This window comes from Pseudonaja textilis, chromosome 2, assembly GCF_049901715.1.
Source record: "Pseudonaja textilis isolate UNSWEBS1 chromosome 2, rPseTex1.2, whole genome shotgun sequence".
NCBI classification, from domain to species: Eukaryota; Metazoa; Chordata; class Lepidosauria; order Squamata; family Elapidae; genus Pseudonaja; species Pseudonaja textilis.
Genome location: NC_141991.1, coordinates 20,552,685 through 21,069,621, shown reverse-complemented (window position 1 = coordinate 21,069,621; position 516,937 = coordinate 20,552,685). Strand labels below are relative to the sequence as shown.

The 516,937-nt window shown below is 42.6% G+C and overlaps 15 protein-coding genes and 1 long non-coding RNA gene across 34 annotated transcripts; 5 read left to right on the top strand and 11 right to left on the bottom strand.

The window, feature by feature from the left end:
- Window positions 1–16,967: 16,967 nt before the first annotated feature.
- Window positions 16,968–31,900, top strand: LOC113447635 (uncharacterized). 2 transcript variants are annotated; one of them, XM_087923458.1, is made up of 5 exons: window positions 16,968–17,265; window positions 20,932–20,995; window positions 22,087–22,168; window positions 24,749–24,943; window positions 27,732–31,900. In XM_087923458.1, exons 2-5 carry the CDS (start codon window positions 20,972–20,974, stop codon window positions 30,581–30,583), a joined length of 3,153 nt encoding a protein of 1,050 aa, XP_087779584.1. In that variant the 5' UTR covers window positions 16,968–17,265; window positions 20,932–20,971; the 3' UTR covers window positions 30,584–31,900. The 2 variants fall into 2 exon arrangements, with proteins under 2 accessions (XP_087779584.1, XP_087779585.1); XM_087923459.1 differs by lacking the exon at window positions 24,749–24,943.
- A 13,000-nt stretch (window positions 31,901–44,900) lies between these two features.
- LOC113447648 (uncharacterized) lies at window positions 44,901–53,364 on the top strand. Its single transcript, XM_026717948.2, has 4 exons — window positions 44,901–44,909; window positions 45,852–45,975; window positions 47,768–47,971; window positions 49,667–53,364. The coding sequence occupies exons 1-4, from the start codon at window positions 44,901–44,903 to the stop codon at window positions 53,140–53,142; spliced, it is 3,813 nt and encodes a 1,270-aa protein (XP_026573733.2). The 3' UTR covers window positions 53,143–53,364.
- A 9,118-nt stretch (window positions 53,365–62,482) lies between these two features.
- LOC113447603 (uncharacterized) lies at window positions 62,483–69,780 on the bottom strand. 6 transcript variants are annotated; one of them, XM_026717882.2, is made up of 2 exons: window positions 69,626–69,780; window positions 62,483–64,991 (listed from the first exon to the last, which is right to left on the bottom strand). In XM_026717882.2, the coding sequence occupies exon 2, from the start codon at window positions 64,978–64,980 to the stop codon at window positions 63,400–63,402; it is 1,581 nt and encodes a 526-aa protein (XP_026573667.1). In that variant the 5' UTR covers window positions 64,981–64,991; window positions 69,626–69,780; the 3' UTR covers window positions 62,483–63,399. The 6 variants fall into 6 exon arrangements, with proteins under 6 accessions (XP_026573667.1, XP_026573668.1, XP_087779568.1 ...); XM_026717883.2 differs by having other exon boundaries at window positions 62,483–64,994; window positions 69,563–69,762; XM_087923442.1 differs by having other exon boundaries at window positions 62,483–64,994; window positions 69,626–69,756.
- Window positions 69,781–96,945: 27,165 nt separating this feature from the next.
- Window positions 96,946–103,604, bottom strand: LOC113447597 (52 kDa repressor of the inhibitor of the protein kinase-like). The gene is made up of 3 exons (XM_087923441.1): window positions 103,461–103,604; window positions 101,324–101,401; window positions 96,946–99,767 (listed from the first exon to the last, which is right to left on the bottom strand). Exon 3 carries the CDS (start codon window positions 99,763–99,765, stop codon window positions 97,468–97,470), a length of 2,298 nt encoding a protein of 765 aa, XP_087779567.1. The 5' UTR covers window positions 99,766–99,767; window positions 101,324–101,401; window positions 103,461–103,604; the 3' UTR covers window positions 96,946–97,467.
- A 102-nt stretch (window positions 103,605–103,706) lies between these two features.
- Window positions 103,707–109,961, top strand: LOC148126803 (uncharacterized). Its single transcript, XR_015741391.1, has 3 exons — window positions 103,707–103,810; window positions 106,340–106,466; window positions 108,482–109,961. It is a non-coding gene; the product is annotated as an uncharacterized LOC148126803 (long non-coding RNA).
- Window positions 109,962–116,591: 6,630 nt separating this feature from the next.
- GABBR1 (gamma-aminobutyric acid type B receptor subunit 1) lies at window positions 116,592–329,513 on the top strand. Of its 4 annotated transcripts, none has more exons than XM_087923438.1 (24): window positions 116,592–116,669; window positions 192,883–192,960; window positions 232,645–232,723; window positions 269,893–270,096; window positions 272,262–272,450; window positions 275,040–275,069; window positions 285,009–285,169; window positions 292,188–292,322; window positions 292,971–293,141; window positions 298,064–298,165; window positions 304,185–304,250; window positions 304,607–304,798; window positions 305,957–306,199; window positions 308,172–308,235; window positions 309,704–309,781; window positions 310,945–311,095; window positions 312,040–312,172; window positions 314,116–314,232; window positions 315,497–315,604; window positions 322,581–322,674; window positions 323,535–323,662; window positions 324,966–325,094; window positions 325,538–325,681; window positions 327,590–329,513. In XM_087923438.1, exons 2-24 carry the CDS (start codon window positions 192,943–192,945, stop codon window positions 327,833–327,835), a joined length of 2,982 nt encoding a protein of 993 aa, XP_087779564.1. In that variant the 5' UTR covers window positions 116,592–116,669; window positions 192,883–192,942; the 3' UTR covers window positions 327,836–329,513. The 4 variants fall into 4 exon arrangements, with proteins under 4 accessions (XP_087779564.1, XP_087779563.1, XP_087779565.1 ...); XM_087923437.1 differs by lacking the exon at window positions 116,592–116,669 and adding an exon at window positions 145,624–146,016; XM_087923439.1 differs by lacking the exons at window positions 116,592–116,669; window positions 232,645–232,723 and adding an exon at window positions 145,687–146,016.
- A 2,721-nt stretch (window positions 329,514–332,234) lies between these two features.
- RNF225 (ring finger protein 225) lies at window positions 332,235–344,615 on the bottom strand. Of its 2 annotated transcripts, none has more exons than XM_026717898.2 (2): window positions 344,399–344,615; window positions 332,235–334,888 (listed from the first exon to the last, which is right to left on the bottom strand). In XM_026717898.2, the coding sequence occupies exon 2, from the start codon at window positions 334,752–334,754 to the stop codon at window positions 334,044–334,046; it is 711 nt and encodes a 236-aa protein (XP_026573683.1). In that variant the 5' UTR covers window positions 334,755–334,888; window positions 344,399–344,615; the 3' UTR covers window positions 332,235–334,043. The 2 variants fall into 2 exon arrangements, with proteins under 2 accessions (XP_026573683.1, XP_087779566.1); XM_087923440.1 differs by lacking the exon at window positions 344,399–344,615 and adding an exon at window positions 335,936–336,170.
- A 17,295-nt stretch (window positions 344,616–361,910) lies between these two features.
- RPS5 (ribosomal protein S5) lies at window positions 361,911–370,175 on the bottom strand. The gene is made up of 6 exons (XM_026717899.2): window positions 370,037–370,175; window positions 368,670–368,775; window positions 368,341–368,550; window positions 363,320–363,448; window positions 363,138–363,236; window positions 361,911–362,031 (listed from the first exon to the last, which is right to left on the bottom strand). The coding sequence occupies exons 2-6, from the start codon at window positions 368,772–368,774 to the stop codon at window positions 361,963–361,965; spliced, it is 612 nt and encodes a 203-aa protein (XP_026573684.1). The 5' UTR covers window position 368,775; window positions 370,037–370,175; the 3' UTR covers window positions 361,911–361,962.
- Window positions 370,176–371,895: 1,720 nt separating this feature from the next.
- On the bottom strand, window positions 371,896–390,637 carry TEKTL1 (tektin like 1). The gene is made up of 8 exons (XM_026717885.2): window positions 390,567–390,637; window positions 386,039–386,615; window positions 383,867–383,971; window positions 379,629–379,827; window positions 377,264–377,430; window positions 375,204–375,299; window positions 374,464–374,577; window positions 371,896–373,619 (listed from the first exon to the last, which is right to left on the bottom strand). The coding sequence occupies exons 2-8, from the start codon at window positions 386,591–386,593 to the stop codon at window positions 373,419–373,421; spliced, it is 1,437 nt and encodes a 478-aa protein (XP_026573670.1). The 5' UTR covers window positions 386,594–386,615; window positions 390,567–390,637; the 3' UTR covers window positions 371,896–373,418.
- Window positions 390,638–391,155: 518 nt separating this feature from the next.
- LOC113447613 (1-acyl-sn-glycerol-3-phosphate acyltransferase alpha-like) lies at window positions 391,156–403,532 on the bottom strand. The gene is made up of 6 exons (XM_026717896.2): window positions 403,265–403,532; window positions 399,421–399,554; window positions 397,416–397,591; window positions 394,319–394,414; window positions 392,545–392,617; window positions 391,156–391,337 (listed from the first exon to the last, which is right to left on the bottom strand). Exons 1-6 carry the CDS (start codon window positions 403,447–403,449, stop codon window positions 391,156–391,158), a joined length of 846 nt encoding a protein of 281 aa, XP_026573681.1. The 5' UTR covers window positions 403,450–403,532.
- Window positions 403,533–407,656: 4,124 nt separating this feature from the next.
- On the bottom strand, window positions 407,657–423,292 carry LOC113447598 (uncharacterized). Of its 3 annotated transcripts, XM_026717871.2 has the most exons (8): window positions 422,196–423,292; window positions 420,743–420,815; window positions 419,591–419,665; window positions 417,168–417,395; window positions 411,240–413,488; window positions 410,289–410,446; window positions 409,219–409,352; window positions 407,657–407,789 (listed from the first exon to the last, which is right to left on the bottom strand). In XM_026717871.2, the coding sequence occupies exons 2-5, from the start codon at window positions 420,774–420,776 to the stop codon at window positions 411,624–411,626; spliced, it is 2,202 nt and encodes a 733-aa protein (XP_026573656.1). In that variant the 5' UTR covers window positions 420,777–420,815; window positions 422,196–423,292; the 3' UTR covers window positions 407,657–407,789; window positions 409,219–409,352; window positions 410,289–410,446; window positions 411,240–411,623. The 3 variants fall into 3 exon arrangements, with proteins under 3 accessions (XP_026573656.1, XP_026573657.1, XP_087779558.1); XM_026717872.2 differs by lacking the exons at window positions 407,657–407,789; window positions 410,289–410,446 and having other exon boundaries at window positions 407,799–409,352; XM_087923432.1 differs by lacking the exons at window positions 407,657–407,789; window positions 420,743–420,815 and having other exon boundaries at window positions 407,799–409,352.
- A 3,296-nt stretch (window positions 423,293–426,588) lies between these two features.
- On the bottom strand, window positions 426,589–441,724 carry LOC113447599 (uncharacterized). 5 transcript variants are annotated; one of them, XM_026717873.2, is made up of 5 exons: window positions 441,345–441,724; window positions 436,996–437,122; window positions 436,419–436,526; window positions 431,763–433,248; window positions 426,589–427,966 (listed from the first exon to the last, which is right to left on the bottom strand). In XM_026717873.2, exons 2-5 carry the CDS (start codon window positions 437,084–437,086, stop codon window positions 427,861–427,863), a joined length of 1,791 nt encoding a protein of 596 aa, XP_026573658.2. In that variant the 5' UTR covers window positions 437,087–437,122; window positions 441,345–441,724; the 3' UTR covers window positions 426,589–427,860. The 5 variants fall into 5 exon arrangements, with proteins under 5 accessions (XP_026573658.2, XP_087779560.1, XP_087779559.1 ...); XM_087923434.1 differs by having other exon boundaries at window positions 436,419–436,523; XM_087923433.1 differs by lacking the exon at window positions 441,345–441,724 and adding an exon at window positions 441,137–441,269.
- Window positions 441,725–453,282: 11,558 nt separating this feature from the next.
- On the bottom strand, window positions 453,283–472,492 carry SH3BP5L (SH3 binding domain protein 5 like). 2 transcript variants are annotated; one of them, XM_026717890.2, is made up of 7 exons: window positions 472,425–472,492; window positions 467,826–468,486; window positions 466,495–466,557; window positions 464,186–464,314; window positions 461,633–461,794; window positions 460,759–460,932; window positions 453,283–455,055 (listed from the first exon to the last, which is right to left on the bottom strand). In XM_026717890.2, exons 2-7 carry the CDS (start codon window positions 468,039–468,041, stop codon window positions 454,654–454,656), a joined length of 1,146 nt encoding a protein of 381 aa, XP_026573675.1. In that variant the 5' UTR covers window positions 468,042–468,486; window positions 472,425–472,492; the 3' UTR covers window positions 453,283–454,653. The 2 variants fall into 2 exon arrangements, with proteins under 2 accessions (XP_026573675.1, XP_026573676.1); XM_026717891.2 differs by having other exon boundaries at window positions 472,291–472,425.
- Window positions 472,493–482,165: 9,673 nt separating this feature from the next.
- LOC113447647 (uncharacterized) lies at window positions 482,166–487,374 on the top strand. Its single transcript, XM_026717947.2, has 2 exons — window positions 482,166–484,313; window positions 486,325–487,374. The coding sequence occupies exon 1, from the start codon at window positions 483,295–483,297 to the stop codon at window positions 484,285–484,287; it is 993 nt and encodes a 330-aa protein (XP_026573732.1). The 5' UTR covers window positions 482,166–483,294; the 3' UTR covers window positions 484,288–484,313; window positions 486,325–487,374.
- Window positions 487,375–492,546: 5,172 nt separating this feature from the next.
- Window positions 492,547–500,625, bottom strand: LOC113447604 (uncharacterized). Its single transcript, XM_026717884.2, has 2 exons — window positions 500,337–500,625; window positions 492,547–497,870 (listed from the first exon to the last, which is right to left on the bottom strand). The coding sequence occupies exon 2, from the start codon at window positions 497,857–497,859 to the stop codon at window positions 496,417–496,419; it is 1,443 nt and encodes a 480-aa protein (XP_026573669.1). The 5' UTR covers window positions 497,860–497,870; window positions 500,337–500,625; the 3' UTR covers window positions 492,547–496,416.
- Window positions 500,626–513,028: 12,403 nt separating this feature from the next.
- Window positions 513,029–516,918, bottom strand: LOC113447606 (uncharacterized). Of its 2 annotated transcripts, none has more exons than XM_087928626.1 (3): window positions 515,708–516,918; window positions 514,432–515,249; window positions 513,029–513,950 (listed from the first exon to the last, which is right to left on the bottom strand). In XM_087928626.1, the coding sequence occupies exons 2-3, from the start codon at window positions 515,120–515,122 to the stop codon at window positions 513,409–513,411; spliced, it is 1,233 nt and encodes a 410-aa protein (XP_087784752.1). In that variant the 5' UTR covers window positions 515,123–515,249; window positions 515,708–516,918; the 3' UTR covers window positions 513,029–513,408. The 2 variants fall into 2 exon arrangements, with proteins under 2 accessions (XP_087784752.1, XP_087784753.1); XM_087928627.1 differs by having other exon boundaries at window positions 514,432–515,100; window positions 515,708–516,916.
- Between the last annotated feature and the right edge of the window lie 19 nt (window positions 516,919–516,937).

Sequence of the window (516,937 nt, the reverse complement as noted above, 5' to 3'; positions counted from 1 at the left end):
TGCCAAGTTTGGGGACCCCCTTGTGATGACCCAGGTCATGGCAGAAAAGCAACAAAGTCACAAAAGTAGGTAAAGTCCCTTTAATACTTCTAACTTGGCCCCCATTGTCCAGTTATCATCGGCTGGAGAAAAAAGTCTCCCAAGAACAGTTTTTAAAGGGAAGAAATTCAGTCCAAACCCAAAGTACATATAAATTATAAATAAAAACCAACACAAACCACGCTGTAGTAATTAATGAGACAGGGCAGGATAAGGAATTAAAGACTTCACAAGATAACGAAACACACACAGTTGGAAGGACGCTAAAACCCAGATAAGACTTAACAAAGTCTTATCATGCTTTGCTTCTAGCAAGATGCTGTGTGCAAACGTGCTTTTTAAATCCTGTTTTCCCAGCTGCAGCTAATGAAGGGAATCAGGGCCCTTTTCTCCCCTGCAACCCACGTAACTCACGTTGCTCCCTTCTCCGTTCCTCCCTGTGTGCCCGAGGATGAAAAGGCCCTGGGTCTTTTTCTGAATGCCCAGCCAGACTGTGCCCTTCCCCAGTTTCTTCCACAGCCACTGGAGCCACACTCCCACCCCCTGTCAGCTGCTCAATCTCCCCCTCAGAATCAGATTCCAACAGGGGCATGACACCCCTGGTCTAGCCAATCTCCAGGAGTCAACAATGACTCAAAGGCATGCACACTTACACACACGCACATACACAGAGAACCTGAGTAGGCAAACCGCCTCTTGTTCTGGTGAATGTATTAACAGTGGGATCCTTGCTTGCCTTCCTCCCAAGCTTCTTTAGGATTTGTTGTCTGCTCTTAGAAGATGCTCCTGCAAATTGGTTGACTGAATGTTTTTAGCCTGTCAAATTATAAGGGGGGGAGAGAAGGCTCTGTTTTTTCTGGCAGCCAAAGGGAAAGTTTTCCAATAGGCATGGATCTCCATGATAGGACAGGAAGGATCAATAGCATTTAAGCAGCTGGAATTGTCCAAGTTGCTTAATTTGGTTCATCCATTCCAGAGACTGCAATTGTCCCAAAATGAAAGTCTTTGATTTCCTGAAACTGCAGAAATACAGGTAGTCTTGATTTACAACCACAATTGAGCCTAAAATCTTTGCTGCTAAGTGAAGTACGTGTTAAATGAGTTTTGCCTCCTTTCACTTTTTTTTTTTGCCACTGTTGTTAAGTGAATCCCTGCAGTTGTTAGTAACAGGGTTGTTAAGCGAATCCAGCCCTGCACACTGCAACCATCATAAATAGGAGTCCGTTGCCAAGCATCCAAAATTTTGATCATGTGGCCAGGGGACTGGTGCAATGGTTGTGGGAAAAACAATCCGGATTCACTTTTTTCAGTGCCCTTGTAATTTTGAATGGTCAATAAATGAACTGTTGTAAGTCAAAGACTATATATGTAGATTTGGTGCATTTGCAAGCTCTAAATCAGTGGTCGCCAACTGGTGGGCCATGGACCACTGGTGGTCCGCGAGAAAATTTTGGTGGTCCGCAAGGAAATGTCCTCTCCAAAGCACACACACGCCCAAAGCAATTAATCCAGGCTGCGTGGGAACGCAAGGCTGCGCCGCCCACAGGGCCCACCCACCCGCTGGCCCTCACCCTTTGACCGAGCGCAAACCTTACCTTGAGTAGAGCCAGGCGAGCTGGAACTGGAAGGTAAGACCAACAGCGGGGAAGGGAAATCTGCCCTGGGATGGCTTCCTGATATTGGTGGGAAAAGTCTGTCCCATATTCCAGAGCTGCAGTTGTCACAGGACTGGTCCTTTGGTCATCCCGGAGCAGCTGCTACTCCACCTGGGCGCACCGGCCTGCCATGGATTGGAGGAGCTGCTCTGGTATGACCAAAGGGCCAGTCCTGTGACTACTCCAGCTCTGGAATATGGGACAGGCCCACGGTGGGGTTGGAAATCTCCGCCGTAGGGGGTGGCATGTGTAATGTGCAAATTTGCAGGTGGCGCAACTACAAATAGCAGCGCAGCCCTCGCCGGCCAGGATGAGGTAATGGTGCTGTTGTGGCATCTGGGGATTCATCTGGTACCACAACGGAGCTGCACCTTCATCCAGCACAGTGTTTCTCGACATTGGCAACTTTAAGATGTGTGACCTTCAACAAGCTGGCTGTGGAAATTCTGGTATTTCAGACGCACGCCATCTTAAAATTGCCAGTGTTGAGAAACTCTCCAACATATCTTTCCTGCCATCATAGAAACTTGTACAAATAGTCCTTGGCTCATGACCATTCGTTTAACAACCGGTTAGCCGGCAGCAGGTGCGGACGGCTGAGGAGAGTGAAAATTCAGATGAGGGGCCGGGATCATTAGGGATTGGACTAATGCTTTTGGAGATTGTGGGGGCTGGCAGCAGTGATGAGGAGGTTCCCGAGAAGCCTGTGCTAAGTGCGTGTGAGCTCAGGATTTCTCCTTTGGAAAGAGCAGTTACAACAGCATGGGCAACTCAGGAGTAAGGCTGCAAGGTAACGGCCCCTCCTTCAAGCAGATAAAAGCCAGATATGAAACTAACCTTCTTTGCAGAAGGCAAAAATATTTTGAAACCCCAGCCTCACGGACATTCCAGTATCCTGAGTTTGTATTTGAAGATTCATATTTTGCAAATTATTTCTTGTCTATTCTCTTTTGGCAAGTCTCGCACAGTTTGGCAAGGCTTGTGCTTATCACAGCTAATTATTTTGTAAAAGCATTACAAGGTTCTGTTCCTTTTGGATTGTGTTTGATTTGTTGAAAAAGGGCATGGGTCAAAACACAACCCAAGTTATGACAGCATTGAAAAAAGTAGCTAACGACATGTCCTTGTACCATCACAGCATCCGTGTGGTCCTATGTTTGTGATTTGAGTGCTTGGCAACCAGCACGTATGTATAATAATTGTAGCATCTACCCTCTTTCCAGATGCCCTTTGGCAAGCAAAGTCAGGGTGTGTGTGATTTGCTTAATGATCATGGTGATTCACTTAATGACCACATCAGCATTCCAGAAAAACTCAGCTCCAAACAAAAACTCCATGACTGGCATTTTCTCAAAAGTTCTTTTTATTAGAGTAGGTATACTGGCACATCTGGGGAAAACACGGACCTGAGAGTTTCAGGTTTTCCCTCAGTCATTCAAAAAGACAAACGCAACCCTTGCACCCATCAATCCATCACATGATCCAATCACCTTCCGTTCCAACCTGAGACGTCCCTTCAACTACGCCTCTTCCAGGTGCAGGAACAACATGACCTTGACCAATAAGAAGAATGATATTATATCTAAAACTATGCTCTAACGCTCTCTTAAATCCCTAATTCCCAAGCTCAAGAATGTGGCAGCGTGGAAGCTTCTGATTCTAATATGGCTTCCAAAGCTGACAGGCCACGGCAAAAGATTGTAAAATCAGGTGCAACTCACTTAACAGCCATTAATGATGGAAGTTCCAGTCCCAATTATTGTTGTAAGTTGAGGTCTACCTACAACGCTGAATAGGTCAAGAGTCTGGGAGGAGCTTTTGTTGACGAACAAATTTTATCAAGTGACATTAGCTTTTGTGAACTTACAGCTTTTAATAAAATTTGTTAACCAAATTTTATTAGCACATGTAGTCCTCGATTTAACAATTGAGCCTCAAATTTATGTTGCTATAAGTGAAACATTTGTTAAGTGAATTTTGCCCCATTTTACGATTTTTCTTGCCACAGTTGTTCAGTTGAATCTCTGCACCTTTTAAGTTAATAACACGGTTGTTAAGGAATCTGGCTTCCCCGGTGACTTTGCCCGTCAGAAGGTTGTCAAACGTGATCACATGACTGCAGGAGGCTGCAACCGTCATAAATATGAGTCAGTTCCCAAGCATCTGAATTTTGATCACATGACCATGGGGGATGCTACAATGATCCTGTGCAAAAAATGATCCTAAGTCTTTTTTTTTTCAAGCTGTTGTAACTTCAAATGGTTATTAAATGATTGCAAGTTGAGGACTACCCGTGCTTATTGCAACAATTTGTATGCTGTTCGTTCATTAGATTGTGGCTTTTGAAGGCAGCCACCCCTGTAATGTCCAGTCGCTTTTTAAGTGGTCTTTTGAGTCACACACGCTTATTTCTCACGTAAAAGAGCATGGAAGCTCTCTTTTCTATCAAGTAAAATATTTAGAAAACAGGAGTAAAGGAGCCATGACAGCAAGAAGATCAACAGCAGAGCAATGGGGGAGTTGGCCCAGGATATTTATTTTATTTTCAGTATGATTGTTAAACTGTCAACGGGGCTATAAGAGCTTCTGGTGAAGAAACAGCGCCTGATTCAACACAAAAGTGTTGGCTGCCAAGCCTTATCTTACCGCTTTAACAGGAGGTGCTGTTTGGGAATAAGAAACATCCCAAAGATGTTTTTTCAAGAGGCAGTTGGAATTTCTGGTTTTTCTTTGAAGATGTTTTGCTTCTCATCCAAGAAGCTTCTTCGGCTCTGACTGGACAGTGGGGAATGGAAGGATCCAGTCAGAGCCGAAGAAGCTTCTTGGATGAGAAGTGAAACATTTTCAAAGAAAAACCAGAAAGTCCAGTTGCCTCTTGAAAATCACCTTTGGGACAACCATGGCCTGGATGATTGACTGAGAATCTCCATAGTCAAGGGACTGTGCACAGAAAACCTAAGTACTGCAATGGGCTGGTCTGTGTTGTGCTGGGCCCTCCTTTGTCTATAGACTCTCACCAATCCCAAGCATAAATGAAGACCATAATTGAAGGTCTGCTAAAGAAATCCACTTACTTTCCCTGCAGGAATTCTGGATCCAATAGCATTATGAAGCCATCAAAGAGGTTAGGATGTTTTTTTTTTAAGAAAGCTTTTTTTGCCATTTTTGAAAATATTGGTGGATTTTGTAGGGCAAAACAGAATAGGGAGCTAAGGAGCATGATAGGTTATAATTTTTAATAACTAAATGAATAAGTGTCGACCCTTAAAATGACCTTAAGGCTCAAACACAGATATAGGCAGGTAAAAAAGTAAAAAAAAAAAGCTCTGTTCATTCCAGGTGACTTAAGGAAGGCACAAGTAGAGCGGTGCAAAGCCGAAAGAAACCACTGCAGCTTCTGGGTTCTCCACTCCTGCTTTAGATCAAGAAACCCAGCATAATTTACATTTCATGGAGCAAACTCTAGCTAAAGGTGTCCCTAGTGCCAAATTATTTGCTATTGAGCTAAGAGACGAATTTCATACTGAATAAACAAATGATATGGGTAGACTAAGTTCAGGAGAACAATAAGAACACCTACATGAAAATAGTAAGATCCTTGTCCAAAGATGCCTCTACGGATCTGGAGGCAATTTGCAGCAAGTTCATGGTTCTTTCATCTTGCCTCCTTGTTCTTCCTCCTCCTGCCCCCTCCCGCAACACTTCTTCTGAATGTAAGGATTGAAGAACAGAGAATCTCCCCTCTTCTTAGGCTTGGTCTGGACCTGCTGATGACCCAGGAAGTTAATCTCCTAATATCCTGGTCAAAGGACAGAGAGAGATGGGGAGGGGTATAAATCACCTTTTTTTCTTTCCAGCAGTAATAATAGTCAGAGCCCCCTGGTGGTCACAGCTCCCCCTTTGTCGAGGTCCACACATCCTTCCTAAGTAAAGACTCTTCCCCTAATTTGAATGGGGATGCCTTAACCCCCAACATGATGCTGGTCCCTGCTTGAGTTTCCAGTGCTGCTGCCAGAAGGAGAAAAATGCCTCTTGACCACACATTTTCTGGCCAATACCAGGATTTGTGACAAAAAAGCATCTAGGTCTAGATCAGGGCTCCCCAAACTTGGCAACTTTAAGACTTGTGGACTTCAACTCCCAGAATTCTCCAGCCACCTATGTTGGCTGGAGAATTCTGGGAGTTGAAGTCCACAAGTCTTAAAATTGCCAAGTTTGGAGACCTCTGGTCTAGACCAGCGGTTGCCAACCAGTGGGCCAGGGCACAACATGAGGTAGTGAGGGGAGGGGGGGAAAGGGCAGAGAGGGGGAACTTGCCCCATGCGCCCCATGTGCCTGGCCTGGCCACCGGGCTGCTTCTTTCCGCTTCTTCCTTCTGCTTTTGGCTGCACACAAGGAAAGCAGCAAAAGTCTTTCTTTCTTTCCCCCAAACTCCGCCAGGAGAGAAAGGAGGACTTTTGCTGCTTCTGCTGCTTTCCTTGCATGAAGCCAAAAGTCTCTCTCTCTCTCTCTCTCTCTGTCTCTCTTTCTCTTCCCCTGAGAATGGGTCTGGAGATGATATCCTTGATCCCAAATAAAGAATGATTGATCGGTAGGAAAATGGGTGGGGAATTTTCCCAGGGTCTCTGGTAGGCTGGATTTAAAATTATGACCTTGGTGGTCCCTGAGGTCCAAAAAGTTGGTGACCCCTGGTGTGGACAGACTTATTTAATTCAAAATAAGGTCGCCTCCCCCCCATTCCAATTCCTGCATGTTGCACCTTTCCCTGCTTTCACACAATTGAACACAACTGCTTGTGGGCAAAGAGAGCCAGTTTAGCAGTTAAGGCACTAGGCTACAAACCAGGAGACCATGAGTTCAAGTCTGAAAGCCTGCTGGGTGATTTGGGGCCAGTCACTTTCTTCTTGCCCAACCCACCTCACAGGGTTGTTGTTATGGGAATGAGAGGAAGAAGGTGTGTGGGATATGTTCACTGCCTCGAGTTATTTGTAAAAATAATAAAGGCGGGAAGCAAACAAAGAAACAAATAGTGTAATTTATACTTGACCTTCTAAAAATGGCTTAACAGAATTAGAAAGTTGGAATGGACTGTTGGAAGAAAAATCCTTCTGGGTTCAGTTCCAAGTGGGGAAAAAGACACTGGAAACATGGAGGCTGCTTGGAAGGTTTAATGGTGGACAGGAGGACCCCATGGCTTGGAGCTCCAAAGTGAAATGGATGATCGCATGCTTCAAGGTGAAAGAAGAGATCAAGAAAGGGCTGAGGGGTTGAGAGTGCCTGGGTTTTATAACCTTTGTTGGGATTTGAATTGGAGCTTGTATTCTGATTGGTTGTCAGACTCCCATGGGGCCATGCAGGGGCAACTCTGTAGGCTGTCCTGAGTTCCAGGCTTGGTTGAGCCTTGCTGGATGATGCACTGAAAAGGGCTTTTGGCAATTGCCATAGCTTTACCTGGAGATCTTTGTTATGTAAAGTATTCTGGCCCAGACCTTAATGGCCCACCCATTAACAAAGGTGGGGGTGAGTTTCTGCTTCTGAGGTGAGTTTCTGCTCTTGAGTTTCTACTCTTTTTAGGGGAAATATTCTGCCTTTTTAATATTTCCCAGGATATTTCATTTTTCTAGGAGAGGGGTGGGTGCTAACTTCCTACAGGAACTTGGAGTTCTCCTAGATCTAGAATCTAGCCCAACCCCCTGCTCAGACAGGAGACCCTATAAATGATTGTCTAAATTTCCAATCTCTTCTTTAAAATCTCCAGCGTTGGAGCACCCACAACTTCTGGGGGCAACTTGATTAATTGTTCTGTCAGGGAATTTCTTCTTAGTATAGGTTACTTCTCTCCTTGATTAGTTTCCACCCATTGCTTCTTGTCCTGCCCTCAGGTGTTTTGGAGAATAGTTTGGCTCCCTCTTCTCTGTGGCAACCCCTGAGATATTGGAAGACCGCTATCATGTCACTGATGGTCCTTCTTTTCATCAAACTAGACCTACCCAATTCCAGCAACTGTTCTTCATATGTTTTAGCCTCCAGTCCCCTAAACATCTTTGTTGCTCTTCTCTGCACTCTTTCTAAAGTCTCAAGATCTTTTTCATATCATGATGACCAAAACTAGATGCAATATTCCAAGTGTGGTCTTAGCCAAAGCATTATAAAGTGGTACTAACACTTCATGTGATCTTGATTCTATCCCCCTGTTAATGCAGCCTAGGACTGTGTTGGCTTGCGCTGTGCCTGTTCCCTTCCTGTCTCCATCAGCATCTTTACAGCTGGGATGGGCCACACCAGATTTCTGCAGCCATGGCGGCCTTAGGGTCATTACAGTCAACAGCAGAATGCAACTGTAAGAAAATACAAGCCAAATCCAACCCCCTCCCTCTCAACCCCCTGCAATCACATCTATGGATTTCTCCTTGTATCGTAATATTTTTCTGTCCATGTGATTTTGGGTAAGCTAAATTTTTATATTATTTTACATTTATTGAAACCGGATTATTGGGGGAAGGGACTCACTTCATTGGCATTTGGAGCAAAGGAGCTGTCTTACTGTAGTGTACCAACCAGAGAAACTAAACCCTTCCCCCACAACCCAAGTCAGGTGGGTTATCCCGGATAGTGGCTAATAACCATTGAACAGGCCTATTTAGCATGTGAAAAGCTTCTGCTGTAAAATGCATCTCTCTCTCCTAAAATCTACTTATGGAGCTGTGAGGAGGTTAGCTGGAGGCCACAAACTTCTCTTCAAAGGAGGGGTTGTTGAAATTTTGGCAAAGATTTCTTGTCTGAGAGCCAAGCATGGCTTTTGTCAAACTTTTACCCTATGCCTTGTTTGTGCTATAGGCTTGCCAATGCATGTATTGGTTTGCCAATACATGCATTATTTATCTGTCTGTCTCTGTCTGTCTGTCTGTCTATCTGTCTATCTATCTGTCTATCTATCTATCATCTATCTATCTATCTATCTATCTATCTATCTATCTATCTATCTATCTATCAGATGTAGGTACTGCACATCTCATTCTTAGAGAGGACACTGGGTGGTTTACAGGAGAAATTTTTTTTACGCTCAAAACCGTAGAAATGGTGGTAGACTTTAGAAGAAACCCACCCATACTACCACCTCTTACAATACTAGACAACACAGTATCAACAGTAGAGACCTTCATATTTCTAGGTTCTACTATATCACATGACCTAAAATGGACACCTAACATCAAAAACATCATCAAAAAAGCACAACAAAGAATGTTCTTTCTGCGCCAACTCAGCTCAAACTGCCCAAGGAGCTGCTGATCCAGTTCTACAGAGGATTATTGAGTCTATCATCTGCACCTCTATAACTGTCTGGTTTGGTTCTGCAACCCAACAGGACAGACACAGACTTCAGAGGATAATTAGGACTGCAGAAAAAACAATTACTACCCACCTGCCTTCAATTGAGGACCTGTATATTGCACAAGTCAAAAAGACAGTTGTGAAAATATTTACAGACCCCTCACACCCCGGACACAAACTGTTTCAACTCCTTCCCTCAAAACAACGCTATAAAGCACTGCACACCAGAACAACTAGACACAAGAACAGCTTTTTCCCGAAAGCCATCACTCTGCTAAACAAATAATTTCTTCAACACTGTTCAACTATTTACAAAGTGTACACTACTATTACTGTTAATCTTCTCACCACTCCTTATCACCCATCCCCTCCCACTTGACTGTTTCCTAGTATGATTTGATTGTTGATTGTACCCTATGACTATCATTAAGTGTTGTACGTTATGATTCTTGATTCTTAACGAATGTACCTTTTCTTTATGTATTTACACCAAGACAAATTCCTTGTGTGTCCAATCACACCTGGCCAAGAAATTATCCTATTCTAAAGTGTAAAAGCCATATAAAAATACATCAGTTAAATGGGAGTCAAGCTGAAAAAGGAAGGTAGAATAAGTTAAATCTTAAAGATGGAGGGAGTGCCTTTAAGATACTAACCATCCCCATGGTTGCATGCCATTCGTTGAGTCCCAGAGCCAGGTCTTTATGCTCTTCTTGAAAAGCCAGGAAAGTCAGAGGCTCGCATCACCTCTGGAGGTTGGTGGGCAGGGGAAGAGTATTCCAGAAAGTAGGGGCAATGGCACATACAGGTGAAACTTGAAAAATTAGAATATCGTGCAAAAGTTCATTTATTTCAGTAATGCAACTTAAAAGGTGAAACTAATATATGAGATAGACTCAGGGGTGGGATTCAAATTTTTTAACAACCAGTTCTGTGGGTGTGGCTTAGTTGGTGGGCATGGCTTGGTGGTCATGTTATTGGCTGGGCGTGGCCAACGTAATATCACTCACATTGAGGCACACTTCTCCTCGCCTGGTCTCTCATGACTGTGGGGATGCTGCAACAGTCATAAGTGTGAAAATGGTCATAAGTCACTTTTTTCAGTGCCATTGTAACTTTGAATGGTCACTCCACACAAGCAAAATACCAGCAAAGGAGGGGAAAAAAACTCCAGAGAAGTTCCAGAGATAGGAAGTCTAGTCCTGCCAAGAATGTAATAAGGGTTAACGGAGAGGCAGTTTCCGTAAGCAACACCAGAATGTTTCCTTCCTGCCTTCCTTACAGGATTAGGCCAGTAATTTCTTCTAACAACCAGTTCTCCAAACTGCTTAGAATGTTAACAACCGGTTCTAGCGAATAGGTGCGAACTGGTAGAATTCCACCCCTGGATAGACTCATTACATGCAAAGCAAGATAGTTCAAGCCGTGATTTGTCATAATTGTGATGATGATGGCTTACAGATCATGAAAACCCCAAATCTACCATCTCAGAAAATTAGAATATTACATGCAACCAATAAAACAACGATTGTACATAGAACAATATCGGACCTCTGAAAAGTATAAGCATGCATATGTACCCAGTACTTGGTTTGGGCCCCTTTCGCAGCAATTATAACATTAAACAAGAGGAAAACCTTCTATGCACCAATTCCACCTGCGCTTTTACAATTTTGTAAATAACAAACTAAAAGACTCAAGGTCCATCCCACCCAATAGGACCTAATGGTAAAGACTGCAACGACGACACCATCACATGACACCACAACTGTTATAAATATCTCCCAGTTGCCAAGCATTCAGATTTTGATCACGTAACCATGGGAATGCTGCAATGATTTTAAATATGAAAACTGGTCATCAGTCCCTTTTTTCAGTGCCTTTTTAACTTTGAAGTCACTAAATGAATGGTCATATGCCAAGGACCACCTGTACTACTTCTTCGTTGTCCACATACATTGCTTATGCTTACCTGAGGAGAGAACAATGTGAAAATCAAGTGTATGCACCAAAGAAATATACTTTATTTTGCTCCTTAAAGTCCTCACCTCCCTCCTTTTCAGAATGCCATTCAAGTCTCCAATTCCAACTGCAATGAAAATTCTTTATGCCAAAAATGGAAAGATATTAACAATCCCCATAATGGAAGAATGGATGGAAAAAATTGATGGAGTGAGCAGAGATGGCCAAATTAACTGCTTTCAGTAAATAAAAGAATATATCCAGTTTTTTTTCCACTTGGAAACCACGTCTAAACTTTGTGCCTGAGACAGAAAAAAAAATCAAAATTCTAACTTTTGTAAACAACAAACTAAAAGACTCAAAGTCCATCCCACCCCAATAGGACCTAATGGTAAAGACTGCAAGGACGACACCATTTAAAGCCAACATCTTTAACACATTCTTTGGTTCAGTAATGTAAACAGCAATGGATCATGCCCAGCATTTCCTAGCTGAACCACAGACAACTACAATGATCTAATACATATCGATTTTACAGAACACTATGTTGCACTATGCAATCTAAAACCATCTCTATCTATTGGACCAGATGGAATACGTGCCTACTTCTTAAAAAAGCTATCCACTGTCATAGCAGAACCTCTAAGCATAATCTTTGAAAAATCTCTCAGAACCAGCTCCTTGCCTAACCTATGGTCACAAGCCACGGTCATCCCCATCTTCAAAAAAGGAGACCCCAGCCTAGTTGAAAATTACAGACCAATCTCCTTATGCTGCGTCACCTGTAAAGTCATGGAATCAATTATTAACCAATCCATTATCCTCCACTTAGAGACAAACAACCTACTCTCTAATAAACAATTTGGTTTCAGAAAAAAAACTATCCTGTAATCTGCAACTCTTACACTGCAAAAACATATGGACTACACAACTCGATCAGGGCAAAACAATAGATGCAATCTACATAGACTACATAGACAAAATTGGGAGTGTCCTATCAAATTCTGTACCTGTCAATAGTGGTGTCCCCCAAGGCAGTGTTCTAGGACCAAGTCTCTTCATATTCTACATAAATGACCTCTGTGATCATATTAAGAGCAACTGCGTTCTCTTCGCTGATGATGTAAAGCTGTTCAATACCACAGACAATACTGCTACCCTTCAAAAAGATATTGACTATATATCAGAATGGTCAAACAAATGGCAACTTCACATCTCAACAAATAAATGCTCTGTCTTACATATTGGCAAAATAAATCAGAAAATAAAATACAAGCTGAATAGTCAAGACCTTGTTGATGATCCAAGCTCTGTAAATGACCTTGGAATACTCATCTCTAATGATCTAAGTGCTAGAGCCCACTGTAACTACATAGCCAAAAAGGCATTAAGAGTTGTTAACTAATCCTACGTAGCTTTTTCTCTGGTAATATCACGCTACTAACCAGAGCATACAAAACATTTGCTAGACCAATACTTGAATACAGCTCATCAGTCTGGAACCGACATTATGTATATGATATTAGCACAGTTGAGAAAGTCCAGAAATATTTCACAAGAAGTGTTCTCCACTCCTCTACTCGTTGACCTTATGCCACCAGACTTGAAATTCTTCACCTAGAAAACCTAGGACTATGCCGCCTTCGGTCCGATCTAAGTATAGTATATAAAACCATACATTGCAATGTCCTACCTGTCAATGAATACTTCAGCTTCAACCATAACAACACTAGAGCAAACAATAGATACAAACTCAAGGTTAACCGCACCAAACTTGATTGCAGGAAATACGAGTTCAGCAACAGAGTGGTCAATGTCTGGAATACTCTACCTGACTCTGTGGTTTCTTCCCCAAACCCCAAAAATTTTAACCTTAGACCAGGGCTCTCAAACACAATTTACCTGGGGGCTGCTGGAGGCAGAGTCTGGGTGAGGCTGGGCCGCACATAGAAGTGTTTAGCCAGCTAGCGACACATGGAGAACGCACTAATATTATACTTTCATATCATGGTGGGGGCCACAGGATATTGTCCTGAGGGCCGCAATTGGCCCGTGGGCCGCGAGAATGAGACCTCTGCCTTAAACTGTCTACTATTGACCTCACCCCCTTCCTAAGAGGTCTTTAGGGGGTGTGCATAAGCGCACCAATGTGCCTACTGTCCCTGTCCTATTGTTTCTTTTATTTTTCTTATACGTATCCATTTCATGTATTCATAACTATGTATATACTTATACCTATTATTTTGTTAGCGATTGACAAATCAAAATAAATAAAATAAAAATAAATAAAATAAAATGTTGAGTGGGCAACTCAAACACAATTCTTATTTCTAACTCCCTTGCTCAGTGTCAGTTCAAACACCTTTGCGAGAGTTATTCCTTGCTTCCCTGCATTTGGGAGTGTCAGAGAAGGAGACGCAGAGAAAAAGAGCTCTTACCAAAAGAATGGCACCCTTATCAACTCCTGATTCTTACCTTTTCAATTCCAAAGCTTTAATCTTTGTGAAAAGAAAGCAAATAACTAGCAATTACAGAATTACTATTCTCTCCAGGGTTTTAAACACACACACACATACATATATGGCAGCCATGTAGTGAACACGCAAGCCCAACCTCTGGGAAATGATTTTGTGAAAGCACTGTAACATATTTCCCAAATTTTGAAAGCATCCTGTCCATAAAAGGCTGTTTTCCCTGAGTGTGTGCACTTTTTGCACCTCTTCATTATAACAGAATAATAGTTAGAAGGGACCTTGGAGGTCTTCTAGACCAACCCCATTCAAGCAAGGAACCGTATACTATTTCAGATAAATAATTGTCCAATCTCTTTTTATAAACATCCAGTATTGGAGCATTCACAACTTCTGGAGGCAAGTTGTTCCACTGATTAATGGTTTTAACTATCTGGAAATTTTTCCTTAATTCTAGGTTGCTTTTCTCCTTGATTAGTTTTCATCCATCCATAAGCTGTGCTGACGGCTTTGCATAAATTCTCCTAAATTCAGTTTTTCTTGGAAGCCAATTGTTCAGCCGCTTCTCAAAAGTTCAGAATGTGATGTGACAAAATTGCTGTAACATATGATAATAAATCTAACATGCATGAAGAGAAGGATGGCTGCAGGGGTGGGATACAAAAGGGTTAACTACTATTTACCAGCTTCCCTGCCTGCTGCCGCTAGCCTCATAAATAATCATTAGCACCTGCTGAGAAGCAGCCTTTGAAACAGCCCTCTTTCCTTGTTTTTTTTAACTGCAGGTTTGGCAGCTGAAGTTGAAAAATCAGAAAATAAAGATCAGGTAAGAGCCCGGGCAGGCAGGTGGGCAAAAACATCAGCAGACATAGAACCGGTTCTATGTCTGCTGCTCTTCAGAGCTACCGGTTCTACAGAGGTGGACAGAACCGGTAGAAACCCACCCCTGGATGCCTGCCTTTTATAGGTATTTTAAAGAATACTGTACTTAAGATATGCTTTTAATATATAATATCAGGATTGCCAAAATCCAGAGGACTTTTTTTTTTAGGTTTTGCCTTTGAGTCAGTTTTGACTCCTGACTGGGCAAGTCCCTGCAGTTTTCTTGGCTGGATGCAGAAATGGTTTTCCCTTGCCGCATTTTTCCTAGGGCTGAGAGAGAGATTGGTCCAAGGTCATCCAGCTGGCTTTGTGCTTAAGGCAGGACTACAACTCAAATCCCCCCACACACACACAATGCAATGAAACAAAACAAAACAACTGGAATGCATTGGGGTTTTTTTTTTTTTTCTACTAAGGAGTCACCCAGCCATGTTTCTGGAAAATAGTTTAAGTTCGCCTCTTGATAGTATCAAAGGTGTCTCCGTGTAATTTGATTGCCAACATTTATGGAAGTGATTAACTACCGTATGGCTGCCTTCCAGGGGATTGTTCAACTTGCTGGTCTAGCCTACAGCCCTGGCTTTTATTGGTGGTTGTCCCATTCAAATGATATTAAATTATTTAAATAAAGCAATAAAACAAATATAGGCAGTCCTCGGTTAATGATCACACATTCAACAACCATTCAACGGGATTGAACAAGTGGCCCTCAAAGCGGCTGCTGTAGCAGCACCTCCACTGTCACCTGGCCTGCTAGCTTCCCGCAAGTACAGGCAGTCGACTTACGGCCACAATTGAGCCCAAAATTTATGTTGCTAAGCGAGACAGTCTTTAAATAAGTTTGGCCCCACTTGTGACCTTTCTTGCCACAGTGGTTAAGTGAATCACTGAAGTAAGCACAAAAAAATTGTACCAACCGACACACTGTATGCAATTGAAAGAGGGTTTTATAATGTAATGTTTATGTCTGTGTAAAAAATAAAAAAAAAGTTTATATAAAAAAAACTGAAGAAGCGTCTTGGATGAGAAGCGAAACGTCTTCAAGCAAAACAAAGAGAGTGCAATTGCTTTTTTCAGAAAACACCTTTGGGACAATCATGAGCTATAGGGTTGAGAATTTCCATAGACAGAGTGACAGATTTTCTAATTTTTCAGTATAGCAGACCAGCTTGCTTGGGGTTACAATTAAAATCAACCTTAAAGGAAAATCCAAGCTACAACTAAGAATGAAACACTACTGATGTGGAGAGCAAATAAGGAAGATGTGCAGTGGGCATTCATGTGTTCCCTGGAGTTGAAAATGGATAGTCTTTGACTTACAACAAACAGTTCATTTAGTGACCGTTCAGTTACAACAGCACTGAAAAAAGTGACTTATGACCATTTTTCACACTTATATCCATTGTGGCATCCCCATGGTCATGTGATCAAAATTCAGGTGCTTGGCAACTGGCATGCATTTATGACAGTTGGCGTGTCCTGGGGCCAAGCCCCCCCCACAAGGTCAAACAACCCTGATGCAGCCCTCTGAAATTGCGACCTTCCGACAAGCAAGTCAATGGGAAAGGCAGATTCACGTAACAACTGGACTTCTAGCTGAATAAATGCAACACTTCACTTAACAAGGATGGCAAGAAAAGCCATAAAATGGGGGCAAAGTTCACTTAACAAATGTTTCACTTAGCAACATAACTTTCAGGCTCAATTGTGGTTGTAAGTTGAGGACTGAGAAGTCCCCATTGAATATGGCAAGTCCCCATTTTCCAGCATAAAGGTAGCTTCCACTGGAGCTGCCTTCCCAGGTGCCAAACTTAGATGTTGAGAGTTTGCAACACATCTGGGTCAGCCAGACATCCTTCTCTTTCTCAATCAAATCTATGCCTCTAAAACCAAGACAAGGCTGAGCGATCATTCAGCCTTTCTTCCTGCCCAACCTACCTCGCAGGGCCGTTGTGAGGGTCCAAAGGATGCCACAGATCCTTGGAAGGCAACTTATATGTGGAATAAATACAATTGTACCCATTCATACATCGATAAATGAGCTTTAATCTGTTCCAATGGAAGCAACCCTTATATCTCCATTCATTTGGTTATGCACTGCAGTTCCTTCCCTTCCCTCTTCCCTTCCTACTTTTCTTTCTCTCCTCCATTTTTCCTTTCCTTTTCCTCCTTTCCCTTCCCTCTTTCCTTTCCTTTCCTTCCTACTTTCCTTTCTCTCCTCCATTTTTCCTTTCCTTTTCCTCCTTTCCCTTTCCCCTTTCCTTTCTCTCCTCCATTTTTTCTTTCCTTTTCCCCCTTTCCCTTCATTTCCTTTCCTTCTTTCTTTCCCTTCCCTCTTTCCTTCCTACTTTCTTTTCTCTCCTCCATTTTTCCTTTCCTTTTCCTCCTTTCCCTTCCCTCTTTCCTTTCCTTCCTATTTTCCTTTCTCTCCTCCATTTTTCCTTTCCTTTCCCCGCTTTCCCTTCGTTCCCTTTCCCGCCGCGTCTTCGTCAGCTCCGCGCCCTTCGCGCCACGCCAAGTTCACCCGGCAGCCACGCCGGAGGCCGGCGCCCGCATGGGCGTGAAAGGCGTGAGAGAGCTGGCGAGGGGCTCGCCTCGTTCCCGGCGCCGGCCAGCAGAGGTCTCTGCCTCTCTCCGGAGGAGGAGCCGCTGCTTAGCGGCTTTCTCCCTCCGCGCGTTGGGGGCTGCGCTTTTAACTTCAGATGCTTCCGACTCCATTGTGGTTTGCGATCCGGTCGCCGCCGCCGCTCCTCCGAGTTGGATCTCCCTTTCTCGCCTTGCAAGGGATATAAGAGCGGCCGTCTCTTCTTTGTCTTTCCCGGCTGCCCTGGGCGTTGGGCGGCACCAGCTGGGGGCCTCCCCCCTGAAGCCCCGAGGACGGACCCCGCGGCTGCCCCGGGGTGCATATAAGCGGGAGCTTCCAGGTAAAAATGAATGGAGCGATCCCGGGGGGGCGCACGAGGAAGCCAGCGGAGGAAAGCTCCGAGGGGGAGGCGGTGCGGTGCGGGCTCCGCTCCGCAGGGTCGTCGAGGGGGCGGCAGGTTTTTCCGAGAAAAAGCCTTTGCAAAAGCGGGCGGCAGAGCCGCGGGGGATCCATTTTCTGCCTCAGCTTCCCAGTCCTCTCTCGGTTTACCCTTCCGGCGCCCCCCCCCCCTCCCCAAAGGCGGTGCAACTTTTCTGGACCCCCCCAAATAGACGGCCTTAGAGGGTGGGGTTCAACCTAAGGATTCGTTCATATTTGGGGGGGTGGCGGAGGATATGCCTCCCTCTCCCGCTTGGCCCTGGGGGTGGGTTGTTGTGTGTGGAATGATTGTCCCGGGTATCAATTAGGCGTGTTGCCCCCCGCCGCCCCCCAAAAGGAAAATGGCTTGGTTCCCTTTTTTTTAAAAAAAAAAATTGCATTGGCTTCGATGGAGGCCTGGGCTCTCCGTTTGAAATTCTATCCCCCGCCTCCCCCAGCATTCAGATCTGGGTTGTGGTTGCGGATTGGCGGGGGGGGGAGGGGGGGGAGACGGAATGCTTTGCACACGCTCAGAGGAACTCTCCGGGTTCCAGCCAGGCTCTCATTTGAATTTTAATAGCTTTCTTTGGGATTCAGAGGTGGAGGTGTGGGGGAGGGCTTAAAGGGGTTTGATTGTTTAATTTTTATGAATCGCTCGCTGTCTGCATCCGCCTACGTTTTTAGACAGTCCTTGTTAAAGCTCTGCTAATGGAGTAAGAAGGAGAAGGCCACAAATAAAAAGGAGGAAGGGAGGAAAACGAGAGAGCCGGTAAATACCCACACTTATTCCAAAACGAAAACAAAAACCAACGTTATGAATGGCCAAGTCTGCTTTTTATTCAGACTAATTTTGAAGTCTTAAAATTTGGAGTCCTTCAGGACTTCCCTGGGGGGGTGGGGGTGGGGGTAAAATCTGGCTTGCTGCTGAAATCGGGAAGCCTCTTATCTGGTTGCAGCCTTGAGAATAGAGGTGTTGGAGGAAATTATAAATATAATTGGATAAAGGGCCCGTTTAGTATCATGCAGTTTGCCCCAAGGAATGCTGGGATAGAAAGAATGAATGGCTGTTCCCTTTTAAAGAAAATCCAGCAAATTTACCTCCATATTGAAGTGAAATCTTAATTGATCACTGTAGACAAGACTCCTGCTTGCTTTTGAGCTAAATAAATGTCTCTTATTCTTACTGCATCTTGCCTGCAAGAATTTAAGGGTGTGAATTGGATTAAAAAGGGTGCTGTAGTTTTCTTTGCAACAGTCCTGTGAGGTAGGTGAGTGCAGGGGGCAGTGTTCAATCCAAGATTATGACCTGCTAAGGTAGCCTCTACCTGCAGAAATTTCCCAAGGCCCTCTGAATGAAAGCAATTTCCTCAGAGGATGTCCATTTCTTCCAAGCAGAGGGCTTTATGAGGAACAGCTGCCTTTGTGGCTTCAGTAATGAGAAAATTTTTTTCCTCCCCTTTACTGAGCATCCAGATTAAGTCAAAAGCTTACCTATTTATGATGGTTGCAATGTCCTAGGATCATATGATCTTTTTTTTTGACCTTCTGAGAAGCAAAGTCAATGAGGAAGCTAGATTCGCTTAATAACCATGTTACTAACTTAACAACTGCAGTGATTCACTTAACTGTGGAAAGAAAAGTGATAAAATGGGGCAAAGCGCACTTAATGACTATCTCACTTAAGAACACAAATTTGGGGCCCAATAGTGCTTGTAAGTCGAGGACTACTTACATAGATTTTCCCCAATAAAAAGGCTGGAAAATAACAGGGTTGTGCCTTGTTCTCTGCCCCGGATCATCTCCAGATGATAGGTAGAACCACAAGACCCATCTTCATTGAACAATCTCTACAAGCCTTGATTAAACCAGGTTTAATGGTAGAAGTGGCCTTTGAGAAAGATCTGAAAGAAGAATGAGTTTGAACTCAGCCTGACATCTATTTTATATATCAAATTTGGAGATGGCCCATTAATTAATGTAGAGGTAGTCCTTAATTTACGATCACAATTCAGCCCATCATTTCTGTTGCTAAGCAAGGCAGTTGCGCCCCATTTTGCAAACCTATTTGCCACTGATGTAAAGCAAATCACTGCGGTTGTTTAGTGAATCACGCAGTCATTAAGTGAATCTGGCTTCCCCCATTGACTTTGCTTGCCGGAACCCGGCTGGGAAGGTTACAAATAGTGATTAAGTGACCTTGGGATAGTACAACGGTCATAAATACATGTCAGTTGCCAAGGGACTGAATTTTGAACAAGTGACTATGGGGATGCTGCAATGGTGGTAAGTGAAAACTAATAAGTCACTGTTTTCAGTGCTGTTGTAACTTCAGGTGGTCACTAAACAAATAGTTCTAGGTCAAGGACTATCAGTATTTTCATGTGTGTTTCACAGATTTTCTCATTTTTCAAATAGAAGAGAATATCTGTAGCTCGGGGTTGACATGAGAGTTCCTTGTTGCTGTCTGAGCTTGGTGGTTTTCTTGCAGATGTTTCATTACCCAACTAGGTAACATCATCAGTGCTGGAAGGGAGTAGGGCCTATGTTTTTACACAGTGGTTTACCCTGCCAGTTTCATTTTTGCCTCTCATTTTTTCCTGCAGGGCTGGTGGTCCATTGGTGGGATAGTTGTAGTCCAAAATAGGTGGAGGTCACAATATAATCAGATTATTGTCCTTTTGAGGAAGAAAGGTGAATTTCCTGAGAGGATCCAGATATGGAGTTAGAGTGGTGCGGTGGCCTAGAGGTGGAGCTCTTGCCTCACAATCAGGAGGCTGTGAGTTCAATCCTAGGTGGAGGCAGATATTTCTCTGGGCATGTTGAGAATATATCTACTATAACTCTGCATTGGTGACAGGAAGGGCATCTGGCTAGTAAACACTCAGCTCCCTTCAATTGCCCAGACCAGTGGCCCCCAACCTTTTTTGTGCCACGGCCCGGTACCGGCATCACAAAATGATCCGCGGCCCGGTACCGGCAGCAGCACGCATGGCAAGGCGAGCCGAGCGACCGGCCAGCCAGCCGTCCCCCGCTTCTACCTGCCACCTTCAACTCCTCCTTTGTACCTTTGTCGATGGGCTTCGGGACGGTCGCTCGGCTCGCCTTGCCTTGGGTGCTGAAAAAATCCTCGTGCCTTAGTTTTGTTTGAAGCCACCCCCCCTTCGATGAAACTAAGGCGCAAGGATTCCTTCAGGACCCAAACGCCGCTTTCCAACCAGAAAAGCTCACCGGAAGCACTTTCTCATCAAAACAAGATGGCGGCGCCCAGCAAACCGGTGGCCTGGTAGAAAATGTTCCACAGACAGGTACCGATCCGGGGCCCGGTGGTTGGGGACCCCTGGCCCAGACTTCACCCCGCAAGGGATTATGGGGTCATAAAAAGGAGATGATGATTCAGATGTAGATTGAGGCATCTGGAGCAACATAATGCCTCTCTTATCTAAGTTTTTTTTTTTTTAATGTAACAAGCAGGATAAGGACTGGCCCTACTGTATAAAGAGCGTGTGTGTGTGTGTGTGCGGGGGGGGGAGTTTGGTGTCTAGAAGGCCATTTTTATGAAAGCTCTGCACTATTTTCCCCCAACATCCAGATATTTTTCCTGCAAAGACAACCAGCTACTTCAGAAGGAAATGGCCCAGGCACATTCTGCACAGGTAAATCCGTGACAAATATAGACAGATGGAGAGAGAACTTTATTTTGGTCACTGACCAATAAAAATACAGTCAATAAAATGAACAACACAAAACTATCCCCTAACAACAAGAACTGTTAGCAACCATTTTGAGGCATGTATCCAAATTGTGATACTTTTAGAGAAATGAAATATATCTTGATTATTTAACACATAGTGCAAATAAAAGCTATCGGAGTACAAATAGTAGTGAATGTCCCTATAGAACTTTTGCAGTACATAGACTGTGTTTTTTTTATTAAATTTGTATACTACCCACCTCACTATTAGAGTTAACCTTGGGTGGCCTATAGAATGATTACAAACCAGTTTGATCTAATGGTTAATGCACCAGGTTAGAAATTGGAGATCATGAGTTCAATTCCCACCTTAGCCATGAAAGCCAGCTGGCTGACCCCAGGCCAGTCACACAACTCTCAGCCCAATTCACCTCACAGGGTTGTTGTTGAGGGGAAAATAGGATTTGGTATGTTCACTCCTTGAGTTATTTGTAAAAAAAACAAAAGATATGAATGGATGAATGAATTACATAATACAAAATGATTGTTTTTTCTATGGAGGTCATATCACTGGGATTTTAGTAGGTTTATATGGGGTTTTCCTATATTTCTTTTCATTAAATCAAACTGAAAATAAGGCTCTTCTAAATTTGGGGATTGTGATATGACATAATTATGCAGCTGGTTTTGATACTAAGATCTGATTATTTACAATTATATTGTGAGAGGAAGCAGCAATTTCTGTTTGACCTATATCTAAAATCCTTTAATAGTGAACTAGCTTGATCTAAGATTAAAATGGCATCACTGGAAAAACCATAGATGCTTATTTTTTTTATTTTTTGGTTTTTTTTTTGCTATTTCTCAGGAAGATTAGTTGTCTTTCAATACTCTATTAGATGGGTTAGTTTGCTAGGGTTGTGATGTATTTTTAACCAATAGATGAAGATATATGTTCACTGGAGCGCTGTTGGGTGAATGGCTAGAGGGAAGATGACTTTCCCTTGCTCTAGACCTTTGCAAACTGCTATTTTTCCCCTTTCCTTTATTTAGATCCAGCAGGATCTCTTAGGCTCTGATCAAGAAAGACTCTACAGAGAAGTGATGAAAGAGAGTTATAACACCATCTTCAGAGGTGAGATGGCTCTTACCTGTTCTTTTTGTTGTTTGTAGCACCATAAACTGGCTTTGCATTTGAATATCTTAGCAAAGAAAACCAGAGAGGTTGCTCATGAGACCATCAGAGTTAAATTTAATTGGGGAATGTGTTTACCTCCTTAAGTAATTTGACCAAAAAATAAAATTTATGACATTCAATTAATCTAACTCTCAGGGTTTGTAGAAGAGTTAATAATCATTGGGTAGGTTCAGATATTGAGATAAATCACATTTATTTAATAAACTATAACTGAACCGCTGTTACCATTAAGCCTAAGGCATGGTATTCAAGCTATAATTGCCAGGTTGTCATAAAATACCAATGCCAGAATAAAATACATTTTAAGAAATCATTTTGATTTGATCGTTGTGCAAACTCAATTACTTTGTCTTCCTAAGAAATAGCCTTACGCCTGTTTGAAAAATGTGGTTTCAGATTTAAGAACTTAATCTAAGTGGATTTTTTTAGCCTCGATTTAGGATTTTTTTAGATCTCGGAGGTTCTTGGCAAATCATATATTGCTATATGCCAAAAAATTTGAATTATCAGCAGCCAAATACATGCTAGCCAAGTTAGTTTCATTGCCTGGAATGTGTAATGCAGCTCAGTGCATTCAGATAGTCCAGGGGTGTCAAATTTAAGCCAGTGGGGTGCTTATATCTGGCCTGTGGGACCACCCAGGAAACAGTGAAGTACTGGACCCAAGGTGCCTCTGCCAGTGAAAATGGAGCCCAGGAAGGCAGCCCTCCCAAGCTCTGTTTTCGCCGGCAGAGGGTTTCAGGAGGCTGTCACAGCCGAAAACGGAGCTCGGGAGCCTGTTTTCACTGGCAGAGTGCTTGGGCCACCACCGGCGCCCCTGACACAAGTGACGTTGAGCTGGCCGGCCCCCCCGCCTCGCCAAGCCCCCCCCTCCCCCCCCAGGTCAAACAACCCTGATGCGGCCCTCTGAAATTGAATTTGACACCCCTGAGATAGTCCTTGACTTACAACAGTTTGTGTAGTGACTAAAGTAACTTATGACCATTTCCACACAACTGTTGTCAGCATTCCAGCAAACCTCCACTCCAACCAATAACTCCGAGACAGACATCTTCTCAAAAGTTCCTTTTATTTTGGATAGTAACTGGCACAACTGAGGAATCCCGAATCTGAAAATTCCGGGCTTCCTTGCAATAAGTAACTACAAATGCATCCCCATCATCACATTACATGTCCCAATCACCATCCATCCCAACTTAAGACTTCCCCATACTTATGTGCAAAATAACATGACCTTGAATTAGAAAAAGGATGTTGTTATGTCTAACTACATAAACTCCAAGAAATTTCCCCCTCCCACTTTCCCAGGCTCAAAATGTGGCAGCATGGGGGCATCTGGTCTCAGTATGGCTGCCAAAGCTGACAACCTATGGTCACATGATCAAAATTCGGATGCTTGACAACTGGTTCATACTTATGACGGTTGCGATGTCCCGAGGCCATGTTACTACCTTTAACAACTGCAGTGATTCACTTAATAACTTTGCAACAAAGGTCGTAACATGGGGTAAAACTCATTTGGGCTCAGTTGTGGCCAAAAGGCAAGGACTACCTATATTTGAGGGTGGGGGGAGTAATTGTCATTCCAATATAATTGAGGGCCTTCTGTCAGTTGATTGGGTGAGTTTTGAAAATATGCAGTCATTTGCATATAAGAAAATACTAGAAAGGGAAAATTTACATTCTTAAACTTGTTTTGCTGAGTAACAACATTTAATGGAGTCATTCTTTCTGATGTCTATAGAACTGCATGTATGTACAGTATATCTTTCCGCATTTGTCGTCTTCCATGTTGGCCAGAGAGAAATAGAAGCATTCTTTTGCCCCTACCTTGGATTGGTAGGAGACTGAAAGCCAGTACATTGTGGGAAGTGCAGGCAGCTGGCCTGGGTTGCGGGAGAGCCAGGTTCAAGTTTTTATTTTCCCATGGAAGTTCACTGAGATAGTGACACTTTCTCAATCTAGGATTGTTGTAGAGATGAAAATGAAGTGCTGTGTGATGCGTATTGCCTTGAACTCTTTAGAGGTGGAGAAAAGGTGGGATATAAAGCAAAGGTGTAAAAGTTTCCCTATCAGTCATTTCCGTTTCTTGATTGTGAGAGAACCAGCGTTGTCTGAAGACATTTTCTGTGGTCAGCATGGCTATATGCCAAATGCACATACATGGAACACTGTCAACCTTCCCGCCAAAGTGGTACCTATTTATCTACTCGCATTTGCATGATTTTGAACTGCTAGATGGGCAGGAGCTGGAACAAGGAACGGGAACTCTCACCTCATCACGTGGTGCTCGGGTCTCAAACCCAGGCTGTCAGCTTTCCAGCTGACAAGCTCAATGTCTTCAACTGTTGAGCCGCCGCGCCCCCCTGATATGAAGCAAATAATGTAAAAAATGATGCTTCTATTGCCATCTTTTCGTCTTGCTTGCATGGATGCCCCTGTTTGTTTATACCTTTTCTGCAGCAGAAAAATATATACTTCACTCACCTGCTTCTTCGCTTTCCCTCTCTCTTCCAGCTTCTCCTCTTCAGCTTCAAAAATCTGAACTCCTGGCGCATCTGAAACGAGGACAGGAAGGTCTTCAGAGCTCCAGCAATGGTGCTGATCAAAAACTGGTTAAAGAAGCCCTTAAGAAATGGCCAGAAGCAGGAAACTGGTGGAATTCCTACCGGAGTCCCGTGAGCGTGCCCACTTCAGATTCATCGAGTTCAGGTCGGGGTTACCCCTAAATCAGAGGTCTCCAAACTTGGCAACTTTAAGACTTGTGGACTTCAACTCCTAGAATTCTGGGAGTTGAAGTCCACAAGGTTTAAAATTGCCAAGTTTGGAGACCCCGTCCTAAAATCTTGGCATCCACATGGGGGCACCTTTATAGCTTCAGACATATTCTGTCCTTAAAAATAGCTTCATCTACAGATCCCTACCTACTACATGAAAGTGGTGATAGATATTGCAGAAAGGTTAATCCTTAACTTCCAACCACAATTGAATTGAAAATTTCTACCACTGAGCAAAACAGTTGTTATTTTCCCATTTTACGATATTTCTTGCCACAGTTGTTACATGAATCACTGCAGTTAATGACATCATTAAGTGAATCTGGCTGTCCCATTGACCTTGTTTGTTAGGACATCACAAAATTGACATTGAGGATCCTGCAACGAACATGAATGTGAAAAACGGCCGTGAGTCACTTTTCAGTGGTGCTGTTGTTACTTTGAATGGGTCACTAAAATGAATGGTTGTATGTCAAGGATTATTGTACAGTAGTTAAGGTAGCGGCCTAGAAACTAGAAGATGGTTTAAATTCTGGTCATGACTTAGCTGTGAAAACTGGCTTGGTGACTTTGGGCTGTGACTTTCAGTCCAACTCACCTCACAAGGTTGTTGTGGGTAAAAGAGGAGGAGGAGGAGGAGGAGGAAAGAGTGTTAGCTATATTCTCTGCCTTGAATTATTTATAAAAATAATAAAGACTGGATAAAAATATAATAAATACTACTTAACTTTAGAATAGAATAGAATACTTTATTGGCCAAGTGTGATTGGACACACAAGGAATTTGTTTTGGTGTAAATACGCTCAGTATACATAAAGAAAAGATACATTTGTTAAGAATCAAGAATCATAACGTTCAACACTTAATGATAGTCATAGGGTACAATCAACAATCAAATCATACTAGGAAACAGTCCATATAAATCGTAAGGATACAAGCAACAAAGTTACAGTCCTACAATCACAAGTGGGAGGGGATGGGTGATAAGGAGTGATGAGAAGATTAACAGTAATAGTAGCGCACACTACTAAATGCACTGGAACTAAGGTCCAGTTCATTTGTTTTCTCTTTTGGTTTTTGGAAACTAGACATCTATTAAATTAATCTAAAATTCCTGTCTTTAAGCGACAGGATTGATATGGCTGAATAACCTGGAATGTGGCTGTTAAAAGATAAGAAAAATTCTCATAGCAGGAATCTTAATTTTGTCTAGCTCAGGGGTGTCAAACTCAGTTTCATTGAGGGCCGCATCAGGGTTGTGTTGGACCTTGGGGGGCCGGGGGGGGCATGGCCAGCTCGATGTCACTCATGTCGGGGGGGTGCCTGTGGTAGCCCGAGCGCTTTGCTAGCGAAAATGGGCTCCCAAACTCTGTTTTCGGCTTTGGTGACCACCTGCAACCCACTGGCACGGAAAATGGAACTTGGGAGAGTTGCACACAGCCCTCCCAAGCTCTGTTCTTGCTTGCAGAGGCATTCTGGGCAGGTCCTTCGCTGTTTCCAGGACGACCCCACAGGCCAGATCTAAGCACCCCGTGGGCCGGATCTGCCCACCCCCGCTCCGGGCTTGAGTTTGACACCCCTGGTTTAATGGCTCTTTTTTTTTTCTAAATTCAAAGCTGAAGCCTGATTTCATTTTACAATCTGGAACGTGTCCCAATCCATGGTTTTGGTGGTGTGGTGAAATCTCCAGAATGGGGTGTGGTGGTGCTTGAAGTTGAGAGGCTGATTAGCTTGGTATCCCTGCAGGGAAGGCAGAAAGGAGGAATTCCTTATTTGGTTGTTCCCAAGAGCATGCAGGTAGTCTGGTGAGATTTTTGTACAGGTAGTTCTGAACAACAGTTCGTTTAGTGACCGTTCAAAGTTACAATGGCACTAAAAAAAGGTAACTTATGACCGTTTTTCACACAACTGTTGCAGCATCCCCAGAGTCACATGTTCAAAATTCGGATGGTTGGCAACTGGCATGTACTTACGACTGTTGCAGTGTCCCAGGGTCATGTGATACCCTTTTGTGACCTCCTGTCAAGCGAAGTCAGTAGGGAAGGCAAATTCACTTTACAACCTGTGTTACTAACTTAATGACTGTGGTGATTCACTTAACAACTGTGGCAAGAAAGGTGGCAAAGTGAGGCAAACACTCATTTTAACAAGAGAAATTTTGGGCTCAAATGTGCTTGTAAGCCGAGGATCACTTGTAAATAGGGAAGTAGCAGTAAAAGAACAGATCGGCTCGCCATGTCGTTCTGGTTCCTTGCACCGGACATTAATTTCGTCAGACTAATCGCGCTCTCTTGGAAACAGCCAGATATGACCTCCAGAGATTTTGCAAGTGGGGGTCGGGGAGACTGTCAGGTCTCCGTTGCTTCCTCCCCTGCAAGGATTCCAATAGCAACAGCACTTAGACTTATATACTGCTTCACGGTGCTTTTACAGCCCTCTCTAAGCAGTTTACAGAGTCAGCCTATTGCCCCCAACAATCTGGCTCCTCATTTTACCCACCTCGGAAGGAGGGAAGGCTGAGTCAGCCTTGAGCCTGGCGAAATTCGAACTGCTTGGCAGTCAGCAGAATGAGCCTGCAATACTGCATTGTAACCACCGCGCCACCAAGCGAGCCAACCAAACTCAACTCTACTCTCCGCCTTAAATGGAGATCAGGTGACATCTCTACTTGGCCTGTCTGGAAACATCCTTTTTCTGTTTTCTTTTTTTTTTTCTCCCAGCAGACGACGACGTTGCAAGCGAGAAGGAAGAGGAGGAGAGCATTCCATGGGAGAACCAGCGGATTGCGAAACCTCGTGCTGCGTTGCTAGGCCAATGGGAGAATGTCCAGCGGCAGGGGAAAGCTTGCAAGATTCAGCACGGCCGCCTGCAGGACTCTCGCCCCAGAGTTAATTGCGCTGGTGGGAAAAAGAAAGGCAGCAATAGCCAGCAAGGCATGAATACCGAAGAGAGCCAGAACGAATGCACCGTGTGTGGGAAAAGCTTTGGGAGGAGATCGTCCCTCCTCAGACATTTCAAAGTCCACAGCGGAGACAAGCCTTTTCGGTGCTCCATCTGTGGCAAGTGCTTCCTGGCGAAAACCAGCCTGGTTTTACATAAGGAGAGCATGCATAAAAAACGGCCCCGTTCAGGAAAGAAAAACTGGGAGTGTCGCGAGTGCGGGCAAAACTTCGCCCGGAAAGCCTTTCTGACGGAGCATCACAAGATGCACAGCAGTGAAAAGACGCACCCGTGCCCTGCCTGTGAGGAAAGCTTCGCAGAAACCAGGAACCTTGTGAAGCATCTTATGGCCGCTCACTCGGGGGACCATGTCTTCAAGTGCCCTGTCTGTGGAAAAGGCTTTATGAAGGAGAAGGACCTCGCGAAGCACCAAGCAAAGAACCACGGCAACAGCCTTTGCCTTCCCGGTCTGGGCAGCGAAAACAGCTGCAAGGAAAAACCCTCCTCGATCAAACACAAGAGACTTCATCTGAACCCCGAAACTCTGCCTTGCGCAACGTACGAAGGAAACGGTGGGGTGGAACGTCCCCTTACCTGCGGTCACTGTGGGAAGTCTTACAAGCAGGAGAAGGCTTTCCTTAACCATCAGAGTGTGTGCGTCAGGCCGCAACCAAGCGGCGAAGGAAAAGCCCCCAAGGAAGACGGCCCGCTCACTAAAAACCAGATCACCTACGTGGAAATGAAAGATAACACTTGCTTCGACTGCGGGAAGCCTGTTTGCAAAAGTTCGCTGCTGGCCTCTCAGCCCAAAGGGGACCAGGAAAAGAGGCTTCAGGTGTGCCCTGAATGTGGGGAAAGCTTTAGAGACAGCCAAGGTTTTGCCGACCACCTGAGAAGCCACCCAAAGGCGCCGTCTTCTCAAAACGCCTTGGATTGGGAGGGCCTTGGGGAAAAAACGCCGCCCGTTGTCCAGCCGGCAATGCTGGAGAAGAAAAGCCGCTACGAGTGCCGAGGCTGCAGGCGAGACTACTCGACTCATTATAACCTCAGGAGGCACCAGCGCATCCACGTGGAATGCCGGGTCAGGAGGAACGCCCGCAAGGGGAAGGATGCCGCCCACAGCTGGTTCTACATGGACTTCCCGAAAGCCCGTAGCAGAGAACAGACCCTTCAGCACAAATGCACCTTCTGCGGGAAAGCCTTCAAAACGAAAAGCACCCTCGGCCGACACCACCAGATCCACATCAAAGGCAAGCCTTACAAATGCACCATCTGCGGGAAGGCCTTCGTCTACCGGTACACCCTCGCTCATCATCAAGAAATCCACCTGGAAGACCAGCTCTACCAGCACAAGTGCTCTTTCTGCACGAAAGCCTTCAGGACGCCATCGGCCCTCCGCCGACATCAGCAACTGCACAAGGAAGGCAAGCCGTACATCTGCAACATCTGCGGGAAAGCTTTCGCCTACAGGTACAACCTCACCCACCACCGGGAAATACACGTTGAAGGGCAGATTTACAAGTGCTCTTTCTGCTGGAAAGCCTTCCGAACCAGCTACTCCCTCAGCCGGCACAAGCGCATCCACACCGAGACCAGATCCTATCAATGCCCTACTTGCAGGAAAGCCTTTGGAACAAAATATTCCCTTTGGCGGCATCAGGAGATGCACGTGAAAGAGGATCCGGATAGCTTGCTTGGCGGGAAAGAGACCGGGGATGACTTAGTCAAAGATCAAGCGAGTGGTAGCGACGACAGCGTGGACAAACAGGTGGCCCATTCGGACCACGCTCAACGCCAGGAGGTCCTCCAGGAACGAAAACCTCCGGAAGGCTCTGAGAATACGAGCTGCTCGCTCCTCCCCGATCATCAAAGCAGCCGTGTAGAAGAAAGCGCTATTAAACAGTCAGACAGTCAGACTTTCAGGAGTGTTGGATTGGGGGTTAAAGGTCAAGACAGGCCTATAAAAGTAGAGCCCCAGCAGTGGACCAATGGTTCGGTGTACCCAGGACAGGGAATCCCAACGGAGGAAGGTCCCCTGGGGTCCCCTGAAAATGGGGACACCTCCTTAGGCCACTCGGGAAACCGTGCCATTAAAGACCCTGATTGGTGTTTCCTGGGTAAGTTGCCCGGGGTTGGTCCACAAGGGATGGTGGTCCCGCAGGAAAAGAAATATAGCTGCCCTAATTGTGGGAAGTCCTTTAGAGATAAATATTCCCTGACAAGACATCAGAAAGTCCACTTTCCCGAGAGGCCCTATCCGTGTCCAAGGTGTGAGAAAAGTTTCCGCACTACTAAAGACCTGGAGAAACATCAGGTGACCCATTCGGATCAGAGGCCTCACCAGTGTGGCGAATGTGGGAAATACTTTAAGACGAAATGCTCGCTCGATAAGCATCAGAAGACCCACAAAGGGGAAAAGCCATTCTGCTGTTCTTATTGCGGCCGAAGGGTGACCACCAGCACCATCCTTCGGTACCATCAGAGAACCCACACCGGGGAGAGGCCGTATAAATGTGCCGTGTGCGATAAAAGTTACATCAGCAAGTGGTCCCTTAAAAAACATTTGGAGTTGCATTACAAAAAGAATCCGCCAAAGGACCTTAAGGAAGCAAATCCGCTCGACCAGAAATGTTAAGGTGTCTTTGTCACTTGTGGGTGAAGAAACGGGGACGAGGGTTTTGGAGGTCTTTTGGAACAGGTCTGGGTTGAAATATCCACCTTTAAGATTCCCAGGTTCTTTCTATACCCGGTGACTATAGCTACCTCAGAAACAGATTTTTGAATGTACTCTGCCTTTCCAATCTCGAATCATTCAGATAACTTCACTCCAGAAATGAACATCCGTGCCACAAAGAGCCTGTAATAAAGAGGCTCCGTTTATTTTGAATGAGTGGACTTGACTGAGAACTTGGATGCTGGAAAAAGTGATAAAAGAGCGTCCATGGCCCTACAGTTTGGAGTGATGGCAACGATAAATGCGAGCTGTCTTACGTTTCTTAACATTGTTTTCACATTGTAAAAAGCAGATTTTTGTGTTGAAATAATTTCTCTTCTGCAGTGTACGTATATAAAGAAAGAAAAAAAAAAAAGACACGGGACAATTATTTTAAGAAGTGTGGGTGAGAAGGTTATATAGTCTTGTTTTTCATAATGAAAATACTACTGGTTTGTGCAGTGAATGAAAAACGGATGAAATACATGTTGTTTTTCCAATGCACTTTGCATCGCCAAGAAGACATTCAAGGGGCAGATCTATTCTAAATCTTCCAAATATTAGGAATTCGCGTTTTGGGATCTGTAGTCAATAATACAAAAACAGTTTTCTGTACGTTTTAGAACATGTTTTAAATTGAAAGCCATTGTTTTGCCGTTGGTGAAAGTAATTCAGAAGGTCATTGACACCCTCTGTCTCTTGCCTCCTGGTACCACTGCCACGTTACACTGTATAGGGAAGAAGGAATCTCAAGTTATTGGAGCTGCAAGGAAGATGCAGGCCTTGTCTTAAACAGGAGAGATCTTGGTTGCAAGTAGAAGTTTTGCAGACAAACGCGAAAAGTTAACTTCCTTGGACGATGTCCCTACCATTATCAGTTATGCTTGCTTGAGGAGCTGTGAAGATTTGAAGCCCCAAGAAGTGGGAAGTCACAGTGTTATACCAAATACCGAAATGCAAAAAGCAGAATTCTCTTATTAAGTTTTTTTTTTTTTAAATAAAGTGGAAAATCCCGGTGGTAACGGTGAATAAGAAATGCTGAGTATAAAGTCAGAAAAGTTTGGATTTTTTTTTTTTAAATAATATGTAAGGACCCTAAAATAATAGATTGTATGAAGTCTGTTTAAATGAAAACTTTGTCAGTCGGGAATCTTGCATGGACATTTTATTATGACTAGCTGTTTTATTGGGAGCATTGCAATTTGCTACAGGTTATCAAGTAAAGCGTGAGTTGCATCATTTCCAGTGTCAGTTCATTATAAAAGGTTTGTTTTCTGCAGCCGTTTTCTGGATTTTGTTTGGGGCGAGATGGGTAATTAGAGTCAATAAGCCGGGTTTCATTGAGACGTTAGCATATTCACACCCGCAGAAAAGTATCTTTTCCATGTGCTGTCGTCACTCAACAGAGCTGAAGAAAAAAGTGCCTGCAAAAAGGTGATCTGTTTTCACTGGCAATCCAGAGGCAGCTGCATTTCTAGCTGAAATAATGGAAGAATTAAGAGGGGCATACAGTTAGTCCTTGACTTACAACAGTTCATTGAGTGACCATTCAAAGTTACAGTGGCACTGAAAAAAGTGACATGCCCGTTTTTCACACAACCGTTGCAGCATCCCCGTGGACACGTGATTTATAGTCGATGCTTGACAGCGGATTTATATTAATGGCGGTTGCAAGGTTCTGGGGTCATGTGATCGCCTTTTGTGAACTTCTGACAAGCAAAGTCAGTGGGGAAGCCAGATTCACTTAACAACGATATTGCTAATTTAACAACTGCAGTGATTCACTTAGTAAATGTGGCAAGAAGAAAATTGTACAATGGGACAAAACTCACCTATCAAATTTCCCACTTAGCAATATAAATTTTGGGCTCAGTTGTCATATGTTGAGGACTACCTGTACTGTATTGCGGTGTTTCTCAACTTTTAAAATGCTTTTAAAACTTTTAACTCCCAGAATTCCCCAAGCAGCCCACTGGTTGGTATGGAATTCTGAGAGTCGAGGCATCTTAAAAGTTGCCACGATTGAGAACAGCTGCTGTATTGCTTGCTGTCTTCCTGAGCCAATCCAGGTTCACACTGAGTTTTCTCCAGAGCTGTAACTGTAACAGTACTTAGGTAGTTTGAATGTAGCTTCTCACTTCAGATCAGTTTTTTTTTTCAAACTTGGCAAGTTTAGGGTATGTAGGCTTCAACGCTGCAGTATTCCCCAGCCAGCATGGTGACATGAGGTATCAAGGTGTCAAGGATTGGGTGGAAGTAAGATTCTGATTTTCTCTGCAATACAGAATTGAGTTTGGTTTGTGTGGAGGAGCACGTGCCCACGTGTTGTGGGATTCAGTATTGTACAGCACCTGGACTGGAATTTCATTTGTTTTGGGTAAGCATTAACTAGTGAACGCAACCCATGCTGTCTGGGGCCAGGAAAACTCACCCTGTTTCTGCCTTATTTTGGTCATCCTAGTTTCATTAGCCAGGTGAGTTGATTCTGGTTGGAAATTACATCTGAAGGTCACCATGCTGGGAAGGATAACATTTGGGTGGTCCTCTTTCCATTTTGCATTGGAAAATCCTGCAGGAGTCCAGGAAATTATCCTGCAGATAAATGCAGAAGCTAGCTTATTTTATTTTATTTTTTGCACATTTCAAAAGCATCTTTTTTAGTGAACAGCATGATTCCAGGTTTTCACATTTTCATACAAACATGACCTTGGTCACATATTCATTCACATTTAATTTGATATCCTATCATATATTTTCTATAAATTTTCTCAAATGTTTTTCTCAAACATATTTTCTGATTTCTTGACCTATTTCTTTTAACTTTAAATAATTCTTACATCTTCGTGTTCTTTATACTTTTATCTGTCAGGTTTGTAATTTCATCGCATATTATTTCATTTCAAAAATTCCATCCCAGTTCAAAAATTTTCCCCCACAATGAGTATACCACCCCTTTTTCCTTCATTTAATTAACTCTTTAATTCCCAATGATTTGACTTTAATTATCACCTTAAAAATTAATAATCTAACAACTATGTAACATGAATTTTAGGCCAGATTCTGCATGGCTAGCTTTGACCCTTAAAATCCCCTCAATTTTCTTAGCCAACTTATTAACCTGAAACAGCAAAGTCCACATTTTGGACAGATAGGACTGCTGGTTTGAAGGGGGTTAAAGAAGCCACCAATGTCAAAATTGAACAGCCCTTTCTCAACAGAGGGGGATGGATATGACATCTCCATTGTACAACACAATCCTTCCAGCAGTTCCCAGAAGTCTCCACACCAATTTGCACCACTTGGGTGACCCCCAGGATCCAGATAAACCTCCAGGTGGCCTTAATGTCTTGCTAAAAGAATGCAAATGACCAGCTGTCTGCAAGGAATATAAATCCTTCCATTCCCCACCATCCAGTCAGAGCTGAAGAAGCTTCTTGTATGAGAAGCAAAACATCTTCAAAGAAAAACCAGACAGTCCAGTTGCCCCTTGAAAAAAAAACACCTTTGAGATTGTTACCCTAGATTTACCCTTCCCTCACTGATGTACTACGGGTCTACAAGTAGGCAACTTACAACCATTTAGTGACCGTTTGAAATTACAATGGCATTGCAAAAAGTGACCCGTTTCCAAACTTAACTGCCATTGTAATATCGCCATGGTCCCATAATCCAAAACTTCAGGTTCTTGGCAACTGGCATTTATGACAGTTGCATTGTCCCAGAGTCAGGCGATCACCATTTGTAACCATCCCAACTGTGACAAAAAAAGATAAAATGGGGCAAAACTCACTTAACTGCCTTGCTTAGGAACAAAAAATTTGGCCTCAATTGTGGTCGTAAGTCAAGGACTGCCGGTCTAAGCCATGTTGGTTGCCAGTCTAGGAAATGTCATTTCAAACTACCTGCAGGACATTAAGGCAATCTATTTCAAAGCTTTTAAGGGAAGAGGGACAAACCTGATAGCAAAGGGGGTGCAGTTAGTGAGTAAAAGTGTGGTTTAAGTGGGAAGTATTTTTTCCCTTTATTCCTTATGCTAAGCCTATTTTGAGGTTTATCTGAAGCTCTTTAAATCAGTTACAAAGCGATAACGCATTAATATTTTAACCAGTTAAACCAGTGTTTCCCAATCAGTCATTTTAAGAAGCATGGACTTCAACTCCCAGAATACCTCAGCTGGGGTATTCTGGGAATTGAGGTTCACACATCTTAAAATGGCTGAGGTTAGAAAACACTTGAGTTAAAGGAACTGCTGCTTCAGATTGGTCAGCCCTGATGTGGAGGGTCACATGATGGCCACAACCATGTGATTAAAGCCCTACCTCCTTTTGAACATGCAAAAGGGGTGGGGCTTAGATTGTATGGATCATGGTCACCATCTTCACCTTTTTTGGCCCTTCCCACAGATGCCTGATTTATCTCCCAGCCAATTTTGAGGCCAACTTCAAGAAGGGTGCTATGTTCAAGAGTCCAAATTCTGATAGACATGTCTCTGCTCTTCTAGCCCGAGCTGGCTGGCTATTCTTTAAAAGAAAGTGGGAAGGGGGTGTCTCTCCTGCCATATTTTCGGCCGGGTTCTACTTTGCCATGTTGGAAGTTAGAACCCACCCCTCTCCTAGAAAAATGAAATATTTTAGGATATATTAAAACGGCAGAATATTTCCCCTAAAAGAGAAGTAGAAACTCAACCCCGCACCTTTGTTAATGGGACATTAAGGCCTGGGCCAGTTTATTCTACATAACAAAGATCTACCTCCTTCAAGCAGACCCATAATAGCCCAAAGCCCTTTCATTACATCATCACCCAGCAAGAGTCAACCAAGCCTGGGACTCAAAAGACAACCTACCAAGTTACCCCCACATGGCCCCATGGGAGTCTGGCAACCAATCAGAACATAAGCTCAAATTCAAAGCCCAGAGGGGGCATAAAACCCAGGGACTCTCAGCATCCCTTCCCTTTCTCTTCACCCAAGAGCTCCAACACGTGTGACTCTGTTCATCAATAAACCTTTCCAAGCAACTTCCATGATTCCAGTGTCTTTTTCCACACTTGGAACCGAATCTAGAAGAATATTTCTTCCAACAGCTAATAAGAGAAAGATGGATTATTCCAACCTCGTGTCTTCGCAGCCAGAGGCTTTTGTGGAGATGAATCATTCCAGGTCCAGATGTAAAGTGTTAAGTTTCTCAATGCAAACCTGACATGGGTTCAAACTTGGGCAAATACAGACATGGGCAAATAGAAGCATATCTAATCAGAGTAAAGCCATAAGCAGCTCTTGTGACATCACATTTCATTGTGGAGTTATAAAATAATGACTGAAACACAGTTTGAGAGAAAATGATGTATCGTTTGTGCAAGAGCTTTGACACTACTAGAAAATATCTTTGTCGCACTTTTCCACTATTACAATGCATTTCACAAATGAAGCAGGAACCGTGGGCACCTACTGGGCAAACAACATTGCAAAAAGTTGTACAGAGAGCTCCAGAGCAGAGGTGTCCAACCAGAGGTGGTATTCAGCAGGTTCTGACCAGTTCTGGAGAACCGGTAGTGGAAATTTTGAGCAGTTCGGAGAACCGGCAAATCCCATCTCTGACTGGAGATTTTACAGTCTCCTTCCCCTGCCACGCCCACCAAGCCACGCCCGCAGAACCAGTAGTAATTTTTTTTGAATCCCATCACTGTCTCCAACCCCCCCACCCATCTGTGGACCGGAACCAGTCTGTGGAATGCCAGAAGCTGGCCCACACAAATAAGCGAAGCCCCATCCATGGGATGCCAGCAGCATAGGAAACCACACCCTTACTGGTCCGCAGAAAAACCTCTCCATGGAACTGGTCCCTGGTGCCCAAATAGTTGGAGGCTGCTGCTTCAGAGAATGTTCAGATGCAAAATATTGCTACAATTAAAAATTGATTGAAAGGTGGCATAATCAGTTTAGTTGTGAGTGCTCCGTTGCTAGATGTTCTCAAGAAAAGATCAGACAACAATTTGCCCAGAAGGATATCCTGCCCATGACAGGAGTCCTCCAAGCCCTATATTCTATGATTCTATAATGCATAGGATTTTTAGTGTGCATTTAGACAATTAAGTCTGAGAAATACCTGTTAAGATTATCAGAAGATGATGCCACCCTTTTTTTCAGTTGGTTCTCCATGTTTTATCATTTGACAGCAGGCTAATGCGGATGCCTACAAACGCAGATGCATAAAATGTAAATCCAATTTCCCACACACATGGAGGTCCATTCCCCCAGGTTTCAATTTTTGATTATAAGACTCAAGGTTCATTTGATTTGTAAACTGTGATCAGTAGTATATGTATGGTATGTTTATGAAAAACTGCCTATTCCCTTCTGGACTTGTTCCAGTGGTGGTATTCAATTTTTTTTTACTACTAGTTCTGTGGGCCTGGTGTGGCTTGGTGGGCGTGGCAGGGGAAGGATACTATAAAATCTCTATTCCCTCCCCACCCCACTAACCTGCTTTCCAGCTCTGTTCTCCTGTGCAGGACAATAAAAGAAGACTCAGCCAATCCGCTGGGACTCCAGTCAGCTGGAACTCGGGAGGCAGCGAATAAATGGGGGTGGGGCCAGAGGTATTTATCAGTTCTCTGAACTACTCAAAATTTCCACTACTGGTTCTCCAGAACCTGTCAGAACAGGCTGAATACCACCTCTGCTCTGTTCCCTGTACAAACAATTGGAGCCTGTGACAGTGGAAGGAGAGACCTTTTCCAGAGATGGAACATCACTGCAGAATCATTTCTTCACATATCATACTTCTCTTACTTTACTGCCAAGGAAAGTCCAGCCTGACCATTTTTTGACCATTCTTGTAGGGTTTAATAAATTATTTTATTTCTGCTTTTCTTGATTTATTGAAGGTTTTCCTTTGCTTTTATGGGCTAATGTCAGGGGTGTCAAACTCGTGTTGTCACGGCATGTGACTTATCGTGGCTTTCCCCCCCTTCACTAAACCAAGCGTGAGCATGGCCAGTGTGTGACACATCCAGCCCATGGCCCAGGAGTTTGACACCCCTGGTCTATGTTACGCTTTGCCGAACAAGAACTCTCAAAGGTGCTTTTTCAAAAAGGCAATCGGACTTTCTTTGTTTTTTCTTTGAAAATGTTTCATTTCCCATCCAAGAAGCTTCTTCAGTTCTGAACTGAAGTTTGGATGAGAAGCAAAATGTTATTTCAAAGAAAAAAATGAAGAAAGTCCAGTTGCCTTTTTGAAAAAGCATATTCGGGACAGCCACGACCTAGGTGATTTTCCATAGGCATTTAACAGGAACTGTTTTATTCTTCTTCCAGAAGCTTAGAAATTTCAGCTGAAATGTACTAAAAAGACATCTTTAACATATTTGGAAGTCAAGCTGAAAGACTGTAAAGCAAAGAATACACTAGTACCTTGGTATTCAACTGCTTTGAAACTCATTAAATTTGCTACTCAACACATTTTAACATGAAAATTTTGTCCTGGTACTCATTGTTTGTTTGGAACTCAACACACAAGCTAGAACTTGTCGTTGTTGGCTGCCTTGTGACTACATTATTCCGTATGGGAAAAATGTGTTTGGTACTCATCATTTTTGGTGTTCGTTGCACCTCCCAGAGCCAATTAATGATGAATACTGAGATACCACTGTACAGTAAGCATTCCGGCAATACCTATAAAACATGCATAAATTCTGTGGGGATTCTGCAGTCTTTCTAAAATTACTATGGTGAACACTTCAGGTATCCACTGTATCAATATGATTCTTCTCTTGTTCCTTTCTATGCATGCTCACATTTCTGAAAGAATTGGAGTTAGCCTTGTTTAGCCCTACCAGCTTTGACACTGAAAGGACTTGTCCGTGGCAGTACAGAAATCAAGAATTGTGGAATGGAGACACTAAAATAAAGCAGTAAACATCCTTTGGGGGAGTCAGGTGTTATGATGTTTCCTTGTTTTCTCTTGTTCCAAAAACAGATAGAATCTTGCCTTCAACATTGTCCATCCATCCATCCACATTTGCTACTTGCTGTACTATAGCAAATACTGTAATTTGAATCAAAATGAAAGAACAACAACCCCTACCAGAAATGGGACATGGTAAGGAGACATTTGAGTTTTCCACAAAACTTTTTACCTTTTAAAGAAAAACAAAATCAGTTCCAGTACAGTGAGTTTTGTTGACTATTTGCTTCTTCATCTAACTGCGATAGAAGAAAATCCATTAAGGATGGGACAGAGTTCTTCCACGCACAGTAGTCTTTTTTTACAGGATATTACAAGAAACCTCATGCATACTCCAATTAAGAACATTTTGATTTGGGTTCTGGAGGTCAGCCTAATATCATATCAAATAGGAAGACAGTGGGATGAGTTTAATGACCCTTGCACGGAAGCTGGAATTCAAGGCCCAAGCTTATAGAAGAAAACCCCTTGTAATTTATCACAGGCCACAATAATATGTACATCATATTAGAAAAACTGTTTGGGAAATGACCCTGTGCAACAGGATCTATGCTGGGTTGCACTTGAAGACTATCTGGAAATTTAAAGAGCTTGAAAGCAAAATTGACTAATTGGGTTTGTCATGCTGGGTTAAAATTTGACCTGCCTACTTGTGCTTGGATTGGATTGTGTTAATTCAGTAAGCCTGCATTCACTTAGCCAAAGATTAGCTGGCAAACTGCCTGAAATAAATCTAGCCTTGCAATCAGTATGTAAACTGAGCCTTCCAGGTGGCCTTTTAGAAACTTCCTAATTCTAGGAGATTAATAGCAAATTAGCAACCTAATAAAATCTCAGGAGCTACTTGTACACTCCAATATTATGTACAGGTAATCCTTGACTTACTGCCACAATCAAGCCCAAAATTTCTGTTGTTAAGTGAAACATTTGTTAAGTGAGTTTTGTCCCATACTTGTCACAGTCTTTAAGTGAATCCCTGCAGTTGATAAGTTAGTAACATGGTTGTTAAATGAATCGGGCTTCCCCATTGATTTTGCTTGTCAAAACTTGCAAACGGTGATCACATGACCAGCAACACAGTAACAGTCATAAATACGAACCAGTTGCCAAGCATTTGAATTTTGATCAGATAACAGAAAATCAGAGTTAGAAGGGACCTTGTAGGTCATCTAGTCCAACCCCCACACCCAAGCAGGAGACCCTACACCATTTCTGACAAATGGCAGTCCAATCTCTTCTTGAAAGTCTCAAGTGATGGCGCTCTCACAACTTCCGAGGCTAAGCTGTTCAACATGATCACGAGGACGCTACAAAGTGGTAAGTGTGAAAAATGGTCATAAGTCACTTTTTTCAGTGCTGCTGTAACTTGGAACGGTCACTAAATGAACTGTTGTAAGTCAAGCACTACCTATATTACTAGAAATACCAAGTTCTCTTTCTGAGCTTATTGAATCCGAATTAGTAGCCTGGAACAGAAGAGACGGGGTAAACAAAAAGGGAGCCATGCCCACCTTCCTAGAAAACGCTTTCCTGGCTTCTCAGGTGGAGCAAAAGGGCAGGGATTTTGTCAGCCATGAAGAGATGAACTGGAAGGGGTGGGGGGAAAGAACTTAACCAGACATGTTTCTTATTCCCACAGGAGATCCACACGCTAGATTTTAATGGCCCGCTGCAGTCGGAGACGCTGGTGTCTGAAAAATTGGAGAGGAATCGAGGGCAAACAAGGAGCGAAGGAAACATTTTCACAAGACTGGGATATTCCGCACCTGTTGATATTCCACCTGCCGCCCCGTCAGGCTCGCTGGAAGCCAAGGGGGCCATCTTGGCTCACCGCCAGAGGGCTCCGGCTCCAGCGTTTTCCCCGCCGCCCGAGGCTATTGGCCGGTTAGCTGCTTACTGGCCCAGACGAGGGCTTAGCGGGGCGGGAAGAGTGGCATGAGGCTGCCCGGAGACGGGGCAAGCTCGCCCAGACAAACGCGGCTCGGAGGGAAAGGGGGCCCCTTGCGCCTCTTTTGGGGAGCGGCGCCAGGCCGGCTCCTGGATTTGGCGCCTTCGAGGTCCCAGGTGAGTGAAGCGAGGGAGACCCGCGCAGACACCAAGTCCAGCGGGCCGAAGGGGGGACGTATCCCCCCCCCGAGCCCTTCTCCAAAAACGCCCGACTGAGAAAAGAAGGGGGCTTGAGGAAGCGGGGTGGGGGCATATTTTGGACGCCACCGCTGCTTGAAGGGGTTGCGCTTGGAAACGACCGGGACTGGTTGGACGGGAGTGGAGGAGCTCTTTCCCGTCGTTAAAAGGCTTTCTGAGGGGGCCACTATGCGCGCAATGGCCTCGTGGCAGCAAAAAAAATCGGGTTTTTAAAGATCTTTTTGCCGCAGTTCCCTTTTCCTCCCGGATTGTAGCCCTGGATAGGATAACTTTAATCCCAACGCGAGACCCAATTTGGTGTAGTGGTGAAGCATCCCGTAGAAACCGGGAGAGAAAGTTAAGCTGGTGAGGCTGGGCCAGTCCCTCTCCCTCAGCCCTTGGAAGGTTGGAATGGCAAATAACTTCTGAAAAAGTTTGCCAAACAAATTTACAGGGAGTCCTGATCCCATCCAGGACAAATGGTTGTACGATCTCTTCTTGAAGACCTCCAGGAGCACTCACAATGGAACTGAACCAGTTGAGTTCATAGAATACTAACCTTTTGCACAGCCTATAAAGTCACAAGTGGCATACAGATTGAGCAGTATAATGACCACAATTGGGTTGGACTAGAAGACCTCCAAGGTCCCTTTTCACCCTGTGATTCTGTGCTTTCTATAGAGTAGAATAGAATTCTTTGTTGGCCAAGTGTAGTTGGACGCACAAGGAATTTGTCTTGGTGCAAATACTCTCAGCATACAGGCAGCCTCTGAGAATCAGACACTTAGAACTTAGACTAACTTTATTGTCATTTTGAATGTACATTAATCAGCATACGTTTGGCAAACAATGCATGGGTTAGTAGAAAACAGCTGGAAAAAAATAAAAATCCTGAATGTTTTCCTTTTTATGTTCAACAGGCTTTAAAATATAGGACCGGTTGGCTTCGAGATCAGTCCAAATTCGTGGAGGAAAGATGGCTGTTGCAGATGTGGCTCTAGTAAGAGATGCATAGATGGAGAAAAGGGAGCTTCTTGTGGGGTGGGGGAGGAAAAGGGCCTGGAGCTGGGAGTTGAGCTGTTCAGGGGTTCAATTGGGCTACTAGATCTGGGAGTGAAAATCTTGACAAACAGATTCATGAAAAAATAGTTATTTGTGTATATTAAAAATTACGTGGATTGGGTACGTTCATTTTGATTAGTTTTAGGCTTCCTGTGTTCCTCTTTCCAAGAAGTGTTAAGAGTTGTATCTATCGTAGTGTGATAGTGCCTAAAAATCACCTACTGAAGTTTATCTTTTTTCCTTGAAAGAGGAAGGCGCTAAAACAAAATCAGTATTTGTGTTTGTTGCAGGTATTTGGATTTCCAGTAATGTTTGGATTCTCTGCAATAAGTATATGCCTTGTTTGTGACAGATTGTGTAAATTGGCCCTTGTGACTACTGTAACATAGTTAAACTGTAGTCAAGCTATTTGTGGCTTATTCAGACAACTACGGTGAAGAAAATCTTGTTTAATCTGCTCCATGGAAATAGTCAACACTGAAGTAATGTTCTTTGCAGGGTTCTGTGCATGTATTTATTATGTAGTAAAGCTTGAGGAAAACTTCTTAACAAATGGTGACTTATTGATCAACTCTAGCTAAAAATATCATAAGTTAGTACAAATTCTGTTGAGCAAGCCATAAACACTCAGAAAATTAGTTCTATCTGTTTACCTATCAAATAGGTGAGGAAAATTTTAAAGAATGAAGGGAACTGTTCTATCCCCCAAGGTGCCATAACAGGTATTTTCCACTTGATTTAAGGACATAGATATTAAAATGGAATGTGGCCTACCTGGAATAAACTACCACAAATCTGAAAAAACCCTGATGTTAATTTCTTGCAACCTGATACCATTCGAATGGATTTGACTACAATTTCATAATCAAGCCAATTTGCAATAGGTTATTGAGCACAAACTTCTACAGTTCTAAATGGTCTAATTCTTATATAGTTCTACTGGTCCAATTCCTACAAACTGAATGGGCCTTAGATAGTATTCGTATTTGTTAAAAAGAAGTGATACAGGATATTTCCTGGGTTGGTAGGAGTTAACCTTTGAGATTTTCTTCTATCTTACTGTAATTTTATGATGCTATTTCCCCTTTGTAAATGTGAGTTTTCCTAGTGATGTTCCTTTACTTTGTTTTTAATACAGAGCATTATATTTTTATAATTTATATTCTTCTTCTTCTTTTTCTTCAGCGTTTGTCTCGCGCTCGGGCGAGGTCCGCTAATGTCCTAAAACACAGAAGATACCACTAAGGATGTTTATTTATTATTTACCATTTATATCTTTATAAATTATATTACATTTAATATAAATTATAAAAATTATATATTTTTATAATTTATATTAAATGTAATATAATTTATAAAGATATAAATGGTAAATAATAAATAAACATCCTTAGTGGTATCTTCTGTGTTTTAGGCATTGTAGAAGGACAGCTGATTTTTTAAGCCAAAAATCAGGACTTTGACAGCATCTTTTCCAATCAAACATTTTGTTAAAAGTCATAAGCTTTTGTGAACTGTATCTTACTTCATCAGATCTATCTAATATCTTTTAATATTAGTATTATATTAATTACTCCGAAAAGATATTCTGGATTCCTGATTTTCTTCTACCATTTAGAGTAGGTGTGATTTTAAAAGAGTTATCAAGTACTGAGTAGAAATTCTGCTTATATGCATTGATGTAGGTGCAGGAATTATTCAAGAAAAGATCCCTGGAAGGAACACATCACGTTTGCTGGTTTGTTAGTTTAATTTTTCATTTTTTGTGTGTGGAAATCCACTGGGAGGTCATATTTCTAAAAATGCACACAAACACACCTAGTGCAGAAAGTACTATGCAGCTGCCTTGGACACTTTAAAAGCATTTTTAAAAGATATGTCCATTTCTATTGTATTTTTAGTGAAACTAATCATTGTTAGGGAAATTTTATATAGAATGAAGGCATAATTTCTTGTTTACACCTTAAAGAAGAATAGAAGTAATCTGCAATCTGGATCACAACATTGTCACATCTACACATTCTTTAAATTAGATGCTGCTTTATATTGGGCTAAAATCCAGTCGGTTGTAGCTTTTCATATTTAGATATAATTGGGAAACCCCCCTTTTCGATTTCTGCCTTTTATGCACTCCTTAGCATGCACCATTTAAGAGTCTGTGCATAAAAAAGGAGAGGATTATCAGCAAGGTTTGCTTCCTGGGTGATTTCCTTTTAGCCCCAGGATATGTTGAGATTGCTGCTATTGCTCTGGAAGTCACTTAAATCACTATTTTCCCCCTTTAAAGATTGTCAGGTTCTGTCTATGCAAGGTGGCATTATTTCCATTCTCTCCTAGAGGAGAACAAAGGCTTTTCTAAACATACTTACCTGAATTGGTTGTTTGTGGTTGTTTTCTTGCAGACCTTTCATTACCCAAACTAGGTAATAGCAGCAGTGCTAATATTGTGCTGAGGACTAACACTGATGATGTTCTCTAATTTGGGAAATGAAATGTCTGCAAAAAACAACAACAACCAAGTTCAGAGAGCACCAAGGACCCTGTGCTTGAACTGAGCCTTTTGTATTCAGGGAGGTTTACTCACAAGTATAGCTATGATTACATCCTTAGTGTATTTTCCGTTCAGATGGGCAGTTAAGCATCCTATGAATGCTTGCCAAGCTGACTATCTACCTGACCTTTAAAACACACACAATAAACAAGGAGGAAATTGTCACATGGCAATGAATGCCCCAACTTTTCAGCTCATATTTATTTGCAACAAAATGCCCCGTAGGAATAGTACAGATATAGAGAATTGGTGAAGAGAATTTAGACCTTCTGGTGAGGGGGGTCCATGTCCATTTTGTGAGAAGAAAAATCTTTCAGGAGCTATTGCTACCTATCGCATCCTCTCAAAATCACAAACTAGTTTCCATCCTCCAAAAGTTTGCTTAGCCTTCCTTAAGTCATATGATGCTTTTTTCATTTGGCTATTGCCTTTTAATTACCTAAATACATACAGGACATGCTTATTTCATTCTACAAATTAATGTTGATATGGTAATTTATTGGTGAATATAAAACTAATGAGAGCCAGTTTGGTCTAATGATTAAGGTATCCAGGCAACTCTGAGCTTCTAGTCCCGCTTTAGGCATGAAACTGGGCAGGAGGAGTTTAAGATAATCATACTCTCTCAGTCCAACCTACCTCACAGGGTTGTTGTTGCAATTAAAATAGTAGGAAGTATGAATATTAAGCATGAATATTAAATATTGAGTTGTATATAAAATCAATAAGCCAGCATGTGCATAAATAAAAGGCTTGTAATAATAGTGTGTGACCCCACTCATACTTTGGTTTATAGTTTGAGGTGAAGCTTATTCAACAAACCATGATTTAGAACCCACTAAATTGAGTTTAAACCAGAAACGTGCCTTTTAGGTATACTATCAGAGGATTTTGAGAAAGCGACCACCTATTTAGTGTTACACATATTGACAGTAGTGAGGATTACATATGTTAAATACTGGAAAAATATGAATACTCCATTGGACAAGATTATAATTAGGAAAATTTGGGACTGTGCTGAAAGGGATAGATTAACTTTAAAAATTAAAGACAAAGATGATTCGGAATACTTTCAGACATGGAATAAATTCTATGAATGGATAGAGAAAAGAGGTAGAAATTAGAGAAAGTAAGATTATGAAGGTTAATATTGAAAGTAAAGAAGTAGATAAATATGAATGTACTAATTGATAAAAATGTAATTAATCTAACATAAGAAGAAATCTAGATCAACTTTTTTGGTTATACTATTAGTGATGTTATTATACCATTACTATTGCTTTTAGTTTGTATGTTGAGATTTATTACAAATAATGCTCTGCCAATGCACTGTTGTTCAAGAATGTTTATGAATGAAAATTTATAAAAATAAATATAAAAAATATAGAACCCACTGCATAGTGAGATGTGTGACACCTGCACCAGCCTTCTGCTGGCTGACATTTACAGTTTCCTAAAAATTAACTGATGTTCTTCCTTTGGTTCAAGGTTCCGGAAGCCTTTATGGAGGTGACTGTGCATTCAAGTGATGTGCAGCGCACACATCCAGGTCGCCGACAGAAAACCTTCAAGAATAGCGTGCAGGGGAACTACTGGGCCCCAGCTGCCATAGGTAAGGTCTACAGAATGATAAATAGATGTGGTTGAAATCAATGAACCATTAGTACCAGCAGTGTTCTTTGCCATGTCCTCATGGAAAACTTTAAATGGTTATTCTTTTCAAAGCTAGGGAGTCCTTGACGTACAACAGTTCATTTAGTGACCATTCAAAGTTATAAGCATTGAAAAAAGTAACTTATGACCGTTTTTCACACTTGGGACCGTTGCAGCGTCCTCATGTTCACATGATCCAAATTCAGGTGCTTGACAACTGAATCATATTTATGACAGTTGCAGTGTCAAATGGGAATGTAGCAATAGCAAGAGCACTTAGACTTATATAGAATGGAATGGAATAGAATAGAATAGAATAGAATAGAATAGAATAGAATAGAATTCTTTATTGGCCAAGTGTGATTGGACACACAAGGAATTTGTCTTGGTGCAAATGCTCTCAGTGTACATGAAAGAAAAGATACATTCATCAAGAGTCAAGAGTCATCAGATACAACACTTAATAATAGTCTTAGGGTACAATTAGCAATCAAATCATACTAGGAAACAGTCAATATAAATCATAAGGATACAAGCCACAAAGTTAAAGTCATACAGTCACAAGTAGGAGAGGATGGGCGATAAGGAGTGATGAGAAGATTAATAGTAATGCAGACTTTGTAATTGGTTGGACAGTGTTGAGGGAATTATTTGTTTAGCAGAGTGATGGCTTTCGGGGAAAAACCTGTCCTTGTGTCTAGTTGTTCTGGTGTGCAGTGCTCTATAGCGTTGTTTTGAGGGAAGGAGTTGAAACAGTTTATGTCTGGGATGTGTGGGGTCTGTAAATATTTTCACAGCCCTCTTTTTTTTACTCGTGCAGTGTACAGGTCTTCGATTGAAGGCAGGTTGGTAGTAATTGTTTTTTCTGCATGCTTTTACAGCCCTCTCTAAGCGTTTTACAGAATCAGCCTATTGCCTCCAACAGTCTGGGTCCTCATTTTACCGACTTTGGAAGGTTGGAAGGCTGAGTCAACCTTGAACCTGGTGGGATTCGCTCTGTCAAATTGCAGGCAACTGACAGGCAGCAGAAGTAGCCTGCAATACTGCACTCTAACCACTGCTCCAACGAGGCTCTTAAATATGGGAAGCTGACATATATTAAACAATCCTCAATCTGGCTAGCTCACATAATTTGTTCTACCAGCCATCAGCAGTTCTCAAGGATTTCAGTTAGGATTCGGAGTAAAAAAAAAAAATCACCTGGAGAAGCCAGGTACTGGGATCATTTGTGTAAGTCTTTGACTTATGACAATTGAGCCCGAAGTTTCTGTTGTTAGCGAGACAGTTGTTCAGTGAATTTTGTCCCATTTTACGATTTTTCTTTCCACCGTTGTTAAGTGAATCACCGCAGTTGTCAAGTTAGTAACAGGGCCATTAAGTGAATCTGACTTTCTCATTGACTTTGCTTGTCAGAAGGCCACAAAAGGGAACCCCGAGATTCTGCAACAGTCAGAAGTACATGCCAGTTGCCAAGCCTCTGAATTTTCATCACATGACCACGTGGATATTGCAATTGTCATCCGTGTGAAAAGTGGTCATAAGTCACTTTTTCAGTGCTGTTGTAACAGGAATGGTCACTAAATGAATTGTTGCAAGTCAAAAACTATTTGTACCAATACTCCATACGGAGTGTCGGAGATTAAGTCTCATGCCAAAGGTCATTCGCAGAGTACATGAATCACAACTTGGTCCCTGTTGTCGTGTTGTACCAGCTCTCAGCCAACCCACCTGCTGTTTTTAAACCCCTGCAGGCCAAGTTCATTGCCACTCCTCTGAGCTGCTCTCCCGCTTGGATCGTGGAGAAGAAGCCTGGGTCCCACAAATCCAGAGCTCCGATGAAAGCGCAGATGAAGGCCCAATTAAGCCAACACTGAAGCAGATACCGACAGGAGGGATCTGGTGGGATCGATACCGGAGTCCTGTGACCTACCCCAGTTCAGAGTCTGCAAACTCAGGTTAGAACCGCTGCGGAAGGCCTCTGGCTTAAAGGGCTACGGTAGTTCTAAGACAGGGGTCGCCAACCTTTTGGACCTGGGGGACCACCAAACCCATAATTTTAAATCCCACTAACCAGTTCTGTGGGTGTGGTCTAATATCTAGGTGTGGCTTGGTGGTCATGTGACTGACTGGGCATGGCTTGTATGTAAATATTATAAACATTTATATAAATATTGAATTTTTTATATAAAAAAATGCAACTTCTACCCAAAATCAGGCAAAGTAGACAGGCAGGTTGAGTTGCTGAACGAATCATTCAGAGATCTATCTATCTGCCATTAGCTACCTGAGTCTGTCACATAAAATTTGCTTGCAGTGAGTCTGCACTGAATAATAGAAGCTTCAGTCCTAAGGGAGGTTCGGCTCTGCTTAAAAGCATAATAGAAGATCTAAAGACTAGCTAGAAAGTAAGAAATAAAACGATTTCCTGCTTCCTAGCTAATCTAAATCTCCCGGCACAACAGAACAGCTGATGGTCGGAAAAAGGAAAAATTGCAATTTAGCAGGCAAATTTGCTGGGCAAGGAGTGAGTGGGAGGGGAGAGTTCCCACAGGCCATGTGGGCAGCACAGCCTTGTGTTTCTGTGCAGCCTGGATTAATTGCTTTGGGGGGGTGCTCTGGGGGGTGAGATTTCTCTGCGGCCCACCGGTTGGCAACCACTGTTCTAAGATATCTTGAAAAGCTTGCCATTTTAAAAGAGTTGTAGAAAAGCAATCCAATTCTAGCAGTGGGATTGGATCCAGCTCATTGTCTGGGTTCATATATTATGTTAAGTGACAGTGACACTTGGTTTGCTGTTCTGGCTTGGTGGGATGTGTTAAACCAGCTATTGTGGTTTGTGGGAATATGGCAGGGGTCTCCAAACCTGGCAACTTTTAAGACTTGTGGACTTCAACTCCCAGAATTCCTCAGCCATGCTAGCTCATGAATTCTGGAAGTTGAAGTCCACGTGTAAAGTTGCCAAGGTTGGCAATCCTTGGTGTAGACCAGAGGTGTCAAACTCAATCTCACTGAAGGTTACATCAGGGCTGTGGTTGAGCTTGGGCTGGGTGGGTGTGGCCAACTGGATGGGCATGGCTAACTGGGTGGGCGTGGCCAGTTTGACACCACTCCCCAAACTGCTGGCATGTTTCCTCTTTGCACTGGGTAGACAGGGCCAAAGTCAGGTTGGGTCGATCTTTCTTCTTCGCATTGAGTTGATAAGGATGGCCTCACGAGCAGGATCTGCCCCGTGGACCTTGAGTTTGACAACCCTGGTGTAGACTCTAATAGTTGGGAGAATACCATTCCAGGGTGCAGGAGTGGCAATAGAGGAGGCACACTTCTGGAATTCCATAATATATGTCAAAGGGGGTATATGTGAGATCCTGAGTGTACCAACCCATTATGGGATGGTAAAAGACATAATGGTACCAACCCATTATGGGATGGTAAAAGACATAATGGTACCAACCCATTAATGGATGGTAAAAGACAATTGGAGGGATGTATCCTCCCCCCAAAACAATAGGTCTTAATTGAAAGATAACCATCAACACCCTGAATTGTATCTAAATGCCAAGTGGCACTAGTGCAACTTGTGCACTAACCATATAATCCCCCTGCACTGTCACTTTCTCTCCCCCCCTTTGTTGTTGTTTTTTGGGCTGTAGATAATGATCAAGAAAGTGAAGAAGAAAAGCCTCATCGTGGAGGTTTTCGACCGATGATCCTTCGCCGAAACTTATTTAATACTTCCAAAGGGAGTGGATCACAGAGTCTGAAGCCTAGAGAGGCCTATAAACATGGGTCCCAGTTGAAGAAGCCTTCACAGAGTCAGCTAGGAAAGACAAAGGCAGAAACGGGCAATGCCAATGAAAGCTCCCAGGCCAAAGAAAGAGCTGCAGGAAGGGACCATCCGGTCCCGTGCCCTGATTGCGGACAGATCTTCAAATCCAAAATATCTCTTGCCAATCACCAGAGGATACACAGTACGACAAAAGCCTATAACTGCCCTGACTGCGAAGAAAGGTTTTCATCCAAAAAAGTCTTTGACCGCCACCAGAAGGGCCACAGAGCAAAAGCAGGCAACAGACCTTCCTATAGTGTTGTGAAGCCTCAAAACATGAAGCTTTATGAATGTTTCACCTGCAAGAAGTCTTTTGAGCTCAAAGAACAATTCCTCCTACATCAAAAGAGCCACACAAGCCAGCAGTCCTATAAGTGTCATGAATGTGGGGAAATCTTTGTTCAGAAGGAATGTCTGGACAAACATCAAAATTGCCACACAGCACCCAAAAATAACAGAAAGAAGGATAAGAAGGAAGAAAAGATAGAAAGTATGCCTGAAACTGAAAAAAAGAAAGTCAGTACAGCCCCTGTCTCTGGGAGTACAAAATCACTGAAGATTGGCCTCACTAGACAACAGCAAGACCAAGTCAATCTCCATAAATGTAAGTTTTGTGGGAAATGTCTAAGGTTCAAAAGTTTGCTTGTGGACCATGAGAGAATGCACAGGGAATCAAGGCCATATAAATGTTCCCAGTGTAGTAAAAGCTTTCTTCATAAGGCTATTTTGATGTCACACATGATGACCCATATGAAACAGGCATCCAGGAAGCATCCAAAAAAAGGTAAAAGCTTGGCTGTGAAAAGTGCCTTGGTTGATTCGGAAATCTCTCACGAAAGAGGAAATCCCTCTAAACGCTCAGTTTCCAGAAAAATCTTCACTCGTAGCTCTTACCGCATTTGGTGCCCAAGAAAATGGGCACAGAAAACACCCCATCAGTGTCAATATTGTGGGAAATGTTTAAGTACACGTATCATACTTGCTGACCATGAGAAACTCCACACAGGTGAGAGACCCTATAAATGCCACAAATGTACAGAAAGTTTCATTCGAAAACCCCACCTTTTCCGACATCTAGAGATTCACCTCAGAGAACTCTCCAATGAAGATGTCAAAAGTTTGAGGATCATCAAAAGCCACCACTATGGACAGAAGGCTTCTGAAGGTCTTCTCCCTGCAAGTGATGTCAACCATCGCTCAGAACTTGCCAAGCACCCCAAAATCCCCATTCAAGAGAATTATGTTTGTCAGCATTGTGGAAAATGCATGAGAACCAAAAGCGCCTTTGTCAATCATGGAAAAATCCATAGGAGAAAGCAACAGCCATATCCCCACTTGGAACATGAGGGAAACACCTCCCAAGAAGAATCTCTGGTTCCCCACCAAGAAACCCACACGGGGGAAAAACTCTCTCTGTGCTCAGACTCCAAAGACAAAATGGCCGCAAAAGATCCCCCCACCTCCTCCCTCAGGGTTCCCCACAGAAGGAAACAGCCCTGCCTCTGTCAAAAATGTGGGAAAACCTTTGATGATAACTATTCCTACACCAGGCATCAATGGATCCACTCTGGGCAAAAGCCTTTCAGATGTGCTGCCTGTGGGAAAGCCTTCATCCAGATGTGGCACCTGAAGAGACACGAGAAGACCCACCTGAAAGGAAAATTCCCTGAACAGCCCGTCGTGAGGGAGGTCATCCATGAAAACAGACACCTGGACCGAAAGCTCTTCAAATGCTCTCTGTGCGGGAAAGGTTTCTTTCAGCCGTGGCATCTGAAAAGACACAAGAGAATTCACCTGAATGAAGAATGCCGCAAACTATCCGCAATCATGCAGGCTACACGGGCGTTTTCTAATTTCCCAAGTAGCACAGCTTCTATGGAGGAACATCAGGGAAATCCTATTGGACAAGCATTATTGCAGCTACCACTTCACACAGATAAGGTTATCAGCTTGCCACATGCCCAGGAAGAAGAAAGAGATCTGCCGGTGCCCTTAGAAGAAAGATCAAACACAGGAGCTCCTGAAAAGTATATTACGATGCCAATGCAATTATCTAGAAAATTCAAAGAAAATAGTTTGCTGGGCTATGGGGAAGTCAGCCAGGCAGTGAAATTGGAAAGGAAACCAAAAAGAAAGGACATATTCTTTATCCATCAGCCTGGGACCTGCTCCAAAAATACCCATTCCCAAAGTCATAAGAAGGGAAAAAACCACGATGGCTGGCAATTGAGGTCACAGGCTTCCTCCATAAGAAAAGCTAAGAGAGAAACGCAGCTTGTGGGGGGAAGGTCCAAACGTTGCTTTTGTCAGCGAGAAGAACGAGAAATGGTCCGCCCAAATGCACCCAGCTCCCCCAGGAAAGCAAAGTACCACGATGGTCCTGAAAGCGACCCCTCTATAAGTGTTTCCTCCAGTTTGTTTCAAGGTGCATCCAAGAACCACAAGGATCTTTGCCTCGAACTGCCCTGCCAGAAAACATTCTCCAGAGAAGCCCAAATGAAAGTTACCGAAAGTGTTGTGCAAAGGAACACAGCCGTCTCTGTGGCACAGGAGTGGGAATCCCTTGAGGCCAATTCTGGCTCTCAGAGTTGTGAAAAAGAAAAATGCAAGCCATCCGACGTCGGGGATCCGGCAGAGACCCGGCCTATGCCATGGTTGTCCAAAAGCAAGACCCAGCAGGATCATGACCGATTCTGCCCTCTAAATGGGCGCTCAAATGCTACTGCCCAGAATTTGGGGAGAGCACCTTTGGCTCAGCAGCTGGGAGAGATCCAAAATCCACTAAGGACACGGAAGAGAGCAAAGGGTAGACGCAGTGTTGAACTGCAAACAGCGATGTTGAGGAAGCTTCAGAGTTCACCTTCTAAGGGGAAAACCATATGTGATCAGCAGATGAAACATGTCTGCTCTCGGTGCAAGAAATCCTTCCGTAGTCGGACCAATCTCTTGATTCATGAGAAGAACCACACTGAGAACAGACCGTTCCCCTGCACCCAGTGTAAGAAAAGTTTCTTTTCTGTGACAGCCCTTAAGGTCCACCTACGAATCCACTCTGGAGAGAAGCCTTTCAAGTGCTCCGAATGTGACTTTCGCTGCAACGCGTTGTGTAATCTCAACAGGCACAAGGCCACCCACAGCGAGAAAAGGCTCCACCCTTGCATGCATTGCGGGAAAAGCTTCTGGCTGAATCCTAAACATATGACCCACTTAAAATTTAGTGGCAAGGAGAAGGCTTATGCCTGCCCTGGTTGCGAGCAAGCATCTGTGCACACGGACCTTCTAAAGCGGAAGAAGTTCTGATGTGATTCAGAAGCTGAATCCTATTGTGAGAAAATGAGAGGCCACATTACTCTTCTGACATTCCAGCACCTTATCTCTTTACACTCAAAATTGGGAACATATTTTAGCAGTCTCTCTTGGCTTTCTTTCCCCATGGAGCATTAGAGGAGGCCCCCTAGCCAGCACATTTATTCTAGAGTGTCTCACCCCTTTGGTTTTGTCCCAACAGTATCCTTTTTAAGTTGGGTCCGAAGATCCCTTGTATAACCCCTTCTTCCATTTCTCCAATGGAAGAAGTTGCTAGAAAGATGTGAAGTTGCTAGAAAGATGCCCCAGTTTGGTGAAAATAGAGATTTTTTTCAATCAGAAAGATGATTAAAATATTGCGCTTGGAACTTGAGGTGATGGAGGAGAGGAAAGTGACCTAATTTCTATTCTGTGCATTTTTAAATTACCTCTAACAAATGCATGGACATCAGTCTAGGTTTGTGGTTTTCCTGTAAAGTGATATGTGCCACTGATTATTTTGTTAGTTTTTCTGCAGGTTCTCTATCTAGGACCAGTCACACAGAATGTTGCATTTTGAGAGAGAGGCCAAAGACATGCATAATTTGAACAAAGATATTGGAATGAGGCCTCCTGAGGTCCTATTTTGGCCATAACATTTTGAGTCTGTCTTGCAAGTTTAATTTTTGTTTGGGGAGGATGGTTGTGAGTTGGAATTGTTGTCTTTGAATTCAAGACCCAAACCGGGGCCAAATTGACTCAAATGTTCTCCTGAAAATTCAGTAGATCCAATTATCAATGAGTCTCCTTGTAGATAATACTGTCTGTAGAAGATATTGTTTGAGGTATTGTACCTTCTAATTTTTTGCTCATTTTTGCTATGTTGATCTTACCTCATTCTCCATCCCTTGTCTGAATTCCTATTTTCTTATGTAAAGTAGCACTCGCAACACAAATGGCTGTTTATCTTTGGTTGTTTAATTCAAAGTGGGTTCTAGTCACCTTGGGCTTAAAGCTTTGAATCTATCAACATCTGACTTTTATATCTTGCTTATACAGTGCATGTATGTATATGTCTTTTAATATTAATTTTCTTAAAATACACATTGTTTTGTGTCTGATCATCCTGTGTTTTTCTTTCATCCAATAAAGAGTGGATTCTTTCTGATAGAATGTAATTTGTGATGAAATTCTTTTTATATAATAAGTGCATATTGTAAACAGCCAAGTGTTTCAGCCCAAATTTCTTTATTTATCAAATTTATATGCCACCCTTTTCGTAGTTTGAGGTGCCTGAGTTTCACATAGGAGTTTTATCTCATGGGTTCTGACATTTTCCTTTTGCAGTGACAAGTTCACAGCCTGGGTGTTAGGAGGTGATAACTCAGTAGCTAAAAATTATTATTCTAGAGCATTTGTTGACTTCCATTCTTACAGAGCTGTGAAGAAGACCTTCCACAGATGCAAATCAAAAGATTTATTTCTTGCGGCTGTCATGATTTTTCACTTTTCAGCCATTTGGCAGAGTTCAGAGTATAGAATAACAGAGTTGGAAGGGACCTTGGAGGTCATCTAGTCCAACCTCTTGCTTAAGCAGGAGACCCTATATATCATTCTGGACGCATGGCTGTCCAATCTCTTCTTAAAAGCCTTCATTGATGGAGCTCCTACAAGTTCTGAGGAGAACATGGATCAATTGTTAGATGATTTTAGAATGAGGTGAAGACAGATTCTTTTTTCTTTTTTGCCACCAACATTCAGGGTAAAACACAATGATTAAAGGCAGCTGTTTCTGGACTAAATCATGGCAAACACAGATACATTCCAGTGATGGAAGTTGATGATTCGAACATATCACTGAATTTGTATTCTCAAAATTCTAGGTTGGATCCCTTCATATACCAAACAAAAGGTGGTAGTTTGAAGACAGAATAGGCTGTGCTTTACGTTAAGCCATAAACAGTAGTTTGCCAACCACAATGACAGGGTTTAAAGAATATAGGCTTAAGGTGATGTGCAAAAGGTTTATTATGATTAATTCAACAAACTAGTTTTAAGTGTTAAGCTTTTAGCAGCAGGATAGTTTGGCTTTTCTCCATATATATTCATACACAGGTTTTGGAATTTGCTTTATAAATGAGAGCCTGCTTGAGCTAGGCCAGTTATTGCAATATGTGAACCTGATCAAAGTTTGATTAAAGGGTGACTTTTATTTTTATAAGTGTGTTCCATCGGACTGTCTCATGGTTTGGATTAAGGAATCCTTTGATTTACAGTAAAGGAAATATGGTGCAAAACGCAGGCTGCAGGTTTTTGAGATACACTGAACATGTGATCAGGTAGATGTCATAGAATCAGAGTTGGAAGGTAAGTAAGAAGTCATCACATCCAACCTCTTGTCCTGGCTAGGGAATTCTGGGAGTTGAAGTCCTCATATCTATTTTAAAAGTAAGTTTTATTTAGTTTTTCAACATAATGCATATTCGCAGTAGCGATCAGAGGTATAAGAATAGTCTCCTATTGCTCTTTTCTATTTGCCCAATAATCCCAGCAACAATGATTCTGGTTTCAGTTAAATATTAATTTTTTAAAATTATTTGCATAATTCTATTTGAACCCAACATTTCAGGCTTTTAAACAAGTCTACCAGTCCATCAGGAATAATAAAACGATTCTTCATGTTGTCCACATTTCCAGTGTAAATTTGAAATACTTGTATACATTCTAGACAATTTTTCTGGAGTAATAAACCAATACATTTCATAATCTAAATTTTAATATGAATTTCAATACTTTTAACCATATATTTCTGCACTGTTCCAGCAATAAGGTATCATTTTGTCCAAACATGGTATCGTTTTATCATACAGTTGATTCAGTTTAGCAGTTACATGTTCATCATTTGTACATAATTCAAGACCAAATTCTGTCTTCTGCTCAGTTTCAAATGTTTTATTACTATACCTACTGTAAATCTTTCTCTTAATTGAAGTCCAGGTGTCTAAAAGCTGTTGAGTTTGAGAAACACTAACTTAGACTTACTTAATCTTAAGTATTATTGTATTTTTTTATTTAATTGATTCACCTATCTTGCAGTCCTGCGACTCTGGATAGCGGATAATACATCTGCAGCTCATTGTCTCCTAGTCAATAAACTGCATCTTACTTCAAGGTTATTTCCATTTTTCATATTTATTTCCTAAATGTGGCTCCTAACATATTGCCTTATGTAGCCTGCTAAACAAATTCTTATCAAGAGGATAAGTTCCTTATTATTAGAAGATAAAATTGATAGAGAACTATTTTATAGAACCTTGTGCAGGTATTCATGTAGGCTACATAGGGTGAGCAATTAGCTAATGAGATACTGGCAATTTCTTTCCCTTGTTCCTCAGGACCACCTAGAACACACCCAACCTTCCTCAATCTGGTTTAATGCTCTCAATTTGCTTCCCAAAAGCCGTAGTTGCAGGGAACAATCTCAGAAATGGATGGATGCAGTCACTTTAAAGAGCTGCAGACAGAAGGTTGATTTGCACTGCTGCTGCTGGGGCTTCAAAGCAGCATTTCAAAATTACTTCCAGGGAGCTGCATAGTCCACATGTAAAGATCCAATACATCTGATTGGTTCCAGATTGGAAAAGGCTATTCTATCCCCATTGTTGTCCAGCTGCTAAGCCCCCCTTTGTTCTTTCCTCCAGCTGCAAATTACTGTAGACTTGGTTCTTTTTCTCATTATTTTAATCTTCAACATTCTAAGCATAAATCCCACCACCACAGTTCCTTACAACTGTCCCTGATTATCAAGCTGCTCCTTTCATTAACTTCTTTATTATTGGCAATTAGCACATTGAAGCATCAGAAGGCACGTACACTAATAAAATGCAGCCTGCACTAATGCAATCCATTTCATTTCCAAATTAAACATGACATTGATATTACATGCTTTCTACATTGGGAAAGTAGAAAAATGGGCTGGATATCGCTAAATATAAACAGGACAATTTTTTAAAAAAAAAAACCAACAATGACATAGTTCTACATCAAAGGGTCTTCAAACTTGGCAAGTTTAAGACTTGTGGATTTCGACTCCCAGAATTCCTGAGCTAACATGACTGGAGGAGGAATTCTGGGAGTTGAAGGTCCACAAGCCTTAAAGCTGTCAAGTTTGAAGACCCCTGTTCTATAGTATAGTAACTGTATTAAATTATAAAATACAATAGATGAAGTTTGGATAACTTATGATGGTGTCATATAATAACCATGAAGATTGGTCTTGATGAAGGCTTTGTAAGAGAAAGTTGTATAATTTTCTGAAAGCCCCCAAATCAGAAGGCGTTTCGGAGGCTATTTTCAGACTTAGAGTTATGAAGAGGTGGTGGCCTTAACTGTGGCCTTGATAACAGTCTGAAAAGGTGCTCCCAGGTTCCTTATGGAAGGTTGTCACACAGTTTAGACAGATACCAGATTTTATCAATTCATGTGTCAGGGTTCCAAGTAATACACCCATAATGAACAGAACTCTGAGGCAGGCAGATTCCTTACAGAAAAGTTTTATTGGATATATCATATTGGCACAGGCTGGTGAAAATTGACTGAATGTTCCCATGGTTTTTACCTAATTAAAAGTTTTCTCCCTTCCTCAAACAGTCACATGGTTCAATCAAGTTGCCGTCTGGTTGCCTGGTAACTTCACTCCTCTCTCCGACCACCTGTGGGAACATCCTTAGTTCCCAGGAGAAACTATTTTGTTTTGGCTACGAAGTCCCAGTTATCTCTATTCCCCCCTCCCTTTCCCTCAGCTCAGCTCCAGTGTGGCAACACGGAAGCCTCAAAATGGCCTCAGTCAAGTCAGCTTCAGGGTTGATATCATGTTTGTTTGCAAGTTTCACATTCCCTCCCACCCTCCCCCACCTGCAGATGCTGTCCACTTTTCTTTCGGCTTAGGAAAGAAACAGCTTTGTTTCTAAACCAGTTTTTTTTCTCAATCTCAGCATTTTTTTCAAGAAGTGGATTGCGACTCTTAAATTTCCCATCAGCATCTATGGTTAACATCCATCGATTGCTCTATCCAGTATTCTGGATTAATGCATGATGCACTGAAATATCTAATCCCATGGGCTGTTATTTATTCTTTTATTTAATTACATTTATTTCCCACCTGTATTATACAATAATGCAAGACAGGTCAACACATCCAACACACCTTCCTCCTCCTTTCTTCCCCAATCACCCTGTCAGGTGGGGGTTGGGTTGAGTCTCATCCAGCTGGCTTTCATGGACTTGAACTCAAGGTTTTGTTTCTAGTCTGATACCTTAATCCAGAGGTCCCCAATTAAGACTTGTGGATTTCAACTCCCAGAATTCTGGGAGTTGAAGTCCACAAGCCTTAAAGTTGCCAAGTTTGGGGACCTCTGCCTTAATCAGTAGCCCAAACAGGGTGGTGTGCACCATGTACAATTATATATATATTCCACCAAATGTCTTGTAGAGCAAGCATAAAAAACATGGGGATTGCTTTGAATAGATGAGATCATTTGAGTATTTAGTATACTTTTGTAAAACTTTCATTTTGATATTTTTAAAAAACAACGTCCAACTTTTTTGGCAGCATGAAAAAAAAAGAACATCCCCCAAAACTCCTTCCAAAGATCACTTTTCAAATTTACTAACTGCGTTTTCTTCCTGGGAACCCGCAAGAACTGTAATTCCTTTTGCCCTTCCTGGCTGTGTTGTATTGTTGTATTGTGTTTCAGATTGTAGGGCTCATTGTATTGTATTTCAGACTGTATTGCTGAAAATCCTTCCAGCTCCCTTTGTCATTCAAGTAAGCCTTGCAACCTAGATGGTCCAGAATGACTTTCCTTGAGTTTTTGCTTGGGGCTTTCACAAAGTCCATTTCATAGTCATTCTTTTCATTGTGGCGACAACTTAACGCCCAGGCCCCCCACACAGCAGATTCCATACTCATCAGAATAGTTTAGAGAAGAATAAAAATTGAAATTTGCCCCCAGAGACAAATCTCTACAGGGGGCTGTTATTGCTTTGAATAAATCATTAGCTTTGATTTGGTCAATAACCAGTCAGATCGTTAATTCAATAAGAGTTCCTTTCAAGTCGAACTGCTGCAGTTTTCTTGGCCATAAGACTGAAGTACACTAGATGGTCTGGTCTTTTCCCAGAATGTTTTCCACTATGGTCTACTGCTCTGAAGTTTAACTATAATCTCAACCAGCCCTGATTAGATTTCTTGCCCTACTGGACAAGGTCAGCAGCTGCTGCCACCTGTTGAACCCTCTCTGGATTACAGGGAATGAATTATGCTTCTGAAAGCTCATCCACCCAACCTTCTCCATGTAGGAACTTGGCCTAAGTTGTCAGCCAATGAAACGGTTTTAGGTTTCCATCGTAGAGATATTTGTGGGGTCCTTGGTTGTTCTCTGAGGTTGGTAGTTTTCTTGCAGACATTTTATTACCAAACTAGATAACATCATCAGTGCTAGTAAAACCACCAAGCTCACAGAACACCAAGGACCCACAATTCAACCCCAAACTAGAAATATTGTATCAGTAGAGAGATGTTTACTTCAATTCTCCACCCACACAAACACAAGTGCTGTTTTGTGCTCATTCCCTGTCCAAATTATTAGGACCAAAGTCCACTGGGTTGATAGGAGGGTTGTGTGTGCCATCAAGTCAGTATCATCATCAAACCTTGGTGGCACAGGGGTTAGAATCCAGTACTCACTGCTCATCCCAGGAATTCCATTCTGAATGGCTCAAGGTTGACTCAGCCTTCCCGCCTTCCGAGATGGGTAAAACGAGGACCCAGATTGTTGGGGGCAATAGGCGGACTCTGTAAACCATTTAAAGAGGCTGTAAAGCACTGTGAAGCGGTATATAAGTCTAAGGGCTATTGCTATCTTTTAGCAATCATCTACCCTGTCTGGCCCTTCAAATCTTCTAACAATCGACCTACCATGTGGCTGGTCATCCACTTCTGCTCTTTTATACCACCTTTCCCAGCACTATGGATTTCTAAGTCCCTAAGGGAGATGACAGAATATCTTCAAATCATATGGGACTCCTGGTGACTTCAGTTCACACAACTTTATAGGGTTTGGGGTGGGGGGAACTAAAGTTGCTCCTGACTTCTTTCAGCATAGTTTGGGTTTCTTAAAATTCCAATCTAGTCTATCGTCCTGATTTTCCTCACGCTCTCCCATCTACAGTATGCTTAGTTAGGATCAGCTAGGTGCCCATAGAAACGAAAATCCTTATAAATCCTTAACTGCTAAGGCAGCCTTGCTGGACTTTAGAGGCATTTGCAAGGGGATGCCAGAAAAGTCAGGATGGTGGTCATAGATTTGCCATTGAAGTCCTGCTCTTTTTTATGTATGCCAATATTTGTAAAAATAAAAGGTGTAAAAATAATCATGCAATCATTTGCATGATTATGGCCACCACTTTTTGCCTCGTGGAAGGCCTCTCCACTCAACCTACTGCCTTCCAGGGGTGTTGGAACTTTTCATCTCAAAACACTGGAAGTTAGAAAGTTGTGAAAAACGTTTCTCCTGGTATCAATTATTTAGAAACACAAGAAATTCAAAAAAGGAACCCCCAACTTCCCTTCTAACCCTATTATTTTATGTTCTAAATGCGCATCTGCTGATAGTTGGGCAGTAACTAACATAAAATCTAATTCGAAACAATTAGCTCACTTTATACAAGAAAGATCACAAAGAGTTTGAATCAATCCTTTGAGCACAGCAGCTATGAGATTAGAAATTTTGTTAATATTGGGAAGATGAACCACTATTTTTACAAAGCTGTCATTTCTCCTTAGTTCTTCAGAAGGACTTTGGGAATATAGATTGGCTTCGTTATTTTTGGATTGCCTAAAGACAGATGATAAAAACATGTTTTTTAGCTCTGTGGGGAGATTTCAAAGGCAAGGACAACATTTCTTCCATCAGTGGATTGCAATTTCCTTCAGACTTTGTTCCATTTTTAGAAACAGGAGGGAAACACAGCCAATACTCCAGAACTGGCTCAGGAGAGCAAACCTGAAACTCAGCAATACCTGTAGCTTCTGAGTCCCAGGTGAAGGAAGAGGGCAAGAGAAGTTAGATTGCCTCTGAACCCCTTTGGTATATCTTGGTTCCTTTCATGGTATGCTTGCAAAGTGCCTCATGCCAATGCAGAGCATTGCTGGACAGCCTGGAGAAGAACTTGTGCTACCTATACGATGATCTCTTCTCCTTGCAACTGTTTCCACCCCACAATTTGGAACTGTGCCTGGTCTTGAAAAGATGCAGGTCACCAGGGATTGGGGAGAGCAGGAAATGTATCCGAATTCACTGATACTTTGCAACCCACTTTGGGGATGAAACCCGAGGTTGATTTGGCAGGAGTTGATACATTCCAACAACATACCTTGTTGGAGTTGAGGAATACTGCCATAGACCAGGGTCTCCAAACATGGCGACTTTTAAGACTTGTGGACATCAACTCCCAGAATTCCTCAACCAACCATGCCACTGGATTAAACTTTGTTGAGATGTTTCGCCTGCTTTGACTGATGAAGCTGCTTGGATGAGCAGCGAAACATCTCAAACAACAAAGTTTAATCCAGTGGCATGGTTGGTTGAGGAATTCTGGGTGTTGAAGTCCACAAGCCTTAAAAGTCGCCACGTTTGGAGAGCCTGGTCTATGGCAGCATTCCTCAACTCCAACAAGGTATTGTTAAGATTCCTCAACTGCAGTGAGATGTGTGGACTTCAACTTCCCAAAACTCTTCTCCTGAGAAAACATTGGTCTGTGGTAGTCAAAAATCACACGGAGTCTGGTAGCACCTTGTCCGACTCACAGATTTTATTAAAAGGCAGAGTCCTTTGTTTGTTTGTGTTTTAATCACGTCAAGCATCTGATAAAGTGACACAGGGCTCTATCTGTCTTTCGGTCCAATGTGATAGTCGAACAAGGTGCTTCAGACTCTGCCTGGAGTTTCCAGAGTTTTAGGCAATAGGCATTACCCCCACCTCCCTAATATGGGAATTAAATTATATGGTGAAAGAAGACTATATATAAAAGGCAAGGCAACCCTTTTTGGAACAACATTTATGTTCTGTTATTTTACAAGCATGCACAATTTGTCTATTTCTGGGTGGGTGGATGGGTGGGTGGAGTAATGGAGCCGGGATGTAGGCCTAGAATGAGCAAGAGGCCCTTGGACTCTGTTGTTTTTCTTGAAACTTGCAAATCTTAAAGCTGCACTAGTGATAGTCCACCAGCTCAGATGACAACGGGAAAATTTGGAGAATAGGAAAACAAAATAGAAAATAAGAATTCTGTATCATCATATTCCTGTATTTATTTCTTCAAAATATTTATATTCTGCCTAGATCTTAGACATTTCTTACAGGACATCTGGTTTGTGCATCAAATAATAGCCTTTAGATATGTTTTCTCTGTTTCTATATTTTACTCATTTCTCTTAAAAGTTCATCCATTACACCCCCCTCCCCCCAAAAGAAGTAAAACAAGGCAGAGGCTTCCTTTAAGGGAAAAAAAATCCCCATCCTTACTACAGTCAGAACCGAAGAAGCTTCTTGGATAAGAAGGGAAATGAAAGGAAAAACTAAGTCCAGTTGCCTTTTCCAAAAAGCACCTTTGGGATAACCATGACAGGGATGGTTGAGAATCTCCACAGACATCCTTATTACACACAAAAATGGTTTCAGATGAATTTCCAAGCTCCCACATGTCACCTACAACTAGATATCTTGCTACAGGCTGGACTATTCCCTTTCCCCGTGAAGATTTGCATCAAGAGATAATACAGGTGTTCTTTGAGCCCAGAACTATGGCACACAGCTTCTGTTCTGTTCACCAGTTAAGAGAAATTTGTATGAGCAGGTTCCGCCTGGAAGGAAGGGTGCTGATTGCCCATCTCTTATTCTTTGCTGACTCTGCCTCCTACAAGTACTTGGATACTGGCACCATCTGTAGCGGACTGCAAGGGACCATAACAATGGCATATCTTCTGGAGATGTGGATGTGGCATATGGGCATGAGGAGTAACAAGGCAGGACAAGGGTCTTGGCACAAAGAGGGTCCACAACAAAACCAAGTTGGTTTATTTGATTTTCTACCATAAAAATCCACTTCGTGTCGCCAAACAGTGAGATCAGAAGCATCCCAGTGCATGGAGATTTAAGAAGACAAGGTTCTCTCTGGAGAACGGGGAATTCCAGACTAGGATTAAGTCCTTCAGCAATCTGCTCCAGAATAGATCAATTGAGTTGGGACAGGCTCTGGGGTAGTGTCTATATCCTCATCCCCCCAGAAATAGGTGATTAAGTTGTCAGAATCCAGAATGGTGGCAGGCATAGTGTTCGCTTTAACTGGGTTAAAGGGGACCCCAGGATGTGCCTTGTGGTGGTGCCTGGCCAGGTGACTCCGTTGAACGTAGCCCTTCTCACAGTGGGAACACATGTAGGGCCTCTCTGCCTGGTGGAGCATCTGGTGCCGGGTCAGCGTTGACTTGACGGCAAAGCTCTTCCCGCAGATTTCACAGTGGTAGGGCTTGTCCACCATGTGGATTCTCTCGTGCCGGTAAAGCTTTGACATAGAACAGAAACCTTCCCCACAGACCATGCACTTATAAGGCCTCTCCACCCCATGTGTTCGCAAGTGCCTATTCAGGCTCCCACCGTGAGTAAAGGCCTCCCCACAAATGGGGCACACGAAGGACTTCTCCTCCACCGGAAGAGGCATCGGGTAAGTGAAGGGAACCGGGACCGGGTACGGGAAAGCATCCTCCCACAAGTCATTTTTGAAAAGGCCTTCCTCTCTGTGGCTTCTCTGGTGCCTGGTGACACTTGTGCTACGGGTGAAGCTTTGCCCACAGTCTGGACATTTGTAGGGTTTCTCTCCCGTGTGGGTCATCTGATGGGTATGAAGATTGAGATTCAGGCTGAAACTCCGCCCGCAATAGAGGCATGAGTACGGCTTCTCACCAGTGTGGGTCCGCCAGTGTCGGGTCAGGGTTGACTTCCGGTTAAAAACTCGGCCGCATTCGGTACAGGGGTGTAGCCTTCCTTCGGAGTAGAATTGCTGCTGGAAAGATGCTTCAAAGACATCTCCAAGACTATCAATGGATGCATCCCAAATTTCTTTGGGATAGTCACCTTGATAAAGCGCTGGTTTAAATGGGCTTTCCCAGACCGGATAGTCCTCTGGTCCCTGAGAAAGTCTCCTTTCCTCAGGATCATTGAAAATGGTAAAATGGAGCTCTACCTGCTGGTCAGAGCTCTCTGGCTGGAGGACGGGCCTTTTAGCCTCAGCTTCTGGTCTGTCCTCAGCTGGGAGAGATTCCTTCACACCAGATGGCTGACCGGCTTTCTCACTCCACTGAACAGACCTGTCCCACTGCCGTTCTGGGGAGCTCACCTCCGGCGACTCATCCCGCCCTATCTCACTTGCACAGAGTTTACCTTCCGAAATGCCCCCTTCGGATTCCTCCAGGATTGTAAAATGAAGCTCGACCTGCTGCTTAGAACCGGGCTGAGGGTACATTTCCACTCCTCTCTCCTGGGCACTCCTGTCAGGTTCTGGCTGTAGCCTCTGTACTTTCGGCAAGGACCGTGACTGATCAGAATAAAGTAATTCATCATCGGGATCAGGCTGACAGGAGCTGTCGGGTCGTAGCCCTGCATCAATCTCGCAGGGCCAGAGTTTCCCCTGAGAAATGCCTCCTTCGGATTCTTCCAATATGGTGAAATGCAGCTCAACTTGAGGTTCAAAGCCCTTCTCCTTCTCTTGCAAAGTCTTCCCTTTGGTGTCCTTCATTGTTCCATTACCTGCTGAGAAAAAAAAGAAGAGGAGGAGTCCAGATACGTCAGCCTTTCGAGATAGCCTAGATCAGGAAACTAAAGTTAGGAACAGGTAAGTCCTTAGCTAATTTTTTTTTCCATTTTCAACATTCACTCTCTCTCTCTTTTAAATTAATTTTATTAATTTATGATATAATTTACAAAAAAAAAAAATACAAAAGCAAATAGTAGGAAAAATAGGGAAGGGAAAAGTGTGGAAAAGGAGGGAGAAAAAAAAGAAAGGAAAGGCATTGACTTCCAACTCCCTTTGGTGTAGTACGATAGTAACATCAAACCACGTTTTACTTTTACATAGTAGTTTAAACTAGCCATCTCTACAAACAACCAATCTATGTAATAGGTAAAACCCAAAATCAAAGTTTCCTTTTTTTTTCTACCTCAAGCACAAAGTCCAGAAACAGTTTCCAGGTAGAAACAAAAGTATTTGTGTTTTTTTTTTCCTTGATCAAAGCACTCAATTTAGCCATCTGATAACTCCATCGAAACTAGCAAGGTAGTCCTTGACTTATGACCATCTTTGGCACCAAAATTTCTGATGATAAGCAAGGTGGTTCTTAAGGGAATAGCGCTTAAATGTAGGACATATTTGCTATGGTTGTTAAGTAAATCACTGCAATTGTTAAGTGAATCATGTCGCTGTTAAGGGAATCTGCCTTCCCTCACTGGCTGTCATATATTTTTTTTTGGGGGGGGGGGGGGAGGAGGGAGAATGTATAGTTTAAAATTAAATCCAGATTATTACAGAATAGCCTGGAGCCACTGAATTTATTCCAAATGTCTATTGTCACCTAAACAGTGAGGGATCATTTCTTTTATTCTTGAGCAAAGTAAATCTGTCATTCTCCATTCCTTTTCCCTCCTTCCACTCCAAGGACCCATTTTCATTAGCATCCCATTGTCTTTCCTTTCCAATATCATTCATTCATATATATCTATCTATCTGCCAGCCAATCAAGACACAAAAAAAGCCACAAAACAGACAGAAGATATTAGAAACACCAATCAAGCAGAACACAGCAAACTCCAAGACCAATAAACACAGACCAAGACTCCCAACCAATCAGGATGAAGAAAAAACCATTCTGGCACAGCAGTAGGCTAGCCCCAAATTTAAAACCGAAACAACTGTAAAAGTCTGACTCACAGCCGAACACAATACAGAAGCCTGATGATGGCAGATGAGATTCTGCCGAAACGTTGCCACACACACAAAAGAATCTACCCTTCTGGATTTCTTGAACTATTCACACACACACATACCCTTTTTTTAAATAAGTAGTTGTTCCTAATTTTACTGAACACAGGGCATAAATTTTGTAAGTACTTCTTGGAAAATGGCCTTCAATTTCTCCACAGTATACACTGTTACATATCTACATTTGAACAGCTGCTGTTCTGACACACAGGAAATAAATAAAAATGAAGCTGAATTATCGTGTTGCATAAGCTTGAAATGACAACTCAAATTCAAAAATAGTAAAAGATTTTTAAAAACACAAAAAATGGTCAAAGGCTATACCTTTATTTATATATATCCAACTTTTATTTTTTTTTATAAACAGCTCAAGGAAGCACACATATGCAACTTCTTCCTTCTCCTATTTTCCCCACAACAACAACTCTGTGCGGTGAGTTGGACTGAGAGTGACTAACTCAAAGTCTCCCAGCCAGCTTCCATGCCCAAGGCGAGAGTAGAATTCAGAGTTTCCCATTTTGTAGCCAGATGCCTTAATCACTATACCAAACGGAACGTATCAGATATTATACTGTTAAGATACTAGGCTTGATCATAGTCAAACTTGTGTAATTTATATAGCTGCCCATTTCACTCAAGAACTCTTGAGTAGAGAATGAGATTAAAATACATAAAATCACTAAAATAGCCCCTCCGCACCTACAGATAAATCACCCCACTCACCATTAATAATAGTAAAACTCATCTACCCGCTTGAGCAAAATGCCTGAGGAAGCTGCAGGACTTCATTTTGTTCATACATAACCTTGGAGGAGGAGCATGCCTGTGATAAGCATGGCTAAAACAAGTCTACCCTCTCTCCACCTTTCCCTTTTTATTTTATATATTTTTTAATCCTGCCTTTATTATTTATAAAGATAGGTATTAACATACATAATGCTCTTGCTGCCTCCTATTTTCTCCACAACAATAACCCTGAAGTGGGCCTAGAATTCGGTCTCCTGGTTTTTAGCCTGGTGCTTGAACCACTAGGCCAAACTGACTCTCTGCATAAGGCTCCAAGGATGGCAACACATTCCTTCTTTACAAGGATGTAAAACCTCTAGTCATCACAGTGATTTATAGCCTGATACTTCAAGAATTTAGGCAAATCCCTTTCAGGCCTCCTAGATTGATGGCTACCCCTTTATCTTCTACTAGCAAATTCCACAGCTCTCTCTTCTTGAGTCTTCCATCCCATTCCAATTTCAGCTTCTAATATTACGAGAGGAAAAAAGACCCCCTATTTCATACTGTATGATTTTTTTTTACATGCAGACCTTATTTTCTTCATGTATGCTGGGCTTTAATTTTTTCCAGCCCATTCATTCTACAGGGCTTTCATGAACCATGATATGTTGTAAAAGCAATACCACAATATTTGGAACTAAATTTTCTTATGCTGATTTGTAATATGTAAAGTGGCATAGATGTAATACAAAATGCTTCTATGTGCCCCAGCCTAAAACTTAACTCGCACATTTATATTCTTAATCCTATAGTACTATTGGCCAGGCAAGCGGTTTTGGATAGAATCCATTTTCTTTTATCCGACACAATACATCTGATTCCACAACTGTGGTCCATCTCATGCCCACCCATTCAAAACCCGAATGCCCCATCCTACATTAAACCATGTTAGTTAAGCAACAATGTCTCAAACAGCATAATACCAGAACGCAAATAACCTATTTTACATAACCACACAGACTTTACACATCTTCCAGGCATTCAGGGGGATGGAAGGGGATTAATTAAACCAGAAGGATCCAGACAATTTCCCCCTCCTCAGGTCAACATTTATAATAATAATAGCCTTCCAGGTCCTGGAATCTTCCAGGTGTATTATGTCACAATTTCCAGTTTGCTAAACTTATGACATTGGCTGGGGATATTTGGAGGTGACCCAAAACAGGGCACTAAACTTGGGAAAGCATTAACTTTTAAAGTTTTTTTCCCCATTATCCAGGGACTTTTTTTTCTTCTTGCAAAAAAACCAAACAGAACCAGATACCTGCAAAAAAGATTTTGCACAGAAAGAGAGCTCAGTTCTTACTTTTAAAACCATGCACACATATACAGTTGGATTTAAAAAAAAATATTTATAATAACCTCGGCCATCTAGCAAGATGAAACATCTAACTAGCTGTTTTAAGTTTTGCTTGTCTGTGAAATATGTCTTGTTTGCATTATACTCCTTATCTAACAAAAGTTACTCCAGTCCTCCTCACAAACCTACCTTCCTATTCACAGTACAGAGAAACTCAGCCATCCCCTAACAAGCTGATATGTTTGAGCAAAAAGCAGACAGGAACTTCATACTACTAAGGTATCAAATAATCCCACTTTCCTAGTTTGGACAATATTGCTTTCCAAGCGTCAAAGTTAAAGCTAACCCAACTGTTCATGTTTTCTAGTTGCAGCTTCAAGATCATTAATTGATCTAATTAAATTCACTGTGCAAAACAGCACCATCATCTGCTACACTTGCTGTTTACTGCTATCTATTTCTCTTCCCAGGGGATTTGGGTGGTGGAAAACAGAGAGGTTATCCCTCTCCAATGTGATGTCCCTAAGGATTTTTTGAGGCTGCAGCTAGGCCCATTTCTGAGATTCAAAGGGCCAAGACTCTGGGATGCCAAGCTGGAGGAAAGGGTGGGAAAGAGCAGGAAGGGAGGGAGGGGAGACCTGATACAGGTGGGCAGCTTTAAAAATCCTGAATAAAGTATCAGCCCTCCTTCTTTCCCCCACTCCTCTTACACAGCCTTTCCTGAGCTATGATCCCAGGGCATGTGAACAACAGAAACGTCCTCCCTGCTGATAAAATCGCTTGGTCTGTGGTGGAAAATCTGGCTGACAATTCTAAGCTTGTTCTTTCCAAGAGGCCTCGCTTGAGTCCATTACTTTTATTATTATTTTTTTAAAGAGAAGTCCCCAGGCTCTTTTCCTCCCAACCAGAAATTTGGAAGAGGGAGGAGGAGGAGGCGCTTCTGACTCTTTAGGAAAACACCACAAACGGGGAAGGAGGAAACCCCACTTTCTGCCCGCCAGAGCAACCGAAGCTGCAAGCGCAGTTCCCACGCGAGAACCTGCGCCTTCCGCGAATCGCCCACGGCGCCCCCCCCCATCTTCCTCCCGCGGGCCGGGCTGGACTAGCGGGCTGCACGCCCGCCTATCCCTTTCTCCCTGCATCCCCCGAGGGCATCTAGCTCGGCCAGGACGGAGGCGGCTGAATGGCCGCAGACCCTGGGCGGAGCCCCTGTTGGTGGATCGTGGTTTTTTTTGGCCGGAGGGGAGTTCCCACCTCGGTCGAGCAAAGAGAGACACAGACAGACAGAGAGAATAGCAAAGCAGGAGGCTGCAGGACCGAGATCGCTCCGCTGGTCGCCAGCGCCGCGCGGTGCCGGTCGGGGGTTCGGTGTAAAAGGAGGAGGCACAGCTGCTGCTACTACCGCGGTTCTCCGGGCGAGCTGACTCCCGCTGATCCGGATGCAGCAAGCGCCCGAGACAGGAAACTCATCCCGGCCCGACGCAGGGCGGAGAGAGACGAAGAGAAAGCGCAGCCCCTTCTCGCACGCCTGCAAGTCGCCGGAGCCCTCTGGTGGCAGCGGAGCACGGCCTGAGCCGGTTGGCGGGGGGAGACGCAGTTTAGAATCAGAATAGAGCTGGAAGGGACCTTAGAGGTCTTCTAGTCCAGCCCCCTGCTCAAGCAGGAGACGCTGTGCAGTTCGCTTTTCGGCGAAAACCGACAAGGAGGCACCCACCCCGCTCGCTTTCTGCCAGGGGTTGCTCTCGGGGATTGGCTGCAAAACGCTTTGTCTTCCAAGCGAATCGGATCTTGGACGGTTCTTCCTTCGAGGAAGGTCTTGCAAGACCCCTCAGACAAAATAGATGGAAGAGAAAGCCTAGTTAGTATCATGATTGCAACGGTAGGCATATAATCTCCACAGGGTAGTTAAGGTCCACATGCTGAGGGACTTTTGCGAGGGCGCCTTGCGTTTAGGATTGCAACATCAGAAAAGTGGGTTATTATTCCTGTCTTTATGTTTATCCTAAAAAAATAAATCAACTTCCTTTTCCCTCCAAATCTAGGTGATGTTCAGAATAACCCCGAGGTAGGCTAGACAGAGATGGGATTTTGACTTCATTCCCTGCATAAACCTATATACAGGTGAAACTCAAAAAATTAGAATATCGTGCAAAAGTTTATTTCAGTAATGCAACTTAAAAGGTGAACCTAATACATGAGATAGATTCATGACATGCAAAGCCAGATAGTTCAAGCCGATTTGTCATAATTGAGATGATCATGGCTTGAACTATCTTGCTTTGTGTGTAATGAGTCTATCTCATATATTAGGTTCACCTTTTAAGTTGCATTACTGAAATGAACTTTTGCACAATATTGCAATTTTTTGAGTTTCACCTGTACATGAACACCTAAAGCCACTTATTGTCTGAAATGTTGAAGGTACTATGATAACCTTTCTGGACTTCTAATTTGTATAAAAGTTAAATGTGGCATATGTAGGATTTATCTTAATAGAAATGTTTACAATCCATTTTTAAAAAGTGCACGAATAACAATATATCTACCTGATGTTTTAAAAGGTTGCAATGTAGACATCAGACAAATCACCTGGGAAGGTTGTACAAAAATGGCAAAGGAAGTGCTTAACAAGTCCATTGTTACATGACATGTGTGATGCAAACAAGGTATCTGGAAAAGGATTTTGCATTAGACACTTAAACCTAGCCAGACAAGGCACTTCTTCAGGTACTTAAATGTTCAAACAATTGAAGCATTTTAAAGAAAAGAACATCTGGAAAATAAGCAGGCAGCCACAAACTCACTTAATCTTGATGTGAACTTTCAGGAGACATTTTCTGCCCCACTTAAAAGGATCCAAGTCCAATGCAAAAGCGACCCTAGGTATATGGCATTGCAAACAACCACCTGGACAGTGCCAAAATGCTACCTGGCATGCATGCCTCCATTTTTAGTGTGGAAATGCCTTCTTTATAACTTTTAACTTATTACAGTATTGTATCTGCTGGTTTCAGTATTGCTAGGACCAGGGGTCACCTGACAAAGGCATGAAGCTGTATGTAAAAGGATGGTGTCCTTTCAAACAAGGGAAAGAGAAAAGCACCTGTGAAAAAGTGAATCAGAGATTGGATGCAAGGTCATGTACTTCCTAATCCCATATTGTATCACCTTGGGGCAGTCCAGAGCTGCCATGAGCCCACAGGCAGAGATTGAGAGCACCCAGGTGAGTGAAGCACATGTTGTGATTATTAACAAAGCAAACAAATTCATAAACGTTGCTTTTCAACAGCTATATTCAAATTCACAACTCTAGGCCATTTTTTTTCTGTTGTTTTTGTTTGAAAAATTGCAATTTTCTTGGCAAGTTTTTTCAGAAGTTTGCCATTGCCTCTTTCCCAGGGCTGCAAAAGATAGGGACTGGCCTAAGCTGGCTTTGTGCCTAAGAAGGGACCAGAGCTCACCAGGTAATGGTTTCTAGTCTGCTGCCTTAACCACTAGACCAAGCTGGCTCCCTTGATCATAGACTGAGTTCTTGCAAAATATAGGTTTATTTAAAATTACAATTCTAGGTCCATGTATTTTGAAGTGAATAATACTACACAAGATGACTGAAGGACACAGAAGTACTTTGCTGGATCCAATCAAAGGTCCATCCAGGACATCCTCCCCTGTCATTAACTGTAGCAATTAGCATTCAATATACGCTGTCTCTGGAAACAGGCCTCCATAAACCTTGGCTGCATGGACTAATTTTGAATAAACACATGGGGGATTTTGCTGTTTGGGGCACAAAACCCCCTATCAACCATGGTGGTGAAAGCAAAAACAATTATACCACAGAGATGAATACAGGTAGTCCTCAACTTACAACCACAATGGAGCTCAAGCTTTCTGTTCAGTTGTTAAGTGAATCGTGTCCCATTTTTATGATCTTTCTTACCACAGTTGTTAAGTGAATCAACCGCAGTTAAGTTGGTAACAAGGTTGTTAAGTGAATCTGCCTTCCTCATTGACTTTGCTGGCCAGGTCGCCAAAAGTGATTACAAGACACTGCACCCAGGGGTGGGATGCTACCGGTTCTGCCGGGCTCTATAGAACTGGTAGCTCTGAAGAGCAGCAGACACAGAACCGGTTCTGTGTTTGTTGTGTTTGGCCCACCTGGGCTCTTACCTGTCCTTTATTTCCTGCTTTTTCAACCTCAGCTGCTTTGCGCAGCACAGCTGAGGTTGAAAAGGCAGGAAAAAAGGGCTTTTTCAAATGCTACACCCACATGCTACACCCACTTGTCAGTTGTCCGGGAGGCACAGCTTTCGGTATACAACACATGCGCAGCAAAACCGGTAGTAACACCGGTTGAATCCCACCCGACTGCGCCTGTCATAAATATGAGTCAGTTGCCAAGTCTGAATTTTGATTACATGAACAAAGAGATGCTGCAGCAGTTGTAAGTGTGCAAATGGTCATAAGTCACTTTTTTCAGTGCCGTTGTAACTTCAGTCGCTAAATGAACTACCATAAATCGAGGACGAACTGTATACAGCCCAGAGACGACCTCCTTTGCAGTAGCATGACTGTGAAGATACTAACATAAACAGGTGCAGTAATTGGGTATTTTTAGGGTTAATGTAAATTACCGATGGATCAGATTACATATTGTTGGGGTGCAGTCCTCATCCTTCCCCATGGGTTGTGCAGATCAGGGCAAAATCGGAGGCAAAAATAGTGACAAAGAATAAAGATAGCAGAAGAGTGAAGGGAAGGAAAATATATTTATTTATCTATCTACCAGATTTCTAGGCTGCCTATCTTACCTACTTCTTTGGCAGCTAAGCTGCCTTCTAAACTTTGGCAGCCCACGATGTAGTCAAATCAGAGAGGAACAGCTGCTTGGGCCATGACAGTAAGGAGAGTGACCAGACACATCAATGTCCTAGTTTTGGGGGAAAGGCCCCCTGTTCTTCAAGAGAATTTTGATCAGGAAAGGAAGAGAAGGGAGAAATTTCTCCCAGAAATTCCTGGTCACTTCTGGGCAGGTGTAGAAGGAAGCAGCCCTTGTCTTTGGCCAAAGCAGCTGTCCTGTTTAGTCAGCCCCCTGGTGCTTCTGCTGCTCATGTCTCTTCAGATGGTATTTCTGCCCGTAGCTCTTATCACAGAGAAGGCACTTGAATGGCTGGTCACTCCCAGGGGGCTTCTGGCGCTTGATGACAATGGGCTTTATAGGGAACGAGGTCCCACAATCAGCACACGGGTCGGACGCCTGCTTCTCTGAATCGGGAGATGAGCTTTCTCTCTTGTGGAGCCTCCGGTGGCGTGGGATGCTGGATAGGTGAAGGAAGCCCTTCCCACAATCGGGGCAATGGAAGGGCTTCTCCACTACCTTACCAGCCTTTTCTTTAAAAGAAGAAGAGGCGAGTTGCATCCACTTGTTTGTGGCCGGGACGTCTTGTCCCACAAGATTTGCAGAACTGCACTCGAAAGGATGGCTACACTTGGAACATCTAAAGGTGGGGTTGCCTTGAAGGAAGACCTGTTGGTTGGTAACAGGGACGGGGCCAAGATGCTTCACTGCAGAATTAGAGCCTCCAAAGGATGCCTCTCTGTCCCATGTTCCTCTGTGGACTTCAGAAGTTGGTAACTGGTTGACATCTGCCTCGACGTTGTTCCCGGGATGCCCTTCCTTCTCCGGATGTGACCTCTCGCTGGGATGCCCTTCCTGTTGTGAACCGTCTCCTGCAACCACAGCACGCTGAGGGTTATTCTGCTCTCGACTCTGGGGAACAACCCCGCTGCCATCTTGCTTGAGCGAGACGTAGGTGACATGCAGAGAACCCCCCTGGTGTGCAATTGTGGTGCTGAAATCTTTCACGAGCCCCTTCGCGTATGGGTGGGCTTTGGGCCGCTCAGGAAACAGGCCGCCATTTTCACCAGTCAGGAAAAACTCGCTGCTTCTTGTTGGTAGATTAGCTTCTTGGACAAAGTTATACTGCAGCCTCGCAAGAGACGCAGCATTTTCTTGCTCTTTGGTTTGTACCACCCCTTCACCTGCTTGGATAACCAGCGATGGGGTCATGGTCAGTTCTGAAAATGAGCATATTTAGAGTTAAGCCCAGGGGTGGGATACAAATGTTTTAACAACTGGTTCTGTGGGTGTGGCTTAATTGGTGGGTGTGGCTTGGTGGTCATGTTATTGGCTGGGTGTAGCCAACTCCATATCACTCACATCAAGGCACGCATCTCCTCGCCTGGCCTCTCATGACTGTGGGGATGATGCAACAGTTGTAAGTGTGAAAAATAGTCATAAGTCACTTTTTTCAGTGCCAGTGTAACTTTGAATGGTCACTCCATGCAAGCAAAGTACCAGCAAAGGAGGGGGAAAATACTCCAGAGAAGTTCCAGAGACAGGAAGTCTAGTCCTGCCAAGAATGTAATAAGGGTTAACGGAGAGGCAGTTTCTGTAAGCAACACCAGAATGTTTCCTTCCTGCCTTCCTTACAGGATTAGGCCAGTAATTTCTTCCAACAACCAGTTCTCCAAACTGCTTAGAATGTTAACAACAGGTTCTAGCGAATAGGTGTGAACCTGTAGAATCCCACCCCTGGTTAAGCCTTTAGGCTTAGTTAAATCTTGCCTAACTTGGGGCTCTTCAGTAATTTCCATGCTGGCTAAGGAATTGGTTCACTGTATCCAGAGGGTGCCTGATTAAAAGGGAACTCGCATTAAATACAGATAGACCATGTTTAGTGACTGTCGTGTTTAGTGACCATTTGTAGTTTACGATAGTGGTGAGTATGTCACTTTGCAATCACAGTCCTCACATTTATGACCTTTGCAGGTTTGCAAAGCAAAAGAAAGGTGAGGTAAGATCATAAGCAGTCACGGTTTCACTTAATGGCTGCTTTGCTTAATGACCAAGTTACAGTTCCCAATTGTGGTTGCTACATGAGGACTACCTGTATGCAAAAAACGAACAGGCAGAGCAAGGGAGATTCAGAGGTGATGTGCTGTTTTATCCAAGGGCTGCAGAATGACCATCCATGAGGTCATTCAGAGGTGGGGAATGTGTGGCTCTCTAAAACTGATTGACCACAAGTTGCAAAACTGCCCATTATGCTGGCTGATGCTACTGGGACGTGTAATTTAAGAGTTCTGGAGGACTGCAAATCCCCTACTTCTAGTTTAGATAGAACTATTAGATAGCAAAGATGAAAGAAAATATATGCTGGGTATAGGAGTTGAGGGAATTTTTGTGTAAATATATAATATTTAATATATCCAAACTTATCCAAACTTAATCCACCCACTTCTATTCCTGTATAAGATAAATTGGAAAATTACTTTTGAAAAGATGCCTTAATTTTGAAGAGTGTTCTTTGGACTATAACTCAAATAAAATAAAATTTTAAAAATTGTCCAAGGAAAACTGGGCAGATTCTGCTATGAATTATTTCTTATACCTAGGAAAAAAATTTTTAATGCTGAACAATACAGGACCAGCAAAATAATAGCCATGTGAAGTGGGAACCTGAATTCTGGGAACTGTATTCCTTATTCCCGTGGAAAGCAATAGGATAGACAAAGTTGCACCCCACTGATTCACTGACAGTGTTAGCCAAGTTAATGTGTGGGGAAGGTGGGATGGACGACTTCAGAAAACGATGCATCAGCCTAGTGAATTGACTCCAAGAAGTTTACATTCAGCCCCAAATACACCAGTCCTGCTTAGCTATTGTGTGAACTGCTGACTGTAACCTAATCTTTCTAAGATGAAAATACATTTCTACCTGTCTTGTTTTTTTTAAATGGGGGAGCAGGGTAAAGACTACCCCCTCAATGTCTGTGATAAAGCAACCCATTTTTTTTTTTTGCTTAGCATTTTGCATTCCAACTTAGGGTCTGGGTGCAAGAAATGAGAACTCCTGAACTTCACTTAAGTTTGCTGGAAATCAGACCCCTCTGTCACCAACTGCTTTCCTGGCTTTTGGGGGAGTCTGCTGAGGGTTAATAGAAGGCCCTGCCAGATGCATTTATGGAGAAGACACAGACCTTATTTGTACCCTATGACTAACATTAAGTGTTGTACCTTATGATTCTTGATGAACGTATCTCTTCTTTTTATGCACACTGAGAGCATATGCACCAAGACAAATTCCTTGTGTGTCCAATCACACTTGGCCAATAAAGAATTCCTCTTTCTTTCTTTCTTTCTTTCTTTCTTTCTTTCTTTCTTTCTTTCTTTCTTTCTTTCTTTCTTTCTTTCTTTTTCTTTCTTTCTTTCTCTTTCTTTCTTTCTTTCTTTCTCTATTTATCTCTATCTATCTATCTATCTATCTATCTATCTATCTATCTATCTATCTATCTATCTATATCTTCCTTCTAGTTTATTTGCCTTCCGTGAGTAAAGAGTTCTTACAGTAAGAAAATGGGAAGCCCAACAGACTCCCACCACACTTGCAAAAAAAAAAGTAGTTTTACTTTAAGAGAGAGGTAGGTAATCAGAAGTCCAACACTGAATGAGGCTTTCATGTCTCTCTTTGGTGCTCCTAAGTCATCCCTGATTAGAGATGCTGGAAATCAGTGCTGCATTTTCCCATATCTGCAATGTGATACGTACAAAAAGTATAACACTCATCCAAAGAGGTGTAATAGTTTAAAAACAAAAGGCAACTAAGAAGCATCTTTCAAAATGATTTTTTGGGGGTGGGGAGCCATAATATGCTGACCAACTTTGTACCATCCTTTAGCCAACTATCCTTCTACGCATCTAAAGACTACCTATCTCTCTGCTTTGAGATAAATTGGAAGGGAGTCCTTGCGGGCAGGTTGATAAGATTTCCATTTTTCCCCTTGTGGGCCAATCAATAACTTCCTAGCTGATTTCACAAACTCCTTACCTTGGTATAAAGATGGAGATGTGTTAAATTCCTCCTCGATGTGGACCAACGAAAGGGGTGTGGCAACCCCTTCCTCTGTCTCCAGAAACAGTTGTGAGTTCTGCTTCCGCATCTCTGTCCAGCCAGATTGCAAAAGAGATTGAAACGATGGGCCAGTGGTTAGCGAAGAATAAGTGCTTCACGTGAAAAAGGCTTGAATCCCTGGCTTCTCTAATTACGCAGTTAACTAGGGTAGTCTTAAGTTAACCATTATAAAAACTGGCCCGGATCTGAAAGGCTCCATTGCAACCTGGTGAAAACATTCTCCCTGGTTTAAAGCTCAGGCAAGGTACCCTCCCAAGCCCTGTATTTGAGTTTAATACAGGCATTTTTGATCTTCCTGCCTTTCTGGGAAGTTCTCCCATGCTCTCCATCGTTGCTCAAAAGTGCAGGAATCGCCTAAGGATAGAAGCCGTACAATAGAAGGAGCTATCAAGGAAGACCCCCTGCTAATTTCAACCTGCAATGGTACACATACACTTAGGCACACATACAACCCTCCCCCACTTTGTAATTCTTCAAAGTTGAATCAAAGGGGAGAGGGTCTGGCTGAATCTCAGGTAGATCTGTCCTCCAATTAGCCATGTCCGCCTCTATTGATCACTTCGGAAAGATCTTTTCTTTAGGATAATCCCCTGAGGGGGTTTGCCTGTCACCAATCGTTAAGCTAAATCACAGTTAAGCTTTAATATAATGGATCTTTATATTGAAGAATTTCCTAAGCATGTCATCTATTATTAAAACAACTGAAGCTTTCACATTTCAAACAGAATAAACTGCTTTTGTAGAATATGAAAAACTGCTGCAAACATATCATTTATAAGATTTTCCTTTGTTTTGTTTCATATTGTTCACTATTCATTATATTCTCTTCATTGTTAAGAGTTTGTATTTGTTGTAGTTGGTTTCTTTTCATAGTATTGCACATTTCCCTCCCCAAATATATAGTAATAAATTTAAAAATTTTAAAAAAGAAAGTAATGTGGGTTTTTATATTTAAAAAATGTTAAGAGAATCTCCTCTTTCCCCCTCAAATCCCAGCTCAGGAAGGAAGGAAGGAAGGAAGGAATTTATCTGGTCTAAATAAAAATAGAATTTAGCAAATCCTGAAGTGAGAATTGTTTCATTTCTTCCAATTTGCAAAAGAAGAGTCTAAAAATGGCCTTGAACATATATTCCTATGAAATATACAACTTCTTTCTGCTTTTTATCCTCTGTTGAAGAATTCAACATTTCTTTTTCTCCTTGAACTGACCGTATTACATTCAGACTATTAACCTCTTAAGTTTGCTTCTTGGTTCATTGCTAATTGCAATTATTGAATGCCAAGTGGAGATCTGATTGCCTCTTATGCCATTAGCCGCAAATAATTTTTTAAAAATTGCATGGATGGGTTATCAAGAATAATGCTGTAACTCATAAACCTTTTAACTATCTTATTCTTTGAAAGGTCTCAGCTGAATCGGCTTTGTGGGTGGTTTCACTGGGCTAAAAGAAGGCAGACTCTACTTCCAGTGCCCAACCGCTTCAAAATTCCCTGGCGTGGTTTTTATTCTGTGGTTCTCTCTTAGCTAAACCTTTACAACAGGGGTGTCACAATCAAGGCCTGCGAGCTGGATCTGGCCTGCAGGGCTGCCCTGGATACGGTGAAAGACTGGCCCGCAGTGCCTCTGTCAGCGGCCCTCCCAGGCTCCGTTTTCGCTGGCAGAGGCACGGTGGGCTGGCCATGTTTCACTGGCAGCGGGCTAGCAAAACACACTAAAAACTAAACAAAGGAGAAATTTCCCCCCTTTTTCATCTGAGCATCCAAGAATGGACAGGAAAGGAGAAAGGGAAACAGGAAAGGGAAAGACAAAGAAGGAAAGATGAGAAGAGAGCAAGGAAGGAAAAAGGAAAGAGGGGAAGGAAGAAGAAAGGAGAATGAAGAGGAGGGGGAAGAACCGAAGGAAGGAAGGAAGGAAGGAAGGAAGGAAGGAAGGAAGGAGATTACAATGAGAGGAAGGGAGGGTCTGAGGGAAGTGCTGCCTTAGCACTTGGCCACCACAGGTGCCCCAACGTGAGTGATGTTGAGTTGTCCACACCCACCCTGGCCATCTCCCCCCCCCCAAAGATCAAACATTCTGCTGTACAAGATCATTGTTAAGATTAAAAGGGAAAAAGGAACTGATGTGGCCTGTTGGGACACAGACTTTGAAGAAAAAACAAATATGGATGTTAAGTAGAAATCAGGGCTGGGAAATTCTCCTTGGGTTGCACACTCATGATTTCAGGCTATTTTCTTTGGGGGGGGTCTATTTCCATCCTGATTGGGGAGGAGGAAGAGGAAAAAAATGCATGCCTAAAACTAACTACTTTGTAATCAACATTTTGAGCATGAACTCAACCTGCTAGGAGAAGCTACAAGCAGACTCTAGGTTGCCCACCTCTACAGTTACTAGTTCTATATAATGTGCATCCTCATTCTTTTTTTGGAAGCACAAACTTTCTCATCATCTCATTTTACAGGTACTCCTCAGCTTAGGACCACAATTGAGCCCAAAATTTCCATTGTAAAGGGAGTTTTGCCCTGTTTTACAACTGTTCTTGCCACAATTGTTAAGTGAATCTGCAGTTAAGTTGGTAACACCATTGTTCAACCATTGAACCACTGACTTTGGTTCTCAGAGGGTCACAAAAGGGGATCACACGACCCCATCATATATATGAACTGGTTGCCAAGCGTCCAAATTTTGATCATGTAGCCGTGGGGCTATTGCAATGGCCTTAAGTGTGAAAAAGTCGTTAAGTCACTTTTTTCAGTGCCATTGTAACTTTGATTGGTCACTAAATGGTTGTAAATTGAGGACCACCTCTATTTTGACAGAGCGTCAACCATGGGTAGAACATTTTACACAGGAATTGCTTTGACCATCTACTCTCAACTTGCTAAACGTTCCAGTCTACCATGATCCTCCACTATCACCAATTTTCTCTTAGAAGTGGAAAGGAGGAGTGTCATGAAGTCTGGCAACTATGTGATAAGGATTTCCAGCAAAAGATTAGGAAGAGAATTGTGCTCTTGTGACCCAGTCGCTCATTTTTGACCACCATACTTAAACCAAGAATCCGTTTTTTGGTTGGCACAACACACATCAAACTTCAATGTAACCACGTGGACAGAGTCCGTCCATGGTTATCTATCTTATTTCTAAAATGGGGAGAGGATTCCACCTTCCTTGAAGTCTACACACGAGCCAGAACTCCATTTTTGGGTGTGATCTTGTTTCTTTAACCATTAGGGTCTGCAACCATGGTTTTATAAGTCACAAGGATGAGATTCATACAGTTCACTTAAGTCCAAACCAAGTGAATGAACACTATTACGGCTGAATATAGGTCTGCCAAGGGAGTAATCCATCTATCATATGTAGGTTAACACAGCTTGCACCTAGGGCTACTATATCTGGGCTGCAAATATCTAGCTCAGAGGTGTCAAACTCAAGACTTGCGGGCCGGATCCTGGCCATGGGGTGCTTAGATCTGGCCTGTAAGGCCACCCTGAAAACAGCGAAGGATCAGCCCTTAAAAACGGAGCTTGGGAGGGCCACATGCGGCTCTCCAGAGCTCCGTTTTCAGTGGCAGAGGGTTGCAGGAGGCCGTTGCAGCCGAAAACGGAGGTTGGGAGCCTGTTTTTGCCGGCAGAGCACTTGGACTGCCACAGGCACCCCTGACACAAATGACGTCGAGCTAGCTATGCCCCCTGCCCCCCAGGTCAAAAACAACTCTGATGCGGCCCTCTGTGAAATCAAGTTGGACACCCCTGATCTAGATGGTAAAAAGATGTCAGCAATCAATGAGAGTCCCTAATGCTTCTTCCTTGCCATCTGGTGCTTTTGTGGATTTTTGTAAGCTGCCTAAGATGTCCTTAAGGCAGGTGTTGGGTAGAATAGGGAGACTGTCCTTTTAGCTGAATGGCCTGGCCTCTCTCCACTCCCTCTATGATGTGGCTGAAAAATAAGCGTGGCCCTCAGTCTATTGGCAATTGCACACTCCACTTTATGCATACAGACAGCCATATTACATCCTCCTTGCCTTTGGGATGATGATTTTCAACTCTACTGTTCTAAGCTACTATTCAGGGATCCTCTAAAAGATGCAAATGACCAGCTGTCTGCAAGATATATAAATCCTTCCTTTCCCCACCGTCCAATCAGAGCTGAAGAAGCTTCTTGGATGAAAAGTGAAATGTCTTCAAAGAAAACAAGAAAGTCCAGTTGCCTCCTGAAAAAGCATCTTTGGGACAACCATGACCTGGATGACTGAGAATCTCTACAGATTATTGTTCTATAATGACCAAATTGAGAGGGCCTGCACACGTTCTTAATCGGTGTCTAGATGTAGTATTAAGGGATAGTAAGGAATAACTGTGAGTGAAAAGATGGACAGTTGACTGCGTGGGCAGTTCCCACATTCAGGAATTCTATCTATTCCAAACAGTTTTGCAGTCCCACAGAAGAACCAAGGGGTTTGGGAGTGTTCCTACAGCCACAGTATCATTGGAGGCCCACAGGGTCTCTATGGAAAAGGGAGACATATCGCCAACTTTGTTTAATAGACCACTAGCCTTGTCTTTGACAGGAATTGACAATGGTCCCCATGTTGTAAATCTCCTTTTAGATGGTTTTAACATGGTCTATGTAGAATTCTGCGGATTGCACCCAGAAAGTGGGAATTAGTTTCCCCTGGTGACATATTTGGGACACCTCTCCTGGAGAGAGACCAGGGACAGCAGTGACTGAGCCCATCTTGAGGTTTTGATTAATACTGAAGACCTCCAGTGACTTGGCACTAGGATTCTTGACTGGGTGCTTTTGCTAGGGATTCGGTTGATTGACAAGATCCGGAGAAATCCACTGGTGAAAATGGTAGGATGTTATCTGTTTCTCCCTGACTTTCTAATGAAAATGTTATTTTTTTAATATATTACCTGGGTGGGGTTTCTTATATTTAATTGTCCTACTTTAAATTGTTTCAAGGGTTTCCCTGATGGAAAGCCATAAACCATATCAATAATAGAATGAGAAAGCACCTTTCCCTAATTTATTCTTTACCACGTGTTTTGGATTAAAATTCCCAACATCCTTAGGCAAAATCACCAGGGTGCAATGTAATTCAATGAAACGAAGAGTACTAAATTCAGGGTGGTAGTCCAAAGAGTTAGGCCAGAGAATGAGTTTGGACACCAAACCCCAAACCCGATTCTATCTACTTTACAAGGTCAGCAGGATGCATCATTAAAAGTTGTGGCTGAATAAAAAATATGTAAGAGTAACAACCTTACCTAACCAGGACAGCAAGGTGCAATACTGCTGGAGGTTATTTCCACTGAGGGCAAACAGGTAAGGATCAAAATCCAATGATATATCCTCTGTGAGGTACACAGTTACCTGCTCAAATGCAGCTGACTCCTAAAGCATCAAAAATGACACCCCCCCAAAAGAAATCAGTTTGTGCTCAGACATAGAAGATAGGGAAAAAATAGAAAACACCCAGCTTCCAGATCATTCACTGTTACCAATGAAAATAATGGTTACTCTAAGCTGGCCACCAATTCTCTATTTAATGGGCTCTAGATGCAGTGAGCTACCACCCCCATCCATGTGTTGTGGCCTGCCAGCAGCCAGCAGAGCTGGCAGCAGACTCGGACAGTGAGGAGGTTGGGGAGAAACACAGGCCAGTCCTGGAGTCTGGGGAAGGCTCTGACAAGTGCTCTGTATCAGAGACAGAGATGGGGCCAGGGCTGTCTGACAGTTATCAGCTGCCTTCGGAGTCGGACATCAATGAGGCAGAAGAACAGCTGGAGCCTGTTCCCAGTGTGCACATGCACAGAGCTGCCAGGAGAAGGGAACAGTTAAGGAACAAGGGTCGACTCAGGAATAAAGACTCAGGTGGACGGTAAATGGCCCCTCCCACAGGGGATAAAGAGGAGTGAAAGGGAAGTGGTGTTTGCAGGAGACAATTAGTTCAATTCATTAGAGTGAAGATCTGTTCCTGACTTCTTGCCAAGTAATTGCTGCTACAGTGTGGCGTTTGGAAGATATAGGCCTGGCAACTCTCCAAGCCTGATAAAGGTCTGTAGTTGTGAAATCTCATGAAAGACTGTTGGCCGTGACATTGCTGGAGAGGAATTCACTTTAACCTAAATTAAAGAGGTTTTATCAGGACGAGGAGTCTGCTTCATGATCTTGGGAAGCCTAGGTCAGAACACCATGACCCTAGTAGCCCAACTTCTAAAAACACGTACTTTGAGGGGAATTGCAATACTCGATGGAGTTTTGCAAGTGATTTGGTCTGTATTTAAGGACAGAACTAAACATCTCTTCTGTAACATGCAGGTGTCCAGAGCAGGAATACAGAACAGACTTCCTGTACACAATTCTTTATATGGAGAAGGGACGGAGTTATGTACAAAACTTCCCATTTTTCATGGTTGCTTGTTGTGGAGAAAAGCATTTAACTAAATGTGCCTAAGGCTGCCCTTAGATTAGTCTTCCGCAGTCTATGATCTTAAAATTGGGACTACAGGTAGTCCTCGAATTATGACCACAATTGAGCCCAAAACCTTTGTTGGTAACTGAGACATTTCTTAAGTGAGTTTTGCCCATTTTATGACCTTTCTTGCCACAGTTAAGTGAATTACTGCAGTTGTTAAGTTAGTAACCTGGTTGTTAAGTGAATCTGGCTTCTCCATTGGCTTTGCTTGCCAGACAGTCACAAAAGGGGATCATATGAGCCTGGGATAGTGCAACCATCATAAATATGTGTCAGTTGCCAGGTGTCTGAATTTTGATCACGTGACCATGGGAAAAAAGTTCATAAGTCACTTTTTTCAGTGCTGTTCTAACACCGAAGTCATTAAATGAACTGTTGTAAGTCGAGGACTACCTGTATAAAACTAAACATCTCTTTTGCAACATGCAGGAGGTATCCAAAGCAGGAATACAGGACAGACCTCCTATACATAATTCTTTATATGCAGAAGAGACAGAATTACGCATACAATTCCCTGTTGTGCAGGGTTGTTTGTTGTGGAGAGAAGCATTTAACTAAATGTGCCTAAGTCTGCCCTTAGATTAGTCTTCCACTGTCTATGACCTCAAAATTGGGACTACAGTTTCTAGGATTCCTCAACTAGCCCCAAAGGAGAGGATTCTTAATTACACTCTCAGCAGGTTATTAAAAAAACGCCAGTTGGAGAAAGCTGATCAAAAGCACCCTTGAATTACCTGGAGGTCCTGAGAGATTGAACATAGCCACTCACCGGACGACTGAAAAATGTAATTGATGATCCAACCTGGGAGATCGTTCTTAAAACTGAAATCCTACACTTGTCTAAGCAAAGGCTGATGCTCTCACGTTCGGTGGGATTCCTTCCCAGAGACGTTACAGTCTTAAGGATACAATCTGATACACGCACATCCCTTGGAATAAATGCCAATAAACTGAAGCAGGATTTATTTCTGTATAAAATGGTGTATTATTGCTTCTTTAAGGGTTTAGAGCAGGTTCAGTTCTTTGCCTGAATACCAATGTCAAGTTAGCTCCAAGATTCTTCACACATATGAAAGTAGTACAGGTAATCATCATCTTACAATAGTTCATCTAGCGACAAAGTTACAACAGCACTGATAAAAAAGGTGACTTATGTTTTTCACACTTACAACTGTTGTAGCATCCACACGGTCACAGATTAAAATTCAGAACCTTGGCAACAGATTCATATTTATGATGGTTGCAGTGCCCTGGGTCACGTGATCAACTTTTCTGACCTTCCACTAAGTGAAGTCAAAAAGGAGAAGCCATGTTCACTTAACAAACAAGTTACTAACTTAACAACTGCAGTGAGTCCCTTAAGAACTTTGGCAAGAAAAGTCGTAAAATGGGGCAAAATTCACTTAGCAAATGTTTTCACTCAGCAAGAGAAAATTTGGGCTCAATTGTGGTCTTAAGTCGAGGACCACCTGTATCAAGGATGCATGGGCAAGTGTCTGTCCTAGAAACCAGGAAACTGTGAGTTCTAGTCCTGCCCGAGGTATGAAAGCCAACAGGGTGACTTTGGGCCATTCTCCTTCTCTCAGCGCAAGCCACCTTCACAGGACTGTTGTTGTGGGGAAAATAAGAGGAGGGAGGAACATTGTATGTTTTGCTGCCTTGAAGCTACTTATAACGTAATAAAGACAGGATAAAAATCTAATATAGAAAATATCCGGTTTTGACCCACTTTCCTATGCGCAGAAGGAGAACTGATGAAAGGCTAAACCTTTCCGTCCTCAGCATAGTCTTACCTGAATGTCAGACTTTTCAACAGCCATAGCCATAGGCGGAGATAAATCCATCAACAGGGCTCTAGGGAAACAGACCATTAATTCTTCTTGTTGTTTATGTGGAGATCCCAGATCCCAGTATTATGACTATTTATTGCCCCACAATCCATGTATACTTGCTCAAGTTATATATTTGGAAATTACATTCATTATTATTAGTATTGTAGTGCCATCCAAATGTATGAATTTCACCCCCAAACTGTTTTTTAAAAAAACAACACATATGCACAGGAGGATTTTACAACTTTCTCACTCCTACACTTTTACTTTATAGTTTAGCTGCCCTTAATTCAATAGGGCTGATTTATAATTTGAACAATTTATCATATAAGGAAAAGGAAAGGAAAAGGAAAACAAGGAGTTTGAACTAGGCATGGGTCACTAGGCCTCACTGCAAGTGGGAAAGGTCTCAACATAAGTAAAATCCACAAAAGTTTAAGCTTTTATTTCAGGATATGATGAGGGGACTTATTTAGGTATAGACTTGAGTAGGGACTGGAAGCAGGTTTACTTCTGAATAGAGCAATTCATGCAGTTTGTTGTTCAGAGAGAGAAAAAAGATTTTTCAGATATTAATGGATTAAGACTTTTATCAGAGGCCTAGGACCAAAAATAGTAATTAAAAAAAAGGGTTTATTACTCTTTCTTTTACCTCATCAAAAGAAAGAAATCTAGAAACCTGCCTTTGGGAGCCCCCTACTCCGAATTCCACGAATTTCTAGCGATTTTCCCCCTCTCACGTGCGTGCCCCGTAAAGGACCCCCTCGGTTGTTCGTTAAGGAATTTGATTTCAAATCAATTGGCGACATAAAGTCAGATAGTTTTCCTGAAAAAAAGACCCCCGCCGTTTTGTCCGATTGAGCTTTCGCGCTCTTTTAGCATGAAGAGAGAAAGAAAACTCCCGCTTCTTGTGGCCGGGAGTTCCGCCGAGTCCAGCCACTCCTCCCCCTGTAGGAATAACAATCCTCACCCAAGAGGTCGAGGATGCCACTTCGGGGGCCTTTCGTAGCTCGTGGAGCCGATCCTACAGGTCTCTTGACCGCCGCCGTCGAGGCTCTCGCTGGGAAAGGAAAATCAAGGCTAAGCTGGAGCTCTCGGCCAGATCCTTTCCCGGAGTTTTCCCACGGGCTCCGGTCCCACCACCCACGTTTCCCAGCCCACCTGAGCAGGACCGCTTATAGCTCTCCCTGCCTCGGCAGCTTCCTCCTTGCAATCCTCCCGGTGCCGTCGGTCAAAAGCCAAGTCGCTCCGGGAATGTCCCCCGCTCAGGCCGGCTTTTCCCAGGCGATCGGGCTACCGGACGCCCCGAAAAAAAGGGAGCCGAGCGTAGACGATCCCAGCCCCACCACCGATTTCGGAAGCGGAGCAAGTCCTCTCAGGAAGGAAAGCGGGACACGTTCCTAGACCTCATGAAGGAAAAGGCGATAGGGCCCGTCCGCGGAAGCCCCTGGGCAAAGAGAGCGAGTCCAGAGGGAGAGCGGGGCACCCTGGCGAAGGCTAACGTATGTGGGGAGGCTGCGGCCCTGCGATTCAAGAAAGAGCCCCTCTCCTCCCTCCCTCTCCCCCTCCCTTACCGCCAGTTTGATCCCCCCCATTCGCCTGCCACGCTTCGTGTAAGACTTTAGGCGTAAATATGTCGCTGACGGGCCCCCTCCTTTTTCATTCAAAAGACTGGCCCGGGAGGGGGATAATAAATTTGAAATGCTGCTACTTGGAATTTGGGCATTTGGGGTTTTGTTTTTTGTTTTGTTTTGTCTTAGAGCTATTCACAGGAGGGGCCTGCTAACGACGAATAAACGGTCCCCGGAGTGCAGAGAAAAAACCCGAGAGAAGGTGTTGATTAAAGATTTAATCGATGGAGGAGTGTGAAGATGTGCAAATGAGTTGGAAAGATTGTGAGTAATCGGTGGCTTGCTTTAAGAGATGACTGCTAAAAGAAGCGAAGAAGTGAGTTCTTTAGGAAAAAGGGGAACTTTAGCTGTGAGGGAATGGGAAGTGTGCAAGGGGCAAGAGTCGAAAAGGCTACTAAGGTTGCTAACTAATTAAATTTTAGATTTAATTTTATATAAATCTCTCTCTTTCTCCTTCCCCACCTGAAATCTCTTCCAAATGCAAAACACAAGCAGAGGAGTTTCACTTTCACTTTCACAGCACCAAGCAGCACAGCACAATTGAGTGAAGCCATGCTCACACTTGCTCACACAGCAAATACTGCTTTCAGTTTCCAAACAGCCCTCAACTCTCTCACACTGACAGGATGCTAGCCAGAGGAATACCAATGGATGCTGGTAGGCAGAGGCATATTTTTCCCCCTTATTTTCCTCTCCCAAAACTAAGTTTTGTAGAAAACAGATAACAGGGAGGGGGGGTGGAGGGAGGAAAGAAATGTAGAGAAAGACAAACTCAACTTTTTACTTTTATGTATTTAGTATATACTAGCCATTTCTATAACAAGAAGTTTATCTAACCAGTAAATCCCAAAGTTAGAATTTTGATTTTTTTTTCTGTCTCAGGCACAAAGTTTAGATGTAGTTTCCAAGTGGGAAAAAAAACTGGATATTTTCTTTTATTTACTGAAAGCAGTTAATTTGGCCATCTCTGCTCACTCCATCAGTTTTTCCATCCATTCTTCCATTATGGGGATTGTTAATATCTTTCCATTTTTGGCATAAAGAATTTTCATTGCAGTTGGAATTGGAGACTTGAATGGCATTCTGAAAAGGAGGGAGGTGAGGACTTTAAGGAGCAAAAGGATTGTTTTCTCTTGGAGTCACCCTGTGAGATGAGCAGTCTCAAAAAATGATAAATAAAAATAAATCTGCACTACCCGGAGTCACTTTATGCAAGATGGGCTCCATATAAATTTGATTAAGAAATATAAATATTAATAAATAAATACCAATGAGTAGATAGACTGGTATGGATAGGAGAGGCCATGGGCTGTTTATATTGCCTTTTCTTTTTCTCATCCTTCTTTAGTACCTCCTTATAGTATAGCAAGTTCTTGACTTATGACATCAATTGAACCCAGAATTTATGTCCCTAATTAAGACAGTTTTAAAGTAGGACCTTTCTTGCTACAATTACATGAATCTCTGCAATTGTTAAGTGAATCCCTTGGTCATTAAGCAAATTTGGCTTCCTCCATTGACTTTGCTTGTTGGGAAGGATACAAGTGATCACATGACCCTGGGACACCGCAACTGTTATAAATATCTCCCAGTTGCCAAGCATTCAGATTTTGATCACGTAACCATGGGAATGCTGCAATGATTTCAAATATGAAAACTGGCCATCAGTCCCTTTTTTCAGTGCCTTTTTAACTTTGAAGTCACTAAATGAATGGTCATATGCCAAGGACCACCTGTACTACTTCTTCGTTGTCCACATACATTGCTTATGCTTACCTGAGGAGAGAACAATGTGAAAATCAAGTTTATGCACCAAAGAAATATACTTTATTTTATTCTGTAAAATCAGGAGGTATAGGATGGAATAGTCTACAATAATATACTGTTTGCTAGTATGATTTGATTGCTTATTGTACCCTATGACTATCATTAAGTGTTGTACCTGATGATTCTTGACTCTTGAAGAATGTATCTTCTTTTATGTACACTGAGAGCATTTGCACCAAAGACAAATTCCTTGTTGTCCAATCACACTTGGCCAATAAAAGAATTCTAATCTAATCTATAAAGCAACGGTTTAGTCATTTTAAGTCCCAGAAGTCCTGAACCAGAACATGACGCTGCTTTTTAATCACTCTCTGCTTCAGACGTCTTGACGGCTCTGACTCCCCAAATTCCAAGCCCTACAACAGAACATCCTCCCATTTTGGATCTATAAAAGAATAGAATTATAAAAGGTGGACTTTGAAGAGTAAATTGATTTCATACTGTGAACATGCTGACTAGTTGAACATTCTTTTTTTATTATTATTAAATATTTTTATTATTTTGTATCACAAATTCCATTTCTATAGTGAACAGTTTGTTTTCTAGGTGTCCAAAGTGTTAAAATATAAACATCATCACAATCATTATAATCATGTACAAACATATATAAGCAGGATGGGATCCGACCGGTATAACTACCGGTTCTGTCGCTCTGCATCGTGTGAGTGCAATTTATGACCTGCTGAGCTGCCCGGATAGCTAAGCAGCACTGCGTGCAGGAGCACAGCGGTTGGAAAAGCCCCCTTTTCCTGCTTTTTCAACTGCAGCAGTGCCAGGCAAAGCAGCTGCGATAGAAAAAGCAGGAAATAAAGGTCCGGTAAGAGCCCGGGCAGGCGGGTGGGCTAAAACAGCAGCAGACATAGAACTGATTCTATGTATGCTCTCTGTCTGCTGCTATTCAGAACTACCAGTTCTACAGAGGTGGACAGAACTGGTAGAATCCCACCCCTGTATATAAGATATATCAATCGTTATTAGAAAGTATACTATACTATTGAAAGTATATATTGACATCAGTTATATAACTATCAAAATATTTATTAGTCAGTTTTTCTTTCCCATGTAGTCCATATTTTCATATAAATCCACCCATCTAACCTCTATCTACTAACCATTTGTAGAAAAGTTCCCATGTTATAAAATATTCTGAATCTTTTCTTTAATTTTTAGAGTTAACCTATCCATTTCTGCACATTCCAGAATCTTTTTGATTATATTATCTGTATTATTATATTATTGTCTGTATACAATCTTGGCTGCTGTTAGAATATGTAAAATGTAATATGTATTACCTTTATTATACTTTTCTGGTAGCATGCCCAACAGGAATGTCTCAGGTTTCAAGTCTATGCATTGCTTTGTCATAGTTTCCAGCCATATGTGAATTTTCTTCCAATATTTTTTTGCTTTGGGACACCTCTACCACAAATGATATGAACCTGGTGTTTGGGTACAGGAAATAAACATTATCAGCAGTCCGGCAGGTACTAAAGCAGGCATGTCAAACTCCATTTCATTGAGGGCCATATCAGGGTTGTATCTGACCTTGAGGGCTGGGTGGGCGTGGCCAGGGGTGGGATTCTACCAGTTCGCGCCTATTCACTAGAACCGATTGTTAACATTCTAAGCAGTTCGGAGAACCAGTTGTTAGAAGAAATTACTGCCCTGATCCTGTAAGGAAGGCAGGAAGAAAACATTCTGGTGTTGCTTATAGAAACTGCCTCTTTGTTAACCCTTATTACATTCTTGGCAGGACTAGACTTCCTATCTTAGGAACATCCCTGGAGTTTTTTTCCCCTCCTTTGCTGGAGGGAAGTGTGGAGTGACCATTCAAAGTTACAGTGGCACTGAAAAAAGTGACTTATGACCGTTTTTCACACTTACGACTTTTGCAGCATCCCCAGTCACGAGGCCAGTTGAGGAGATGCGTGCCTCGATGTGAATGATGTTGAGTTGGCCATGCCCAGCCAATCACATGACTACCAAGCCACACCCACCAACTAAGCCACGCCCACAGAACCGGTTGTTAAAAAAATTGAATCCCACCCCTGGGCGTGGCCATTCAACATCACTCGTGTTGGGGGCACCTGTGGTGGCCTGAGTGCTGTCGGTGAAAACAGAACTCTATTTTTGCTGACAGAGGCACAGTAGGCTGGTCCTTTCCAGTTTCCAGGGTGGCCCTGTGGGCCATATCTGGCCTTGAGTTAGACACCCCTGTACTAAAGACTCTGGAGCCCTGCCAAGGAAAGGGGACAATTTCGTTATGTGACTGGAAACTGCCCCTTTCCTGAAGATGGGAGAGAGATGCTGAAAAGTAGGCGTGGTTTTACCTGGTGGCAGGTGGAGTCATTCCTTCTTGGAAGCTCTTGATTAGGAGGATGGCCCATTCTGGACTAAATCTGCAGGTCTGGGAGTGCTTTGGATGTGGAAGCTGCATCTTCAGGATGCCAGGGGGTGGGAGTGTGCTGCTGCAGCTCCCAGGCACGTCTGGCTGACTTTTAGACCAGGGCTCTCCAACCTTGACGACTTTTAAGACTTGTGGACTTCAACTCCCAGAATTCTGGGAGTTGAAGTCCACAGGTCTTAAAGTCGGCAAGGTCGGAGACTCCTGTTTTAGACAGCCCTCGAATGGACTTACGTGGAGATTACAGAAACCAATCCAGATGATCCTGGAACCTTATTTGTATTGATGTTACGTAGTTCACGAAATGTCTGCCACAAAACAACCGACCTCAGAGAGCAGGCAGGGACCCCACAGTTCAGTCCTGAGCTTCTTTTCTATTGAAATATTCCTTTGCAAACATGTATATAAAATTGTGAAACACGTTTCTTAACAACTCAGTAAAAAATTAAGTTGTAAATATTTTGTACCATTAATTCCCCACCCGAGTTGCAAGTGCTGCTAAACATGCAAATTAAAAACACACATCATGTTGGCCAATTCCAGGTCATTCTTTGCTGTTTGAAAGCTTGTTCTGGTATATAAATTACACTGTTACGTTCTAGTAGTATAAAAATTCCTGTTTTTGTAATTCTAGAGCAGGTCTAGAAATGGAAACGCGTGTGATGTTATCTTTGCACACGTTGACCAAAAGGTTTGTCTAAGACTTCACAATGTGATTCTTTGTCCAGAGCAGTATCTACACAGCCAAGATCAGGGGCTATTTTTCCCCCATCAACAAACAGGCAACAATGCAAGTGCAGAGGCTCAAAGGTCAACAGATCCAGAAAGTCATTCTCAAGACCTTCTTGATAGAAGGCTGGCTTCATTCTCACACTAACCACAATATGCTTTGCTTTGCTGTTGATTATGTTCTGTGAATGCAGTCACCATGGTTTATTTAGGTAAAGATATAAATTGTCTTCAAGTAGGAAAATTGATCCTGAATTTTCCACATCTCTTTTTCAACTGTTGTCTTTTCCTCTGGATTGTGCCGATGAAGCACTAATCAAACATATTTTACTTCAAGCAGAAACAAAAGACAAATCCCTCTGGGACTGGGTGGAAAACCCTGAGAGGTGGGAGGGCTTTAACCATTTGGATGCCTATGTCCCAACAAGGAAGCTTTCACACATGCCTTATAAAGCTGGCCTGAAGCTGAAAGGAAAGGCCCCATTCCAGCTTGGCAAAAGCATTTCCCCTGGTTGAAGCTGTGGCAAGACACTCTCAAGCCCCATATCTGGGTTTCTGCAGGCATCCTGATCCTACCCATTTGCTGAGAAGCTACTCTATTCTCTTCATTTTTACTTAAAAGAACAGCTATCACCTGAAGATGAAAGCCATACAGTATACAGTAGAGCAAGACATCAAGAAAGACTTCTGCTGATTTGGACCTGCAATGGCATACACCTGTAGGTGTATACTAGTAATTCTGCAATTTTGAATGGTATCTGTATGTTTCTGTGTGTGTGTGTGTGTGTGTGTGTGTGTGTGTGTGTGTGTGTGTGATAGATAGATAGATATAGAGAGATAGATATAGAAAGATAGGTAGACAGACAGACAGATGTTTTCTTAAGTTTTCGCGGGTACTTACATGTATGGTATTCAGCTTTGTTCGGGTATTTTCCCACGTCATTATAGTTGTGCTTTTAAAGTTGTAGCAACGTTTCGGCAGAATCTCATTTGCCATCATCAGGCTTCTGTATAGTATTCGTCTGTGAGTCAACAACTGTGAAAGTCTGACTTACGGACGAACACAATACAGAAGCCTGATGAAGGCAGATGAGATTCTGTCGAAACGTTGCTACAACTTTAAAAGCACAACTATAATGACGTGGGAAAATACCCAAACAGAATATATATATATATATATATATATATATATATATATATATATATATATATATATATATATATATATATACATATATACATATATATATATATATATATATATATATATATACACATATATATACATATACATACACACACACACACACACACACACACACACACACACACACACATATATATATATATATTTTGAGAGAGAGAGAGTGAGTGTCTCCTCAGGAAGATCTGTTGTTTAATTAGCCAAGTCTTCCTGCTGTTGACTTCACAGCAAGACTCCTCTTGTTTGGCATAATCCTTGACAATGTTTGCTTATCACCACTCATTAGGCTAAATCACTAATTTCCTCCTCTTTCCCAGATCACAGCATAGGAAGATTGCTTTGTCAGTTTTTATTCTGAAGTTTTCCAAAAACAATTAGAAGTAATAGTAATAATTCTGAAATTAGAATTTAATTTCTCCAGATTTCTTCAAAAATCCCAAAGTAGCCCTCAATCATCATTACAATTGATCTCTCTTCTGTGGCTTCTCCCTACACATTTATCCATGTTTCTCATTCCTGGCCATTTTAAAATGTGTGGATTCAACTCCCTCCTCCCCCAACCAACCTTGCTGGGGAATTCTGGGAGTTGAAGTCCACACATCTTAAAAGTGCCCAGATTGAGAGAAACAGATATTCAAAAGAAGTGGAGTCACCTTCAACCATACCAACTCAACAAATGAGCTCAGCTTTGCCTGGGAATTTGTAATTTAGTCATTTTGCCTGTATAATACAATTTTTAGGATTAAGGAGGAACATAACATTTTAGTCTCCTAGTTGGGTAGCCTTTAGAGGCAACCACACTGCCATCAAGGTTAACAACTAACAATGGGCTCTACTAACATTAAAATATCCATGGAACAAAACTACAGGGATTTCTTTAAGTGGTTGCCAGGAGTCAAGACTGGCTCCAAGGGACAAAAAAAAAGATAAAAGAAAAATAAATCTATACTAACACACTTCCCAAACCTAAAAACCCAGTACTATAATATACAATGCTCCATCTTCAACATTTTCTGAGAGTTTTTGAAGAGAGAAAATTGGTCTTTCACTTTTCAAAGAAAATCTTCTCTGTAGATTGTTAACTGCTTAAGATTTCTAGATGACTGCTTATTGCAGTTATTGAATGCTGATTAGTTAGCTTTCCAAAGAACCCATCTAAACAGAATCCACTTTTGTAGGAATTTCCATGGGGCTAAAAGAGGCAAACCCTGTTCCCATATTTAACAGGTTTGAGTCCTTAAACGGGTGAAGGAAGTGTCTCTTGGTTGTTTGTGTGACAGTGAATGTAGGTTTAAAAATACAATTGGCGTTCCCTTATGGGGAGGGAGAGCAAAGAAAAAAAATTACATGCAAAATCCACCCAATATACAGTATTTTGCCATACAGACTTAAGACTGCTGTAAAGGGTTATTAGGCAACCTACAGGTTGCCCATCTCTAAAATATAACAGAGTTGGAAGGGACCTTGTAGGTCATATAGTCTAACCCCTTGCTCAAGCAGGAGACCCTACACCAGTGATGGCTAACCTTTTTGTCACCGCGTGCCAAAAGAGTGCATGTTTGTGCACGTGCCTGCACCCATAATGCAATGCATGCACGAACCCTGCCGCATAACCTGTGCCCCCCTGCGCATGCACATATGACCCGCCCTTGCTTCCCTGCCCCCCTCCGCATGCGCACACATCTCCTCCAGGCACTCCACCCTCCACGCATGCGTGGCAGATATCCAAAAATCAGCTGGCTAGTGTGCATGCGCAGTAGAACTGACCTGAGGCGACAGCTCACGTGCTGGCAGAGATGGCTCTGTGTGCCACTTCTGGCACGCATGCCATAGGTTAGCCATCACAGCCCTACACCATTTCTGACAGATGGCAGTCCAATCTCTTCTTGAAAGTCTCAAGTGATGGCGCTCCCACAACTTCCGAGGGCAACTTCTGTTCCATTGGTTAATTGTTCTGTCAGAAAGTTTCTCCTTGTTTCCAGGTTAAATCTCTCCTTGTTCAGTTTCCATCCATTGTTCCTTGTCTGACCTTCAGGTGTTTTAGAAAATAGCTTGAACACCCCACCTCCCCCATTATTTTAATTCCTTATTCCTTTTAGTTGCAGAGCAGCTCAAACTCTCTTCCAATCAACCAAGAGAAAAGTTGATTCTGATAAATCAGCTGCAAAGGGCAGTACTTTTTATAAGGAAAATTATAGGGGCCTTCCCCCCCTCCCCTTAATCTTCTACTCCAGCTTTACCCCAAACAATCTCTTTTTGAAGGATGTGAAGTCTTGGCAATTTTGTAGGAGGAATCACACAAACTCATCCCAACTCAAATCACCTAGACTAGCAAAGCTGTCCAATAACTTTACAAAGGAGTGACAATTCTTGCCCGGTTTAAAAAAAGGTCGCTGAGTTTGGAGCTGCCATTCTCCAAGTTTCCCTATCTCAGCAGATTTGTTGCAGTGCAGATATAAAAGGGTCACCTCAGATAAGAAACAGGTAAGAAAAATGGGATAGACCTCAGGGTATTATCTGGTGGTATCCTCTTTTCATTTATGAATTATTGGCAAGCTGTTAGTAAGATAACTGTGATCCCGTGTCATAGTTACTCATGGGCAATCATATTTTAGCCAAGGAATCCCATTTTCCTCTTTACCACGACATACTAAAGTCTTAAGGAAACCACACGGGCTGGGTTAGTTCATGGTTTGTCAGGTTCTTTCTCTTAAAACTGTCATATTCTTTCGCTAATATTACTTTTCTTGAAGTCTACATGTTGGTTTGGAACCACATGAAGCTATGTTTGTATAACTTGTCTTACAGCGTTCCCCGTGATGAGTCACATAATCCACCACAGTAATATCCAAATAAAATGAATTGTATTTGGCTTACTGTAAGAAAGAAAAAGGGAGGAGCACATGCAGGCAGAAGTGGTTTCCTGTACATTTAAGGCTATGAGGTTGGTTGCAAAAGTCTGAATGGCCACCTCAATAATCAGACGAAGTTCTCCATAGCTTTCTTGCCATCTGTGGGTGGCCTGGATTTTTTTTTTTTTTTTTTGCAATCTGCATATGATATCCTCAGGGCACACATAAGAATATAGAATATTCATAATACAGGAAAAGAGTCTCTTTTTGTCTGAATGGCTTTCATTTTTTCACAAAGCTCTGTTTGAAAAGCCAAGGGTAGTTTTGGGCACTCCCGTTTGAAACCCTTTGCCTTTTAATTCGGAGAAAATGAGGTTGGATTAAAAAAAAGAGAAAAGGCTGCAATCCCAGTACTCAAAAGGATCTTGAACATGCTCAAACCCACTCCTTATGAACACAGATAATTTCAAAAAATACACCAGATATTGACCACTACATTTAAGTTATTTTAGCTAACATATGTTCCCGCCCCCAGCAAAACAGACACTAATCTGTTTAATCTATTGTTAAAAAGCAACTAATAGACGCATTCAAAGTTAATTCTCCTTAGAGCAGACTCACAGGAAAAATTCAAACTAAGTCATGAGACAGCCCAATCCTTTAGACAGCTATTGTAATCAGTTGGAAATAAATCCTATTGAATTCAATAGAGTTTATTTCTCAGGAAACATGGATGTAATTTCACTGCAGTACTCTAAAAAGGACATAAAAGTACAATCCATTAAAATGTGTTATGCTTATAGACCAGCATCAATCCAGCATAATTAGAATTAACACTAAATCAACACTTCCATTCCCAAATTAGAAAATGTATGAGTAGACAATATGGAAACATTAGATTTTCTTATATAGACACTTTATATGTTAATATTTGACGGAAAACTTTTGACTTAATGTTGTTTATACTTTTTCCTAATGATGTACACTCTATTAATCAAGCATTTTCAGTTTACACTTCAATACAGATATTACGTGTTTAGAAAATGGATGATATATTTTATATTGTAAGTCTCTAATTATATACTGGAACATAATCATCTTTATTATATTCTGGATTTGTTTAATTTCCTTCTGTAATTCTGCCACTTGCATTTTAGTCTTTTTATACCTCCTTATATTCATCCCTCTTTATAAAAATAATTAGAAAATAGTCAACCAGTTATTTTTCAAAGACAAATTGTAAATGTTTGTTATCTTCTCCAAATCTGTCAATCACTTTTTGGAGTAAGATGTCCTTATTTTCATTAATTTTTATCCGATGAGCACTTATCATGCAAAGTCCAGACAATTGGTCATCTACCAGTGTTGACTTCAACAATGTTTCTACCCTTCTCATTGTACTGAATGATTTTTCCATTGTACAAGTTGTTACTGGCAATGCCAGAGCAATGGAAATGGTTTGTTGAATTGAAGGATATTGGTCAACGTATTGCAGCAAATCCAGAAGTCCATTCTTCCCATTTTCAATCCTTTCTTCCTTCTTCCCCAACCATTTTTCATACCAGGTGATTGTTTCAGTTTCCAAATTTTCAATTTCACATAATTCACTTATTTTTTCCATCTTCGCTTTCAATGTCTCAAGGCCAATGTTAGCCATGTTTTTGGGATGAAGCGAAAAGATTCCAAAAACCACCTTGCTTTCTGGACCAAACCGGCTTTCCAGCCATGAGATTATCGAGTTCAAGTAGGGTATATAGAGTGACTGGCGGAAATATTCTTCCTCAGTTGGGACAATGGCATTTGAGTTCCTTTGCAAGTCGCTCCGTCTGGGAATATGTAAGTCAATATCCAACTTGTCCGCTAGTTCTTGAACTTCCGAAAAAATTCCCTTGAAGTGCTCCTCTGCTTTTTCTCTGTGGCCACGAAAGACGGTTAAGAGCTCCTGGATGTGTTCGTACACTTTCATCATGTCAAGCTGGACAGTCTGCAGAGCTTGGGTCACTGACTCTAACTTACTGCAATAGTTTGACATGATAACAAGGCAAACGAGAAAATTAGGTGTTCCTGAAGCACAGTATAATTGATACGCATCCTGGCAGATTTGACCTGAAGTAGCGGCCAGGTTTCTTAACTGATCAAAGATCTGTACAAAATTCTTGGAAAAAAATCTGACGTGCTTGTATTTTGCAGTCCGAAGTGCTTCATCCAGCGATAGAACTGCTGGACTAAGGTTTCCTCTCCTCAGATTCTCAAGGAAAAAGCAAAGGATAGCTTTGATTGTGCCCACCGCATTCCTTATCTCGGGTACAGCGTTTAAGTCATTCACAACCAGGTTGAGTGTGTGCGCCACGCAGTGGACAAAAGTAGCCTTGGGGTACCTGCTTTTTATTTTAGCCTGCACATCACCCTCTCTCCCGGCCAATTTAGAGCACCCGTCGTACCCTTGGCCACATAATTTTTCAAGATTTAAACCATACTTGGTGCACTCCTCAATGATGGTTTCAGCAGCGCAGGTAGCGTCCCATCCCTTCGGTGCTGCAAAACCAAGGAATTCCTCTCGAACTTGAGGTTTAGCGCCAGTCGTGTCCACAAAACGTATGCCGAGTGACAAATGGTCCTCCCCAGAAATCTTGGCGCTTTCGCCCACAAGAACTGAGAAACCAGCAGAGCCATTGGCGGCAGAAACTATCTCTTCTCTGATGGCATCCACACACAACTTAATCAATTCATTTTCTATCTGGATGGACGTGTCCTGAGCATTGCCAGTCTCATTTTCTAGATGTTCTCTTAGGGTCACATCTCCAGCCTCGACGCGAAACGCCAAGAGGCTCTGCATGTTCCCCGTTTTTCTTGTTTCCCCGTGTAAAGGAATGTCGTGGGTGCCACAAAATATGATGGTTGACAAGATCGACTGCAGTTTTTTGCGATTTTCATTGACTATCCGGTTAATGCTGCTGTCAAGCTGGCAAGCAAAGTTTGTTTCGAAGACGTTCATGCTGGTTAAGAAGTTAGTTGCATCGACTTCGGCACTCTTGTGCCATGCGCTGGACATGTGTTTTTTAGCGCAGACATGAAAATCGTTGTACCTCACAAAGGGCACCATGATGAAGCCTCCCTGCCTCCCACAAAGATCAGGCTGTGGGAAGACAATGCAGTATTTACAGAATGGTCCTTTCAAATAGGAAGAGTAGCACAGCCAGGGCGAGTATCTAATTAACCATATGTGGCGAAAGCTGCGTATTCCTGTTGAATCTCCCTTGAAATTATAGTCATGAGGTGGTGTGAAGGTATTCACAAGAAGGTTATACTTCAGTTCATCTGTGAGAGGAGTGGATGAGTTCACGTACAACCCAATATCATAAGAATGAATAACAAATTCCAAACCATTCATGATGCATTCATATTCTGCTGGTGAGTCTGAACAGGAGATACTATTTTCTTCCTCATTTCTTTTCTTCTTCTGCACTGTTTCTTTTTCAACTGTTTTGCGCTTCCTGTAAAGAGTTCCAATCTCCATTCCTATGGAGAGAAAAAGAATGATGAGAGACAATGAATGGAACAGAAGCAGATTCCAAAAAGAAGGAAGATAAAAATAGTAAATGTTATTTTCTTAGTAAAGCAGAAATTTTCTGCTGTCAATTGTTCCTTAATAATTTCTTGTGATTTTATTCATACACACTGAAATACAATTAGTGCTTGCTAGGATGCTTTAAGTAGTTTTCATCTCAGTACTGCAAAATGAACTTATTTTTCACTTTTTATATTTATTAAATGTACATGCCACTCTACTCCCCAATTAGTTTTATTCAGAAGTAATTTTCTACATGTTCCTTTTAATTCACAAGCACATGAGAATCAAACAAGCACCTTACAGTGGAAGAATGGAAAACTTGAGGGAGCTAGCAGAGATAGGCAAATTAAGTGCTTTAATTAAAGAAAAAAATATGCATCCAATTTTGTTTCTACTTGGAAATTGCTTCTAACTTTTATGTTCAAGACAGTTGGAAGTTAATGCTCTCCTTTTTATCCCACTCTCTTTTCCTTTTCCACCACTATCTTTATTTTCACTTGTATTTCATATTTTGGCAAGTTTAATAAAATAAAACATGAGAATCAAAAGAACAAAGGAGAGAAAAGGAGATGTGTACTTTACTTTTCCTGCCCCTCCTTTCCAAAATACATGAGAAATATTTAGTTGGTGAGGGCGACTGTATGTTTGTGTGTGCGTGCACGGCAAAAGTCGGAATGTGAAAAGAGGAGAGTATTTTACAGTCTGGAAAGGGAAAAGGGATCCAAAAGAACAAATGCCCTTTCAAAGAATCTGGTTTTGAGACGCTGTTAAGTCAGCTCAGCCAGGCAGCCCTTCTCTGCTTATTCTTGCCAAGTTTGCTTGTTTGGTTTGGTGTGGATCTGCAGAGGCCTGGAATTCCCCTGAGACTTCTTCTCCCTCGGTTTGACCTCCTTCAGCTTACCAGGAGCCTATCCAGAACAACAAATGCCTGGTGGGGGCAAGATGATGAGGGGAATGGATGGAAGGTAGTCTTCCATCCAGCAGAGAACAGAAGAGAGAGGGCCATGTGGGATAGACGTAGGATGCCCAGCAAGAAGAAATACAGGAAGACCTCTATTTACCATCACAACAGAGCCCAATATTTTTGTTGCTAAGAGAGACAGTTGTTAAGTGAATTTTGCCCCCATTTTACAACCTTTCTTGCCACGGTTGTTAAGTGAATCACTGCAGTTGTTCGGTTAGTAACATTGTTCTTAAGTGAATCTGGCTTCCCCGTTGACTCTGTTTGTCAGAAGGTGGCAAAAGGTGATCACATGACCCCAGGACATGGCAACTGTCCTAAAGGCACGTCGGTTGCCAAGCGCCTGAATTCTGATCGCTTGACCATGGGGATGCTGCAATGGTCTTAAGTGTGAAAAATGGTCATACCTCATTGTTTTCAATGCCGTAACTTTGTATGGTCACTAAACAAATTGTTGTACGTTGAGGACTACCAGTATGCCAGTCAGGTTATGGATAGGGAGAGAACATTTTTATTACTATGGGAGTGGGGAACCAACCTTACCAGGTAGCTGTGTTGCTCTGGAGTGGCTTTGCAGACCAGCCACTCTATGCAGGCAGGCCAAGAAGGGAAAACTTCACTCTGGAAAATAAAACAGAAAATAAGATTGTCAGCAGGCTCAGAAAGGAAGCTGTAAAATGCCAGGGAATAAACTCTTGGTGGATGAGGCTCAACCAAAGAGCTTCTTTTTTTGAAAAGCCATTCCTTCAAATGGCAACTGTCTTTTGGGTCAAAGGAAGAGATGTGACAATAAAGAAAACAATTCCATAGGAAAAAAACACAATGGAGGGAAGGGGGAAATGAAATAAAAAGTTTGACATCATTTCCAGGGAATAAAGAATCTTAGTTTTTAGATGCCTCATCGGAACCCAGATAGGAAATGCCTGAAGGGCCTTAAGCTAAGGACTCAAAACTCGGGGCTAATGTACCAAAACCCCACAAAACTGAAACTGACAGTTGCAGTTCCCAGTTAACCCTACAGTTAACATCCTCATCTGAAAAGAATTTTGAAGGCTGTTCAAGGCTACATACATGCAAACCTCTCAGGAATTGTGTCACAGGCTCTTTTTAAGTATATACTCATGTCAGGGAGCTCCAAAACTCAAGAAAACTAAAAAATACAGGTCCCTAAGCAACACCACAGAAGTACTCAAAGGCTAGTGCTCACTGCTTACAACTATTCCACTCTTCCCCACTGCTATTATGCCTCTTGCTACTGCTCCTCCCATTTCTATTGTACTTCTTGTGAGTCCTATTGGAGAACAGTATCCCTTTGCTGTTTTCTTTCTAGACACAAATACACACTACCTTCCCTCTCTCACACACACTAACACCCCCACACTTGTCCCTCCACACAGCTTTGATAGCCAACTTTGATGTGCTGGTTGAGGACAGGGCTTAGGTAGGATAACAGGTCCTGAACATTTTCTAGGCAGTTTGCCCTCTCATAAATTGCCAGTGAGGAAAAAAAGCAGCAAAACTCCAGGAAACTGGAAGTAGATGTTTCTTGTCATTTGAGAAGGCCAAGCCTTGGATCTGGGTCTGTCCAAACTCCAGGCCATATCTAACCTCTCAAGACCAAGGTGTGTGCAACATGCCAAACCGTAGCTATGAATAATGGGTTTAAAACTGTCAAAAAGAAAGGAATGCAACAAAACTAGTTTATCATATTTGAATTGGAGACTGAAGAGATTCTCTAATCCCAACCTACCTAACAGGATTGCTGTGCACAAGCTATCCCTAGGGTCTTCAAACTTGACAAGTTTAAGATTTGTGGACTTCAACTCCCAGAATTCCTGAACTAACACGACTGGAGGCGGAATTCTGGGAGTTGAAGTTCACAAGTCTTAAAGCTGTCAAGTTTGAAGACCCGTGATCTATCCAATGAAGGTGTGACACTTTATTATTACTTTAAAGGGAAAGGCAGGTAAAATCAATCTTAAGTCATTCCACTTAAGTCATCCACATACAAACGAATCGGTTCCATTTTCTTATACAATGAGAAAAATGGATTCTGGCTCGGAATGGAAGATGATTTGGTGAGAAAGCGGAATTCAGCGAGTGGAAAGTTGGCAGTCTCACACCTTCTTTCCCAGAATTTTTCTGAGTTTCCCCCAATTCTGATGCATTAAAAAGAGACCTCAAACTCTCTGCACGTTACAGACACTTTATAGGGAAACAATAGCTGATCAAAATAAAATCAAATTCTAATTAAAAAACAGAACTGCTAGTGTAGATTGGAAGAAACAGGTGAGGAGGCGGCTACGGCTTCCCACGTGCCCCGAGCCCGCAACCTCCACCGCTTAATCTCTCCCTCCTCTGGCCGTCGGACAAAGACCAATTCGCTCCGAGCAACCCTCCTGCAGGGCGGGCTTTCCCCAGGTATTCCGGGCGTCCCAAGAAGGGAGGCCGGGAACTGGTGACGTTGGCCTCGACACGGTGCCAAGAGGCGGAGCCCGCCCTCCCAGGAAGGAAAGCAAGACAGGTTCCTAGTCCTCATGAAGGAAAAAGGGCCCCTGGGCAAAAAGTGGGCGAGTTCCTGTTCGGGAAGCCCAGCAGGGAGAACAAAGGCATCGCCGGGTCTTTGGGGTCCCATTTAAGAAACGGCACCTACCCCTCCCCGGGCCTCGCCCCGACTCACCCCCACCGCCCCTGATATCCACGTGCACGTGTGAGCGCGGCAGCCCGGGAGGGTCCCGAGGCGGACAAAGTAGCGGCAACGCGGGACGCCCGCGGGTGGGGTCAAAAAAAGCAAAATGGCGGACGCGTCGTCGTCGTCGTCGTCGTCATGCAAGCCCCGCCCCTCTGGATGTGTGTTGTGTCGCGTTCCAAAGGGGCGGGGCTTGTTGCATCCTTCGCGGCCCCCCTCCCCTCGCGCACTAAGGAAGAGCGGCGCTCGGCTAACGGGAGAGCTGCGGCCGGCCGTTGTTTAAAGGGCCCTCCCGCTCCAGCTGTTGGAGCAGCCGCTTCACCGCCACCTTCCAAGAGCAGGTGCTGCCAAGGAAATGTGATTATTCCCCCCTCTTCAAATCAGGACGATGCTGTCTAATTTATTCCTCCGTCCCAAGGGAAGGGCGGCCGTACAAAGGGTGTCTTTTTTTTTTTTTTTTTTTTTGCAATCTGTGCACATTTGGCTCTGGGCTTCGCGGCAAACTCCTGTTAATTTTTATCTTCCTCTTTGCAGAATTTTCAATTGATTTATCCGGCTTTCTGCATTGCCCGCTCGGTCTCTAGCTGCATCCAAGACTACAGCGTGAATCCCTTCCCAGCCATTTCCTAATCTTTCTCTTGATACCCGGGATTATTTGCTAATCTCCCACAGATTAAGAGATGTTTTAGAATAGAATAACAGAGTTGGAATGGACCTTGGAGGTCTTCTAGTCAAACCCCCTGCTCAGGCAGGAAACCTGTAACTATTTCAGACATGATTGTCCATTCTCTTCTTAAAAACTTCCAGTGTTGGATAATTCACAACTTCTGGAGGCAAATTGTTCCACTGATTAATTGTTCTAACTGTCAGGAAATTCCTCCTTAGTTCTAAGTTGCTTCTCTCCTTGATTAGTTTTCCCCCATTGCTTCTTGTCCTGCCCTCAGATGCTTTGGGGAATAGCTTGACTCCCTCTTCTTTGTGGCAGCCCCTGAGATATTGGAACACTATCTAACACTATCATGTCACTCCTAGTCCTTCTTTCCATTAAACTAGACACTCAATTCCAGCACGTGTTCTTCATATGTTTTAGCCTCCAGTCCCCTTAATCTTTGTTTTGCTCTTCTCTGCACTTTTTCTAGATGCTTCTTCTTGGCCTGCCTTGGGTGCCAAATGCCTCAGTTATTCTTAGGGCTGATTTCTCCCAACATTGTCAGATTTCTAGGGTTGGCTTGTTTGATAATATTTAGGATTGGTATAAGGTGGGATACGGTCTCTGTGGTACCTATTTTTCTACTCACATTTGCATGCTAAGTGGGCAGGAACTGGGGCAAACAACAGAAGGTCACTCCGTTGCTCTCAGGTCTTGAACCCAGGATGTCAGTCCAGCAGACAAGCTCGGCATCTTTAACTACTGAACGAACCATCATGCCACGGCATTGAAAAAAGTGACTTATGACCGTTTTTCACACTTAAAATTGTTACAGCATCCCAATAGCCACATGATTAAAACTTGGCAACTGGCATGTCTTTATGATGGTTTTGGTGTCCATTCATGTGATCATCTATTATGACCTTTTGACAAGCAAAGTCAATGGGAAAGCTAGATTCACTTAACAAATGTGCTACTAACTTAACAGCTATGACAATTCCTTTAACAACAGTGGCAAGAAAGGTCGTAAAATAGGGCAAAATTCATTTAACAACTCTCTTGTTTAGCAATGGAAATTTTGGCTTCAATTGTGGTCATGAGTCAAGAACTGCCTGTACATAACTGGGAGCTTGTTGCTTATCAAAATGATATTGGATTATATATGAATGTGCCCACTTCCCCTCATAGATGATCTTTAAGTAAAATCTTCCTTTGAATACCTACCTACCTGCACAGGAGATTGTGACTTCGAGTATGTTTAAGTTAATATATGCACCATGACTTCAAGCAGCTAAGCTTAGTGATTCTTTGTATTTGAAAAAAGCATTTTGTAAATATTGCATTGTGTTTCTATAGCCTGATCTTTCTTATTAAAAATACTCTTTAAATTTGATTATTTTATTATTGATTTCTGACAAAAAATATTACATTGTAAAGTGGCAAGGTTCTACTGTTTGTATGAAATGTAAGTTAAAATGTATTAAAATAAATTGTATATTACTTGATTACTGTGCACCCTCATGAAACCATTAGTTTTATTCCTGGGAAATGGGCATCACCCAAATTTACTTACTGAAAGAGTTTTAGCAGAGTGTAACTTGGTCCTTTATGCTGGTTAAGTAGCCTAGAATTAATGTTAACCATTTTAAATTCATTTCAGAGAACCAACAAAAGCATTGGACTATTTTCCATTAGAATATTTCCTCTTTGTTTTTTCTTTATAACACTTTTAGTGCTCAGAAAAAGTTTTACTTTGGCACTATTTCATTTTAGAAGCTATTTATTTATTTAGTTTATTCTGTCAAGTGATTATTATATAATAGGTATAAGTATAAACATGGTTATGGAATATATGAAATGGATACGAATAAGGAAAGAAAAAGGAAACAATAGGACAGGGACAGTAGGCACGTTGGTGCGCTTATACACACCCCCTACAGACCTCCTAGGAGAGAGATGAGGTCAATATTCCTCATATCAATGTTTTTGCTTAAGATCAGATGGGGATTTTCAAAGAAGCAGTCCCTGAAAACATCTGGCACACACAAAAAAACAGTTCTGTATCCTCTGGAACCTTTAAGAAAGGATCGTTTCAGCTACTTCAAATATGCAGATGTTTTCAGCTTGGTTTGTATGGCATGTATAATGGATGGCTCTGATGGTTGCTCATCCAAGCACCAACTAGATTGAATCTTGTTTACTTTCCAATCCTAAACTACAGGAGCTACGGTGGTGCAGTGGTTAGAATGCAGTCCTGCGGGCTACTTCTGCTGACTACCGACTGCCTTCAATTTGGCACTTCGAATCTCACCAGGCTCAAGGTTGACTCAGCCTTCCATCCTTCTGAGGTTGGTAAAATGCGGACCCAGATTTTGGGGGGCAATATGCTGACTCTGTAAAACCACTTGGAGAGGGCTCTGAAGCACTGTGAAGTGGCATATAAGTGTAAGTGCTATTTCTAAACTAGACTAGTTAGGATCTATCATCTGCTGAGGATATTTGCTAAAACATAAAGATGCTATAGGATATCCTGCTGAGTGCCAGGACTTGGCTAGCTCCTAAAGCTAATGCACTCACTCCCCCCCATTCCTCCCTCTCTCTCTCTCTCTCTACATACATACATACAAACATACATATGTTCATCTGAAGTGCAAAGATCCATTAGTTCAATTCTTGGTAGAGAACTCAGACCCTTTTGAATAACATCTGCTTATCTGACTACCTGATTGGTCTCCAGTAGGACAAAGGTGGTTGTGTAGTAGGAACTGGTAGAGGATTTAAACCCTATAGAATAACACTTGGCTAACTATGTTTGAGAGGTCTCAAATAGGACAGAATTGATCATGTAGGGCAGGGGTCCACAATCCTTGGGGTTTGGCCTGGTACCGGGTGAAAGAGTGCGTGCCCAGCTCCATCTGTCTGAGTGGCATGTTTGCGCTCCCACCGCTCTCACAAATGGAGCAGCGCATGTGCTCATTCGTCGCTCAGGTAGAACCGTCTCCTCCCTTCCCTCCCCCGCACTCTCGTAGCCAGCACCAGTCCGCAAAGCCAGAAAATTTGGTTACTCTTGATGTAGGGTCTGCCTCCTGGAAGTTAATATAAGTGAAAAAACATGAAAATTGACACGATTGGATTAATTAATTCAATAGTGTTAGGCAGCATCACATAATGTTTGCATGATCAAATCGCTAATAGCATTTATATTTCAGTATGCTAAGGTTCTTCTGCTAAATTTATTCCAAGACACATAAACAAACGATACACTTCTTCGGAAAACAAAAATGCTTTTGTCAGCTCTTGCTTAACTTAATAATTGATGTTTTGTTCCCAGATAATAAAATCTTGTGAACACGTAATTTTGTAAGTTAGATTATTTTGAGTTAAACAATTCCCCTTCGTTGACTCGGTCTGTTTTTGTTTATCAACAATGCTCTGTACCCGCACCCAAAATCAATGTTTTGATTCCTCCAAGTTTTGTCAAAGTTCCCAAGGTTTTTAACTAAGTGGAAACCAAGTTTCAACCAAGCGTGGCACAAGAGTTGTTTGTGTCCCTATGTTGTCTTCCTGTCATAATTTATTATTATTATTATTTTTATTATTATCATTATCATCTTTAACAGAATAGTTTGTAACAAAAATTAGTATTTTCAAAGCAGCAAATCCTTACACTTCCTTAGTTATTCCTAATTATTTCCTTCCTATTTGAAAGATAGGAAGATGAGCCAATACCAAGACAAAGTTCAGAGAAGAGTGGGGTGGATCCTGGGACAAGAATATGAGAAACTCAAAGCAAGCCCTTCCCAAGTTCACAAGAAGATAAAGTAAGGGAGGTGAAGCACATTCAGACATCCAAGGTTCTGTTTTTCTAGCTGTTACAATAAAAGCAGCCATGACCTATATGGCAATAATAATTGAATTACAGAATAACAGAGTTGGAAAGGACCTTGGAGGTGTTCTAATCCAACCCCTTCCTCAAACATGAAACCTTACACAATTCTGGACAAATGGCTGTCCAATCTCTTCTTGAAAACCTCATGTGTTGGAGCACTCACAATTTCTGGAGGCAAGCTATGCCACTGATAAATTGTTCTTAGTGGCAGGAAATTTCTTCTTAATTCTAGGTTGGATCTCTCTTTGTTAAGCTTCCATCCATTACTTCTTGTCCCGTCCTCAGATTCTTTGGAGAAAAGGTTGACTCCCTCTTCTCCGTGACAGCTTCTCAAATATTGCTATCTTGTCACCTGTAGTCCGTCTCTATGTTAGATCAGACATAGCAAGGGATAATGATTTCCAAGATCCTTCGGAAGGATTTGATATGTGGATAAAAATGCCAAATCTAATCTAATTGGTGATTTTGATATAGACCCTGGGCTGGAATAACTGTGAATCTAGAAAACCCGAAGAAGAAAGAAGGCAAATAAAAGTTTTTGTGGATTACAAGGTATAAGAGTGTGCAATGATGATATCTCTTCGGGAACTAAAAATGGAACTTAAAAATATGAAAGAATTACTACAGGAAAGAGATGAATCACTTTGCTCTGTCTTAGAAGCTATAGAAATGACGACTGAAGAACAAGGAGAAAGAACTTCAGAAAAGGAGGAGTTAGTTCAAGGAGAAGCCATCTTAAAGAGACAATTAACACAAAGATCACCACAAAGAAAAGGGAAAAGAAGGGAGGTTAAAAATTTGAGATCTAAAAAGGTAATTAAAAAGGGGAATACCTGTGAAATTAGGAAAGGGAGAAAGGCGCAGCAGAAAAGGGGGAAAAAGCTATAAAGAGAGAGAGGAATACAAACTGGAAGGAGAAAAGATGGGAAAATGAAGGGGAAGAGCGGCAATAAGAAACGGGAGCAGGAATATGGGAATTATAAAATGATGAAAGGAAACTGCTTTCATAGAGATAATGGTTAATGAATTAAAAAAGGGGATTTCACATGGAGATGAGGGGTAATAAGAATATATTTGCAATCATAAAATACTAAGAAAATAGGGTAATATAGAATATTAAAGGAGGGATGGACACTGATATTTCTTATTAGAGGAATGTATATTTTTATCCTTATCCTTAAAATAAATGTTAATGTCTATTAAATAAATTGAATTAATTGAAATGAATTGTGAAGATGTTTAAGAATGAGATTAATATCAATGACCAGGATTAGTTATTTTTTATTCTTATCTTTGTTTTGAAATCATAAATAAATCTTATAATCAAAGGGGGAAAATACATTGCAGAATCCGACTGAAAAGATATATGATGTTACGTAGTTTTCTTTTTTCTTTTTCTTTAGGGAATGACTATTATTATTTTAACCACTGAGGTGACACACTCAAATTAGTAAAAGGGGGGAAACTTATGGTTTTTTTCTCTTGGGTGAAAGCTTGTATTAATCTAGAACTATGGAAAGAATATGCAATGAAATGGCAAATCTGACAGATAAAAGAACTATTTAAATGAGAAAAGAGTATTAATAAATTTAAGATAAATTATTACGAGGAAGGAAAGACATTGGTAATTTTTCTTATTAGGCAAACACATACTGTTATTTTTTTTCTTAAAAGAAATACTAATGTTTAAGAATTATATTTGAAATACTTGAAATGAGGATGTTTAGATTGAGATTAATATTAGAGATCAGGATTAATTTGTTCTTCTTTTCTGTAAAAGTTGGAATGGAAAAGGTAATAATAGAATTAAGTAAAAATTGGATAAGATAGGAAGTTGAATGTAAAAAATGAATATACAACTATTGTCATATTTGCATGTAAAAGTGATGACCCGGAAATATGTTGTCCATTGAAAAAAGCCTTTTAGTATTTGCAATGTGAAAAATTGAATAAAACTTGTTTTTTTTAAAAAAAAGCCAAATCTAGTCTAAACGTCTGTCAGACAGTGTGACCAATCATAATAAATTAAACTTGTGTGCCGCCTGATTCTCAGTGACTCTGGGAAGCTCACAACAGTCATACAAAGAAATAACAACCACATGATAAAAGATGGCACGCAGGAAAGGCAGGACGGAAGAAAGCAAGGAGTCTCAATCTCCTTCATCAAAGGTTGAGTGAGGTGCCAGGTTTTGAGGGCTCTTCTAAGCAAAGCAGAATGGGGAACTTCCAAAACTTGGAGGGAACCTCATTCTGGAGATCAGGCACCATTATGGACAAGGTGCACTTCTGAGGTCCCATTAGATGACACTGTATAATCGAAGGAACCTAGAGCATAAAGCAGCCAAACCCCTGGCCTGCAGGCCAGATGTGTCACATGCTGGACATGCCCACACCCAGTTTAATGAAGTGGAGGAGGGGAAGTCCCGATACATCACATGACCCTGCTGTGATGACATGAGTTTGACACCTCTGGCGTGAAGGAACCTAGAGCATGACAATCCTACAAGAGCTAACCGATGCTTTGGGAAACAGTCGGCCCTCTCAAGTAACCAGGCCCTAGGCCACACCAGGCTTTCTAGATAGCAACCATTACCTTGAATCACACCGAGAAGCAAATTGGCAACCAGTGCAGCTCATGAACCATGTTAGATGGCCTTCTGAGGAATGTCCATTACTGCTTGCAAAACCAATTGAAGCTTCTGGCATTGTCTTCTAGGGCAGACCCTAGGGGTAGGCTGCTGGGGGTTCTCGGGTTCGGGAGAGCCCCTAGCTAAGATTCTGTGCAGAACCCCCAAATACTACTCCTGGCTGGCCCCGCCCACCCTCCCTTCCCCTCCCAGGAGTCCCCACATGGCCTGCTTTGAATGCAGGTAAGTACAGGGCACGTGGGGAGCCTCAGGAAGGGTGAAAAATGGGCCTCGGAAGTTTGGGAAGGCCGGAAATGGGCCTGTTTCTTGCTTCCAGAGAGCCTTCAGAACATGGGGAGGCCGTTTTCATCCTCCTGGAGGCTCGAGGAAAGCCTCTGGAGCCCAGGGAGGGCAAAAATGTACCTCCCCCACGCAGTACAGGAGGCTGACTAGGCCACGCCCACTCAGCAACCTTTGCTAAAAATTTTGAAGCCCATCCCTGGAAGCCCCGTGTAGAAAGCTTTACAATAGTGAAACCATGATGACTAGGGCATGAGTGACTATCTGAATGGCCCTCTGACGTAGGAAAGGGGGCATCTTGCAGACCAGATGGAATGGTGCGAAGGCGTTTCTTGCCTACACCACAGCTGACACCTGCTTTCCAAATAAGAGTTGCAAATCCAGGAAGACACCCGGATTGTGTAATGGCACTGGTTTCTTAGCCTAGAATCTATCCTGTTGGGTTGATACCACACATTTTACACAGATGCTACTTAAAATCAGCTCTAGTCTCATGGGAAGCAGATGGGAACATGCTGAACTACAAATTGAAGCTAATATGAGAGAATACTTAGTGCATTAAATATAACTTTTCCACTGTATATGACGCATTGGTGTGAGTGCTTACATTTCCCATTTCTGAGGGTTCAAGCAGAAGATGGATAGCCATGTCGCTGGCAAGTCTGAATGATAAATGGAAGAGCTGGCAGGAGGAAGTTAAAGCCAAATGAAGAGAAGACAATGAGAAAAAGATGTTTCTTACTTTTGTAACCCCATTTCCATTTTTCATCAGACAAACAGATCGCAGAAATTTGGTTTCATTGAGGTAGGAATGAAGCCTGACATGTCTTGTTAAAAACAGTACAATAGAAGTAATCCTTGACTTATAACCATTTGTTTAGTGACCATTTCAAGTTACAACAGAGCATTTTTTTAAAAAGTTACAACCATTTCTCACACTTACAACTGTTGCAGCATTCCTCACAGTCACACAATCAAAATTTGGGCGCTTGGCAGCCCACATGTACTTATAGGGTCGCAGTGTCCTGGGGTCACATGATTGCCATATGCAACTTTCCCAGACAGGTTTGGACAAGCAAAGCCAACGAGGCAACCCAGATTTATTTAACAACTGTGTGATTTATGTAACAACGGCAGGTTAGCAACTGAAAAAAAAAGATATTGCAAAATTGGGCACCACTCACTTAATAAAGACCTTGCTTAGTGATGGAAACTGTTTTCAGTTGTGAAAACAATTTCCATAAGTCAAGAACTATCCGTAAATAAGACTTTAGTATTGAAACATGTGTTTTTAAAAAATTTATTCAAGCATGTAATCTGTGCTGCATATTGCAATTGGGAAAAATAAAGCCCGCACCATTGGAGCAGCAAATTATGAGAAAAGAGATATCCCCCTGGGAATTAATGTAAAAAAAGTGAAGTTGCCTGAGTGATGCAAATGAAAAAGGAGCAGAGCTTTGATCATGCAGTAACTGATTGTGACTTTTTCAACGTTCGTCTGTAGATGTCCCTTCATGATTTTCAAGGCAGAAGCTGGCTTTAAATGCTTATATTTGGAAAAGATAGAGGGAAGATGCTGTCTTGTTTTCTGGGCCTCTGGTTAGCTGTGTGGTGGGAAAACATATGCTGAAAGGGGAAGAGGGGGCTAGAATAGATAGCAATTAAGACCCTCCAGGTCTATAGCTTGCCCATTGTGGCTTGTTTAACCATGTTCTGTTGAATAAGCACGACTGATTAGGTTCACACAACCTGCCAAGCTAGAACCAAGTCTAGTGAAACCATTTAATGGCATAGTGAATGGGACTGGTGGAGCCAGGCTATAAATAACTTTGTGCTTTGTCTCCATATATAGCAGCATGAAGTGACAGAACCCTGAGGTTGCAAAAGCCATTATATTCTGTTTGTGCTGGAAGAGAAAGATGCTATTTTGGAATGCTTTCTTCCAGCAAAACAAGCCAGTCACAGCAAATTTAAAACAAAACAAACAACAAGTAACACACAACTTCCTTTTGCCTGCCCTAATGCAAGACTTACACATTCCATCACTTAAAGGCAGCAGATCTTAAAGGCAGGGGGTTGGACTAGAAGATCTCCAAGGTCCCTTCCAACTGTTGTTATTCTATTCTATTCTATTCTATTCTATTCTATTCTATTCTATTCTATTCTATTCTATTCTATTCTATCTGGGCTGCACAATTTTGGAGGATCACTAGGTGGTAGCAAAGAGATAGGTTTCCTGCAAATCTCTACTGCCATCTACTGTTTAACCCAGTTTTTATAACCCAGATCAGGTAGCCTTTCTTCAGCTAACCCGACAGCTATGTTGAATTGGCCGGTAATATCTCAAATAAAAGATTTTAAAACACCATTGAGAAATATACGTTTTTCTATTTGCAAAATAATTTTACCATATGTAAACTTTTATTCCAACAGTCTCATTCCCAGTCTATCCAGTAATTGGATCAGCTCTATCATTCCCTTCTGTATGCATAAAACAGGTGTATGGTAGAATCTGGAAGCAGAATTTAAACAATAAGCTGCAAAGAAGAGAACTCCCTACTTATTATTCATTACCACCAACCATACAGCTGAAAAAGAGGTAACTGCAACTTTTCCTGAAATAAAGAATATAATTAATATCTTCCTTATTAAACCTGCAAAAAAAGGAGCCTTTGAAAACAAAAGGATAGGTATCTAAGTAATAGAATGTTAGTAACTTTTAAATATATACAAATATCAATATATGGACCTTTTAATGACCTTTTTACCATGTTGTTAAGCAAATCACTTCAACTGTTAAGTGAAATGTGGTGGTTAAGTGAATCTGGCTTCCCCTATTGCAGGGGTCCCCAAACTTGGCAACTTTAAGACTTGTGAACTTCAACTCCCTGGCTGGAGAATTCTGGGAGTTGAAGTCCACAAGTCTTTTTTAAAATAAACTTTATTAGTCTTTTATGTCTTTTAAAAACAAGAAGATAATCATTACATTAACAGTTCTGTGACATCAATCTCATACATTTCTATCTTTTGTGCATATTTACAAATATATATAATTTATGCAAATATATACATTTAATCTATAAATTGCTTTTCTTAAATTCCTTCAGGACAAGACCACCACATATGATAGAAAGTACCCTCTTTCTTTCTACATTTCCAACATGCCGGACTCATGTTGGGGTATATCTTTGCCAATTTCATTGGGGGCAGATGCCGTCTATAGAAGAAGTCCACAAGTCTTAGAAGTTGCCAAGTTTGGAGACCTCTGCCCCATTGATTTTGCTTGTTGACAGCAGGCTGGGAATATTGCCTGGGACGCTGCAATCATGGTAAATACATGCTGGTTGCCATGCATCTGAATTTTGCTCATGTAACGCTGGGGATGCTGCACAATGTAGCACAATGGGTGAAACTCATCACTCCTTTGTGTATGTGTGTTAGAGTGAGAGGAATGGCTTCTAGATGGCCAAACTACTAACTCTAGTTCGGTTTCTCTGAGTATATGAAGAGATCAGATTATTATTATTATTTATTAAATTTATATGTTGCCTACCTCATTATCAAGCATCTCAGGGCAGCTTATAGATTGACAAGGCAGCAACCTGTAAACAATTTCCTAAATATAATCACTGGGTTAGGCTTTAAGATGCCATACTGAAAGCTCTTTGGTAGGCTGTGCTGTCAGGGACAGAATTCAACACATGAATTAGGTACTTAAGTGCTAATGGTTGCCAATGCTAATGTTAAGTGCTAATGTTCACCAAAGAACTGGAGCAGGAAGGTCTTGATAGGTTATTTGAAAAGAAGAGGGCCATTAATTTTAACATCTGCTTTCAGCAGGCCCCAGGAGGGCTGGAAATGGGCCATTTTTAAAAGATAGCCTTTTTTTAAGGAATATGGAGCAATAGAGAGAGCAATTCTCCGCAGAGAATAGGTAAGGGGCTCTGGGAGCCCATTTTGATCCATCCCCTGAAGCTCCTCTATTGTGACCAGCAGTAAGCATCCTGTGGGGTTGATCGCAAGATCTTTATGTGTGTTACAGAGAGAAGGTCCTCTCTCTCTCTTCCCTCCAGCTTTTACTGGGCCTGTGTTGAAGGGCGCCAAGGGGGTAGTACCCCCATTAAACATTAGGATAAAAATAATGCGGCCGTTTCCCCAGCAACCGTTTTGACTGTTGCCGGAGGATTCTGTGTATTTAGACCTGGAGGAGCCAGAGCCCAGGTGGAGGCAAGGCTGGGGGAGTGGAGCAGATGGTATGCAGGGCTAGCAGGAAACCAAAGGAGACAGAAATTGCTGGGAGGCAGTGTGGGCCATGTGCGAAGGGAAGAACAAGAGCGCAGGCAGGGAGAAACAAGGAAGCTTTGAGCAAGCAGAGCTGAGTCTCCTCCAGTTCAGATGCAATTCAGAGACCCTGGAGCAAGAAAGGCGGCTGGGTGGGGAATGCAAACACACAGCCTTGCCCATCCATTTATTTTCACACCAATGGAGAAAGGTTTCACCCGGGTTGGCCTAAATGTCAGGGAGACCATTTTGAAAGTTGAGAAGAAGAGGTGGCCCAAAAGGGATAGATTCCCTTTCTAAAGAAGAAAAAAAACCAAAACGCTTTTCTGCAATATTTATTCAGGTGTTGGAAGAAATATCCTTCTGGGTTTAGTTCCAAGTGGGACAAAAGACACTGAATTCATGGAGGTTGCTTGGAAAGATGGTTTATTGATGGACAGGATCACATGCCTTCAAGCTCTTGAAGAAACGGGAGGAGATGCTGAGAGTCCCTTGGTTTTATGCCGTCTGTTGGGATTTGAATTTGAGCTTGTATTCTGATTGGTTGTCAGACTCCCATGGGGCCATGCAGGCACAACTCTGTAGGCTGCCCTGAGTCCCAGGCTTGACTTGAGCCTTGCTGGATGGTGATGTAATGAAAGGGCTTTGGGCAATTCCTATTATGGGTCTGCCTGAAGGAGGTATATCTTTGTTATGTAGAATAGACTGGCCCAGGCCTTAATTGACAAAAATGGTAGTGGTGAATTTTTGCCTCTCTGGTTTCTACTTCTCTTTTAGGGGAAATATTCTGCCTTTTTTTTTTTTTTTAGCATATCCTAAAATATTTCATTTTCCTATGGGAGGGGTGGGTTTTAACTTCCAACACAGGAGACTGTGCATGCCACCGGTTCCAGAAAATGTGTTCAGTCCTTTTATGCTCATTTTTCTCCAGTGTGTGCCAGAAAGCAAAGGATTAGCACAGAAGTGCTGAATTCCAGCTTTTGTTACATCGCAAACAAATAACAGTTCTGAGAAGGAGCTGCCTCCAAAGTCAACCCAGGAATATCAAACAGTTCAAAATACACTGCCAACATCTTAGGAACTGAGGCTTTGTAGATCAAAGTGTTTGTTTTCAGGCAGACATCACTTAACTAATCACCCCCTTTGATATTGGGCTCTCTCAAAAAGTTGGTCTTAAATATAAATTGATGTAATAGTGATGTGGATCGCTTGAAAATAAGGTCCAGATTCTTGAGCTAGTGTCATAAATAGCAGCAGGGATATTATGTAATTGTATGAGGATTACAATAATCCTGCCCATTCTGACTTGTTTCTAAGGGAATTTCAAAGCTCTCTGTGGCTGGGCACTGGATGTCTGCTGGCATATTGGCAAGTCTGTTTCTTAAAGCAGCTTTCTCCAGTTGGGTGCCCCCCAGTGGGGTGACAATTTCTAGAATTTCCCACCAGCTGTGGAGGTAAGTTCCCCTCACCCCCTTGTTCAGAGAATTAACATGAGTATTAGAGTGATCCAGTAGGAGACACATGCAGTAGTGCTTTCCCTGCAGTGGGACATTTTCTAAAATGGAATAATTTAAATCAGGGGTTTCCAACCTTGGCAACTTTAAGACTTGTAGACTTCAACTCCCAGAGTTGAAATCCACAAGTCTTAAACCTGCCAAGGTTGGAGACCCCTGATTTAAAGGGATCTTGGCAGACTTTTAATTCAGCTCCTTGGTTTTGTTCCTCTTTCAGTGTGTGGATTCTCTGTTTCATCCAGCCTTAAATTTCCCAATGACTTGTAAGTGTAAATATAACTCTGCTAATTCACCAAAATGAAACTGTCACTTTCTCAAGCTTTTTTTCCCCTCTGCTAACTTTAACCATGTTTTCATTGAAAAAAAATGAATTAAATGCTGTCTGGCCAGGATTTCAACCCCGAACTAAGTTTTTTAAAATATAAATAAAAGCAGAGTGGAACTTCTGTCTCCTTTGTACACACATGGGCTGCTGCGCATTGCCTGAAATCACACAAGACACCGAAATGGGTCACTGAAAGACCGAGCAGCTGCCAAGTTTAATTAGCTTTAACTCAGGTTAGCTTTTTTGTTGTTGTTGAGTTAATATGCTGTGGAAACCCAGGCATTTCAGTCAATGTATAATTAATTATGTTGTGAGTGCTGGAAAATAGGTTAATTCAATACTCAACCTAACCATGGTTTGCAGACACAGCCACAGCATTTTAAACATGGGATTCTACCAGAGGTGGCATTCAGCAGGTTCTGACCAGTTCTGGAGAACTGGTTGTGGAAATTTTGAGTAGTTTGGAGAACCAGCAAATCCCACCTCTGACTGGTCTCATCTCCATCTATTCTCTGCCTCGCGAGTCCCAGCTGATTGGCTGGGTGTTCCTTAGTTGCTCTGCACAGGAGAACGGAGCTGGAAAGCAGGTTAGTGGGGTGGGGAGAGAGTGGGGATTTTTACAGTATCCTTCCCCTGCCACACCCACCAAGCCACACCCACGGAACTGGTAGTAAAAAATTTTGAATCCCACCACTGGATTCTACCTATTGCTGAAAATAGTAGAAGTATCAGGTAGTCCTCGAGTTACAACCACAATTCAGCCCAAAATGTATGTTGCTAAGTGAAACATTTGTTAAGCGGGTTTGCTCCATTTGACGACTTTCCTTGCCACAGTTGTAAAGTGAGTCATTCCATTGGTTAATTTAGTAGCATGGTTGTTAAGTGAATGTGGATTTCCCATTGATTTTGCTTGTGAGAGGGTCGCAAAAGGCTAATCGCAGGACCCCGGGACACTGTAACCGTCATAAATATGAATCAGTTGTCAAGCATCTGAATTTTGACCATGTGACCATGGGGATGCTGCAACATTACTTTTTGGTTACTTTTTTTCAGTGCCGTTGTAACTTTGAATGTTTACTAGATGAACTATTGCAAGTTGAGAACTACCTCTAGTTCTCCTAGTTTGGTGTGCAAAGGAAGAGAGCCAATCAAGTGCCTGAACAATGTTGCTCACCCTTTTGCGGGAGGCCAACTGGCCTAGAGAAGGAGTTGGAAAAGTTGAAAGTCATAGATTCATAGGGCTGGAAGGGAACTTGGAGACCTTCTAAGTCCAGTGGCGGCTAACCTTTTTGGGCTCCTGTGCCAAAAATTGCACTCACGCTCGTGCATGTGTGCTCGCATGCCAGCACCCAGAAGGCAATGTGCGTGCCCCCCCCCCCACAGCCCCTATCCATGCGTGCACAATCCCTCCCCGCCACCACCCCCTTACCTGCACTGTGCATGCGCGCGCCTCCCAGATGATTTTTGTTCTGTTTGAGGCCTTTTTTGGCCTCCCAAAGGCTCGAGGGAAGCCTCTGCAGCCTTTGGAGGCCAAAAAATGAGCCCGTTTTGTCACTTCCAGTATTTCAGGAAATACAGGAAGTGATGAACGGGCCTATTTTTCTGCCTCCAAAGGCTGTAGAGGCTTCCCTCGAGCCTCTGGGAGGCCAAAAAAGACCTCAAATGGGTCGAAAATCAGCTGGGAGACATAGGCATGCGCAGTGCAGGTAAGTTTGGCTGGGGCTCATGTGCCCACACAAATGGCTCTGCCTGCCACCTGTGCCACACGCATGCCATAGGTCCGCCATCATGGTTCTAGTCAAACACTTGCCCAACGCAAGAGTCCTTATACCACCCCAGACAGATTGTGTCTAACATTTCTTAAAATCCTCCACAATGGAGCACCTACAACTCTGGGAGGCAAGCTGTTCCATTGATTCATTGTTCTCAGTGTCAGGAAATTCCTCTTTATTTCAAGGTCGGATCTTTCTCTGACAAGCTTCCGCTCATTGCTTCTTGTCCTGCCTTCAGGTACTTTGGAGAGTAAATGGACGCCCTCTTCCCTGTGTAAGTATTCCCTCAAGTAAGTATCGCAAGACTATGATATCTCCCCAGAGCCTTCTCTTTATAAGGCTGCTGGAAGAATTATCCTTCTAGGTTCAGTTCCAAACGGGGAGAAAGACACTGGAAACATGGAGGCTGTTTGGAAAGATGGTTTAATGGTGGACAGGAGGATCATATGCCTTGGAGCTCTTGGGCGAAGAAAAAGGGAAGGAGTGCTGAGAGTCCCTGGGTTTTATGCCCTCTCTGGCTTTGAGCTTCCTGGGGCACAGGAAGAGTATTTTGATTGGTTGCTGTCAGAGGTCATAGCTAGTTTTGTAGGCTGTCTGTGAGCTATGTTTGGTTGAAACATAGTGGGTGGTGCAATGAAGGGCAATTCAATGGCTCTGCCAGAAGGAGGTAGATCTTTGTTATGTAGAATAGACTGGCCCAGGCCTTAATGGCCCATTAACAACGGTGGGGAGAGGGGGCAGAGGTTCTGTCTCCCTTTTAGGGAAAATATTCTGCCCTTTTAATATTTCCTAGATCAGGGGTAGGGAAACTTGGCTGTTTTATCACTTATGGACTTCAACTCCCAGAATTCCTGAGTGAGCCATAAAAGGCTGGCCAGTCCCTGGCCAACTGGTTTTTCAGTTGTGAGGGAAATCAATTTTTGACCTGAATGGGACTGTTTAATATACAAATGTGATAAAAGAGCCAAGTTTCCCTACCTCTGTCCTAGATTATTTCTCTTTTCTAGGAGAGGGGGTGGGTTTTAACTTCCCACACTACCTTAGAGGTAGAGTGGAGAGGAGGTAGAGAGGAGTAGCTGGACACATATGGGAGTCCCTTTCCCCTCAGTGGCTGGAGGAGAATTCCACAGGGCGACCCCTTTTTCTATTCTACATTAGGTGGATCTGCAGGAGATGCGGGAGTCAAAAAAGCCAAGATGGTGACCACAACTAAGCGGCTGCCTTTATGGGTTTTTGACCCCTGTGCCTGTGCCTGCTTTGGGTTTCTGGCACTGATCTTACGGGGCTTGTCCAGGATATGTATCTTCCCTTTGGGGGCATATGAGTGGCCTACAATGAGTTGCACTGACCCTAAAGAGTGAATTATAGTCTAGTCCAGAGGCCTCCAAACTTGGGAACTTTAAGACTTGTGGAGAATTCTGGGAGTTGGTCCAAAAGTCTTAAAGTTGCCAAGTTTGGGGACCCCCTGGTCTAGTCAATCTCATATTTCACCCAGCATGTTGTGCTGGGTTAATTCACAAAACCGTGATTAGTTCACAATGCAATGTGTCCTGTAGACTGAACAAGTTAGAATAACTGAGCAAACCATGAAATTACTTTAGGGTTATTGGATAAAATAGCCACAAGTATACTATTTTCTTATCTGGGGGGCTGCATCTTCTAATACATATAGATGTTATAGCATATCTCCAATTCCCAGAAGTCATGAAAATGTTTTTTTCCCTCAACAATCCTTCCTTCTATTGGAAGAAATAACCTTCTGGGTTCAGTTCCAAGTGGGGAAGAAAGACACTGGAAATATGGTTGACTGCTTGGAAAGATGGTTTAATGGTGGACAGGATCACATGCCTTGGGTGAAGAAAGAAGGGCTGATATATGCTGAAAGTGCGATTGTTTTATACCCTCTGTTGGGATTTGAATTTGAGCTTGTATTCTGATTGGTTGTCAGACTCCCATGGGGCCATGCAGGGGCAGCTCTGTAGGCTGTCCTGAGTCCCAGGCTTGGTTGAGCCTTACTGGATGATGATGTAATGAAAGGGCTTTGGGCAATTCCTATTATAGCTCTACCTGGAGCAGAACTTTGTTATGTAAAATAGACTGGCCCAGGCCAGAGTAATGGTCCATTAGCAAAGGTTGGGGTGGATGGGATGAGTTTCTGCCTCTCTGAGTTTCTACTTCTCTTTTTAAAGGAAATATTCTGCCTTTTTAATATATCCTAAAGTATTTCATTTTCCTAGGAGAGGAGTGGGTTTTAACTTTCAACATCTCCTTCCTTCCTTCCTTCCTTCCTTCCTTCCTTCCTTCCTTCCTTCCTTCCTTCCTTCCTTCCTTCCTTCCTTCCTTCCTTCCTTCCTTCCCTCCCCCCATCTCTTTCTTCCTTCCTCTTACTTTTCTCCACAATCACAACCCTGTGAGGTAGGCTGGACTAAGAAAGTCACTGGTCCAAAGTCACCCAGTGGGCTTCCACCGCTGGAGGGGAGGCAAAAACCACAAAATAGGTCTCCCCCTTCTTGTCCATTACTTCATCTGGTTTGTTGGCCTGGCCCTTTCAGGTTCTGGAGGCTCTTTGGCTCTGCATGTCATCAAGGGGTGGGGTGGGGTTGGGAAGCTACTATAGCTCCCCCTAAAGGAGATATTGTGCATCCCCGAATTACCTTGACAACAAGGGGGTCTGATGGTGCCCATCTTCAAGGTATACCTTTATGCACAGTCGTGTGCCACACACCCTTGTTCTACTTTTATAAATCTTCATCCCTGTTATTCCTCTGGCTCTGAAGTCTTGTGTGAAAAAGGGCCTTCAAGCCAGACTCTCTCTTGCCAAAGCTAGGTGGTGGTGAGCATGCTCAGATAGGTGTGCAATAGATATAATGTGCTATAGTAGCTGTCAGGTGAGAAAGACCAGGTCCACACGTGAAGGTTCAATTAAACTGATCTATTGCTAAAGAGCCCACCCACAGGTATCTTCTCAGGCCCTGCTTGGAGTTAAATAAAAGCCAATGGAATTCAAGGGAGTGGGGGGGTGGGACTTACTTTTCTTGTGGCTACCTGGGGTTCTAGGCTGATCTCCCCTTTTCACCCACCCCCCAGGCTCTGCCATCCCTTCTTCTACTGTAACTAGCCAGCCTCTGAAAAAGATTTAGTTGAGAGGAAGCACAAGGTTGGGAATATGGCATTCATGAATGGAGGGGAGGCATAAATAAGACGCTGAAATCTTGAAAAAAAATATATATATCCTGGATTTGCTGGGAAAAACCACATATGTTTCCTTCCCCATCTCCCACTTTGTTTCAATATCAACAGTGCATATCTTCGGATTCAAAGCTTTTTGCCGGTGGAAGGCATACTGTACTTAATACTGAATTTGGCAGGCTTATCAATGAGAGAATTCATCTTTATTGAAAGCACTGTTTTTTTAATCCAACTGTACAGTCACAAAAAAGAACGAATGTAGTGTAGTGGTTAACATACCAGGCTAGCGATCAGGAGATGGGAGTTCTAGTCCTGCCTTTGGCACCAAGTCAGCTGGGTGACTTTGGGCCAGTCATACTTTCCTAGCCCTAGGAAGCAGGTGAAGATTTCCCCGATCTGGTTGTGTCCAACTTTAGGGGTGGTGCTCATCTCCACTTCCCGAGGGAGCCAGTGTTGTCCAAAGATCCTTTCCATGTAGCCAATGTGAGTAGACACCAAGAGGCATAGAACGTTGTTACCTTCCCACCAAAGTGGTGCCTACACTACACGCATTTGCACGTTTTTGAATGGCAGGAGCTGGAGCAAGCAATGGGAGCTCACCCCATCTTGCAGCACTCAGGTCTCAAACCCTTTCCAGCTGACAAGCTCAGTGTCTTTAACCACTGAGCCAACATGCCCCCTCCCTAGGAAGCAGCCCGTGGCAAACAACTTCAGAAAATGTTGCCAGGAAAATGCAGGGACTAATCCAGACAGTCAACACTGAACTCCAAGTGAAAAGGAAGGAAACCCCAAACCAACTACAGGTATTTTTCGAGTATGCTGATTAGATGTTACAGACAGGGGTTGTAAGTAGGCAGGCATGTTTCATACCAAGTCATTAACATCTGAACCAATCCTCTACATTAATGGGTGACTGTGGGGTTCACATTTTGCACAGAATGTAGCTAGCGGAGGAAACTAATTTAAAGCTTTTTAGCAATTATAGTGCTTAAGAAAGCTTGAAAGCATGTTTGCAAGATACAATGACAGTTCAAAAACAAGGAGTAATTAACAAGGAGTAATTTATGCTAGGGGTGAACATGGTACCCTGCACTTTTCCTCTGTTCTTCCTCCGCAGTTTTCCTTCCAATCATAACAACTATTTATTAAAGGAGTTACAAACCGGAGGCAACGGCAGGGCTCCAAAGCCTCTTTTTGGAATTAAATGCAAAGTGCTTTACAGCTTTGGCATCGACCTCCCTGTTGTCCATTTCCTTAGCTTAGCCAAAAACAAACAGAAAAAAACAGAGAAGTCTGCCTATTTTAAAAGTGTAACTCTCAGGTATTTTAAGCTAGCTTAAGAAATGTAATTATTATAAATAGTCCATTTTGCTGGTGGAATTTGAAATTTTAGTGTGGTCTGTTCTACATATAATGTCCTTAAATAGTCCTGAAACTGACATTTTTAATAGAACCAAGAGCACTTGAGTTAGGCTGCCAGATCTGGGCTGCAATGTTGCTCTTAGGATCTTTGGCATGTGAGACCTGGTCTTTCACACTTGCGGAGTGTGCAAATTATGAGCCGTGAGACCTGCCTTCTTACATAAAAACTCACAAGTTGCATGTACAGAAAATTAACATTGTTCCATCCGCTTGTCCAAACACATGAAAAATCCATCAATTATCCTGAGGGAAATCTTATAAATTGGAATAAGCCTGGAGGGCATCTAGTTGTGTGTCTCTCACATCTGTAGAGTGTTCCTGAAAGATGGTGTCTGGATTACTTCCCTGTTAAGGAAATCCATAGCTTCCTGGATCTGTTGAAATATTCTTTCTATTATTCAGTTTCCATTCATAATACAGGTAATCCTCAACTTATAACCTTCACTTGGTGATCATTCAAAGTTACACTGAAAGAAGTAATTTACTCCTTACAACCATTGCAGCGTCCCACACTCAAAATGATCAATGTTTAGGTGCTTGACATCTGGCATATATTTATGATGTTTGCAGTATCCCAGGGTCTTGCAATCACCGATGGCAACCTTCCCAGCTGGCTTCTGACAAAATCAATGGGAAGCGGGATTCACTTAATGACTGATATGATTTGCTTAACAACAACTGCAAAAAGGGAAATAAATAGTGCCAGCAAGAAGTCATTGGATTGTTATTATTATTTCTCATGCACATGAGATTCCATCAGCCGAGGCACCTAAGGTAGTACTGCTATTGGCTTATGTTCTAACTGACCATCTAAGACACCTAAAATTATTTTTGAAGATATTGTTACCACCCAGCAACATTTCTGCTATCTTACATTTGTATATTTAAATGTTTCTGCATCGATGCTTTTGAACTTAGGTGTTGGAGAAGACTCTGGAGAATAGCAAGGGCAGAAAACAAACAAATGGATTATCGAACAAATCAACCCAGAGTTCTCACAAATGACAAGGCTCAAATTATCCTACCTCAGAGACATGCTGTGAAGACCCAGCTTTCTGAAAGAGGCTCTAACAATGGGAAAGGTAGAAGGAAAGAGAAGAGGGTGTCAGGAGCAAGGTGGATAGACTTAGCTTTTTACTGCTGATGAGGGCACCCTTGGAAGATTTGAAAGACCAACTTAGGAACAGATAGCCATGGAGAAAATTTATCTACGGCGTGTGGTTGCTGGGAGTGAAAAAGATGGTACTTGATAGAGTAGCCCTCAACTTATGGCCACAATTGATCTCAAAATTCCTGTTGCAAAGCAAGACAGTTTTTAAGTGAGTTTTGCCCCATTTTATAACCTCTCTTGCCACAGTTATTAAGTGAATCGCTGTAATTGTTAAGTGAATTGCTTGGTCATTAAGCAAATCTGGCTTCCCCACTGATATTACAACCAGGAAGGTTACAAAGGGTGAACTCATGACCATGAGACAGTGCAACTGTCATAAATACATACCAGTTGCCAAGCATTCACATTTTGATCATGTGACCATGTGGATGTTGCAATGGATATAACTGTGAAAATTGGTTCTAAGTCCCTTTTTTCAAAACTGTGTTGTAACTTCCAACAGTTACTAAATGAATGGTTGTCACTTGAGGATTACCTGTACTGTAACAATTCAGATTCAGTGTTTGTTTGGGTTTTTTTTTTTAATTTCTTTTCCCAGTCCCTAAAGTGCCTTAGTTTCAACTGCAGGAAGAGCAAGAAAAGGAGAATTCTGACCATTTTCTAAACGACCAGGTTTTCTATCGTTCTGATTCTCTAACTCCTCAAAAAGAAATTCTGACAAATCCTAATGTTGGTATGTGAGGTGTGCTCTCCAGAGGGCATTATTGAAAAAAAGCCCCATGCTGAAATAAAACTTAAATAACTTAAACAATTTTAAAAAATGTTCTGTTTGGTAGTAATTTTGCAGTGAGTTCAGGCAGGTAGCGTTTTTCTAATTTGTTGGGTACACCCATGGCCATCTTCTTCCTAGCATATGCCCTCAGGTCTTGGGTCTGCTTTTCGGATCATTGAATATCACTTTGCATGGTCAGCTGCATCTCCAGGGTGCAGGCCCACAGCTTGCATGTCTTTGTTGATGGTGTCTTGCCATCTCTTTTTTGGATGCCCGCAAGATCGCTGGCCATTAACTTCTAGTTGGTAGGCAGTCTTGCCCACAGAGGAAGCTGCTACTCTCTGGACATGTCCATACCAGTGGAGTCGGCCTTCTCTCATCTTCTCTATAATTGGTGCCACACCACAGTGTTGTTAATGGTGTCATTTGTGATGTGGTCAAGAAGGGAGATGCCCGATACCCAACAGAGCATTTGCATTTCCATGGCATGGAGACAGTTTTCGGTCCCTGTTGTTGCTGCCCATCATTCAGTGCCAAACAGTGCAATAGAGTGGATGGTTGTCTTGTAAATCTTAGATTTAAAATGGGTTGGCATTCGTCTGTCACATAACACACCAATGCATCCAGGCTGCATTCACCCTTGCTCGCACCTCACCAGTGATGCCGCCATTATGTTGGAGATGGGATCCCAGATACCGAAAAAAACGGTACACCCATGCCTTGATAGGTCAACATCAATATTCTGCAGGAGTCAGGCTTTCTGTTATTTGTGCATTTTTAAAAACTAGCACAGTTAAATCTTAGCTGCAAAAATCTAGATAACTATAAGACAGCAGCAAAGAAGTGCCAGAAAATGCCAACCCCAGCTGTTACCTAGAGGCATCTGTATTTTTACAGCCTTGATCTGATAGCCTTCCTTCAAACTGAGAAAAAAAACACCCATGAAATGAACATTGCCTATTCTGAAATTATTACTAGCAATCATATTTATATGTACTTATATTTAAACTTAATCCTTGTACTTAATCCAGAACAAGCAAAACTGAAAAAAATACAGCTGGTCATCAACAGTATAAAAACATTATGTAACACCAGTACTATCATAATTTAAATCTGTAAGAAGTTGTGCTACTGACAAGAACAGTTCTTCCAGCTTCATGAAGTTATATATAAAAAAAGTATTTTAAGCATTTTTGTTTAAAGCTAAGGGGATTAGTCTCCAGATGTGCACCCAAAAAGTAGGCGCTAGATGGAGAATGCCCTGAACTGGGAGGCAGTCATTCTGATGTGAAGAACAACCCTTGATTGCACAATCAACCTGAGCACACAGAAACATGAAATTGCAATCCAGATGTTCAAGTAATTGGGCCTCCATGTCAAACCTTACACAGCTGCGTAGGGTTGAGGAAGGAAGAATTTTATAGATTACAGCAAGGTAAAATTAACGTTACAGTATGTTAGTCTGGGATGAATACAGAATCTAGGAAAGAGGAATTCCTAGTGTCAGAGTGAGTTAATTTTAATTCAGGTGAAGTCTCTTGGGATGGTTTGAAACGCTTCTTCCCAGATTTCTTTTGACTTGGCTTAAGTTGTCATTTTTGAGATAAGCATTCAGCATTAACAACTCCCATGTGGCTGCGTGTGTGTGATGTGACTCTACCTCCCCCCATCCTATATGTGCTGCCTGGGAGGTCAATGCCAGCTGTTTGAACTGAAATGGTGCAATTATTTCAAATATCCATCTAATGTTAGAAATGGTGGAGAGAATTTATTTATATAGTATATTTATACCAATACTGGAATACAACTCATCAGTCTGGAACCCGCATTACATATCTGATATTAATACAATTGAGAAAGTCCAGAAATATTTCACAAGAAGAGTTCTCCACACCTCTACACATTGCAGAATACCTTATGCCACCAGATTTGAAATTCTAGACCTAGAAAACCTAGAACTACGCCTCCTTTGGTGCGATCTAACTATAGTACAGTATATAAAATCATACACTGCAATGTTCTACCTGTTAATGAATACTTTAACTTCAACCATAACAATACAAGAGCACACAATAGATACAAACTCAAGGTTAACTGCACCAAACTTGATTGCAAGAAATACGACTTCAGCAACAGAGTGGTCAATGTCTGGAATACTCTACCCGTCTCTGTGGTTTCTTCCCCAAACCCCAAAACTTTAATCTTAGACTGTCTACTATTGACCTCACCCCTTTCCTAAGAGGTCTGTAGGGAGCGTGCATAAGCGCACCGAAGTGCCTATCATCCCTGTCCTATTGTTCCTTTCTTTTTCTTATTCTTATCCATTTCATGTATTCATAACCATGTTTATATTTATACCTGTTATCTAATAATCACTTGACAAAATAAAATAAATAAATAGTGCCCCCAGATTGTTAGGGGCAATATGCAGACGCTGTAAACTGCTTAGACAGTGCTGTAAAGCACTGTGAAGCGGTACATACATTCTAGTGCTATTGCACATTTCTAAACTGCCCATCTCCCTTAAAAGAGGGACTCTGGAAAGTGTACAATAAAACATCAAAATGAGAATAGCTAATAGACTGATTATTTATTTTATTCAGAAGTCTTTTTCCCCTTCCTAGTATCGTGCCACAAATGCACAATCCCCCTTTTCCAGATCAACCAAGGGTTGATCCATTGATTGTGAAAGGAATTGACTGATTGGCTTGTTGCCCAAAACTGATGTCCTAAGCTGAGAGAGATGGACTGGTTCAAAACCATTCAGCTGGCTTTCATGCCTAAAATGGGACCAGAACTCATCATCTTCTGATTTTTCTAGCCTGGTGCCTTGATCATTGGACCAAGCTGGCTCTCTTCATTTGAAATTCTTTATTGTGCAAGATAATTGCTTTATATCACTATCCCTATTTCCCCTTTCCCCAGATCACTACTTTTCCTATAGAAAGGTATGATGGCATTGTTTTGAATAAGAATTGCTCCCGGAAGCCTCCCCTTAGATCAAGGTGGTGGGATTGCATAGCTCTTCTTTGTTTTTGGACACCATCACAAGTTTTTCCTACGTTCTACATCAGCCTTTTCCCATATTTTGGTGACTTTAAGATGAAAGGACTTGAATTCCAAGAATTCTTTGATAGGGAATTCTGGGAATTGAAGTGCATACATCTTAAAATTGCCACGTTCGAAAATAACACTGGATTTTGTCTTCCCCCCAATCAATGCACTTTCTTTCCTCTTTTTCCTACAGCTGAGTTGGTTTTTGGCAAAAAGAACTCATGCCTCACACTCCATGAACTGATCAGGATGTGTCAGATGGTTTGATTTGTTAGACTTTTTTTTTATACTGGGAAAAAAGTCTCCCTCAGGAACATGAAACCATATTCCTGCAGCATAATGCAGCTGTTTCGTGGAAGGGAATGAATACTCAAACCTTCTACAGCTGCTATCCTCCAGATGTGCAGGGGAGGTTATAGCCCCAACACATTTGGAAGGTAGCAGGTTGGATAGGATGATTTAACATTGCCGATGTCAGAAAGTCTAGCGGAGGCTACTCATCAGAATTGTTTGGGATGGTTATATCTTTTTCTGTGTATCTGCTCTTTTGTTTGTTTTTAACATTTATTTATTTGTCCTTGTGTAAGAAGAGGCTAGGTCAGGGGTGTCAAACTCAGTTTCATTGGGGACAGCATCAGGGTTGTGTTTGGCTTTGGGGATGGGGTAGGCATGGTCAAGGTGGGTGTGGCCAGCTTGACGTCACTCGTGTCTGGGGAGGGGTCTGTGGTGGCCCAAGTGTTCTGTCAGTGAAAACGAGCTCCAGAGCTCCATTTTCTGCTGCGACAGCCTCCTGCCGCCCTCTGCCAATGAAAATGAAGCTTGGGTGTGTGTGTGTGTGAGTGCAGCCCCCTGAGTTCCATTTTCACTGGCAGAGGGCAGCAGGAGGCCGTTGCAGCAGAAAACAGAGCCTAGGAGGGCCACCCTGGGCTCCATTTTTGCTGGTAGAGGCACCGTGGGCCAGTCTTTTGCTGTTTCTAGGGTGACCCTGCAAGCCAGATCTAAGCACCCCGTGGCCTGGATCCGCCCCCCTCCCCCAGGCCTTGAGTTTGACACGCCTAGGCTAGGTATGCAAAGTGCTCTTTTCAATCCAGACAGCTGTGTCAGTATTGGTAGAAATTTTGATTACCTTGCTGGAATTTTGTTTGGGACAATGTTTGCCAGCCTGCTTTATTTGCAATGTCCTCATGCAAGGTGATTACTTTTCTTACCTTCCCTAGTCAAAAAGAGCTGATGTGTGTGACTTTTTGGAAAACATACCATTACTGTGTACATTTAGTGAAGGTTCTCTGGCCTCTGGTGGCAAATTAGGATGGCTTTTAAAAGAAGCACATGCATACTTCCACAACCAAATATCATCAAATTCTTTGGTTAGAAACAGCAAACAAGCCAACACAGGTATCTGCACCTTCACCCAAGAAATTGAGAAGCTCAGACTTGTCAGAGGACAAGCTCCGAATTTGTTGAACCAAACTGGTTGAATTGGTCAAACCAAGAAGCTCAGAACTGAAGAACTTCTGTAGGACAGACAAGGAATAATGGGTGGAAACTGAACAAGGAGAGATTCAACCTGGAAATAAGGAGAAACTTTCTGACAGAACAATCAACCAATGGAACAGCTTTGCCTTCAGAAGTTGTGGGAGCGCCATCACTTGAGACCTTCAAGAAGAGATTGGACTGCCATCTGTCAGAAATGGTGTAGGGTCTCCCGCTTGGGCGGGGGGGGGGTTGGACTAGATGACCTACATGGTCCCTTCCAACTCTGATGATCTGTTATCTGTTAGGAGAAGTCTGTTTAGATCAGGGGTGTCACACTCAAGGCCCGTGGGCTGGATCCAGCTCACAGGGTGCTTAGATCTGGCCCGCGGTCAGATCTAACTGGTCCACGAAGCCTCTGCCAGAGAAAATGGAGTTCAGGCGGGCCACGTGCAGCTCTCCCAGCTTCCATTTTTAGCTGCAACAACAGCCTCCTGCAGCCCCCTGCCAGTGAAAATGGAGCTTGGGGGGAGGTGGTGCACTAGTGGGCTCCAAATTTCTGTCCCTAAGCCAGGTGGTTGTTCAGTGAATTTTGCCCCACCTTACGACTTTTCTTGCCACAGTTGTTAAGCGAATCACTGCAGTTGTTTAACTTAGTAATACAGTTGTTAAGTGAATCTGGCTTTTCCATTGTCTTTGCTTGTCAGAAGGCCACATCTGTCATAAATATGAACCAGTTGCCAAGCATCTGAATTTTGATCATGTGACCATGGGGTGGATGCTGCAGTGGTTGTAAGTGCGAAAAATGGTCATAAGTCACTTTTTTCAGTGCCCTTGTAACTTCAGTCATTAAATGAATGGCTGTAAGTCGAAGACTAGACTGTATAAAGAGAACGTGGATTAGGAAAAGATAAATATGGTTTTAAAACTGGAAGTAAACGTATTAATAGTGGGCAATATATTGATGATAGCACCCTAAGAACTAAAATTGGAAATGATTTCCCAGGTCTAGTAATAAAAATCAAGAAACACAGTACCAAATTGAACTAAGTTTGAATCCTTCCTCATAGAAATTACAGGCTCAAATTATCCTATCTGGGTTCACTGGAGAAGGTGGAAGAAAAGAGAAGAAGAGGATAGTCAGGAACAAAGTGAAGAGTCTCAGTTACAGTGGTGTTGAGTGCACTTTGGAAGACCTGACAAGGTGAGGGATAGATAGATCATTCTGGAGAAAAATCTATGTGGTAGCTAGGAGTCGAAAATGACTTGATGGCACATAATCAATCCAAATAATAGAATTTAACTTTGGAGCCTGTTAATCATCTTGTTGTTCTTCTCTGCATTCTTTCCAGTTCCTTAGCATCCTTATTACAGTATAATATGGTGCCTGGAACTGAGCACAAACTGCCCAGGTGCAATCTGACCCAGTACAGCATAAAATAATGCCATCATTTCTCATGGTCTTGACACTATTGTATACCTCTGTTGATGCAATCCAAACTTGCATTGATTCTTTTGGCAGCTGCAGTACATATTTTTTTCCCCCCTTGTTTTAATACCTTGGATTTTAGCTATATATCACACAGACCATGCTGTGAGCCAACGTTTGGGAAAAGATAATACTTTAAATCCTATTGAGTTTGGTCAGTTGCATTTCTGAGCCATTGGACTAAATGAATGAGCAATAAAAGAACTGAACGAAACAATGAAACCAACCAGCCTTATCATTTTGTAGATCTGAAGGTCACTGGGTTGGGGAAGGGGTTTCAAGATTGTCATTGCTTTATTGCCACCCCGCAACGTGGTCCTCCTACATACATCTGATGGATGGGTGTTTTTATTAGCAGACACCAACCAGAAAAAAGTTTGTCGACTCCTGTATTAATTAGGATGCAATATTTACCTATGGCAAAATAGAGGCTCTTATTAGCTCAAATCTTGGGCTTAACTAGCACCCTGATTTCCTAAGGAAGTCAGATGGCTGCTGCTGGGAAGCCTACCAACAGGGTGAGGTTAAGACTTCTTTTCACCTGGTCTTCCCCAGTCTACCTACTGCCCTTGAATATCGTGACATGGATGCCTATTCAAACAGATTAACAGAGTTGGAAGGGACCTGGTAGGTCATCTAGTCCAACCCCCACCCATCCATCCACCGAAGCAGGAGACCCTGCATCATTGCTAACAGATGGCTGTCCAGTCTCTTCTTGAAAGCTTCCAGGGACGAAGCTCCCACAACTTCTGAAGGCAAAAGCTGTTCCATGGGTTGATTGTTCTCACTGTCAGAAAATTTCTCCTTGTTTTTAGGTTGAATCTCTCCTTGATCAGTTTCCATCCATTATTCCTAGTCTGGCCTATTTTCTTAGGTGCCTTAGAAAATAGCTTGATCCCTTCCTCTCTGTGGCAGCCCCTCAAATATTGGATCACTGCTTTCCTGTCTCCCCTTTTTGTGTGCATTGCTCATGTCCCCATGACATTCTATTTGGCATCCAGACCCAAACTGAAGGAAGGAATGTCAACTCTACCAAGCTCTCCAGCAGGAAGGAAGAAATAGAGGAGCAATATTTTTTTGGGGGGGTGGGTGGGGGTTATTTTCCAAACCCAAGCTTGGTTTTGCAGGCAGCGCTATAGCCCAAGAGATGGGGGAGGTGGGAGGGAGAGCACGCCAGGGGAATGAATGCTCCTCTGGTTGTCCAGCCTACCTGGGTAATCAATGACCCTTAGTCTGCCCCTTGCCCTTGACTTTGTGTGGAATCATAGACTCCTGGCTGTTGTTGATCAAAGCACTCCTGGAGCTCTACATGCTGAATCAGGGCTCAGCAGGAGCTGGCAGTGAATGCCTTAACTCTTGCCTCACTTGAGCCAGCTGCTGTCTTCCTGGCAAGCAGAATGATAAATGAATATGTTGTTCCTAGCTTTCCTTGTGTTTGACAGAGACCCCTGAGCTGGGATTCCAATGAGGGCCCAGTCCAGGGGTGGGATTCAAATTTTTCAACAACCGGTTCTGTGGACGTGGCTTAGTTGGTGGATGTGGCTTGGTGGACTGGGTGGGCATGGCTTGTTGGTCATGTTATTGGCTGGGTGTGGCCAACTCAGTATCATTCACATGCACACATCTCTTCGCCTGGCCTCTCATGACTGTGGAGATGCTGCAACAGTCGTAAGTGTGAAAAACGGCCATAAGTCACTTTTTTCAGTGCCATTGTAACTTTAAATGGTCACTCCACACAAGCAAAGTACCAGCAAAGGAAGGGAAAAAAACTCCAGAGAAGTTCCAGAGACAGGAAGTCTATTCCTGCCAAGAATGTAATAAGGGTTAACGGAGAGGCAGTTTCTGTAAGCAACACCAGAATGTTTCCTTCCTGCCTTCCTTACAGGATTAGGCCAGTAATTTCTTCTTACAACCAGTTCTCCAAACTGCTTAGAATGTTAACAACCGGTTCTAGTGAATAGGTGCAAACTGGTAGAATCCCACCCCTGGTCCAGTCCCTTGATTCTCACCCAATGGTACACCAACCAAGGTTTTCAGTCCCTCGTCTTAAATTCTATAGCGCGGCCTTCCACAGCCTTCCTCCATAGCCAGAGTTCAATCCTGATGGGGCTCAAGGTTGATTCAGCCTTCTATCCTTCCAAAGTCGGTAAAATGAGGACCCAAATTGTTGGGGGCAATAGGCTGACATTGTAAACTGCACAGTAAGTGCTGTAAAGCACTATGGGGGTTATGTATGTATGTGGTGATTGGTCCCTGTTGTAACAGAGCACTCTAGAGCACCATTTGGAATAGCCCAATGGTGGAAAGTGAATTTCTGCAGTCCTAGAAATGGATAATTGTTATATATTTTTATATATATATAAGCCCTAGACCTATAATTTTTATATATATAAGCCCTAGCATGTAAATTATGTCTCATCATCCTTCATAAATTAGCTATACTTGTTTGGTCTCTGGGAATTCACTAGAGGCTCACCAATAGTTGTATATTCTCCACATATATATTATATGGTATTATCCACCAATACCATATTGGTGGTATTGACATTGGTGGAGAATATATACTGTATAATGGTATTGGTGGAGAATCTACGACCTTTGGTGAGCCTCTAAGTGAATTCCCAGAGACCAAACAAGCATAGCCAATTGTGAAGGATGATGGGACATAATTTACATGCTAGGACTGAATATTTTCCTCTCTCATACCATAGTGCTTAAGACATTTTACCATTCTCTTGCTCCATTCTCTATAACAGGGATTTCCAAATATGGCTTCTTTAAGACTTGTGGACTTCAACTCCCAGAGTTGAAGTCCACAAGTCTTAAAGGGCCAAGTTTGGAGATTCCTGCTTTATAACAACCTTTCATGAGAGGTCCGGATCATTATTTCCACAAGGCAGATGGAATACTAGGGGTTGAGAGAAAGTCAACAGTACAGACCCAGCTTGTCCACAACTAAGAAGTAAACCTTATTTGTTCAATGGTTCCTACTCTCAGATAAGCGTGGATTGGTTGAGTAGAAGCCTCTCTCTGTTTAGATTTACTGTAAGCCAAAGCATATAAACCATCCCAAGAGATATTTCTCTCTTGCGAAGTGCCTCTATGGATTTGTTCCAGAAAGCACCTTCTTCAAGGCTCAGAATGGGTACACGGTTCTCTTTAGAAGATAGGAAGAACGTGAGCCATTAAACATCTGGGTCTATTTTGTTCTTTGAGTTGTGGATCCAAAAGGGAAGCATATATGCCTCACAGAATAATGTGCATGTGTCTTGTTTATGGACCTTTCCCTATACAGCTATTCCTTGACTTACAACCATGTCAACCCTGAAGTTGACTGGACTGTGGCCATTTTCTTTTTTGTAGTTTCTCTACGGAAGTTTATCTTCTCACAGCTTCAGGGCTGACATAGCCTGGAGCGAAGGGGCCAGGGAGTCGGGGTATAGAGATAGCTGGGGTGTTGTAGCTTAAATAAAATTATTTCCCCTGGGAATCAAGGACATTGGTGCAGGTGTTCGAAAGGCGGAGACTGAGGTCACCTAGCAACTGGGCTGTATGATGATTGGACCATGTGACTGGAGACTCGGGGTGGGGGAGTGACAAAGTTTTACTTTTAATTGGGTGAAAAGCCGGTGGCAACTTAGAGAGGGTTTTCTACCAGGAAGGTGCCAATTTGATATGTCCTAGTAAAAATGTTCTTTGAGGAATTTATCTGCCTCAGAGTTCTTATTGAATGAGATGTATTACTTGGAACCTTGGCAACCATTTGTTTGGTGACTGGCGTCCCCATGGTCACATGATCAAAATTCAGATTCTTGGCAACTGGCTCGTATTTATGACGGTTGCAGTGTCCTGGGGTCATGTGATCCTCTTTTCTGAACTTCAGACAAGCAAAGTCAATGGGGAAGATTCACTTAACAACTGTGTTACTAACTTAACAACTGCAGGGATTCACTTAACGGTAGCAAAAAAGTTGTAAAATGGGGCAAAATTGACTTAACGACTGTATCGCTTAACGACACAAATTTGGGGCTCAATTGTGGTCATAAGTCAAGGACTACCTGTATACAGCACATCTGAACTATGGAACAAACCTCCCCTAGCAACAGCATTGTATTTCCTGCCTTCTTCCCATAAATTTTCTTTCCATTTCATCCTAAGCTCTTGGTGAGGCCGCTGCTCCAGATTTAAGCTTTGTGGCCCCAAGGTTACAACAATGCCCTGTTCCTTTTTCTAACCCCGTCATCTGCAGTGTGTGGTGTATAAAATTAGTTAGGCTTTGTCACCTATCACCTTGGTGGGAACACGGGGTGACTTCAGAGACCCAGGGACAGAGTTGGTATAGGCAGGATCTGAACTGGCAACAGGACAGCAGATTTCATAGCAGTGTAGTTTTCCACTGACAATTGAAGAGCAGCGCCAGGACTAAAAGTAGACCGGATGAGTCCTTAAGCTGTGAGAAGCCGCAGAGGCCCTGCTTAGCACCTGCTAAGGAAGAATAAGGCTGTGTGTCACAACTGAATTTGGCAGAAAGGCTGCCAAATATGCACAACAAACTCGTGATAGGCTGGGGAAGATCCTTCTTTGAACAGAAGGTGCAAATGCGTGCAGAAACAGCGCATATTTACATGAATGAGGGTCATGGGAACTAAACAGGAGGGCTTAACTTTGGGGACCTTCCAGGGTGAAATTATAATAAAATTGTAACACGTGGGGGATAAAAAAAAACTCTGAATGTTTGAGAGGTCCCAACACACTGAGCTCGTAAGCTGTAGTTTGCTTAGTTTATAATTGAATTCAGCACTGGTGGAGAGCACTTCAGCTCAACAGTGGGGAACAGCCCTTTCAAAGAAGTGAAATGCTGAATCTAGGACTTCTTCTGCTTCATGTGGCACAATCTGCCCTTAGGGAAGGTGGGCAGGCTCTAAATCTTAACAATAAAATCAGGGGAAAAGGCTCACAGTGTACTCTCTAGGGCCACTTTCACCAACAGGGACTTTCTAGATGCTTTGGGAACAGCTGTTCTAATCAATGTCTTTCGGACCACATCTCAAGCCATTTTGATATCCTGTAGCTCCAGGGTTTTTTCTGAGCTGTCAACGATGCTGTGGCTATGCCCCATTTCTGTTCACCCTAAATTCCAAATATCCGAATATTTGAATATCCAAAAAATACATATATTCGAAGGCGTGTCTATACCAACAAAGATCAGAATCTTTGGAAGCCATAGTATTCCCTAAGACACTCCATGGAAGCGAAAATTGGACTTTAAAGAAAGAATCAAAGAAGAGTATTGGTGGCTTTGAATTTTGGTGTTGGAGAAGACTCCTGAGGTTACCATGGGCATCCAAGTAAATAAACTGATGGATCAACAAACAAATCAACCCAGGTTCTCATTTGAAGCAGATAACAGAAAATCAGAGTTGGAAGGGACCTTGTAGGTCATCTATCCAACCCCCTGCCCAAGCAGGAGACCCTACACCATTTCTGACAGATGGGAGTCCAATCTCTTCTTGAAAGTCTCAAGTGATGAAGCTCCCACAACTTCTGAGGGCAAAGCTGTTCCATTGGTTGATTGTTCTCACTGTCAGAAAGTTTCTCCTTATTTCCAGGTTAAATCTCTCCTTGTTCAGTTTCTATCCATTATTCCTTGTCTGGCCTTCGGGTGTTTTAGAAAATAGCTTGATCCCCTTCCTCTCTGTGGCAGCCCCTGAAATATTGGAAGACTGCTATCCTGTCTCCCCCGGTCCTTCTCTTCACTAGACTATCCAAGCTCAGTTCCTGTAACCGTTCTTCATATGTTTTAGTCTCTAGTCCCCTAATCATCCTGGTTGCGCTTCTCTGTACTTTTTCTAGAGTCTCAACATCTTTTTTATAGTGTGGTAACCAAAACTGGATGCAGTACTCTAGGTGTGGTCTTACTAAGGCTTTACTAAGGCACATATTGACCAAGCTCAAATTATCCTATTTCAGGGCACATAACGGGAAGACTCATCTCTCTGAAAAAGTCTCTAATGCTGGAAAAGTTTGTAAGTCAAGCACCACCTAGAAGCCAGGGGTGGGATTCAAATTTTTTAACAGCCGGTTCTGTGGGCGTGGCTTGGGTGGTGGGCGTGGCTTGGTGGTCATGTGACTGGGTGGTCATGGCTTGGTGGTCATATTATTGGCTGGGTGTGGCCAACTCAACATCATTCACATCAAGGCACGCATCTCCTCGCCTGGCCTCTCATAACTGTGGGGATGTTGCAACAGTCGTAAGTGTGAAAAACGGTCATAAGTCACATTTTTCAGTGCCATTGTAACTTTGAATGGTCACTCCACACAAGCAAAGTACCAGCAAAGGAGTGGGAAAAAACTCCAGAGAAGTTCTTGAGACAAGAAGTCTAGTCCTGCCAAGAATGTAATAAGGGTTAATGGAGAGGCAGTTCCTGTAAGCAACACCAGAATGTTTCCTTCCTGCCTTCCTTACAGGACTAGGCCAGTAATTTCTTCTAACAACTGGTTCTCCGAACTGCTTAGAATGTTAACAACCGGTTCTAGAGAATAGGTGCAAACTGGTAGAATCCCACCCCTGCTAGAAGCACCCCCATTTGGCCTAGTGGTGGCTTTCCATCATAAGAATTCCTTCCAAGATTCTATATTTACCTCACATTAACAATAAAGATCTGTAATCTCAGCAATGTTGGCTTCTTTGAACTTGCTCAGTTGTGGATGGGTTGAGAGGTGGGGGAGAACAAACGAGGGGGTAAGAAATTAGCAGCTGTCATGAACACATTCAACTAGATTTCACTTTTTACGGAATTATAAGGCAACTGTGAGAGCCCAGGAAAAGTTGCTTTAAGGCAACCTTACTCAAACTTGACAGTTCCAAGATGTGTGGACTTCAAGTCCCAGAATTCCCCAGGCAGCATTTGCTGGGCGCTGAAGTCCGCACATCTTGAATTTGCTAAGTTTGAGGAACACTGCTTTAAGGTGTCCCTGACAGCTACCACATACGCTCCATGTGTTGCACGCACTCCAACTTATATTTAGCCTTTTGCATCTGAGGTGCTGCACAGCCCTAAAAATATCCCCCAGACAAGCTAAGTTCCTACATTATAGGAGGGGTGGGTGGAAGAAAGCCAGCAATGTTAAAGAGTCAGAAATATTAAGGCAGGGAAAAAGGAGATTTTGGCTCCTGTCCCTTACTCACATACAGACGAGGAAATATGAATTCTCTCCCCCGACCACCACCTCGAGTTTGAATAGAATAGACATGGGAGGAATAATTGGAGCTGCTCCTGTCAGAGTCAATTTTCTCTCCTCTTTCTCAGCAATTCGAACATAAATTATGTTGTAATGGACAGAGTGAATAATGTCAATCAGGACAGGGAAACATGTTCCTTGGGGAAATCACGGGCCTTCGGTGGGCTTTGGAGTGCGTAGGTGGGGAGCAATAGACGGGTTTCGCTGGACTGTTGAACTAATTGCAATTAGGCCAAGAGTGACTTACAACTTGCATTATGCTCCATCAAGGTTGCCACCCATCTGGGATATTTATGGTCAACAGGATAGTTGGAGAAGGGAATGAAATGGATGGAATTGCAGGCTGTTGTTTTTTTAATAAAACAACATAATGATATGAGCAGTTTGAAGGTGGGGGCCAGCTGCCTAGTAGTTTGGCCTTTGCTCAACGTGTTCAGTCTTGAAAGTGGATCTTGGCTCCTTCCTCAACAATTTGGATGCCTGCATAGCACTGTCACCATTCATTTGGTGATTGTTGAAAGTTATGACGGTGCTGAAAAAATGGACACGATTTTTTCACACTTACAACCGTTGCAGCATCCCCGTGGTCACGTGATCAAAATGAATGCACTTGGCAACTGGCAAGGACATGTGGTCCCCATTGGTTAACCTTCTCAGCGGGTTTTTAACAAGCAAAGTCGTGGAAAAGGAGGACTTTTCTGACCCAAATCTTGTTTCAAGGAAACAAACATGAAGCAGAGGTAACAGCGAAACCCTTTAATGATTCTTTATGAATTACGTTCCTTCCCAGTTAAAAGGCTGTTTCAAACTAATTGCCTCTGATAAGAACGAACCTTGACAAGATTGTGCAAGGCTGCCAAGAACACTAGATAAAGTTACTAAGAAATATTTCAAACACAAAGAGTCTCCAAATACCAACCAAGATACTTCGAACGTCCACAAGGCTTGAGTGCAAAAAACTTATTTCTTAAGGGAGGAGCCATTACCTTCCAGCCTTACTTCTGAGTCACCTGTACTGCTGCACTGCTCTTTCCTTCGAGCAGTCCTGCGCACACGCCCACTGGGCACAGGCTCCTCGGGGACCTCTTCATCACTGCTGCCAACCTCCACAATCTCCGAAGGCAGCATCCCACTCCCTGATGGTCCTGGCCCCATCCCTACATTACATGCAGGCCCCTCATCTGAGTCCTTGCTCTCCGAGACCTCAGTCGTCCACACCTGCTGCCAGCGAACCACAACAAGGCCAGATTTGCTTAACAACCGTATGATTCACTTAACAACTACAGTGATTCACTTAACAAGTGTGGCAAAAGTTCACAAAATGGGGCACAACTCACTTAACTGTCTTGCTTAGCAACATAAATTTTGGGCTCCATTAAGGTCATAAGGTGAGGACTACCTATATTTAGCCTAATTTTAAATTACAGGGCAGGGAAAACCAAATTTAGTTTTTATCCTGACCATTTCCCCCCCTGCTGGTCAAGCTCTCCACCCATGGCCCTTTCAGAGTCCTGTACTTACTGTGACTCATCAGCAAACCATACTCTGAAAGCAAAAAGACAACCAACCCCTAGATGGCAGCAGAGATACTGAAATCTCACAGCTCTTTGTTCCATTTAGTGGCTGTTTGTACATTTTGCAGCCCAGATATAATAAGCCTAACAATGGTATAATGGAAGCAGATTCCACCTGGCTGCACAAAAGTATGAAGCACACTGTTGTTTTCTAATATGTATGAAAACACGAAGCAGCAGAGATGCTTTCATATTCTTTTGCGACCCTATTCTTGCAAAGGGGGAGTTTGGTGCCTTCAGGCACAAATGTTTAGCAATTAATTGTGGCATTAACATGAGACTAAGCAATAACTATCTGCCACTACAGGTCTGGGATCTGCCTCCATCTGGGCATGCAATTAAAACTCTTTTTTTTTTTAAAGCTTTAAACCATTTATGTCAGTTTGTAACGCAATCCTTTTGGACTCACAGACATATTTGAAATTTTGTGAACATTATAAAGACTCTCATAGAATGGGACTTTTCCCATGGTGTGCCTAATTACCATGGCACAAAAGTCCCCTGGGAGCATTATTTTTCAACTGTGGCTATGAGGCTGCTTGCATTGTTATCTCCAGCCCATAAATGAGGTGGACTTGTGAGCTCCAGCAGGGTTAAAATAGTGTTTACTATTTTAACTATTATAAAATTACTATTAAAATATTATTAAAAATTACCATTAAAAATTACTGTTTTAGTGCCTCGAGCCATGGTGTCCATCAGGAGCCACAAGAGCTGTGGTGGCACAATGGTTAGAATGCAGTATTGCAGGCTAATTTTGCCGACTGCTAGCAGTTCAGTTCTCACCAGCTCAAGTTTGACTCAGTCTTCCCTCCTTCTGAGGTGAGTAAAATGAGGACCCAGATTGTTGAGGGCAAAATGCTGCCTCCGTAAACTGCTTAGAGAGGGTTGTAGAGCACTGTGTACTGGTATATAAGTCTAAGTGCTATTGCTATTGTTATTGACTCTGTTATGCATCAGCACCTGTTCTGTTGGATGCAAAGTCAGGCGACTAGTACCAAGTGGGAATAGGGCACTTCTCTTGGCACACTCTCCACTCCAGTTCCTGACCAGCTGCCTCTGCCAGCTGTTCAGAGAGCCAAGTTACACATTTATCCCAGGCTGTCTGGAAGTTGCATTGCAAATTCCCAATACTGGAAAGCTGTAAGTGTCTGGATGAGCAGAAACAGACTGAGATTTAATCTTAGCAAGATGGAGAGACTGTGGATTCAGAGCCCATCTGACTCTGGGATTACACCAGTTTTAAATTCTGGATGGACTTGTTACCTCAGATAGAAGTACTGGTGCTCCTGCTGCCAAAGCATGCAGAAGCTCTATCAAGTTTGATATTCATTCATTCATTCATTCATTCATTCATTCATTCATTCATTCATTCATTCATATCCTGCCTTTATTATTTTTGTAAATAGTTCAAGGCAGTGGAGATACCTAATACAGGTAGTCCTTGACTACAACTGTTTGTTTAGTGACCATTCAAAGTTATAACAACATTGAAAAAAGTACATTATGAATTTCGCACTTGTGACCATTGCAGCATCTCCCAGGTCACGTGATCAAAATTCAGACATTTGGCAACTGACTCACATTTATGACGATTGCAAGTCAAAGATTACCTATATCTCACATAAGATAACACAGGAACCTCTGGATGCAGTTCAAGGTATTGGTTATAAATCATCAATTAAAATCTCATATGGCTTAGGATCTCCGTATAGGACAGTAGTCAACAACCAGTGAGCCAGGGACAACTGGTGGTCCGCAAGAAAATTTTGGTGGTCCGCAGAGAAATGTCACCCCCAAAGCATCCCCCAAAGCAATTAATCCAGGCTGTGCGGAAACACAAGGCTGCTCCGCCCACATGGCCCATGGGAACACAAGGCTTGCGTCATTTGCATTGCGAACAACACGAGGTAGTGAGGGGAGGGGGGGAAAGGGTGGAGGGGAGGAACTTGCCCCACTTGCCCCACATGCCTTGCCTGGTCACCCAGCTGCTTTTTACCACTTCTTTCTTCTTCTGCTTTTGGCTACATGCAAGGAAAGCAGCAAAAGTCTTTCTTTCTCTCCCCCAAACTCTGCCAGAAATGAATCTTTGGGATCCTGCAAGGCATCCTGCTCCAAGAGGCTGCACCGGCACAACAAATCTCACAAAGACTCATTTCTGGTGGAGTTTGGGGGAGAGAAAGAAAGACTTCTGCTGCTTTCCTTGCATGAAGCCAAAAGTCTCTCTCTCTCTCTCTCCCTCTCCCCCTGAGAACAGAACTGGAGACGGTATCCTGCGATCCCAAATAAAGAATGATCGATTGGTAGGAAAATGGGGTGGGGAATTGTCCCGCAGACTGTTTTGGGGATTTTCCCAGGGTCTCTGGTCCATGGGATTTAAAATTATGATTTTGGTAGTCCCTGAGGTCCAAAAGGTTGGCGACCCCTGCTATAGGAGATACAGCTTCCTCCAAACATGACCTGCCTGCCAGAGGCATGTCTGCAGGGGAAGTTTGCTGAGGATCTCTGTGAAATACAGCAAGAGGTGACCCTTTTCAGCAGGAGCTCCTTTCCCATGTAAATCTCTTCTTCCAGATGAAGGATCTGGTAGGATCTGGCAGAGGTATAAGATCTCTGCACCCTCAGTCCTGGTGTTCAGACAGCTTTGACAACACACCTTCAGAGACTGACATGTGAGTAGTTAAAGAGATGCTTGAGATTTGATAAAAGGCACCAATGATATATGGTGCTAAGTTTAATGATCACAGGATGATGATTTACTACGCTCAAATTAGGTTATTATAGTTTGGTTGACTGATTTGGTTTGGGATGATTGAATACGATTATTAACACTGTATTTATATTTTGCTGCTCACGTATCGTGAAAAGGAATGGAAGAATTGAAAGAAACAAAGCATTGTGATGATTGCTCGCTGCCCAGAGTCACTTTGTCTGAGATGGGCAGCTGTAGAAATTAAATAGATGAACAAATAAAATAAATATAACGAAGTCCACATGCGGCCCTTGGTTTCATTTCACATGGCACTCGGCCGAATTTCAAACATCCTTTGCAAATCACTGGTGGAGATATCTAATTGTTGTTAATTGTGTTTTTTTTTTCCCCTGATGGCCAGCTGGATAAGCAAGAAAAGGGGGAAGACAGGGAGAAGGTTGCATCTAATAGACAAATAATGGTGCTTTTTTTTTTTTTTAACCAAACATCATCCTTGGTTTATTTAAATTGAACGAAGGAATGCTTCGCATTTACTGAAAGTGGCCCCAGAGGCAGAAGCACTTATAAGAGTCTGAAAGATGATTATCCACAATGATGGCCTGGAGAATCATTGTGGCCTTGAGTGGCTACCAGACAGCCACATATCGCAGGAAGAATACTTTCACAGTATGGCACTGATCAAGCGTAAGCACATCAATAGCTAAAACCTGGTCTCAGCATCCATTTGCATGCGCTGTTTTGAGACAATGTACATTGGTGGTGGGAACAGATCTGCAAGTTAAACTTCAATTTCCCAATGTACCTTTATAGTAGTCTTAGATTTATCTTGTGGTCTCTTATTCAAGAACCAACCAGGTCCAATCCTGCTTAGTATTCAACACCAGCCAAAGTTGAAAAAACATTTAACTTTAATGTTTCTTCTGGTTCCTTTCCTATATGAAAGTCGAAGTGTAGGTACAAACTTGACTGCGGAAAATACGACTTCAGCAACAGAGTGGTCAATGTTTGGAATACTCTACCTGACTCTGTGGTTTCTTCCCCAAACCCCAAAAACTTTAACCTTAGACTGTCTACTATTGACCTCACCCTCTTCCTAAGAGGCCTGTAGGCCGTCCATAAGCGCACCAATCATGCCTACAGTCCCTGTCCTATTGTTTTTTATTTTCTTATATGTATCTGTCTCATGTATTCAAAACTATATTTATTCTTATACCTGTATCTTGTAAGTGATTGACAAATCAAATAAATACTAAAATAGCTTTATAGTAGTCTTAGATTTATATTGTGGTCTCTCGTTCAAGAACCAACCATCCAATCCTGCTTAGTGTTCAACACCAGCCAAAGTTGGATAAACATTTAACTGTAATGTTTCCTCTGGTTCCTTTCCTATATGAAAATCGAAGTGTAGGTACAAAGAGTTCTTACGTCTCAGTCATCCAGGTCATAGTTCTCCCAAAGGAGCTTTTTGCAAGAGGCAACCGGACTTTTGGTTTTTCTTCGAAGAGGTTTCTGTTCTCTTTGAAGAGAAGAAAAACATCTTCAAAAAAGACTCCCCCCCCCCCAAAAAACAAAACCAAGGAAGTCCAATTGCCTCTTGAAAAAGCACCTTTGGGACAAGGAGTTCTTGCCCTAAATTAATCAGTGGGGCACTGGACGGGGGTGGAGAAAGGAAACCACGCTTTCCTATATGATGTCCTGATTCAACATTGTATTATGTGATCTTTGGATAGACCATGATTTGTTTAGGACAAAAGTGGTTGCTTTTTGGGGTGCCCTTTTAAGTCCGTTTTGGCCTCTGGTGACTCCCTGGACCCTGTAGTTTTTTTGGCAAGATTTCGGAAGTGACTTGCCCTTCCCTCCTCCTCCTCCTCCTCCTCCTCCTTTGGGTTTGTCCAAAGTCACCCAAGTGGCTTCTTGCCTAAGGCGCGCTAAACCCCATTCCACGTTTTCCAAAGCAGACCACCCAAGTGGCTTGAGGTGAGGTCACCGTAACCACGCCAAACAGCAGACACCGCTCCGTTTAGCAAGACGGACGGACTCCCCGACCGAGCCTCAAAACAACAATGCGGGGAGAGGCGTGGCTTCGGAAGGCAGCTGCAAGCGGCACCTCGGGCGCTTCCCCAGCAAGACACCGTCGCCGCGCCGCTCACGGGCAGTCCGGCGCGGCAGAGCTGTCCGCCCGCTCGGCCGGCTGTCAATCATTCTTCCCTCCCAACCACTCACTCACCCACCCACCCACCTCGCGACAGGACAGGCAGGCTGGAAGTCCCGCGCGCTCGCGGGTCCAACTCCGGGCACCTGGCCGCGCGCGTCTCCGCGCGCCGTGTCGGACAGCTCCTGGACGCCCGGCGCCGCGCGCTACTTGGACACTTTCCCGAGCCCTCTCTCCGCCTTCCCACCCCGGGCGCGCCGTCGCCCCCAAGAAGAAACGCCGCTTCCCCTTCCTCGCTCCGCTGATTGCGGGATATTCTCGCAGGCGATCGCGCGCACGCTCACTCACTCACACACACACACACACACACACACATACCGCACACACACACACACACACACACACACACACACACACACACACCTTCCTCTCTCTCTCTCTCCCTCTCTCTCTCATGCACGCACAGGCCCCTCCTCTACTTCATCACCAAAGCCCTCTTTCTTCGGAGAAAGCAGCAACAGCCGCCCAAGCGAGCGGGCGGGGGTGGCGGGCGGCGACGGACTGAGCCGCCCTCCTCTTCCTCCTCCTCCCCTCCCTCCCCTCCCCTCCCCTCCCTTGCCTTGCCTTTCCCGGCACCGCCCCACCTCGCTAGCCTCTAACCCCGCGCCCATCTGCCTCTCGGAGCGATCCCAGCCCGGACCTGCCGCCCCTCCTCCCTCCCTCCCTCCCTCCCTTTCCCCGCTGCCTGGTGGCGAGATCTCGTCCTCCTTCCGGCTGGGATCCCTTCCTCGCCTAGACGGCTGTCCCCTCTTACGTCGCTCCCGCAGCCTTTCCCGGGCGGCTCTTCCTAGCCTGGGCTTTGCCCCCGGGATGCCTCCGCTTTGGGGAAAGCCTCGCTGACCTGCAGCTCTGCCCAGCCCGGGCGCAGCCGCCTCTGGGGACGCCGACAAGGCGCCTCCCGCTCGCCTGGAAGATCCGGCACCTTGGACAGCGCCCCAGGTAGGGATCCCTCGTTTTCTGGCCTACCGTGGGAAGGAGCGGCGAGCGGCGCCAGAAAAAAAAAAAAAGCCTTTTGTCTGATTCCATCGCTTCGCCCTTTTGGTGGGACAGGAAAATTCGTAGCGCCGGGAGGGCGACCTGGGAAAAAGCTATTCCGGGTCAATAAATGGAGAGGGGATTGGGGCAACCCGGGGGGCATTGGGATGTGGGAAGGGTGACGGGACCACTGTAGCGTGCGACTCTAGCAGGGTATCCATCAGCGAGGTTCGCTCTGTGGCAAAGTGCCAACGCTATCCCTCGTGTCCAGGGCAGCAATTTACAGAGCGGGTGCTTTGCAGCAAGCCTTGGATTTACGCCTGGTGCCAACCGGGTTGATTTAATGCCTTGTCCCCAGAGCCAGGCCAGGGAGACAGCTCAATCCGGAACGAGGAGGAAGTCGGAGAGCTCTCGTTCTGTGCGTTTCCAGTGTCCTGAAGGCACTCGAGAGAAGGGAGGGCTAAAGAGGCACATTTTAAGCAAAGAGCCAGGCTCAGCTGACATCTAGGCCTTGCAACTTCCCATGTGCCATCTTGCCCCTTCTGATACTTAGACCTTCCACCCCCCTCCTCCTGTTTGGGGCACCAGCTTTGGCTCCCAGATGGCATGCTTGCCCAGCCAACTAGCATCCCAGAAAACTCACCTCTCCCCCTTTTAAAGCATGACCTTCCCCCCTCTCGTCACTAAACTTTTCCTAAGGCTTGGGTGAACATTCTGCCATAGGACAGTTTCTTAACTCCCCTCTTTCTGTCTCTCATCCAGGTAGGGCAGGCATCTGTGGGAATAGGGATGTGGTTCCATAGGCAGGGGAGTTTGCCTGCCTGCAAAAGCTCACCTGTAATTCCTTTGGACTTCTGGGATTCCACCACCCATACCCTGTATGGGGATGACCCCATCCGAAATCATGACCTCACCATGCCAGCTTTCTCCCTTGACCACCGCGGGCAACAGTTCTCCCCCGATTCAGTGGATGCTTAGGAAATTGGGTTAATGTGCACCTCAAGCCCTTGAGGCAGCTGCAAGCATGCCTCCAGGCAATGAATAGTCTGTCTTCAGCAGTGTGGAGCGAGGATTTGCTCAGGGGTAGCTGCAGCCTAAATCTAAATGTAACATAAAGAGAGGTGGCAAGCCCCCAGGCCCTCAGCTCCACGGAGGCGGTGGACGTCCAGCTGGGGGACCCACTCTGGCCAGGAGCTGATGACGGATGCCAAAAGGTTCTAAACCCGCTTTTATGCAGCAGGGATGGAACAGGAAGGTAAATACAGTATACAGGCACCGGTAGCAGGTGAAGATCAAAAGCAATCTCAAAGATGAGCAGGTTTTTCAGGGCATACAGGTAGTCCTCAACAATTCAGCCCCAAATTTATGCTGCTAGGGGAGACATTTGTTACGGGAGTTTTGTCCCATTGTACGACTTTTCTTGCCACGTTTTGTTATCTGAATCCTTGCAGTTGTTAAATGAGTAACACCGTTGTTAAGTGAATCTGGTTTCCCCCGTTGACTTTGCTTGTGAGAAGGTCACAAAAGGGGATCCCATGACCAACCTCCCCAGGATTCTGCAACCGTCATAAATGTGAGTCAGTTGTCAAGCATCTGAATATAAATCACGCGACCCCCCCCCCCGGGGATGCTGCAATGGTCGTAAGTGTGAAAAATGGTCACAAGTCACTGTTTTCAGTGCCAGGGTAACTTAAAACGGTCACAAATGAACTTGTTGTAAGTTGGGAACTCCCTGTGTTCTTTTAAAAATCTCTTCACTGGGATCAGGAACCATATTTCCAATACGACACGCGCTCATGCCTATGTCTACACACAGGGGTCTCATCCTAGCTAACTAGCTCTAATGAACGTCCTACAATGACCCCAGTTCCGAAATCCACATCCACATGGTATTTGCACGCCTGCACATGGAAAGTCCTAAGCGTTTGGGCAAGATTGACACCTTCTGTGTTCCCTGGGAAGCCAAAGCCTCGAAGTTTTCCTTACTAGTGTACCCTTCGCTCAGGGGGTGAGGTTGCTGGTCTCCATTCTAACATGGAGCTTTAGATGCCCCCATAGGCAGAGGGGAAGTCTACCTTTCTGCACTCAGCTGTCCAGCTTTAAAAACAAACAAACGAACAAACTAGCCACAGGCAGGGGCATTTCTTTGTTGATTTGTTTTAAAGGTTTTTTTTTCTTTCTTTCATGTAAAGAGGTCTGCAGTGTCACATAGCAGGTGACGACTGAAAAGTCCAGCTTCTGTTTGCTGCGCTTTGAGCAGTAACTGAGAAAGAGGATCATGTTGCGAGAAACAAAATACCGCGTGGAAAGTATGGCCAAGTGCATGCCATTTTGGAAGAGAACTCTGTGAATCAGGGGGTTTGGGCTGCAGCCCAGTCGGCCTGCATGCACACCCACGTTTCTTCCTTCCTTAATGCCGCTTTGTGTACAAATATGGGCTTGTTTACAAATTGCATATGATGAAATGGAGCCTAATCCACCGAACCGTATGCTGCAACACATTTCTTAGACTTTAAAGTACCACAATGCTCTTTTGATTTTGTTGTGATAGAGTGGCCCGGCTCTCTCTCTCCCTCTCCCTCTCTCTATCCCTCTCCTTCCCTACCTCTCTCTCTCTCTCTCTCTCCCCCTCCCTCTCTCCCTCCCCTTCCCTCCCTCTCTCTCTCTCTCTCCCTCCCTCTCTCTCTCTCTCCCTCCTTCTCTCTCCCTCCCTCCCCTTCCCTCTCTCTCCCTCCCCCTCTCCGTCTCCCTCCCCCTCTCTCTTTCCCCTCCCTCTCTCTCCTACCCCCTCCCTCCCTCCCCTTCCCTCTCTCTCCCTCTCCTCTCTCCTCCCTCTCCCTCTCTCCCTCCCTCTCCTTCCCTCCTCTCCCTCCCTCTCTCCCCCTCCCTCTCTCTCCTCTCTCCCTCTCTCCCTCCCCCTCTCTCTAAATGGCTGTGCCTACTCAGAGGTGAAGGAATAAATAATAAAGTGCATGATGTGAATATAAACCTCATGAAGATTTGCCTTACTGGTGCAAGCCTCACGTTGGAAGGATGAGAGGGCAGGATTACAGCAAAGCCTGAACTTTACTCAGGTGAATTGTCTACAACAAAAGGGGCCCAGGGTGGCCACTAGAGTGTGGCAAGTAATAGAGAGTAAAAAAAGAAAGAAAGAAAGAAAGAAGACTTGGCTTTCTCCGTGTCTCTTTTTAAATAACAATGCATCGAGGCTTATTCCCAAGGTAATGCATTTAGCATCGAAGTAGCAGGGAGGAAAGATACATTTCTATTCCTATCAGCATGATGGTGCCATAATTTTAAATGACTTTAAAATGCAAAACCGCATATGGCACGACTGAGGAGTTGCCTTTTGCTGGTTTGTGTAGAAGCCGTTGCAAAATATTGGCTGGCGGCAGAGGAAAACTGAGCTGTGTGCTTTGTACACTGAAGTTGTACATCAAAGCCTTTTATCTTGCAGACTCCAGCAACTCCATTAAGCTCCAGCTCCTTTGCCACCCTGCTGGCCCAGCAGACTAGTGCTCATCGGTGCGTGAGATCCAAGCCAAGGAGGCCCTGTGTTCAAATCTCTTCCCGACTGCAAGCAAATCCGATGGGTTTTAGGCAAATAAACTCACTTCTCAGTTTCACTTTGGTAAAATGGGGATCACAACGACAACTACAAGTACAACCACTTTATGGTGATGAATTAAAGTGCAAGTAGTCCCCGACTTACGACCACAATTGAGGGCCAGAATTTCTATTGTAAAGCAAGGCAGTTGTTAAGTGAGGTTTTACAACCTTTTCTGCCACCATTGTTGTTAAGCCAATCACTGCAGTTGTTAAGTGAATCCCATTGTTAAGTGAGTATGGCTCTTCCTCCTTGACTTTGCTTGTTGGATGCCGTCTGGGAAGGTACCAAGTGGAGATCACATGACTCCAGGATGCCACACGTATCTACATGCCACTTGCCGAGCATCTGAATTGTGATCACATGACCACGGAGAGGCTGTGACGGTCATAATGCGAGGATGAGTTGCAAGTCACTTTTTTAAAGTGCCACTGTAACTTCAAACAGTCACTAACTGAAAGGTTGTAAGTTGAAGACTAGCTGTGGATATATTTGGTCTGAAAGCCACCTCAACAAACTTTTGGATGATATAAGTATCCAAAGTCCGTGGACATGTCTGCATCCATCCAACCGGCATTCCTCAGATGTTGCAGACCTGAACTTTCCTGCAATCCCTGAGAACTCGGGTTAGCTATCCCTGATAGAAATGGATAAATAAATTGATGTCAATAAGCAGATAACAATGTCAAGATAGAATTCTTTGCAATACTGGCGAATATCTGTAGCTTGGGTGTAGGATGAGGGTGAAGGTTCGTTCCCAGAGATTGTGGGTTGGCTTCAGAACGTTTCATTACCAGGCCAGGTAACATCTTCAGCGGAGTTGAGGGCATTTCAGTCGGTGTTCCTCTGTTTATAAGGGCTTCAGGTATGGGGGTGTCAAGTGATGGCCTTGTGAAAGATGACCCATCACAACACCTGTCACAACACGTGACACCCTTACACCTGAAGCCCTTATAAACAGAACACTGACACTGACATGCCCTCAACTCCACTGAAGATGTTACTTAGCCAGGTAACGAAATGTTCAGAAACCAACCCACAAGCTCGGAGAATGAACATTTATCCTCATAGAATTCTTTGAAAGGTCCATGAACGACTAGGGATTATAAGATGCCCTAACTCCGTGATGGCGAATCTATGGCCCACATGCCACAAGTGGCACACAGAGCCATTTGTGCCAGTACGCGAGCTGCAGGCAAACTTACCTCACTGCGCATGCACACGCCTCCCAGCTGATTTTCAGCCCATTTGAGGCCTATTTCCAGAAATACCAGAAGTGATGAAACAGGCCTATTTTTCGGCCTGCAAAGGCTGCAGAAGCTTTCCTCAAGCCTCTGGGAGGCCGAAAAAGGCCTCAAATGGGCCAAAAATCAGCTGGGAAGCGCAGTGCAGGTAAGGGGATGGCAGGGGGCAGATTGTGCATGTATGCCCAGGGGGCGTGGGGGGGAGCATGCACATTGCCTTCTGGGTGCTGGCACGCTAGCGTGTGCACAATTTTTGGCACAGGAGCCCAAAAAGGTTAGCCACCACTGCCCTAATTCCATTTTGTCATCCTTGGAAGCCATATTTTACTCGGAAGCTTCAAGGCTGCCACATTTAGTGCCTGGGAATTTGGGAGGGGGAATTTCATCGAGGGTAGGTAATTAGATTCCACATCATTCTTTCTCGGAAAGTCAAGGACACGTTACCCTGCACCTGGACTGAGAGGAGTGTCTGTAGGAATGTCTCCAAGTGGGACGCCATTTTGATTGGGCCATGATGTGATGGACTGGTTGGGGTGCAGGGGATGGATCCTTGATTTTCTTTTGAGGAGGGAAATTCGGGTTTTCTCCAGATGTGCCAACATGACCAACTCTAATAAAGTGGAACTTTGAGGAAATGCTTGACTCAGAGTTTATCGGTTTGGAGTTTGTCAGTTGGGAGTCTGACAGTTTTGATGCACCCAACTTGGTACCCAGAACAGTTCTGAGGAAGGAATGAAGTATGGATCAAGAACTGCTCTGCATTCAGGAGAAGTGTGACAGCAGCCTGATTAATATTAATGGGCGAACGAACCAAGGTGGCACAAGTAATGGAGAAGCTGGCAGATTGCATTTATTTATTTTCTGCAAAATGCTGATTCCTTCTCTCTGTAAATAGATTCCAGAGCGGATGTTTCTGGGGCTCGGCCCCATTGTTTGCTGTCTCCTGGGGCTTCAAGTGGAAGAGACTGTCAGTGGCTGGGAGGCAGGAGGTGTCTGTGGGAGGGAGGAGGAGAGACGAAGGGTAGCTCCCCTCCATCAATCCTGCTTGGACCTTGGAGCAGTGAGCTTCCCTTTAGGTCTGGCTATGCTGATGCTGTGCTGGGCAGGAAAACCATTCTTGCAATGGCGTTGCAACTCCCGCCCATGGCAGAAACCTGTGTGTGGAAGTGGGGAGTGTGGGAGAATGGCAGGGGGCCTTGGAAGGTGATAGAAGAGAAGAAGGGACTGCCAGAAAGCTCTGGGTAGAATTCCTTCGCCTGGTGTCGCTCAGTGACAGACAACAGCTAGGCAATTGGCTTCGAAACTCTTTTTTTTATTTTTAAAAAAATATTTTTATTGTATTTCCATCATTACAACTCAAATCATCATGTTTTCAACAGCATTTTTGACATTATAAAAGTTTTTATCTTCTAAATCGTAATACATTACATATACATTTGTCAAATCACTAATTAATATCCTTATCAATAATTATATTCTTTTATATTCTACATATCTACAATTTGTTTCCTTGAGGTCTCTTACAAATTAATTTTCACATCTTATTTCTTATTTCTAGTTGTTATGCAATTGTACCATTTGTGCCAAATTCAGAATCTTCTTTCTCTTTCAATTTTAATGTGAGCATATTCGTTTCAGCGCTTTTCATTTTTTTTTTTTTTGCTGTACTAGTTCTTTGCTGGGGGTATTGAAAGTTTTTCACATTTGTGCATAAGCTATTCTGGCAGCTGTTAAAAATATGTCATGTTAAATATTTTACTTTTTTTGCATGTTGGTCTTTAATGATTCCTAAGAAAAAAGTTTCTGGTCTGAGTTCAATTTAATAATTTGACCGTACCTTCTACCATATGTGGTGACTATGCCCTGAGGCCAAGACATTCTGGAACAAAATCAAAAACTGCTACAGGAGATCACGGCTTCGAAACTCCTATTAACTTTAATTAGCCCTCAAACTCTTTACCCCATGGGGACCAGAAAAGAGAACATCTGGGGCAGGGGACAGAGGAGCCCTCACATCATTTTGATGATAGCAATAGCAATAGATTTATATCTCACTTCATAGTGCTTTACAGTGCTCTCTAAACAAAGGGTTCCCAACTGGGGGTGCGAGACAATATTCCAGGGGTGCGAAAACTTGGGTTTAGAAATTTCAAAATTATAGCGTATGTGCATAATTATATGCATTATTTACTTTTATAAGGGGTGTGAGAATATATCAGAAGCATTCTAGGGGGTGCAGGATATAGAAAAGGTTGGGAACCCCTGCTCTAAGTGGCTTACAAATATAGCATATTGCCCCCAACCATCTGGTTCTTCATTTTACCGAAGGATAGAAGGCTGATTCAACAAGTCTCATCAAAGGTACTTCACCATTGGCACTGCATCATGGGGCCATGAACGAACCTTGCACTTGAGCATTTCTAAGTCATGTTTTATGGTTGAGTGTGGTCGGGTAGCCCAGCCAGTATAGTTCACATCAAAGCCATAAATATACCATGTGTCAACTCATAAAGCCCTATAGCTCCACCTTGACCCTAAAATTATAGGAAAATCTCCACAAGAATATTAGAACCATCTAGCCCAGCAGCCTTTATCCCAGTGTTTCCTAACCTTGGTGGACTTCGACTCTCAGAATTCCCTGGCCAGCCTTGCAAGTCTTAAAGCTGCCTAGGTTGGGAAATACAGCTTTATCCAGACAGCCAAAACATAGGAGTATCTGCAGTGGGGGTGAGAGCTATCAAAACCTTAAGATTATGATTGCAACCATGTGATTCAAACTTTGAGCCTGGTTTCACCTATGTTTTTAGATGTGATGCATTTAGGGGTGGGGCATCCATCATGTATTTGGGGCATTGTTTTGACTTTTGGACATTCCTTCCCCCACCTAATCTCCTTGCAAATTCTGTCAGCAGGTCATGATGGCAACCTTGACTGTGCCAAGTTGATTTGCTAGTTATTGATATTTTAATATATGTTGCACTAAATTGGTGTTTGTTTAATGATGGCTTGTTGAACAAGACATACCTGGATGCATCTGTAACACAAAGCATAAGATCTTTTGTGTGTCAGGTGTGTCAGGTTCCGCTACCACAGTTGGAAAATAAACCACCACATTGTGTGGATTAATTAATAGCCAAAATTACTGGTGTGCATTCTCATCCTTTGAGGAGTGAAATATAAAAACTTTCTGCCATATAAGAGACTAGTTTCAGAAATGAAATGAAAATCTCCCTTCAAACCTCAGGAAAAAGAAAAATGCTTGCTTTGTCCCTTGATACTCATCTATCATCTATATCTGTCTGTCTGTCTGTCTAACTATTTATCATCTATCTATCATCTATCTATCTTCCTCTATCTATCTATCTATCTATCTATCTACCTATCTATCTATCTACCTCTATCTATCTATCTATCTATCCATCCATCCATCTATCCATCATCTACCTACCTATCATCTATCTACCTCTATCTATCTATCTGTCTGTCTATCTATCTATCTATCTATCTATCTATCTATCTATCTATCTATCTATCATCACTATTTTTGGTTTCTAAGACAGTACCTTCATCAATACATCAAGATGGTTCTCTAGTAGGCATCTTATAATGAGTCTGGACTACCATTTTAGGTAAATCTAACTCTAGAGTAATAAAAGTTTATCCATTTCTCCCATACCCTATTCTGGGTCCTGCAACCTTAACAGCTGAGAGGTGCTATCCAGTCATGCTTGTGAAATAAGGTGGCGATATAAATTTGATAAATAAATTAAGAAAAAAAAACTGTTCTGGTTAAGCTTGAAACAAACAAACCATTTTGTTAAGGGATAATGTGTAAACCCAACCTTTTCCCCTAAAACGGACAGTTTCATTTAGTTCCTATCACCAACATTTGGAGGCAATCCTGCTGTTCATAAATTTATCTGTCCTTCAGAGAAACCTAACTTTTTTTAATCATCAGGACTCTCATGTGGTTGTGAGTTCCATATATAAAATTTTGTGAGTACTTTTTTGGGGTGTGAGGTGAAGTCAGATATTCTCCATGTATAAGACTAGTGAGGATTAACTCCCGGGGTTTCCAAATAGGATTGCTAACAACCTTCGTTTGATACCTTGGAGAGTTGCAACCCTCAATTAGGAAAGATAATACTCAGCTAAATGGATGAAAAGTCTGACTGTGTAAGGCAGCTTCCTGTGTTCATAATCAATTTCATTAAGAGAGAGGGAGGAGGGGAGGGAAGGAGAATGGGGGAGAGAGAGAGACACACACAGAGAGAGACAGAGATCCTGTTGTGAAACCTATAAACAGGAAGATATGATTTGCTGAGTTTACAGCCTTGGTTAAAATCTGACGATCAAATTGTGTTCTTTTATGTACACCAACAGCATTTGCACCAAGACAAATTCCTTGTGTGTCCAATCACACTTGGCCAATAAAGAATTCTATTCTATTCTATTCTATTCTATTCTATTCTATTCTATTCTATTCTATTCTATTCTATTCTATTCTATTCTAATTCTAACGTTTGACTCATTCACTAGGTATAATGTAGATCTAAAGCATTTTAAAGTTTCAAATTGAAAATCCTTGTCCCAGCATCTCCAGGGTGAACACTGTATCCCCACCACCCTTTGTGTTAGCAGATCGAGACAGCGATAATAACATAATAATAAAGGTACAACTACACAACGCCCACCTCTGGTCTGATTGGAAACAGTGTTTGGGGATTTGTGGCAAAGGAAGTCAAAGGTTAAATCCATTTGATCCCCTTCGTAACCACAGGCAGGGAATGACAACTAAATGTAGTGACAATTGTGCTTCCACCTTCCAAATCGAGTTGGCACAAGGAAAGGAACTGAAGGTACCTTGTCAAACTCAATAGGACTCAGCCATGATTTTCTACAAAGGGATGTTCAACTAGAGCTGCAGCTCTAGTTTCAAAATATGCCTGCCCTGAAGATATCCACAATTCATACCTGAACATGGAGAAGCTTCATGTGTTGATACTCAGAAAATGCTATAAGTTCAGAATTCAGGATTTTCAAGTTCAAACCTGTTTTGCCAGGTATATGTGTGTCTGATTGTAGATATATGCTGCAATAAACAACACCACCCTGGGGTAGGGGTGGCCTGTGCGTGAGGCATCTGGCCTGCAGGCTGCCAGTTTGACACCCCTGGTCTAGATTGTAAGCCTGTGGTATGTTATTCCAAATTGGTTTCCTAGACTTGAGCTTGGTGAGAGATAGACAGTCTAATATTCTATGTATTGGAAGATCTCTAGGAGTCAATGGCATATCTATCTTATTCCATTCTTGGACTGTCTGTCGTTGTTGCATGAGATCAGGAGGGGCGATATTAGAAAGAACATGGAGTCACAAGAGCGGTGTGGATTTAAGGGTTATAGATATTATTCTCATTATGTCTTTAAGATGAACATCAATCTTGTTGGTATGACAACTTCTCCCTCCCTCCAAAGTGGGTATTTCTAAATGTTACAGAGTAGGAGGGGTACAGTTTAAAACCTCCAAGAGCCCTGCATTAATTGATAATAATGATTGATTGCTACCAAACACTGACTATCCTGATATATTCTAGTTTATCGAGCTGGAAAGCTCAGCACGCTTTCAAGATCTCCCTCTCCCTCCCTCTCTCTCTCTCTCTCTCCTTCTCTCCCTCCCCCCCTCTCTCCCTCCCCCCTTTCCCCCCTCCAGCCCAGCCTTGGGAAAATAGAAAAGAACATAGTTTGGATCTTCCTCCCCAAAGTCCTGAAGTGCGGTATTTAAATGTTGTGCAGTTCTAAAATATGAAAGAGTAATTGCACAAGAGGAAGGCTTTTACTGAGAAATCCCCTTGTTCATCTGTAATCATCCCGGGGAATTTTTTGAGAAAGGGGAAATTTGGAAAACAATAATAAGCGATGGTAGCAATCTGAAACGCAAAATCAAATTCGTACATTTTAGTTGAACTCTTCACTTGTTACCTGCTTGGATGTTGTCAGGTAGACCCCCCCTTTGTTTCTTCTTTTTCTCATCAGGAACAGACTCCATTTTAAAAAGGCGATGATGATGATGTTATCCATTTAGTCAGGTTCAACTTTTGGTGCTTCTATGGGCCAGGTATCGCCACATCTTCCAATCTTTTTTTAAACAATAGCTATGAATAATTGAAAGGCAAGCCCTTTGGGAAGAGAGCTGCTTTACCCAATCAGTTAAATTGTTCTGTGTCAAGACTCCTTTTGGGCCACCGAGAACACCCTAAATTATCTACCCTGTTTCTCCAACAATACGGCCTCCCCCAATAGGAAGTCCCAGCATGTTTTATAGGCATGAAATGAAATTAAGCCCCTCCCCCCCCAAATTAAGGCCTATATTAAAACATGCGAAATGGGGGGGAATGGTGGGGGGGGGGGTTGCCGTTAGGAAGTACTTTTGTTGCACACCCGGATTTGGTGCTGCCTGCATTGACCCCGATATGAAGTGCCCCACCAACGCCGAGGTCAACATCCAAGCCATTGCTGCCCCCCTGAAGATGCAAGGGGTGGAATTAAGTCACCCCCAAAAAGACGGCCTAGCCATTTTTGGGGGGCTCAAAAAAAAAATAAGACCCAGCCTTATTATATGAGAAACATGGTAGTAGCTAAAGCTATCCTCTTAATAACCCTTGCTGGAATGATACTTAGAGGAACAATACAGTCATACTTGAGTTTTCACTCACGAGGCTATTGTAGTAAAAGAATTACAAAGGAAAAGATATTCTTGGAAGATGAAAGATGAATTTTGTCACTTCACAGCTCTCAGCAAGGAATCAATTTACCAAATGGTGCAGGTGGCACTCTTGCGGATAGGAAAAAGATCAATTTGTTGTACTAATTCACAACGATACACAATCTCTATGGCAGACACTGGTTGCATCCCCATGCCTCCAGTACTCCCCTACCTGTCTAAAAAGCCTTTGGAAGTAATACTCCGTAATACTCTTCCCTGTTGGGTTGGCCTTCCAATCAATACTGTGACTGAGTGTAATGTTAAGGATTAGATCCTGACTTCATTGCTGCACGCACACCACAATTGCACTGAATGAAGACTTGGTGAGTTCCTTTTCCTAGTGTATGCCTCCAACAATGTGACTGCCATTTTATTTTATTAAATAAAAGTGTTGAGTGTTGGAAACATCTGCAGAGCTCAGATGGACAAACAATGTAGAGTACGCAGAGACATTTGGCGTGATTTCTTTTTTTCCCCAGCAATTGCTTAGAAGGAACTAAAACAAACAAACAAAAGGATCACAATTCTTCAGTGGCCTTGCAAGTACACATCTCATTCTCTTTGTGGCTGTTGCCATTTCCCTCTCTTGTCTGGAGGTCAACCCACCCAGCAGGCTGGAAAGAGGCAGCTGTGAACGGGAGGTTTCCTGCCTCTCTAACTGCTCACTTGGTCAGAGAGACAAATGTGCAATAGTAGGAAAGAAGAAAAGCAATGGGATCCCTGATCCCTGTATCCCTGAGCAGATCCCCACCAAGGTTGATCGGCAATGGGATCTCAATTCTCTCCCATGACGTTGAGCTCTATGCCTCTTGGGCAACAGGCAAAAGAGCTTTTCTGATTCTCGATATGAGAATCTTTCCTTGAGATCCTCGATATGTAGTCATCCCCCCCCCCGTACCCTCTTGCTGCACCTCCTACATTTTGGAAGAGCTTCTCAACACAAAATGTATCTCCATCATGTTCCTTGAGCAAAGTTGACATCTGGCCCCAAGAAAACACATGGAATTAGTTCTGAGGGGTTTCCTTTATTGTTCTTCACCTATGGACACAAATCTTGCCAAACTGAAGCAACTATTTGCATCGCCACAGATATACTCAGGGAACAGTTAGGAAGGATCCTCCTTTAGACCTCTTTTTCTAAGCTTTGCCGTCTTTCTGCCCCCTGGAATGCAGCCCCTCCCTCCTGGGAATCCAGACTACATTCCACCGCAGTTATTCAATGTTTATTGCAGGTCAGGCCAGAGAAGCCAATTTTGAACGCCAATTTGGATTGGTTGTGCATGTGGTGTTTCTGAAAGGAGAGGCTGATGACAGAATCTACAGGGGGATCTGTAAGATTGGCAAAAAAGTCAAGATGGTACCATCTTGTGATTGAAACTCTGCCTCTTTTTAATGTGCGTTGCATACATGATGCCCATCTAAAAAAAGCAGGTGGAGCTTTGATTACTCTCTCATGGCTGCTATCGATTTTTTTTTTTACTGTGCCCTGGATACCTCTGGGCTGAATACTTTAGAATATGAACATAATATTTACAAGGAACACCCATTCCACATCCCCGTTCCAGCAATCAATAATTGGAAGATGAAGAAAGTGGCCCCAGAAATTGCTATCATACTACATGAAGTGGAAGCAATATTATTAAATATATGTCTGGAGACCATGTCCAAAAGCAATCCAATTTTAGTTTTGTCTGGCCTTACTTTGTACAATAAACTTCATTTCTAGGTTTGGGAGAAGTAATGCATCTTTGTTCTTTTTCCTGGAATTTCGCTCCTTTAATTTCATTTGGCCAGAGTTGCAGAAGGCAGAAGGAATGGCCTTGAAGGAGAGGAAGAAGGCAAGGATCAGAGAAGAGAACCCAAGCATGGACAAGAAAATAGATTTCCAGAAGGAAAGATCAGGTCCATATGTGAAAGGTCCAATTAAACTGATTTATTGCTGAACATCCTTTGCACAGAATCTTCTCAGCTAATGATCAGCACCTGCTTGGAGTTACATAAGGGTCCATGGAATTCAAGTGGAGTCAGACTTAGTCTGCTTGTGACTATGTACGGATTCTAGGCTGGTCCCTCCTTTAACTCCATCTCAAGGTTCTGCCAGCCCTTCTCCTCCAACAACTTGAGAAAATTTCCATCTGAGCCCCTCCCTAGTTTACATGAAGATAAACTGAGGAAGGGGGAAGCACATTCTGATTTGCAGGGATTTGTTTCTACAGTTGTTGCTGTAAAAATAGTCTAAGCCTACATGTCATTGGCTTCCTAGTCTGATCCTTCTGGTATAGTGTGAACTTAGGGGTTATGCATGTGTATTCAATAACTCAAGATTCAAGAGCTCATGAACAATTAGATGCAATGCTCTGGAAATAGCTTCTTCTATTGTACATTTATTCAGAGGTTGTTCCTCTCAATCCTTAAACCCAATGCTAAGTCACATTCTATTCCTCTTCAATACGTTTTGTGTAAACAAGCTACAGAAACCTGTTTCCTTTTTGCTGTGACTTCTCTACTAGTGCCTAAACCAACAAATGAAGGCTGGAGTTTTGTGTAGATTTTTTAGGTTAAAATACAGAAAGTTTGCATTGTTTATCCTGCTTCAGGCAACAGAAGTCTGTCCTGAAATTGTTTTGACTTGTCCCTGACTTAGTTTATCCCTGAGTTGGAACAAAGCCCTATAAAGAATCCTTGAGAGATTTTTAAATAGCTAAATTTCAGAAATTTTAAAGAAAACTTTGCAAATTTGTCACTAAAACCACCTTATTGTGTCTCTAGACAGGGGGAAAAACATCCTTTTAAAAAGGAGTATCAGGGAATTAAGAACAAAATCAGAACATTAAGAGCCTCTTTAGTTCAATAGCTTTAAAGTGGTGGAAGGAAGTATTGCATCCAGAATGATTAAACAAACATTTTTAACAAAGTGGCTTGCTTATAATAGGATTAGCACTGTTCATATTGCTATCCTATATTCTCAATATTTTAATGGTGTTTTGAGGGTGACTGCAAAGCATGCAAGTCTGGAGGATCCAGTAAGAATATTATTGATGGATATCCCTCAACTTTATGATCTGATCTACTCACAAAGGTTTTTCATCATGCTATAATGGAATATCAATCAAGGAGACAATTTTTACCTCAGGGATAAAATTTTGAGGGGGTGCATGGTGCTCTCTGAACTTGGTTTTTTTTCGTAGATGTTTCATTAGCCAAACTAGGTAACTTCATCAGTGCTGATGATATTACCTCATTTGGGTAACGAAACATCGGCACGAAAAGAAACAAGTTCAGAGATCACCAAGAACCCCTCAATGGAATATCAGACATTTTCTGATTTTATTTTTTAAAAGTTCTGCTCCTTTCAACCTCTATTTTTAGCAATGTTGGAAGAAATGTCCATCTGGGTTCAATTCCAAGTGGGACGAAAGACACTGGAACCATGAGGATTGCTTGGAAAGATGGTTTAATGGTGGACAGGACTACATTGAGATATTGGGCAAAAAAGAGCACATGGGTGAGACACGGAGAGAGATTTATACCCGCTGTTGGGGTTTGAACTTGCTTCCTGTTCCCATGGCAAGAAATGCATTCTGATTGATTATCAGACTCATGGGGCCATGCAGGGGTAACTTTGTTAGGTTGTCTTGAGCCCCAGGTTTGGTTGAATCTTGCTGGGTGATGTAATGAAGGAGCTTTGGGCAATTCCTATTATGGCTTAATGGCTTTGTCCTTGTTTGGATCTGAGTGAGGGCTAAACCCATCACCCTGGAGCTAAAATCTTTTGTCTTATAGATAGGATGCCCCAGTCTTTCTGGGGATATTAAAAAGGTGGGGACTGCTTTCCAAGAGCATGTTTCTCCTTTTCTCATCCAGGAAGATATAATATTCTGCCTTTTTAATATTTCCTACAATATTTCATTCTTCTAGCAGAGGGGTGGGTGCTAACTTTTCTACAGTAACTCTCAGCATACTTCTCTTTCTCTCTCTCTCCCTCCCTCTCCCTCTCTCTCTGTATAGATAGATAAATAGATAGATACAGATATGTAGAGATAATAGATATAGATAGATAGATATAGATAGATATAGATATAGATTAGATAGAGAGATATAGACACACACACACACACATGCACAAATATATTAAAAAGAATCTAAAAACAAACTAATGTGAAGTAAGAAAAAGAAAGAAACCAAAGAGAAAGTTAAAAATGGCAAGAAAGGAAAACAGAAAGAAAAGAAAAATGGAAAAAGGGGGTTCCAATCAGCAATAAATGTAGATATTGTCTTTTCTCTAATTCAAGACAATTTGGCCATTTCAGCAAGCTCCATCATCTTCCTCAACAATTCCTCCATTGTGGAAAGTACTGAAGCTTTCATTTTTTGTGCATAAAATAATCTTGCTGCAGTGATCATATACAAAAACAAATTCCATGACTCACTCCCGTACTGTTTGTCCATCAATCCCAGAAGAAAACCCTCTGGATTCAATGGTATGTTAATATTTAAAAACCTCTGAATCAGTGTATGTTTCCGAATCCAGATTTTTTAAAAGCTTTTTTACATGTCCAGCAAACATGATAAAAAATCCCTTCTTGTGTTCCCTTTCCAACACAAATTAAAATGCCTTTATACATTCTAGACATTTTCACTGGCAACATATAGCAACTGTACATCATGTTACAAAAATTATCTTTAAGATTATAACATGTACATTTCAATCCTTTCAGCTGCTTATTTTCCCAGAATGTTACCAGCCATAAATTCTTTTGTCTACTTGAAATCTTTCCAATAATTGTAAATAGGAGAACCATTGATAATTATATTCCAGCCACCAGTTCTTCTCTAGATTTTATTTTATATTCCTCCCAACAAAATTTTACCACTTCACAATAAATTATCCAGTTTTTGTTTGCAATTATTTTTCATCTATAAAATACTTCGTGAGAGCCACGAAGGAATTTTCAGGCACAATTTGGGTCTGGGTTCATTTTATATTCTCATAATGATTTTTAAAATTTAAATTAATCTTGTCTTAACCGTGCCACAAATATCTACGCTACCCAAGTGCCAAGTTGTGTTCTTCTATCTCCAAAAGCCTTCTCTTTCTCAGCAACACCCTTTTTTTCACCCAAATGAAACAGCAAGCTGCAAAATACAATTTCAAATCACGTCTCCTCTTCTTCTTTCCCTTACATCTTGTAACACCTTTCCTTTGCATCTTGTAACACCTTATATTTAACTTGTGGGGTTTTTTTTTTCCCTCCCCCTCTGCCACACAAATTTAGATATGCCCTTCTGCCACTGTTTAAATGGTGCATCAGTTGTCAAAACAGCTATGGTCTGAAACAAAAACATCGTTCTAAGCAAGACAATCATTTTTATCACAGATCTTTCCCCCAGCAATGACAATTTCCATTAACATCTCCCCTTTGCCCCCTTCCCAAAAAACCCTGAGTAGATCAGAAAGAGATGCTGAAAAACACAGCCCAAAGAAGGAGTTAAAATGCTTTGCAATGAAAGGGAAGTATTTGGCCATGTTTAATCAAAAAAAGAGAAGGAGAAGGGGGGGAAGCAGCCATTGATGGAATGGTGTAACAGAAGAGAAAAAAAGAGATTTCTTACTCTTATTAATTCCTCTCTTATCATCCTTCCCCTCTCCTTCTCTAGAATTGTTTCTTTCCCTCTTTTATAACATATTTATTTCTAAAATTTCTATTCCAGTCAGGCGTTGAAAGGCATAACAAAATGGCGTTCCATCTTTCGGGGGAGTTTTTGCTTTGCACACTTATTTATTTAGTGTATGGCGATGTTACATTAGCCAGGAGACTACCGTGTTATTACAAAGTAGTTGTTTAGCTGCCAACAATTGGCCAGTCCATTCTGTTCATGCTCATGTGCTATCTGGAGTGCACCACAAGGGGCGGAATAACCCCACATTCATAAGACTTGACAGCTTTCTGCAGCAGCATCCGGGGCTTTTCCCACCACCAATGTCACCTCGCGTATGGGCATCACCTTCGGCCAGGTCTGGCACTTGGTTGAATTCATACTGCCACTCCAAATTTTTCCTCCCACCACAGTGGTACCCACATATCAACTTCAGTGGTGGGATTCAAATTTCTTTTACTACCGGTTCCGTGGATATGGCTTGGGGGTCGTGGCGTGGCTTGGTGGGCGTGGTTTGGTGGGCGTGGCAGGGGAAGGATACTGCAAAATCTCCATTCCATCCCTCCCCCACTAATCTGCTTTCCAGCTCCATTCTCCTCTACAGGGCAACAAGATCAGCTGGGACTCGGAGGGCAGAGAATAGATGGGGACGGGGCCAGTCAGAGGTGGCATTTGCCGGTTCTCCGAACTACTCAAAATTTCCGCTACCGGTTCTCCAGAACCTGCTGAATACCACCTCTGATCAACTTGCATATAGCATGCTTTCGAATTGCTAGGTTGGCAGAAGATGAGGCAAGTGACGGGAGCTCACGCCATCACTTTGGTGCTTGGACTCGAACCGCTGGAGCACAGACCTTCTCCAGTGTCATTAAGCTAATGAGCCACCGCGCCTCTTTTTGCCTTGCACAACTTAGCTTTAAGCCAAAGCAATGGCTGTGCTTCTTGGATTCGGGACCCTTAAGAGGCATCAGTTTGAAGAATGCTGGAGGTAGCAGCATCCATCTCTGATCATTGCAGCCCTTTGCCCATTTTAGTTCTACTTAACCCAATGCAAGGCTTATTTACTTATAGGTAGTCCTTGGCTTATGACCATTAGAAGGGGTCCTGGGTGTTCTCTGAGCTTGGTTGTTTTCTTGCAGATGTTTCAATACCCAAACTAGGTAATGTTACTTAATTTGGGTAATGAAACGTCTGCAAGAAAACAAGCAAATTTAAAAAACACCGAGGACCTCTCATTTCAACCCCAAGCTGCACATATTCTCCTTTATGGCTTACAACAATTATTTGTTTAGTGGCTGTTCAAAATTACAATGCCACTGAAAAAAGTGACTATGACTAGGTCTCACACTTATGACCCTCACAGCATCTCCACAGACATGCTATTGTTGTGGTTCGCCGGCCACAGATGCAGACGGCTGAGGTCTCGGAGAGGGAGGACTCAGATGAGGGCTTGTGTGTGATGCAGCGATGGGGCCAGGACTATCAGGGAGTGGAATGCTGCCTTTGGAGATTGTGGAGGGCTGCTTGAAGGAAAGAGCAGCTGCAGCAGCACGGGCGACTCGGGAGTAAGGCTGCAAGGTCCCTTAAGGGATAAAAGCCAGCCCTCAGAGGTGGGATTCTTTGCAGGAAGCAAAGAAGTTCTTGCACTTCAAGTCTTATGGAAGTTGGGACTATCCTGGTTTCTGTTTGGAGACTTTTGAATATTTCCTTGCAGTTTAATCTAATGTTCTTGGCAGCCTTGCACAATCTTGGCAAGGCTTGTTCTTATCTGGGACAATTAATTTTTAATTGCATTTTACTGTGAATGAACTGAATTCACAGAGAAGCATGAAAAAGGCTTTGCTTTTATCTCTGTTCGGTGTTTGTTTGCTTGGAACAAGGTTTGGGTCAGAACAACTATCAAAATTTGGATGCTTGGCAACCAGCGTGTATTTATGACAATTGCAGTGTTCTGGGATCACATGATCGCTATTTCCCAGTCGGATTCCAACAAGCCATGGGGGAAATGGAATCCACTCAACAATTAATGACCATGTGACTTAACAACCACAGTGATTCACTTAAAACCACGGCAAATTTTTTTTTGTAAAACTGGGCACGATTCAATTAGCAACTGCCTTGCTTAATGGTGGAAATTCTGATCTCAGTTGTCGTCATAAGTCAAGGACTTCTGAGCAATCTTAGGCTGAAACTGAACCAGCATATTCATTCCATAGAGGAGAGATTTGTATATTTGGTTATTTAGTGAAGATTTGTAGCAGTGGTGGCATTCAGCAGGTTCTGACTGGTTCCGGAGAACCGGTAGCGGAAATTTTGAGTAGTTTGGAGAACTGGCAAATATTTATTTATTTATTTATTTATTTGGTTTGTCAATTGCTTACAAGATAATAGGTATAAATACCACCTCTGACTGGCCCTGCCCCCATCTATTCTCTGCCTCCCGAGTCCCAGCTGATCGGCTGGGTTTCCTTTTGTTGCCCTGCAGAGGAGAACAGAGCTGGAAAGCAGGTTAGTGGGGGTGGGGAGGGAATGGGGATTTTGCAGTATCCTTCCCCTGCCACACCCACCAACCTGTGCCCACAGAACTGGTAGTATTTATTTTTTTTTGGAATCCCACCACTGATTTGTAGTCGTTCTACAAGGAACCCATTTTTTTCCCCTGCAGCCAAATGTGAGAAAAAAAGTTAAGAAAGGACAGATTCTACTGCCATAATTTTCAGAGTGCAATGTAGCACTGCTTCGCCAATAATATCAGTTTGAATTATAGTTTGAATAATATCATATTAAGGGCAGCTTTTGGATCTGGGGGAGTTACTACTGATTACAAATGTCTGATTAGTTTTATATATCCTGTGATAAGAACATCATTTTGGTTCTATTGTGTCATCTCCGGGATATAATATATGTTTGTACAGCTCCTGGCAGGAGCTTGGTATTTTTTTTTCCTTTTGCACAAAATATTTTTGACACATTTCTCTTTGTTTATAGTCATGGGGAAGAATAGAAGTTACAGCTGATCACTTTTCCCTAATAGCACTGGAAGATATTCTTCTTTTGAACTCCAAAACTGTTCCACATATACAAAACTAGACCCTCAAGGATAAGGTTCAGTGATAAAGAACTGATAGCCTATGTGAAAATATTTATGAGTTCATGTAATGCAGTTAGTTCTCCTTCTCCTTCTCCTCCCCTTCTTCTCCCCCTCGCCCTTCCTCTCCCCTTCTCCCCTTCTCCCCCTCCCCATCTTCTCTTCCTCCCCCTCCCCTCCCCTCTCTCCTCTCCTCCTCCTCCTTCCCTTTTCTTCTCCTCCCCTCCCTCTTTCCCTTCTCCCCTCCCCTTCTCCTCCTTCTCCTTCTCCCCTCTTCCCCCTCCCCTCCCCTTCTTCTACCTCTCTCCTCCTCCTTTTCTTTCTTCTTCTTCTCCTCCCCCGATCCCCTTCTCCTCCTGCTCCCCCTCCCCTTCCCCTTCTCCCCTCCTCCCCCTGCTCCTCCCCTCCCCTCCCCTCTTCCCCCCTCCTCCTCTTCCTTCTCCTTCTCCAAGGAATTCCACAGGATAATTAGGCACAGAGTAAGTGGAGCTGTTTCCAGCCTGGTTCCTGGATTCCCTGAATTGGCACAATGATAGGCCTCTTCCTTTGTCTGGTTGTCGGCATCCTTCCTTCCGTCTGAACCTGATTTTAAAATCCTCCTCCTTCCTTATGCCCATCCTGAGATCTGCTGTGCCAATTCCCTTGGATGCAGGGAGAAAAGTCTGTCCGCAATCTGTCCTTCCATCTTCTGCTAAGTGTGTTTGTGTGTGTGTGTGTGTGTGTGTGTGTGCGCGCGCACACGGGTGTGTGTGTGTGTGTGTTTTGTGCGACTTTGGGCCAGCTCCTCATGATCCCCAGATTAGGAGGTTCAGCCCCAGGGATTCCTTTGTTTGCGTGTTGCCCAGTCTCCAGCGGCATTGAATAAATGATGAATGACAGAAGTCAGGCAGCCTGTAATCCTCCACAGGGAAGGCAGCTCCTGCTGGCTGAACACGGCTTCCCACTTAGCGGGTAGTGTGTACAGATCTTTGCGCTGAGATTTCCCAAGGTTTTCCTCCTTCCCAGAGTTGCATCCACCTCCCTCCCTCCTTCCTTCCTTACTGCTTGGCTGGGCTTTTGAGAGGCGTCCTATTTCCTGGAGCAACTTTCAAAATGGCTAAGTTTACAGGAGCATCCGGCCAGGCCTCGGGAGAAGCCTTCCTCTGCTTGGGCAGTCAAGTGTATTTTCTCCACCTCGGAAGGAGCCACAACACTATGAGTCAATGCGCCAGCTTCTGAAATAATAATGAAGAAATGCTGGGGGCTTGAAAAGGACAGAAGCGAGGAACCGGGTTTTGGAGGTGGTGGGGGGTGGGGAGAAGAGGACACCAAGTCCCTTGCCTTCTGCAGAGGCCGTATCCTGTAAGCTGGGCCTCTAAGGACAACGGGTGGGTGGGATGAACATCCGGTGTGATTGGAAGGGTCTCTGATGTTGCCAGTTTTTCTTCCTTGTGATTGCCTAGAATAGAATAGAATAGACTTAGAAGAGAATTAGAAGATAATAGAATAGAATTAGAATAGAATACAATAGAATTAGAATTAGAATAGAATAGAATTAGAATTAGAATAAAATTAGAAGAGGAATAGAATAGAATAGAATAGAATAGAATAGGGAAAGAATAGGATAGAATAGGGAAAGAATAGAGTAGAGTAGAGTAGAGTAGAGTAGAACAGAGCAGAGCAGAATAGAATTAGAATAGAATAGAATAGAATAGAATAGAATAGAATAGAATAGAATAGAATAGGGAAAGAATAGGATAGAATAGGGAAAGAATAGAATAGAGTAGAGTAGAGTAGAATAGAATAGGGATAGAATAGAATAGAATAGAATAGAGCAGAGCAGAGCAGAACAGAACAGAACAGAATAGAATAGAATAGAGAAAGAATAGAATAGAATAGAATAGAATAGAATAGAATAGAATAGAATAGAATAGAATAGAATAGAATAGAATAGAATAGGGAAAGAATAGGATAGAATAGGGAAAGAATAGAATAGAGTAGAGTAGAGTAGAATAGAATAGGGATAGAATAGAATAGAATAGAATAGAGCAGAGCAGAGCAGAGCAGAGTAGAACAGAACAGAACAGAACAGAACAGAATAGAATAGAATAGAGAAAGAATAGAATAGAATAGAATAGAATAGAATAGAATAGAGCAGAGCAGAACAGAACAGAACAGAACAGAATAGAATTAGAACAGAACAGAACAGAACAGCACAGAATAGCACAGAACAGAACAGAACAGAACAGAACAGAATAGAATAGAATAGAACAGAATTCTTTTTTTTTGGCCAAGTGTGATTGGACACACAAGGAATTTGTCTTTGGTGCATATGCTTTCAGTGTACATAAAGAAAAAATAAAATACATTTATCAAGAATCATAAGGTACAACATTTAGTGGTAGTCATAGGTTACTAATAAGCAACCAAATCATACTAGGGAGAAATAAAACAATATAAATTGTAAAGATACAAGCAATACGGTTATAGTCATAAGTTGGAAGACATAGGTAATGGATGAGGAGAAGGATGGATGAGAAGAAGAACAATAATACAATCTTACTAAATAGTTTGACAGTATTATGGGAATTAGTTGTTTAGCAGAGTGATCGCATTCGGGGGAAAAACTGTCCTTGTGTCTAGTTGTTCAACTTAGTTCAACTTAGAATAGATACCCAAACTGGGTGTCCTTCCAATTACAACTTTAATAGACTTCAGCCACAGTCGGCATTTAACCTGATGGTTGGTAATTCTGGAAGGTTTGATAACAAAATGTTGGAGGGCTATTAGAATAACAATAAAAAAAATAACAATAAAAAACCTCCAGCGTAATCTAAAACACTTAAATTCAGAATGTAGAGGCTTCCCCGAATACATCTTGGTAAGTATATTATAAAGTCAATGCTCCTGCAGCAATCTATAATTTTCCCTCCATTGTGGTTATGTTGCTTTCGCTCAGACAGCCTATCTTATGAACAATTCCATCATGAGCGTATCAGACTTAATGCGTCTTTTTCAACCTAATTGTGTCTCAAATTTCCAACATGTATCCGCCCATTTTTGCCAATTTATTAGAATTGCTTTCATTTCTGTTTAAAATCATTTTGATGTGGCTAGTATTGTTGGGATTGTTAGTATATACTATTTATTTTGGGGTGGATGCTGGTTAAGAATACCTGGGATGGAAACTGTCAGTGGAGTTAATCACATTTCACCAGTGGGAGTTTAGGTCACAGATACATGTTTTCAAGAACTGGGATTTTCTTTCTGCTTTTGAGTGAGTGAGGTATTTATTCTTTTGTTAGATTTGTTATGCATCATACCTATCCATTCTTCTGCAGATTTTCCCAGGAACAGCATCCCTGTGAAGTAGACTGAAATAAATGAATATTTATTTGATAAATGGATAGATGGATGGATAGATAGATATACAGTAGATAGATGATGGATGGATGGATAGATAGATATACGGTTGATAGAAGATAGAAGATAGACAGACAGATAGATGATAGATGGATGGATATATAGATAGAATGGATAGGAAAGATAGATAGATAGATGATAGATAGATAGATAGATAGATAGATAGATAGATAGATAGATAGATAGATAGATAGATAGATAGATAGATAGATAGATAGATAGATAGATAGATGATAGATAGATAGATAGATAGATAGATAGATAGATAGATAGATGATAGATGTAGATGATAGATAGATGAGTGTCAAAGGACAAAGCAAGTATTTTTCCTTTTCCTGTGGTTTGAAGGGTGATCTTCATTTAATTTCTTAAAGATAGATATAATCAAGCAGAGAAACAGCTCAGAACTAAGGAGAAATTTCCTAACCCTGAGAACAATCAACCAGTGGAATGACTTGCTTTCAGTAGTTGTGGGTGCTCTATCACTGGAGGCTTTTCAGAAGAGATTGGATAGCCACTTCTCTGGAATGGAATAGGGTCTCCTGCTTGAAAGGGGGTTGGACTAGAAGACCTCCAAGGTCCCTTCCAGCCCTATGAGTCTACGAAAAGCCAGGAAGGATGAAGGAGGACAAGCATTAGTTGGGAGTGAACAGGGCAGGATGCACGTTTCAGCACTCATGAATATAGGGTGAATCATGACACAGGCCAGACTGGGAATGTCTGTATCTGTGGGGTTAGAGGAAGGAGGCTGAGCTTAACAGTAGTAGGGTTTTGTTTTGTTTTTTGCTAGCCTTCTGAGTGAAAATCTCATTGAATGAAGCAAATGGTCTCCACTTGGATCAAAGTGGATTGAGGATATACTGTATTTAAATATGAATGGGAACTGCAGAATGATAACAGTGCATCTGAAAATCATAAGAGAACTCATAACTACACTACATAGCCAAAAAGGCATTAAGAGTTGTTAACCTAATCCTGCGTATCACACTACTAACTAGAGCATACAAAACATTTGTTAGACCAATACCTCATCAGTCTGGAAGCCACATTACATATCAGATATTAATACAGTCAAGAAAGTCCAGAAATATTTCACAAGAAGAATTCTCCACTCCTCTACTCGTTGCAAAATACCTAATGCCACCAGACTTGAAATTTTAGACCTAGACAACCTAGAACTACACCACCTTTGGTCTGATCTAAGTATAGTATATAAAACCATACATTGCAATGTCCTACCTGTCAATGAATACTTCAGCTTTAACCATAACAATACAAGAGCAAACAATAGATTAATACTCAAGGTAAACCACACCAAACTTGATTGAAGGAAATATGACTTCAGCAACAGAGTGGTCAAGGTCTGGAATACTCTACCTGACTCTGTGGTTTCTTCCCCAAACCCCCAAAACTTTAACCTTAGACTGTCTACTATTGACTTCACCCCTTTCCTACGAGGTCTTTAGGGGGCGTGCATAAGTGCACCAACGTGTCTACCGTCTCTGTCCTATTGATTCTTCTTTATTTGTATCCATTTCATGTATTCATAACTATACTTTTACTTATACCTGTTATCTAATACTTGCTTGACAAATAAATAAATAAATAATGATAAGCCTTGCTAGATGCGTCCCTCTGAATGACCCTTTAGATAGATACCCACTTCCCAACTCTGCCTTGATTGTTCTTTGTAGAGATCCCCTGATGCTCTGCTTATGTGTGCAAGGAAGCCAATCTAGTACAATATTTCCAAAGTCCAGCTAATTTTCCTCCTTCACCCACAGGAAGCCTCATCAAGTAGCGATGCATCTGGAGCATGTCCTCAATGCTTCAGGAACCAAAGAGCATGTGCAGTTCACTTTTAAACCATTCCATTCCAAAGAGGAAGAGATCACACGTGTTGGGTGAGATCTGGGCAGGCACCTGCCAAAAGGCTTTTTCTGTGCGCCTTTGCTCATCAGTACAGGGTGATAAGGAACCCTTTTGCTTTTAGCACCGCTCCAGTGTGAGAAAGTTGCTAAAGGATGTCAAGAATCAAGCAACACTCATTCAAAATATACAGAATTACCCCAAGCTGATGTCTCAAAAAGTTGCCTCTGAAAAGCTAGCAAGTAGACTTTGTAAATGCTTATACCCCCACAAAAAAGTATCCGCAGGCTGCATTTACGTAAAATATTTTGGTCCGCAATTTTGTTTCAGTTGCTTCAACCCAGCTCACATGTGGAACAGACCCAAACCTGCCAATATTCAGATCGGTTTTCATGCAACAAAGAAGAGCTAACTATCTTTAGGATGTCTTTCCCAAGGTCTAATGATCTAAAGCTGTGTCCTACAGTGTCCAATTCCATAGTTCTAGTCTTATCATCTCCTTTTGGAGCAACAGAATCAAACCCACTCCTGTGATTTTGCCCTCCTATTTGAAATATTTGAAGTCTGCTGACAAGCCCATCTTCTCTTCTCTTCTCTTCTCTTCTCTTCTCTTCTCTTCTCTTCTCTTCTCTTCTCTTCTCTTCTCTTCTCTTCTCTTCTCTTCTCTTTCCTTCCCTCCCCCCTCCTCTCGCCCCCTTTTCCCTCCCTTCGCTTCCCTTCTTCTCTCCCTTCCCTTCCCCTCCTTTCCCCACCCCTCCTTTCTCCTCTTCTCCCCTCCCCCACTCCTCTACACCAAATAATCTAGAGCCACAGCTCTTAATTCTTGATGTCCAGTTCCTGCTCTGCCCTAGCTCTCCTGATATGAATATATTCCAATTTGTCCAGACGCATCTTCAAATGTGGTGCCCAAAACCAAGCACACGACCAGAAATTCACTGTATGGAGTAATTACATATGAAACCAAAAGCACCGTTGTTTAGCCTTGATGGCTTCTGACTAGTGACTAATTTTCTATGTGCAACTGTCAACCGTCCCAGTACCTCTATGCTAGAGTTGAGGGTCGTGTGAACCCATCTAACCATGAAGTGGTCCATTCCAAGCTGTAGTCTGAGACCAAGCATCAATGCCACCTTCAGAATCCAACAGCACTTGAGAGTTGAATCTTATTTCAACACTAAAAAACCCCTCCCTTTTTAGGACCCTGTAATCCCTTAATTTGGGGTAGAGTCAGGGGGACCAGATGGAACTGAATTAATCTCATAAATCTATTGGATTGAGGATTTTGTTTTCCAAAATAACCATCCTCTTTAAGTGGTTCAGAGGCAGGCCTGGAGGCAACTATCTTTTCCACCCTTCTCCATCACACTCTGAATTCAGAACATCATCTCCAAATGTGGTTCCATTTAGATTAAATTATTTCGTCATGGTTGATGGCTAGTGGCAGAACAATCATCTTTGAATTTGTTGGGACTGAGCCAGTGGTGATAATCACACCTTTTGGCAGGAAATTCCATAAGTTGTGTGTTGTGGGAAGAGGAATTTACATTAGTCTGTTCTGAATCTTCTATTTATCGCCCACCCCACCAACTTGGAGTCTTGTTATGAGAAAAAGGGGATGGGGAAGAGGGAGAGAGAGAAGAGTGTTGCATGTACATACATACATACATACATACATACATACATACATACATACGTGTGTGTGTGTGTGTGTGTGTGTATGTGTATGTATATGTATACGTATATGTACATACAATAAATCCATTCCATTTCACTTGCATGTTGATTAAGTACATATTTCATGTGCTTACAATTAATAATCAATACTCTTTTTATCAATATAACAATAATCACATTCCCACATAAGTAATATCCAATATATCTATTTCACTAGCTTCTCTTATTGCTTTGTAAATACATCTAGTCCATTTTAATTTGTTCTATTTTCTAATCATTGGTAAAACAAGTCTCATACCATGTAATATTCAGATTCTTCTTTTTTCTTTAATTTCCAATGTTAATCTATTCATTTCTGCACATTCAAATATTTTTTCAATTACTTTTCCCTCTATCGGTATCTTGTCACTTTTCCAATTCTGAGCAAACACAATTCTAGCTGCTGTTAATATACAGTATGTATGATTAAGTATGTTTTTTTTACTGTACCCTTCAGGTACCATTCCTAATAAAATATTTCTGAATCAACTATTTATTGTCCTCCTCCCAACTTGGAGTCTTGTTATGAGAAAGCGGGGGAGGAAAGGGAGAGAGAGAAGAGTGTTTTTCTTTGTCATCAAGAATTTCTATAAATAGGCCAGTTTTATCATTAGGCTAAATGAAGTGGCCCCTTTGATGTGATACGGGAGAATAACAGTAAATTATGAGTAAGCCTCAGTTGCTATCCCACCATTTGGAGAAGACTTTCCATTACAACTAGGAAGGGTCACTCCCAGAAGTGCCTGTCCCTGTGGTTGCCCAATGGGAGTTCCTTTGAGAGCCCTCGGGACAGCGTCTTACCAAAGGGGTCTATGACAACTGACTGGGGTCAAATTGCCAGAGACAACTCCTTAAGAATGGCAGTGATTCGCTTAACAGGAGTGAGAAAGGTTGAATGCAGCCTGGCTGCAGCATTGGCGAGAGCCACACCTAGAGTGCTGCATCCAGTTTTGGTCACCACATTATAAAAAAGATGTTGAGACTCTAGAAAAAGTACAGAGAAGAGCAACCAGGATGATTAGGGGACTGGAGACTAAAACATATGAAGAACGGTTACAGGAACTGGGCATGGCTAGTCTAGTGAAGAGAAGGACCAGGGGAGACAGGATAGCGGTCTTCCAATATTTAAGGGGCTGCCACAGAGACAAAGGGGTCAAGCTATTTTTAAAAGCACCCAAAGGCCAAACAAGGAATAATGGATGGAAACTGAACAAGATTTGACCTGGAAATAAGGAGAAACTTTCTGACAGTGAGAACAATCAACCAATGGAACAACTTTGCCTTCAGAAGTTGTGGGAGTGCCATCACTTGAGACTTTCAAGAAGAGATTGGACTCCCATCTGTCAGAAATGGTGTAGGGTCTCCCGCTTGGGTGGGTGGGTAGGACTAGATGACCTACAAGGTCCCTTCCAACTCTGATGATCTATTATCTGTTAACTCGCCATGGGGCAACTCACTGAGGGACAAGAGCTACATGGATATTGAAGAAATGGTGGAATAGAATCATTTAAGAAAGCATGCCCAAGAAGGGGCAAAATGAAATGTGAATAACAAAAATTAAAATAATTCTTAAATTATTTTAAATAATTAAAGGGAATGGTTGAATTGTCCCACGGCGAGTTGTTCTTCAGCGAACTGGCCGTGGCGAGTTGGCTGTGGAAAATTGTTCCATTCCGTTACAAAGGACTGTGCTAGATTTTCTGGTCTGTCCCTGTTTGAAGCCCGTTCTGTCTTCAAGTATACTTACAGTACCTTGTTCCATTTGATCCATACAAATGGAGCATTGAACAAATCAGCACAGAGTTCTCACCTGAGGCACCAATAGATAAAGAAAGTTAAAGGTTTCCCCTGTCCAATCATGCCTGACTTTAGGAGGCAATGCTCACCTCTGTATTTGCATTTCCATGCTTTCAAACTGCTAGGTTGGCAGGAGCTGGAGCAAATAACAGGAGCTCACCCCATCACATGGTGCTTGGGTCTTGAAACTGGTCTGTTAGCTTTCCAGATGACAAGCTCAGTATCTTTAATCGCTGAGCCATTGGCACAAATGACCAGCCTCAAATAGTCATTCTTTGGACACATTATGTAAAGATTTAGCTCTCTTGGGGAGTCTATAATGCTGAGAAAGGTGGAAGGAAGAAAAAGAAGAGGTTGATCAGCAGCAAGGTGGATTTATTATGTATTTACTTAATTTGTATCCCGCCTTTATTGTTTTTATATACAACTCAAAGTGGTGAACGTATCTAATATTTCTTTCTCCTCCTATTTTCATGGACTCTGTTACAATAGTGATGAGTGCACCATTCTCGGATTTGAAGAACCAGGTTGAGAACAAATCCTGTTGGAAAAGGTCTATGTGGCTACTAAAAGTCAGCACTAGATGGCCCATAGTCAAACAATCAATACTTGTTGGGCATCCACATTGTTACAGCACAGAGGACTGACTCCCCATCCTGATGTCCCCATCTGAATGAATATATTATCATGGTCCTAGTATAATCCTCATGCTTCTCCTCCCAGATGGAGCACATTCTATGTACAGCAATACAATTTCTGCATCACTGCCCAGCTTTGTAAAGAACTAATTGACTTTGGGGTTAGCATTATGGGATTTGTGCAGTTCCAGAAGTGCTGCACTTTATCAATCAATAACGCCTCATCAATCTTATTAATATATGATTGTTGTCCTCCTTCAATAATTGATGCACAATAAAATACACAGAGCTGTAAAGCGTTTTAGTAGCTTGAGCTCTTGAGCAAGTGGGAAATCTTACATTGGTAACATCGGTGTTGTGATGAATTTGTGTATAATTTTATTTCCCTTGCTCTGTTTCATCACGCTAGCTGCCCACAGCACCATCCATTGATTGGAATTATTCAGATTTCCTTGTCTGTCCTCCAAATTGTTTGCATTCTTTCCAACTGGGAACTCTTCCTTAGGCACTCTTTCTAAAAGTCATTTATGAGGTATTGAACAGCATGTGAATCAGGCCTGCTCCCTGTAGAATTCCACTCTCATTTAGAATAGATTGCTTCTTAGAAATCGGCATCTTGTGTGTCCTTTTGGGGAGTTGCTTCTTGCCCATGTATTGTGTTGAGCAAAGTCAAAAGCCTAGCAGTGTGTGTCCCCACCCACTCCCTCCCCTACTTTAAACTCGCTTTCAGGTGAAAAGTAGTTTAGTCTGGCGCGAATCATTTGTGCTTAATAAAGCTGTGAGGGCAGCTGGTAATTCCTCCATTTTCTCTAAGTGCTGATACATTAAGGTTGCAGCCCAACTTCATCAAAATCAATAGGAGTCTTGCCATTGACTCCAGTTGAATATGGATTGTACCCTAATTCTATTTTCAGTTCCACTAAATATATTTCCAAGTACAAAAGCTGAGCTAACAGAGCTATAATTTTCTAGGTTTCTGACCTTTTTATTTAAAGCTTCTGGCTCAGTATTTGTCCTCCAGTTTCCTAGGGATGTGCCAATTCCCCTAAATTTCCCAGTTTTCCTGCCTTCTCTTCCTCCCCTACCTTTTTTGGCCTCCCTTTAGCCTCTCGAGGTAGCTCAGCCACGAAACCAATACTATGAATTCTGGCTCTACTTTTATTGTATTACAGAATCGTGCAAGTCTGATAACAGTTTCCTCCCCCTTGCCGTCCCTTTCCAAAGAACCAAGAAAGCTCGTTTCTGAGATGCTTCCTATGTCCCATTTCTTCTGTGGGCTAAGATGTCTCTTATCTGTCATTGTCCTGGCTGTGGCTCTTTCTCTTGTCTCTCAAGGATAGCAATAAAGGAGAATGTTTGCAGTTCAGGGTTGAAACGAGGGGTCCTTGGTGCTTTCTGAGCTTGGATGTTTCCTTGCAGACGTTTCATTACCCTAACTAGGTGATATCAGAAGTGTGGTTTGCTCTCAATCTATACTCTGTCTAGTGCAGAGGTCTCCAAACTTGGCAACTTTAAGACTTGTGGACTTCAACTCCCAGAATTCTCCAGCAAGCATAGCTGGAAGTTGAAGTCCACAAGTCTTAAAGTTGCCAAGTTTGGGGACCCCTGGCCTGTCAGTATTGGTGGGAGTGGTCTTGGAGCTTCTTTGGTTGGGCTATTTACTGTCAACTTGCTTGGCAACAATATATAGATTGGGATATTGTTTACTTCTAGATTGTTGGTTTGATGTTGATTTTGGTGTTACTCTCTGCTCATCTGGGTGTTGATTGCTGATGGGGAAGGTGTTTTAGTCTTTTTGTGGCCTTTTTAGCTTGTTGGTTATATCTTTTGTATAGTCTGCACAGTCTCTTTTGCACAGAAGCGGAAGAGCCACCTATCGTTCATATTTATGTGTCCGTTGATGGCCGATTTGTCAGAGTGCCAGGCCACTGGACTTCTCTAGCATTTTTGACTAGGATGCTCATGACTTCTCATGGGTCAAGCATGTCCATGTGTTCTGAAATTAAGGAGTTTTCATCATGTCTTCTGACTCCTACTTGGTGTTCATGGACGCGCTCTGCCTGTTTGTCCTACCTAGTGGCTGTTTACACTAAAGGTTGTAGATGACTCCTGTTTTTTTCTTCTGGGGCTGCTGAGACTTTTGGTTCACTTAGGAGACAGTTTTATAACCATTGTGTATTGTGTTAAGGTACCATTTTAGTGGGGGAGGGTGGGGAAATCTCTTTGGAAAATGAAAGAAAATCACCAGATGCATAGTTCAATCCTGAGCTACATATATTCCCTTTTATTGGACAGTGAAATATACAAGTACTCTTAATCTCTCTTTTTACCACCGTAAGCAAGATATTATTTCCTGGATGCCATTTAAAAGACTCAGCTGGGAGCAGAGTCTCACATTTTATGAAAACCTACTTTCAATAAAACCCAGTCTTTTTTTTGTATTTTTTTTATTGATTTTTAAAGACAAACATAAACAAACAAAAAACCCAGTCTTAATGGACTACATTTCTGGTGTCCAGAGTCTAATTAGAAAATTAGCAAAGATCTGCCATACTTTCTTACTGATTTCAGATATCTCTCTCATTGCCAAGAGTTCCAACTAAAAAGCTATTTTGTGGAAGATAGATACTTGGGAACAAAAAGAAACTTCTGGTCTGTTTAGGAGAACCTCTTATCAAAATAATATTGGATTTGTCATACCTGAAAATACCAGAACCATGTTTATCTTTCATTTCCTTTTCCAACCATCCCTAAATATAATTTTAAAAATCATTATAATGCCTATGGAAAACCACAACTTTGGAAGCAGGAGAGCTGATCTCTTTGTTTATTTAGTACAAAAATGACAACATGACTCCGAATCTGAGGGAAAGATCTCTGAATAGAGACCGAGGAATGGACCATTCTGCCTGGTCGACTAGGCTCCTGCTGGGCCAGTCAGCCTGGGAGTTGTCGACCCCAGAGATGTGGTTCGCCGAGATCGATAACAGGTGTTTCTCTGCCCATAACCCCAGCCATAGAGCCTCTCTGATGAGGGCTTTGGACCTCGTCCCCCCCATTGCCGGTTGACATGAGCCTTTGCGGCCATGTTGTCCATAAGGACTAGAACATGAGAGCCGGTCACTGATTGCCTGAAATGCTTGAGAGCCAGAAAAATGGCTCTGAGCTCTAGCCAATTTATGGGAAGGGTCTGCTCTGATCTGGACCAAACACCCTGAGCTATCTGGCCCTGCATATGGGAACCCCAACCCAGGAGGCTGGCATCAGTGGTTATCACTAGCCTGTCTGGGTCCCTGAACAGGAGTCCTCTCCAGATTGACGGGGAATGCCACCAATTGAGAGATCTCTGGGTTTGTGGCGGGAGTGGGACCTAGATGGAGGAGTGGCTGGTTTCAGAGACACAGCTACTGACTGAAAGGAGCTGAGTCAAAAGCTGGGGTCTCTCCCGGGAGCCGGCTTTTATATCTTAGTACAGACTCAGCTAAATGACATCATAGGAAGGAGTCAACCCATCCTGGGCTCTCGATGCAGCATGGAGGAGAACCGGTAGTAAAAAATTTGAACCCCACCACTGGGGAGAACCATGATAAATGATCCCAACCACAGATCTGGCTGGAAACAGGACATTAATCACTGCAACTTCATTGATGTCTTTGTATATTTAAAAACAATTGTAACATTAAGTGCTGGTTGTTCAAGAAATACCTTATGACCATAATAAAGATTTTAGATACACACACACACACACACACACACACACACACACACACGGCTTTAAAAACATTAAGCAGGTTGTCTTCACTTATTTTTGTAATCATGATTTGGCTATGATTTAAATGAACTTTAAATTCAAAACAAAACATGATCAGTATATTGGGTCTTGCCTTGCTTAAATTGGGTTTAGCAAACAGGTGTTTTTTATGAGACTATTTGACTGTTTTATGTATATGAATATGAAAAGAAGGACTAGGGGTGACGTGATAGCAGTGTTCCAATATCTCAGAGGCTGCCACAAAGAAGAGGGGATCCACTTATTATCCAAAGCACCAGAGGGCGGGACAAGAAACAATGGATGGAAACTAATCAAGGAGAGAAGCCACCAAGATCCAAGCAACCAGGATAAATTTCATAACAGGTCGAACAATTAATCAGTGAAACAACTTGCCTCCAGAAGTTGCAAATGCTCCAACACTGGAAGTTTTTAAGAATAGATCGGGCAGCCATTTGTCTGAAATGGTTTCCTGCCTAAGCAGAGGTTGGACTAGAAAACTTCCAAAGGTCCCTTCCAACTCTGTTATTCTATTCTATTCTATTCTATTCTATTCTATTCTATTCTATTCTATTCTATTCTATTCTATTCTATTCTATAATATTTTATATACGTACATACACATATATGTATATGCACGTGTGTGTGTGTGTGTGTGTGTTTCTCAACCTTGGCAACTTCAGGATGTGTAGACTTCAACTGGCTGGCTAGGGAATTCTGCGGGGTTCAAATCCACACATCTTAAGGCTGCCAAGGTTGATAAACCTGCTCTATCACACGAGGAATGTAGAATTAGTTTGGCAGCAGGCAACAATGACGGGGAGTACATAAGGTTAGTATTCATTTCTCACCTGAAGTAATTCACCTGCCCATTTCAAGGACAGGCAGGAAATCATTAAGTGCTGGGACAAAAGTTATGCAGCTTTATTCCTAGCTGCAAATCACATGCTTCCCACCGCTTCATTCCGGTGGTTGTAAAGATGTATTTATAATGCCATGGATCATTGCACAGAGCAGTAGGTTTGTCCCTCTGCCATACATTAACTCTCACTCATTGCTCCTGCTGCAGGGAGGACTAGACAGCATTATGGCCAAGCGGTACGAAAGCTTACTCTCCTAATGGAGATTGTGCAGTAATTGTTATTCAATTCAGTTCCATCTTCTTGTTCGAGCCATTAGGCACAACAAGTGCTTGTTATGGAAGAGCTGCATGAACCTTCATAGGACTGCTGTACTCTATCATCTTACTGTTAAAAGTTGAAATAATCTACTGTAGAGTAGCTGGAAAACCTGTTGCTGTGGGGCAGGGGTGTCAAACTCGATTTCATTGGGGGATGCAGCAGGGGGGTGTTTGACCTTGCGGAGGAGGGGTGGGCTGGGGAGGGCATGGCCAGGGTGGGCGTGGCCAGCTTGATGTCACTCATGTCATGGCTGCCTGTGGTGGCCCGAGTACTCTGCCAGCAAAAACGGGCTCCTGAGCTCCATTTTTGGCTGTGACGGCTTCCTGCAACCCTCTGCCAGCAAAAATGGAGCTCAGGAAGGCCCTGCTTGGCCCTCACAAGTTCCGTTTTCTGCTGTGATGGCTTCCTGCAACCCTCTGTCAGTGAAAACGGAGCTCAGGAGGGCCATGCGACATGTTTTCTCTGGCAGAGGCATCACAGGCTGGTCCTTTACTGTTTCCAGGGCGGCTCTGAGGGCCAGATCTGAGCACCGCACAGGCCAGGTCCAGCTCATGGGCCTAAAGTTTGACATTCCTGGTGTAGGGCAAGATGTGGGGGATGGGCAATAATGGGTGGGAACAGCATAACCCAGTTCTTTACCTTTTTAAATTATACTTTTGGTCCTCTGGACTACAAATTTTTCAGGGTTGCAGAGAAGGAAATGATTTGGCAAAACACACTTATTTATTTAGCAAATTAATGCAGGCACACAATTCAAGCATAGGTGACTCTAGGTGGCCACAAAATTTTAAAATCCATCATATAATAAAAATCCACCACCATCCCACAGCAGCTATGTCTCCAGTGGACTTCATGTAGAAGACTCTTCTGCCATCTCCTGAAGAATCAATGCACAATCGCCAATGATTTTTTCCCCCTGCTAGTAGATAATCCAATGCATGTAAAACTGAGTCATTTAGTGAAACACCAGAACAGAGAGACTGATGTGTGTGTGATGTGACTTCAAGATTAGAGCATGGATCTGACGAAGGAGACTTCAGTCCCCCGAAGCATAAGCCAGAGTAAATTTGTTCTTGCAAAACGAGTTTTCGGCAACACAAACCAGTACAGGTAGTCCTTGAATTACAACCAGTGATGGGATTCAGCCAGTTCACCCCAGTTCGGGAGAATTGTTTACTTTCTGAGCAGTTTGATGAACTGGTTGTTGGAAGAAATCATTAGGGCAGAGAACCCGTTGTTAAAATTATTTGAATCCCACCACTGCTTACAACCGTAATGGACCCTGTCCATTCCAGTGGTCAGCTGTGATGGTCATAAAGCAGATCAACCACGTGACTGACCTGATTTTATGATCTTTTTGTGACTGTCATTAAGCAAATGTTGCAGTCATAGAGCCAGTGTCATGGTTGTAAAGCAAACCCATTGTTTGCTATGAGGCTCTTGTTTTTTGCCAAAAATCAGAAGTAAATGCTGATTTTGGGGAAAAACAATGTAAAATACTATCTCAAGACTGCAGGACGCTGCAAAATTCCATAAATGAAGGCCAATTGCTGAGCATCTGAATTGTAGTCACATGACTATGGGGAGGAAGGGCAGCCTTCAGAACTTTGGAACCAGGTTGTAAATACCTATGTGGGGGGCTCTGTTGTAAGTCCAAATGGTCACTAAGCAATTCGTCATAAGTCAAGGACTAGCTGATATGGAGGGATACAAGATGAACTTTCCCCACTCTCTTAAAAATAATTAAAATGATCAGATCCATGCAATGTAGTTTTGTTAGTGTGTTGTGTATCCTGGTGTTTTAGCTTGTTAACTTATGTAACATATGAACCTAGTCATTGTGGCTCCTCCAACCAACTATGGAAAAGATAGGCTATTCCTTAGAAAGTTGTACAAATTGAGTTCTGATTATGGTACCCAAGTAGTCCAGTGAAGTTTGGATATAGCCTTCTTTCCCCCGATGGTCTCCTATGTGTTGAATTACAACTCTGATCATTCATATTTACTATGTCTGGTGTCATGTTGGCAAGAAATACTAGCTTTATTTATTTATTTGTTTGTTTGTTTGTTTATTTATTTATTTTTTTCAATTGCTTACAAGATAATAGGTATAAGTAAAAACATAGTTATGAATACATGGATACATATAAGAAAAAAATATATAAAAGAAATAATAGGATAGGGACGGTAGACATGTTGGTGCACTTATGCACACCCCCTACAGACCTCTTAGGAACGGGGTGAGGTGAATACTAGACAGTCTAAGGTTAAAGTTATGTGTCTGCCATATCTAGAAGGAGCCTGGGTATGAAGTATGCTGTGTGTGTTAAAGCTTCTTAAAGCTTCTTAAAGAGGAAAGGATATTTCCTGTTTCATTTACAAACTCTTTAACTAGGGCAGAGATCAGAATTGAAAACCAAACACTTTCTGTATGCAGACTGAATGCTTGACCACTGAGCTATGACATTTCTAAAGTGCATTAGTTATTGGAAGAACAGAACTGGGGAGTTGATCTATACGTCTAAATTACTTCTGCTCTTAAAGAGACTTTTTCCTCACTGTCCCCGAGCAAGGTTGACTTAGAACACTAATATCAAGTAACCACATCCTGCATGACAAGAATCTAAACTGAATGTTATGTACACTTGCTTAAAAATACATTCCCTTGGTTTCAATAGATTGTTTTCCAAGTAAGTTTGGGAATCTTGATTCTTGGGAATCAATCCTGCTCATAGCTTCACTTCTGCCTAGGATTCCAGGGATGACCTTGGAAGGATTTTCAGAGCCATCTTGTTGCTAGGATGATTGTAGTATTCTTTGATAGACGGCTATTTCGCTTCTGCTGAAATACGACTAGTAACACATGCAGATCACATCCCAAGTGGTCTATTCTTCTAAGATAGGCATGTCCAAAGTCCAGCCCGTTTCCAAATTACGAGCAGTCCACAGCCACTTCTCCCTGCCGGCTCAGCCTGTCACTCATCCCCGCCGGCTGACGTTTTTCCTATTTAGTGTTAATGGTTCAAAGAATGTCAGGCCGAATGGTCGGCCCCCAAACATTTTCACCTCACCAAATCTGGCCCACCTTGCAAAAAGTTTGGACACCCCTGTTCTAAGAGAATATACGTTAAAAGAAAATTCTGAACCCTGCTTATTTCAAAGAAGCAATAATGAAAAATGTGCATCACCTCATTTTTACCCAAATCATCATCCTCATCACCTTTATTTAATGACCCCATAATCTCAGTGTGGAGTCTGGGCACACTGTGAATATATCTGCTGAACAAAACTCTGCATTGGTGACAGGGAGGGCATCTGGCCATTAAAACAGGGGTCCCAAACCACCGGTCCCCGGACCATGGATCATTTTTTACCAGGCCGCAAAGCTTGGGTGCCGCCATCTTGTTTCGACGGCGCTTCCGGGTTTTCGGTTGCTTCCGGGTTTTCGGTTGGAAAGTGCTTCCAGGTTTTCAAGTTGGAAAGCAGCGTTTGTGTGCTCACGCCTTAGTTTCGTTGAAGTGGGGGGCGGTTTCAAACAAAGAGCCGTCCCGATGGCGGTGGAGTCTCGCGTTACTCAGGTACCGATCCGTGGAAGAATAAATAATCGTGAAACCGGTCCGTGGTTCAAAAAAAGTTGGGGGCCACTGCATTAAAACACCCTGCTAGCTCCATTCAGTTACTCATTTTTACCTAAATGACGTTGCTAAAATCACACCAGGTGGAAACTGGGGTAGAGATTGCATTAAAAAGACAGAGCTCATATTGTTGTAAAGAAAACAAGTTCCAAGCTCAGGGTACTTCCACGCAGCCACTATTTCACTCCCCAGTAATAAAGAAACTGTCTTCGGAGAGTCTCAGTCATCCAGGTCATAGTTGTCTCAAAGGTGTTTTTTTTTTCCCCAAAAGGCAACTGGACTGTTTTTTGTTAAGGAAGAAGATGTTTCACTTCTTATCCAAGAAGCTTCATCAGACTCACAACTGAGGAAGCCTCTTGGACGAGAAGCGAACCAGTCTTTTTTCTTCCTTATGGAAAAAAAAACAGTACAGTTACCTTTTGAAAAAAAGCACCTTTGAGAGAGAAACCAATTCACACCGATTTGCAATTTTTCCCATATTTACCATGCTTGAAACGCTAAACTATGAATGAAGCAGCCATTTAATCAACAGAATAATGTTTCTGAAGCTTAAGAACTTTAAAATGTGTGGACTACTATTCTCAGAAATTTCCAGCTGGATGGGGAATTCTGGGAGTAAAAATCCATGCATTTTAAAGTTGCCAAGCTTGAGAAATACTGCACAGAGGGAACAACAAAAAATGGTGGGAAATCATAATAATAGTAACAATTTTTGAAAGAAATTTTAGTTCACATGAATGTTTCTGTTTCTGCCTTCATTGAGTATTCTTCTTAATTTTGCCTCCACAATTATCCATGAAGAGATTTGCACATTCAAATTCGCAGTATTTCATACTGAAGGCCAAATGTGGCCTTTTCAGGCTCTTTGCCTCGGTGTGCATATTTTCCAATGAGACAAACCGAGATAAGAAGATCGTTTTATTACAATTTATCAGAATATTCAGACAAAAGGGATTCCTCATTCAACAAGGAAATCACAATCTTTAGCTTACACCCCCCTTTTATAGTTAACACAACAAAAACAATCTGAAAGAGGAAAGTTGATTGGACAGGATAATAGCATACATGTTTATTAAAATGAGATCTGAAGGGGAATAAATTGTAAGGAGAAAGATTGTTTAGGGTTCACAAAAGAGATAAGCCAGACCCCAATTTGTACTAAAGAACTTTTCTTATCAGGAGCTAGTCTCCAGCTTGTTTATCAGTTTAGGAATGTTAAAAGCTAATAAATCTTGAGCATCACTTTAAAAGAAAGAATATAAATCAGATTAAAATAGAAAATAACTATGTTAGTTAACAAATTACAAAACCCATGTTATTTGCCCCTCAGGGCAGAGAGCAGGAAGCAAACCAAGGATGGAGCAATGTGAGATTCCCGATTCCACTCCAATTTTTCTTCCACAAAGTGATTCATATTTAGGGTGAATACAGAAGGAGAAGCACTGAGGCAAAATATTGGCAACAAGGATTTTAGTGTTCCAAAATGTGTTTGGTATTCTACTGTTGAGATTCAACATCCCTTCTCTGAAATTCAATATCCCCATATTACCCTTCCAATCTTTCAGAAGTATCACAAACACTTGCACGGCTTAAAACGCCTATGCAAACAGACAGCTCAGTAAAATGTCAACTCCCTTCCTGAACCCCAGTTATGTCATAGGTAGGGCTTCCCACATTTTGGATGGGGTTTGCAGGAGTAGTGGGAGAGGGAAAGACCACTTGAGGTTGGTAGGTTTCAATTTTTGCTAAAATCTGGATGTGCAGCAGTCATACAACAAGCTTTGGACATTAAGGTTCTCCTGGCTTACTAAGAATGCTGGAGCGTAAATGTTGGAATATTTTCCTGTAGTCACATGATCATGATTTATGACATTTTGGGTGTTGTTTATTTTGGGTTTCTGTCCAAAAAATGCCCATTGCAGATAATGGATTTGTTTAATAGCTGTTCTGACCCAGGCTTTGCAAACCACAGTTAGTCATAAACTTGTTTTAAAAACAAAATCTATTTTATTGCAATGCTGGGAATTGTTTTCATTCCCAGCCTGAGTTAATCTCACACAGTCCCCCAAGATAAGCACACACCTTTCAGTTCTGTGAAGTGCTGCCAAAAACAGATCAAATGAACTGGAAAAGAAACCAACCGAAGTACAAGAAAAACCAACTGAAGTGCAAAGAGCTTCAACGATGACTCTGAACTGATCAAACTACTTTGCTTCCTGCAAAGGTTTCATCATCTTGGCTTGACTTTTATCCCTTATGGGAAGGGCAATCACCTCCCAGCCTTACTCCAAAAGTCGCCCCTTTTGTTTCAGCTGCTCTCGCCTTCTAGAAGCTCTGCGCACACACGCACTGGGAACAGGCTTCCCTGGTTCCTCTGCCTCGCTGCTGCCAGACTCCGAAGGCTCCGAAGGCAGCACCCCACTCCCAGATGGTCCTGGTCCCATCTCTGCATTGGATGTAGGATCCTCATCCATGTCCTCTCCAGACTCCCTGACTGGTCCCCGTTCTTCCCCACTGTCCGATTCCACTGCCATCTGCACCAGTTGCCAGAGAAACACAATAATAGCTGTGGTGTTCACTTAATGACAATGCAGTTTGCTTTACTACTGCTAGATTTGTTTAATGAACACCACAAAAAAGGTCGTAGAATTGTGTACAGTCCACATGGTGACTTATTTAAAAACCAGCACAATTTGCCAATTCAAGGCTCAATTACAGTCATAAGTCGAGGATATCTGTATAGCTGTCATATATATGCATGCCAAATACATCTTTAATAACTCCCCTGATTTTTCTCCAGTTAATGACAGGAACTGGTCCCAAAAGATAGGGATTATCCCAGATAAACAGGAATAAAGACACTGCAGGTATTTAGAAAGTTTAGAAAGGCACTTAAGACCTGGCTGATTTCCCAGGTGCCTGAGTCAGAATGAGGAGAATTCGCAACTGGGTGATGTAGTTTATTTTGGTTCTGATTACCATTGAATTGTTTGAATTGGTTTTAATGGCACATGTTAACCTTTTTTAAAAAATTTTTTGCTTGATCATTCTTTGATATGCCTCCAGAGTCAGCTCATTTAAACTGGGTGGCTCTATAAATATTCCAAACAAATAAATTGAGTAGTTGTCTCTTCAGAGGACAGTCTTCTATTTAAAAGATATCAAATCCCAAGAAAGACTCTAAGAATGCAGAAGGAAGGCCTTGAAGTTGCTCATCGACAGAGGGTAACTACAGCTGGGATCTCTAGAGTAATGTCTTTAGACCCTCTTCTTGGCACCTATCAGGCATGTTGCCCCATTTAAAATGATACCAATAACAGCAAGTCCTTGGGAAGGACTCAATAGTTCGATAAAAATGCCAAATACAGACTAAACTTCTGGCTGTGTAACTAAGCATAGCAAAATTGACAGGCATCTGTGGCACAAGACCCCAGATTTAACAATTATCTATAAGAAAGGCAAAAACGCATCTATGAACACCTACTGGCAGTAGGAAGACATGATGAAAATTGTTTAATTTCATAACATAGAGACAGATTTAACCATAGTTTCAATTGGGAAAAGGCGACAATCCTAGACCAGGCCAAGTCCAAAAATGCCAAGGGATTTCTAGAAACCTGACACTCTGACAAATCAGTCATCAATAGGCACTAACAACATCTATAGACTATGCAAAAGAGATAATTAAGCAGCCCCAAAGAAAAAAAAGACTCCATTATCTCTCTACCAGTAATCAGCATGCAGGTCAGTATAGATTAACTCCAAGATTAACTTCCAACCAACAATAAAGTAAGTAATACCCCAATCAAGAAACTGCCGCAGAACCATCAGTAAACATCCCAACCAAACAATCTCTAAGACCGCCCACACCCAAACAGATAGGCAAGGCACCAGAATATAAACTGACAGCAAACAGCACTCTAGGTAATACTGATGGTGTTACCTTGTTAGGATAATGAACCGTCTTCAAGAAAACAAGCAAGTTCAGAGAGCACCAAGGACCCCTCACAAAAAAAACTCTGGATAGTGGACGTGGTGGTACCTGGAGACAGCAGAATAGAAGCAATGGAACTGGAGAAGATCACAAAATACAAAGATCTCCAAACAGAAATATGACAATTGTGGGCAAAAGAGAGCAAAGATAATACCAATAGTAATGTGCACCTTGGGTGCATCCCAAAACAATCGGACACACAGTTGTTTTGGGATGCACCCAAGGCATTGACAAAATCGCCATCAGTCAGTTGTGAAAGGCAGCTTTATTCAGAACAGCTTACAACCTGCAATGATACCTCTTAACACCATCCTATATCCACATCTGCCTATCCCAGGTCCTTGGGAAGGACTTAGTAGGTGGATAAAAATGCCAAATCCAGTCTGAACATTTGGCTGACCATGCAATGGACCATAAGAACGAGGGAGGAGCTTGTGACGCTCTGATGGGGTTGAAAGCTTATACTGGCAGTAGTGTATTCTACCAGAAACAGCACTTAGCAGAAGAGCCAGACTAAAGGTAGCCATCAACCAATTTTGAGAGAAATGGACAGTCCAGAAATGCAAAGAGTAAAATAAAATAAAACCATTTACTAGAGGGAGAAAACTGAAAAAGAATCCTATATCAAATGAGTCATAATCCAGATCAACAAGAACTGCATCAGATGTTAGAGTTTCTGGGCATCTGTTGACATATGCACAATGGGATTTAAGAACTACAGTTGGGTAATCAGGGCCAAGCCCTGAAGGATTACTGGAAGAACAGCAGCCACAGACAAGACAAAAGTAGACTGTGTTTGAAAATCACTATTATAAATTGGAAGCAACAAAGCAAGAATAGTTAAAGTGAATGCTTGAATATTGGAAAAGAATTTAACCAGGCTCAAATGTCACTGAACAACGATTAGTAGACCAAAGGAGATTTATTACCAGAAATAAAATATTCAGGGATACAGAACTGGAAGAGATTCAGAAAAATTGTAAAAATGGAAAACTCCCAAAACAATAAGACAAGAACAATTGCAAATATAGAATATAATATAAGAAGTAATAACAACAGAGCCAATACAGACTAGTACTGAAACAACCTATTGATGCCACCATCCTCCTCAAAAAGTGCTGAAGAACAAAAAGAGAACATTATGGCATATGCAGAATTACTAGTAGAAAGACAAACACTGCCAGCATTGAATAATACCCAAAACAGAGCTGGCAGCTATAATGAAGGATGTGAATAAAGCAATTGCAAGGATTAAAATAACGTCTATTGAACAGATCAATCAGCTTGCCTACAGTACAACAGTGGTAGTTAGAGAAAAACTGGTTATCAAAATTAGAAAAGACAATACTGATTTGGTAGAAACACCATGAAATCCATCCATACCTGGGCCATACCTGTGATATGATATATTGCTGAAATTATTAACTGGACACAACTGCATTGAAAGCAAGAAAGCTAATGACTATTCACTATGAATTACATCCTCATAATTACATGGTTAGATTATACCTGCCCCATAGAAATGGAAGCAAGGGTTAACTTTAAGTCAAACTAACTGTTGAATAAGAAAAGCATGCACTGGCTGATTACAAAAAAGAAAGCCAAGAACAAGCATTGATGCAAGTTAAAAAAAAGGAACTTATCGAACACGCAGGAAACAAAACATGAATATTGAAAATAATCTAATAAAAACAAGAACAGAATGCTGGCAAGGAAAAGCATTACATGGTCAATTTCTACAAAAGATTTGAGGGGAACGTCGATAAAGATAAAAGCTGGCAATGACTTACAATTGGAACATTAAAAAAAGAAGGTCAAGGTTTGATTTTGGCTGCTCAAGACCAAGCTATTTAAACTAATGCAATCAAGGCCTAAACTGAAAAATTGTCAAATGATTCAAAATGCAGACAGAAGAAACAGTGTATCATATATCCAGCTCATGCAAGAAGAGTGCACAAATTGATTATAAACAATGACAGAACACAGTTGCCAAAATCATTCACTGGAACATCTGTAAAAATGTCCATGTGCCAGTAATGAAAAACTGGTGGGAACATATTATTGAAAAATAGTCAAAAATGAACAGGTTAAAATAATGTGGGAGTTCAGAATACAAACTAGTAAAGTCTTGGCTGAAAATACATCAGTTTTAACTGTGGTTGAAAAGAAGACAGTGTGGATAATTGATGTGGTAATATCAGGGGACAGTAGAACAGAATTTATTTATTTTTTTGGAAAAGATCACAAAGTATCAAAAGCTGAAAATTGAAATTAAAAGATTATGGTATAAACCAGCCATGGTGGTCCCAGGGTTATCAACATACTGGATGCCATACCAAAAAAATCTTGGACAGCAGTTTGAAAATATGCACATTGACAAAAATTTCCATTTTAAAATTATAAAAAGGCCACCCTGCTTGGATTGGCAGATATACTATAATTCAATAAAGCAATTCCTTGAGAAAGCTAAAAGTCTCAGCGTTGCTGAATTGGTTGTGCTCATTACTTGGAACCTTGACATTATGCTGATACGTTATGACATCCTAAGTTCTTGGGAAGAACTCAATGCCAATTAAGGCCAACACCAATTAAAGAACTATAAAGCTATGATTTTGCATTTTTGTGTATATAACAATAGCTAAAAACAATGGCATGACAAAATAACAACCGTGTTGCATTGGGATATCTACAAGAAGTATCGTTTGCCTGAAACAAATAGATACCACAAAAAAAGGAAAGTAATACAAAATGAAGAAGCTAAAGTGATCTGCAACACAACATCCGAGATTTAACCACTCTTGGTCAGAAAGACAAAAAAGTGAATACTGTAGTAGTTGGAAAAAGGAGAAGAAAAGAGAAGAGAAGAGAAAGAACTGGAGAAGCTAACAAAATACAAAGACCTGCAAATAGAACAAAATGGCAAAAGAAAACGAAGATGATAGCAGTACTGATAGGTGCCTTGGGTGCAATTTCAAACATCTGAAGCAGCACTTGGATCCCATCAGCATTGACAAAATCACCATTGGTCAATTGCAAATGCAAACTTTATTTGGAACAGCTTACATCCTGCAAAAAATTATCTCTAACACCATGAAACATCCACATCTGAGCTGTGGTGGTACAGTGGTTTTAGAGTGCAGTACTGCTGGCTACTTCTGCTTGACTGCTGGCTGCCTGCAATTTGGCAGTTCAAATCTCACCAGGCTCAAGGTTGACTCAGCCTTCCATCCTTCCGAGGTGGGTAAAATGAGGACCCAGATTGCTGGGGGCAATAGGCTGACTGTAAACCGCTTAGAGAGGGCTGTAAAAGCATTGTGAAGCGGTATATAAGTCTAAGTATGATTGCTATTGCTAACTGTCCCAAGTACAAAGACTCACTAGGAAGACAAAAATCCTGTCTGAATATCTGGGTGACTGTGCGATGAACCCAATAATGCTGCAAATATGACAGAGAAATATCAGTCTCCAATTCCATCCTACAAAGTAAAAATGCCCTATAACTAAAGTGGAAATGCTCACATTTTGGGGGGAGATGGGAGGGCAGAAATATCTTAGGGGGAGGAAGGATGGCAAAAAACAACATCACCAGCTTTTCTAAATGCGGTCTTCATAGCCACCACGGCATCCATTTTGAAAAGAGGCAAGTCTTTCCCTCAGTCATCTGTGAAAGTCTCCACAATATGCCCACCTGCCCAGCCAGATGGTGGACCTCCGACCTCGAGAACAGACTGAACAGTCACGCAGCTCACTTAGTCACAGTTTCCCCGCCCCACCCCCCTCCTTGTTGTGAGATACAGTGTATTTTTACCTTTAAGTGCATAATGTTTACATAAACATCTCTATAAATTAGCACATGCAAATGTTATGCAAATGTTATGCAAATCTGTTGGCGTGAGTGATACATTTTTTGAATGCGTGAATGATATATTTCCTTTTTGGGAGGGTATGAAAATTTGCGCAGCATGAAGGTATCTAGATCTCCCAGAGAATAAGGCTGGGTTTTTTTTATTCTGTATTTCCCAAAATGGCAGCCTTTAGATCAGTAGGGAGTGCAGTTCTGAGACTTTTCAGTCTCTCTCTAGCTAAACATTTGGGGAGTTGAAATCCCAATGAAAAAGCAGCCCTCGATATCTTTGTATCTCATTATCGTACTCTTGATGATTACAAGCTGAAAGTGAGCTGTGGAGCTCAGTGAGCCCAAAATTTCGCTCTGATACATGGAAATATAATTCTTACAGGTGGCCAGGGAGGAGAATGACCAGATATATTTTGCAATGCACACTTATATGCAAGAGTGCAACATCAAAAGGCATACTTGAGGGTTGGGGTTTTTTTTATAACATCACTGCAGTTCTGAACCAACACCTAGAATAATCTGTGTTCTCCCTGCTGTGATTTGTGAATTGGAAAGAAGACTGGCTATAAAATGGAGTTGCAAATCTTTATTTCTCTCTTTTTCCTTTCCTCAATCAGGGCTGGAAATATAAACCAAGACCTGGATGCAGAAAGTCCCACGTGTGTGACTGGGGAAGTATGGTTCGAAGGAAAAAGGTAGGAAGTACGGCTGGAAAAGATTCTATCTATATCTATATCTATTTCTTTCTATCTATCTTTCTATCTATCTAACTTTGGGGTTCTGTGGCGCAGTGGTTAGAGTGTAGTACTGCAAGCTACTTCTGCAGCCAGCTGCCTACAATTTGGCAGATCATATCCCACCAGGCTCAAGGTTGACTTAGTCTTCCATCCTACTGAGGTGGGTAAAATGAGGACCCAGATTGTTGGGGATAATAGGCTGACTCTATAAACCACTTAGAGAGGGCTGGCTGTAAAGCACTATAAAATGGTATAGAAGTCTAAGTGCTAGTGCTAGTGCTGTCTGTCTGTCTCTCTGTCTGTCTAATAAATGCATATGCTGCCTATCTTGCTGTCCAAAGTGACTGTTAACCTGAGTGGGTGTGGGGGCTCACCAGTACTTTAAGGCAGTGGTGGGATTCAAATTTGTTTACCACCAGTTCTGTGGGCGTGGCTTGGTGGGCGCACTTTGCAGGTGCACAGAGGGTTTGCTACTGACCTTCTCCTGCAATCCTGCACTCTCCCTGCGTGTTAAACAGCTGACATGCAGCAATCTGCTGTGCTGTGCGAAGCAGCTAAGCTTCAAAACCAGGAAATAAAGGTCACAATAGAGCCAGGTTGGGCAGGTGAGCTCAGCAGCTGATCCTCGAAGCTACCAGTTTAACCAAACCAGGCCAAATGGGTAGACTACCACCCTTAAGGTCCCATGAAGCTCTTCTGAAAGCTCCCATTTTTTCCCCCCAGGCTTCAGGTCAAGCAGTGAGGCCCTGATTCTAAAAATCTGGTTCTAAAAAATAAGCAAACACACTTCCTTAAGATTTTATTTTCTAAACCATGGAAATGACACACAAGTAAAAGAGAGAGAAAAATACAGGAACCTAGCATCTGTATGGATGCAGAGTCTGGATGGCCAGTTACAACATTTGCTATAGCCTATTAAGAAAATGCTTTGAAGTTGACTGTATAAATTTAATAAGTATTAAAACTCCATATCTGTTCCTCTTTCATTTTAACTAATGGAAGTCAATGTTCCTACCACCAAGAAATTTGAAGCTATTTTTGAGATTGCAGATGGAACTTTCTGCTGTGTTCTTGGCTGCTCACAGTATTCTTAGAAATCTTCTCCAACATCAAAGTTCAAAAGCATCAACCCATCCTGCTCCTTCAGAGCCCAACTTTTGCTTCCATCAATTGTTGTGGCTTGCACAATTCTGATCTTTGTAGTTGTTCCATGGCCCCTGAATATCTTTTCCAAGTCCTTCACGGCTGCTTTATCAAGTGTGAGTCTGTGGCATATTTCTTGTTTACTTGTTCCAAATGACTCCTTCTGTTTATTTTGGCTGTCTCATCCTTCCCATTCTCCCCCTCCAAATGGGTTACGGTGGGGGTTATTGATTGATGCTTGGCAGTTACCTCTGTGAATTTATGTTTTTGTTTTTCCTTCCATTCAATCATGTCCGATTCTGGGAGACGGCCTAGACAAGTTTCTGCGGTTTTCTTGTCAAGGTTTTTCAGAAGAGATTTACCTTTGCTTCCTTCCTAGGGCTGAGGGAAAGTGACCGGCCCAAGGTCCCCCAGTTGGCTTTGTGCCAAAAATGGGCCTAGAACTCACAATCTCCTGGTTTCTAGCCTGGTGCCTTATAGCCACTACACCAAATTTGCTCTCACATTTATGTACCCCTAACATAAACTCTAAAAAAGTAGGGACGCGGTGGCTCAGTGGCTAAGATGCTGAGCTTGTCGATCAGAAAGATTGGCAGTTTGGCAGTTTGAATCCCTAGCACCAGGGGTGGGATTCAAATTTTTAAGAACTGGTTGTGTGGGCGTGGCTTAGTTGGTGGGCGTGGCTTGGTGGTCATCTTATTGGCCGGGCGTGGCCAACTCAACATCACTCACATCGAGGCACACATCTCCTTGCCTGGCCTCTCATGACTGTGTGGATGCCGCAACAGTCGTAAGTGTGAAAAATGGTCATAAGTCACTTTTTTCAGTGCCATTGTAACTTTGAATGGCCACTCCACACAAGAAAAGTACCAGCAAAGGAGGGGGGAAAAAACTCCAGAGAAGTTCCTGTGGCAGGAAGTCTAGTCTTACCAAGGATGTAGTAAGGGTTAACGGAGAGGCAGTTTCTGTAAGCAACACCAGAATGTTTCCTTCCTGCCTTCCTTACAGGATTAGGCCAGTAATTTCTTCTAACAACCGGTTCTCCGAACTGCTTAGAATATTAACAGCCGGTTCTAGCGAATAGGTGTGAACTAGTAGAATCCCACCCCTGCCTAGCACCCTGTACCAGAATGAGCTCCCATTACTTGTCCCAGGTTCTGCCAACCTAGCAGTTCGAAAGCATGTAAAAATGCAAGTAGAAAAATAGGGACCACTTTAGTGGGAAGGTAACAGTGTTCTGTGTGCCTTCGGTGTTTAGTCATGCCAGCCACATGACCACGGAGACCTCTTCGGACAGTGCTGGCTCTTCGGCTTTGTAATGGAGATGAGCACCGCCCCCTAGAGCCAGAAATGAGTAGCACGTATGTGCGAGGGGAATCTTTACCTTTACTTTTTACCATGAATCCCTTAATTTGGGCTAGAGTCAGAGCAACTGGATGGAGCTGAGTGTTTACTGGCCGGATGCCCTTCCCAATGCTTATGCAGAGTTCATAGCAGGTATTTTTTGCTTTGCGTCCTAGGAGAGAGATAAACATCTGCTGCTACCCAGGTTTGAATTCTCAACCTTCTAGGAGGGAGCGAGTGTTTTCACCACTGGGCCATTATGCGGCTCTATGTACCCCTACTGACAAAACACACCAATTTGCAACAGGCAAACATTTTTCAGGCATAAGATTTTAATATTAGCCGTGGGCCTATGTAGTTATCATTTAAAAAAAACACATCCTAATACCTTTGGTTACCTCAGTTCCCAAAAGGGAACTTATGCCCAGCCTGTGTTGAAAAGCTAAGATTAAGAGTGGTTTTTTTTTTTAAAGGCACAGTTCAATAAATTTATTTTGAACTTCAGAACCCTGAAGACTTCAGAGCTTGATTATCTAAGGCAGGGGTGTCAAACTTAGGGCCTGCAGGCCAAATCCAGCCCACAGGGTGCTTAGATTTGGCATGTGAAGCCGCCCTGGCAACAGCGAGGGAGCGGCCCGCGGTGCCTCTGCCACTGAAAATGGAGCTGGCGAGGGCCACGAACGGCCCTACTGAGCTCAGTTTTTTCTGACGGAGGGTTGCAGGAGGCCATTGCAGCCGAAAAAAAAGCTCTGGAGCGCTTGGGCCACCACAGGTGCCCCAGACACAAATGACGTTGAGCTGGCCATGCCCCCTGGCCACGCCGCACCCCGAGGTCAAACATAACTCTGATGCAGCCCTCAAATGAGATCGAGTTTACACCCCTGATCTAAGGCACTATATCCCCGCTTACATTGGTCCAAACACCAACATTTGCAGGACAAAGTCTCTTAAAGATGCCAGTGCTACTTTCAGAAGCCTGATTGTCAACTACCTTGTTCTGTGTTGTTCCCAACTTGAAAACCTTTCCCTAGGGAATTTTATTTGGTGGCCAGCCCATCCACCTTTAGAAAAAGAATTAAGGCACATATTTTTAACCTGGCCTAAATTGAGTACCTATGTGTTATTTTTAAATTATTTTGATTTATTGAATTCTTTTAAACTTAATAAGTTTTAATTGCATTTGTAGTTATGCTGTGCTGTAGCTGCATGGATTGTCCAGTAACAGCAGGATGATGAGTTTTAAAGGCAATGAACTGCAAATAAATACATTAAATTAGAGGTTCTTTACTTGTGATAAATTATATGATTCCAGAATTTACACCTGGTTTAGAGCTAATTAAAAAGAAAGCAAATTAGGCCAGGAGTGAGAAACTGTTGTTCATCATCAATTATCAATTATTTTGACCAGACTAGTGTCATCCAATTAAATAAACAAATACACTTGATCTGGGGAAGACCACTATTTCCATAGTCCTCCCTTTTAAACAATCACAAAGGAGAAAAGAAGACAAACAGGATTATCATTACAGAAAGGTTAGTCCATACTGGCTGGGAAATTCCATCCAGAGTTTTGCAGTGTTAATTCAGCGGCAGAAAAATAAACAAAGATGGCTGATGCTTCATTTAACGTCTTTATAAACATAATAAGTAGATTTTACAAACCAGTTGTAGATTTCTCCAACATGGAGCAAACTCAAACAGAAACAGTTACTTCAGTAGCTCAGAAACAGACATCAGTTTCACTTTAGTTCAGCAGACAAGCAAGAGGAGAGTAGCAGTTTCATTTTCAATAGACAGACTCAGAGCTTAACATAGCTTCAGAGCTGAAAAGCTTAATATAGACCCACACCTAGACTACTTCTAGTTTCAGTTTCCAGCCTAGGTTATATCTAGTTTCAGTTTCCAAACTGTCCTCATTGGATGACTTAGTTGCTATGCCTATTCATTAGATGACCTTGTTACCATGCTCTGTTCCCATTCATGAATATGACAAATTCTGGGAGTTGAAATCCATACGTCTTAAAGTTGTCCAGGCTGAGAAGCACTGGTTTGGATGCCGAGTTCGAAATAAATGGAGGACACCTGGACAAGGAAAGGAAAATAGGAAAAGGAAGTCCAAATGAAATACCCGTCTCTGGGGTGTAATGCAATTAATGTACTTACACCCTTCAGAATTTGGACTGCCTTAGCAATGGTTCCTGCTCTGTAATGGCAAATATGCATGGTTGGTATCCTATCCAGTAGGGCAGTATGTCTATAGAGATTCTCAGTCATCCAAGTTCTGGTTGTCCCAAAGGTGCTTTTTTTCTTTCCTAGAGGCAAACTGGACTTTCTGGTTTTTCTTTGAAGACGTTTTGCTTCTCATCCAAAAAGCTGCTTCAGCTTTGACTGGATAGTGGGGGAAGTCAGAGCTGAAGAAGCTTCCTGGATGAGAAGCAAAACGTCTTCAAAGAAAAACCAGAAAGTCCAGTTTGCCTCTTGGAAAAAAAGCACTTCGGGGCAGTATTACTCTCAGCAAAACTGTCCACCAATTATTTTTAAAGAAAGAGTTTTTCCCCCCCTCCAAACTTGGTCTAATTTCAGTGGTGGCCAGTGGATTGTTCCAAATGCTTAGTGCAGTAGTGGGATTCATTTTTTTTTACTACTGGTTCTGTGGGTGTGGCTTGGTGGGCGTGGCAAGGAAAGGATACTGTAAAATCTCCAGTCAGAGGTGGGATTTCCGGTTCTCCGAGCTACTCAAAATTTCCACTACTGGTACTCCAGAACTGGTCAGAACCAGCTGAATACCAACTCTGTTGCTGTTCCTTTCCTTTCTTTCTTGGTTCAAAAATCAAGAATTGATGCAATGCAGGTAGTCCTCGACTTACAACAGTCCGCTTAGTGACCATTCAAAGTTGCAACGGCACTGAATCATGCGACTTAGGACCATTTTTCACACTTACGACAGTTGGTCACGTGATGAAAATTCAGGCGCTTGGCAACTGGCTTGTATTTATGGCTGTTGCAGTGTCCCAGGGTCATACGATCACTCTTTGTGACCTTTTGACAAGCAGAGCCAACGGGGGAAGCCAGATTCACTTAACAACCGGGATACTAACTTAGCAACTGCAGTGACTCACTTAACAACTATGGCAAGAAAGGTCATAAAATGGGGCAAAAATCACTTAACAAATGTCTCAGTTAACAACGGAAATTTCGGGCTCAATGGGGTTATAGATTAAGAACTACCTGTGCCAGGCTGGTTTTTGTAACTATCTGGGATCACTTGGGCTTTGATGAAAGAAAAATTGAGTGTTTAATGAGCTTGTATACAGATGCACCAATCTACTTCTATTTGTTCATTTTAAATTAAAGGGCATTATATTATATTGGGGTAGCCATGCCACAGCCTGAAATGTATTTGCATTCTCATTTATTTTCTTCCCAATACTTGCATTTTCATTATTCTACAAAATCTGGACCTCAGCCTTACTGGCTTCAGCACTGCCATTCTCCAGCCTGGTGGATATCTAGGTAAAATGAAATATTCCGATTTTCCCTATTGGCTATGCTTGGAGATTCTGGAAGCTGTAGTATCCCCATATGGAGAATGCCAAACTGGGGACAGCTGGTTTATTTAAGTACAGGTAGTCCTCGACCACAAGTGAGGCCAAAAGTTCTGTCGCTAAATGAGACATTTGTTAAGGGAATTTTGCCTTATTTAATGACCTTCCTTGCCAAAGTTGTTAAGTGAGTCATGGCATTTGTTAAGTTAGTAAGACAGTTGCTTGGCTGGCTTTCCATTGACTTTGCTTTCAACTTAGTACAATTCAGATTATTACAGTCTTGGACCAGAGACCAGAATTTACACTCAGTAAATATGCAATTAAAAAATTCTAGTATAAAGTAATAAACAACAACTAAAATCTATGATAAAATCCAGTGTGTCAATTATACGTGGTCTAACTATGCTAAAATTACAATCCATTAACTGTGTGGCCTGCTGTCAGTTTAATACTAAAAGGGAAAGGAATAAGTAGTGCAGAGGGTTTGCCACATTTGTTGTATAAAATAACTATGGTGAATTAGACGAGTGTTTCTAACGAATCCCCAGTCTTTCTCACTCTGACCTTGTTTATCAGAAAAACCTAAAAGGTGACCCTGGGACACCGTAACCATCATACAGTTTTTTCCCAGATGCCAAACAAATAATTCCCTCAACACTGTCCAACTATTTACAAAGTCTGCACTACTATTACTATTAATCTTTTCATCACTCTTTATCACCCATCCCACTTGTGACCTTGTCGCTTGTATCCTTATGATCTATATTGACTGTTTCCTAGTATGATTTGATTGCTTATTATTATTATTATTACCTTTATTATCAGAGTACAATGTGTACAATGAGATTGGCTATTGTACCCTATGACTATTATTAAGTGCTGTACCTTATGATTCTTGACTCTTGACGAATGTATCTTTTCTTTAGGTGCACTGAGAGCATTTGCACTAAAGACAAATTTCTTGTGTGTCCAAACACACTTGTCCAATAACGGAGTCTATTCTATTTCTGTTATTTCTATTTCTATTATTTCTATTTCTATTTCTATTCTGTATATGAGTCAGTTGCGAAGCATCTTGGGTTGGGGCTGCTGTGATGGCCGTAAGCATGAAAAATGGTCATAAGTCACTTTTTTCAGCGCTATTGTAATTTTGAATGGTTACTAAATGAATTGTTGTAAGTCAAGGACTGCCTGCAATTTCATTAAAGGTTTGATTCAGTTTGACTGAAGCTTACAAAAAAACAAACATAAGGAGACTGGTAAATATGTTTTCCAACTAATTACTTTTATTGAAAAAGATAAGTTTTTGTGAGTTACAGCACACTTCAGATACATCAAGTGGCTTAATTCATATAGATTTAAACTGGAATGAGGAAAAAGAAGACAAGTTGGTTTGTAGGTGAAGGTTACAACCTGAGATAGATTGCAAAAATCTATTTATTTGTTGAAACCTATTGAGGCACCCTGAAACTTTTTGATGTATATGAGTTCAGCAAACTCTTGCACTTAAAAGTCTCTTAAAGGGGTGTTAAACTCTCATCTTTCCCAAAAAGGTTGTTTTGAAATCTGCAATAATGTCCTGGAAGATTGAAGGCTTCTGCTCTGGCTTTGTCCTTGTTTTGAGTGCTGATGCCAACAAAGTGGCATCCATTAATTCTTTTTGCCCAAGGACTGACTTGTTTACAAATTTCGTCCCATTTACAAAGTCACTGATCAAGCAACTGGCCCCTGATTTAAATCTTGGCCATGCTAAACAGTGTCATTCCCTGGCTGGAAGCAAGTTTTTTGTTTCCTCAGCTTCAGTTTTCTAATTTGCAAAATGGGAAGAGAGAGAGAGTGCCTTGCCTTAGTAGGCTTTTATTTCCACGGCCTGCAAATGCTGCAAAGCATTTCACACATGACAAATACTAACCCTGAGTGACTCCACTGGCTCTGCAGTCCTCGGGCACGTCAACCTGAATTATACTTAAAAATTATAGACATTCTCGCTGTCCCTTTCAAAACAAATAACTCGCTAGGATTTGGGGAGGGGAAGAGTTTAAGGTTGAAGACCTCTGTCAAATTGTCGGGAAGAGAGAGGGCTTAAGAAAGGGACTTGGGCGGGGCAACTTGGCAAAGTGTTAAAATGAAATTGGCGCACTGTCTGACAAGGTGGCAACACTAGAAGCTGATGACTTGTATTCGAAATAGCAAATGCTTGCCTGGAAATAAATAAGCCAAAGACCTAAAGTAAATTAGCCATTAGCAGCGATAGCAAAATGGCGAATCATTTTTTAGTCAGTGTATCAGCACCTCCTCCTTCCACTGAAACAATTAGGGAGTATGTGCAGTGCCCAGAAGATATGAGCTATGTAGTCCCAGGAGGGGCAATGTAATTTTAGCCGGGGGCTCACTCCTTCCTGCCTGCCTCCTGCCATCCCTATATCTTCTTTTCCTTCCTTCCTTCCTTCCTTCCTTCCTTCCTTCCTTCCTTCCTTCCTTCCTTCCTTCCTTCCTTCCTCCCTCCCTCCCTCCCTTCCTTCCTTCCTTCCTTCCTCCTTCCTTTCCTTTCTAGAACATTTTGGTGTGTGATTGCAGGAAAGCAGGAAAATAATAGAAGGGAGATTTATTTATTAATGGGTCCATTAATAGCTTGTCCGATAGATGGCAACTTAGCCCTGGTGCCAAGAAATCTGGGAAGAAGAAGCATTTGAAATTGTTCCAAGAGACTCCATCAAAACTCACTCACTAGAAACGAGTCTCGGAAACTGCTCCATCTGCTTTGCAAGGTTCTGAATTCAACTTCCTGAAGCCCAGATAGTTCTGGCTTCCTCAGTCTTCCCCAACTAGGGTTGTTGTAATAAAACCCATGGGCCCAATTTTTGTAAAAAGCTAAACCAGGAGTGGGATTCTACCGGTTTGCACCTATTCGCTAGAACCGGTTGCTAACATTCTAAGCAGTTCGGAGAACCAGTTGTTAGAAGAAATTACTGGCCTAATCCTGTATTGAAGGCAGGAAGGAAACATTCTGGTGTTGCTTACAGAAACTGCCTCTCCATTAACCCTTATTACATTCTTGGCAGGACTAGACTTCCTGTCTCTGGAGTTTTTTTCCCTTCCTTTACTGGTACTTTGCTTGTGTGGAGTGACCATTCAAAGTTACACTGGCACTGAAAAAAGTGACTTATGACCATTTTCCCACTTACGACTGTTGCAGCATCCCCACAGTCATGGGAGGCCAGGCGAGGAGATGCGTGCCTCAATGTGAGTGATATTGAGTTGACCATGCCCAGCCAATAACATGACCACCAAGCCATGCCCACCAACTAAGCCACGCCCACAGAACCAGTTGTTAAAAAAATTGAATCCCACCCCAAGCTAAACCACAATTTTTGATACATAAATCCACAAGCGGCCGGGATCATATATCAGTGTAAGTCAAAACAAATTGCATTTTGGCTTTGCAAGATGAAAGCAAATTAGATTAAACAGATTAAATAAATGCATCAGATAACATGTCTGCAATAGATTCCACTTTAAATCTTTATTTATTCTCCCACCTGTATTCTCTGCTGCTTTTATTTGATGTGCTTTTGTTGCTTATAAATTTATCAACAACCACTAACTGTCAGTTATTTCATTTCATAATATTGTAAGTCAGGGATAGGCAGAAAATTAAATGGGGTGTAAGAAATTAGGATAATTGAAGTAGCCTTGTATGTGTTCACAAATCTCAGCCATTTTGTTCTCTGTTGTGCAGCAAACTAGGTCGGGGTTACATTTGCATTCGAATCATCTTAGTATAAATAAGGTTGTGGTGTTCTTGATTAGCCAAGTTAACTAAGTCCAGTTTGGTTAACCAAGCAAGTTACCAAGCCAAACCAAGCTTGATTAACTAAGCTCAGAGAGCACCAAGGACTCTATAGCTCAACCCTGGGCAGCAGATATTATCTTCTATTAGTATAAATAAAGTTTTATAGACCAGAGTTTCTTTATCTATGGTGTCATGCCCCAGTTGGAACCTGATTCCGAGGGAGAGATGACAGCTGACAGGGAGTGGGAGTGTGGCTCCGGTGGCTGTGGAGAAAATTGGGGAAGGGCAGAGGCTGGGCAGGGCATTCAGAGGAAGACCCAGGCCCATTCCCTCTTCATTGTAGGACATGCAGGGAGGAATGGATAAGGGAGCAACATGGTTTATGGGGGAGGAAAGGGCTCTGATCCCCTTCATGGGCTGCAGCTGAGAAGACTGTTTAAAGGGCAAACTGCACATGGCAAAGTTGCTGGAAGCAAACCGTGAAAGTATTCTGGTTTGTCAAGTCTTATCTGAGTCCTCCCAAGTGTGTGTAATTCATTATCTTTTGACGTCTTCAATCCCTTTCCTGCTCTGTCTCGTTAATTGCTGCAGTTTGGTTTGTGTTGTTTTTTCTTTATAATTTATATGTACTTTGAGTTTGGATGGAATTTCTTTCTTTCTTGGGAGAGTTTTTTCCTCCAGCCGATGATAATTGGACATTGGAGGCCAAGTTGGAGGAATTAAAGGGACTTTACCTATTTTTGTGACTTTATTGTTTTTGTGCCACGCCCCTGGTCATCACATATGGTTTGTAGATTAAATTATATTGGTTAGGTTCCTACAGTATGCTAAGCTGGAGCCACATAATACTTTCCAATAAATTCTATTCATGAAATGCAGCAGGGAAGTGGTCCTTGTACTAATAAAATAATTATAACAAGATTTATTCAGGCCTTTTTATTTTAAAAAATGCTTTTGATAGTTTTAATATTTAACTCGGCAGAAGTATTTGGGAGTAGGTGGTGCATAAATGCGAAACATAATAACAAAACAAATGGGATATATTATTCTAGCACACACAGAGAGAGTTTATACAGGACTTCACCCTTTTGTGTTTGTGGTGGTAGCAGCCCAATGAAGCGTCCTGCCCATCTGGATAGAAAGACGTTCCAGGGAAGATTGGCTGCCTGCATCTTAGTTAGCAGAGCGATTTGTGGGTGGGAAAGACACCAGTGCCCTCTACTGAAGCACACACATGCTTCAGAGAATAGAATAGCATATGGCTGATGATGCAGAGGTGTGAATGCATTGGTTAAGGACACATCTCTCTAACACAAAACTGTGCCTCCACAGTTACTCATTCTGGAGTGTCAATTAAAACACGTCTTGGCAGCCAGTGTGGACCACAAATAATGAGTGATTGAAGAAAGAGATTGTGTAGCTGCTTCTTCCATCTACCATCTCTCTTCACACATTTTGCATCGGTTTCAAAGGTGCAAAATCTAATGAGCTGGAGTGGACAGCGGGTCATAAGAAATGAATGCAATAAATAACAATGGGGGAAGAACATGAGATTTCGTTGTAAATTGATATAGAGCTATGGCTCTCAACCTTGGCAACTTTAAGATATGTGGACGTCAACTTCCAATATTCGCATCTTCAAATTGCTAAGGTTAAGACACACTGACCTAGTGGTTCTCTGCTGCAGAAGTCCAGATGGGCACCAGATGACAGCAAAGAGATACAAAAAATTCGTAAAAAGCAATTTAGTAAGGACTAACCAAAAAAAGAGATGGAGACAGGTAGTTCAGTGAAATAGTCAGCAGCCTGGATCACATCTAGTCAGCCATAATGTACCTTGTTTGATTTTGGCTTAGTATGATGTGAAGCCAGCTATTGAGATTTGTAAACTGTGATTTATAGCTTAATATATTGTGTGAACCCAGCCAGTTGTGGCTCATTCAGTGAACCATGATTAAACAAACTATGGGTCCTACTAATCCATTATCCATCCATCCATCCATCCATCCATCCATCCATCCATCCATCTATTAGCTAGCTAGCTATCTCTAGTTAGCTAGCTAGCTCTCTAGCTATTTATTTGAAATAAAGCTCTTTGAATTTAGTATGGCTTGCTTCTAAGTAATCAGATATAAGATAGCAGCATCTTTCAGAAAAGAAAGGCAGTTCTACCTTCGAAGTCTATGCAACTGTGGTTACTGATATTTACTTCCAAGGAAGAATGTAGAGAATTTTAAGAGCTACAACCTACTTGTCACCACAAATGAAAAGCAGTCAACTGACTTTGGGTGCTCTTAGAAAAAGCTGATTGTGAGTGGCAATCACAAAAAAAGCTGAAGGGAGAGGATAGTTTGGAAAAATCACCAAATCTTTCAGAAAAAAAAGCAATGCAAAACCATGGATTGTTGCAAATTGATACCACAAATATCACCAAGGGTGGAACTCAGCTTTGATCTCTAAATTATTTATAACAGAAATACTAATTGTTCTGTGGTGAAATCAGCCTTTGTAATTCCTTTGTTCAAAGATAATAATCTTGAACAAAAAAAGCTAACCACCATATTTTAATTCAATTCAATGTGCTCAGCAGAGCTACCGTGTTTCTCATATAATAAGGCTGGGTCTTATTTTATTTTGAGCCCCGAAAAAACGGCTAGGTCATCTTTTCGGGGGTGACTTAATTCCCTCCTCTTGCATCCTCGGGCAGGCGGGCAGCGACGGCTTGGATGTTGACCTCGGCGTTGGTGGGGCACTTTGTATCGGGAGACCTTCTGCGAGTGTTGCTTTCCCTTCTCCCCGTGCTGCCGCGGCATTTGGAGCAACGCTGTGGTGTTTGGCGCAGCCACGCAGCATTTGGTGCAGCCATGCGGGGCCAGCCAGGGGTCCTTCCTGCAAATAGAGCCCAGCGGAGACACTCGGCTTCAGGAGCTCCTGTCGCCGCCTTCCCGGGCATCGTTCGAAGGCAAAGCCCATTCTTTTAAAAATGACACCCTACTACCGGTACGACAAAGCCTGCCCTGCCCAAGAGGGCAGCCCAACCCCACATGGGGAGGTGAATCTCCCGGGGCCACAGCACAGGATCAGCCCACCCCGGGAGAACCGCCCAGCCGCCATCCCTGCCTGGCACCAGGCAGAGCACGAAGAGCTTCGCCTGGGCCGCCCAGCGCAGCTGACAGACAAGCCCTCCTGCCTGGCAACGGAGCTCTGGCCAAAGCAGCAAGCGCCTCCCTGCCAGACCCTCCACTCATCCCGCCAGGGCCGCGCCAGAGCCAGGCGGGGTTGGCAGAGCCGGGAAAGTGAGCCGCTGGTGTGTACCCGCCTGCCAAGCAAAAAAACCGGGCTGACTCGAGCTTGGCTTCCTTCCCAAGTCCCTCCAGCCCGACCCGGAAGGGGCCACTGGGAGAGGCCGCCCGAGGCAGTGATAGCGCTCACCCATCTGTGGACAGGGAGACAAGGCGACAGCCTGCACCGCGTCCTCCTCCGAGCTAAGCCCCGCCGAGTGAGCGCCTCTGCCCGATGCCCATGCCGCTGCAGCATTTGGAGCTGCCAGTGAGTTTGGGGATGCGTGGGGACAGGGACGGGCTGGGTGAGGGGTGGAAAGGATGGGCGGCTTCGGGCTCTCTCCGCTGGACCTGCCAGCCAGGGAAGCCGCACCTGAAGCCGAGTGTCTCCACCAGGCTCCAGTTGCAGGGAGGAGCCCTGGCTGGCCGTGAGTGGCTGTGCCAAACACCGTGTGGCTGCGCCAAACACCACGGCGTTGCTCCAAACGCCGCAGCAAGCCCCCCCGCCATTCCCCCCGCATGTTTTAATATAGGCCTTAATTTGGGGGGAGGGGCTTAATTTCATTTCATGCCAAGAAAACATGCTGGGACTTCCTATTGGGGGAGGCCGTATTGTTGGAGAAACAGGGTAGAATTACCGATTAAACCACGGTCAGATGTTTTCTATCTTTGTCCATCTCACATGTATTACAAGAGGTGATGTAGTTCGGACACTCTTCTTTCCTTTTATCATTTGACTCCCTTGCACTACTCTAATATCTGCCTGTCTGTTTTATATTTCATTTATCTGCAGGAAAGCTTAGGCGATCAAATTGATACTGTTTTTAAGTTGCTGTGCTGAAAATGGTTGACAGGGACCACTTACACAATGATGGGTGTGTGGGGAAAAACATTTTGCAGAAGCAAATTGATTAAGACATGCAGCATGAAAAGGACTCTATTAAGGTCTAACTGTGTTTGGAACTAAAAGGTAAAAAGGGGCTTGAATGGGCTTCCACTGCAGCTCTTAGCAACTTTTTAAAGCAGCTGCATCTTTTCCTAGGATCGCACAGCCTGTCTCTGCAGCTGCTGTGCAGCCCCTGGAAAAGCTGTCACTGAATTCAAAGGGTTGTTGCATGAGTGTCCACAAGGACTCCCAATGTTTCATATTAGCAGGTTTGAAACTCTGCGTTCCTATTGGTCCAGAAAAGCCGGATCGTGATTGGCTGGCTTGAACATTCCTGATTGGCTCATACAGGGTTTGCCACGATTAGAAGAAACCAAGCGCGGCAAACTTAAAGAGTTGTCATTGGCTGCAGATCACAATTGTAAATTGTGACAGTCATAAATTGGATCATCCATGTAATCTACCCGATTTTATGCCCTTTTTGCAGTGGTCAGTAAGTGAACAACACAGTCATAAAGCAATCACCATGGCTGTTACACAAACGCTGCAGCCATTAAGTCAACCAATGGTTTTGTTGTGGTTCACCAACAGCGGGTGTGGACGGCTAAGGTCTCAGAGAGCGAGGACTCAGATGTGGGGCCTGTGTGTGATGCAGGGATGGGGCCAGGACCATCAGGGAGTGGAATGCTGCCTTCGGAGATTGTGGAGGCTGGCAGCAGTGATGAAGAGGTCCCCGAGGAGCCTGTGCCCTGTGCATGTGCGCTCAGGGCTGCTTGAAGGAAAGAGCAGCGGCAGCAGCACGGGCGAATCAGGAGTAAGTCTGCAAGGTAATGGCCCCTCCTTTAAGAGATAAAAGCCAGATGAGAAACCGGAGTTCTTTGCAGGAAGCAAATACGTTTTTGCACTCAAGCCTCATGGATGTTCGGAATATCTTGGTTGGTGTTTGGAGATGCTTTGTGTTTGAAATATTTCTTAGTAACTTTATCTAGCGATCTTGGCAGCCTTGCACAACCTTGGCAAGGCTCGTTCTTATCAGAGACAATTTGTTTGAAACAGCCTTTTAACCGTGTAGGAATGGAATTCGTAAAGAATCATGAAAAGGGTTTTCTGTTACCTCTGTTTCGTGTTTGCTTCCTTGGAACAAGCTTTGGGTCAGAACAGGTTTGTTATGAGCCGGTTTTGCTGAAAACCAGAAGTAAATAACAGCTTTGGAAAAATCATTGTAAAAAACAGTCACATGAGCACAGGCTGTTGCAAATGGCTGTAAATGTGGCTCAGTTTCCAAGTGCCCAACATGCAGCGATGTAACCACAAGGGGGGACGCATTGGAACTTCGGAACTGGGTTGTAAGTACCCCCAGGGAGATCTGTCACAACTTTGAATGGTTGTTATGTGACCAGTTGTAAATCGAGGACCTGCCTGTACAGGGCCTTTCTACAATTCTTGTATATGATAGCGGGAACCTTCTGATTTTAGCCAAGCTAGTCAACCCCGAGCTACATAACTTCTCTTCTATTGGTAAGAAAGAATTTCCTAATTGTGAGAGCTATTAAGCAGTGGAACAACCTGCCTCTTGAAACTGTGGTTGCTCCATCAGTGGAAGTTTATTTGGTCATGTTTATGGAGCATATATTGGAGGTGGTGACCCTGTGAGAGCTGCATGCAACGAACTTTCATGTACTAGTGTACATTCAAAGTGGCAATAAAGTTATTCTAAGTCTTCAAGAAAAGAGTGGAAAGCCCTTTGTTGAAAATGAGATGAAGATCCCTGTAATAGACAGGGGGTTGGACTAGATCAAGGGTCTTCCAACTTGGCAGGTTTAAGACTTGTGGACTTCAACTCCCAGAATTCCTGAGCTAACAGGAGGAATTCTGGGAGTTGAAGTCCACAAGTCTTAAAGCTGCCAAGTTTGAAGACCCCTGGACTAGACAATCTCCAACCTACAGGGTAGTTGGCCTATAGTTGTGCATTTTGTGAATCCAGGCTGGGTGTAAGAACATCTAGTTGTTACAAGCGCAGAGAACTCAAAACCTTGAGAACACTGATGGGATGAAAGGAAACTGATTGTTCCAGTTAAACTGTAGAATTTACTATTGAAAGATTTTGGACAAAAAAAAAGAGCTTTGTTCTCCTTGGAGTTGTAATGTCACATCTCTTTTTATAAGAAGAGACTGGACAGTCACTTGTCTGAAGTGATATTCTCCTGCTTGAGCAGGGGGCAGGGCTGGAAGACCTCCAAGGTCCCTTCCAGCTTCTATTCTATTCTATTCTATTCTATTCTATTCTATTCTATTCTATTCTATTCTATTCTATTCTATTCTATTCTGCATCCCTTCTTCCCTATCGCTGAGGAATGGAATCCTCCCTTTTGCTGCCAATGCATTCATTCAGGGCGTCAGCTTCCTCAGACCAAACAAGAAAGCTCATTTCATCCCTTTAGGCCATGGCAATTCATTTGGGGCTGGGGCCCGATGGCAATTTGGAAACCATAACAACTCAGCACGAGTTGCTAACAGAACCATAACTAAATCTCAAAAGCAGGAACTGGGGACCCAGAGGCATTGGGGTTGCTATGGATGAACAAGGAAACAGTTTTCTCTGCAGCATGCAAGTACACATGTTCAAGTAATCCTCATTTAGCGACTGCCCCATTTAATAATATTCACAATGTTGCTGCTAGTGGTGAACATGTTACTTTATAAATTGATCTTGCATTTACAACCTCTGCAGGTCTGTAAAGAAAGACAAATTAAGGTCACTAGCGCAGTTGCATTTAGTGGGCATTTCGCTTAGCAACTGAGTTGCTGATCCTGATTGTGGTTTCTAAATGAGGACCACCTGATTACACCCGTGTGTGCGTGTGTGTGTGTGTGTGTGTGCGTGTGTGTATTTACAAGATCCAAAGGGGGGAGGGGGAAATCACGTAGATCTAAGAATCTGAGCACCAAGTGAGGTGTTCAGTATCTAGAAGCACTTAAGTTGCCCACCTTGAATTAAGCTCCGCATTCCATTTGTAACCCTGTGCAGAGAAATCTGGGGTTATGGGAAACAAGACCAAGGCAGGGGCTGTGACATAGCTTCACCCACGTTTTATCTGTGCCACAGATGTGATGCACATCAAAACGGCTGCAGCTTCCATCACACCACCCGCTACTCTGGCTTTTAGAATATGATGTGACAAGCAGGCAATACCGGCCCTGATCCCACAGCAACACTTGCTCATCACGCATTTTGCAGCCCGGTTAGAAATGCTGCCTTTGAATATGACAGGGATCAGTGGTTTGGATTCCGATGTCTTCCTTGTCATCCTTTCAGCCCTTTAATGATAGCCACAGCGCTGCTTTTCTTTCATCTCCAGTTATGGGGAAAAAACCCAAGTGTGAATGTAAGAAGCTTTTTCTGCAATGAAATGAGCTGCATCATATTCAAACTTGGCAGATTCTTCAAGGAAGTCCATTCTCTTCCTTTGACGGGGTTTTCTTTGTTTTGCTCTTGAATTGTCTCTTTTCTTGGTGGATTCCAAGTAGTTCCAGAGGTGGTAAACCTATCGCACGCGGGCCAGAGGGGGCACACACAGCCCAGCTCTGTTGTTTTTCTCCGTCATGTTTCTCCGTCGTGTTTCTCCATCACATTTCTCGCCATCATTTGCAGGATGGAAAAAAATGTGTGAAAGGGCATTCCGTCTTCATGGCGGTGCATTGGCTGTTGCTGCCTCCATGGCCTGACCCTTGCGCAGCACAGTGAAATTTAGTGCACTTTCACAATGTGGGGGGAGGCAGGATTCCATCCTCCTCCTGGAATCCACTAGGACGGAGAGCCACAATGGGGCCCTGGCTCATTCCTGCCTCCCAGACGTCGGTTGCTTTTCCTGCAGAGCTGCCTCTGTTGAGATGCCCTGCCTTTCTGCTGGCCAGCTGAGCTTCAATGTGCTTCTCCTGGGCTCCTCGGCCTCCAGACGTCAGATTCCCACCACCCATCACCAGCTCAGGGGTTCCTCCCCTCCCCCTGAGGGGGAGGGGGAAAAAGAGGGAGGGAGGAAAAGAAAGAGAGAAAGAGAGGGGGAGAAAAAGGCAGAGGGACAGAGGAGAAGGGAATGAGACAAATAGAGAGGGGGGAGAGAGAGGGGGCAGGGAAACAGAGAGAAACAGAGAGAGGCAGAGAGAGAGAGATAGAAAGAGAGAAAGAGAAAGAGAGGGAGAGAAAGAGGGAGGGAAAGAGAGAGGGAGGGAGGGAAAGAGAGAAATAGAAAGAGGGAAATAGAAAGAGAGAAAGAGAGAGGGAAAGAGAGAGGAAAAGAGAGGGAGGGAGGGAAAGAGAGAAATAGAAAGAAGGAAATAGAAAGAAAGGGAGAGAAAGAGAGGGAAAGAGAGGAAAAGAGAGGGAGGGAGGGAAAGAGAAATAGACAGGCAGAGAGAGAGAGAAAGAGGGAGAGAAAGAATGAGAGAGAAACAGAAAGATAGAGAGAGGGGGGAAGGGAAAGAGAGAGAGAAAGAGGGAAAAGAGAAAGAGAGAGGGAAAGGGAGAGAGAGGGGAAAAAAGGGAAGAGAGAGGGAGAGAAAGAGAGAAATGATATTACAAAAGTTTTTCTTTTTTTATTGTTCCCAAACATAATATTTCAAAAGCAGAAAAAAAATGAAGGGGCATAAAAGTGCATTTATCACGTTTTTCTTACAACAATTAGCTGAACAGTATTCAGGTTAAATTGCTGTGTTGGCACTTTGAGATAAATAAATGGGGTTTGGGTTGCAGTTTGGGCACTCGATCTCTAAAAGGTTCGCCATCACTGGGTTAGTGGTTTATTATTCCATCTGAAGAAAATAGAGTAAAACTATTTTTTTTAAATATTTCTAGAAAATCTAGAAGATCATGCACATGGATGCAGGCTGAGCATAATTGTAGGAGTCTCCTGCCCTCTGCTGGTGACTTGCTGCAGTGCAGGCAAATTGAGGAAAAAAAGATGGCTGGAAAATTCAATCAACCTATTTTTGCTGGCTGTTGTTATGACCTCACTGCTTGATGACGTCATAATGAAAGAGGTTGCATTTGTTGCATGTCCATCTTACTGCCCACCTGCTGCCTTCAAATATGTATCTAATAAATACACAACAAGAACCCGTGACTTAGTTTTTCACAGGTCGATGCTGTGGACAGATCACCTGTCAAGCGCCAGGGAAATCAGGAGATTTAGGCAATTCAAATGAGTATAAAGATTTATTGCAAGCTTAAACTCTCTACACAGGGGCTCTCAACCCACAGGCCATGGCCCACTACTGGGCTACAACCTGTTTGAAACCGGGCCACGGAAGCGGTGAGCAACCATACATGTGCACTCAGCTCCACTCACACAAATGGAGTGTGCAGAAGTGGTATTCAGCAGGCTCTGACCAGTTCTGGAGAACTGGTAGCAGAAATTTTGAGTAGTTCGGAAAACCAGTGGTAACCTTCCCCCAGGAGTGGGGAGGGAATGGAGATTTTACAGTATCCTTCCCTGCCACACCCACCAATCCATGCCATGCCCACCAAGCCACGGCCACAGAACCCGTGGTAAATTTTTTTGAATCCCACCACTGGAGTGGTGGGTGCTTCCATGTACCCTACAGCTCAACAGATTCATCTCGTCTGATCTCTTGTGAACATGCAGTAACTCATGACTTATGACGCATTTGACCCCTCCCTCAGGCTCAGCCGGGTCATCTCTTACACTACCTTCCATTGTACCTCCTTCTCCCTCGTGGTCATGTTTAAAGAGATTAAATCTAGCACTCTTTAATGTTGGTTTATGAGAAATTACAATTTCCTGTTGTCTCTTGCTTTTGATTTTATTCTGATATATTGTGGTTGTACACTGACATTCTCCCATGTTAGCACAGCATGGGGATTCTTTGTATAAAGCACAGTGGATGATTTCACTTCACTTTTTCTATTAAGTTGAGGATGCTGTTAGAATATAGAAGAAGGAGGCGCTGTCTACATCAATAATTAACTGAAGCTCTCAGTTACTCCCTAAAAAGTTGTGTAGTTGTACAGCAGACTCCAAATCGGAGTTCCCTTGCTCTTGTAACTCTGTACTCTTCAATAGCTGAGTTAATATACTCTAATATGTATATTTTTTTGAAAATTATGTGTTGTTAAATTCTTTTAGAGCTAATTTAGAAATGCTGGCACATATCTAGACATCCATGTATTATAACATAAATTATTCCAATATTGCAGCTTTTAAACAAATTATACCTGTATTATAGCTCCTCAATCAGCAGAAATTCATAACCCTATTCCATTCATTATCAAATTTTCCTTTGTTCTGAATGCAAACTCTGCTTTCCTAGTTCTGTAAATCTTCAGGGCTACTTACAATTAATTGGAGGCATTTACAGGTAATCCTCGATTTACAACCACAACTGAGCTCATGATTTCTGCTGCTAAGCAAGGCAATTGTTAAGTGAGATTTGCCCCATCTTAGACTTCTTTTTGCCACAGTTGTTAAGTGAATCACTGCAGCTCTTAAGTGAATCATGCATTTGTTCTGCAAATTTGGCTTCCCCCATTGACTTTGCTTGTTGGAAGTCAGTTGGGAAGGTTACAAATTCAGTGATTCAACTGCAGCGATTGGCTTAACAACTGTCACAACAACTGCCTTGCTCAGCAACATAAGTTCTGGTTCCAGTTGTGGTTGTAAGTCAAGGACTGCCTATGCTCATACTCAGGGGTGGGATGCTACCGGTTCTGCCCGGTTCTGTAGAACTGGTAGCTCTGAAGATCAGCAGACACAGAACCGGTTTTGTGTCTGCTGCTGTTTGGCCCGCCAACCCACCCAGGCTCTTGCCTGACCTTTATTTCCTGCTTTTTCAACCTCAGCTGCTTCGCGCGACACAGCTGAGGCTGAAAAATCAGTAAAAAAGGCTTTTTTCAAACACGCATCCGCACGCAGCGCTTATCAGCTGTCTGGGAGGCACAGCTTTCGTTGTATTACACACACGCGCAAAACTTAAGTACCAAACCAGTAGTAACACCGGTTGAATCCCACCCCTGCTCATACTCTCCATCAATTTGAGTGTCAAATATATTGAATCCAAGACTGAATTCATTCACAGAAGGAAGAACATAACCTAGTGGTATACATTTATGTCTGGAAAATCAAAGCCTCTTGAAGCTTGCTTTCTCAGTAAAAAAGAAATGGGAGAGTGGCTTTCTCTTCCTTCCTTCCTTCCTTCCTTCCTTCCTTCCTTCCTTCCTTCCTTCCTTCCTTCTCTCTCTTTCTCTCTCTCTCCCTTCCTTCCTTCCCTCCCTCCCTCTTTCTCTCTCTCTCCCTTCCTTCCTCCCTTCCTTCCCTCCCTCTTTCTCTCTCTCTCTCTCTCCCTTCCTTCCTTCCCTCCTCCTCTCTCCCTCTCTCTCTATCCCTCCCTCCCTCCTCCTTCCTTCCTTCCTTCCTTCCTTCCTTTATAGGTTGCTCATCTCACCTAGGGGTGACTCAACAAACTTCAAACAAACTTCCCCAATAATGTATTGCATTTCTAAAAATACAGTTGGGAATATGCAAAAACATTGCTTTTGATTGATTTCTGGCACAGAAAAAGCCACACTGGTTGTCCTTAAAATCCTTGGTATAATTGGACATTAGCAGTGCCCACTGAAGTTCTCACTGCAGGTGTCTTCATCCAAGTATTTCCTCTGTAGCTGCAAATTTCAGCCAAGCCAGGAAAAGCTGCAGAGGCTGCCCTGTAGAATTCTTTCCAATTCCTTTTTAGCAGCCATGCCTGTATTTTCTCCCATGTGATCCCTTGTGGCTGTGTGTGAGTGTGTGTTTGCGTTTGCAATTTCCTCTGGTGTTGCATCTGGCTGTACATGCAGGTCTTGTGTGCACAGGGCAGAATCAGAATAGAGCTGGAAGGGACTTTGAAGGTCTTCTAGTCCAGCCCCCTGCTCAAGCAGGAGACCCTAAATCATTTCAGACAAACAGCTGTCCAGTCTCTTCTTAAAAAAAAAACCCAGTGTTGGAGCACCCACAATTTCTGGAGGCAAGCTGTTCCACTGGTTAATTATTCTCACCGTTAGGAAGTTTCTCCTTAATTGCTTCTCTCCTTGATTAGTTTCCATCCATTGTTTCTTGTCCTGCCCTCTGTTGCTTTGGAAAATAAACTGACACCACCACCACCACCCGCTCCTCTTTGTGGCAGCCCCTCAAATACTGGAATACTTGGGCATATATTCTGCCATCATAAAAGCAGGAAAAAGAAGGGAGGTGATTAAAATGAAATTGCTCCCCATTAGGGCGTTTTTTTTCCTGGAATAATTTTCTCTGCAGCTCTAAGCCTGATCTGGCTCCACACCCTACTTGTCCCATAAAAATCACTCCAGGATCCCCATTTGTTTTATTTCCTTCTATCATGATTATGTCGTTCATGCTAAGAATGAAATTTCTGTCTTTTATAGCTTATAGCTTAGACTCCTGTCATAATGAGATTTGATTAGTTTTATTCTTTAATATTAGGTTATGCTTTGGAACAGTTGCTTCCCAAACCTTTTCTTTCATTACCAAAAACCACCTATTATAATTTTTTTATTGCTTGTCAGAATATTCTTATTTAAATGTCCTTGCTTTGAAGGGTAATGGGTGTAAGTATTGTTCCCCAAAGAAAAAACACACTTACCCAATTTGGGGTAATTTACCCAGGTTTGGGAAGCATTGCTGTAAGAACAGGGGTCCCCAACCACTGGTCCCTGGACCGGTACCGGTCTGTGGATCATTTTTTACCGGGCTGCAAAGCTTGGGCACCGCCATCTTGTTTCGACGGTGCTTCCGGGTTTTCGGTTGGAAAGTGGCATTTGGGTGCTCGCGCCTTAGTTTCGTCGAAGAGGGGTCGGGGCGGCTTCAAATGAAGAGCCATCCCGATGGCAGTGGAGTCTCGCGTTACTCAGGTACCGGTCCGTGGAAGAATAAATAATTGTGAAACCGGTCCCTGGTTCCAAAAAGGTTGGGGGCCACTGCTGTCGAACACATACATGTCCCAACTCTGTATTGAGCACTGAATTATTTTGCAGGATGGTCCTACACCTCTCTCTTACCTTTCATAGCTTTTGTAGCTCAGACTGTCATCCAACATGCACCTTTTGTGACATTTGTGTAACAATGGTGGAATTTGCCTAGAAGCAGAAAGCTTACATTTAAATCATGTCTTAATTTAGGTTATTTGGACCACAAAATATCTGGATGAGTACAAGATAGCACCAAAGGAACGCTGCCTGTTTGATAACAACTAGGGGTTGTCTTGATATTGCAGCCTAGATATGATCATCCTAATAAACTATAATTTCATGGAAATCCCATTTTTTAAAAAGTAGGATCTGTAGAACATTTCAATCATTGTTCTCTTTTTTTCTTTTTCCTCTTTCCTTTCCTTTCCCTTTTCTTTCATTTCCTCTTTCTTCCCTTCCCTTCCCTTTCTCCTTTTTCCTTTTCCTGCCCACTCCTCTCCCTCTCCCTCTCCCCCTTCCTCTTTCTCTTCCTTCCCTGCACTTCCTTCCCTCCACTTTCTTTCTTTTCCTCTCCTTCTTTCCTTTCCTTTCCTTTCCTTTCATTTCCTCTTCCTTCCCTTTCTTTTCTTTCTCCTTTTCCTTTTTCCTGCCCACTCCTCTCCTCTCCCCTTCCTCTTCCTCTTCCTTCCTTCCCTCCACTTTCTTTCTTTTCCTCTCCTTCTTTCCTTTCCTTTCCTTTCCTTTCATTTCCTCTTCCTTCCCTTTCTTTTCCTTTCTCCTTTTCCTTTTTCCTGCCCACTCCTCTCCCTCTCCCCCTTCCTCTTCCTCTTCCTTCCTTCCCTGCACTTCCTTTCTTTTCCTTTCCTTTCCTTCTTTCCTTTCCCTTTTCTTTCATTTCCTCTTCCTTCCCTTTCTTTTCCTTTCTCCTTTTCCTTTTCCTGTCCACTCCTCTCCCTCTCCCCTTCCTCTTTCTTCTTTCCCTCCACTTCCTTTCTTTCCTTTCCTTCTTCTTTCCTTTCCTTTCCTTTCCTTTCCTTTCATTTCTCTTCCTTCCCTTTCTTTCCTTTCTCCTTTTCCTTTTTCCTGCCCACTCTCTCCCTCTCCCCTTCCTCTTCCTCTTCCTTCCTTCCCTGCACTTCCTTTCTTTTCCTTTCCTTTCCTTCTTTCCTTTCCCTTTTCTTTCATTTCCTCTTCCTTCCCTTTCTTTTCCTTTCTCCTTTTCCTTTTTCCTGTCCACTCCTCTCCCTCTCCCCCTTCCTCTTTCTCTTCTTTCCCTCCACTTCCTTTCTTTTCCTTTCCCTTTCCTTTGCTGCACCAGAGGTTCTGATTTCCGAGCTCTGTTGCCTTTTAAGAGACATGGGTCACGTCCCATCAGAGAAAATTTTAAGAGTGGTTCTCCTCCAGGCAGTGAGTGTATCAAACAGTTTGAGAACTGTCCTCTCTCTAGCTTAAAAACTCTTGAGTAGTAGAAAGCTTTCCTTACACAAGAGAGACCAAGTGTTTTACTTTCTACCCCTATTTCTAGAAAAGCAAAACATTAGCTCTCTCTTTAGGTGGAAGTTGGGACAGGAAGGGTTTATAGCATCCAGGGGACAATTGCCTCTCTTGGACCCTTGGCTGGCACCCATAACTGGGAGGGCCCCTCCGTGCCTACCGTCCCTGTCCTATTGTTTCTTTTATTTTCTTATATGTACCCATTTCATGTATTCATAACTATGTATATACTTATACCTATTGTCTTGTAAACGATTGACAAATCAAAATAAATAAATAAAAAATAAAATAAAATAAATGATGGCAACCCTTGACTAAACAACCACACGAGGGCAGCCGCACACCAGCTCTCCCTCTGTGGGAAGCGCTCCCTTTTTTCTTCATCTCCAGACTGGGTTTAATAACAAAATAACATAGCTGCGCCATCCTTGCTCCGCTTGTGCCTTTGGGTTGCTTCCCTGAATAGAGCAGAATAGAAGAATTGTGGCAAGGAAGGGGGAGATTTTGTCTGGTGGATGGAAGACTGTGTTTTATTCCTGAATTTTCCCCCCAACAGATGGCCCGTGTGGCCACCCCATTGTGAGTCTCTCTGCTTCTCCTTTTGTGTTCTTGATTGGCTGATATATAAATAGTCCTCGCCTGTGCAGGGCAGGCATTTGGAGCTGTCTTCTCCTAAAATGTTTGGAAAATGTGAAATAAACCATTTGGTTTTAGCATAGCCAAGAGAGAGAGGGAGGCAGGGAGGGAGGGAGAGAGGGATAGATAGATAGATAGATAGATAGATAGATAGATAGATAGATAGATAGATAGATAGATAGATAGATAGATATTTGGAAGGTCAAAGGTGAAGATGAACATATTCCCCACCTATCTTCTACAACAGGGGTGTCAAATTTAAGGCCTGCGGGCTGGATCTGGCTTGTGGGGTGCTTAGATCTGGCCACAGGGCCACCCTGGAAACAGCGAAGGACCGGTCCGCGGTGCCTCTGCCAGTGAAAAATAGAGCTCCGTTTTTTCTGGCAAATGGAGAAAAAAGGGAGGCCATCACAGGAGGCCATCACAGCTGAAGGAGGCCATCACAGCTGGAGGCCATCACAGCTGAAAATGGAGCTTGGGATCCTGTTTTCGCTGGCAGAGCGCTTGGGCCACCACAGGCACCCCCCAATATGAGTGACATCAAGCTGGCCACGCCCACCCTGGCCATGTCCAGCCCAGCCCCCCCCCCCCAAGGTCAAACACAACCCTAATATGGCTCTCAATGAAATCAAGTTTGACACCCTTGTTCTACAACAATAAGACCTTCAAGTCCATTTGTCTCTTTCTATCCCTTAAGAACATTAAAAAAATAAGCAAAGCTCTGCTGGATCAGACCCCTTGTATGAGGTGAGTTTTCTTGCTTACACAAGGAACTCTCTAGAACAGGGGTCTCCAATGGCAACTTTAAGCCTGGAGGACTTCAACTCCCAGAATTCCCCAGCCAGCTACTCTAGAACTCATTCAATCTATAGATGGGAATATTTTTAGAATTCGACTGTTTTTTTAAAAAAAAAACCCTAAATATAGATATAGGGAGAAGCTACTTCTAAGTGGCACTCGGGTGGTATCAGTTCTGTGGATATTTGAAAGAATAAGAATTACAGACCCAAATATTGAAATTGTAACAAAACAAATGAGAACATTTTGCACAAACACAGTCAGACACATATAGGACTAAACATGCATCCTGTCATTTATTGTACAGTACAGATTTCTTTCATTTATGACATATTTTTTCACTTACAGGAATGCACTTGGGAGGTGAGAAATTGCATTTAGGAATATGATCCAAATTAAGTTGTCAAATATTAATTATAAGAAAATAATGTTTAAGGTTTATATCAGGGGTGTCCAACCTTGGCAACTTTAAGACTTGTGGACTTCAACTCCCAGAATTCCTCAGCCAGCAAAGCTGGTTTAGATTAAAGGCAAATAACAGCCCCAGCAACAGCTGAGGGAACTGTGTGCATTGAATAATGAAAATGGATAAAACAGTCTAGCTATTAAGGAATAAATACTGTAAATAAAATACAGGATTACAGTTTTAGAGTGAAATTAACACATGATATTCAAAAGCAGTTTTGGGTTAATTGAAGGCAAACAGTCCCTTTGTAAAGGAAATGGGTGGTTCAAAAATCTGATACATAGATGAAATATAGATAAATAGATGATAGATAGATCGATAAATAGATGATAGATAGATAGATAGATAGATAGATAGATAGATAGATAGATAGATAGATAGATGATAGATAGGTGGATGATAGATAAATGATAGATGATAGCTAGATGATAGATAAATGATAGATAGATTGATAGATAGATAGATAGATAGATAGATAGATAGATAGATAGATAGATAGATAGATAGATGATAGAATCAAGGAGATAAAACAACCCAGAACTAAGGAGAAATTTCCTAATAGGAAATTTTGTTGTTGCTGCTTTATTTGCAAACCAAGGTAGATTATAAGAAACTCTGCATCCATGTGAGTGTTCTGAGTTCTTTCTTGTGTCTGCAGGAGTCAACCAACGGCAGTTGGAGAGAAAGCTAGTACAATCAACCAGGGGAATGGCTTGCCTTCAGAAGTTATGGCTTCTCTATCACTGGAAGTTAAAAAAAAATGATACGTAGGATAGATAGATAGATATAGATAGATAGATAGATAGATAGATAGATAGATAGATAGATAGATAGATAGACAGAAAGACAGAGAGATGTAGATGATTGATAGACAGATGATAGACAAATAAATAAAAGTAGGCTGAAATATAATGCAGGCAAAACAGAAATATGGTGGATTAGAAATGTAACCATGTTGTGACTCCGGAGAGACATAACGTAACCATATGGATGGAATTGTACAAGCTTGTATAAGAAGAGACAGTGCTTTGTATTTATTTATTTAATTTTTATTAATTTATTAAATTCATGTTTCTGGTCTCTGGAGAGCCTCCGGAGCCCAGGGAGACCACTTTTGCCCTCCTGGAGGCTTGAGGAAAGCCTCAGGAGCCCAGGGAGGATGAAAATGCCCCCCCCCAGTCCATTTTCACTCCCAGGCCATGGTGGTGCAAGAGGTTGACTAGACCATACCCACCATGGCCACGCTCACCCAGTAACCACGCAGAGAACTGCTTGCTAAATTTTTTGAAGCCCACCCTGGAGCTAATGTTGTTTTATATATATATTGTACTGTACTGATAAGCTATTTGAGCTGATGTGGTACAGTGGTTAGAATGTAGTACTGCAGGCTACTTCTGCTGACTACCGGCTACCAGCTGCTAGCAGTTTAGCAGTTCGATTCTCACCAGCTCAAGGTTGACTCAGCCTTCTGAGGTGGGTAAAATGAGAACCCAGATTGTTGGGGCCAATATGGTGGCTCTGTAAATCGCTTAGAGAGGGCTGTAAAGCACTGTGAAGCGGTATATAAGTCTAAGTGCTATTGCTACTTGAGGACAGCAGTCTATCACTGATCTCTAGATTGATATAAGCCAGGGGTGGGCAACTATTGTTAGGAATTGATAGTCACCTAACAGTTGGGTTGGAAATATATAAACCAGGATGAACATTTAATACTGTCTCTTTAAAGGAATGCTAAAATTGTAATTGGGTGTGGTTCCTCAAATGGCCATAAGATGGAGCCAGAAACCTGGGTTGTTAGTTCTGTTGTTGTTAGTCGCTAGTTCCTAGATGTTCTGATGGTCGGTGTTCTTGGTTCCTGCATTTTTCCCTATTGACTGTTGCTGATCGTCATTCTTCTTGGATTGCTGTTACTAGTCTGTATATGATACTGGACTTCGTTATTTTCAATTATCCCTGGACTGAATACTGACCGCTTTCACCAAGTATGACCTGGACTGTTTGTTGGACTTCGCTTAACCGTTTACTGGAAGTAAAACCTACATATTACTATTCAGTGTATCTGTGTGCTGGTTGTGTGTTATTCCTCACCACTCTCACCATGCTTCCCTGAGTGCACTCATTCTCCTAACGGGGAATTACCTCAACACTGATTATGGGCCCAGGCCATACCAGGTTCAGATAACTGAGAGTTAGTGTGAATACACAGTACCATATACAGACATGTTTACTGTTTAATTGTGGGTTACTGTCCTGGTAAAGATGGCATAAGACCCATCAACAAGTCTATCACTGATAACCCGGTTGGATGGAACAAACTATGTTTCCTGGTCTATGAAGTGCAGTCTACTTCTGCGTCGAGAAGGGTTATGGAATGCAGTTCAGGATCCACCAGATGTAAATGCTTGGGATCCAGATGATGAGAACAATGCCAAGAAGCTTGTTGACTTTAAACAGAACAATGAACGAGCTCTTTGTGTAATTGGACTAACACTGAGTGACCAGCAGCTAGTCCATATTTGTGGAGAAGAGTCTGCTGCTAGGTGTTGGGAGAATTTGAAGAGAAGTTATGTTCATGACAGTATAGGTGCACACATACATCTTACATGTAAACTGTTTAGAGCGCATCTTCTGAAAGATAGAGATATGGTAGCTCATTTGAACTTCATGAAAAGAACTTTTCAAGAGCTACATGAAAAGGAACTCATATTTTCAGAGCTGCATCAAGTTTACATCATTCTTTCCTCATTGGATGAAAGTTATGATGATTACGTATCTTCACTGGAAGTCCTGCCCAGAGATAAACTGACATTAACTGACATAACCGGAAGGTTGTTAGAAGAGGCAAGAAGACGGCTCGATAGGGACCAACTGAGGAAGAAACAACCACAAGAAAAGGATTTGTGTTCAACTGCCTATACTGTTAGGAGATGTTTTTCTTATGGGGCTAGGGGACATATAGCTAGATTCTATAAGAAGGGAAAATGACAGAATACTGGTAATCACCAAAAGGCTAAGAAGAATGTTAGTTTAGCTATGTCTAGCAATTCAATTGTAAACCATGATTTGTGGGTAGTTGATAGTGGAGCATCGCAGGTGCATTACTAAAAATAGAGAGAAGTTTGTAACGATGTCCACGAGTAAGCAACATGTATCATTGGTAAATGGATGGAAGATGAAAGCATCTGGTGAAAGTACTGCATATTGTTCATGTATAAATGAGCATTTAACTATGTTATATGTACCTAAACTGAAATTTAATTTGTTATCAGTGAAGACTTTAGTTAATATTGGTTATGTAGTAACCTTTAGGGGAGATAACTGTATAATAGAGAAAGAGGGAAAAAATGTTACTGCTAATTTAGAGAATGATTTATATGTTATACATCAGTGGTTCCCAAAGTGGGCAGTGGGATGCCTTAGAGGGGCACTAAGAGGCAAGCGGGCTGGCAGGAGGGTTCTAAGAGGTGGCAGGGGGGTGCTGGAGGTGGCCCCCTCGCAGGGCGCAATTCCGGGGTGGGATTTTGCAGGTAGCTTGGCCGAACTCCTGCCCCTGGGAGTCAAAGCACTGAAGCGTGAGCGGTGCTGAGTGTCAAGATGAGAGCGACTCTGGCTGCTTCTTTCCGCTAACAGGTGGCCAAGATATCTGCAAACTGTTAAGCGCTCAAGAAAGACAATTTTGCAGATAGCTGGCCGAACTCCTGTGCAAAGGGGAGCACAACATTGTTGCACCGTACTAACACAGGGGGTGGGGGGAGGTGGCTCATCCCCAAAGCGCCAGCATTGCTCAAGCGACGCAGCCCCAAAGACGCTACCTTTGCCTGCACCCGTCACTAAAGTGCGGCAGCCAGAGAAGCGCTCCATTCAGAAGTGCTGAACTTCCAATCGGCACTGGAGGCAGTGCTAGAAGGGAAGAGGCAGCACCCTAAGGGGCTTCCACAAAGGGGGAAGAAAACCCTCCCTCTGCTGCCGCCGCTGCCAGCTCCCGGGTGTCCTGTTTGCAGTCCCTCCCAAGGACATGCCCCCTGTCCCCCCATTACGTGTCTATTAGGAGCACCCGAGCCTGGTTTCTGGAGTCCTTCGGGGCACCAGGTGTAAAACCATATCCAGCCGGCCACTCCTTTGTTTGAAGGGGAGATTTCTGGTTCCTTGTGTTGCCGTGTTTTTTCTTCTCCCGTGGACGGTGGAGGAATCAAGAGTTTCACGTATTTGTGGTGTGGGTCCCTGTCACAAAATCGGAGCCTTTTGGCAAGGCTTCTTGTATTTTATGTTACTGGCCCATTGCAGAGAGGTTGTTGAGAGAAAGAGAAATCGTAATATAATGGCAAAATAGTTCCTTTTTATTATACTGGTTGGAGAGTGGCTTCTGATAATCATGAAATGCAAAACAGTAAATGTTTCCCCCCCCTAATCAAGGTGACAGTATTTAATACCTGAGGCAATTAGCAGTAGAAATTCAACAATACAGAATGAACCATTTTATGTGACACCTCACTGTCGATACTTAGAGACGGTTTTACCTGTTAGCAGAGAGAAGCAGCGGAGTCACTCTCATCTCTTGAGAGCCCGACCAAAGTTTCCTGTGCCACCATCATTCAATATTCAAACTAGTGGTCCACAAGATTTAAAATTATGAGTTTGGTGGTCCCTGAGGTCCAAAAGGTTGGTGGCCCCTGGATTAGGCCACACTTGCCTGGGCAGAAAAGAGATAGAGGTTAAGGAAGGGATAGAGAGAGAGGGAAAGAGAGAGAGGGAATGAGAGAGAAAAAGAAAGAAAGAGAGGGAGGAGAAAGTGAATGGGATAGGGAGGGAGGGAGAGAGAGGGAAAGAGAGAAAAAGAAGGAAGAGATAAGAAAGAAAAGAAAGGGAAAGGGAATGAGAGAAAGAAAGAGGGAGGGAGGGGGAGAAAGTGAATGGGATATGGAGGGAGGGAGAGAGAGGAAAGAAAGAAAGAGAAGGAAGAGATAAGAAAGAAAAGAAAGAGAAAGGGAAAGGGAAAGAAAAAGGGGAAAGGAAGAAAAAGGATAGACAAAGAAAGAGGGGAGGATGGAAGGAAGGGCTAGAAAGAAAGAGAAAGAAAAAAAAGAAGAAAGAAAGAAAAGGAGGGAGGAGAAAGTGAATAAGATATCTAGTCCAACCACCTGGTCCAGCAGGGTTAGAAGGGTGTGTGTGTGTGTGTGTGTGTGCGTGCGCGTGCGCACCTGTGTGTGTGCATGGCTGTCAAAACTCCACCAACAGGTCAAGTAGCTCTGGGGAGGTCAGTCTTAAATTAGAACACTTGCTAAGCAACCAGCCATTAAACGAGGACCACTTATATTTGGTTTGCCAGTCACATGGCCACCTGGCTATGCCCACCCAGTCACATGATCACCAAACCATGCCTATCTGGTCACATGACCACCAAGCCATGCCCAGCCAGCAAGCCACACCTAGCCAGTCACACACCCACAAATTAAGCCACGACCACAGAACCAGTCGTTAAGAAATTTTAATCCCACCCCTGGGTGGGGGGCATTGAGGATGAGTTTGTAGCACCAAGGGGGTGGTGGACTGAAAAAGTTGGGGAACCACTGTTATACATGATGGCCAGTTGCAGATGGCTAACTCAGTTTATAACAATGTTAAGCCACATGATGAATGTATACATTTACTGCATAGACGTCTAGGGCACATTAATTTCAAAATGTTTTGAATTGTCAAAGGGAGTAAAATTAAAACCCTGTAGTAAATACTTAAACTGTAATGCCTGTAACCAGGAGAAAGGCAAGGTTACTCCAGCAAACAGACTGAATGGGTTTAAGACCAAAGAACCTTTAGAGGTTGTGTTTGCAGACATAATTGGTCCTAAGAAACCCAGTTTGGGAGGTGCCTGCTATGTTTTGAGTATAATGGACCATTACTCACAGTACGGTTTCTGCTATCTCATGAAAAACAAAACAGAAACATTCCAACATTTCTTTAATTGGCTAGTGTTTGCAGAAAGAAAAATGAAACATAGGGTAATTAGTTACTGATAATGGGACTGAGTTTATTAACAATAGATTCTAAATGGTGCTGAAATTGGCTGGTGTCGAGCATAAACGTTCTGCACCTTACAGACCACAACATAAGTCGTTTGTAGAACGAAGAGGGCAAACTTTACAAGCCATGGCTCGCACTATGTTATCCAATTTGGAATTGCTTGAAACACTGTGGGGTGAGGCCATAATCTGTGGCAACCATGTGTTGAACAATGTAGTGAACACAACAACTGGTGAATTGCCATTCACTCGTTGGCATGGCAGAAAACCAAATTTAAATTATCTGCACACATTTGGAGCTCCAGCATGGGTGCATATTCCCTCACAAGTAAGACTGAAAGGGCAACATAGAGCTAGGAAATTATTTTTTGTAGGGTACGCAGCCAACCATAGATCATTTAGATTTTGGGATCCAGGCACAGCTCATGTTTACTATAGTGCTAGTGCTAAATTTCTTGAGCACATTGGGTGGAATAAAATGGAACAGGAATCCAGCAATGATGTTATTATTGACACCCAAGTAGTCCCTAAAGATGAAATAGTTAAACCATCAATAGCCATTAAAGAAGAAGAACAGCCACAGGAGGAAGTAGTAGAACAGGCACAGGAGGAGGTAGAAGAACAGGAGCAGGTGGAACAGGAGAGTCCACCAGTAAGCCCTGTATTTCCTAGACGTTCAACCCGAGTAACACGGCCATCTGATAGATATCAGGCTAGTATTGTATGCCAAGTAAATACAGTTCCTGTTAATTATAATGAACTGAAACTGTATCCTGCTAAGGATCAGGCTGCTTGGCAGGAAGCAATGGATAAGGAACTGAAATCCTTACAAAGGTTGGAGGTACATGAAAACGTTAGGTTACCACCTGGTAAACATGCCATAGGGTGTAAATGGATTTATAAACTTAAGACAGGTGTGAATGGGACTGTTACCCATAAAGCCAGGTTAGTAGCACAATGGTTCAATTCAGACAGCAAATGACTACGATGAGGTGTTTGCGCCTAGTCTGAAAGCCACTACATTACGAGCAGCATTAGTGTGGGCAGCTAAGGAGAAATACATTATAAATCATTTAGATGTAGAGTCGGCATATCTGCATGCACTGTTGCAACACACTATTTATTTAAAGAAACCTTTAGGTATAGAAATGATAATACAACTGATTGCTGGAGATTGAAAAAGAGTCTTTATGGCTTGAAGCAATCAGGATATGAGTGGAACCAGTGCATTGTTAAAGAATTAAAAAAGATAGGTTTGTAGCTGGCATGGCTGATCCATGTTTATTTAGAAAGGAAAGTGATGGTGTAGTTTCATTGTTGCTATTGTTTACTGATGACATAGCATTAATCACCAAAACTGAGCAAGAAGCTACTGAAATAATTTCATTGTTAGAAAGGAAATTTAAAATAAAACAGTTAGGTGAAATTAGATAATATCTTGGTTTAAAGATAGATAAAACCAGGGGAGGATACAAAATCTCACAGGCAGATAAAATTAACCAGTTACTAAAGAATTTTAAAATAGAACTTTGTAAGCCAGCAAAATCACCGATGAGCCAGGAGTTTAGTCACTGTGATGTACAAAGTCCTGTTTTTGATAAGAACATTTATCAATCCTTGATTGGTAGCTTATCTTATCTCAGTAATTGTTCGAGGCCAGATATAGCATACTGTGTTAACCAATTAGCCAGGTTTAATACTGATCCAACTGAAAGGCACTGGCAAGCTGCTAAGCGTGTATTAAGATATCTGAAACAAATGATGCATTATGCATTATATTTGGAGCCTAAGGATGAACTAAGTTTAACTGCATATGCCAATGCAAGTTTCATTACAGACGTAAACACACGTAAATCAATGTCAGGTACTGTAGTATTATTAGGAAAGGTGTTGATTGGATGGAGGTCTATTCGACAGAAACATCTAAGTTTATCAACAATGGAGGCTGAATTCTCATGTTTATCTCTATTTTGTACAGATTTAGTTTGTTATAAGCAACTATTGATTGACATGGGAATTGATGTAACAGATTCTATTGTTGTTTATGAAGACAACCAATCAGCAATACAGATGGCTTCCAATCTTGCTGTAAAGACAAGATCAAAACACACAGATTTAAGATATTTAAATGTGAGACAATGTATACAAAGTAAAATGATTAAACTAGAGTATGGCATGTCAGAGAATAACATTGCAGATCATTTTACAAAAGCCCAAGGCTCTGTAGAGCATAAGGCTTGCTGTGGGGATTATGAACTTAAACTGTAAAGTTTTATATATTGTCCTACCCAAAGGGGAGAATGTTAGGAATTGATAGTCACCTAACAGTTGGGTTGGAAATATATAAGCCAGGATAGGCATTTAATACTGTCACTTTAAGGAAATGCTAAAATTGTAATTGGGTGTGGTTCCTTAAATGGCCATAAGATGGAGCCAGAAACCTGGATTGTTAGTTCTGTTGTTGTTAGTTGCTAGTTGCTAGATGTTCTGATAGTCGATGTTGCTGTAAGTCTGTTACTGAACTGTGTATGATACTGGACTTTGTTATTTGGATTATCCCTGGACTGAATACTGACTGCTTTAACTGTGTATGACTTCGACTGTTTGTTGGACTTCACTTAACCATTTACTGGAAGTAAAACCTACATATTACTATTAAGTGTATCTGTGTGCTGGTTGTGTGTTATTCCTCATCACTCTTACTACGCTTCCCTGAGTGCACTCAACAACTCAATTACCTCAACAGCTGTGGCAAATTTGCAACCTGTGTACTTCAACTCCCAGAATTCCTTAGTCAGCCAGGAATTCTGGGAATTAAAGTTCACAGATCATAAGGTTGCCATAGTTGCCCATCTAAGCAGATCATGGATCTCATATGACACTTGATGGTTGTCTGCATGACGCATTTCAGAGGCTGCGATAGGCTTCACTCCTGATACTGCTAGGCAGTTGATTAGCATTTCCCTAGCATGATATTATGAATGCACGTCTCTGCAGATGAAACCAAATTGAGCTCTGTCCCGCCAGCTGGAAGCCTTTGAAGATGAAAAGATTGACTGCTCAGGCTCCAGATCCTTGTCTTTCTTCACTAATGAAATCTGTCAGGACTGGGCTCACAATATGTTGATCAGAGAAGAAATGTGTTAAAGGGCGATTCAACTGCTGAAGAAGCCAACATAGGTCTTCTGTTTTCAAGACTGATTGTCCAGTCTCTCTCACAAAATTCTTGGGTTTCAGTCAGAGCAGGTAACATCTTGTCAATTTCCAAGGGTTTTGGAGGACACAAATTATTTCAATCCCTTCTGGTCTGTTTTCTAGCCAGGATTTTGGGATGGAAACTATTCTGATCCGTGGTAGGATTCCATTTTTTTTACTACTGGTTCTGTGAGAATGGCTTGGTGGGCATGGCAGGGAAAGGATACTGTAAAATCTCCAGTCAGAGGTGGTATTTGCTGGTTCTTCAAACTATTCAAAATTTCCACTACTGGTTCTCCAGAAATGGTCAATCTGCTGAATACCACCTCCGATCCTGATCACCTTGGGGAGTGAGATAATACAAGTCTGTAGGTTCTCTGGACCTCTCTTGGTGATTCTTGAACACTTCCTCTGGAAAGGGACTTGGAGTATTGGTCTCAGGGTGACTTCATTTACTTCATGGCTGGGCACACACTCAGAAAGTGGATTCTCTCTTGCCGCCCATTTTTTAAAACTTTTACATGAAACTATCTAGAGAAATGAGCTTAAATGGAGTCCAGAAGATGGTAGAGGACAAAAAGGCCTGGAGGAACATTGTCTATGGGGTCACAAAGGGTCAGATACAACTTCGCAACTAACAAACAACAACAACTTAGAGAAATTGTCCGGAGCTGTGGACTGAGATGTCATCAGTGGGCTGAGGAAATTGTTATTTTAGCCAGAAAAGAATGATTAAAAAAGATGGAAATCTCAAGTAAAACATCTTCATAATTGGATAGAACTGCTTGCGGAGCTTCCTGGAGGTGTGGAGGAGGAGTGGACAATCTGGAGATATTTAAACACTGGCCTAGTTAGAACTAGCATGAGGATATTCATATGAAGCACTGGTTCAAACAACTATCCATCTTTTATAGTGCTCTCTGGGACTGATTTGCACACAGAATGACTTGTTAATCAGATGTATCTCTGCCGTTAATGTGGCCCAGTACTGGGATAGAACTATATGAAGCTTTTATCATAATATTTTTAAAACATTAAATTAATTAATTCCCATTTTTCTAATTCCTGCATTTCTGACACGAGATGAGAGGAATGTGCAAGTGACACTCTCTGTTTTTGATCATTTTATCCTATAAGGCAGGGGTTGCCAACCTTTTGGACCTTAGGAACCACCAAACTCATAATTTTAAATCCCGCGGACCAGAAACTCTAATAAAATCCCCCAAAAGTCTTCAGGACAATTCCCCACCCTGTTTTCCTACCGATCAATCATTCTTTATTTGGGATTGCAGGATACCGTCTCCAGCTCCTTTCTCAGGGGGAGAAAGAGAGAGAGAGAGAGAGACTTTTGGCTTCATGCAAGGAAACAGCAGAAGCAGCAGAAGTCTTTCTTTCTCTCCCCCAAACTTCGCCAGAAATGAGTCTTTGTGAGATTTGTCATGCCGATGCAGCCTCTTGGAACAGGATGCCTTTCAGGACACCAAAGACTTATTTCTGGCGAAGTTTGGGGGAGAGAAAGAGGTTTATTGCTTTCCTTGCATGCAGCGAAAAGCAGAAGAAGAAAGAAATGGAAAGAAGCAGCCGGGTGGCCAGGTGAGGTGCGTGGAGCGAGTGGGGTAAGTTCCCCACTCCACCCTTTCCCCTCTGCCCTCACTACCTCGTGTTGTTCGCAATGCAAGTGCTGCAAGCATTGTGTTCCCGCGGGCCATGTGGGTGGTGCAGCCTTGTGTTCCTGTGCAGCCTGGATTAATTGCTTTGGGGGGTGCTTTGGGGGTGACATTTCTCTGTGGACCACCAAAAATTTCTCACAGACCACCAGTGGTTCCCACTGGTTGGCAACCATTGTCCTGGGGAAATGGCTGAAACAATGAACAGGTTAAAACTTGGACTCAGGAAGAAAACCATGCTGCTGATCTGTAAAATCCTTTTACAGCACTTCATTTATAGAGTCATTTATGCAATGCATACCTTTTAAATTCAGCATGCTCCGGGGAGGTGCAGTTAGTGCCAATGGCTAGGCATGGTTTTATAACCAATTTAGGCCACTTCGTGTTAAAGTAAAACTCATTTACTGGGTAAGATGCAGGGTTGATGACTATGGTGTCCTTTTATGTGGAGCTCCCTTGAAGATGATTTAAAATTTGCAAGTAAAGCTGGCGTTGGTGGCCAGAACTTTTGCGATTGCTGTGTGACATTCAAACCAAATTCTTTATCAGTTGCATGGCTTCCTATTAATTTCCAAATCCATTTTATAATACTAATTTTAGCCTTTAAAGCCTTACAATGAACAAGAACTCTGTTCATCTGAGGAATTATTTTATTTCTATATATTCCTTTCTGGGAAATAAACACAGCCTGTTTGGTCCTGTATGGTGACCGACCATTCAGAATTATTCACATCGTGCATATTCAGGATCAAATAATCTCTTTGCTGGCCACATACTCCTAGAACGCTGCAGAATTTGGCAGTTTCAACCTGTTGCTTTATAAAACTTTCTGAAAAGGTGTTTATTCCTGCCCATATGTGCTTAATATACTTGGAGTACAAGAACATCTCATTTCATTTTGATTAAAATCATCTGTTGCATTTCTTGGTTCCTGGTGGTTTGTGGTGGTTCGTGGTGGTTCTTTGTGTCTTGAAGCCAATTTCACGTACAGCTCAAACTGCGATCACAAATGAGCCCAAAATTTACATTGCGAAGTAAGAAATTTGTTGAGTGAGTTTTGTTCCATTTTCTTGCCATATTTGTTAAGTGATTCGCTGCAGTTCTTAAGTTAGTAATATGGTCATTAAGTGAATCTGGTTACCCCATCGGCTTTGCTTGCCAGAAGATCTCAAAATTGATCACATGACCCTGGGACACTGCAAATGTTATACATGTGAGTCAGTTGTCAAGTATCCGAATGTAAATCACATGACCATGGGGATGCTGCAATGGTCATAAGTATGAAAAATGGTCATAGGCCACTTTTTTCAATGCTATTGTAACTTCAGATGGTCACGAAGCAAATTGCTGTAAGTCAAGGACTACTTGTACTGCCTTTCTGGCACATATATATGCTTTGAAAGGCCACTTTAAAATTGATTAAAAAGTAACCCCACTTGGCTACTTAACTATATGTGTGAATGAATGAATGAACGAATGAATGAATGAATGAATGAACGAATGAATGAATGAATGAGTTATTTATTGGCCAAGTGTGATTGGACACACAAGGAATTTGTCTTGGTGCAAATGCTCTCAGTATACATAGAAGAAAAGATACATTCATCAAGAATCATAAGGTACAATACTTAAAAATAGTCATAGGGTACAATAAGCAATCAAATCATACTAGGAAACAGTCAATATAGATCGTAAAGATACAAGCGACAAAGTTACAGTCATATAGTCACAAGTGGGAGGGGAAGGGTGATAGGAACGATGAGAAGATTAATAGTAATAGTAATGCAGACTTAGTAAACAATTGGACAGTGTTGAGAGAATTATTTGTTTAGCGGAGTGATGGCTTTTGTGAAAAACCTGTCCTTGTGTCCAGTTGTTCTGGTGTGCAGTGCTCTATAGCATTGTTTTGAGGGAAGGAGTTGAAACAGTTTATGTCCGGGATGTGAGGGGTCTGTAAATATTTTCACAACCCTCTTTTTGACTTGTGCAGTATACAGGTCCTCGATGGAAGGCAGGTTGGTAGTTGGTAGTGTGTTGGACACTGCTATTTGAGTGGAAGGCTATCAGAAAAGCAAGTGTTGTCAACTTTCATTGTGCATGACTAGTAGTAAAGGCCTCATTCCACCATCATGAGTTGCAAGATGTAGTGATACTGCATATAAGCAACACCCACTGGTGTTGAGTACGTAGATATAGTAATGGAATGCAAGACTACATGACCATCTTGAAGAGATCAACTTTCATCCCTGGAGGTTTTTAAGAAGAGAGTGGACATCCATTTGTCTGGAATGGTAGGGAGTCTCCTGCTTGAGCTTTTCATTCCTTCCCAACTTTGTTATTCTCTTCTTCTTTAGTCCTGCAGTGTAATCTTTGTATGGACATTGCCTTTCCTCTTATCCTCAGATGCCGCTTCTCCTTGTGCTGAGTTTGCTGGTGATATCACAACGTGGCCATGGAGCAGTCCATCTGAACATCACAGAAGGTAAGATTCCTCCTTTCTCTTCTATACTTCTGCCCTTGGGCCTCTTTTTTTCTGGGAGCTCCAGTTCCTTGTGTTGTGCATACCCCAAAGATAGTTCATTCTGGTCTAAGACAACACACTACCAGTGGTGGGCAGCTGCCAGTTCGAACCAGTTCTGATGAACTGGTACTTCTGACCATCAGCTGGTCCCACCCACCCGCCACCCGCCCTGTCCTATATTCCCTTCTTTTCTGGCTCAGCTGATTTGTGCGGCATAGCTGATTTCCGCACCTCACGGCTACTCTAGGGGCTACTCTAGAAGGTAAGCAGTCGAGCTTCAAATTGCTATATTCTGAACGCTGCATGTGCCTTTTCATTTGCAGAGAAGGTTGCACAGAACCTGTTGCTAAACCGGTTGCAGCCCACCGCTGCCCAGGACTATTTCTCTAGCGTGCAATACTTGTCTGAGCTCTGCTCGAAATAATATCTTTATATTTAAAATATCTAACCTTGGTTTTAAAAAAGACCCAATGAATCTTGTGTGATGGTCTGTGATGGAGGGAAGATGGAGAAAGGGGTCCTTCCTCTCCTTGTTCACCAACCTCGCTGCCCTCCAAGATAATGCAGGCAAAGAAATTCAGGCTGGGATTTTCTGCAGGCAAAACAGGGGCTCTAACAGAGGCTCAATCAGCCTCAACCCACCTGGTATTTTTGAAAGGTTAAACAAGAAACCAGCACACATTGTTAGAGATTGCCTCAGTCTTATATTTTGACCATTCCCCCAGCAGGCATGGGTTTCTTGCAAGTCGTCACTCATAGACCAGGAAAGTTCTAGTCATCTTCTTATTGTTGTTGTGAAGTAAATGCCTGTGCTGTGTTTCATGTAGAGATAACTCATGCAGAGACTGTGCCATAATGCTAAAAAAAGGGTTGAATTCACCTCAGACCTTGAAAGCTCATGATACTGCAACTGACCTACTTAATAGATCATTAACTTGTGGAATTTATTGCTACAAAACAAGGCGATGGCTTCTGACTTGGATGGACTTAAGAGGAGAAAGGAATGGAGAAATCACGGGTGAGATTCTGCAGGTTCGCACCTATTCGCTAGAACCGGTTGTTAACATTCTAAGCAGTTTGGAGTACCAGTTGTTAGAAGAAATTACTGGTCTAATCCTGTAAGGAAGGCAGGAAGGAAACATTCTGGTGTTGCTTACAGAAACTGCCTCTCCATTAACTCTTATTACATTCTTGACAGGACTAGACTGCCTGTCACAGGAACTTCTCTGGAGTTTTTTTACCTCCTTTGCTGGTAATTTGCTTGTGTGGAGTGACCATTCAAAGTTACAATGGCACTGAAAAAAGTGACTTATGACCATTTTTCACACTTACGACTGTTGCGGCATCCACACAGTCATGAGAGGCCAGGCTAGGAGATGCGTGCCTCAATGTGAGTGATGTTGAGTTGACCAAGCCCAGCCAGTCACATGACCACCAAGCCATGCCCACCAACTAAGCCACATCCACAGAACCAGTTGTTAAAAAATTTGAATCCCACCCCTGGGAGAAATTGTGTCTAGTCTGGGGAGGAGAGGGATTGGGATGGCATGGTGGCATCTTCTAATATTTGAAGGGCTGCCACAAAGAATTCCCCTGTAGAACTGTATCAGCAGCTCCTTGGGGGCCTTGGCTCATTCCAGCTCATTCAACCTATTCTCTAAAGCACCTGAAAGCAGGACAAGAAGCCACGAGTGGAAACTAATCAAGGAGAGAACCAACCTAGAACTAAGAAGAAATTTCCTGACAGTGAGAACAATTAACCAGTGGAGCAGCTTCCAGCTCCAATACTGGAAGTTTTCAAGAAGAGACTGGACAGTCATTTGACCAGGATGTGTAGAGTTTCCTGCATTGCGCAGGGGGCTGGACTAGAAGACCTCCAGGGTCCCTTCCAACTCTGTTATTCTGTTTAGTCTATGAAGGACTGGCCTGCCAAGGACTCCGTTCAAAGTTTGGGTCAGCCCGCTCCAAATACCAGTAGCCATGGAACAAGAACAGGAAGGGTCTTCTCTTCTTCCTTATGAACACTCTAGAGGAGGGGTTCCCCAAATTTGGCAACTTTGCTGGCTGGAGAATTCTGGGAGTTGAAGTCTACAAGTCTTAAAGTTGCCAAGTTTGGAGAGGCATATGACTGACTACTGTGGATGACAATAGAATAGAATTCTTTATTGGCCAAGTGTGGTTGGACACACAAGGAATTTGTCTTGGTGCAAATGCTCTCAATGTACATAAAAGAAAAGATACATTCATCAAGAGTCAAGAATCATCAGGTACAACACTTAATGATAGTCATAGGGTACAATAAGCAATCAAATCATACTAGGAAACAGTCAATATAAATCGTAAGGATACAAGTGACAAAGTTACAGTCATATAGTCACAAGTGGGAGGGGATGGGTGATAAGGAGTGATAAGAAGATTAACAGAAATAGTGCAGACTTTGTAATAGTTGAACAGTGTTGAGGAAATTATTTGTTTAGCAGAGTGATGGCTTTTGGGGGGAAAAACTGTTCTTGTGTCTAGTTGTTCTGGTGTGCAGTGCTCTATAGTGTTGTTTTGAGGGAAGGAGTTGAAACAGTGTATGTCCAGGATGTGAGGGGTCTGTAAATATTTTCACAGCTCTCTTTTTGATTCGTGCAATATACAGGTCCTTGATGGAAGCAGGTTGGTAGTAATTGTATTTTTTGCGGTCCTAATTACTCTCTGAAGTTTGTGTCTGTCTTGTTGGGTTGCAGAACCAAACCAGACAGTTATAGAGGTGCAGATGATAGACTCAATAATTCCTCTGTAGAACTGTATCAGCAGCTCCTTGGGGGCCTTGGCTCATTCCAATGTGGCCAGGCTTACATGCTTATGTAAATTATTTTATGTCTTTTTAATTATTGTATTTGGGTGCTTTTATATTATTCTATTTTGCTGCATTAAAACGAAGATTAAAATTTCTTGCAATACCTGGAGCACTGTAGTATAAGTATAAATAAATAGAATCAAGTTCAGAATACCAGAAAGTTAAATCTAATATTATATAAAATGAGATCCAGTCATAATAGAAAAAGATTCCATGAGCAGAAACACGGGCAAAATGATGTAGTTATGAATAATTGGCAAAGTTGTAAAATTGAAAATGTCAGATAGCAAGAACAGCAGTAGCAGTTAGACTTATATACCACTTCATAGTTCTTTACAGCCCTCCCTAAGCAGTTTACAATGTCAGTATATTGCTCCCAACAATCTCATTTTACCCACCTCTAAAGGATGGAAGGCTGAGTCAACTTTGAGCTGGTCAAGGTTGAACTTCTGGCAGTGGGCAGAATTTCCTGCAATATTGCATTCTAACCACTGTGTCCCTACAGGTCTAGTAGTCAGGGTTTCCAAAACAAGAATGACTTTGAGAGTCAAGCAACAAACAAGTTTAATATACTATGATTGGTCACACAGTCAGCCAGATGCTTAGATTCAATTTGGAATTTTTATCTATTCATTGAATACTCAAGGACTTTGGTCAGGCAGATGTTGTAGATATTATTGTTTAACAATATTAAATATATTGTTGCAAGATGTAAGCTGTTTCCAGTAAAGCCACAATTTTGCAATTGACCTAGTAGTAATTTTGTCAATGTTGATGATGTTCAAGTTCTGCTCCAGATGTTTTTGGGAACTGCGGGATTCAAAATTTTTTTACTACCTGTTCTGTGGGTGTGGCTTGGTGGGCGTGGCAGGGGAAGGTTACCGCAACATCTCCAGTCAGAGGTGGTATTTGCTGGTTCTCCATACAACTCAAAATTTCCGCTACCGGTTCTGCAGAACCGGTCAGAAACTGCTGAATACCACCTCTGAACTGCACCCAAGGTGCCTATTGCAATTAGTACTGTCTTTTTATTTTTTACCATCGTTATTCTACTTCTATTTGGTCTTCATATTTTGTGATTTTCTCCGGTATGTTGTCTTCTTTTCTGCTGTCTCCAGATACTGCAATGTCTACAATGCAGACTTTTTGTCTTTTTTAAAATCAACGATTGTTAAATCTGGGGTGTTATATGGTAGTTGATTGCCTAGTTTGAATCCTAAAGTCCAAGAGCACTTTAGTTTCTTCATTTTCCATTACTTGTCTGTTTTGTAACCCTACCAGTTCTTGCTTTCAGGCAAATGGTACTTTTTGCATTTATTTCAATGCATAAGGGTTGCTACTTGCTATTTTGTTATTCCATTGTTGGTAGTCAGTTTGTGCGATCTTCCTGCAGCAGCTAACTAAGCGATCCGCTGTTTTTTCAGTTTTTTCTAGGAGAGGCTGTTTTTGTTGTCTGTTGCTCTCTATTCTATTCTTATTATTCAGAATACATCTGGAAGAGAACTTTTGTGCCATGCCCTGGGTAATCACAGGTTCATTGTTTTCACCCACAACTTCTGTGATGAAGCTGTTCCACTAGTTATGCCCCAGTTGGAGTCTGATTCCGAGGGGGAGGTCGAGTAGCTGATAGGGAGTGGGAGTGTGGCTCCGGTGGCTGTGGAAGAAACTGGGGAAGGGCACAGTCCAGCTGGGCATTCAGAGGAAGACCCAGGCCCACTCCCTCTTCATCGTAGGGCATGCAGGGAGGAACGGATAAGGGAGCAACATGGTTTATGAGGGAGGAAAGGGCCCTGATCCCCTTCATGGGCTGCAGCTGGTAAGACTGTTTAAAAGGGCAAACTGCGCATGGCAAAGTTGCTGGAAGCAAAGTGTGCATTATCTTTGTTGAGGCTTATCTGGGTTTTGGCGTCCCCCCAACTGTGTGTGTCTTGTTATCTTTTGGAAGTCTGCAAGTTATTATCTTGTCTATCGTGTTAATTACTTCAGTGTAGTTTATGTTGGGTTTTTTATTTCTACTTTATCTGTATTTTAGGTTCAGACTGCATTTCTTCCCTTTGTAGACTGTTTTTGGAAGAGTTTGATCTCCCACTGAGGATAATTGGACATTGGGGGCCAAGCTGGAGGCATTAAAAGGAATTTATCTACTTCGATGACTTTGTTATTTTTATGCCATGTCCTGGGTCATCACAGGTTCATTGTTTTCACTGTGGGGAAGTTTCTCCTTAGTTCTAAGTTGCTTCTCTCCTTGATTAGTTTCCATCCATTGTTTCTTGTCCTGTCCTCAGGTGCTTTGGAAAATAAATCTTTTTGTTGCAGCCCTTCAAATACTGGAATAATGCTATCATGTCATTCCTAGTCTTTCTTTTCTCTAGACTTGCCATACCAATTCCTGCAACCATTCTTCATATGTTTTAGTCTCCAGGTTTTTAATTATCCTACTTGCTCTTCTCTGCACTTTTTCCAACGTCTCAATATTTTTTTTGTAAGGCTTGGTTCTTAAGGCTTGGTCTAGTGCAGCCACAATTAGCTCCTCTGCCTCTTTCTTTAACTTTCCTATTTTAGTCATTACCAAATCTTCTTGTTATCTGCTTTGCCTGCTAGTTGTATGTGTGCGCTGGCCATGTAAAATACTTTGCCTTGCCACATCTTCTTTCTGTTCTTCATTTGGTCTTTCTTGTACACCAGCTTGGTCTCTCTGGTATTCAGTAAGCCTTCATCCTTTACTACTTTGGATGCATCTTCTTCACTGTCCTTCAGATATTCTTCCATTGCCCCTTTTTTCTTCTTCAACTGTCTGATGTACTTGCAACATTCCACGCCCACCTATTTTCCTTGGTACGTAGCGTCTGTCAACATTGCTGAGTTGAATGACAGGCATGATTCATTGTCATTATTTTTCTGGTCTTCCTACCCAGGGCTTTTAGTTCTTTTTAAATCCAGTCCACTATTCCATTTGTGTATCTAATGACTGGAATTGTCCAGGTGTAAATTGCCTTGATATTATTTCCTCCACTGAGCTTGGACTGTAAGATCTTCTTTAACTCTCTCATGATGTATTCACCTCTAATCCTCTTCTTGACTTCAGTGTGCTTGATGTTGCTGACACCTTGAAGGATGCCCAGGTATTTGTCGTGCTCTTCCTCAACCAGACTTTTGATGTCATTTCCATAAAGCATCTTCAATGTTCATTATTTTTTTCCATGATGATGGTAAGGGTGTTTTTCCATACAGCTTCAGAACATCCATGTAAAGGAAGCGGGATAGCCTGGCAAATGTTTTTGATGTTTGATAACCATGAGCAAGTCTTCTTCAGTAGTGTTGACAGAGGAATCAATGCCCTGCTAACAATAGTTGTGATAGTGAGTTTCGTTGGAAGGTTCTCCTCTTGATATTAACCTCTCCTAGTCTCCCAGTCATCAAGTCTAGCACCACTCACCTCAGTCAACTCACCCTGACCTTCCCATTGTGTCTAACTCATCATGACCAACTCACTGAGGCCAACTTGCCATGGGACAATTCAGTGCAGGGGAACTCAAGAGAGGGACAAAAGAATTGCAGTGGGCCTGGTCTTGCTTTAGGTTTCAACATTCTCAAGTTAGAAGTCCTCGAACCTGGGGTGAGTTGCAACAACTCTCTCAAGTTATCCTGCATTGAATTGTCCCGTGGTGAATTGCCCAGTGGCTAGTTGGCCACGTTGTCCCATGGCTAGTTGGCTGTGGCAAGTCAGCTATGGCTAGTTCAGGTCAGCTATGGCTCTGGGGCAAGACAGCCAGGGTGAGTTTCCCCCTTCCACTGTTGGGTTAGGCAACAGTATTCTATTGTGCCATTTGTCTTTTCACAAAGCTTCTGAACTTTCTACCTAGTGGAGGAGTTGGTAGTGGAGGGTAAGAGGGAATGGTTTCACACTTGCACACCACTTTCACAAATGCAGCTTCATGTACACACAGGCATGTTGGCCACCACTTCCACGGCCTGGTTCCAAACAGGCTGCTGACCGCCACTGGGCCACAGACCAGGCACTGGGGACCCCTGGACTAGATGATTCTTACAGTTCTTTCTAACTCCACATTTCTGTGTTCGGAAGATTCTATAAATAATATCATTGCTTACTGTGGAAGAAGTCCCCACCACCACACACACAGACACACACACACACACAAACCAACCAACAATCATAGAAATAAATTTGACTTCTTTTCTGCTTCCTCCCTGCCTGCAGGAACTTTGACAAGGTCAGAACATTCTGCTGTAGAAGCATTTTGAGCAGAGCATAGGATTGCTCTGTTAAAGCATATTTTTAGGTATAGAATCAAGGTGTTTTTTTTTTAAATCTTAGGGAAGGTTTCAGCCTCAAAGAAAATACATAAGCCAAATAGTAGTACTTTTTCTTTTTCTGCTAATTTTGCACTACCTTTTATCTTCATAGAATCAAAGGCAGAGTATATCGGGATATCTCTTTTTAAAAGAACATGTTTATACTTAAGTGCAAGGAAATCAAGCCCAATTAACAATATTTTTAAAAATCAATATTTAAAGTGATATTGAATCAACCCTTGAAACAACCACACCAAGCAGGCACAGACTAAAAAAGAACCTTCATAATTCCTTAAAATGGTTTAGGAATGGTTATAAACAAAAGGTCAGGGTCAAGTTAAAATATAGACCACATGCTGAAATCGCCACCATTAAAGAAGTACCATGCAAGAAAGTCCTATTGTCACGTATAAACTATATTGCCTCTCTCCCTCCACCCCTTCTTCTCCTCGGTGTTTTCCCACAAGTGCAAGGTTGGCAAATCTTGATTCATTGGTTGCACTAGGAATTGATTGCCAGTGTGCAGCCGCCGCCAAAAAAGCTAATGCAATCCTAAGTTGCATTAACAGACGGATACAATCAAGATCAAGTGAGTTACTAATACCACTCTATAAAGCCTTAATAAGACCACACCTAGAGTACTGCATCCAATTTTGGTCACCACACTGTAAAAAAGATGTTGAGACTCTAGAAAGGCTGCAGAGAAGAACAACCAATATGATTAGGCAACTGGAGGCGAAAACATACAATGAATAGTTGCAGGAGCTGGGGTTGGCTAGTCTAGTGAAGAGAAGGACCAGGGGAGACATCATAGCAGTCTGCCACACAGAGGAGGGGGAGTTAAGCTATTTTCTAAAGCACCCAAAGGCCAGACACAGAATAATAGATGGAAACTGAACAAGGAGAGATTCAACCTGGAAATAAGGAGAAATTTTCTGACAGTGAGAACAATCAACCAAGGGAACAGCTTTGCCTTCAGAAGTTGTGGGAGTGCCATCACTTGAGACTTTCAAGAAGAGATTGGACTCCCATTTGTCAGAAATGGTGTAGGGTCACCTGCTTGGGTGGGGCGTTGGACTAGATGACCTACCAGGTCCCTTCTAACTCTGTTAATCTAAATCTAAACCTAAACGGCTGGCTTGTCACCAGAGCCTGGTGTTGGGCCTGAGAGAGAGTGACTAGCCCAAAATCACCTAGCTGGCTTTCAGGCCTAAAGTGGAAGTAGAACCCATAGTCTCCTGGTTTAACAGATTAACAGAGTTGTAAGGGATCTTGTAGGTCAGAGGTCTTCAAACTTGACAGTTTTGAGACTTGTGGACTTCAACTCCCAGAATTCCTCTTCCAGTCATGTTAGCTCAGGAATTCTGGGAGTTGAAGTCCACAAGTCTTAAACTTGCTAAGTTTTAAGACCCTTGTTGTCGGTCATCCAGTCCAACCCTTCACCCAAGCAGGAGACCCTACACCATTTCTGACAGATGGGAGTCCAATTTCTTCTTGAAAGTCTCAAGTGATGGCGCTCCTACAACTTCCGAGGGCAACCTGTTCCATTGGTTGATTGTTCTCATTGTCAGAAAATTTCTCATTTCCAGGTTAAATCTCTCCTTGTTCAGTTTCCAGCCATTGTTCCTTGTCTGGCCTTCGGGTGCCTTAGAAAATAGCTTGACCCCTTCCTCTCTGTGGCAGCCCCTCAAATATTGGAAGACTGCTATCATGTCTCCCCTGGTCCTTCTCTTCACTAGACTAGCCATGCCCAGTTCCTGCAACTGCTCATCGTAAGTTTCTAGGATGGTGCCTTAATCACTAGACCACATTAGTTTTCTATTTGTCTCTGATAATATGTTAAAGATATTTAAGTGACTATAATAATATTTACTCTATATCAAGAGTTTTTCAAACTCAGCAACTTGAAGATATGTGGATTCCCAGAATGCCCCAGCCAGCATGCTGGAATTGAAGTCTGCATACCTTCAAGTTGCTAAGATTGAGAAACACTGCTCAAATAGTGGTCGCCAACCAGTGGGCTGGGGACCACTGGTGTTCTGTGAGAAAATTTTGGTGGTCTGCAGAGAAATATCACCCCAAAGCAATTAATCCAGGCTGCATGGGAACACAAGGCTGTGCTGCCCACATGGCCTCTGGGAACACCAGGCTTGCATTGCTTGCATTGCGAACAACATGAGAGAGTGAGCGGAGGGGGGAAAGGGTAGAGGGGACACTTGCCACACTTGCTCCAAGCACCTGGCCTGGCCACCGGGCTGCTTCTTTCCACTTCTTTCTTCTGCTTTTGGCTGCACGCAAGGAAAGCAGCAAAAGTCTTTCTTTCTCTCCCCCAAACTCCACCAGAAATGAGTCTTTGGGACCCTGCAGGGCATCCTGCTCCAAGAGGCTGCACTGGCACGATAAGTCTCACCAAGACTCATTTCTGGCAAGTTTGGGGGAGAGAAAGAAAGACTTCTGCTGCTTCTGCTGCTTTCCTTGCATGAAGCCAAAAGTTCTCTCTCTCTCTCTCTCTCTCTCTCTCTCTCTCGAGAGAGAGAGAGAGAGAGAGAGACGGTATCCTGTGATCCCAAATAAAGAATGATTGATCGATAGAGGAATTTTCCTGCAGACTTTTTGGAGGATTTTCCCAGGGTCTCCGGTCCGCGGGATTTAAAATTATGAGTTTGGTGGTCCCTGAGGTCCAAAAGGTTGGCGACCCCTACTCTAAATGAATGATTCACAGTCTATAAAAATGTAGTTCCCAGAGGTTTTTTTCCCCCCAAGTTTTTTTATTTTTATTTTTTACACATCTCTTTGCGTGAGCAATGTGATTCCAGATTACAATATTTATACATAGTCATAGTTACACTTTCAACTTTCTTAATTAATATCACTTCAAATTATTATCCATTCGACTAATCTTGAGATAAATTTCCGTTTCATATTTCAATTCATTAATTCAATATCAAAATCATTTCATCCTCACATATATTTTCAATCCTTTATCCCCTATTATTTCCATTTTCAGCTTACCACCTATTTTATATTACCTTATGTATTGTTATCATCTATAATTTTCTCAAGACCAATATATAATTAGGCAGTCAATGAAAGAATCAGGGTCTTGTGATCACCATTTGTAACCTTCCCCTCCAGCTTACAACCAGCAAAGTCAACAGAGGAGGCCAGATTTGTTTAATGACCGCATGATTCTCTGAACAACCGGAGCGTCTTGCTTAACCATTTGCAGCAAAAAAAGGTTCTAAAATGGGGCAAAAGCTCACTTAACAACTGCCTTGCTTAGCCACACACAATGCGTGGTCGTAAGCCGAGGACCACTTGTGTGAAGTCACCGTGAGAATCAATGCGTCTTCCTTGAAACCAGCGCGGATTCTGGGAAGGGTTATCCCAGTCCATCCTGTTCACTTCTCTGCAGCCGAGCGCTCCACTCCATCTGCCCTTCCTTCCCAGCCAGAGTCATCTTCCGAATACTGATAGATGAGGTGACCCACATAAAAACTGGGTATGTCTGATGTGCTTTCTCAGAGTATAGAAAAGATGAGAGCGGCAGAGACAATTATCTACATATGCTGCTTCGGTTGCACAAATCTGTCATTTCTTCTTCTCCATCAGCGCTCCAGGGCCATTCACCCATTGAATAATAAGGAGGTATTCTGAATATGAAGCTATTTCCTTTCCTCGGTTGTTACCTGTTGAATATCTACCCATCTGTCCTTATAAGTGAGACAGGCTCACAAGGGATAAGGTGGGGGGGGAACCAGCTTGGCCTACTTTTTGTGCCTTTAATCAAAGTCTTGATTCAGGTCCAGGGACTGGTTTTTATTTTTATTTCATTGTTTTATTTTTATTGGCTAAATTTACAGGGCTGCCCATTTCACCTGAAGTGACACTGGGCACTGTTCAATAAAGCCGGTGATTAAAACATTTTGCGAACCCATCATTTTAATCCTTTACGGGGTGGAGTCTGGGCAACTGAATAGTGCTGAGTGTTTACTGGCCGAATGCCCTTCCTGTCACCAACGTGGAGTTTTATTCAGCAGATATATTCTCAGTCTGCCCAGAGGGAAAAATATCTGCCTCTACCTAGGATCAAACTCACAGCCTTCTGATTGTGAGGTAAGACCGCCACCTCTAAGCCCCCATGTCACTCATTTTGTGGACCCATGAAAAGAATAAAAGTAAAGGTAAAGGTTCCCCTCACACATATGCGCTAGTCGTTTCTGGCTCTAGGAGCAGTGCTTACCTCCGCTACAAAGCCAAAGAGCCAGCGCTGTCCGAAGACGTCTCTGTGGTCATGTGGCCAGCATGACTAAACACCGAAGGTGCATGGAACATTGTTACTTTCCCATCAAAGTGGTCCCTATTTTTCTACTTGCATTTTTTTACATGCTTTCGAACTGCTAGGTTGGCACAAGTAACGGGAGCTCATTCTGTTACATGGCGCTAGGGATTCGAACCGCCAAACTGCCGACTTTTCTGATCGACAAGCTCAGCGTCTTAGCCACTGAGCCACCACATCCCTATGAAAAGAATAAAAATGAATAAAACAAGATGGTGAGAGGGAAGATATATTGTACATATTGTACAAACAGCACACAGGCTCCCTATTACCAGGGGATACCCCGGCTTCCTGAAAAAGCACATTTTGACCCTAAGAGGCTAACTTTTATTTTTATTAATTTTATTTTTATTTTATTTGGTTTGTCAATTGCTTACAGGATAATAGGTATAAGTAAAAACATAGTTGTGAATACATGGATACATATAAGAAAAATAAAACAAACAATAGGACAGGGATGGTAGGCGCGTTGGTACGCTTATGCACGCCCCCTACAGGCCTCTTAGGAAAGGGGTGAGGTTTCTAGTTTCATCTCGAGTGGAATGATGATCCAGAGGGTGGGCGCCGTGGCAGAAAAGGTGACATCACATGGAACTCTTTGCAGATGGGACCCACAGCATGCCTCCCCTGCCAGACCTGATGGGACAGGTAGCTGAAGTAGAGATGAAGCCAGAGGTGGTATTCAGCAGGTTCTGACCAGTTCTGGAGAACCGGTAGTGGAAATTTTGAGTAGTTCGGAGAACCAGCAATACCACCTCTGACTGGAGATTTTACAGTCCCCTTCCCCTGTCACGCCCACCAAGCCACGCCCACAGAACCAGTAGTGAAATTAAGTTGAATCCCACCACCGGGTGAAGCAGTCCCTCAGATAACCTGGTGCTGTGCCATATAGGACTTTAAAGATAAAAAAAAAAAACATCACCTTGACTTGTGCCGGAAGCAAACTGGCAACCAATGCAGGTATAATATGTGCCTATCTAAGGATAGCCATAACTGCCCATGTTTGCTGCATTTTGTACCAGCTGAAGCTTTTCCGGACACTCTTCAAGGACAGCCCCATGTAGAGCAAGCTACAGTAGTCCATTCAGGAGGTGACCAGGGCATGGGTGACTGTGAGCAGATAACAGATAATGAGAGTTGGAAGAGACCTTGTAGGTCATCTATCCAACCCCCTGCCCAAGCGGAAGACCCTGCACCATTTCTGACAGATGGGAGTCCAATTTCTTCTTGAAAGTCTCAAGTGATGGCGCTCCCACAACTTCTGAGGGCAAGCTGTTCATTGGTTGATTGTTCTCACTGTCAGAAAGTTTCTCCTTATTTCCAGGTTAAATCTCTCCTTGTTCAGTTTCCATCCATTATTCCTTGTCTGGCCTTTGGGTGCTTTGGAAAATAGCTTGACCCCTTCCTCTCTTTGACAGCCCCTCAAGTATTGGAAGACTGTTATCATGTCTCCCCTGGTCCTTCTCTTCACTAGACTAGCCAAGCCCAGTTCCTGCGACTGTTCTTCATATGTTTTAGTCTCCAGTCCCTTAATCTTCCTGGTTGCTCTTCTCTGTACTTTTTCTAGAGTCTCAGCATCTTTTTTATAATGTGGTGACCAAAACTGGATGCAGTACTCTAGGTGTGGTCTTTTCCAAGGCTTTATAGAGTGGTATTAGTACCTCACTTGATTTCAAGTCACATGATCCAAGAATGGGCACAACTGGTGCACTTCACAAAATGGTGCGAAGATTCCCATGGCCACGATTGCTATTTGCTCCTCAGGCAGAGGTTGTGAGTCCAAAAGAAACCCCAGAGTGTGCACTAGGCCCATTTCAGGCAGTACCATCATCCCACCCAGAACCAAAGATGGCAAAGCCCCAGATTTGTTAGGCCCTAAAACTCAAACCATTCAATCTTGACAGGGTTCCTGTTGTTTTCCATCGGGACCCCTACAGCCACAGCCTCACTTACTTTGTTGGGGGCAAAGAGATATAACTGAGTGTCGTCAACATACAGATGATACCTCCTGTACACGGCAGTGGATGATCTACCACAGCAGCTCCATGGAGTTGTTAAACAGAAGCAGACGGAACCCTGCAGCATCCCGCATAGCAGCCAATAAAGATAGTCCCAGAGGTGCTTTTTCAAAAGGCAACTGGACTTTCTGGGTTTTCTTTGAAGACGTTTCACTTCTCATCTAAGAAGCTTCTTTGGAGTAGTGCAGTGGCCTAGAGGTGGAACTCTCACTTCACAATCAGGAGGCTGTGAGTTCGATCCTAGGTAGAAGCAGATAGTTTCTTTCTGGATATACTGAGAATATATCTGCTGAACAAAACTCTGCATTGGTGACAGGAAGGGCATCCGGCCATTAAAACACTGCTAGTTTCATTCAGTTGCCCAGACTCCACCCCACATGGGATTTTGGGGTCATTAAAAGACAATGATGATCCAAGAAGCTTCTTTAGCTCTGAAGAAGATTAAGAAGTTTCTTGGATGAGAAGCGAAATGCCTTCAAAGAAAAACCAGAAAGTCTGTTGCCTCTTTGAAAAAGCACCTTCGGTGCAACCATGACCTGGATGATTGAGAATCTCCACAGACATTTAGCCAATAAGAAAAGTGTTCAGTAAGATCTAAAACCCTGCATAGTCCTTTTTAAAGCCTTTGTTTTGGAAGTAACAGTAGTGGTAGTAGGCTGCCAAGAAACCTTAATGGTAGGAAAAAAAGAAATATATAAAGAAATATTAGTACAGGACACATAATAAGATACAAGTCATGAAAGATAACAGATTAAGGATAGTCCTTTTTTTTAAAAAAAAAATTTTTATTGGTTTTTAAAAACAAACATAAATAAACAAACAAAACATAAAAACATCAAGCTATCTTCCATAGGTATACATACAGTGTGCCGGTTGGTTTACAAATTGTTTTGTGCTTCCATTTCGTAGTCTTCAATTACAATTACATTACATATAATCTCATATTCTCAATCAAAAATTAAATACCTTAGTATCATTATTAATCAATCATTTGACTATACTTTTATTCATTCATGTTTTACAAGATAACCATAATTTACTTGATTTATTTTATAACAGTTCATATTATCACTCCAAATCTATCCTAAAATAATTGTGTAGCTATAATAAGAAAGAAGTACATCTTTATATATTTATTATTTTCTAAAAATCTACATATTTCATTACTGCACTTTGTTGTCTAACCATTGATAGAAAAGATCCCAAATTTTATAAAATTGTTTATCCTCTTGTTCTCTAATTTTAAATGTCAATCTACTCATTTCAGCACATTCCAATATTTTCTTAATGATTTCCTTTTGTGATGGTATTTTCTCATTTTTGCAGTTTTTAGCAAATACAATCCTAGCCGCTGTTAATACATTTACAATCAGGTATTTCAAGTCTTTACTATATATTTCAGGTAAAATTCCCAATAAAAATATCTCAGGTTTCAAGTCTATGTTTTTTCATCATTTTTTCCAACCATATGTGGATTTTAGTCCAGTATGTTTTAGCATCTGCACAAGTCCACCACATATGGTAATATGAGCCAGGTGTCTGATGACATTTCCAACATATTTTTGGATTTATTCTTGAACATTCTTGCTATTCTTGTCGGGGAAAATGCCACCTGTAAAACATCTTATACATGATTCTGACCATGATTTAGGTATCTTCTTCTTTAACATAACTTCATTCATAACTTCTAGCAATGGAAGATTCAACGATTCTTGTAATGTTTTATAAAATTCTACCGGAAGTCCATCTGGGCCTGGTGCCTTTCCATTATTTTGCTTCTTGAGTGCTTCAGTTAACTCCATCATCGTTATGTTGCTTTCTAACATTTTTTTCAGTCTCTTTAAGTATCTGAGGTAAATTAGCATTCTGTAAGTACTGCTTGACTCTTTCTTCATCAATATTCTCTTGCATATATAATTTCCCATAGAAGTCTCAAATGATTTCCTTCTTCTCTTTGCTACCATGGCAAACTTGGCCTTGGTCATCTATTAATTGCAATATTTTCCTTGATTCTTTCTCCTTTCTCAATTTGTATGCTAACCATCTACCTGGTTTATTTGCATCTTCAAAGTAGTTCTGTTTAGTACCTCTAATTTTCTGTGCTAATTCTTCTTTTTCTATTTGACCCTTTTTGTGTTTAATTATATCCATTTTTAGCTTGATGTCCTTTTTCTGTGGCATTTTCTGTAGCTCTTTTTCAAGTCTTTTATGCTCATCCTTTAGGGCCTTAGAGACTAGCCTTTTCATAGTATTCCTTTTCCTTGTATAGTCTATTATCAAGCCTCTAACATATGCCTTCATTGTATCCCATACATCCTGAATTGATGTATCTTCTTTTTTGTTTTCTCTAAAGAAAAAGGCCAGTTCTTTCTCCATCCACTGTGTGAAGTCTTTTTCCTTTAAAATAGTATTGTTTAACGTCCATCTAAATCTTCTTTTTTGTCCTTTCCATTTAATTGTCATTGGATTGTGATCTGCCCAAGTACTTGTTTCAATATTTATTTCTTGAATGTTAGGTATTAATTCTGTTGACATCCATATCATATCTATTCTGGACCATGATAAGTATCTATCTGAATAGAAGGTATATTGTTTAGTTTTAGCATTTCTTTCTCTCCATGTATCTTTTAAGTTTATTTCATCTATCATTTTTTAAAAAGATTTAGGGAGAGTCTTTCTGTTTTGCTTTGTTGTTTTCTGTGCTGTATAGTCCAATTTGTTGTGTACAATTCCATTAAAATCTCCCATCATAACTATATTAGCATAGTCCAGTTCAATTATTTTCATATGTAGTTTTTTATAGAATTCTTCTTGTTTGTCATTCGGCGCATATATTGCAATCAGGAGTGTTTTCATATTATTGTCCATTATTTCCACCATTAGTATTCTTCCATCATCATCAGTATAGATCAATTTTGCTGGGATGGTCTCTTTAATATATAAAACCACTCCTCTTTTCTTACATTGTGTCAAGGAAGTAAATATTTTCCCTAATTTTGGCTGTACCAACGATTGTTCATATAGTTTTTTAATATGTACTTCTTGTAGACAGATTATATCAAATTTTAATTTCTCCAATTTATGAAAGGTTTTCCTTCTTTTAACGGCTGAGTTAAGTCCATTTATATTAATTGTAATCATTTTTTCTCTTCCATGGTTATATTTTATAGTTAGGTTTAGCAGCTCTCGTAGATCTTAAGTCATGTTGTTCTTTGGCTTCCACCTTTCCACCTACTGCGCCTTCTTTTTCAGTCGCCATTTGGCAGTCCTCTTGGAATTCAATTAATGAGATCTCTTTTTCTGCCTCTTCCTCTTTCCTTCCAAAAAATTCTGTATAAAATAATTCGGCTTTCTCAATTGAGTCAATTCTGTGTCTCTGTTCTTGCCATGTGAACATTAAACCTTCTGGAATCAGCAATCTATAATTCACCTCTTTTTAAAGTAGCATTTTAATCAGGAATCGGTATTCTCTTCTCATCTCTCTCACTCTTCTGGGTATTTGTTTCAAGACCACAATCTCCTTGTCTTTGTATTTCAATGTTTTCTCTTTTGCCACTTGCAATATTTGCGTTTTAATGGCTTTCTTTGTAAATCTAATGTGAACTTCTCTTGGTAAGCTATTTCTCATCGCATATCTTGTGAAAACTCGATAAACCTCATCTATTCCATCCATCATCTTCTCTTGAGTTATTTCCAAAGCTTCAGCCAGTATTTCTATCATTATCTCAGCTAGGTTTTGTCCTTTTTCTTCCTCTACGTTTTGGAATCTAAGATAGAATTCTGATCTATCCATCTCCCATCTCAACATACCAATTTTATCTTGTTCAACCACCGTTAATCTATTATCAATATCTCCAATCTTCTTGTCTCTTTGTTTATCTTCTTCAATTTTTTGGAATCTCTCATCATACTTCAACATCATTTGTTGGATGTTCTCCACTTTTTCATCAGTTTTCCCTATTCTTTGTTCAATGTTCTAAGTTCTTTGTTCAATGTTCTCTGTTCTTTCTTCGATGTTTTCTATTCTCTTTTCAATATTCTCTGATCTTGCTTGAATATTTTGAATTCCTTGCATAATCATCTGCAGAGTCACTTTTTCTTGTTCTTTTTCTTGCTTTAACATTGTCTGTATTGAACGTTGTCCTCCAGATGGGGGAGAGGAAGAAGTAGAAGTTGAAGAACCAGGAGCTGTAAATTTCCTACTCATTTTAAGCAATTCAAAATCTTCAGGTTCTTCTAAACCTTAATCCAATTGTGAAGTAACCAATTATAGTTCAAAATAAAAATAGTAAAAAAAAGAAGCCCAATAATAATAATTAAAAAGGGGGGGGGAGGAAAAAAAGAGAGGACAACATTTCTTCAGGTTCTTGTATACCTTAATCCAATCAATAGTAGGATAAAGAAAAAGAGCTTAAAAAGAAAAAAAAGAAAAGGGAAAAATTCTTCAGGTTCTTCAACACCTTAATCCAATTGAAAGGTCTCAAATAGAAAAAAGTGCATAAGAATTAACCAAAAAGGTAGATGAAAAAAAAATACCAGGAAAGGGAAAACAAAGGCTTTTAAGGCTTTTCCTTTAAAATAAAAAGCAAACGTAGAGATTGGACTCCCCAAAAAAAAAAAAAGAAAAACAAAGACAAGCTCCAACAAGGCCAAAACTCATATAGTTATTACAAAAAAAATTAAATAAAAAGAAATACAATAAAGCTGGTGAGGAGGGATAGCACAACTTAGGAAAAGTAAAAAGGGCACACTGCACTTTATTTAATTATCCAAGGCTCTTATTATAGCTCTCTTCTCCAAAAACTTATCACCTTTTTTCCTCCTACATTTCAACACCAGACTCCAGCTGTTGATAGAAACCCAGAAGAGCACCTGCAATAATACTCTCTCGTGCTTTTCCCTCTATCTTATCAAATAGCAATGTCCTTGAAAAAGAGTCTCAGTTCTTTCTTTCTCAGCTTTGTCTGGTCACAGGGAAAAGAATATTTTCAAGCCTCTAGTTGGCGGTGTTACAAAGTTTCTTTGTCTCACTTTCCCCCTCCTTTTCCGAGCAGGATATAATGAGAATTAATTTTTTAAAAAGATATTTTTAAAAAATGAATTAATTAAAGGGAGCCTCTAGCCTAAAATATTGCAAAATCAAAAAGGATAAGAAAAAAATAGATATGAACGAAAAAACCAGTCCAGTTTCAAAATACAAGATCGTATATAGAAAATCCAGCAATGAGAAAAAAAAACAAAAAAAACCCATTACTTTGACTTTCCTGTTTAAAATCGCCACTTAATCACTTCTGTCAAAACTTTTACAGATTCTTTCTTTTCCTTAGGGTGTCCTTTCAGATCTTAGAGTAAAAAAAAGTTCTCACCAAACCAGCACACTCTCTCTTTCTGTTCTCTTCTGTTTCGGAGCTGTCCCAACTTCAGCAGCTTTAATGGATGCCTCTTTGCCACTAGCAAGAAGAGCTTCTCCTGGATCTACCAGGGACTTTGCGGTATCCCTGGGATCGACAGGATGCACTCTTCACTTTCACCGTCTCTTCGGGATGGTTTAGATCCGATAGGACCATCCAGGAGCAAAGATATCGGCAGCGATCTCAGACCTCCAAGATCGCATGCCATATCGTCACGACGCCAGCTCCGCCCCAGATTAAGGATAGTCCTTGATCTAAGGTAGCCCACTGAGTTACAGGTAGTCCTTGACTTATAGCTATTTGTTTAGTGACTGTGCTGGTTAGACAGTATATAGAGTGTGCTGTTGTATATAGTTAGTTTGAGAATGAGAGCTGTCCCCTTAAGGGAATGCCTCAAGGGAGATTTAGTTCATGTCATGTGGTCACATCTGTAATCCTGATTGGTCATTGAATTGACCACTGGTTGGGCTGGGGAGTTTTGGTCATTCTTACTTGGACCCCAGTAACGTGCTGGAGTCTTCCCTTGTTGTATCGTTATGGGATGAAGATAACTATTTTTTCACACTATGAAGACAACAATGCAAAGATTGGATATTAGATGAATCTCAGCATAACTGTGAGTTATACCTTGAGGATGCCTGATATAATCCAATAAAGTAACTTTGTATGGAAGCCTTTGTAGTATTGAGCTGCATATCCTAGGAATTTTGGGAATATAAGATTACCGGGGACAAGAAAGTGACTATTCAAAATTATCAACAGCACAGAAAAGTGTGACTGATAACTTATGACCATTTTCCACACTGATGATTATTGCAACATCCCCATGGTTGCATGGTTGGCTGATATTTATGGCGGTTGCAATGTCATGTGATCAATTTTGAGAACTTCTGACAAGCAAAGTCAACGGGGAATCCAGATTCACTTAACAACCATGTTACTAACTTAACAACTGCAGTGATTCACTTAACAACTGTGGCAAGAAATATTATGGGGCAAAACTCAGTTAACACCTGTCTCGCATAACAACAGAAATGTTGGGCTCAGTTGTGGTTGTAAGCCGAGGACTACCTGTACTCAGGAGATGGCATATATCTTCTATGAGCAAAATTCTCTTGATATGGAAGAAAACTTTCTCCCACTGATTAAATCGCATCAGATTGCTACTGCAGTCAGGATAAAAACAGTTTCAGCCTTGATGCTCTTTTGTCTTTGGAGTCCATTAGGACAAAACAATAATTAAATAGTAATAACTATAAGAAGACCCTTACAGATTGTTCTCAATTTAGGGCAGGTCACTTCCCACAAAGTTGGAAGAGATCTTGGAAGTCTTCTAATCTAATCCCCTGCTCAAACAGGAGACCCTATTCCATTAGAGACAAGTGGTTATCCAATCTCTTTTAAAAACTCGCTGTGTTAGAGCATTCACAACTTCTGGAGGCAAGCAGCTCCACCGATTAATTGTTCTCACTGTCCAGAAATTTCTCCTTAGTTCTAGGTTACTTCTCTCTATTGCTTCTTGTCCTGCCTTCAGGTGCTTTGGATAATAACCATGTTTCTCCAACAATATGGCCTCCACCAATAGGAAGGCCCAGCATGATTTCTAGGCATGAGGTGAAATTAAGCCCTGCCCCCAACATTTAGGCCCATTTAAACCATGCGTTTCCCCGCTATTTCTCACATCGTTCGTTAGAACTACACGAGGTGAAGAGAAATGGGGGGGAAAGGCGGGGGGAGAAAACTTGCCTTTTGGAGTGCCCTGCAGGTAGCCTAGGCTGGAATACCCCGATAACCGATAGAAGCTCCCCGAAGGCAGAGTCTCCAGCCGCTTCAGGGGGTGGCTGCCCATGTCCCCTCGCCTTTAGGCAGTCTCTTTCAGGCGATGGAAGCTCCCCAAGTGCAGTCACCAGCCACTTCGATCGGCCGGTAGAAGCGGCCTCAGGGCGACGGGAGTGTGTGTGTGTGCGCTTGCCCCGAGGCCACTTCTACTGACCGATCAAAGTGGCTGGTGACTGCATTTGGGGAGCTTCCATTGCCTGAAAGAGACTGCCTAAAGGAGAGGGGACATGGGCAGCCACGCCATGCCCTGAAGCGGCTGGGGACTCTGCCTTCAGGGAGCTTTCATTGGTTGATAGAAGCGGCCTCGTGGCGAGGTATGTGCGTATGGGCCACTCTAGGTGGGGGAAGAAATTAAGTCACCCTCGAAAAGACAGCCTAGCCGTTTCTTCAGGGGTCAAAAAAAAATAAGGCCCGGCCTTATTTTGTGAGAAACACAGTAGTTGACTCCCTTGTCCCTGTGACTTTTTCAGTGACCAGGCCTCCCAAAAGGTATGGTTCTGAAGTTCTGATGGCCACCTCTTCCCCTTCAATAGCATAACTGCATTTTGGGTGCTTGGTAATCAGCTTGCATTTATTGATGGTTGCAGCATCCCACTCACCTAGCATTACAGCGTTTTTTGCCCAAACCAGAATTTACTTTTGTTTTTGGCGAAAACTCCCATAGTGGGTTCGCTTAATGACCATCATGTTCGCTTAATGAGCACCGCAAAAAAAATATATTGTAAAATCAGATCAGTCACGCGATTGCCCACTTTACAACCATCATGACTTACAGGCTCCATTATGGCTGTAAGTCAAGGACTACCTGTACTACATGTTGAAGCATAGGCTGAAAATAGGCAGGAGCTTAATTGATATCAATCCACTGCCTCTGCTCGCCGGACAATTATTCTGTCTTGGTGCAAAATATCTGGATGTTTATCCTTTCATTGTAATATTGGATTTGGAGATTTTGGGCCAGTCCCTCTCCCTCAGCTCAACTCTACCTCACAGGGTTGCTGTTCTGAGGAAAATAAGAGGTAGGAGTATGAAGTATGTTCGCGATTATATATAACGCATTGTATTAAGTATTAAAATGGAAGAACAACAACATAATAATAACAATAACAATAAGCGTGTGTTTGCCTCTGGATCCACATCTTGCCAAGTTGTTTGGTTGAAAAAGTCAAATGGAATCAACCCTTTTCAAAACTCAGTGATAGCAACAGCGGCAGAAATTTCTGCTTCCCTTTTTAATGCCTTTGTGAGGGTAAATGCCTTCAATTAATGCAAAAAATAACAACCGCAGTTGGTGGTTGGCTGCTGCTTTGTCTAGAAGTGAAACCAACTTGAATGCCGGTTAATTACATAGCAATTTTCTTTGTGGAGGAAGCTGCTGAGTGGTTTGCCTTCATTACGGCTAACATAATTATCAGACGCTGGGGACAAACAACAGGGGACAACTATCTCGATCATGCCCTATTTTTCAACTTCCCAGGGGCATTTGGCAGCACACTGCTGGGGATGATGTGCTAAAACTTGGATGGGCCTGTGATTTGATTCAGCACAGCCATTTATTTATTCTGGATTGAAAATGCATTGAAAACGATCCTAGGCCTGTCTTGCATTCGTTCTGCGTATTCCAAGTCAAGTAAGATTAAATTTTAAGTGAGCCCTTGGAAAGCCTTTAGCTTCCAAGCTTAGACTTCCAAGTCGTCAAAAAAAAAAAAAAAAAAGGGCTTTTCCTTCATCCTTGCAGTGCAGAGTCACTTGTTGAGATGGACAACTATAGAAATCAAATAAATAAAAATAAATAAACTTGGAATATAAGATGTTAGAGACAGTGGTTGTCCTGGGCCTTGAAGTTTCCTCATGTAAGGAGTCCCAAGGCGGAGTTCTCAAACCTGCTGTTTGAATCTGCAATTGTCAGAATGCTTAGTTAATACTCTAATATTTTTTTATTCCCTGTGCAACTGAAAGATAATAGCTTGGAGAAAGCTGCTCCTCAGGGCAAGTATCTCCAATTCCCTCCCAAGTTCAAGTTCATTGGATTTGCCCTCAGGTGTTGCAACTAATCCCAGAATGTCTCCAGGGAGAATTCTCCTTCTGTTAAGTTCTCCTCCGTACCCCTCTGTACCTCATACTTTGGCTGCCCAGGTGGCATTTTTCCTTAGTGTTAAGGAATGTAGCATCCCCTCATCGGGGCCTCTTTCTAACTTCCGAGGATACAATTTTACAGATTCATCTTATACTATTATTTTTTCAAAGAGATTATTACAAACCCCCCCCCCAAAAAAAAAACATAAGAATAATATAAAAGGCATATTATACATAAGATAAAAATATAAAAAAGGCTTAACAATGGAGCATGTCAAAAGTACAAAAGCAAAGCATGTATGTACAGGGAGATATATTTCATTTGATAACAGATTAACAGAATTGGAAGGGACCCTGCAGGCCATCTAGTCCAACCCCTATTTGTGAGTAATCTTATTTAAGTAATCTTATTTACCATTTTATTTTTAAGTAATCTTATTTACCATTTTAATTTTGAATTTACTTATTTCTTACAACATGATAACAACGTTCCAATATCTAGGGGGCTGCCATAGAGAAGAGGGGATCAACTTGTTTTCCAAAGCAGCTGAAGGCAGGACAAAAAGCAATGGATGGAAATTAATCAAGGAGGGACGCAACCTGGAATTAAGGGGAAACTTCCTGACAGTTAGAAGAACCAGAACCAGAACCAGAACCAGATACAGATAATCAGAGTTGGAAGGGATCTTGTAGGTCATCTAGTCCAACCCCCCGCCCAAGCGGGAGACCCTACACCATTTCTGACAAATGGCAGTCCAGTAGAATGGCTTCCTTCCAGAAGTTGTGGGTGCTCCATCACTGGAAGTTTTAAAGAAGAGATTAGACAACCATTTGTCTGAAATGGTATTGGATCTCCTGCTTGAGCAGGAGTTGGACTAGAAGACCTCCAAGGTCCCTTCCAATAGTTATTCTGTTATTCTTACCTGCCCAAGTTGGGGAGAGGTGCCCTAGAACAACTTTATTCTAAGTATCTTCCCTGGCCCTCCTCAAAATCACATGACATCTGTCAGATCAGTTCCCACTGAAGGCTATATGCTGGGAGACCAGTGGGCTCCTATCGGCAGTTGCTTGGTTACTGCATGAACAGACTGCTGGACTAGACGGGGTCAGAGGTCCGATCCAGCAAGGTGCTATTTATGTGCTTTCTTAAATGACTGCAGCTAGGAGAGACCTCCAGCAAGATGGCAAAGTTAAGGCTTCGTCCTGACTTAGCACAGCAAGGACAAATGCATTCTGACACTCATTTAGTCACACTGCCATTATAGGCACAGCTTCAGGAGCTGTCTGAGGACTTGGCAGCCTCATGAAGAAAGCCGTTCTCCGTAAATCCGGCTCTATTGTGTGCACAAGAATAAACCTCAATGGAGGTATCGATGGTAATCAGGAGGGTATTGTTTCCCCCCCAGAATTATGCTTTATGAATCATGTAATGTTCCTGTGAAAAAAAGTCAACTCCCGATAGATGTTTTCGCAATTACATATTTTACAATAATTGCTTGATTTCCGTGCGTGGTTCAGGTTTTTGCCTGCATGATCATTAGCGCACCTGCTTTCTTTTCTTTGAAATCCGGATTTGCACAGTCAGAGCTCAAACAGAGGAAGGGACAGAGAAGAAGTCGTCTCTTCCTTAGCAACCATCAGAATGAAGACTGTGTAATATTTTAAAGCAGCCCCCTGGTGCTCCTCCTGGTATGCTGGACTAAAACTGAGGCTAAAACCTTATTTCTTTATCAGCTAAGATTAATGGGGTTCATAGTCTAACATAGCAGGAGGGGACAACAAATTGGAGGAGGTTTAATGCTAAGAATAGAATGGAATGGAGTGGAACAGAACAGAACAGAATACAGAGTTGGAAGGGACCTTGTAGGTCATCTATCCAACCCCCTGCCCAAGCAGGAGACCCTACACCATTTCTGACAGATGGGAGTCCAATCTCTTCTTGAAAGTCTCAAGTGATGGCACTCCCACAACTTCTGAAGGCAAAGCTGTTCCATTGGTTGATTGTTCTCACTGTCAGAAAGTTTCTCCTTATTTCCAGGTTAAATCTCTCCTCGTTCAGTTTCCATCCATTATTCCTTGTCTGGCCTTCGGGTGTCTTCAAAAATAGCTTGACCCCCCAATCCTCTCTGTGGCAGCCCCTCAAATATTGGAAGATTCTATCCTGTCTCCCCTGGTCTTTCTTTTCACTAGACTAGCCATGCCCAGTTCCTAGATGGCACTAGACTAGCCATGCCTGTTCTTCATACGTTTTAGCTCCCAGTCCCCTAATCATCTTTGTTGCTGTCTTTCTAGAGTCTCAACATCTTTTTTTGTAGTACGGTGACCAAAACTGGATGTAAGTCAGGGTTGGACTATGGAGTAATTGGGGTTCTCTGAGCTTGGTCGTTTGCTTGCAGACATTTCATTACTTCAGCTAGGTAACATCGTCACCTTCAAAGCCCTGCTACATGGTTTGGGATCAGCTTATTTGAGGGATCATCTTTTCCAAAGCAGACCTACCCAACCCTCCAGAACGGGAGTCAGGGAATGCTATGGGACCCCACTCCTAAAGAGGTCTGGCTGAAGGGACCAAGAAGAAAGGCCTTCTCTCTGGTGGCTCTCTCCCTGTGGAACATCATCCCTGCAGAGAAAAACAATTAGCCCACACTCTTTCACAAGCCTGAAAACGTGGTTCTGCCAATGAATGATATTGAGCCCATCAAGTGCCTTATTTGATTGTTGTTCTCAAAGGGGTGGGGGTGGGGGTAATAACTTTTGTTTTGTTTTTGTATTGGGGTTTTATTCTTGTAAGCCATGCAGAATCACTGAGAGCGAATTGGGTAGTTGTATAAATTTTCTTAAATAAATAAATCATTAGTGCATATCTGCAAGGTCAGAGAGCATCAAAGACCCCACAGATTTTATGGCATCTGTAGTCAATGCAATGATTTTGTTGCAGCTAATTTCCTAGGCTCTGTGGATAGATACACAATAAGAAAAGGGTAGACAGTTTCACTGGGGTTACCGGGTTGTGAGACTATATGAAACGAATATTAAAAATAGCTTCCATAGAAGCTCGTCTGTTCACAAAATGGTCACAGTGCTTGCTTGTGACAATAAAAAAAAACACCCATTTAAAAAAATGGCATGGATGAGCTAGTGACACGGGCTTTGTCTTGTCTCATCCTAGCTTTCTATTTTTGACTTTTAATTAGTATTTTTTTAAAAATCAGGTGGGGCCAGGAGCTAATATGGGGTGTATTGCTACCTTACCGTACTGTATTGCTACCATAAGAAGGATGATATGACATTCATTCTTCTGCAGTATAGATAAGATGTTTTGGAGAATTGCCAACTAAGCTGGAGGGAGGGATCAAGTAAGGGCCTAGCTTAGAGTTAGCGCACAGTTGCAAACAGCATAAGCACTATTTCTCTCCCAAATCCATGAAGCCTTGTCTAGGCATTCCAGGAGAAGGCAAGCGGTCTGAGATCCTTGTAGCATAGATGATAAACAATAGAGCTACAGTTTAAAACTATTCACGAATGGTTCTGATTGCTCGTGTCTGACAGGATACATGTATATGGATGCAAGCATTATCTTTCCTTCCACATATTCTGCCCAGTAGTTTCCAAACCTTGGAACAGGATTTCCATTCTGAGCTCAGAGGCCCGGTTTGCTAATTTTAAGTTCTGGGCATAATAGTTCTAAAGAAGGAAGTGTTTTGATCATGATTTATTTATTTATTTTTCAAATTTATTAGCCGCTTATCTCAGAAAACAAGTGATTCTGGGTGGCAGACAACTAGATTAAAAAAAAAACAATAACACACAAACAATTATTTTGGTTCATCATACTGTCAGCCAAAGGTTTAGACTGGATTTGATATTTTATCTGCCTGTTGAGTCCTTTCCAAGAACCTGGGATAAACAGACGGTATTAAAGGTATCATCTCAGGGTGTAAACTGTTCTAAGTAAAGCTGCCTTTTGGAATTGACCGATGGTCATTGTGTCAATGCCGATGGGATCCAAGTGGTGCTACCGATGTTTTGGATTTTTACCCAAGGCACATTCATATTATCTTTGCTTTCTTTTGCCACAAATAGTCTACTTCTGTTTGCAGGTCTTTATATTTTGTGAATTTCTCTGGTTCTTTTTCTTTTCTTCTGCTGCCTCCAGATACTGCAACATCCATTGTCTACTTTCTCATGCCATTCTTTGCAGTCTGTCTGTGTGATGTTCTTGCTGCAGCTAACTGGATGGTTCATTGTTTCTTCACAATATTTTTTATTATATTTATTAACTTTTCAAATATATATATATAAAACTGTCCTTCATAATGGGTATGGCTTCGTTTATTTTAAAATGTGCTGAGTATATCCATCTGGTGGAAACTTGATTGTTTTCCCCAAAATTCTTCGTCTGATGGCTTTGCTTGCTGATTAAGTTTCAGGCATTTTCAGAATACACAAACACACCACACACACACAGAGAGAGAGAGAGAGACAGAGACAGAGACAGAGAGAGTTTAGGTGATTTCATGAGGAAAGAGAGGAAGAAGGGTGAAAGAAAAGCTGAAAGGCACAGTTACCTAACAGTCAACCAAAATTAGACAGTAGTTAGATGTAACCCAGATATTCCTGCACTTAATTAGTAAATACATGGGTGATAAGAAATTGCAGCCTTTGTTTAATCTGTGAGAAATGGTGTTAAATCGTTGAACGAATTCCAGCTCCATTGTTTGCTGATGCACTCCTTTTTTCCCCCCTCATTAAGGTAACCATCGAGGTCAGAAATAGCCTGGGAAGTTGAAATGATTTTTCTCTTTTGGGATTGTTGCCATTTTTATATCAGATTTATGCTTACTTATTCTCCTGCGAGGCAATCAGGATCCAGTGTGGTGCACAATATGGTGCCCAGTGGTGATGGAGGGGGACAGGTACCTCCTAGAAGAGTGAAAATGTGTGTGTTTTCCCAATGTTGTATGTGATGTTATTATCCCTGCCCTGTTATTTAAATAGCTGGGAAGAGTCGTTGCAAATTTTAGTCCCTGCTGTGGCATGCATAGTGCATTATTGTATTAATTAAAATAATAATTCAAATCTATTAGTAATTCCTTTTGAAAATAATTAAAATTCAATTTATTTATTGAAGCTGGTTATTAATTGTTGCGGGGTTCAGCGGTTATCTGCAGCAAATCCGGGCCAAGCACCTAGGAGTTTGCGTGAAAGGAAGCAGCCTTTCTTTGATGATTAATTATACTGTTGAGCGGCTTCAGCTGAGAACAGTAGGTGACGAGTGGCATTTCGATTGGGTTTCTCCCCCTCTTCTGTGCCTCTCTTGTACCAGATTATCCCTAAGAACTAGTCGATCTGGTATTTAATTTCATTGGGTGGGTCTTATAGTTGGAGCGATGTGTGGGATGGATTCAGACAGATGCTGCTAACTTTATGTTTGGACAATTTGCTTTTCACCCTTTTCCATCTCCCCCCATCTCTCGGCATGCACACTTTCTCAGCAATCCATATTGTGTACATTGACAAAGCAAACTATGAAAGTTGATGCAATAATAAATGTGCTAGACTCTAAGTTGCTAGAAGACCCTTGATTATTATTATTTTTTTGCTTTGGTCTAATTCTTTGGCAACCAAAATAAGATTCCCATGATAGGAAGGCCTTGCTTTCCCCCCACTCCCCCGCATCCACACCCAACCCATCTGCTGCATTCTCATCCCTTCCTACTTCCAACCCTACGCTTGTTAGAGCAGAATTATAAAATCTTCTTTCCGAATGTGTTTGGTCGGTTGCTTCAGAGAAGAGGGGAATCAGCTCTAGGAAGTAATGAAAAAAGACACCAGTAGAATTTGCTATTCGTAGCATATTTTACAGCTGGCAGAATCCATTCTGATCTGCAGGAATTCTCTTCCCTGATCAGGGGGAAAAAAATCACAACAGACTTCACCAGAGATTATGCTCCTTCTTGCTGCTCCGGTACTCTTCAGACATAATCTCAAATCATGCTGGCCAGGGATAACAAGAGCTGAAGTCGAGCACCTTGTAAAAAAGTATCTCAATAATGGGCTTCTGCTATCTTAAATTAGCTTTCCCTTTCTTGAACCAATTAGCTTTATTAGATTAGCGGTGTGACTGTTGTCCAGTGTTTAATTATAGTTTTGCTTTTCTCCTGCCTGATGATAATGCCTGCTTCTTTGACACAACCTTTTGTGTGCCATCCAAATCCTTTGCTCCTCCCTACCCACCTGTGCTATTCACCGCAAGCCCTCGCCACTTCTCTTTCTTGCAATGTTCCCCCCATCTCTGGAACCAAGGAGAGTAAAGGAAAATTGCTTCTGGACAGACAGACTATCCAAGGTCTTAACAGCCTCAAGAAATATAAGGCAGCTGTATTCTCCAAAGCACCTGAGGGCAGGGCAAAAAACAACGTGTGGAAACTAATCAAGGAGAGCAGTAACTCAGAACTAAGGAAAATATCCTGACAGTTAGAACAATGAATCAGTGGAACAACCTGCCTCCAGAAGTTGCAAATGTTGCAACACTGGAAGTTTTTAAGAAGAGATTGGATAACCATTTGTCTGAAATGATATGGGCCAGGATCTCCTGCCTAAGCAGAGGGTTGGACTAGAAGACCTCCAAGGTCCCTTCCAACTCTGTTATTCTATTCTATTCTATTCTATTTTATTCTATTCTATTCTATTCTATTCTATTCTATTCTATTGAAGGCTCTCCTTTATCCTCATTGCAACACTGGCTGGGTTCACATATGATGCTAAGCCATAACATGGTTTGTTTAGTTTGGCTGGGCAGGACATGGTGCGTAAATGCAACTCTTACAATGTATGAAGGATGATTTGTTGCTTAGTGCATGATGTAAAGCTGCCGGTTGTAGTTCAGTCAGTGAAAGATGGCTAAAGAAACCATAGTATGATGCAATATGCAAAGCCAGACAGTAAATATCTAAGGGTCTGGCTCATTATAGTAAACCTTTCCCCTTTAAGTCAAGTGTGATATACATATTTTCTTGGCTCCCCTAGGATTTCAGGGCTGTCTCCCATTCTGTTGTTAAGTGGTTCTGATCCTGTTTGAGGCTAACCAGGTTCATCTAGGTGCAGCCAGGTGCTGGCTATATTCCCCCGCCCCCACTCCCTTTTATTCCTGTGTAAAAATTAAACACACCATTCCCTCCTGCACTTGAAAATATTTTTAATATGCAGAAATCCCACATCCTCTCCTCTCTTTAGGGAGCAAGAACAAGGGAGCTGAAGGCTAAACTAGAAATCCTCAGTGTGCCTCGCATCCCCCCATGCGATTTCACTGCTTTCAGGCACACACTCTTTTTCTGACTGCCCCAAGGGAGGGAAAGCTTCCATCCTGAGCTTCCATCACTTGGTTGCATTGCAATATCAGGGCAGGAACGTTGCTCAGTTCAGGGCCTTTCCAGAGTCCCCTGGCTAGAGGTATCCCTTTGAGACAACCCAGCAGGGCTGCCGTTTCATTCAGTGACTTGGTTTATAGAGTACATTAAGCCAATATGTGGTTTCTTGGGAGATGGGTTAGCACAACTTGGCAAATTTAAGACTTGTGGACTTCAGCTCCCAGAATTCCTGAGCTAGCATGACTGGAGGAGGAATTCTGGGAGTTGAAGTCCACAAGTCTTTAAAGCTGTCTAGTTTGAAGACCCTTGGGTTATCAACAGCACGTGGGAATTATGGTTTATGACTTACTGCATGAACTAGATTGTTATCTGTTTACAAATAAATTTTTTTTAGAAAAGCAAATCAGGTTGTTTATACAAGTTTGGATCACGCTTGAAGCCCAGAACACTGTAAACAGAGAGCAACCTTCTGGGAAGGGCAGATGTTTGTGACTCAGTTGCAATCGGATAAAGCCACTCCACTTGGAGATGGTCTAGAGGACTCAGAGGAAGACCTCCAGGTAATCGCATATTTCCTGGAATGACATCATCTGACATTACATCCTCCACTATGAGGTAACCCATGAATTGCTACATGAGGCTAAGTGACTGGCCTAACAGGGTTTGAGTCAATTTAGGTCAGATTACAGCAGAGGATCCCAAACTTGGCAACTGTAAGACTTGTGGAGTTCAACTCCCAGAATTCTCCACCCAGCTATGCCGACTTGGAAGTCCACAAGTCTTAAAGTTGCCAAATTTGGGGACTCCTGGATTACAGTATAGTCCTGGCTCAGATTACACTTAAACTAATATTCTGATCATGTTCTTCTCCTCTTCTCCTCCACCTGTTATTTCCATTCCTGGGGTGTGAGAATCCTATTCCTTATTGTTTAATTGGTTGGTTCAAAAGGGGAAGCTGCAATCACATTTTATCCCATGCTTATCAGATGCAGGTAACCAGAATTATTCATGGATAGGCTGAAACAAGTACTTTATTGCTGATCACCTATGATACAAGAATTTTACCAGTCTTTCCACCTGCCCTTGGAAAACAGTGGATATCAGTCTAAGCTCTAAGGCAATGATGGCTAACCTTTTTGTCATTGCATGCCGAAAGTACGTGCATATGTGTGCCTGCACCCATAATGCAATGCACATGGGACCCCCTGCGCTCCCTCTGCATGCATGGCAGATACCTGAAAATCAGCTGGTCAGTGGGAGGTGTGTGCGCATGCACAGTGGAACTGAGCTGGGCGACAGCTTGCGTGCCCACAGAGATGGCTCTGCGTGCCACTTCCGGCACGCATGCTATAGGTTCGCCATCAGAGGTCTAAAGATTTGATCTCAGACATTTCCTCCCCAGAATGGACTTTAAGCTGGGATGTCTTTTTACTCCTCTTGGCTGAGCCCTCTTCCCCTTCAGCCGGTGCTTCTACCACAAGCTATGAGCAGCACCTCCTGTGCCTGCTGGCTTACTCTTGGAAATGTCCTTTTGAAACCTGCATGAATGACATTTAAGGAATGACTTAGAATACCATTGCATAAAATAGTTAAAGTAACCTTTAAGCCGGGACCCCAAAAGCTCTTGCACCATAAGCAAATGTTTTTGTACAACTTAACTTAGATTTTTGCTGGTGGGTCCATGCTTCCTGAATCAGGCTTGGCCATACCTCTTAATTCTGGGTTAGTTACATCAAACCAACGGTCATGGGTATCTGCCAAGGGTAAGGAGGCATAGTGGTATTAAAAACATCATGACATCATAGGAATGATTTCTGAATTACAGTACAGTACAGTATGTCTCTTGTGCCATTTCCATGATGACATCATGGCACATGAGACATCATCCTGGCTTATACCAGATGCTTACAATGAGGGTTGAGCTAGACAACTTCCCACTATCTCCAAATTTATCTTTCTTTTCAGTTGCAGTCTTACTTTCTCAACAAAACCAACCCTCTTTCTGAGACGTTTATTGATTTTGAAAATACATTCAATGTTCTCTGCAGAAGCCCCTTCATCCAATCCATCTTTAGATCCTACGGTTTCCAAGAATTTTATGAGACAGTGCTTTTTTGTGACATTAGTGCTGGATTGCAATTAGAGATTTCTAGTCAGCCGCGAATTTTGCACATCGTCTTACTGTCGTTTCAGTTGGTCTTAGCAGATAGCAGTAGCACTTAGACTTATATACTGCTTCACAGTGCTTTTACAGCCCTCTCTAAGCGGTTTACAGAGTCAGCCTATGGCCCCCAACAAACTGGATCCTCATTTTACCCACCTCGGAAGGATGGAAGGCTGAGTCAACCTTGAGCCTGGTGGGACTTGAACTGCCAAATTGCAGGCAGCCGCCAGTCAGCAGAAGTAGCCTGTAGTACTGCATTCTAACCACTGCACCACTGAGGCTCAGATGATTTGAACTCAGGCCTAGGGCAAAGTGTGCTGTGTATCAGCGCCTCACAGCACAATATACTTTGCAAGCAAGAGTTCAATAAGGGGCTTTAATGCAAGCATTAGGTGCAGAGTAGAGAAATGTGGAATTGCAGCAGAAAAACTTCCACCCCTTGTTTATTATTGAGTTTGTTTGATAGAATTCCTTCAAAGGCTGAATCTTTTCCTCTCAGACTTTCGGCAGCCGATTGAATTCCCATTTATGAGATAAGCTGCTAACGAACGGCGGTCTATTCATTGTTCAGCATTTCTCCTCGTACCTTCTCAGCCTCCCCACAGTCTCTCACATCATGCAAAGTCCAGGCAATTGTGGCTTGTTTTCCAAACAATGGAAACAAGTCACGCTTTTATGTTTCATTCTTGACAATAATCTGCTACGTGTGCGGCATCTTTAGGCTTCAGCAAATGACCAAGCACCTGGTCAACCTTGTATGCGCTTAGATTGTATAGGGGTGTCAAACTGGATGCCTCATGTGCAGGCCACACCCACTCCAGCTCCACGAATGGGAAAAACGTCACAAAACATCACGTGATGGCCATGTGACATGGCGAGTTTGACACCCGTGGGCTTAGCAGTTAAGCGGGATTGGGCTTGGTTAATAACTCGGTGACAGCCCAACTTTTTCTTGGGAATTCCAAAGTCTCAGGAAATCCTTTTTTTTTTTTTTTTGAAAAACCCTTCAAACGGTTGAAAAAAGGCAATAGCAAATAACAGTCATATAGTTGCCAAAAAAAGTATGAGGGTGCATCTGTGAAGTCAGCAGGAATTCAGCTGAAGTCAAAGGAGGCTTTACTAATGCTGTCTTCAGGACCAACAAAAATATTTTTAGGCTTTATCAAGGGCTCTCACACTGTGAGTCAGGATTTCTCTATAGATCCCGGGTGACTAACATGAGATCATGATTTTTTTTTTTAAAAAAAAAATCTGATTAACCTCGCGATGGTAGAGTGGGAACCCTAGCAAAATTTGCAATGTTGCAGCATTCACAACTTCTGGAGGCAAGTTGTTCCACTGATTCATTGTTCTAACTGTCAGGAAATTTCTCCTTAGCTCTAGGTTGCTTAGTTTCCACCCATTGCTTCTCGTCGTGCCTTCTAGAGCTTTGGAAAATAGGGTGACTCCCACTTTGACCCTCTGGTCACCATCTGAATGGATTACTTGTGATGTGCTTTATATGGGGCTGCCCTTGAAGAGCATCCAGAAGCTGCATCTTGTGCAGAATGTAGCAGGACAGGCACTTATTTATTTATTTAGAAAATATTTATAGTTGTCTATTTGCTCACAGTGACTCTTGCTGGCTTACAAGCAATAAAACATAGTATTGGGGTGGGGGGGACAACAATAGCCCTTTCAATCCCCGGCGACAACACAGTCAAATAAGCCATTTGATGGGCTCCATCCCACTCTTGGTTCCCTGGGCCTGCTGGCAAAACCAAATCTTCAGGGCCTTACAAAAGAGTGTCAAAATAGGGGCCAGCCTAGTGAAGGGATGATATTCCAAAAGGAGGTGGCCACCATGGAGAAGGCCCTTCTTCTAGGTCCTGCCAGATGTACCTACTTAGAGGATGGGATCCGTGACATTCCTTGCCTCCCCTCTTGTGGGTCAGGTGAATGTGACTGGCAAAAGACGGTCCCTCAGATAACCTGGTGCCAAACCATGAAGGGCTTTAAAAGTGACAGCCGGCATCTTGAATTGCACATGGAAGCAAATTGGCAACCAATGCAGCTCCCACAAAAGAGGTGCCACATGTGCACACTGAGGTCTGCACAAAACCATGCAGGCCACTGCATTTTGAACCAACTGGAGCTTCCAGAGGCTTTATGTGGGCTCCAAGACCAGCCCATGTGATACCTCTGCTCCATGAGCTGCGCTGGTCGTCAGTTTGTTTCCGAGTTCAATTCAGAGTGTTGGTAATGACCCATAAAGTCCTCAATGGCATCGGATCTGTCTTTGGAACATCATTCCTCCCGAGTTTAAATTAGCCCTGGCTCTAATATTGATTATTAACAGATAACAGATAATCAGAGTTGGAAGGGACCTTGTAGGTCATCTAGCCCAAGCGGGAGACCCTACACCATTTCTGACAAATGGCGGTCCAATCGCTTCTTGAAAATCTCAAGTGATGGCATTCCCACAACTTCCGAAGTTCCATTGGTTCCATTGGTTGATTGAAGATCTACTAATCTTCCAGAAATCTTGGTTTCGTCAGCAGGCCTGGCGATCCAGCAGAAGTAGGAAACCTGCAAAATGGTTCCGCTGTTTCCAATGTGTGGATTGTACTTTCCTGAAGATTAGTTTCATTGTTTTTTCATTGTTTTATTTGTTTTGGATGTTTATTTGTATTCATTTATTGTTTTTTGTTATTTTGATTCTGTGCCCCCGCCCCACCCCAGAGTCATGTATGAGATACACAGCTATATAAATTGAATAAGTAAATAGATTAAACTTTAATTATTAAGGTGAGGGAAGCTGTATTTTTTGTTCAATCCTAACTCTAACTCTCTAACCCTAACAGAGGGTGGTGGCACAGTGGTTAGAGTGCAGTACTGCAGGCTACTTCTGCTGACTGCCGGCTGCCTGAAATTTGACAGATCGAATCTCACCAGGCTCAAGGTTGACTCAGCCTTCCGAGGTCGGTAAAATGAGGATCCAGATTGCTGGGGGCAATATGCTGATTCTGTAAATGGCTAAGAGAGGGCTGTAAAGCGCCGTGAAGCAGTATATAAGTGCTGTTGCTATTGCTAAGTCCAATGAAATAATTAATTGAGGGGGAAAGTGTCACACAAATTCATGCATTATTTTTGGGGATCACAATACCCCAAAGTTTGAGAAAGTATATGGGGCTGTATGTTAACTGTAAAAGGTGACATGGCAGGATGAACTTGAAATCACCAAGTCTGCATTTAGATGGGATTAAGGAAGGAGAGATACTTGTAGCATATTTTTTGGCATTTTCAAACAAACACATGCAGTACAAGGTAAACATCACGACTTTTATACCTGAAGGTTTATCTTGAGACAGATTACCGAAAAGGGGTGGGGGCGGTGAAGAAAGAATTGTAAACAGTGAATTAAGAAGGAAATACCTGATAACAGTTATTATCTGGCAGCAGGTGTTTTATGGCAGGATTGCCAGTAGTTAATAAGATAGTTATCACCGTTGCCCTTTCATTCTTGTTTGATTTGCCTGTTTGTGTTGCTTTTTCCAACTATATGATTCAGCATATCTCGTTGTGCATCATTTGGCGACAGTACCTCCCAAATCCCTTTTCAAAGATCCGACAGTCTTTTTCAAGAACATGGAAAATTTCGGTTTCCCTCCATTCTGAAGCAGGAAACACATTAAAATATAGCATAAAACTACAGTAGCACATCGTCTCTCTGGACTGCAATTAAATTGGGCTCTGTAAGGGGGTTGTGGTGCATTGATAAGGCGGTTGACTGGTTGGCATAGATGTTCACTGGTTCAGTCATGCTTGCTCAGGCCCAACTGCTTCATTGGGTGGTTGTGGAGGAAGGAGAGTACATTATATGTTGAGCTTGTGCATGAAAATTAAGATTAATAAGAAAGTGAATAAATAAATAGCAATAGCACTTAGACTTATATACCACTTCCAGTGCTTTATAGCCCTTTATAGGGTTTGCAGAATCAGAATATTGCCCGAGCAATCTGGGTCCTCAATTTACCCACCTCGGACAGGTGGAAGGCTGAGTCAACCTGGAGCTGGTCAGGATTGAACTGCTGGCAGTCAGCAGAATTAGTCTGCAATACTGCATTCTAACCACTGTGCTCTTATGTGTGTATGGCAGACTGCGGCACTTAATTCTCCTTGGACAACAACATGATTAGGACTTGAAGACTGTCAGCAATCCCACTAGATTGTCAAGTTGAACAAAACAATGGCATATTGTTTCTGTATGCTACCGAGAAAGCTGATGTGTTTTCCTGAATTTGACTCAGAAGAATCTTTCCTTTTTTACTGTTACTATTACACCTAGGAAAACCTCTGTGATCGTTGGAATCAAGAAAGACAAAATCCAGCTTTTAAGATGGCTGTTTGGAGCCAAGGGAGGATTAGTTGATCTGAAGTGCCTCAGTGACTTCTTAAATTAATATTTAAGGATGAACTCATTTCTTGGCCTTCCTCCAAAAAGCTCAGGCAATCATACACAGGTATAAACAGGCACACCTTTTTACCGTCATAGCTCTCTTGTGAAGTGGAGGTTGAAAGCGAAAGCCAGCACAGTAATTAGCTCGAGGTCTCCCAGTCATAAGCTTTGTAGCTGATTGAGATCTCTCAGCTGATGTCCCAGATCCAAACTCCTATGCACCTCTGGTCTTCAGGTCAAAAAAAAAAATGTTTTTCAGGCGTGCAGTATTGCTTCTGTTTTTTGAACGGGTCTTTTGCTTTGCCTTCTCATCCAGGTTGCAAACTCATCTTCCCCCCTTGGGATGGTGGGATCCGCTACAGAGGCCTGACCCGTGAACAAGTGAAGACTGCCCACTTCCTTCCTTTCGACTATGAGATTGAGTACGTCTGCCGTCCAGAGAGGGAAATTGTGGGGCCCAAAGTACGAAAATGCCTCCCTAATGGAACCTGGACGGATAGTGACATTGAAAGCCGCTGCTGTGAGTTCTACCTGGTGTCTGAGAGAAGAGCTTTCTGTTGTGGCGCTCAACACGGATGGGTGTGGGTGTGGGTGTGAAACAGTGGTGGGATTCGCAGCTTTTCAAACACCAGCTGAGGCTCTGCCGTCCCAATCAGCTGAAAGGATAAAGAGAAAAGCACAGAGATGGGTCGCAGTGGTGGAATTCAAATCTTTTATTACCGGTTCTGTGGGCGTGGCTTGGTGGGCGTGGCAGGGGAAGGAGACTGTAAAATCTCCAGTCAGAGGTGGGATTTGCCGGTTCTCTGAACTACTCAAAATTTCCGCTACCGGTTCTCCAGAACTGGTCAGAACCTGCTGAATACCACCTCTGGGCAGGTGGGAGGGATGATCCTGAACTATTCTCTTCTTTCTCCTCTCAGTTGATCATCGGAGCTTTTTTTTACTACCAGTTCAGCTGAACCGGGCCAAAACGGTAGCATTTCACTACTGGTGTGAAACTTTCTGGTGGTTATGGAAACTATCCTTGTTTGGGCTAAAAGCACCAATGTCAACTCAAAAGATACTCCTTTGGTCTTTTTAGCTGCCAGAAAAAGGAAGTGGGGGAAAACAAGGCATTCCTTAAGTGCCTTGATAATCACCCCGGCAGCCCCAAGTTGTCGGAGCATAAGAAGGTTATTGGAGAGCATGATGGATGACTCTTGGAGATGGATGTGTCCCATTGGAGAAGTCACATCCAGAGGGTGGGGGGAAGATCAGGGTCAAGAGGGAAATGTATGATGTATGCCTTGGAGAACAATGGGAGGCAAAAAATGGTTCATTCTCAGTGCAGTCCAGAGCTTCTAGGTGAATGACATCTGCCACATTGGACAGATTTCTATTTATTTCGTTTAGCTAATTTCCTGGTCTCCCAATATCTTGTGCAGCTAACTTCATCCTGCTAGACAAGGTGAGCTTTTTAAAAATAAAAAATAAAAAAATCAACCTTGCAGCTTTATTCTTACTTTTTCAGTTTCCCCTTATTTCATCATGAGAGCATTCATGCGGTAAGAGCATAATCCATGAGGAAGTTCTCTAACAAGGCGAATGTGATGGAGAAAGCTTGGCCCATTGGGTTTTTGCAGAGATCCTTGCTCTGAGGGATGGCTGGGGAGGTAAATGAAAGGAAGTGGTCAGTAGGTCAAACAAATTCTGAGTTTAGCACTAAGAGCACAGATCTGGCATCAGCACCCCACACTGAAATTGTCTTCAGGTGGCAGGCAGCTATAAACGGCCACTTAAAATTTCTTAGGAATCTCCAGAATACCCACATAAGGGTGGGGAATTTACAGTGCTAATTTAAGTGTGCTTGTAGCTTGTGCCCATTAAGTTTGGACTCATCAAGAAGGGTGACAGTGCACACAGGAATTTTGCAGAAGATGCTTTCAGCTTCGAAAGTATGGGTGGTCTAGTATAAATTCAGAGTTCCCCAACCTTGGCAACTTTAAGATGTGTGGACTTCAACTTCCAGAATTCCCCAGTCACCAGTTCCTTAAGCTCCATCTTAAGGTGGGTCTATGGTAATTTGCCACAGTCAACCTGCCACGGCCAACTCACCATAGGACAGCTTGCTGCAGGACAAGAATTACACTAATAACAAAGAAATAGTGGAAGAGAATCATCAAAGAAAGGATGCAAAGGGAGAGACAGGGTGACATGTGAATGGCAAAAAGTAAAATATTTTTTTTATTTACTTTAAATCAAACTTGACAGCTTTAAGACTTGTGGACTTCAATTCCCAGAATTCCTCCTCCAGTCATGTTAGCTCAGGAATTCTGGGAGCTGAAGTCCAAAAGTCTTAAACTTGCCAAGTTTGAAGACCCTTGCTTTAAATAATTAAACAGAATTGCTAAATCGTCTCGCAGCATGCTGCCCCACAGTGAGTTGGCTGTGGTGAGTTGGCCGTGGCGATTTGGCCACAGAGAGTTGGCTGTGGCAAGTTGTCCCATTCTGTCTTAAGGTTGCCCCAGTTGGGAAACCCTGACAATGGAACAAACGCTACTGAATAGTCAAATTCCTGTCTGAAAGATGTCCAAGTAGTCACAGACTTGTTCAGCATGAAGACCTAGTTGGTTCATGAAGCAATGCCAATCTATGTACAATAATTATTGGGGGATATTTCTGCAATGAATCCTTCTTTTTCTACAGTACGCACTTGTCCCAAGATGCACCTGAACCTGGAGAATGGGCAAGTCACTGTCCGGGCAATTGAACGGGTGCCTGTTGAAGGCACATGGGTGGAGTATCGCTGCAACCCCGGCTTTTACCTAGTGGGCAGTCCCCGGAGCAACTGCACCAAGGTGGGCCGCTGGAGCTCCGCCAAACCTGTCTGCGAGTGTAAGTCATAAGGCAGGAGAGCAGAGCTGGGGAACCTTAGACACAGGGAAGATTGACTTGGAGCAGAAGGTTTGGGGGGGGGGAAATAGTATTTATGATCATTAACTTCAGAAATTCTGGAAGAAAACAATATATATTTGTGATAGATGGACTAAGATCAGTGTTCCCCCCCCCAAAAAACTTGTCATCTGTGGACTTCATCTTTAATACATCTTGACACATTTCAAGGCTGCCAAGTTTGAAAAACACGGATTTAAACTGAGTTTGCAATAGTCATATTTAGTGGGGCTTCTTTGTGCACTTTTCTTTGCATTGGAATATTATTCTTAGAACTTCATGTTAGCCGGTTAGTAGTCTCCTGGCAAACTGAGTGAGAGCACTCCAGCACCCCAAATAGTGATACCATTGACGGCAAAAATCAGTCAGAATAAAATAAGTTCACAGCAGACCTTAGAATGGCCTTCTTATTTATTTAAACTGTTTCCAAATACTGCCTTTCTTGGAGCATGAATTCAGAGTGACTTACCTAAGAGTGCATCATGCAACAGATGAAAAATATGCAATTCAAAATTACAGTTGAATCTATTAGCATCAAAGAAAGCATCAGCTGGGGAGGAAAAATAATCTCTAAAATAATACAGCCAAGAAAGCAATCAATTAAAAGCCTTCTGTATCAATTGGGCCTCTCCCAATTGATCTAAAAGAAGGAAGATAGATCAGGGAACCTTATTTTAAGCTTGTGGACTTCACACTGCTAACTGGACAGGATACACTGCATACCCTTAGTAAGTGGGTCAGTGGGGTTTTGCAAAGTGGTTTACCACCAGTTCGGTGGGCGTGGCTTGGTGGGCATGCTTTACATGCGTGCACACGCCAAACACACACTTTACACAGGCACCGCAGAGGCATTCCACTGGCCTCCTGCAATCCTGCACTCTTCCTGTAGCTTCCACAGCTGGCACGCGACAATCTACTGTGCTGCGCAAAGCAGTGGCAAAAGCAAGGAATAAAGGTCAGTATTGGAGCCCAGGCAGGTGGGTGGGCCCAACAGCAACTCATCAGAGAGAACCGGTTCAATCTCCGCTGATCTTTAGTGCTACCGGTACACCAAAACCGGGCCGAACCGGTAGAATAGCACCACTGAAGTGGGTGTAGTCAAGGAGCAGAACTGCCCCTTATTTCTCATCTCTGCATGCCTTCAAATTCACGGATTGCCATACAGTCCAGTATAGCATACATACACCTACATACATGCATTCCTTTATATTTTGCTTTAAGCCATGGATGTCAAACTCGATTGTGTCACGTCACATATTGCAACCTATCGTGACGTTTTCTGTCTTTGTGAAGCTGGGGTGGGCATGGCCTGCATGTGACACATCTGGCCTACAGGCCTTCCGTTTGACACCCTTGCTTTAAACTCTCACTCTCAGGTACACACATGCAAACTCATATGCCCTCACCTCTGGGCTTTAATGGAAGGCTTTTTTTCAAGGCTAATCATACTGAGGATGATAAACAATGAAATGCATTTATCTGCCTCTCCCCATAAAATATATCAAAGTGCTTTACAATCAGGTTTTTAAAAAGTAATGAAACATTTATAACAGTCAATCGAAAAAACATATATATTAATATGGAAGAGAGAGAGAAAAAATACATTTAAAAATTTGCCTCAGTTACCACAGAATAACTATATAGTGCCGTGATGGCAAACCTATGGCATGCATGCTACAGGTGGCAAGCGGAGCCATTTGTGCTAGCACACAAGCCGCAGGCAAACTTACCTCACTGCACATGTACGCGCTTCACAGCTGATTTTCGGCCTCCCTGAGGCTTGAGGAAAGCCTTTGCAGGCCGAAAAATAGGCCCGTTTTGCCACTTCCTGTATTTCCGGAAATACTGGAAGTGATGAAAAAGGCCTCAAACGGGTTGAAAATCAGCTGGGAGGTGCAGTGCAGGTAAGGGGGTGGTGGGGGGATTGCACGCACATGTACAAGGAGCAGGGGGGCATGCGCATTGCCTTCTGGGTGCTGGCATGCAAGTGCGCACACATAAGCATGAGCACAATTTTTGGCACAGGAGCCCAAATAGGTTAGTCACCACTGATATAGAGTTCCTAATAGAGGGAAGGCCAAGTTTAGTCATCCCAACCCATCCAGATTCAAAACCAGATTGAAACATACCTATCCAGGAAAACCAACAGGATTATCAGATCTGGGTTGTAAAAATCCAGGTGACCATTAGATGACAGCAAACTGATAAAAGTTTCCTGTGTATCTATCTATACATTGGCTATATAGAAAGTTCTTGACTTATGGCCATTTTTTTTAATGATCGTTCAAAGTTACACTGATACTGAAATACGTTTTAGGGTTCCTCAATGTTATTAAGCAGCTTCATTGGTGGAATTGGTGAAATAATGAGCTTTCTACCACCACCAGCCACTTACAAATCATTTAATTCAGCACATGAAAGAGTATATATCCTTGTGATATATTGTACTTGCATACTCTTTGGGAAGGGGTGAAAATACTTTCCCAGATCCTTCGTGGGTCTCATCTGTTATTTTTTCTCGTTTCTGTGCAGTGTGGCGTCCTGTTTCCCGGCCTGGATCAGGTGAGGTGATTTCTATTTTGCCTACCATCCTTGTTCTCACATGTCTACAAAGCTCACTTTCATCCCTTGGTTTCATGAATATGTTTTGGGTAGTTCTTGGAGGTCTGCAACCCTGGTAGCCTGTTCCAGCTGATGTTAACGGGTGACAAGGCTTTGTTCTCTCTGAGATCCTGATCACAATTATTAAGCTTATTCTTTGAAAACTGCACCATTAACATCTAAGAGGGGTGTGTCAGCATCGCACAGAAAACATACATGTTTAAATTCTTCACTAATCCCAGGCTAATCGGATCTCCAAGCAATTGTCACTTAGCTTAGAGCTTTTGTGAGACCAGGTTAAAGTAGCAGGTTAGTAGAGTGTCAAGAGATACTTGGCAAATATGGATGATAAGTAGGCAGGTCAACATGGGCTTTGGAAGAAATTGGCAATAGCAGCGATTGATGTTCTTACCACACTATGCTTTTTTTTTTTAAAGAACCCTTCTCTGTCAAATTAGCACATTTCTTCACACAATGTACTTCTGTCTTGTACTTCAATTTGTTCACCCTCATTCATGCCAAAACCAAAACTCAACAGCCTTCTTTGAATTAGTGGGTAGAAAACAGGTTGAGTTGACAATAACATTAACACCCTCAAACAACAACATCTGCCTATTGCAGGTCCTTGGGAAGGACTTGATAGATGGATAAAAATGCTGAATCTAGTCTAAAGGTCAGGCTGACCTTTGATCACAGGCTGTGTGATCAACGACAATAATAATCATTAAACTTGTACGCCTGATTCTGAACAATTCCGGGCAGCTTACAACAATCAAACAAAGAAGTTACAATCAAATCAATCAAATATAAAGATAAAGGATGCCACGTGCAATGAGGCTAGAGGTCTCCATCCTCCTCATCAAAGGCCTGGGTAAAGAGTCAAAGGTAATCCCCCATACCTTTGGATCACTTCCCGAAGTGGTTTCTCGTGAATGTGCATTTTTTTGTTAAGTCCATTTTATTACAGGGAATAAAATGAAATCTTTTGAAACCTATATGGCACAACAAGAATCCCATAGGCCTAATTAAACCATGAGAACCAAATTCTCTGTAAAGACTCCAACTAGGCAATTCCGAGACTCCAACTAGACAATTCAAAGAGGCCAGGATCCTCCATTTTATCGACGCTGCCCTTCAGGCATTTAGAAGACTTTCAACTTCTTTTGCATTCCTACAGCAACGCTGTAAGAGGCAACAGGCTGTAAAGGAATGACCTGTTTTCCTTTGGGTTGTTTTTAGCATTCAGAAGAAGAAATACAGATACTCTTTCTTGTGCCTTTAATGCATCTCCGCTCTCGCTTTATGGGCTTTGTCCATTTTGCTGAAAAGGGGGCACATCTGCCCAGAATTCTTGATGATGGTGTCTTTCTGCTGCAACCTTGTGGTCAGACCCTCTGAAGGGATTTTTCTGCCTGCGCGTTTTGTCTCTCGGTCAAGTTTGTCGCTGGGAGGCCATTTCGTTCTCTCTTTCTCTCTTTTCCCATCCAGATCTTGTTTTTTAAAGCTGCCAAAAGGAGATCCCCTTTAAACCCAGGTTGAAATACTTCAGCTTGGTTCTCTGATGGGTAATGCTTGGAGGCTTCCCCTCAGTTGCCAGGAGATGTCTTGGGTGACTACTTGTTCTTCTTCTTAATGTGAGTCATGAGCTGGGAGGCATCGGGGACACTGGAGTATGGGATGCTGTTTTCGCCACTTTTGTCTCATTCCCTTGGAAGAGGTTTCTCAAAGTCTCGGACCGAATCGGGCCTTTTCAGTCTTTCCTGCGGTGGAAGATATCAGAAGCTGAACATGGAACCTTCTATTTTTAAAGCTTGCTTTCTCAGCTCTGCAGCTTTGGCGATATTGGTTGGGGATTATGAGAATTGAGGTTCAGCATTGGTGGTGGGCATCAGGGTGGAAAATTAGTATTTAGCTCTCTGTGGTGAAAAAAAAGAAAAAAATTGCTGGGAGCCATACAGCCCTGAATATGGCTTGAATAAAAAGGAGTGCAGAGGTGCATTTTCTAGGAAGACAAAAGTTCTGGAATGTAAGGGTCGGCTTTTCCCCACCCCACTCTCTATTGGCATCTAAGGGGGCATTGCTGTGAACTCTTATTCCAGATCAGAAGATTCCTGTGTGTAGGGGAGAACCGTCTTCACTAACAAGGCTGCAGTTCTCACTCCTTCTGAGCCCTCCTTGAACGAAAAATCTTTTAATGGGCAAAAGCGTTGCTCTGTCTCCAGGCTGCAAGCCTTTCCTTCCGCCAGTTATGTTTTATGCACAAATTAGGAGCTACATCTTTATTCATATTTTATAGTGTCTTGCCTTGATCTTTGGGACATAGAATTTCAATTGCTGGTCCTGCGTGTAAAGGGCTCCTCCTGCTTCATCTGTCCTTTCTTTCATCCATCTCTCCTTGAAAGAATTTTTTCCCCATGTTTTATTTATTTATCTACCTGATTTAGAAGTCATGAACCCTCGTCTAAAAGGACACAGAATGGGGCATATCATTCAGGTTTGCATTTTGATAGTAGATTTGAGGTATTAGAGGTGCTTTGTGTAAAGGAAGCCACATACTTTATCCTCGTGTTATTAACACTTAAGCTGAGATGTAGGTTCATCTGAGGCCAGCTGAATAAGTGAAGCAAAAATATAATTAGGGACTTCTCTCCTGATAGCTTAAAAACATACGAGGCAAAAATTGGTGCAGGCAAACTCTTATAAGAGAGTCACATATCAGTAGTTAAGTAATAGTGTAGTGGGCCCCAAATTAAACAGATTTTTTTCCCTGCATTTGTATTATTATTGTTGTTGCTGCTGTTATTATTATCATCAGCCAAAATCAATCCACTGTAAGGTGAAGTCTTCTTTAAGTGAAGATTGTGGACCATGATCTACCATACTAGTTCAGTTTCAGTTGTAGATAGATGGTTTTAAAGGTCCTTATCACACCCACCCACCCACCCAAATGTATACGGGGGCTCTACTTACATCTTATATCTTTTTTTTTTGCAAATGCCAGGTTTAGTTTGGGAAATGGTTGCTGATGGCTGCGTGTCTTTTTCTGCACTTTCTTAGATCTATAGTAAAAAAAAAAAAACATCATTACCTGTGGAAGTAAAACAAGAGATGTCAAATATCTTTACTAAATCATGAAGCTCCATGGGTATCTTTAGGACAAGTCACACACACTCTCAGTTCAACCCAGCTCATGGGACTGCTGCCAAAAGAATGTGAAAGAACCATCTGCCTATCTGTTATCTTGAGTTTTCTAAGGTGATAACAAATGTTCTTTTCAAATTTTTAGTATGATTTTATACTAAGTAGCCGCTTCCTAACTCTACCTCTCTCTCTATCAGTTGCTAGATTGCTGAAACCTTTGGTCTGTGCATTTGTAATACTTGCTACCTAGGCATGCTGCCAAAACCATTCCCCAGAAGTGAATAATCCCAAGATGGACCATAAATTATAAGGCTATACATGTGGAATTTGCCATCATGTTGTGATTCTCCAGCATCCTATTCATGTTCCTTACAGCTGCCAGCAAGTGTGTGGAGAATTAGAAGCTGCATCTGATGCCTAATGGTATGAATGACTCCATGTCATGCAGCCAAACGAGGGATTAATCTAACAGAGAAAAACTGACTTGAGGCTGACTTTTGTATGAAATAGTAGAGTTTCCTGCTTGAGCAGGTGATTGGACTAGAAGACCTCCAAGATCCCTTCCAATTCTATTAGTCTGTGGCCTTGCAGATCCAATGTGATGCTTCCCAGGCTTCTAAGAGTACTTCTGTATCACTGATTGCCCCGGGGTGGGATTCAAATTTTTTAACAACCGGTTCTGTGGGCGTGGCTTAGTTGGTGGACGTGGCTTGGCGGTCATGTTATTGACTGGGCATGGCCAACTCAATATCACTCACATCGAGGCACGCATCTCCTAGCCTGGTCTCTCATGACTGTGGGGATACTGCAACAGTCGTGTGAAAAATGGTCATTAGTCACGTTTTCAGTGCCATTGTAACTTTAAATGGTCACTCCACACAAACAAAGTACCAGCAAAGGAGGGGAAAAAAAACTCCAGAGAAGTTCCTGAGACAGGAAGTCTAGTCCTGCCAAGAATGTAATAAGGGTTAACGGAGAGGCAGTTTCTGTAAGCAACACCAGAATGTTACCTTCCTGCCTTCCTTACAGGATTAGGCCAGTAATTTCTTCTTACGACCGGTTATCCGAATTGCTTAGAATGATAACCAGTTCTAGCAAATAGGTGCAAACTGGTAGAATCCCACCCCTGGATTGCCCCATTCTCCAATACATTCAAATTCAAAATTCCAGTGTAGGCAACATCTTTATGTAGTACATTGCTCTCATATTGTAAATCTCCACTGTACTACACGTGTCCCTCACATCACATACTGAGTTCAGATTCAGGTTTTCAGGAGTCCATGGTTGTTCCCAGCGTGGACTTTGGAAACATCTGAGCTGATCAGCATCTTACTTGTTTTGCAGCAAAAAATAATAATAAAACTATATAGGTGCCTAACTAACTATTCTGGAACCCAGTATAAGGGCATTAAGTGCTGAGAAATAAGGCAATTCCTTAGCTTCAAGGAAGAGGGTGTTTCAAAAAGTAAGTCTTCTCACTATGAAACTAGATCAGTATGTGTTCTGACCCATGCCCTTTTCCAATAAATCAAACACCATCCAAAGGGAACAAAAACCTTTTAATGCTTCTGCAAAATAATTAGCTGTGATAAACACAAGCCAAGCCAAACTGTGCAAGACTTGCCAAAAGATAATAGACAAGAAATAATTTGCAATACAAGAATCTTCAAACAAACTCAGGATACTGGAATGTCCACGAGGCTGGAGTTTCAAAACGTCTTTGCCTTCTGCAAAGTACGTTCCTTTCACAGCTGGCTTTTATCTTCTTGAAGGAGGGGCCATTACGTTGCAGCCTTACTCCTGAGTTGCCCGTGCTATTGTAGCCGCTCTTTCCTACAAGCAATCCTGCGCGCACGCGCACTTGGCACAGGCTCCTTGGGAACCTCGTCATCACTGCTGCCAGACCCCACAATCTCTGAAGGCAGCAGTCCACTCCCTAATGGTCCTGGCCACTCATCAGATGAGTGGCCAGGACCATTAGGGAGTGGACTGCCTCAGCCATCCGCACCTGCTGCCGGCTAACCACAACAGTATGATACTGGCCCATATCAGTTTTCCACACTATAAAATTGGTCCATATCCAAGTCCCTGAAAGACTTCTAGTGCCTCAAATGGTAGAATAGAAATTTGAGGTTTTGGAACTAGAAGCCAATTGACCTGGACATTTAGCTAATATGGAAGATCAGGGATTATGCTGTAAATCACCCAGAGTTGTTGGATATAAGATGGACAGCAAAAAAAATTATAAATAAATAAATTTGCGGCTCATATATATGGAAAGTACCAGATTAGGATGGGATGTGTGAACACTGCCTTGGCTAGACAGGCAGACAAAAAAAGTTGACCTCATCTTTTGCAGGGCAGCTTGTTTAAAAGCATTAGACTTTGAAATCATTCAATGAGGTAATTTCCCCTTGGGACTTTAAAGGACACTTTGGACCACAAGTGCTTTTCACAGAGATGTAACTTAAAACTGCTGTAGGTTTTCTTTTTCTTTTTTTCTTTTGGTGTTTGACATGCTGAAGATTGGATGGCTTCCTCCGTTACCCCTGCAAGTGTGATAATTTGGCATAGGAGCCACACTTGTGTTTTCTTTAAAGACAGGTGTCTCTTGCAGATGGCAGCAGTTGGCCAACCTTGATTAGGTTTAGAGCTAAGCAGGATGGGTCTGACAGTACTTGAATGAAAAATCACCTGGTAATTCCAGCTGTTCCCTATGATTGCCAAGAACATGCCAGGAATATGTGCATATCCACTTCAAGGAACTTAATTTTAAGTAGGTATTAGGGTTGTCACATTGCAACTCAAGTATGAGATACATTAAATCACCCAACTGCTGTTGGAGATGAGGCAGCCATAGTTGCTCCCTGTTCCTCTGGGCCTTAATGCCCCTTTTTCCTCACAAGATTCATATTAATTGCTTAACAGAGGTAGAATGGACCTTAAGATAGGGAAGAAACAGGTAGGAAAACACACACACACTGCCTCATCTCTCATACCATTGGTAGCTACGGGACTAGAGTCCAAATTGGAAGATGACAGCCTAAACATAGGAAAATAATATTCCCTACGACAGTTATTTCATTATTGGGGAAGAGAAATGCCAGGCAAAATTTAGAATAGGCTTCAACATCCTTGTATACTCCAAGGTGGAATTTGCAGAGTAAAAATCTTGTCACATCTGGGGGGCACCAAGTTGCAAGAACCGGCTCCAGAGTAGGCTTCTATTGCCAGGCCCAAATCTACCAGTGGCAGTAGAACATGGTTGCCTAGCAACTGTCACATTCTCCATCCACCAGCCCTGCCCCTCAGAGTAGCTCCTGCTGAAGGCCAGCTGTTTCAATGGAGGGAATGAGGAAACAGCTGGCAAATGTCTTTTGATAAATCTTCTGTCGATGCAGTTCGGAATATGCATCAGACTTCCTGTATTCTTAATACTGTTGCGCATACACTTTTCTTCTGTTATTATTTGAGGCAATACCTTTCACAAGATATAGCCAAGAAAAAAATGGGATCTCCAAATATTCCATCTATAGCCTTAACACCTCGCTCTGTGAGCTGAAACAGGCTGCTTGGGGTGTGTGTCTGTGTGAGTGTGTGTCCCCGTGTCCCCTGTATAAAAGGACATGTTTGCCTCTTGGAAAGAGGTCCTCCAGGATATAATCTGAATTATAATTTGACCCTCCCTATCAAAAGCCTGGGAGCCCAAATTCCAAATCCTTTTACCTTTTTCCTCACAAGCCTTCATATTAATTGCCTAACAGAGGCAGAATGGACCTTAAGACAGGGAAGAAACCATGATGAGAGTCTAAGGAGTTACAATAATTACAACCTGGACCACAGGATGGAACAGGGGCTACATTTCCAGGTTGCAAACCTTTGCTTTTCCAGTTGTTTTTTCTTCTTCCACATATCCTTTCTTACGAAGCCTCCTTTTCCCTACAGGGGTGAATACTAAATTGGGGCTGCAGGGAGGCCCTTTATTTCTTTTTGTTTCCGTTCCTTTTCCAGCCACCTCCGCATATGTCTCTCTGCCAGGGAAATGTCAGCAGCCAGCAGGGAGAGGAATTGGTGATATACACTACCTCCTCCCCATTTCTCAGAGCTGGGAAAAGAGCCAAGGACTTTACAGTGCAACCCCCCCTTCCTCAAAAAAAAAAACAACAACCACAAAGCACAAGTACCACTATTCTAATCAATTTAGTCCCTTTTCAGAAAACCTAGGAATCCTGCCCTCCCAGAGTCTCCATGCTAGGGCCGACACCCACTTTCTCTGCCCTGCTAACTGTGGAGCAGAACAGATACACTACAATTGAGTTTACTTCCTCTGATGCTTTTTGTCTGCGGACAGGATAATCTAAAATATTTTTCTTCTTCTGGCCACCTAGATTAGGGTTTACCAGATCTGGGCTGCAAATATCCAGACACCCACTAAATAGCAGCAAAGGTCTAGGAAATGTTGTAATCTAGTGGTCATCTATTGGTAGTGTTGTTTATGCAGCCCAGAATTGGTAGCCCTGATACATGCATCCTTCTCCATACCAGACTGGGACTCCCGTTGCTGCTTTCTCAATGGCTATGATTTGCTGATCCGTGAAATGCTAGTTGTTGTTCACCATTTCCATGGCATCCTTGCTTCAATTTTATCTCCACCACTCAATGGCTTCCCCGCATTCCTTTTGGTGTGTTTTGATAAATCCCACTGCTTTTTTCCTCTCCGTGCCTGATCTGCATCCTTGCCTCCACCCTTTCTTTGTCAGCCTTTTTGTGTTTTGCTGTGTGCCTTTGTGAAGCCTCTTCACTTTCCCATCCTGCATTGTCTTCCTTTTTATCTGCTTTTCTATCTGGCTCTTGCTTGTTAACTGCATCTGTCACTTTTCTCTTTCTGTGTTCCCAACATTAATTGCATTTCTGCTCCTTCTTATCTGTCCTCATTAGTCCACCTTCCTCCTCAGCTGTTCTGTTTCTCCATCCTTCCCCACTATATTTTCACTAGAACCTCATTATATCTCCCCCCTCTTTTGTTGACTGTTCCTTCTCTTTTTTTCTGCTCTTTATCTTTTGCTCAGCCTTTTGATCATCGCAATTTCTTCATTCTTCAACTGCCCCCTTTTCCAGAGTCCATCTTCCAACACGCCAGCAATTATGAGTAATAGAGAAGCATTTGCTAGACACAGTGGAGGAGCTGGTATTTTAACTTGAACTTTTCTTATTTCTTCATCTTTTTATAAAAAAAAATACATGTTTCTCTTCTTTAATCATCCTTCCAACTTCTTTATCACCTCCCTCCCTGCCTAGCTTTTCTTTATCCAAGCTTCTATCGTTGGTGCCTTCAGGTCTCCAACTTGTACCAGACATTCTTTTGGATTTCTATTCGTTTCTGATCTCCCGTGATCCTAATCTAGCCATCCCCTGCCCCATATTTATTTTTCCAACAAGCTCCAAATCCCCATCCTCTCTTGCTTGGTCTTTCATCCTTTTACTTTGTGGTCCCCATTCTTGTCCTTGTATTATTCTTTCTTCACTTATCTCCAAAACATTCCAGATGTTTCTTCCTTCATCATTTCATCTTGCCTCCTATTGGTCCAACCCCGCCTTACCTTTTCTGATTAAGACCTAACCTGTCTGCTGAATTTCTGTCCCTCACACTACTCTGAATCATTACCTAAGTGGGTTGCATTCAGAGGACCCCAACCCCTTGCCTCAGCTCCCAATAATTAAGTTTAACCAAAGTTAGCCTGCTGGACAATCCCAGCTATTAGTTCTTGGAGTGATTAGGCTGGGTAAACTTGGCTGATCTCCCTAACTCATTCCTTTGGCTTCTTCCTGTTCCCCATCAGTTTCATTTCTTTCTTTCTTTCTTTCTTTCTTTCTTTCTTTCTTTCTTTCTTTCTTTCTTTCTTTCTTTTCTTTTCTCTCTCTCTCTCTCTCCCCCCACCTTTCTCTCTCTGTGCGTGTATGTGTGTGTTTACTAATCTCATCTCTGTTCCTCCTGGCTCTGGTCTGTCTCATTTGAATCCTTTATGTTACACCTCTTTCATAGCGTTCCTAACTCCGTTCCTCCTTTGCCTTCTCCATCCTCTCTGCCCTTTCTCCGCGCTTCTTCATGCTTCTCCCATCATCCCAGATGGTCTCCTAACCGTCTGGTCTCCCTCTCCTCTTCTAGCAGTCGCCTGCTCTTTTCTTAACGCCTTCTTTTTCTTTTTTTCTTTTCTCCAACCCCTGGTGGGGAGGGGTCTCTGCCTTTCGTTCTTTCTTCGTTCTTCCCCATCGTCGGCGCGTTTCCTTTGCCGCCTCGCTCCCTCCCTCGCCCGCCCGCCCGCCGCCCCTGCGACGAGGCGGTGCGGTGGGCTTATTGCAATTCCCCCCGCGCCCTTGGACGGCGGCGTTCCGCGCCGGCTCCGCGCTGACATCAGCCCCCCTCCCGCCCCCTCCTCCCCCTCCCCTCGACCCCCCTCCTCCTCCTCCTCCTCTTGGCTGGCTCGCTCGCCAACCCGCCCGCCTGCCAGCTCGCTCGCTCGCTTACTGCAGCACCGACGCCGGGCAGCGCCATGGAGGAGCCGGCTCCGGCGCCCTCGCCGCCGCCGCCGCCGCCACCACCACCGCGCAGTGCAGCCATCACCGCGCGCCCTCGCCGCCGTCGCCCCTGACCTCCGGCCGGCACCATGGCCTTACCCGGCCCGCGGCCCGGCGGGGGCCCCCAGGCGGCCTTGCTGGTACTCACGGGCTGGCTCTTGCTCTCTCCTCCGCTAGGCGCAGGCAAGAAGAGGCTGCACATCGGGGCGCTTTTCCCCATGACCGGCGGCTGGCCGGGGGGCCAAGCCTGCCTGCCTTCCGCCCAGATGGCCCTCGAGGACGTCAACAGCCGGAGGGATATTCTGCCCGACTACGAACTGCGTCTCGACCACCGCGACAGCGAGGTGAGCAGAGCCCTACGACCCCGGCGCCCAGGTGGGGACGGGTGGGCTTCCGCAGAGGGAGGGAAGGGAGAGAGGGTCCTCGGTTGCGGCAGGGAACCCCCCCGCCCCCCAATTACACTAGAGGGAACCATCCACTCAAAGGAGGTGGGAGAAATCAAATGGGGAGAGGAGGACTTTACTTGTGCCTTATAACCAAGCTAGTTCTGCGTGGGGTGGGAGGCTTGAGCATCACGGACAATCTTGGCACGAGTCCTCCTCACCTCCATATCAGGCAGGGGACCCATCTGTAAATGGAGACCAAAGCGGTTTGGAAAGGTGTTTTTAAAGGTGTCAGTCTTCGCAACTAGGATACCCTTGGGTGTGGGGGAGAGGCTCATGAGAAAGATGGAAAGACAAAGCAGCCTTCGAAGGAGAGATGTGGAATTCCTGCAACTGGTTTTGATGGGGAAGCAGGGATGTGCGTGTGAAAGTTCACAAGAAGACGGAAAGATGAGGGAAAGGAAAATAGCAGGACTAAGTTAGCATTCAGGGCTTTCGAGCTATGGGAGAGGCAGAGACTGTGAGCATAATCCTGCAGAAGTCCGTCTTTTCTCACCCAACTTTCAACATGTTCCTTTGAGGTCAGAGCCTCGGTTGGTAGGACTCTGTGCAATCTTCTCATTTCCTTGCAAGAGTTGGTCAATCTTGGGCTCCTCCCAAGAGTTTGAAGACGAAGGAGTTACGGGGAACTTAGGGTACTGCCCCAGACCACGTTTAGAGGATCTAGGAAAAAGAATGACCTGGAAGATGGGGAGGCAGAGAGCTCTCATAGGGCGTAATGGTCCAACATAGCAAGAAGGTCAACTGTTGGGAAAAGGGTGGGACTGGAACAGGGACATTGGTGCATCTATTGGAAGCAAAGTTTGGAGAGCCTCTTCAGAAATGGAGACGGTGGAAAGGGTTGGAGATTCCAAACATGAGAATGACTCAGTTAACAATTTGCTAGGGTTCCCATGTAGAGAGAGATGTGCTGGAGGAAGATGCCTGTTTTTAATGTGAGGAGGAGGAAGAGGAGAAGCAGCGGCGGCAGTGTTCACCATTATAGGTAGTCCTTGACATACGACCACGATTGAGCCCAAAATTTCTGTTGTTAAGTCAGTTTTGCCTCATTTTGCAACCTTTCTTGCCACAGTTGTTAAGTGAGTCACTGCAATCAATAAAATAGTAATTCAGTTGTTAAGTGAATCTGACTTCTCCATTGACTGCTTGTCATAAGGTCGCAAAAAGGGGATCACATGACCTTGGGACACAGTCAAAAGTATGAACCAGTTAACAAGCATCTGAATTTGGATCACATGATCACTGGGATGCTGCAAAGATCGTAAGTGTGAAAAATGGTCATAAGTCAACTTTTCAGTGCCGTTGTAACTTTGGTCACAAAATGAATTGTTGTAAATGGAGGACTACCTGTAGCCTTCTAAAAGGAATAGAGGTTGAGAAGTACATTTTAGGGAGCCCTTGACTTAAACACTAAGCAGGCTTTTAAGAGTGGTTTGTATGGATAAGAGACCACCAGGAAATTCTTGGCTTTAGGTTGACCGGAAAAAGATCCCAGCAGGGGCTGTGGAAAACCTTTCCATGCAACTGCCAAGATAACTGTGTGAATGCAGGTATATAGTCTCCAGGACTCAAGTTCAGCTTGAAGAAAACTATATCAATAAAGGAGAATATTTGTAGCTCAGGGTTGAAATGAGGGGTCCTTGGTGCTCTCTGAGCTTGGTTGTAGATGTTTCATTAACCAAACTAGGAAACATCATCAGTGCTACTCTGATTGACAAACTTGACCAGCACTGATGATATTACCTAGTTTGGGTAATGAAACAACTTGTTTATCTACAAGAAACAACCAAGCTCAGAGCACCAAGGACCCTCAGGAAACTATATCTTTAATGGGGCTTATTATAGGACTGGAGGCCTTGTCAGCAAAGCAGTTTCTTGAAAATAATACAGTACATTATAAAACAGTTGGTCGTTTGGTTGTAGGTTTTTTAGGTATAGGTCTTAAATGGGAGATCACTATGCCAATCGTCAAAAAAGGTTGATTGAGGTAGCATCACAGATATTATGAGGCTATCTTCACCAGGACCAGCCATGTGGATAAACAGAGGTAAGATCTATCATCTTATTCAAGGTTACAGGTTGTCCTTGACATATGACCGCAATTGGGGCCAGACTTTGTGTTTGTCAAACAAAACAGTTGTCAAGTGATTCACACCCAATTTTACAATTGTTTTGTCATGGGTATTAAGCATTCACCATGGGTTTTCAGTGAATCTGACTTCCTCCATTGACTTCGCTTATCAGAAGCCAGATGGGAAGGTTTTGAATAGTGATCACATGATCCAGGGACATTGCGGTCACTGGTAAATACATACCAGTTGCCAAGTTTCCAAATTTGGATCACTTGACTGTGGGGATTCTGTGACAGTTGTATGCGTGAGGACCAACAGTAAGTCACCATTTTTTTCAGAACCACCATAACTTCGAATGGTCATCGACTGAATGATTGTAAGTTCAGGACTACCTGTATTCCAGAGCAGTGTTTCCCAGCCTTGACAATTTGAAGATGTGTGGACTTCAACTTCTGTCTGGGAATTCTGAGAGTTGATGTCCACGCATCTTAATGTGGTCAAGGTTGAGAAACATTGCTCTAGAGTTACCGGTATAGGGATGGGTGTGTATTTTGGTGTGAGGAAGAAGGTAGACAGGAGCAACCAGCTTCTTTTGAGCCAATAATGATGTGAAATTCCTCATTCTCAGAGCACCATTTCCTGCCCAAACCAACACGGTCCAAAGTCAGTTGCAAATAGGGTTGAATAGCAAATGTTCCTTAAGCCAGATCTGTCTCTTGAAATATGAACATCCTTGTCAATCGCCCTCTCTGCTTCCCAACGTTTCATTTTTGAAAAAAATCATGTGTCTCCCTCAAGAAAGACTGTATAGAAAGAGATTATGCAGAGAATTGGCATGGCATTTCCAAGGAACTAGCTTTGGTCATGCCCAATTGTTTTATGTGCTTCTGTTGCACACTCTTTGTCCATTTAGGACTGCATGCACCATTTCTGACCGGTACAATCATGAGTCGTTCCATTTGCACTCGTTGCTCTCTATTATGTGTTGGACAGCTCCCCTTGTTTGTTAAGTTCTTATTCAATCCTTTGTCCTTTTGCTTTTATCTCTGCATCTGTTTTTTATATACCTATATTTTTTCTGATAATCAGCAGTATTAGATGAGTTATTGTGAATGTGTGGAAGAGAACCCGGGGGTGCTGTTGTAAAATGATGTTTCCTGTGTGGTTTAAGCTTTCTGGAATGTGGGTTCCTTTGTGCTCCCTGAGCTTGGTTGTTTTCTTGCAGACCTTTCATTACCAAAGTAGGTAAGTTCCAAAGGTGGTATTCAGCCGGTTCTGACCAGTTCTGGAGAATAGGTAGCGGAAATTTTGAGTAGTTCGGAGAACCGGCAAATACCACCTCTGACTGGCCCCGTCCCCATCTCTTCTCTGCCTCCTGAATCTCAGCTGATCGGCTGGGTCTTCTTTTGTTGCCCTGCACAGGAGAATGGAGCTGGAAAGCAGGTTAGTGGGGTGGGGAGGGAATGGGGATTTTACAGTATCCTTCCCCAGGAGTGGGGTGGGAATGGAGATTTTGCAGTATCATTCCCCTGCCACGCCCACCAAGCCACACCCACAGAACCGGTAGTAAAAAAAATTTGAATCCCACCACTGGTAAGTTTACTGATGATGTTGCCCAGTTGGGTAATGTCTGCAAAATAAGCAACCAAGCTCAGAAAGCGTAGACCCACAGTTCAACCCTTGGCTACAAATGTTCTATTGGTGCCTTCTGCAATGTCCTTCAGGCTAAATAACAAATGGGAACAAGCCATGTCTTTCACCCCTACCTGGAGTAGACTCCTGGTTTTCATCATGAGTATTGTGTAAGCCATTACGGTATGGGTCCTTATGCCACATGTCGCCATAATTAGACCGTGTTTTTCTTCCCAAGATTGGGAAGTGAACCAAACTCTTCCTGTGGCTCTGATGGGCGTATGTGAACAGAATTCCCCCAAACACCCATCTTAACTTCCTCATTTGCTGCAACTCCCTGCCTGAAAGATTCTTGGACCGACTCTGGCAACTTGAGGCAGGCCACATGCCCTTCCCTACAAGACTTTCCCCACAAACAGGATGCCCATGTTGAAATCCCTGTAGCCCTTTCCTTAGCCCAGCAGCTACCCACAGCTACGTACACCAGCCCTTTTCCTCCTCCATCTCAAAGCAGGCACAAAGCAATGTGGCCCAGCTGCCACCATCCTGCCCGGTTCCCTTGCAGGGAATTTCTGCAAACTTTTTTTTTTTTTAATCATTATTTTCTGCTTTCCTCCATCTCTACATAGCCTGTCTCTGCTCTCCTCCATTCCTCTACCCATCAGTCTGCCTGGTCGTCTGTCCCTTCTCCCACACACATCTCCCCTCCCTGGCCTGCCTGTTCCTGTTTCTCTCTCCCCCCACCACCCTTGTCTTCTGCTCTCCTGTGGTTCCCAGTCAACCTCACCACCACCCCCATGGCGTTCCCTTTGTTCCCTCCCTATTGAAGCCCCGCTCCCTGGTGCTGACAGGTTGCCGTGGCAGCGCCTGCCTGAGGTTTCCATGGAAACTGATCCTCTTTCTTGGGGCGGCGGTGCCCTGAATAATTTCATCATCCCCTTGCGGTGGAGGCTCACAGCCAGGAACAGGATGTGGCACATGGTGGAGGGGTAGGGAAAATAAAAAAACAGGGTTGAGTCTTGGATGGGACGTTTATTCAAAGAGAGAACAAGCAAGACAGGGGTCAGATAGGATGTGCAGAGTTAAGTGGGCATTAGTTACACGCTCAAGCCCGTGGAAGGTGTGTGGAGAATCTTTGGATGGACCGGATGGCAGTAACATTTTGCCATGGCTAGAGAGCACAACGGATAAAATGACAGTGCAGGATGGGCAGAGCTATTGTTTTGTGTAGGAGTTGGATTTTTTTTTTTTTCATTTACTTTTTTTGGTTAGGTTAAGGCTGCAGTTCGGTGTTTTCCCTCTACACATTTTTAGGAAGCTGCCACCCTTTTTAGCAGCTGTAATCTTAGGTGGCTGTGGGGAATCACAGAAAAGAGTTTGCCTACCCTGCCTTAGTGGGAGGGGAAGTTTCATTAGCCAACTTGGCTCCAACCCCCCAACCTCTTAACTGGAAAGTCCTCAGACGACTGGGCAGTTGAGAAAATGGCCTGGCTGGAAAGTAATGGCAGTGCAAAGCGTTTATGAACTGTTGCTCAGAAAGTGATATGGGCCTGCTCACAAAGTCACCGGCATCGTGTTCATTAATACAAGGGAGATTTTACTCCTATTTATAGTCGCCGTCAGGCTGAGAGGCTTAGCTATGTTATGCCTTATTAGTGGAAATGTAGGGGAAAGTAACCTTTGGTCTGCTTCTCCATGGTGAAAATTCATCCTGTCTATAATAGGTTGGCTGTTTCTTTCTGCACGTTGACATAGAAATGGACTGAAGTTGTTTCTGACCAGTAATGTGTCCATGGAAAAGTCATTTCCTTCCTCGTGTAATCCCAGTGAATTCCAAGAAAGGTTGGGCCAAGCCCCTTCAGCTGTCCTGCTCGCTCCCATTCAAACCCAGTTCAAACTCCAGGGTTGGCAACTTTTTAACTTTGTCAAAGAAAAAAAAAATCCAGTTAATTACTGATTCCTCACTACTATGAAGCCTTCTAACCTAGAGTTGTTTCTAGACGAGAGGGATGACACATAAATCTAATAAATGGGTAAAATAACTGTGATTTCCTCCTCCTAGGCACCTTCCAAACATTGTAGACTTGAATTCCCAGAATTCTCAGCAGTGGATATACTGGCTGGGAATTCTGAGAACCGAAGTCCATGTTTCTAGGAGAGACCCAGGTTAGTGAAGAGACTGTCCTAACCAGGGATAGGCTTCAAAAATTTTAGCAAAGGGTTCTCTGCCTGGTTGCTGGGTGGGCGTGGCCTAGTCAGCCTCCTGCACCACGGTGGTGTGTGTGTGTTTTTGCCCTCCCCTGGCTCCAGAGGCTTTCCTACAGCCTCCAGGAGGGTGAAAACGACCTCCCCGGGCTCCAGAAGCTCTCTGGAAGCTGGAAATGGGCCCATTTCTGGCCTTCCCGAACTTCTGGGTGGCCCGTTTTTGGCCCTCCCCGATCCTCCGTGCACGCCCTGCACTTACCTGCATCCAAAACAGGCCGTGTGAGGAATCCTGGGAGGGGTGGGGTAGGGTAGGTGGGGCCAGCCAAGAATGGGATTTTGGGGGTTCTCCGAACTGCCTAGAATCTTAGCTAGGGGCTCTCCTAAACCCCTGGTCCTAACTTAGTATCTTCATTGTTCAGAAGCTAGGGGAATAAGGGATATAGCATATCTGCGGTAAGCTGACTCTTTGGAGAAGCCATTTCCTTCCTTGTGCAACCCCATTGCAATCCAAGAACTCTGGTCTATCGGTAGTGGCATTCATTTCTAGGTCTTGGCAGAGCAGTTGGCAAGTATGTGATATTAATGTCTTTTTATGGAGCAAGGATCACAGGAGGGCAGTGGTCCATCTGTGAGAGGAAGGTTCATTGCCAAACCAAGTGCTCCATGCTTTTTCTCTGCCTACTTAACAAATTACATTCTCACTTTACTACAAAAGCCTTTTCCATTCCATTCTACCCAAATTTACATGGCCATTTAACTCTTTCTATCACTAATTTTGTCCAAACATGAATCTTGCATATTTCTTTTAGTCGTTCTAGTTTGCAACTGGTTCGTGTTTCGGCTCCATTTCATGTACAGCTTCTTACCTAGCATTTGATAAGAAAATAAATGATTAGGAAACAGTTCCCTGAGTTTGACCAGAATTCTTAATTTGGTGCATGCAGGACCATGAGCAGCTTCAGATTCTTGGTGATGAGGTTTATCTCTTATCTGTTCCTCACCACCTACAGTGTGAACCTGGTGTGGCAACTAAATTTCTGTATGAGCTCCTCTACAATGACCCCATCAAGATCATCCTTATGCCTGGCTGCAGCAGTGTTTCTACCTTGGTGGCCGAAGCTGCACGCATGTGGAATCTCATTGTGGTAAGTGTCTCTCCTGTTGATTTATAGGGTGATGATATGGGAGAAGCCAAGTCTAATTTTGACCCTGCAAGTTGACATTTTCAACCTGAAACACACGAAGAAAATGCTTCAAAGCAGGGGTGGGATTCAGCCGGTATGGATCGGTTTGGGTGAACCGGTAGTTCTGGCGATCATTTGGCCCCGCCCACCTGCCCCTGCTCTATTCTGTCCTATATTTCCTTCGTTCGAAGCCCAGCTGATTGGCACAGCAGCACAGATTGCTGCGCCTCAGCTGTTTTTACTCACCGGGGCTGCGGCAAAAGGTAAGTTTTCTTGCTATTTTCAAAATTACTGAGAAGCGCGTGCCCACCAAACCGGTTGTTAACACTGGTTGACTGCTTCAAAGTGAAAAGATTGAAAGTACTATACCTTTCTCTTAACATGTATCATGAATGAAAGAAGGTCAAATATGTTGGAAGACTCCATAACCTTGACCTTGACTGAAGCGTCTCTAGATGCATAGGAACGGATGTCTTCCATGTTAACCAGACAGATCTGCGTGCTTGTATGAAGGGACAGAAAGGAAATCTTCACCTCAAAATTAGCTCAGGAATACCGGGTGCCTCAATCTTCCTGTCTTTAATCATATTCCCGTCTTCTTTTTTTCAGTTGTCCTATGGCTCCAGCTCGCCAGCCCTTTCCAACCGCCAGCGTTTCCCCACCTTTTTCCGCACGCACCCATCCGCCACACTGCACAATCCCACCCGTGTGCAGCTCTTCAAGAAATGGAGCTGGACGAAGATTGCCACAATACAGCAGACCACTGAGGTGTTTACATCGGTATGGAGCCCAAACCTGTGCGTTGACCCTCTCCCCAGCTTAATCTCTTAGTCATTCTGTAATTTGCAGCAGGTTCCAGAACACTCGCCTTTCAGTCTTACCCTGATTATAATCCCTGGTTCCTCTCCTAAACACAACAGGTTTCCAAGTCTAATACATCGTCCTTGCAATTTGTATATACAAACCGCATTGTTTCTTCCAGGGGCTCAGTACTGGGCTGATTTCCAAAGAAACCAAGGACAATTCATTGATTAATTACTGCAGTTATATTCCATCTTTTCTTATCGGTGCTCAAGATAATGTACATGGGATCTTTCATTTTATTGCTATAGCAACAGTCCTGTGAGATAGGTTAGCTTAAGAGAGAAGCCTGGCCCCATGATTTAGTGAGGACTTGAAAGTATATCTCCTCAGTCCGAGACTAGTAATCACTAGACTGCCTGTGTTCATAAATCCCTTCTAAAACTACCTCGTTCTAACTACTTTCCAGAATTTCAATTAATCAGTCCATCACCTGCTACCTGATTCTTTTAATCACAGGTGCAGGGTTTTAAAACTAGGACAGTCTTTGTGCAAAATATTTGTTCTGGCAATGGATAGTGCCTTTCTCCTATACCAGTCCTGCCCTAATATTGTAATCCACAGTAGAGGAAAGCTGGTGTACTCCTGATAATCATTACGATCTTGAACTACCTCTTTACTTTTTCCCCCTCTTGGTAAATGATGATCCTAATGGAGAATATTAAAAATTGTCTAGAAGACTATTGCAGTGAAGACAGAATCTTTGTTGCATCCTTGAATTTATGCCAATCCTTGTTAGCCAAGGGATACGAACAACGATATTTCACACTTACTGTATGCAATGATCTTTAAAATATCTTGGCAGCAGCCTTTGCTTCATAAAAGCCCTGATTCTGTAATAATTACCAGTCACCAATAAAATTGGCAAATCATTCCTATTTCAGGATGTGCTTTCATTACCGTCTAATTATGTAGTCGCTTTTGAGCAATAAAAACTCCCCAGCATATAAACTAACTAAATAAATAAATATAACTGACATAATCTTCAGCATTTTCAGAATCTCCACACATATTATTTCATAAAAGACAAAACAAATGAACAAAACTCCTCCTCGTAGTCCTAGTGCTTGTGGTTTCAAAATATTTTAAAATGCAGGCAGTGTTTGGTGGGATCTGAAAAGAATAGATCTTAAAGTGGACAAGGAACAAGGACAAGAAAGGATACAAAATGATAAGGAAGGATATAAAAAGGTACAAAATAGATGGTGCCTGGCTCAACATTAGTAACTGTGAGAGAGATTGAGGTGTCCTAATGGACCACCACTTAAATATGAGCTAGCAAGGGGCTGCAGTTGCCCAAAAAGCCAATCCAGTCCAGGACAGTATCAACATTAAGATCATGAGAAGTGATAATGCTGCTTTATACTGCACTAGTGAGGCCATATTACTGCATCCACTTCTGGTCACCACAATACAAAAAAGTTGCTGAGATCCTAGAAGATACATAGAGAATAGCAACAAAGAGAATTAGAGGTCTAGAGGCTAAACTGTATGATGAACATTTGACAGACCTACGTATGTCTAGCCCAGGCGTGTCAAATTCACATCATCACCAAAGGTGGCATTCAGCAGGTCCTGACCATTTCTGGAGAACCGGTAGAGGAAATTTTGAGTAGTTCAGAGAACCAGCAAATACCACCTCTGACTGAAGATTTTACAGTATCCTTCCCCTGCCATGTCCACCAAGCCACGCCCATAGAACCGGTAATAAAAAAAATTGAATCCCACCTCTGATCGCCACGTGACATATCGTGACTTTTTTCCCCTTTGCTAAACCAGGCGTGGGTGTGGCCACTGCATGACACACCCCGCAGGCCACGAGTTTGACACCCCTGGTCTAACTCATCGAAGAGAAGGATTATGGGGGACATGATAGCTGTCTTCTAATACTCGAGAGGCTGTTATAGAGAAGTAGGGATTGACTTATTCTCCAAAGTCCTTCCTTATTCACCTCCTGGTTCTTTTTCATATTTTGCAATATCTCAGCTGATCTTTCCTCTTGTTGCTGTTTGCCACTTGAATCCATACTAAAACATTTCAAGTTTGTACAAATGCAGCCTACCAACTCATGTTATCTATGGTAATTGCTTCCACTTATATATATTATTTTCATTAGATTTGAGTTTCCTAATGCATACTACCGATAATATAGTTTATCTACCAGAAATAACCTTGCAAATCTCAAACTTCAGCAGGGTTTTAAATATCCATGTGTATCTCTCTCCCAGCACAAAGACCCTATTCCTGAACTGAATGTGCAGAATTAAGATTAAGGTCTTTCTCCTTGATTGTCTCTGAAGGAAGACCCATCTGAAGTTTAATGCCCTCTCTCTACTTGATGGTATCTCTGTAATTACTACTGTACATAATCGTAATCTTCTTTTGGATTATTAGCACTATTAGGAGCCATCCCTTTATCCTACACACAAATGGACAATTTAAACTTCTGGGTATATCTCAGGCTTGCATATCCTTAGAAACCCCAAGAAAGGTTTCCTTCCAGATGTCAAGACTAAGATAAACTGAAAATGTGCACGACAGAAATTATTAAAAATAGGTTCTCTCCAGTGTGTGATCTATGGACCCAGAGAAAGACTGACTGATTGATGATTCTGCATACACAAATATCCAGAGTCCCCTCTGTCTCAGAAAATCTCAGCTCTGGATGTTGGGAGACACCCTGGAATTATGGGGGTGGCCTGCAGTTGGAAGAGGAAATGGCAAAAATTATCCCCTCCCTAGTCTGCTGGCTTTCTGGGAGAAAACTTCATATAGGATGCTCTTGCCCATGTAGAAGGTGAAATCAATTCCATATTTATTAAGTAGACTATATAGTATAATGTCACATAAAGAGCCAATTTGGTCTAGTGGTTAAAGCATCAGGCTAAAAACCAGGTGACTGTGAGTTCTAGTCCTGCCTGAGGCCAGGTGCCCTGGAGCCGGTCACTACTTCTCTCAGCCATAGGAAGAAGGAAGGAAGAGTAGATCATCGGGGGTGGGAGGGCAGGGGAAACCTTTGCCAAGGAAATTTCAAGGTCTATTCCGTGCAGTTGCCAGGAATCAAAAGCTGGCATGAAGGTGCCCATATATGGTGAAATAACAAGAGTGATGCTGTAATTCTTTTCCCGCATTTGAGTTTTTCATCCTGAAGTTAGACAGATGAGAGGGGGTGGGATAGGTTGGGATGGGAAAAAGGAGGAAGTGACAAGAGGAGAAATAATGAGTCTCTTAATATGCTTCTAGACTGCTCTCTCTAGCAGAAAATATATTTTCAGGACCTTTTTTTTCTTTACTGAATTTTAATAAATGTCAACTGAGATCTCAGCTGAGGGCTATTTGTCTCAACGATGTCCTAACAACAATTACAGCTTCCTCTTTCAGAGAAGGAAAAAAAAAAACAAATCCCACAAATAGCTCCAAGAAAAAAGAAGAGCATTTTCACCAGCTGTTTTCCAAAGTCTATCACATTTATTCAAATGTGAAACCCCAGAATTATTTTTACGTGACCTGTAATGCGCAATCGGGCTGCAGCCCTGCGTCTCTCACAGTGGTGTATTGCCATTTGCACCACCAGGGCTCTGCGATCCTCCTCCTGCCCAAACTTGTTCTTCGTTTTTGATTAATCCCCAGTCCAATTATCAGAGAAATTAAGAAACTGTGGCTGATCATAGCAGCTCTAATTAAGGCAGAATATGACGGATGCAAGCAACGTCTCATAATACTTGCACATTGTTGGGTATTATCGTTATCACAGTTATTATACCAGAGATACAGTGGAACAGAAAGATCAACACTATTGGAATCACAGTATAGGTTACATTTTTCACTTCTTTGGAAAAAAAAATATTTTAAAAGAAAAACAGCTCCTGGACCCTGGACACAAACATGTTCCTGGTCCCGATTGGGGCTCTTAGGTCATCGATTTCAGCAATTGTGAAAGTAACAATGCTAAGTGTGCTTGAGTTTATGCCAGATATACAAGTATCCAGCTAATTTTAGGTGGTTGCATTCAAACCTTTCTCTGTATATCCCTAATTCTACTCCGCTTCCTGTTTGTGGTTTGTTTCCTCCTTGGCTTCTCCTTTTAATAAGTAGCATCCAGTCGTGCAAATATTCTCTCTACTCATGGAAAAGTATTTCTTTGCTTGCAGTGGGGCTGTTTCTCATTGTGTCCAAGAGCTTCCACAGGGAAGAGACATAGAAAAAGGAAAGCTTCTTTGTCACATAAGAGTTTGATCCTTTGTGTCTATTTTTCCTGAATAGAAAGAGAGCTACAGGTACATTAGAAAACACTGATTGTGTGAAAAGAGGCCAAAGTATGTGAAATAATAATATGCTAAGCAATTTATTTTGTATTTGTCCCTGTGAATGAAAAGAAGCTGTATAGTGCAAAACAAGGTATTTGACTAGGTATTTTTGTGCAGCTACAGGGCTTCCATTTTTTGAAAACATAGAAGCTGAACTTCTGAACTTCTGTTTTCTGCAGAAATGCTGGAGATTTTATAAGCATAAAGCTGGCATTGCAATTTTCATGGTTTAACCTGTGCATGGAATGATTTTGTGCATTGTGTTAAGCTGGTATTTGTATAGTCATATTTTTTATTGAATAAATGATAACTGGGTTGGGTTTTCAATCATGGCTTGAAAAACAGAATTACTGGATTCATACAGCAGACTGAACTGTACTGTGCTTTGTTTGGGGTTGGCTTATTATTAGTTTAGTAGCATGAGATGCAAACTCAGAATATATATTCCCCTACCTTAACGTAGCTCCTGAAGTACATCTTTATCCAGGTCCTTATATCTTTGTGGTTATGATACCTCCTTCTGCATTCCCACAGACTTTGGATGATCTGGAAGAGCGAGTCAAAGAGGCTGGGATTGAAATCACTTTTCGCCAGAGCTTCTTCTCTGATCCTGCGGTGCCTGTCAAGAATCTCAAGGTATCGAAGTGTGTCTGACTGTCAAGGGAGGGCCAGGTTGGGACCCACAGCCTTCCCCAACCCACCGCCTCTCCCACGTAGGATTAAGCTTGCAGCCAGAGAGTATGTTAGGGAAGATTGCCCTTCATCCCCAATCGCCAACTCCATGATCGCAGGGGTGAAATTTGACAACAAAATAATAGACTTGGCAGAGTTGTCAGGAAACGTTTCTCTTGCAAATTGAAAAGCAACATGGCCACACTAAACTTTTACAAAAGAATTTCCTACAAACATGTTTGACCCTGTTAGCCTTGAACATCTCAACATGGAGGCTAAAAGGGGGTTAATTCTAAACAGATTAATGATTCCGGTGAATAAATTGTTATATTATATAACCTTGTTTTTTTAGAAATGAACCCGTTTATCCATGAACTGTACATGATTGATCATGGGCCATTAAATTAATGTTGACTGGTAGTGTACATTTGCCTGTATGTGCATGTCTGAATGTATCTTTGTATGTGTGTCTATCTATCATATGTTGCTAGTGGACTTCTTGGCTGAGTTAGTGCTTTGTAGCTGGCTTTGGAAATGCATATACGCAGGTTATCTATAGCATAAAACAGAGATGAGGGGAAAAGGCACTGAAATTATCTGATGGGCTTACCTGCTAACCTGTCCCCTATATTTGCTGGGATCAATTTTTTTTTAACTGATGCAGTTCATTGGGCAAGCTGCAAGTATGTTTGCTGTGAAATGTGGAAATGATTTCATACAAACCGAATCATATGTTCAAGTGCTACTTATCTTTAGATTTTTGGAACTTAACTTTTGAATGGAATGCAGTGCAACTGATGCAGCCTCTTTGAGAGGCCATTGTCCAGAAAGGCTACGTTGGAATGTTAAACTAAATGAATCATAGAGTTGGAAGGGGAACTAAGAGGTCATCAAAACCAACCCTCTGCACACTGCAAGATTCCCTACGTCGTCCCTGATAGATGATTATCCAATCATTGTTTAAAAAAACTCAAGCAGGGGAAGAAACAATTTCCTACAGTAACTTATTCTACTGATTAATCACTATTACTGTCGATACAGATAGTCGTCAAATAATGACGAGAATTGGGACCAGAATTTCCGTTGTTAAGCAAGGGGGTTGTTAAAGTGAATTGTGGCCAAATTTATGACCTCCTTGCCACGGTTGTTAACTGAATGACTGCAATTGTTAAGTGAATCAGGTTTCCCCCACTGACTTCACTTGCCAGAAGATGGCTGGGAATGTCTCAAATGGCAATCCCATGACCCAAGGAAATGCTGCAACCATTGTAATTTGGATGCTAGTCGCCAAGCACCCAAATGTTGATTACATGATTCTGGAGATGCTATGAGTATTACATCACTTTTTTTTTTCAGTGCTTTGAACGGCCGCTTAACAAATGGTTGCAAGTTAAGGACTACCTGTAAGTTCGTCCTAATGAACTATGGAAAGCCATTTTGATTTATTGCTTAAGGCGCCGGGTCAGAAATGAGGAGATGGTGAGTCCCAGCACTGCCTCAGGCACAAAGCAGACGAGGGAAGCTTAGGCCAGTCTGTCTGCTCAGCCCTGGGAAGAAGGAAGAGGCAAGGGCAAACCACTTCTGGAATATTACCAAAAAAACTGCAGGGGCTTACCTAAGCAGCCCCATCTGGGCGAAGGCTGACTCAAAGGCAATAACATGGTAGTTGGATGATAGATTATGTATATGTGTGTGTATCTATATCATCTATCTACCATTTTATTGCCTTTGAGATGTGTATTTGTGTGGTAAGTTGGTAGATAGATGATTGATAGATAGATGAGAGATAGATAGATGAGAGAGAGATAGATGAAAGATAGAGAGATGAGAGAGGGAGAGAGAGAAAGAGAGAGAGATGAGAGAGAGAGAGATGAAAGAGAGAGAGATGAAAGAGAGAGAGGAGAGAGAGAGAGAGAGAGAGAGAGAGAGAGAGAGATGATAGATACGGTACATAGTCTGTATTCACCTCCTTGAATTTTCATCCCACTACAGGTAGTACTCCACTTACAACCATTCATTTAATGACCGTTCGAAGTTACAACAGCACTGAAAAAAGTGACTTATGACTGTTTTCCACATTTAACAAATGTTGCAGCATCTCCACACAGTCACATGGTCAGAATTCAGCCATTGGGCAACTGGAATGTATTTATGATGTCACGCTTAGCATGACAGAAATGTCGGGCTCAATTCTGGTCATAAGTTGAAGAGCACCTCTAGTTCTACTCTTACCCTTCGGAGCAAGTAAAAATAAGTCCAAGCCCTCCACAGCCCTTCAGCTGTCATGTCCCCTCTCAAATCTTCTCTTCTTGCAAGCTAAACCTACCTAGGTCTTCTAACTATTCCTCACAAGATGCAGTTCCCAGTCCTTGGCAGCCCTTCTCTGGACTTGTTCCAATCTATCAATGTCCTTTTGAAACTGGGTTATATGGCCTGACCAAGGCAGATAGAACAGGATAATTGCCTCCTGCTATCTGGATGCTCTTCAAGAGGCCGTTGTCCTTCTTTTCCTTTTTCTTTTTTTTGCATCCGCCTTAATTGTTCTGGGGAACTCATATAGGGTTGTTTCCTAAATGAGAAATCCCTTTATGATCTTTTCCCTCCGTTAACCTTTCCAGGGAAAAACAAACAAACGAGCCCCCCTCCCTGGCCTGCATCCAGCAGTGCAGCTTCAACCCTCCCTGGATCATAATTGCTCTGGGCTCCCAGACAGGACAGATTCATCACAGCTGGTTTAGCCGCCTGCTGAGAGAGAGAGAGAGAGAAAAGCTGTCACTGAGATTCTGTCATCCCTGTGGCAGCTGCCAATCTCCAAACTAAGAGATGGGCAGACTCTCATCCTTCTGAGGGCTGCTACTCAGGGGTGGGATTCAAATTTTTTAACAACCGGTTCTGTGGGCGTGACTTAGTTGGTGGGCATGGCTTGGTGGGCATGTTATTGGCTGGGCATGGCCAACTCAACATCACTAACATTGAGGCACACATCTCCTCGCCTGGCTTCTCATGACTGTGGGGATGCTGCAACAGTCATAAGTCTGAAAAATGGTCATAAGTCACTTTTTTCAGTGCCATTGTAACTTTGAATGGTCACTCCACACAAGCAAAGTACCAGCAAAGGAGGGGGAAAAAACTCCAGAGAAGTTCCTGAGAAAGGGAAGTCTAGTCCTGCCAAGAATGTAATAAGGGTTAACAGAGAGGCAGTCTCTGTAAGCAACACCAGAATGTTTCCTTCCTGTCTTCCTTACAGGATTAGAACAGTAATTTCTTCTAACAACTGGTTCTCTGAACTGCTTAGAATGTTAACAACCGGTTCTAGTGAGTAGGTGCGAACTGATAGAATCCCACCCCTGCTGCTACTCAGGAAGGAAGTGGGTGCCTCTGGAATGAATGCGCCAAATGCCATCTCAGTGGCAGTGCTTAACCTTTTTGTGGATTCTTTAAGAAGTGGAGCAAAGTTACGATGGACATCAGCTGGTAGCAGTCAGGTGGCTGTGACCTCACCTCCTTTCCTAAAGATTGCCTTTATTCCTATGGAAGAAAATAAGTTTATGCCCCACCAGGAATGAGCTTCAAAAATTTTAGCAAAGGGTTTTCTGACTGGTTGCTGGATGGGCGTGGCCATGATGGGTGTGGCCTAGCAGGCCTCCTACATGACAGCAGGGGCGTGTTTTTTCCCACTCCGGGCTCCGGAGGCTTTCCTCGAGCCTCTGGGAGGGTGAAAACGGCCTTTCTGGGCTCCGGAGGCTCTCTGGAAGCCGGAAGCAGACCCATTTCCGGCCTTCCTGAACTTCCGGGAGGCCAAGTTTTTTGCCTTCCCCGAGCCTCTGCGTGCACCCTGCACTTATCTGCATCCAAAATGGGCCACGTGGGGACTCCTGGGAGGGGAGGGGTGTGGTGGGTCCAGCCAGGAGTGGGATTTGGGGGTTCTCCGAATTGCACAGAATCTTAGCTAGGGGCTCACCCGAACCCCTGCGAACCCCCAGCAGCCCACCCCTGGGTCCCACTCCGTTTTGATGGGACAGGGCTTCCCTTTCACTATATTTTGCAGTGTTTCTCAACCTTGTCAACTTTAAGATGTGTGGTTGGGGAATTCAGGGAGGTGAAGTCCACACATCATAAAATTGCCACGGTTGAGAAACACTGCATTATAGTCACTGCAGCAACTCTCCCCCCTGCCACGCACACACACTTACTGGAAGCTATAATGGTGCCAGAAAACTTGGGCCCTACGCTTCTCTCCCCAATTCCTAGAAGAGACCCAAGTTGCAACAGGTCCTTTCCACGTCTAAAAATCGAATGGCCCAGTTCAGCGGCATGCATTAATAATAGATGGCACAGAACAATAGATTTGTCAGACCTGGCTCTGCCAGAGTGAAAACAAGAAGCGAGGTGCGGGCTTCACCAAGCGCCTTGTCTACTTCAGAAAATGCAGAATTCCCCGCTAAGCTGTTCTGACACAGAGTACAGCCGCCTGATTAACTGTAAGTTCAGGACAGACAAAAAGAAGAATGTCTTCACACAATGAATAATTAAGTCAGAAATATGTGCCTTGAGTGTACAGTGACTGCTTTTTAAGAGATCTGAACAAATTAAGCACAGTGGCTGATTGAGATCTAGGAGGAAGGGAAGGGAAGGGAAGATAGAGGGGGAGAGGAGAGGAGGAGAGGAGAGGGCAGGGTAGGATAGAGATCTGTTCTACAGCTTCCTCCTCTAACTTGGGCTTTTCAGATATGATATACTCTGTTGACTCTAGCGGCTGAGGATTATGGTAATTAGGACCTAGCACAGAAGTACAATGACACCAAGTTGGGGAAGGCTGGTCTGTGGTTTGATTCCACAGGGTTTGAGTTACCTTTTACTAATTGTTCTACCAGGTGCTGGAATTTTGTAATTTTATACCTGTCTGTCTATGTATCTGTGTATAGACCAATATAATAAAAGAGAGTAATAATGACTTCTGGAAGTCTTTAGCAAAATAACACGGTCCCCCAATAAAATAATGCAAAACAGATTTCCATTTACCCATTTAAGCTAATAGAAAAGAGAAGCTATTGCTACAGCTGCACTTACCGTATGAATATGGGATCTTTCCCTCTGTTGTGCCCGAAAGGAATAAAATGGTGCTTACATTGTGAGGCTCAAAATTGTTGGTGTATGGGTGTGTACCTTTGCGCATGCAGTGCACCTATGGAAATTTTTCTGTCCTTGATTAGCTGATTGGCAGGTGACATTCTTGGGATTGGTAAAGAGTTGGGAATTAATGGTCTGAAAGGGTGAGTTTGCAGCTGTGGGAAGGGACAGCAGCGCATATCTTTCCGTGCAGCATTCAAAAAGCTGTAAAGAAGGCCATTTATATGATTTCATTCTATTTGATGGAAACATGATCTGCAGTTAAGTATGCTGGATAGTACAGGTGGTCCTCGGTTTACCAGCACAATTGGAGCTGGGATCGCTTTGTTGCTAAGTGAGGCAGCTGTTAAGTGAGTCCTGCCTGATTTTTACAACCTTTCTTTTTTTACCATCACTGTTAAGCAAAACTCTGCCATTTATAAGTGAATCATGCCGGCATTGAGCAAATCCAGCTTCCTCCATTGACTTTGTTTGTCAGCTGGGAAGGTTGCAGGTGGTGATCACGTGACTCCCGGATGATGCCACTGTCATAGGTGCATGCTGATTGCCAGACACTCGACCAGGTGACTCTGGGGATGCTGCGGTGGTCATCAGTGCAAGGACTGGTTGCAACTCATTCTTTTTAGTGCCGCCATCACTTTGAACAGTCGATAAATGAATGGTTATAAGTTGAAAACAAGCTGAATGTTGGATAGTAATGAGTGCAGACAAAAGTACAATTGTGTGCCTATGTAAACATATACATTTGACGAAAGAATGTTGTGTTTCCTGCCATCGGCACTGTTCATATCTAGTCTTGTCTCCGTAGCAGTGTCCTCTGGTCACATCTGATTCCACTTTTTCCCTTTTCCAGCGCCAGGACGCTCGCATTATTGTTGGGCTGTTTTACGAGACTGAGGCCCGGAAGGTTTTCTGTGAGGTGGGTACACACGGAGTCCTCGGAGCGGACCAGAGAATGCAGATAGAATATTTTCCTAGTTCCATTCTGATTCTGATTCTGGAAAATTAGCATTAAGCGGGTAGGAGGATGGCACTGATTTGATGAACTGTTCCATGCCTCGTGCTCTGGGGTTGCTGTGTAGGTGCTCGGCTTTGTTACTTTCCAGTGCTGAATGCAAAGCCAATCTCGCCATGCTTTTTTTTTGGCCTACCTGTATGGATTCAGTGGGACCCTTTCTGTGCTGGGGTGGTGTGATCTCCTTCTCCTCGGGAAATGTGGCTTCCTCTGTTTGCGAGTTAACCTTGTTTTATTCCCTCCTTTGTGAATGGTGGCAGGTATATAAGGAGCGTTTGTTTGGAAAAAAATATGTCTGGTTCCTGATTGGCTGGTATGCTGACAACTGGTTCCGCATCAAGGACGCAAACATTAATTGCACAGAGGAAGAGATGAGGGAGGCGGTGGAGGGACACATCACCACGGAGATCGTCATGCTGAACCCAGAAAACACCCGCAGCATCTCTAATATGGTGAGAAAGAGCCGCAACAGGCAAGGAACGCGGCCATTTCTTGCTAAAATGAAAACCCAGTTAATCCGTGGTGGCCAAAGGCTGACAGCATTTTTTCAGGCGAATACGTTTGATTGAAAGACATGAGCACCTGGTCTTCCCCTTTCTTCTCCCCTGACCTCATTTTTAATTTAAATTTTGCATCGATTTTCTCACCCTGTGCAATTTGATGAAGTGAGCTGTAAAATTCAAAAAGCTTTGGCCTGCCAAACTCCTCCTGATTTTTAAAATAGACTTGAAAATTTATCTAGGAGTTACATTCCTTAGTCTGGACTTATTTACTCTCCAAATGAATTTTGATAGCCAATAGCACGTTAATTACACGTAAAATAATTATATATTTTCTTTTATTACAGAGCTCTAGTCAAAATTATATATGTTGGCAGGAAATTTTTTTGTAGTATTTCAGCTAAGCAAAACTATTGTTTCACAAAGATGCTCCCTAGTTTTATTACAAAGAAAACAAGATTATTTCGTGAAAGTTTCCTTCCCATTTAAAAAGAGCTGATTCACTGTATAAAGTAATATTTCTAATTCAATTAAATTTTTTGGGGGGATAGCTGAATGGTTATTGATTTCTCTAATAAGATTAATTCTCCTTTTTGGAAAACCTTACATTCTTTTGCATTCAATTATGAAACAAACTACAATAAATCTTTGAGTCAATATTATTCCCAAACTTTTTTACAGCAAGATTTCTGTTTTTAATCAGTTTGTAAACCATTTAATAATACTAAAAAATAATCTCAAAGCGGTGTACGATGAATAAAATAACATTGAAAATACAAAATATAATAAAAATAATATTCTAGAACTAAATCACGCAGACAATTTTAAAGAGATCTAAATGGAACAGTGCATTCAGGCAGAAAAGCCTGGGTAAAGGCAAATTTTTAAAAATATCCACACCACAAAGTAGTTATATTAGCCAATAATGATACTTTACTGCTTTGCAAATTTAAAATATTTTACATATTTAAGTAAAAGTATTAAATCCTGCTTATTTATAAACGTTGCATTTCACTTTTTGCTATTTCTTTCTTTCTTTATTAAAACAATCCCAATAATGATCAATTTCTGCAACAAGGAAGAATGTTGTTTTTCTTGGTTCCCCTCCAGACATCAGAGGAATTCATTGAGAAACTGACAAAGCGAGTAGAGAAATCTCCAGAGGAGACTGGGGGTTTCCAGGAAGCTCCATTGGCTTATGATGCCATCTGGGCCCTGGCCCTTGCATTGAACAAGACCTCAGCTGAATTGGTAAAGAAAGGGTTACGCCTTGAAGACTTCAATTACAACAACCAGACTATTACAGACGAGATCTACAGAGCCCTCAACTCTTCAGCCTTTGAAGGGGTCTCGGTGAGTGATCCCTTGAAATTGATCTCCTGAAGCCAGAGAATCTGGTGTGCAGAGCATTCAGGATCTGTCCGTAGGCAAGTCTGTCGGAATTCGGGATCATCAAGCAGGATTATTTTGAGTCAGATCAAAAATCCTGCATTCTCCTTCCAAGCCTATTTGAATTTTTAGAGCCCTTTGATTTTGTGGGGTAGTAGTAAACAGGGTATGCCAAGAAACCCTGATGGCAAGAAAAAAGAAATGTATAAAGAAGTATTAGTATGTGTTGGTGGCACAGGGGCCTAGTGGTTAAGGCGTTGAACTTGTTGACTGGAAGATTGGCAACTTGAGACCTAAATACCTTGTACTGGAGTGAGCTCCCATTCTTGTCCCAGTTCCTCCAACCTTGCAGTTGGAAAGTATGGAAAATGCAAGTAGATAAATAAGTACCAGTTCAGTGGGAGGATAACGGTGTTCCCGCGCCTTGGCGTATAGTGATGCCGGCCACATGTCTACAGAAGCGTCTTCAGGCAACCCTGGTTTCCTTGGCTAAGAAACGGAGATGAGCACTGCCCCCTAGAGTCAGATACAAATGATCGGGGGAAACCTTTATCTTTTATTAGTACAGGACATATAATAAGGAAAAGGTCATGAAAGACAGTAGCTCAAGGATAGGCGTCCCACTCAGTTAAGGAACAAAATCTACTTTTTCCATGACCTTTCACTGAGGTTATATGTACACTTTCAGGTACAATATTTCTTCACAATTATGACTTAGTCCTTGAACTGCTTGTCCCATATTTTTGAAAACTGAGATTCTCGGAAACTTTGCTCTGGAAGTCAGACACAAGACGGAAATATTTCTCGAATGGGACTGTACAGTCTACAGACAAGCTGACTCAGCTTCTTAAGTTCTCATCCTTCTGTGACACTGGCCACTTTTCTCCTCTGAAACTCTTTCTCACCAGAGAGAAACAATCATTCTTTCTCTTACTGTTGGGAATATGGGGCTCTTCCCCAAGTCGCATTGGCAAGAGATCCAAACAGCGGTGGGATTCAACTGGTGTTACTACTGGTTCGGTGACTACATTTTGCGCACGCATGCGCGCTATGCATGCCAAACATGCGCTGTGCACGCGTGTAAACAAACCTTAGGCTGTGCCTCCTGGACAGCTGAAAAGCAGGGGTGGGATTCTACCAGTTCACACCTATTCACTAGAACCGGTTGTTAACATTCTAAGCAGTTCGGAGAACCGGTTGTTAGAAGAAATTACTGGCCTAATCCTGTAAGGAAGGCAGGAAGGAAACATTCTGGTGTTGCTTACAGAAACTGCCTCTCCATTAACCTTTATTACATTCTTGGCAGGACTAGACTTCCTGTCTCCGGAACTTCTCTGGAGTTTTTTCCCCCTCCTTTGCTGGTACTTTGCTTGTGTGGAGTGACCATTCAAAGTTACAATGGCACTGAAAAATGTGACTTATGGCCATTTTTCACACTTACGACTGTTGCAGCATCCCCACAGTCATGAGAGGCCAGGCAAGGAGATGCGTGCCTCGATGTGAGTGATATTGAGCTGGCCACACCCAGCCAATAACATGACCACCAAGCCATGTCCACCCAGTCACATGACCACCAAGACACACCCACGACCTAAGCCACGCCCACAGAACCAATTGTTTAAAAAGTTGAATCCCACCCCTGGTGAAAAGCGTTTGAAAAGCCATTTTTTCCCTGCTTTTTCAACCTCAGCTGTGCCGCGCAAAGCAGCTGCGGTTGAAAAAGCAGGAAATAAAGGACAGATAAGAGCCTGGGCGGGTGGGTGAGCCAAACAGCAGCAAACACAGAACCATGTGCAAACACAGTTCCGTGTCTGCTGCTCTTCAGAGCGACCAGTTCTATAGAGCTGGGTAGAACCGATAGCATCCCACCCCTGGATCCAAACCAGGTTGCCACCATGAGGACCTTCTCTTAGTATGATTTCCTTCACTCCCCCAGGGACATGTGGTCTTTGATGCCAGTGGCTCTCGGATGGCCTGGACCCTCATTGAGCAGCTTCAGGGTGAGTAGAGTTCCCAGGATGCTCCACACTATGGGTTTTCCCATTGATTGCAACATCAAGCTGACTCCCATGAAACAGCAGCCAAAACATCACACTCGCATCATTTCTGTCCTTTCATCCTCTTTTTTTTCCCCCCAATGCAACACAGATGTGTTGAAATTTCCATTTTGGATTTTTTTTTTACAGGTAGTCCTCAACTTATAACAGTTTGTTTAGTGACCATTTGAAGTTACAGCACTGCTGAAAAAAAGTGACTTATAAACTGTCTTTCACACTTATGGCCATTGCTGCATCCCCAGGGGTCACATTATCAAAATTTAGATGCTTGGCAACCGGTTCATACTTACGACGGTTGCTGTGTCTCGGGGTGGTGGTGATGTAATCACCTTTTGCAACCTTGTGACAAGCAAAGTCAATGGGGAAGCCAGATTCACTTAACAACGGTGTTACAAACTTAATAACTGCAGTGATTTCCCTTAACAACGGTGGCAAGAAAGGTCATAAAATGGGGCAAAACTCACTTGACAAATGTCTCACTTAGCAACATCAACATTGGGCTCAATTGTGGTTCTAAGCTGAGGATTACCTGTGTTGTGTGGCAATCATGCAGTGTTAACAGTTACAGGAGTGGTTTTGATTGGCGGGATTCATTTTGCTCCTCCTCCCCATGCACCCCGCCTTTCTTCTCTATTAATTTAGGGGTGCGCCGATAACCCCACAGTGTAACTTATATCACCGGGGGTTTACCTTTCCCCTTTATTCGGAGTGATGTGGAAATCTTTTTTTTTTCCTCTGTGTTCTTCATTCCTGCATGGTTGCACAACTCTATGGGAATCCTGCCCTTTAAATAAATAAACACATTACACACACACACCTGAAATGGACTTCTGCTGCAGGACAGCTGTACATCCTGTTTAAAAGATTTTTTTGATGAAATGGTAAAGTCAGGTGTGTCAGCACCTTGCAGGAAATTATTTCCCTCCTGGATATTGAGGGGAACAAAAGATGACAATTATGTTCCCATCATTACAGTTTTTTGAGATTATAGCTCCTAGAAATATACTGCTGACAAGATGCTCTAAATTGAATGATTGCATTTAACAATACCATAGGTTGTGAATCACACTACCGTGCTTGGGAGCAGTGCCATTTCTTGCCCATATTACACAAAGCTGTATAATATCCCACCGAGGGCATGGAATTGTTCAACATTACAAGGATCAGCTCCACACAATAAACACTGTGTAATTATGTAGAAATGTTCATTTCTGCGTAATTATATAGGACTTATTTTACCATGTTTCCTTTTATAAAAAGGCAATCAGGTGTTGCTAGGCTATTATTGTTTTTTTTAAAGAAGATTCAATTCCAGCATTCTGACAATTTAAAAACTGATCCAATAGTCTATCTTTCCATAAATCCATTACTTGATTCTTCCATTGTCTAGAATTCTTCTCTCTGCCAACAGATGGTGTCTATAAGAAGATTGGCTATTATGACAGCACCAAGGATAACCTCTCCTGGTATAACAATGACAAGTGGATTGGTAAGAGTCTGAAAAATGTTCATTATAAATAGGAGTGTGCAAACTGTTTTGAGCTCAAAATGTTTTAAGTGTTCTGAGCTTAAAATAAAATAATATTGCTTTGTTCCAAACTCCAAATAAAACTTAATCATACAACCAAATTACCAAGCCTGGAGCTCAAACCAACAGCCTAAAACATAATGATTCTGAGCAATGGCATTTTGAGTATTTGGGTTATAAATAAATACTAAAATAGTGCTTCAAACTGAAGCTGGTGATTTCAAGTGTTCCAAGATCAAAACAAAGTTGTACATTCCAGCAGTTTTATTCTGAGTCCAGGAATTGAGACAAAATCCAGAAGTTGTTCTAAATTTTGTCCTGCTGCAACATAGCCAAACGATCATTTCAACAGAACATCCCAAGTAAGTCAGTATAAGACATTTTCTTATATGGTGAGAAAAATAAGAAATTAAAAAACTGATGCAAGTCATTGTTTTCCAATTTATCTGAGAATATGAAATTCTAGAGATTTTAACTAGTGAACCAGAATCTGTTAGTGAAATTGTAGGGTGATGAAATTAACAGGCAAACAGATATGAATGAACTCCCAGTGCATATTTGGACTAAATATGGGATTTAGATTTGAAAAGATGAAATCTAGCAGTCTAGTGATTTCCTTGAGGCCTAAAAATGTTCTCATCTCAGGTTTAGACATCCTGGGAGTATCTATACTGACTTGTAGTAGTTAACGATTCATTTCAAGAACAATTAAGAAAAAGAGTATATTCTTTACAGTGATGGACAAAGGACCAACACTATAAATGGTAGGAATGGGATCAGATGAATGAGAAATTTTAAGAGCTTTCCACTTCCTTGTAGGCATGTGGGTTAATTTTTATATGATGAAGTTAGCAAATACCATTTTTAAGTGATTGTTGAGTGAATTTTATAATTCAGCATTCTATGTCTGCCGAGAGATGCATCTTGGGAAAAGCTTCGTGCATGGGTTGAGTCAGGAGGAACTGCTTAGCCTCAGGCAATGCACCTTTCAAGCTACTCAGGTTACCAAATGGAGACATCCCCGCCACACACGTGCTTAGTCTTTGTGGATCTTCCTGGTGAAAAAGACTCTGATGTGAATAGGCTCTTGAATTCCTTTCTCCTTCCCATATCTCTCATTGCAGGTGGTGTCCCACCAGCAGATTATACTAAGGTCATCATCACCTTCCGGTACCTTTCCCAGAAGCTCTTTATTTCTGTTTCGGTGCTCTCAAGTTTGGGTATCCTGTTGGCCATCATTTGCTTGGCCTTCAACATCTACAATGGGCATGTCAGGTGGGTGATACTTTTATTTATTTATTAAATTTAGATGCCACTCATCTCACTGACAAGATGTTCTACTTAATACATTCAGCTTCTTTTGCTTAAATGAAAATATTGTCGAAGACATACTTTGCATTCAAAGTCCCCAAAGTTCATATATCCAGAACAACATCTGGATTCTGAAACACTGAAGGAACCAGTGTCCATCAGCACAGATCAAGTGTGAGGAAACTGCAGCAGTCTAGATATTGTCACATTTTAATACTTATCAGTTCCCCAATCTAATGACTTCCAGTTATGTTAGGATTTCAACTCCCAGAATCCCCTGCCAGCACAGCACAACTTGAGTATTTGAACAACCAAAAGGTACCATGTTAGAGACAACCAAGACAGGGAATATCAAGTCGGAGTAAGGTGGCTTCTTAGATACCTTTCTCGTATAGTACTAGCACTTAGACTTATATACCACGCTTTTCAACCCTCTCTAAGTGGTTTACAGAGTCAGCGTATTGCCCCCAACAATCTGACAATCATTTTACCCAGTGAGATTGGATCTGCCAAATTGCAGGCAGCCGGTAGTCAGCAGAAGTAGCCTGCAGTACTGCACTCTAACCACTGCGCCACCCTGGCTCATATGGTACTGAAGGGCATATTCACCCAAAACAATCAAAAAGATTGAGTTATTTGTTTATTTCATTTAAACTGAGGCTCTTTCAAGATGCAATTCAATTATTCAAAAACATAAATTAGAATTTTTTTAAAAAAAAGTCAAATTGAATCAACAATTGAGTTTGATTGTTTTTAAAACTGGCTACTCAAAACGGATTTTGCCTAGTTCATTCAGCTGAAATACTTTATTTTGATCTTATAGTAATTTAGAAGCAGAGCTGGTGGCTCAAACCCTTTGTATACCAGATTCTGCTTGGAACTTGACCAGCGTCCTTCTTTTTTTACAGATACATCCAGAACTCTCAGCCATATCTCAACAATATGACAGCTGTGGGCTGTGCACTGGCCCAGGCAGCTGTCTTCCCACTTGGGTTGGATGGCCTTCACATCAGCAAAGACCTCTTCCCTTTCGTTTGCCAGGTATATCATGGCTGCTGGAAAGCTTTAGAGAACATCCTGGTAGTTTAATAGCTAAACAAAGAATAGCAAACCTGAGGCTCCCCATATGCCACTGAGCTACATTTCCCAGCAAACTTAACCAACTTATTTAACGGTAAATGATGCTAGGAGCTACAATCCTGTAGTTTCTGGAGAACCACAGTTACCAGCCCTGGGTTATATTCAAACTCAAATCCAATTTCTGAATTTTTCTTCAGTGAAGTCCCCTTCACTTCTAATTCCATTTCAGAACTGAGAGTTTCCATGCAAATTTATTTATTTATTTATTTGATTTGTCAATTGTTTACAAGATAATAAGTATAAGTATATACATAGTTATGAATACATGAAATGGGTACATATAAGAAAAATAAAAGAAACAATAGGACAGGGACAGTAGGCACGTTGGTGCGCTTATGCACACCCCCTAAAGACCTCTTAGGAAAGGGGTGAGGTCAATAGTAGACAGCCTAAGGTTAAAGTTTTTGGGGTTTGGAGAAGAAACCACAGAGTCAGGTAGAGTATTCAAGACATTGACCACTCTGTTGCTGAAGTCGTATTTCCTGCAATCAAGTTTGGTGAGGTTAACCTTGAGTTTGTATCTATTGTGTGCTCTTGTGTTGTTATGGTTGAAGCTGAAGTATTCATTGACAGGTAGGACATTGCAATGTATGATTTTATATACCATACTTAGATCAGACTGAAGATGGCCTAATTCAAGGTTTTCTAGTTCTAGAATTTCAAGTCTGGTGGCATAAGGTATTCTACAACGAGTAGAGGAGAGGAGAACTCTTCTTGTGAAATATTTCTGGACTTTCTCAACTGTGCTAATATCAGATAGGTAATGTGGGTTCCAGACTGATGAGCTGTATTCAAGTATTGGTCTAGCAAATGTTTTGTATGCTCTAGTTAGTAGTGTGATATTACCAGAGAAAAAGCTACGTAGGATTAGGTTAACAACTCTTAATGCCTTTTTGGCTATGTAGTTACAGTGGGCTCTAGTACTTAGATCATTAGAGATGAGTATTCCAAGGTCCTTTACAGAGCTTGGATCATCAACAAGATCTTGACTATTAAGCTTGTATTTTATTTTCTGATTTTTTTTTTTGCCAATATGTAAGACAGAGCATTTGTTGAGATTTCAAGTTGCCATTTGTTTGACCATTCTGATACATAGTCAAGATCTTTTTGAAGGGTAGCAGTATTGTCTGTGGTATTGAACAGCTTTACATCATCAGCAAAAAGAATGCAGTTGCTCTTAATATGATCACAGAGGTCATTTATGTAGAGTATGAAGAGAGTTGGTCCTAGAACACTGCCTTGGGGGACACCACTGTTGACAGGTACAGAATTGGATAGGACACACCCAATTTTGACCATTTGTTGTCTGTTTGACAGGAATGCTTCTGTCCAGTTATGCAGTTGACCAGAGATACCATAAGATTTTAGTTTTAGGAGTAGTTTGTCGTGTACTACTGAATCAAAGGCTTTACAGAAGTCTATGTAGATTGCATCTATTGTTTTGCCCTGATCGAGTTGTGTAGTCCGTATGTTTTTACAGTGTAAGAGTTACAGATTACAGGATAATTTTTGACTTTGCTTGTCAGGTCTCAAAATGTGACCACATGACCCCAGGACATTGCTACCGTCATAAATATGAGTCAGTTGCCAAGCATCTAAATTTTGATCATGTGACCATGGGGATTCTGCAATGGTTTGAAGTGTGAAAAACCGTCATAAACCGCTTTTTTCAGTGCTGTTGTAACTTCGAAAGTTAAAATGTTGTAAATCTATGGTGTTAGAAAATGCATCAACACTCTGTGCAATAGATATCTCTTGGGAAAGTCCCAGATTCTCTTGGTTGATTAAGAGCTTTGGAGAAAGCTACTGCTTTCTTCTTATTATTTTCCCCACTCTACTTCCAGGCACGGCTTTGGCTCCTGGGTTTGGGTTTCAGCCTTGGCTATGGCAGCATGTTTACCAAAATCTGGTGGGTGCACACCGTCTTCACCAAGAAGGAAGAGAAGAAAGAACGACGGAAGGTATGTATTTTGTCTTCTTGCCATTCTGTGCTGAGTCATTCAAATGAAGCAAGTAATATAGACAAAGGATTTGGATATACTGTATACCATATATTTCTTTGGAATGCTGTTATTCTTAGAAACAATTCAGAATTGGCTTGGGGCCACACCAAGACAGAACTGGCCTACATTTGCTCAAACGTTACAAGGGTGTTCATCATTTTCTATTCCGCAGGAATTTAATCCTGAAATCATACCACGCCCTTTGTTCCACTAAAATAATTGTTGATAGTGGTTAGCGTTCCCAGATACTTTACCTTTTATATCTGGTGGGTGTGTCTTTAGGTGAAAGGATTTGATACGTAAGTTGATAAATCTTAGCAAAGCCCAGGGCTAGGAGTGTATTTACATCTGAGTTTTGCTACGATTTGCAGATTTGGAGGGGAGCACATTCTCAGGGTGGGAGGGCTAGTAAATTTGATCTTGTAACCATACTTCAGAAAAGGCATAATAAAATTCTCAGAGTTCCTTTTCCATGGATACCATGCTTTCTCTCTCTGCGTGTGTGTGTCCTTAGCCTCTTGTTTAAACACTGCTGAACTTTGCTGTTTTGATTTATTGCTTTACGGTGTTGTGTTTTTACATTTAGGTTGATAAATTTCCCAAGGAACTGTCACTGCAGGAACAGAACTTAAATTCATAGGCACATTGAGGAGGCTGCCTTATATTAAATCAAACCATTGAACCATGCAGCCTGGTATTGTTGTGGCTGGGACCAGTTTCTCCAGTCCTCTCTGGATCCAAAACAGGAATTTAAGGGGAAACTGTATTTGCACACAACTTGTTTCTCAGAACAACTTTGTGTTATCTTAGTTCTTACCTTAAGCCCAATTTTTCTACTAAACTTTTGGCACAAGGTCTTGGATTTCCCACACTTTCACAACTTTCCTCAGCCTGACGCCTTCCAAGTAATATTCACTTCAGTTCCCAGGTTTATGAGAGCCAAACATATAAAATGGCACCAGCTTGGGGGAAACTGTTGCTTCCATAATAAAAAAAATGAAGCATGTGAAATAAATGTGTATTGTTTTCATAGTACCCAATAAAACACAATAAAAGAAATTGGGTAAACAATAATTATTGTAATCGACTAGATGGATCCATGGTCTGAAAACTCAGGTCAGCTTGAATCTGTGGCCTCCGGGATCCGTGAAATTTCATGTGTTCTATTCCGTCCCTTTGAGTGGGTCCAGCCCCCAGTTCTCTCTCTCCTCTTTTCCCACAGACTTTGGAACCCTGGAAACTCTATGCCACTGTTGGATTGCTTGTCGGGCTTGATTTTGTCATCTTGGCTATCTGGCAAATAGTTAACCCACTGAAACGCACAACGGAGGTAACTTCTTAAGCTGGCATCATTTCAAAAAGGAGCTATAGGTTCAAGGATTCCAGTAGACAGGGCCAGATTGTTGAAACAGCTGTTGGTACCATTAGTACCAAGATAGGTGAAACAGCAGTTTTAAAAAATTCCATGGAGCGTACAAGACTGCCTTTCTATTATTAGCCCACAAAGTTTTAGTGAATCAAACTAAAATTATGTTAGCGTGAACCAGAAGGCCTGTCTTTTCAGCAGTGAAATGTTGCTTATCGAACATGCTTACCTATTCTTATATTAAAAGCATATTCAAAAGAAGATTCTGCATTCCTATTAGATCAGTGAGGAGAGCCTTGTGGTTTCCCAGTTATTGTTATTTGTAATATCCCACATCACTGGCCCTGCAGGCTGGAGGTCCTTTAGGTGTCATTCTGGAACCACAGAGAGAGACTACTAGCCTCGTTTTACTGGAAATGGTTCTCATTCCACTGACGAGTGGTTTGGTTTGGGTTTTTCTTTTTTTTTACAGAAAAGCCAACAGTTGCAATCAAGCTTAACAACACTAAATTTGGAGCCAGGAAATTGAGAATTGTTTTATCGCTGCCTGAGGCATGGAATAAAGTGAGTGACTTAGGTCAGTCACTTTTTTCCCCACCTTAGGAAGAAGGCAGGCAGGGACGAATCTCCTCTGAAAGTTTTGGCAAGGAAACTGCATAGATTTGTCCATGTAGGCACCACGAGTCAGGGATGGCTTGGTGGACCATAACTAAAGCAAGTCGTCCCAGTGTATTGTAGAAAAGTCTGCGTCTGTTGGATGCCTATCTCACTATTTCTCCTCTATGACCATCTGTGCTGGCTGCATTCACGTGATATGTTTGCCTTAATCACGGTTTAACCAATTCTCTCCATTTTTGGAATTGGTACAGCAATACTGGCCCAGCCAACAGAGACATTTTTAAGCAGAGGTCAATTCTGTAAACTCACCTTTATTGACTCTCAACCTCTGAGTCTTGAGTTTTACAAGCTCCCGCTAATTACCGGCCTGTATATCTGCAGTCCTAGAGATCATGTAAGAGAACACGCGGTTGATCCTTCCCTTGGGCTCAGCCTCGTCCTCTCCAACATCTCACCTCTTTGGTATGTCCTTGAAGTTTCTTCTCCTCTTCCATTATCTCAACCTGTGGAGAAGATTGTTTTTCTTCCTGGTTGCTTTCCTTTCAACTCTTGGCAATTGGTTCATATCTTGGTTGAATTGTGATTCCCAGGGTGAGTTGGACTATACAGAGTGTCTTCGACTTACACCCACAATTGAGCCCAACATTTATGTTGCCAAGTGAGACATTAGTTAAGTGAGGGGTTTTTTTGCCCCATTTTACACCTCTCCTTGCCACAAGTGTTAAGTGATTCACTGCAGTTGTTAAATTAGTAGCACAGTTGTTATGTGAATCTGGCTTTCCCCATTGATTTGCTTGTCAAAAGGTCACAAAAAGGGATCATATGACCCCAGGATACTGCAACCATCATAAATATGAACCAGTTGCCAAGTAGTCTGAATGTAAATCACATGAGTGGCCATAAGTCACTATTTCAGTGTTGTTGTAACTTCAAATGTTTACTAAGCAAACTGTTCTAAGTGGAGTTATATGTAAAGACCCATCCCAGGATCCTTTCCTTCTTTGACTGAATGTTGCTTATGGTTCTGGGATGGGGCTAAAACTTTAGTGTTCCTTCCCCCCTGACCTAATAGTATATCACAAGGGAAGAGGTGCAAATGACAAAATAATCGTTGTGAAATATGGATACATGCAAGCTCTGTTCTTGTACTTTCGAGATATTGCATGCAGATAAGAGACAGGTGTTTGCAATATGATACAACACCCATTTCCTCATGTTGATGAAACCATCCACTTTTGCAGGTGCCTCTGCATTACACTGTAGGGAGCCTGGGTGCTATATAGAGCAAGCCATACATTTCTTTCTGTCAAACCAACTTATTAGAAAATCTCCTTTTTCCAAACTGTACATGACAGCTATTGCCCTGCAATTTTGACCTTGAAGCTATCCTCGTTACCTATAAAGCAAGAGGTGTAAAGTCACGGCAATTTAAAGTATAAAAAGGTGTGCATGAGAGAGGAAATGCTGCTAACTTTCTTACCAAATTTTACTTAAGATTATTTTTCAGCTGGGCTTTTGTTATCAGTTAAGAAAAGAAACTTGAAAGCAAATGGCCACAAGACAAAAAGTTGTCCATATGTCCCTTTTGCATGTTAAATGCACCACTAGGAGGCCTTGTATCACTGTGGTTAGAGTGCAGTATTGCAGGCAAACTCTGCCCACAACCTGGAGTTCGATCTTAGCGGGGCTCAAGGTTGCTTCAGCCTTCCATCCTTCCGAGGTTGGTAAAATGAGAATACAGATTGCTGGGAGCAATATGCAAATAGCACAGAGTACAGAGAAGAGCAACTAGGATGATGAGGGGACTGGAGGCTAAAACATACAATGAACGGTTGCAGGAACTGGGCATGGCTAGTCTAGTGAAGTGAAGGACCAGGGGAGACATGATAGAGGTCTTCCAATATTTGAGGGGCTGCCACAGGGAGGAAGGGGCCAAGCTATTTTCTAAAGCTCCTGTAGGCCAGACGAGGAATAATGGATGGAAACTGGACAAGGAGAGACTCAACCTGGAAATAAGGAGAAACTTTCTGACAGTGAGAACAATCAACCAATGGAACAGCTTTGCCTTCAGAAGTTGTGGGAGCGCCATCAGTTGAGACTTTCAAGAAGAGATTGGACTCCCATCTGTCAGAAATGGTGTAGGGTTTCCTGCTTGGGCGGGGGGTTGGACTAGATGACCCACAAGGTGCCTTCCAACTCTGATTATCTGTATCAGCATTTACTGTAGGAGATGACCAGGCTGAGCCCAAGGGAGGGGTCAAATGCTTCATCAGTCTTGAGTCTCTTCGCACCCACAAGAAACCTAAGTCCAACCCACCTCGAATCCATTGACTCTTACCTATCACCTCTTTGTTTTGACTGCCAGTAGTAAATATTCTTATAGAGAGCTTAAGCATGCACTAAACTTCTATATTCATCTGAAGTGCCTGGTTTCTTGATTTTCCATGCTTGATACTTAAAGTATTATGGGGCAGTATGTAAGCCAAAATGCTATTGCTATGGTTAAATTAAAGAGTTTCATCCTCTTCCACACCTTTCTTTAGTTAAGAGAGTATTAGGATTGAACTGGGAAGTCCTGGTGCTCTCTAAGCTTGGTTGTTTTCTTGCAGATGTTTTATTACCCAGCTAGGTAACGTCATCAGTGCTAGCAGGGAGTGGGGTTTGTTCTTTACTTTACTTTATTGTCATTGCACCTTGTACAATGAAATCAAACACCATCTTCAGTGCACATGGTGTACTTCATGGTGTACCATGAAAATAAACACAAACACATCCTTCACACTCCACACATTGAACCGAAAACCCGCCAAACCACATCAACACTACACTATGCAGTAAAATTCAAAAGAGCTACTGCCCTGGGATAGAAGGTGTCTTTCCTTTGTCCTTGTTTTTATTATCCTGTGTCGTCTGCCAGATGGTAATAGTTCAAAAAAAGGGTTCCCAGGATGAGATGGATCTTTGAGAATGTTTGAGCTTTCTTAAGGCAGCGGGAGCTATAAAGCTCTTCCAAAGAGAGGAGAGGTCAACCAATGATCCTCTGGGCAATGACGTTAATCTCTTGGAGTGCTTTCCTTTCTGCCACTGTGCAATTGGCAATTCTCTTTTCATATGCAGTAGCTTGTCTTGCCAGAGTTGCTCAAGGGGGTGATTTTTTTCTCCTTGGTGGTTTCTTGATTAGGGTATTCCTTTATATATGCTTGTTTATATCCTTCTTTATAGTCTATGTGGTTGAGACAAATATATATATACGTACTATATATATATATATATATATATATATATATATATATATATATATATATATATATATATATATATATATGATCTTTGGTTGTTCGGGTTTTCTCCGCGTAAGATTCAAGTATCTAGGCAACGTTTCGATGAAGTCTCATTCATCATCTTCAGGCTTCTGTCTCCGGCTCTGTGCTTCTCAGAGTAATGGAGATTGCAGCTGCTTCCTCCTTTTAACTGCTAGTGGGGTGGGACTTGATTGGGTGGGGGCTTGGCTGTGTTCTGATTGGGTGGGGGTGTGTTCTCATTGGTAGGGGTTTGGCTGTGTTCTGATTGGTTGGGGGTTAGCCGTGTTCTGATTGGTTGGAGGCGTGTTCTGTTCAGGTGGGGCTTGGTTGTGCTCAGGTTAGTCTTAGTTGCTGGGGATTTGAGCTGGAGAGTTGTGATCTTGCTGTTTGGCTTCTAGTTCGTGGTCCTGCTGCATCTTCATAGTGGGTGTCGGTTTGCTTCATGTATGGCTCAGAGGGGTTTGAAGTGGGTAGTGATGCAGCTGCAGTGCAGCTTCTGGTCCATGGTCGTTTCTCATTTTCTGAATGGGTGGGAGTCTGTTTTCTACATGGAAGTGTGGTGGTGGCATCTTGTGTGGCTCTCATGGGTGTGGGTCTGGTGTCCTTCTTCATGTTAGGTACTGCGTCTGTTCATGAGGGCGGGTTTCCAAATGGCTGGAAGGCGGGAGGTGTCATCTCGTTTGTTCATGCTGTGTGGGCGTTTTTCTATCTCTATGGCTTCTCTGATTATTCTGCTGTTGAAGTGTTCGGTTTTGGCGATAGTTCTGGTATTTTTAAAATCAATTTCATGTCCTGTGGCTTTGAGGTGTTGGACCAGGGAAGAGGTCGTTTCTTCTTTTTGATTGAGTTCTTATGTTCTTCAATGCGTGCACTTATTCTTCTGTTAGTTTGTCCAATGTATGTGGTAGGACAGGCAGTGCAGGGGATTTGATACTCCTTGGTTTTCTAATTCGATTTTGTCTTTGGGGTTTCTTAGGATGGTGGATATTTTTCTGTTTGTGCAGAATGCTGTTTTGATGTTGTGTTTTTGGAGGATCTTGCTAATTTTGTCTGTAGTGCCTTTTATATATGGGAGGAGGGCTTTGCCGTTTTCTTGTTCTCTGTCTTGGATTTTGGTTGGGGTTTCTTTTTGGATTAGGTGGGTAATCTTCTTTCTTTGGAATCCATTGGCTGTAAGTACGTTGGTGAGAGTGTGTAGTTCGGTTTTTTGGTGTTGTTCATCGGCTAAGCATTTTGTTCTGGAGATGAGTGTCTTGGCTACGGAATTGATCTGTGCTGGGTGGTGGTGTGAGAGTGCATGTAGATAGCGGTTAGTAATAATCTGGCCACACGGGAAAGAAAAACTGAACAACTTCCTCACATACCTCAACAGCCTACACCCCAAAATACAATTCACCATGGAAACAGAAGCCAACAATCAACTTCCCTTCCTAGATGTCTTGGTATACAAAAGATCCAATGGCTCCCTAGGACACACCATCTACCAGAAGAAAACACATACTAACCGCTATCTACATGCACTCTCACACCACCACCCAGCACAGATCAATTCCGTAGCCAAGACACTCCCATATATAAAAGGCACTACAGACAAAATTAGCAAGATCCTCCAAAAACACAACATCAAAACAGCATTCTGCACAAACAGAAAAATATCCACCATCCTAAGAAACCCCAAAGACAAAATCGAATTAGAAAACCAAGGAGTATACGAAATCCCCTGCACTGCCTGTCCTACCACATACATTGGACAAACTAACAGAAGAATAAGTGCACGCATTGAAGAACATAAGAACTCAATCAAAAAGAAGAAACGACCTCTTCCTGGTCCAACACCTCAAAGCCACAGGACATGAAATTGATTTTAAAAATACCAGAACTATCGCCAAAACCGAACACTTCAACAGCAGAATAATCAGAGAAGCCATAGAGATAGAAAACGCCCACACAGCATGAACAAACGAGATGACACCTCCCGCCTTCCAGCCATTTGGAAACCCGCCCTCATGAACAGACGAGTACCTAACATGAAGAAGGACACCAGACCCACACCCATGAGAGCCACACAAGATGCCACCACCACACTTCCATGTAGAAAACAGACTCCCACCCATTCAGAAAATGAGAAACGACCATGGACCAGAAGCTGCACTGCAGCTGCATCACTACCCACTTCAAACCCCTCTGAGCCATACATGAAGCAAACCGACACCCACTATGAAGATGCAGCAGGACCACGAACTAGAAGCCAAACAGCAAGATCACAACTCTCCAGCTCAAATCCCCAGCAACTAAGACTAACCTGAGCACAACCAAGCCCCCACCTGAACAGAACACGCCCAACCAATCAGAACACGGCTAACCCCCAACCAATCAGAACACAGCCAAACCCCTACCAATGAGAACACACCCCCACCCAATCAGAACACAGCCAAGCCCCACCCAATCAAGTCCCACCCCACTGGCAGTTAAAAGGAGGAAGCAGCTGCAATCTCCATTACTCTGAGAAGCACAGAGCCAAAGACAGAGGCCTGATGATGATGAATGAGACTTCATCGAAACGTTGCCTAGATACTTTGAATCTTACGCGAGAAAACCCGAACAACCAAAGATCCACATACAAATACCGCGAGAACCTCAGAAAACAAATATATATATATATATATATATATATAAAATTTAGACGAACACAATACAGAAGCCTGATAATGGCAGATGAGATTCTGCTGAAACGTTGCTACAACTTTAAAAGCACAACTATAATGACGTTCGGGGGTACTTACATGTATGATATTCAGCTTTGTTCGGGTATTTTCCCACGTCATTATAGTTGTGCTTTTAAAGTTTTAAAGATGATAGGTAGATAGATAGATAGATAGATAGATAGATAGATAGATAGATAGATAGATAGATAGATAGATAGATAGATAGATAGATAGATAGATATAATTTATAATATAGTATTTTATTTTTGGCTCTTCTGCTTCCAATGTCTTCATCCTGTTTCCCCCCCCACTCAGGAATTTACCAAAGAGGAGCCTAAAAGTGACATTGACGTGCTGATCCTACCCAAGCTGGAGCACTGCAGTTCCGAAAAGATGAACACCTGGCTGGGTGAGTCTCTCCGGGAAAAGAAGGGTGTTTGTCTCAAGGCCACTTCCGCTCATCCCAAGGTTTCGGTGTCCTTTCCTTTCCTTGGCTAGCCCTGCAACCCTGCCCAATCTTGCCTTAGTTTAGAACTGGACAACCTGGTCACTTTCTTGGATTCCGGAACGAGGCTTGGCGTCCTGAATAGTTTTGGGTTTCTTGTCTACTGCCCAATCTCCCCGCAGGTGTTCTGTCTGCACACGTGTATTTTACCATTCCAAGTAAAATGGACTGTCTTAGAAAATCGGGGAGGAAATGCTGAAGGAGGGTTGAAAAACCATGTAGGTGATAAGGCTGGAGACACAGACTGGGATTGAGCGGGATCCTGGAGACAGAGTCAGCCAGGTGGCCCTGCCAAGAATATTGGGCATGAATTGCATACCATTTGGTGCCCTCTCTCTTTGTTACATTTGGTTTGTACTCAATGATCGTTGCAGGGTTTGTTTTTCATGCTGTTTGGAAACTGATTAGACAAGCCTTCCCCCATCTAATACTCTGACTACAGTGACCAGCAACTGGGGTACCTGGAAGTTTGGGGATATTTAATCAATGAGGGAGGCTGGTTTAAAGTCCTGTTAAAATTTGTGTTTTTAAATTTTCTTTTTGATTCTTGCTTTATTATTATGTGTTGCTTTTTTTCTTGTAAGCTTCTTTAAGTGTTTCTTAAAAGAAGTGAGTTATCTACTCCCCAAAGAGTGAGAGAGTGAATTGGGGGGAGGGGCAGAATCTACGGCCACCCTTCCTAGGGTTGTGTTCCCCCCCTACACCCACTCTCCCATTGGGACCTCTTCCCCTTCCACCACCTTCACGTTCCTCCCTCCCCACAGGTATCTTCTATGGCTTCAAGGGGCTGCTGCTGCTTTTAGGCATCTTCCTGGCCTATGAGACAAAGGGAGTCTCCACAGAGAAGATCAATGACCACCGGGCTGTGGGCATGGCAATCTATAATGTGGCTGTAAGTGGTTTGTTGTTTCCAATGATTGACAATCCTCTCTGCCAGTTGACTACCTGAGTGCATCGGTGAGGTTGAGAGGACAAGTAATTAGAAGAGTTTCTCTTCAGTCTAAAGAGAAGGAAGAAGATTTGGGCCAACGCTTCTGCCTTAGCCGTGATCAGAATGGGGATTGGGCCACTTCTAATTTATCAGGCAGTTGTCTTGTTTTGGGCTTCTTAGTCTCACACTGGAGGTTGCATGTAAGATATGAATGAATGAATGAATGAATGAATGAATGAATGAATGAATGAATTCTTTATTGGACAAGGAATTTGTCTTGGTGTATCTGTTGTCAGCGTACATAAAAAGAAAAGATACATTTGTCAAGAATCATAAGGTACAACACTTAATGATACTCATAGGGTACAATAAGCAATCAAATCATACTAGGAAACAGTCAATATAAATCTCTTTTTGTAAAGTGGAAGGAAGATGATCTTCATATATCTGCAAGCTCTGTTGCCAAGGTAACAAGAGGTAAATCTATTTTCTAATTTCAGGATGTCTATATAATGTTTGGAAGTGGCAGATTCACTGAACAATAAGAATAGAATGGACTGGAGTGAAGAATGGGATGGGATAGGAAACTTTATTTGGCCAACTGTGATTAGACACACAAGGAATTTGTCTCTGGCGCATAAGCTGTCAATGTACATGCAAAACAATAGAATAATAATGATAGAAGGTAGTAAAAAAGATGAGAAGGATAATAATAAAATTACAGCCATACTACAAGGGTAAATGTACTTTATTTAGTATATTCACCAAATTTAAAATATTTAGAACTTATAATTCTAAATTTATAGTATATTTAGAAGGAGTAGGAGATACAATGAGAGTTGGACAATTCTGTTATTATAGTCAATCTCAATAAAGCAGTTTTAACCTTCCTGTAGAGTTGACTTCCTGTTGTGGCCAGCCCAGTGGGGTTTGGCGAGGAGCTTCCTAGCGTCTGGCTGCAGCTCAGTCAGGAAGCTTTGCTTCCCAGCGCTTAGAGCTGCAGCAATAACCATCTGCTTTCCGGAAGACAACCTGTCCTGTTGGAGGATGTCAAGGGCATTTATTATCTCTCTTTGGCCATAGGGGCTGGGTGAGCCTTAAGGGCTAGAAGCAAATTTCCTAGCAATTCCTTCAAAGGCTAGAGAATTCTGAGAGTTGAAGTCCACCCGCCTTATATTTGTCAAGGTTGTAAAATCCTGCTGTAAGACTTCCTGGGTGTGCTTTCCGGTGTAAGCTAACAGCCTGGAGCCTCTCCCTTTTGTAGGTGCTGTGTCTTATCACGGCCCCCGTGACCATGATCCTCAGCAGTCAACAGGATGCTGCCTTCGCCTTCGCCTCCCTTGCCATTGTCTTCTCCTCTTACATCACACTGGTTGTGTTGTTTGTGCCCAAGGTAAGTACCCTACTTCCCTTCTGACACTGCTTAAGTCATTCTCTAGCTCAGGGATGGACAATTAATTTTCCCAAAGGGGCCACCTGAAACTGGGACTGTGGTAGAGGGCCAAACCAAAAAGGCCGCGAAGGTGCACAGGCACGCATGCATGCAATACTTAAATTGAGGAAAAAATAAAAGCAATGCAGTTATATTGCATGCGTGGCCTACATTTGATTTCTAATTTTTGATTGACTTCACATGGGCTGGACAGGGACAGCCAAAGAGCCAGATGTGACTTGGGGGCTGTAAAATGCCCAGATCTGCTCTAGCCCATCCCAGACAATGGCCTTCTCAGGAAGGGAGCTGAAAAAAGTAGAGAAGTACGTCCGGTCTTCCTGTTCTGGCTGTCTTGCGCGGCCCTTCCCTAGCCATGAATTGCGGAACTGTGGTTCTCGTTTCAGATGCGGCGCCTTATCACCCGGGGAGAATGGCAGTCCGAGCAGCAGGACACCATGAAAACTGGCTCCTCCACCAACAACAATGAGGAGGAGAAATCACGGATGCTGGAGAAGGAGAACCGTGAACTGGAGAAGATCATTGCCGAGGTGGGAACCCTGTGTGACTTGGCAGGGGGCAGTAAGGAAGGGACGTTTGGCCCTTCCTTGAATTTCCCTTATATTTCCTGCACAAGCTTATAATGCACAGTAGGAACTTTCTTGGAGCCAGAGGGAGAACACGTGGGGCAGAGAGCAAAGCCATGATGGGAGATGGCATCAGTACTGGGCTGCAATTATTTTAATGACCGGTTCTCTGGCTGGGTAGGTGTGGCCGGTTGGTTATGTGACTGGGTAGGTGATGTCACTCATCACACCCAGCCCCACCTCCCAAGCCACTTGCCTCAAAGGAACAGGTAGGATTCAGCCAGTTGCAGCTAATCCCACCACTGGCTGGCCCCGCGCCCAATTTTTCAGCCTGTTTTTTGGCCTGTTTTTTTGTGACACTTTCAGGCTGTTTTCCGGGCTGTTTTCAGGCCATTTTTCAGTCCAAAAAGGCCTGAAAATGGCACCCAAAATGGCTTGAAAATGGTCCAAAAAACATGCAGTTTGGGGGCCATTTTTGGCCTGGAAAACGGACTGAAAACGCCCCCCAAACTGCCTGAAAAATGGCCTGAAAACGGCCCCAAAACCAGGCCAATAAATGGGCAGGGGCAGGGCTAGCCAGGATTTGCCAGTTCACTGAACTGCACTTAATCTTAACTCCCGGTCTGCCAGAACCAGTGTGAACCAGCCGCAGCCCACCTCTCGACGGCATGGAATTACTTTCTACCTGAGAGAAGGGAGATGGGTTTCTCTCCTCAAAATTGTGGGAGACTCCACTGTGTTTCCAGTGGTCATTGGTGGAGAAGGCAACCCTGGAGGTGCAAATTGGCCACCTATAAAGATTAAGAGCGTGGCACTCAACCCTGCTTACCATTCATGAGCCCCCTCCATACTCTTCTTAGAATATACTATTTTAGAAGTCTACAGAACTGAGCATAAAACAGCAGGAGAACTGACTTCCCTTTTGATTGCTGGGCAGCCTCCTTAGAAGTGAATTTGGTTCTGGGGTGGTCTTTTTTGTGTGTGGGGAGGATTGCAGCTGCCTCCTCCTTGTAACTAATAGCAATAGCAGACTTATATATCGCTTTACAGAACTCTCTAAGTGGTTTATATATTGCCCCCAACAATCTGGGTCCTCATTTTACCCACCTCGGAAGGCTGGCGGGCTGAGTCAACCTTGAGCCTGGTGAGATTCGATCTGCCAAATTGCAGGCAGACGGCAGTCGGCAGAAGTAGTAGCCTGCAGTACTGCACTCTAACCACTGCGCCGCCGTGGCTCATCTAAAGCAGGGGTCCCCAACCGGGCCGTGGACCGGTACTGGTCCGTGGAACATTTCCTACCGGGCCGCCGGTTTGCTGGGTGCCGCCATCTTGTTTGACGAGAAAGTGCTTCCGGGTGAGCTTTTCCGGTTGGAAAGCGGCGTTTGGGTCCTGAAGGAATCCTCGCGCCTTAGTTTCATTGAAGGGGGGGTAGCTTCAAACAAAACTAAGGCGCGAGGATTCTTTCAGCACCCAAGGCAAGGAGAGCCGAGCGACCGTCCCGAAGCCGTCCTGAAGTGAAGCCCGTTGACAAAGGTACAAAGGAGGAGTTGAAGGTGGCGGGGAGAAGCGTGGGACGGCTGGCTGGCCGGTCGCTCGGCTCGCCTTGCCTTGTCATGCGTGCTGATGCTGGTACCGGGCCATGGATCATTTTGTGATGCCGGTACCGGGCCGTGGCACAAAAAAGGTTGGGGGCCACTGATCTAAAGGACCAAGTTGAGAACAAATCTATTATGTGGTCCTTTACAGTCAACACATAGCATAGCATATGATCAAGTCCTCCCGTGCCAACATCCATCCCTTCCAATGGGGGCTCCTGTCCCAATACTTCATAGACCCCCCTCCCTCCCTCCCTCTTTCCTTCCTCCCCGACAGAAAGAAGAGCGTGTCTCGGAGCTCCAGCAGCAGCTGAAAGAGCGGCAGCAACTGCGTTCCCGGCGGCGCTCCTCCAACTGTGCAGCTGACAACCATTTCAACAACTCGGCTTCAGCTTCTGCAGCCACTGGCCCCAACCTCTACCAGCCCAGCCTGCCTCTCGTCCGTTGCCTGGTAGCGGAGCAGGCTGACAAGCTGGGACGCAACAACTGTGATGGGAGCCGTGTCCACTTGCTCTACAAGTGAAGGACCTTACAGACATCTGGAGAAAGGGAGAGTTGGGCCTTTGCTTGGGTAGCCGGGGGTGGGAATGGGCATCTGGTGGTGGGGACTCTGTACAGCTGGCTGGGAAGGGGCTTTTTTTTTCCCCAAAAAAAGAAAGGAAGGAAAAGGAATAATAATCCCTAGTCTTTGTAAAATATCTTCATGTCTGTCCATCTGCTTCCCCTGGAGCCTGGAATCCCAAGTGGAAAATCTGGAGACTTATTTTAGAAGTAGGGAATCCCAAGGATACCCACATCCACTCTTCAAGTGTCACTACTTGGGAAGAGAGCAACTGGAAGTATGGTTGTTGTAAACCCAAACTCTTTCTCTGCATGCCGTGGATGCTTGCAGGAAACAGAGCGAGAAGAAATTCAGACTAAAAGGAGCATTGAAAACTGGTTAGTTTTTGCTCCTCTGTAAACTTACCTAGGTACAGATACCAGTAGATACAGATACCAGTAGATACAGATACCAGTAGAAACAGCATTCAGGGACACCAATTTTGTGTAGAGTTGAGTTATGATGTGGCAATTGTATTCCGTTACTGACAGTCCTACCATAATTCACAAGGGTCTTCTTTACAAGGACATTTTTCCCCCCGCTTTTGCTACAACCTGATTGTTTGCAAAAGGGTCTATTTATTGCAAGCCAGTCTGTAGCACAGTCTTCCTGCAGCAGATAATTGAGTCTTCTAAGCATTTTGGTTATGACAAAAAGTTATTTCCTGTAACCCCAAAGAGTTCCATACTGTTGGACCGGAGTGCATCGATTATGTACATTCGTTATCAAAATCACTTAACATACTTTCCCGATCTGATTCTGGCTGCCAATACAAGCAACCCCACAAATGCCCAACCTGGCTGGCTCTAACGATAGCCATATCGTGCATCATAACCAGGCCTCATTTTAACCTCTGCCATCATTCCTGTACAATCATGGGACAGAGCGGAGTCCCAGCGGGGCCACATCCATGTAAAGGTGAAGAGTGATGCAAGGATGGAGGTGGAGGTTTAAATTCAAAGGGAAATTTTTTGGAAGGTGAAGGTGGAGCCCTTATTCAGATATAGGCTATTGCTAGAGACGGGAGAGAGAGAACATATATCAGGTGACTTCCTTGTCCAGCTGGTAATTAATTAACCATGAGATACGCCTCTTATGAAAGCAAGCACCGTTCCTTGAATAGGAGGGGACGGGCATTGCCTGATTCGTGAAGGTGAGCTTGGGAGTTGTTTCTACGAATATTGGCAGTTCTCCCTCAGCAACATCTGCTCATGCTTGGAAGTGTGTCTTCCTTTTGACACCCGGCCCTGGAGAACTTCTAGATCGTATTTAATTGCCATTATTGCCTTCATCTTGGTTCATCTAAACAAGGAATGTAGGGTGCTGGAGCTACAGTGAAGTCAAGGATTGGCTAGATTGCTGATGAACATCAGGGAACTGGGCCCAACAGTCTGACGAATGTATGCACCTCTGCATGCAAAATGCACACGCGTGTGCCAGGTCCTCCCCATGCTTTTCCCATTTGGAGCACTTTTATTGTCCCAGCAGATATAGGAAAGTGATGGGTGCTGCCTAGAATGGTGAGGGAAGCCCAGGTGCCTGCCAGACTTTTCCACCAGTATACAGATGTTCTTTAGTAAAATTATACCATATGAAATACCTGCCTGTGTGTCATCTGTGGATGGTATGTCTTCAATTTTGTGGTTCTGTTTTATCTCCAGTGACAATGTAAGACGTACACAAAGTAACGTGGGATGGGGCAAAGGGAATTCTCTTTCATGAAAGCATTTTTGGTGCCATATACTATATATTTCTGTAGGCCAGACAAGGAATAATGGATGGAAACTGAACAAAGAGAGATTTAACCTGGAAACAAGGAGAAACTTTCTGACAGTGAGAACAATCAACCAGTGGAACACCTTGCCCTTCAGAAATTGTGGGAGCGCCATCACTTGAGACTTTCAAGAAGAGATTGGACTGCCATTTGTCAGAAATGGTGTAGGGTCTCCCACTTGGGTGGTGGGGTTGGACTAGATGACCTACAAGGTCCCTTCCAACTCTGATAATCTGTTATGTTAAGTCAGATAGCAAAATGGATTTCTCCAATTCTCCCCCAACTTGTAGGTACAACCTGTTCATTCTCTTACACGTGTACTCCTCGACTTACCACCATTTGTTTAGTGACCATCTGAAGTTACAACAGCACTGGAAAAAGTGACTTATGACCATTTTTCACACTTATGACTGTTGCAATGTCCCAGGGACACGCGATCAACCTTTTGCAACCTTCTGATAAGCGAAGTCAATGGGGAAGCCGAATTCACTTAACCGTGTTACAAGCTGCAGTGATTTATTTAACTGTGGCAAATGAGACAAAATTCAAAATTCAGTCTTGGTTTAGCAATGGAAATTTGGGGCTCTATTGTGGTGTAAGACACACTTGACTGCATGTATAGGAAATCAACGCATGTTATTCGAGAGCATCTCAATCTAGTTTAGCACCATCTAAACGTTTTGGCTTATAAACTTGCACCAGCTTTGACCATTCATCATACTTCTTGGGAATGAGGGAAGGACAAGCAGTTTGGCTCTGAAGTAAGTTTCACTGAGTTCACTGGGGTCCTCTTATAAGCAAGTTCCTAAGAAAGAAGAACCTAACCAATAAAACATATTCAAAAAAGAAAGTAAGTAGAGCCGAGAGAGAGAGAGAGAGAGAGAGAGAGAAAACCCTTCTGGTGGGCTTTTAAAGTTGATTAAAAAACATAGCCAGTTAATGCCAACCATAATTGGTTGCTACCACAGACTTGTAAAAACTACATGTTTGAAAAAGCAGGTATATTTGGACTGTTTCCAGATTGTTCTTACTACTTTAGAAGAAAAGCTGCTCAATGCCATTAATACCTGACTGGGAGGTTGTGTGTGTGTGTGTGTGTGTGTGTGTGTGTTTTGTTTGTTTGTTTGTTTTGGGAAAAGCTTTGTTACTGCAGCAGAGCCAAGGAAGCAAAGGAGTGGCTAGACTAGTCTGAAAAGCCTCTTTTAAAATATAGCCTTAATCTCTGCCAATGAATGAACAGATGAATTAGCCCAGCCTCCCTAAGGCAAAAAAAGATCATTTGTTTAATAATGCCCAGCTCCTGGAGTTAAAACAGCTATGGAAAATGGGAAAATAGTAGAGATCGATGGAGGTCACGTGGCCAGCACGCTTGCTCTGTTGCTGCCAAAACTGTGTGCCAGGACAGTTCTTCAGTATAATTAGAGCTCAGTCCACTCTTTCGTACACTGCAGACATAGCTCTCTGGAGAATAAATGTAAGATTTAAGTGAAGTTGGACAATTATTTTAACTCCTTAGATAGGGGGCAACCAGAAAGATGATTAGAAACTGCCAGGAACTAATATTACCTCAACTTCCTGCTCATCCAAAATGAGGAGATTCTTTCCCATTAAAAAAAGGGGCTCTTAGAAGTTCCTGTTTGAAGTGGTTGAGATATTTTTAATTAGATTTTTATCCCTTCATTATTGTTAAATAACTCAAGGTGGCAAACGCTGTTAAATAACTCAAGGCGGCAATACATCCTCCTAGTTTTCCCCAACAGCAACCCTGTGAAGTAGGTTAAGCTAAGAGAGAGTGACTGGCCCAAAGTCACCCAGCTTGTTTTCAGGCCTAAGGGAGAACTAGAACTCATAACCTTCTGGTTTCTAGGCTGGCACGTTAATCACTAGGCCAAACTGGCTCTCAATAGATATACAGGATTTCGAGGTACAGGGTAACTGGATCTTCCTCCATAACAACATTCTGGGTTCCATCCTCCAAGGCATTGTTGTTTTGCATTTGCCCATATATGCAGGAATCAGCATTTTAATAAATGCAGTCAAGTAGACACACACACATACACAAATAGCTAAATAGCCTCCACAAGCAGACTGAGAGGCTAGCTTGCTGATTCTGATGTTCTCTACCGCAGTGTTTCTCAACCATCATAACTTTAAGATGTATGGATTTCAATTCCCAGAGTTCTGAAATTAGAAGTTCACAGATTTTAAAGCCTTTCAGGTTACAAAACACTGTTGTATTATGTATATCTTTCATCCATTTGTGACCTTAGGAGTTATAATGTTTAGATTGCTGAAAAGAATAATTTGCTTGAGGGACAGGGCAAAGGAAAAATAAGAGCTACCTAAGGAAGATATCCATTTAGATCTCTCAATAGCAATGATCAATTAATCAAAGATACCAATGCCAATAATTTAGTTGAACTTCAGGTGTCAGGCCCAGGTGATGAATGATTGGAGAGGAGTTTGCTCAACTCCTAGCCAACCATAAAGAGAAAAAAAAAAATTACATGTTACGAACCCAGAATAAGTTCCCAAGACATGCTTAAGAAATCTGTGAAAGTCTTTTAATGGTTATTTGTGATTGCAGACAAAACATTTAAGAAGATTAAACTTCTTAGGGCAATGGGCATAGAGTCCTAGGCTTTTGGACTCCAGTTCTAAATTTCCTTATCACAAGTATCAAGTTCAAAGCAGCTGGCCAATATTTTTACAAATAAGTATTTTCCCCCCAATAATACAGATTTCTTATACAGGACGGTGAAACAGCTTTGGGGCATATATCCAAGAACAAAGTGGCCAACAATAACAGAAACAAAAACAAAGAGTAATTTCTAAGGCACAAAACCTGAAGAGTGCAGAATTTTACTGGCATTCTTCCTTCCCTAACTGATCCGTCCTGTTGTGTTTCAGAGTAATTTGACCTGCGTTAATTGCCCGTAACTGCTTCTCACTTTATCTGCTGATCTGTGCATTTTCTGCTGCTAGTAAGCCACAGATACAAAGCCAGATGGTTGGGTTTTTTTTGCCCCCAGCCAATTAATAACCACAATCCAATAAAAGAAAAATTATGACTCTTGAGTTGGAGATAAAAATCTCCAAACCTCTATCACAGGCTGTCTTTGTGCAGTTCTGTTCCACCCTATCTCTCCCTCCTTCCTAAATCCCAGTCTTGGGCCTTTATGGCTACACAGCAAGTATCTCAGAGCAGGTAAAGTCCCCTCGCTTCATTACACATTAGGAAAACCTTGCGATTTTAGGATTCCTGCTTTCAGGCCACAGAAGAGGTAGCAAAACAAGCAATAAACTGGAAGTGATACTTTACTACTTCATTAGCGGCTGTTGTAATCCACAAAGCTCGACATCTATATTCATGCTAGCCAGAATTCCAGAGCAGCATCCACAATTAATCTCACTTGGGTATCTTTGGCAAAGGTGCCCATCACTCAACCCCACACCAAACGGGGATTTGTCTGCCAAGCTGCTCCTGTGAGTAGTGTAGCCTGGGCCCAGGAGGAGAGGATAGAAAGCAAAAAAAAAAAAAAGGAAACACCAAGAACAGTGAAAGTGCAGTTCCCAGGGAGGAAGTCCCTTTGCCAAAGAAACCTCAGTCCCTGGAAGTGATGTGCCAGATTCATTTGTGAAGCAGAACCGCAGAGTAGATTTCACCAGCTGTTCAGGAGAAAAGGCCAACGGAAACATCATCCTCGCTTGCCTCTTCCTAACCGCGTTTCCTAAGAGTTTTACCCCATTACATTCTGCCCTGCATTAAATTTCTGATTGGGGAAAAAGTTTCAAGCTGCAAGTGGCTTCGGTACTTGGAATGATGTTCCCCTCATCTGGAATGATAAGTCTCCAGCCTGGCACCATCTGACATCTGGACTACGACATCCTGGAGGGGTTGGGGATAATGAACTAGCATGCCTGGAGGGCACCAGGATAAGGAAGGTTGGCAATATTTTAACAGCATGGTATGTCTCTGCCAAGGTACCAATTAAGGTGGCTTAATGTCTCCCTTCCACCAAGAAGTTATAACATGCTCTGTTTTTCCACTGGCCTGTTCCTCTGAGCAATAAAACAGCAAAGGGGCCACTGTGACCTCTCCAATACACCTCCTCTAAAGATGATCCTCAGCTGGGTGGCTGCGAGAAAAAGTGCCATTGGAAGTCCCAGGAGTGATTCCCCATACAGTAAAGTGCTGGTGGTGCCACAGCCTCCAGAGATGAAAAGGATTAGCAGAGTGAAGCTTTATCTTCCCATTCATCCTACCCAGGCAACTGGAGGCGGCCAGGGAGTTTCTGAGGAATCTGAAATGACCAGCAGCACAATCCCAACAGGTGGATGCAGGAAGCCCATCCCTTAGCGTTCGGTTGAGGACGGACTTACGGGATTAGAGTGGTTTCCTCCAAGGCCAAAGCTGTGATTCCCTTTGGGAAATCCTCCCACTGAAATGTACATGGAAGGCATCATGAAGATGTAGATGCCACAGACTATCAAGGCGACAGTAACGAGCAAGGCGACCGACAGAGCGGCATAGAATGGCCAACCCGAGACGGCCAGCCTTCGGACCGACCCTGGGGGAGGAGGCCTCCCGACATCAACACTCAAACTGACAGTGTTGAGCGGAGGTCCTGGCTTCGATCCGACTTGAGCCCCGCTTTTATTCCCCGCTGGCAAGTAGAGCAAACCCCGCCGACGATCAAAGCGCACTGAGCCAGGGGGCACCGGCATTGCGCTGAGCTGCTCCAGCAAGTCACGGCGAGTGGGAAGCCCCGGCAGGCCCTTGCGGGGAGGCAAGACAGTGGGTGCCCGGCAGACGGGGCAGGTGATGGCGTTGACGTCTTCTGAGGAGACGTTGATGCGGGCCAGGCACTCCAGGCAGAAGACGTGCCTGCAGCTCAGCTCCTTTGGCAGTTTAAAGAGCTGGTCATAAGGGGTGAAGCAGATAACGCAGTCCAAAGGGCTGGGCTCAGCATTGGACGGTTCCTCCGTGCCATTCACGGCTTCCTCCTTGGAATCCAAGGGTGGGGCTGAGGGTTCAGGTTGGAAACCGACATTGTGGTGGGCCATGGTGTCACTGGAGGTTGCAATGGACCCAAACACTGAAAGACCAAAAGCCGAAGGACTCAGGTGTCATGCTTCAATAGTCCACGCTTCCATTCAACAAACTTCGGAGGAATTGGTCAGGAAATGAGTTGACATTTCTGAGAAGGACAAAAAGAGGACAAAAGGTCAGCACTGATGATAACGTGCTCCCAAACCACAATGTACCAGGAGCAGAGACACCTTTTGTCAAGTAGATTCAAAGGGAGGTGGCTCCAGTTTGCCTGCAAAACCAAGATAAGATACTAAAACAGGGGAAGAATTGCAAATAAAACAGCCGCTTTCAAACAGCACAGTCCCGTTCAGTGGAAGACATGGGGTTTTTTTCTCTCTTTCTTTTGTACATGCAGCCTTTGTGATAGATGTTGTGTCTGTTGCCACGAAGGCTTTGAATTCATGATGTTTGGTTAACACCCACACTTAGTCACCAAAGGCTATAGGTGGCTGTCTAGAAAATGACAGGTGAAATGGATCAAAAGCCTTCTGCTGACTTTTTAATTGCAGCAAAGGTTTACAGGACTTAAGTGTTGCTACCATCTCATCTTCGCCCTCATCCCCAGTACCTGAACTACTACACTTTATTTTTTGCTATCTTTATTAATATGTGTGCTTCAAGTCAGTCTTGATTCCTAATGACCATCTGAATAAATTCATATACTTTTTTGGGCAATACTTTTGAAAGTTGTTTGCCAGTGCTCTCTTTTAAGAGGGAGGGAGGGAGGGAGAGACCCCAAATCACCAACTGGCTTCATGTTCAAGCTTAGAGAAGAACTCATGGCCTCTTTGTTTCTAGACCAGTGCCCTTAACTACTACACCAAATTGGCTCTCTTTGTTATACAGTCTAAAGATACTTTGCTGTCCCTGTTCTTAAATGCCGGCTATATCAGCTTTTCTCATCCCACTTCTCCTCATGGTAGAAGCTGCTGCCTAGGATATTCTGGGAATTGAAATCCACACACCTTAAAGTTGCTGCGATTGAGAAATACTGGTCTTTGTCCTTTGCAGTTCTCCTAATGTTACCCTAGTCTTTTTTTTCCCCCTAGCCCTAAACCTTTCACTGCTTTTGTGGCCTCAGTCGTTAAAGAAGATGTAAAGTAGGGGTGTCAAACTCGATTTCATTGAGGGCCCCATCAGGATTGTGTTTTACCTCAGGGGGTCAGGGTGGGCGTGGCCAGATCGACATCACTGGTGTCAGCTCGACGTCACTTGTTTTTGGCCTCAATGGCCTCCTGCAGAACCCAAAACTGAGCCTGGGATGGCTGTGCTTCATTTTCACTGGCAAAGGCACCGCGGGCCGGTCCTTTGCTGTTTCCCCGCAGGCCAGATCTAAGCACCCTATGGGCTGTGTCCAGCCCAAGAGCCTTGAGCTTGACACCCTTGATCTAAAGGATTTAGAAGATGATCTAAATTAAGAAATTATACTTTGTGGCATCTCCTGTGGAAAAGAATAAGGAAAACCCGAATACAGAGGATTAGAGAAGCTGCTCCATGAATTCAATCTTTCATTGAGCAACTAACTTCTCAACATTTGTACAACAGGGAAATAAGGGACATTTCAATAAAACTGTATGACTTGATATTTACAGCAATCAGGTTCTCCAGTCACACATATGCATCTTAAGCAAGAAGCACAATTTGCTTGTATCTTCTGGATTGCTTTTGGAGAGAGGCTGCAAGGTCAAAAGGCAATGCACAGAGATCATTATCTGCATTGGATGAGAAGCAGAAAAAATCCTCCATGAGAAACTTTCCACAGCAATGCAAAATGGACTTCACTGGTGCTAAATATAAAGTGGGAGGTTATGGGCTGCACAGCCCTGCAACATTCAGGGATGTGAGAAAGGCAAGATACATATTCTTGCCCACTCACGCATTCAGTTCTACAACAACCTGGAGAACATGTGGGCTGTAAAAAAAAGTGTCTGCAAGTCATTCTAGTCAATGGTCAACCATCTGCATATATGTACTGGTAGCAACAAAAGAGGAATGACAACTATGGTCAGACTTCCGGTTTGAAGGGCTTCAGCTACAGACAGGAATCCGCGATCGTGTGCGTTTTCTGCCTGGGCTCGCCGCTGGAGCGCCCCGAGCCGGCTAGTTTCAGGGCTAAGCCACCCCGTAGAGGTGGTGAAGAAGGGGGAGACTGCCAGCAGGGTGGAGGAGAGCCGCATCTCTTCTCCTCAGCTGATCAAACTCCCTTTCCCAAAGGCGATAGGAGCGGCAGTCAGAAATGGCCACCCCAAAGAAGTACTCAACCAGAAAAGAACGTGCAGGAGGAAGATAAGAAGTGAAATTTTTGGCTGACCAGGCTAAGTTGAAAAAGCAATAACTAAGGTACCCTGGAATTTAAATTTTACAAGAAATAACATTGCTCCCAAAGAAGAGTCAGAAGCAGCGAAAGAAAGTGTAAAGGGAAAGGTTTGGCTTTTTTTTTCTTCTCTCTCCTTCCTTATATTGACAATTAAGAATAAGAAATTGGAAAAATCTGCTTTGGCATCAACAGGCAATTAAGCTGAAAATATAATTAAATGCCAAAGGGACAATAAAGATTTCTGGACATTAAAACCTTTTTCTTCTATAAGCAGGAAGGGGGAGAAAAAGAATAAGGGCAGGATCTGGAAGGAGGAGGAGACTGCCTGGACTTTAAAAGAATCTAAAGTAAAATTTCAATAAGACTTCTAAAAGATACTTTTTAACTGAAACTTTGCAACTAAATAGTAACCCCAGGAAGAGAAAGTGGAAAAAAAAGAAAGAGCAAAAAAGAAACAGTTTGTGTGTATTTGGATTACTTGGTGACTTTTGGATTTTTGGCTATTATATTTGAATGACTAAAATCAATCGGGTGGTTGTTTAAATTTTTTTACAATGGCATCACTTTTCGATGAATTGAAAATGGAACTTAAAAAGTACAGAGAAGAGGCACAAGAAAGGAAGGGTTCTTTTGGCTTTGTTTTTCAATTCTTAGAAATGGAGATTTAAAACTATGAGAAACAACAAGAAAAGACTGCAAAACTAGAAGACTGGGACAAAAAAGAAGCCATCTTTAATGAACAAGTAACTTTATGTGGGGAAGAAAAAGGAAAGTGGGGAAAGAGGATGGAGAATTTAAGATTTAAAAAAACAACCAAAGAAAAGAAAAATAATTCGAAAAATAAGTATAATACTGGAAAACAACAGAAAAGGGGAATACAGAAGAGGGAAATAGAGGTAGACAGACAAAGGGGTAAAAAGGGGAGAGAGAAGAAGAGAGGGAAGAAGGAAAGGAAAAGAAGTCACAAAGGTCTGGAGCAAGATATAAAGAAACAGGACCTATTTAGAGATAATGAGTAAAAATTTAACTGAAAGGGGGATTCTGTAAAGGTACATGAGATTGTGTTGTTATATTTGTAATACAAATAACTTTAGAAAATTGGAAACAACATATGATTAGAATGAGGGATAGAATGGTTAGTGTAACTTAGTGAAATGTTTGTGAATAAAGTAAATGAAATAAATGAGAAAATTGAATTAGGAAGGAATGGGAACACTTTAATTAGTCAATGTTTTATAAAATATAAGTGAAGAGGGGGGGAATTGATTATGGAAAGCTAATAATTGTTCCCATAGAGGTATGGTAATTAATTGAAAAGTAACGTGAAAAATCTTAAGACTTTAATGAATTTTAATATTAACGATAGAATTGAATTGGAATGGAATGTTGTTTTAATTATATACATTTATAATTTTTTCTTTTTTATAAGAATATTGTGTGTAGTTTAAGAATGTACCAAACAGAATCCGAATGGAAGCTATGTATTATATTGAGTGTTATAATTTTTAGGGGGAAGATATAAAGGCGTCATACTCCAATCAGTAACTACAGGAGAAATTTTGTTTAATGAGAAAAGATAATAGACAATTGAAACAGGACAAAAAATATAAATATAATGATTTGAATTGAGATGAAATAAATATAATAAAATTGAGGAAATTAAAAGAGGGGAGAAGCTATGTAGAAAATGTAAAATTGTAATAAGATATGGAATAGAATATAAAAATGAGCATGAACCTGAAATTGTGTCTGCACAAAGAAATGTAACCCGGGATTATGCTGCTTTCAAAAAAGATGTTTTAATTGTGTTTCTTTTCTTTTTGTGAAAACTCAAATAAAATTTACAAAAAAAAAAAAAAAAGAGGAATGACAACTATGGCGAAGAGGAATGGCGATAAGAATGCATGGAACTCTGTTGGACTCTGTGTCCCCTCAGTTTAGATTTCATTTGAGAAGGTGAATGTTATTTCTTGAAAAGGGATGTTTCTGGTATAACTTGGCATGAATGGGGACTGAGTATGGAGACATTCTCCAATGGCATCACAAGCAAAAATGCCTAGTCCCACCTTAGTATAACACAAGGGCAGCAAAGCCATTATTTATCTAGTCGTAGTTACGGCACCATGCTATAAACCAGGAGACTGCGCGTTCTAGTCCCAACTTTCGGTATGAAAGCTGGCTGGGAGACTTCAGCCAGCCAGGGGTCAATCTATTTTCCAAAGCACTTGTAGGCCAGACAAGGAATAATGGATGGAAACTGATCAACGAGAGATTCAACCTAGAAATGAAGAGAAATTTTCTGACACTGAGAACAATCCACCAATGGAACAGCTTTGCCTTCGGAAGTTGTGGGAGCTCACTGGAGGCTTTCAAGAAGAGACTGGACTGCCGTCTGTCAGAAATGGAGTAGGGTCTCCTGCTTGGGCAGAGGGTTGGACTAGATGACCTACAAGGTCTCTTCCAGCTCTGTCAATCTAATCTAATCTCTCTCAGCCTGACTGACTTCACATGGTTGCTGTGGAGAAAATAAGAGGAAGTGGGAGTATTAGGAACCTTTGCCATTTTAATTATTTATAATAATAACTCTAGGATATAAATAAACTACCACCCCGATCCCTTGGATATGTCTATCAAGATCCCTTGCTTGGCAACAACATGAACAATGCTGGAGTTATTGGCTGCTGATTCGGGGTGGGACATGAATAAAAAAGAATAGGCTTGCCCTTCAGAAATACCCTTAAAAATAGGGCTATAAGTCAAGTACCCTCACCTTCCCCAATAGCTCCACTGCTCCACTATTCTGTTCAGCAAGAAAGATGTTAAGTTACTCTCTCAAAATGATAGTCCATCTCTGAGATGAACATGTTTATCTCAGTAATGTTTAATGTTTAATCCTGAACAATCAGGAATATTTGAGAGGACTGGCTATTTTAAGAGAAAGTTAAGGAGAAAGGAGATGGAGAGCGCCAGTTAATTAGAAGATGGAGTAAATAATAATAATAAAGGGGAGAAATTAAAGCTAGGCCTAAACTATCTTTCCAAATTTCTCCATTCAATCTGTAGGGTGGATGTTTTTTCTGTATTTCTCAAAGTCAGGATTCCTTTTCTCCCTCACGAAGGTCTAGCTATGTGGTTGCTAAGAGTCAACAACAACTTGATGGTAGGTAAACAATCAACCCAGCCTACTTCTTAACGGTAAAAAGGCCAAAGGAAGACATTTCCTCCTGAAATCTTTCCTCAGGACTGAACTAAAGCAAGGAAGGCTGCAGGACAGGTACGGGCCACAATTGAGTCCAACATTTTGGTTGTTAAGTGAGACATTTGTTAATTGAGCTTTGTGCCATTTTACGATGTTTTTTGCCACAGTTAAGTGAATCACTGAGGTTAAGCTAGTGACATGGTTGTTAAGTGAATCTGGCTGCCCCAGTGACTTTTGCTTGTCAGAAGGTCGCAAAAAGTGATCACATGACCTTGGGACACAGCCATGGTCATAAGTATGAACCAGTTGCCAAGCATCTGAATTTTGATCACAGGATCATGGGGAGGCTACAAAGGTTGTAAGTGTGAAAAATGCTCATAAGTTACTTTTTTTAGTGCCGTTGTAACTTTGAATGGTCCCTAAATGAACTGTTGTAAGTCAAGGACTATTAACCTGGCAAAATTAGACACTGCCTTTGGCCCCACTGTGAAAAAAAGAGCACCCCAATTCCCCCCAAAAGGCTCATTTCTTTTACTGCCCATGACAAGTGATAAAATCTCACATCCCAAAAGTTTTTTGCCCAACCAGAGATACATTTGCACAGGCGAGTCCTGAGAACCTTTATGAATCAATAATTTGTTTACGTGAATATTACAGAGCTGTATCATTCAGATTGCATTCAAATATATCCTTGTGATCACAGAACTCAATAATGGGCAAAACTTTTTTGGTAGCGCAGAAAAGGGACAAGACCCCAACCCACTCCTGATCATTTCTCTTTGAAAACAATTTTTAAAACCAATTACTTTCCCTCCAGCTGAAGGACAACTGGGAGAAAAATCTGCAGGCGTTTCACTATCTGACATTGGTAGAGATAATACTGAAGAGGCATTTGACTAAACATTAGGAGAGCTACCCTGATAATTACAGCAATTAGAGAGGAATCTAGCAGGCTTAAGAGCTGCTAGGTTTTCTTTCCCAGGAAAGGGAGATAATTAAAAACTGCATTTTGCGCTATAGATCCTATACTAGAGCTGTGGGTTGGATTAAATGATCTCCAAGATATACATTTTGGCTCAATAATAGCCTACAACTATTTTCTCCCTGCACTTATTATCCACAAACAATAATCAGAAATCACAATATATTTTTTTCTCTTAATTATTATCAACAAAAGCCTCACCCAACAAATGAATTAAGAAGAAGGGATTATCTAAGGCCCTGGATCCAAAGTGGGAATCAGACTTCAACTTTCTGCCAGCCAAACTCACTCCCACCTCCCAGATAATGGAGGAGTGGGAGGAGAAATTACTGTTGCTCAGTTAGTACAACATACACCTTTTGTGTCAGATGTTCCAGGTTCAGGCTGTGGCATTTCCCATTAAAAAGATCAGGGAGCAGAGCTTGATAAACCATTGTCAGAAGAGAAGCAGTAACGTGGACGGATAAATAGGGCTGCTCCTCATGTTGGGAAATGCAAATGTGATGTTGGGTTCAAGTCTAACAGTTGACTTCATAATAGCCCTTTGGTCCTCTGTAAACATTTCTTCAGTAGGCAGCAGGTTGACAGAACTGTGCAAAGCATGCTGGGCAGCTGGTTTGACTATAAGGCTGTGAGGGGGCGGGTAGGGCTTTACGTTGTGGATTTTTGCTGTTATAAACCACCTGGAATCACCGTGTATGAGTTTAATAAATAAATCTGCAGCGAGTATCCATCCATTTTTCAGATGTAAATAGGACAAGGAAGGCCATCCAATTGGGCTGCAAAAACCCAGATGACCACTAGAAGGCACCAAGGAGTTTATCTCTGCCATCATCTAGCAGCAGTCTGGATTTTTGGCAGTGCAGACCTTAGGACAGAGGGATATGTAGACTCAACAAAAGAGGTAGTTAATAAATAATAAAGAAACCAGCTATCCCACAACCTGAATCCATTATTTTCTGTCATTCAATTGTGGGTTTTCAGCTGTTGCAGAAATCCAATTCTCAGCCAGACCTCCAGCAACAGGGGCACTGCAGACAGAGGCTGTAAGTGTAAGGCAGCAACATCTGGAGGACTGTAGGTTCTTCACCTTTGCTTTAATGGAATTCCCCTTTATCTACCAGCTTTGCAAATACCCAGACATGGAACATGTGAAACTACCTGTTTCTAAGAGTTTTCCAGGTTTCAAACAAGAGTCCTTCCCAGCCCTGTCACAAGAGAGAATAGTATTTTCTATGGGAATATAGACTTTCCCCAAGTAGCTTGATCAGTAACAGAAACCAGAGCAGCATTGGAGTCTGGGCACACTGGAGTCTGGCCACGTTAGAGTATTGGTCAATAACCCATTAGCATGCAGGAGCACTGACTGTCTTGACAGCTCATCAGCTTATTCAAAGGTTACTGAGAAGGTCAGCTGTCTGGGTAGACAGGCACACAGGCATCTGCACTTCAGTCAAGGGGGGACCCCTGGGACAGCTGGAGCATCTGTCAAGTCAAGGCTGGGGGGAAGGCAAAGACAGCAATGCAAGTTCAACCAGGAATTCTCCACACTTGGCAACCTGAACATTACAGTTCCCTGTATGCTTGGTCTTCACAGATCACTGGGTTCGGTCTCCCAACAGCTGCTACCTGAAGCTTTCTTGAAAGGCTTCCAAAGAATAATCTTTCTTCTGCACTGGTTTTTCGACAGGGACAAACACGCCAGGGGAAACAGGACAAACAAGGAATTACCATAGGAGCTCTTGCAGGCATTTCTTGAGGGTGAGGGTGGAGGATTTAAGCCAAAAGAAGTTCGTCTCTGTCTCTTGAACTCTTTTTTAAACTAACACCCCGAAGCAACCCAGTCTCTGGACACAGGTGAGTCGAACAAAGAACTCTTGAAGTGACTGCTTCCTCAGCAGGGATTTCTTAGAGAGACCAAATTCCCAAGCAGGTTACCTTATTTTTAGATCCTGCACAATACCGTACGGCAGGGTTTCTCAATCTTTTCTTTACCACAGACCTTCCTTCATTTTGTGGCCACAGACCACGGCCATGTTCCATCAAGACTTAACTCAAGGTTTCAATGGTAACATTTCTTCAAGCCTTCACAGACCTCCCTGTGACGACATCAGTGTCCGCAGACCAGATTGAGAACCACTGCCGTATGGAACATATGAAAAAGGGTGGGGGACAAAGAGTGCCTCTGAGCATAAACAGTGCGCAGGAATCTTGTGGCACTGAACAGCTACACAGACCTTCTATAACCAGCATGGGATTTGCTAGGCAATGGGGTTTCCAAATAACCTGAGCTCCAATTCCTCTAATTTGAGGGATGTTACCTCTCCCAAGACTCTTAGCCGATGGCGGCACCTGCTTGACCTTGGCTAGGGTTGTCAGGTTAGTTTTGGCTGGATCCCTGGAGGAGAAATTTCCCTGGAATCTCTAAAATGTAGGCTAGCCTGGAAAGTTGAAAATCACCCACAAAACAAATACAGGTGGTAAATCCCTTCTATTCTCCTGTTGAGAAAATCATACAGACAAGTCCAAGACACCCTTAGGTGTTGAGCTTGACTTTATTGATATCAGTATTGAACCAAAAGCAACCACTTCCTCATCCTCAAAAGGCCTGGATAAGCCAATCCCAATTTTTCAGTTAAGTTACAGAAACTATCTTCCAAAGCTTTCCTGCACACATGAGGACTAGAATACAAGTCCCTTGGAAACACTTTTTCTTGATATTCCACGGGATAGGGGGGGCGGGGGAGGTTTCTAAGCAGCAGTTTGAAATTTGGCGTATCCAAATCACGCATGGCACCTACCTACCTACTCCGTTCTCATGGTGTAAAGTAAATACAAAGCACTGAAGGAACCGTCGTGCCCACACACACACCCCCAGAAGCCTCTAAGGGCATCATTCGCACCCGGTCCCCTCGTTTGTGGGTCGAATAAAACTTTCCACGTTAGGAATGTTTCCCCAGCGATATTTGGCCCTCGCTTCCATATGGGGGCTCCTTTCAGCTTCCCTCCCGAGAAAGCCCGCTGGTCCCACCGCGGCCACCCTTTGACCTTCTGCCGGGCGCCCAAGGCCGCTGCGGGGCCGGAGCTCCCCACCTTCCTTGGCACGGCCAAGACTTACCCGTCCGGAGACGCGGGCGGGCCTTCCTGTGCGCCAGCAGCTCTGCTCTCGCTCTCTTTAGCGCTGCCGCCTTTTTCTGCCGCGCCTCCGCAGCCGTGTGCCGGCCCCAGCCGCCGTTTGCTCTTGGCCACTCCCTGCCACTGGAATCTGCCCCCTGGAGAGAGCGTATTCCTCGGGCACACCCCGTGTCAGGGCTCCACCTGCTCTGGGGAGCGGCGGGGGTGACCGAGCCGGTACCGCCGCATTCTCTCTCGGGAGGAGGGATTAGCCGGCGCGTAATCCTCCGTCAAAGTGGCCCGCGTCTTCCGACTGACCCTCATCGCCGGCCAAGTGCGGGTTTATGGCCCCTTTCTCTCACCTGAGGAGGCTCTCCGGGTCCCTCTGCCTAGGAAATCACACTCCTTGAAGGAGGGGAGGGCTCGCCGCAAATCTAGCAGCGTCTCTTCACCAGACAGACTTATAAGTGGGTTTCTTTCGCGCCTTCAGGCGGGGGGACTCGACCTGAGGATAACTTATTCCGGAAGATGGTTTGCCCTCTGCCCTTCCGATGGGCTTGCAAATTCCGTTCATAATTGTAGAAGCCTCCGGGGGCCGCCTTGGCTTTATACAGAGAGAGCGCAGAACTCCGATGTCTTAGAAATCTTCCACTCCGAACCGAGCCTCCAGGAGAACCGGCTTCAATTTCCTGAGTCTGCTGCCGGAATTTTTCCAGCCCCGTTGGCGGCGGACAGAAGCCCCTAGTACCTACTTAACGGATCCACTTTCCTCTGTCTGGTGCAAACAACACGCTTACCCCGCGATTCACCTGATCGCGATTTCCTTAATCAAATCGACTTAGGGCGTAGGTTTTTAACACACTAACCCTAAATTAATTACATTAATTAAATTAACCACTTGTTCATATACCACATTTCCTTCAGGTCTTGAATTGCAGTAACACACTTCTTAATTTATCTGAGACTCTGAACCATAATCCAATCCAATGGGTTGCATTCACACCACATTCTAAACCAGAAAACTAAGCCAGTTTAGCATGTGTTGTGAATTAAGGCAGAGAGTAACAAGGCAGTGAAACTGACAAATTAGCCTTCAAATGTTTGGTTAGGTAGAAAGTGGTGGTGCAGCTGGAAATATTGTAGGGTAACTCATAGAATAGCTGTGTTTGCACTATATTCTTTCCATGTTTAACCACATTTACTTAATCAGCCCAATTTTCAGGGATTTCATGAGAAACTGAACTACAGACTACATGTGAGTGTAGAATACATTGAGGACAGACTTACTGCAGAAGGCAGGTTTGCAAAAATCACCAACTTGAAACACAGATTATTGTTAGATTATTGTTAAACACAGATTATTGTTTAACAATAATTATTGTTAGATTATTGTGAAACACAGAGTATTGTTAGATTATTGTTATAATTAGATTAGATTAGATTGATAGATATGCAGATATATATGTGGAGTCAAACTCTACAAAATGACAAAAACAGTAATCATAAATAGCGAAATAGTTCTCCATTTATTGCATAGTTTAATACGCTGAAAATACATTTTACTACAGTCACCAAAAGAGTTTTAAAAGTCCAAGAATTTGTCAGCACCCAAAATCTTTGTAATTAGTATCATCCAGAGGTAAATTTACTTCTTTATGAAACAACTAGCAAAATGGGATTTTGTTTCTGGAAGTAAGGAGACTAAAGACCTTTTTTTTTAATTGGTGATGTGTTAGTTTTGTCAAATGACTCCAATCTCTAAAATAATTGGGAAATAATGCATAAAAGGTTGTCTTCTCCCTGTGCCCATCTTTCAAAATATCACACAATGAGGCCATTTTAATGTCGTAGCATACGTGCCCTCTGGTAATCGTAATCTCCCATCCAGTTCAACTCTTCTTCTGCCTCTTTTTATCCTGTCTTCTTCCTTCACTAATGTTCTAGGTTCACACATTGTAGTAAAACACACGGGTTATAGTTCTTATTTTATTGAATAAGCCACAATTGGATGGATTTCCTGGGAGATTTCCCCAATATAACCCTCAAGATATGTGGACACCACCTCTCAAAATTCTCAGGAATGGTGGCTAAGGAATTATGGGAGTCGAAGTCCACAGATCTGGAAAGCAACTGGGTTGGGGAAGCTGCAGTAAATTATAAATAAACCGCTGTTGATAAATCACACTTGCCTGGGTTCATGTAATACATGTGTCAGTGTTCCAAGAAACAGCCTCCAAATTGAAAGACTCTGAGACTGTCATCCTCTCAAAGATCCATTTTATTAGTCATATTGCAAGGGTCTTCAAACTTGGCAAGTTTAAGACTTGTGGATTTCAACTCCCAGAATTCCTGAGCTAACGACTGGAGGAGGAATTGTGGGAGCTGAAGTCCACAAGTCTTAAAGCTGTCAAGTTTGAAAACCCCTGGTCAAATTGGCACATCTGAGGAAAGAGAAAGCCCAAAGAGAACCCAAAATCCAACCCCTGCACCCAATAGTTCATCACATGGTCCAATCATTGCTTCGTTCCAACTGGAGACTATCCCAAGGCACTCCCCTCCAGGTGCAGAGTAACATGTCCTTGACTCTCAGAGAAAGGAAAGTTGTTATGTCTATTCTTCCATCACTCCTTGAAATCCCCCTCCCAAATTCCCAAGCACTGAATGTGGCAGCCCAGAAGCCTCAAAGAAAAATGGCTTCCAAGCTGACAACATGGGGACCAAACTCTCTGTGTTACATTGCCGTCACGTGACATTTCGCGACATTTTCCCCCTTTGCAGAGCTGGATGGGCATGGCCTGCACGTGAGGCATCTGGCCAGCGGGCTGCCAGTTTCACACCCCTGAGTAAATACATTAGGTCAGAACTCAAGAAGCCACATTATGACATGGTATTGTCAGGACTCCCACAAATCCACCCCCATTCAAATCAAAAGTCTATATTAAGCAGGCCAGAATATCTCAGCTGTTCTCAACTAATCATATACTAGAATTATCAGGTAGCCATTTGTCAAAGTCTTCTCTTTGAAGGACTTTTCACCCATTGTCCACTCTAGGGATAAGAATCTGAAACAAGACTCACAGGATTTCACAGATGTTCCTTATAGTTACAGGTAATCTTGAACTTACAACCTTTCATTTAGTGAATGTTTGAAGCAGAGGTGGTATTCAGCAGGTTCTGACCAGTTCTGGAGAACCGGTAGAGAAAATTTTGAGCAGTTTGGAGAACCGGCAAATACCACCTCTGACTGGAGAAGATTTTACAGTATCCTTCCCCTGCCACGCCCACCAAACCACGCCCACAGAACCGGTAGTAAAACAAATTGAATCCCACCCATGTAACATTGAAGTTACAATGGCACTGAAAAAAGTGATTTATGATCATGTTTGACACCGCCATTGCAGCAGTCACATGATCAAAATTCAAACGCTTTGGCAATTGGCTCATATTAATGATAGTTGTGTTGTCTGTGGATCATGTGATCACATTTTGTGACCTTCCGATAAGCAATGTCAAAAGGGAAGCTTGATTCATTTTACAGTGACGTTACTAATTTCACAACTGCAGTGGTTCACTTAACAGCTGTAGCAAGAAAGGTTGTAAAATGGGGCAAAAGCCACCTGACAATTGTCTCACTTAGCAACAGAAATTTTGGACTCAGTTGTGGTTGTAGGATGAGGGCTACCTGTACAGCCTGATCAGAAGGGAAGAAGATATAATCTTTAAGAGGATCTGCACAGCCTCTAAATCGGGTGTCAAACTCGATGTCATTGAGGGCCGTATCAGAGCTGTTTGACCTGGGGGAGGGTGGCTGGGAGGTGGGGGTAGCCATCTCGATGTCACTTGTGTTGGGGGGTGCCTGTGGTGGCCTGAGTGCTCTTCCAGTTAAAATGGAGCTTACACGCAGCCCTCCCGAGCTCTGTTTTGTCTGACAGGGGGTTGCAGGAGGCAATCGCAGCTGAAAACGGAGCTCGGGAGGATTGTGTTTGACCTCAGGGGGTCAGGGTGGGGCGTGGCCAGATCGACATCACCGGTGTCAGCTCGACGTCACTTGTTTTTGGCCTCAATGGCCTCCTGCAGAACCCAAAGCTCTCTTTCCACTGACGGAGGCACCACGGGCCAGTCCTTCGCTGTTTCCAGGACGACCCGGGAATCCGGCCTGCGGGCCTTGAGTTTGACACCCCTGCTCTAAATGAATGGACTGCAGCTCCCAGCACTGCATCCCAGAGAGGCTGGGGCTAAGTGGAATTTTAATCCTGCTCTATCTGAGACTTTCAAGCTGGAGAAGTCCACTTTAGATCCCTCTGTACAACCAAATCATTTGTATGTCTGGAAGCAAAAGTGTCTTTTCGCAGCTGTCTTTGAAGGGGGTTCCTTAACATTATTTTTCTTTTAATACACAAACATCTGCAGTGCTGCTTACACAAGGAAATGCCTGAATCTGTAGAAAACATTTCTTTATTTTGCATCACATGGTCTCTCACCTCCAAACCCAGTCAGTATTTAAGTCCCCCTGTGTTTGTTTTTATGAGAAATGAGTATTCACAGGAATGGCCCTGAGGTGCCTCTGGGTTACAGCCATTATGTGTGAGAAAGGTGAATTAAACCCAACATTCCCAGCAGCCGCAACATCAAAGACAGTTCAAGAGGAGAGGTTAAATTCCAGCGTGGTCTCTGTTCAAGTTTGACTTCTCTAACCAGCTTGCACCATGAAGCCAAACCAGAATGTCCTTTGCCAGAGCTGAACTCAGAGAAATTGTTTGTCGGAGAAAACGTTTCTTTTTGTTTTTCCAGGAAAACTCAACCGATCCTCCACCCCAAGAATACCAACTAGAGAAAAATGCCAAATGAGAAATTGGGAAAGCAATCTAGACTTGTGTAAGGCACAAGAAATATGGGGCTTTTTTTTTTTTTTTGCACAAGTGATCACCTAATCCTTCTCCCCAAAACATTCCTTTATCCACAAACCTCCTAAGAGTAGCTGAATCCTGTTTTACAAACCAGAAAGAAATTATTTTCCTGTTACTTCCAATACTAGATCTTCATTAAACCAGCCACAATGATTAAAGAAGGGTGCCACCTACTGGTGTCACCTTTTCAGGACAAATCAAGCAAGCCTACAGATCTGAGAATTGTTGAACTGAGGCCTGAGACATCCCACCACACAACAATTATGATGTCTTGTTTGTCATAACAATTTCTGACTTGGGTGGCCACCACATAGATTTTTGTAGAAGGTCCTACTGTAAGCAGAAACATCTCAGAACATCTGCAATCCAGTTTGGCTGCCATGTTGACTTAGGCTAACTTTAATATCACTTTAAAAGTACGCAAATCGGCATACATTAAAAGGAAATGCTGTTGCATATAGCCCTCAAAGGGTCACCACCTCCAATATAACTACATAAACATGACAAAAAAACAAAACAAATATGCCTATACCCACCTACCCACATATTTTATATGACACAGATAAACAACACAGATGTATACATGTACATATGGCGAGAAAAACGAATCTTGCGAGTTTACCAGACGGATGGCATAGGGAACAAAGCTGTTACAGAATCTGGTAGTCCTGCTAGAAACACTTTGAAACCTCTTTTTTGACCTCTACAGACATCCCTTGTTGAACTATTACCATGGAAGAATATTACCATGAGCCATGGTGGTAACGAATCCCACCAGGCTCAAGGTTGACTCAGCCTTCCATCCTTCTGAGTTTGGTAAAATGAGGACCCAGATTGTGGGGGGCAATATGCTGTAAAACTGCTTAGACAGGGTTGTAAAGTTCTGTGAAGCAGTATATAAGTCTAAGTGCTATTACTAAGACTCCTGTTGTTGTTTTTTTAAAGGCCAATTCAGAAGCATCCTTCGTAAATATTGAGCTTTCTACATTAAGTCACATTGTGGGTTGGTTGAGTTTTGATCCGTTTTGTAGCCAAATCAATAAAACATGGTTTACTATTGGTCCCTAATATAGCAATAGCACTTAGACTTATATACCGCTTCATAGTGCTTTTACAACCCTCTCTAAGTGGTGTTACGGAGTCAGAATATTGCCCCCAACAATCTGGCTCCTTATGATATGAAGCCTGAGAGCACCACGCTCCTCACGGACAAAGCCCTTGGCATCCACCTTGCCAGCCAGTCAGTCAGCCAGCCCTCCTAACTCCTTATTTTTAAAAAATTATTTATTTATTCAAAAGTGGGGCACTGATACAAAGCAGAGCGAAGCACCAGCTTCCAGTCTCAGCCTTTGCATGAGTGCCGTTAGTGCAAAAAACAGGCCCAACAAGCTTTCTTGGAAAAGAAAAATAACAGGACAAAGAGGCTGCAGCCCATTGTTGAGTTTGGAAATATGCCCGATTCTGTAGAAGGCGGCCAAAGGTAACTAGACCAGGTGTGCAGCACACAAGGCTTTTGCATTGCTCCCATCCGTTGCAGTGGAACATTCACAGGAGAACTGCATGGTCTTTGCACCCAGCAGATCATATTCATCTTGGTGTTGTTCAGTCATCCCAGGCACTTCCAGGTCTTTGTGATCTGAAGGATGTCATTTCTCTAGGATTAGCTCCTTTGCCTATATGTCATCAGTGATAGTAACAAGCCTCCTTGATTTGCTTCTTAAATTCATGTTGCTTTTTCCAAGCCTCAGGGTTCTCTCCAATGATTCTACCCTTCTGTCCAAAACATTACGCTCTAGTTTTAATGCATAATGAATTACTTGTTTAGTACGTAAGGAATTACCTGTTTATAATGCAGGCCAAAATATTTTCAACAACTTCTCAAGCATCATGGGTCAAAGGTATTTTAAAAAAAATTTTGTTTAGCATTTTTTGATGCTCCAAATTTCATGACTGTATATTAGATAGATCAGATCATACATATCTTCTGAGTCATAGTCTATAAATTGGGCGCCTTTGTAAATATGTTCAATAAATATTTTTTTCAATCTTCGGCCTATATTTGTCAATGTTCTTTTCCTAATAACAGATATATATTTTTTGGCATGATAATGGTTACTATCTCTGAATTTTTAAGTCTAGGAAGATAAAAGTATTTTTTTTTTGTCTCTTTCAGCTTTTTTAAAACTATTGAGCAACAAACTTGCTTTGTGTCTCTTCTTTCATATTCAATAAGAGAGTCCATAATAAGTCGTCTTCACATCTAGCTATCAGTGGATCAAGCCTATCTGTAGCTGCTTACATTTTAATTCATTTTTTTATTTTTTCCAGTCCAGGAGTTGTCATCATCATCATCATCTTTCTAGCTTTCCCCCCCCACAAAGGATCGGGGTCTGCTTTTCAGATTGACAAACACCATATTGCACAATGAAACGCAACATCCGGGTCATGTCTGCATCTCGATGGAGATTGTTATAGGATCCATAGGTTGCAATGAAAAAACTGACCGGCCAGCTTGTCACCTTCTTCCAGCCCAGGAATACTCAAGATATTTTCTGCACAACAATTAAATAAATATGGTGATTGTTCAAAAACCTTACCACATTCCTTTCCCCTTTTCCATAATCTATTCTGTTGATTCCTGGTCATCACATATGTTCTTCACAAAGCTGATCAGATGGCCTCCTATGCCGCAGTTTAGAATCAGAATAGAGCTGGAAGGGACTTTGGAGGTCTTCTAGTCCAGCCCCCTGCTCAAGCAGGAGACACTATAGCATTTCAAACAAGTGACTGTCTGGTCTCTTCTTAAAAATCTTCCAGTGATGAAGCACCCACAACTTCTGAAGGCAAAGCTGTTCCATTGGTTAATTGTCCTCACTGTTAGGAAGTTTCTTCTCAATTCCAGGTTGCTTCCCTCCTTGATAAGTTTCCATCCATTGTTTATTGTCTTGCCTTCTGGTGCTTTGGAAAATAAATTGATTCTCTCCTCTTTGTGGCAGCCTCTAAATACTCTCTAATACAGTAAATAAATTATTAAATAAACTTAATGGTTTGCAGTGTGACAAGTCTTAGAATCATTAAGCCAACATAATTTCTGAGAAAACCAGCATGCCTAAGGACTTCTTTCTCGACACCTACCAAACTTCCCAACCCATCTGCCTTTTATTAAAAGCATTGAAACCAATGGCAGGTGACAAGCAGCAGCAGCCTAACAGAGTTGGAAGGGGACCTTGGAGGTCTTCTAGTCCAACCCCCTGCTCACGCAGGAGACCCTATTCCATTTCACACAAATGGCTGTCCAATCTCTTCTTAAAAACTCCTCATCTTTGTCCTTGTTAGAGTACACATACTCAGTTCCCACAATGGTTCATCATATATTTTATCCTCCAGTTCCCTAATCATCTTTGTTGCTCTTCTCTGCACTCTTTCTAGAATCTCAACAACTTTTTTCTATTGTGACCAAAATTGGATGCAATATTCCAAGTATGGTCTCGCCCGTACAGTATAAAATATAAAGCAGTATAAAACCAAAACTTTAGTTTTAATACTGGTACTATGCAGTATAAAACTAATACTTTCTATGATCTTGATACTATTCCTCTATTGATGCAGCCTAGGGGTGCATTGGCTTTTTGGCAGCTATAGCACAATGGCTCATACTTAAGTGGCTGTTTACTCGGACTCCTAGATCTCTCTCACAGTTACTACTGTTGAGTCACCTACCACCTATACTCTATTTTACTTTTCATGTAAAACCTTACCTTTCTCACAACTGAATTGCATTTTGTTGGATAGGGCCCAGTATTAGAGTCCGTCAAGGTCCCTTGGGATCTTGAGCCTGTCTTCTAAATTGTTGACTATTCCCCCCAGCGTGGCATTGTCTTCAAATTTGAGGAGTTCTAACCCTAACCCTTCTATCCCCTCATCCAAATCATTTATGAAGATGTTGAAGAGTACTGGGCTTAAGATAGAACCTTGGGATATCCCACTGTACTCTTCCCTCCATGTTGTAGCTCCATTAAGGACTACACGTTGAATGCAGTTGGTCAACCAGTTATGAATCCATCCGGTGGTGATGCTTTCTATTCCACAATTTTCCATCTTAACAAGAAGTAGAATGTGGTCTACTTTGTCTAGACTACAGGTTAATGTGGGAGTCATTCTGCATTGTCTTTATTTTCAAATTATTTTTTGGTACACAATGGGCCTTATACACTTGCTTAGAAAACAAAGAAATAAAAAGAGGGTTAGGTAAAAAGCCAATGCTTTTTGGAACTATGCCCATTTGCCCAGACAGAAACAAAAGCAAACAAATAATATCCCTATAGTTTAAATTTTATCCCATCTTCCTTTCAAGTGTTCAAAGCATCTCAATAAAAGTCCCTTGTTTGATTTTATGGAAGAATACAAGGCAGGCAAGGATGGCAGAGAGCATTCTGGGAAATCGTGGCTTTGCTAGTGGTTATATTCCCCTTGTTAGCTTTTGGAGAGCGACAGCATGTTCTCAATATTCCAGATATGCCACCACTAAGCCTCCAAAGTTGGGGACCCCTCCAGCTGAATCACTCCAAGAATGTACACCCGGGGTTGGCATAATAAGAGCAAGGCAGAAAATTACCCCAATTCTGAAGGACATTTTGATCAACAGGAAGTTACAGGGGCCTAGAGCAAAACCAACTTCCATATGATATGCAGTCATAACTTGTTTCAGACAGTGCTGGAACCAGGCAAATAGAAAAACCAGCACTACCTGCACAGCAAGGTATTGACAGGATCACCTGCGGCAAAAACATTATCATAAGGACAAACATTTTTCAGATAGAGGCATCCATCGGTTACAAGGAGGATCATCTTACAGGCTATGATACATCCTATCTCTTTAAAAAAAAGCATGGGCTGACATGTATTACGATAACACAACTTACTCTCCACTAAAAAGCAGGTGTGCATAATTCAAAGTTGTGTGTGTGTGTGTGTGTGTGTGTGTAGATGTACCCTGCAGAAAATCAGTGTCCTGGTACATTTTAGCAAGAAAAAGTGCTTGCTAGATCATACAGATTTTTAAGCCCTTGCAATTTAACACTATTCCCGTAAAGCTAATTAGTGGCTAACTTTCATTAAGTAGGTATTCTAAAATGTTGCTCTTCTCTTACCTTCCCTCCCCTCCCCTCGGAGAGGGCAGGAACAGATTTTACAGATAAAAGCTTTTGTTTGGAAGCAATTTGAAGTCCATAATTTCTGTGTATATGCATGACTGAATATTGAAATGTCTTTGATTTATACACACAATTAATATAGAGTATCTGAGTATACAATCTCTAGTAACACTGGAATTGGTGGTGGTGGGGAATGTCCACTGATCCAATGGTTTGCAAGCAAGGATGGCAACCCAAGCTAATCTTTGTAAGTGCCAAAGTTTTACAACTTCTCCCTAACTAAAATTAAACAATCTCTTGCCCTGATACCACAGATCAATGGATTGAAGCCTTTGGAGAGAGAGTTGCTTAGTTTCGTGGTCTGAATGTACAGAGATTATAATCCTACTTTGAAAATGAACTTCCTGTCTGTCCTGTGTAAGTTGTTCTCCAGGTCATGACGTGATGCAGCTGTTCAGCTGGAACTAAGCATATCCGGATCTGAATGGAAAAGTCTGGCAGTTCCTTGACGCTCAAAGAATACAAGCATATAAACACTGCAACATCACAAGCATTTTGCAAAAGAATATTGTTCATTTGCACCCTTCACTGCATTAACACAGGATTAATTCACTGTTTCACACTTGTACAGTGAGACAGAAACTTCCCAAAACAGCCCTTCTCTAGAAACATCCATCTCAGTGCTGTTACAACACGGCTGCGACTGGAGCTAAAATGGTGTCTCTCTCTCACACCCAAATTGTCCACAGAGAGACTGATTCCAAACTGGTAGTTAAAGGTTTGATTTTTGACCCTGTCAAAACAAATGACATCCAACCACCCATCTCAGATATAACCTGGGCAATTTTGGATAGTGCTGTCCCTGTTTTTATCAGGTAAAATAGTTATCCAGGAATTGTGATAAAGTAGGTGTCAGGTAATTCCAAGGCCTGGATAACTAGAGATTGTATAATTAAATTACTTGCAGCGGATGTGTTGAGGAGCAGAGAGGTGCCCATGGATACGACCACAATGGAGCCCAAAATTTCTGTTGCTAAGCAAGGCAGTTGACTTTTGCCCCATTTTATGGTCTTTCTTGCCACAGCTATGAAACAAATCACTGCAATTGGTAAGTTAGTGGCACAATTGTAAAGTGAATCTGGCTTCCCCATTGACTTTGCTTGTCAGAAGGTTGCAAAAGGGGATCACATGACCCTGGAACATAGCAATGGTCATAAGTATGAAACAGTTGCCAAGCATCTGAAGAAGTAGAAGTAGAATACTTTATTGGCCAAGTGTGATTGGACACACAAGGAATTTGTCTTGGTGCAAATGCTCTCAGTGTACATAAAAGAAAAGATACATTGATCAAGAGTCAAGAATCATAAGGTACAACACTGAATAATGGTCATAGGGTACAATAAGCAATCAAATCATACTAGGAAACAGTCCATATGAACCAGGGGTGGGCAAACTTTTTGGCTCAGGGGCCTCATTGACTTTTAAAATTTGACAGACGGCCCACCACCTGGTGTTGAAATGCCTGTCATTACAAATCAAAATCAAATGAATGCAATCATTCAATCATTCACATCAAACCTTAATTCTGTACCAATCTTTGGCGGGCCGGATTAAAAAGACCAACGGGCCGGATGTGGCCCGCGGGCCATAGTTTGCCCACCCCTGATATAAACCGTAAGGATACAAGCAACAAAGTTACAGTCATACAGTCACAAGTGGGAGGGGATGGGTGATAAGGAGTGATGAGATTAATAGTGATAGTAATGCAGACTTAATAAATAGTTGAACAGTGTTGAGGGAATTATTTGTTTAGCAGAGTGATGGCGTTCAGGAAAAACCTGTCCTTGTGTCTAGTTGTTCTGGTGTGCAGTGCTCTATAGCGTCGTTTTGAGGGAAGGAGTTGAAACAGTTTATGTCTGGGATGTGAGGGGTCTGTAAATATTTTCACAGCCCTGTTTTTGACTTGTGCAGTATATAGGTCCTCAATGGAAGGCAAGTTGGTAATAATTGTTTTTTTCTGCAGTCCTAATTATCCTCTGTGATCTGAATTTTGATCACATGACCATGGGGATGTTATAACAGTCATAAGTGAAAGGTGGTCATCAGTCACTTTTTTCAAAGCTGTTGTAACTTCGAATGGTTACCAAAATAAAAGGATTACATGTAATGAGCTAAAGAGGATTTCAGTTGTGACTCAAATGTTCTCTGGGCTGAAAGTCATTTTATAGTCCTACTTATCTGATGTATGCAAAATCTGTTCCCTGCTTATACATCATGGTAACAAACCTGGCAGATACCCAGCAACAATATTCTTTGGCTTGAATGTTTATGGCTTTCTACATCTCCCATTAACATTTCCTTCCAAGAAATTTAGATTTCATCCCCATGCACTCTCTCCACTCATTTCGCCTCTGAAGATGAAAAAGCACTACTCAACCGTTCCATCTTCACAAATACAAATCCAGAAAACTGACGGTTAGCATATTTTCATTGGTGCAATCTGTGATGCTTTGCTGGGTTGGCTCACTCCTGGTCTTGTTGACACAGGCCCCAAATAGTTAGGTCATGATTTATTACCATAATTGAGCTGGGAAACTACCGTCATAAATCACAATGTCCATAAAGTGGGTCACCATGTGACTGCCCCAATTTTATGACCTTTCTTGCTGTGGTCCTTAAGTAAAGCCACTGTTTAAAATGGACCAGGTTTTTAAAAGATACTGCTTATGTCTTAAATTGTTTAAGACATATGGCCTGTTTGTTTGGGGTTTTTTTGTAAATTTTTTATTTTATTTTATACAAACTATAAATCTTCCACTTAATGTGTTGTCTGGGTATAAATATCTTCTGCAATAGCAATTACAGTTTATACATATTCATTGTTTAGTTTTAATACTCTATTCTTAATACTAATCTACATCATATATCTAGTTCTTATAACATTCCCCATCTTAACATTTTTAATTCTTTCCATGTGTTTACTATTTTGCACTAGACTTCTTTAATTTCTAACATCGATATTTATTCTTCATCCATTGATAAAATAATTGCCACATCATGTAATAATCCCTTTGTTCCTTCTCTTTGATTGCTAGTGTTAGCCTATTCATTTCTACACATTCTAATATTTTCCTAATCACCTTCTCTCCAGTCAGAATCTCTTCACTTTTCCAATTTTGTGCAAATACAATTCTAGCTGCAGTTAATACATGAATAATTAAATATACATTCTCTTTACTGCCTATGTTTTAAATTGTTTCGGGGAGGGGTCTCAAACTGGTGGCTCACGAGCTGAATGTCACACACAGGCCGCGCCCACCCCAGCTCCGCAAAGGGGGAAAAACATTGCAATGTCACATGATGGCAATGTGATGCCACGAGTTTGACATTCATGGTGTAGGAATTTCTCTCTTCCTGCTTTTGGGGACATAGGGAGACCAATTTTTTTTATGTGTCAAGTCTGCTGCCTTTCATAAGATATAGTTTTTCAGTAATGATCTCACGACTTTTCTTTTATGGGGTTTGCTAACCTCTTATTAAGCAGAATGCATTTAATTAACATCTGTGAAGTTTACATATGAAAAGAAGCTTTAAAGGATTTTTCCATCAAAAGTTTTTCAGTTGCTAAATGCTAAAGCTAATTACTTAAAAATACTGCAACTTCTGCAAACGAGGAAGGATTAGCATTCAATTGTGGTCAGAAAAAAAAAGCAAACTCCTTCCTGTAACTCAGCTTTATATATAAAACATAATTTGGACCACAGCCTTCAAGTTTTATCATCTGTTGCACAACACCAGGGAGAACAATCATAGCCTTTAATTTTATTTTCCCCTATGAAATACACGGGGCCAATTTAGCTCAACATCAAAACACTACCAGATATGTGCCACTGAACACTTCATTCTCTTGCTTCTACGTGAGACCTATTCACCTACAGAAAGAAAAAATCTCGAAGTTGCAGCCATCACAAATAGGAAAGCTACTTGCCTCTTGACACTGGGAAGCCCATTTGTGGTTTAACAACTCAGGTGCTGCATTAGAAACCAGCAGAGAGAAAATTAAGCATAAAAGCTGCATGGATGACTTTGGGCCAGTCCTTCTCTTTCAGCCAAAAGGTTCCTGTTGTGGGTAAAATAGAAAGCTCTACCTTGACTCACAAAAAAGCCAGGATATAAACCTAATAATAAATATAGCCATCACTTGTTGATATGTTGCATCCCACCTTAAGAGTATTTCATACCTGAGTTTAAAAAAAATGATTTGAGAAGTAAACTGGGCAAGGGGAATTCTGTAGGGATTTAGTACCCCACGCAACGTGTATGTAGGACAGCGGTCTTCAAACTTGACAGCGTTTGTGGACTTCAACTCCCAGAATTCCTCCTCCAGTCATGTTAGCTCAGGAATTCTGGGAGTTGAGGTCCAAGACTTAAACTTGCTAAGTTTGAAGACCCTTGATGTAGATGACTAGGCTGAGCCCCAGGGAGGGGTCAAGTGTGTCATCAGTCTTGAATCTCTTCATACTCACAAGAGATCTAAGTCCAACCCACCTTGAATTCTACTGACTCTTTATCTAATGCCAATTTGCTTCGACCGTTATTAGTTCAGATACTTGTAGAGAATGTTAGCATACATTAAACCTGTATTTATTTGAATCACTGTGGCTCCTGATTTTCTGTGCTTGACAGCATATGGAATAATAACAATGAATAGAAAAAGAATTTTGATGGGTTAAAGGCCCCCTAGTTTATTTTCCAAACAACTAACAAATGGTCTGTGGAAAGACCAAGACTGAAGTACTTTTCTTACTCAGTAGCAAGCAATATTACTAGTCTTTTAACACTCTTCAAGTAGGCAGTATGCCAACATTTTTAGTCACTCTTCAAGCTTCAGACCTCATTACAGTGGAGTCTGCTGACCTCTTCAGTGCAATAAATGTGTTGCACTTTTATTGAAATCCATTTGGCTAAAGTAAGAAAGTACATTTGCATAATTGCAAGAATAAACACGATTGGGAAAGATAAAAGGTTAGCATATTGGAGAAGGCATTGGACTGTTGAGTAGGGTAGACCCTGCATCTGGTCTACTTCAACAGCAGAAGCTCCTGGGTGACTTTAAGCCACTCTCTCTCCAGCCTAAGAGGGTTGTTCTTGGGAGGAAAAATAGGTGGAGGGATACCATTTACACCATCTTAACAAAAATGGGATACAAATCGGGGTCAAACTGGCAGCCCGTGGGCCGGATGCCATGCCCATGCCAGCTCCATGAAGGGAAAAAATGATGCAGTATGTCACAAGATGGCAATGTGACACCACGAGTTTGACACCCATACCCTACATCAGAGGTTTCCAACTTTGGCAAAGTTGCCGTTTGGGGACTCCTGCCCTACATCAATGATATGGTGCTTTTAGAACCGCTTCTACTTCATTGCTCTCCTATTGCCTTGTCACATTGAACTGCTACAGTTGTCCACATTCTGGATTATTTGCCCAAATCACAGCTCATCTTCCAAAAGAGCCATTTAGAAAGAAGCCCCAGATAGGAGTTCCTGTGGGCATCATAGTGAGCTGACATATTCTGGCTTTTGCTAACTAGCAAGGCAGCTCTTGTGAAAGGAATCATGGCTGGATGCTGGATCCAAGTTGGCGTCATTTCTCTGGAACGAAAATCAACGATGATCCATGATTCCATGCAATCACAGCTCATGAGTAGAAACTTCCATTTTGTAGAATCAGTTTGAGTGGTTGAGTCAGGATTACATCAAGCTCATATTCACAGTAAGTTTGAACAACTTTTATATCTTAATCACTTGTTTGGATTTTTTGTATATTGGAGAGATTAAGACCCTTTGGACCAGTAAGGTTTTACTGAATTCAGGTGAATTTCTACCTCTTTTAAAAGATGGTGCAAATTTGATTTTAATGTTTAAAAAGTAAACAACTATCATGGCTGACTCGTAACGCACTTCTACTTGCAACTTGACAACAGAGGGAGGGGGTAGGGAAATGCTTGGAATGGTATTGGGAACCGGGAGGGAGATGAGGAATTTATAAGAACTGTGTGCAGCCTAAGAAAATCCTGACACTTCAAGGCTGTGAGATGGGAATCTTCCAAAGGTACACTGTTTTCCCAAAATAAAAAGAACATGTTGGATTAGTAGACCATGGGTGGCCCAAGTGGGAAACTGCTGTTTTTTGTGTGAAAACCTCAGAGCTAGCTTCACTTCTTCTGTGCCTGTATGGATCTACAGCAGGGGTGTCAAACTCAGGTTGCCATGTCACGTATCGCAACTTTCCTTCGCTAAACCAGAGGTGGGCATGGCCAACTTGTGATGCATCTGACCTGCAGGCCACGAGTTTGACACCCGATCTTTGATATCAGTAGTTATATAGTAAATAACGTCCCAGGAGTTTCTTTTGCTGCATATGCCAACGGGACAGTTGATAACGTTTTGGAGTACGCAGCAAAAGCGCACTTAGTATACGGATTTTGGAAAGTTAACAACAGATTAAGTGGCCAAGGGAATTTGGAATTATACAGTACTTTTGAATTATAAAAGATATATTTTATCATGGGAAAAGATTGCTTTTGGTATTTTTATAAGTAGATCTTCAAGGATGAACAGTACAGCCAGAGTATAAAAATCCTTATTGTGAACTTCTCTCAGCCAAGTTTTTGGAGAGAATGAATAAAATGATTGTTAAAATTGTATGTTTAAATGAAGTTGTTAAACAAAATGAGCTGTAATGGATTTATACAATTAAATTGAAGGGACATTTAAATGGAATACAAATGGATCTGATGTGTCTTATTCCTCAATGGAGGTGAACAGATATTTAAAAAGAAACTGATTGGATCTTTTCTCCTGGATATACACAAAAGAGCTTTGCTAAGATTAGGAAAGGTGTTTTTAGCAATGACAAACAAAAGGATAAATTTTACTTATTGATACAAATCTCTTACAAGTTCTGAAGAATTTTCACTGTGATACATAATCAGCAAATTACCTCTCATCTTTTTTTAAGGGATTAAAGACCAATTTTAAAAACTCAAGGGAAGTCTCTAAGATTGGCTTGTTTGACCAGGGTTAAAAGAAGAAAATTGTTGTATCTGGTTGTCCTTACTGAACTTTTTCTGACAAAGATTGATTGATGTAGCATATGGAAATATTTTAAATCTAAGAGATGTGCTATTCAGAGATGGTGCTAAGCTACTAAAATTGTTTTTACTTGATGGAATAAAGGGGGAAAATGACTTTTTTTTCTTTTTGTGTTTTTCTATTCATATTTTTGTAGTTTATTTATTGACTTTTACCCATTTATAGCTCTTAATTAAAATAATTTGAAAAAGAAAAGAAGCTGCAGATATTTTGTCTATTATAACCAAACCAGGCCACTCCCTCAAATAAAAGAAAAAGGCCCATCTGCTTCAAGAAGAGAACTGCAACACAAAGAAGTGTAACAGTATGAAAATGAGGATTTATTTGCTTTGGTTTCCAGGAACAACTCTTTTAACGGTTGGACTTGGCCACACGCTCCAGCTCATCCTTCTTCTTGATGGCATAGGAGTTGGAGGAACCCTAGGAACAAGTAGTTATACAGTTTAAACAACCATACATCCCAGCTAACATCACTGAAAACAAGTATCTCCTCTCCCATCCTCCAAACAACTCAGATAAGTGGGAGATACATCAAACAGAGCGGTTTTCATGTAAATGGGTGAAAAAAGCCAAGTCAGCTATCACTACACCAGAAACATTTATGGTACAATTACCTGATTACATGCCAGACTGTCATCAGTTATGTTAACATTGTTCATAGTAGCCATTTAAGAGACACTTGCCTTAACAATATAGCTATGTTACCAGGCTTGGGGGGTCAGGAGATTAAGAGGACCTGCGAGATGGAGGCTATCATATCACTTGCTATTGGCCAGAGTGCCATAATTTTTTGGTTACTAATTTGTATTTAGTTTTGCTACTGGTATTAGTTTATTTCTAGTGAATTTTTAATTCTGCCCAAATCATTTTATAAGATGGGTGGCTACCAAAGAAATCGAGCAATAAAATAAATTTCCCAATGTTAAAGTTGTATTGACCGGCATTCTTTGTTTACTGTTAATGCTTGCAAGCTACTTGCAATGATAACTATTTTTGCCAAATAAACAGTGAGGACTAGAATAAAGGCAGAAAAGAATTGCTCTGCATCTCAAAACTAGTATTTAATCCAGCAAAGATAACATAGGCAATCACAAAAACATTGATGTCTTCTTAAGTAGCTTACAGGTCACTAATAATTTTGGTGTTTCATTTCAAATACCATGTAAGATTGTTATTCTTGTTACTTAAATCTTACAACATTGGAGTGTACTTTGAAAAGATTCCAGAAGATTATTTCATCTTAAGGATTGCCACCTCTATATTACTGAACCCAAAGTAAACAAAATGTGCACTGCTGCTGTGAGATGCAACTTAGTACCACTGCACTTGGGCTACTGCTGGTTTTCCAGAGGACTAGTTAATTTGTTGAAATGTCTCAGATGGGCTAATGTAAATACTCCTTTAAGATTTATATATTTGATTCCTAGCTCCGTGGTGTCTAAATCATCTTTTCTCTAAGCCATCCTTTCCAGAGGACTAGTTAACTAGTTAATGGAGAGCTCAACTCTCCATTCATTTATTCTTACCTTTGCTGCATTTATCAGCTCATCTGCTAGGCATTCAGCTATGGTTTTTATGTTTCGGAAGGCAGCTTCACGTGCCCCGGTGCAAAGTAACCAAATGGCCTATATGGAAATATAGGAGATATGTTCACAAAAGAGTCAGCCAAGTCTACATCAATCTACCCCTCTTGATAAAATATCCCTACCTGATTGACACGACGCAGTGGTGACACATCAACAGCCTGCCTCCTCACTGTGCCAGCACGACCAATACGGGTAGAGTCTTCACGAGGGCCACTGTTGATGATGGCATTCACCAGGACTTGGAGGGGATTCTGGAACAAAGATCAAGCGAGGTTTAAACTACCCTGTTTTCTCGAAAATATGACCAACCCTGAAAGGAAGTCCTAGCTTGATTTTTACACAAGCTCAATAAGCACTACCCCCCAAATAAGCCCTAATTAAGATCCCCCCACTCCATAGTGCACAAGTAAAAATTAAGCTAGGGTGTGGATTTGGGGGGGGAGGGGCTACCCTACTACTTACCTTTGGGCAGTTGTAGCTAGGCCTCACACACCCCGAATTCTGCCTTGCCAGCCTATTTCTTCTGCAGCCGGCAAGGCTTTCTTGAAGGCCTCTGCAGCTGACAACAAAGTTCCTGATTGTTCCAGAGCTCTGCTATCAGCTGCAGAGGCCTTCAGGAAAGCCTTGCTGGCCACAGAAGTAGTAGTTCCTTAAGGCTCTGACAGAGAAAAGGAGGCTGGGGGCGATGCACGCAAGTGAGGTTAGTCAATGGATGACATCCCCCCAAAATAAGACCTGGTGCCTTTTTGGTGGCAAAAAAAAAAAAAATAAGACAGGGTCTTATTGTTGGGGAAACGTGGTCCGTCCAAGCCAAGTCTGGGAAAGAATTAAAGAGCAAATGTTACTCAAAAAATAATCCAAAATGTTAAATATTTTACAACCAGTTTCCAAAGAGCACATTGCACATAATGATTAACACTTAAAGAATCTGCATATCTAAATTTTAATCTTTACCTTTTATTTTTTTTAATTGAAGTGAGATTTTAACAAAAAGTAAACAAAATTCAAAGATATAATCATGGTTGTAACTAATTTTATTAAACTATACTTGTCATTATTGAAATCTATCTAAAACTGCAAGGGCAAAAAAAGTGAGGTTTGTTCTGACCCAAGCCTCGTTCAAAGCTAACAAACACCAAACAGAAATAAATGCAAAACCTTTGTAATGCTTCTCTGTGAATTCCGTTCATTCAAAATAAAACGCTATTAAAAACTAATTGTCCCAGATACGAATAAGCCTTGCCGAGGTTGTGCAAGACTGCCAAGAACACTAGATTAAATTGCAAGAAAATAATCAAAACCAAGTCTCCAAACACAAACCAAGATAATCCGAACTTCCACAAGACTTGAAGTGCAAGAACTTCTTTGCTTCCTGCAAAGAATCCCACCTCTGAAGGCTGGCTTTTATCCCTTAAAGGAGGGGCCATCACCTTGCAGCCTTACTCGAGTCGCCTGTGCTGCTCCTGCTGCTCTTTCCTTCGAGCAGCCCTGCGTGCACATGCACTGGGCACAGGCTCCTCTGCATCACCTCTGCCAGCCCCCACAAGCTCCGAAGGCAGCTCTCCACTCTCTGATAGTCCCTGCATTGCACGCAGGCCCCTCATCTGAGTCCTCACTCTGAGACCTCAGCCGTCCGCACCTGCTGCCGGAGAACAAGGTCACAGACTCACTTTATGGATGGGGATTCTACAACTGTATCGTTAGTTGCACAGGTAGTCCTCAGCTTATGATCATAATTGAGCCCAAAATTTCTGTTGCTAAGTGAAACATTTGATAAGTGAGTTTTACCCCATTTTACGACCGTTCTTGCCACAGTTAAGTGGATCATGGAGTTAAGTTAAAGTTAGTCTGTCACTAACTTTAGCTCTATTCTCCAATATTATAGTTTTCTCCTTGTATTAAGGAACGCACAAGCGCAACCTTTAGTTTCCAGAAGACAGATACACTCTTTTTTTTAAAAAAAAAAGCAGCCTGAGTTGCAAATATTATTTCTCCAAGAAATAGCAGTAAATACTAAAATGATTTTGTGTCTGCGTATTTTCTAGAACCTCCTTCAACTGAGTATGAATATTTATCCTGAAACTCACCAAGCAGAAATAACTATGCCATCCTGCTCTCTGCCCCCTCGCCCAGACCCTGCTACACAAATACAGTCCTCAACCCAGAAAAAAATGTGCACTGGTTATAAAATACTTCTGTAACAATCACTTTGCAGCAACTGCTCTGAAGAAAGCAAAGGAAATCAAATTGACTTTCCTACAACACATCCCCTAAGGAGCACTATACCCAGAGATGGCTTAGTCTGATTACAATTTTTGAACAGCATCATGGAGATGGAACTATTGAGGCCAAAACAAGCCAATAATTACCTGGTAGCTTTCATAAAGCCCATTTCTTTAGCCCCAAAGAAGTGCAAAAAAGGCCTTTTATTCCTGACACTCTTCAATGACTGGAGGTCAATAATGCTTTTTGTAGTAAGGTTTTTCCAATCTCCTCAGCAAGGCATTAATTTTGAAGACATTCAAAAATTCTGATTTAAACACCTAAGTCAAAATACTGGTAGTAATCTAGCATATTATAGATATTGCCTTTGATTAACTACTCTGCACAAGACAGTTTGATAAAACAGTTGCAGTGTAAGTGGTTTCAATTTCTCTGAAGCAAATACAGCAATGATGAACTAACTTTCTATTGATATAATTAAAAGACTGATCAATATACATAGGGTCAAGATTTAATGATGTGTTTAAAGATTTTCCTGAAATGATTCCCTACATGTAACAGCTATGTTTTGTTTCCTTCTCCCTGTCTTGGAGATTCCCCACCATTTTGAATTCCCCACCATATTAAAACATATAAAGAGAGACAGGTATTAAAGAAAGTCAAAACTTAATAAATAAATACCAGTTTTGTTTTATGAGGTTTTAATCCATCCCTCTCAGGAATTTAACAGTGGAAATCTTTCCACAAATTATATCTTTTGTCCTTCAGAAAGTATTAAGACTTAGTTCTGCCAATTAGCACAGGGAATGGTTGCTGTCTTGAAAATGTTTTTTCCATTTTTTTATTTTTTAATACTGTAACTGTATCTTTTAATTCTGTTTTTAACTTTCTTATTTATGCTTTTATATTTTGTGATGTTTCTATTGTAAGCTGCCCTGAGTCCCTTAGATAAAATGGGCAGCATTGAAATGTAATGAATAAATAAAATGTTCAAAAGCTAATTAGTCATAATTGGCTTTCTAAATGTTATCCCAATCAAGAAGATACTGGGGGAACTCAAGTTAGAAGAGCACCAAGCAAGCAACATCCTTTGATGCTGACCTAACTTTTTAGAAATGCTTTCATTTACTTTATGGAATAACAGAAGTCTGAGTCTGCTTGCCATCAAATATTCATGAGGCTCAACCAGCGAACTCTTGCCTTGACCCTCTCTTCTATTTCTCATGCAGCAGTTTCCAGGCACCAACTTTTTGCAGGCCTTAACAACAAAGCAACCGTCAGCCCTATGAGGCAGACCAGACCAAGGAATAAACTCCAGGGAAGACAAAAAAACCCATTTTTACTGGTAGTTCTTGTTTAGATTGCCTGGTTCAGTGACCTGCTGCAGTTATGACAGTGATGAAAAAGTAACTTTGGGACTGACACATTTACAGTATTTGCAGGTTTGTAAAGCAAAGGAAAACTGAAATAAGATCAAAAGCAGAGTTTCACTTAGCAACCGTTTTGCTTAGCAACAGTTGCAGTCCCATTGCAGTTACTAAACAAGGACCACCTACAAGTAGATTGGTAACATAATTTCCAAGTATGATTGTGCTTCCTCTTCTCTTTTATGCCTGTGTGAATTAAGGACGTCTTAGATGTTTGCATACTTCTTCCAGATGCCCTAAACTTAATCTATTTTCTCATTCTCATCTCTTTGGAGTGGTTCTCACCAAGCTCTCTCTTATGGCCACCTTCTGCTCTTTACAGCAATAAACTACATTACATTAAGGTAGCCACCATCTTATTTGTCAGCCTGTTACGATGTTAATGTTCGTTTGTCTAGAATTTGTGGGAAGTGAAGTCAATCAACAAATGACTTACTTACTCCCATGTAACACAATACTCAGCGCACATGAATTATTCATATGGTATTTCTTTCTCTGAAGAAAACAACTGAAGCACTGGGTTTTCAAACCAAGGGAAAAGGATTTTGGGTGAAAAAGATTAAGATTTTCCAACAGCAATACATTCTGGGTATGGAATTTCTTAGCATTATACAAGGACCTCTAGCCTAGCCAACTAGTCTTCACACCAGGCAGGAAGGAGTTACAACATGTACATGTAATAGCAAACATTTCCTACAGGTTTTAAGAGCAAACATTTAAAACTTTAAACACCACCTGAACTCTAAACAAACCTATATCAATAGAGCACTAAATATTGTGAGAAAGACAATATTTAATAGCTTATTAACAAAGCAGGATTTGTTTAAAATTCAGATGATATATTTTTACTGAGGCCAAATCTATTTCTATTTAAAGATGTAGCACAAATAGATGTTAAATTATGTATTACTCAGGAATAAAACAATCCTTGATAATTCTGTGGGTATATTGATTTTTATGGTTTACTTCTCTTAGATCGCGGTTGTTAAACCTATTTTGGGCTGAAGATCAAATCTCTTTTCTGAATGATACATTAATGAGAAGATAGTTTAACTGCTAAGTAGGGATAAAAGCAAAAGCAGTATTCTTCCCTTTTGGTTACATTAAACATTTAGTTTAGTGACAACTTTCAGGGAGGCTTCGATATTTGCAAGCAACTGGGATTCAGGGTACTATCCAAGATTGATGAACTGTTTGCCGCATCTCTATTCTATAAATTAAAAATTATTCAAGTGGAATTTTACTCTTTAATAGGAAATAGTAATGGGCTTCAAAAGTAGACTTAAGAAAATGAGCAAACACAATACCTGTCTATCAAATATACTATATCAGGCCTGTAATTCCAAATACATAGCTTACACTTCATTCATACTATAGCTATTTATTTCTAGTAAGTGTGCCTTCATCTCTCCTCTTGGGCCCCCTTCAAGTAATTCATTTCACAGAATTATCCTGCTCCATGCCTCAGCATAGTCTTTTCTCCCCATGCTTACCTCTCCTGTGAGCAGATGGATGATCTCAAAAGCATGCTTAATGATGCGCACCGTCATAAGCTTCTTGCCGTTGTTGCGCCCGTGCATCATCATGGAGTTGGTGAGGCGCTCCACAATCGGGCACTGGGCCTTACGGAAACGCTTAGCAGCATAGCGCCCAGCACTGTGGGGCAAGTACTTAGCATATTTCTCCTTCACAGCAATGTAATCCTACAAAAACGCAAGTAAAGAGGATAAATATCAGGATAAAACTCTTCTTCCAGCCGTAAGACAAACCACTCTGCACTTTTTGTCTTCCCAAATTCCATCTGTAACTTCTCTTTTCATACCTGCAGGGAGATATCGCTGATTTGAACATCATCTGTGCTCCACTTTCCAAACAGCTTGATATCAGGGGTCTCTGCCACAGCAGGAGCTGTCTCCCAGTCAGTCATTCTAGAGACAAAATAAAAAGCAATTAGGTCCTGAATTGGCCTCCCTCCCTCCTTCAATAGTTTTTATTCCCTCCTAATATTGATTTTTGTGATAGACAATGTCAGGCAAAGCCCTACTGAGGCTATGCAAATTAGTCCAATTCATAACACAGAAATATTTTGTTTGTGGAGAAACTTAATTGCACAGCTCTAATTCATAATCAATACTAATAATGTAGAAAAGCTATCAGGATGAATCCAAATGCCCTGTAATTCCCATGTACCTGCAAAAACATGGAGTACTACAATGCTCATTCATTTGACAGGGTTAGGTGCCAGACTACCATGTACCATTACACTCTTATTTCAAGGCTAATTATAGTTGTAAATTAAATTTACAAATACATTCCCCCTTTCCAAATTCAGGCTTATCAGATCATCTAAATCTTGATAATAACATAGTGGGTTATTATCAAAAGATCATATATATTCTATAAATTTTGGAGGCTGTCCTTGACTGTTTACATAAGTTAGTTGGAGGGCCAGGTGAGTAGAAATGTGAAGAAAACGCTGGGGGTGGTGGGGTGGTGGAAAATGGCCTACTGTATAAAGGGACAGGAGAATTGGGTCATGAAATACCAATACACCCATAAGAACAATGAAGAGCAGTGCAGAACCACACAAGCTGAAAATGAAATCTAAGTGAAGAAAAAAAAACCTGACCAGGTTCGCATTCAAAAGTTTTTCTCTCTCAAAACGGCTATACTTAAAAAACAGATCATTTCTCCCTCAGGAAAGTTCATTTCAGAAATTAGGAGGCGCCAAAAATTACCCAAAAAGAGGAAAAAAGGATTCACTAGTCAAGTTAAGATGTGAAGCCCGACCTTTCCCTCTTACTGAATCAGGACTACAACTCCCATTTCGGTCAGCATGACCACTTTGGAGCCATGAAGTCCCAGCATATTGGAAGGGTGCAGGGTGATAAAGGGATGGACCGGCCTACAAAAGCCGCCTCGGAATAATTACTGTTGCTTTTATTGTGTTATATTTTATTTTATTCGGTAATTAAATGTTATGCCACCGTGTCTTTCTCCGCTGTGCCGGATCACGTGCTCTAAGGGCTCCCCGGCCTCATTTCTCAACGGATTCTGTCCACCCCCCGAACCCCAGGCCTTTTCCCTCAGAGCCTCTCCCTACTCCCAACCCTCGGACCAAGTAGGATCCCGCCGCTTATTCCCTTAGACTCGCGGAGGTAAAAGCCCACATGGAGACGCTCCCCTCACCTCCCCGTGTGCCGCTCGCTGGCTCAGACAGAAAAGGGCCACACGCGGGGTTTCCCGAAGACTTATCCACGGGCTACCGGCTTCCGGCGCGTTTGCGCATGCGCTCCTGCTCACGCCGTGGCGCCGTTCGGGTCTGAAGTCGCATGTTTTAGACGTTTTTAGCGCATGCGGAGTTGGGCCTTTCCAATTCCGAGTAGCGTTAGAGTTAGATCGGTGGCGAACGAAAGTGGACTTGATACAGCATCATTTTTTTATTATTATTGTTATTGAGGCGGTTTGCTTTGCGCCTTCAGCCTTTCCCCGGCATCAGTTTTATTTCTGTGTAATTGAACCGCTCGTTAAGTCGTCCCAGAGGTGCTTTTTCAAGAGGCAACTGGGCTTTCCTGTTTTTTTTCTTTGAAGACGCTTCGTTTCTCATCCAGGAAGCTGCTTCAGTGCTGAAAAGGTGCCAGATTATGCTAGAGCTGAAGAAGCTTCTTGGATGAGAAGCGAAACGTCTTCAAAGAAAAACCAGAAAGTCCAGGAGCCTCTTGAAAAAGCACCTTTGAGACGACCATGACCTAGATGATTGAGAATCTCCATATATTACTCGTTAGGTCGGCTACCCGATCTGGGTTGCAAAACTCCTGGTGCCTAGTAGATGGAATCAGGAGAAACAAAGATTATTAACGGTTGGTTGCATCTCGCACAGATTTTTGAACTGGCATCTGGTGATTCTAATGTCCCATGACTCTTTTTTTTCTTTATAAATATTGATGAGAGATCTTGCATATTAAAATCTCTTTTTTGCAGATGCATTCAGATCAGCTTTCATTGTTTCGTTTACTGAAACTAGGTAGGGCATAATCTATTTAAATGAAGGTAAGTTGCCTTTACTTTCCACTTATATTTATTTATTCATTAATTGATTCAACCTGTATGCCTGCCTATCTCATTAACAAGTGATTCTGGGCAATGAACAATCAAATAAGTCACCATCACATTGCAAACATTAAGCTACATACAGCAGTTAAAAAAAACTTACAATCCATGGGTTTTGTCACTGTCAGGAGATGGGACACTTGTCCCATTGGGCCCTCATGCCTAGATACATAACTAAGCCTTTTTAGGACCTTATGAAAGGCCAGCAAGTCAAGGCTATCCTGATCTCCAGAGGGAGAATGTTCTATAGGACAAGCGCTATAGCAGAAAAAGCACATTTCCTGGCTGGCAGGACCCAGGCAGCCCATCCTGCCAGACTAGATTGGTTGGGTAGAAACAACTGGGAAAAGATAACCTAGTCCAAAGCCATAAAGAACTTTAAAGATGGCAACCAGCATCTTGAATTGTACCCAGAAGCAAACTGGCAACCACTACAACACAGAGAATAGTGTTGTTGCATATGCCAAGTAATCAACACCATTTATTACTTGTGCAGCTGCATTCCATATGCTTTTCAAGGGCAGCCCCAGGTAGAGTGCATTGCAGTAATCCAGAGGAGGTCATAAAGGTCATAAGCGGCAGAAAAGTTGGAGGACTTCTCTAGAGAAAAGAACTGAATAATTCTGTTCCTTTAACTCTTTCATGAGAGAATCTCCCTCCAAGTGGCACTTGTATGAATAACATCTGCTTTAGTTCTTTCTTCACAAAAATTAATGCTGAAGAACTATTTGATATGTCCCAACATCTTAATCAATGTTAAGTTTTAAAGGATTAAAATTGTGTAAGATTGTCCCCAGAGTCCACACAGTTCTCCCAATAAACCTGGCAGCATTAAATCATCACCAGATAGTTTATTTCAGTAACTTAAACTATTGCTATATGCAGAGGCATTACAGAAACAAATGTAGCTATTAGAATTAAGTAAAAATCCCCATATACAGAGACATGACATAATTTCACATCAGTATTTCGCTGCTCTAAAAGTTTAAGGGAAGATAGCTTCCATATATTCTTCCCTGCAATTACTGAGGCCAGAATCTAGATAGCTCCTCTAGATAGCTAATGCATTGTATGCAATCATTTGAAGTGTAAAACTTTAGGAGTTCAATTTCTGGTGGGAGGTTTGAATCCCGTAGAATAACATTTATCTATCTACTACTATGAATTCCCAATGAGGATCTAAACTAGCTGTGTAAGTGCCTGCCTCCTGGCAGTCAGTATAAAGGTAGCTCTCTGGTACTATGCACATATTAAAAACAGGTCCAGGGCAGCTGGTTGAGAGAGTCCTGCTGAAAAAAGTAATGTGTTGTTATGTGGATACTGGGTTTGAATAGATTCACAAAAAAACTAAAACAATAGGTTTAGTAATTTTATGGTGCCTAAAAATGTCCTAAAGACTGATATAGTGGTTAAGGCACCAGGCTAGAAATTAGGAAATCATGGGTTCTAGTCCCAACTTAGGCACAAATGCCAGCCATTGGGCCAGCCATTCTCTCTCAGCCCAACTCACCTCACAGGATTGCTTTTATTGTAGGAAAAATAGGAGGAGGAAGGAGTATAAGGTATGTTTGCCACCTTGAGTTGTTTTTTTAAAAAATAATAAAGGTAAGATATAAATAAATAAAAATTAACAGGACAGTTTGATTTCTCATTCTTACATATAGTGGGGCTGCAATATATCAGGTCAAAGAACCTCCATTCAATGAAGAAAAGATTCTGAAATCAGACGTTACAATATCCAGGGAGAATTAACATCTTATATGTCTTAAGTATGGTATAACAAATACAAGAATGCACCTATTAAAAATAAGATATCTCACTAGTGGACTTAGATCTCTGCTTTTTCTTTTTCCAGAAAATCAAAATTAATTCCTAAATTAGGAGGAAAGAAATTGGTCTCTTGCAGGAAAGTATTAAGAACCTCAAACACAATACATTGACTTTAAATGATCCCTTCCAGTTCTTTGATTCTGTGTATTGTATGCTCAGTATTTAGCACAAACATTTTACTACTATACATAAATTTGGATTTAGTAATTAGGTTTACAATAGGGGAAAACAGTAACCGTGACCTTCGTTCGACTGAATTATCTCCTGCCTTTGTTGCAGGAGCTAAATAGTGCTTTCTCCTCCATATTTTCTCACAGCTGTCCTGTGAAGTAGGTTAAGCTGAGAGAGCATTAATAACCCAAAGTCATCCAGTGAGCTTCCATAGCTAATGGTAGATTTGAACCAGAGTCTTCCCACTACCTTAACCTCTACTATCTTAATTTCTACACCACAATTTACGTTAAGCAGCCATATTCCCTTCTATTTTAGGAATCTGACTAAGAATATTTTGAATTTGGTATTCCATTCTATTTTCACTGCCCGGTGAATATTTTCCCCTCCTCAACTAGAAAGAAATTGACTACTATAAGTATCCGGGTTTTATTTTAGCATGAATTATCTGCCGGGCTTCCTAGGTATAGACCAATTCAAAAATCTCATTCATGTTGGTGCGTGGATGCATACGGCGCTGCCGCAGCCGTTTAATACTACCGTCAACTTCATAGCCTGTCAGCTTGTTATGAATGCATTCGTTCAAGTACTTCTGAGTGGCTTTTAGATGTTGGATATTCATGGCCGTATCTTCCATGCTGGAATCTAACTCTTCAGTGGACTGGTAAAAAAAAAAGCAACAGTAGAGAAGAAAAAGTAAGCAAGGGTTTGCAAGCCCAAGAGGATATATTTGCAAGTCAGTTTTGTATCCACTGTTTTGCATCACAATGAGGTGTACAGTTAATTCAATAGAAGAGAATATTTCCAACTCAGGGTTGAACTGTGAGGTCCTTGGTGCTCTCTGACCTTGGTTGTTTTCTTGCAGACATTTCATTACCTGACTAGGTGACATCATCAGAATAGAAGGAGTGGGGTTTGCTCTCTGTTTATATACAAGTGATTTGCCCTGCCAGTCTTTGATGGGATTGTTGTTTAATTCTTGGTAATTCCCTGATTAGGCTGTTGTTTACTCTTTGATTGCTTAAGTTGGCGGTTCCTCATTTGGGATATTGTTTGCTGCTTGACTGTTGGTCTGATGTTAATCCTGGTGTTAATCTCTGATTATCTGGGTGTTGACTGCTATTGTGGTGTTTTAATCAAGGAACTATTTAAAAAAAAGCTTCCACCAACAGTGACAGGGCAAGCTACTTATACTGTATATAAACAGAGAACAAACCACACTCCCTTCTAGCACTGATGATGTTACCTAGTTGGATAATAAAATGTCTTTGAGAAAACCACCAAGAAAACACCAAGAACCCCACAGATAATTCAATTTAGCATTTTATGGCATAAACACTGCAAGTCTCACTGACCAAATTAACAAACAAACAATTAAGCTCACCTGCTAAAAATGGTTTTAGTGCTGTTTTGAGAAACTTCCTGTATTTTCTTACCGTGCCAAAATTCATGGTCTGTAAGACTGTGTCATACATCCTACACAAAGGCTATAAATATACCCTTACCTGCTGGACAATTGTAGCTTCAGGCAGTTGTGTTCCCACGTGTCTCTGATACGTCCGCACCATTGGCCGTGTCAGCTTTTCCCGTGTCTCCAGGTACTTCATACTCTCAGGACCCTGTAGATATAAATTCAAAGCAAAGATGGATTCTAATGGATAGAAAAGCAACACTTTTCCAATCAAACTCCAGCTAATTCAGCTATATAAATATTTTAAATATTGTGTTTCATAGTTTTCAATGTTTTTTTTTTAAATTTTTGATCGGGAGTTACCCAGAATTGGTTGAAAAATGGGCAGCTATATAAATGTTTTAAATAAATCTTTTATGAACACTGAGGAGCCTCTGGCACAGTCGTTAGAGTGCAGTACTGCAAGCTACTTCTGCTGCAGCCAGCTGCCTACAGTTTGGCAGTTCAAATCCCTCCAGGCTCAAGGTTGATTCAGCCTTCCATCCTTCCGAGGTCGGTAAAATGAGGACCCAAATATGCTGACTGTAAACCGCTTAGAGAGGGCTATAAAGCATTATAAAGCAGTATATAAGTCTAAGTGCTATTGCTATACACACCAAGACAAATTCCTTGTGTGTCCAATCACACTTGGCCAATAAAGTAATTCTATTCTATTCTATTCTATTCTATTCTATTCTATTCTATTCTATTCTATTCTATTCTAAACAATCAGAGCTGGAGTGGGCTAAGGGAGAGAATCACAGCACAGGTGGCTCCTAGCCCTTCATATCTCACCAGTGTCAATCCACGATTGAGACGCATCTCATGCTGGAAACGTTGGCAGCGGTGCAGAGTACTGCGTGTTCCTCCCAGAGTTATATCTAATTTTTCCTGGCATGGAGAGAGAGAATAAAGGAATAATTGAACCAGGCTTTATCAGACATGCTAAAGTTCCAAATATAATTTTAAAGCTTTTTAAGCCCTACATCCTAGGATCAGGAGGATCCTTAGTATCCATCACTTCTCTAGATACAAAGTTTGAGAACAGGATGGGATTAAAAGGTCTGTTGTTAAAAGTACAGGTAGTCCTCGGCTTAATGACCACATTTGAGCCCAAAAAATTCTGTTGCCAAATGAGACATTTGTTAAATGGGTTTTGCCCCATTTTATGAACTTTCTTGACACAGTTGTTAAGTGAATCACTGCAGTCATTAAGTTAGAGACATGGTTGTTAAGTGAATCAGGCTTCCCCATTGACTGCTTGTCAGAACATCACAAAAAGGGATCACATGACACACACCCTCGGGGTACTGCAACCGTCATAAATATGAGTTGTGAAGCATTTGAATTTTGATCATATGACCATGGGGATGCTGCAATGGGCCTAAGTGTGAAAAATTGTCATGAGTCACTTTTTCCAGTGCCATAATTTCAAACGGTCGCCAAATGAACTGTTGTAAGTCAAGGACTACCTGTGTAGATCAGCATTGACAGCATATTGGCAGCATATTGACTAGGCAATATTGGGAGTTGAAGTCCACTAAGTTCCATTAAAAACTGATAGGAAAGAGAGATTCTGATGGGTTGAATTAATATAACACTAAGGTCTAAATCTGGATTTTTTAAAAAAACTTTATTTTCTGCCTTCACTTAACATGCCTGAGCAAATATGGCTTAATAAGACCTGGTTCATACAGCATGGAAAACAATAGCTGGGTCCTCAACAACTTTGTTGTATGACACCTACAGTTGCTTTGGGTGAGATGGGCAGCCGTGTAACATTAAATGAACAACAAATAAATAAACAAAACCACAGACTAAATAGGTAAAGCCAGTTTACCTTTTCTGGCTTCTTCAGAAATGTTTTTTTCAACCTTCCTGTCCTAGTCTTCAGTCCTGGAAATGCTAAAACCATGATGGCGAACCTATGGCACGTGTGCCACAGGTGGCATGCAGAGCCATTTGTGCCAGCATGCGAGCCACAGGCAAACTTACCTCACTGCGCATGCATGCACCTCACAGCTGATTTTTGGCCTCCCAGAGGCTTGAGGAAAGCCTTTGCAGGCCAAAAAATAGGCCCGTTTTGTCACTTCCTGTACTTCCGGAAATACCAAAAGTGACAAAATGGGCCCATTTTTTGGCCTACAAAGCCTGCAGAAGCTTTCCTCAAGACTGGGAGGTCGAAAATCACCTGGGAGGTGCAGTGCAGGTAAGGGGGCGATGGGGTTGCGCACGCATGTGCAGGGGGTGGGGGGGCGCACGCGCATTGCCTTCTGGGTGCTGGCACACTAGCACGCACGTGTAAGCACATGCAAAAAATTTTAGCACAGGAGCCCAAAAAGTTTAGCCACTGCTGTGCTAGAAGGTCCCTTCTAAATATTGACTAGGGACAACTCTGCTGAATGTATGGGATCAGCCAGGGCATTGCCATTTGATACTGTAAATCACAAACTATCCAGTCCTCAGTGTTTAACACATTGTGTGAACTGGGCAGTGGGGTAGGCAAAGGTTGGACTTCTTTCCATCCATCAGCAGATTATTCTAAAAAATTATGCTGTGTTCTTTGGCAGCAAGCTCCAGAAAATTGCAGGGATGGGGTGTGGGGAGTAGCATATGTTTTTGATTCTGTTCTAGAGAAAGACAAAACCCTAATGACATGCTGCTGCTAAGAAACGGAACAGGATATGACTTTACATTAACCTACTTCCATTTTGTAATCGTTTAGTTTTATTAAAATTTATATTTGTTGCCTCAGAATTTGCTTGCTTTTTGCGCAGATCAGTGGATTGATTGATTGTCTGTCTGACTAAACTTCACCTACGTTACAGGAAACCTACCAGGGTATCTCCCATTACCTTATGACCGAGAGTCTCCTCCATCTTGCCTTGCAATCTGTTTTCAATGGCGTTGTGCACAGCATTACGGGTATCCTGTGCCTCACTGATAATTTTTTGTAACTGAAGCATCATTTCTTTGGTGAGAACAGTAAGACGCCGGGCATCTTCTATAGCTCCCGCACACTCTGGAGAATAGCAGTAATGAAATGAAGAGGAAATAAAGAGTTCTCTTCAAATCTGCTTTGCTTGTTGAATATAGCTTATGATTCAATCCAGCTTTGATTCCTTTTCTTTGTCAGTGGAATAAGCAAGGACAGGTTATTCATGAAAAAAATCTACTCTTCTTTAATTGAAATTTCTCCTATGTTGCTTGTGTGATTTACCTTTAAATCATAGAATTGGACTAAAAGTTATGTGCTAGGCTAAGTCTCTGGATTGAGGTCATTACCATTTGCAAGTTCCTAAATCTACCTGCAGTGTTTTCTCAGGAAAGAATTCTAAAATCTTGAATATGCCAACAACTCTTGGGCCAACTAGATTAGCCCAATTAAAAATGAGTGCATCCCTAATATACTGTAGTATAGTACATCTACCGTGTTTCCCCACAAAATAAGACCCTCTCATATATTTTTTTTTGCCACCAAAAAAGGCACCAGGCCTTATTTTGGGCGGATGTCATCCACTGACTAACCTCACTTGTGTATGTCGCCCCCAGCCTTCTTTTCGCTGTCAGAGGCTACAGGAACTTCTTCTGCAGCCAACAAGGCTTTCTTGAAGACCTTTTCAGCCAATAACAGAGCTCTGGATTGACCCGGAGCTTTGTTATCAGCTACTGAGGCCTTCAGGAAAGCCTTGCTGGCTGCAGAAGAAATGGGCCAGCGAGGCAGGTGTTGAGGTGTGCAAGGCCCAGCTACAACTGTCCAAACGTAAGTAGTAGGGCAGTTCCATCCCCCCCCATCCCCATCCTAGCTTAATTTTTACCTGTGTACTCTGGAGTGGGCAGGATCTTAATTAGGGCTTACTTTGGAGGGTAGGGCTTATATTGGGCACATGTGTAAAAATCTAGCTAGGATTTACTTTCAAGGTAGGTTGTATTTTGGGAAAACAATATCTGGAAATTTGGTTTGAGAAGAGAATATCATCTCTGTACTTCGTTTTGGTTTTATCTTTGCCTCTCATTTTATCCTTTCTTTTTTATGAATTTGAGGGGACAGAAATAACAATAATAAAGATTTAAAAGTGGAAAGGAGAAACAGCGGTGATGAGGTTTCTCCTGATAGGATGATCCACTTATGAAAATACATGCTCTAGCCTGCTGTCTGATCTGTGACGGAAAGTGTTATATTCGAAGGGTTGGGCTCATAAAGACGAGAGACTCCAGTTCAGTAACAACAGCTCTTTATTTATCAGCAAGATTCAGCTCAAAAGAATAGCAGCCGCAGCGGCTCTTTTATAGAGCTCGCCGGGGCTTTAGCGGCCAATGACTTTGCTTTGAGTCTCCCGCGCTTTGTATTAACCAATCGCGGCAGACTCTTAGTGAGCCAATCACAATCGTCCGGGTTGACCAATCAGGTAGCAGTTAGTTGAACCAATAGGAATGCAGGGTTTCAAGTCTGTCGATATGGAACAGAAAGCACTTAATTTGAGAGCATACAGGGCTGACTCTGAGGGATGTTTATCTTTTCAGTGTCTGGATAGACACCAAGCTCCTTAACTGCAGAGCATGATTGGAGAAAAAAGATTTATCCCAACTTTCCTTAATTAGTTTTAATGCCAAAAATTGAGGGTTAGAGCAAGAATCTAGAGATTTGAGATAAATCGCGTAGCTCTTCTTTATTAATTAGCTAATTAATTGTGCTAATTTCCTTGAAGTGTTGAATTTTTTTTCCCCTCAGGCTGTCATCTTAGCAAACCTTTCCTATCTGCTGATTGTTTTTGTCTTTGAATCTCTGTACAGTCTGCCACACCCCCTTGGTTTTGTGTGAGATACTGTAGCAACTACACCATTTGAGGATTCTGATGAGTTCTTATGGAGGTCTTAAGTGGTGCACATTAATTAGTTGCCTGTGGAACTTCTGAGAAATCCTAGAAAAAAGCAACCCAAGAGCCTATAAATTTTCCCACTTTATGAAGGGCTGGGCAGATAAATTTGTCTGCAGCAGGTATCTGTAAAAGCCTGTTCTTCAACAGGTAACCTTCTCATTTGTAGTTTGTTTCTTGAATTGCCACTGATACAATAGGAAAAGATAAGTATTTGCTAATATGTGAAATGCATTTAACCTGCTTCTTCCTTTGAATTATTACTTGATAACCAGTAAGCCGCATCAAACTATGTCTCTTAAGAATTTACTTCTGTACATCCCCCAAAAGTTAAAGCAATTACCTGGTGTGAATGCTCCCACGGGGTTTGGAATTGGGGTTTCATTTCTCTCCACCCAGGGGGATGAGGGCCGGTCTAGGCCAAGCCAGGAATCACGTCCAGCCCCTAAGAGAACCATGCGCAGAGGCTGGGGCACCAGGTCGAGCACACGACCACGTTCGCCACATAGGGTGTTGAGGGTTTCCCTGCATGTAGCTAGTTCCTGCAATAAATTGGGTGCTGCTAATGAAGAAATCAAAGATGAAACAAATACTTTTATTCAGCTTGCTGCAAGGCGATCCAACCAGTCACTCCTAGAGGAGATCAACCCTGACTGTTCTTTAGAAGGCCAGATCCTGAAGATGAAACTCAAATACTGTGTTTCTCAACAAAAAAAAGGTCGGGCCTTATTTTTTTTTGATCCCCGAAAAAACGCCTAGGCCGTCTTTTGGGGGGTGACTTAATCCCCCCCCTGCATCCTCGGGCGGGTGGGCGGTGACGGCTTGGATGTTGACCTCAGTGTTGGTGGAGCACTTCGTATCGGGAAACCTTCTGCCACCATTACTTTCCCTTCTCCGCGTGCTGCCGCGGTGTTTAGAGCAACGGCGTTTGGCGCAGCCATGCGCGGCCAGCCAGGGCTCCTCCCTGCAACCGGAGCCCAGAGGAGACACTCAGCTTCAGGCACTCCTGTCACTGCCTTCCCTTTGCCTTCGAAGGCAAAGCCAATTCTTTTAAAAGCGACGCCCAACTACCAGTACGACAAAGACTCCCCTGCCCGAGAGGGCAGCCCAACCCCACATGGGGAGGCGAATCTCCCGGGGCCGCAGTGCAGAATCGGCCCACCCTGGGAGAAGCACTCAGCTGCCATCCCTGCCTGGCACCGGGCAGAGCACGAAGAGCTTCGCCTGGGGTGCCCAGTGCAGCTGACATGCGGGCCCTCCTACCCGGTGGCAGGGCTCTCGCTAAGGCAATGAGCACCTCCCTCTGGACCCTCCGCTCATCCCGCCAGAGCCATGCAGGCTGGGCAGAGCTGGGAAAGCGAGCCGTGGGTACGCGCGCGCCTGCCAAGCAAAAGAGTCGGGCCGACCCGAGCTTGGCTTCCTCCCTAAGTCCCTCCAGCCCAAACCCAAAGGGGCCACTGGGAGAGGCCGCCCGAGGCAGCTATAGCGCCCACCCATCCGTGGACAGGGAGGCAAGGCGACGGCCTGCACTGCGTCCTCCGAGCTGAGCCTCGCCGAGTGAGCGCCTCTGCCTGATGCCCATGCTACTGCAGCTTTTGGAGCTGCCGGCGCATTTGGAGATGCGTGAGGACAGGGACGGGCTAAGCGAGGGGTGGAAAGGATGGGCAGCTTTGGGCTCTCTCCGCCAGACCCACTGGCCAGGAAGCAGCGCTGCTGTCGCTTCACCTCCCTGTCTGCGGATGGGTGGGCATTATCATAGCCTCGGGCAGCCTCTCCCAGTGGCCCCTTTGGGTTCAGCCTTTGAGGGACTTGGGAAGGAAGGCAAGCTCAGGTTGGCCCGGCTCTTTTGTTTGGCAGGCGGGTGCGCACCCGTGGCTTGCTTTCCCAGCTCTGCCCAGCCCGCATGGCTCTGGCGGGATGAGCGGAGGGTCTGGTGGGGAGGCACTCACTGCCTTGGTGCAAGCTCCGTCGCCGGGCAGGAGGGCCCGCCTGTCAGCTGCACTGGGAGCCCCAGGCAAAGCTCTTTGCACTCTGCCCGGCGCCAGGCAGGAATGACGGCTGGGTGCTTCTCCCGGGATGGGGCAATCCTGCGCTGCGGCCCCGGGAGATTCGCCTCCCCACGTGGGGTTGGGCTGCCCTCTTGGGCAGGGGAGTCTTTGTTGTACCGGTAGTAGGGCGTCGTTTTTAAAAGAATTGGCTTTGCCTTCGAAGACAAAGGGAAGGCAGCAACAGGAGCGCCTGAAGCCAAGTTGCTCCGCCGGGCTCCGGTTGCAGGGAGGAGCCCTGACTGGCCATGCATGGCTGTGCCAAATGCCGCGGCGTTGTTTTAAATGCCGCGGCAGCACGGGGAGAAGGGAAAGCAACGGCAGAAGGTCTCCCGATACGAAGTGCCCCACCAACGCCGAGGTCAATGTAGGCAGCACCATATTCGGGTATGCAACAAAAGTACTTCCTAACGGCCAGCCCCCCCCCCCGCCATTCTCCCCCATTTCGCATGTCTAATATAGGCCTTAATTTGGGGGGAGGGGCTTAATTTGATTTTATGCCTATAAAGCATTCTGGGACTTCCTATTGGGGGAGGCTGTATTGTTGGAGAAACATGGTATTTTGGCCACCTAATGAGAAGGAAGGACTCACTGGAGAAGAGCCTAATGCTGGGAACGACTGGGGGCAAAAAAAGAAGAGGACGGCAGAGAATGAGGTGGCTGGATGGAGTCACTGAACCAGCAGGCGTGAGCTTTAATAGACTCCAGGAGATGGTAGAGGACAGGAAGGCCTGGAGGAACGTTGTCCATGGGTCGGACACAGCTTTGCAACTAACAACAACAAGGCTTATAATTAGGCTTAGATATAATCCTAGGCTAGCCCAATCCTCTTCCACTTGGCTGTAGTAGCCCCCAAAGCAGAGGTGGTATTCAGCAGGTTCTGAGCAATTCTGGAGAACCGGTAGTGGAAATTTTGAGTAGTTCAGAGAACTGGCAAATACCATCTCTGACTGGCCCCGCCCTCATCTATTCTCTGCCTCCCATTGAGTCCCAACTGATAGGCTGGGTCTTCTTTTGTTGCCCTGCACAGGAGAACGGAGCTGGAAAGCAGGCTAGTGGGGTAGGGAGGGAATGGGATTTCGTAGTATCCTTCCACTGCCATGCCCACAAAGCCACGCCCATAAAACCACACCACGCCCACAAAGCCATGCCCACAGAACCGGTAGTAAAAAAAAATTGAATCCCACCACTGCCCCAAAGTTAAGAAAAGAAGCCCTATCTCTGGCTTAGCTGACACCAGCAATGATTTGGATTCTCTCCTCAGTAAACTGCCTTCTGCAGTGGCAGTTTCACTTTTCCAACAGAGATCCTCAGCCATTACTAAATGGCAAATAGAGGATTTTTTTAAAAAATCCTCCATTTCTACAACTGGCATAATAATGTTAACCCAATTCTCAGTACCTTTGCGTTAATAACAGTTACAGGTAGCAACCACCACTGAGCCCAAAGTTTCTGTCGCCAAGTGAGATAGTTGTTATGTGAGCTTTGCCCCATTTTATGACCTTTTCTTGCCACAGGTTTCAAGTGAATCATAGCACTTGTTAAGTTAGTAACACGGTTATTGTGAATCTGGCTTTCCCTTTGGCTTGACTTTTCAGAAAGTCACAAAGGGTACTTGACCCCAGGACACTGCAACCGTCATAAATATGAGACAGTTGCCAAGCATCTGAATTTGGATCATCTGAACAAGGGGTTGCTGCAACGATCGTAAGGGTGAAAAACAATCATATAAGTCACTTTTTCCAATGCTATTATAGCCTAGCACTTAGACTTATATACCACTTCACAGCCCCCTCTAAGTGGTTTACAGAGTCAGCCTATTGCCCACAACAATCTGGGTCCTCATTTTACCCACCTCAGAAGGATGGAAGTCTGAGTCAACCTTGAGCCTGGTGAGATTTGAACTGCCGAATTGCAGACAGCCGGCAGTCAGCAAAAGTAGCCTAAAGTACTGCATTCTAACCACTGCACCACCATGGCTCTTGTAACTTTCTAACTGTACCTTCGAATGGTCACTAAACAAATTGTTGTAAGTCGAGGACTACCTGTACTTCAGCAGGCTTCTATAGGATAAGCCTAGGATAAGAGAGCCTGAAACTCTGAAAAATTTAAATTGTATTTAGCTTCAATCCTTACAGATAACTGCAGACTGAGTTGTGTTTTAGGAGCACCCTGCCTGCTCTAAGCCAATCAAGGAGCAGTCCCTTTGCTTTGGGGTTCCACACAGCCCTAAGTTTGCTAAGTACAAACTTAACTCTGTTGTCCCACCAGCTGTGATTCTCAGTTCCACACAAATTAACTGGTCAGAATTTCATCTTTCAAGATATGGTTTTCAATCTCTGACGTACAGAGGATTACAGATTTTGAAAAGGTAATTTCATTGGTTCTTTCCCATGAAATACACAAATCTTGGACAAATCTAAAGCCTCGCTATATTTTCTGCTTTGCTTAATTCATCTGTCAATAGCCACTGAATATCCACCAGTATGGATCATGGGATCCTGACTTCCTTTTTTTCATCTATTCAATTCCTTACCTTAAGATGTTCTCCTGACGAGGCCATCATATCCTGCAGTTTGATTTTCAGTTTCGTAAATTCCTCCTTTTCCCATTTCATGAGTACATCTACTTTGTCAGATATCTACATGCCAGAAAGGAAATATTTATTTGCTTGCTTACTTGTTTGTCAAGTTTATATTCCTACCCATCTCACAAATGGTGATATGCAATAAAATCAATAATTAAAACAGTCTTAAATAACCACTAAAAACAATCAGATGTAAATATAAATAAGATTGTCAGAGAATGCATCAGAATCTGGCACATCAAACAATCAATTAAAAAAAACGTGTAGTCATTGAGCATAACTCTCCAAGACAAGAATGGTTGATAGTAAATTAAATTGTATGTGTCAGGATACACAAATAGAAGAATAGAAAAAAAAATCTTCCTAAAATAAAATCAGACGAAATGGGCAACTCATTGTGATTACTATTCCAATTTTGCCTTTATTATTTTTCTTATCTATCTGTCTATCATCTATCTATCAATCTATCTATCTATCGTCCATCTCTCTCTCTCTCTCTCTCTCTCTCTCTCTCTCTCTCTCTCTCTCTCTCTATCTATCTCTATCTGTCTAATGTACTATCATGGAAAAAGCTGGAAAGGCATAAAATATAAAATGTCTTATGAAAAGTTTAGACAAGATTATCATATAACAGAAAGTTTATTCAGTTAAATAATAGTTTCAAGACTGATAAAAGAAAGTACATTTTCATTCAGTCATTCACATTGCCACATGATCTCAAAATAATGCTCATAAATTCAGAACAAGTTATAAAAATTAATTAAAGAAATCCATGGAAATTAACTCTTGCCACAATAATAGCTCAGGTAATTAAATAGAACATCTGTATTAAATATAACAAATATTGGAAAAAGGAAATCATTAGTCAGTTCTTAAGTTTGTTCATGATAAGATGTGCCATGCAAAGAACACAATATTTTTTTTGCACATACATTCTTTAAAAAACAGCAAAATAATTTCCTTGTACTAATACTGAGTGCTTGGGTGCTTACTTTCCTCCTAGGTGATATTGATACAGTTCATTTTTCTGAACTATGAGTAGTTTAATCATGGCTTGCCCAATCAATCAGCTGGGTTCATACAATGCATTAGGTCGCAACTCCAGTTTACAATTTAAAATAGCCGAATTAATTCTGAACTAAGGTGGAATCAAGCAAGCAATATTATATGATGTTACTGTGATAGGTAAACAGCATTACTGATACTGATCACCTTATAAAAGAAGATCAGAGTTTGAAAAACTGATATTTGTAATGTATTAAGAGGAATAAAACATGAGTGAGTCTTTGGTACTCACTAGCATGTAATGTATGGCTGTGAGAGTAGAACCATAAAGAAGGCTGAGCACTAGAGAAGCGATGCTTTCAAATTGAGGTGTTGGAGAAAAAACTTGAGAGTCTCTTGAATACCAGGGGGATCAAATCAGTCAATCCTGAAGGAAATCAACCCTGACTGTTCTTTGGAAGGACAGATACTGAAGCTGAATCTCAAATACTTTGGCCACCAAATGAAATACAGGACTCACTGGAAGAGATCAGTAGTGGGATTAATTTTTTTTTACTACTTGGTTCTGTGGGTATGGCATGTGGGTGTGGCATGGCTAGGTAGGTGTGGCGTGGCATGGCTTGGTGGGCATGGCAGGGGAAGGTTACTGTAAAATCCCCATTCCCTCCCCATCCCACTAACCTGCTTTCCAGCTCCGTTCTCCTGTGCAGGGCAACAAAAGAAGACCCAGCCAATCAGCTGGGACTCGGGAGGCAGAGAATAGATGAGGGCGGGGCCAGTCAGAGGTGGGATTTGCTGGTTCTCCAAACTACTCAAAATTTCCGTTACCGGTTCTCCAGAACTGGTCAGAACCTGCTGAATGCCACCTCTGGAAGAAATGTTGGGAAAGACTGAAGGCAAAAGGAGAAGGGGACAGCAGAAGGTGAGATGGTTAGATAAGTGTCATCAATGCAATGAACATGAATTTGGGCAAACTCCAGGAGACAGTGGAGAACAGGGTTTGGTCCATGGGTTGTGGTCCATGGGCTCACAAAGAGTTGGAAACAGCTTAGTGATTGAACAACTGCAACAACAAATCAAGGAAGGAGGTGGATTTGACAGGAATGCAGGTCTCACCTTTTCTGTTTGTGCCCGGTGCTCTCGGATGGCTTTGCTCTGCTTGTTGGTCACGAGGCCCTGGCAGATTTTATCCAACATGGCACCCAATTTCTGCCGCATACGCATTATTCCCTTGAACTGCTCGTTGATTTCAATAAGAGCCTGGTGCATGCGACTGACTACCAGGCGTGTCTCCCTGAAGTACTGAGCCACATATTCATTGTTCTTTGTGTTGCAATAGTCCCTGGTGGAAGGCAAGGCTAACTTGCAAACCCAAGGCGGAGGCTTCATTTTGCTTTTCCATAGAGTCACCCCTGGGCCCTCTGGGGGTTTTCTCTTCACCTCTCCAGAATCCGAGACATCTATCTTGAATTTCCAGGAGTCAATCTTCAGCTTGCGCTGGTATGGTGTTTCCTCAGCTTGGCCAGGGACTTTGGCAGGACGCCACAGATCCAGGGCCTCCTTGCCGCATCGCTTTGTCAATGTGGTGGCTTCTTGTACTGTTGTACGTGTGTCCTTGTGCCACTTCTCAGCACCAACCTGACCTATCAGCAGGTGAGCAGGAGGTCCCATGACTGCAGTTGAACTCCTGGGCCTGTCAGGGAAGAGGGGTCAATGTTACATTTTAGCAGGGAAGGATTCCACACCAAGGGCAGGAAGTGGGGAGGTGTGGCATTCACGTTGTGAGGTCATGGAAGGGAATTGCAATCAGTGGCATAATGATCTGAACCGGGAAAGAAGGAAACCAAACTTTGGCGTGCTGACCTTTTCACCTGATAAAATATAGTGTGTCTCATGAACAGAGGTGGTATTCAGCAGGTTCTGACCAGTTCTGGAGAACCGGTAGAGGAAATTCTGAGTAGTTCAGAGAACCAGCAAACACCACCTCTGACTGGCCCCGCCCCCATCTCTTCTCTGCCTCCCGAGTCCCAGCTGATTGGCTGGGTCTTCTTTTGTTGCCCTGCACAGGAGAACAGAGCTGGAAAGCAGGTTAGTGGGGTGGGGAGGGAATGGGGATTTTGCAGTAACCTTCCCCCTGGAGTGGGGAGGGAATGGAGATTTTGCAGTAGCCTTCCTCTGCCACGCCCACCAAGCCACCCCCCACAGAACTGGTAGTAAAAAAAATTTGAATCCCACCACTGAACATGAAGCCATGCCCTCAACACAAAACTCCCAATAGAAGACAATATGTGTAGCGCAGGATTGAACTGTGAGCCCTTGGTGCTCTCTTTGCTCAGTGCACTGATGATATTACCTAGTCAGGTCATGAAATGGCTGCAGGCAGACAACCAAACTCACCAAGGACTCTTGTTCAGTCTCCTTTCCTATCATTATTTGGAATTGAAAGTTTGATAATTCTAAAAATTGGAATATCCCCAGGTCCATCTCTATTTTAATACTTGCAGCTGTTTCCCTGATTTGCGATTGTGACTTTGACAATGTGAGAATATTGACATTTCAGAGAAATTACTTTTTCGGTATCGGAATCTAAGATAGGTAAACTTGAGTTCAATTTTTAATATGATACAGTCAGCAAGGGAATGATTCAAATTCTAATCTTCATAGGGTAGCCAATAGCCTAGGTTGTCCAAATTCTTCCTGTAATTTGCTCTATTTCATATGCTGTTCTCTCTTGAACACTCATTGCTATTAGGCCCTGAGTGTCCTTAAACATTTCATCACTTGTTTGTTTCTCCCTTCCCTCCTCAGTTTCCAAAACTGCTATAATCTCTTACATTTTGAAGAATTTATTGCTTCCTCAGCTGCTGCTGCTTCTTTCTTAAACTATAGCAGTTATAATTTGCTTATTGCTTAAAGCTACAGCTGTGCTACATTTACAATTTTTTTTTCATAATGAGTTTGGATGGATGGAAATATGCGTACATTCAGCAATAAGCCTGCTACGGACATGCATACTCTTTGACAGGATGACCTGAATGTAATTTATTTTTCTGCTTGATCAATGAGCTAGCAAATAATAAGGAAGCAATTAAGACTTGGCCAGAGGGATACTCAAATAAACTTCAAGCAGTGTGGAGAACAAAAGACGCTTCTCACCAATTTGTGAGGTGGGTGTAATCTTTGTCCTCTTGCTCAAAAAGAAGCCCAACCTGTTAGAACTGAAAGCTTGTGTCCTTAATGGAGAAAGTAAAAGGCTTACGGACTTCGTTTCTATGCTGCAATATGTCGGTATTGCAGAAGATGAGAATGTCTTCAGTAGAACCGGTGGCGCCCCTTAGGAGGGGCAAAAGAGTTAAGTCCCATGGAAAGGGAAACCGGCGAAGCACATGACCCCGAGGAGTCAGAAAATCAGGAGATTGAACTCAGCAACTGACACCAAGCTCTTGCTCTAGAACGGGTGTCAAACTCAACGCCCGCGGACTGGATCTGGCCTGCAGGGTGTTGAGATCTGACCCGCGGGGGCTGCCCTGGAAACAGCAGAGGACCTGCCCACAGGGCCTCTGCCAGCAAAAACGGAGCAGTTGCAGCTGAAAGTGGAGCTCAGGAGCCCATTTTCACTGGCAGAGCACTTGGGCCCCCAACATGAGTGATGTCAAGCTAGCCACACCCACCCTGGCCCCGCCCACCCTGGCCCATCAACATCAAACACGACCCTGATGCGACCCTCAATGAAATTGAGTTTGACACCCCTGTTGTAGAAGATCATTCTTTACCCCTTGAGCAAATTTGACCAATCTCTAGCCTGGATCTATGACAAATCGCCATGGCCAACTCGCCGCAGGACAGCTCACTGTGGGACAAGAGTTACACTAATATCGAAGAAGTGGTAGAATAGAATCATTTTTAAAAAGGGTGGAAAAGGAGGGGCAAAATGAAATGTGAATGACAAATAATTAAACTGTACTGTTGCATGGTCTCCTGGTGAGTTGTCCCATGGCGAGTTGGCCTTGGCGAGTTGATCATAGCAAGTTGGCAGTGATGAGTTGACTGCAGCGAGTTGGCCCATTCCGCCCAGTCTGCCATAAAAAGTTGGAAGATACCTGGGCCTCCATGGGATGATTTGGAGATTAATAGAATAACATTAACGGAATTAACAGCATTGGAAGGGACCTTGGAGGTCTTCTAGTCCAACCCCCTGCTCAAGCAGGAGACCTAGTACCATTTCAAACAAATAGTCGTCCAGTCTCTTCTTAGAAACCTCCAATGTTGGAGCACTAACGCTGATTAGATTAGCAGAAAGCTGCAACGCCAAAGCTAGTCGGGGGGTACTGTTAACAATCTAGATCTTGCATTATCCCAAATGTTGGAAACAACAGGGAGAATTTCAAATCACAAGAGGATAAATACAGTGTCATAGGCTTAAATTTAGGATTAGAACCCAAACCCGATGTTTACTAATTATTCAAAAGGAATCGTTTAAAGAAGAGAAGTTGTGTTCTATACAAAGGAAGCATACATATTAGCATTAGCACTTAGATTTATATACCGCTTTATAGTACTTTACAGCCCTCTCTAAGCGGTTGACAGAGTCAGCCTATTGCCTCCAACAACCTGGGTCCTCATTTTACCCACCTCAGAAGGATGGAAGGCTGAGTCAACCTTGAGCCTGGTGGGATTTGAACTGCCAAAGTAGGCAGCTGGCTGCAGAAGTAGCTTGTGGTACTGCACTCTAACCACTGCGCCACAGAGGCTCATATGCACTGAAATTCACAAAGCTGAGCATGGAATTTCTGTTGAGAGTGTTTGGATAACAATAAAAAAAAGGAAAGGAGAATGAATGTGTCACACAGGTTTATTTTAAACTGTCCGGACAAGCAAAAGATAGATAGGGAAGAAGCCTTGAGTGTTCATGGAAGAGGTCAGAACCTGGAAACAATGCTTCTCTTATGCTCCACACTTGGACCTTTTAGAATATGCTCCCCACACCCACAGCAAAGATCTGGGTAGATCCCATTTTGGTCCCCTATCAAAAAATGATGGAAACAGCCTTTTTAGACAAGCCTTTGGATGCAATTATCCAAACGAAGGATACTCTCTGTTTCTTAAAGGATTAAATTTTACTGATTTTTTTTTTTACAGCGTCCATATTTTTCATGAATTGATTTATAAACTGGCTAGCTATATATTATTGTGGCAGTATGTCAATATTCAAAGTGAATACAGAATATTCTATAATATATGACCTTTAGTGTAGACTACCTAGGTGAAAAAGAATAATTAGTATTGCTGCAGGATCTAGTCTTCTACTGGGAAAGCCACAATAAGACAGGGTTAATTGACAAAGTTCCCTCAAACTTTCTTTCCCACCAACATACACTGTACAAATCCCTGGAAAACTCAGATGCATTACCCTGTAGCCCCACCACCTCTGGCTGCATTCACATAACTCACTAAACTGAGTTAACAAAAGAAAATGGCTACACTGACAAAATTGGCCATTCCCTAAAGCGTTCAACCCCATGATGATTATTAATCCAATGTCCCGGTTTATGCAACACAAAGACTGGGACTCCCACAACCCATTTCATGGCCAAAGTGAGTCAGGGAAGCGTCCGATGAAATGGTCCTCCTGCGCCATATTTACCTGTGTGCGAAAAAACCTGAGATCTCTGAGGCCACGTTAAGGAGACCGGCCTCCGCTCCAGCCTTCGGGAGGGTTTGTGAGGCACGTGTTCAGCCTCACAATCAGGTTGTGAATTCTTCCTCCCAACAGGCTGTCTCTGGCTCGGGCCGAGCAGTCCCTTTTGCATCGGAGATGCCGGTTGCTGTGGCAACGGGTGCTGGCCTCACAATGCCCGCTGCCTTCCCCAGTTCTGGCCCCAGTTCTAGCTCTAGCAGCAAACGTAGCTGAGAAACCTGTTTTAGGAACCACAGCCGGCCTACTCAGGTTTGCGCTGTGTGGAGCTCCCTTTGATTTTAGTTTTCTATCCTTTAAAGGGTATGGGAAAAGAGAAGCAGGACTCGAAGAACCCAAACAAAGAGGAAGACCACTTTTACGAGCTCCCCAAGGATCTCTTGGCTTTCTCTCAAAAGAAACTGCGCTCTTCTCACAAGAAGTCCAGGTCACAGGTCACAGACACCCAAGATGGCCACCCATAAATGGGTAGATCCACAAAAATCCCAAGAAGAAGCAATGAAATGGGTGGGTGGGTGGGGAGAATTGAAATAGTTCCTTAGTAATTGGGAGCTTGTTTGTTGTCTTCCTTGCCCACGCTTGGTTCTTTCCCAAGCTCTCCTGAGAGCTCATGGAAGTTGGATAGGATGGTCCCCCACACACGGTCTGTTAAGTCTGGGATATCACCCGGTCTCAATCCTTGGGTCTTCACTGGAGAAAGGATCTTGATGGTGATGTCCCCTTGGGGGAGAGAAAACGAAGAAACCTATTATGGCATGGCTCATAAATATCCAAATGCATTTGATCTCCATCATGTCTCATCCAGATGACCAGAGTTAAACGTCCAGGATCCCAGTTGGTTTCTGAGAGACCTGACCATCCCTAACTTACACAGAGGGGGAGAGCACAAGCTGACTTGCGCATTGAACAACGCAAAACAGGAACTATGTTATCTCATCTCTTAACTTTGTAGCTAATGCGTCTAAACTTAGTACAGGTAGTCCTTGACTTACAACCGCAATGCAGCCTGCCCATTATCATTGTAAGTCATGACAGTCATGAAGTGAGTCATCATGTGACTGGACCTGATTTTACAACCTTTTTTACAAACCCATAAAGCAAATGCCATGGTTGTTAAACGAACTCCTCAATCATTAAGGAAACACTACAGTTGTTAAGTGAACAAATTGTTTGCTATGCAGTGTTTTTACCCCAAACTGGAAGTAAACACCGATTTTCAGCCTGGCTATCAGAACTTGGAACTGGGACATAAATACCTTTTGGGAGAGGTCCATTGTAATTTTGAACCATTGTTAAACAACCAGTCATAACTCAAGGACTACCTGTCCTTGGAGATATAGCTTGCATAAATTATAGACCTCCTCTGCCATAGAAGTTCTAATGTTAGATTCAGAGAGACCCTGGCTTTCAAGCAAAAAGTGGACAACCAATAATACTGCATGTGTCCCATGCAGTCTGTTTGAATGCCCTTTAGAGCACCATAATTATACTGCTAAAATGTGGCAGCAGATTAATTGCTTTCTCTATATATATACATATTGCTTTTTAAAAGAAATCCTGCAAGAAAGGTCCCAAAGGTGCTTTTTAAAGGGGAACTGGGCTTGTTTTTCCTTGAAAATGTTTTGCTTCTCATCCAGGAAGCTTCTTCAGTTCAATAAAGGGAGAAAGAAAATTCCACCCTAACTGCAAGGCTGAATATTTTTGGCCCTGTCCAAAATATCAAGTGGTTAAATCAAGTGGAGTCCCCAGTCCAAAACTGTTAGCTGCCTCTTGGAGCCTACAGTGCTGTGTGATGAAGGGCTGACCCCATTTTTATCCCAGTCACTTGCATTTTTAGGCCTCCCCTTGAGAGTTGACCTGTTGCTATCTCTTGGGGAGTAAAACCCAGACAAGCATTGACTTAGCTATTCCCAGTGCAACAGAATACCGGATATGAATTTGTTAGTCTTCATGTTGAAAAATGGTTTGTAGGAGGACATCACCACAGGAATAATTGGCACCTGCATGGAAAGAAAAACAATCACTGTCCAGAAGAGATCACATTGCGACCATTGCATTGCAAAAGTGGAATTATGAAGCTAACCTGTCTGCCAGAGTGTCACCAGAGCAACACATAAGATGGTGGCTGTGTTGGACATAAAATCAAGAGGAACTTCAATCTTACCATCACAGCCACCATTTTGATTTGTGGTCCCCTTGGTGGTTGCTTTTAGGTAGGATTTGTTTTTGTTTTGTTTGTTTTTGTTTTGTTTTGTTTACATCTGTCTAAAGGAAAACTGAAGAGAAATGACCTATGTGGCCATACCCATGTCAGCAATATGCTATTGCTGCATTCTCTGATCAGTGTAGAATCAGGTTTGAGGAATGGGGAAGGCCTCGCTGAGGAGAAACCATCCCAGATGCTGATGCTGTTTGGTTCTCTTTGTAAGGAGTGTGTGTGTAAAAATGGTGCTGGTGGGAAAGTTTGTTGGCCCCAAAAGATTCCTCTGTCTTTGCTTCCTTGTAAATGAGAAGTTCACTTCAACATCAGTGGTAGAGTTTAAGATGCCACAAATTTTCCACAGTGGAGTTTTAATTAGGGGGAGGCAATTAATAAGGGGAAAGAAAACCCAAACATCTAATAAACAACCTGAAACAAACGTTACATGAGCTGTTTCTCAACCTTGCCAACTTGAAGTTATGTGGATTTCAACTCCCAGAATTCCTCAGTCAGCAAGCTTGATGACTGAGGAATTCTGGGAATTGAAATCCACACATTTTCAAATGGCCAAGGTTGAGAAACATTGAAAAACAATCAGGCAACCCTATTTGGGTTGTATTTACTTAAGCAGAGGTAGATAAGCATTACAAAATCTTGCAAAGCGGAACAATTTCCAGCTAGCCATGTCCTTTTCCCAGCTACTTTTTTAAAAAGCTTTTTAAAAAGTTCAAGTTTCTTTTCTTCAGGAACCCTTCCAACTTATAAAAATTAAGGAGGACCCCCCCCAAAGCTTCTATTATGTTATTGATAATTGCCATATTAAAAAAATAAAAATAATTTTACTTACTACCCTTTCCCATGGTTGTTTGATGGGATTTTAATATTGTACTACTGAATAATGAAAGACGGGCAAATAGGGGCTGGTTTGATTTCACAGCCCCCAAAATAGTCTCGGGACACCCCGGAGGTCCTAAAAACCTTTGGGGTCCCCCAGAGATTCTAGGACCTCTAGTAACATTGGTCTGTTCTACTATCCTCCATCCCTGCTTGATGGTTTGAGGTGGTTCCTCAGTTTTATTATTCTGTCTTCAGTTGGGTTTGGGCTATGTTTTCACTTTCCCTGGATAAAGTTGACCCCACATTTTTAATAGCTATTTATTAAACTGAAAGGAAATAACTCAGTCTAACTTTGGGGCAGCATTTTGGGAGAGGAAGACAAAGCAGCTCCCTCCAATCTTGAATTCATAGTATTTAGTAAGGAAATATTCTTTTAATATGTGATGGAAAGGATTTTGTTTTTTATTCTGCTGCTCATCTGCCAATAATAATTATTACTGTGCTCCAATAATGATTATGATTATACATTGCTTAGCTTGCCACCTTGATGGTTCTGGTTTCTACAACTGAATGGCTCACAGAAATAGCACTGCTCTCCTATTTTCATTTCTTTCTGAGTTAAATGAAGAAATACAGTAAGAAGGGTGAATTGTCACATTCGTACCTGTGCCTTCACTGCAAGATGGATGGCCTCTCTTTGCAAGGGCTCCAAGGTGGTTTCCCCAGTTCTGTGGCCTTCAGAAAATGCCCATATTCTCAGCTAATTAGACAGGAAAGAACAAGTTTAATAATGAATACATTAGGCCTTTCTTCTTCAGCCAATTAATACAGTATTGACAAGGGAATATCTTTGATTCCTGTAATGCGCTATTTCTTTCAACTCCATCAGTTCTAATAGCACTTTTCTAAAAGCTAAGCTCTACATTCCTGTCATGTGGTCATATTAAAATAGGCCCAGGAAATCAATACACATAGTGCTCAATTTACGACTGCAATCGGAACCAGAATTACTATTCCTAAGCACAGTGGTTGAGTAAGTTGCCATGGATTTTATGTCCTTTTTTGACACAGTTGTTAAGTGAATCATTGCAGTTTTTAACTGAATCATGCTTGTCAGAAGTCAGCCAGGAAGATTGCAAATAATGATCATGTGAGGATGCTGCAACCATTGTAAATAAATGCCAGTTACCAATTAATTTTGAGCACATGACTGTGGGGGATGGTACAATGGTCATAAGTATGAGGACTGGTCATAAATCATTTTTTCAGTGCTGTTGTAATTGCAAATAGTCACTAAATAGATTTGCATCACTTCTTTTAATAAATCCATTGTTATTAGCTCACTTTTTAAAAAAATATCTTTATTATTTTTACAATTAACTCGAGGTAGCATATCCAATATATCCAACACTACACCTCTTCCTCCTCCTCCCCACAACAACCCTGTGAGGTGGGTTGGGCTGAGAGACGGTGTCTGGCCCAAAATCACTCAAATGGCTCTCATGACTAAGGCAGAACTTCAACTCATGGTTTTCTGATTTTTAGCCTTGCTGCCTTAACCACTACGCCAAACTGACACGATCTTAAATAGAGCTCTTCCAAGATTGAAGAGATCATTGGTGAAAGTACCTTTTACTCAGGGGTGGGATTCTACCAGTCCCTTGATTCACTAGAACCAGTTGTTAACATTCTAAGCAGTTCGGAGAACTGGTTGTTAGAAGAAATTACTGGCCTAATCCTGTAAGGAAGGCAGGAAGGAAACATGCTGGTGTTGCTTACAGAAACTGCCTCTCCGTTAACCCTTATTACATTCTTGGCAGGACTAGACTTCCTATCTCAGGAACTTCTCTGGAGTATTTTTCCCCTCCTTTGCTGGTACTTTGCTTGTGTGGAATGACCAAAGTTACAATGGCACTGAAAAAAGTGACTTATGACCATTTTTCACACTTACGACTGTTGCAGCATCCCCACAGTCATGAGAGGCCAGGCGAGGAGATGTGTGCCTCAATGTGAGTGATATTGAGTTGGCCACGCCCAGCCAGTCACATGATGACCAAGCCACACCCACCAACTAAGCCACACCCACAGAACTGGTTGTTAAAAAATTTGAATCCCACCTCTGCTTGATGCCTTAACCACTACGCCAAACTGACACTTTCTTAAATAGAGCCCTTCCAAGATTGAAGAGATCATTGGTGACAGTACCTTTTACTGCCAAGATCATGTTCTTAACTGGCCCTACTACCATCACACCAGTGGTGGCATGCTTCCAGTTCGGCCTGGTTCAGCCAAACCGGTAGCAGCGATGAGCAGCGCAGACCAAACCGGTTCTCTCCACTGCTCTGCTGTTGGGCCTACCTGCCCGCCTGGGCTCCCATACTCACCTTTATCCTCTGCTTTTGAAGTGAAGCTGCTTTGCACGGCACAGAAGAGTGCCGCATGGCGGCTGCTGAAGCAACCGGGAGAGTGCAGGCTTGCAGGAGGTGAATTGTAACGCCTCTGCCCCTGCATGTGTGTGCATACGTGCAAAGTGTGCCCACCAAGCCATGCCCACCGAACCGGTGCTAAAAGTTTTTGAATCCTACCACTGCAACACATAAACTTTGTATATTTGAAATCATATAAGGATCTACAATTTTACTGTATGATTAATCCAGGGGTGGGATTCAAATTTTTTAACAACCTGTTCTGTGTGCGTTGCTTAGGTGGTAGTCGTGGCTTGTGGTCATGTGACTGGGTGGGTGTGGCTTGGTGGTCATGTGACAGGTTGAGTGTGGTCAACTCAATATCACTCACATCGAGGCATGCCTCTCCTCGCCTGGCCTTTCATGACTGTGGGGATGCTGCAACAGTCCTAAGTGTGAAAAAGGGTCATAAGTCACTTTTTTCAGTGCCATTGTAACTTTGAATGGTCACTCCACACAAGCAAAGTACCAGCAAAGGAGAGGAAAAAAACTCCAGAGATGCTCCTGAGACAGGAAGTCTAGTCCTGCCAAGAATGTAATAAGAGTTAACGGAGAGGCAGTTTCTGTAAGCAACACCAGAATGTTTCCTTCCTGCCTTCCTTACAGGATTAGGCCAGTATTTTCTTCTAACAACAGTTTCTCTGAACTGCTTAGTGAATAGGTGCGAGCCTGTAGAATCCCACCTCTGGATTAATCCATAGAGACAGGGCTAAGCCAGAACCAAGGGACAAGCCAGCAATTAGTGCAGAGAAACACACAGGTATTGGAAATAAGCAATAGGATTAACATTCCTGCTTTTGGGTGTTATTCTTTTTACCTTGCCCCATTCTTATCCTCCATCAATAGATATTCTATTATGTGCTGATTTAGAAGAGTGGGTATTTCCAATTAGCTATAGTTAGGGTGTTAGTTTTACTGCATCGTTATGCAACAGTGCCTTATTCTATAAATGAACTTTCCATAAAATTGAATATTTATTAGCCACAAGGGTCTAGTTTCATCCAGTGATTGCTACTTACACTGCACAGCCAGTATCCAAATAGCACCTAACACAGTTTTTCTCTGTGCTCATTCATACTCTTACCCAATATCACACAATATGTAATGCACTGGGTAATATCCATTGGACATCTTCTTGGGGAAGGGTATCTTTGGGATGTTAGAAGAACCAATACTTTTCCCAGGTATCAGGACTCCTGCCTTGGACAGAAGGTCTCCAAGATCCCGTCCAACTCTTATCATTCCATCAATACAGAAAACAATGTAGTGGTTATATTGCTGTCCTCCCCTACTTACATTGTCCTGGAGCATGGTGTCTTCAGTTGCTGAAATTATCTCAACAGCTTCCGCTTCCTTTTCATGGTCAATGAAAATGAAACCGCACAGCCACAGGGCAACACCAACAGTAAGCATATACAGGACTTCTTTGTTGACGAAAAGGGTACATTGCTTGGGCAAGATTTGAAAAATCCCTGGAGTTTTTTTTTTTTTTGGCAGAAGAAGAATAGCATCAGAAGAAGGTCAAATCTAAGGGTAATTGTTGGTTCTTTCCACACACCCCAATCCCCTACTGTGGAATGTAACCAGGACAGGATTAGCATCAGCTGGAGTGAACAGACCTACATTCACCACCCTGTTGAGTTCAACAATATCAAAAGATTGATACTGGGCTACAGGAACATTTCTGAGGAATTTTTTTTCCCCAAACGTGGAATGTGGAAGATAGCAGTATGAGGAAGACTGATTTCAGGCTCCTCTGAGGAAGACTGGAATTTCCTGCATGTGCTGGCTGCGGGCTTCTGGAAGGAAAACTTTTAGGACAAAGACAGTCTTGCGTCTCATCACCCTCTTGTTTATTTTGTGTTTAGGAAAGCATCCATGGATTATGGTGTGATTATCCGGCAACGTCTCTCAATTTTAAATCCCAAAACTTTAACCTTAAACTGTCTTCCATGGACCTCATTCCATTCCTAAGAGGTCTGTGAGGGGGTGTGCATAAGTACACCAGCGTGCCTACCGCCCCTGTCCTACTCCTCCCGTTTATTCGTGCTTATTTATTGTGTATATACTTATATACCTGTTTATACTTATATGTTTATATGTTATGTTCATACTTATACTTTTCTCATACATGCTTGACAAACTAAATAAATAAATAAATAAATGAACAAATAAATAAATAAGCAAGCAAGTAAATAAATAAATAATTATGGCAACTCTAAATATGTGGACCTCAGCTCCCAGAATTCTGGGTGTTGAAGTCCGCATATCTTGGAGTTGCCAAGGTTGAGAAACACTGATTTAAGGGATCAATTCTCCCACAAAGAAAGTGTCTGGTGGCTAAGAACTGCAGCAGAGCCGAAGCTCTTGGAAGCTATCCTCCTTCCCTTGACAAAGCCCATCTATCTTTCTTCACAGAATAATAGATCCTTCTGCTCTGTTGTTTACAGATATGGAAAGCAGATTTTGGGGAGGTGCATCAGTTTGTTCTCCAGCTGTTCGTGCTTCTTGATCTGGAAAAGGATTAGGAGAGGATAACTTCCTGCTCAGTGGTGGATTAAGGCTCACTGGTGCCCCGCTCCCTCCTTTGTACATGGTGTACAAACGAAGCCATATTCTCAACTTTGTGGTGCCCCCTTTGGGCCTGGTGCCCTAAGCAGGTGCTTAGTCTGCTTAATGGTTAACACACCACTGCTCCTGCTATTCTCTCCTGTCTTCATGTGAAGATGAAAAGCCCAGAGACTGCAAAGAACAGGGCACGAGGAAAGATAGGCAAAATACTCATACCCATCATGAAATATTAACTCTCCTTTGGAAGAATTCTGAAGAATTCTGAGTAACATATTTCAGACAAATTCAATCCTATGCTCTAAACAAATGCCTCATGTTGTCCATCTTTAAACACAGCTAATAATAATGTTTGAAATAATTTGTGTATCCACCCACTGTTTAAAGGGAAATCCAGCTAGACCCATCACTACTGCTTACAATCCTGCTATAGCTACTATTTTGTTTTTATTGCTTTTAATTTATTTAAGTTGCATGCCACATTTCTACCCTGCCTAGCACACAGTGTGCCTAAAACAATGCAAGAAAAACACAAAGTGTTAAAAATACAATATTAAAAAGATCGATAAAATTAAATGATGAAATGGACACAATTTTTGTGTGTTTCTTTGTGGGATCATCTTTCCTCAAATTAATCTTACATGGGTAAAGATGGAGATGAGTTATTCCTATTGCAACACATATTTTCAGGGCCCTTCCAACACGGGATGCACCAAAATATCAACAAACTCACCAAGCAAGTCCATGGAGCACTGCAGATTAGAGATGACAACATAAGGCCCTTTCAGATTTAGATTCGTAGCTCCCTGCACATTGATCTTAACGCCATAAAAGTGTTTCAAGGGTAGCATGATGAAACGCAGAACTCTGAAACAAAGAATGAGAACAGATGTGCTTTAGAAACATTAAGAGCGGTTGAGGAAAAGAAGCTGAGGAAATTGCTAGAGTTAAGTCCACCCCTTGTTGTGGTTAGCTGGCAGCAGGTCCGGACGGCTGAGGAGAGCGAGGACTCAGATGAGGGGCCAGGACCATTAGGGAGTGGACTGCTGAGATGGTGGGGGCTGGCAGCAGCGATGAAGAGGTTCCCGAGGAGCCTGTGCCAAGTGAGCGTGCACGCAGGGCTGCTCGTAGGAAAGAACAGCTGCAGCAGCACGGGTGACTCGGGAGCAAGGCTGCAAGGTAATGGTTCCTCCTTCAAGAAGATAAAAGCCAGCTGTGAATCAGACGTTCTTTGTAGGAAGCAAAAACATTTTGGAACTCCAGCCTCATGGACATTGTAGTATCTTAGTTGGTTTTTGAAGACTCTTGTGTTGTGAAATATTTCTCATCTGTGATTCTTGGCAGCCTTGCACAGTTTTGGCAAGGCTTGTGTTTATCAAAATTAATTAGTTTGCAGCAGCCTTTTAACCAGGGATTCCTAAAAATCATTAAAAGGTTTCTATTCCCTTTGGTTTGTGTTTGTTTTATTGGAAAAGGGTTTGGGTCAGAACAGGCCTGTTCACAATTGCACTTTTCCATAAAACGTGTGCGATCTTCAGCCAGTGACACAATTGTATGTGCTAAGGTAAGGAGGATAAAAGGTGGTGGATAACTAAATATGTACTATCACATTCATATGTTGCCCTTTCTCAACATCACCTTCCTAACAATCCTACGAAGGAAGCTAGGCTAAGGACAAGTGAGATCATCCAGATGACTTTTACACTGCACAGCCAGAATGTCCTATTTGCCTAATTAAGTCATTTCTGTCTGATACTATTTTGTTTGGTTTTTGAATTCCAGCGGAGTTCAATCACTGAGGAAGAGCTGGGTACAAACAAATATATATATATATATATATATATATATATATATATATATATATATATATATATATATATATATATATATGAGGTTCTATGGTATTTGTATGTGGATCTTTGGTTGTTCGGGTTTTCTCCCGTGTAAGATTCGAAGTATCTAGGCAACGCGTTTCGATGAAGTCTCATTCATTATCTTCAGGCTTCTGTCTCCGGCTCTGTGCTTCTCAGAGTGATGTGAGATTGCAGCTGCTTCTTCCTATTTAGGAAGAATAGAAGGAAGAAGCAGCTGCAATCTCACATCACTCACATATATATACACAATGTATCCATTGGCATGGTTAAAAATCATGATTCAGGGAGACATGACAGGAGTGTTCCAATATTTGAGGGGCTCCTACAAAGACAAGGGGGTCAAACTATTTTTCAGAGCACCAAAAGACAAGGCAAGGAACAATGAATGGAAACGAACCAAGGAGAGAAGCAACCTAAAACTAAGGAGAAATTTTCTAATGGTAAAGAGCAATCAACCAATAGAATAGCTTGCCTTCGTAAATTGTGGGTGCTCCATCACTGGAGGCTTTCAAAGAGACTGGACAAACATTCATCTGAAATGGTATAGGCCAGGATCTCCTGCTCAGGCAGGGGGTTGGACTAGAACAGGAGTCACCAACCTTTTGGACCTCAGGGACCACCAAACTCATAATTTTAAATCCCATGGACCGCTAATATGAATTTTGAGTGAAAGTGACTTGCTGATGCTGGTGGGAAAGTCGGTCCCATATTCCAGAGCTGCAGTAGTCACAGGATTGGCCCTTTGGTTATTCTGGAGCAGCTGCTCCTCCACCAAGTACACCGGCCTGCCATGGACTGGAGGAGCTGCTCTGGGATGACCAAAGGGCCAGTCTTGTGACCACTGCAGTTCTGGAATATGGGACCGACTTTCCCACCAATGTCAGCAAACCACCCTGGGTGTTCTGACCCACGCCCTTTTCCAACAAATCAAACATCATCCAAAGGGAACAGAAACCTTGTAATGCTTTTACAAAACAATTAGCTGTGATAAGCACAAGCCTTGCCAAACTGTGTGAGACTTGCCAAAAGATAACAGGAAATAATTTGGGTCGGGTCTCCAACCTTTTGGACCTCAGGGACCACCAAACTCATAATTTTAAATCCCAGGACCACTAACCAGTTCTGTGGGCGTGGCCTAATTTGTGGGTGTGGCTTGGTGGTCATGTGAGTGGCTGGGCATGGCTTGTATGTGAATATTATAAATATTTATATAAATATTGAATTTTTCATTTAAAAAAAAGAACAAAGCAGGCAGGCAGATTGAGTTGCTCACAGAATCATTCAGTGATCTATCTACCTGCCATCAGCTAGCTCAGTCTGTTACATAAAATTTGCTTGCAAGCAAACTCATAACATTTGCTAGCAAGCAAACTCACAAAATTAACACACCAACACTAACTCACAACACACCATGTATGTAAATATTGATTTTTTTATATATATAAAAAAGAGCAACTTTTACCCAAAATCAGACAAAGCAGGCAGGCAGATTGAGTTGCTCACAGAATCATTCAGTGATCTATCTACCTATCTGCCATCGGCTAGCTCAGTCTGTCACATAAAATTTGCTTGCCGTAAGTCTGCACTGAATAATAGAACCTTCAGTCCCAAGGGAGGTTCAGCTGTGCTTAAAAGCAGAGCTGAAGATCTAAAGACTAGCTAGAAAGCAAGAACTCCAACCATTTCCTGCTTCCTAGCTAATCTAAATCTCCGGGCACAGCAGAACATCTGATGGTCAGAAAAATAGCAATTGAGCAGGCAAGTTTGCCGGGTAAAGAGTGAGTGGGCGGGGAGGGTTCCCACGGGCCATGTGGGCAGCATAGCCTTGTGTTTGTGCGCAGCCTGGATTAATTACTTTGTGGGGTGCTCTGGGGGTGAGATTTCTCTGCAGCCCACCAAAATGTTCTCGTGGCCCACTGGCCACCGGTTGGTGACTGCTGGACTGGGTGAAACCAGGCTCAATAGCAGTAACTGTGAGAGGGATCTTGAAGTCTTAGTGGACAACCAGTTAAATATGAGCCAGCAGTGTGCAGCATCAGTTTAAAAAGCTAATGCAATCCTAAATTGCATTAATAGAGGAATACAACCAAGATCAAGTGAGGTACTAATACCACTCTATAAAGCCTTAGTAAGACCACACCTAGAGTACTGCATCCAGTTTTGGTCACCACATTATAAAAAAGATGTTGAGACTCTAGAAAAGTACAGAGAAGAGCAACCAGGATGATTAGGGGACTGAAGACAAAAACATATGAAGAACAGTTGCAGGAACTGGGCTTGGCAAGGCTAGTAAAGAGAAGGACCAGGGGAGACATGATAGCAGTCTTCCAATATTTGAGGGGCTGCCACAGAGGAAGGGGTCAAGCTATTTTCTAAAGCACCCGAAGGCCAGACAAGGAATAATGGATGAAAACTGAACAAGGAGAGATTCAACCTGGAAATAAGGAGAAACTTTCTGAAGTGAGAACAATCAACCAACGGAACAGCTTGCCCTTGGAAGTTGTTGGAGTGCCATCACTTGAGACCTTCAAGAAGAGATTGGACTGCCATCTGTCAGAAATGATGTAGGGTCTCCTGCTTGGGCAGGGGGTTGGACTAGATGACCTACAAGGTCGCTTCCAACTCTGTTATTCTAATCTATTCTAACTGAAAGTACATGTATATATGTGTGTGTGTCTAATGCCATGGTGCTAGGTGACTTACCTCATATTTGCCACATTCCTTCCACGGAGAGCTAGGACCGGAAGCAGAAAAAAGGACCATTCAAGTATCCAGATTTTTAAAACGCAAATCTTGAAGTAGTATCTGAAGATATTGCTAAAATGATAAAGGAGCAGCACCGCTAAGAGGAAGAGGAAGATATTGACTAGGAATAGCGACTGAGCCATGCTCTTTCCTAGGGCAGAACACTACAGACACACTAACATCACACACAGCTTACAGTGCTTTGATGGTGTTTAGGGTGTAGTGTGGCTGGGTGTGCAATTCAGCATACAAGAACCTGTTCGAGCAAGTACATCACAAAAAGGGAGAAGTTTCATTGGTTTTAACAAACATGTGGGGCTAGGCGTGGGAGCCAGGAATGTGCAGAGGTGTATACTTGTAAGCTTACGTTTTGGGACAGAGATAAATGAACCATCTCAGGTAAAGTCAACTGATGAGCACTATCGATTTTCAAAAAAATTATGCATGCTTAATACCCTACATTATCAACAAATGAGAAAGAAAAATTATTATTCAGGCCTGTTCTTGAACTATCCACATCATACATAGTAGATATGAAGCAAATGAAGGTTTGGGGTGGGAGGTCAGAAAGAAGTATCACCAGTTAAGGTCTATGCAACACACTTATACAAATGTGTACATGAAGCTATACATGTGGCGATATTTGGTTTATTGTGAGTCACTGTACATGTAAGCCAATCCTCCTTATAACAATTACCAAGAGATAAACAACCTGCTTTTCAACCTGCTTTTTCTCTTGCTATCTGATGTGCAAAAGGGAAGGGCAAATTCAGCCCAGAACTGACAGTGACTTCACAGCCATGAAATTCCTTACCTTATGAGTTACAAGCTATTTTTTCTACAGGTATGTTTAGTCCCAAATCTAAGACTTTTCCATTTAGATGCTAACTTTCTCTGTGTGATCTGTCCTGGGGCTCTTATATTCTACTTGAGAGTTTTTATTTTAATTTATTTATTTATTTTGATTTATTTTGATTTGTCAATCGCTTACAATAGGTATAAGTATATACATAGTTATGAATACATGAAATGGTAATATACAGTATAAGAAAAAGAAAAAATAGGACAGGGACAGTAGGCATGTTGGTGCACTTATGCACACCCCCTACAGACCTCTTGGGAAAGGGGTGAGGTCAATAGTAGACAGTCTAAGGTTAAAGTTTTGGGGGTTTGGGGAAGAAACCACAGAGTCAGGTAGAGTATTCCAGACATTGACCACTCTATTGCTGAAGTCGTATTTCCTGCAATCAAGTTTGGTGCAATTAACCTTGAGTTTGTATCTATTCTTTGCTCTTGTGTTGTTATGGTTGAAGCTGAAGTATTCATTGACAGGCAAGTCATTGCAATGTATGATTTTATATATCATACTTAGATCAGACCAAAGATGGCGTAATTCAAGGTTTTCTAGGTCTAGAATTTCAACTCTGGTGGCATAAGGTATCCTACGAGTAGAGGAGCGGAGAACTCTTCTTGTGAAATATTTCTGGACTTTCTCAACTGTGCTAATATCAGGTACGTAATGTGGGTTCCAGACTGATGAGGTGTATTCAAGTATTGGCCTAGCAAATGTTTTGTATGCTCTATTTAGTAGTATGATATTACCAGAGAAAAAGCTACGTAGGATTAGGTTAACAATTCTTAATGCCTTTTTGGCTATGTAGTTACAGTGGGCTCTAGCACTTAGATCATTAGAGATGAGTATTCCAAGGTCCTTTACGGAGCTTGGATCATCAACAAGGTCTTGGCTATTCAGCTTGTATTTTATTTTCTGATTTTTTTTGCCAATATGTAAGACAGAGCATTTATTTGTTGAGATTTGAAGCTGCCATTTGTTTGACCATTCTGATACATAGTCAAGATCTTTTTGAAGGGTAGCAGTATTGTCTGTGGTATTGAACAGCTTTACATCATTAGCGAAGAGAACACACTTGCTCTTAATATGATCACAGAGGTCATTTATATAGAGTGTGAAGAGACTTGGTCTTAGAACACTACCTTGGGGGACACCACTGTTGACAGGTACAGAATTTGATAGGACACTCCCAATTTTCTCCATTTGTTGTCTGTTTGATAGGAATACTTCTATCCAGTTATGCAGGTGTCCAGAGATACCATAAAATTTTAGTTTTAGGAGTAGTTTGTTGTGTACCAATGAACCAAAGGCTTTACAGAAGTCTATGTAGATTGCATCTATTGTTTTGCCCTGGTCGAGTTGTGTAGTCCGTATGTTTTTACAGTGTAAGAGTTACAGATTACAGGATAATTTTTTTCTGAAACCAAATTGTTTATTAGAGAGTAGGTTGTTTGTCTCTAAGTGGAGGATAATGGATTGGTTAATAATTGATTCCATAACTTTACATGTGACGTAGCATAAGGAGATTGGTCTGTAATTTTCAACTAGGCTGGGGTCTCCCTTTTTGAAGATGGGGATGACCATGGCTTGTGACCATAGGTTAGGCAAGGAGCTGGTCCTGAAAGATTTTTCAAAGATTATGCTTGGAGGTTCTGCTATGGCAGTGGATAGCTTTTTTAAGAAGTAGGCACATATTCCGTCCAGTCCAATAGATAGAGATGGTTTTAGATTGCGTAGTGCTTTTTTCAACATTGTCTTCTGTAAAATCGATATGTATTGTAGTTTTCTGTAGTTCGGCTAGGAAATACTGGCATGATCCATTGCTGTTTACAGATACTGAGCCAAATAATGTGTTAAAGATGTTGGCTTTAATGGTATCGTCATTGCAGTCTTTACCATTAGGTCCTATCAGGGGTGGGATGGACCTTGAGTCTTTTAGTTTGTTGTTTACAAAATTGTAAAAAGCGTGGGTGGAATTGGTACGTAGGTTTTCCTCTTGTTTAATGTGATAATTGGTGCATTCAGTCTTTATCTGGTGGCATAGATTTTTGTATCAACTTTTGAAGTTGGCAACGTGACCAGGTTTGTTTTTCCGCCAGAGTGATCTCTTTTTGTATTGAAGTTTTCTTCTTGTTATGGGTAATCTATTTTTTTGTTTTGTTTTGGGCGTTGTTATTGGTACATATAGTTTGATGACTCTTTTGACTTCAAGTAAAAATATGTTGTAATGGTCTGCAACAGTATTGTATCCAGTGAATAGAGATTGTCAATCAAGGGATGAGAGATCATTGTCTATAAGATTTTTTCAAAAGCATTGACTATAATATACAGTAAGTAGTCTTTGACTTACAACCAGTCACTTAGTAATGTTCACTTATAACCTACCTGAAAAAGGGAACTTACAACCTGGATTCTAAGTTTGGATAGTTGGGGTCCCCCCTGGAATCACAACTGTGTTTTATGAAGCTGTTTTACACAGCGTCCTGCAGTCGAGTAACTATTTTACAACAGTTTTGCACCAAAACGGGACTTCCGGATTTTGGCAAACCACGCTCCTAGTGAACAGTAGGTTTGCATTTATGACCAATGTTCATTTGCTTAACTGCTGCAAAATGTCATAAAATTGGGTTGGTCACATGACTGCAGTAGTGGAATTCAGCCAGTTCGTACCACTTCAGGAGAACAGATTGTTAAGTTTCTGAGCAGTTTGGTGAACTAGTTGTTGGAAGAAATTATTAGGGCAGAGAACCGGTTGTTAAATTATTTGAATCCCACCACTGCATGACTGATCCAATTTATGACCATTATGACTGCAGACAGGCTCTGTCATGCCCCTGGTGGAGACTGATTCTGAGGGAGAGGAGGAACAGCCAACAAGGAGTAGAAGTATGGCTCTGGAGGTTGTGGAAGAAGCTGGGGAAGGGCAGAGCCAGCTGAGCAGTCAGAGGAGGACTAAGGCCCATCCCCTCTCCATCCTAGGACATGCAGGGAGGAGAGAATGAGGGAGAGATACTTGGGAGGAGACCTTGATCCTCTTCATGGGCTGCAGCTGTGACAACTGAATAAGAGAATGAACATGCGTACAGGCGAGCGCTGGAAACAAAGGTTGGAAATATCTCTAGTTTATGGTTCCTCTCTTGAATTTGGTGTCCTTCCCAGTGTGGGTTATCTGTGGATGTCCTCCAGCCCTTATCTTGCCTGATTTGTGTTGCTTTTTTCCTTCTTCATGTAACTGTTTGTATGGGAGTTTTTTGTCTTCGGTCAAGAATATTTGGAGCTTGGAAGCAAAGTGAAGGGGCTTCACCTGTTTTCTGTGACTGTGTTTGTTTTGTATCCCATCCTGGGTCATCACAGGCTCCATTACAGTTGTAACTCAAAGGCTACCTGTAGCTAGAGGCTGGACAAAAGGCGGAGGAGTGAGGAAATCAGACGTTTCTAACATCAAGCCTGACAAGTCCCACCTCCACTGAGAACAAACTTGCTGCGTGGTTGCATCACGCTTTCCATCAGTTTTATTGAGAAAGAGGTGTAGTCAACTTGCTTAAGGAATGCACTGGCGTAAATTTGGTTCCATACGGTAGCTGTATGTTCTCTTTCACATTCCAACAATGTATGTTCTTTCTTCATTTACTTCAAAATCAGAAAAAAAGGACATTGTTAGCACCCTGCATGCTGTTTTACCAGGAAATATCAGTTAAGGATTGGCAAGTTTCATATTGGAGGAGGAGGAGGACCATACTAGTCTATGGCAGCCAAAAACCAGGAACATTCCAGTATCAACTTTTCATATGAAATAATTTAATGAAAAGGGTAAAGGTTCTGGTGTATTGTCTATGGATATTCTCAGTTATCCAGGTCATGGTTGCCCCAAAGGTGCTTTTTCAAGAGGAAACTGGACTTTCTTTGTTTTTCTTTGAAGACGTTTTGCTTCATTTGCACTACTCAGATGACACCAAGGACACCACGAAGCCTCCAAGTGGCCTCAATGACTTTCTAAAAGAATACAAATAACCAGCTGTCTCCAAGGAGTATAAACCCTTCCCCGCCATCCGCTCAGAGCTGAAGAAGCTTCTTGGATGAAAAGTGCAATGTTTTTAAAGAAAAGCAAGAAAGCCCAGTTGCCTCTTGGAAAAAAACACCTTTGGGACATTTGGGTATATTAAGTCGTTTCTCCGATTCTTCTTTGAGTTACTAAATATGGCAACTCTTAAAATTCTTTAGGAGGCTGATTTTTAAAAAGTTAAGTGTTCGTGGATTTAAAAATTAATGGGATTATATAGAAATTAACAGGAAGGAACGCACAATTCATGTTGTTTTCTTGCTTTATGATCCCACTAAATTTTAAAGTGAGGAAGGGATGTTCTATCCCTTTATTAATCCAAACATTAGTGTTTTCTGCTTCCTGGAAATCGCTTCAAAAATTCTTCCTCTTTTGTTTTTTTAAATCTTCATATTTTAAAAATACTGCAAAAACTGCTTAATAGTGATAATCGTTTCACTAAATACACAAAAGATGAATTTTCAAATTGTGTGCAGCAGTTGACAACTAGTCATTTAGTGATCGTTCAAAGTTAGAATGGCACTCAAAAAAGTGATTTATAACAGTTCCTCTCACGACTGTCAAAGCCACCTCATGATCATGTGATCAAAATTTTGGCACTTGGCAACCAACTAATGTATTTACAATGGTTGCGGCATCCTGGGGTCACCAATTCTGACCTTTCCAGCTGTCTTCCGACAAGCAAAGTTAGTGAGGGAACTCAGATTTGCTTAATGGCCACATGATTGGCTTAAGAACTATGGCAAAAAAGGTCGTAACATTGGGTGCGACTCACTTAACAACCACCTTGCTTAGCAACCAAAATTCTTGTCTCAGTTGTGGTTGTAATTCGAGGACTACCTGTATGTGCATGTGTTGTATGTGCATCTATGTATATAGAGAGTATTTAAACTACTGGCTTCTGATTAGGATGACAATTATGAACCAGAAAACTTGGCAGCTTTTCCCACCACAGAAGTGTTGGAAGACAAGGCACATGAGATGGGCTGCTAAACATACGCCAGAGGGCGCTGTCTCTCGCCTAGGCAGCTGCCAGCCCCAAATTGTCCCATTTTTCTCAGTCTTGCTGAACCAGATGTTGTGTTCTCTGTCTTCCGAGAGCATCTTCCTCTGTTTTCCCTTTTATAAATAATCTGCAGCACCAAAATAAAAATTGGGGGAAGACAAAACAAGAAGGTCAGAAGTGAGAGGACATCAAAGAAGAAAGATACAGTGTGGGATATGCAGGTGAGGATGTATCTGCCTTAGAAACTTAAAAAGCAGTTTTGGATCTGTTGAACTGGCAGCATTTCTCTCACAAAGGCTCCTGAGGCTTAGTTTGGTGACAGCGCTTAGAATTCACTCAAACAGGGAATTGCTGAACTACACCAAGTGGCTTCCCGGACTGTAGAATTGCTCGTTTGAGCTGTTGGGACTTATACTTTAGCACCCTCTGGAAAGCAATAGGCCTCCAAACTTTCCTCTTCAGAATTCCCAAACCTTTGGAAAGAATTGAAGATTTGGCCTGAGTGACACACACCACAGGATGAGGTAGGGACACGGGTGTCCACGCAGGACAAAAAAGTCAAGATTGTGGCCACCACCTCTCAACCGGAGCCCCGTTCCTTTTTTAGCTGTGTTGCAATGCACCTAAGCAATAGCACTAGGTTTATATACTGCTCCACAGTACTTTACGGTATACTCTGGGTGGCTTGTAATGTCAGCATATTGTCCCCAACAATTCTGGCTCCTCAATATACTGACTGCAGAAGGATGGAAGGCTGAGCCAACCTTGAGCCGGTTAGGATTGAACTCCTGGTAGTGGGCAGAGTTTGCCTGAAATGCTGCATTCTAACCCCTCGCCAATGCAGCTCATAGAAAAGGGTGGAGCTTTCATCCTGTGGTCATGTCTACCATCGTAATTTTTTTGACCCTCCCTGCGGACACCTTATGTGGGTGAAAGAATTGACTACGTCAGAATATAGTGAAAGATATTGTCAAATTAAGACTCTCCCCCCCACACGCACTCCACCACACACATGCACACAGCAGGGCAGAAGCTCATAGGTGCAAGAAAAAAAACTCTGTACCCAGCTTTTCCTCAGATGTTTTCCAATTGCATGGAGTCTGACATATAAAGCAGCCTCAAAAATGCGATTCCTTGCCATAAATTCTGCAAAGGGACAGGACGTCGTATCCTACTGTGATTCATTCCTTCTTGTCTTGCCAGATGTGTAGACAAGGTTGGCTAGAAAGACAAGAGTGACTGTTCAATACTCTGGGGCAGTGGTCACCAACCAGTGGGCCAGTGACCACTGGTGGGCCGCGAGAAAATTTTGGTAGTCCGCAGAGAAATGTCACCCCCAAAGCAATTAATCCAGGCTGTGTGGGAACACACTGCTTGCGTTGTTTGCATTGTGAACAACATGAGATAGTGAGGGGGGGGGGTGGAAGGGCAGAGAGGGGAAGTTGCTCCACTCGCCCCACGTGCCTGGCCTGGCTACTGGGCTGCTTCTTTCTGCTTCTTCTACTTCTGTCTGCACACAAAGTAAGCATCAAAAGTCTTTCTTTTTCTCCCCCAAACTCTGCCAGAAATGAGTCTTTGGGACTCTGCAAGGCATCCTGCTCTAAGAGGCTGTGCCGGTGTGACAAGTCTCACAAAGACTCATTTCTGGTAGAGTTTGGGGGAGAGAAAGAAAGACCTCCGCTGCTTCTGCTGTTTTCCTTGCATGAAGCCAAAAGTCTCTCCCCTACCCCAAGAACAGAGCTGGAGAAGGGTATCCTGCGATCTCAAATAAAGAATGATCGATCGGTAGGAAAACAGGGTGGGGAATTTTCCCAGGGTCTCTGCTGCGTTCCGCAGAACCCTGGGAAAATGTCAGCAAGCTGCCGTCATCAAAATTCATATTAGTGGTCTGCAGAATTTAAAATTATGAGTTTGGTGGTTCCTGAGGTTCAAAAGGTTGGCGACCCCTGCTCCGGGGTATGGATAGCTTATTAGCAGCTGCTAATATTCCCCCTCCCAACCTGCCAAGGCTTACCAGCGTCATGGATACTGCAGCTGCCAACTTGCTCTTTCTCTTCCAGCCAAGCTGGTACCCGGCGTGGTTCTAGTCCTGGTGGAAGACGGAGAGTTTGATGCTGTCCCACAACGATGCAGAAGGCAGGAAGAAGGAAAAGGGTCGAGCCCCTTTGCTGGGCAGCCCTGGAGCAACCTCCTTCACTGATGCACGCTCCCCATTTCCTCCTGCTTCTCCCTTTCCAGCTTCATTCTGGGTGGCCCAGCGAAAACAGGGCAGGGGAAGAGAGAGTGAAGCTCAGTCAACAGGGAAGAAGGAAGAAGCAAAACCAGAAAGGATTGGGGAGGGCAGCTAGAAGGAAGACATGGAGCAGGAATAGAGAAAAGAAGCCGGAAGGGGGAAAAATCAATTGATGAGAGAAACCTGGGCTGTGTCTGGAGCAGGGGCCACGTAGGCTGGATGGGGAAAACCCTGGGATGAGAAGGGGAGAGTCCAAGGCAGCTCCAAACCAGGGAGGGGAAGAGGGGAGGGCGAGGGAGGGAAGGCAGGTAAGGGAGGGAGAGGGCTGGGAGATGAAAAGGAGGTGGGGAAGACGGAGGTGGGCAGAGGAATGGCTGGCTTGTGCGGGTTGGGGGCAAGCAATGGGGAAGGGACTGGACCAGCTGAGTCCTTCTGGCCGCCGTGGGTGCGCCGGTGACGGTTCAGGTGAGAGCTGCGGCTGAAGCATTTGCTGCAGAGGCTGCACTTGTAGGGCTTCTCCCCCGTGTGGGTGCGCTGGTGGATGGTCAGCTCCGAGCGCTGGACGAAGGCCTTGCCACACTCCCCGCAGGCGTAGGGCTTCTCCCCCAGATGGGTGCGCTGGTGAGTCAGCAAGTTGGAACTGACACTGAAGCACTTGCCACAGGTGTCGCAGCGGTACGGCTTCTCCCCGGTGTGCATGCGCTGGTGGATGGTCAGGTCTGACTTCTGGATGAAGCCCTTGCCACACTCCCCGCACGAGAACGGCTTCTCCCCGGTGTGGATGCGCTGGTGCTTCATCAGCGCCGAGCGCTGGGCAAAGGCTTTCCCACAACCCTCACACTTGTAGGGCTTCTCTACAAGACCCGGAGGCTGAACGGGAAGCTTGCTCAGGCTCTTCCCACAGTCCAAGCAATGGCCGCCGCGAGTGAGACGCCCTTTGCCACCGTACAGCTGGTATTTCAGGGTCTGCTTGGCCCCACTGCTGAGGAGGAACGTTTTCACATGTTCGGGGCAGCAGTGGGCAGCTGCAGCCACCGCCAGGGCTTGGTGGACTCTCTGGTGCCGGTCGAGATGGGAACTCACAGAAAACCCCCGGCCACACTGGGCACAGGTATACGGGCGTTCCCCGGTGTGCACCCGCTGGTGGCGCTCCAGGTCGGAACGCTGGATGAACCTCTTGCCACAGTCGGCACAGGGGAACGGGCGCTCCCCTGTGTGAATGCGCTGGTGCTGCGCCAGGTTGGAGCTGCGGCTGAACCGCTTCCCACAGGCACTGCAGGGGTACGGGCGCTCCCCTGAATGGGTCTTACGGTGCTTAGCGAGAGCAGAGCGTTGCCCAAAACATTTCCCACAGTCGGGACAGTAGTGGGTAGTGGGGACCAGAGAGGTGGCCGAAGGCTGCTCCTGAGGGTTGTCTTGGTGGGTGCGCCTGTGCCGGTCGAGGTGGGAGCTGATGGAGAAGCATTTCCCACAGTCCTGGCAGACGTAAGGCCGCTCCCCTGTGTGCACCCGCTGATGACGCTCCAGATCCGATTTCTGGGTGAAGGCCTTGCCGCAGGCTGCACAGGGAAAGGGACGTTCCCTTGTGTGCACCCGCTGGTGCTGCACCAGGTTGGAGCTGCGGTTGAATCTTTTGCCACAAGCCACACACAGGTAGGGCTTCTCCCCCGTGTGGATCTTCTGGTGTTTAGCCAGGATGGAGTGTTGCCGGAAGCAACGTCCACACTCGGTGCATTGGTGTGGTCTCTCTGGTGTGGGCATACTGTGGCCTCGACCACTGCCACTCATGCTTTTCTGCCCACACTCCCCACACACCCCAGACTTTTCCAGGTGCCTTTGACTGTTGGGATTTTTCCCTTCCTGCTGATGCACCGCGGAGTTTTGAGGAGGCTGTTGGCCCTTTAGGCTCTGCAGGCACCAACTGCTGCTTGTACAAGCCTCATCTGGGCTGATAGATCTCCTTGAAGGTGGTGCCTCCTTCTGCACATGGTCTTGTTCTGGCTGCAACTCTTCTTCATTCTCCCCAGCAGCTGGAATAGAAATTGGAAGATAAGAAGCAGCAAGACCAACTCAAAATGATTAATTTTCTCAAAGTTATGTCCTTTGGGGCTTTGGGAATGGCTCTCCTACCAGCTCCATCATCCACAGATAACAAAAGAGGGCTGCAATAATCCAGATCTCCACTAGGCACAAACAAGGATAATTTTCTGGGTCTCTTTGCTACCATCAAGTGGCTTTTTTTGTTCAGCCCAGAGATGGTAGCCCTGCTCCAGTCCAGGGTGACGCGATGACAGTGGTTAAGATGCTGGGCTTGTCGTCTGGAAAGCTGACAGCCCAGGTTTGAGACCCAAGCATTGTGTAGTGGGGTGAGCTCCCATTCCTCACCCTTAGCTCCTGTGAATCTAGCAATTCAAAAGCATGCAAACACGAAACAGGTACCACTTTGGTGGGAAAGTAACAGCACTCTGTAACGTTATGCTGGCCACATGACCACAGAAACATCTACAGACAGCATTGGCTTAACGGCCCTTGAAATAGAGATGACCACCCTCCCCTATAGTCAGCTACAACTAGCAGAGTAAAACCCACATCGGAACTTCTTTACCTACTCCACTTCATATAGCCAAGTCCAATGGATGAAAGGCATTCCAGTGAAACCCAACACACCATGATCAGTCCCTTCTTCAAACCCTACTCATTGCTCTGGTCCCTTAGCTCATCTGTTCCTCCAGAAATAACTAGTTCTGCCCTGATGGCACATTAGGAGGAAGTTCTCAGATCTGACAACGTTCTCTATCATCAGACTGGAGGATACAGCATAGTCTTCTTCACACTGGGGTTATTCCAAAATTCACAGCTCAAGCTACAAGGGGGGAAAAAACCAAGTCTTTTACTTTCTCACACACATTTATACATACCAATTTCAGGATTTCTTTCAAAAATAGAAAAGCTTGCTGCTGTAAAACTAAACTGAAACTCCTCTCCTCTGCTTGTGTTTTGCATTTGGAACAGATCTCTTTTCAGGTGGGGAGGGGGAGCAGAACTCCTTAGCATCAGAGCGTGTTAATAATAATATATGAAATACTAATGCTCTGATGGTCATTTGGAAAAACCCTTTCTTAGTGAGCACCTAGAAGCCAAAGGGAATAGAGGTGCCAAATTTCAAGTTTGTAGGCTTTATGGTTCTGGAGATTTTGTGATGATACATGAGTGGTATTTCGCTTTTGTATGAGTAGCTAATCCATCCTCCACACAATTAAAAGTCCAGAGTGGGATAATTCTATCAGTTCCTGCCTGGAATCACTGAATTGTCCAATAACATGACTGAGGGCAAATATCAAAAGAGCAGGCATTATGCATGCTGGGCTCTAAGGACAATCTGTAGGACTCACCTGACCTTCAGAGATCTGACTTCCAAAATCCCCGAGGAAAGAGATGAACCACAAAGAGATTCACATAAAGATAGCAAACTCCTCATGCAATGTCACAGCTCTCCTTGCAACCGCCATTTATCAAAAGCAGAGATAGCAATCCTGTGGCTCTCTAAGTGATATTGAACGGCACTTCCAATCAGCCTCTGACAACAAGCCCAGATGTCAACAGGATTGGCAACTGGAACCCAAGAACATCTGGGTGGTACAGTAATGGATGACCCACTCCTTCTCCAAAGGTAAGAACCGGCATAACTTAAATACAGTACTTAATATTCAGATAATTTAGATGCAGATCTTCTAAGAACTGGATCTTGGATCTTAGAATTTCTTGGATCGAAGAACTGACTGTAGGAAATCCTTGATACATATGGTTAGTGAGAGAGTAAATACATCTGGCACAAAGAGAAAATGCGGTGGCCTTAACAGGATTGGAGGTTTTCATTGACTTGATGAAAGTAAACATTGTGTCCTCGTTGAAACGAAAGATACACAAAGTTATCCTGTTAACTATTTCTTCTTCAGTATGAAATACACGACAGGTCAGTTGGGCTGCAAATACAGCAGATGTAGGAGCTTATAAATTTTGGGCCTGCTTTGCATGGGGGGAAGCTGTTATTCTTGCAATAGATTCATCAGTGTTCAACCAGGGGGAGATAATGTGTTTTTCTCTTTTGTTTTGTTTGTTTTTAAATTCACATTTTTAAATGTTCTTGCCTAGTTTCGTTTTATCTCTGTTAAACTTTTTCCTTTGGATTTTGTATTTTAATCTTCTGAATAAAATAAAAAATTGAGATTAAAAAAAACAAAAGGAGCAGATGTTGCTCCTTTCTTCATCTGAATAACAGAGTTGGAAGGGACCTTGGAGGTCTTCTAGTCCACCCCCCTGCTCAAGCAGAAGACCCTATACCATGCCAGACAAATGGCTGTTCAGCCTCCTCTTAAAAGCCTCCAGTGTCGGAACACCCATAACTTCTGAAGGCAAAGCTGTTCCACTGACCCATTGTTCTGACTGTCAGGAAATGTCTCCTTAGTTCTAGGTTGCTTCTCTCCTTGATGAGTTTCCATCCATTGCTTCGTTGTCCTGCCCTCAGGTGCTTTGGAGAAGAGCTTGACCCCTTCTTCTTTGTGGCAGTGTCTTAAATATTGGAACCCTGTTAACATGTCACCCCCTAATCCTTCTTTTCACTAGACTGGACAAGCCCAATTCCAGCAACCGTTCTTTATATGTTTTAGCCTCCAGCCCCCTAATCATCTTTTCTGCACTCTTTCCAGAGGGTCTACATCTTTTTTATAATATGGGGACCAACACCGGATACAGTATTTTAAGTGTGATCTTATTAAAGCTTTATAAATCAGTACTAACACTTCATGTGATCTTGATTCTATCCCTGTGTTAATGCAACCTAGGATTACGTTCGCTTTTTTGGGCTGCTGCAGCACACTGCTGGCTCATATTTAAGCGATTGTCCGCCACATCTCAGAGTTATGGCTATTGAGCCAGGTTTCATAATGAAAAGGACTAGGGGTGACATGATAGAGTTAGATAGTGTTCCAATATCTCAGGGGCTGCCACAAAGAAGAGGGAGTCAAGCTATTCCCCAAAGCATCTGAGGGCAGGACAAGAAGCAATGGGGGAAAACTAATCTAGGAGAGAAGCAATTTGGAACTAAGGAGGAATTTCCTGACAGTTAGAACAATTAATCAGTGGAACAATTTGCCTCCAGAAGTTGTGGATTATCCAACACTGGAAGTTTTTAAGAAGAGATTGGATAACCATTTGTCTGAATGGTGAAGAGTTTCCTGCCTAAGTGGACAATCATGTCTGAAATAGTTACAGGTTTCCTGCTGAGCAGGGGGTTGGCCTATTCTTATAGTCTTATTCTAATCTAGTCTGATTCTATTTTATCCTATACTGATTCTATTCTAGTCTGATTCTATTCTTATTCTTATTCTTAGGCTTAGGCTTAAGCTTAGGCTTAGCCTTATTCTGTTCTGTTCTGTTCTATTCTATTCTATTCTATTCTATTCTATTCTATTCTATTCTATTCTATTCTATTCTATTCTATTCTATTCTATTAATTCTTTATTCTATTCTATTCTATTCTATTCTATTCTATTCTATTCTATTCTATTCTATTCTATTTCTATTCTATTCTTATGCCATCCCAATCTGTTCAACTTGACTCCCTCTGTAGAGGCTTTCCCTGTTATTTTGCACAGTGTCATCCCCTTCGTTCCTAGCATTCCCACAGTTCCTGCAAGGAGACCATCTCACCTTCATCTCTGTGATTCTTAGGCGCTTTCTTCCTTGCTTTCCGCTTCCCCTCCTGGCTCTGCTCTTTCACCAGTTCCCGCAGCATCTTCTCCACTTGGCTCCTGCCAGCCGTCTGCAGGATGAAGCCCAGCTGGCGACGGAGGTCGGCATTGAGTCCACTTTCACTTGGGCCAGCTGCTTGGCTCTGCAACTGGGCCTGCGGGGCTTGGCTCCGTTCAGACTCCATGACTGCACCACAGAGACACAACGCAAACAGAGAGTTCCTGCATGGCTTTGACAACCGATCCAGGTGGAGAAAAAATGCTGAATTGCTCTAATGCCTTCATGTCTTGCTTAGGGTACAAATCAGCCAGAAAAGCTTTTCAGAGCACGGTTAATATTAAATTATTCTGGACTTATGCTTTGGATGGGGAGCCTGTTTCGCGTAGTGTTGAAGGTGTCAGGCTAGACACTGGGAGACTGTGAGTTCTAGTCCCAGCTAAAAAGCACAAAGCTAAGGAGGTGACTTTGGGCCAGTCACTTTCTCTCAGCCATAGGAAGGAGGCAATGGCAAACCACTTCTGGAAAACCTTGTGTCATGCCCCTGTCAGAATCTGAATCCAAGGAGGAATCCGGACAGCTGACAGGGAATGGGAGTGTGGCTCCGTCTGGGGAAGGGCAAAGTCTGGCTGAGCAAGGCAGGTGAGAGATAGAACAAGGGAGAGGGAGTTCAGAGGAAGACCCAGGCCTACCCCATCTTCATCCTAGGGCACGCAGGGAGGAACAGAGAAGAGAGCAATGTGAGTTGCATGGCTTGCTGGGGAGGAAAGGGCCCTGATTCCCTTCATTAGCCACAGCTGGGAAGACAGTTGATAAGAAAGGCAGGTTGCATGCAGCAGGCTGTTGGGAGCAAATGTGACTTTATCTTGTGGAGTATCTGTGTTCCTGGCATCTTCCCAACCGTGTGAGTTTTGCTGTACCTTCAAGTCTAATATTCTTCCTCCTGCCCTGCCAAACTAATTACTTCAGATTGGCTTGTTTGGACTTTAAGTTACAGTTTGTGTTGACCATGTTTTGGACTTAATTTTCTGCAGTCAAAGGCTGTTCCTGGGAGAGTTTTTTTCCAGCCAGAAGGTAACCTGGACATTGGGGACAAAGTTGAAGATAATAAAGGGACTCTTATTGATTATCTGTATTGCCTTTGTGCCATGCCCCGGGTCATCACACCTTGCCAAGAAAACTTGCAGGGACTTGTCCACAGTCTGCAAGAATTGGACATGATTAAAGGGAAGGGAAAAATGCTTTGGGTATAAATTTTATAGAGACATAGCTACAAAGGCTAGCTAAAGTGTTGGCAAACCTTATTTCCAAATGTTAGCCAAATACAAGAGCAACAGGACACTGGGGGAGAGTTAGCCACTTGCCTATCGAATTAGCATGGTCTCTTCCACTTGAGGCATTAGACAGCAACTCCAATAATTCCCGCCAGAGCATCCAAGGGTTGTGCCGGGTGAGAATTATGGAAGTCGTAAGTCAGTATGCCTGAAAGGCCTCGAGTTCAGAAAAACTGCTGACACAACTGCTGTTGCGATCCACTGATGTTGCGGTCATACTATTTGCGTTGGCACCCTGCCTTTCCTTCCACTTTAGATACAATGTCCATCTGGCTGACAACAGTTAAAAATAAAAGATAAAAAAGCAGCCACACCAGAAAATTATCACCAAGAAAAACTGGTGCAATAAGTTGCAGTATCCTAATAGCAATGTAGGCAGATGTGTTAAGGTCAAAGCTCTTCATGGCATTACAAAAAATACGACTGGGAAAAAAAGTTCTTTTTTCAAGGATAAACTCTAGAAACGGCCTTAACCCAGGATAGTAACCTCAGGGTAAAATGCAGCCTGCTCCAGCTGTTTCCAGCATGTCCTGGATAAATGCATTTATCTAATTCATATCCTGCTTTATTTTTTTTGTAAATAATTCAAGGCAGCAAACTATCTAATATACCTCCCTCCCTCTATTTTCCTCACAACAATAACCCTGTGAGGCAAGTTGGTCTGAGAGAGTGACGGGCCCAAAGTCACCAGATAGCTTTCATGCCTAAGGTGGGATTAGAACTCAGAGTCTCCTGGTTTCTAGTTTAGTGCCTTAACCCAGAGGTGGTATTCAGCAGGTTCTGACCAATTCTGGAGAACCAGTAGCAAAAATTTTGAGTAGTTCGGAGAACCAGCAAATACCACCTCTGACTGGAGATTTTACAGTCTCCTTCCCCTGTCATGCCCACCAAGCCACACCCACAAAACCGGTAGTAAAAAAATTTGAATTCCACCACTGCCTCAACCACTACACCAAACCGGCTCTCTGATTATGGCGGAAAGGAATCCAGGTTTCAGGGAATTTGAGCACCTATTCAGACACAGGGAGTCTCTTCCTTCTGCAGACTTACCAGGCCCAAGTCCTCTTCTTCTGTGGGATTCAGCAAAGGCAGTTATCCGAGGCCAACTGATTGCAATTTCCTCCGCTGCAGATGGGAGAAATGGAGGTTGCGGATCAGAAGACATCAAGGCACAACTACTCGTTGCATTGATATCAAGGAACTCAAAAAAAATATATGAGATATTCCCTTCATTTGATACCTACAATAATAAATCTGTGAAACTGGTTGGAAAGAAAGAGGGACTGGCTAAAGGATAGCCAGTGAGCCCCATGATCGAGTGGGAATTTTGAACCTGCCCTGAACCTCGTCCAATGCCCTAAGCATATTCTGCATTGTTTCCCACAAACATACACCACTTCAGATTTAAGGGAGTCCAAAGATTTTACATGCAAGCAATCATGAGTTCAAGTCCCAGCAGTTCCTAATTAGCTAGCAGGGAGAACTTTACCCTAAGATATTCCAGAATTGTGGCAATGCAGGCAAATAATATTAGGCGGGTACCTTCAGCCTTAAGCAAGGGTGTCCACAGGAAGTGTCACATAAGTTGAGAGGTAACCACCAACTAGCCTTTTGTGTTTTAGAGCCGTGGTGGCACAGTGGTTAGAATGCAGTATTGCAGGCTAATTCTGCTGACTGCCAGCAATTCCATTCACCCTGGCTCAAGATTGACCATCCTTGCAAGGTCGGTAAAATGAGGACCCAGACTGTTGGGAGCAATAGACTGACTCTGTAAACCACTTAGAGAGGGCTGTAAAAGCACTGTGAAGCGGTATATAAGTCTAAGTGCTGTTGCTATTTGGTGTCACCCCCGTGGGACAGCCCAGCAAATGTATCTGGATGTCAGGTTTCCCTTTGGCAGCCCTCAGAGTCTCTTCCAGCCAGGATTGCTGCCATAAACAGATCACAATTTAATAAAAAAAAAATCAAGGAAGCTATCCCCACCAATAAACCAAGTCTCACTGTGCTGCATTGTTCAATCAATCCATGTCCCCCCCACACACACACCCAGAAATGTTAATCATGGTTTCCTTGAGATAAGGAAAGAGGCTGCCCATTTTCAAAATTCAACTTTTGGATGGAAACTGCAGCAATGGATTAAGACTAGGAGCAGAGTCAGGAGAGATGACACCGCAACATCCTGGTGGATGAGAAGCTACTCACCCAGTGAGATCACGTTCTCATAGTTTTCTTGCATGACGTTGGTGACCGGGCGCTTCTGTGAATATCGCCAACCCTGAAATGACAACATCCTGCATGCTGAGCCAAGTGGCAGGACAGAGAGAAGCCTCTTGTGTGAACCATGATGGGGTTATGCAGCTGAAGACTAGGAACTTCAGGATTTGGACTACAGAGGTCACAAGGGGCAGGAATTTGCTCCTGGACAACAGGGAGCCGGAATACAAATTGACTTTCTCTTCCATAAGGAAATAAGAGCAAAAACGAGGCCCCATTAGAAAATCGGTAAATCTAGCCTGACTCTTGCAGATTGCAATGGATAACGGAGCTCCCTATGCTGAATGAGGCCATATTTTGCTGAACCTTTGTTTACCAAATCAAATACTACATTTTACAAGCAGTCCTCAACATGACCACAACTGAGACCAGAATTTCCATTGCTAAGCCAGGTGGTTGTTCAGTGAGTCACACCTGATTTTTGTTGTTAATTGTGGCCATTCATAATAACACAGCTTCCCCCTTTGACTTTGCTTGTGGAAAGCTGGCTGGCAAGGTCACAAGCGGCAATCACAGGACTCAGGACTCTGCAGCTATTGTAAATTAATGCCAACTGCCAAGCCCCTGAATTTTGATCACATGACTGTGGGGATGCTGCAATGGTCAAAAGTGTGAAAAACGGTCATAAGTCGCTTCCCCCCCCCCCCGCAGTGACATTGTAACTTTGAATGACCGCTAAATGAATTGTTGTTTTTGTTTGTTTTAATCTTTTGTAATTTTAATCTGTTTTTATATTCCTGTTTTTATAGCTGTTTTATTATACTTTTATTAAGCAGCTGAGAATTGCCTCAAATTGCAAGGTGGACAGCATATAAATGTAATAAATAAATCCTAGAACTGAGTTTGGTATATATATTATTTGATTATCCCCTTTTTTTGGTGTAGAGAATACATTCAACCACCCACAAACAGACTGGATTTGCACAATCTATTAATCTACCCCCAAACAGATCATGGTTAAAATTAGCCAAGCTGAACATGTACCAACGTGGATGATAGGTTTTTGATTGGCCAGGTTGCTGTGCAAACCCATTGCATGCTCAACTCCTCTGAAAGCCACCCACTAAGGGAAAAGCTGATTGGCAGAGTAAACTGGAGGAAGAAGGGTAAGCTATAGCAATGCATTATGCTTCCTAGCAGTAAATGAAGCTTCGTTGTAGGTCCTAAGAAAGCTGCCCATATAAAAGAATCAGAGAAATCCCAGAGACTGTAAAGGCCAATCTTTGCGTCTTAAGAGGTACACAAAGGAGGCTCAGCCAATCTAAGTGTACACATGTTGTACAATCCGACAGTAAAGATCTGAATTGAATTGAATTGAAGGGCCTTTGGCTTGAAGGCCAAAGAAAGGAAGTGTTTCTTCCCACAGTTATAATCAACTTACAGAATTCACACCCGCAAGAAGAATGGAAGATGGGAGGTTATCAATGGCTCCCTGTCAAGACGGCGGTGTAGAGCTTCCATATCCAAAGGCAAGCTACCTCTGAAATCAGTTGCAGAGGACATCCAGCAGGAAAAAAGGGGGCTGTTCTGTTGACCTGCCGTTCTGGCATTTCCAGTAGAGGCCTGGCTGGCCGCTGGAGGAACCAAGGATGAAGAGATGAGCAGTCGGGTCTTGCAAAAGGAGTTCTCCGGGATAGTCTACTTTCAAATCAACTCCCAACCCTGAATGCAACGGGACTCGCTCTCAAGGAAGCCAACAGCGGCTTCCAGCTTTGCCTCCGTCCTGTGGCTGCTCCTTTCGGCTCTTTCTCTTCTCCCACCGGAGAGAACCTGGTTTTTTGTTTTTGTTTTTTTCTCTCCCCTTCTGATGATCCGGACTTCTCCTTCCAAGTTCCGGAGTTTCCAGCTGTTTGTTGGCGAGCGCCGCCGTCGCTTCTGCTCCGCGATTTGCAGCCGTCTCTTTTAAACCCCGAGGGAGGAGCAGCTCCGGCTGTTTTCTTTTGGGAGGTGGGATGCCCCGATCCCTCGGGTTTCAGCCGCCACCTCCCGACCCAGGAAGCTCAACCCCGGATACGGCGAAAGGGAAGAGGTGAGTGGGAAGACCGCAGCCCCCAAAAGCCTGGAAATCCGGCAAGCCGGGGCCCTCTGCTGGCTTCCTCGATACCGGGGGGAAAAAAATCCCATTCACGCGCGTCTGGTTTGTCCCCTACATTGTGTGCTGTTTGGAAACGCCCATGTTTTAACCCGGGAGGAATGATGGGAAAGGGACAGATATAGTATAGCATATAAAATTATACATTGCAATGTCCCACCTGTCAATGAATACTTCAGCTTCAACCATAACAATACAAGAGCAAAGAATAGATACAAACTCAAGGTTAACTACACCAAACTTGATTGCAGGAAATATGACTTCAGCAGCAGAGTGGTCAATGTCTGGAATACTCTACCTGACTCTGTAGTTTCTTCCCCAAACCCCAAAAACTTTAACCTTAGACTGTCTACTATTGACCTCACCCCTTTCCTAAGAGGTCTGTAGGTTGTGTGCATAAATCGTGCCTACTGTCCCTGACCTATTGTTTCTTTTATTTTTCTTATATGTTCCCATTTCATGTATTCCTAACTATGTTTGTACTTATACCTGTTATCTTGCAAGCAACTGATAGATAGATAGATAGATAGATAGATAGATAGATAGATAGATTAGTGAAGATGACCTAAAACTCCAATAAAAAAATCTTCAAATAATGGAAAGATGTGCCATTTAGAAGATGAGGTAGAATTTCAGTTGCTCCACAAGGCAGACCCAGAGTCAAGAGAGTAAAATTTGGGGCAAAATATCAGGAGAAGCACCTCTTGTTGTTATTGCACTGGCATTAAATCTTACTCTACTGGTATACAGCAGAAGAGGTCTTTAATCCTTTGAGGATTAAAAAAAATGGTGTCTGTAAAGAAAGTCTTGGAGTTGGAGTTACATGTTGAATCAGAATCAGCAGGGCGACATGGATACAAGAAAAGAAAACACAATTGTAGGCACATCTGGGGGAATTAATATTAGTTTTGTGTTAGCAAGGCCCCAGCTCAAGTCTGATACTGTGATGGTATGTGGGAATGACCTTGGTAGGCAGGAAGAAGACCCAAGCCAAGAGTCTAAGGAAAGGCAGCTCAATTCTCAGATGGGAATAACAGAATTGGAAAGGACATTGGAGGTCTTCCAATCCAACCCCACTACTCATGCAGGAAGCCCCGTATTGGATTGGCTGTCCAATCTCTTCTTCAAAGACCTCCAGTGTTGGAGCATTCACATGTTCTGGAGGCAAGTTGTTCCACTGATTCATTGTTCTAACCGTCCAGAAATTTCTCCTTAGTTCTAGGTTGCTTCTCTCCATCCATTAGTTTCCATCCATTCCTTCTTGTCCTGCCTTCGGGTGCTTTGGAGAATAGCTTGACTCCCTCTTCTTTGTGGCAACCCCTGAGATATTGGAACACTACTATCACATCACCCCTAGTTCTTCTTTTCATTGTACTAACTAGACCTACCCAATTCCAGCAACCGTTCTTCATATGTTTTAGCCTCCAGTCCCCTAATCATCTTTGTTACTCTTCTCTGCACTCTTTCTAGAGTCTCCACATCTTTTTTACATCGTGGTGGCCAAAACTGGATGCAGTATTCCAAGTATGGCCTTACCAAAGGCTTTATAAAGTGGTGTTCACGTGATCTTGATTCTATCCCTCGGTTAATGCAGCCCAGAACTATATTGGCTTTTTTGGAAGCTGCCGTACAGTGCTGGCTTGTATTTAAGTGGTTGTCTATTTGGACTCCAAGATCCCTTTCACAGTTACTACTATTGAGCAAGGTATCACATATACCGTACCTGTGCATTTGGTTTTTCTTGCCTAAATGTAGAACCTTACTTTTTTCACCTTTGAATTTCACCTTTTGTTAGATAGGGCCCAATGTTCAAGTCTGTCAAGATCTTTCTGTATCTTAAACTATCTTCTGGAATGTTGGCTATTCCTGCTAACTTCAGGAGAGACTGTCCCCAGTATTCCAGAGATTAAAAAGAGAGAAGGGGAGAAACACTTTCAGTCTTGCAGGATTCTGTCAAATATCAACTTACAATGAAGATAGTTTGGGTGCTCCTTGTATGGATTACCCCGAGGAGCTGAAGGGTAACTTGTTCTGCGCTCACCACTTTAAAAAGGACTCCAAGAAACTGAAGTCTTGAAACTTACTTGTCTCGAGAAGCAGGGGCATCCATTGGCCGGGGGCAGGGAAGAAGGTGACAATTAAAATTGCAAAAAATAAAGATGGAAGCTGTAATGAAGTCTTGCCTTTTTTAAAGGCATCGTAGCCAACATCATCTCAACATTTTCGACACCTTGTAGATTCCTCCAATGAGAAGATGGATCAATGTTTCTCAACCTTGATAACTTTAGGTAGGAGTTGAGGTCTACTCTAAGTTGCCAAGGCTGGGAAACACTTGATCTATGGAGTGGGATGACAGATAAAAAGGTAGATTGTTTTCTGTCATTCCCACATAGAAAAAGTAGAATAGTGGCCGAAATTCCCAGAAGACTGGTTTGCAGTGGAAACTTTTGCCTCTTGGGAAAGTGGTTTCCATTTGCTCGATCCAAAAGCAATTAACTGCCAATTGGGTATGCTTCAATTCACATCCTTTTTTTGAGATACTAGCAATTGTAATTCAGCTGTATTTTGATGGCCACAGATTAATTAATTGGTCACTGGTGACCAAGCAATGGATGCCTTCCTTATCCTATCAGAACAACAATAATGTGAAGGCATATAAATATTTGCGTATTTTCTACCTTGCAATTGTTGTGTTCCCCTTCCACAATCAACATTTCTGCATTCAGTGAAGAAGTGAAGCAGGCAATCACAGTATTGGCAGACATTCTGGGCAGAGAGGACGGCTGGTTTGAAAGATGAGTCAAAGAGACCATTTAGGTTAAAATTGAAGCACCCTCCCTCAATAGAGGGGGAGGGATAGACACCAGTTATCTCCTGTTTACAATGCAGTTCTTTTAGCAGTCCCAGAAAGGTTCCACATCTGTTTACACTAATTCAGGTGACTCTGAGAATACAGATTAACCTCCAAGTGGCCCCATTGACTCTCAGAGACCTAACAATTAACCCTCATTCTGATCCTTCCAGTTCCCCACCAGTTAGAACTGAAGAAGCTTCTTGGATGAGAAGTGAAATGTTTTCAAAGGAAAAAAACAAACAAGGAAGTCCAGTTGCCTTTTGGAAAAAGCAGCTTTGGGACAACCATGATCTGGATGATTGAGAATCTCCATAGACTTATGTTTTACAATTCTCCTGGTATGTAGATTCCTTAGCAGGTCATACCCATCCTTGGAAAACGATTATCTTCTTGTATTTCATATAATTGAATAACCACTTTGTCAATGGGAAGCTATACAAGAGCCTTTTTGTCTATGCTGCATCTGTGAGTAGCACATCACCAAGTAGGATTTAAAAGTAAATGTAAGATGAAGTAAGGATATTAAATAGTTTATCAGAGCTTTATAATTATGAAGATAGGACTGGGTTGGCATAGTAAAAGTTATAACTTGGCTTGCTATATGAACCTTACTACTATGGTTTGTAAATCATTATTTAAATGTTTATAGGCATGCTCTGGCTTATTCCACAAACCATAATTGAAGAAGCTGGGATTCAGTGCAATATGCAAACCCAGTTAGGGAAAAGTGATCTACTAGCCAGGGCCTTAGCTACAAAATAAGGCGATGTGTGTATTTCCAGAGAATGTCTGAGTGGAAGAACACTTGCTGTAGGCACAAAAACAAGATTTGTTGACTGAAACATTTTTTTATTACCCTAGTCTATTTGATTCACAACACACACAGATTCCTGCTCATTTCAGACATAGCTGTATTGGAGATTATCCACTTTAGGGACAATAAACCACCAACTCCTTGCTCAACAGCCTCAGAGCAATGGATTCACTGATCACAGCCTGCAGTTGGCACACAATTTCTACACATGAGCTATATCCTATGTAAAGGCAATGGTTCTAATTTCTAGCACCTTTGGAAGATTCATTCATCCTGAATATAGTGGACATCCGCTTAGATCCTAGGCAAGGGAGTCAAAGTAACTATACAACTTTCCTAGATCCATTCCAACCATAAATTTTCATCAGATGTTGTTATTCCCCGTTTCACTGTAGAGGAAAAGGAAAAGAAAGAATTTTTTTCCTCTCTGTCCTCCAACCAAATTAATTCTTGGTTAATTCATACAGTAGCCGATTGAGGAGAACCTTCTGTTGGCTAATCAACCTCCATGCTTCCTCCTACAATTATCTTAATACTAAAACAATACCAGGAATGGATGGGGAATAAAATATATGAATCCCCGAAGATGGACAACTAGCCTATTTTTGTCTGCTGTGATTTTTCTTTTCATTAAACTGATGGCACCACAACTCTGGCGTTAAGAAGCACAGTATGGATAGTCCTCGATTTATGACTTGTTGCTCAGCAACTGTTCAAAGTTATGACATACCCCCCAAAAAGGAACTTACAACCCAGGTTTGAAGTTCCAATGGTCGCCCCTCCCATCCAATAACGTGATTGCATTTTACAACAGTTTTGCTGAAAACCGATTGTCGTGCCCCTGTTGGAATCTGATTCGGAAGGGGAGGCTGAGCAGCTGACAGGGAGTGGGAGTGTGTCTCCGTTGGCTATGGAAGAAACTGGGGAAGGGCAAAGTCTGGCTAGGCAGAGCAGGGAAGAGGTAGAACAAGGGAGAGGGAGTTCAGAGGAAGACCCAGGCCCACCCCCTCTTCATCCTAGGGCACGCAGGGAGGAACAGAGAAGGGAGCAACATGGGTTGCCTGGCTTACGCGGGAGGAAAAGGCTCTGATTCCCTTCATTAGCTGCAGCTGGGAACACAGTGTTTTAAAAAGGGGAGTTGCGTACAGCAAAGTTGTTGGAAGCAAATCATGAGTTATCTGTTACTGTCAAGGCTTATCTGTGTTCCTGGCATCTTCCCAACTGTGTGTTTTGCTGGGCTCTGCAATTCCTTCTCCTGCCCTGTCAAGTTAATTACCGCAGCGTGGTTAGTGTGGATTTTTATTTGCAGTTTGCATGTACTTTGTTTTCGGACTGAATTTCCTCCACTTAAAGACTGTTATTGGGAAAGTTTTTTCTCCAGCCGAAGGTAACCTGGACATTCGGGGAAAAGTTAAAGGTATTAAAGGGACACTTCTTGCTTATTTGACTGTGTTGCCTTTGTGCCACGCCCCAGGTCATCACACCAGCACTTCCAGTTTTTGGCAAAAGCTTACCATAAACGAACAGTTGTTTCACTTAAGCATAGTGTTTGCTTAACCCCTACGATGCTTGCTCAACAACAACCGCAAAAAAAAGATTGTAAAATTGGGATGGTCAGGTGACCAGCCCATTTGAATATTGGTATGATTTATGATCATAATGGGCTGGGTTCCATTATGGTTGTAACTTAGAAGACTTCTTCTATGTTCTATTCTTAGCTTACGTTGTCTAGGTTATATTAATATTTAGGCTTTGAACACAACAGCCATTAGCAGCAGCTGTATTTTAATGTACAGGTAGTCCTCGACCATTAGTGACCATTTAAAGTTTCAACAGCACTGGAAAAAGTGACTTATGGCCTTTTTTCATACTTATGACCATTACAGCATCCCCATGGTCATGTGATCAAAATTTGGATGCTGGGCAACTGGTTCATAGTTATGACGGTTGCAGGGTCATGGGATCCCCTTTTGTGACCTTCTAACAAGCAAAATCAATGGGGAAGCCAGGTTCCCTTAACAACTGTGTTACTAACTTAACAAAAGAAATGATTCACTTAACAATTGTGGCAAAAAAGGTCATAAAATGGGGCAAATTCACTTAAGAAATGTTTCACTTAGCAACAGAAATGTTGGACTCAATTGTGGTGGTAACTCAAGGACTACCTGTATGTAAAACTCGATAAGATTTTAACTAGTTTCCATATAGATGCTCCCAGAGATAACACTTCCTCTGAGTAGGGGCAAGTTTCAGGATAAATAAATAGCTATTGTAAATTCAATCCTAGCTGAGAATGATGGATGGATTACACGCCATGGAGTTTGTTCAACACCACAGAGAGTTTTTCCAGAAAAACCCAGATGCTATGTAAATTGGAGGGATCTGCAACTTAATGTCATCCATTTTTAAAAAATGATTTCCTTCAGATCTAGCATATTATGGCAAGGGAAGGAGGAGGGGTGGAGTTGGGACTGCCTTTTAGTTCTTCTTGTGGGGTTTCTCTATTCAAATGGCTGCAAAATTTAATAGGCTATGTCAAAGGTCTTCAAACTTGGCACAGCTTTAAGACTTGTGGACTTCCACTCCCAGAATTCCTGAGCTAACATGACTAGAGGAGGAATTCTGGGAGTGGAAGTCCACAAGTCTTAAAGCTGTGAAGTTTGAAGACCCTTGGGCTATATTTACCCATTTCAAACAGGTTGCTGTTAACTTAAAGATTCCCAATGCAACTAATCAAGGAAACTGGCTCTTTTGTCTCTTGAGTGGTATCCTGCAATAGAACGTCTGCATAATATCATAGTTTAGTTGCAGGGAAAAGTGACATCGGTAGAGTTTGCCTGCTGCCTGAAATCACTCCCTATTAGAGCACAGGGAAGGGTGGACCTGGGAAAATTTGGGGCCATTAATCTCATGCTTTTGTCATCCTCACAAACAGATTGGTCGCAGCCCGTGTAACGCCAACTTCGTGTTTCTGAAAGCTACAGGGGGCAGCATTGTAGAGGCTGTTCTTTGGAGACAAAGGTGAGCTACCCATCTCTGGTTGTGGTGTGTCAGTGACCAGCTTGGAGACCTGAGAAGGTTGGCTGCAAGTCATTAGCGTGTTAGCCTTGTCATTAGCATGTTTTGCACTAAACCATCCTGAGCTTCTTTTCATTGCAGAGGGTTTCGTGCAGAAAAATCCACCCAGCAGAAGGTAATATCTGTAATTCAGAGTTGAACTGTGGAGTCCTGGTGATCTCTCAGCTTGGTTGTTGGCTTGCAGAGGTTTCATTGGCTGTGATGATGTTACCTAGTTGGGTAATGAAATGTCTGCAAGCCAACACCCAGACTCAAAGAGCACCAAGGACTCTTCAGGAAAATCCTTGCTAATGAGGATGGGAAGGACTTTTCATGGAAGGAGGCAACATATTATAGGTTAGCCTTGACAAAATACAGAATCAGTTGGCTTAGATCAGCTTCCTTCAACCTAATGCGCTCCAGATATGGCTAAATGGCCACGGTGGCCAGGAATTGTAAGAGCTGTAGTCTTAACACTTTTATAGGCACTAGACGGATTCCTGTTCCTATGGTGGGAATTTTAAACTGGAGTAGATTAGGGAGTAAAGAAATGGCTAATTTAAGAGTTGCTCCGTGGGAGGAGGCGACAAAGGCAGACTCCTGAAACCTTTATTTGGCTGTTCCCAAGAGAGTGCAGTTAGTCTGGCGAAATTATTGCAAACAGATGAATAAAGGCAATAAAGAAACTGATCTGCTCATGTGTCATTCTGGTTCTTTGGACATAGCATTAATCTCACCACGCCCTGCATTCTCTAGGGAACAGCCCAGGGGTGGGCTTCAAAATTTTTAGCAAAGGGTTCTCCGCTCGGTTGCTGGGTGGGCGTGGCCATGGTGGGCATGGCCTATCTGGCCTCCTGCACCACAACGGTGGGGGGGTCATTTTTGCCCTCCCCGTGCTGCGGAGGCTTTCCTCGAGATTCCAGGAGAGCGAAAACAGCCTCCCCGAGCTCCGGAGGCTCTCTAGAAGCCAGAAACAGGCCCATTTCTGGCCTTCCTGAACTTCCAGGAGGCCCGTATTTTGCCCTCCCCAAGCCTCCAGGTGCGCTCTGCAATTACCTGCATCCAAAACGGGCTGCGTGGGGACTGGGGAGGGGTGGGCAGGGCCATATAGGGGCACTCCCAAACCCCTGAAAACCCCCAGCAGCCCACCCCTGGAAGAGCCAGATTAAGGCTTCAGGAGTCCAACGGAAGCACTCTGAGCTAGCCGGGCACTTGACTCCACCTTCTATTCTAGCCAGATAGTCCACCACGGTGGAATCTCCCTCTTGAATGTTATAGCTATTAGTCATGTCTTCTTTTATCCAAATCGACTCCCATCTTTGCCCTCAACATACTGGACAATCCAAAGGCCCATATATCACCCTCTGAATCAGTTAGGCAAAATAATTGTCAGCTCTTGCAAACTGTGCAGGCTTCCCCTGTTGTTTCATTCAAACCCCACAATCTGCCCTGGAGGAGAAATGGCCTTGGTTTCCTTCTTGACCATAGGATAGATTCCTTCACCTGTTGCAGGTGTGTGCTGAAAATTATTTGCAAGGATCCATGGCTCTGGGCAGCAAAGTGTCCTTGCAAAGGAATGTAGGATCCTCAGAAATAGCCCTTCTCTCAGAGGATTATGGCTGCCATTTGGCCACAAAGGAGAACAAACACAGAGCAGGGGAAACAGTTATTGGTTCCTGCTAGCAGAATGAGTGGTTTTGTTTTTAACGTTTTGATAAAAAAACCCGAAATTGTTTCCGCCTTGGTATTAATTCTGCCTAGGTTCTAGAGCAGGGGTCCTCAACCTTAACAACTTGTGGTCTTCAACTCCCAGAATTCCTCAGCCAGCTTTGGTTGTGGACTTCAGCATTTCTGGCTGAGGAATTCTGGGAGTTGAAGTCCACAAATGTTAAAGTTGCCAAGATTGGAGACCCCTGGCCTAGAGGATCTGATTCTTCTTCCTTTATGCCTCAGAAACAAATGTAGAACATCAAGCCCAAAGACCCATCTGAACAGGATCCTTTACATTGGACTTTGGATTGGGGAAGTCTAGCCTGGAGAACTACCTTGGCACTAGCCAGTCATGGACACCTCTCTAGCCCCCTCCTCTCCTTAGCACGGTTCAACCCCTTTGTATTGTGGGGAAGCCAACCCCAGTACTGTCTCTTCGGTCTGGCGGGCATGACTTCTGAGATGCCGGTAAAGGCGTGAGGTCCCACAGAAGTGCCGTTTGCACTGGGGGCAGGGATACAGCCTCTCCTCCACACGCCCACACTGGGGTTCGAGCAAAGCGGAGGCATCAGCGCACGGCTCACCACAATTCCCACACGTGTGGGCAGAGAGCTGAGTACCATCTGGGTTGTGGTGGTGGGCATGTTGGTGGCGCTGGAAATGCAAGGTACTGTTGAAGCTCTTGCCGCAGTCAGGGCAGATGTGGGGCTGCCCCCCAGCATGGGTGCGTTGGTGTCGGTATAAGTGGGAGGTGCGCCCAAAGCACTTGCCACAGTCCCCACAGGTGTAGGGCCTCTCGCCTGTGTGGATGCGTCGATGTCGCTCCCAGTGGGAGCTCCACGTAAAACTGAGCCCACACTCGCCACAGTGGTACGGCTTATCGGTGGAGATGTGGAGCCGCCGGTGCTGAGCTAGCTGAGTGCGAGCGCTGAAGCTTTGCCCGCACTCCCCACAACCAAAGGGCTTATCGGCGGTGCCGTGGAGTCGGCGGTGGCGGGCCAGCTGGGACCGTCCCCCAAAACTCTGCCCACATTCCGTGCACTGGTGGTTCTGGTCCCCCCCAACCAAGTGCAGCCGCTGGTGCTTTACCAACGCCAAGCCATCGGCAAAGGCTTTACCGCAAAGGGTGCACTTGTAAGGTTTGCGGCCGCGATGGGTACGCTGGTGCTGGTCAAAGTGCAGCGTGGTGCTGAAGCTGCGCCCACAGTAGGTACAGATATAGGCCCGGGTGACGTTGGTGGCCGTGTTGGTGCCGTGAGTGCGCTGGTGGCGGTAGAGGTGGGAACTGCGGCTGAAGCGCTTGCCACACTCATTGCAAGGGTAGGGCTTCTCCCCGGTGTGGATGCGCAGGTGTCGAGCAAAATGTGAACTCCAGGAAAAGCTCTTGCCACAGTCGCTGCACTGGAAGGGCAGCCGGCCAGTATGGAGCCGTTGGTGAGTCACCAGCTCTGTGTTGCGGCGGAAACACTGGCCACACTCGGCACACTGGTAGGGCAGGCCCCGGGTGGGCAGGAGGGCCGGGGAGGGAGTTCCTGGGGTGGCGTTGGCACTGGCATGTGCCCGCTGATGCCGATATAAGTTAGAGCTGACGTTGAAGCTTTTGCCGCAGTCTTCACAATGGAAGGGGCGCTCACCTGTGTGCGTGCGTCGATGCTTGCTGTAGTGCGAGCTGCAGCTGAAAACCTTCCCGCAGTCCTCACATTCGTAGCCCTTCTGCAGAACCAGGATGGGGGGGCCCTCCCCTGCCAGGACCTTGCCACTGTTGGACGGCTGCACCACCCTCCAGCGCAGGCTCTTGCAGTTTCCAGAAACCACCCTGGCATCCAGCTTGAGCAGCTCTGGTTGGTGTTGCTGTGGAACTTCTTCCTCTTCGCTCTCTTCCTCTTCCTCACTGCCCATCCCCTCACCTGGTAGGAAGCAAACACAAAGGGCCATCAGCTTTCCAATATTCCCATAGTCTACATAGATAGTCCTCAAGTTACGGCTGTAATTGTGCTCTGCAATTGCAGACTTAACCAGGGGTGAGATTCAATTTTTTTAACAACTGGTTCTGTGGGCATGGCTTAGTTGGAGGGCATGGGTTGGTGGTCATGTGACTGGGTGGGCATGGCTTGGTGGTCATGTTATTGGCTGGGTGTGGCCAACTCAATATCACTCACATCGAGGCACGCATCTCGTCGCCTGGCCTCTCTGGACTGTGGGGATGCTGCAACAGTCGTAAGTGTGAAAAATGGTCATAAGTCACTTTTTTCAGTGCCATTGTAACTTTGAATGGTCACTCCACACAAGCAAAGTACCAGCAAAGAAGTGGGGAAAAAGTCCAGAGAAGTTCCTGAGACAGGAAGTCTAGTCCTGCCAAGAATGTAATAAGGGTTAACGGAGAGGCAGTTTCTGTAAGCAACACCAGAATGTTTCCTTCCGGCCTTCCTTACAGGATTAGGCCAGTAATTTCTTCTAACAACTGGTTTTTTGAACTGCTTAGAATGTTAACAACCGGTTCTAGCGAATAGGTGCAAACTGGTAGAATCCCACCCCTGGACTTAACCCATAATGGTCAGTAAAAATTAGTCACCCTGTGACCAGACCCTATTTCAGGACCTTTTTTTGGTGGCAGTTGTTAAAAGAACATGGTTGTTAAGCAAACCGGAAATAAATTCTGGCAAAAACATAAATTGTGATCATGTGACCACAGGGCACTGCAAAGGGCAGTAAATGTGGGCCAGTTGCGGAGTGCACAAAATGGGGTCATGTGACTGCAGAGAAGGGGCTGAACATTGGATCTTCAAAACCACACTGTAAATAGCTTTTGGAGGGAATCCATCGTAACTTCAGTTGCTAAGTAACCGGTTGTAAGTCGGGAATTACCTGTATCCCGAAGAGATGGCCAGAACCTGGAGCATAGGACCCAGGGATGGGCTTCAAAAAGTTTAGCAAAAAATTCTCTGCCCAGTTGCTAGGTGGGCGTGGCCACGGTGGATGTGGCCTAGACAGCCTCCTGCACCACGGTGTGGGGAGGCGTTTTTGTCCTCCCCGGGCTCTGGAGATTTTCCTCGGGCTTCTGGGAGGGCAAAAATGGCCTCCCCAGGCTCCAGAAGCTCTCTAGAAGCTAGAAATGAGCCCATTTCTGGCCTTCCTAAATTTCCAAGAGGCCCGTTTTTCAATCTCCACGAGCCTCTGTGCATGCCCTGCATTGAAAATGCCACGTGGGGACTCCTGGGAGGGGCTGGGTGGGCGGGGCGGGGCCAGCCAGGAGTGGGATTTGGGAGTTCTCCAAACTGCACAGAATCTTAACTAGGGGCTCTCCTGAACCCCTGCGAGCCCCCAACAACCCACCAGTGGTGGGATTCAATTTTTTTTACTCTCGGTTCTGTGGGCGTGGCTTGGTGGGCGTGGCAGGGGAAGGAGACTGTAAAATCTCCAGTCAGAAGTGGCATTTGTCAGTTCTCTGAACTACTTAAAATGTCCACTATCGGTTCTCCAGAACTGGTCAAAACCTGCTGAATACCACCTCTCCAGCGCAACCCGATAGGACCTATTCTCTAAGGTTTATTCAAATCAAAGCTTTCAGTTGCTAAAGGCTCTAGTCTAAACCCTTAAGTGGCCTATTTCAAACTGAATTCTCTGCTAGCCAGCATTCGGCCATCTTATCTCCCCCCCTCTCCCCCCGTCCTTTCTGGCTTTGCTCTGAAACTTTATGGTTATAACTTTATGGTTACAAGGAAATATAGGCCTCCTTACTTCTCAGTCCCCATTCTTGTCCCGTAAACAGACCGCAGCAAACAAGGCGCCTCCTTCACCTTACACAACGCAGGAACTAAAGGAACCGCCTTATTCTTCATCCTCATCTCAGCCTCGGGAAGGCCAAGTGAAAAACTGCAGGAAGGGGCACAGCAAGTAATCTGACAGGCGATCAGGTTTATACTGATTGTAACCAAGGCCCCACTGGTCAGAGATCGTTTCCACAATGCAAGGTTTTGGTCCTGATTGTAACCAAGGCCCCACTGGTCAGAGATCGTTTCCACAATGCAAGGTTTTGGTCCAGAGTCTTCCCCATCCAACCTTCTGGCCCCTGTTGTGGTCAGCTCCAGTCAAGGGACATCCTAATATATATATATATTTAGCTAGGAGAAATGCAGAATGAACTTACATAGATTTGCAGTGCAAAACTTGTGATAAACTGGGTGTTACTTGCAACTGAAGGTAGTTGTCAGAAGCTGTAATTCCCCATCCCCTAAATTCATCTACCTCTTTTTAATTTGAAAAAAAAAAAGACACTCCATTATTACTGCCACATTTCAAGGCTTATCTCTCAGATCAAAGACACCTCTCCACCAAATGTCTGAATCTCCAATTCCTCAAGATTCCAGGGTGGTTTAGTGGGGAAAGGGTAGGACTACAAGTGGAGAGATATGGATTCTAGGCCAGCCTTCATCCACAGAAGCTTCTGGTGACCCTCACTCTCTCTATGTCCACAAAAGTATTACTGTAGGGAAAAACAGGATGAGGTAGAATTATGGACACTGCTTTCAACTCCTGTACAACAGATGGGGTGTGAATAAAACAAATAAGCTAGTGATAATTACATAACAATTTTTCTGCAATATATGTTTATTTGTGTGAGAGAGCTTTTGTACATACATTGTGTTGTAAAACTTTGAAAAATGTTTTGCATCTCTCTCTCTCTCTCTCTCTCTCTCTCTCTCTCTCTGTCACTATCCCTCTTTTGGTTTTTGCAACCCAGATTTGATCATTTAACCATCAAGCAACATTTCCCAACCCGCTTTCTAGCCTTTTGAGCGGCCAGCGAGTAGAGAAAATCTACTCTGCACTCTTGCCTCAATCTTGTTCAAGGCCACTGACCTGACCCATGAGCATAAATGGTTCATGTTAGGTTCATGTTCCTACTGATCCACTAAAGCAAGGGTCCCCAAACGTGGCAACTTTAAGACTTGTGGACTTCCACAAGTCTTAAAGTTGCCAAGTTTGGAGACCTCTGCACTAAAGCGTGAAAGAAAACATACTGAAGAGAAAAGCTGAGATCTGCAACCTGGGTGCCCCTCCCCCCACATCTCCTCACCAAAATTGGCTCTCCTTGGGTTCTCCCTACTACCAGATTCCAGGATGCTGGATTCCTCTTCCTCTTTCACCAAGAAAATCTCACTGGGTTTGGAACTTGAAGATCCTGCTTGAAGAGGAAAAATGCAAAATATACGAATTAACTTCGCTGGCTGGCTTGGTTCCATCCTTCTTTTTTATTTATTTCCTCCTCTTTAGCTGCAGTTTCTACAAATAAAAAGTACACAAGTATTGTCACTTTGCCAGTCTTTGTGCCACAAGGTAAGGAGTCAAGGATAACCATGTATTGCTGCTCTTTAAGAAAAAGCAGATTGTAGCAATAGCCCTTAGACTTATATATCGCTTTACAGTGCTTTACAGTCCTCTCCAAGTGGTTTACAGAGTCAGCATCTTGACCCCCAATAATCTGGGTCCTCATTTTACCGACCTTGGAAGGATGGAAGGTTGAATCAACTTTGAGCCGGTCAGGATGGAACTGCTGAAAATCGGCAGAATTAGCCTGCAATACTGCATTCTAACCACTGCGCCACCGTGGCTCTTTGGTTACACGTATATTAAGTAAATAAAATTATATTTACTCAGTGCCACTAGAGTTTCACAGGTCTCCTGGTGAGTTTCTTTGTAAGGCTTCTTCTTAGGATCTACAACTAGCCACTGATTCTCCATCATTCAGTCCCAGGTCACCTCCAGACAATGAACCAGCTCCTAAAACAAGAAGAATGTTATTCACACCACTGACACGTAACAATCTGGCAATGGCTAATAACCGGGGCAATGCAATAAGTACAACAGCAACAGCACTTACTTGCAAGTCAGGACACACTGCCTTTTAAAATGCAATTTCTTAACTTTTAAGTTTTCATCTAGATCAGAGGTCACCAACCTTTTGGACCTCAGGGACCACCAAATTCATAATTTTAAATCCCAGGGACCACTAACCAGTTCTATGGGCATGGCCTAATTTGTGGGTGTGGCTTGGTGGTCATGTGACTGGCTGGGCATGGCTTGTATGTAAATATTATAAATATTTATATAAATATTGATATTTTTTTTAATTAAAAAAGAGCAACTTTTACCCAAAATCAGACAAAGCAGGCAGGCAGATTGAGTTGCTCACAGAATCATTCAGTGATCTATCTGCTATCGGCTAGCTCAGTCTGTCACATAAAATTTGCTTGCCATGAGTCTGCACTAAATAACAGAACCTTCAGTCCTAAGGGAGGTTCGGCTGTACTTAATAGCAGAGCTGAAGATCTAAAGATAGCTAGAAAGCAAGAAATCCAACCATTTCCTCCTTCCTAGCTAATCTAAATCTCCCAGAACAGCAGAACAGTTGATGGTCGGAAAAAGGAAAAATAGCAGTTTAGCAGGCAAGTTTGTGGGTAAGGAGTGAGCGGGTGGGGAGGGTTCCCGCGGGCCATGTGGGCGGCGCAGCCTTGTGTTTCTCTGCAGCCTGGATTAATTGCTTTGAGGGGGGTGCTCTGGGGGTGAGATTTCTCCGCGGCCCACCAAAATTTTCTCATGGCCCACCAGTTGGTGACCGCTGATCTAGATTATCAGTTTGGTGCCCAACTCACTTGGTTATGTTGGAGTTATTTATGGAAGCAAGATAATACTAGATCTTCTACTTTTAATTCTGAATATGCTGAAAATAGAGCCTATCCTTAGTCTGTTCATAATCATCACTGATGTTGAACTAGGTATCACATTTTACCTATCAAGAGAGTAACCAGGCAGCTATGAGGTGTTTTTGCAGGTTATCTTGCTTGCATTCACACAGATGTGGAACTCCGTTTGGGCAGGGAATAAGGAGGGGAATCTGACAATGCCTTAAGGCAGGAGTGTCGAACTCAAGGCCCAGGGGCTGGATCAGGCCCGTAGGGTGCTTAGATCTGGCCTGCGGGGCCGCCCTGGAAACAGCAAAGTACTGGCCTGCGGTGCCACTGCCAGCAAAAACAGAGCTCCGTTTTTGCTGACAAAAGTCCTCGGGCCACCACAGGCACCCCTGAGTGATGTCAAGCTGGCCACGCCCACCCTAGCCTCCAAGGGTAAACAACCCTGATGCGGCCTTCAGTGAAATCAAGTTTGACACCTCTGCCTTAGGATTCTCTGAGGCTTGAGTCCTGCTTCCTATGAATTGGACCTCTGCCCTGATTTCAGTGCCTGGGTGAGATGCGAGATTTGGGATAAAGTGTCAACAGTATATCTGTGGAGTCTTTCGTGTTTTCTGAGTTTGGCTGTTTTCTTGCAGACGTTTCATTACCCAACTAGGTAACATCATCAGTGATATCAATCAGTAAACCTGTATACTACTAAAATTCTCATGTCTGTAATCTTGAACTGAGTGCATCGTAGGGCAACCCCTTTTCAACCTCAGTACCTCAAACGGGACAACTTACAGAATGCACCCCAAATACAGGTCTCTGTGGAATTGAAATGTGGCAAATTTTATGATATAAAAATCATGATGAAGCATTTTATGACATCATAAAACATGTCATAAAACACTTCCTGTGATCAGCTCCTGATGTTTGACCGTACAGTGTAATTCAACATGATCTGCTTTCAAAACAGATATATATCTGAATCTCTCCCCTAATTTTTTTTAGAACTTTTCAAGTACTTTAGAAGTTCTGCCATTGTTGGGAGTATTGAATAATCTGATAAGGACATATCTGAAACATTGAACCAAAGGGTAAGGGTTGTCTAGTAGTTAATGATAGTTTATTATACAGTGCCACCCCAGACTGAATTGAGAATTCTGTGGAAATCATGACCAGGTTCCTATGGGCTGTAAAGGTATGAAAGAGCTAAAACACACTCAAGTTGCTGCAAAAGGAAGTTGCTATTTTTTTAGTGATAAATCTGGCTGTATCTTAGCTCAAGTTCAAGCTTCCAAAGGTGTCATATTCCACTCTGAGGAAGAGACCTGCAATATGGAAGTCTTCCTGGGTTTGTAGTAGCCGTTCCAATCTACCCCTTTCCAGATGTCTTAGATAATAATGCCATTAATTCCCAGCCAAGCTGAAGGAGGGGAATAGCAGTCCAATACATCAAAGGAAGCAGCAATCAATCTTTAAGCTATGAATGGACCTTATGCTGGTCCTGTCAGCCATCAAGTGATGACAATTGCACATAAATCGTTGCAGATGAAAACTCCTTATCAACTCAGGTGACAACGTGCATAGTTATTTCATTCATCCTGATCAACCTTCAGGAAAACTGACCCATGAGAAATCAAGAGGTCTAACACGTTTATGAACAAACCTATCTGTACACCTTTCCTAGTGCCGGTAACCTGCCTACTGCTCTTTTAATTAAGGATCATCCTGATTTGAAGAAAGCAATTTGCTAAGCCATAAAACAGCATACAGTACAAGGAAATGCCTAGGTAATGAATGCCATAGCAAGAAGTCTATTGGGGTTTTTATACTGGGGTGTCTTCAATAGTGATAGAGATTACTAGGGTCTGTGCAAAGCAAGCTGGCACATCCCATTCAAAACTTTTCATTCTTGGCCTGCTACAAGGGAGTTAGAAATGACCAATTAATGCCCAAATCTCTTTCTCCCTCTATTGATTCTCATACAATGAAATTTTAAAAGCAGGCTATCAGAGGGTGGAATCGTAGTTTGTGTGTACATGTCTATAAGTATCTATATCAACCCTATATATTTAACCCCTTATTTCCAAAGGTATAATCCAAGATTATAATATTTTCTTTAAAAAAAAGACATTTGGATCTGAATAATTTTGAAAAGGCCAAGCAAGCAGTCACAGACAATTATAAAGGTTTGTTTTAATGAACAAATACGCTTGAAAGAAAAGGAGATACCAGCCCACATCAAGAATTGCTTCCTCCAGAAGCAGGTGGCTGGTTTCCAAATATTCTATCTAAATCAGGATTTATTTGTTCAATGTTTATTTAAAAAAAGACACAACATGCTTTGCTAAAACCAAACAAATCACATTTGATAAATCATAGTGAGTAAATCAGATCTGCACATTAAAAAAAATCAGAGGAACCACAAAACAATCTTGGCTATTGTAGGTATATGGGAAAAAAAGTATCTTGATTTAAGATAGAATATAGGTAGAATTTTTTAATCACCTCACTGGTACTCAACTTTATTAATAAGGGGGATACCTGGCAGTAATTTCCTACCTCTATTAAAAACTGGACTAAATCCTCAATTAGTTTGGTTCCCCTTGCTCTTAAATTATCCCTGGGTCCTTCCCATCTCAGAAAGTATGGTGAAATAGATCATTTTTTATTCCCATTTCATAAAGGAGAGAAGCTGAGGCAGAGAGAGAGAGAGAGATTGGGATCCAAACCTACCCAGAGGAACTTCTGTAAATACCAGGATCCTATCAACCTACATTCTTTCTCCCTCGCATCTTTAGTGCAAAATAGCAGACATTTCAGAGCAAATAAGATCTAAGGCTTGTTCTGCGCCTTAGGGTTTTTGGGTTTTTGTTTTTTGTTTGCAAAACCTGCATTTTCCAAGCACCTTTACAGGTCCAGGTATGAGGCATGCGTGTTGCAGAATTGCTGGGAATTGCACAAAGGATCCTTGGCCCCGCGAGCGGAGGGGCTTCTAGGCATCTGCTTTCCCCGATCTACCAAAGAGAAACTTTTGAAGGAGACCGAATTCCCCTAGCGGGGCTGCTGGACCCATTGTTCGGTTCGGGGAGAGAAGGGACCTGAAGAGGGCTCCTACCGGAGTTTCCCTGGGTTCTTCCGTCCCGATCCTGGCTGATCCCACCGACCCCTTTCTTTGAAGCGCTGATCGGCCGCCCCCCTCCCCCCCCGCCCATTCCGGTGTGTATATGGGGAGAATTGTGGAAAGGGGGCGGGGAGAGGGCGAAGGGACGAAGGCTGCTCCGTGGGGAGAGGGGTCTCCTCTCCTCCTCCAGGCGTTCTCCTACCTGCCCTCTTTGGTTCCCGGAGCCCCCGCCGCGGCGGGCTGCAAGACCTCGAGACCCCTGCCGTTCAAACAATGAGGAAGTCTCTCGCCTCCCGGCCCGAGGTCTTCCCTCCGGGCCGTCTTGGCGCAGCTCCCGGCCTTTGGGGATACGGAGGGGGAGCGGGAAGCCCCCTCCTCCCCGCCCCCCCGGCTTGCCGCCTGCGAGAGAGAGAGGCAGCCCCGTCCCACCAGCGCGAGTCCGGCTCCTCGCTCGCTTTCCTTTATGGTCCTCCGCCTTCCTGCCTCCCCCTCCTCTCCCCTCAGCATCAAATCCAAGCACCACCGTCGTCGGTTGCTCCAGCCCCTTCCTGTGTCCTCGCAATAGCAAGTCGGCCTGAAACCCTCTTGAAATCCTAGGTGCGTGCGTGTGTCTGTCCGAGTGGGGGTGGGGATGGAGTGGGTTGGTGGCGGAGAGTCGCCAATAAACAATGCATTGAGCGGCGGTGGGGGGGAAACCCCTCGTTTTTCAGGAGGTTTCCCCCGCCAGCCCCAGGTGCTCGAGGGGCGAAGGAGGGCCAGGCGGAGGAGAAAAGGGCTCGACTTAAGTGATGGAGCTACGCAGGGAAGCGCGGGAGTCGGTGCTGGGCTTGCCAGCCCTGGTGGGGTTTAGGCTTCCCTTGCCTAGGATGAGCAAGGGTTCAGGGGCAGAAGACACAACCTTGTGACGCCCGGTGTGTAAAAGTCCAGCCATGCCCCGGGCCAGGAGAAAAAGGGGTAAGGCAACAGTCCTGACTGAGCTAAGACAGATTTATGAGAAGATAATAGGACTCAGTAGGATTTGGGGTGGGGGAAAATGAAAGGGAAACGAGCCGTCTTCCTTTCCAGCAAGGTATCCCTTTCTACCAAACTCAAGAGCACTGACAGCAGAACTGCAAAATCAAATCAATTACGACTGAGCTTCAAATCAGATCTCTGCCTTATGCCTCAGACTTTCTCCTGGGTGTCTGGCATCTGCTGCCAGTGTGGGCGAGGTGGCTGACACGAGAGCCATTCTACTGTAGTGTAGCCCACCTGGAAGTTGGCACCAGTTGGGGCAGGCTGGGCTGCTGTCATTTTGAAGCTGATAACTAGCCCTGGTCCTGATGAGAAGCAGCTGTCCAAGGTCTGAGGCTTCCTTAAGCCTGGAAAAGTGTTTCCCTGGCCCAGCTACCTCAGAGCCCCCATGAATCGGGAATATTATGGTAAGGTTTAACTAAAGACCTTCTTCTTCTAAGGCCCATGTTCCACCACTCAATTCTAGGTCTTTCTAACCACGTGGTTACTCGTTTGCTGATGAATGAATTTGGTCGTGTGAGCTAGGAAACCTGGTCCTGTATCCAAACCCTCTGGAGAGCACCAGGCTGGGAGGTAGTTGCTCTCTATTCAGATCCTCTTTTTGGCTTAGTTCTCCTACCAATAAACCTTGTCAGCATTTTAAAAATATGATTACAAACCTCATTTGCTTTTCGCACTAATTTTTACTTAACCGGAACTTTCTGAATAAGCCACAGTTCTCTGAGTTCACACAATGATTTCATAAACCATAGTTTTTTTAACCACAGTGGTTCTTGTGCAATACACATCACAAAGACCCAGAGGCTCAATCACATGGTCATAGCGGCCATCTTGACTTATTTGACAGGCGTGCACATCCACACACACTCTGGACACCCAGGTGTTAACAAAGGAAAAGGAAAACATTGTCTCTGACTTCTTTTCCAATTCTCTTCTCCCCCACCCCAACTTCCAACCCCTCCCCCAACTCCCCAGCAGAGGAAATAGCAATCAGCTGGCCCATGATGGCAGCTTATAGGAGAAGCTTTTTAACACCTGGTAAGACTGTGTGTGCCGTGGAGGGAACTCCAGATGTTTCAAAGTTCTCACTCCTCTCTCTCTTGGATGGTTGTGCTTAATTTGGCACTTTCCAGTTGTGCAGACTTCATGAAGCCAATTTTCTGTCACTAGAGATTTGCCTCTTGATTAAGACTTCCAGGAGTTTATAACATGCTCACTGTATAAGCTTGTGGATAAGCCGAGAATTCTAGGTTCCAAAATACATCAAAATTGGTTTCAGTTTATCTTTGGATAGGCTTTTCCACAAATATATTTGGTAATACTTTTTTTAAATTACCTATATAAATACTGATGGATAAGCTTATCTGTGGATAAATTGATCCTTACATTTTTAACCAAAATGCCATGAAAAATGTGCCACCCACAGATAAGCTGACTGCAACAATTAAAACATACAAAAGTTTTGAGTATCAGCTTATTGGCAGATGGGCTTCCATGAATATGTTCCTCAACTGGTCTAATGATTATGCTTGATGCTCCCCTTGACATTTGTGACAGGGGAGAGTTTTGAACCCAGGAATTTCCCAGAAGCAACACTGAGAGCCCTTTTATCTTCCCCTTGAAGCTCCAGACCTGTAGGGGTTGAGCGTGGGTAATCATATCCATAAGCCCACAAAACATAATGACCTCTATTATTTACCAGCCTTTCCAAGGTCTCTGCAAAGAAAGTGCAAGCAGCACGGAAACAGAAGCTGTTAAAGGACACCAGAAAAGGCCTCTTCAGGGGTTTTTGATAAAGGATGGATGTTATTGTCCCTTCTCTGCCGTGATCCTTTAGAGCAAAATTCCCCAACCTTTCTGGGTTTGTGACCCAGCGGGGGAAGGAAAGGGTGTCAGAATATTCATGAACTGGCAGAGACATGGTAACAAAGTCAGCCAAAGAGAGCTGAATTAGAAACTGAAACTGAAGGAGCCTGGGCGTGGCCCTGCAGATCTGTGTGCCCTGCTGAGAACTAGAACATAGAATAACAGAGTTGGAAGGGACCTTGGAGGACATCTAGTCCAACCCCCTGCTCAAGCAGGAGCAAATATTAGCCTCTACCTGGGATCGAACTCACAGCCTCCCGATTGTGAGGCCAGAGCGCCACCTCCTGCTCTGAGCTCTGAAGCCGCTGCTTGTGTTTTGCTTGTGTTACGTTGGAAGAATCTACTATTGATATTGTACATTTTACTCATATATTATTATATATATATAAAGAAGTTAATGAATCCGGCTGAAATCAGTCGTCTGTGTGTGCTTTCTGGATTTGATTTCTTCAATAAACTCTAACAAGAGGGTGGTTCCACATAAGTAGCAGGGAAACGCGCACAGCTCCATTTGCAAGAGAGGCAGCACACACATGTGTGCACTCGCCCACTGCTCACACAAGAGGGGATGCACATGCATGTAGTCACCCGCCCCTTCCGGGCCCCGGTTCTGAATAGCTCAAGGCCCAGTAGTGGGTCACAACCTGGGGATTGGGGGATCCCTGTTCTAGAGCAGGGTCATCCAATCTTATCAACTTTAAGACTTGTGAACTTCAACTTCCAGTATGCTGGCTGGGGAATTCTGGGAGTTGTCCTGGCATGCTGGTCTTCCAGTTTCTAACGTGCAGAGGTGGTATTCAGCAGGTTCTGACCAGTTCTGGAGAACCGGTAGCAGAAATTTTGAGTAGTTCAGAGAACCAGCAAATAGCACCTCTGACTGGCCCCGCCCCCATCTATTCTCTGCCTCTCAAATCCCAGCTGATTGGATGGAACCCAGCTTTTTGGGTTGCCCTGCACAGGAAAATAGAAAGCAGGTTAGAAGGGTGGGGTGGAAATGGAGATTTTACAGTATCTTTCCCCTGCCACGCCCACCAAGCCACGCCCACAGAACCGGTAGTAAAAAAAAATTGAATTCCACCATTGAAGTTGTGGTTGCCAAGGTTGGATGCTCCTGCTCTAGAACTTTGCAGGGCTGTCTGGGGGAGGGTGGTAAAAATGTCCCAAAGGGCGTGGCTTGGTGGGCGTGGCAGGGGAAGGATACTGTAAAATCTCCAGTCAGAGGTGGTATTTGCCGATTCTACGAACTACTCAAAATTTCTGCTACCAGTTCTCCAGAACTGGTCAGAACCTGCTGAATACCACCTCTGGTTGTAATACACATAAGGGGCAGCTGCACTTTTGACTTTTTGATGCTCCTCTGGATGCCGCTGTATCTAACTGCAGAGCAAGGGACGACAAAGAAACTAGGGGCATTATGGAGAAGAAGCTATCTCTCTCCTCTGACCTCTAAACCCATGTATTACATGGCATTCATGACTTCCTTTTATCTGCCAAACAAGGCGTCACCTGTGAATCTACGACTGGCTTCTCAAGACATCTGGAGACCACAATCTAGCAGTCCCAAAGCCAGTCAGTGTGAGTGTTTCATGATTCAGCTAATTTTGTCAGATAAGAAAATAGAATAAAAACTGGCATGTATATCTTGCAAATACAGGTAATCCTTGACTTATGACCACAACGGAGCCCCAAATTTCTGTTTTTAAGTGAATTTTGCCCCATTTTATGCCCTTTCTTGCCACAGTTATTGCACCTGTTAAGTTAGTAACATGGTTGTTGAGTGTCATGCCCTTGTTGGAGTCTGATTCTGAGGGGGAGATTGAGCAGCTGACAGGGAGTGGGAGTGTGGCTCCAGTGGCTGTGGAGGAAACGGGGGAAGGGCACAGTCCAGCTGGGCATTCAGAGGAAGACTCAGGGCCACTGCCTCTTCATCCTAGGGCACGCGGGGAGGAATGGAGGAGGGAGCAACATGGCTTACGGGAGAGGAAAGGGCCCCAATCCCTTTCATTAGTTGCAGCTGGGAGAACAGGATATAAGTAGGACGTTTGCACACAGCACCTTGCTGGAAGCAAAGCGTGCATTATCTTTGTCAAGGCTTATCTGGGTTTTGACATCCTCCCAACTGTGTGTGTTTTGTTATCTTTTGGAAGTCTGCAATTTATTATCCTGGCCTGCCATGTTAAGTACTTCAGCGTGGTTTGTGTTGGTTTTTTTATTTCTAATTTATCTGTATTTTGGGTTTGGACGGCATTTCTTCCCTTTGTAGACTGTTTTTGGAAGAGTTTGATCTCTAGCCGAGGATAACTGGACATTGGGGGCGAAGTTGGAGGCAGTAAAGGGAATTTATCGACTTTTGTGACTTTGTTATTTTTGTGCCACGCCCCTTTGGGTCATCACAGTTGAGTGAATCAGGCTTCCCCATTGACTTTGCTCATCAGAAGGTTGCCAAAGGGGATCACATGACCCTGAAATACTGCAACCGTCATAAATATGAGTCAGTTGCCAAGCCTCTGAATTTTGGTCATGTGACCATGCTGCAAAGATTGTGTGAAAAATAGTCACACAAGTCCCTTTTTTTTCAGTGCCATTGTAACTTTGAACCATCACTAAGTGAACTGTTGTAGAGGACTACCTGTACAGCTCGTATTATCTCCAGGTGGTCTGCTGGTGTGTAACACACAACAACCCTCTCAACAGCCAAGCCAGCATGGAAAGTGTGAGTCAAGACACTGAAAGGGGAGGTAGGGTCTAAAATATTGAAGGTAAAGGAAAACAGCAATCCACGCCTCAACGTGTCAGGTGGAGCTGCAGAAAGCACACCAGGTTTCTTCCTCTACCAAAGACAATGCACCAGGAAGAAGGAAAGAAAAATAAAATGCACAGTGGGAGAAGGGAAAGGAAATTGGATACAGGCTTGATGGTTGCTAGGCAATCGGCTTCTGTTCTTCGCAGCTTCTTCTTTAAATGTTTGCAGATGAGGAACCAGACACAACCGTTGCCCCGGGAGCAAGTGAGGGCAGCATCTCACGGCTCGAGATCCCTTCCCTTTGATTTGAATGGCGTGCCTAGAAACAGGCAGGCCAGACCAGGATTACTCTGCCTTCCCGTCAGCAGGCTGAAAGAGTTGGAGGAAAAGGCAACTGGTAGAAACCACAATGCCATGTGGGTCATGATGTTATTGCAGAAATGAAACCCTGTTACATACTGATGCCACTGGTGTGATGATGTGGTGATGGGCATGGCCTCACTTGTGCCCTTCCTTCTCTTATAGTTTTATTTATAAGATGTCTATCCTGCTTCAGGCTGAGTAATTGTAGAGAGACTCCCGTGGATGGAACCCAGCTCAGCAAGCAACCAAGGGGGACTCAGCCACCAGTGAAGCGGCAATCTTTCTCACCTCCACTTTGGGACTGACAAGAGCTTGATTCCTCAAATGCCTGAACAATAGTTGAAGGAGATGCCTGCAAAGGGAAGACATTGTTCTTCTGTTTCCAGATAGCATCTTGTCTTGGGATTTTACACCAAATTCCTTTTAGCAAAATATCCCCTCCCAAGTTCATCACAAAATCCCACTCACTGTTATCTTGGTTTTGTTTAAAGGCAACGTTCCTCTAACGAGAAGACTGAGAAAATTATTCATTTTCACTGTGAGAATGCGAGCAGATGAATATGTATTCCACAACACCGCAAAGTGGTGAAATTAAACAAGGGAAAGATGAGTAAACAATATTATGTAAGAATGTGTTTCTCTGTTATGGTAATGAATGATGGAATTTAGATTCTTGCAAGATGTTTTCAGGACAACACACATAGCTAAATATTTGTATTGTATTTGTTTTGAAAATATGGATGCAGTGGATTTATATCAGGTGAAGCCATGGTTTGTTTAAAAGTGGTTTATTGAGGAAAGTGCATTTGGTTGGACTCACATTTAGACTCATCCATATGACTTGGTTTACAAGCCACAGTAGTTGAGTTCATCTAGTATTCTAAACCCCAATTATGATTTTTAGCATGATTTGTGAATAAAGTTGATATATTATTTCTCCCTCGAGGAAACTGACTTTCTAAAGGAATTGTGGGGGGAAAACCGGATGTATAAATCAGGCATAAAAATCAGGCATAAAAATCAGAAATGCTTTATGCTGCAGCAAAACTTTTGAATATGCCACAAATATAAGTGGTCTTGTTTAACAATAACTTGTTCAGCAAAATTTGAATTTATGATGGGGATGTATGAGAGGTAGTTATGACTGTACCTTGAATTTGCAGCTGTTACAGCATCCATAATTGTGATTTACAAGTAAAGTCAGTAGGACGGCAGCAGGAAATCGCAACTCAATCACATAAGATCCTTGCCTAACAAAATATGTAATCCTCATTTAATAAGAGCAACCAGGGCTGCCAGAGCTGCTATCACAAAGCATTGCAGTCACACAGTTTTTTGACCATATGGCTTAAACACAGAGTTTCCGGTCCCAATTAGCATAGCTAAATGAGGTCTACTTGTGAACTCATCACACTGAATTTGGTAATGCAGTAGATGTGAATCAGAGGTATTAACAAGGGAGAATATTCTATTTGGTTTAATGTAACTCCGTGTAGTCTCAAAAGCTATAAACATTGAGGCAGCTTACATGGAGCCTAAAACAGCTTTCAAAAAACTACTAATCCTTAGGGATAATCCAAGAGAAAAGATGGAATTATTCACAAGTTTCTGGCTAGGCTTATATATTCATTGTCATGATTTTTAACTATGGCTTGATAAACAAGCTATAGTATCTTAACTTATACTATACACTGATCTACCAAACATGATTTACAACCAGGGTGATTGGATCCATACATCGGCTAAACTACTTTATGTTTAACAGGGTATTAAAACTCAAATGGGTCTGTTAAAAGTTGCAGTAACTACTGAAGTATAGTATTTCATGATTCAGTATCAGAAGACAGCTTGTTACAGCAAAGTTTTTTGGGGGGGTTGTTATTTTCCTGTATGTGCTTTGCATTGTTTTTATTATTTGTACTCCTGGAATTATTTTTATTGCTTGATTACTTGACTAAACCACGATGAATTAAAATTCTGTTGCATTTATCCTTTTTCCCTCTCCAGATGATCTTGTTCATATTCCTCTTTCTTTTCTATCCCTGCTAATGCCTATTCAAACATTCATGCCCTCTAAAATAAAGGATACGTTGGTGGGATGTCAGCAGTCACATCAAACATTTCCTTTTTGGATAAAGTTTCTGATTTCTTGGCTTCCAACAATTATCGCCTGTCATGACTGAGTCATATGGATTCTAATGAGTATGCTCTCAAATGGGGGGATTGCACTGGAAAAAAATGGTGATAATCCATGCACAGAAGAAATAAAGTTGATGTTCTGGTCATGAACATAGCTTTGGTTTTCAGTATCATCTAATCCTTCCTAAGAACCTTATTAAGATGCTTTCCCTTGAAAACTCGTGAATGTGACTAGACTGATAGATTGGTCTTAAGAACAAAGAATGCAAATATTACTAAGAGACCAATCTGGATAGCATTAAACATTATAGATCCTAACAGATTAATGGCCGTTTCAAAACGCTTCCGTGTTCAGTTCAAGACGGTGATGCTAATCTATTCTGGGAAGATGTAGAAACAATTATACTCAATTGCTTGCAGCCATCACCATTGTACCCATCTGTCATAAAGACTGCTATCCAGCAAGGTTTTTTTCAGAAAACAAAAGGTATCATGTATAAAAAAACAGAAGAGTTTTGTTGGGACATGACCATTCAGAATTTCAAATCAGCACTTGGGGAATTACAGACCTAATACATCTTACATATATTGACTTCTATTGCTTCCTGAGATTCAGCTGTTTTCTTGCCTTCATCCGTCAGTTGCTTTTATTTGAAAAATCGCCATAGACAAAACTAGAAAGATGTCATCTTGCCCCATTCATATTTTAGTAAAGTCTTGGTTTCAGCTTGATTATTCCCCATCAAAAGCTACAAGGCGCATTTGGAATTCACCAGGCAGGTTTAAATGTGATCCAAACTCCCATAAGATGTTATGGGTAACCCACTTTCTTAGGCGGCTTGCCAACCAATTTTCTGTAGTTCACAGACAGAAAAGCATTAATATTTTAGATGACCTTATTACTATATAGAGTATATATACTATATAGAAGTAAGGAAAAATTTTCTGAGAACAATCAACCAGTGGAACAGCTTGTTTTCAGAAGTTGTGAGAGCTTCATCACTGGAAGCTTTCAAGAAGAAACCAGACTGCCAACTGTTAGAAATGGTGTAGGGTCTCCTGCTTGGGTGATGTGTTTGTGTTGGACTAGATCAGGGGTTGCCAGCCTTTTGGACCTTAGGGACCACCAAACTCATAATTTTAAATCCCGCGGACCACTAATATGAATTTTGACTGACAGTGGCCTGCTGACGTTGGTGGGAAAGTTGGTCCCATATTCCAGAGCTGCAGTAGTCACAGGACTGGCCCTTTGGTCATCCCGGAGCAGCTGCTCCTCCACCCGGGTGCACCAGCCTATCATGGACTGGAGGAGCTGCTCTGGGATGACCGAAGGGAGCTCTGCAATATAGGACCGACTTTCCCACCAATGTCAGCAAGCCAGCCCGGGGCAGATTTCCCTCCCCCGCTGTTGGTCTTACCTTCCAGTTCCAGCTCGCGTGGCTCTACTCAAAGTAAGGTTTGCGCTCATCCGAAGGATGGGGGCCAGCTGGTGAACGGGCCATGTGGGCGGCACAGCCTTGTGTTCCTGCGTAGCCTGGATTAATTGCTTTGGGGGGAGTGCTTGGAGGGGACATTTCTGTGCAGACCAACAACATTTTCTCGTGGACCACCAGTAGTCCCCGGCCCACTGGTTGGTGAACAGGACTAGATGACCTACAAGGTCCCTTCCAACTTTGTTATTCTGTAGGGAGATTCTGTACTAACCAATTTTGCAAAAGATCTGATGTTTTGCAAAAACAATTTGACTGCCCAGCAGTAATACTTGCAATTAGACTGACTCTTGACTGTATAATTTGAGCTTGGTGCATTAACTACATCTAACTGAGTTTAAATGATGATTGATATTAGAAAAAAAGTTTCAAAGTTCCTAAATCTATTTTTTTTTCATTCAGCTTTAAATTCTTACTGGCATTAAGCTAAAATGGGCTGCAAGTTATTTGGAATACTGAGTAGGAACACTGTTTTAACAAATCAATTACATTAGGGCAAAGAATATTTCATGAGAATTGTAGTATATGACCCCTGAATGAGATTAATTCGACAAAAGATTCTTTTCTGGGTATACTGGATCTCCTCAAGGATATATAATTAAGGTTGGAGTTCATCTTCTGTGTGTTGGAAGTGCAATTATATTGGTTTCTGGATTTTAAGCCTGCTCTAGGCCAACATAATTTTGGTTTTCAATGGTATATAAGGTGCTCAAAAAGGAAAACACGCTTTTTGAACATGTTGCAATATTATTTTGAAGTACAAAGAATGCTGGATCTATAGCTATTGCTAGGAACATGGTTATATTTTAGTGGACCCAACTTAAAATTCTGGACAGAAGGCTACTTTTTACCCAAGAATTGGCTTTCTATGGATGCCATGGGAAACTGATCAATAGTTTCATAGAGCCAACCTTCTTGTTTCAGACTTGATGGAATTATACAGGATGTACCAGAATTCATGCCCCATAGACAATCTATCTGTGTGTGTGTGTGTGTGTGTGTGTGTGTGTGTTCCAGCATAACTCTGAAATGCTTCCAGCAATTTCAACCAAACTTGGTACACAGATGAGGTACTCTTTGGAAACAAATACTGTGGGGGTGAGACACCCCTAACACCCCTCGGGGAGGGATGTGCCTTAAAATCGCTTCTACTATACAACACAGTGGAGTTGCCATTGTAATAGTTCCACAGTACTCTAGTACTCCACAAGGGGGCTCCCTCTCAGCCCTCCAAGGAAACATCAGGCAATTGGCCAAGCACAATAAAAAAAATGAAACACCAGTGTAAACAACAAACTCCCAAGGAGAGGAATAGGAGACTTGTGACACTGGGCAACAGACAGTACAACAGCGTGAGTCGCGACTACAGGATTTTCCTGTTTAATACATGATTGGGATAAATAAATACCTGGGCAACGCCGGGTTATCGGCTAGTTTATTATATAAATTACAGTAAATGTTCAAATTGGACCTTTAAACATTCCAAAGCACGGTAACATTTTCTCTAAAAAAATATATATATTAATAAAATCTATTGTGATTGGGGGACTGATTTTTGGTACATTCTATATTTGTTTGAAGATTATTATTATTTTTTGTTCTTTCCTTTTTTGCTTTTGCCCTCTGTGTTCAAGTTACATTCCAGTTTATTTTGGTTTTGGTGCTATTTAAACACCTGGTAGTTTCTCTGTTTTTTTCCTGTTATAGGACTAGACATATTAAAAAGATACATTCAGAATACACATTTTGCATACAGCAGAGGGAAAAGATCTGTACTTCGTGCTCTCACTGGCATGACATATAGTTGTCTGAACTACAAAATCTTTCACGTTCTGCCCAGTAGTGGGTTTCCAAATTTTCCTATGTGCTTTACGCACCCGCGGCACAAATACATAGCTTTGACAACCTAGTGAGCTGCCTGAAGTGTAAATCAGCTGAGCTTCGACGCGCGCAGCACAAATACAGAACTCTTTGAAGGCTTAATAGCTGCCTGAAGTGTTTTTAAAACTCAGCTGAGGCGCGGCAATCGTGAGAATCAGCTGAGCTTCACATGCGCGGCACAGATACGGAGCTCTGTCAACCTGGTGAGCTGCCTGGAGTGTTTTTAAGCTCAACTAAGGCGTGGCAATCCGCTCTGCTGTGCGAATCAGCTGAGCTAAAAAACAAGGAAATATAGAAGAGGTAACGACGGGGCAGGTGGGCAGGGCCAGCCAGAGGTGGCATTTGCTGGTTTTCTGAACCAGACAAAATTTTCACCACTGGTAGGTTAGAACTGGTCTGAACCGGCTGAATATCTCTGGTTCTGCCAAGGATGGGGAATCACCTCATCACTGTAGTTTGTTCATGAAGCAAAAATATTTGGGAAGGAGTGATGGAACATCTGCAATTCTCTATTTTCTTACATTAAGAATGTCTCTCTTCTCCTTCTTCCCATGCTTTTTTCAGTAACACTGCTGGGGAGGGATGGACCTGGACACACACATTGTACGTGGCTGCACTTAGCAAAACAGAAAGAAAGAAGCCACTTCATAGGGCATAAATTTTACTTTAAATAAAATACACAGCATAAGCCGGTCATACAAACCTCCACACACCCGCGCGCACGCGCACAACACACACAAACATGTACAGAGTTGCTGTATGGCTGCCTCAAACCGGCAAGTTCTCATCACAGCCAAAGTCCAGCAGATTTGTTCGGAGTGGCAGAAACTGTTCCTCACCTGCCCGCCCCCACTCACCTGCCGAAAGGCGTGGAAAGATGGGGACTGCTGGAAAACGGAAAAGGAAAAAAAAAAAGTCCAGCCCCCTCTTTTGCCTCCTGCTAGTGCAAACGATTGGAAGATTAGAAGAACACGTGGCAGGAAGGGCTGTGCTGAGGGGTACCGGGTAGGCGGGGCCTCTCGGGTGGAAGGAGCCTCCTGCCCCACATCTCTTTTCTCCTGGGAGTGCTGGACGGTACCACCGCGGTACCAGTTTCTCCACTGGATTTTGCAATGAGGCAAGACAGCGTGTCTCTGCTTAGGAGGAGCTAGAAAGAGGTGGATGGCTGCCATTTTGCGTGTGTCTGTGTGTGTGTGTGCGTGTGTGTGTGTGCGTGCGTGCCCTCTGTTGCAAAGGAGAGACAAATGGCATGCCTTGTCAGTTATGGGTGGTAGTGAGAAGCCCTGTGGAGCACCAGAATTCTTCTTTAAACAAGCCATATTGTCATCTTTAGCCTTGTGGGAAAGCAGCGTGGGAAGTTCTCTCTCAAATGCAGTGAGAGGTGCAGGGGAGCATCACTACACTAATCGCTCTACAGCCCACCTGTGTTCCTCTCCCCCCCACAAAATGAAGATTAAAAGGAGCAAAGCTGCTTCCCTCCCTCCCTCCCGCCCACCCGCCCCTCCCACTCTCTCTCTCTCTCTCTCTGCTTTTAGACCAGCCTTCCAGCAGCTGAGAATATCTACATTACCAGGGATCCAACAAGCCAGCATAAAAATGCAAAGATGCAGAATTACTTCCGGCATGCAATGCTCCCAGGGAAGAGAGGCATGCTTTGGGCAGATGGCAGCCTGATAAAGACTAGGTGTGGTGGTGGGATTCAAAATGTTAAAATCTCCAAAAAAAAAAACAACCCCGACAACAACAAAACCCTGGGACTTGGATGAACCCCTGAGTTGGGGAGATTAAAAGGGCATAAAATCTGGGATTGCACCTTTATATAGAGAAAGAAGGGGAGAGGGGGAATCAACACTGCAGACGTATGATGGCCAAAACCACTATGGAAATCCATGCCTCCGCTTGCAACTTCTCCTGGTGCCTAGGAACCAGCAAACCCCTCCCCTGCTCGCTCACCCCCCCGCCCCCCAATTCTTCTGAGGGCCTGGACTTATAGGGGCAGCGAGAGAAAGGGCATATCAGAGGCTGATGCTGCGGTGGTGCTTAAAGGAGTGGGGCTGAGCCATCCGCCGCTGCTCCCTTTCCTCCAGCTCATCGCTGTTGAGACTGGCAGCATCAGACAGGCCCAGGAGATGCTCGACCGAGTCAAACTTCTGCAGGTCAGAGGCGATGGTCTGGAAGCTGAGGACTGAGAGTGTGTCGGCCGAGGCAACGGGCTCAGGAGGTAGCACCATCCCGCCATACAGCAGCGCCGGGCTGGATTCAGCACCAACTGGGGAAGCACGCCGTCCCACCAAGCGCTGGAGCCGCCGCGCGTGGATCTGCTCGCTGATCTGCTCCAGGTTGCGCAGGGCTACGGAATAGCGCATCTTGGCCTGGGCAACCTGCTGCTCCAGGGATGTCACCCTGGCCTTGTGCTCCTAAAATGCAAGGAATACCAGGCAAGAAAATCTACCGTGAGGGTTAATATTGCATCCGTCGATACATTGCTGTATTACACTGAGGACAAGATCCCTGCCTTAGGAACAGTACCGCTGAGGAAGATCAGAGACAGATGTAGGCATCTGTAGAAGAACACTCTTCAGCCGCCTTCAGTACAGAGTACTGTAAGTAAGTACAGTGGGACCTCAGGTAGTGAATGCTCCTCTTTGCGACCAAATTGGGTGAACAAAAAATCCACCCAATTAGGCTTCCGGTTTGACCTTCTTCAGCAACAGAAACCTCGTCTCTACGAGGCTTCGATCCGTGCTTGCCGCTGGAGCGCCCCGAGCCGGCTGGTTTCGGGGCTAAGCCACCCATAGAGGTGGTGAAGAGTGGGGAGACTGCCTGCAGGGTTGAGGAGAGCCGCATCTCTCCTCCCCAGCTGGCCATTACTCCCTTTCTCAAAGGTGGTTCTAGCGGTGGTCAGAAATGGCCACCACAAAGAAGAACTCGACTGGAAAAGAATGTGCAGGAGGAAGATAAGAGGAGAAAGTTTTGGTTGACCGGGTCAAACAGCAAAAGCAACAAATAAGGTACCCTGGAATTGAAACTATTAAAAAACAATAACATTGTTCCCTAAGAAGATTTTTAAGCTGCGAAGGAGAGAGAAAAGGGAAAAGATTTGGGTTTTTTTTCTCCTTTTCCTATACTGACAGCTAAGAGACTTAAGTAAGAAATTGGAAAAAAATCCACTTTGACATCAATAGGCATTTAATGCTGAAAATAAAAAGTCAAAGGAATAATAAAGATTTCTGGATAATTAAAAGCTTTTGAAAACAGGAAAGGAGAGAAAAAGAATAAAAGGGTAGGATCTGGAAGGGAGGAGACTGCCTGGAATTAAAAAAGAACTTATAGCAAAATCTCAACAAGACTTCCAAAAGATACATTCTAACTGAAATATCGCAACAAAAACCCCAGGAAGAGAAAGTCGAAAAAGAAATAAAAGATATAACTCGGGACTATCTGGATTACTTGATGATTTCTGGATTCTTGGTTATTGTTTTGAATGACTAAAATCAATTGGGTGGTTGTTTAAAACTGTTTAAAATGGCTCCACTTTTAGAAGAACTGAAAATGGAACTTAAAAAGTACAAAGAAGATGCACAAGAAGGGAGAGGTTCTTTTGGCTTCGTATTTCAGTTTTTAGAAATGGAGATTTGGAATTATGAGAAACAACAAGAAATGCCTGCAGAACAAGAAGATTGCAACAAAGAAGAAGCCATCTTTAACAAACAAGTAATCTTAGATGGGGGAAAAAAGAAAAGGAGGGAAAGAGAATGGAAAGTTTAAGATTGGGAAAAACAACTCCCCCCCAAAAATAGAGTGAAAAATAAGTGTAAAATCAGAAAGCAACAGAAGAGGGAAATGCAGAAGAGAGAATAAGAAGTAGAGAGACAAGGGGGTAAAAAGGGGAAAGAGAAGATGAGAGGGAAGAAAGAAAGGAAAAGAAGTCATAAAGGACAGAAACAAAATATAGAGAAACAGGGCCTATTTAGAGATAATGGGTGAAAATTTAATGGAAAAAGGGATTCTGCGAAGGTACATAAGATAGTATGGTTATATAAGAAACAGAAATAATTTTAGAAAATATGAAACAATGTATGATTAAAATGTCTGATAAAATAGCTATCGTAATTCAGTGGAATGCTTGTCAATAAATAAACGTAATAAAAGATATATTTAATGATTTATAAAACATATGTGAAGAGAAATAAGGGAAAAATTAATTATGGAGATTATATGTGTTTTTAAGGAAGTATAATATTTAATTGAAAAGAAGTGTTAAAGATGTTAAGATTTTAATGATTATTAATGATAGAACTGAACTGGAATGGAATGAGGGTTTATAATTACATATATTTACAATCTTTTTTTTTTTTAAGAATATAGTGTGTATTATAAGAATGTACCAAGCAGAATTTGATTGGAAGTTATGTATTATGTATTATATTGAAGGTCATAACCTTAAGGTATATATCGAAGTTTAAATAAGAGTTGAATGGATGTAATTAAAAGATATAAAGGTATCATACTCCAATTAGTAACTACAGGAGAAAACTTCTTTAATGAGAAAAGATAATATGAAATTGAAACAGAACAGACAAAAGTATAAATATAATGATTTGAATTGAGATGAGATAATCAAATTAAAATCGAGAAAATCAAAAGAGGGGAAAAACTATATAGAAAATGGAAAATAGTATAAGATATGGAATAGAATACAAAAAGGAGCATGAAATTGAGTTTTGTGTCTGTATAAAGAAGTTCAACCCAGGACCATGCTATTTTCAAAAAAGATGTTTTACTTGTATTTTGTATGTGTGAAAACCCAAATAAAACTTTATTAAAAAAAAAAAATCCACCCAATTTTTGAATCGGGTCACGATTCAAAAATCGGGTGGCGAACAACATTGGCAAGGAAAGATTCCCTTTCTGTGCCAATTTCCCTTAGGCGCCATTTTTATTTACTACGCGCATGCTCAGTCAGTCGTGCTTCCAGACATGACCAAATCGGGACGCAACCGGAGTCCAGGAATGGATTACGGTCACGACCCAAGGCTTCACTGTAGTTAAAACGTTATGGTTTAAGTTTCCATTAGATAGAAAAGACGGATGGGGGAGGCAAAATCCAAATTAAAAAGAGGATGGGAATGTGCAGCCTTCAGCCCAAAGGTTGTGCATTTAGACCACGGGTTATCAAACTCGCGACGTCGTGTTGTTGTCACGTGATGTATCACGACTTCTCCCTTCGCTAAATCGGGTGCAGGCATGGCCAATGAGTAACACATTTAGCCCGCGGACCGCGAGTTTCACACCCCTGATTTAGACTGTGAATGAAATCCACTATTCCAAAGTCAATTCCGTATTTCCACCTAGAATTCCAAATTCTCTCCTATCCCATCTGAATTCTAAGCTAGTACAGGTAGTCCTCGATTTACAAGAGTTTGCTTAGTGACCAAAGTTACAACGGCACTGAAAAAAGGAACTTATGACCGTTTTCATACTTATGACCGTTGCAGCATCCCCACGGTCACGTGATTTACATTCGGATGCTTGACAACTGTCTCACACTTATGACGGCTGCAGTGTCCTGAGGTCATGTGATCAGCTTTTGCAACTTTCTAAAAATCAATGAGGAAATCAGATTCACTTAACTGAATACTAATTGATTACTAATTGATTTACTTAACAAATGTGGCAAGAAAACTCATAAAATGGGGCAAAACAAATTTCTCACTTAGCAATATAAATTTTGGGGCTCAACTGTGGTTGTAGATTGAGGACTATTTGTATGCCAGGTGGGCCTGTGCCAATGTGACAACAGAGCAACAGCAAACCACTTCCATACTACAGGTGGTCCTCGACTTGTGACAATACTACAGGTGGTCCTCGACTTGAGCCCAAAATTTATGTTGCTAAGTGAAGCATTTGTTAAATGAGTTTTGCCCCATTTTGCCATCTTTCTTGCCACAGTTGGTAAGTGAATCATTGCAGTTGTTAAGTTAACTTAATATTAAGTGAACTTGGTTGTTAAGTGAAACTGGCTTCCCCGTTATCTTCGCTTGTCAGAAGGTCTCAAAACCTGATTACATGACCCCAGGACACTGCAAACGGTCACAAATATGAACCCGTTGCCATGCATCCGAATTTTGATCACATGACCAAGGAGATGCTGCAAATGTTGTAAGTTTGAAACACCATCATAAGTCACTTTTGTCAGTGCAGTTGTAACTTCGAAGGGTGTCTAAATGGGTACGTTGCAAATCCGGCCCTCTGACGCTCCGCTTCGGCCTGCAATGGGCTGGGGGAGACCTCTGGATGCCCGAATGGGGCTTCCGAGGGGCGGAGCCTCCCCTCAGAATCGCCATTTCGGTTGGCAATGTGTAGGACGAATGTTGCAGAGCTTCTGTGGTTGTTTGTAAGGGCAAACAACTGCCGTGGTGCTGCAAGATTCATTGTTTCGGGCCTTGTTCGCAAAGGCTAGGGGGCGCTTTTCGCATATCTTTGAACATTTGTAAAGGGAATACTCATAATCCAGGCACTATCTGTACAGGAATGTCTCCCAGTGAGCACCAGGGAACTTGACTCAGAAGGAGGGTTTATTTTATCTACCAAGATAACCCAAATGTTTAACTTGAACTGGAAGAATCGCAATGTCAGGATTCCAGCAATTGCTTCAATTAAATCATGATTCTCCACCAAATTCTCCAGCCAAGATTCTCCAATTGAGCACATTCACAGGCTGGGTGTCATCATTCACATTTGCCAATTAAATATATTCACGGGCAAAAACTCTGGTATTTTAGTTACAATCTTTTAAAAATAAGGATTGGAATGTACTTTTGCTTTCCCCCCCCTTTTTTATGGCAACTACTAAAACAGGCATAGGAATTGTCATGCCCCTGTTGGAGTCTGATTCCGAGGGAGAGATGGAATAGCTGACAGGGAGTGGGAGTGTGGCTCCGTTGGTTGTCGAGGAAACTGGGGAAGGGCACAGGTCAGATGGGCATTCAGGGGAAGACCCAGGCCCATCCCCTCTTCATCCTAGGGCATGCAGGGAGGAGTGGATAAGGGAAAAATGTGAGTGGTGTGTTCTACAGGGGAGGAAGAGGCCCTGATCCCCTTCATGGGCTGCAGCTGGGAGGACTGGTTAAAAGGACAAACTGTGCATGGCAAAGTTTGTCACACAAACTGGAAACAAAGCGTGCGTTCTTGTTGGAGCTTATCTGTGTTTTGGCTTCCTTCCAACTGTGGTTGTTGCGTATCTGGTAGAAGTCTGCAATTAATCATCCTTGCCTGCCGTAGTAGTTAAAGTGTGTTGGGTTGGGTTTTTTATTTCGAATTAACTTTACTTTGGGTGCGGACTGCATTTACTCCCTCTGTAAACTGCTTTCTTTAAGAGTTTGATATCCAGCAGAGGATAATTGGACATTGGGGCCAAGTTAGAGGCATTAAAGGGACTTTCTTCTATTTTTGTGACTTGGTTATTTTTGTGTCATGCCCCGGGTCATCACAGAATGTTTAATGAGTTGACACACGATAGACAACATTCTTGAGCCTCCAATCTGTGCCTAGCGTTTCATAATTTCGTGTTCTAGAAGTGGAATACGTATCTTCATCAGGAAAAGGTGAAGCTATCTCTCTAGCTTAGTCTCAGGACAGAAGGGAAACAATTACAGGTAGTTCTTGAGTTATGACCACAACTGAGCCCAAAATTTCCATTCAGTGAGACATTTGTTAAGTGAATTTTGCCCTGTTTTATCATCTTTCTTGCCAAAGTTGTTAAGCGAATGACCGCAGTTTATACATGTGTGTTAAGTCAATCTGGCTTTCCCTTTGCTTGTCAGAAGGGGATCACATGACCACAGCAACGGTCATAAATATGAACCAGGTGCCAAGCGTCTGAATTCTGATCACATGGCTATGGATGTGCCGCAAAATTTGTAACTGTGAAAAACTGTCATAAGTCACTTTTTTTCAGTGTCACTGTAACTTGGAACGGTCACTAAATGAACTGTTGTAAGTCAAGGACTACCTGTATAGGCCTGGCTTTGCAAAGATCAACATCTGTTTCTGCTCCCCCCGCCTTATCTTTTTGGCATAGGCAAGGGACTTAGCGCAGGGTCAAAGTTTGGCCTCACCTCCAAGATTTGGTTGAACTGAGCCTTCAGCTCGAAGTAGGGCTTGCTCTTCAGAATGACTCTCTTGAGGGATTTTTGCAGGGACTGCACCTTTGCCTCGGCCTGCTGGCAGAGCTGGGTGACCCGCTGGTGCTCCCGCTCGCTGCGCAGGCGCTCTTCCTCGGCCTCGTTCACCTGAAGGGCAGAGGAATCACGAGTTACTGAACTGATACCTCAACCAGCCTTGCTATTCTCTTCTCTTCACCTTCATGGTGACTGCTGTTTTCCGACACTATAGAAGCTACATCTATAGGGTGCTCTAGAATAGGGGTCTCTAAGCTTGGCCACTTTAAGACTTGTGGACTTCAACTCCCAGAATTCTGGGAATTGAAGTCCACAAGTTTTAAAATGGCCGAGGTTGGAGACCCCTGCTAAAACTGGCTGAGGAATTCTGGGAACTGAAGTCCACAAGTTTTAAGTGGCCAAGGTTGGAGACCCCTGCTAAAACTGGCTGAGGAATTCTGGGAGTTGAAGTCCACAAGTCTTAAAGTGGCCAAGCTGGAGACCCCTGCTAAAACTGGCTGAGGAATTCTGGGAGTTGAAGTCCACAAGTCTTAAGTGGCCAAGGTTGGAGACCCCTGCTAAAACTGGCTGAGGAATTCTGGGAATTGAAGTCCACAAGTTTTAAAATGGCCAAGGTTGGAGACCCCTGCTAAAACTAGCTGAGGAATTCTGGGAGTTGAAGTCCACAAGTCTTAAAGTGGTCGAGGTTGGAGACCCCTGCTCCAGGGCAACATTTCCCTCTCTGAAACCTTCTCCTGATCATCCAGGACTCTTTTGGAGCCCGTCAGGTTGGTAAAGTCAGTCCAATTCCACCCCAGAAGAAGAACTTCACCTTGGAGGTGGCATGGTTCAGCATCTCCTGCCAGGTGGGATCCAGCCTGTTCTTGTCTGCCATGACTCCCTGCTCAGCCACGAAAACCATTTCCCGGGCTGCGTTGTGCATGCTAACAGCTCGTTCGTACCGCAGGGCAGCCTTCTGAGTCTCTTGCTGGGCCTGCCGGAAAGCAGGTAAAATGGAATCAGTGATAATGGTTAAACCACCGCTATTAAACCGGCAAGCACCCTTTGGTCTTCCCTCTTGAGGGAAACCCCATCATACATTTTTCTCGTTTCTGTCAGATTTGATCTAGAGCTTAAATCTTGAGAAGGCATATGAGATCTCAAATGAACAAGATTCATGAGGCATCTGGGTCACTTTGGGCTGCACACCAAAAACAGCATTGCACGCCAAAACAACTAGACACAAGGGCAGCTGTTTCCCCCCAATGCCATTACACTGCAAAACAACTAATTCCCACAACACTGTTTTATGCTCTGGGAATGACAAACCACCTAGCAGGGCTGTATTACTATTATCCTTCTCATCTTTCCTATTATCTGTTTCCTTAGCTTCTTATGACTATAACTTTGTTGTTTGAATCTTGATTTATGTTCATTGACTGTATTTAGTATCCTATGATTTATGTTGATTGCTTATTTAGCTTATGACTACCTTATGACTTACGCTGTATCTTAAGATTTATGATTATTTATGATGATTGTATTTTATGATTACTTTTGTGATTTATCATTTGTTGCTTGTATGTAGCCTGAAAGCTTATGCACCAGAGACAAATTCATTCAATCACATTAGGAAAGGAAAGGAAGGAAAAGGAAAGGAGAAGAAAAGAAAGAAAAGAAAAGGAAAGGAGAAGAAAAGAAAGAAAGGAAAAGGAAAGAAAGGAAAAGGAAAGGAAAGGAAAGGAAGGAAAAGGGAAGGAAAAGGAATTCCATTCTATACCATTTCAGACTGTAGGAAGGGGATGGCATATTAGTTGGCTATGCTTTCTGAAGAAGAGCATTCCTACATACTTAAAACCAAAGGATTGGGGAAAGAGGCCGGATTAAAAACTAGCCTCCCAAAATGTATGGGTTCAGTATGTTTGCCAAGAGCATGCCTATTATCTCACAACTTTTTAAAAGCTGAATTGCTGAGTTTGAGACAGCACTTTCTGATATCGTGGTAGCAAATACCGGAATTCAGAGTCATCTTATATTTTAACTATGCTTTTCTAGAGTTTTCATCGGAATCAAATCTCGTATGAAAGCACAAGAGTGTAAGGCTGCGGTTGGCCAGCTCAAAGCTCAGAGCCTGTCAAAAGAGTTCTCAGCTCAATCAGTTGACTGGACCGATATCTAATCAGTGATCCTGTTTTTCCTTAGACTCGTATCAGCCTTTGATCTTACATACACGAAGAGAACAAATGGATTGGAAGGAGATTTTTAACAGTTTGGGAAAAGCAATGGCTCCCTCAACCAAACACATCTGAAAGTCATGCTTTCATGACTTTCTACATCATGCTGATCCTCCTTTTCCAACACTTTATGAATCCTCTCTTAAAAAATTAAACAAGCAGTTTATCTTTTGCAAGCTACAGTTCAGATCCCTAGAGAATTAATATATACATTGTAAAACAAAAAGAGCACTCTTTTCCCCGCTTCTGGAAGATAATGGTGTGAAAGTACAAGTAATCTGTAGATGGCTATGGGACCTTGAGTCATTTAATGTTCAAGAAACGAGAGGTTCCTAATTCAGGACAGTTGCTTCTGAATTCAGATAATGATTTATGGGTTCTCATAAAATGAGTAGAAGACTTCCTGAAGCAGAGCTCAAATTGCAAAGCCTTGTCAAGGGCCCCGTTTCCTGAGCCACTACTAACATCTGTAGAAAAATTTACTTGGCATGATTTATTTCTGCATTTATTTGTATCCTGCCTTTAGTATACTCTTTGGTTTTAACGTATTTTTTAATGTTTTATAATATACGCTGCCCTGAGTCACTCATTGAGGCGGCAACAAATAATAAAATAAATAAAATGAAATATCTTTTAGGGTTGAAACTGCAGAGGATAAATGATATATTCAAGAAAGACCATAGTCACTATTACTGTTCTTCCTGTTAGCTAAGTTGTCTTTAGTCTAACACACAGAAGACAGGTCAACAAGTTGCAAATATATTTAGTAGTTTAAAAATTTTGGGAGGGCTTCTTTCACAAAGGATGGGAATTAATGTTGTGATATAGACGTCTCCAAACTTGGCAACTTTAAGACTTGTAGACGTCAACTCCCAGAATTCTGGGAGTTGGAAGTCCACAAGTCTTAAAGTTACCAAGTTTGGGGACCCCTGTTGTAATATATTAATCAGTATTCAAATGAAGGGAACAATATGTGTATAATGTGAGGGGGGGGTTATGCACCTTTTTAAATGCTTTGATTGTTTTGTATTTTGTGTTTTTTTTTCTCTTTTGTCTCCTTGGATTTTTGTTATGTTTTGCATTTTAACTTTGTTTTGAATACAATTAAAAAGATTGGGCAAAAAAAAATTGAAAAGCCACAGCCTGCATACCTCCCTGGCCAAGCGCCTGGCTTCATAATAAGGGCGCGCTTTCTCGATGCAGTTCCCCAGCTGGGAGCCCTGGGCATTCAACTTCCTAGCAGATTCAGACAAGATCCGCCGGTACGTGGTACGGGCCTCCTGTTAAAACCAAAGGCACAAACTGCGTCAGCAACATCTTTAATAAACATCCCCCGCCCGTAACAATTCTTGCCATATTTATTGCTCTTATTCAGACATTGCCTTTCTAGCCTGCCTTTGTCCTTGATGAGAGTCTTTCCCTGCGACGGATTCCAATGCTGTGTAAATTAGATGTACAAGGGCAGCTCAGGCAGTGGGTCCATTCTACATGGCCGCCATCTGGACCAGCGACGGAGGCCCTGATGGTGCCAATCTATCCCAAATGTTAGATGCACATTAGCAGCAGGTCCGGTGATCGCACACGTGTGCATGGACACCTCAGGTACGCATGTGCAGCTTTCCCAACACCAGCTGAGGCCTGCAGCACCAATCAGCTGAGAGGATAAAGAAGAGAAAAGCGCAGAGGCGGATGGGAGGGCCAATCCTGCGCTTTTCTCCTTTCTCCTCTCAGCTGATTGGAGGCTTTTTTCCCTCCTCTGGCTGATGTGGGAGGCCTTTTTTCTTTTTTTACTACCGGTTTGGCCAAACCAGTCCGAACCAGTAGCATACTACCACTGAGCAGTAGGGAAGTCTTAAAAGGTGATAGGACAAAGAGCAACTTCAAAGCACTGGCTTCGAACAAAAATCCTATCCATCACGTGTCTTAACAAGAAATAAACCTCACGTTACTGGAAATTCTCGGGGAGACATACAGACCTTCTGTATGTCATGCAAAGCAGGCTGACAGAGTTTGCAAGAGAAGCCACAGAATTGGCTCCACAGTTTAAATCAGGGGTGGGATCCTACTGGCATAACAACCGGTTCGCTTCGCATGCGTGCACACTACTTACAAATGACCTGGTCCGGCAAGCATTCACCTGCTCCAGCTGACGAGCGGCACTCAGCTGACAAGCGGCACTCAGCTGACGAGCGGCACTCAGCTGTGCCGCGCAAAGCAGCTGAGGAGGAAAACGCAGAGTCTAAAGGACAGCCTAGAGCCCAGGTGGGCCAAACAGACAACCAAACAGATGACCAAACGGACGACTGGTTCGGTGTCAGCTGCTCTTCGGAGCTACCGGTTCTATAGAACCAGCCTAGAACAGGTAGAATCCCACCCCTGGTTTAAACTGGGCCAAAGTACTAATTGATTTTACTTACTTGGGATGGTGAGGTGGGAAACCTTTAAATTTTTTGACTTGGAGGAACTAATTAAATGACTTTTTTTAAAAAAACAAAAGTCCTCCCAAACTCAGTGCCTCCTATATAATGTCACAGTTGCTGGGAATTTTGGGAATAGTAATCCTAGCAGTACAGATGAATTCTGAGGGGAGCCGTTTCTATTTAGAAAAGAAATAAAACCTTCTGATGTTGAAACTACAGGGGATAAATGATACATTTTAGGATTTGCATTTTGAGTAATATTGATGCAACTATTTTAGCATTTTTTTAAAAACAAACAAACCCCTCCCTCCCAAAAATCCCCCTCCTCCCCCATGCTGTCCAAAATCTGCAACCTGACACTGAATTTCAGCAAGGTGGTCCTGGTGAGGACCGATGTAAGCTCTGAACCACAACCTGGGTCAGTCCTGGGACAAGAGGCGGGTAATCAACGCTGGGAAGACTTAGGAGATGCAATTCAACCTCCCGAGTGTCCAGGGGACGTTGATAAACTGGCAACTTTAGAAGGGGTAGACATTTTCCATCCCCCCTCACCCGCCATTACTCCCATCTCCACTCTTAAACTTCATATTAAGTGGCAGATCCTCCAAGAGACAACTTGGCTTGCAACAAGATACACAATCCAATTGTGGCGCCTGGGTTTTACCATAACCAGGTGAGACTTCCTTTCTCAACCTCACTGGTCTTCTGGTGAGAGAGGATTGTCTTAATTGGCTGATCTCCTGGCCTGAAGCCTACTACGATGTCTCTTCTCTGACACGGAGTACAAGAGCTCTAAACTGCAATCTTTCTGGCTGGAAGATCCTCCCTTCGTCCCTCGCTTCCATCCCATAACTTCAATCGGTCACTAAGTGAGCGGGCCATGAGTTCAAGGGATATCTGTATGCCTGGTTTCAACCCATTTTCACTTCCTTGCCCGAGTGAGGGAGCTTTCCTCTCCCTACAATATGAAGGAAAACCTTGGGCCCACGTCCCCCTCCCCTCCCTTGGTGTTTCAAGGAATGTTGATTCTGTTGCCGTACATCCAGCTGCAATTCCACTCGGTTGATCTCTTCATTGGCTTGATTGAGATGCTCCAGCTCTTCCTGTGGGCAGAAAATCGGAGATCGAGGCTTAAGAGAAGGCACCGAACTAAGCACAATGTCAAGTTTCCAAGTGATGAAATCCATTTAAAAAGAAAAGAACAAAGTCCATCTTCCAAGACAATTTCTTTTATTTAGGAAAGCATCAAATTGGCAAAGTCCATGGTAATTCTGGATCTGATACAACCCGGAATTACCTCACAATACTGGAAGTTATAAACAACCCCCAAAAGTCACATTCTCCAATAGAAGTAATTCAACGTTGCTTGATGTCATAAATCTCCACCTCAAGGGGCGTAAGCATGGACAGTTCGTTTTCCCACGGGAAGAAGAACCACCTAGCCTAAACAACTCTATCTCCACTCCTCCCCTCTTAGGAATGTGGCAAGCCCTAACCCTTCCCCCCATAACTGTCAAAGAGAAAGTAAGAAAAAGAATATATACTAAGCCTAACTAAAATGGCTACACATAGGTGAATTTCGGGCTTGACACACAACATACAACTCCCCTCTGATCTGGCATGGCCACCAGCTGGGAATTCTAGGACTTGTAATCCCAGCACATCCAGAGGGATGGAATTCACCTTTCAGTGTGGCCTATTTCCTACTTGACTTCTGAACAGGAAGGGACACTCATGCATAGGCATGTATTCATTCAAACATTCAGAACATGCGGGGGGGGAATCCTTTTATTGAATGCAGAATAAACAATGGAAAATTAAGAGCCATGGTGGCGCATTGGTTAGAATGTACTATTGCAGGTTAACTCTGCCCACTGCCAGGAGTTCAATCCTGACCGGACCTAGGTTGACTCAACATTCTATCTTTCCGAGCTTGGGAAAATGAGGGTCCAGATTATTGGGTGCAATATGTATGGAATGTAAGGAGTACTGATGATGGGACAGTACAATTCTTTTCCCCCTTTTGGGGGGAAGAAAAAAAGGAGAGCTCCCAGAGACAAACTGTTCTCATTTTCTTCCTAAATGCCTGCAAAATAATCCAAAATCAGACTGTACTCCTTCAGGAGGCAGGAAGGCTGAGTTTCAGCTCCCCTCTGACACAGATGGAGCCAGTTTTTGAAGGCCACTGGATTTGGGTTACAAACAGCCCCACAATCGCTAAATGGCAGCAAAGACTTTTCTGTATCCCTTTGCTGCCACCTAGTGGCTCTCTAGATTTTTGCAACCAGACCTTGGGACCCAAACTTCCTAAGTTTCAGGGTGTAGGCAGGGAGGCAGGGCCACCAGAGAAGGAATTTCAGCAACCCCTCACCTGAATGCGAGGGTCAAGCTCTTCCTCCTCCTCCTCCTCTTCTTCTTCCTCATTTTCTTTCTTCTTGGCATCGCCACTACCATCACACATGGCCTCCAGCCCGGGTACCCGCTGCTCCTCGCTGCCTTCGGAGGGGGCCTGCAGTTGCCCTGGAGGTGTCTGCCGCCCATCCCCCGTGTTCATGCCCAGCACCAAGCGCTGGTCAGAGTCCTCCATGCCTGCTTTCCTGTGCCTCTCTGCGGCCTCTGCTCTCCCTCGGTGGGCGGGCTGCCTGAGTCACAAAAACCCAGGCAGCATCTGCAGGCCAGGCCCGCCCACAGGGAATTGGCATGGGGTTTCTGAGTTCATACAGATGCCTTCGGCAGGCGCCGCAAAAGAGGCGAAGAGGCAAAAGTTACAGCATCGATCTGGGAAGCAATAGGCTGCCTCTGGTGATGTCAGCTGAGTTGGAATCCTTTAGAAAAGTAAAGTGCTGCAATGCAAGATCTTTCCCCACAGAGAGAGAGGGGCACAGGCGGGGATCTTCTTCCCAAAGATGCTCTCTTCCAGAGGGGGTGGAGAAAGTCCCCTGTCAGGCGTATCCTCCACCCCCCCTCCTCTTCTAATGCATTCCCTTAAGGTCCTCCCTTGATGGTGAGCTCCAGCAACACAACCTAATGAACTGAAACAGCCAAGCGGGAGACAAGAGAAAAACAGAAAATACGTTTTAAATAAGCTACTGTGCCTATTTAAGTAAGGGGAAACAGACAACTACAGTTCAGTTTCGGGAGCTACAAAATAAAGTTGTGTTCGTCACCCACGAAGGCAGCTCAAGTCTCCTCTTGCTCTCTACCATGCCTTTAAGTTTCAGAAAGGCCAGCTGTGATGTCTCTTGCAGGAAGCTGGGGCGGCTTGGAGACCAACAGCTCCACTGTGGGATAAACATTTATGCACAGCAGCATTTCCGTTAGATAAATGCAGCTTTTACAGGGGTGATCACTGCACGCTCACACTGATTTTGCAGCTGTTCAACCTTGGCATTCCACTTCTGTCTAACTATAATGCTCCCAATTCCCTCCTCCACGCAAAGCCACGTGTACAAATCTATGCATACATACACGCACACATACACCCATCATGCTATTTCCTATTGGGGGGGGGGTCAGAAACATTATGCACAATGCAGAACTAATCAAGACAAATAAATTAGGGCATGAGAGAAGAACAAGGAACATGGCTAAATTTATTTTATATCAACACCACGGTATTTTCACTATGCCTCTCTGTCCTTCCAAACCACCTTAATTCCACCCCATCCATTTACCATTTCATAGATTCCCCCCCCCCCTTTTTTTATTTCCAGATAGTTCAGAGTTGTAATGGTGCTGAATGATACTTAGAACAAAGTTTTGGCCATCACAGAACCCCTGTAGTCACATGATTGCGATCTGGGTGCTTGACAACTGCCTCACACTTACGATGGTTCTAATGCCCGGCAGTCACATGATCCCCATTTGCTACCTTTCCCACTGGCTTCCCACAAGCAGTCAATGGGGAAGCCAGCAGAAAAGGTTGTAAATTGCTGTGAATAAATCACCCTCCCCAGGTCTTCCTGCGCTCACATTACCACCTGCCCTAGACATCCCAAAGCCCTCCTCCAATTCATACTTAGCCCGTGCCAGTAACCCCGCAGCCTTCTCCCTCCTACGTGTTGCCTGGGATTCCCACTCTTTCCTGCTTAATGGCCTGATCTGCAAGGCTTGGGGTTACAAATGGGACTGCAGGAATTGTCATTGCTAAGTGATGTGGTCACATGACATCATGCTTTACAACCGCATCACTTAGCAATGGCAATCCCATTGTAAACTGAGGACCACCTGAATTGAATTAATTTACACCAAAGCCCAAAAGACGCCTTTTGAGGTTTACACTTCTTGTCTCTTTTTCTTACATTTCTTGTCTCTTTTTTAGGATCTCAAAAACTCCACTCTAAATATTGTTCACTGCCACCACTTGTCCACTTCCAATCAAAATTCCACCAATCATCTTCTAAGCCTCCTATACATTTGCATTCACTCTTATTTTTTTTCTTTTATGTAGGGGAATATTATTATTTTTTCAATGATCAGGCACTGAAGTAATCTTCACATACCCCATGTTGCAGCCAATCCATTTGCAAAATCATGTTTGAATACCTCTGCAGCCATATCATTTTTATAGCTTTTATGACTGATAGACAGCTAAAAATTTGGGCACTAATAGCTATACCATTTGTTTCAATTCAGCCCTTCCACATAACACAATTGTCCCATATAAATCTCCAAAATACTCCTTCCAGCAAACCCTCATTTCACTTTCATCATATATCTCTTTTATCATTTTAATTCCAATCTAGTTGAAACTCCTTGTTTAATTGGCAGCCACTGCCAATTTTTTAAATTTCTAACTTCACTCTGAATTTATCTGCCTTTTAAAATCTTAGCTATTTTTTGTTTTTGAAAACATTCTTTGTAGTTATCTTCTCTCTCTACCAGTTACACAGTGCTTCCTTCTTCTGCATTTTTGCAGCAGTCAATCTCTTACAAGCATTATTTCTCATCTATAACCTCTTTTACTTCATCATTCCATTAAATGCCCTTTGCCATTAGCATAACTCCAGATACTTCTACATAAGAATTACATAATTCTTTCCACTCTGTTCCAAGAGGTTTCCTATTTCCTTACATCAACTTTCCATTTATTCTGCAGGGCAATTATTATATCTTCTAATGCTTTTTTCATACATATTTTATATTTTCTCTTCCTGTAGTCATTCTGGTTATAATATTTTCTTTCTTTCTTTTCCTTCTCTGTCTACTTTTTTCACACATATTAAAAATTATCTGTCCCTTATTCAAAATTTCTCTCTTGTATCCTTCACCGATTCTCTCAGCTTTCCAACATAATCAAAATCAATCGTGCTTTAAGTTTATCTATTCATTGCCATGTGTAGATCTCAACACTTTTGCTTAAATCATGTATTTGATATTTTTCCAAACAGATATTCACCAATTCCAATTCTCACTTATCCTCAAGTGTCTAAATGACTCAAATAATTTTTCTCATTCTCACTCATCCATTACTGTCACCTATTAAATAATTCCTTCCATCACATTCCTTCCAAATGTTGTATAATTTTTCCTACATTTTGAAAAACTGTTTCTTTATTATCATTTATTGGAACAGAACATCCAACTATCATTAATCTAAGAATTCTCTACATTCAGAGACTCGATATCTTGACTGCTAGTGACTTCATGGTTGGGTCCATGCACTTTTCTTAGCAACAATTGACATTTGCCTTCTTCAGGGATGTTTCTTAAACTTTCCATCTAGCTTAACTATTCCCTGGAGGTCTCCCATTCACGTAACTAACCAAATTTGATCCTGCTTAGTTTCTTAACCCAGACAAGATAATCCACAAAGATGACACCAATTCATATTGTTGGACTTTAGCCAATTCATTCATAACAATATACTTTCCCTCCCTACATTATTCACCAATTTCATTTACACTGAATAACATTCTTCCTCTTAATTTCATTAACACACACATTTTTCTTTCCTTCATTTCCTACTCTTTGCCATTTACTTCACTTAGATTTCTGCTCACAATGTTCCTCCCTATCCTATGGTCTTCACAAGCGAGCCCAGAAAGACTGAATTTAGATCCCCATCTCAACTTTGGACAGGTGAGGCTTTCATTTTAAACATTAGAGTACCACAGAGAAGGAGCAGAGTTGGTTGCCACCCTCAGCTGTATCCCATGCTACGTGCTGTATTACTTACTAATGCTTAAAATAGTACTATCACAAGCATGACCAAAGTTGGTTTTATCACAAGCATGCCCATGCTTTTCTATGCAAGCCAGGACCTCTAATTAATTAACGTTCATGTTCATCCCTTTATTATTGTTATAAATAACTCGAGGCAGTGAACATACCTAATACTCCTTCCTCCTCTTTATTTTTCCCACAACTATAAACGTGTAAAGTGGTTGGGCTGAAACAAGAGTGAATGGCCCAAAGTCACCCAGGTAGTCACTGCCTCGAAAGCCAACATACTTCCACCCCCCCATAGTCCACCAATTTAGAAATACATGGATGGACTGGCACACCACCAGAGTATGCATGCGAGTCTTTCTGCTTGTCAATCTAAAATTAAAAAAAGTTAAATAAAAATCTAATGAAGCGGTTTTTTTAATATATAAAAAGCCTGCCCACGACTCCCTATCATGCCAGCTAAGGAATTAAGGAAATTTGGAGAGGACCGAAGTGGGAACAGCTGGCTTGTGCCACCCCAAATTCGCCTGGGTTTAAAGGGACGAAGCGCCGCCCTTTTCATTTGCGCCCTTGTCTATGCGGACCCCCAACGGGGGTCGCCCAAGTTTACCCCGTGAGCTTTTCAATGTAAGCAAAGATCCGAGGATCGCATCGAAAACTCTCACTTTTTCCCGGTCTGCGCTCTTTTTGCGTCGATTCCGGCGGCATTCCCAACGCTGCCCGGCTTTCCCACCCGAAGTGGCCCCAACCAAACGCGCGCGCGGGGCGGAGGGGGGGAGGGGCAAGATGTTTTATTTACCTTCAAGCTTCAATTGCACCCGCTCCAACCACCGGCCTAACCGGAAACGGAAGTGCCGCGTCCCAGAGAAGCCACCTTTCCATTTCCCGAATCTTTTAACGTACAGCATGGCGGCTACCTACGGTCTGATTTTGGACGGCAGATGCATGGATTTTACAACCTTGGGCAACCCCACTCTCCAAACATCCAGGGGAAAATGCAGGGACCTTTGGGTTAGAATATATGTGCTCCTCTTCCCTTCACAGCAATTTGGTAGTTTGGGTTTCTTCTTCGACTTTTCAATCCCACCCCCACCTCCCCAAAAAAGAATTGATGGTTTTGCAAAGGGAAACGCCATGTTGCGTTACGGAAAAGTCGAGCGCGGTGCATAGACAAACGCTCAACGATCACAGACGCTTTGCCCGCTGGCCTTGGCGTCTTTGAATGAAGCTGCAGAGGGTTTTTTTCTTTTTCTTCTTACTGAGAGGCTATATTCCATATAAGTCATAGGTTAGAATGTCACTTGAACGTCTAAAACAAGGGTTTCCAAACTTGTCAAGTTTAAGACTTGTGGACTTCAACTCCCAGAATTCCTCAGCTACATGACTGGAGGACGAATTCTGGGAGTTGAAGTCCACAAATCTTAAAGCTGTCAATTTTGAAGACCCCGGTCTAAAACAATATGTCCCAAAGATGCTTTTTCCAAAAGGCAACTGGACTTTTTTCTTTGAGAACGTTCTGTTCTCATCCAAGAAGCTTCTTCAGTTCCCAACTGAAGAAGGTTCTTGGATGAGAAGTGGAACATTTTCAAAGGAAAAACCCAAGGAAGTCCAGCTGCCTTTTGGACAAAGCCCCTTTGGGACAACCGTGACCTGGATGATTGAGAATTTCCATTAGACGTCTAAAACAATATTTTTAAAGCTTGGCTTCTATAACATGTGGATTTCAATTGCTGGGGAATTCTGAGACTTGAAATCCACCCATCTTAAGTTGCAAAGTTTGGGAAACACTCTCCTAAAAGATTCAGCATTCATGATTGGCCATGGAATGTGCAAATAAATGAACATGATAACAGGAGTTAAAATGCAAAGCAATTTCTTTACAATAGTGCCTGAATTTAAAACAAAGAGAACCACAAAAAAAGCCCATTTGTACTGCTTCCTATTTTGTTAGGAAACACACATCTTTGGGGTTTGCAAATAGTACAACATCTGTAAGGCAAAGTTTAATACTGAATAAGGATTGCTCTCATTCTTGACTAGTGTATTTTAGGGCAAAGGACTGAGCAAGTGGTTTGACAGGTTTTAAATGTTTTTGTAAGAAGGCAGCAGCAAATCACTTTTATCACCTAGGCAATCTGCATGATTTGAATTCAACTAGAATGTTTTAAAATTATCTTCATGCAATCCTTGATCTAAAAATGTATTGTTTGCAAAGGACAAATAATATGAAAACAATGCATTATAAATATGTAAGGTCTAAAGAGTTAATTATTCAATCTTATAATCAACAGAGTGGCAGATACTGGACAGCTGTCATAAACTCTAATTTCTTTTGATAACAGCACTATCAGAAGCATCTTTTTGCGCAAAACAGTAAGAGCCTTCTCACTCATTTGTTTAAGCTGTTTATATTATTCTCTCCTACATTAAGTTCTAGGTGGTTTCAGTTTTTGCTCATGTATTTTTCATTTAAAAATGAAAAATCAATTCAGCAATTTTATCTAAGTTGATTTTTAAAATCACTTAGACTGACTGTATTATGTATTCAATTTTGGAAAATCTATTATCAAAAATTATGTCATTGGAAAAGTTTTAAAAACTGTGTTTAGTTTTGTAAATTGTAATGAGTTCAGGGAAGTGACAACTATTACTGTTTCTTTAACCCAATGTTCAGGGCAACCAAAAATTTCTTTTGTATGTAACATCTAATCAGATAAAGTATACTTACATATTTTCCAATTGTCTTAATTGGAAACCTTAATTTGGTTTCATCACCAATTTTTTACCTCCTTTCCAATTTTATATAACTAATTATGAAGATAAATTCTATAGAATCGGAAAACTTATGCAGTATTTTGTGTTACTTTTATTAATATGGAATGGAATAATTGCATGCTGTTTTTGTATCTGCAGTTTACATAGTAGAATGTGCAATATAATAAACAAAGATTTCTTTGTTAGACAGATTTGATTTAGTTTTGATTTATCCCAAAGTAAATATGGGCTGGCAAATACTGAACAGTATTCCTCTGATTGTTTAAGTTTTAAAATTTGCTAAACAGGTTTTCCAGTAGCTAATGTTGGCTAAATAATTTAACCTGCACAACTTTGCACCTGTTTGGGGAGTAAGCTTCATATAAATTAGAAGGATTTATTTTTAAATAAACATGCAGTAGATTATTTTGATCTATATGTTTAAAAATAGATCTTCATGCAGTTTTCTTATAAGTATATGCAAACTCATGTATATATCAGCAGGTGTATCTTTGCTGTGATGATGACTAAAGCCTTCAACCTTTGGATAATTACATCAATTTTTTTGTTATATCTACTCATCTACAATCTACATCAGTATTTCTCAACCTTGGCAACTTTAAGATGTGTGGCTTCAACTTCCAGAATTAAATAAAGTTCTCAAGGTTAGGAAATACTGATCTAGATATACCTGATTTCAGTATGTTTCCCTTAATGAGTGTGTTTTAAAAAAAGAGTATAGTAATAGATGCAATGTGGAAAGGACAGATTATTTTTCTACTCTCTGATGAACTGAATTAAGATGTACATTTGAGAGGAGAAACAGCGTAGCCATTTACTTATTTATTTGCAAGTTTTTTTAGGTCACTTAGTCAAAAAGTAATTATTTAGTTAAAAATCAAAAGCTCACAAAAGCCCTATGTAGTTAGAAATGTGTGTGTGTGTGTGTGTGTGTGTGTGTGTGTAAACATTAAGCTATTTCCTAATAGAAAGAACATAGTAATCAGCACTCAGACTCAATATCCAAATGCCCCCTTGAATAAAGACGTTTTCACTAATTTTTGGAACAGTTGCTGATCTTATTTCTGTGGGCAATCATTGGAGGGGAGCTCCAGAAGACAATGCTGGCTACGGAGTCCCCAGCTACCATACTTCGCAGGGGACAGAGACTCTGAACATGGCTTCTCTTCTAGTATGACTTTGGATAGGCAGATCCTACTCAGAGCAAGTTGTCTGACAGATATCAGGTCTCAAACAACTCTGCCTTTTATATTTGGGTCCCAACATTGCTCACAGGTAGATAAGTCACATGGCTTGTGTTGTGATGCACATTTCATAACTTGCCCATAAGTGGATGCCTATGGAATGGCTTTCTCATATAGACAATGCTCTCTGTGTCCTTTTTAACTATTCGTATTCATTTTCCCACACGATATCTTCCCCTTAAGATATCTTCAGCTATTTCTTACTGTCTCTATTTGTGCTATGCAACTTGACATACCAAATCTAATAATGAGAATGTTTCCTTGTGAATAATTATATGGTATTCTATAAAATCTGATTTTTTTATAAACTTCCACAATACTATTGATTGACTGAATACTTGATGTGTGTTGAATTAAGGTCCTCATCACCCTTGGCAGTGTGGCCATCAGTCTCTGATCATAATCTTAGTATATGAGAGCAGATGTGATCCAAATGGAAAATTCTTGGAGAACAAAGAAGTTTTTCAGAACCTTGGACAGCGTTTTCCTGCCAAGTTACCTTATGTTCTTGCCCTTCTTCTGACTATTGTTTTTGTCAAGGAGAGCCTCAAAGGAAAAACATCTAATCAGCTCTGTCGTTCTCTCTCTGGTGTATTGCCTGCAGCTTGTAGGACATTGAGGTTCTTGGAGAGAATCTAGCTCAAAAGGTTTTTGCATTCTGCTTTTGGGATCAGATCAAATGCAATCTGGTTTCACATATCACACTAAACTATGGTTCATTTGAATACTCTATTAGATCAGCAATAAAGGTCAAGTTCACACACATTCAGCCATAAATAATAGCTTATCAATCATAATTGGTAATTTCACAAAAGGCTAATTTCCCCAATACTATGCATTTCAGGTTATGGTAATGTGACATATGTGAACCCAATTCCTTTAAGGGTCAGTTACAAATCACCTTAATTATATTCCACCCTTCCATTTCAGAGAGCCATTTGGGTATAGTGGTTAAGATACCAGGTTAGAAACTGGGGGGACTGGGAGTTCTAGTCCAACCTTAGGCATAAAGCCAGCTGGATGACATTGGGCTGGTCCCTCCTTTTCCCAGCTTAGGGAGGAGGAGATAATAGCAAAGCAGTTGCAAAAAATTTGCCACGAAAACCACAAGGACTAGTCTAGGCTCTTAGACTAGACAGTCTCCAGGAGTCAAGACTGACTTGAGACACACAACCCACAAATATCTTCTATATCAGACTCCTGCCCAGAGCCTGCTTGAGGAGATCTATTCTAACTTATTTATAACAGACTGGAGAATTAGGGGTGAAATCAACAATGGCACACTTGGTAATTTAATTTATTGGGGAGGTATTACATTACTTAACCAGTTATAAAATAATTACTGGCAATACGGCTATATAATGAACAAGTGTTTAATAGTTTTTTCCACAAGGCCTGTACCAAATGACCCTTCCAAATTCAAGACTCATAAGTCACTTTTTTCAGTGTCATTGTAACTCTGAGTGGTCACTAAATGAACTGTTGTAAGTTGAGGACTACCTGTATTTCCAAAGTACTCTTAAAAAACAACAACCGTGTATTAACAAGCAGTGTATTATCTTTACCCATTGAGTGGTTTTAAATAGGTTTTCTTCAACTTTGTCCTGTTGGTTCAGGGGTGGGATTCTACCAGTTCGCACCTATTCGCTAGAACTGGTTGTTAACATTCTAAGCAGTTCGGAAAACTGGTTGTTAGAAGAAATTACTGGCCTAATCCTGTAAGGAAGGCAGGAAAGAAACGTTCTGGTGTTGCTTACAGAAACTGCTCTCCGTTAACCCTTATTACATTCTTGGCAGGACTAGACTTCCTGTCTCAGGAACTTCTCTTGAGTTTTTTCCCCTCCTTTGCTGGTACTTTGCTTGTGTGGAGTGACCATTCAAAGTTACAATGGCACTGAAAAAAGTGACTTATGACCATTTTTCACACTTATGATTTTTGCAGCATCCCCACAGTCAAGAGAGGCCAGGCGAGGAGATGCGTGCCTCAATGTGAGTGATATTGAGTTGGCCATGCCCAGCCAATAAAATGACCACCAAGCCACATCCACCAACTAAGCCATGCCCACAGAACCGGTTGTTAAAAAATTTGAATCCCACCCCTGTGTTGGTTATGTTGACTACTAAACAGGAAGTGAGAGATCCAGCTCCTGGCCCCTTCTGCGTGGGGTGCCACAGGGCTCGGTGGTCTCTATGCTCCTTTTTTTAACATCTACATGAAACCATTGGGCAAGATCATCCATCACTATGGGTCAAGATATCACCAATATGCTGATGATAACCAGCTTTATATCTCCGAGATGAAATGAGGGATGTAGTGAAGGATCCTTTCACAGTGCCTGGAGGCTGTGGGTGTCTGGATAGAGAACAGCAAACTTCAACTGAACCCTGGTAAGCAGAGTGGCTGTGACTGGGGGCCCTCTATATGCAGGGGTTCATCATTTTTGGCATTGAATGGGGTTGCACTATCCATATGGTGGAGAAACCATATATTTATCATGAGTGTAATAATGCTTCTCTTTGAATTCCAACCTGGTTGGGTTGAAGCTTCCCTTCTGCACTGGGCAGGGGATAAAACCTACTGTGGAATGTCTGTCTTTGACATCAAAAGCTTCACCTAGGTGAAAAAAAAATCATATACGTGTCTAGACTGGAGAAAAAGCTTCCACAAAGCTACAAACAAGCAAGATACTTCTCAAGTGCCATGAAGGTAGAGAAAGCTTCATCCAGACTTCCTTGAGTGAAGACATTTTTTGAAAAACCAGTCTGGTGTAGTGGTTAAGGTTTTGGTCTAGAAATCCGGAGACAGGGAGTTTTAGTCCTGCCTCAGGCATGGAAAACTGGCTCGGTGACTTTGGGGCAGTCTTTCTTTCTCAGCCTAACTCATCTCTTGAGAGTTTGATGTTGTAGGGAAAACAGGAGGAGGGAGGAATATTAGTATGTTTGCTGCCTTGAGTTGCATGTGGGAAAAAAGGCAGGATAAAATTCTAAAAACAAAAAAACAAAAAAAAATCAGGAATTTCAAGAAAGGAAAGAAATGCAGGCAGAGTTATAAAAAAAAGAGTTCTGTGTCTGAACTGGAAGGTTAATCAGTTCATCATTTCCTCATGCTGTCGTTTGTCATTTGTCACTTTTCACTCACTGTGGCTTATGCCTCACTAGCTCCCATTAAAGAAGCTTCAAAAGAACAATGTCAACAGCTTACAAAGAAAATTTGTATAAGATGTTTTAACTCTTTCCCTCAAAACGATGCTATAGAGCAGTGGCCCCCAACCTTTTTTGTGCCACGGCCCGGTACCGGCATCACAAAATGATCTGCAGCCCGGTACTGGCATCAGCACGCATGACAAGGCAAGGCGAGCCCAGCGACTGGCCAGCCAGCCGTCCCTGCTTCCCCCGCCACCTTCAACTCCTCCTTTGTACCTTTGTTGATGGGCTTCGCTTCAGGGCGGCTTCAGGATGGTCACTCGGCTCACCTTGCCTTGGGTGCTGAAAGAATCCTCGTGCCTTAGTTTCGTTCGAAGCCCCCCCCTCGATGAAACTAAGGCGCGAGGATTCCTTCAGGACCCAAACACTGCTTTCCAACCGGAAAAGCTCACCCAGAAGCACTTTCTCGTCAAGCAAGATGGCGGTGCCCAGCAAATCGGCGGCCTGGTAGGAAATGTTCCACGGACCGGTACCGGTTTGCGGCCTGGTGGTTGGGAACCCCTGCTATAGAGCCCTGCACACCAGAACCACTAGACACAAGGACAGTTTTTTCCCAAACGCCATCACTCTGCTAAGCAAATAATTCCCTCAACACTGTTCAACTATTTACAAAGTCTGCATTACTATTACTGTTAATCTTCTTATCACCCATCCCCTCCCACTTGTGACTGTATGACTGTATATTTGTTACTTGTATCCTTATGGTTTATATTGACTGTTTCCTAGTATGATTTGATTGCTTATTGTACCTTATGACTATCATTAAGTGTTGTACCTTTTGATTCTTGATGAAGGTACCCTTTCTTTTTATGTACAATGAGAGCATATGCACCAAGACAAATTCCTTGTGTGCCCAATCACACTTGGCCAATAAAGAATTCTATTCTATTCTATTCTAAGATGTTTTACAGGTGGCATCTCACCCCAGCAAGACTGGCAAATATGTTTAAAGATCAATCAGTGAAATGTTGGAAATGTCACCAGACACCTGGAACATGTTACCATATGTGGTGGGCATGTACAGAAGCTAAAAAATATTGGACAAATATACAAACATGGTTGGAAAAGATAATAAAACAACATATAGATTTAAAACCTGAGATATTTTTATTGGGGATTTTACCCAAAAACTATTGTAAAGAAAAAACATATTTAATTATACATATATTAACAGCAGCTAGAACTGTATTTGCACAAAACTGGAAAAATGAAAAGATTCTGCTAGAGGAAGAGGTGATTTTGAAAATATTGGAATGTGCAGAAATGAGTAGATTAACATTGCCAATTAAAGAACAAGAAGAAGCGGAATATTATATGGTATGGGATATATTTTATAAATGGTTGGAAAATAAAGTAAGAAATTAAATGATAATGTTATAATGATAAGATATATAAGATTGAGTAGGTTGTAATATGAATATAATTTCAGTAAGAAATGTATACAAAATATAAACATTTGCACAAGATATATGTACCCAGTCGACACACTGTATAATTGAAAGATGGATTTGTTTAAAATAAAAATAATTTTCTTTTTGAAAAAAAAAGAAGCTTCAAAAGAAATCAAAGATTTCTTCCAATGTCAGGAAAAGGCACCGCTGTTTAAAGAAGTTGCAGATACCCCTTTCCAGTCCTACCTCAATGTTCTGAAGTCCCTTTTGGCCTATTAAGAGAACCAGCAACTTTTTGGAGCTACTAATAAATTACTAGCCTTAGTATCTGCAGCCCCTCCCTGCAGTGACTGATCTGCTCCCTTTAGCATGTTTTTCCCCTGCTGGTTGTGAAGCAGCAGCAATGAAATAATATGCTTCCTCCTGAGTAGAGGAACCTGCACCTCTTAGCAAGATGGTGCTCACACCTAGATAATTTGCCAGATTAAATTGCATTCCCCATTCTAAGCATCTTCCCACTATATTGCACTGCTTAAAGTCTCCAGAGAAGCCCGAGACTTTAAAAAGAAAAACCAGATTTTATAGGATATTTCCTTTGGAATCTTACATTTCTGTGACTTTTCTTTAAGAGTTTTCCCTTTAAGTAATAGAGCACCTAGAAAAGGTTTTTCAAAAGACCCCACCCAAGGTAGAACACCTATATAACTGGCCTTTCCCTAGGGGAGGGCCTCTTTCAGAAGAGCCTAGGTGGACACTCCAAGCAAGAAGCAGCAGCAGCAGCCGTGCTGGATTAAAGCAGTTTAAGGTGTTTTGTGAGGTGCCTGAGGTGATATGACTGTTATGTGAAACTGGGAATTGGGGGTGGTGGCTTTTTTAAAGAGCCGTGTGGGGTTTGGGAACTGAACCTTAAAAATGGCTTTGTCTGTTTTCCCTGTAACTAGGTTTGAACATTCCTGAGGAATTGAGGTTTGCTTGCAATGATCCTATGTTTTCCTCTTCTTCAGGAAGGCTCTGTTTCTTGCTTTTTTACTTCTCTTTTAAAGAATGTTTTCTACAGACCTGGGAATGGTTGGCTCTACAGTTTATTCCACAGATAAGCGGGACTGTAGTCTAAACATCTGAGGATTGTTACACTATGGGGAAATATGACTTTAAGAGGGCTTTGTTCTTTCAACCCCAAACAGGTGCAATTTTGTCTTAATTATTGGTGTGCTCCAGAGGCCTCTGACCACAGATTCTACAGGGATCTGGATAAGGGAACAGGTATCTTGCCAGGAGTAGATAATGCCAGTCTTAGGAATAGTTAGTCTGGAATTTTTTTACTTGAAACTAGAGAAAATAAATTCAGTAAGAGAAGACAGCTGGTGCTAGTTCTCTTTTCAGTGCAGGTTGAAGGCAGTTTATAGAAAAGTGTGCCTATAGCAACTGCCTTTAGGTGAAGAGTTTTTTATTTATTTATTTTTCAAATAAATTTTTATTGTTTTCCACCAGTGCAAATCTTAGTTACCTTTTCAACAGCTTTTGCATCAGCATTTAGTGTTATCTTACATTTCCGTTACCTATTTGTACATATCATTAATACATATCTTTATTTATATTTACTATTACTATCTTTAACCCTTTTATCTATTTACATGTTATGTATCACTCTCTTGAGAATTGTCTTATATAGTCATCTTTTCTAATTATCTCTTTTCTAGCCACGTGTGCCATCTATGCCAAACTGAGTAGTAATCAGGTTCTTTTTCTTTTATTTTTAGTGTGAGCATATCCATTTCTGCACAGTCTGCTATTTTTTGTAAAATTAATTCTTCTGTTGGGACCATATGCTCTTTCCACATTGTGCAGAGGCTATTCTGGCCACTTACAGTATGTGTAGCATTAAATATTTGATCTTTTTCAGATATGTTTTTGAATTATCCCCAGTAGGTAGAGTTCCAGTTTGAATTCAATTTGATGTCCAGTGATTTCTTATATCTAATCTCTAATTTTAGTCCAATAAGTCCTGGCTTTGGGGCATAGCCACCACATGTGATAAAAGGTACCGTCAACTCATTGACGTTTCAAACATTTTGGGCTAGTGTTTGGGTAAATCTTAGCTAGTCTTGCCAGGGTCAAATGCCATGGTAAAACATTTTATATACATTTTCCTTATATGTTGAGGCCGTTGTTAATTTATAGTTTATATTCCATAGTTTTTCCCATTCTTCTAAATTTATATTGTAGCTAAAATTCCACACCCATTCTATCATCTTATTCTTAACTATTTCCTCTTCCATCTTAAAATCCATGGTAAAGAGTTTATTTATTAGTGGATAAAATTAATTTTGCATTTTCATAAAATTAGAATTGAAAGAGACACCAAGGATCATGTCTAGACAATCTCTGCAATATGCAAGAAGCCAATTAATCTTTTAGAGATGGCTAGTAGCCAGTCTCCTCTTGAAAGCCTACAGACATGCAAAACACACAACTGCCCTAGGTTGATTGTTCCATTCTTGTACAGATCATCTTACCACATCAAGTTTCTCCTATATTTAAATTACATCTAGGTAGGTTCAACTTATAGCTCTTGTTTCTAGCTCCAGTTTCTGTGGCCATGGAAAATAGTTCTTAACCATTGTTCCTATAGCTTCATTTTATGTGCACTTGAACATGACTAGCTATCACATCTACTCTCCGTGTTTATTTTTCAGACTGAACACTCTAGATTCTTTCAAATGTCTTCAAAGTTCTGCACCGTCTTTATTTACTTCCTCTGAACACCATTTAACTGTCAGCATTCTGCAAATGTTATCCAAATTGTACACAATAGCTGTATGTGATCTCACCATGCCATGAAGAGAGGAACAATGACATTACAAATCCTCATTTTAAGTGTGTGTGTGTGTAGAGGGGGGGACGGGGAGAGAGAGAGAGAGAGAGAGAGAGAGAGAGAGAGAGAGAGAAAGAAAGAAAGAAAGAAAGAAAGAAAATAGCTCCAGATAGCTTTTTTGCTGTAGGTTGATAGCTGAACTGCTTCTACACTTTGCCTCGTATTGCTTTTCAGCCCCATATGGAGGTCCCAAGCAGCGAAGCAAGAGAATCTGGAAAGCGTAATGCTGGGACTGTAGCAGGTGTCCTTCCCACGATCCAGCCATCCCCCAACAACTACCAGTGCCTTGAATGTGGGAAAAACTTTCGACGGAGCCTGAACTTGTTAACTCACCAGAGGGTCCACACGGGTGACAGACCTTACCAGTGCCCTAAGTGCAGGAGAAGCTTTGCTCAACAGTCGAGCCTAACCATTCATCTGAGGATCCACACGGGGGAGACCCCTTACCCCTGTCCTCAGTGTGGAAGGTGTTTCCGCCAGAGCTCAAACCTCCTGAAACACAAGCAGCTGCACGAAGGGGTGAGGCCTCACCTGTGCTCTGATTGCGGCAAAAGCTTCGCTCAGCGCTCCAACCTGCTCACCCACCAGCGGATTCACACGGGGGAGATGCCCTTCCTCTGTTCTGAATGTGGGCAAGCCTTCCGGCAGCACCGCAGTCTTCTTAGCCACCAGAGGTGCCACAAGGGGAATGTGTCTAATGGGTACAATTGTCCTGAGTGTGGGAAAAACTTCATGCAGAACTCGGACCTGGTGAAACACCTGAGAGTCCACACGGGGGAGATGCCCTACACTTGCCTCTACTGCGGGAGGACCTTTCGATACGTCTCGAATCTCAATAGGCACAAACGAACCCACACGGGGGAAAAACCTCATGCTTGCCGCCAGTGTGGCGAATGCTTCAGCCATTTGTCCAGCCGGAATACGCATGAGAGAATTCACACGGGAGAAAAGCCATTTGGCTGTGCTGAATGTGGGAAGACGTTCATTTCCAGTTCTAAGCTCGCTCAGCACCTGAGGTCCCATGCCAAGAAGGTATCCCACATCTGCAGTACGTGTGGGAAAACCTTTTCCCGCTATCCAAGTCTCCTTAGACACCAGCAACTTCACAAAGCTTGGAGATTTCACTTGAGGAAAAAGGGGAACAAAGAGACAAACCAGATTTTGCTAGACTGAGCTCCACACGCTGAGTGTTCTATCAGGTAACTTTATATCTTAACCTGGGGAATTTTTCCCCCTACCTTGAGAAATGCAACCCAAGGAATATGATAAGGAATTTTAAAAAGAATTTCCAACACACTTTATATTCTCCAGGTTTCTTTGGAAAATACTAAAGAAAAATCTGTATCCTCTTGTAATTTTGACTGGGATGGCAGCTGAGATACTAAGAATGTTTAAGTATTAAACATAGAAGATATCCTCATTAGCAGTCTTTAACAAAAAACAGTTCTGCTTGTATTAGTGATGCCCTATCCTTGTTGCTAGTTATTTTCATTAGCTAACCAAACGGTTTTTCCTGCATGCCTATGCAGATTAATAATCTGGGGATCCTGACTGGCTGAAGAAGAGTGACACCTGTGTATTTCTTTTCTTGCCCTTCCACCTTTGAAGACTCTCCTATGCCTCAACATTGCTTGGTGTAGAATTTTCTAGTGATGATGTTGTCACCAATAAGGAGGAATAGGAAGCGTTCTGATGTTTTTACACTAACGTATTTCAAACCCAAAAGTGATATTTTGCAGAATCCAGAATAAATTAGATAAGGCCCTTTAAATTATTCACAGGGAAAAAGACAAGGAAAGTCTTAGGTGAGCAAGGATACACTTGGGGATGCAGTGATTTATTTGTCTCTGCTGTATTATAGAATAAATAGTATGCTAGCTCAAGCTGAAGATTCATCTAGCCAGTTTTTATTTCCAAAATATCAGCTTGATACATCTGGGAAGTCGAACAACTGATGCATTCTTTTGCTTGTATTTTCCAAGATCTCAGATACAGGGGCATATACTGCCTATGATATTAAAGGTAATATACACAGAGCTTCTAATAGCTGGAAATTTGCCTAATTACTTTCAAAAGTGACCTATGTTGGCAATTGCAGTGTTAGAGCAGAATGAGGCTGCCTGGGAAGAAATTGTGCTAATGCCAGTGCCTTTGCTTGCCCTCTATTCCTACAAAATATCCAGGAAGCCTCCTTTTGAATTTTTAAATGGTGACTTGACTACCGACAATTGCTCATCTCTAAGTGTTAGATCTTAATATTCTCCTGCAATAGATTATTTAGGCATAAGTGCAGGATTTGTCAAGTCCTGTTTAAAAAGTGTATATCTGAGCAACTACTGCAAACACTAAGGAGGAGGTCCTTAAAATGATTTAAAATGATGGAATGGGCAAGTTAGAACAGAGAAGAACACTGTGTAATATCCAGTGCTGTTTTTATTCTGCTCACCCAAATGATTTCCTTGGACAAACAGGAATGGGATTTCTGAGGGTTTTTTTTTTAATTAAAAGAATTAAAGAAGAATTAAAAGAAGAAGGGTCAAGCGGTAGAGCCCAATATGGCATTCAGGTAGGTACACCCCACAATCTAGTTTTTTGTCATAGGGAGATAATGGTTGGTTTGTGCCATGATGGCGAACCTATGGCATGCGTGCCAGACATGCTGAGCACTCTCTGTGGGCACACATGCTGTTGCCAGTTGCTCTTCCGGTTTCAAGAGTGTGCATGCGCACCGGTCAACTGGTCTTTATGCGTGCCAGAGCACTGGAAACCTGAAGACCAGCCAGCCGATGTGCATGTGGGAAACCTGAAGACCAACTGGGTGCATGCGCGCTGCCAGCTGGTCTTCAGGTTTCCGGCGCTCTGGCATGCACATGTGCGCATTCCGGTTTGGGCACTCGGTGCCGGAAAGGTTTGCCATCACTAGTCTAGTGGTTAAGGCTCCATGCTAGAAAGCAGGAGACTTGAGTTCAGGTCCTGCCTTAGCCATGAAAGCCAGGCGGATAACTTCGGGTCAGCCATATACTCTCAACCCAGCCTACCTCACAGGATGGTTGTGCGGAAAATAGGAGGAGGAAGGTGTATTGGATACGTTCACTGTCTTTAGTTATTTGTAAAAATAATAAAGTTGGATATAAATAAACATCTCAATAAAAGGAATTAAAAAGATACAACAGCGGTACATAATTCTGGAACTCTTTATGTCTTTTTCAGCAGAAGAACCAAACTCTGAGGAAATATTTTGTGAAGACGTGCTGGATTCTGCAGGTTTTGTAGTCTGTTCCTCCCAACCATCATCATCACTCTTGATAACTCTGTAAAATGAATACATGCCTCCAGGCAGGAATTTGGTGAGAACATTTGGGCGGCTATTGCGAATGGATCTCATTTACAGCAATCTCCCTCTTCAGAAGCAGTTTCTCAAGTTCCTGCCTGCAATGAGAAAGAAAGAGGGCTTCCCAAAAGAAAAACAAATCTCAGTTTGCATTGATCTGCTGAAATTATCCTTCAATGTCCTTTTTAACCCTGAGCAGTGTTGTTAAACCCTTTAAATGCTGTGGTGGCTTAGAATGATATGATCAGTTAAGATGACATCAGATGAATGATGATGCCATGCCATATCCTAGCATTGACATTAATAGCTTGAGAAAAATCTGTTTTCCATAATTGTATGAATAAATTGTGCCTAGAGATATATATAAAAAGATTGCTGTAAATACATACATACATACATACATACATACATACATACATACATACATACATATTTGCAGCAATCTTTTTGTCTTACAGAATGTATGAAGGCACATGTTCGGAAATGTTTTGTTTGTAAGGTATAAAACTAAAATGCCTCATCAAGATAGTGCCTATTTGAATGTTGAGAAATGCTCATTTATTATTGCCATGGCAAAAAGCACTAAAGAGATCTGGACTTTAGCTATGATGAATATAATTATTAAGGAAATGTTGAAATTGTTTGTCTAAATGACTAAAGCTTCTCTCAGAAGAGTTGAGGGAGAAACATAGTGCAACTCCATGAAAGGAAGTTCTGCTTCTTTTAAAGAACTTCTATAAAACGTTGAATGTTTGCCAAATATATTTTATCTGTATGTTAGGATTATACTCTGCATTGCTTAAAAGGAGATCAATTGCTGCTTTTTTCTTTCCTCTTTTCATTTTCCTGCAGAAATAAATGGAATAAATTAAAAGTTTGTTTGTAAAATTTGTTTCTTGTTAAACCTACAGGAGAAGAGTTCCTAACAAGAGTGTCTTGTCAAAACAAAACAAAAAAACCCGCAATATTTATGGCTAAGCCGTATAGACACAAATTGTGTCATACAAATCATAACGATTGTATTGTATAACCAAAAAAAACTACATTATGATTTAGCACAGTATAGGTAGTCCTCAACTTACAACAGTTTATTTAATGACCATTGGAAGTTACAACAGCATTGAAAAAAGTGACTTATGACATTTTTTTCACAATTACGACTGTTGCAGCATTCCCATGGTCACTGGATCAAAATTCAGACACTTGGAACTGACTCATATTTATGACAATGGCAGTATCCTGGGATCATAGGATCCCCTTTTGCGAACATCTGAGAACCAAAGTCAATCAGGAAGCCAGATTCACTTAACAGATTCAATCTTCTACTAACCCAGGGGTCTTCAAACTTGACCGCTTTAAGTCTTGTGGACTTCAACTCCCAGAATTCCTCCTCCAGTCATGTTAGCTCAGGAATTCTGGGAGTTGAAGTCCATAAAGTCTTAAACTTGCCAAGTTGGAAGGCCCTTGTATTAGCTTAACAAAGGTAGTGATTTACTTAACAAGTGTAGCAACAAAGGTTGTAAAATGGGGCAAAACTCATTTAGCAGCTGTCTCAGCAACATGGGTTACATGGGTACAATTGTCATAAATCGAGAACTACTTGTACTTGAGAGTTTTCTCTTTTTTTTATTTCTTGTACAGTATAGGTAACAAGTGTGGGAAACTTTAGCAAGCATAAACTCTGTTCTAGGAAGACTCTTTTGTTCCTAGGACTGCTGAAAGATCTGTCAATAAAGGAGGACAGGTCTGTTTGTCTGTAATGGTAAAAAGCCTTGAGCCTGGTAACCTCTTTTCCAGCCAACAACTTTTTCTAAAAACAGAAGTTTTTGTGAGCTGCACACTTCAACTGATGTGAATCGCGAAAGCTGCTTTTTTAAAAATAACATTTGTTAATTGGAAAAGGTTACCAGATTTCTGGGGGAAAAAATGTAACAACATCCTTTTGCACCATTATTCACTATTTATACGTCTGATTGCACCTCTATTCATCTGAGTAATAAGATCATTAAGTTTTCAGATGATACAACGTTGGTGGGGCTCATTTCTGATAATGATGAGTCTGCATACAGGGATGAAGTTCATCAGCTGTCCCTCTGGTGCAAAGTAAACGATCTTATTTTTAATATAAATAAGACGAAGGAATTCATAGTGGATTACAGGAAGAGCAGTTCGGATATCCAGCCGTTGTACATCGATGGTGTAGAATGTAAGTTTCTAGGTATCACCCTGAAACAAGATCTAACATGGGGGGCAAATACTTTAGCCCTAGAAAAAAAGCTCATCAACGACTGTATTTTTTAAGATTTTTAAGATCACAACAACTGCCAGAGAGTCTGTTGGTTGGCTTTTACCGAAGCTCTATGGAGAGCATTTTATCCTATTGCCTCTGTGTGTGGTTCAGGAGTTGTACAGAGGCGGAGAAAAGGGCACTCCAAAGAGTGATAAAAAGGGCACAAAAGATCAGCGGATGTCCTCTTCCCTCATTGGAGGAGTTGTATAACATGGGATGTAGAAGGAAGATACAAAAGATCTTGAGAGACCCTTCACATCCAGGCCACTCGTTGTTTGAGATCCTACCATCAGGAAGACGATATAGAGTGCTGAAAGCTTGGACAAGTAGATTTAAACACAGCTTTTACCCAAGTGCTGTGATCAGGTTGAATGCAGAGTTATGAATCTGGTGGTCTTAACATATATATATCCTGGTTGTATAGTTTTTAACTGTTATTTGTTTTAATTTGTTTTACATTGTTATTTGTATATGTCTTTTGGTGTTGTTCAGTTGTATGTTGTGAAAGAGCACCTTATTTCGTTGTTCTCAGGTTCTGAGTACAATGACAATAAATTTATCTTATCTTATCAAAGAATGAACCAGGCTTACCAGAGGTCTGGCAAAAGGACACCTCCTTCCTCCTCCTCGTGTCCTTCATCCAGGCTCAGCCTTAAAATCAAATATTTTCAAGGCTTTTCACATGACCTTTTCTTTTTACTGTTTTCACAACAGCAGCCTTTCAAACTTTTGTGTATAGTGACCTTGTAAATTGTCTACTTCTTTCCCTCTTCCATCAACAGGCTAAACAGATTAGATGTATGTTATTTCATTTCCTGATTCCAGGGTTAGGAGGAGGACCCGGCTTTGAATCAAGGTCGGGTCCTCCACAGAACACAGCAGAGGCAAAATTTATCTACTCCAACTCAAGATTATGAGCACAGGGCATTTTTATTTTCAGGAGACGGCTGTAAACTGTGATTAATCCCAAATCTGAGAATGAATTGCCACCTGAGTGCTATGTGGACATAATTACCAGTAATATTACTCCAAACAGATTTGCTAATGTGGCAGAGCAGTGTGGTGGCCTATTGGTAAAAATGCTCGCCTCTCACTCAGAAGGTTGAGAGTTCAATCCTAGACAACGGCAAATGTTTATCTACTGCAGGGGACTTCAAACTTGACAGCTTTAGGACTTGTGGACCAACTCCCAGAATTCCTCCTCCACACGAGAAAAAAGAAAGGGGTTGCAATATATGTTAAAGAAGATTTGAAAGCAGATTTAGTATGGTCTATTAGTGGTAATTTATGCCCCGAATGAAGATCAGAAAGAGTTTTTAAAATATTTACATCGAAAAATAATAGGATTTGAAAAAAGGAATATTTGTATTATAGGAGATTTCAACTCTATTGCTGATTATCAAAAAGACCATAGTAATGGGAAGAATAAAAAGGGGAAAAGAGAGCTTCCTAAGACATGTAGAGAAATGATGAAGGAGTTAAATTTGGTGGATTTATGGAGAAGACTGTACCCTGAGGAAAAATAACTCACATTTTACTCTAATCCACATCAAATATGGACATGAATTGACATGGCATGGATGGATGGGGAAATAGCAAATGAGATAAAAGGAATTGAAATTTTACCGAATGAATGGGCAGACCATAATCCAATTCAAATAATATGGAAGGGTAGGAAGAAACCAAAGAAAAGATGGACATTAAATACTCAATAAGAGAAAAAGAGTATATTAACAAACTTAAGGAGGAATTAAACTATTTTTTAAAGGAAAATGATAACGGTGTAACTTCGAAACAGAATTCCTCCTCCAGTCATGTTAGCTCAGGAATTCTGAGAGTTGAAATCCACAAGTCTTAAACTTGCCAAGTTTGAAGACCCTTGCTGTACTGCAGCACAAAGAAAACATATCTGCTATGAACTCTGCATAAACATCAGGAAGGGGATCCGGCCAGTAAATGCTTGGCTCCATTCAGTTGCCCCAACTCTAACCCTGAATTAAGGGATTAGAGTCATAAAAAGGGAGTACTGCAGGCTACTTCTGCTGATCACTAGCTGCCAGCAGTTTGGTAGTTCGGGTCTCACCAGGCTCAAGGTTGACTCAGCCTTCCATCCTTCCAAGGTCAATAAAATTGTTGGGGGCAATATGCTGACATTGTAAACCGCTTAGAGAGGGCTGCTTTTGCCATTGCTATTAGAAAATCTGAAGGCCCAGACTCGGGACAGATTGTCAATATAAAATCTATTAAAGTAGTCCTTAAAAGAAGACATGAATTTGATAGCACATTATCTATCATCTCACAGTCTCCATTGACAAAATATGATTAAAAATCAATTTGAAACAGGTACTCCTCAATTTATGACCACAGTTGGGATTAGGATTTCTGGTACTAATTAAGGTAGTGGTTAAAAAAATGAGTCTTGCCTGATTTTAGAGTCTTTTTTTTGCCATGTTTTATTAAATGGAGTTGTGAAATCCAGCTTCCCTGACTTTGCTTCTTGGAAGCCACCTGGGAAGATTGGAAATGGTGATCACATTACCCCAGGATGCTACAACTATCATAAAATATTTGCCAGTTACCAAGCACCCAAATTTTGATTATGTGACATTGTAACTCTGAACAATTGCTAAACAAATGGTTGTAAGTTGAGGATTACTTATACCTGTAGTAGGCACTGACTCTTCCCACCATAGTCACTATTTCTGCAGCTAAACATACCAAGATACTTTAGAGCAGAGTTCTCCAACCTTGGCAACTTTAAGACTTGTGGACTTCAACTTCCAGAGTTGCTGGCTGAGGAACTCTGGGAGTTGAAGTCCACAAGTCTTAAAGTTGCCAAGGCTTTAGAGCAATTTTTTTCAACCTTGGCAGCTTGAAGATCTGTGGATTTCAAATCCCAGAGTCCCCCAGCCAGCATGCTGCCTGAGGAATTCTGGGAGTTGAAGTCCATGCATCTTTCAAGCTGCCACGGTTGAGAAACATTCTTTTAGAGTTCCACAAAGCCAGATTATTTGTCACCTAAGTAAACCTTTCCTGAACTTGGTCTAATTTACCTCTCTCTCTACTGTAGTGCCCAGAACTAGACATTATATACAAAATGGAGTTTGGTCAGGGCAGAATAGAATGACCTGCTGTGATTTGGACTCGTGTTCCCGTTAACACATTCCAGGGAAACTTCTGCCCATTTTATCAGTTGCATTGCAGGTTCATGTTGAACTTGTGGCCAATGAGGTCATTTGGATTCCTTTCACATGGACTCCTGCCAAGACAGCTGTCTCCCATCCTGTCTGTGGGCCTTATATTTCTCCTGTCTTATTTGCAGAACCGGTTTCTCCCTGCTAAATTCGCAACTATCTATTTCAGTCCATTGTTCATGTTTATCTAGCCCTTTTTGAATCTTCTTTCATTTAAAGCAAGGGTGTCCAACTGTTAAGACTCATGGAATTTAAGAATTGAAGTTGCCAGGGTGGGACAACTCTGATCTAAAAAAATTACCTGCACCTAATTGTGTATCATGTTGAAATTTGTAATCTCTCCCCAATTTCCTCATTCATAATGATAAACATGTTGAACACCACAAGCCCCAGAAGAGAAAAGTGTGTGTCTCTCAGTTGAATGTTTCCATCCGGGACCCATTTATTAGTACTCTTGGGATGCAATCATTCATACCATGAGTCCATTAACCAATGAATGAACAGCCATCTATGGGAAGAGGGTCTTGAGGAATGCCATTGTAACTAGTTTAATCTATACTAGGAAAGCTTTTTCCCTTTTCTGTTTAGCTTGTAATTCCCAGATGAAAGAGAAGCACTCAAATTTTAAACAAACTTTATTGGCTACCATAAGAAACTGGAATACAGTAAATTTAAATTTAAAAAAAAATCCAAGTCTATAAGGAATACAGACAGAAGAACAGTAAACATGAGATATAAACAAACTTGATCAATAAAACATATTAAAAAGAAAGTTTAAGAAAAAACTTATGTAGACATAAGTTATACCCCTCAATGGTACTTCCCTTCAGTTCAGCTGGCTAAGTTACAAAAAATTCTGATTAAGTTAACATCAGTTCTTTCTATACCTAGTATATTTTCAGAGGGAAAACCCTTATTTTCTGAGAAGTTGACAAGGTTTAATTGTCACGGCTAGCAGCAAGACTATTTTTATATTTAAATTAGTAAAAGTTGGGTTCACACATTGCACTAAGCCACAGGTTTAACTAAACTCTGTCAATATTCTGTAATTGCCTAGTTTGCACCTAATTCAAAGCCCAAGCAAAACTCTATCAATAATGTATCTTCATCAGAGGAGTGAAGAAACTTGATTTTCAGATGTTGCTGAAATATAATCCTAGCATTACTTACCGCTGGTCCTCTTGGTTGGGACTGACTATGGAAACCATTATTAATTGAAGGCCTTCAGTTTCCCCATGTTTAGGTAAACATAATATATAAATCCACCCAATGTGTCTGTCTATGCAATGTTAGCAAAAATCTTTCATATTTTAATTTTGTAACTGCTTTCTGTGAAAAGAAGACATAATTTTGTTCCCAAGGTGCTTCAGTTAATACTGAAGCAGCTTCCTGATGAGAAGTGGAACATCTCCAAGGAAAAACCAAGAAAATCCAGTTGCCTTTCGGAAAAAGCATTCTTGGGACATGCAATTAAATAAGATGATGATCATCTAAATCCAAGGTTCCTCCTTAAAGCTATGTGAAAAATGTGTTATCCAGTACGAAGGAAACATATTTATCAACTGTACATTTTTGGACATAACATGACCAAACCTTAACCCAGAATATCTTCTATTACACTGGTAAAAATCAACCTTTTATATTAGCTCAATGAGACACATTTTAAATTAGTTGTTTCTTTGATCAGATATGGGCAAATGCATCACTGATACCTCTAGTACAGGAATGTCAAACTCAGGTCGTCATGTGACCTATTGGGACTTTTTTCCCCTTCACTAAACTGGGCTTGGGCATGGCCAGCGCATGACGTATCCAGCCTGCAGGCCACGAGTTTGACAACCCTGGTCTAGTACTTTGGACCAGGGGTCTCCAACCTTGGCAACTTTAAGAGTTGAAGTCCACAAGTCTTAAAGTTGCCAAGGTTGGAGACCCCTGCTTTGGACAGTAGTAGCTGAAAACATTAGGACTAAGCTGGTGCCGTTCTACAACAATGTATTGCAGCATTCTCCAACAAGGTGTTCTTCAGGTGCTTTGAGCTACCTGTCAGAATCTCTAGTCACAATTATCATTACTGGCAGGAAATTCTGGGAGATGCAATTTTATCAAATATAAAAAAAATGCATTGAACAATTTTTTATCACCAGCTTTCTCAGGTTTCGCCACGGCTTTTCTCTCCCTACTTCCAATCTCCATTTCCGCCATTGATCTTTAGTGGTATTTTTGTTATGCTCAGGTAGTCCTTGTCATGACCAGTTGCTTAGCAACCATTCAAAGTTATCATGGACCTCCCGAAGTTTAAGACTGGATTCAAAGTGCCAATGGCCATGTGACTTCCAGTCATGTGATCACATTTTGGCACCCAGAAACTGGCCTGCATTTATGCCCATTTGCAATACCCCATCCTTATGGGATAATAATTTACAACTTTTTAAAATGGAAACTGACATTTAGTTCTGGTTTTTTTGGGCAAAAAAAATGTCCACTGTGCACGATGAGTTCACTTAAGTGAATCAGTGTTCACTTAATGACTGCCGTAAAAAAATGTTCTAAAATCATGTCAGCCGCATGGTTGCCTCAACTTATAATTGTCATGATATACAACAGAAATTCAAGGCTCAGATTAAGGTCGTAAATTGAAGCTTACCTCTAAAAGCAAGACCACAAAAACCATGAGCTAAGATATTGGGGATTTTGTGCAACAAGGAAGAATTCTGACTCACCGGGTTTTTATTTAACCGGTAATGCAGATGATATTGTTTTAGTAAGTTGTGTGAAACCAACTATTATTGTTGTGGTGGTTTCTGAACCGCAGTTTAAGACTGGACAATGTGTGAACCTAGTGTGCTATGGCTTAATCAATAAATAAAAGTGCAGTTTAGGGAGAGATGTGTGAATCTAGGCACTATAGATATGGACATTGTTTAGAGCCTTTTTCTCCGACTTAAAAAGAAACTGGCAGGCATTACTAGAATGCTGAATACATCAGCCTTGCTTGCTGGTCTGCATGCAATTTCTTCATGGCCTACGGCTATGGGATGGGACTTACGGCTGCAACTACTAACAGTTCTCACAATCAACTTATTAGCTGCTATCAAAATATAAATACAGTCCCAAGCACATCTACTCACAACCAAGCCCAGATATGGCTGCACCCAAAGTTGACTAAATCTGTTACCAGCACCCCGTCTTCCCTTCAGGAAGAATGGTGAGTGAACGTTTGAGATTTCAGGCAAACAAACAAACAAAGAAGATTGATGAATAGAAGGAGTACAATAAACAAGAAGAAATCGGTGGTGAGCGTCCAGGGAAGAGCATAAACATTTCACGCATATGGACACAACAACCCTTCGCATCATCCTTGGTTTATGCTTTAGAGAGCTGGATTGAAATTCCTTGATTGAAAGTTTTGTTTAAATGCACCTTGAGATAAGACCTAATGGAGAGACGCCTTTACTGCAACTCCTGCAGAAAATCCACCACAACTGTGCCCCTTGACAGAAACAGGGACATGCCTAGTTGAAAGGCTACAGTAGAGGGCCTGTAACAGCTTCTTCATGAGACATGGGAGGGAGAAATAATAAGCAAAACTGCCCTTGCATCCAATGGGCAGCCCTCTTTGTATGAGTAGTCGATTCAAAAGATCATGGCTTATAAATTAAGTTAAATCATGTTATAAAATGACTTAAAGCTTTATTCTACCCAACTAAAGCACTTTTATTATAGCAACAATGTTTTTATTAAAAAATACGCACACACAAGCATAGGAGATAAATTGTTAGAAGATAATAAACCACAGAATGTTTCCGTAAAGCAGGAGACTGTATTTAAAAGAAGTGTTGAGTGTTCAGTATATTCTTAAAAAGTCAGGGCTTTGCACCGAGGAACAGAGCAAATAAACCCTAGGGTTGTATGCATTTCTTTAAAAACCACCATGATGGATGAGAGATTATTACTTTGCATTATTTTAAAGGAAACGCTTTTCTACAATAAACACTAATTTTGGTTATATATTTTTAGCTCCATTTGTCATTTCAAGGCAACCCATACACAGCAGTGCCGTTTTTGCTTGTTTTTTTTTAAGCTTGCATCAATAAATATATATATTTTGGACGGGTTCCGACATTACATCCGTTTTTATATACTTCCTCTCACACCTCTACGCTATACATTTTTTAATCAAGAATTCTCAACGAGCTGTATTTCCAAGAATTTCTTTGGGGAAGCCAAGCCAGCCCATGTCAAAATGGCTTTTAGTGGCTGGAGAGACCATGCTGCGGGCGCAAACACTTCATTCTTCCTTGGGTCAACCCATTCATCCTTCAATATGCACACTGGAGGGAGGGAGAGGGAGAGAAGCCCTGGACTGTATCTTGTTTGACCAAACAAACTTTCCGTGAAGGCTAATTAAAATGGGCAAGGGACCCCGGATTCTGTACACCACTTTGTTATTGGAAAGAAAATGTTTCCCCTTCTAGTTTCCTTGCCTCTCAGCTCCTGCACTCCGTCTTTATTTCACTCACACGTCCAGCCTGAGGAGCATCGACAAGGGCAAACTGAGTAGAAGTTCCCAGGCTGGTCAGAGCCAGAGGCTCGCTTGGGGCCAGCTTCTCCTCCTTGGCCCAAGGGTGCTCAGGAGCTGGGGACACGGTAGCTGCTCCCGGCTGGGATGACTCAGTTTCGGAAAGAGACGTTCCCAAGGTCCCATCCTTCACATGGACTCTCTGGTGGGACACCAGGCGCGAGCTCCGGGCAAAACATTTCCCACAATCCGAGCAGGTGTAAGGTTTCTCTCCAGTGTGAATCCTCTGGTGAGTGACCAGGTCTGCGTTGATCCGAAAGCTCTTCCCGCAGATGTGACATTCGTAAGGTTTCTCCCCCGTGTGGATTCTCTGGTGCTTAATGAGGTCCGAGCTGTAGCTGAAGCTTTTCCCGCAGATGCCGCAGGGATACGGCCTTTCTCCAGTATGGACTCTCTGATGGCAGATGAGGTGCGAACTCCGCTTGAAGCCTTTCCCGCAATCGGGGCATTCGTAAGGTTTTTCTCCTGTGTGGTTCCTCTGGTGGGTGACTAAGTCGTAATTGACCCGGAAGCTCTTCCCACAAATGGAGCACTCGTACGGTTTCTCACCCGTGTGGACCCTCTGGTGCCGGATGAGGTGGGAGCAGTCCCGGAAACGCTTCCCGCAGATCCCACAAGGGTAGGGTCTTTCGCCGGTGTGGACCCTCTGGTGGGAAATGAGGTGGGAGCTGCGTGTGAAGCTCTTCCCGCAGTCAGAGCATATGTAAGGTTTCTCTCCGGTGTGGCTCCTCTGATGGTTGACTAGGTCGTAGTTGGAACGGAAGCTCTTCTGGCAGATAATGCACTCGTAGGGCTTCTCCCCAGTATGGACCCTGCGGTGGGACATCAGCTGGGAACTCTGGGAGAAGCCCTTCCCACACTCCAGACAGATGTAAGGTTTCTCCCCAGTATGGACCTTTTGATGGGCCACCAGGTCTGAGCTGAAGAGGAAGCTCCTCCCGCACTCGAGGCAAGAGAAGGGCTTCTCGTCCGTGTGACTCTGCATGTGGGCCACCAAGTCAGCTTCCTGGTTGTAACCTTTCCCACAGACAGGGCAGGGGCGCAGCTTCTCCTCCTTGTGAACCCTCTGGTGCTCCACGAGGCAGGAGCTCCCATTAAAACATTCCCCGCAAACAGGGCAAATATACTGTGTCTGTGACATATAAACTTTCTCGCTGTCAGTCACGTCGCCATTTACGGCGAGAGAATTGCTCTCCTGGCCGCACTTCGAGCTTCTCAGTTCCGTCTCGTCGGCTTCACCTCCTTCCGACTCAATGTCTGGAGACGCGTGACTCTCAGACAGCATCCCATGGGGCTCTGCTGGCTTAGGGCCGCCCTGCTTGGAAGTGCCCTCTTCTTCCTCATTCACCATCTTTTCAACGACTGGATGGAAATAGAATCCACATGAAAATTAGCCATAATACAGGTCGTCCCAAATGTGTGGCTTAGCAACTTTTTGAAGTTATGACGGATCTCCCCGGAGCTACTTACAACCCAGTTTTCGAGTCCCTACACCTGCCCCAAACCCCCAGGTTACATGATCGCATTCTGAGCACTTGGCAACTGAACCACATTTATGGCCGTTTTTGCAGGTTCCACAATCACGTATCATTTTCAGTGGGTTTTGCTAGAAACGGGTGTTTCTTTTCGGTTTGCAGCCAAAAGGGCCCTTTGGATATAATGGGTTCACTTTACGACTGCTGTGCTCATTTCATGACTGTGGCATTCAATTAACAACCACTGTAGAATAAAATTGAGCATGGTCACATAATGAACCACTTTAATAAGCAAGTGTTAAGCATGTGTGCATGCCACTCGCACAAATGGAGCTGTATGCGTGCACCCTTGCTGCTCACTTGCATGGAACTGTCCCCTCTCCCCTCCCACCCACCCCCCGCCTGCTCCTCAAAGCCAGAAACATTGGGGAACTGTGGGTTAGAGTACAGGTAGTCCTCGACTTACAACAGTTCGCTTAGTGACCGTTTGAAGTTACAACAGCACTGGAAAAAGTGACTTATGTTTCATACTTATGACCATCTCCACAGTCACATGATTTACATTCGGATGCTTGACAACTGACTCACCTTTATGACGGTTGCAGAGTCCTGGGGTCATTTTATTTTTGTTTTGCGACTTTCTGTCAAGCAAAGTCAATGGGGGAAACCAGATTCACTGTTACTAATTTAACAGCTGAAGTGATTGAGTTAACAAATATGGCAAGAAAGGCCATAAGACGGTGGCAAAAATTTCTCAGCAACATAAATTTGCGGCTCAGTAAGTTGAAAACTACCTGTATTGGGGAAAACATTACCAATTACCACCAAGGAGGCAGTTCTGGGTGAAAGTATTAGCGGGTGCTCGGAGGATGTCCAATTGGGGGCTGTGTGGCTATAGATCAAGGGTCTCCAAACTTGGCAACTTTAAGACTTGTGGACTTCAACTCCCATAATTCTCCAGCCAGCTATGGGAGTTGAAGTCCACGAGTCTTATAAATTGCCAAGTTTGGAGACCTCTGCTATAGATAAAGATATACATAGATACACACAAGGAGTGTGCATGTGTAGGTATGTGTGCATCTATGCTCTTGTGTGTCTGTTTATATCTATTTTTGGAAAGTTGCAAATGATAATGGAGAATATACAAGAAGTGACCTTTAGCTACAAAGGGTAAACAGGATTAAAAATGTTTGGGGTCAGTGCTTGCTGGGCTTGGTTTTCTTCCTGAAAATATTTCATTACCCAACTAGGAAAATTGACACAAGGGAGTGGTCTTTCCTAACCTGTTTCTGACTGGCTACCTGGCTTGGTTGGCTGCACTGTTTCCTGTAAAACAATGTTTTTCAATGTGCCGGCAGGGAAATCCTGGGAGTTGAAGTCCATACGATGACAAACGATGATCCTGGGAGTTGAAGTCCATACAATGACAAACAATGATTAAAAATGATTTAAATGATTCCTGCCTATTGTGCTGGTCCTCACTTCTCCAGGTTCTTTTTTTTTTTAATCTGAAGATCCTCCCCAATTTTATTTTATTTTTTATTTTAAAAAATACTTTTTATTAAACAATTTTTCTTATATACAACATCATTTCCATTCATTACAACGCTTTCGTGACGGTATACATACTTTTACATAAATCTTAGCTGTCTATACACTTGTCTGTGTTGCTTAATCTACCTTTATCCACTATATCACTTCTCCAGATTCGGATTGCAATAAGGGAGAATGTGCTCCAGACAGTTTTATTTTTCCCTTTTTAAATGTTTGCTTGCTTTTTAAATCGTTTATAGTTACCATGTTACCTAGTTCGACAATGAAAGAGCTGCAGGAAGAAAACCCCCAAACGCAGCAAACAGCAAGAGGCTAACAAGAATCTTTGGTACCATATATAATGGACATTGGGGTTTTTACAGCCCGGATCCCACCGCTCGTAGGCCTACCTTATGGGGCTGTTGCTAACAAGGAAAGCGCAAACACATTTTTCTTGCACTGATTCAGATAAAACGCTTTTCCAATGACCCCTCGGAGAGGGCAAAGGAGGGGGGAAATCCCCTGGCCGGGAGGGGAAAATAGCCGGTTCTCCTTTGTACCGAGATGTTTATCCCTGCGGGCAGCAGTCAACCCCCCAAGAAAACAATAGCGGCCTAGATCAGCAGGCGGCAGCCACCAGCCAGAGCAATAGGCGAAAGCGCAAAGGGATCTTGCGACACTCGGTGCCGCTTTCCCTCCGGCGATCCCCAGGAAGGGAATCAATCAGGACACCGAGACTCGCAGCCGAGCAGCCTTCCAAGCCCGATGACGGCGCGAGGGGCCCAGCTCAAGCTTCTTCCCCCACGTCCCGGCTACTCACCAGGATCGGGCGAGACCCGATGCAGCAGGACGGATCCGCCAGCAAACAGCGGCGCCCGGAGGGGAAGCACCAGCGCCAGAGCAAACCTGGGCACTGCAAGCACCAGATCGGGCACAATCGGAGGAGGCTGCAACAGGGGTTACTGCCTGGCCGCCGAGGCTGGACTTCCCAAGGCAAGGCTTTGCTCCCGGCCGGTTCAACCAATCCTCGCCTGGTTGAGAGCTGAGTCAGGCACAGGAAGCTGCGCCACGGAAAGACTTCTCCGCGCAAGAGGCGGCCTCCGCCGGGCGAGCGCAACAGCCGGAGACCCCTGGCGGCCCTGCGGAGAAAAGCGGCGAGACGGCCGCTCCACGCTTCCCGGACACCAGTGTGGGGTGAGGACCCGAGTCTGCCTGTGATCGTGGGCAAGGTTTACTTTATCCGGTCTCCTGGTTTGATGTGCGGGAAGACAGGAATACTCTACCTGACTCTGTGGTTTCTTCCCCAAACCCCAAAAACTTTAACCTTAGATTGTCTACTACTGACCTCACCCCTTTCCTAAGAGGCCTGTAGCGGGCGTGCATAAGCGCACCAATGGGCCTACGGTCCCTTTCCTATTTTTTTTTACATTTGTTTTTTATTTTACTTATATGTATCCATGTATTCATAACTGTGTTTTTACTTAGACCTATTATCTTGCAAGCGATTGACAAACCAAATAAATAAATAAAAATAAAATAAAAGTCGACCCTGCTTCGATTTTTTTTTTTTAGCCTGCCGTTGGTCGCACAGTTTCTCCCTCGTGTTGAAATGGGACTTTGCCACTGGAGTATAATAGTTTTTAAGAAACCCATTTGGATTTAAAAAAAAAAAAAGAACCCGTAAAGGATGCCCATTTTCCAGTTCTGGGAATTGGCCCTGGGATTATGCCACTCATATTTTTATCCGAATGCTAAACAACTATTTCCCACAACACTGTCAACTTATTTACTAAAGACTGTATTACTATTATTCCTCTACTACTAGATTATAATAACACTCCCTAGTGCCTATCTCTCCCCATTTATGTTGCTTGTATCTTTACAATTTATATTGTTTTGTCTCCTAGTATGATCTGATTGCTTATTAGTAACCTATGACTATCATTAAGTGTTGTACCTGATGATTCTTAATGAATCTCTTTTTTCCTTTATGTACACTGAGAGCATTTGCACCTAGACAAATGCCTTGTGTGTCAAATCACACTTGGCCAATAAAGAATTCTATCCTATTCTATTCTACATGTTTGTATGCCACCGCAATTGCAAACGGAATTATCTAGTGGGGTAGTAGAGGAGGTTGATTTTAGCTCCCTCACCCGCACCCCAGTAAATTCAAAATAAATCACCTGGGGATGTACCATCTGAGGCCTGAAAGTTAATTGAAGTCCGACCTCCAAGCTGCCATCCCAGAAAATTCACACGTGCGGGCATCTGCCAAAACTTGTCCACAGAAAGCACAAAACGGAGGCTTAGGAATCCTCTACATTAAATAGCATTTTTGCAATAAGCCTTTCTTAAGACACCACGCCCGGCTTATTTAATACACCACAGAACTTTTGGGAGGTTTCTATTACCATAGCAGATGAACCACAGTTACCATTCAATCTAGATCACATGAGGTACTAATACCACGCTATAAAGCTTTAGTAAGACCACACCTAGAATACTGCATCCAGTTTTGGTCACCACACTATAAAAAAAGATGTTGAAACTCTAGAAAAGAGTGCAGAGAAGAGCAATAAAGATAATTAGGGGGACTGGAGACTTAAATATATGAAGAATGGTTTCAGGAACTGGGTATGTCTAGTCTAATGAAAAGAAGAGACATGATAGCAGTCTTCCAATATTTGAGGGCTGTCACAGAGAGAAAAGGGTCAAGCTGTTTTCCAAAACACCTGAAGGCCAAACAAGGAAAATAATGGATGGAAACTGATCAAGGAGAGATTCAATCTAGAAATAAGAAATTTTCTGACAATGAGAACAATCAACCGATGGAGCAGAAGTTGTCTTCAAAAGTTGTGGAAGCTTTCAAGAAGAGACTGAACTGCCACCTGTCAGAAATGGTGTAGGGTCTCCTGCTTGGGCAGGGGGTTGGACTTAGATGACCTTTAAGGTCCCTTCCAACTCTATTATTCTGTATCATCACAGAAGGGGCTAACAGAGCAGCTGTTTGGATTTATAAGAAAATCAGAGTAAAAAGCCAGTCTTTTACTTACTGACAGGGGAATGAGCTGTCTTGACTCTGAAGGCAGTGCTTTAAATCGTGAAACAGAAAGAATGAAAGGGTCAAAACCGGAGTTGCTTTTCTTTCTGTTCATATATCCCTAACCCAGTGTTTCTCAATTTTATGGACTCCAACTCGCAGAATTCTGTGGCCAGCATGCTGGCTGAGGAATTCTGGGAATTGAAGTCCACCTATCTTAAAATTCCCAAGGTTGAGAAACACTGCTCTAACCTCGCTTTTGAAAATGGTAAGTACGAAACAGACAGCGCTGTGCTGCCTGTACACAAGCCAGTATCCACAGCATTCTCATTCGAAAAGTAAGAGTTCAGAATAAGAAAGCTTGAAGTCAGGCATTTTGGCAACCATACTGTAACTAATCCTGTCAGCTGGTGGATTACATTGCATCTCACCTACAAGTAAATGCAGATAGGATTGCAGGTTTACAGCTTAATCCGATGCCTTGATTATCTGAACCGATGTCTAGCCAGAGGCCTTCAAAAGTCACAGCAGATGGCAGCTGTTTGCCTGGGTGGCTGCTCTTCACAAAAGCCAAAAGCTGAGTCAGGCTAGTTGGTACTTGAATAGGCAGCCAGTAGAGAGCCACATTGCTGTATGAGTTGAATGCAGGTTGTACGTAGCTTCTTTAGGCTCCATTGTAACTTCAAACAGTTATTAAGCAATCTGTCATAAGCCAAGGATTAACTGTATATTAGGAAGCCTACTGAGCTGCATTGCTGTCCTTCGTGCACAGATGAGAGCATTCAGAACCATCATTAACATAGCACTGCAAAGCACTATAATTTAATCATTTAATAATAACCCTGTTCCTTATTGACATTTTACATTTGGGTCAAAATCAGCCAACCACAACAAAGAAATGCACTACTACCTGTATATGTCAAACTGATGACAGACACCCTCAGTGTTGTGGTTTGCCGGTGCAGATGGCAGTGGAATCGGACAGTGGGGAAGAACGGGGACCAGTCAGGGAGTCTGGAGAGGACTCAGACGAGGGTCCTGCATCTGATGCAGAGATGGGGCCAGAACCATCTGGGAGTGGGGTGCTGCCTCTGGAGCCTTCAGAGTCTGGCAGTAGCGAGGCAGAAGACCCAGGGGAGCCTGTTCCCAGTGTGCATATGCACAGATCTGCTAGAAGGCGAGAGCAACTGAAACAAAAGGGGTGACTCGGGAGTAAGGCTGGGAGGTGATTGCCCCTCCCATAAGGTATAAAGGACAGGCCAAGATGATGAAACTTTTGCAGGAAGCAAAGTAGTTCAATCGGTTCAGAGTCATTCTTGAAGCTTTTTGTACTTCGGTTGGTTTCTTTTCCAGTTCATTTGATACTTGTTTTTGGCAGCACTTCACAGAACTGAAAGGTGTGTGCTTATCTTGGGGGACTATTTGAGATTAATTCCTGCTGGGAGTGAAAACAAGTCCCAGTGTTGCAATAAAATAACTCTTGTTTTTAGCATAAGTATGTGCATAATTATGGATTAGGAAGCCTGGGTCAGAATACTCAGGAAATGTTGGGGTTTTCTGGAATGGCACCCAACATGCCATGGGGAACTTCCATTCCCCGAACTGAAAAATACAGGAAGTCACGTGATAAGACAAAAAATGAAAGGTATGTCAAAGCAGCAAGAGAAGCAACATTCACACTCGTGTATTTGGGGTACTCGGGCATTCTATTAAAAACGGCCTCCATTTTTTTTACATATTTATCCCAACTTTATCATTTTTATTATAACTCAAGGTGGTGAATATACCTAATACTTCTTCCTATTTTCCCCACAACATCCCTGAAAGGTGGGTTGGACTGAGGGAGAGTTATTGGTCCAAAGTCACTTAATTGGCTTTTATGCCTGAGGTAAACTAAAGTTCAACCGTTTTGTCATTTCTAGGCTGATATCTTAACCACTATACCAAATAGGCTGCTCTCTTCCACCCAGCAATTCTCATAGGAACTTGGAAGGCTGAGGGTTTACTGGCAAAATTTCACCCAACTTAAGCAGGAACCACAAAACCACATTTCAGCAGTTGTATTTAAAATGTATTCTAATATTACATTAGCATGTTTCACAATGGATCCACCTTTTCCAATGTGGTTGTTCTCAAGACATCTTGGGATTTCTACTCAAGGTGAACAGACAGCAAGATGAAAAAATTGCTTATGTGAGTGCAATTTTCCCATATTCTATACTCTCTCCATATGCAGCATACCCATATAAATGGGAAGCTTGAATTAAAGGAACTCAAGAGAATGTTCAGGGAGTCATGTCAGATGGAGATATTTTGTGTATCTTTAACTTGTAAAGCCATTGTTGCTATCACAATTTACAGCTGAGATAGTTGAAGGAAATGCACTCATTTGTCCTCCAAATTTGCCAATGTCTGTGAATTTGATTCAGCAGAGGATATCTGTAGGATTTAAAAAGCAGGTTACCACGCTTTGGGAAACATTTAACTCCTTGAAAACACATACAAACAAACCTACAAGATCAATTTTATACTCCTTCAAGTCCACAATGCAGTGTATCCAGATCATATGTTGTCTTGTCAATTAAGCCCTGTACTGTTATACAAATATTCTCTCTCCTTAAAGTTAATTCTCCTTGAATTGCTTCAGATAGTTAGTCAACAGGAGAATCACAGCATATCTGATAAGACTGGAGTTGGGTTTAGATCAGGTTTTTTTCCCCTGGATTCCTCTGTCTTAAAAATTGCTGATAGGGAGTGGGAGAACATATCCATCAATCACTTTTTTTTTTTTAATAGAAAATGTAATTTAGTACTTGTGCAATATATTACTCTTGACTGCCTGCAACTTTTCTATTGAAGTTGCAGTCTGATATGGGATTTTTAGTTTCGATGCCCAACAAACTTTTTCTAATGCAAATTGTCATTTTTGGGGAGAAAAAACTACAATAAAAATATGTAATATCTGCTTGACTAGTTTGATCTGGCAGGGTTGGTGCGTTTGCCATTCCATCAATTAAATAATGCCATCTGTCTGAGCCCCAGAACCACACCTTCTCTGTAGCAGTGCCTGCCCTCGCCTCACTCCCCAATTTGAATGGTTCCCACACCTCTAGTGTTTCCAAAGGGCTTAAACACCTGGCTCCTTGCCCAGGTCTTTGGAAAGAACGACGGACACCCCTTTCTTCCTTCTGTTCCCTTATTTTCTTGCCATCATTCTTTGGTCTTCCTGTATTGTTCTTTGTTTTAAAATGTTTTAACCATCCAGGTTGCTGGAAATTGGCCGGCGTATACATTTTATATAAATGAGAGGTAGTCCTTGACTTAACAAGCATTTGTTTAGTGACTGTTCAAAGTTACAATGACACAAAACGTATGACCGTTTTTCACACTTACGACCATTGCAGCATCCTCATGGTCATGTGATTAAAATTTGGCTGCTTGGCGACTCCTATTTATGATAGTTGCAATATCTTGAGGTAATGTGATCGCCTTGTGACAAGCAAAGTCAATGGGGAAGCCAGATTCATTTAACAACCGTGTTATTAACCTAACAACTGTCGTGATTCACTTAACAACATTATGAAAGGTCATAAAATGAGGAGCTCACTTAACAACTGTCTCACTTAGCAATAGAAATGTTGGGCTCGGTTGTGGTCCTAAGTGGAGGACTACCTGTATTCTGTTTACAGCTCACATTATGTAGGACATAAGGTTGCGGAATAGGCAGAAAAGTCAAGGCAAAAAACATTTGTTAAGCACCCACAGCACAGCATTCAATTCTGACAGCTACGAAGCAGCTGACAGGCCATAGGGCAGTGATGGCTAACCTTCTCGAGTGCCGAAAGCGCGCACGTACACACCCATAATGCAATGGGTGTGCACCCCCTCCCCTCCGCATGCACACATGACCCCCTCCACGCTCCCTGAACAATGCCCGCGTGCGCCCCGCACCTCTGCGCATGGGCACACATCTCCCCTGCATGCTCCCGCCCCGTGCGCATGTGCAGAAGATACCCGACAATCCCGCTGGCTGGCGGGAGGCATGTGCACATGCACAGTGAACCTGATCTGGGATGACAGCTCACATGCTGGCAGAAATGGCTCTGTGTGCCACTTCTGGCACACGTGCCATAGGTTCGCCATCACGGCCATAGGGGAATATTGCTTGCAGACCAAGTCCCACCCACTCTCATCTCAGGCCACTCCCACAACTGGAATGCCAGGTGTCGATATAGAGGCAATGCAGACCTCAACAGGAAAGCTTGTCAGGACACATTTAGACTGAATGTTGAGGAAGCAGACAAACAGTCAACTAATTCGTGACTCACTTCCTACGTAACTGTTTCCACAGAGGTAGTTATTTTAATCTTCAGTAGGAAAAACGGTGAAGGCTCCAGTGACGACTTAAATACTTACAGCAGGTTTTCCGTTCCACATACGCTTTCACAGGTTGCCATCCAATTCATTCAGTGCAGTATTCCTGGGAAATTCCTACCCGTTTTTACTCTCTGCCTCCAGTGAAGTGAATCCATCAACCATGATCCTTCTGTTAGTCTTGAAGTTGCTGGGACACTTAGTTGTCTCCAGTTTGATCATTGCAAGAGGAGGCATGGTTCTAGAAGAGACTAGAAGATCAGTTCAGACAGCAGGGCCTAAATCAGATCTGAACCAGGCTGTTTTTTTACATCAAGGAGAAAACATATTCTTCTCAGCAATCAGAGGTGGTGGGTGGTGGAGTTTAAGCTTAGGGTTGTTTCACTTTAAAACATTCAAATAGCATTTCGTCCCCTCCAACGATACACCGCAGAATTCCCATCACTGCAATCAAGTTCATCATTCGAGTACAGTAAAAGCACGGAGCGAAGAACATAAGCTCCCAACTATTCAGGAAAAGTAAAATGTGCCTAAAATGCTGGTTTGGTTTTGCACTGTGGCATAGCTAAATGTCTACGGAGATTCTCAGTCTGTCAGCCCTGAAGCTGATCTGACCAAAGCCAACTTGGAGCTTCAAGGTTGCCACACTGGAGCTGAGCGATAGGCAGGAGGGAATAGAGATAGCTGGGGTTTTGTAGCCAAAATGTATTCTCTTGGGAACCAAGGATATTCTCGCACCTGGTCAGAGGAAGGAGGAGTTGATGTCACCAGACAACCAGACGGCGCCTTGATTGGACCATGTGACTAATTGTTTGGGAAGAGGGGAAAACGTTTACTTTTATTTAGATGAAAACCACGGGAACCTTCAGTCGGTTTTCACCAGAACGGTGCCAATATGATACATCCAAATAAAACTATTCTTTGAGGAATCTACCTGCCTCGGAGTTTTGTTCGTCATGGGTATACTACTTGGAGCCTTGTGACAGTCATTCATCCAGGTCACGGTTGTCCCAAAGGTGCCTTTTCAAGAGGCGAATGGATTTTCTTGTTTTTCTTAGAAGACCTTTTGCTTCTCATCCAAGAAGCTTCCTCAGTTCTGACTGGATGGTCAGAGCCCCACCATCTAGTCGAAACTGAAGAAGCTTCTTGGATGAGAAGCAAAACATCTCCTGAGAAAAACAAGAAAGTCCAGTTGCCCTTCAAAAAAGCACCTTTGGTGCATGTTTTTAATGACTGACTTCCGCATCACCTCCTATACCAGTGGTGGCTAACCTTTTTGGGCTTCTGTGCCAAAAATTGTGTGCGCTCGTGTGCCAGCACCCAGAAGGCAATGCACGCCCATGCATGCCCGCGCAATCCCTCCCCCGCTGCCCCCTTACCTGCACTGTGCCTCCCAGCTGATTTTCAGCCCATTTGAGGTCATTTTCAGCCTCCCAGAGGCTTGAGGAAAGCTTCTGCAGACCCCAAAATGGGCCTGTTTCATCACTTCCAGTACTTCCAGAAATACAGGAAGTGATGAAATGGGCCTCTTTTTCGGCCTGCAAAGGCTTTCCTCAAGCCTCTGGGAGGCCGAAAAAGGCCTCAAACAGGCCGAAAATCAGCTGTGAGGCATGCGCATGGGCAGTGAGGTAAATTTGCCTGTGGCTCACGTGCCAGCACAAATAGCTTTGTGTGCCATCTGTAGCACACATGCCATAGATTTGCCATCACGGTCCTATACCAGTGATGGTGAAACTGTGACTGCATGTTACTGGTGATGAGCACGAGCCACGTTATTTTCAGTGACATGCCAGCACACCTCATTTTGCCAGAGTTTTCTGAAGTTGAAGAGGCCTCATGGGACTGTGGCATACTCTTGGACAGCCTTCGGACCTTTTGGAAGTCGCACAAGAGGGCCAGGCTCTCAAGTAGCCTCTGGAGCTTCCAAAAATTTGCACATGTGTTTCCCAGTATTTTTTGGAGGCTGCAATGCCCACGCAGGAATATTTTTCGAAGTTTCCAGAGTGAAGGCTTCTTGTAACCTGGAGCTGTCTTCCATAGGCTTTCCCCCCCCTCCCCCCCGAGAGGTATACCTGGTGCTGGGAAAGAATGTTTATCTCACAAAGTATTGCACCATTTCAAACAACGATGAATACAGATAGCCTTCGACTTTCAACCATCCAGTACCACAGAACTGAAAAATGATTTATGATCATTTTTCAAACTTACTGCCATTGCAGCATCCTCACAGTCATGTGATCAAAATTGGGCCGCTTGCCGCTGTCCGGTATTTACGTTGGTTGCAGTGTCCCAGGGTCATGCAATCATCTTTTTGCAACCATCTGATAAAAGCACACTGTCTCACTTAGCAATGGAAATATGGGGCCTAATTGTGGTCTTAAGTCGGGAACTATCTGCACTTTTGAACTAATCGTTTCAAGCAATAATGAATACTTTAGAAATGTGGGCCGAGGCACTTGCTCTGTTTACAAGCTGTTTACAAACCTTTGTGCTTTTAAATGTTTCATTGAAAGTGAGGTCAACCATAGCTAAATGATTGGCACTCTGTAAATCATGACATGAATGAGACTCAAGGCAGAGAGGTGCTTTCAGCTGTGCCTTCTCTGTTACTTTTAGAGAAATAGCAACCTGTAACAATTTAATATTCACTGTATATATCACAGCAGTTTTAACGTAAGTTCCTTTAGAGTTATATGGTTAACTGAAAAATACAATTCTTTAAAAGGGTATGTAAGTACCCCCAACATAGAGAAATAAGATCAGACTGACCTTACAAAGCATATGAGACTGAAAAGGGGACAGCCAAGGGGGGAAAATGTATGTTTTGACATATGTCAACTTCCTCTTTCTGAAAACTATACTCCATTCTCACATCACAAATATTCTTTATATTTAGTTTTTCAGATAAACAACATATAGATCCACCTATAATAACCAGTTTGAAAGAGCACAAGGTTAAAAAGCACATTCTAAGTAGTTACAGCCCGAAAATAGTTTTGGGGAGGCTGGTTTTACGTTTTCCTGCTTTGTTTCTTTGGAAAACAAAGGAGGATCTTCCATAGAACAAGTCTGCATCCTTGGCGAAACTAAGTGCCAAGTGCCGGAGTTTTGATCATGTTAATATTTCTCATGTCCTGTGAAATTCATTGTAATATGAAAGTTTTATTTCTTTAATGTCCTAGCCCTGTTATGGGGGAAACCTCAAAATATAATCCTGATGGAATGATAAAAGAAAACGGTAGGTTTATAAATAAATGGATTGAGAAGTACAGCGCTATCAACAGAAATGGCAAATCATTCTGCTTATTGCGTGATGAAACAGTAATAAGCAGAATATGGAATGCAAAAAGACATTTTGAAACAAATTTATCATTGGCTTTTGGAAAGAAGTGAGGAAGAAATACATTTTCTCAATAGATCCACCTCAAGAGGGTCAAATTAAATTCCTTAAGTTCTTAAGACGTCTTACGAATTTAACATCAGCAAGTTTCAGCATTGCTCCTTCCGTAGCTCAGCATGGAAAGGCCCTCAGTGTTCTGAGGAAAATTTATTAAAGAAACTCTTCTCAAATGAGCACCTTTATTGTTTCAAGATGTGCAAAATAAAGGTGTTATTAAACCTATTTCTGATTTACCAGTTATTAGAAATACTATTAAAGACAGAGAGATGACAATGATGTCCAAAGAACATCCATTAAAAGGAGGGTTAGATAATTATGTTTTGATTTATCTTGATGAAACTACTGATGTCAGTTCATTGGCTAAATTTTCCAATGGTCAGACAATGAGAGAAGAGCTCGTAAAGCTAGGAACAATACTAATAAATATATCCAGGAACAAAATAAGCAATGTTGTAAAAATACTTCATGGCCTAAGCTTTGTTATGTCTAAAGTTGTTTCTGTGATGACCGATGAGGCACTCAATATGGTGGTGGTGGGAAGTATTTTGGACAGCCAGATGTGTCGTTTCATTGCATTATCCACCAGAAGGTGTTGTGTGCCAAGGCAGGATTCACAGAAGTACATGATGTAATGATAACAAAAGCAGCCAATTTTATAGCTGCTTAATCCCTTCACAAGCAAAATTTTCTGCATTATTGCAGGAAGTTGAACCAACTTATTAGCAGACTGTTGATGCACAACCTGAGGTGGTTGAAGAAAAGCTTTGTGCAGCGCTATGAAGAAATTAAGTTATATGTCGAGAATAAAAATTTGAACAGTTTTCGTCAGTTCAGGACTGTACATGACTTAGCATGTTGATGTTTTTACAGACTTCTTGGTTCACAGGAATGAAATGAACTTAAAAGTTACAAGGTTTTGGCAAAAATATTGATGTTATGTTCAGATATATAAAAGCCTTTGAAACTAAACTTTGAACTTTCATATGTGGTGTGGGGACTAAAACCTGTATTTTCAAAGATTAAATAACATTTCACAGTTTGATTGGCTCTGCAAAATGAAATGAAATATTTGCATATAAGGTACCGATACCTGCACATTTTAAATTCAATAATTGATCAGTTTGGGTGGGAGATTTAATCAGTTCACAAGTTCAGAACAGACAATTAAAATAATTAAGTTTCAGGATGGAATAACCTACAATGCGATGCAATTAAATGATTTTCAATGGCTACAAATTGAATGACTAGAGCTGCAGTTAGCCAAGTTCCAGGTTAGCATCTAGACTCAGGTATATGTCAGTCTGAGATCCCAACTTGAGGATCTTTGGGGAAGGGGGGAGAAACTGTCTTTAGGAATGAAAATTGACACTACAAACAATGCATTTGGAATGTTTGGAATTGAATACCAGAAACTTTCAGCGCTTTTAAAAATCTAGCAATGGCTTTACCGTACTCACAATTTTTCCTCTGCATATTTTGGTGCGACATTAATCTTGGCATTAAACATTAAAACAGATAAAAGAAACTGAATGATGTGAAGTTAGTGCTGCTTGCTTGGATTTGCACTGCACAAAATATTTACCTTCAATTTCAGACTTATCTTTTAAGAACTCAGCAACAAAAGCCACTCACTGATGTTAATCAAATTAAAAGTGTGTTTAATATTTATTTTCACTTCCAATCAAAATTACTAATAAAAGTAATTTTTATTGCACTACTCTAAGCCCAATTATCAGGGTATTATTTTCTCTCTTTTAGGTTTTTTTCATTATTTTACATGGATTTTATTTTCGTAATTATTTGTTGTTCCTTTATGTAATATAGATTAGATCTTAATTTATGACCATATTAAGACCAGGATTTGTTGATAAAGTGAGGATTAAATGTGTCCCACCCAATCTTACGACCTTTTTTGCATTGGTTGTTAAGCCAAATCACCAGTTGTTAAGTGAATCATGAGGTCATTAAGTGAATCTGGCTTCCCCCATTGAATTTGTCAGAAGCCAGCTGGTAAGATTGCAAATAGTGATCACATGATCCTGGGATGCTGCAGCCATCATGAAGGAGCCCTGGTAGCGCAGTGGTTAGAATGCAGTATTGCAGGCTAACTCTGCCCACTGCCTGGAATTCGATACGGATGGGCTCGAGGCTGACTCAGCCTTCCATTCTTCTGAAGTCAGTAAAATAAAGACCCAGACTCTTGGGGGCAATATGTGGACATTGTAAACTGGCCAAAGAATCCTGTGAAACACTATGGGTTGGTATATAAGTGCTATTGTATAAAATACATGCCCATATTTCAATCATGTGTCCTTGGGGATCCTGCAACACTTTTAAGTGTGAGGATGGCTTCACTTTTTTCAGTGTCATAACTTCCAAAGGTTGCTAAATGAATGGTTGTAAGTCAAAGATTACCTATATATAACATGATTGGACTGGTCTTTAAAAAATGGTTATGTAAAGAATTGTTTTTCTTTTGTCTACTTGTATGTGCGTGAACCACCAGCAGAATTAGGCATTTTCTTACATTTTTGACACATTGAGCCCAAAAGGTTCACCCTCACTGTCATATGAAGCTTTCTGTGGAAATTTGGGCGGCCATTTTTGAAAGACAGAAAGCTGAATTTGGAGCACACCAATTTGATCCAGCCTATCAACTCTGAATACTCCCACCATTAAACACATGTTGAACAACTTGGAACAACAGTGCAGTTTTATTACTTTTCAAATATTACCCTCTTACAGGTACCTGGTAATGTGTTTTAAGTATGTATTTTTTTTTAAAAAAAATTATACTTGTACATCAAACACTGCATTCCTTTGGAAACAAGATGGAAGGAAAACTAACATAGGTACGCTAAAAAAAAGTAATAATAAATCTAGATGTACATTTGCTGGCGGCTGTTTCCCCAACATTAACATTGTGGGGAGACACACGTAAGGGGATGAGAACATGTTTTAACTATGCAAGAAGGCAGTAAGGAAAGCAATATATGTGTCCTAACAGGAACAAAGAATTGGAGAGTTGGTTTCCACCAGGATGCTAAATCATCAGTGCCGTTCCGCCTGTTGGCTTCATTTCATCCGCTTCCGAGGAGAGACATCTCCGTTGCTTGTGGCAGACTGCTGGGAAGGAAATGGAAGGCTGGAAGGGGAGGAGCATGGCATCTCTTGGCCATTTGAGGAAGTACCACTTGTGTGAATCATGCTAGGGCCTGGGAAATCGTAATACTGTGATGGATACGGAGGACTGTATGATGTTCTGCCCCGAATGTCTTTCATGACCTCCAAGATGCCCTGCAGTACGCTGGTCTGGCTGCTTAGCTGCTCCTTCAGAGTTTGATCGCTTGATTCCAAAGCGCTCACAAGCCTTCCAATGTCCTCAGCGCTCTGCTCCATCTCGTCCTTCCTGGCCGCCAGGTCCTCCTTATAAGCACGCTCAAAAGAAGCCACCTCTTTATGGGTGAGGTCGGACAGTGTCCGGACTAGTTCACTGGTAGCCTGGGAGGTGACTTCCATCAGCTCTTTCAAAGTATCTCCCCTTCTCTTTCTTTGCCGGCAACGAAGATTACGCATCCTCTCTGCAGCGGTCAGGGGCCGAGGGCGCAGATTTGGCGCTGCAGGAACAAAGATCAAAAAGAACATTTTAATTAAAAAAAAAAGCTAGGGGCATTGTGGAGGCAAACATCGGTGTCAGTGGTTATGCTTATAAAAGAATATCCTTCGCCCTAAGAAATCCAAGTTTTATACCAAGGCTGCCCTGTTTATGTGAAAGAAGTGAGAAACTGGAACCCAAATGTATTATTGAAATTGTACCGTTGTATATCAACATTTGCTTAGTGCAATCATGTTCTGTTGTCTGTAGGAGGAAGAGTTAGGCAGAGAATGCACACGCTGCTGCCCTGAAGGAGGCAGTTTTACTCGGTTCTCTCTTAGGAATTCTGACATTTATCTGATGGTATTTCAAATACGACATTAAGTCACCTGCCTTTGTATCCAAGCTAACTGAAAAGAAGGCACTTAGAAATCCAGAGGGTTGAAACAACACATTATACAAAACCCGTTTAAAGACACACGGCAAATCCAAGCAAAACTCACCAGTAACTGAGTCATTGGATGGCAAAGGATCGGTGGGAGTGCCAGGACCAACACTACCATCCATGGAAATATCAGAATTTGCTGGAGACGCCACTTGGTTTTCCATGTTGGCTTCGCACTGCTGAGATCCTGCTGGTTCGGGCAACAACAGACAGTCCCCGTCTGGCTCTTCAAAAGTCCCTTTGTCGCTCTTGCCTACTGGGGATGGCTCATAGGGGGCATCTTGCGCTTCTCTGTGCTCGCGGCGCCGGCGGTCCACAGGAGGCCTCGGGTTGCTCCCTGAAAGCCGTGGAACGACCAGATTTTGCTTGATGCAAAGAAATCGATTAAGTTCTTCGAAATAAGGCCACACGCGGCGTCCGTGGCCCACGTTGCTGTTCCCATCCACTATCTCTTTGAAGCCCCGTCGAAGGACCTTTGCACGTTCGCGGCATTGCTCCCAATCCCTGTTGTAACCCCGGGCTCGCATTTCATCCGCTATCCACTGGAACTGTGCAACTGTGCGATAGTTTGATGCCAGGGCACTCTGCACCGCGTCATCACCCCACACCTGGATGAAGGCCCGGGTCTCCTCGTCAGTCCAAACAGGCTGGCGCCTTGATTTAGTGGCAGAGGAAGAGCCCTGCGAGGAAGCCGTCAGTGTGCCGTGATTCGGCATGGGCACGGTCTCTGGAAGGGTATCAGACAACATGGTGTGCTCCAGAGATGACACGGTGCTATTGGCAGCAGGGGAATTTTACAATGGTAGCAGGAAACGTTTCAATTGATTTGGGCGCAGTAACAGGAGTGCTAGTGGGGAGGGTGCAACAAAGAAGCTCCTAATGATAGAGTGCGGATAGAGATAGATGGGACACTCTGTACAATGCACTCTATGGTTATGCTGGCAAATTCCCACCCCACACCCCCACTGACACACTGCATCTCACACAAATGTTACGAGAGACACGCATCTCGCATCTTTGTTCCCACAAGTTGGCCTGCAAAGAAAGCATGTGTGACCGCAAGAAAGTGACTCGGGGGTCTGCATATGAAAACAAAAACAAAAAACCCAAGAGCCAACAATGGTGCAATGCGCGTGTCTAGCGTAATGTGTGAAGCAGTTTTACAGTTCCATCCCTCCTTAACCTTCACTAGCCTAGCCCCTGACCAAAGATAAACTTTTAAGAAAATACATCACTGTTGCATAGATATATTCCAATCACAAGGTTTCAGAGCAGATTTATAGACATGGCTGATTTAGTTTCATGGACTGACATGCAAAACAACAATTACTCACCTGTGTAGCTGCCATCTGTTGAAATGTAGGCCGCTCAAGGAGAAAAGAAAAACAGACAAAATTAGAGGCAGTCATTTTTAGATGGCTTCATTGCAAGAGGCCTGCATTCATAGGAAAAAAATAAAGCTGAATTTCTGTATCCATTAACCATGAGAATTGGAAACTTGGCTTTAAAAAAAGAGAGATAAAAACAGATTCTAAAGCTAGATTGAAATTACTTTGCATGCTAGCCCCCAGATACAGGTAATATTATGACTATGTAGGTTTCATTTCTCTTGTGAGTCATCTACGTGCCATAAAGACATAAACGATTGACATAGATGTACTAGTTTTCTTTTTTTTAAAAATCAGATAATGAAAGGAGGAATGTCCCTCTTTACAGCCAGTAGCTCCCATGTTTTGCCCAGAACTTCCTCAAAAATACAACATCTACAACTTCCCCACTTGGAGCAAAACTAAAAAGCACCCAGTTGGAACCTCAGGCAAAAAACACTGTGGTAAAATCTCACTTGCCCAGAGAGGGGGGAGAAAAAAATGGGAATCACGTCTTTGTTCCCAATCGGCATTCAGAGATAAGAAAGCCAAGGGACTGAGAAAAATAAGAGGGATCAAAATGAAAAGGCCATGATCATCACTGTCATCATCATCAAAGGACCTGCCTTAAAAAAGCCCATCCTTCTCAGTGTGGTGCTCTTTCTGAAATGGATGTCGGAGGAGCCATTTACCACTTAGCTACTTATAAAGCCTCATCCCTTCAGTGAGTTACTTTTAAAATGTTGGTAATAACATTTCTTCCCTCAAATACCTCTGTTTTATTTTTTATTTTTTTTCTTTGCAGGGAAAATATTCAACTTCAGGTCTGGGAGGGGATGAAAAAACGCAACCTAATTTGAGTCTACTGAGGCAAATGAAACGAAACAAAACGCTGCATCGGAGCCAGGAAGGGCAAACCGAGGCCCTGGAGCCTGAAATGATATTTCAGCTAGTTTTACCTGTCTTTCCCCCTCCTACCCCAAGATTTCCAAAAATTTGAGGCAAGAACAACAGAAACAATAGCGTACAATCTGAAATTCAATGAATAGTGCAAAAAAACTAGAAAAATGGAAATTCCTTGCCCTTCTCATCTGCATGCTGCACTCCACCTGTTCGCATCAGCAACCTAACTCCTATAGCCTATGGGCTCCCCAAAAGGGTGACTCCTACGAACCCCAAAGGATGCTGATCTCTGTA

Bases quoted from the DNA above. Each gene is read 5' to 3' on its own strand.
- LOC113447635 (XM_087923458.1), top strand. From the start codon at position 20,972: ATGGCCCAGGCACATTCTGCACAG. The intron at 22,169-24,748 runs GTGAGATGGCTC...TCTCTCTTCCAG, and splicing joins TTATAACACCATCTTCAGAG to CTTCTCCTCTTCAGCTTCAA. The intron at 24,944-27,731 runs GTCGGGGTTACC...TTCTCCCAGCAG, and splicing joins TTCAGATTCATCGAGTTCAG to ACGACGACGTTGCAAGCGAG.
- LOC113447648 (XM_026717948.2), top strand. The intron at 45,976-47,767 runs GTAAGGTCTACA...AAACCCCTGCAG, and splicing joins CTGGGCCCCAGCTGCCATAG to GCCAAGTTCATTGCCACTCC. The intron at 47,972-49,666 runs GTTAGAACCGCT...TTTGGGCTGTAG, and splicing joins TTCAGAGTCTGCAAACTCAG to ATAATGATCAAGAAAGTGAA.
- LOC113447603 (XM_026717882.2), bottom strand. From the start codon at position 64,980: ATGAAGGACACCAAAGGGAAGACTTTGCAAGAGAAGGAGAAGGGCTTT.
- LOC113447597 (XM_087923441.1), bottom strand. From the start codon at position 99,765: ATGGAGATTGGAACTCTTTACAGGAAGCGCAAAACAGTTGAAAAAGAA.
- GABBR1 (XM_087923438.1), top strand. The intron at 292,323-292,970 runs GTAAGTGTCTCT...TCTTTTTTTCAG, and splicing joins GCATGTGGAATCTCATTGTG to TTGTCCTATGGCTCCAGCTC. The intron at 325,682-327,589 runs GTGGGAACCCTG...CCTCCCCGACAG, and splicing joins TGGAGAAGATCATTGCCGAG to AAAGAAGAGCGTGTCTCGGA.
- RNF225 (XM_026717898.2), bottom strand. From the start codon at position 334,754: ATGGCCCACCACAATGTCGGTTTCCAACCTGAACCCTCAGCCCCACCC.
- RPS5 (XM_026717899.2), bottom strand. From the start codon at position 368,774: ATGACTGACTGGGAGACAGCTCCTGCTGTGGCAGAGACCCCTGATATC. The intron at 368,551-368,669 runs GTATGAAAAGAG...GCGTTTTTGTAG, and splicing joins TCAGCGATATCTCCCTGCAG to GATTACATTGCTGTGAAGGA. The intron at 363,449-368,340 runs GTAAGCATGGGG...TCTTTGTTCCAG, and splicing joins TCCATCTGCTCACAGGAGAG to AATCCCCTCCAAGTCCTGGT.
- TEKTL1 (XM_026717885.2), bottom strand. From the start codon at position 386,593: ATGGGACCTCCTGCTCACCTGCTGATAGGTCAGGTTGGTGCTGAGAAG. The intron at 377,431-379,628 runs GTAATTGCTTTA...GCTATTCTCCAG, and splicing joins CGTGGGAGCATTCACACCAG to AGTGTGCGGGAGCTATAGAA. The intron at 373,620-374,463 runs GTAAGGGTATAT...TTTTTTTACCAG, and splicing joins AAGCTACAATTGTCCAGCAG to TCCACTGAAGAGTTAGATTC.
- LOC113447613 (XM_026717896.2), bottom strand. From the start codon at position 403,449: ATGGCTCAGTCGCTATTCCTAGTCAATATCTTCCTCTTCCTCTTAGCG. The intron at 394,415-397,415 runs GTAAGTAGGGGA...CTGTCTAATTAG, and splicing joins ACACCATGCTCCAGGACAAT to CTGAGAATATGGGCATTTTC. The intron at 392,618-394,318 runs GTACGAATGTGA...CTTTCCATGCAG, and splicing joins ATCTTGCAGTGAAGGCACAG to GTGCCAATTATTCCTGTGGT.
- LOC113447598 (XM_026717871.2), bottom strand. From the start codon at position 420,776: ATGCAAGAAAACTATGAGAACGTGATCTCACTGG. The intron at 419,666-420,742 runs GTGAGTAGCTTC...TCCCATCTGCAG, and splicing joins TGAGAACGTGATCTCACTGG to CGGAGGAAATTGCAATCAGT. The intron at 413,489-417,167 runs GTGAGATGGTCT...TTTCTATTCCAG, and splicing joins TAAGAATCACAGAGATGAAG to CTGCTGGGGAGAATGAAGAA.
- LOC113447599 (XM_026717873.2), bottom strand. From the start codon at position 437,086: ATGATGGAGAATCAGTGGCTAGTTGTAGATCCTAAGAAGAAGCCTTAC. The intron at 436,527-436,995 runs GTAAATATAATT...TTCCTCTTCAAG, and splicing joins TGAAACTCTAGTGGCACTGA to CAGGATCTTCAAGTTCCAAA. The intron at 427,967-431,762 runs GTTGGCTTCCCC...CCGAATGTCCAG, and splicing joins ACCGAAGAGACAGTACTGGG to GTTACCTTCGGCTGGAGAAA.
- SH3BP5L (XM_026717890.2), bottom strand. From the start codon at position 468,041: ATGGAGGACTCTGACCAGCGCTTGGTGCTGGGCATGAACACGGGGGAT. The intron at 460,933-461,632 runs GTGAAGTTCTTC...TCTGCCCTTCAG, and splicing joins TGAACCATGCCACCTCCAAG to GTGAACGAGGCCGAGGAAGA. The intron at 455,056-460,758 runs GTGAGGCCAAAC...CTTGCATTTTAG, and splicing joins AGTTCAACCAAATCTTGGAG to GAGCACAAGGCCAGGGTGAC.
- LOC113447647 (XM_026717947.2), top strand. From the start codon at position 483,295: ATGGAGGTCCCAAGCAGCGAAGCAAGAGAATCTGGAAAGCGTAATGCT.
- LOC113447604 (XM_026717884.2), bottom strand. From the start codon at position 497,859: ATGGTGAATGAGGAAGAAGAGGGCACTTCCAAGCAGGGCGGCCCTAAG.
- LOC113447606 (XM_087928626.1), bottom strand. From the start codon at position 515,122: ATGTTGTCTGATACCCTTCCAGAGACCGTGCCCATGCCGAATCACGGC. The intron at 513,951-514,431 runs GTGAGTTTTGCT...TTGTTCCTGCAG, and splicing joins ATCCAATGACTCAGTTACTG to CGCCAAATCTGCGCCCTCGG.